This window comes from Eupeodes corollae, chromosome 3, assembly GCF_945859685.1.
Source record: "Eupeodes corollae chromosome 3, idEupCoro1.1, whole genome shotgun sequence".
NCBI lineage: Eukaryota > Metazoa > Arthropoda > Insecta > Diptera > Syrphidae > Eupeodes > Eupeodes corollae.
The window spans coordinates 32,587,262-33,163,977 of record NC_079149.1 but is presented as its reverse complement, the minus strand read 5'-3'; the positions used below and the strand labels follow the sequence as shown (position 1 = coordinate 33,163,977).

At 34.9% G+C, this 576,716-nt stretch overlaps 17 protein-coding genes and 1 long non-coding RNA gene across 23 annotated transcripts; 8 read left to right on the top strand and 10 right to left on the bottom strand.

The window, feature by feature from the left end:
- Positions 1 to 36,528: 36,528 nt before the first annotated feature.
- On the bottom strand, positions 36,529 to 37,577 carry LOC129949937 (general odorant-binding protein 67). Of its 2 annotated transcripts, none has more exons than XM_056061686.1 (4): positions 37,422 to 37,577; positions 37,133 to 37,324; positions 36,910 to 37,069; positions 36,529 to 36,849 (listed from the first exon to the last, which is right to left on the bottom strand). In XM_056061686.1, exons 1-4 carry the CDS (start codon positions 37,464 to 37,466, stop codon positions 36,635 to 36,637), a joined length of 612 nt encoding a protein of 203 aa, XP_055917661.1. In that variant the 5' UTR covers positions 37,467 to 37,577; the 3' UTR covers positions 36,529 to 36,634. The 2 variants fall into 2 exon arrangements, with proteins under 2 accessions (XP_055917661.1, XP_055917660.1); XM_056061685.1 differs by having other exon boundaries at positions 37,133 to 37,351; positions 37,422 to 37,515.
- A 7,242-nt stretch (positions 37,578 to 44,819) lies between these two features.
- On the bottom strand, positions 44,820 to 45,919 carry LOC129950409 (uncharacterized). The gene is made up of 2 exons (XM_056062351.1): positions 45,503 to 45,919; positions 44,820 to 45,445 (listed from the first exon to the last, which is right to left on the bottom strand). Exons 1-2 carry the CDS (start codon positions 45,906 to 45,908, stop codon positions 44,820 to 44,822), a joined length of 1,032 nt encoding a protein of 343 aa, XP_055918326.1. The 5' UTR covers positions 45,909 to 45,919.
- A 14,944-nt stretch (positions 45,920 to 60,863) lies between these two features.
- Positions 60,864 to 63,297, top strand: LOC129950225 (phenoloxidase 2-like). Its single transcript, XM_056062086.1, has 4 exons — positions 60,864 to 61,946; positions 62,009 to 62,630; positions 62,694 to 62,929; positions 62,995 to 63,297. The coding sequence occupies exons 1-4, from the start codon at positions 60,963 to 60,965 to the stop codon at positions 63,208 to 63,210; spliced, it is 2,058 nt and encodes a 685-aa protein (XP_055918061.1). The 5' UTR covers positions 60,864 to 60,962; the 3' UTR covers positions 63,211 to 63,297.
- Positions 63,298 to 65,379: 2,082 nt separating this feature from the next.
- On the bottom strand, positions 65,380 to 67,817 carry LOC129950118 (phenoloxidase 2-like). Its single transcript, XM_056061946.1, has 4 exons — positions 66,732 to 67,817; positions 66,048 to 66,669; positions 65,749 to 65,984; positions 65,380 to 65,683 (listed from the first exon to the last, which is right to left on the bottom strand). Exons 1-4 carry the CDS (start codon positions 67,713 to 67,715, stop codon positions 65,468 to 65,470), a joined length of 2,058 nt encoding a protein of 685 aa, XP_055917921.1. The 5' UTR covers positions 67,716 to 67,817; the 3' UTR covers positions 65,380 to 65,467.
- A 12,665-nt stretch (positions 67,818 to 80,482) lies between these two features.
- On the top strand, positions 80,483 to 101,267 carry LOC129950408 (piggyBac transposable element-derived protein 4-like). The gene is made up of 2 exons (XM_056062350.1): positions 80,483 to 81,385; positions 101,151 to 101,267. The coding sequence occupies exons 1-2, from the start codon at positions 80,483 to 80,485 to the stop codon at positions 101,265 to 101,267; spliced, it is 1,020 nt and encodes a 339-aa protein (XP_055918325.1).
- A 36,678-nt stretch (positions 101,268 to 137,945) lies between these two features.
- Positions 137,946 to 146,385, top strand: LOC129952061 (angiotensin-converting enzyme). The gene is made up of 8 exons (XM_056064485.1): positions 137,946 to 138,094; positions 143,890 to 144,547; positions 144,602 to 144,965; positions 145,040 to 145,385; positions 145,445 to 145,665; positions 145,737 to 145,877; positions 145,934 to 146,109; positions 146,178 to 146,385. Exons 2-8 carry the CDS (start codon positions 143,890 to 143,892, stop codon positions 146,195 to 146,197), a joined length of 1,926 nt encoding a protein of 641 aa, XP_055920460.1. The 5' UTR covers positions 137,946 to 138,094; the 3' UTR covers positions 146,198 to 146,385.
- A 10,601-nt stretch (positions 146,386 to 156,986) lies between these two features.
- On the bottom strand, positions 156,987 to 161,234 carry LOC129950407 (uncharacterized protein K02A2.6-like). Its single transcript, XM_056062349.1, has 3 exons — positions 158,511 to 161,234; positions 158,279 to 158,447; positions 156,987 to 158,170 (listed from the first exon to the last, which is right to left on the bottom strand). Exons 1-3 carry the CDS (start codon positions 161,232 to 161,234, stop codon positions 156,987 to 156,989), a joined length of 4,077 nt encoding a protein of 1,358 aa, XP_055918324.1.
- A 10,546-nt stretch (positions 161,235 to 171,780) lies between these two features.
- Positions 171,781 to 533,817, top strand: LOC129952066 (sodium channel protein 60E). 2 transcript variants are annotated; one of them, XM_056064492.1, is made up of 36 exons: positions 171,781 to 174,453; positions 266,011 to 266,386; positions 357,300 to 357,508; positions 503,615 to 503,823; positions 504,749 to 504,969; positions 505,035 to 505,141; positions 505,217 to 505,299; positions 508,345 to 508,436; positions 508,497 to 508,624; positions 508,696 to 508,830; positions 508,901 to 509,107; positions 509,185 to 509,335; positions 509,414 to 509,719; positions 509,950 to 510,038; positions 513,807 to 513,932; positions 513,993 to 514,163; positions 514,230 to 514,423; positions 514,497 to 514,599; positions 514,952 to 515,080; positions 516,186 to 516,380; positions 516,445 to 516,596; positions 516,660 to 518,510; positions 518,583 to 518,910; positions 518,974 to 519,074; positions 520,994 to 521,168; positions 521,251 to 521,547; positions 521,606 to 521,760; positions 521,827 to 521,960; positions 522,025 to 522,694; positions 522,792 to 523,151; positions 523,234 to 523,348; positions 523,641 to 523,822; positions 527,028 to 527,146; positions 527,357 to 527,458; positions 527,642 to 527,806; positions 527,866 to 533,817. In XM_056064492.1, the coding sequence occupies exons 2-36, from the start codon at positions 266,353 to 266,355 to the stop codon at positions 528,264 to 528,266; spliced, it is 8,196 nt and encodes a 2,731-aa protein (XP_055920467.1). In that variant the 5' UTR covers positions 171,781 to 174,453; positions 266,011 to 266,352; the 3' UTR covers positions 528,267 to 533,817. The 2 variants fall into 2 exon arrangements, with proteins under 2 accessions (XP_055920467.1, XP_055920466.1); XM_056064491.1 differs by having other exon boundaries at positions 527,357 to 527,806.
- Positions 192,692 to 196,880, bottom strand: LOC129952067 (uncharacterized). The gene is made up of 2 exons (XM_056064493.1): positions 194,645 to 196,880; positions 192,692 to 193,399 (listed from the first exon to the last, which is right to left on the bottom strand). Exons 1-2 carry the CDS (start codon positions 196,700 to 196,702, stop codon positions 193,118 to 193,120), a joined length of 2,340 nt encoding a protein of 779 aa, XP_055920468.1. The 5' UTR covers positions 196,703 to 196,880; the 3' UTR covers positions 192,692 to 193,117.
- Positions 196,798 to 198,364, bottom strand: LOC129950406 (uncharacterized). The gene is made up of 2 exons (XM_056062348.1): positions 196,886 to 198,364; positions 196,798 to 196,830 (listed from the first exon to the last, which is right to left on the bottom strand). Exons 1-2 carry the CDS (start codon positions 198,362 to 198,364, stop codon positions 196,798 to 196,800), a joined length of 1,512 nt encoding a protein of 503 aa, XP_055918323.1.
- On the bottom strand, positions 339,495 to 490,689 carry LOC129952068 (mitochondrial thiamine pyrophosphate carrier-like). Of its 3 annotated transcripts, none has more exons than XM_056064495.1 (2): positions 490,437 to 490,689; positions 339,495 to 340,545 (listed from the first exon to the last, which is right to left on the bottom strand). In XM_056064495.1, the coding sequence occupies exon 2, from the start codon at positions 340,536 to 340,538 to the stop codon at positions 339,582 to 339,584; it is 957 nt and encodes a 318-aa protein (XP_055920470.1). In that variant the 5' UTR covers positions 340,539 to 340,545; positions 490,437 to 490,689; the 3' UTR covers positions 339,495 to 339,581. The 3 variants fall into 3 exon arrangements, with proteins under 3 accessions (XP_055920470.1, XP_055920471.1, XP_055920469.1); XM_056064496.1 differs by lacking the exon at positions 490,437 to 490,689 and adding an exon at positions 398,408 to 398,468; XM_056064494.1 differs by lacking the exon at positions 490,437 to 490,689 and adding an exon at positions 340,658 to 340,842.
- On the bottom strand, positions 498,775 to 499,495 carry LOC129952069 (uncharacterized). The gene is made up of 3 exons (XR_008782266.1): positions 499,350 to 499,495; positions 498,985 to 499,069; positions 498,775 to 498,914 (listed from the first exon to the last, which is right to left on the bottom strand). It is a non-coding gene; the product is annotated as an uncharacterized LOC129952069 (long non-coding RNA).
- A 7,223-nt stretch (positions 533,818 to 541,040) lies between the features above and the next one.
- LOC129951528 (odorant receptor 4-like) lies at positions 541,041 to 542,681 on the top strand. The gene is made up of 6 exons (XM_056063726.1): positions 541,041 to 541,174; positions 541,234 to 541,695; positions 541,753 to 541,898; positions 542,046 to 542,250; positions 542,310 to 542,465; positions 542,527 to 542,681. Exons 1-6 carry the CDS (start codon positions 541,061 to 541,063, stop codon positions 542,581 to 542,583), a joined length of 1,140 nt encoding a protein of 379 aa, XP_055919701.1. The 5' UTR covers positions 541,041 to 541,060; the 3' UTR covers positions 542,584 to 542,681.
- A 4,366-nt stretch (positions 542,682 to 547,047) lies between these two features.
- LOC129951542 (odorant receptor 82a-like) lies at positions 547,048 to 548,633 on the top strand. Of its 2 annotated transcripts, none has more exons than XM_056063749.1 (6): positions 547,048 to 547,175; positions 547,229 to 547,681; positions 547,766 to 547,911; positions 548,036 to 548,180; positions 548,236 to 548,391; positions 548,454 to 548,633. In XM_056063749.1, exons 1-6 carry the CDS (start codon positions 547,062 to 547,064, stop codon positions 548,502 to 548,504), a joined length of 1,065 nt encoding a protein of 354 aa, XP_055919724.1. In that variant the 5' UTR covers positions 547,048 to 547,061; the 3' UTR covers positions 548,505 to 548,633. The 2 variants fall into 2 exon arrangements, with proteins under 2 accessions (XP_055919724.1, XP_055919723.1); XM_056063748.1 differs by having other exon boundaries at positions 547,976 to 548,180.
- Positions 548,634 to 550,238: 1,605 nt separating this feature from the next.
- On the top strand, positions 550,239 to 550,844 carry LOC129950405 (protein GVQW3-like). Its single transcript, XM_056062347.1, has one exon. It carries the CDS (start codon positions 550,239 to 550,241, stop codon positions 550,842 to 550,844), a length of 606 nt encoding a protein of 201 aa, XP_055918322.1.
- A 2,970-nt stretch (positions 550,845 to 553,814) lies between these two features.
- On the bottom strand, positions 553,815 to 555,027 carry LOC129952603 (peptidyl-prolyl cis-trans isomerase 5). The gene is made up of 4 exons (XM_056065276.1): positions 554,721 to 555,027; positions 554,514 to 554,638; positions 554,203 to 554,455; positions 553,815 to 554,130 (listed from the first exon to the last, which is right to left on the bottom strand). The coding sequence occupies exons 1-4, from the start codon at positions 554,805 to 554,807 to the stop codon at positions 553,981 to 553,983; spliced, it is 615 nt and encodes a 204-aa protein (XP_055921251.1). The 5' UTR covers positions 554,808 to 555,027; the 3' UTR covers positions 553,815 to 553,980.
- Positions 555,028 to 559,047: 4,020 nt separating this feature from the next.
- Positions 559,048 to 560,524, bottom strand: LOC129952604 (transcription factor BTF3 homolog 4). The gene has a single exon (XM_056065278.1). It carries the CDS (start codon positions 560,384 to 560,386, stop codon positions 559,799 to 559,801), a length of 588 nt encoding a protein of 195 aa, XP_055921253.1. The 5' UTR covers positions 560,387 to 560,524; the 3' UTR covers positions 559,048 to 559,798.
- Positions 560,525 to 563,592: 3,068 nt separating this feature from the next.
- On the top strand, positions 563,593 to 567,898 carry LOC129952602 (dyslexia-associated protein KIAA0319-like protein). Its single transcript, XM_056065275.1, has one exon. The coding sequence runs from the start codon at positions 563,885 to 563,887 to the stop codon at positions 567,107 to 567,109; it is 3,225 nt and encodes a 1,074-aa protein (XP_055921250.1). The 5' UTR covers positions 563,593 to 563,884; the 3' UTR covers positions 567,110 to 567,898.
- The last annotated feature ends 8,818 nt before the right edge of the window (positions 567,899 to 576,716 follow it).

Below are 576,716 nucleotides of genomic sequence, written 5' to 3'. Positions count from 1 at the left end.
GTACATCTGCTTGGATGGTTCGGTTGGCTTGGAAAGCTGGCTTTCCCATATGCGATACGCTCTATTTATGCAGTGTGAAGCCACTTAGGTGGAACTTTGCATCATTTACAGGTTGAAAAGCATAGATAGAAGATATACCTCCTATAGAAGGTATTTTACTGTACTATCTTGGGTTAACACCATACTCTGATATCTGATGCACCACCGAAGACCGAAACGGCCCAGAGGAGCTTTTTTCAAACTTAAAGTAAAAAAACAAAGAAACAGGAGGTATATTTCCATTGTACCGTGGTGATGTTTCAACCGTGTGAATTCGATTTTTATCATTTGCAGTACCTGCATTGAGAGTTTTTCAACCTCAAAGATATTCAACGTTGAACGGGACTATAGGTTATAATTTTTTTGATTTAAGGGATAAAAAAAGACACATCATAGCGGAGATGAATTGTTTCCTCTTAATTGAATCATTCTCTGAAAAAATTAAGAGTCTTTTGTAAAGTCGTAAGACTTTCCCAATACTATCTCCTAGGATTGTAATAAGTTCATTTTCGCAAGAAAACATTTCTGGATCCCTAGAAAAAATTGAAAGTATTTAAAAAAGTTGGAAAATTATAAAAACTTAAGGGCTCTAAACTATTACATTGTCAATCTTTCACTTTAGTGACGGTGCAATGCAAAAAAATATATCAAATCGTTACTTGAATGGATACGGTCGATATTATTAAATGTGTGAAGATTATTACGTCAGGTATCTCACGAAAAAATGCTTCAATGTTGGCTTCCAATCCAGTGCACCGTGCACAGTTAAGCTCCATTCCGTTCTCAACGATTTCGCCAGTCCATATTCAGCACCAAACAGTGACGTTTCTGGATGCATTGGTAGCTCTTGCATCGCTTCTGGGTGCCCTTAATTTCAAATACGGAAGTTATATTGATACAACAAGAAATGAACTTCGTTGGTACCATAGTTTTTATAAAGAATGGATCTTGAGCAAGCTTTTTAAGACTTCTTTCTTTCGCCAGTTGTATTTTAAAAGGCTTCATACCTAAATCTTTCCTTAGTGAAGTAACAGAGGCCCAACGGCTGCGAACGGCCTATCGGACAATCATCACTAAAACTGGCCGATACAATTTCGATACTTTCTTCAACTCGAACTTTATGTAAGCGTGTAGTTGGTTGAGTGTCCAACTTTCTAAATTTAGGCACAATATCCTGAAAAGCCGTGACATGATGGTAATTGCGTTGGGCTGTCATGCCAGAGGTTTTGGGTTCGATCCCTGCCTATGCCTATCTAAGTGCACAAATTCTCCAAGAGTAATTCTTGTCATAAGAAGTGTCTTCTCAAATTAGCCGTTCAGATTTGGCTTAAAACTGCAGGTCCGCTTCATACCTAACAAAAATACTCGCGCACAGGAATGGTTTAGAGTTGTAAGTCACTAGCTAGGCTCTAGTTCTCAACGGACTTTTTCATCACTCAATTTTTTTATTTTTATCCCGAAAACCGGCCTCAGAGGTCGATTAAACTGACCATAATTTGGAAGACGTGTGATCAAATTTAGTAACAGAGAACGCATTTTTATTATTTAAAAGCGTTGTTTAATTTTTAAGATAATTTATAATTAAATTATAGACCAAACTAAAGATATTTGATTGACAAAAAATACGAAACGTGCGTGAGCTGTCAAAACCAGTGTTGCCAAAAAGTTAATAAATCACTAATTTGTTTTCGTCAACCTTTTCACTGTCGTCAGGGTCTTTTGTCTAGCCAGTATTATCAATCTCATTGATCTCGTTGGCCTTATCGATATGATCATTTCCATCGTTTTAATTTGTCCAAATGTCTCATACTTTTCATCGATCTGGTAGAACTCTTCGACCTAATTGTTTTGTCAAATTTATCGATCTCATCTCATAAAGGTTTCTTCGGTCCTATCTGTCATATTGGTTTCCTCATTCTCAAAGGTAATTTCGGTTTCTTCGGTTTTATTGGGCTCATCTGTCTCATAAATTTAATCGAGCTCATCAACCTCATAAGAATAATCGGTCTATACCAGTCTATGTCAGTCTATTTCAGTCTATTTCGGTCTATATCTGTTTATATCAGTCTATATCAGTCTATTTCGGTCTATATCAGTCTAAATCAGTCTATATCATTCTATATCAGTCTATTTCAGTCTATATCAGTCTATATCAGTCTATATCAGTCTATATCAGTCTATATCAGTCAGTATCAATCTATATCAGTCTATATTAGTCTATATCTGTCTTTATCAGTCAGTATCAATCTATATCAATCTATATCAGTCTATATCAGTCTATATCAGTCTATATCAGTCAGTATCAATCTATATCAGTCTATATCAGTCTATATCAGTCTTTATCAATCTCATCAGTCTGATCAGTCTTTTCAGACTCGCCAGTCTCATCAATCTCATCAGTCTAAGACTTATCAGTCCTATCAGTATTATCAGTTTCATCAATCTCATTGATCTCTTAGCCCTCATAGCTCTAATCGGTTACTCATGAAACCCATCAACTTTACCGATGTGATAGGTTTCACTAGACTCATCGGTTTCATTGCTATCGGTTAGAAAAATACTGATTTTATTGAGGCCTTTTAATAACAACGATCTGTCATTTTCCAGCAATGAGTTCAAGTAAGAAATACCATTTACTGATTACATTTTTTTCAAAAAAGTCAACTGAGTTACAAACCCTAGTTTTTTATCAAATAAAGTGTCAATTTGTAAGAAGGGTATGGCAAAATTAGATTGTCAAAAGATGAATAGATGCAGCGATATAAAAGACAGTTGAAGCCTAGAAATGTTTAACTATCTTTCAGTCATAAAACACTTTTGCGAAATATTGGATATTTTCGTTCAAACATTCCTTAAAACAAAAACTAGTTTTGAAAATATATCGATTTACTTTCAATCAAAGATTGAATACTCACTTCATACGGACAGGCATACAGAAGCATAGTCAATTCAAGTAAAACATGTCGTACAACTTTCATCGGTGGCGCCTTTTGTCGCTTTTACATACGCAATAGACATACTCGAGATCCATGCTCTATTGCTTTGGATATGCTAAGTCAAAACCGAAAGCGTTTAATCTCAGAATTCACATCACAAAACAAGCGAGCTCCTCGTCCTCATCCTTTCATATATGCCACCACAGCCAAAGCCAAAGACAAGCCTCAATCCCATCGATGCATCATGATGGGGGCAATTTCAAATTCTAATCTTGATTCATGATCAAAGCAGATCATTACACCGATTGTCATAATACACATGATGCATGGCCTGGCCATAGTCATAACCCTCAGGCTCTTCATAGTTCTTCATGTTCATCCATTGCCATCCTAACTTTCAAATGGTTCTGCATAAATTTTCCTGCCACTGCAATGATCGAATTCTGGTTTCGCGATTCTTTGTCTATCAGCTCTATCAACTTCAAGCTGCTCAAGCTGAAACCATCTTTAGATGCTAAGGAATATTTTCTTCTTTTTTTTGTTGTGGTTAGGGAGAAGAAAGTCCATCTCCTGGCCGGAGAGCATTTTTCATTTAAAATAATTCCACTGGCCGTTTGCTCGTTGGGATTTTAGATGATTGATGATGACGGACTGACTTGGCGGCAGCAGTCACTGTGACTGAACGCACTGGCACGGCGGCGACGATGAGATGGTGAATCGTTTATTTGTGCCACAGTTATAATATTATGGAAGCCATCATGATACTCGGAACATGCCATATTATAGAGACTCCGAACCGTGTATATCTATGGGGCCTGTGTGTTCCGTCAAAAGATCCGATTGCCGATAAATGCGGAGTAATTTTACAGCAATAGTCCGTAACTTTGTTGAACGAGCAGCATCCAGAATCAGAGATATAATCATTTTCCCATTGTGAGCGCCTCCGTTATACTATCTACGATTCTACGATTCGGAGTCTAGCTTGAAGTGATGCTTCGTTGTCTAGGAGTCATGTAGGGCGTCAGATGATGACGGTCTATAGGAAAATTGATGCATTACCTCTCCATTATAACGGAGTATTCTCTTCCAACATCGTGATAACATAAAATTGAATAACAATCCCAATTGTTGCCACATGGTTCTTGATGATGGTGGCTGTGACTGGGGCTGGAGCTGGAGTTGCCGCCGCTGGTGGTGGAAGATGCTAAAGCTAGTGCACTATGAGAGAGGTCAAGAACATTGATGGAATTTAAGTGTCTTCCCATGCCGGGGTTATATGGATAACTATGTTGGAAGGTCTATGAGTGACCTGCTTCGAGTCTAACTTTGTATATGATGATGGAGAATCCTTTTGACCTAAATTGCATGAATGTATGTAGGTATGTGTGCTAAAGCAAAAGATTACTTCATTGCACAAGCTGTCAGAGATAAACGACTTGGAACAAGCTAAAAACACGATCCATTTAATGGGCAGGATGACAGCAGCACCAGCGAAGACAGATGTTTATCGCGCTGGCAGGCTGGCGCTGAATCGTGACAGCAACAGCGGCACACTGACGCGATCCGATACGACCGACGCTGCGGTCTTTTCCAACTACAAGTCTATAATCCAAATGATGGGCAATTTGTAAACCTTATCATTTTGAACTCATCGCGATTTCATGTTCGTCCATTTATAAGAGAAGAAGATGGTTATCTTAAGGATTTTATTTTAAGTTTGTCGCTTTAAAGGTAGGTTGGTTGGCTCGGCTTAAGGTACCATGGTACTCAAGAAGGAATGTGATGGCAGGTGTTTTAGTCTCATTTTTGTTTGTGTAGAATTAATTTTGTTAGTGTTCAGCAGAAAAAGAGCATCGGAGTGTTGTTTTTAGTCGACTGAATTTGCATAAATATTTAATTGATTGTTGGAACTTCTGCTAATTTTTGTGACTTGAGCAAAGAAAGATAAAAATTGCGAAATAAGATGGGATGAAATAAGTTGACACGGTAATTTGGTGACGGCCGGCAGTAAAATAAAGTGTTTGCTATTTTTGCAAGAGCAGCAAAGTTAAATGATGATTTTTAAAAATTATAAGTATAAAAGTAATGTACCATATCATTGTTGTGGGTTATGTAGGGTTTTCTATAAGAGGGTTCATTTTGAGTGGCAAACTATTTGAGCAGCTGTCACTTTTAAAGCTTTCATATGTGGACATTTTAATAGTTAAAAACAGGACTCCATTACTTAATGTGGACCAATACAATTTCAACAACACTTTGAAATTGTAAGATTTTAAAAGTCACAATTCTCAATTTTTTAAGAAAAAAGTTTCCTGGACTTTTTTTTCTAACTTAGGTTATGGCTACGGAGAACTTTTATTTTATATTTGTGGCCATCTGAGATATAAGATATATATCGAGCCCTTCCCGCAAATTTATTGTAAGCGCCAAAATTAATTTTATCGTAAACGACAAATCAAAAGCTTACTGCTGGTCCTTGAAACAACTTGTACCCATAGTCAGTATTGAAAATTAGTAATTATCCTTAAGTTAAGAAATAGCAACAGCCTCCAAGGTTCTATGTGTTATTAGCAAATTTCAATAATTAAGTTTTCTTTTTTATTGAAAATGTCGCTTACGATAAAATGGCGGGAAGGGCTCGATATATACAAGTTAAGACAGAATGAAATCAATACACATCGCAGCATCAGCAATTTCATTGTTCTTAATCTCCAAATCATATTGCCACCCAAAAGTGATGATCAGCATTATTATGCTTCGAAGAAACAGTACGACAGCCAAGTGGGCAGTGCAGTGCTATCTTTTGTATTAACATTAATTATTGTAGTATTTTAAGAAATAAAGATTTTTTTTAATTAAATAAAGAAGAATAAAAATAATTTACATATATGCCAATGCTCTAGAGTCTTCTCAATACTTTAAATTCTTTCATTCTTGAAGCATCTAATTACAAATATTGAAGTTAATTTTTTGACTTTAAGGTCACTGTTCTTTAGAAGATGCATACTGAATATAAAAATGAGTGACAAGAGCTGGAAGAGCTTAAGTTAACCCACAAAGTATATTTGTGTTCAAAAATTGAAATGCTTGTTTTGAAACTTCTTAGAACGGTTTTTATTCAATCTATTGAAAATATTTTAATAAATTCCATTTTTTTGAAATTATGACGCTTATCGACGTTTCAGGGTCCCAAAAATATAATGGAAGGTTTTTAATTGGTAAAATCCGATTTTTGACTGGAAAATCTCGACTGGACTTGTAAAAATAGTCTATACATAATATCCATAGGATTTCTTAAGTATTTGGAACTATGTATTGTAATTTGCTAAAGTATGGTTTTTGAAGGTAATATCGCAAAAATACAAATTAAACTTAAAAAAAATTTGTTGTTAACTTTTTGTGGCCACATTTTGACCACTTTTTTACAAACATCGAAAAACAACAAGTAATAAAATTGTGTTTTTGACTTAAGTATCGTGAGAACAAAGTAAGTTAAAAATTTCAAAATTTTGTATCTTAACAAATGATGATTTTCAAAATTTGACAAACTTTTAGATCTATTGACAGACGGGCTCGAATGGGAAGTCATCTTAGAGGGCCGGCTGCAATATTCTTTTTCAATTTTTTGTTTGGAAATAGTTTTCGTATGTTGTTATTTAGTGCTAGTTATTAAACGTTTTATATTTAAATTTAGTAAAACTAGTTTTGATCCGTTTTGGAGATATTGAATTTTGAAAAAAGGTATTGTTTTTTAAAATCCATGAACAAATTTAAAGTTTAGTTTCCGTCATTTTTTCCGCCAATCTTGCAAAAATTTGATCATGCCAGTTCTGTAGGAAATGTGAACACCACTACATGCTCGTACCATAATACGGCTGAACTCGTCGTTGTGCCCATAAATTACTCCTCTCAGCTCGTCGTTGATGAACATTAAGTATAAAGACTTGCATTTACACGCAGTAAAGGTGTAATTGACTCAATAACAATGGTCAGAATGGTGGCAGGAAAATACAACAGCGGGTGATCAATCATCAAAATCTTCAGTGATGGGGCACATTTTCACCTCAGTGGAATAGTCGCATTTGTGCGGATCAAAATCCAAAAGTGACTGTCGAATAACCAATGGAAAAATATTGACTGTTAAGTGTGGTTTATAGACTGGTGGTATCTTCTGGCCGTATTTTTTCCAGAAGAGGCCGGTAAAGCAGTTAATGCGAATGATGTTCGCCATTTGCGAGATGATAACGAACTTTGTTTTGCCCAAATTGGGAGACATGGTTGTGAACAATTTATGGTTTCAACACGACGGTGCCACTTGCCACACAGCGAAAGAAACAATATTTCTTTTACAGGACAAATTCAATGGTCGTGTAACCTTACTTAGTGGCACTATCAAATGTGCGCCAATGTGATTTGACACCGATGAACTTCTTTATTTTCGGTAATGTGAAAGAAAAGGTATATGTCTATAAGCCAGCAACAATTCAGGGAACATGGCACATTAAAGGCATAGAACCTCAATCATGTGTCAGAGGCATCGAAAATTTGGATCATCGGATGGTCCGATAATTTGTTTCATATCCATACATAACTGAACCATCACAATAAATTGATTTGACAATAATTTCGTCAATAATTTATGTTTTATTCAAATTCAACAACTGTCCTTAAAATCAATCAACACTTCTTTGTTCATTAAATATTATTTAGAGAATGTAAGAGCTTTTAAAAAAAAAATATTGAAATCGGTCCAGTTTTTCCGAAGAAATTTCACACACAAAATAACTTTTCTATTGGCACTAGACACTCGAATAGACCCAAATTATGAAAACAAAATTTAGAGAAAATTTCATAAAAATCATCAGTCAGTTTTCGAGAAATTTCGAATTTTCGATTTTAGAGCAAATAATTTATATAGGACTGCTGTTAATTTTGTTAAAATAGTTATTAGTTGAATTGTTCTAAGGAAATTAAAAATTACCAACAGTATTCTGCATATAATAAAACAGGTTGATGTTCAAATAGTAGCCATGTGCATTCAAGAGGACACAAGCATCCACAGGTTTTTCTCAAAACCAACCTCTGTCTATCAACTCCTACTCTCACCTCCCCGTGGTGAACATGGGGTGCCTAGTACCTCAACTAGAGATTGGGTTCCAAACCCAGTGGAAAGTTGTTGGGGGCAGCAAACGCGAGAAGGGGGAGAGGTGTTTTCACTAAGGCACCTCTCTTTATCCAGATGGCAGCGGAGGAATTCCCGAGATGGAATCAACGGTGGCGTCTACAGTTCCAGTAAGGTTGAACTACTTAATGAACACCTTATAGGGCTTTTCGACTTATTCGGAGCCCAGGCCTAAAAGAAGCAGTTTTATTCGGCTCCCCATCCTTGGAGTTATACTTAGGATCTGGCTCTCCAGGTTGGGGGTTGTGCCGTCGGGGTGACTTCCTGGCCACGTAAAAGCTTTCATAGTTGCGAAGCACCAACAAGACTCGTATACGGACGGATTTACTGTTGATAACCAACGCAAACGAATTAAAAACAACGAGCATCGGATATGAACGTGAAATGTTACGAGTAGGTCTCTTACAGATGACGTGCGGCCGAAGAATTAGCGGAGGCCCTAGACCGATGGGATGGGCCGGGCAAAAAGAGGATGAAAAACTGCGATATTTACTATGGTGACTGCTACCACGAAAACCAACAACGCTTATTTAGGCAAGAAGTCTTGAGCTATAGGTGAATTAATGAGCGCCTCGTGACCATATGCATCAAGGATAAATTTGGGAACATTAGTCTGATATACGCGCACTCCCCCACAGACGAAAAAGACGGCAACACCAAAGATAAAGAACAGCCTGCACGACAACACTTTTGACAACGGATTCAGGCTCAGAATGTATCAAAAACTTGTGGCAACATTGCCAAGATGCAATCAGAGAGCCGCCTCGGATGTGCTGAGTTTCAAGCAGCCACCAACAAGGAAAACCTGGTGTGATGAGGAATGTCGGCAGGCAAATGCAGCCAAACAACAGGCACCCTAAGCAGCGCTGCATAAAAAGACGTGCTCATGAGCTCTATGAGCAGAAGAGACGAGAGGAACACCGACTTCTCAGAAGGAAAAAGAGAGAGCATGAGAGAGCTAGGTTTAAAAGCAGGAATGAAGTTCGAAATTTTATGAACAGGTGTTACGAAATTCACAGGTACATAAACCTAGAACCGAAGGCTGCAAAGACGAAAGTGAAAACATCATAGCAGAACCGCAGTCAATGCTGAGGATATGGAAGGACCACTTCTGCAGACTGTATAACGGCGACGACAAACTGAATTCCGCTGTCAGGCAGGATGATCGATTCAACATAGACTACGAAAGCCAACAATCCCGCCCTCCCGACTTAGACGAAGTAAAGATTGCCATATCTAAGTTGAAGTCTAATAAAGCCGCTGGAGGGGATGGCTTGAATGCCGAGCTCTTTAAAGCAGCTGGAGATAAGTTGGTTAGGAGCATGCACCAACTTATCTGTAAGATATGGTCGGAAGAAAGCATGCGCGATGAATGAAACCTCAGTATTGTTTGCCCGATCCTGAAAAAAGGAGACCCTCTTAACTGCACCAACTATAGAGGAATCAGTCTACTTAACATCGCCTATAAAATCTACTCTGCCATAATATGTGAACGTCTAAAGCCCATCGTCAACAACCTGATAGGTCCTTATCAGTGTGGATTTAGACCAGGAAAGTCCACAGTTGATCAAATATTCACATTAAGGCAGATCCTGTAAAAAACCTAAGAATACCAAATCGACATCCACCATCTTTTCATTGATTTCAAGGCCGCATATGACAGCATCTACAGGGACGAGCTGTATAGAGCCATGTCTTGTTTTGGCATCCCTGCCAAACTCGTCCGTTTGTGCACGATGACCATGGAGAATTCGCGCTGCTCCATAAAGGTTGGAAACAACTTAACAGAACCTTTTGATGTCAAAAAAGGTTTTAGACAAGGTGATGCGCTGTCATGCGATTTTTTTAACATCGTGCTTGAAAGAATAGTGCAGAGCTCACATGTCAACACTTGAGGCACTACCTTTCAAAAGTCTGTAGAATAACTGGCATATGCTGATAAAATTGACATAATCGGAAGAAATCAGCGTGATGTCAATGGGGATTTTGTGAGTATTGAGGCAGAGGCGGCAAAAATGGGTTTAACGGTTAATGGGGGCAAAACAAAGTACATGCTGTCGTCAAGAAAGGACATACAACACCGACGACTTGGTCAAAACGTCACAATCGATAGACGTAAATTTGAGGTAGTCAAGGACTTCGTCTACCTAGGCTCCGCTGTTAACGCAGAAAACAACACCAGCGCTGAGATTAAACGCAGAATAACTCACTTGCTAACCACTGTTTCTTTGGACTAAGAAAGCAATTTAGTTTTAAAGTCCTCTCTCGAGGGACCAAAGTGTCACTATATAAGACGACCTTCATCATTCCCGTCCTGCTATACGGTGCAGAAGCATGGACTATAAAAAAAGCGGATGAAAGCACCTTGGGTCGCTTCGACAGAAAAGTTCTTCGTGTGATCTAGGATCCAGTATGCATTGAAGGGGAGTGGAGGAGAAGATGCTGTACGGGCTGTATAACTACGAAGACTTAGCCAGAAGGGTAAAAGTCCAACGGCTAAGATGGCTGGGTCACGTAGAGCGCATAGAAACCAATATTCCGGCCCGGAAAGTCTTCGAATCCACACCCACAGGACAGCGCAGTAGAGGAAGACCGCGGATCAGATGGCGCGCACAAGTGGAAGGTGACCTCACCCAACTTGGTGCGCGAAACAAGGAGACAAATAGCTAGGGCCCGAGCTAAATGGAGAAGTTTGTTGGAAGTTTTTTTTAGTAGCGCCACCTTAATTACTTAAGGTAAGTAAGTAAGATTTCAAAATCTATTTTTGAAAACGAGATTTTTAGTCAAAACCCAATTTTTACCAATTTTTGGCAGCACTTCTTAAAAGTTTTTATTTCTCCTACAAACAAATACAACTTGGATTAATAAAATCAATTTAAAGTCAATGTCTTCAACCGTTTACTAGATATTGAGAACTGAACATCAATTTTTTAATGACTGTTGAATTTTTATAAAAAAAATTTAATGAATGTCGAAAGCAATATTTTCTGTGATATAAAATTAGTTTGAAGCCAATATTTTAAATTTTTAAGAAGATATTCGAGTAGAAAAAAATGTCTAGTATTAGCATTGTTTTTTTTAGATTTTTATTTTTTTCTCAAAATTTAACTGAATGTTCTCAAATTTTTGAAAAGATATTTTAGTCGAAAATCAATTTTTACCAACTTTCATTAAATATTTTTTTAAGATTTTTATTTTTTGTAAAAAAATGTCAATTCAATTTTTCTCAAAATTTGTCCGAATGCTGGAAACAATATTTCTTATAAGATAAAATAACTTTGAAGCCATAATCTTTATTTTTTGAAAAGATATTTGAATCGAAATCGAACTTTGAGTAATGTTTTTTAAGTTTTTTTTTAGTAAAAAAACTGTCAATTTGATTTTTCTCAAAACTTTACCAGATGATAAAAATGTTATTTTTCGTTGCACAAAATTATTTTGGAGATGAAATCATTTTTAATGCGTTAAATTTTCGAGGTGACAGTTTTTTTTCGAGTTATAATAATATAATAATATTTAATTCAAGTCTCTAACATCATTGGTTGGTGAGATATTTAGGGTTAACCAAAATGTTCACCTTTGTTTTAAACTGCTATGGTAAGAAAACCATCCACGCAATTTTCTTGAGAGCCCTTTCTGCATTTTTCTGCATTATTATCTATATAACAAATTTTATTTGAAGTCGATATCTCTTCTGGTTCTTGAGCTATGGATGACGAAAAAGCGTCGCAAACGTACGGACGTACGGACATACAAACGTACGTACACACGAACGCATAGACAGCTTTCTAAAAATCTTTTATTTCGACTCTAGGGACCTTGAAACGTCGAGAAATGTCAAAATTTTCAATTCGAAAAATCGGGCAACAACAACAACAATTCCTTTGGGGAACTTGAATCTTCTTAAAACCTTCATGTGGAGAAGGAATAGACTATTTCGACTTTTACCGATTTTGAAATTTGGTATATGAATGCAAGTGGAAAATGTGTTTTAAACAAAAGGCTTCTTAAGTCTTTAAAAAAGGTGTTATAACGAAATCTTTCCTATTACTTGAAGATAACAAAATTTGACCTGAATGCATAATATAGATAAAATTATCAGTAAAATTAATTTTTCTTTAAATAATTTCAAATTAATTTTAATTAAATTCATTCGGTCGACCATCAGTATTCACTTTAAACGTTATACATTTTCAATCTTAAAGACCTACGCCAATCGCTAAAGCTTTTTCTCGATTCTATATAGTCTCACGATTTCATGATTCTTTTTGCTTGTTTCTAATCAATTTTTTATTGGTCTTTAAAAAGCCATTTTCACTTTTTGGTAAACAAAAAATAAATCCACTTTGAAAATTAAAAGAAAAATTTCATCACGTGAAAATGGGGGCTTGTAATATTTCAGAATAGCTTGCATTTTAGTCTTTATAGTCAGCAAATATTATATATGTGTACTTAATTCACACCCACTGTTGAGGCAGTGGTGATGACGGAGGAGGGGTTGTACGATGGAATTATATTCTTATGATTCGTTTTTATTACTGTTATTAAATTAAACGCACAGAAGCGGAATGATTATTCAAATTTAATAAACGAAAAAGCTAAGAAATCTCCCTTAGCAACTCTCTTCTACTTCTCGTCTTTTCTTTTATATTTTTCTGTTTTGAAGGTTGTTAGGTTAGGAGGGTGATCTTTATTTTCCCTTCCTAGCTAAGATGCTAAAGGCTGGGCTGGGCATCCTGAGACCTAGCCTGACACTTGTTCTTTTTTATTTATGAGAATTTCTATTTATCTCAATTTTTGTGTCGGGTTATGCCATAGGATCGGAAGTTCTCCCAAACACTTGGGGTTTTATCGTTCCCCAAAAAGGCTCACACACAATAGAATCTATGTATGGAAGGAGTCCATCAAATCTGACAAGCCTGCCGCCACATACCCTCCTTTATGTGTAGCTTTCGATGTACGTACATAAGTCAGCTATTGATATTCGCCCTTATTTAATGGTCTAACTTCTGTACAAAACACGCATCAATGCAAGCTTGTTTCCGAGAAGGGTGAGATCCTGGGAAGGAGGAATGGTTGATTCACATCCGGGGTAAAACCAAAAAAAAGGAGAATAAAGATGTGTAATGGAAAGCTTATACGTACATTAAACCATGTTTGGGTATTTTTATGTTATAGAATAAGGAAGTTAAGACGAATGTTAAGTGAACTAAAAATCTCATTTCATTTGGGGTTTCAATTAGGTGAAGATTGATAAAAGTTTGAAGGCAGTTTTTTTGGTCAGTGTTTTTTTTAAACTATAACTTTAGGTGTTAACGAACTAAAAAGAAGATATTCTGGAGTATAAATTCGCTCTCCTTTAAAGTCTTGAATCAAGATAATTTACAAAAACTTATACCATATAATTGTGTTACTAAATTCCCCCTTTTTATAAAAGGAATATACAAACTTCCCTTCCTTATAAAAATGCAACCTTTTAAGATTTTTCAACACTCAACAAAATTGAATGATTGTCAGTTCCTTTCTTTTCCTTGTAGCAACTACGAGTATCATCATTGAACAGGAAGGAACTTCCAATGCGAAATGAAAAGATATGGACTCTGCAGTCCGCATTCACGTATGTATAAGTTTATCGTGTAAATTGAAAAAGTTTATTCAGCTATTTTATTTTATTTTTTACATTTTATAAAGGGACGAAAAAAAGAACTTTAAATTAATTCTTTTCTTTCCATCGAACAGCTTGCAACGAGTAGATAGACCAAGACCATCATATCGATGAGAAAAATAGAAAGACTCGAAGAAGTAGTGGAATTGTCTTTGTTCTGAAATAGTTTTATATTATATTTGAAATGAAAGTGTTTCTTTCATGAAGTGAATTCATTTTGAAACGAAACAAAAACAAAAAAAGGAAGAAGAAAATGGGTGTCTATAAAGTTTTACGAAGATATGCAACAAATGGAGAAGACGATACTTTTTCAATTTTAGCATTTTTGTTTGAAATTTTGATTTTTTTAGTGGACACAAAAATTCTGTGTTCTGACTTGGGTTGAAAGGTTTGAATGAGTTAAACGTCAAGACTTCGGGACGCTGTCAAAACTTAGAAGTTCGCGACGGTGAAAATGATTAATGGTAAAGAGTTTGGAATAGATGAGTCTTTTGTTCTTTGGACAGTTATCACAGTATAGAACTTTCCAGTTTTCAAAAAGTTGATTTGAGTTTCAGTCAATACTGAAAACTTAATAAACTTGGTTTGACTAATAAGTGGCCAAATTCCGGAAAGATCCTACTAGCTTCCTCTTCTAGTTTGATAGCTTTCGCGATTTTGAATCCGATAAGCTGTCATTATGAGGATTTTTGGAGAATAAACACTTTGGAGCCACCTCTTCTCTTGGAAGATTAGGTATGACTTTGTTAATGCTTGATGCACTGATGCGTAGTTCTAAAGTTTTAATTTATTACTTAAGGAAAGTCGCAGTCTTCCTCTCCTGCGATCTCGTGCCTTGCGATTGGATTCGAAGGCCTTCCGGGATGAAGTATTGATTGTATTTGATTTTCATGACCTTTTCATTTAAATTTTTCTACTTTGTACTAGATCAGCGACACTGTTAGCTCTTGTTAGCTCTTAAGAAAAAGCTAATCTCTTTGCTAAGCGGTGAGTGTTATGAGGCCGCCTGTACTTAAGCGAGTTAGTGAGTCTATGGGATCTTTTCAATCTTTCAATCTTTTTTCGCACTCGTACTGTGACAAGAAATCTTAAAGATCTCAACATTCATAAATCCGCTGGTTCGGATGGTATCCTCGCCATAGTTCTGAAGAGTTGTTCTTCAAGAAGGTAACACCACTGCGTAAGCTTTTTCATCTGTCCTACTCCTCAGGTTCCGAACGGATGGAAAACCTCATTTGTCCAGCCTATCCCCAAAAAAGGCGAATCTTCCTTACCGTCTAATTAACGACCGATTGCACTTACGTCCCTTCTTTCCAAGGTCATGGAAACGCTGATTAATTATCAGCTCAAGAAATATCTTGAAGATTGAAAGCTTCTTAATGATCGACAATACGACTTTCGCAGCAATAGGGCCACTGGTTATCCCACCGAAAAGGTCATGGAAACGCTGATGAATTATCAGCTCAAGAAATATCTTGAAGATTGAAAGCTTCTTAATGATCGACAATACGACTTTCGCAGCAATAGGGCCACTGGTTATCCCACCGAAAAGTGCAGCAAATCTTTACATCGTTTTGGAGAAAGTAAGATTATTGCACTTGATATTTCAAAAGCATTTGATAGGGTTTGGCATCGAGCTATCATATCAAAAATGGGTGCTTTTGGTTTAAATAAATTCCTTCTTATTTGTATTAATAATTTAAGTACCTTTCGAAAAATTCACTTCAAGTATTATTGGATAAGTACAAGTCTGAAAACCAAATAATAAATGCTGGTGTGCCTCAGGGTTAAGTTTTATCTCCAACATTCTTTCTCATTTTAATAATGATCTTCTGCTGCAACTTTATTCATTTGGGTTTTTGAAGGCGATGTAAGAAGTTTTTCTCCCCCTTTGATCTGGCTGTTATTTGCAAGACTTATAAGCGTCCAAAGCTTGAGTATGACTGCCATACCTGGGCTGATGCTCCTGCAACTTACTTAAGCCTCTTGGACAGTATTGAACGTAATATTACCATCATAGGATCAATTACGTCGCTCGAACATAGCCGTTAAGTTTCCTCTCTCACCTTCTTTTAACGTTATTTTAACGCTTTATTCTCTAGAGAAATACCCAGTTGTATTCCTTCCCCTAGATTCGTTCTTTAGCCGTACTACGCGAATGTGGAATTCCTTACCACTTTTTGTCTTTCCCAGCCATTGCAATAATCAGGAATTCAAAACCAATGTGCACCGACACCTCCTTGCAACCCCTCTCTCCCTTTTCTATTGCTCTTACTGTGTTTTTACATAATAAGGGTAAAATAAATTAAGAAAAAAAAACTGTACAGTTTGTCATTGAATCTTCTCCTCCATTCTCCATTTAAGTAGACGTTAACCAAAATCACCCCAATAATTTTCTTTTAAAGCATTCTTTGACGTTCTCATCTTGCCTTTACAAGGACCAAACATCAGCTCCATCTATGAGAACCTCGATGATGAGTGTCTTGTAGAGATTGACTTTAGATCCTTTAGAGATAACTTAACGACCTAGTTGATTTTAATATCTTAAGAGTTAGTTTCCGTTTGATTTCAGCGCAAATGTCGTTGTATTATTTTTAGCGATGCCTTCTGACTAAGTAGATAAAGTTCTTAACTACCTCAAAGTTAAAGTTATCCATTGTGAAGTTTTATTCAATGTCCGTTCTTGATGACAGCATATATTTGGTCGTGATCTCATTCACCACTAAGTATATCTTCCCCACTTCCGTCGCAATGCTCGAAAACGTGCATCTGACAACAAGCTTTGGTCTTTGAATTATGTCGAAATTACCGTTCTTCTCCGTGTGACGGACTATTAGAAGATTGTTGTACAAAATTCCTTCCAGAACAATGTTTAGATATCTCTTCTGATCTTGAAGAAACATGTTGAGATATCTCTTCCTAGAAGAAACAGTGTGCATTTTCACATTGACAATTGGCTCTTTAAAGCTAATTTTTAAAGATATTGTCATACGCGGTCTTAAATCAATGAATATATGGAGTTTCTGGGTTGGTTCCAAAATCCACCGTAATGTATATATTTGGTCTTGTCTGAAGCCTATATTTTAATGTTTTAATTTGGATTTGTGTATTCAAGATCGGTATTAAGAATCTTATAGAAATACATTCCGGAGCGAGGTGTGCATTACGGAGGACTGTCATGTTCAATCTGTACCTTTTTCACCTAAGAAATAATGCTGCTGTGATTAATTCAGACATTTTTCAAAAGTCAAAAGAGTTCTGGTAAAACTTAAAGTTAAGTAATATTAATCACACACATGAATGGTTAACAGCTGGAAGTTACTAGGTTCTTGTTCTTGACAAACGGTAGCGCATTAGGTATTGAAATAGTGAAATGAAGGGGGATTCGAAGTAAAGAAGTTTTTACCAAGTCTATGTTTGATTCTTGAAACGTCTGGAAAACGTACGCCTTTCTGTGAATCTTACATAATATAGTAGAATTCTTTAAAGCCTCTTTTTACCAACAGCATTTTCCAACTTCCGTACAATATTGTTCATTTTATAAATTTCTGATTTTTCCGGTGAATCAACCTTCGAATACAATCTATAGAAGAAAAGAACACAATAAAGGACGGAATATGAATACATGTCGTCCTTTGTGAAACCTCGCCTAGAGACACCTAAGCCAATTATAAAACGGTGAGAGCAAGGTGTCCATATATGTAAGTAGTTCAGACCGCTGTCTTAAATCAACTATATGTTAAAAATCCCTTCCCGTTTAGCGGAATTCTTCCATTTATTTGCTATTATTAGTTTGCATTTGACCGTGCTGATAAGAACTTAGTAAGTGTAAGAGTAAGGTCTTATGTTAGTTAAGATTCACAAAATGTTTGCATCGCACAAATCAATTTAGGTTTGATGATTATAAATCGTTAAGAAAAGTCAACCACTCTGACAATACTAATCATGTTAACAAGGCATAAGACTCGATGAGAAAAATCTCAGTTCCGTGAGTTGAGAAGAAACCACGCTTAATATTACGAGTTTAATTTCCATATGGTAGACCGGCATTTTCCGAGAGTCTAGATATTGGTCTACAAAGTATCAAAATAAAATGTTAGAGACATTTCGCTTATTACTGTTTTCCTCTCCAAATAAAAAAAAAGGTTTAAGGTTTTTTAGACTTGCAGTTTTCAATATGACAATATTTTTTTCGGCAGGTGTCATTTGATTTACGCTCAGTAAAATTTGGCATTTTATAATGAATACTTACTCTCGAACAACGTTTTCAAGCGATTGTGTTACCAAAATGATGATTTGGATCTTGCGACTCAGCAATTTAATGAAAGAAACTTCTGGTGAGAACATTATTTCGCATCTTGAATTTGTGGCGTTTCCTCCAAGATTATGCGACCTCACAATGTTGGACTTCCTTTTGTGGGACTAAGTGAACACATTTAAAGTCTTGGAAGAAACATTTTGACAAGTCATTGCTGACATACCATCGGTTCAAAGTGGCCCCAAACTGTCAAAAATGGACCCTCTTCGCTGTAATTTATTCTAGCCAGTGGCGGCAGCTACTTATCTGAAATCATTTTTAAAACGTGATGATAAACCCTTATATTTATAAAAAAGGGTTATTCTTGGCCGTAGTACCCGTGCATGATGGTTAGTGCGTTGGACTGTTATGCCAGAGATCCTGGGTTCGAGCCTTGCCTTTGCCATCTAAAGTTTTTTTCACGGGTACTGCTTCTTGCCAGAAATTGACAAATTCTCCAAGAGTAATTATTTTCATGAAAAGTGTTTTCTCAAACTTGCTGTTCGCATTCGGCTTAAAGCTGTAGGTCCCCGCCATCCTTATTTATTTTATTTATTAAATTATATATTTTCTTTTCTAAAAGAATGCGAGGCCGATACCGGGAACAGAAACAGCCTTAAATGTTTGTATTCTAAATTTTGACCTTCTCCTATAAAGACAAAAATGCATCTTTTAATTATGGTAGTTTAGTCAGTTTGAGATTTTGTTTCAGGTCGGTTTTTGCGGTCTCGCCTAAGTCTCTTATTTGCAAAATTCGTATCAACCAAAAAACCTTATTGTAATATATTTATCTTTATTTGTTTTTGCCAAACTATTCCTACTTTAAACTAGTGTACTTTTCCTTCCAAGGTACATAAAACTTTATCATTGACAAAGAAACTTATCACACTATTATTTGCACTTAAAAATCCTAACGAACCGATAAAATTCAATTAAGACTGTAAGGCCAACTCCACTTGAATTTGATATAACTATAAATCTTATAATCCATTCCGAACACGTATTTCCAAAATCACAGCTAAACGCACAGCACACTCCCTCTCATTCCCCACTCATCACCATCATCATGCCCAGAAACAGTGCCAAAAAACGTACAAAACTTTGCGTCTAAGGCGATTAAAACTTTTGCCATATACGAGTGCTTGAAGCCAGTGTTTGTGTAGATTTAAGATTTAAAGCGTTCAAAACGATAATCTCATTCGATGGAACACAGAGCCATGTGCCTAGCCACAAAAGAACCTATACCAATGCCACCTTCCATCAACCATCACAACCATATCCTTTCGCAGTAAAATCATTGCATTTGGGAATAGTGCCTTCTCCGAAAATAGACGAATTCATTCCTCCCCCCAGAAAAACTTCCCAAATAATTTACCACATCTTCTATTGTTCGGTGCGGTTCTGTTTGGGCTACCGTAACTTTTTTCAGGGTACCCAAGTATCGCCTTACTTTTGATTCGGTTATCCTGATGCTGAAGGTACGCTTACCTAAAACATCCACACAAATGTGGTCGTGCATATCATACAAATTGAGGAAACTAAACACCAAGAAAAAATCAACCAAAATGTAGCATGAGTCCTTGATGGCCAAAGCAAAGATTTACTTGTTCCGTCTCTGATTTTCCATCACACTGCTTCAAGGATAAAGCCTCTATGGCGGTCGTTGCTTTTGCTTCTTTTTGTGTCGCTTTATTCAGTTCTCTGATCCATCTATTATTTTGGTCGTTGCGCTATCCTGAAAAGGACATTGAATGAGTGCTTTATGTTTTTTGTGTTTGTGTATCTAAAAATGGCATCTATATTTCTATAAGTATATAATGCGGGTGGGTACTTCGCAGCTCACCATGGTGGATAGGGTAAGACGAGAAAGACTTTCGCCTGCTCCTCTCTGATGCTGGCAGAGGCATTGAACTTGACATCCCTTCGAATTATAATGGAGTGTAATGTCCTCGAAAGAAAGAGAGAGAGAGAGACCAAAGCTGAGCAGAGGAAAGTAGTCAGCGATAAGGAGGTAAAGAAGTGTGCAGGAAACAGCAACAGGAATTCACAAACTTAGACAAAGGATGCTACTGATATCCTTGTTCTGACGGTTTGGAATACAAATTCGTTCGCACCACCTCCATACCTTATCTCTTGTCGATGACGCTTTCGTCTACATCGCTCGCTTTGGTCGTCGTCGTCCTCGGTCACATCTCCCGTCTCGTAAGTCGTGTCGTGCTTCCAAGCTATAGGTAGATGTACTGTGATGCCACAGCTTGATTTTGCTTTTCATACTTCACTTTTCTTTTCGGGTCTGATGGGTCTGGGTTTCTGCTCTTCCGAAGACATTCTGTCTGGTAAGTTTTGGTTGAAATAAAACAAGAAAAACAGGATTGTAATAATGAATAGGGAACCTTCTATATTCCCGACATTTGATGAAAAAGAAGACAAAAACAAAACACCCACAAAGCCATCACGACACCATCACACCAACAAAAATGACAAAAAGAAAGACAAAGGTAGAGTTGTCCTTGAAAAACATTCTCTCTCATTCAATGTAAAGTGGCCATATTTTTCTGATGACAGTAATTTCCTTGGATTGGCGTGCTCCATCTTCTTTTGTACAAAAACATAGGTATTGTTATAGATTAGATGATGGTATACCTTCGAATGATGATGCTTTTTTGTGTCTTGAGATTCTCATTGTATTAAGGTACTTACTAGGTAAGTTAGGTTGTCTGTTTATAGAAAATGACAATGAACGTCATTGTCAGTAAAGGTCCACTCTGATTGTCCAATCTTTTTGCATTCAACTGTAAGTGTCATTTGAAGTTAATACAAATTGGCATACTGATGATGGTTTTGTATGAAACGGAATTGGACAGAATTGTGTATAGGAAGGAATAAAGCAAGGATTCAACGGAATAAGAAATTCAATCTTTAACTTTTTTCTATAATCAACAAGATCTTTGAAGAATTGTTGGATTTTTTATGAGATGAAACGTCTTAAGTCCTTGAAATGAATATCTAACATTTTTGTAAGTGGTTATTCAATAGAACGAATTCTTTCAGAATCTTAGAAATTTTTTTACAGTAGCACAAAAAGTGTTAAGTCATATATGCTATCTGTGGTATGAAAAAATGCTAGAAGTTTTAGAAACACGATCTTCGGAAAACCACGTATAAAGAGTTTTTAAATTAAGTCATTAAGACCGCAAGCGAAATCATAACGGAAAATCTTTTATTTAATTGTTTAAGTTGTTTGAATGTAACTTTTGGGATTGTTTGTCAAATCTTGATAATATTTGGAATTTAAAGGTAAGAACCAATAAAAGATGCTGTGAAATGACGGAGCTGACTTTAGAAAATAAAGACCTCGAAAGAAATGACAAGGTACAGAATTCCAGATAATAAGATAGTTCTTAACTGTCTGCATAATGAAATTTAAACAACGAATCAGTAAGTTCAAAATTAATTCACTAACTTTATTTCTGAGAAATCTACAGACAGATATTTCTACAGAATACTCTTTATGAAAAGCAGAAAAGTCTTTAAAAAGGTATACACAAAAAATCCACTAGTAAAATCTCAAAAAATAGACCGGAAACCGGGAACAAACAGATTTGCTGAACATGTCACATGTTAAAGTTTGTTGATAAGCACAACGAATGTGAAATTAATTTTGTCATGCTGAAAGAAGTAACAAGCATGGGTCAAGAAAGCTTATATGATCAAAAATCAACTTAGCACATCTCTGGTTTTGATAGAAATGCCATCGATGACCTTCAAAAATTGCAACTAATAATAATCGATTGCCGTAAGCCACATCATTGGAAATTATAGAAGTTATACTTATACCTAAGCAAGGTAAGCCACCAACAGAAGTGAAATCTTACAGAGTAATATGGTTTATATCAATACCATAGTTTTCGAAAAACAGCCGCTGAAAAAGTTCACCTAAATATTAGAAGAAAAAAGACTAATTCCGAATTATCAGTTCGGAATTATAAATAAACATTTCTCTATAGACCAAGTACATCTAATTAGGATGATTAGGTGAAAAAGACACTTAAAGGAAAACAAGTATGATCGGTTATATTCTAGAATGTTGTTTAAGCCTTTGACCTTTGGAACTTCAGTACAACTGCATAGGGACCTTCTTAAGCATTGCTACAAGATGCTGAAATCATATGTTACAAACCAACATTTTAGAAAACGACATGATCAAAGTTATTCGGTGTATCAAATGCAAGTGTCTTAGGACCAACCTTGTACCCTTTATGTGCAAGGAATATTTCGGTGAATATTTCAACGCTAACATGACAACATTATTAGCTGATGATACTGCAATATTGGTGCAAGATAGATCTGTTGACTGTTATACAGTCTTCATAAAAATTGCAAAACGCATTCGATAAAGTTTGGGTGCAATAACAGCGCAGCGTATTAAAGGCCGCATATGACAGCATCTACAGGGACGAGCTGTATAGAGCCATGTCTAGTTTTTATATCCCTGTCGTCCGTTTGTGCAGGATGAGCATGGAAAATTGGCTGTACTTTATAGAGGTTGGAAACAATTTAACATCAGAACATTTTTGATGTAAAAAAGGCTTTAGACAAGGTGGTGTGTTGTCAAAAAAAGAATAGTGCAGAGCTCTCACGTCAACACTCTTTCAAAAGTCTTTTTAATTAGTAGCATATGCTGATAACATTACCATAATCAGAAGAACTCAGCGTAATGTCAATAGGACTTTTGTGAGTATTGAGGCAGAGGAGGCAAAAATGGGTAAACCGCTTAATGAGGGCAAAACAAACTTCATGCTGTCGTGAAAAAAGGACTTACAACACGTCCTTTCGACTGACGTAACATTGAGGTAGTCAAGGACTTCTTCTACCTAGTCTCCGCTATTAACGCAGAAAACAGCACGCTGCAGTGCTGAGATCAAACGAAGCATAACTCTTGCTAACAGCTGATTTTTTGGGCTAAAGAAGGAAATGAGAAGCAAAGTCCTCTCTCGAGGGACCAAAGTGTCGCTATATGAGACCCTCATCATCTCCGTCCTGGTAAACGTTGCTAAAGCATGGACTTTGACAAAAGTGGTTGCAAGCATCATGGGTCGTTTGGAGAGGAAAATTTTGTATGTGATCTACGGTTCCGAATGCATAGAAGGGAAGTGGAGGAGAAGATGGAATGACGAACAACGAACGTAGACTTAGCTAGAAGGGTAAAAGTCCAACGACTAAAATGGTTTGGTCACATAGAGCGCATGGAAACAAATGCTCCGGCAAGGGAAGTCTTCGAATACACGCTCACAGGACAGCACAGTAGAGGAAGGAAGATCAGGTGGAGCGCACAAGTGGAAAATGACATCAACCCAACTTAGAGCTCAAAACTGGAGATATTTAGCTAGGGACTGAACTAGATGGAGAAGTTTGTCGGGTGAGGCCCTAGTTCTTAAGTAATCAAGTAAGCAAAGCTTTAGGTAATTGAAGGAGCTTATTAAAATGAAAAAAGAAGAATAAAATTTGACGAACAGAAGAATGTACTGGTTAGTAGAAAAGAATTGAGTCCTATCTATCTAGAACAAAATTTTGCAATATAGGTAAGTACTAAAACCCGTTTGGACATATGGGATCAAATCATATGGCTACTCAAAGAAAACTGAACTTTTCTAGAAATTCAAATAACTAGTAACAAATACCAACTCTTAAAAGAACACCGTCTTAATTGTACAAGACAATGTTTGAAAATTTAGAAGCGTCATGAGCTGGTGGTCTAAAAGCTTTGCGAAAGTATTTCAACTTTACATTTTTTTTTGCTTTAAGATATACTTATGATTACTTTTAACAAATTCAAATTAGGTAATAATTGAATCCTATTAGGTGTTGAAAAAAACAGACAATAAACACAATTTGTTGATCAATACTTTTTCCAGCAATTAAGCTTATTAATTACTCATTGCGTATGTTATCAAACAAAATTGCAGAAAATAGGTCTCAAAAAACTTACAAGTGATGGAAAATGTGCCGTTGCATCCTAGACAAAGTTACTTTTTTGGTATGATTCCTCAATTTGCCATGTGAAGATATTTTTGAGGATAACTAAAATCACGAAGTAGTTTTTGTCCGTAAAATTCCTAATTGTGGCGTAATTGGTCCGCATTTTTTTTTAAAACGACGTAAGTGATGGGGTCACCTTCAACAGTGAGAGCTTTATAACGATAACCATGTGGATATAGACAACATTTGGTTCAAGCAGGACGGTGCGGTGCTTCGTGCAACACAGCGAATACTATGATTGACATTTTGCATGAACGTTTTGAGGGTAAAGCTATCTCTCGCAGGGGTAATGTGAATTGGCCACCAAGGTAATTTGGTTTGACTGCGCAGGAAAAACCTGTGGGGTTTCTTGAATTCGAATGTCTATGGAAAACTCAACCGGATCTATGCGGAAGAGTCATTGACAATTGGACCACTCGGATCCGAGCCATCGTAAGAAGCAAAGGCGGACATTTGAATGATGTCATATTCCACATTTAATGGCATACATGCGACTTTCAAATAAAATTTTTTTTTTTTTTTTTTTTTTTTTTTTTATATCCGATGGAAATCTTCAAAAGACACTCGGTAAGAATCGGTACCGAGTAGTGTGGGACTCTTACCGCACTAAAACCACCGGTGAATCAGGACCAATCTATGAAAGATCGACAAATGATTTTTATTTCTTAATTTTTAAAATCGCATTGGGGGAAGTTTAAGGTTATAACACTTTCCCGTAGCTTTTAGCCCATCAGCTCATGAGGCTTGGTTCTTCTTAATCTCCGAATATTGTCTCGTACATTTAATACGGTCTCCATTTCAGAGTTAGTATGACTTTGCAGCCGCTTATTGTGTGATACAGCGTGTTTCTTAACCACTTCTGTAACCATTTCAATTTGAAGGTCACGATGTAGATCGCTATTTCTTATATACCAAGGGGCATTTATTATTCCACGAAGGACCTTGCTTTGGAATTTTTGGATGGGTTCAGCATTTGTTTTCTTTGTACAGCCCCATAGTTGGATGCCATATGTCCAAACGGGTTTCAATACTTGCTTATATAACATTAGTTTGTTCTGGATAGATAGGTCAGAGTTCTTTCCTATTAACCAGTACATTTTTCTGTACTTCAAAAAATAAATAATAAAATTGTTAATACTTCACACACAGCTTGTTTTATCCGCACTTATTAAAAAATCCTCCATATCTAGAAGACACAGATTTAAACTTTGCAAAATGATCGTATAGTTTCTATTAACCGATATTTTGTGTATTAAAAACTTCGTTTTTGGGTGAACTTAGCAGTACTTTTAAAATTGAATATTTTAAAAAAAAAAGAGGCTGGGATGCGATCCACACTGATAACTTCCCATCCCGTCTGTCGATTTTTCTTGCTTAAAAGTTTGTCTAAATTTACTCGTATCAATTTTTACCAAATTTGCGTACTATGAAAAAACGGACTGTTGGATTTTTATACAAAAAAATAACTGAATACCGAAAAAAATATGTTCTGTGAAATAAAATAAGTTCGAAGCCAATATTTTTAATTTTTGAAAAGATATTTGAGTCGAAAGTAAGTTTTTACCAAGTTTAAGTATTGTTTTTTTTTTAGAATTTTATTTTTTGTAAAAAAACTGTAAATTCAATTTTTTTTTAAATTTACCGAAATGTTAACAACAGTATTGTTTGAAAGATATAAGTGGTTTAAAGCCAATATCTACAATTTTTGAAAAGATATTTGAGTCGAAAATCAATTTTTACCTACTTTTATTAATTTTTTTTTAGGTTTTTATTCTTTGTAAAAAACTGTCAATTCCATTTTTCTCAACATTTTTCAAAATGTTAAAAACAATATTTTTTATAAGATAAAATAAGTTTAAAGCTTAAATTTCAATTTTTTGAAAAGATATTTGAATCGATATTCAAGTTTTACCAACTTTGAGTAATGTTTTTTTTAGATTTTTATTTTTTATAGAAAAAACTGTCAATTCGATTTTTCTCAAAATTTTATTAGATGTCAAAAACATTACTTTTCGTTGCACAAAATTGTTTTGGAGATGAAATCATATTTTAGTAGTAAAATTTCCTCCAAGGTGACACATTTTTTTTTCTTCAGTTTTTTTTTTTGATTTATAAAAAAAAACCGTTAGATGTTTTTTTTTTCAAAAATATACTTCTTTAATATCACGTTACAATATATTATATAAAATTTAATGCAAGTTTATAGCGTTTTTGGTTCGTAGGATATTTAGAGTTAACCAAAATTTTTAACTTTTTTCAAACTGCTATGGTAAAAACAACCCACGCAATTTTCTTGAGAGCTATTTCTGCATCTTTCTGTTTTATTATCTCTATAACAAAATGTATTCGAAATCGATATCTCTTCTGGTTCTTAAGCTATGGACGACGAAAAAAACGTCGCGAACGTACGTACAAGCGCACGACTCTAGGGACCTTGAAACGTGGAGAAATGTCAAAATTTTCAATTTGACAAATCGGACCCATTACAATAACTTCCTATGGGAAGTTAAAAATCTAATGTGATAGAAACATTCTAAGGCGAAATTTCATTTCAGAACAACTTGATTCCTTAAAAATGTACTGTGCGTGAAAAGAAAACTTTATTTTGTCGAACATAGCTATTTGTTTTTTTCAGGTTTCCTTTTTTAAATACTTTTCAATCAGACCATTTTTGACTTTCTGCTGTGTAGGTATACATAATGAAAAATTCTATGATCGTACCCAAGAATTCAAAGTAAATGCTTTTTTCTTATATGTGTTCTGTTCTTATAAACATTTATACGAGGACCTATGGAAGTACCAACATCTTTTTCTAAAGGTGTACAGATGAAACCTAAATTAGGCTCACCAAAATTGCACAGTATCTACAAAATAAATACTTTGGCTTTTTGGTATGAATATCGGTTCAATAGCAAACTTTTTAGAAAAGAACATTATTTAGAAAGTTATAATACCTTTAAACAACGAACTCTGAAAATATATAAGAGACATTTTTTGGGATCGAATTTAACATAAGATCGGGTAGTTTGTGAAATTAGATGTTTGTGATATTTTTAATTTCCCAAAGGAAGTTACTGTAATAATGGGTCCGATTTGTCAATTTGAAAATTTTGACATTTCACGACGTTTCAAGGTCCCTGGAGCCGAAATAAAAGATTTTTAGAAAGATGTCTGTGCGTGCGTGTGTACATACATACGTTCGTACGTCCGTACGTCAGTACATTCGCGTCGTTTTTTTCGTCTTCCATAGCTCAAGAACCAGAAGAGATATCGACTCCAAATAAATTTTGTTATACAGATAATAAGGCAGAAAGATGCAGAAAGGGCTCTCAAGAAAATTGCGTGGGTGGTTTTTTTACCATAGCAGTTCAAAAAAAAGGTACAAATTTTGGTTAACCCTAAATATCTTACGAGACTTGAATTAAATTTTATATAATAAACTGTAATGTGATCTCAAAGAAGTACTTTTTTTGAAAAAAATCTATTTAACGTTTTTTTTATAAATAAAAAAACTGAAAAAAAAATTGTCAACTCCAAAATTTAACGACTTGAATATGTTTCATCTCCAAAACAATTTTGAGCAACGGAAAGTAATGCTTTTGAAATCTGATAAAATTTTGATAAAAATCGAATTGACAGTTTTTTTTATAAAAAATAAAAACCCTAAAAATAAATAAATAAAAGTTGGTTAAAAATTGATTTTCGACTCAAATATCTTTTCAAAACTTTGAAATATTGGCTTCAAGCTAATTTTATCTTATAAAAAATATTGTTTTCCACATTCGATAAAATTTTGAGAAAAATCGAATTGACAGTTTTTTTACAAAAAATAAAAACCTAAAAAAATGTATAAAACTTGGTAAAAAATTTACTTTTCAAAAATTAAAAATATTGGCTTCAAACTTATTTTATTTTACAGAAAATATTCGTTTTTTTATAAAAAATAAAATCTACAAAAAATAGTACGCAAATTTGGTAAAATTGATACGAGTATATATAGACAAACTTTTAAGCAAGAAAAATCGACAGACGGGATGGGAAGTTATCAGTGTGGGTCGCATCACAGACTCTTTTTTTTTAATTTTGCACATTTTTTCCATAAGCTAATATTGTACTATGCCCTTAAAGTAAATATACCACATAACATGTCTTGATTTTAGAAGGATTTAAGAGTAAACCTCTGATCTGTGTCACTATTTATATAATAATTTTCAAACATAGGACTTTTAAATAAAAAAAAATGGTATACCTTATAGATTCATCTATAACCCTTTGCATAGTTAAGTTTCCCTGCCATACAGACATAACAATACAAAAACTGCTGAAAAAGTATCTATACTCGTTAGGATAATGGTGATGCCTTTCATCTACGAGTATGTAGGCATAAAGTTACAAATTGTAAAACTTTCTGACATGCCTAAGTAAAAACACACTAATACTCTATTCAACTTGCTTTGTCTGCCTGTTAAAAGGATACATTTTTCCACAAAACCTGTAATATGTTGTCAAACATTTAGAAAGAGGAAATAACTCCTTTACATACTAAAACTAGAACGCCCACAAAGAGGTCACTCTGTAAATTATTGTCGTTATCCATTTAAATCTCTCGGATGATGATGATGATGGTTAAAAGATTCAGAATATCATGACAAACTATAGGCTAATAGAAATGCACAAAAAGGTGTGTCCCTTCAAAGACCGGCACCGGATGTTGATGCGTGACACAATTGAATGAGATCTCGCTATTTAGACACATCCAGACACAAAACAGACAAACGGGACGGACAACACTAACCTCTCTTTCCCTGTTTTTCGGAACAGCCCAGCCATGTGTAAGCTATTATAAAATCCCCCTCAAAAGACGACTTCACTTAATGCGGGCCACTTATATTCATATTCAAAGCCCTCCCGGCTAAAAGTGTCAATTCGAGTTGCTCTCAATTTTTGACGAATGTTGCCTTGCATTGCACCGACCGACATAAATTGTTGTTGTTGTTTTTTGGTTCGTTCTGCCGAAAGAGTTGTATGATGCGGAACAACGAACTGATGCATTTCCACTAAATTTGCTCGCTTTGAGCTACATCGTTAAACGTCAGTCAGGTGGGTGATTTGAACAATGGACAGGGAGGGACGGAGGGTCTTTAACGCCAACTAAAACGTTTTTAACGGGGGCACACCTTATAGCCTCCTTGTGTGATGGCTATATGGGGCTAAGTACCCGTGGAATTATTGTACACGCTAATTTAGTGAACCTATGCGGATTGCAAAAGGTGTTACACTTCGTTAACAGAGTTTGGCAAATTGCATGCTTTTTATACTTAGTCAGGTTACAACAACTGTTGTTTGCTTTTGAGAGGTGTTTGGCGTTTTGTTGGGGGTCGGAGTTCGGAATGCAGTAAGTAACAGGTGCAGTCGCAGGTATAAGTACAGATGTGGCACGATTCCCGTTTGTCATTGTTTTCGAAAATGCAGTTATTTGAAGTGTAATTGCCGCGGAAGTGTGCATAGTAGTACCTAAATGTGAATGGGAACGGATGCAAAAAGTCGTACATAAATGGTACTATTGTTCAAAATAGAAATTAGTGAGAAAGTAGGCTTACATGAGAGATGGTCCACTCTGAATGGGATGCGAAAATTATATGCTCACAGTTAGGAAGAATAGGTTTTTGTTCCGTTTCTTTTTTTGATGACATACTTTATTTTCATTTTCAATGCGGGTGTTCGTTGGGCTGTTTTGTCACTATACTCTATACCCCCATATTAATTAAGGCTCGTTAGAATTATGTTGACTTAAATAGAATAGCTTAAATGTTAAATATGTATCGGGAGAATTATTTTATTTTCTAATGTTTTTTTTCGCACAATTCTTAAATAAATATTGAACAAACATTTTTATATTGCAACAATAATTCCACAGCATTTTCTAAAAAGTACTCTTATTTTTGTGAAACAGCAAAATTAAGGTAAGGTAAGAGTAGTATTGGGTGTGAATCACTTGAAAATAAGATTTATTTTGAAGAAAGTTATGAGATACATATATTACTTACGTGTCACGATGTTTGTCCGCTATGGCTCCTAAACTACCTAACCGATTTTAACCAAATTTGTACACCGTGTGCAGTTTGATCCAACTTGAAAGATAAGATAGCTTACATCTCAATTTATCATCGCAATATTATTTTATTACAAATTATTTGACTCATATTTGACAGTCGCAGTTATCTGCTAGGTGGAAACAATTCTAACAGATGGCAACATCTGTTGGATGGATTGAGTAAGTATTCAATAGATGGCACTATGTTAAACTTCCAAAAGTTTCATATTAGCTACAATTATACCACATAGTAAACGATATACGAGTACAGACCGATAACAAAAGTCAAAAGTATTCAGTTAGAGTAGATTGAGTATAATGAATGTATAACAAAGTAATAACATTAATTTATTGTTTAAAACAAAACTTTTTCCGTTAAAAATCAATTGTTGAAGCGAGAGATAAATGTTGTTAGTATAAATAATGTCGAATTGCAGTTGGGGGATAGTGCAGTCTGTATGCTTTGGAATTGTTTGTAAGTACCTACTTAAGAACTACGAAGTGGCCAATGTTATTGTTAACCCACTATAATGAAGCTTTGAGGCGAATAGCAGAACTTGCAGATGTTTGTTTGCTTAAGGGGGTATTCTGGTCTAGAGACATGAATTTTAGGTAATTTTTGAAGTGCTGTAGAAAAAAGCAAGCAACAATTTTACCATACATTTTTGTATACATTATTTATTCACATTAGAAGCATACAAAAAAAATAAAAAAGTAAAAAAAAAAATCAAAATTCCGTTAGTTATCAGTTCATGGAGTGGTGCGTCTCAAAAATTTGGTGCGTGACCATACCCACGATTTTAACTCTCCTAGAAATCTGAAATCAAAAACTAAAAAAGATTATTAATCTACAATAATGTCTAAAGAAAAATATAAAAAATTTACCATTTTTTTGAACATTCTTCGATTTGTTAAAAATATTAAAAATGAAAATTTGGGGATGGCCGTAGTTCCGGACGTAGACAAGTCCCTAAAGAAGAATCTCTTAAAATTTCAAGTAAATCGGTTCGGCAGAACCTGAGAAATCGTGGGTATCAGATTCAAAAAGACAGTTCTGAGAAAAACGCGTTTAAAGTACCCCATTATGTCTTTTGTTCTATTAGTTGCAGCCCAACCGATTTTAATGGCTGCTCAGCAAAATACTTATTTCTCCGAAAATAATTTGAATTTGGGAAAATCCTCTCGTAGACATATTCTAAAATAGTTATACTATGAAAATATGAAAAGAAAAAAAAATCGTATTTTTTAATTTCTAGACCAGAATACCCCCTTAATATATCAAGAGGTGTTAGGCAGAGTATCCCTCTATATTCCCAAAATCATCAGCCATTCCCACATAAACAATGCATACTAGCCTACGTTTATGTCCCCAACTCCCATCCCACCTTCCACGTTGTAATGGCGAAAAAACTAGCAGCGCTCCTATCTCCTATGCTCCTTCTCAGTCTAGGTAACCTAGCTGAATTGCTGTTACCGAATTCCAATCTTTTCCTTGCACATCAGAATGATGAATTAACATCTACTGACTCCTCACCCTTTCTCTCCTCCCCAACCACCTCTCATCTTTATTGGTTGCCGATGATCAGCCTGGCTGGGGGCCCAATTCAAAAAAAAGCCCAGTGTCTAACGGAGTATCCGGATAACTGGCGACCTCCGGATTAACTAGCCTTATCTGTACATGCGAATCTCTGTGCAGATGGACCTTTTTTCTTCGCATCCCGTGGGACCAAAATGAACAAAACCAAAACTTCAGGACCGGGCGGCAGCTTGGCGTCAAGGCCTTCTGCCGTATCTCTTGCGGCCAACACAGAGAAGGGAGTAGTGTCTAACCATGAAACCTTCTGTGCTGTTGGTAGCAACGAGAATATAAAGGTAGCGATACCTAATTTCAGTAATGGCAGGGTTGTGAAAAATGGCCCTACCACTACTAATGAAAGTTCTTCCAGAAATGGAAAACTATCAAAAGGCCTTTATAGACAAAAGCGGCAAGTGGCGAAAATCTTAAAGGCCTCTGGTGCATCATCGGGGGCTGAAAGGACACCGCAGTAAACCACTAGCGTCGAATGGGCTAAAAGCATACTTGCTACAACAAGGTCCAATAAGGACTCTACGTCCAGAAGAGAAAGGTCTCTTGAGGGGGCCGTACCGACACCAAAACGGTCTGGGGTGCACAACACCAGCACTCCTCTCAATCCCATCAAGAAATAATCCAGTTTCAGTGACATCGCAAAGGGCAAAGTCGTGGTTGCGGTCATGGACAGGAGCGATGATGATGGCACAATATCGGCTGATCGTTGGCATCTGGTCACGGTTAAGCTCTCGGGTTGCTTTTTGATCATTTTGAGGGAGCTTCCGGGACCACTTCCTTCCATAAGCGATGGGAGTTGGCATCAAGGCCATGTCAAAGACATGGTTTGTGACCACCAGAGGTCTTGTGTCATAACTGGAAGATAGCCAAGCTAGAGGAAGTGAAGGGTCTTTATAGGAGTGCCATTGTGGTACTCAATAAAGAATCCTTGGCTACTCTAGCCCTAAACGAGGGCTAAATAAACTATGGCTTCGAATCCATTATAATTCGAATCTATAAAAAAGATGAGGTTAACGCGGTAAGCGGGCCTCCGAAAACAAACGAAGGTGAACTAGCGTTTGGTGGGCCTGGGACGTCATCATCTCTCCAATCGCTACTCCACCCTCTACAAAAGTCCTAGACAGTCCATCCTTAATGGAGACTCAGGACGACCTTAACATGATCCTTCTGAGCGAGGAGGAACTCTTGGGTTCATCCTCATACTCAGAGAATCAGAATAAAACCGTAGTGGAGGTTGATCTGCCTAATTGCAGTCAAAATGCTGTTAGTACAGATTAATCTCCAACACTCCATAAAGGCCTCGGCCTCACTTTTTCTCCGTCTGGGAAGAAGCGGGGAAGACATTGTCCTGATCCAAGAGCCATGGATTGTGGAATCTGTTTTACGAGGATTTAGGACTCCTGGGTACTACACACTGTGTGTGACAGATAAAGGTGAACCTAGATCTTGCATTCTAGTGAAACGTAGCATTTATGTATTTTTACTCCATCATTTCAGTGACAAAGATAATACCGTAGCTGGGCTCGGAACAACCAAAGGACGTTTATGGCTAGTGTCGGGGTATCTTGGCCATGATCACCTTGACCCTCTCCCTGGAAAAACCCTGGAGAAAGTCGTGAAGCGGAAAGACAAAGGATCCGCCCAATTATTGGGAGCGATGCTAACGCTCATCATACTGTATGGAGCAGTACGAATATCAACGACAGAGGTGAGTCTCTTTTTGACTATATTCTTGGTACTAACCTCTTAGTAAGTAATGTTAGAAATGAACCAACCTTCATAACTAAAACTTAACAAGAAGTCTTAGACATAACTCTTGTCTCAGATACTATACAATACATGATCTTGGACTGGAAAGTATCCATAGAACACTCGTTCTCTGATCATAGATATATCCAGTTCAATATAAATGTGGATGATAACCCGAGTCCATTGACTTTTCGAAACTATCGGAAAACTGACTGGGCTTCATACAGGAACTCATTACAGAGTTTACTAGAACCTGGAATATCTAGCCCTTCTTCTAACGCTAATGAACTTGACAACAAATTCAATGACCTTACCTTAGCTATGAACAGATCGCTAGAAATTGCTTGTCCACTTATACACATAAGAGGAAAGAGGAAACCACTATGGTGGGGCTAAGAGCTTGACTGGCTCAGGAAAGAATGCAGCAAACTTTTCAAACGGGCCAAAGCCGCAAGACTAGCCTCTCACTGGGACTCTTACAAAGAATCCCTAAGAATCTACAAGAAGGCACTAAGGAAATCTAACCGATCTTCTTGGCGATCCTTGTGTGGCACGATAGAAGAAACTTCTGAAGCCTCTAGGTTACGGACAATTCTTTCAACTAGTCCAGTCCAGCGACGCCAATCTGCTTGAAAAATGCCACAAGGGACAAGCTGCAATGGGCTCTTAACAGCTTCAAACCATTTAAATCTGCAGGACCAGATGCAATAATACCAGCCGAGTTACAAAAGATTTCTGACATAATTGCATCAATCCTTGAGGCAATTTTTACCAGCTGTCTTTACCTGGTCCATGTTGCCTCGGCATGGAGAGAAGTTAAAGTTGTTTTTAAACCTAAAGCAGGTAAATGCTCCCAGGTCAATCCTAAAGATCTACGACCTATAAGTCTATCATCATTCCTTCTTAAGACCTTGGAAAGATTGATTGATATCCATTTAAGGGCAAGTATAGATACAAGACTTCTTTCTTCGTCTTTACATGCCTACTGTGAAGGTAAATCGGTGGAAACAGCGTTACACACTTTAGTACGCACCGTCGAATATTCCCCCCATCATAAAGAGTTCACTATGGTTGCTTTCCTTGACATCGAAGGTGTCTTTAACAATATGGATACATTGTGGTGTTCTATCCCCTCTCCTCTGGAACCTGGCGGAGGGCTTCAGAGTGATAGTCTATGCGGACGACGTTGCTATAGCAGTTTCAGGAAAGCATCTTAACATCCTAAAAGAACTCTTACAAAATGCCTTGGACAGACCAATACTTTGGGATGAACGGTGTGGACTGGTTGTTAGCCCACACAAAACCGATCTGGTCTTATTTTCGAGGAGATACAAAATTAAATTTGTCAACCCTCCCTATATTAAAAGAATACAATTAAAATTCTCAGACGAGGCTAAATTGCTCGGTCTTGTCTTAGACAAAAAAGTAAATTGGAAACATAAAGTACAGGAAAGAGTCAAAAAAGCTACTGTAGCTCTCTTTTCTTGCAAAAAAGCTATTGGTAATAAATGGGGTTTACAACCCAGAATCACGCATTGGCTATACATATCGGAAATAAGACAGATTTTAACGTACGGTAAGGCAGTATGGTGGACTGCTTTAGAGAAAGGTATAAACAGGGATAAGCTAAATAAAGTCAAACGTTCAGCTTGCCTATGATATGATAAGCATATTGCTTCGAACGACCCCGACTGCGGCACTGGACACCTTGCTCTACCTAACACCTCTCTCGACATATTTAGCAAAAAAATAACTGCAATCTCTGCTATTCGCCTCCAAGCTTCGTCGCAGTGAACTAACAACAACATTGGCCACTCCGTAATTCTTAGGTATTTAGAATCAATTCCAAAGCACACAGACTACACCATCCCCCAAATGCAATTCGACAGAAATTTCCAGATTTCTATTCCTCCCAGATCTTTTTGGGAGGATAGGGGACATTCTTGGAGGATGAGTCAATCCATTTTTACACAGATGGGTCAAAAACAAAAACGACTGAACGACTGAAATTAAGTCTCTCATTCCGCCTTCCCAACCATTGTAGCGTGGTAAAGGTGGAACTTTTGGCGATGAGGGAGGTCTTCTCCTGGCTTAAGAAAAAACGTGATATCAACATCTGATATCCGTATTTTCTCTGATAGCCAGGCCGGTATCAAATCTCTGGACTCTGTCTCTACAAACTCTGTAACAGTCCATAACTGTCGATCATCTATAATGGAGAGGGAACAACAGTTTAAAATTCACCTTTGCTGGGTTCCGGGCCAAAGGCAACTGTAAGGCAGATGAACTCGCCAGGAACGGTACATTGCAACCCATCCTACCACGTTTGGCATTTGCTACTTGTAAACTGCTGCTAATGCAAGATGCCGTGAGGAGGGCAGGCACCAGGTGGAACAACATCACCACGTGTCAAGTCACAAAAAACATCTGGCCAACACTGGATTTAAAACGGTCAAGGTGCTTGTTCTCTCTAAGGAGATCGCATATAAGCTCGATAATAGGTGTCTTAACCGGACATTGTCTAATAGGAAAGAACACGGCGCGACTCTTCGTATTGTCAAATGACTTTTGCAGCAGCTGTATGGACGAGAAGGAGGAGAAAGCAGTTCTACACCTTCTTGGTACATGCCCTACTCTAGTTCAAAAACGCAAGAATTACCTAGGAGAATTCTTCTTTAACGATCTAAATCATATCAGCATAATCAATCTCTCAAGTTTCGTAAGGGACTCAAGCTGGTGTCATTGTGCTTAGGAGGAAGCCTCAAGATTCATGTGGTATCACAATGGGCCATTAAACTGGCCTAAGTGTGTCCGTTTTCATCTTGGACAGCCACTATCACGCTAACTCGGCATCATTGAAAAAAAATCTTCAAACAAAAAGAGGTTTGTCTCACCACCATTTTGTAAATGCTATTCAACTTGATACAAAAAAAAACATATTTTTGATTATTTTCCGTATATTTTAAAATATTATTTACTACTCAAAAAAAAAAAACTGAATATATTTAAAAAATATTTAAGTACTCATACTTTAATCGTCTGTTCTTATTGGGGTGGACCTCTATGATTTGGGGGCTTGCAAACCATCATAAATTCCCGAAGATTATTGCATGTTTCGTCGTTCTTCCAAGCACTGGTTGGACAATTGATAGTTGTTTCTTTTTTAATACAGTGCATAAACATAGCAGCACAAGGTTTGCAGCCACCAGGTGGTAATGTCGGCTTAGGATCATTTGCATGCTTTTCACGCATTTCCTTGACTTATGACAAATAAAAAAAAGTTTATTAATTCAAATGCAATTAACAGACTAATTTCTTACCATGGTCTGCACACTTGAGAATAGCATCTGTAACAACTTGAACAAAATCAGGTTTTTCTTTCAATAGGTCTGTCAAAAAGGTTTTGGTTTTTGCCTCGTCAACTTTCATTGTTTCAAAATCAACCAATCCCGTTTCATTCATAATGCATTCATTATAGCACTACCATTAAGAGTATAGAAATACTTTAGAAAAGGCTTAAGTTTAAATCTGATATTGTCTCACTGTATTGAAATGCATTTTCTTATGACCAGGACCGTGACCACCAGGAGGTGAATTATCATCTGTATTCAGATAATCCTTACATTTTGCAATGACTTCATTGCCGGAAAAATCTTCATGGGGACAGCATTCTCTGGCATTTTTAAAATCTGGGCGACTATTGCAGTCGATTGCATCAGTTACACTTGTCGCAACCTTGAACAAATAAAAAATGTAAAAAAACTTCAATTGTTAAATTTCATAATGTAAATCACAACACTTCGCGATTTTAATTACAGAATTAAAAACCTACCAATCCGATGGCAACAATTAAATTAAGCACCCCAAAGCGATTCATATTCAGATTGAACTTCGAATTCAAACTGATTCGTGGTGAGGATTCCGTGATGAGCTTTATAGTGTGACAAAATTGAAAAACACCAGTTTTTAGTATTTTATTTTGTAATTATTAATTCATCACGCTTGACCGCGGAAAGCGTTCATTGTGAGTAATCGCGTATGAAATTATATCGTGAAATTTTCACAGGTCATAAAAAAATTAACATGGCTGGGAAATGAAACGTTAATTTTGCTATAAATTACTGAAATCCATTGTATTATTGACGGTTATTGTGGAAATGTCAGTTTTTAAATACTTTTATTTTATTTTAACAATGGCACATTAAGTAAAACCTAAGTATAATTTTGTTGGTTTAAATATTTTTTGTTGGTAGGTTCGATGATCTGAGGTCTAAATAAGTGCGATATGGAATTTAGTTGAAGTGTTTACTGATTATTTCAAAAAGGGTTTAATTATAATTTATATGAATAGAAAAATTGCTAATGGGTGATGAGTTTTGAAGGCGTAGAGATTTAGGTACTGATATTTTTTAATAAATTAAAGAATATAAGACATCAATTGTCTGCTGGATTCACAAACCAATTTTATTGTTAAAATACTAACAGATTTTAAAAACATAAATTATTTAGTTTTTAGTTTTTTGATTTCAAGTCTTTTTTTCATGTTTTCAAGCCAACCTGTATAGAAATGAAGATAGAAAGAGCGCGTCTATTGGATTTTTGATTCGTAAATACTTCAATTGCAACTGAAGACAGAGTTTGGTAAAGTATTCTACATTCGCGCAGTCCGGCTATAGAACAAATCTCTACACATGACAGCACTACATCAATCAGGCTCGAAAGTATACTGATTGTCACCAATCAATTTGAATGGTCACATGAATAGGGACAAGCTCCAAATTTACCTATTACTTACTTACTTAAGATGGCGCTATAGTACGGAGTGAACTTGGGTTTCAACCAACATGCGTCTCCAGCCAGCTCGGTCCGTAGCTAGGTGTCTCAAGTTTCGCACGCCAAGTTGGTTCCCAGCTGCATGCGCCACCTATGTCGCGGTCTTCCTCCACAGCACCGTCTCTCGGGATTGGATTCGAATACCTTCTGGGCTGGAGCGTTGATATCCATTGGCTCTACATGACAAAGCCATCGAAGGATCTAAAGTTATCAGAACATTAATTCTGTTAACTTCTTTATATTTTCTCCTCCATTCTCCATCTATGCATATGGGACGAAAAATCAGCCGAAGAATTTTTCTCTCGAAGCATCCTAAGACACTTTCATTTTTCTTTGACAGGGCCCAGGCCTCAGCGTTATAAATGAGAACCGGAATGATGAGTGTCTTTAAATGATGATTTTATATGCTCGAAACAGGACTTTACTACTCAAAGAAGCACCGTTTTGCAAGAGTTATTCTTCCTTGTATTTTAGCGCTGGTGTCGTTGTCTATGTTTATAGCGGTGACTAGTTAGACAAAGTCCTTAACTAACTTTATAGTTATAGCTGTCCATGGTGACGTTTTGGTCAAGCCGTCGTTGTTCAATGTCCAATCCGTCAGTATCCGAGGCCCCGATGGCACAACCCCCAACCTGGAGGGCCAGATCCTTAGTATAACTCTAAGGACGTGGAGCCGGATAAACCTTTCCTTATAGGTCTGGGCTCCGAATAAGTCGTAGAAGCCCTTGAAGGTGTTTACTAAGTACTTCAAACTTACTGGAACTGTAGACGCCACCGTTGATTCAATCTCGAGAATTCGTCCGCTACCGTCTAGATAAGGAGAGGTACCTTTGTGGAAACACCTCTCCCCTCTCATTTGCTGTCACCAACAACTTTACACTGGGGTTAGAACTTAGAACCCAATCTCCAGTTGAGGTACTAGACGCGACGATGTTCACCGGAAAAGGCAAAGGTAAAGGTAAAGGTAAAGGTAAAGGTAAAGGTAAAGGTAAAGGTAAAGGTAAAGGTAAAGGTAAAGGTAAAGGTAAAGGTAAAGGTAAAGGTAAAGGTAAAGGTAAAGGTAAAGGTAAAGGTAAAGGTAAAGGTAAAGGTAAAGGTAAAGGTAAAGGTAAAGGTAAAGGTAAAGGTAAAGGTAAAGGTAAAGGTAAATGTAAAGGTAAAGGTAAAGGTAAAGGTAAAGGTAAAGGTAAAGGTAAAGGTAAAGGTAAAGGTAAAGGTAAAGGTAAAGGTAAAGGTAAAGGTAAAGGTAAAGGTCTAACCAAGGAGAAAATATACCAAATTCGAGCTTACTGGAAACTCGGAAAAACCATCCGTTTTATAGGCAGCGAAATAAGAAGAAGTTCAAATGTAAGGTACAGATACCTCAAAGACCTAGAGAGGTATAAAAACTACAAGGAAAGAGTCAAGAAAGTCACATCATTTCAGGAAAAACGGCAGATAGCGATATCGTTTCAAATTCAAGACTTTCCATTAGTAAAACCAGAGCAGAAGCTGGGTTAAATGACAGAAGATCGGCTTTTGATCGGGTGATACAGAAGGTAGACCATGTACGACATCCATACACCACAGGTTACTTGAAGTAGTTCAGAAATCAGGAGGGAGCACGCGTTAAGTTAATCCATGCAATAAAATAGTATATACCTAAACCATTAGACTTTTTGTTACTTTCTTTAATTTAAAGTATCTTACAGGTAAATGAATATCTTATCCTTATTCATGTAAAACAAAAAACAGGTACTTTTTATGACCTTTTTGGGAAAAATGCCATAAAACTTGTGTATCTTAACTTATTAAAAAAATGTGTGTGCAATATAAAATTTATACATACTTAATTCTTTCCATATAAAAAGCTTGTCCCTATTCATGTGACACGAAGTGTATATAAGTCTTGTTGATAGTAGGACGATTAGAGGGGGAGATACCAGCCTCGGATAATGAACAGCCTCTTATGGTAATCAGACCCGGAACTTCAACGGACTTCGCATTGATAGTTTGTACCTGGAATTTAAGAAGGCTCTACACTCAAAAACTTCAATCTGTTCTCTCGCACTAAAAGGCAGATATTACTGCGATCCAGGAAATATGATGGATAGCATCAGGGATAATGAAGAGAAAGAATTGCGACATTTATTATAGCTGTCATCAAAGATTGCATATATTTGGATGCGGCTTCGTCGTGGGAAATCGGATTAGATCGAAAGTCATGGATTTCAAAGTGATTGCCTGGCTGTGATCCGCATCAAAGCCACATTACAGAACATCAGTATAATATGTGCACACGCCCCTACCGATGATGCTGTCCAAAGTACAACGTCAAAATCGTACTCGGAGACTTCAATGCAAAAATCGGGAAGGAAGACATCTTTCGCGGATTAGTTGGAAAGCATAGCCTCCACGAAGAAGCAACAGATAACGGTTTCCGACTAATCGACTTTGCTGCAGCTCGTAATGCGGCGATAAGTAGCACTAGGTTACCAAGACGGAAGATCTACACAAAAACCTGGCGATCTTCGGATGGTCGAACCACCAACCAAATCGACCATGAGCTAATCGGCGCACAGCACGCATCCAACATCCTGAACATGCACACTTTCCGAGGAGCAAATGTCGACTCTGACCACTTTCTGGTAGTGCCTAAGTTTGGAGCTCGAATATCAAACGACAAAAAAACACGTGCGGCCCAAAGAAAGAACATCGGTTGCCTTAGCACATTGGAGAATGCCAGAGACTACAGTGAGCGCCTGAGCGAGCGACTTTCCACCGCGCGCCGTCTTCCCAAATACTACAGACGTCAGCACATTGTGGAACCAATATCGCGAAATAATAACAAATGTAGCCGAGACCACCATAGGTTACCAGCCACACCCGAAAAAGAACCCGTGGTATGATGATGAGTGCGTGATATTGAAAAGAGAGACGGAAAATGCACGTGTGCAGATGCTGCAACGGAAAACAAGAGCAGCAAGGGAAGAGTACCGCACGAAAAGGAGAAATGAGACAAAGACCATGCGAAGGAAGAAAAGAGCATCCGCAGTTTTTCAGCTCAAAGATCTAGAGGAGTCTCGGGCCAAGAACAACAGCCGACGTTTCTTTAAAAGGTCGAAGCAATTAGCTTATGGTTTCAGAACCGGGACACAAGCTCTTTGAAACAGAGAAGGAAACCTAGTCACCGAACCACAGGGAATGGTAGATGTTTTCAAGCAGCACTTCTAACTGCTGCTGAATTCGCAAAATGTCGAGGAAGATAATGACGAGAAAGAAACAAGACCAGTCAAGTCTGCCGGGTCGGATGGCATACCCGCGGAACTCTTTAAACATGAAGGAAGTGTTTTAATAAACCGCATGTACCAGGTCATCACCAACGTGTGGGAGGAAGAATGCATACCCACTGACTGGTCGATAAGCTCCATATGCCCCATCTACAAAAAAGGCGACCCGATATTATACAAAAACTACCGTGGCATATCCCTGCTTAATGTTGCATACAAAATCCTATCCAACGTACTGTGTGAGCGTCTTAAACCTTTCTGCAACACAAATATCGGCACGTACCAGTGTAGCTCTAGGCCAGGCAGAACAACGATAGACCAAATATTGACACTGAGGCAAATCCTGGAAAAGACCAACGAATTTCAAGTCGAAACCCACCATATTTTCATCGACTTTAAAGCTACTTATGATAGCATCCACCGCCAAGAGCTTATGAGTTATTCCAAACTTGCGCAGGGTTTAGACAAGGAGGTGCGTTGTCATATGACTTCTTTAACATAGTCCTGGAGAAGATAGTGCGTAAGGCAGGTGTGAGCACGGAGGGCACTATCTTCAACAAATCCACCCAACTCCTAGGCTATGCGGAGGACATAGACATAATCGGTCGATACAAGACAGCTGTGCTTAAAGCCTTCACAGAGATTGAAGAACAGGCGAAACTAGTTGGTCTTGAAGTAAATGAGGACAAAACAAAGTACATGTTATCAACAAACAAAGCAACATCTGTCCACTGCCTAGGACAAAACGTCACGTTGGTAGCAGCAATTTCAAGGTAGTTAAGGAGTTCACCTACCTTGGAACAAACATCAATCCCACGAACGACACCTTAGTGGAGATCCGAAGTAGAACTACCCAAGCGAACCGCTGCTGCTTCGGTTTGGCCAAACAACTGGGTTCGAAACTCCTCACTCGATCGACAAAGTGTCTGCTATACAAAACATTGATTTTACCAGCCCTACTCTACGGCGAGTGCTGGACGATAAGTAAAAAAGGGGAATTGATACTGGGCACTTTCGAAAGAAAAATTCTTCGACGGATTTTTTTTCCCGTATGCGACGATGGCAAATGGAGAAGAAGATACAATCGAGAACTGTATGAGCTGTACCAAGATGTGGATGTAGTCCAGAAGGCCAAGAAAAGACGACTTCATTGGTCGGCATCGAGCAAATGGACGACAACGGTCCAGCCAAGAAAGTCTTCTCAGCCTAGCCCCCAGGTTCAAGACGACAAGGAAGACCGAACCTACGGTGCAAGGGCCAAGTGATTGCGGATACCAGAGCGTTTGGTCTCGGTGACTGGAGAGTGCATGCGAGGGATCGTTCACGATGGAAGACTGCAGTATCTCAGGCTGATACCCTTCATGAAATGTGAGCTGGATAAGTAAGTAAGTAAGTATGAAAAGCTCATGACATATTTTAAGAGAAAGAGTTGTGGAGACAGAACATAGCCCTGAGGCATACCAGCATTTTTTGTGTTTTTAACCTTAGAATTATCCAATATTTCTTGAATTGAATGGTTCACAAGGTTATTTTTAATTCCACGAAGGGGGAGTTCATCAAAACCGAAGGAATGGATTTTTGATAGAGAGCTTGATACCAAACTCTATCAAATAGTTTTGGAATATTAAACGCAACAAACTTACTTTTTACAAAATTTTGTGAGATTACCAGTCATTTAAAAATTCTCGGACTTTGAGATATTTATTGAACTAATAGTTATTTACCATTTCCATGAGTTTGCAAAGAAGGGATGTATAAGTCGACAATTCGAGAAGAAGGACGTTTCGCCTTTTTTGGATACATTTTGTACAAATGCCGTTTTTCGTTCGTTAAGACCTTACAAATGGAGTTTAATTGTCAAAGAGCAATAGAACCGAGGAGTAGGGTGAATTCCTTCAGTTCTTTACGATTGACCAACAATTTTAACTTGTTTTGGTAAAATACAAAATTGTTGGATTTAATTTTTGGTCTTTCGTAAATGTTGTCATCATATATGGGCATGGGAGGTCTTACGGACTTATTTGACCTTTGTTTTGGTTTTTAACAGGTCGTTTAACTTTTTCAACGACGGAAATTTCACTCTAGTAACCTATTGCTGCTGATACTTTCAATCCTATTTAGGACGAAAGTTGTCATTCCGAAAAGAATCTTAACTGTAGTCAACGTCACTATAGCAAACAGTGCAACATTCTGAAATAATTATTGCTGCAGTCCCAGTTGAGTATCTCGTACTGTCAAACGGTTTACTCAGCTTCAGCCCACTTTGTTTAAAAAAATTATCAGGCATTATTGAGAAGCCAAAAAAAAATATTATAGTTTGTTATGATGGGGATTCACTTTTTGAAGCCTTAAGTTTGAAATCAATCGTTTCAGAGTTTAAAGCCAACACAGAGATAATTGTGGGAATTAAAAATCACATGTTTTATTTTATTTTTTGTCATAAAACATGACCTATTGTAATTTAATCATAGGAAAAATCAATAACTAAATATGAAATTAAATGATTTGTTGTTAGAAGTTTTCTATTTTCTTTGTAAAGATAAATATCAGTCAACTCATGTTAATAAATTATTCAGCGAAAGTTAAGCTACGATAAAATGTAAACATTTATAGCTAAAATGACAATGCAAAATTTTAAACAAAAGCTTATAAAATTTTGTATTAATTCATTTGTCTAATAAAAATAACAAGGTTTCAAGGCTTTTTAGTATTTCAAAAGCCTTGATCGAGTGTTTCAGTGTAGTTTTTCGAACTACAATTGGATTTGCAAACATTTCTTATTTAACTTACTGTACATGTTCCTGGAATTTTCAAAAACTTGGCTTTTTACGTAAGAAATCTACGATATATGTGTATTTCGAAAACAAAGAACACCTACCTGAGCGGTTTTTTGAAAAACTAACAGTCGTACAACTTTTTTTGTTTAATAATTTGTACAAGAAAACTTTTAACCTTTTAATAAACCCAACCATAAACCAATGACTGCACAAGAAACTTAGAAGAACTTCTCCAATATTTTACCTACTTATAACTTTTTGAAGACTTATCAATAGCTGTTTTAAATACTTATTGAGTTGAAAAATAAAAACAACCATTTCCAATATGTTTTTATTTAAAACATAAATCGTTTAGTACAGCCAATCGATTTCCATGATAGTCGATACTGTATTCAAAGTTCCAACAGGCTTATACATAAAACTCCATAAATCAGTGGAAAATACCAATCCTTCTCCAGCCATCAGCACAAACTCAATTTCCAAGCACAATTTCTCACATGGTGATTTCGGAATTAATGTTATCGAAATTTCTCCACTTAACTGCTGAACAAAAACAAGGCCCTGTAAGATCAATTCCTTACCCGCTGCCTTATAATTGTTTGACATCAAAATCCAGCTCGAGTAAAATGGTTCAAAGTGAAGAGGATAGTAGTATGGCCTTTTGATGAATTTTCTTGATGCCTTAACAGCATCAAATTTACAATTTCGAAATTGTAAAAACCATTCGTCAGTTGGTAAACTTTCAGAAATTTTACCCAAAGCCGTTTCGATGGAGAAAAAATGTTTCATTAGAAGATTTGTTTCAATATTGCATGGCAAGCTGTTGAGGTAATCATTTGGAGCTTCGAAAATTTGTGAAAGAATATTTTCCAGTTTTTGAGTTGGATGAGAGTCATGGATAACAACAGGAAGACCTTTTTCCAGATAGTTCTGTTCGATCATTGAATACGTCACATTTGTACGAGTTGGCAGAAATTCTAAAAAAAAAAGATTCAGAATTCTAAAATAAAAATTGCTTGTTTTTTAATCCTTACCAAGCTTTTCACACAGAAAACAGTTCATTTTATCCGTTTCATATTTTCCAAGACCTAAAGATGCTGACGATGAAGCTGTTTCCACTTTCTCTGCAATGTTTTTATCCACCAAACACTTTGCCTTATACAATGGTGTCCAATTCCAAAATGGTAACAACTCGATTAAAATAAGTCTTCCAACAGCACTCAGTGACCAATTTAACACTTCCACATTACAGCACAGCCACCATATGACACTCGCCACAAAGAGAACTATCCCAATTCTTTTCCAAAATCTCCATCTCCAAGTAGATAGGAGAGGTTGATAAATTTGTTGAAGGTCTTTTGTAGTTAAATTTTTCTGCTTACAAAATTTTAGAAAATTTTCAAAATCTTTTTCAATTTCACTATGAGTTGAAGATGACATTTCTTAATGAACTTGAAGTCAACACTTCTTGAACGAGAATATTGAAATAAAATTTTTAAAAAAAGGCTCTCGATAGGAGTAACACTTTGTGAGGCTATGAAATTATAGAACAACGTTAAAGGACATGCGCCAGGATATGATGGAAAAGTGTGTTACTGGTTGCAGTTGATAACAGAAAATCTAATTTTCTATTACATTAGCTGCGAAAAGGAAATTTTTCTATTGCCTTTCAAATGATACATCTGGGTCTATTGTTGAAGTCAGAAGATACTCGTATACTTCAAAAACATAAAGGGTTTAAGGAAATTTAAAATATTTAATGAAGTTCATCTTAAAATGTGTGGGAGTACTTAAAAAAAAGAGAACAGTATGAATCTTAGCACAATGAAGTTCAAATCGAAAGTTAGGGTTTTAAACAAATAACAACAAAGAATTTGTCATAAGAATTATCTTATTTTTTGAATTATACTTCTTAAAATAAATAAAATATTAGGTGGCGAAACAGTTCGTTGAGAACTAGGGCCTAGTGAATTACAATCCTCAACCATTCTTGTGTGCGAGTAGCGTTGTCAGGAATGGAGGGAACCTACAGTTTGTAAGCCGATTCCGAACCACCAATTTGAGAAAGCACTTTTTATGACAATTCTTCGCAAGAGGCAATACCCGTGAAAAAACTTTTAGACTTTTTCTTAAAACTTTTATAAAGCTAGACAAAAATTCATAAAACTAGCTTAATTATCCGTAACTTACAACTAACTTGTGCCACCATGCATATTCTACTTAAAACTAAACCCTAAAACTATGAAACAAGTATGTAAGCCGGCCAAGGCTTAAAACCCCATCCCGACTACAAACTATCAAGTGCCGATTGAAACCACCAAAACTGGTTCTCCTATGCTTCACCCTATCAGTTCGGTCCCGTTCGGACACAGCCCTACTGAGCCAAAAACCCTCTGCTACGCCTTGTGCCATAACGTCCCGATTGTACCAACCGCCTATCCACGGTTCTTACTCTTACGTGGTAGATTAGCGAAACTGCCAATCTATCCTGTATCAGACCGGATCTGTCTAAAAAGAGGAATGCCTCCTGTGGAATGAAGCAAATCAAGCGTGCACTCTCAAAATACTCGTCGTTCGGATCGCCCCGAAAATTAAATTGTAGGTCGGAGACATATCTCTTGCAATGTGACCTCGAACGAGTTTTATCACGAAATTGTCAATTCTGTTGATTTGATCACCGTTGTATAGGACCTCGTTGGAATAGAAATGCACATAAGAAGATTCAGCTGTTTGATATAAGCCGGTACAGCGTCGTAAACACTACCGATCGAACACCCGAAACTTCTCCATCAGGGAAGGGGCAATGTTAAACGATCATCGGCCGTATGATGGCCGTGTAGCAAATTACCTTCACTCTGAGGTCAAGCCAACTGCTGTAAAACTGCTGTTTCGTCAGAGCGGAGGCTCCTCTGGCCCTAATCAGAGCAGCATTTATATCTCTGTTGAAATATAAATACTGATCTAACCAGATACCGAGGTACTTCACTACACTTTTGCTCGCTAATGGCTGCCCGTGAAGATCAACGATAACCATCTTGCATCAATTCTTGCACGTATTACTCCTGGCCCCAGCCAACGGAGTCCGGAACAGAATTGTCTCCGACTCGAAATTACGCTGCAAGAGAATTCTAATAACCTCAACCTTTCGGGCTGTTCTTTTCGCAATTAGATCGTCACCGTACGCAATTGCCTTTGTAAGACTACCTATCAGATCGCTGGTGTAAATGCTGAAGAGAATCGGCGAATTCACCGCTCCCTGTTGAAGACCATTTTTAATTGAGAATGTTGTTGCCACTTTTGACAACAAACTTTCTACCGTTAAGCATATCATAAAGTATATACAACAATGGCTTGCTTATGCCAAGTCTGCTCAGTTTTAGGTACAGACCCTCTAACCATACGGTGTCAAAGGCCTTTTCCAAATCAACCAGAACAGCACCTGTGCATTGTTGTTTTGATTTATTCCATTGGATATCAGAAACGAGTTTAGACACAGCATGAATTGTGTCCTGACAAGCCTTGAACCCGAACTGTATATCCGGAAATATTTTGTCGTCCGCAGCCCACTTAGTCAGAGCCCTATTGATGATCTTTTCGAAAACCTTGCATATGTTCGGAAGAAGACTTATCGACCGAAGATTTAACGCGTTGGAGTTGTCCTTTCCCTTTTTCTGGAGAGGATGACCACAGCGGTCTTCAAATGCACAGGATAATAAGCGTGGTGTATATATCAATTCCCTCCATCAATAAATGTCTTAGTACAACGTTGGATATACCAGCGACACCTCCTGACTTTTTGTTTTTTATTGAGTTGAAGACGAGCTGAAGCTCAGCCTTTGTCACTAACAAGGTACTTAGTCCCGTTTGCTCGGCGAATATGGCATTTGCCAAGGAGTCGTCATTGAACAGCATGAAACCGCTTTTCTCAGATCGCCATTGTTCGATATCATTTCGAAGGTAAAAGTGATTCACTAGGGCTATGTTTTTCAGGTCGTGGTTGGGGCGAATGCTAACAGTTACCTTTTACACTTGCTGGAAAGCAGCTTTCACTGCCTCCACTTTTTCTTCGGATAACTTCTTCTGGATCTATTTGCGCTGTTCTGAGTACGTCTCTGTTCTCTTCAGTTTTTTGGAGTTTCAGACACGGAAGGTCGTTATCGTTCTTTTTTCCTGAATATATCTTGTTGATTTTAGGGAACATACTAAGGTCACTGGAATTAACTGACCGGATCTTGCGGTCCCAGTATTTATTATTTGATAACCTGTAGTTCTCCTTAATCAACAGATTGACATTTTTAATTGACGACTTCAGTGTCCTAACATCCAGTCGTGTGGGTCTGTAAGTAGTCCGTACAAGTTTTTGAATCTTGTCAGTAAGCTACTCTTATGCTTACGTAGTGTATCAATAGCCGCTTTTCTGTAAGCGTCCATTTGGTCCCGTTCTTTGTACTTTGGTAATGTCCATTCCATCGTTCGTTTTTTGTTCCATCTGTTGTAAATGTTGGCCAATTTCTGTATTTGTCAGGTTTGGTGGGGCTATGTCACTCGAACGAAGTTCTCTCGCTCATCTTCACAGCGTTAAATATGGCGTCGACTTGCTGGGTCTTTTGCTGTACGACACCAGACTGACAGTCTAACGTACTAACCATCATGCCACGGGTACTTCACGTATCTATCAGCCAAAATTGTCATGATAGATAGATGCACATTAAAGATAAAAGGTTGGCCCTAGAACACTTCATGTGGTACACCTGCTTCAATTTATCTTATTTCCGGTTAATTTTGATTGTACCGTACTCTAAGAAGTGGGTTCGTAATGTATGATTACAGTATCTCTTGGTATTGCCTGGGGAGGACCCTATGCAGTAAAGTTCCAAGGGCCAAACATTGTCAAAAGGTTTGATTAACATCTGAGAATATAGCCGGGCATATTTTGACCTTTTCCACTAAATCTTTTTCCTTGGTCTATAGTGGATTGTTAATTGAAACTGATGGTTCGTAATAAATATTTGTTCTATATATAAAGGGTATTTCAATAAGTGCGGATAGATGTTGTGCGTAGATGTCGTGGGGTTTGCTGTGTGGCATGTAGCGCCGTCCTAGTGGAACCACATGTAGTCTAGGTCCATTTGGTTGAATTTAGGCCATTAGAAATTAGTTATCATCGCTATGTAGAGCTCGCTGTTGATGGTAACCACTTCACTAACGTCGTTTTTAAAAAAGTACGGACCAATTACGCCGCCGGCCCAATATCTACATCAAATGGTTACTTTTAGGAGAAGAATTATCACCTAATGAACCTCGCGGTAGTTGGTATCTTCCCACATACGGAAATTTTGCTTGTTAACACAGCCATTCATCCAAAAATGCCCCGCGTCACTAAAGATGATTTTTCAACTTCCAAACAAAGAGGAAGAGCCCAGTCAGTGAACAAAGGTCGTTGTCTATGATCATGAACTTTGAGCTCCTGGGGTCAGTTTGATCTTTTACGGTCGTAGTCCCAAGTCCCGACGCAAAATTCTTTAAGTTGAAGTCTTTGGAAGGCAAGGTGAGGAATAGGTTGCCTCGGGTTCTGCTGGACATTTTCACGGACCGTGGCGAAGTTCTCCGTCGATCTGGCGTTCCTTGAGCGAACGGGTGTTGGCTGATGTTTACTGAAATGGTCGTCTCAAAATTATTTGGAGAAAATTCTGACAACTCTGAATTCTTAAAAGTGGAGCAGAAGAATGAAAGGGGGAGAACATTTTTTTGACGCTCAAAAGTTTACTGATAAAAGACATAATTTAAAAGTTTGATATGAGAACTTAGTTTCGTTAATTTTACGCAAAACGACACAGCGATACATTTTCGTTCTAGATTTTCTTTCCAAAAAAAACTTTGGACTTTATCTTGGTAAATAAAATTGTACTGAGGACATTTTTTGACACTTTTAAAAACTTCAGCCAGTATTTCAGCCAATACTTGAGTAGTGTTGGTTTTTAACTCGTCTTGACTTATTTTCAGACGCAACTCGAAAGATTACCCTTCAAAAAAGATATGACGGTGTTAAATTCCATAAACCTTGTTAGTAATCGAAATCACCAAACGTGAAATTAGGCCACCAGTGATAAAGACAGGCTTACAACTATTATTATGACACTTCAAATGACAGATGAGTTGAACAGGTGTCAAATGTTAGTGCTATGACTGTGTAATGTTACCTTACATAACACAATGATAAATCTTACTATACTCGCTTATAAATCATTTACCACTTAAGTTCTTATTTAATTTTTACTTTTGTTTAAATTTAAAACAATTTAAATTAATATTGTCAAAACCCAAATTTATCAAAACCTGGAACAATCCATCACTTCTGCACATTGCACATTCAAGCGACAACTTTTTAGTAAATTCATAGTCAAAAAGTATTATTTCCACCTCCATTAATATCACATTACGACCGACGGACGACCGAGGCACGGTACGAAAATAATATTACAGTTCACAATTTTTGCGCCTTGTGTTTGATCTGAGGAGAGCCTGGTGGATAGTTATGGTGTATTGGTCAGACACGTCACAAAATAAAACAGTCGTGTGGTGCAATGGTCCCAGGAAATGTTTGGATTTGGATTCCTCCTCCGACAAGCGTTGGTGTCAGCAGCGGCACCACGCAAAGACCATCAAGGTGGCATGGAATATAGTGGTTTTGTGTTTTTGTGGTAAAGTGTTCTCCCTCTGACTGATTTGACTATGCCACTCGTATCGTAACAGAGTCGAATTAGATCATGTTCAGTGATTGTGTGTTGGCAGCGTAGTCGTAGTCGTTCGTCGGCGGCGGTGCAGTGCGGTGGCGGCAATGATGGTCGCTAGTGTTGCGCAGCCGATGGGACTGGTAATCAAATTGCAATTATCCATAATTTGCATAATTGAAAGTAAGCAAGAACGAGGGACGTCCGTCGTATAGTCTGGGACCAAACAGAGGATATCGGAGTCGCAGCTTCGGTGAAATGTACCCACCAACCAGGTTTCCAAAACACCGACGACGACACGACAAACGTCGACGGACGTGAAGTTTCTATAGTCATTGATGGTTACTGTAATTATGATAGCTATGCTACAACAAAGTCACAGTGGGACGCAGCATTATACCTATTTTTGTGCTGCTGCAGGTTGCAGCAACCAACGCAACGTCATCATCTAAAATAGCAATGCCTTTGAGGACGAGCAAACCAAAATTGTAGGTATACCATACAAAGTATAGATATGCCCTTTTATATGCAGAGAATTTAGCTTATGATGGAATTGGTGGTATCACGAAAGAAATACCACACAATTGGGACTCTGACCATAGCTTTTGTTGGGAAATTTGTACGCATTGCAAACCACAATTGATATTTTGAACAAGGCGTATGAAATTTTTTGCTATGACACAAAATGTTGCAGCACATTGTGTGTATGTATATGCGTCTGGCATATGGCCACAAAAATTCAAGAACAATTTTTGTTTGTATAACAAAACCGCATGTTTCTAAATTATGGTTTGGGCTTATCAATCACAATATAGGTTTTTAAGCATAATATAATTTTTAATCTTTTGAAGGTTCGGTACCTTTAAAAAAACCAACTTCGTTATCTTAGGTAACAGTTAGAGCTATCATTGGTTTTCATCATTGAAAACAAACATTGCAATTTTATTGACAGCTCGTTTATAGCTATCCTTAAAAATGTCTGTCATTGAACAAAATTTCCTGATTGAAATCCACCGAAAAATGTATACTTACAGAAATCTGTCATTGAAATTGTGTGAAATTAGAACACAAATCAGTGACACAATTCGTTTCACTTTTGAACATAAAAGTATCAGCTATTCAGGAAAATGAATTTCCGTCCGGAAAATATAAAAATACATTTTTAGCGAAAAATAAATGCGCAGTTACACTTTTTTTTCTCAAAAAACATTCTTTGTGTACATAATTTTCATTTATAATCAAAGGGAAACACCGCCAGATAACAATTCAATAATTTGTCCGGATTGATTTCAATGATAGCTATAACTGGCGCCTTACTTAAGAAGTTTTAATGGAATGGTTAGATGTATTAGAAACAATACCTTGGTTATTGTTCTTCATATAGTCTAGGACTGGTTAATATTTTCCCCTCGTGTATAGTTGAATAACTAATATTTTCGAAAACTGGTCTTTAAAACAATAGAATTATAATAAAAATGTCAAACCCATTTTTAAATACCATTCAAAGTAATATAACACGTTCTTTAGTTTTGAGTCAAATAAGCGAAACAGTCTTGAGCTCTCATACAAATTATTTGGTAAATAGATAGAATGTTGACATCTAAATGTCAATCTAAAGCAGCGTGAGAAGGTCCCTTATCGAAAGTTTAACGTTTTGGCGATTCGATTTGACATCATTAAATTTGTTTAGCAAATTATATAACGACTTAAAAGTAAGTAAAAGTGGTTATAAAATTGCCTCGAAAGAGTTGCACGTTGCGAACCTTTAAAAGAAGGTCATTTGAATAAATGAGCTCCAAGAAATAGAAAGCTGACCAAATCCCAGTTTAGGTTTGATTTGTAACCTATAAAAAAGTATTTCTGCTGAAATAGCAGAAATACCTTTTTTATATAAGTTACGCTGAAAAATACGATAGTTTGAATGGAACATAACTAAAAAGCTCCTTCAAGACACGAAGAATGATAAGACTAAAGACAGACCTTACAAGTCAAAGCAACTAATAACAAAATTGAGTTAGTGAGTTCAAAAATGATTCACTTAGTAGATTTCTGAAAAGTCTGAAGACAATTGCTGCTATCAAATATTCACAACAGATAGCAGCAAAACTATCTATCAAATCTTAAGATGGCAAATGGATCAAAAACCCAAAACAAAACACTGATGCTTGTTTTCTAATCATTCCAGCAAATATGGATACATGTCCCTTATACATAATAAGTTGATAGGAACGAAGCACAAGCCAACATAAGTTATCTAATAAAAAGTAATCAGGCTACAATCTCAGGTTTTAAAAGAAACGACCTCAAAAGCCTTCAAAAACTCCAATTTATAATAATAGCATTACTTAAACTAAAACTTGTACCACAGCATTAGATAAACAAGTTAAACAATCAACAGAAGGGAAATCTTGCAGACCAATATCGATTATCAAAATCACGGCAGAAGATCTAAAAAAACCGCTACTAAAAAAAGGCTTAGTAGAAGAAAGAATATTAATTTTCGACTATCCGTTTGGATTTAGAAATAAACATCCGATGATAGACCAAGTCCTTCGAATCACTTATGGGTTGGAAAAGACAGTTGAAGAAAAACAAGTACGGTCGGATATATTCTAAGATGTTGCGCAAGCCTTTCACAAGGTTTGGCACTTGTACCTTGAGTACAAACTGAATAGCAACACTCCCAAACAATTCTACACTACAAAATACTGGGGCCCTACTATATGTAACTTGATTCTACTCTTGATTCTGTTCGAAACTCATTTACGATTCTACTTTCAAATCGTACTATGCATGAAAGTAGAATCGGATGCCGGTTATACCAACTTGTTTTCAAAAAAAAATTACTTTCGAACGGTTATTGAGTTGTTTGACAGTTTTAAAAACAAACAAAAAAACAAAAATGAAACATAAAATTCTTGGAAAAGAATAATAATTACAAAAATGAACACCGTTGGAATTTGGTTCAATTTGCAAGAAAATGAAGAACGGTTCGAGCAAATTAAACGCAGAAGAATAAGAGATAATTCCAAAATAATAGAGCAGAGTGAGAAAAAGGTTTCGTCTTTTTAAAGACGGATTTATGTTCTTACTTAACACCATATCATCTGACATGACTACTTGCAGCAGATAAAATGCTGTTCCGATTATCATTAAGTTATCAGCAGTATTGAATTTTTTGGCAACAGGAGATTACCAAAACCAAATCGGTGGTGACAAGAACGCTGATATTGCACAGCAAACCATGTCAAAAATACTTGCCGAAGTATCAAAAGAGTCGTGTGCCTGATAATAATGAATTTTGAAATGAATGAGGAGGAGAAACAAAAGTCCAAACGCTGTTTTTGGAAAAAATCACGAATTCCCGGTGAGTTGGTAGATGGAACTCATATTTAACATCTTACTAACACTTTGACAAAAAAAAACTTCACTCGCAAACACATTTGATGAAGAGTGATTATTTTCGATTTTTCCTTGTTTTGAATTCTATTTTCGAGTAACGTAGTTCCTTGTTTATTCGAAAGTTCTTAAGAATATAGTTGGCATTACCAGAACTATTCGATTCTCGTTGTTTCGAATGTAGTCAAATAGATTCATAGTAGCAATTTTTCGAATTCGAGCATTTTCATTGTAGAATCGAGTTACATAGTAGGGCCTTATGTTACGAACCGGCTTATTACCCGAAACTTAATCAGTGCTCCGAATGAAAAAAAAAACGAGCTAACTTTCTACAGTTCTGACTCAGTGAAATGAGAACGACTTCAAAGCTCTTTGTATGCACTTGCACAAGTTTTAATAGTAGTTTCTTTGCGTTCAGTCGAGTCAGAAGGAAAAATGACTTCTGAAAGCAAAAATGAAAGTGTAATTATAAACAATAATGCTGAGCATATTAGTGAATTTATAGTATGTGAAACTAAATAAAGTTTTACTGGAGAAGTCCCAGTTATAAGTTTATTATTTTTTTAATTTTACTATCCTTTGCGGTTGACGTACTTCTCGTGGTGATAGAGTGGTTTCCTTATCCACGCATGTGTACAATCCAGAGTACCAATGGCGTAAGGAAACTCATACTTACTGCTCCATAACCTTTGCGCTTTTTCTATTTCTTCAGAAGTGTGTATGAATATGATCCAATCAGTTGAACGGCTTGCAATTTTTGTTGCGACTTGCAGTACAACATTAGTTATCGTTGATTGATTGACACTAATGTCTTCACCAACACCGCTTCAAAATCCCGGATCTCCTACATAACGCAGAAAAACACTCATTTTTTCTTGATGAGTCAAAGCACCACGGCGTGTTTCTAAAAAAACTCACCTGTCAAAAATTGCACACTAAATCTATACAATTTTCGAAAACCTTTACCAATTGGAGATCTTCTATTTTTAAACGGTAATTTTTTAAGAGCTTGAGAACTTTTTTAAAAAAAAAACGATAAATTTGAAAAATCTCATCGATTCTTTATTTGAAACGTTAGATTGGTCCATGACATTTTCTTTTTGAAGATAATTTCATTTAAATGTTGACCGCGGCTGCGTCTTAGGTGGTCCATTCGGAAAGTCCAATTATGGGTAACTTTTTCGAGCATTTCGGCCGGAATAGCCCGAATTTCTTCGGAAATGTTGTCTTCCAAAGCTGAAATAGTTGCTGGCTTATTTGTGTAGACTTTAGACTTGACGTAGCCCCACAAAAAATAGTCTAAAGGCGTCAAATCGCATGATCTTGGTGGCCAACTTACCGGTCCATTCCTTGAGTTGAATTGTTCTCCGAAGTTTTCCCTCAAAATGGCCATAGAATCGCGAGCTGTGTGGCATGTAGCGCCATCTTGTTGAAACCACATGTCAACCAAGTTCAGTTCTTCCATTTTTGGCAACAAAAAGTTTGTTAGCATTGAACGATAGCGATCGCCATTCACCGTAACGTTGCGTCCAACAGCATCTTTGAAAAAATACGGTCCAATGATTCCGCCAGCGTACAAACCACACCAAACAGTGCATTTTTCGGGATGCATGGGCAGTTCTTGAACGGCTTCTGATTGCTCTTCACTACAAATGCGGCAATTTTGCTTATTTACGTATAGCCTTCCAACCAGAAATGAGCCTAATCGCTGAACAAAATTTGTCGATAAAAAAGCTGATTTTCTGCCAACTTTTCTAGGGCCCATTCACTGAAAATTTGACGTTGTGGCAGATCGTTCGGCTTCAGTTCTTGCACGAGCTGTATTTTATACGGTTTTACACCAAGATCTTTGCGTAAAATCTTCCATGTGGTCGAATAACACAAACCCAATTGCTGCGAACGGCGACGAATCGACATTTCACGGTCTTCAGCAACACTCTCAGAAACAGACGCAATTTTCTCTTCTGTACGCACTGTACGCATTCGTGTGGCTGGTTTAATGTCCAATGAAGTAAACTGAGTGCGAAACTTGGTCACAATCGCATTAATTGTTTGCTCACTTGGTCGATTATGTAGACCATTAATTGGACGTAAAGCGCGAAACACATTTCGAACCGAACACTGATTTTGGTAATAAAATTCAATGATTTGCAGGCGTTGCTCGTTAGTAAGTCTATTCATGATGAAATGTGAAAGCATACTGAGCATCTTTCTCTTTGACACCATGTCTGAAATCCCGCGTGATCTGTCAAATACTAATGCATGAAAATCCTAAGCTCAAAAAAATCACCCTTTATAAACTCGATTCGTATCGAAATTATTCAGAAACTCCTCAATGTTGATAGGTGTTTATCAACTGAGTAAGAAAAAACCCATCCTCAACAATTTGTTTCTTTTTGCGAATCAAAACTTGAACTTTCTCACATTGATCTTTCGTCGAGAAATCGATCTGAACACTTTGAGTTCGAACACATAGCGTTAGATCGATCTCGGTCTCTGTAGCGCTTTTAACCTGTAAAAAGGCCATAGGATCAAAATGGGGATTTCCCCAAAAATAACACATTGGCTATACACTTCCGTAATCAGACCGGTACTTATTTTTGGAGCTGTCGTATGGTGGACCGCACTGGACAGGATGGTAAATCTAAATAAGCTCTCCAAAGTCCAGCGGTCAACAGGTATGTGCATCACAGGAGCACTTCGCTCAACACCAACCGCAGCACTGGAAGTGCTTTTAAACCTAACACCTCTTAACATCTTCTCCAAAATGGTGGCAGCCTCAATGTGTGAGGCTTAGAGCCACCTTTCAATGGAACAGTAACAATACTGGACATACTACTATTCTAGACAGTTTCAGATCTATCCCAGATCGCTACCCCAAAAATTGTATTCGGTTAAAGCTTCCATGTGTCCATCCCTTCAAGATCCTCCTGGAAAGAAGAGAGACCCCTGGAAGACGATGCGGTACACTTCTATACTGACGGTTCAAAGACCGATCACGGAGCTGGAAGTGGTATCTTTTCGGAACAACTGAATCTCAATCTATCCTATAGACTTCAAAATCAATGTAGTGTATTCCAGGCAGAAGTAATGGCGATTAAAGAAGCACTATCTTGGCTCAAAGAAAACGTTATATCTTGTAAGGATATACCAAGCTTCTCGGACATCCAAGCCGCTCTTAAATCTCTCGCGTCTGTCTCCGCAAACTATCAAATAGTCCACGATTGTCGATCATCTCTGAATGAGATGACGGAACAGTTTCACCTCATTTGGGTGCTGGGCCACAGAGACATGCCGGGAAATTGCAAAGTCGATGAGCTCGCCAAAAACGGAACACTTCTGCCTGATGTTAGACAAAAACATAACATAGGAACACCACTTGCTACATGCAAATATCTTCTCAAGCAATATGCTCTAGAATCAACAAATGCTAGATGGTCACAGAGTACCACCTGTTTAGCAACCAAGCAAATATGGCCAAGCATAGACTTAAAACGGTCAAAAAGCTTGATATCACTGAGCAGACAAAGTACAATACAATTGGAGTAATAACGGGACACTGCCTCATAGGAAGACATGCTCTGAGGCTAGGGGTCTACACAAAAGACTCCTGTAGAAGCTGCATGGACGAGGAGGAAGAGGAAATAGTCCAACAACTTCTATGTGCATGTCTAGCACTTTCCATTAGAAGGAATTACTTTCTCGGTAATCTCTTCTTCGATAACACCAGTGAACTGGCAACGATTGACACAAAACGTCTCTCTTACTTTATTAAAAGTACGAAATGGTTTGTTAAAGTTCATAACTCTCCCATGAGTAACCTCATTAGTGGTATCACAATGGACCCTTGAGGTCTACGTGCGTTAATGACATTTGGACAGCTACTTCAACCTAACCGTACTTAACCTAACCTTTTTTACCTTATCCGATCAGGTATCGTTCCTTATAGATTGTCTTTTCAAGATTAGTATTTCCAACTCTCTATAGTAAGTACTCAATTGTAAAAACTTTATGTTTAAACCCATCATAGCTCTAAAAGGTCTTAAAGGGACCTAAAAAAAACTCCAAACATATTCGTATAAAACAACCTCTGCTACTTAAAACCAAAAACCATTAAGTCCTTCACAAGAAAACACATCGGAAACGAAAAAAATAGTCCAATTCCATCCCTTGTGTTTTGTTGGATTTTAATTAAATTGCTCATATAACAATCACAATGACAATTAAATTGAAACATAAAAACCGAGATATTCTCCCACAAGATCAACGAAAACAATAAAATTATCCAGAGCATGGAATTCCTGTCCTTACCCAACTTACAAATGCTCAAAAGAACCAATCCAAAATTTAAATGACATCGACGCGACATAGCGGCGGGCGGCGAAAACAAGAGATAAATCATTTGAAACGGTAAACGTATAAATCGTAATCGTATACATACATATATTAAACAAAAACATCCATATACCATTGACCCAGTGTTCTATATTTTATGTGGCTTACAACTACGCCCAACATACATAACCCCCATAAGCAACCTCATAAAAATCGATCCACCATCACCCCACTATCCGAGGATAACTCTGAAAAACATTGTTTTCCAAAACTGAAAGGACGAATGCCAAAAAACAAAAAGTTGAAACGCGGATGTGAAGTAAAGGTATATGAAACGTGATCCTTCGTTGATGGTTGAAACAGATTCAGGGCGGTTATTACACGAGGGCGTTAGGTGGTAAAGATTTTCAAATATCGAAACTTAGGAAATTTCTAATTCTTCTTAAGAAAAACGTATTTGAAATCTTCCTAAAGAACAAGATTGTTGAATTTTTAAAACTAAAGCTAACTTAAGTTCTTACGTGTGGCGTAATGGTTAGTCCATAAGACTGTCATGCCAGATATCTTGGGTTTAATCTTTGTCTGTGAGAAAACCTCTATTAAATTGAAAAAAAGTGGGTCCCGAAATTTTGTTCCTTCCTATATTTAAAATTTTATAAGTACTGACATTTTAACTCCCTTATTCAAACATCCCTAGCGCCCCTGGAAACTCACGAATTGAATTATTTTTTAACATGTTCATGGTTCCGGGATGTCCATAAAATATATAGGACAAGCAACACAAGTCCAGGAAACTTCGAAATTCGACAACAAACTCCAACTCCATATCGAACAACAAGACCAAAAAAAACTCCATTAAAGTTGAAAATTCAATGCAATCCTGGGAGCCAGGACTTGCCCAACGATATTGGTCGAACGGTAGGAGGTCCCGCCCTTTATGTTGTATCACATTGAATAACATTTTTATTCTTCTCCCTACAAACAGGATTTTCGTGGCAAAAATAAAAATACAGTAGTTGATGGCGCCAGACAGTCAGGAGGCGGGCGAAATGAACCAAAAATTGGAACAACCAAATAGTAGCTGTTTATATGTAGGTACACAGAGCTTATAGATTTTTATATACATATAAGAACAAGGATAATAAGTGTAGGTATAACTTAACTGTGTTAAGGGATATCGTCTCGTTTAGCATTGTTTGGGCGCCTTGCTTGTTTTTTTCTGCTTCTCTTTATTCTTTCGAGAGATGACATAGCAAGGATAAAATTGATGGAAACATAAATTCATCCAAGGATGTTGTTTTAAGATTATACATATTTTTTCGTATAATATGCGAGATGCGGATAAACGACTTGAAGTAGTATTTAAGGATATATCGAAAGGACTAAAAATTGGATGAAATCGGCTTAGATAAAATTCGACTATTTTCATTTCTCTTTCTGTCTTTTTTTATAACTAATTTATATTTAAACTTTTGAGATTTTTATGAATCATAAATAAAAAAGTCCGTAATTTCTTATACATCCTTATTTCGTATTAAGTTTTCATTTAAATGATCTTTTTGAAAAAAAATCACTTTTAAGTTTGAAGTATTAAGTGTGATATTCACTTACGAGTACAATTAAACTTGAAGTTCAATTCTTATTATAGAGACAAAAAAGTGTTCATAATTATAAAATATAATCTATAAGAAGACCACACTCCTAAGTTACGCATTTTTTGATTAATACAAGGAAATCTAGTTCAGACCACAAGTTATCTTTTGAACTTACTAAAATTTACCAAATGCTTGATTAGAATGAACCTACTTTGTATTTATCATCATAAAACATAAGACCCAACATATTTTTAATTTGAATGTCTCTGCGGTAACGATTTCGGGTATAAAATCAAAGTATTTTCACTGAAAAATCACACTTGTCTTTTGGTCGTTCTCCATTAGACATTAGAGCACCAGTGTTAGTCTAAAACCTTCACTTCGAACTCACATTTCGTTGACTTTTATTTAAATCAAATAATACCAACAATAAAATGGCAGAAAAGAAAAATCTTCTTTTGTTGTTCGACCGCCCAGCGGAACCGATTTTCATGGAAAAAGGTGACCGGGCTACCATCTTTGATGTTCCTGACAAGTTCCTTACTGATCGTTACCGACCAATTGGAGGCGAAATTCAGTCACGGTTCGGTGAGAAAGCTGAGCAACGAATTCCTGTCAAGGACATTAGCATTCCTGACCTAAAGATCCCAATGTCACTTGGTCGTCGTGAACAGTTCTCGTTGTTCATTCCACGTCACCGTCGTATTGCTGGTCGCTTGATTGACATCTTTTTGGGATTGAGAAGCATCGATGATTTGCAGAGTGTTGCCGCATACGCCAGGGATCGTGTGAATGCTTTCCTCTTCAACTATGCCCTGTCAGTGGCTCTGCTTCATAGGCCTGATACAAAAGGTCTCGACTTACCCTCGTTCATAGAAACTTTCCCCGATAAGTATGTCGACTCGAAAGTGTTCACAGAACTGCGTGAGGAAGCCACGGTAGTGCCTACTGGATCCCGTATGCCAATCGTCATTCCAAGGGACTACACTGCATCCGATTTAGATGAAGAGCATCGTTTGTGGTACTTCCGTGAGGACATGGGTGTCAACCTTCACCATTGGCATTGGCATTTGGTTTACCCATTCGAAGCTTCTGATCGCTCAATCGTCGCCAAGGATCGTCGTGGTGAGCTTTTCTACTTCATGCACCAGCAGATCGTCGCCCGATACAATATGGAACGGTTCAGCAACAATATGTCTCGTGTGAAGCGCCTCAACAACTTACGTGATCCAATTCCTGAAGGATACTTCCCCAAGATGGACTCACTCGTTGCCAGTCGTGCATGGCCTCCTCGTTTTGCCAACTCTCAAATGCAAGATCTTGACCGTGAATTGGATCAAATCAAATTGGATGTTGCTGACTTGGAGCGTTGGAGGGATAGGTTCTATGAAGCTATTCACCAAGGATTCGTTGTTGATGTAAGTTTTAAAAGGCAACATTTTTTACGAGCCTCTTGGCTTATTCACTATTTTTTAAATAGGAATCCGGTAACCGTATGACACTCGATGAAAACACTGGAATTGATATTCTTGGCAACATGATGGAATCATCAATCCTTTCACCAAATCGTCAGCTCTATGGTGATCTCCACAACATGGGTCATGTCTTCATCTCTTACATCCACGATCCTGACCATCGTTACCTGGAGTCATTTGGAGTAATTGGTGATTCGGCTACTGCTATGCGTGATCCTGCCTTCTACAAGTGGCATGCATTCGTCGATGATATCTTCCAAGAGCACAAAGAGTCTCTCACCCCGTACAACCAGAATCAGTTGAACTACAGAGATATCACAATTACCGGAGTTCAGGTCGACAATGAAGGCGGTGGCACTAACAGCCTCCAAACTTTCTGGCAACAATCTGACATCGACTTCTCCCGTGGTCTTGACTTCGTACCCAGAGGCAATGTTTTCGCTAGAGTCACACATTTGCAACACCAAGCCTTCACCTACACCATCAACATTGACAACGCCGGTGGAGCCCAACGTTTCGGAACAGTTCGTATATTCCTGGGACCAAAGACTGATGAACGCGGCCAGCCTATGCTCTTGAGGGATCAACGCCACTTGATGGTTGAGTTGGATAAGTTTGTTGTAGCACGTAAGTTTCTTTGAAGAAAAACAAAACCAGAGCTCAGTGTTTTGAAATACAAATAAATTTCAGTTCAACCTGGTCAGAACACCATCCGCCGCCGATCAACTGAATCGAGTGTAACCATTCCATTCGAGAGGACTTTCCGTAACTTGGATGCTAACCGCCCAGCTGCTGGAGCACCTGAAGAGCTTGAATTCAACTTCTGCGGATGCGGATGGCCACAACACATGCTCATTCCTAAAGGTCTGCCCCAAGGCCTTCGCTGTGAATTGTTCGTCATGGTTTCAAACTTCGAAGACGATAGGGTACGTTACCAAATGTGACCAATATTTAATTGACTCTTTGGCATTATCGCACTTTTCTTCCTCAGATTGACCAAGACTTGGTTGGCACCTGCAGTGACGCTTCATCCTTCTGTGGAGTTCGTGATCGCTTGTATCCCGATCGCCGTCCTATGGGCTTCCCATTCGATCGTCTGCCCCCAACTGGAGCTGACATGTTGGCTGGTCTTCTGACTCCCAACATGCAAGTCATCGATCTTAACATTGTACACAACGACCGCACCACAGTCCGCATGCAAAATTAAGTCCCACAAAAGGGCATTTTTCCAAACTATGAAAGTTGAAAATTGGAATTGATTTAAATAATAAATGAAATGCATACGTAAACAACATACCTGTTTTTTTTATTTTGAATATTCAGAAATCTTGTTAGAATTTTCAAAATTATCATTTTTCAACATAGGTTTGCTATTACTGAACTTCGTTTTTGAACTATCAATCGATAGTTTATGAGTGTCAAATTTTAACGTAAGAAGGCATAGTGTTAAAGTTATAGGAATAGAAAAAGATTCAGTCTGTTCAAAAATAAATATGAATTAAAAATGGCCCAATATCTTAATGTGTGAAGGTTAAGAGACGAAGTTTAACATTGATCGACTATGTATTAATAATCGCAATTGGATACAAGAATCTCAACAGTATTTTATTTTGACAAAACAAAATGTAAAGTGTACCAAATTTTGCACATTTCTTAACACATTAAGAAATAATTCTTAATATAAAATGTAGGAACGCAGTTGCCTGTTTCAAATCATTTTTTTAAACCTATCTTTCAAGAGTCTACATACTCTGTAATTTACGTCTTTTGCATCCAAAGGGTAAAATCTACTTTTTTAATTTACAAAAAGCTAAGATACAGTTTTTCAAGAAATGTTCATTATTTTTGAAATATTTTTTTTTTAAAAAGAAGGGCATTGTTCTCTCGTGCAACTCTAGCCCTAAACTGTCAATTTTTAACTGTTATTTTGAGATTTTTCAACATTTGTAAAGTATGTATATGTTTTCTAGCAATCACTATGAAGGCCAATATAATAATGAACAGAAATAATAGATTTAATATTAAAATAAATAATAAATAAAAGCCAAAAACGTGTCGTAGGCCTTGTCCTTCAAAATCCAGAGTCAATTAATGGCGTTAGGTCTCTTCACCGAAAACCATGAAGCCTAAATCCTTAAATGTCATAAGTGCGCAAAATTGTCACAGAGCCAACAAATTTAAACAAGAATTTATAAAAAACCCAACGCCCAAATACATTTTTAATAAAAGAACACCCAAATCATTAGTTGTCATTTTGCCCAAATTAATTTTGAATTTGGGTTTCATGACAAAGGGGTGGGGCTTTGTGACATTTATTTTGGGCATTACGATGGTAAAATGTCTGTTGTTTTTTATGTAATATCACTCAACGACACAAATGACAAAATGACATAGCCGAAAAACTGAAAAGTCATAACGCCAAAAAGATTTTTTGCGGTTTGACATTGAGACACCTTTCAAGAGTGAGATTTTTAGTAGAGGGGGGATATCTCAGTTTGAAAATTGGCCTCGCTTTCTAAAAGTAAAATAAAGCCAAACATATTTGTTACGCTTTCCGCTTTATTGGGTTTTTGGGCGTTTTGACATGTTTTTGCCACAGATGTCTTAGTGCCCAAAATAACCAACATTTTAATTTATTTAATGACATCTTTTTGGCGATATGTCAGTAATTAATTTGGGCTTTATGATATGTTAAAACTATTTTGGGCAATATGGCTTGATCTTGGTCTGTGTGGCATATTTTTTAAAGTTTTTGGCCGATAAAGCCATTTTTGACGATATGATATTTTTAATATATTTTCCTTATTTTACTGGCAATAAGACCAAAGATTTCTTTTTATTTAGAATTCATTTAACCCAAAGAACCTTCAAAACAAAAGACTTTTAAAGGTTATGAAACTTGAAACAATTGTCAAATTATGGGGGAAACCTGAAACCCTTCCCAAGTATTGGATGTTTTTGAAAGTTGGTTAAAGTTGTTGACTTCTCCTGAGACCACAAGCTGTAGTCATAGTTTGATGGTGTTTCTTAGAAAATTTTTAATTTGTGTGCCTAATATTCTGTCAAAAGAAAAAAGCATTGAGATCCTTGCACTTTTGCGTTTATAAATATTGAACTCTGTCTATTCTTAAAATTTCATGCTTCATAAATAATAATAATAATAATAAATTGGGCGACTTTTAATAGGTCTTTATTCTTGAACAGGCTAAAACTTTTTTTCTAATACTAAAACTCTTCTACTACGCCTGCTAACGTTAAAATTTGACACTCATAAACTATCGATTGATAATTCACAAAAGAAGTTCAGTAATAGCAAACCTAGATTGGAAATGTTAATTTCCAAGAGTTCTGAAGATTTAAAGTAGAAAAACAGGTATCTTTTTTAAGGTATGCATTTTATTTATCATTTAAATCAATTCCAATTTTCAACTTTCATAGTTTGGAAAAATGCCCTTTTGTGGGACTTAATTTTGCATGCGGACTGTGGTGCGGTCGTTGTGTACAATGTTAAGATCGATGACTTGCATGTTGGGAGTCAGAAGACCAGCCAACATGTCAGCTCCAGTTGGGGGCAGACGATCGAATGGGAAGCCCATAGGACGGCGATCGGGATACAAGCGATCACGAACTCCACAGAAGGTTGAAGCGTCACTGCAGGTGCCAACCAAGTCTTGGTCAATCTGAGGAAGAAAAGTGCGATTATGCCAAAATGTCAATTAAATATTGGTCACATTTGGTAACGCACCCTATCGTCTTCGAAGTTTGAAACCATGACGAACAATTCACAGCGAAGGCCTTGTGGCAGACCTTTAGGAATGAGCATGTGTTGTGGCCATCCGCATCCGCAGAAGTTGAATTCAAGCTCTTCGGGTGCTCCAGCAGCTGGGCGGTTAGCATCCAAGTTACGGAAAGTCCTCTCGAATGGAATGGTTACACTCGATTCAGTTGATCGGCGGCGGATGGTGTTCTGACCAGGTTGAACTGAAAGATATTTGTATTTCAAACTATTGAACTCTTTCTTTGATTTTCTTCAAAGAAACTTACGTGCTACAACAAACTTATCCAACTCAACCATCATGTGACGTTGATCCCTCAGGAGCATAGGCTGACCACGTTCATCGGTCTTTGGTCCCAGGAATATACGAACTGTTCCGAAACGTTGGGCTCCACCGGCGTTGTCAATGTTGATGGTGTAGGTGAAGGCTTGGTGTTGCAAATGTGTGACTCTAGCGAAAACATTGCCTCTGGGTACGAAGTCAAGACCACGGGAGAAGTCGATGTCAGATTGTTGCCAGAAAGTTTGGAGGCTGTTAGTGCCACCGCCTTCATTGTCGACCTGAACTCCGGTAATTGTGATATCTCTGTAGTTCAACTGATTCTGGTTGTACGGGGTGAGAGACTCTTTGTGCTCTTGGAAGATATCATCGACGAATGCATGCCACTTGTAGAAGGCAGGATCACGCATAGCAGTAGCCGAATCACCAATTACTCCAAATGACTCCAGGTAACGATGGTCAGGATCGTGGATGTAAGAGATGAAGACATGACCCATGTTGTGGAGATCACCATAGAGCTGACGATTTGGTGAAAGGATTGATGATTCCATCATGTTGCCAAGAATATCAATTCCAGTGTTTTCATCGAGTGTCATACGGTTACCGGATTCCTATTTAAAAAATAGTGAATAAGCCAAGAGGCTCGTAAAAAATGTTGCCTTTTAAAACTTACATCAACAACGAATCCTTGGTGAATAGCTTCATAGAACCTATCCCTCCAACGCTCCAAGTCAGCAACATCCAATTTGATTTGATCCAATTCACGGTCAAGATCTTGCATTTGAGAGTTGGCAAAACGAGGAGGCCATGCACGACTGGCAACGAGTGAGTCCATCTTGGGGAAGTATCCTTCAGGAATTGGATCACGTAAGTTGTTGAGGCGCTTCACACGAGACATATTGTTGCTGAACCGTTCCATATTGTATCGGGCGACGATCTGCTGGTGCATGAAGTAGAAAAGCTCACCACGACGATCCTTGGCGACGATTGAGCGATCAGAAGCTTCGAATGGGTAAACCAAATGCCAATGCCAATGGTGAAGGTTGACACCCATGTCCTCACGGAAGTACCACAAACGATGCTCTTCATCTAAATCGGATGCAGTGTAGTCCCTTGGAATGACGATTGGCATACGGGATCCAGTAGGCACTACCGTGGCTTCCTCACGTAGTTCTGTGAACACTTTCGAGTCGACATACTTATCGGGGAAAGTTTCTATGAACGAGGGTAAATCGAGACCTTTTGTATCGGGCCGATGGAGCAGAGCCACTGACAGGGCATAGTTGAAGAGGAAAGCATTCACACGATCCCTGGCGTATGCGGCAACACTCTGCAAATCATCGATGCTTCTCAATCCCAAAAAGATGTCAATCAAGCGACCGGCAATACGACGGTGACGTGGAATGAACAACGAGAACTGTTCACGACGACCAAGTGACATTGGGATCTTGAGGTCAGGAATGCTTATGTCCTTGACGGGAATTCTTTGCTCAGCTTTCTCACCGAACCGTGACTGAATTTCACCTCCAATTGGTCGATAGCGATCAGTGAGAAACTTGTCGGGAACATCAAAGATGGTAGCACGGTCACCTTTTTCCATGAAAATCGGTTCCGCTGGGCGGTCGAACAACAAAAGAAGATTTTTCTTTTCAGCCATTTTACTGTTGGTATTATTTGATTTAAATAAAAGTCAACGAAATGTGAGTTCGAAGAGAAAGTTTTAGACTAACACTGGTGCTCTAATGTCTAATGGAGAACGACCAAAAGACAATTGTGATTTCTTCAGTCAAGGCAGTTTGATTTTATACCCAAAATTGTGACCACAATGTTTATTAGAAATGTTGTTATCATTTTTCTAATTTTAATTTGAAGACACAAGTTTCTGTGGTTTGAAATACAAACTTTGGTTTCTCACAAGAGATAAGTGATAACTAAATTAGAAACTTTGTCTTTCATCAAAGAAACCACATTTTTTGACAATGCACACTTATGTGGTTGATATGTCCAAAAGCACTTCAAGAAAGAAGGGACTATATAAATTTAGAACTAGTGCGATGAAGATTTTGTCAAATTTTCCTATATTTCAATATTGTGTGAATTTAAAGAATTTCAAATAATCATTAAATGAAAACACTTTAATTCTGTGACATCTGTGTCGCAGTGGTAAAACAATTAAGAACGATACTTCACGTACAAATTTCTCGAAAAGTTCCCTCCCCATCGTTTAGCAAGAAAGTATTCTCCAACGAGTTATCATCATCAAACCATTAACTTTATACGACTTTATTATTTTGCACAAATTGATAAAAGAATCGTCACGCGTTTAAGAAAGAAAATACAAACTTTAACTTGCGCCTTGCAAGTTCTTTTTTATTACCCCTCACATGCTCCCACATATTCAATTCATTTTCACTCAAACCGCAGTAAATTAGATAAGCTGTACGTCTGTGAGGCTGCACAGCTATGTTATCCAATTTATTTCATCCAGACGCACTTTACAGCTTGGAGCTCGTAAATTTGTTTCTAGAATACCAGACCTGATCATCAGGCCAGACCTCCAAGAGGGCTCTTTATCCGCATACCTACTTCTGGAGGACTTTTTTTTAATAATCTTATTCCTTTAGCTGATAAAGTACTCGTATGTCTGCATTCAAAATGCGAGTAATAAGCACATTTTAAAGATCTAAAGATACCTCCAGTATCTCAAATCGTTGGCATTGTGTGCATATAAATGTGCGGGGGATGAAATATAAAGACAGTACCTTCTATAAGAGAGTTGCACAAAGGCACTCTCGTTATAACAGCGCGAATATTGCACGCCACGCAACTGAAATAATAAAGAAGTCGAATATCGACACCGCGAACGCCTCGTATAGACGTAAAGACAGAGCGAGCAATCCCCCCACTTCAAAATCTCTGACATAATAATTTGCATGACCATAGATGTACTTATAGAGACTCCATGTAGAAGAAGTGAACCCAGGTTACAATTTATGCGCTCAATGGCATTATCTGCACAAAATTTCAATACAGATACTTTGTAAGCATACTTACGAGCATTTGGTCTCGATAAAATGATCAAGGGCAAGTGTTATAATAATTTATAGAAACCATTGAAGGTGGGTGAAGAATTGATTTGAAAGGTATTCAGGACTTATTTTTTTAAATGTAGGGACATTTAAAGGGAGAACAAAAAGAATCGGAGATACTATAAGGCAGTATCTATAATAACCGTTAGCAAACAAGGTTGGGGGATTCTTGCAACTGAAATGTAAAAGTAATATGAAAAGAGTGTACTTACCTTATTTCATTTAAATTTACATCCATCTTGGCAACAAAGTATTGGAAACTCTGAAATAAAAAATATTTGATAGATCAGTTATTAAAATTGAATCTTTTCAAAATGATTAAGTGACAGTATTATTTCGGAATTAAAAGATGTAACCTTTATAAAAATCTCAAATGGAAATAAAATAAGGGTTGCTAAACGACCCATACTATCAACTTCTTATATTTTTATATTTGTAGTACTTCTAGTAGGAAGTTTTTGTAATTCGTTCGATTTGTCGAATTGAAGAGTTTGATATTTTTTTCAAAGCTTCAAGGCCCCTTAAAGGTGAATGAGAAGTTTTTAGAGAGATGTCTGTGTTTGCGGTGCACGTACGCTCGTAAGTTAGTTCGTCTGAAGGTTTTAAATACATTTTCTATCCTCAACAGAGCTGGCAACGATAAATGACTACTGACTCGTCTTGTTTAAGCGATAAAAGAAGCTTTGGAGAGGAGATATTGACGAGACTCAGTTATAAGAAACCCTGGCTGTGCCACCCTGCCTTTTTTCCACGGACAATAACTTTCAGAGGAATTGACACTACCTCCAAGATTAATTCTTGTCAAACAAAGTACTAAAGGTTGCATTCTGTATACAAACTGTAGGTCAACCTTAATTGTGACATTAAAGGCACACAAAATGAGAGTTAAGAGTTATAAGTCACTTGGTCCAAGTTCTTGAAGAGCTGTAGCGCTAGCAGTCACATTACCAATCTTAAAATAACAACAAACAGTGAAACTTTCAGGATCTAGAAGTTGCTGGAAATGGGCCTTCTTGAGTGTTTTACTTGACTTATCTCAAAAATTCTTCATTCAAAATACTGTGTAACGTCTCTTGCTTGATACCTAATTTCGAAAAAGCGAAAAAAATTCTCAATTGTTCTTGAGCTACGCACAGGGTTATTATTGGTCATATCACTTACTTTCTTAACAGCTCATTTTGTTTAACGAGTCTCACAATTTCTCGCGCTACTCAAAGACCCAAAAGTATTAAAGTTTTGCAAAACTTGACTGCAATAATGATGACGTTATTTTTACTTGTGAAGTGTTTAAAGATGACACCTCCAATACTTAGGGCGTCTGAAATAGCGGGCTATTCAAAATGAAACCTCTTTTTGGAACATCTTTCTTTTTTTTATTTAAGGATCTTTAACTGGTGACTATGCTTTCTTGATAGTGACATTGATCCCAGCACCGATATGATCACAAGTTTGATTCCCTTGGGAATGAGAATATTTATCATGAACAGGGTTAAAAGCATTAGATCTAAGGTAAGCTCATCGTTTAAATCGAGCTGCAAGAAGTTTATTAGGCTTAAGTAGGTAAGTTTCCGTGGTCTTAAAGCCAATCCACTTGAGGAAAAACGGAATAAGTGAAAGCAAGCCTGGAAGGCCTGCAGCGCGGTGCTCATATTCAATGGATCAAATTTTTACATGACTAACAATTATGGCAAAAAATACTGCAACTACCCAAAGGCTTTACAAATTTTTGGCCATTCGTAAGAAACATAAGGATTTCTTTCTTCCTTGGTTTCCACGCTCGTTGTTAATGAAACTCCATTTGTTAGCTCTTTCTATAAAGCTTATCTCTTTACTAGGAATTTTCGCCGCCAATTTAATGCTGCCAGTAAGTGTTATGGCTCCATCTGTCACTAAGGGCGTTAATGATTCTCTGGGGTCAATCTTTTTTCGCACCCGTACTATGGCCAGAGTCCTAAAAAAAAGATGCATAAATCCCCTGGTACGAATGGTATCCCTGCTATTGTTCTGAAACTAGTGGTTAAGCTTTTTCGTCTATCCTACTCCTCAAGTCTCGTTCCGAGCCGATGAAAAACTGCATTTGCCCAGCCTATCCCCAAAAAAGGCGAATATTCCTCACCTTCTAACTATTATCAACCGATTCCTCTTACTTTCCCTTCGCTGATTACTTATCAGCTCAAGAAATATCTCGATGATCGAAATCTTCTCATTGACCGACAATACGGCTCTCATTGTTCATCTCACCGAACAGTGGAGCAAATCTTTACATCGTTTTGAAGAAAGTTAGATTATTGTACTTGATATTTCAAAAATATTTGCGTGCTTTCGGTTTCCATGAATCCCTGCCTAATTGGATTAGTAATTTAATTACATTTCAGATAATTCACTTCAAGTATTATTGGAAGGGTTCAAGTTTGAAAACCACGAAATAAATGCTGGTGTGCCCCAGGGCTCTGTCCTATCTCCAACACTCTTTCTCATTTTTACTAACGATCCCTTGTCTGCAACTTTTAATCCAATAAATTGTTTCGCTGACGATATTACTCTTAGCTTTTCATATGCGTTTTCAGACTCATATCCTTCATCTTCGGATGTGGAACTTCAACGACAAAATATGACAAGCTCATTAAATGCTTTTAAAACACGTTTTGTATAATTTTTTAATTTACATTGTAAGAACTTCTGAACTTCTATTTTTAAAATTTAGTTTTTGTGGGAAAAAATCTTCAAGAATGGAGGGAAAATAGTGGGATTAAATTTATTCTTGGAAATTCGAAAATATTCAATGAATGTTATTATCACTTCCTATACGAGTATACTTATTAAACTTCCTTACTACACAAAGTTCCTCCAACACAAATCCATTGAATTTATTAAACAGCTTCCGCTTGTACCAGCATTCAGGTCACGCCCGGACATCGACAATGAACCTTGCTTATGGGCTAGCACTTGGCCATTGCCGTCGTGTCCTCGGCTATGTCGATATGGAGTAGAGTCGATGTTGTCCTGGGACACCAAAAATTGTTGCAACTTGAATGTAGTGAAGTGTAGGAAGGTTGTATAGTGGCTATAGAACCTATTCCCAGAAAATGTGAACCCTCTTTTCTATTGAATGAATAGAGAGTTATTATGCGACACATTTGGAATTGATCCAAGAGCAGATATTTTTTGGCCGAAACATGGTGTTTCAACCCATGATACAGTTCGATAGCCTTTTTATCCTCCAAAGTCCAAAGTAGGATCAGCTATAATAATGCTGTAAAGGTCCTATAGATAGCATGCAGATATTTTACGACAAAATTTCCAAAAACACATACATCACAACGACAAAGGCGCTCGCTTGCTCTGTCCTATGTTAAGTTAAGATTCTTTTGGGCATACACTATACAGTATATAGAGTCTCGCCATTCCTGATGGGGATATCATCTATCCGCCTTCAGGCCCAGTCTTTCAGGCTACATTATGTACTACTGACGGCCTTCGTGTGGGCTTCTTCGGTATGGGAAAAAGATTTGGTAACCAAAGAGTGAATGACCGTTCGATGGAGTGTAGAGTTTTGTTGCAGGTTGTTCGGTTTTTGCTTTGCTTGGTTGGTTAGTCTTTTAATAAATTTCTCTGAACGAGTTATTTAATGGAATTTATTGGAAATGAAAATGGGACGGATGTTGTTTTTTGTTGGATTCCCTTAGCAATATTAAATTGTTCCATACACACAAAATATACTCATAGAAGAAAAAAGTAGTTTTTAAAAGAGTTCTGAAAGGACAGAAGATACTGGAAGCCCAGAGAGAGCAAAGCAATTTTTGTCTATTGAAAGCAATAAATCAATGACAATAAAACAATTTGAAGAAGCTCGCCACTAAGAAGGACGTGGGAATCTTTTTTCTTCTTCTTGTTGGTTTAAAGAGAACTATGTTTTTTCGTTGGCTATTGCAAACATAATGATGATATTCCTTTAAGGTATATGGACAATTTTTTAGTATGAGAAAAATAGTTAATTTTTTTTTCGGCTCGCTGCACACAGCGGCGGCATTACTTACAAATTACTTACAAATTTTGTAAGCAAAAAAATTGTTATAATGAGCCAACTTTAAAATATAGACACATGCAAACATGGTGGTCCAATCACATTAGTCTTAGAAAGATGTTATGTATATTAAGCCTTGCTTAATAAATGGACTATCTAACACTGAAAAACAAATTTAAATCGGACCATTAGTTCCTGGGATAAGCCCGTTAAAACAAATAAACAAACACACAAAGTCTTTAATTTGTAAATATTTAGCCTTCCTTATAAATGGACTATCTAACACTGAAATTTTTTTTTAAATCAGACCATTAGTTCCTGGGATAGGCACGTTCAAACAAGCAAGCAAACAAACGTGCGCACAAAGTCTTTAGTTTTTATATATTTAGCTTTCCTGTCATGCGAGAGTTCTTTGGTTCGATCCCTGCCTATGCCACCTTAAGTTTTTTTTACGGGTACTGCCTCTTGCGAGGAATTGACAAATTCTCCAAGAGTAATTCTTGTCATGAAAAGTGCTTTCTCAAATTTGCCGTTTAGATTCGGCTTAAAACTGTAGGTCCCTTCCACCCCTGACAACAGTACTCGCACACAGGTATGGTTGAGAGTTGTCAGTCACTAGGACCTGGTTCTCAAACGGACTGTTGCGCTACCCAATTTATTTATTAATTTATTATAAATTGACTATCTAACAGTGAAAGAATTTTTTAAATCGGACCATTAGTTCCTGAGATAGGCACGTTCAAACAAACAAACACATAAAGTTCTTAGCTCTATAACATTAATAGAAATGTACGAACAAAATATTTCACCTTGTTTCTCGAAAGTCGCTACCTGAGCCTCAACCAACATGCGTCTCCAGCCAGCTCGGTCCGTTGGTTGAGGTCTTCCTCTACTGCGCCGCGCCGTTCCTCGCGATTGGATTTGAAGACCTTCCGGGCTGGAGCGTTGATGTCCATCCGCTCTACATGACCTAGCCATCTTAGCAGTTGGACCTTAATTCTGCTAACTAGGTCAGTGTCGCTGTACAAACCGTACAGTTCGTCGTTATATCTTCTCCTCCATTCTCCATCTATGCAGACGGGACCAAAAATCACCCGAAGAATTTTTCTCACGAAGCATCCTAAGACGCTCTCATCTTTCTTTGACAGGGTCCAGGCCTCAGCGCCATAAATGAGAACCGGGATGATGAATGTCTTATAGATGGTGATTTTAGATGCTCGATATAGGACTTTACTTCTCAATTGCCTTCTAAGTCCAAAGAAGCAAGAGTTATTCCTCGTCTTTGTCTGTGTTAATAGCGGTGCCTGGGTAGACAAACTCCTTAACGACCTCAAAGTTATAGCTGTCCATGGTGACGTTTTGTCCAAGACGTCGTTGTTCAGTGTCCTTTTTTGATGACAGCATATACCTGGACTTGCCTTCATTGACCACAAAACCCATCTTCGCTCAAAAACGATGCACTGACATCACGCTTTGATAGTCCAATCATGTCAATATTATCTGCGTATCCGAGTAATTGGATGCAGCTTTGGAAGATTGTGCCTCTAGTGTTGACGGTTGAGTTTTACACAATTCTTTCCAGAACGATGTTGAAGAAGTCGCATGACAGTGCATCGCCTTGTCTAAAACCTTTTTTGACATCAAATGAATCGGTAAGATCTTTTCTGACCTTGATAGAGCAGCGTGCATTCTCCATCGTCATTCTGTACAATCGGATAATTTTGGCAGGAATGCCAAAACTAGACATTGCTCGGTAGAGCTCTTCCCCATAAATGCTGTCATACGCAGCTTTAAAATCAATAAAGAGATGGTGGGTATCGATTTGAAGTTCCTGGGTTTTTTCCAAGATCTGCCGTAGTGTGAATATTTGGTCGATAGTGGACTTTCCTGGTTTGAAGCCACACTGATAAGGACCAATCAGGTTGTTGGCGAATGGCTTCAGATGTCCACATAATATGGCATAGAGGATCTTATAGGCAATGTTAAGGAGACTATCCTCATTTCGTCAAGGTCGGGTAGGCGGAATTGTTGATCTGCGTCGCCAAGGTTGAGTGGTTCTATCTCCTTTACAGCGGAATTCGGTTCGTCATTACCGTTATATAATTTGGAGAAGAGATCTTTCCATATTCTCAGCATCGACTGCGGTTTTACTACTATGTTCCCCTGATCGTCTTTACAGGCTTTGGTTCGGGGCTGGTACCCTTGGGAGGTTTTTTTTACCTTTTGGTAAAATTTACGAACCTCATTCCTGTTGTGACATCGCTCTATCTCCTCGATCGCGCGCTTCTCATGCTCTCTTTTTTTCCATCTAAGAAGTCGGTGTTCCTCTCTCCTCTTCTGCTCGAAGAGCTCGCGAGCAGTTCTGGTCCTTTTGTGCAGCGCCGTTTTGTATGCCTGTTGTTAAAAAAATGTTAAGCTAGTTTTGAGTTAAGTTAAGTTATGATAGCTTGTATTAAGCTAAATAAAATAAAATTTCGCTGCATTCGCTTGCCGCCATTCGTTGTCAAACCAGGAGTTTCGCTGTGGTGGCCGTTTGAAACCTAGCACCTAAGAGGTGGCATCTCTGATGGCTGCAAGGCAATGTTGCCACTGGTTTTCAATGCTTAATGCATGAAGCATAGGACTCCTTAAGAGGTTATTAGAGACTCGATCGGAAAAGGACATGGCAGTCTCTTGCGATTGTAGCTGTCTAATGTCGAATCTTCTCACAGTACTTCCTTGTTTTGGCTTGGATCGGGATATCCGTAGCCGTACCTTGGCTACAACGAGGTAGTGGTCCGAGTCAATGTTGGCCTCTCGGATTGTTCGGGTATCCTGTATACTGGAGAAGTATCGTGCGTCGATTGCAATGTGGTCAATCTGTTTGACGGTTGATTGATCAGGAGATTCCATGTCCCCTTGTGGATTTTAAGATGCGTGGACTTCGTATTAGCTTCGAGAACGTCTCGCCCCGCAGCGAAATCGACCAGCCTGAATCCGTTGTCGGAGGTGGTGTCGTGCAGGCTGTATCTCCCGATTATGCCACAAAAGATGTCTTCGCTTCCTAGCTTGGCATTAAAATCTCCTATGACAATTTTAATGTCATAGCCCGGACACTGCTCATATGTCTTGCCCAAGAGCTCGAAGACTACGCCTTTGGTGTCTTCATCTTTCTCCTCTGTTGGGGCATGCGCGCATATTAGGCTTATGTTGGCGAATTTAGCCTTGATGTGGATTGTCGTGATGCGCTCGCTCACACTTTTGAAACTCAAGCCTTTTTCCCCAGTCTAGTTCCTACAACAAATCCACACCCAAAGAGACGCTGTCTTTGTTCACGGTAGCAGTCGCCGTAGTATACATCGCAGTCTTTTAGTTTGCGTTTGCCCGGTCCATCCCATCGCACTTCTTGGATGGCGGTATATTTGCCTTGCAGCAGTTTAGGGCTTTTTCTAATTGTTCGGCTGCACGTGGTCTGTTAAGGGACCTAACATTCCTACTACAGATCCAAAGTTCGTTGTCCTTATTTCGTTAGCGTGGGTTTTCAACAGTGAATCCGTCCGTATCCGAAACTTGTTGGTGCTTCGCAACTAAAGATATATTTTACGTGGACAGGAAGTCACCCCGACGTCACAGCCCCCAACCTGGAGGACCAGACCCTTAGTATAACTCCAAGGAAGGGGAGCCGGATAAACCGCTCCCTACAGGCTTGGGCTCCGAATATGTCGAAGAAGCCCTATAAAGTTTACTAAGTAGTTCAACCTTACTGGAACTGTAGACGTCACCGTTGATTCCATCTCGAGAATTCGTCCGCTGCCGCCTGGATAAGGAGAGGTGCCTTAGTGGAACACCTCTCCCCCCCTCTCTCGTTTACTGCGTCCAACAAAATCTATATTATTATTTAAAAAGAACAATGCACTTTTCAAAAGCCATTAGAATTGTTAAACTTTACTACAAACCTGGAAAACATTTTGCAGTCAGGTTGATTAATAAAATCTTAATTATGTCCATGGCTAAGGAACAACTGAGATATTACTGCTGTTAATCGAAGTGTTGACGAAAACCCCGGTTTGTATGTATATGGCATTCCACAGTTGACACCGTATTTTGAACAACGACTTAGGTATTAAAGTAAGTCAATATCGTATCTTCGCTCATTGGATCCTTGAAATGCCTCATAATGATTTTAATTTGCATCAAAAAATAGTCTCTTGTCATTAGGTCTAACTTTTTTAAGCAGAATTCTTGAATAAGGGGTTTGAAAAAACCAAAATGATACTTGAAACCCCTCTCCAACCTCAACGTGTCGCCATTTAATGTGGGTTTTAAGCTCAGAAACCATTTATTGATTTCTCACAAAAACTACTCATTTCTTTCAAAACTTATTAATACTCAACCCATTTCAGGGTTAAAATTCATAAAAGAAGTACCTAAATATAAAATTTCACTTTCCCAATTGTCAAAACTTCTAAGCCATTTCAAGCCATTCTTTGAAAATGTTCACTTAACCAGAAAATAGTTCACTTCTGTTGCTTTACTTTAAATACACTCTTTAAGCACTTGCTAAATGGTAGTTCCGTATCGGTATCAGTTAAGTAATCAGCTTCCCTTTAAAAACCTCTTTCCAACCATTTTAATAATCTTTACCATGTGCTTCTATATATACATAAATAACTGTAATATTCTACAAATCAGAATCTAAACGGCCAAAACCACTTCGCAAAAGACTCCCTTTAATTTTATTTTGATGCCAATGTCCTCTTCTTTGGCCTACATCTGCATAAACTTTTCTATATACATACAAGACTTCTAAACTCAAAACAACAAACTCTAGCATTTGAATCAGTGTGAAATCGTGCATAAGAACGATGCCCCATAAATTGACTAATCTCCAACATTACTTCGGCCGGAAAAGGCTTAAATTGTCTCTATCTCTCTCTCTTTTCCACACTCGCATATAGAAGATCCAGCTCATTGAGCTTTTCATGTTAACCGACGACTAGGTCTTTTCCACCATTTCCATCCCTTCCCTATATTAAAGGGGAAGGAAGCATTAGGCAACCTTATAAAACATCATCCACAATTTTTAGAAGGGGTCCATTGGCCTATAGGTACTTACTCTTACACTTAGGACAATGTCAAGGAGTTCATTCCACCCGCAATCCGCAGAGCACAGCTTATGGAGTTCTTACGAACAAAGCTCCGAAATGCTGACAGCACGTATTTTCGTTGTACCCACTTTATTTCTATTTGTTCAGGACCAAGGTACTATATTTTAGGTTTTTTACTGACGATGTATATGTACTTTTTTAATCACCAACTTACACGCGCTAGAGTTCCGGCTTCCAGAGATGAATCCTTTACGCTTCTATTTGGAAGTCATCCTCGCAAGTAAACAATCACATTGGTGTATATTGTAGCACTATACTGTAGCTTAATGAACACGTTGTTTTGCTGGTAGCTGTTAGCTGGCGCTGGGTATAATCAACATTCCGAGAGCTCATCATTATCCGGCTCTTCTGCTTCTTCTAGAGAGATCCCGAGGACCAGGCAGGTTGGCAGGAAGATTAGGGATTATTGTGTCAGTCGGTATTTGGGTTTTTTAACCCCCCTCCCCCTCACATTCATTCATTCCTCATTGAGAGAGAGGTGCCATCGCCATCCGACAACACTGCCTTTCAAATCTTCCTAAACACCATACAAAACAACATAAAGAAGGCACAGAATAGGAAGAGTGGAGCTTTTATACTGAGTGGTTTATGACGTATTTAAATTTTCCACACAGAAAACTTGCTAAAGTAAGGAGTTTTGTAGAAACTAAGTCCTCGCTGAATGTTTTATTAAAATTGTTATTAGGTATGGCTTACTTCAGGCAGTCAACGACTTCAAAAACGCCATCATCACAACGATGATTATGAGGGGTTGGAGATGGAATTTAGGTACCTTCAAAAGAGAAAACAGCATCATACTTATACCTTATAATACTTTCGTCAGTTTTTAGAAGAAGAAATTTAATAAAACTTGTGACTTGTGGGGAACATTCCTAACCTAACCTACCTACACCAAGAATGAGATTAAATGGAGCAATTCGATAAGTTTTGGCAATTGTCGTTTGGGGGAATTTAGGACGAGCAATTCTTGAAGAATTATTGTTTCAAATAGCACACACATACACACACACACACACATACCTACACAAAAAAAGAAGGGAATTTGCTTTATTTTGTTTTTTGAATATTGCAATTGTATGAACTTTTCCTTACCTACATAATAAAAGTTGAAGAATGAAGAGTCTTAAGGTTATTGCAAATTCGCATAATAGCATTTTCTTTGCGAGTAGAGGTACTTGCGCAAGCATTGGGACAAGGATGACTGAGAAAATATTGAGTTTTTTAAGTTCATGGGACATTTTAAAGCAATGTATTCAAATGTATAAGAAATTTGTATCATAATTTCTGTTTCATAATTTATGAACTTCTAGAAAAAATAATAATATTTTGCTTGTTTTATTAATATGAACATTGAGCTTGTGAGTAAAGTCATTATTAAAGTACTGAACTTCTTGTGTGGGAGGCAATATTAGCATATTTTTGTTCTTTATTTTTCGTTTTGTATTTAGTTGTATACAAAAACTAGAAAACACGTTTAAAGATCCTAAAAGTAGATTCCAATGCGTGCTTGACCTGAAATACTGTACTCTTTTATATCACATTGACTGCCAAGCGATATGAACAATTTTTTTCATTTTTCTGTATCTTAGTACCTAAAAAGAAGTTTCCAACTAATTCCTACTTTTTTATCATCATAACTGTGAAATTTTAACGGTATTTGTGTGTCGCACGTTTTCGTAGACAATGTACGCTGGATGGAGTTTTCTTCCCGCCAAAAAACCTTTACTGGAAAGTCCGGTTTCCTAATAGACGTGCCTTCAACTATAAGCTGCCTTGAAGCCTTTTACTTTTTTATTGATGAGGAGGTTATACAACTTATAGTTTTGGAAACAAATAGGTATGCAGAGCAGCAAATACATCGCGTTCCAATAACTCGTGCATCAAGAAAGAAGAAATGGGTTCCCACAAACGCCACAGAGATAAGAAAATTCCTCGGGCTTTTACTGTGGATGGGCCTCGTAAAGGTGGGATTGTTGGAAGACTATTGGTCGAAGAAAAATCTTTACAATTTTGGCATTCCTGCTAAAACTATGTCCAGAAATCGGTTTCAACTTCTTCTAAACTTCATTCATTTTACTGACAACACGTCCATAGAATTGGAAAACTAAAACTTCTGGACATGCTGCAGACGAAGTTTCAGAGGGTGATTATACCAGGAGAAAATATGGTCATAGATGAAACGGTAATTCCTTGGAGAGGCAGGCTAGTCTTCCGACAATATATACCAAACAAAGCTCATCCCTATGGTATTAAGTTATTCAATCTTTGCTCGACAGAAGGATTCACTTGGTCTACTAAAATTTACTCCGGCAAAAGCTCAACAGGTGTTCGAGAAGTTGGTTTGGCAAAAAATGTTTGTGAAGAACTAAGTTCTTTATTGAAAGGAGAAGGTCGCACTCTATTTGTTGACAATTTTTATACGAGCTACGAACTGGCACGCTCCATGCTTGACCAAAAGACGCATGTAGTTGGGACACTTCGAGCGAACAAAAAATTCTGCCCAAAAGAGGTTATGAATGCACAGCTAAAGAGAGGAGAAATGGTAGCACGTGAGGAAGAAAACGGCATTGTTGTTCTAAAGTGGAAGGACACCCGAGATGTGAGGATGCTATCCACAAAACATGCTCCTGTTAAGGCTGCCGTATCTGACCAATCGATTCCTGACCCAAATATTCCATCCACCAGTAGAGGCAGGAGAATAAACCAACGCCAGGGAAATCGTGAAAAGCCTCTTGCTATTATTGAATATAACAAAGGCAAGTCGGGCATTGATCTATCGGATCAAATGGCTTCATATGCTACGACACTGAGAAGAGGTCTCAAGTGGTACAGAAAAGTTGCCATTGAATTTTTGCTGGGAATGGCAGTTGTAAATGCTTTTTTAGTTTACAAAAAAGCCACGAAAAGTGTTATGCAAATTAGAAAATTTCGAGAACAGGTTGCTGAAGGATTATTGGACCTTCTTTCTCCACAACCCGTTGCTTCAAAGAAACATTATATTGAAAAAAGAAAGGATTCAAATGGTAAAACCATAAGACGGGCTTGCGTTTTGTGTTATGCCCAAAAAGTAATTCTTAAAAGTAATTCTTAAAAACACTTAAAAACTAACTTTGTCCTGGTAAATGGTGTCTAACTTTTCAAGATATAAGCACGATCGACAATTGTTTCCAATTATCTAGCTTGCCTTCTCGACTGATCAGAAGCCAAATATCAGAACGTTATTGTAAAAGGGACTACGCGTCTGCAACGACCAAGTCAAGCCACCAATATCTTAAGCGATTATAACGATCGAAATTTTGTTCATCTCTTTGAAGTATGCTTACGCAGTATCTTAGATCCGTATGGTAAGTTCCGATCAATAGATTCTGTGCCAACCTTCTGCCTTACCTCTTTCACAGTCCAAATTTTGAATGAACTCCAGGAGCACAGATTCATTTATTTATACTAATTCTGAACCACATTTCATACAAATATTATTCAATGTTTAGAACAAAGTATTTTAAGCTATAACACGTATTTCCACTTACTTATTCAGAAGGTTTATATAGTATTCTTTTTTCTGTAGCTCTTCTTGCCATATGGTATATTATCGGTACGTTCATTAAGTCGGACAAATAGACATATAGGCATCCAGAAACAAGAATGCTTCAGGGGGTATAAATTCACTCGTTAGTGTGTTTTTGAAGTATGCATATGTTAAAATAGAATAACCTATAGAAACAAGATGGTTCTTAACAACGTTTACTGGCCTCTCAAAATGATCCCTCACAAGGTTCAGAATAAAATTGTCAATTCTGGACTCACCCGAACCGTCCAAAAGTTTCTTGTTCGAAACGTAATGCCGAAAGTCAGAATGTGAGCTTCTGTACATTTGCATGCAAGTTCTAAGACATTTTCTCTCGAATACGCGAAGCTTTTCCATATACGACGGATTAATATTCCACCATACCACACTCGCCTATGTCAGAATTCGACGAATAAATGCTTGATAAATAAATAAATAAATGCGCAACGGTCCGTTGTGAACCAGGGCCTAGTGACTTACAACTCTCAACCATTCCTGTGTCCGAGTACTGTTTTCAGGAATGGAGGGGACCTACAGTTTATATGCCGAATCCGAACGGCTAATTTGAGAAAGCACGATTTCATAACAAGAATTACTCTTGAAGGATTTGTCAATTCCTCGAATGAGGCAGTACCCGTGAAATTTTTTTTTTTTTTAATTAAGGTGGCACAGGCAGGGATTGAACCCCACTAACCATCATGCCAAGGGGTACTACGGTCATACACTAAGTGCTGCTTATTTTAAGCTTCCACCCTGAGCAGACTTATGTCAACTGATTGCAGCTTATGTCAAAAACATATAAACTAAACAAGAGAGGTTCCGACACAGCACCCTGTGGCAAACCATTAGTGATAATAAAAACCTTGGTTGTAGTGTTTTGTCTATCGATAACAACAAATTTCGTATGTTTTACCATAATGGCGTTTTCCTTTTTTAGTTCAGAGCCGAGCTCGAACTATTAAAAAAATAATTGAACATGTTCAGAACGCGCTTTGTAAGCTTATAATAAAATAACAGAGTAAACGGAGTAAAATGCTGAACACAAACAATTTGATATTTGAAAGCAGAGAAATTAAAAAAATCATCGTCAAAATAATAGAAATGGCCGAAGAGGCTAGTTGCTCTAGGGTAAGAAATTTAGAAAAAACTAATTGCATTTTTATGAATCATGGCAGTTTAGTGCTCAAGTTGTTTCTCCTCAGAACTCTAGTCTACTCTACTCTGTTTGTTCAGACTCTGCTCAGTGCTCAGCTCTGAACTAAAAAAGAAAAACGCCAATAGATGAAATTACTTTAACAAGATGGGGTGGAAATTCGTACCGTATGAGTTTAAATAAAAACCCATTGATCCAAACCGTGTCGAAGGCTTTTTCGATATCTGCTAAGCAGGCAGCTGTACATCTCTTTGCATTCAGATTCTAGTTTACATCTAAAATGAGTTTTGTAACTGCGTGCACTCCTGAGCGATTTCTCTTAAACCCAAACTGGTTTCGCGGTATTAACTTCTTTTCTTCGCTAGAAGGATCAGTAGGATCCTTTTTTATTATTAGAAGTTTTCCAACAACTCGGGAAGCGTATAATTTCGATTGCAATATGTTTTAAGACATTGTTCGGAATGTTATCTACACTACTTAATTTTGTATTGTTCAGTTTTGTGTGTTGTGTTGTGAAGTAGTGCATGGTCCGTTCTTCTGTAAGTTCATTGGCCTTAAGATTATCAGAAAATCTTAGGAGTGTCCGTATTTCGCTACTGTAAAATATTGACAATTCGGTAGTTACCTCGTCAGTTTTGGTGCTAAGAAGTTCTCTAGCATGAATTGAATCAAAGTAACATCCTATAAGATTGAGTTTATCTGCTTCAACATCTACTAAAAAAAGATTAATTGGGCGTTTTTCACTGTCAATCCCAGTTTAAGAAAATAGTGTTTGCGATGATAATGGTATTTTGAGCTTATGTATTTTATCATTATTACATTGTTTGTAAATCTGTTTTATTTTTGGAAACATGTTTCTTGAATAAGATTTCAAAATACTTTCGGCAAGTTTCTTCCAATAACTGTTAATACTACAAATCGGTACTGCAAACATGTTAACATTTAAAACTTAATACTGCAAAGCATTCCTGGTCAATTTTGAAAATATTGTATGTGATTTAAATACGAGCTTAGTATTATCTTAAATTTTATACGAAATATGGATTTGAATGATACAGCTATGTCCATATTATTTTACTCTTTACTTCAATTCCGATTCCAAAATTATTCTATCACGTCAAGTGTTTGAGATATCAAGTTTTTAAATTCCTATAACTACATGCATATGCCTTTTTGAGGCAATCGAAATTTATAAAGTATTTTCATATCTTTGATTTTCGATCGAATTTTCGAAAAATTTTCGTAAGTTATTAGCTTTCCTATGCCTCACATAAATTTTAAAGAAACGCTGAAGGAGAAAACGGTTTGAAAGTAGTTTCTTGTTTTTATAAAGAATTTGTTCTCTCAACTAGGCTACAGCATCAAGTTTTTAAAATATATATCAAATATGTATAAATAATGTCCAAAAACAAGTATGTTTAAATTTGGCGAGATCAACTCCAAAACAGATTTTTTAAAACTACAAAGTCGTTGAGTTAAAAATGCTCAACACTCCTAATAGAGTGAAATTAAATCACGTAATGAATACAAATTTTCGGAAACTAAGTACGATCATAAAATGATTCAAATTTTAACTAAAAGGATGTGTACCCTACAAAATCATCATTCAATTTACTGTTAAGCGTAAATATGTTTGTGATATGTTTTACCTTGACCTTCAAAGATCCGTTTATGCTATTCTTTGGTATTTTTGAAGGGACATTTTTTAAGAAAAAAAACTTTAAGGTATCTCACCTTAAAGTTTTTTTCTTAAAAAGTTCAGGACACCTTGACAAAAAGCGTTGTTTTGTTCGTGTAACAAAATAATAACGTATTCTTACAGACCCGTATTTTCAATTGAAACAAAGTTTTGTTGTTGAACATACTGTAGGTTTTTGATGCGGGCGATGGCAAATACAAAACAATGTTTCCGTTTGTGACATATACTAAGTCTAAAATCAAACCAAAAGTTAGATTTCCGAAAATGTCCGAATTTCGTTAAAATTTGATTGAGGTTTGTGTATTTACTAAGTTGAGATATCCCTGTATTGCCGACGTTCTATTGATTTATTTTAAATCAGCAGGAATCCGGAAGCTGTTAAATGTACACACAAAAACGATGGAAGGTATTCAAAAATTGATATAGAGTGTCGTAAGAAGTAAAATTAGGGTCTATGCGATTTATATCAATTGTTTATTTTGTTAATTCAAAAATTCAGATTTTTTTGATTTTTGATGAAATGTGTACAAAAATTTATAACTTGCGAGTTAACCAAAATATTCATTTGGAACAAAGCCTCTGATTTTATATATTGAGATACAAAGTTACAGTATTAGTAAAAATATGAAATATCATGTGGGAGAGATTTAACTGAAAATATTAAATCCATTAGCCGAATAGAAAAACCCGGTTCAAACCCTTTAGTTGATGCCAGGATGCCTTCAATAATATCCGTCCTTGGGTGGGTTAAAAGTGGACCAAATAATAAAATTAGTTCGAGGTAAATGACTTTAATGTCAACTAAATTAAAAATTTCATAAAACTAAAATCCTTTAATAACTCACTGAAATAATTGTTGAGACATTTTTTATTAGCTGTGAAACAAAACAAAACAACATGTCGGTATATCTGCTGTTTTTGAAGTTTTTTTCGTCGTCCATAGGTCAAGAACTAGTAGAGACATCGACTTCAAATAAATTTTGTTATACAGATAGTAATGTAAAAAGGTGCAGAAAGGACTCTAAAAAAATTGAGTGGTTGTTTTTCTTATCATAGCAATTTAAAAAACATGCTGAAAATTTTGATTACATTTTGTAACGTGATACGAAACAAATATATTTTTAGAAAAAAACAATTGAGGGTTTTTTATAATAAATAAAAAAAAACTAAAAACAAAAAATATTTGCAATCTCGAAAATTATAACAACAAATGTCAAAAATAATTTTGTGCAACGGAGAATAACGTTTTAAGGATCTGGTAAAATTTAGAGAAAAATCGAATTGACAGTTTTTTTTTTCATAAAAATAAAATCCTAAAAAAGCATTACTACAAGTTGGTAACAACTAAGGCTTAAGTAATTTTTGATTCAAATATCTTTTTAAAAAGTTGAGGAAATATTGTTTTCAACATACGTTCAAATTTGAAGAAAAATTAAATTGACATTTTTTTTTACAAAAAATAAAAAACTTAAGAAAAAAATACTAACAATAATTTACATTCGACTCAAATATCTTTTCAAGTTTTAAAAACATTGGCTTCAAGCTAATTTTATCTCACATAAAATATTTTTTTCGACATTCAGTAATTTTTTTATAAAAATAAAACAGTCAGTTTTTTTCATATAAAATTAAAATGTACAAAATTGATAAAAATTGATGTTCAGTTTTTGATATCTCCTGAATAATAGAAGAAATTGACTTTAAATTAATGCCATTTATCCTAATTGTATTTGTTTATATAAGAAATACTACTAAAATTGGTTTTCGACTAAAAATCAAGTTAACTAAAATAGATTTGAAAATTAAACTATTTTAAAATTTTTAAGAATAATTAAACTGACACATTAAAAAAAAAAACACGAAAATCTACAAATCTTTTAAGCAAGACAACTTGGAACAATAAGATATAAATCAGTCGAAACTAACCAACGAAGAGTTAATAAACCATGACTCATTATGATTACACATTTTCAAGTTGGCATAAATACTGAAAAAACATGCATGAAATGAAAATAACTTACAGTTTGTTGATAAGATAGATATAGAAATAAAAAGGATGTGTTTACATCAACTACCAAATAGAAAATCACCAGGTAACGATCTAATTACAGCTCAGGTTATGAAAGAAATGCCATTGGAAGCCTTCATAAAACAACAATAATATATAATAAATGCATGCCTTAAGCACCGGTATGTTCCGCACCATTGTAAAATTGCTGAATTAATTGTCATACCAAAGCAAGGTAAACCACCTACAGAAGTGACGGCTTACAGACAAATATCGCTTATACCAATTATGGCAAAAGTTTTTAAAAAACTGCTTCTGAAGAGACTTAGCAAAATCATAGAAGAAAGAAGGTTAATCCCAAACCATCAGTTTGGCTTTAGAAATAAACATTCCACGATAGACAAAGTTCTTAGAATATCGGATGTAGGTAATAGAAAAAGCACTAGAAGAAAAACAAGTATGTTCAGCTATTTTCTTAAATGTTGCTCAAGCTTTTGACAAGGTTTGGCATGAGGGACTTGAGTACAAACTGCAAAGGGATCTTCCCAGGCAGTACACTTTGAAATATTAAAATCGTACATCTCAGACCGATTGTTTAGAGTAAGTTACGATCAAGAATACTTGGAATTGAAGAAAATAGAAGCCGGTGTACCACAAGGAAGTGTCCTAGGTCCTACTCTGTATTTACTATACACAAGGTATATTCCAGTTGGTAATCACACTACAATGCCTACTTTTGCAGATGATACCGCAATTTTGCTACTTGACAAATGTGTCTCTAAGGCAGCAGTAAAACTACAAAATGCCGTCGACACAGTGAGAGCTTGGACCAAAAAATGGAGTAATTCAATGAAACAAAATCTTCACATATAAATTTAACAATATTCACATATTCATTAATAATCAAAAGTTGTACCTTACGCCAATACGGCCAAATACCTTGGAATGACTTCGGGTGCAAAGCTAAAGTGAAAAGAGCACATCAAAAAGAAAAGAGAAGAACTAAACTTGAATTATAGAAAAATGTACTAGTTACTTGGTAATAACTCTGATCAATCAATTCAAAACAAAATAATGCTGTATAATGAAGTACTAAAGCCTGTTTGGACCTATGTAATTCAATTATGAGGCTGTACAAAGAAAACAAATACCGAAATCATCCAAAAATTCCAAAACAAAGTACTTCATAGAATAGTTAATGCTCCTTGGTACATAAGAAATACCGATCTACATCGTGACTTACAAACAGAAATGGTTACAGAAGTTGTTAAAAAATACGCTGTATCGCGCAACCAGAGACTGCAAAGTCATACTAATTCTGAAATGGAGTCCGTCTTGAATATAAGAAACCATGTTCGGTCGATCCTTCAAGATTGATCCTGACGAAGAGGTGGTTTTAGTGGTTAAGAGTCCCACACTACTTGGTGTCGAATACTGACAAGTGTCTTTTGAAGATTTCCTCCTGTCAAAAAAAAAAAAAAATTAATTGCACAGTAAATTTAAATAAGTCATAACTAATTAACGGAGAATTATTCACCTATACTAACTTTTGAGTTGGCATTTATTAAAAATATTGATTCCAAACCTATTTTGAGTATTCAATAATTGTCCAATTCGCATATCGAAATCACTTAAACCCTTTAACCATCGCCTAAAGTATCAATACGCTTGAAACTTGTTATAAGTCAAATGAATTCGCCGTAACCACAATTTCCCATCCAATCTATTTAACCTCAATGTTGATGAACTTATACAGAGAAATTTAATCTCCTATAGGCTATTATGTGAACTCCTCCAAGGCAAACACCATCACCCAATTGAGCATTGGACAAAATCTACACTACCTAGGTATAGAAACATAAACCTAAATTATATTATCAAAATAAATTAGGTTAAGCCCAACCAATATAATATAGATGTATCCAGTAACATTCCGCTCTCATCTTGATTTCATCATCATCTTGTTCGTCCAGGAGAGGGCCTATATATATGTATGTACTGTACCTAGGATCTCTGCACTACCTACATTCAGTTCAGATTAATCCTCATTTTCGAGTGCAAGTAATTAGTAACCGATATTATTGACCTCATTTTCATAGTGCAAACAAAAACAAACAGGAAATTAAATCCTTTACCGCCCACAAAGTTTCAATCATTCCAATCTATCTACAAGTGGGTAGGTGTAGGTAGGCTAAGATATAGGTGGTAGGTACAGAAGTCTTACCCTACCTCCCACTCTAGGCTTCGCTCCCATCCGATACTCTTGAAGACGTATCGTGAGTGCAATTAAATTGAATCCTTATAACAGATGGAGTTCAGCTACAGCTTCAACATTCAGCAATACTGAATCAGAATCAGAATCCGAATCAATGTGAATGCAAAACTAAAAACAAACAACAAAAAGACTTGGCCAACAACATTTTCCAGGCGCAATTGTTATTGAAAGGAGCATCACAGCAGCGGTAGCAGAAGCAAAATACAGGGAGTAAAGAGGTAAAGGAGCAAAAGGATATTGAATAGTGTACTGGGTTCTGGTACTCGTGTAACAGTTTGTATGTTTTTTATTTCTTTACTTGTAAACTAATAGAAAATTTAATTAGTTTTCTGGAGACAGATACAGATCCGGAAACTATTCACTTCAAAATCTATACAAAAAAAGGTTAAATTTAATTCGATTTAGTTTTCGAGAACGTCACAAGGTATTTTATTTTCGACGTTGTTGTTATTGTTTTATGAAGGTTGTTTAAATCAGTTAAATCGTTAAAATTAAATGACAGTGAATTATTAAAGTTACATGGAGATTGCTGCATAAAGGGTAGATGAAGATTTCAAAATTCATTATTAATTGAAAGTCATTATTAATTCTTGTAGGAATTTTAAGAGTTTTAAAGGAAATATCCAATTCTCCGACAGGACAGGGTAGAAGAGGAAGACCGAGGATCAGGTGGCTTGAACAATTGGAAAGTGACCTCATCCAACTTGCAGTGCGAAACTGGAGACATCTAGCTAGGGACCGAGCCAAATAGAGAAGTTTGTTAGGTGAACCCTACTTCACACAGAATTGTAGCGTCACCTTAAGAAAATCTATGAATGCGTCTATGAACAGACTACCAAATGATAGTCTGAACGTAAGAACACCGGAACGTAAGGAAGAAAACATGCCCGATGAATGGAACTTCAGCAAAGTCTGTCAAATTCTAATTCTAAAGAAAGTAGAACTTTAAAAGTGCCCCAACTAGTTTGCCATAAGTCTTCTAAACATTGCTGATAAGTTCTTTTGTGTTATAATCTATAATCGTCTGAAGCCATTCGTCAACAACCTCATAAATCTATATCAGTATGGCTTTCAACCGTCAAAGTGCACAATCAAACAAGTATTCTAATTACAGCAGACCTTGAAAAGAACCTACGAACTTCAAATCGATACTCATCATTTATTAGTCAATTCTAAAGCCACGTATGACATTATCTTAAATAGAGATTCCTACTCAACCGCCAACACTAGAGGCATTCTCCAAAGGTATGTCCAATTACATGGATACGACGATGATTTTGGAAGCGTGATGTCTGTGGCGCGTTTTTGAGCAGACTACATCAATTGAGTTGCAAAATTTTCTCTTGAGCAACTATAATCACCAAGTCACTCACAGGATTCATATAAAGAGTTGAGGCTTGGACCCTATAGATGGCTGGGGTCATATAAAACGAATGAGGATCGATATTCCCGACCGTGACTCAGGTGGCACACGTTTTTTTTTATAATTTACAGGCACTCAAGGGGTTATAAGTACCCTTTATATGTTTATAAAAATAGGGAAGGATTTAAAAGGAGATACCGGTGCACATTGGTCTTAAAGTTCTGAACATCAAAATGGGAGGGAAAAACAGAGTTGGTCAAAGCATTCCACATTCTCGATGTGCGATTTAAGAAAGAATCTCTGAACTTGACAGTACGCCCGAAATTGAGCTGAAGGGTAAACTGATGAGCATTCCTAGAAGTGCGAGTATTACGGCGGAATTGTTTAAGGGTGGAATGCAACTGGCTTGTTCAACAGAACATTGTTTGTAAAAATATCGATAAACAACGAAATTCAGGAAACATTGTGGCGGTGTTCTAGCGATGTAAATATTTCGATTGTAGTTATATCGCCTATCATTTTTAAAGCCCTTTTTTGTATTCTATCCAAGAGATTTAAACTTGTTTTAGGGGCACCTGCCCAGATATGCGAATTATATTCAAGCATTGGACGGATGAAGGCTTTGTAAATTACAGCCAGATCAGAAGGGGTGAAAAATTTCTTGCACCGTCGGAGAAATCCTAAGCACCTGGCAAAATTTTTTGCTATATCAAATATATGATCGTTCCATAAAAGGTGATCTGTGATACACATACCAAGTACTGACAATTGATTAGTTTCTTGGATGCAAGTGCCACTCATAGATAGTGGCATCGGGGGTGTGTTACGCTTTAACGACAGGAGACAGCATTGAGTTTTCGAAGCATTAAATTCCACAAGGTTTTTGATTCCCCATTGTACAATTTTGTAAAGATCAGAATTTAATGAGCTTATCATACGCTGCCGTTTAAGGTCCACATCCGAAGGACAAGGATGTGAATCTATAAACGAGTATGAGAAGCTGAGGGTACTGTCATCGGTGAAACAGGTAAATGGATTAGAAGTGGAAGACATAAGATCATTTATGAATATAAAAAAGAGAGTGGAAGACAAAACGGAGCCGTGGGGAACACCAGCATTTATCTTATGAATTTCAGACTTGTAACCATCCAATACAACTTGTATTGAACGGTTAGAAAGGTAATTTCTAATCCCACGAAGAAGAGATTCATCAATACCAAAAGCACGCACTTTCGATAAGAGAGCTTGGTGCCAAACTCTATCAAATGCTTTTGAAATACTCGTATCAAGTGATTTGTTCCACTGTTCGGTGAGATGAACCATGAGATCACTAGTGGACCTATTGCTACGAAAACCATACTGTCGGTCATTAAGAAGCTTCCGTTCTTCGAGATATTTCTTGAGCTGATAATTAATCAGCGTTTCCATGGCCTTGGAATGAACGCACGTGAGTGCTATTGGACGATAGTTATAGGGAGAGGAGGATTAGCCTTTTTTAGGGACAGGCTGGACAAATGCTATTTTCCATCCGCTCGGAAAGAGACCTATAGAGTAGGAAAGATGGAAAAGTTTAAGCAGTGGTTTTGCCAGCGATAAAGAAAAACTCTTCAGAACAATTGGAGAGAAACTATCCGGGCCAGCGGATTTGTGTATGCCAAGGTCTTTCAGTACTCTTGCAACTGTACGATTGCGAAAGAAGATTCGTCCCATAGAATCATTTACGCTCTCAAGAACAGGAGGGCTCATGACACTTTCCGGTAGCGTCGAATTAACAGCTGTGCTGCAAGCAAATTGGCTTTATCAATCGAGCTTACAGGGAGTGTCATTTTTTACAAATGACCAGAAATAAATTTTTACTACCTTTGGGATATTGTAGTATTTTTTGCCTTAATTTCTGATCATGCAAAAATTTGGTTGGTCGAATATGACCGTTACAGGTCTTTCTAGCTTGTTTAAACTTATTCCGGTTTTAATCAGTCGGGTTGGCTTTGTAACAACGGAAACTTACATCTCTGATCCTAATAACCTCTTTACAGCTGGAATCAAACCATGAGTTCTCTTTGGGTTTCATAGATTTTACCCTGTTAGGGATAAAATTTCTCATTCCACAAAGAATTAAACTTGCAACCATATCTGCGCTGGAATCCACGTCACTAACGAGGAAGCATAGTGACCAATTCAAGTTCCTGAAGCATTCATTGAGATCCTCCTAGTTGGCTTTCTCATATTGCCAAAGGGTTCCCCTAGGAGTTTTTTCTTTAACTGAGTTTTTAGACATGAGAATTTTTGCAAATACGATATAATAGTTTGATGTACCTAGAGACGGTAACACACTGATTGTGTATTTATTAGGGTCAGAGGTAAGAAACAAGTCTAGGGTGTTGGCGGATTGACCTGCAACGTCAGGGATTCGAGTTGGCTCATCGACAAGCTGAGTTAATTGTTTTAAATCAGCAAAGATCTCAACATACCTTCCTTCTGGTGTTGACTGGCCAGAATAACGAAGCCAAGGAAAATTGTGTACATTGAAATCATCCGCAATGACTATTTCAGTGTGAGGATAATGGGCAACAATTCTTTGAATGGAGTCAGACAGATTTGGACTTCGATATAAAAAACATGTGTGGATGATGTTTTTATTTACCGTGAATTTTAACCACATGAAGTTAAAGTTTGTGTTAGAGCTCGAACTGAAGTTGGTATGCAACATCATTTCTTATATACACGGCTAATCCATGATGAGGAAAAATAATGGCACTAAGTTATACCCTTTTAGATTGAATTCCGACTGATCGGAATCTTCACCCGTTTAGGTTTTATTCAATGCCAAAACAGCTGGTCTGTTTGATGCAGTGTGGACATATGTGGCATAGCAATTCTTTCTTAAACCACGAATGTTACTAAAGTCCACCCTGAATTCACTCAACATTTTAATGTTATAAACTCGTATAGTATATGTAGTATCTAGAATCCAATTTGAACTTTTCAATAACAGACTTTCACTAGTGTTATGCCTTAGCAAAAATCTGCATACTGATCCGCCCCTGGTTAACTAGATAACACGTGTGCTAATCTATCCGAAGACACATCAACTCAATCCATGTATATACTTAACGAATGTGGAATTGGAATGCTTTACCACATTTTGCCTTTCCCTATAGTCGTTATACTCAGTAGGTCAAAAGGGAAGAAAGAAGACAAAAGTAAAGGAACTATGAAAATATGAATTATCATCAGACTGTAATAATTTGTTACAAGATATTACTTACTATATTTAGACTTCTGCATTGCATATTTTTGAGTTCAGTTGACACCTGTGAAAAGAATTTTATTTAATAGGGTTTAGAATTGTCATCTTTTTAAAATATAAAGTCAGAAATAAGCAAGAAAACCTGTGCAAAGAGTTTATAGTTTTCAGTCTTTCACATCTCTGCCGCCTTTATTCAGTTACACTTCTTATATTCACTTCTTCTTCAAACTACATTCTTGTATAAATGTCCTCAAGACGACACAATTTTTCCTATTTCCTCTCTTTTGAGTAAAATAAAGAGAAAAATTTAATTAAGGAAAATCACTCCGCGCACTTATTCAGTACAAGCTTCTACCTACCTACTTCTTCTATTTTTATTTGTGAGAAGAGTTCTTTGGCCATACAAATAGGCAGGTAAGGTACACCTGAAACATTGCCTACAACTCTTAACCAATATGTTTCCTTAGTTGTCTAATCATAAGAACGTTTGTTGACACATTTCAAGAAAACACAAACCTATACCAAACTCCATCGTAAGAGAGTAAGGATAAAGGACTTGGTAGGTAGGTAGGTTAGGTGGGTTGCTAGGATAGACATATAGAACTCCCCCAGTGTAATAGAAAACTATTTTAATTGGCAAAAGGAAATGAAGTTTCCATCCAATTTCATAAGAGTATATCTACACAGTTATTTAATAAGAAACTAGCTATAGCTACGTGTATGGAAAAATATACGAGAAAGTATTGAGGGTTGTTTTTTAATGTTATGATTCAATGAACTGAACTTATTTGTGTCAACTCAACTTGTTGCAATACGAGTATAATAACAACAGTTCTTGACTGAATAGGTATCAGTAGCTAGGTATTTTTATATAGGCTTCAGATAGCATCATTTATAAGAAAGATCAAATGAAATTTGCCTTCCAGTGTTCAATTGTTTTTCTTTCTTCCCTTATTTTTAAGAACTTATCAAAGCTGTACCTCATAATATAAATTAAAGTTGAAAAAGAGAGCAAAATGGAACAATTTCTATATACTTAGGGGTGGTATACATTCATTTCTTGAAAAATGCAACAGGTATACTTAATATCGGAATGGTTATTTCAGTAAAACTCATCTTCAATTTTATTCGAAGTAATTTTAAAATGTAGGTTTCTACCTTATTCAAACAGATAAGTTTTTGATTCGTACAAAAAAGTGACTAGACCTGGGTGTCTTAACTCTGTTAACTAGATCAGTGTGGCTGTACAGCCCGTACAGTTTATCGTTGTATCTTCTCCTCCGTTCTCCATCTATGCTGACGGGACCAAAAATCACCCAAAGAATTTGCCTCATGAAGACGCTCTCAGCTTTCCGTCGCAATGCTTAAAAACGCTCCACTGACATCACACTTTGATTTCCAGAACTATGTTGAAGAAGCCGCATGACAGTGCATCGCCTTGTCTAAACCCTTTTTTGACATCAAATGCATCGATTAGATCGTTTCCGAGCAACGTGCATTCTCCATCGTCATTCTACACAAACGGATAAGTTTGACAGGTATGCCAAAACTAGACATTGCTCGGTAGAGCTCTTCCCTATAGATGCTGTCATACGCGGCCTTAAAATCGATAAAGAGATGGTGGGTATCGATTTGAAGCTTCTGGTTTTTTTTTTCAAGATCTGCCTTAGTGTGAATATTTGTTCAATGGTGGATTTTTCTGGTCTGAAGCAACACTGATAAGGATCTATCAGGTTGTAGACGAACGGTTTCAAATGTTCACATAATACGGCAGAGAGGATCTTATATTCAATGGAACGCTGAAGCTACTTAAATGGTTGGATGTTTGTTTGTTGGTCTGCACGTACGTTCGGGACACTTTTTTCGTCGGCCATATCTTAAGAGCTAAAAGAGACATTTACTTAATATTTTTTTTTCACGATAAAAACATCAAAATATGTATTTTCTACAATAATTTGAAAAAAGTCAAACAATTCTCTGGAATCAAAAACGCTACCAACTTCAATTGAATGTGATTTTATACATTGTGACGTGCTGACGAATTGGCATCAATCGAACTCGAAATAAATTCACCCAAAGCCTTTTAAAGGGTGTCCCAAAATTAACGCAAGATTTGAATTAAATAGAAAACGCCGTTTTTAGTCTTTTGATAGTTATATTTTTATTGATTCGTAAAGTACATAGGATAGGGTTATGTATGGAATAACACATCGGACAAACGGCTTTGCATGCACATTCGCACTCTTTTGTTGAAATTTTCCATGACCATTCTGCATAAATGTGGCTGAATTTCGTTGATGCAGCGTTGAATCTCCTCCTTTAATGCACGGGTGGCTGTAGGCTTGTTGACATAGACTTGTGATTTCAATTAACCCCATAAAAAGAAGTCTAATGGTGTTAAATCACACGATCTAGGAGGCCAATTTTGATCACCGAAACGAGAGAGTACACGACCTGGAAATGTCTCATGCAGTAATTGAATTGTTTCACGGGCTGTATGACATGTGGCACCGTCTTGTTGAAACCACATATAGGACACATCAATATCATCCAAATTTTCCATGTCGCGATATCGAGCACCAGTAACAGTCACTGCTTGACCAGGATCATTTTCAAAAAAATATGGCCCAATTATGCCTCCAGCCCAAAATTCACACCATACAGTCACGCGTTGTGGATGCATTTGTTTTTCGACAATCACATGTGAGTTCTCCGAACCCCAAATGCGGCAATTTTGGCAATTGACAAAGCATCAAGATGAAAATGTGCTTCATCGCTTAGGATGATTTTGCTCGAAAAATCAGGGTCCATTTGTTGATGTTCAATAATCCATTCAACGAACTCTCTTCTCTGTCCATGGTCATTAGGCTTCAATTGTTGTGTTAATTGAATTTTGTGAGCATGAAGACACAGATCTTTGGTGAGTATACGCTGTAGAGAGGTTCTTGAAATTTGCAATTCTGGTCCACGACGTCGAATTGAGGTTCCTGGATTGTCAGCAACACTCTCACGCACTGCTTCGACATTCAGATTTGAACGGCTTGTTTTTGGACGACCAGTGTGTTTGGCGTCTCCAACGGATCCAGTCTCCATGAATTTTTCAATTAATCTCTTCACAGTTGACGAAGTTAAAACACTATTCCGACCATATTTTGTATGGAATTTTCGAACTGCAGCCGCCAAGCTTTCACTATTTTTGAAATATTCTTTAATAATGAAGACACGTTGTTCTATCGTGTAACGCTCAATTTTTAATAACCCTATACTGATACTGTTAGCTGTCAAATTGCTTTTTTTCAAGGTTGCCAACACTTCACTGCACAAATGGAGGCAAATTCAAATCTTGCGTTAATTTTGGGACATTCTTTATAAATAAAAAACTCAAAGAACTCAAAAAAAATATTTGCAAAAAAGAAATATTAATAGGTCCGAAATAATTGCATGCATCAAAGAGCGACGTTTTTGACAGCTAGTACAATTGGTAAAAAGTGATGTTCTACTCGAATATCTTGAAAATAAATGAAGGTTTTGTTGGTCTTAGGTTTAGGACAATTTTCTTTGAAAAATCGAAGCGGTTTATTTATATGTAATGCTACTAAAATTTGCAAAAATTGGTTTTTGACTAAAAATTTGGGAAACAAGAAATGATATTGAGCTCGAACTTATTTTACCATATAAGCAATTGACAGAATATTGATAATTGACAATTTTTTTGAAAAAAAATTGAAATTCTACAAAAACAACTGAAAACTGGAAAGTAGCTTGGGAAGAAGAAATATAACGGGTTATCTATGTCCGGTTTTAAAAATATAGGGCTGAAATTCGACATTTGCCAAACTAAGTTGTTAAACCAATGGTAAAAATGGATTTTCGACAAAAATATCTTTTCTAAAATTTGAGATTATTATTAAGAAATATTGTTATCAAAACTCAAAAAAAATTTTTTAGAAAAATCGAACTGGCACTATTTCTTACAAGAAATAACCTTAACAAAAAAATTAATAAAAGTTGGTAAAATTTGGTTTTCAACTTAAATATTTTTCAAAACTTTGAGATATTGGCTTTAAAAAAAAAAACAATACTAGAACTTAATATGAAAAATATTGTTGGTAATTTTAGAATTTTTAAGAATAATTCTACTAACAACTTTTTTAACCCAACACGAAAACCTACAAAATTTTATGCAAAACAAATCGACAGACGGGATGTGAAGTTATCAGTATGGGTTGCATCCCAGCCTTTTTTTATATTATATTTGAAAGTCGTATATTTATGACGTTGGATCGCTTAACGATCGCACAACGCATACAAATTGTTAAAACCTACTACAGCCACATATCGTGCTTTAAGAGGAGATTATGGTTTACATACTAAACTACTACTAAATTGAAGAGGCTGCATTGGTTACTGATATTGTAAGGCCTGTACATCATCGTTAAGTTTGTACCACCGTAAATATCGCTGCTCTAAGTGAAAGTGTTTCCGAAGACCCAAATGTGTCGATTTATCGTCGTTCTCAGTGGTCGCGTTGACAATGATCATAATGATGGCAAGAAATAGCAACAGTGGATAATCGAGTTTAAAAAAAATTAACTTCAAGAGTGATTGTCGAAAAACCAATGCACTCAAAAATAGTGACTGATTGGTGCGGTTTAGAGACTGTCGGCATCCGCGGGCCGTATTTTTTCCAAAATAAAATCGGTTAGACAGTTACAGTCAATAGTGTTTGCTATCGTTAGATGTTAACAAACGTTTTATGGCCCGAATTGAAAGATACGTGGACGATATGTGGTTTCAACAGGACGGTGCCACTTGCCGCACCGCTAATAACTCTTTTGCTCAACAAGTTCAATGAACGTTTTATCTCCGTGGTGGCGAAGTCAATCTGCCGTCAAGACTATGTGATTTGACACCTTTGGAATTCTTTGTTTAGAGTTATTTGAAAGAAAAGTTGTACATCAATAAACCACCAACAATTCAAGAGCTAAAGGATGAGACATAGAACCTCAATTATTCCACAGCGTCATCGAAAATTTGGTTCATCGGGTGCACGTGTGCCGCCCAGAATAAAAATAAATGACAATAAATTCAAAACTAGTTTGTGCTTTGTTTAAATTCAACATCGACCCTTAAAATTTTACCACCCTTAACAATATTCCTATTTTCACAATATAAAGGTTAAACCAAAGTTTTGAACCACAAATAAATATAATAAATAACGTGAAATTTATTTTTAAGGACACTTTTAAAATTGAAAATTAAAAGCTGTTGTAAATCCAAAACTTTTCCCTTTCCCTCTCATTACTTTGTGAGCCAATTCTCACATTGTTTTTCAAGCCCTTATGATAACAATAAAGATATGGCTATATGTGAGGATATTTTTATCCTAACGATTATTTGACATGCTATCCTTAAAATTTTCTCTACAATTTTTTTTTTTCATTTTGTTTTCATTGTTCCCTTTTTTGCATATTCATATTCTTCATGTCATAAAATTGAAATACTTTAACTGCCAGACAGTTTGCAATAGTGTCCGCAATGCGGCATCCCCAAGGCTTCAACTACTACTATTTTCATCGAATAAAAGAAGTAGGCTAACAACTTCTTTCACTTTTTTCTTTCATTTTTACATTTCTTTTTATTTTATTTTAGAAAGAACTTTATTAAGAAAAAGGAATAAATTTAGCTTATTTCATTCTATCATCATCGTTATCGTCATCATCGCCACAGGAAGTGAATGTCTTGAATCAAATGAACATCAAAATGCTCTTCAAGGAAGATTCTATGTTCTCTATCTCTCTTTCGGTCGATTCGAATCTCGAATGTCGTATGCAATTTGCGAAGTTGAAAAAATAGTTCTTTTCAAAACATTATTCCTATGTTTTCATAGTCATCTTCAATTTTTAACTACACGATTTTTCTTCAATTCTGTACGAACTTTGAAAACATAAAAATGTTCTATTATTGTCAAAAATATTAATTGAAATGAATTTCCAACTTGTTGTAGAAACTACATGCGTTTTAAACAGTCTCGTAGTCTACGAACAAAATGCAAAGTTTCAAACTTTAAATATTCAGCTCAAGGAAAATTCCATTCGAGGAAAACTCAATTAATATTGTTTTATTCACAGGTCAAAAATAAAAATAGAAAACAAAAAAATCTTTTCATTTCTGTTCCTTTGTATGAAGAATGGCAGGACACGGATGTCCTGGCTGAACACACACATTTGTGAACATGTTATTTGTTTGACGAGCTTTTGGGTAAATGACGTGAATAAATACCAAAATAAAAAATCAAGAATATTTAATCAAATCATCAAGCTATATAGAGAGAATATTGGAATGGTAGGTTTTCATTTCGGTATACCTTGTTCCTACCTACTAAAGCCACAGATTGAAGAATTGCATGTGGCACGCTCTGTGGCAGGTCACTTCACCACATGAATCCAATATACGTATACGAACCGAATGCATGGGTTTGCCAACTGGTGGAACAAATTGAGTTAGTTCGTCATCGAGTCTCGTAGCGGCGGTGGCGGCGGCGGCGTTTGCAAAAGGAAATTTAACTTTTAAACTGCTTTAAAGTCGAATACTACACCGCCCAAATGCAAATCACATACGAAAAGCGAGTACACCCTGAAAATCATCAACAACACAAAATAAAATATATGTCTTGTTAGGGAGCGTGATTAATTGGCACCATCTGATATTGGTCATTTATATGCGCCATACTTACAACATCATCAACGGCAATAGTTTTTGACAGTCAAATAGGTTTACAAGGTGATTTGAGGTACATAAAATGGAACATTTATTTTATTTGAAATTTTATTCGTTTGCTGTTGTTACCGTGACCCAAGCACGACCCGACCATTACGACCACGACGATGAGGTGACTTCATACAATTATTTGGTCGTTTTATGCTCATTCGAGGCATATTTTTCAATTGTATGCATAATTTTAAAAAAATCGTAAGCAACTTCTAAGTGTGGAAAAAACTTAACTAAGCTTTTCAGGAAGAAAAACATTTGCTAGTTATGTCGATCTTTTTTAAATAACTTTTAAATTAATTGCAATTGAAAGGATTTTTCAATAAGAGTTTTCATTGTGAACAGCCTGCTATAGGCAGCTGTCATTTTTCAAGCTGTTATGTTTTAAAATTGTAGACATTCAACAATACCCGAGTTCTCAGAGCAAAATAACAAGTACCAATAGAACTCTGTGACGCTATGTAACGGGGGTTTTTTAAGAGGTATACAACTTTTAGTTGGAAACACTATTTTAACTGGCAGCTATTTTGTCACCTTCAGTTCATTTATTTTTATAGTCTAGTTTTTAACATGGATAAACTGACGCCTGAACAATGCTTCAAAATTGTTCAAATCTATTATGATAATCATGGTTTTATTCGATGATTGAAACTTACTTTTGGTTGAATGCATACGTCAATAAATAAAATTACCGTATTTGAAATTATGATAATCTTAACTTGTATTTTGAAAACTTTAACATCCACAGAAACTGACTATTGTGGGTGATTTATGGGTTGGTCGAATAATTGCTGACCAGAACGATACAGTCAATGGTGGAAGCTATAAGGCTATGATTACTGATAATTACGTTACGGACTCGTGAATTGGTAATTGATTAACATTCAAGAAATTATTAACGATACAAGGCCAAAAGTGTTGTAAAAGTCATCGAAAATTGAACCTCCAGATTAGACTAGGTCCGAGCCCGCAGTATAGCCAGAAGATTATTTTTAAATAAAGTAAATTTCATGTCAATTTAACAAAAATTAATTTTCCGGTTAACTCAATTTCGAAGTTTATAACTCTTAAAAATCATCTATACTATGGTGACTGGGGAAAACCAATACTGCCGAGAAAACCATATAGAGAAAACTATTTGGATGCTGCTTTGTCATAGGACCCAGACTTGGGCAACAAATCTTGAACTCTAGTTGCTTCAACTAGCGGTTCATGAACGTTCACATCTAAATTCTTCTAAATTCGTTAACATTACCCTAATATGCCCCCACAGAAATGCTCTTCGAGCTCTTGAACAAGGCATATGAGCAGTCCCAAGCTATAAGGGATTTTAATGCCTGCTGCTGGGTTTTAATAAAACACCAACTAGAAACCCTCGCCGTTGCGCCACCGGTTTAATGAGGAACGCCGGCAAGCAAATGCAGACAAACAACAGGCACGTTAATTGGATGTAACGATAAGAACTGCTCACGAGCTGTAATGAGCAGAGAGGAAAACCGACTTTACAAAAGGAAAGATAGAAAGCATGAAAAGCGTGTAGTCAAAGATGTGAAGAGGTTTAGAAGTAGAAAAGAAGTTCGAATGTCTTATCAACAGGTGAAACGGAATTCTTAATTGAATAAACCTCGAACCGAACGCTGCAAAGACGAAGGTTGAAACCTCATGTATAATGGCGACGATTAACCGAATTCTGCTGTCATTCAAAGACGAAGAAAGACAACAATTCCGTCTTTCCAACTAAGACGAATTACAGGTTGCCATATATAAGCTGAAGTTTAACAAAGCCGATGGAACAGACGGTTTAAATGTCAAACTTTTTAAGGCAGTTGGAAATATTTCGGTTAATAGCAAGCACTAACTTATCTGTAAAATAATGTGAGAAGAAAGCATATCCCATGATTGGAACCTTAGTATTGTATGCCCGATACTTAAAAAAGGAAAACCTCTAAAATGTACAAATTATAAAGGAATCATTCGCCACAACATCGCATACAAAATCTTCCCTGCAGAATTTTTTTAACGTCTAAAAACCATATTCAAAAACTCTATGGTTCCTTATCAGTGTCGTTTAAGACTAGGAATGCCCACAGTCGACCAAATATTCACATCACGGTAGATCCGTGAAAAATCCTAGAACACACCATCTTTTCATCGATTTCAAAGTAGAAGAACCTTTTGATGCCCAAAATGGCTTTAGACAAAGTGATGCGCTGTCATGCGATTTCTCTAACATCATACTTGTCAGTGCAAAGCTCAGACGTCATTTTTCAAATGTCTCTCCAATTACTCAGCGTGATGTCAGAGGGACTTTTGTGAGTATTGAGGCAGAGGCGTTAAGAATGAGTTAAGCGTGTTAATGAGGGCAAAAGAAAGTAAATTCCTATAACACCGTCACAAATATTTGCTAAACCGTCATTCATCATTTACAGACGTAACTTTGAAGAAGTTAAGGACTGTGTTTACCTGAGCTCCGCTATGAATGCAGAAAACAAAATTACTGCTTAGAATGACTTCCTTGGGCTTAAAAAGTAATTAAGTAGAAAGGAGTGGAAAGAGTTCAAAACTATTCTGACAGGAGAGCGCAGTAGAGGAAGGCGGTAGATTAGGTGGAACACACCACTTAAATTTATATAATTAAATTTATATAACGGCGATGACGAACCGAATTCCGCTGTAAGGGAAATAGAACCACACAACTTAGGCGACACAGATCAACAATTCCGCCTAACCGAACTGAAGTCAAACAAAGCTGCTGGAGCTGACGGCTTCGCTGCCGAACTATTCAAAGCAGCAGGCGAAGACTTAGTAGGGAGCATGCACCAACTCATCTGCAAAATATGGTCGGAAAAAAACAAGCCCGACGAGTGGAATCTCAGCATAGTATGCCCAATACATAAGAAAGGACCCTCTAAACTGCGCCAACTACAGAGGCATCAGTTTTCTTAACATTGCGTATAAGATCGTCTCTGCCGTATTATCTATACTATACTATCACCAATATTCACACCACGGCTAATCTTGGAAAAAACCCAGGAGCTTCAAATCGATACCCACCATCTCTTTATCGATTTTAAAGCCGTGTATGACAGCATCCATAGGGAAGAGCTCTACAGAGCAAATGTCTAGTTTTGACATCTCTTTTCAAACTTAACCGTTTGTGCAGAATGACAATAGAGAATATAGACGTCTATCAACGCCGGAAAAGACCTCACCGATACATTTGATGTCAAAAAAGGCAATGCGCTGTCATGCGACTTCTTCAATATCGTTCTGGAAAGAATTGAGCAAAACTCAACCGTCAACACTAGAGGCACAATCTTCCAAAGGTCCATCCAATTTATTAGGATACGCAGATAATATTGACATGATTGGAAGAACAAAGCGTGATGTTAGTGCAGCGTTTTTGAGCGAAGATGGGTTTAGTGGTCAATGAGGGCAAGACCAAGTATATGCTGTCATCAAAAAAAGGACATTGAACAACGACGTTTTGGACAACACGTCACTATGGACATTGGACAGCTATAACCTTAAGGTTGTTGAAGACTTTATCTACCTATGCACCGATTTAAACTTAGACATACGACACCAGCACTGAAATCAAACTAGGAATAACTCTTTTGACTTAGAAGGCAATTGAGTAGTAAAGTCCTTTCTCGAATATCTAAAATCACCATCTATAAGATACTCATCATCTAAGTTCTCATTTATGGCGCTGAGGCCTAAACCCTGTCAAAGAAAGATGATATCGTCTTAGGATGCTTCGAGAGGAAAATTATTCGGTTGATTTTTGGTCATGTTTGCATAGATGGAGAATGGAGGAGAAGATATAACGACGAACTGTATTGTTTGTACAGCTACACTGACCTAGTTAGCAGAATTAAAGTCCAACTGCTTAGATGGCTAGGTCATGTAGAGCGGATGGACATCAACGCTCCAGCCCGGAAGGTCTTCGAATCCAATCCCGAGGGACGGCGCAGTAGAGAAAGACCGCGACTCAGGTGGGGCACCCAGCGTGCGAAACTGGAGACAGCTAGCTAGGGACCGAGCTGGCTGGAGACGGATGTTGGATGAGGCCCAGAGCCGCCCGGACTGTAGCCCCACCTTAGGTAAGTAAGTAAGTACTTATAAGCTCGCAACTTAAATTCAGCAAACATGTAGCTAGAACAAAGCTAGTTGAAGAAGTTTATTGGATATGGCCCTAGTTCACACAGGACTATGGCACCATATGAAGTATATTTGGTTAGTAAGTGTACAGAAGTTTCGTTTTTATCTTGGATTAAAATATTCAACAAAACCCATGTCGTAATGTTCAGAGTAATTCACTTTTTGTAATATTTTTTTAAATTCTGTCAACACCCCTAGCATGATGTAACGCCTCATCTTCGCCATAAAACCTAAAGCCTTATTTCTTTCTGATCTATATTAATGGTCTACAATCAATTACAGATCTTAAATATGGAATTTGAGACATTGTCAAGGACATACATGTAAACTGGCAATTAACAAGGATAAACAAGTTTTTCAACAACTGTTTTGACTATTTGGCTTCTCAACTTCTCTTTAACGTCTATTTTTATTTTATTTATTTTTTATTTATTTATTTATTTATGAGTTGCTTACACAGTAAGATATAATATCTTATTTTTAGTGAAGCATTATAAATCATATCAAAGCTACAAAAATGTTTACAAAATGGGAAGTTTACAAATTATTTTGAAAGATACCAAATATTTAATATTAACTATTTTCTATATATTCTTAAAATGAAGTTTAAGTTTTTGTTTAAATAGTACTGTACTATCTATACTTCTAATTTCCCGTGGTAGTGTATTCCAAAGACGTGTTGCGTTGACAAAAAACTGGCGTTCAGAAGTAAGACAACTGAAACGAGGGTTCACTAAGAGGCTAGATCTAGTTGAACTGAAAAAAGTTATTTCTCTGAAGAGATCGGCAGGTTGTTGTGTTAGAAGAATATCCGATAACAAAATTAAGGTCCGAAAATTGAGCAGATTTTCAAATGACATCCCAAGAAAGTTGTGTGCGTGTTGTGAAATTCTGTCAAATCGTCGTAGTCCGTGAACATATCGTATTGCACTATTGAAAGCAACAGTGAGCTTTCGTTTACTTTCATAGTCAAGTTTGCAGAATATTTCACAACCGTAAGTGACCAAGGGTATTATAAGTGTTTTTACAAGTAATGCACGGATTTTTAAAGGAGTGTAATACTGTGTAGACCAAAGGGTGCGGAGGACACCGTATGTTTTACCAAGAATATATGAAACTTGGTTTTTCCAAGTCAGCGTTTGGTTGAATACAACTCCTAAATTTTTCGCTGAATCCACATATTTGATAGGTGAGCCATTTAACAAAATTAATGGGAAGTAAGATACGTCTTTATTATTCCTTGACAACACTAAGCATTTAGATTTTTTAGGATTGAGCACTAAGCTATTTTGGTGTGACCAACGTTGAATTTCTAACAAATCTTCATTTATACAGGTAGCAAAGTGCTCAATTAATCCCAACGGACAACTAAGATATAACTGAGCATCATCAGCGTATAGCCGAATGAAGCAATGCTTAATAGTTAATGGAAGCTCATTAATGTAGAGGGAGAACAACAGAGGTCCAAGTATGGACCCTTGGGGGACACCGCTTTTGTTTAATAGAAAATTCGAGAGGACTTTTTTAAATTCAACAGCTTGTGTTCTTCTAGTTAAATAAGAAAAAATCAACTCGATTGCATCAGAAGAGAAGTTATAAAATAGGGAGAGCTTTTGGCAAAGTGTTGAATGATTCACCATGTCGAATGCTTTCGAAAAGTCTAAAAGAATCAAAAAAGTAACATAATCCTTATCGATAGATTTTCTTATGTCCTCTGAAACACTTATTAAGGCAGTGATGCAGCTATTTTTCTTACGGAATCGGGATTGTTTTGATGTTAATATATTTTCGTGATCAAGAAACGTACTAATTTGTTTTTGAATAATTCTTTCAAACATCTTCGAGAGAAAAGGTAGTATTGCGATTGGTCTAAACTCGTCCCCTCTTGAGGTTTTTGGAACAGGTATTATTTTCGCCTTTTTCCATTGCGTAGGAAATTCATTTGTTGATATGATTGAATTTAATAAGTGGGTAATATACGGCAAAAGAACTGGCAAAAGAAGTTTCAAGAACGATGGATGCATTTCATCCAACCCAATAGCGTTTGATTAAATAGACAGGACACCTTCAACCACATCCTCAGGAGATATAATGGAAAAGGAAAATGAATTATAAGTTGGGGAAATACTATTGAAAACATTGGATACAACGGGACCTGGAGTTATATTATTGGTAACAAAATTACTCAAAGATACGAAATTTTGATTCAGATCATTGACGTTAATATCTACAGTAGAGCCACTGCGAGATTTGGTTACACCTATCCTCTTAAGATTTTGCCATGTTTGTTTACAATTTAGTGTATCATTAAAACGACTGGAATATAAGGCAACCTTTGCATTGCGAATAGCTAATACAGTTCTATTTCGAAGAGCACAAAATTGTTGATGAAAACTGTCAAGGCGAAAAGTTTTCCAGCGTTTATAGGCGATATCGCGTTGTAGCATTAATGATAGAATCTCATTGGTGAACCAGGGTTTGTTTTTGGAATACAACATTTAGTTTTTAATGGCACATATATTTCAAAGAGACTAGATACATTGGAGTTAAGAAATTCTACTTTATCGCTAGGTGAGGGCTTTGAAAAAACTAAATCCCAGTAAATATTGTGCACATCTGAGTGAAGCGAGGTATAGTCAATATTTCTAAAGTCTCTGTATACGAATACATCAGTTTGATTTTCCATTTGAAAGTCGAAGGTCATATAGATTAAGTCATGCCTCGAAAAAGCAGGTGCCGATAGCTGATCATAAAGAATGACCTTAGTTCTGTCAGTGACGAAAAAAATATCCAATAACGAGGGATCCGAATTGGAAAAGTGGGTAGGGGTGGTAGTGTTAACGGAGGGGAGATTAAGAAAGAGGAATTCATACACAAAGTTATTTTCCTGTAAGAGGTTACAGTTGAAATCCCCACATAATAAAATATTTGGATAAGAAGCTGAAATTTGTTCAATGATAGATATAAGTGGAGAAATACAGATGTTTCTGTTTGGTCTATACACAGCACCAATCAAAAGCTTCTCATTTAAATTTGACAACTCAACAAAAACGAATTCCACTTGGCTATCGTCAAGAGAAGAGTTCTTAAGTCTGCATTTAAATCCTGCTTTTACATAAATAGCGACACCCCCACCTCTGCAGCGCACCCTATTCAAACGAAAAATCCTATAACCCTCAAGCGAACACAACTGATCATTTTGCTCATCGGTAAGCCAGGTTTCAGATACGCAAATAACATCAACCTTAGATTCCTCAAATACATAACGAAATTCATCCATCTAAGCCAGCAAACTCTGTGCGTTTATGTGACACACCCGTAGGCCAGCTTCTTGACAACCCAACACGTTAACCATGGTGCGTAAGCTAAAATCACCCATAGTACGAATTGAGAGAAAAAAAAGGAAAAAATTAAAAAAAGAATAGTGAGCACAGAATGGAAATATGAAAGAAAAATAAAGAATGAAAAAAATTAAAAATTAAAAATAAAAGCAATAATAATTTAAATTGAATTTGATTCTAAAAATGAAGTTTAATAAAAGAAGAATGAGATTAACAAAAAAAAAAAACTATTATTTCTAGTATAATTTATAGAGAAAAAGAAAAGAAGATGAAATTAATAATTGGTATATAAGGTATAAATTGAAGACAAAAGTATTTATTTGAAAAATGAATTAAAAATAAAAATAATTATGTATGTAGGCAAGCTAGAGTTGGCATCCCTGTCCAAGTTCTCGATGCAGTCGATGGGTTCAGCTGTTTCATTCAAGTGACGTTTTACATACACTATTCCACGAGATGTGTAAACGGAAGATAACCGTTTTTGTTTTTTTAAAGCCAAGGCATGTTGAAGGATGGTATAGTTGTTCTTAGTAGTTAATGATTCGCGCATGTGAAAAGAGTTTGAAGAATTTAAATCAACATCTAGTAGGCTCAGTTCCCTTTGTTTTTGTTTACGAAAATCCGCAATTGACCTCAAAACGAAATTACGATCATACGGTGTGTGAAATTTGACGAGGATCGGTGTGTCTTTTGACTCTGTGCGGGCGCGCGTTCGATAGATGTTTTTTATTGTTGGTGGTTTGATTTGTAGTGCATTACACAGAAGATTAAAAGTGGTCTTTAGATTTTCGTCGGGTAAAAATAGTAAGGCGAATATAAATGAGTCGCATGCCACAGTACGATTTTCCTGTGCGTTTTGAAGTGTTTTTATTGCATTTAATTCAACTTGGGTGACGGTGGATTGTTTGTTTACATCCGCGAGAGTGTTTTTAAGTTGCGATATCTCTGATTCAAGAGTTGTGATATTAGATTTAGCGTTGAAAAGGAGTGATTCAAGTTCATTTACTTTTACTATAGTGTTATTAATAGAATTTTGCAATTCTTTAATTTGATTACTAATTTTATCAGAAATTCTTTTTTCGGAGTCGGTAATTTGTTTTGAAAGCGGGTCAATTATGTAGTCGGACTGTTCTTTAAACCGTTGGTCCGTTATTTGTTCACTAAGATTTGTGTCGATTTGTTTAGGAGGGGTCGGAACGGATCTAGCGGGAGAGTCTGTTGTTTTAGTGTTGGTGTTTTTGTATTTACTCCCGAGACGTGTCGCCGACTGTGACATTATTATATAAGAGTAAGTGGAATCGGAACACTGAATTTAATTTTGTGATTAAATTAATAACACTTCTCAATGCAAAAATATTCAAGACGTTCAATTAGTATGTAAACAACTTTTAGGTAAGTCTTTTATAATTCTTGATCTATAAATACACTCGAGAATTTAAACAAGATTGCCGGACTCAAATGTGCGTCTACTCTGTAGCTGTCATTCGAAAAGGTCTTATGAACCGTCTTATGAATGTTTTCTGAGCAACGGCTTATCAACTGCTTGTACAAAATTGATGAATTGTATTGCAGTTAGTTGTCATCAGCTTTTAACCATTTAACAACAGTGTTTCTATAAATTCAACAATATTTATATACATTATCTGCTCCGTAATCCAAACCTTTATGTTTAATGTTATACCATATGTTAAACAATACTCCACTCTAGTCTTGCCAATTATTCAAACCTTTCGATTGATTTGCTAAAATTTCCAATATGAACCAACGTTTACAATTTATTTCCAATATCATTAACATTGAACTGTAGTTTGTAAGTTATAGGTTTATTTAATATCTCAAGTGCAGTATTGAATACAAACACATGCACCCAACATAAAAGCCAATTCCATCATATCCACTTCCCCACACTTAAAAACATACCAAATACATATTAACCCCATCACTCTATCAACCAAAATGAACTTCAAGGCAAATAACAATCTCTAACACAAACTCGTAGAATATTCAATTAAAGTTAAATCATTCGAAAAAGTTTAAATTGAATTTCAAGTTTTTCGTTTCAAAAGAAGTCTAAAATACAACATAAATACAGACATATGTATTTTTGGTCTGTATGATGCCAAAATGAAACATCATCATACATTCATTCAAATTTTGCAATTTTCTCCCCCAAATCGATAGTCCAAGTCCAGGAAGAGTCTTTTTTAACACAGAAGAATTCTTCTTGAAAAACCAATCGTCTTCTTTAGCTACACTGTTTTTGTTTCTTCGGCTTCTGCTGCTACTGCTGCTTCCATTTCCATCGTCCATCAGAATCCTTTTAAAGTACACTTTTTCTTCTTCTGATTCTTATTCTTCTATTGTGGAATGTTAAAGAAGTTCCGTTTACCTAATTTCGTTGATTTTGGTGCAAAAGAAAACAGTAAGCTTTTGGCTTATTGCCAATTTCATGTCAAGCCTTTGTGTTTTGTAAGGGTCCTTCCAACCGAATGAGAAATAATAAAAGAAAAGCAAAAATAAAATAATACAAGAAAAAAATAAAACACAACAAACTTGAAGGTTTATTTTTCTTTCTACCTGTACTCAACTTACCTGAATTCTTACCCATGGTTATCTTCAATTTTAAGTAAGAATAATGTCAATGTATGAGTTCAATGCCATTATATCGAGGATTGTGAGAGTGTCACAAACTCACAATCACAAGGGACGTTTTATTGAAATCCTATATATCGAAAAGGGTTGCCATATCTTAAACTTGTTAAAGGGCTCAATTTAAAAGTATTTGTAGCCCAAAATGGCAGATGGAAAAGTAGCTCAAAAATTGGCCCATTATTGTTTTACTAAATTCTGTAAGCTTCTGACGATTTCCGTTTTTTTCTTCTGTGTTTTGTTTACATTTAATATACATTTGATTTATATGTTTTAACAAAAGAATCACCAAGGTAAGTTTTGTGCTATTTTTAGCCCAATTTTAATCTTTTTGTCATTTGTTGCTCACTTTTCGATAAACATTATATCTGTATAGGGTAAGCCTGTTATCGACTATAACTTTTGTTCATCGTATAAGCTTACCCATATACATTTAATGGTATTTCAAGAGCGAGGACGACTAAGATGACAACGACGGCGACGTGTCCTTTGTGGAATTATTTCTGTGTGACGTGTGGTGAAGGAGGATAAGGTTCATTGCATGATTTTGTTTTCATTTTTCTTTTCTTCCTTATTTTTATAGAAAATTTGTTGACAACCTGTATGAAAATGTTTGGTTCTTTTTTTCTTCGTTAGATATCTTTCTTAGATATTTTTGTATCTTTAACATATACTTTGCCTATCACACGACTTCACATTCATACACCACATCGTTCCAAGGAAATTGAATAAGAATAGGCTTTTGGTTCCATTTCACAACAATGAGATTGAAATATATTACACAAAAGCAGGAACTTGGGACAGAAATCAATTAAGGCGTTGACATTCGTTAGAAGAATAATAAATTTGAATCTACTCGTATCTATACTAAAAGAAAAAGTAGAATGGGTTTGAAATTGAACTTGATATGAATAAGAAAGGTAACATCATAAAGGCATATAGAAAATTCTTCGAATTTATTTCGAAGATATAACAAGGATATTAATTTAAGATTTGACGTTGCCTTGGCAGATGAAATGGATAAAAGGATGACCATAAATGAATGAGTTATTTTTAAGGCTCTTTGCGATGTTTTTTTTTCTAGATTAATACTTAAAAGACAAAACTAAAAATTACCTTTGACAGCTTCTAAAGCTAAAGGTTTAATGGGGAAAAATGCGTAATCTATTTTTACAATTCTAGATGGAACTTAGGACCATCAGCGTTTCTTATTGAAATAGCAATACCTTTGTCTTCTTTGTACAGTTCCAAAGTTGGATACCATAAGATTAGTTTGTTCTGAATAGATAGGTCAGAGGTAATTCCTATTAACTTTTAAATTTACACGTTTAGCTCTTCCCTTTTCTTTTGTATGTGTTCTTTCCATTTAAGCTTTACATTCAAATTCATTCCAAGATTTTTGGCAATATTAGACTAAGGTACGGTTTTACCCTTCTGCCTAAGTCTACGTCACTGTACAGCCCGTACAGCTCGTCGTTCCATCTTCTCTTTCACTCCCCTTCGATGCATATGGGACCGTAGATCACACGAAGAACTTTTCTCTCGAAACGGCCTAAGGTGCTTTAATCCACTTTTGTCATAGTCCATGCAGCGTATAGCAGGACGGGGATGATAAGGGTCCTATATAGCGACACTTTGTTCCTTGGAGAGAGGACTTTTTCACTCAATTGCTTTCTTAGTCCAAAGAAACAGCGGATAGCCAGAGTTATTCTTCGTTTGATCTCAGCGCCGGTGTTGTTTTCCGCGTTTACAGCGGAGCCTAGGTAGACGAAGTCCTTCACTAACACAAAGTTACGTCTATCGATGAAGACGTTTTGACAGACCTCGTTGTTGTATGCCCTTTTTTGACGACAGCATGTACTTTGTTTTGCCCTCAATATCCGGTTTACCCATTTTTGCACAAAAGCCCCATTGACATCACGCTGAGTTCTTCCGATTATGTCGATGTCATCAGCATATGCTAGTAATTGGACAGACTTTTGAAAGATAGTGCTTTTAGTGTTGACGTGTGAGCTCTGCACTATTCTTTCAAGCACGATGTAAAAAAAATCGCAGGACAGCGATTGTCTTAAACCTTTTTTGGCGTCGAAAGGTTCTGTTAAGTTTTTCCAACCTTTATGGAGCAGCGTGAATTCTCCATGGTCATCCTGTATAAACGGACGAGTTTGGCAGGGATGCCAAAACTAGACATGGCTCTTTACAGCTCGTCCCTGTAGATGCTGTCATATGCGGCCTTGAAATCGATGAAAAGATGGTGGATGTCGATTTGGTGTTCTTGGATTTTTTTCCAAGATCTGCCGTAACTGATATGGACCTATCAGGTTGTCGACGATCGGCTTTAGACGTTAACATATTACGGCAGTGAAGATTTTATAGGCGATGTTATGTAGACTGATTCCTCTATAGTTGGTGCAGTTTAGAGGGTCTCCTTTTTTCAGGATCGGGCAAACAATACTGAGGTTCCATTCATCGGGCATGCTTTATTTTGACCATATCTTACAGATAAGTTGGTGCATGCTCGTAACCAACTTATCTCTAGCTGCCTTAAAGAGCTCGGCAATCAAGCCATCCGCTCCAGAGGTTTAATTAGACTTCAGCTTAGATATGGCAATCTTTACTTCGTCTAAGTCGGGAGGACGGGATTGTTGCCTTTCGTCGTCTATATTGAATGGATCATCCTGCCTGACAGTGGAATTCGGTTCGTCGTCGCCGTTATACAGTCTGCAGAAGTGGTCCTTCCATATCCTCAGGATTGACTGCGGTTCCAATATGATGTTTCCACTTTCGTCTTTGCAGCCTTCGGTTTTAGGTTTATGTACCTGTGAATTTCTTTTCACCTACTCATAAAACTTTCGATCATCATTCCTGCTTTTGAAGCTCTTAACATTTTCTTATGCACTCTTCTCATGCTCTCTCTTTTTCTTTCTTCGAAGTCAGAGTACCTCTTGCCTCTTCTTTTCGTAGAGCTCATGAGAAGCTCTCGTCCTTCTATGCAGAGCCGTGCGCCGCCGCCGCGGCCATTGCTTGGCTGAATTTGCCTCCCGACATTCTTCATCAAAGCAGGGGTTCCTTGTTTGTGGTTTCTTGAAACCCAGCACATCAAAGGCGCCTTCTCTGATTGCATACATTTTGTGGGGCAGAGAACTTCGAGAGAGGTTACCTGATACTCAGTCGGAAATGGATTGATGATCTCTTGCGATTGCAGCCATTCTACGTTTTACCTTTTCGTTAATACCGGGTTGAAAAGAGTCAGTTAGTAACATTTGATTCCAGTATCTCATAGTGCTGCATTGATAGGTCACTATGCAGTTTATACTCAAGCCTCAAGCGCAAACCTAGTCAAAGGCTAGAAGAACATCTAAGAATGTACGATAGAGTCAATAATTAATTAAAAATAAATACGGATGGCTTGAAATGAGTCTTCTTTACTGGTTTGAAAGATTTTTTTTATTGGTGGCTTTGCAGTTTTTTGAAAGCTATTAAGGGCACTTTCTTTCAAAACTTGACCATGGATATTAGATAGATTACCTATTGGAATTATATTTAAGTCGTTCCTGCTCAGGCATTTAAATGAATGGATACATTCTAATAATCTGCTCCGTGAGTTCTTAGCTATGGCTTCAGATCGGGATATTCTATCGTCGATTATATTTTTGTGTTTCGCTCGAATAATGACTCGTTTCTATTGAGGTATTAGAATAAAATAAAATAATGCCTTTTTTACAAGCTTTTCCAGTTGGGAATGTCACTTAAGTTCGGTACAATATTGCAAAATGTATACAAGACTTACAAAGCAGAAGTGTGGAATGGCCAATGCTTATCAGAGTGGTTCCAAACGAGATCGGAAGTTTGACAGGGCTGGGCACTCAGTCCAAGTTTGTTTTCACTCTTTATTGAAGATATAGTCGAAGCATTACCAGCAGGAATTTAGTACGCAGGCGTTAATATTAGAGCTCTTATTTTCGCTGACGACATTGTCCTGCTCACGTATACTCCGCAGTCTCTTCTTAATGATAAATAAGCTTGCTGATTATTTTAAACATCCAAAGTGATCGTTTAAAGAATAGCGGAGTAAGAACTTGAGCATGGAAAAACATCTCACTGACAAACTTGTTAAGGCGAAAACAGCTATATCGCAGGATAGAAGTAATGCTTTAATAATAAGGAAATTACGCATACCAGTTAATTCAGGGTACTCAAAGTTGATGAAGGCTGAATGAAGCCTCAAGAGAACAACACACGGAGCAAGCTAAACGTTTCAAGCACCGTATGATTTACAGAAGACACAATTACGATCTCCGGGAAAGAATCTACTTCTACGAAAAATATGTTATCGAACACCTTCGGGATCAATTTTTTCCAATTAGTTGTTAACTATTAACCGTATCAGTTTATTCGGTCACTTTTTCTCTAAATAGTGTAAAATCACATCACCAGCTCAAAAACCTCATCCAACAGTGATACGTTGAGGATGGAGATGCTTTTAACAATGATTTTGCTACCAAATTCGACAATTTTGTTAATTAGAATATTTTGATGGATTTCAATTACGAAGCCAGCGAAGACACTATGCTGTACTAATTCAAAAATTAAAGAGAAATGAACGTTTTCATTACGTTCTCACTCTTTACAGCAGGAATATTTTTAGAAGACCTTGAGCCATTCACGCCCTTTTAAATCTTCACTTTATTTATTACTTTAACAGCCTCAAATTTCTTACCAGTTTGACTATTGCAGATCAAGAAGGTGCTTCTAAAAGACAAGGTTAAAGTCATGTAAGACTTATACAAAGAGTCCATCAGTTTCCATTTTGTGCATTCCTCAAGGTAGTCTGACAACATAGAAAGTCAGTATCTCTCATTTGTTTAAGGTGAAGTATTTACGAAAGTTTATAATGCAAATTAAATTTGACAAAAGTTAAACACCAATTGAGATGCAGCACTTTCTCAGACTTTAAAGACCGCTTTGACATAAAACTGCTAAACGTATGTTTCTCAAATTAACTGTGCGCATAAATTCATAAACTTCTGCATGAATATTAAACAACTCGTTGAACTTTTATTAAAGTTTATCATGTAATATGAACACACCTTGACAAGAGACAAAAAAGTTGGTAGGTACATGAAAAAGTGCCATCTATCGGATGCAAAACTTATAAGTGTAAATCCTTCCTAATATTCCAGTCTTGGTGTTTCTCTGTGTAGACTTGTTGTTGATGTAAATTTGATGTAAACTTGCTTTGTGGTTGCTTACCTCTAACCTCTGCTTAAGGTTATTGCAATAGCCCTTTTGACTTTGAACGAGTAACCCATCATCATATCATAATGCAAATCTCCTCTTCCCGTTTAGGTTTAGGTTGGATAGGTATACCTATGTAAAAGATGGACTGCTTCTAACCCTTGACATATTAAAATAAGCCACTTCTTGAGGCTTCTTGGTTCATGTTTTATATAGTTGAAACGTTCTTCATCGTCAACAACATGACGCTCTGTCGTCGTCAATGATGTCGTTTATGTCAAAACGAAACTTTTCAGTTTGTGTGGTTGAGTTCCGGTTTTTTGGCCAAGTTCCAGAGGCAACTATATCTAATGTACTTTTATTTTCTCTAGACTGTATAGAGACGACTAGGTCGATATAATAATTTACCCGTTTGTTTGTTTTGTTTGATTTTGGGTGACGTTTTGTGGCTCTTATAAAAAAGCAATCTTTAGAAAATCGTTTTGGATGGGGAGGACGACCGTAGAAGACCGACATTGAAGGTCTAACCTGTTACACATTTTTTGCTGCTATAGATTGTTGTTTTTATTTTATTTTAGGTGACACAGTGACAAAGAAGGGATGGTATAGATAACAGCTTTTCGAATAAAGGTGGCATTGTTTCTATTCGACTTCTTTTATTGAAAGTGATTTTGTCAAAAAAGGTAAACAACAAACATCTATTAAATGAATAGAGAAAAAGAGAGAGCATCAGGAAAGGCATGCAAATTGGTAATAAATTTGTTTTTAGTTTCGTTCGAGGAAACTTTCAAGTTGTCAGAAAGGAAGATGATGGTGATGGTGGTGGAAAACGATGATTATGATTGATTGAAGAAGGCTTCAGTAAATTAATTTTAAATAATTTAAAACGAAGTTGCTCTTTTATACAGCTCAGTGGATTGTGGAAGTGGTTATGGTTGTTGGAGTTTGTCTTGGTTGTTTTAGTTTTATTGGAAATTGTTTAAAGATACAAAACTTTGTGTTTACATATTTTAAGTCTAAGAAAGTCAGTGGAAAAGTTTAAGTTCTAAAAAGGGTTTCTAAAAATACGTCAAGTAAGTAAGTAAGTAAGTATACTTATGTTGTTAGTCGTAGAGAGGGGTTTCTAATAAGAGGTTTCCTTTTGATGTTTTTAAAAAATGAGCATTTGAGCATAGAAATCAATTGATAATTATGTCATGTCCGGAACCGGACAACATCACACGAATTCAATTTTTTCTTGAATTCAGTGTGGAGCGTTGGCTTTGAGCTTTTATTTTAAGTGGCTTTTAAAAAATAAAATCCGTGAGCAGTTTGCAAATCACTTTTGTGGCGTTACTTGTGTGGCACGGTACGCTGTCAATTCCCTTCAAATCATAAGTCAAAATAGCGCAACAGTCTGTTAAAAACTAGGGCCTAGTGACTTATAACTCTTAACCATTCCCGTGTGCTAGTACTGTTGTCAGGGATGGAGGGGACCTACAGTTTTAAGCCGAATCCGAACGGCTAGTTTGAAAAAGGATGACAAGAAATAATCTAGGACAATTAGTCAATTCCTGGGAAGAGACAGTACCCGTGAAAAAAAATTTAAGATGGCACAGTCAGAATTTAAACCCAAGACTTTTGGCATTGTAAGAGCTCCAAAGACGACAAAAAAAAATATTCCTCATCAGTGAAAATGATTTTCGATGAAAATTCGAATCATTTTGATACAATTCAAGATCAAAATCAACGAAAATAGGTTTCCCAGACGAAGGATACACTGCAACATGGGGATTCGGCTAATTTGTTTTTTGGAGGCTTGGTGGTTTGTTGACGGTAAGATTGCGGAAGACATTTTGGGGTGCAATCGTCGGCTCTGACCATTTTCTTACTTTGGAAAAGTTCAGAGCACGACTGTCCAGTATTACGAAACTGCCAAGGGAATGGCATCTGGTTATAAAACCGACACGCTAGCCCTTCAAAACAGCGAAGGAAAACTAGTCACCGAAGTACAGGAAATTGTGGACGTGTTCAAGCAGTACTTCCAGCAAGATCTGAATGGGCTTCAGGTAGAACAATTAATTAAGGAGAAAAGAACCATCAGACAAGTCAACGAGGACCCAGTCGTAGCACCATCGCCCAGTATTGAAGAGGTTAAGAAAGCCATCCATTAGTTTAAGAAAAAAAAATCTACCGGCTCGAATAAATCAACCTGCGTATTTTTTTAAATATGGAGGTCTTGGTAGGGTTCATGCATCAGCATATCAACCGAATGTGAAAAGAGGATGACTGATGACTGATCCGACGCTCTGCAAAAGTTACAGAGGTAGCAACACCAACAAATATTCATACTAAGGCAAATCCTGGAAAAGGTCAACAAATTTTAATTCGATACCCGCCATCTTTTAATCGACTTTAAAGCGGCATATGATAGTATAAGTCACAAAAAACTTCAAATAAGCGTTTAGAGCTTTATATGAATGAGGACAAAACAAAGTTATAGTCCAAGATATGGTTTCAGAAAATTGGTTTCGAATAGAGCTATTAATCGAAAATTGTAAGGTTCTACCAGACTTAAGATCTGTTTCGTATATAGTAATTCGACTTCAAACGATTTCGATGCACTGTCCGACTCTTTTCAGAGAATTGTATCCCATTTTCCGCGCAGTTGGATCGTTGTTACGGGCCATTTTGATGTTTACAATTCTTCGTGACCAGAATATCGCATCTGGTCAGACAACATCGGAAGGAAGGTATATCGAGATTTTTGCTGTGTTCAATCAACTTACTCTATTGACGAGCCAACTCGGATTCCTGACGTCGCAGGCCAATCCGCGAACACTCTGGACTTGTTTCTTACCTCTGATTCCAATAAATATACTGTCAGTGTATTATCGCCTCTAGGCACGTCAGACTATGGTGTCAAATCTGCAAATTTCTCATAGCAAAAAACGCCAGTTAAAGTTAAAACCTTTATGAGAATCATTTGGCAATACGAGAAAGCCAACTGGGACGGTCTGAATTAATTATTGAGGAACTTTAACTGGTCACTATGCTTCCTCGATAGTGACGCGGATTGCAGTGCAGACATGGTTACAAACTAAATTCTTTGTAGAATGACAAATTTTATCCCGATTAGGGTAAAATCTGGTCCTCTACGTTGTGGGTTGTGCCGAGATGCTGCCTCTGAAGTGCTAGGTTTCACACGGCCACAACAGTAAAACCCCTGGTTTGACGACAAATGCCGTCATGCGAAGTCAGGGAAACAAGAAGGAGAGCTGCTCGCGAGCTCTAAGAGAAGAAGAGAAACATCGGCTTCATAGATGGACAGAAAGTGAGCAAGAGAAGCGCGCGATCGAGGAGATAGAGAAATTTCACAACAGGAATGAAGTTCGTAAATTTTACCAAAAGTAAAAAAAAACTTTTCAAAGGTACCAGTCACGAACTGAAGATTGTAAAGACGATCAGGGGAACTTCGTAGTAGAACCGCAGTCTATGTTGAGAATATGGAAAGATCAAAATATCAAATGGGGTGGCGCAACAGTCCGTTGTGAACCAGGGCCTAGTGGCTTACAACTCTCAACCATTCCTGTGTGCGAGTACTGTTGTCAGGAATGGAAGGGACCTACAATTTTAGGCCGAATCCGAACGGCTAGTTTGAGAAAGCACTTTTTCATGACAAGAATTACTCTTGAAGGATTTGTCAATTCCTCGCAAGAGGCAGTATCCGCGAAAATTAATTTTTTTTAAATTAAGGTGGCACAGGCAGGGATTGAACCCAAGACCCCTTGCATGACAGTCCAACGCACTAACCATCATGCCACGGGTACTACATATATATATGGAAAGATCACTTCTCCAAATAATATAACGACGATGACGGAAGCTTCTTTAGACTGACAGAATGACTTTCGTTGAAAAAGATCCACTGGTGATTTCATGGATTATCTCACCGAACAGTAGAACAAATCTTTACATTGTTTTGGAAAAAGTAAGATTATTGCACTCGATATTTCAAAGGCATTTGATAGAGCTTGGCACCAAGCTCTCTTATCGAAAATTCGTGCATTTGACATTGATAAATCCATTCTTCGTTGGGTTAGATATTACCTTTCGGACCGTTCTCTTCAAGTAGTATTGGACGGGTTCAAATCTGATATATACAAAATAAATGCTGGTGTGCCCCAGGGGTCCGTTTTGTCTCCGACGCTCTTCCTCATATTCATTCATGATTTTTTGTCTGAAACTTCTAACCCATTAAATTGTTTCGCTGATAACAGTACCATCAGCTTTTCATATTCGTTTTTAGGTTCCCATCCTTGTTCTTCGGATGTGGACTACCAACGGCAGCGTATGATAAGCTCATTAAATTCTGATCTTGACAACATTGTACAATGGAAATTAAAAACCGTGTAGAATTTTATGATTAGAAAACTCAATGCTGTCTACTTTCGCTACAGCGTAACCCTCTCCCAATGCCACTATCCATGAGTGGTACTTGCATCGAGGAGAATGAAAAGCTATCAGTCCTAGGTATGTGCATTACAAACCACTTGTTGTGGATTGATCACATATTTGACATCGTCAAAAATGCTGCTAGGTGTTTAGGTTTTCTCTGAGGATGCAAGAAAATTTGTACCCCTTCTGATCTGGCTACAACCTATAAATCTTAATTTCGTCCAAAACTCGAGCACAATTCTCATATCTAGGCAGGTGCTCCAACAACACATTTGAGTCTCTTGGAAAGAATTCAAAAGAGAGCTCTAAAATTAATAGATGACCGTTGTCTTACTGAAACTTTTGCATCTCTCGAGCACCGTCGTAAGGTTTCATGTCTCTCATTATTGTATCGCTACTTCCATAAGCAATGCTCTAATGAAATAGCCAGTTGCATTAATCCCCTCAAACAATTCAACCGTCATACTCGTTACTTTACGATTGCTCATCAGTTTACCCTTAAACCCAATTTCAGTAGTACTGTAAAGTACAGAGATTTCTTTTTTAGTCGCACTACACGAATGTGGAACGCTTTACCAGACTCAATATTTCCAACTCATTACAATGTACAGGTATTCAAAGCCAATGTGCATCGTAATCTCCTTTCAAATAATATCCTCCATTCCTAATTACTCGCACTCTGTATAATCATTATAAGGGTATTCATAAACCCTTTAGTGCCCGTACAATATATTTAAAAAAAAAAAACTATATTAACCAAATAAAGGCTATTGGAAAATATTGCATAAAGCCCTCAAGATAGGAAACAAATTTTAATACCTTTTCTATTAACCATCGATATCCATAAATCTTTTCTAGAGTCCAATAGGTATATATTTATAATTTCTCGTAATCTATACATACATACAGAATAGATTTCAGATTTCAAACAAACAAGAAAAATAAATCCTAAAAATCACTAAAATATATTTCCTACTATTTTTCATATTCAGTTTCTTTCAGTCAGTCTTTCATTGAAAAGAAATATATAAGGCCTCAAAAACCAATCATCAACCTCATTTTCAAGATTTACTTTCCCTTATACCCTTTTTAACCAAATATACTAAACAAGATACAAAAACAAAAAACACAGCAAAATAAAACTTTTAGAAAGGATTTCTATGTAATCGAGAAAGAACCTTTTCCAATGTACCTACAAAAATAAAAGCAAAAGGCTTTTTACATCTCGAAAAAGATTCTGTAGACCGTAAAAAAAAAAAACAAAAACAAGAAAGTATTTTGGCCTTGTGTGTGGATTTTTTGTTTAGCTTGTATATAAAAGTAAGAGCAAGGACCAAGACCAAACGGATACCTTCTCGAACGACGTCAGTCAACCACCAAAATAATTTCGACAATTGGAAAACTTTTAACGTGCCAAAGCGTCTATAAGTGGAGCACAAATAAAACAACACAAAAATGATAAACTCTCTCCTGATGCCGAATTTTATTGTTCTCCTTATTGGTAGGTTATGGAAGGTTTAGTTGTCCTCGACGTAGTCGTTGGTCGTTTATACTACGGGTATGTATGTTGTAGGTATAGAAAAGGATCAAGATCCATAGAGGGTTAAATTTAGATTTATGTCAGTTGGATTAGTTTTTGGAAAGTAATGAAGGAACATACATTATATAAAAGAGTGTTGGGGGTTTAAAAACTCATAAACTTCCTTAAAAAAAATTATGTAATACAATCCAGTGTGTGTTATGTTGATATTACAAACGTTCAGAGAAGAGGAAGTTTTTTGTATACATATACAAATAATTCCAAAAAGGACACATAACAAAGACTTTCGCATATATGGATATCCTGAATCCTGAATGAAACAAAACAACTTACTTTTTGTTTTGTATTTCAAAGAACGAAAATTATAGACTTCCTTCCATACTGTGATATTGTGTATATATATTGGAAAAATCAAGTTTTGTGTAATGTTGATAAAACAAACTTTTATATGTTTCGTAATAGTTTTGAAAAACTCATGCGAAGTTACTTGGAATCAGACATAATGGGGTCAATCATTCCAGAAAAAAACTAACACACAGAAATAGAGTTTTTATGACAATTTATAAGAAGACACAAATTAAGAAAAGTTTGTTGTTTTTTTTCCGATTAAAGACATTTAGAAAATCAAACTTTCCATAAACATTTCTGAACATATAAAAGTAGAGTCAATCCTTACTTAACAATAATATTAAAAGAAATCGAAAGTTCTTCATATGTTAAGGCCGTTAGCTTATGACTATGAGTGTCTGTTTTTGAACTCTAATTCGCAACAGGATTAAAAAAGTTGTGATACATATAAAATTTTTAATGATAACTTGTGTGGCATTTTCAAGTTATGGTCAACAAACTTTAAGTACTTTTGAAATATTATTCAATTAAGAAAATACGTAACTCTTAATATTGAATATTTTGGCGCTTTTTCGAAAAGAGACTTCATTTCACATATTGCAATATTTCAGTACTTATCACTTTTGAAGATGACATCTTTTGACATTTGACAAGTTTAAAATACAAGCTTAAAAATGTAACAAAAGGTGCTTGAAATGGGGAAGATTCACTACAAAAATGTCGAAGATTTTGGAGCCACTAATCCATGACACAAAAGCAATTCAAAGTTTTCGTCAAGCACCTGTTCCACCAAAATTCGAAAGGCTGCTGGAATGTGCGTGTGTCAGGATAAAAAAAGAAGCAAAATCGAGACCGTCACTCAAAAAGAACTGAGCATATTCTGAAGCCGGTAGACCTTAGTATTACGTAAACCTTTACTTTTCAATTTCAATTTCTTGACGTAACACCGTATTTTGCAAAAAGACTTAGGTATTAAGGCTTTAAAAATTTAAATTTTTCAGTTTTTGATCAATAGATGTTTTGAGACTACTATATTTTGTTCTTGAATTTTGTGCGGTTGCTGGAAAGCATTGCTAAGGTTAGCAATGACTGGGAGGGCTTGAAGCTTATCCCAGCTAAGGACATCCCTGGACAACCGAAGGCTCGCATTTGGTTGCCGCTCATGAGCATAAAGCCAAGCGGACAGGACCTGATCCGCGGTCTTCAGAGGCAAAATCCGCTGGTCCCCATGCACGATTGGGCTGTAGTTAAGGCAGAAGAACCGCAGAAACAAGCACCTCTTACCTTCTGAGGATTAGCGAGAAGAGTCTAGGGGCTCTCGAAAAGGCCGAGTACAAACTCAGTTTTGGTATTTGGATTCTTTTTCAAATTAATTTCGAGTCGAAAAACCCTCCGCCTAACAGAAATCCCAAAAGAACTGACTGGACGAAATTCAGTCAAATTGCGAATTCCAAACTAAGCAACTTACCGAATCTCACTGAATCGAAAGGAGACCTTGATTCAAAGGTGAAAACCTTTGAAACTTCTATAAGTACAGCTTTTAGATTCTCTTTTCCCTTTAAATAAAGCCGTAAAACCCTTCCTTCTTGGTGGAATGAAGAACTGTCCAGTCTTAGGAAAATAACGAGTACAATTTTCAATATCTGCCACAAACATAAGTTTTACCAACCGTATAAGACCTCTCTTAAAATTTACAAGCAAGCCCTGTCATCAGCCAAAAGACAAGGCTGGAGAGAATACTATCAATCAATCGAAGACATAAAGAAAATTGTAATCCTTTATTTCTAAAAAAGCCTGATGGAACCTGGGCAGCCTCTCCAGCCGAATCTCTTGAGCTACTGATGAAGACGCACTTTCCGGGTTGCGAGATTGATAACCCCGAATCGCTTGAAACCACAGAGCTAAACGTAGCTCATGTGGAGCAAGTCAATTCCGTTATAACCAGAGAAAATATTTTGTGGGTCATCAATACTTTTTCTCCATATAAATCCCCAGACATGGATGACATACTGCCAGTTATGCTTCAAAAGTTGCATGATGTGGCAGCTCCATGGCTGGAACAAATTTTCAAAGGATGTCTCCTTCTCAAACATGTGCCCATGTCGTGGAGACAGGTCAAAGTAGTTTTTATCCCGAAGGATTTCAGACCAATAAGCTTAACATCTTTTGTGCTTAAAACCTTGGAGCGCATTCTTGATTACCATATTAGAGAAACCCTAGTTGGACGACCTCTCGAAAGCTCTCACCATGCTTATCTAAAGAGCAAATCTACGAAGACTGCCCTCCATGAGGTAGTGCGTACTGTAGAAAAAACAATCCATTGTAAAGAATTTACTCTTGCCACCTTCCTAGACATAGAAGGTGCTTTTAACAACGTCCTTACAGAATCCATAGAAGAATCGCTCGTTAAGTTCGGTGTAGAAGACTTCATTCGAGAATGGATTATTTCCATGCTCAGTGGTAGGAAGATTCGAACCACTCTAGGCAATACAATCGCAACAAAACACGTGAGTAGGGGAACACTCCAGGGTGGTGTCCTTTCGCATCTTCTATGGTTTCTGGTTATGGATACAATTCTCGTTAAATTAGAGAGATGTGGAGTGAATTGGTGCTATTGGTGTCAGGAAAGTACACCTCTGTGATTAGTGAAATCACGAAATCAGCTTTGAAGAAAGTTAGCAGCTGGGCCATGAGTTGTGGACTAGGAGTTAACCAAAGTAAAACTGAGGTGTTGCTCTTTACTGCCAAAACTAAAGTACCGCCCTTCACGCTACCTCGACTCAACGGTCAAATCCTATCATTGTCTTTCAGTTCAAAATATTTGGGAGTTATACTCGACCCTAAACTAAACTGGAAACTAAATATTGAAGTACGGGTTAAGAAAGCCTGTGTTGCCTCCTACGCCTGCAGCAAAACATTCTGCAAAAAATGGGGACTTCAGACGAAGATGATTTTATGGACGTACACAGCCGTAGTACGTCCAATCTTAACACATGGGTCGATTGTGTGGTGGCCTGCTCTTAGAAAAGCCTATAATATTGATAAACTAAAGAAGGTTCAGAGAACAGCTTGCGTTGGCACCACAGGGGCAATGCGTACTTGCCCAACGGACGCCTTAAAAGTTATTTTAGATCTTCTACCAATCGATTTTTTTATTAAATACACTGACTACTGCACTCCTACTTTGAGCCTTAGTAAGGGTTTGAAGGTTATTTTCCCATCCAGAGAAGATTGGGAGGATGACATAGTGTCGATAGGTTTCGACACAACCATCTTTACTGACGGCTCTAAGATGGTTCTGGGATTTTTTTTTTTTGGGTCCCTAAATGTAGCTAAATCCTTTACGCTTCCTTACTTTGATAGCGTTTTTCAGGCTGAACTGCTGGCAATAAGGGAGGCATGTAAGATACTTAAAAAAGCCCAAACCAAAACCGAAATGCGGCTATCTTTACAGACAGTCAGGCAGCTGTCAAAGCCATTAACTAGGCCACATCCTCATCTAAATTGGTCCAGCAATATCGCGATGAGCTTGCGAGCCTGAATATTAACCTCGGTGTCACCCCGATCTGGGTTTCGGGCCATGGTGGTATCGTGGGAAATGAACGGGCTGACGAGCTAGCCAAGCAAGGATCGGCCCTTCATAGCTCACTTGTGGAAATGGTTAACTTTCCTCTTGGTGCTAGGAAGGCTAAAATCTTTTCTATCTATTAAGGTGAATGAAACCGAAGGTGAAGCAATTTACCCAACTGCATTATATCTAGGAAGATATGGCCCACCTATAATAAAACCCGTACAAACGATGTTCTATGCAGGCCAAGGCAAGACATAGCCAGGATTGTTGCGGTTTGTACCGGACATTGGCCTATAGGAGTTCATGCAGAGAAGTTGGGTATCTCTTACAACACCTTTTGCCGTAGTTGTAGTGACCAAAGAGAAAGTGAAATCATAATCCATTTCCTCTGCAAATGTCCTTTGGCAAACACCAGAATGAAATACTTTGGTAAAGCATTCTTTCACAAACTTGACAAAGATAAGAGACCTAAGACAAAATGGCTCTAACATAATCGCTATAAATCTTCTCTATAAATCTGTCCCTTTCAATCACAGGTCAAACGAGTTTTTGGTATCAAAACGGCGCACTACAGAGCTAATTGGATCTCAGGCTAGGTTGCCTTAAGATCTCCATTTCTACCTACTTACCTACGCTCTATCTCCGAAAGGGTAGCGAGCTTATGATCAAGAAAATAATTTTAGAAAATTGTATGCTTAGTTGTTTTGTTTTTCAATACTATTGGAATTTAAAAGGAAATAATCAATCCGAACTTACGACGCAGACCCCAGATTTTATGAACATTCTTACAGAGAGTCTAAAGCCAAAAAAGAAGTTGGAAATAAATGTCGATTAAAAAAATTAAAAAATTCAAATCAAAGTATTGATTTTTTTTTATTCCATTCCAATAAATTGGACTTAATTTTATCTGAGATAACTGTGAAAAATGTCACAGAAATAAGCAATGCAAAGAAATTTGTTTATCAAGGATCATGGTGGCGTATGTGGAACATTGTTTTTTTTTTCAAAAAAATTCGTGTTAATCTTACTTTCAACCTTATGTTGTTTTATTAAGAATGCACAAATTCAATTCTATTAAAATATGGTAACAAACAGCTTTTATCGTAGTCTTAAAATTTATGAAAGTATCTCAGGGCTGAAATCATCAGTAATTTTGTATGACCTATTTTTACCACTCTGGAATAAAAAATCTAATCAAAAATGCAAGGTATTCCGTTCCAAGTAGTTCTCTGGTTTTTCTTCTTCAACTTTTAAAACATATTTGTACCTTCACATAACTTTTCAAACTTAACAGCTTAGTTATCACACCATTAACTATTTTGTTTGAATTCAATGAAAAGGGGATATCTATTAACAACGATTTTCCAACACATATTTTTGAAAACAAAACATAAAACGTCTCACAAATTATCAAATATTCACCCCAAAAGGCCAAAACCACATAACGACCTGCCTGTTTATCTGAACATTAAGTCACATGACTGCTAACCCTCCCATTTCTACGGATATATGTACACATGTAGATATAAAGCGATTATCTAGAACTCATGTTCATATGCAAAGCGGCCTTTTCCTATCATCATTTTCCTTTCACTCATATTACCCACAACATATACTATTTCCAAACTTAGAACGCTCTTGATAAAATTTAAAATTCATAACGAGCATAATCAGCACGTGCAGCACACATTTTACAAAGTATAGCCAGCTATAGCTTGTAGAAAATATCAAATTGCTTTCCCCCATCATGTATCGCATAAAGCCAGGGCCAATTTGGCAAATCAACAACAAACAACTTTATGTATGAGTATACATATGCATGTATTTGTATCTATGACCATAATAGTAAAATCTACTATATTCTTGCAAAGCATATGACATGGCATACCAATTATCTATCCCATGTCAACAAGTTTCATACTGTTGGCCAAGACCCATCCATCATTCTTAGCTCATTATCATCTTTGGTTGCCAACAGTCCAACTCACTTAACATCATCATCTGTCAGCAATGTCAGGACCACTAATAATCATCTGCAAGCTGGTGTTCCGTCCGTCCAATGTCCTCATCACATCGTCCGTCACGTCACTAGACCGTCAACTAACGACGGACTCGACTTTTGGTATTAGAAAATTAGGTTCACATCAACATCGCATAACACCATCTCTTATTATATATGGACTTGCGAGTGGTGAGAGGAATGGAACATAAATTATCGCCCACCCTATGACCGAGTTTACCAACCCCAAACCAAGCGAGAAGATTTTTACTCTCTAACAAAGCAAAACAAAAGTCTCGCTTAGGTGGTGTAAAGTTTCATTCAATATAAATGTGGTTGAATAGCTAAAATTATTATCAAAACAAAAAAATTATAATAAAAATTAAAGCAAAACCTTTTTAAACAAAAAGCACATTATGTATAATAAGATTAGGTAGACTCGTACTATACGAGTACTTAAAGTTGCCCGAAGCCGGAATAAATGGAATGACAACACAATTTTTGTTATGAAGACTTTCTTATTGCGCATCCAAATACTGTGACGGAACACTTTGGAACGCAAGTAACGTTCGATTTATAGTCTTATACATATATTTGGAGCTATAAAGAAAGAACCTTGGAGTATTAGAAGTGAATGAGCTATAAAAATGCGTATTTCGGTTAACAATAAAAGCTAAGATAGAAAAATTATAGTTAAAGCAACATACGAATTGTTCCTTAAAGATTATCAGTGCCTTAAGAGAAACATAGCCTTACTAATGCCAGCCATTTTATAAAGCAAAATAACGGATCCGTGAAATAAGTCCCAAAATTAGGGATTTATCGCATATCTCCAAATTCGAAAATGAAATAAGTTCCCAACAAACCATGAAATAAGTCCCAAAAAAGAATTATAATAAGTCCCTAACTTTAAGAATGGTTTTGACATTTTATTGTACCATAGAAAAGTGAAGAACCGTCTTATTTTAAAAGTTGGTCATATTGAACTTTGACAAAATTATAATTATAGACCAAATTATTTTAACAAAGGAAAAGCAAATTTTAACCAAATTAAATCTTGATCTTTTTGCTCAGTTTTTTGAATCAGTTTACTCAACTTCACAAGGAAACTTGGATTTTCTTCCATAATTATCTGATGTATTAAATGGTCTTCAGAATCTTAAACCAAATGCTATTGTCTCAAAAAAAAATCCATTTCCATTGCTACTTATCATCCGGAATATTATCGGACGAATGGAAATCTTCTTTTCTGATCCCAATTTATAAGTCTGGTTCGAAAAATAATGTTGAAAATTACATAGGCATTTGGAAGCTGTTCAGAATTCCTAAATTGCTCGAAAGTTTAGTAAAGACCAGACTGGATTTTTTCGTAAAAGAACATGTACGTGATACCCAGCATGCGTATGCCACAACCTACTGCTTTGGAAGCTTCATAAGTTTGGGATTCACTTTGATCTCCCTCAGTGGATTTCATCTTTTTTAACTGATGCGGAACAAAAAGTAAAAGTTGACAATCAAATCTCGAGATCTATTAAATGTACCTCAGGAGTCCCCCAGGGCTGTCATCTGGGTCCACTTTTATTAACTTCCCATAGGAAGTTATTGTAATGGGTCCGATTTGTCAACTTGAACATTTTGAGATTTCTCGACGTTTCAAGGTCAATAGAGTCGAAATAAAAGATTTTTAGAAAGATGTTTGTGCGTGCGTGTGAACGTACGTTCGTACGTCCGTACGTTCGAAAAGTTTTTTTCGTCGTCCATAGCTCAAGAACAAGAAAAGATATCGACTTCAAATAAATTTCGTTATACAGATAATAAGGCAGAAAGGGCTCTCGAGAAAATTGCGTGGGTGGTTTTTTTACCAGTTTGAAAAAAAAGAAGAACATTTTGGTTAACTCTAAATATCTTACGAACCAAAAACGCTAGAGACTTGAATTAAATTTTATATAATACGTTGTAACGTGATATCAAAGAAGTATATTTTTTGTAAAAAAAAAAATACATTTAACGGTTTTTTTTTTAATCAAGAAAACTGAAAAAAAAATTTGACACTTCCAAAATTTGAGGACTAAAATATAATTTCATCTCCAAGATTTCATCTTTGTGCAACGAAGAACAATGTTTTCGACATTTGATAAAATTTTGAGAAAAATCGAATTGACAGTTTTTTTTATAAAAAATAAAAATAAAAAAAGAACATTACAAAGTTGGTAAAAACTCAATTTCTACCCAAATATCTTTTCAAAATCTTGAGATTATTGCTTCAAACTTATTTTATCTTATAAGAAATATTGTTTTCAACATTCTGAAAAATGTTGAGAAAAATCGAATTGACAGTTTTTTTTACAAAAAATGGAAACCTAAACAAAAAAATTAATAAAATCTGGTAAAAACTGATTTTCGACTCAAATATCTTTTCAAAAATTTGAAATATTGGCTTTAAAATAATTTTATCTTAAAAGAAATATTGTTTTCAACAATCGGTAAAATTTTGAAAAAAAATCGAATTGACAGTTTTTTACAAAAAATAAAACTCTAAAAAAAAAAACAATACTAAAACTTGAACTTGATTTACTTTCGACTCAAATAGCTTTTCAAAGTTAAAAATATTGGCTTCAAACGTATTTTATTTCACAGAAAATATTGTTTTCGATATTTAGTAATTTTTAGTAGAGTTTATTGTGCCCAACTGTCAAAATTTTCGTTTAAAATTTCAATTTAAAATAACGAAAATAATTTGGTTAAGTTAAAGTGAGTTAATGCAAGGATACCAAAAACAATGGAACCATTATGAATCGAAAAGGTAGTAAAAAAAAGAGGCTGGGATGCGACCCACACTGATAACTTCCCATCCTGTCTGTCGATTTGTCTTGCTTAAAAGTTTGTCTATATGTATTTTTACCAAATTTGCGCTCTATTTTTTGTAGATTTTATTTTTTATGAAAAAAACGGACTGTTGGATTTTTATATAAAAATAACTGAATATTGAAAACAATATTTTCTGTGAAATAAGATAAGTTTGATGCAAATATATTTAATTTTTGAAAATCTATTTGAGCCGAAAGTAAATTTTTACCAAGTTTTAGTAGGTATTGTTTTTTTTAGAGTTTTATTTTTTGTTAAAAAAACTGTCAATTCGATTTTTCTCAAAATTTGTCCTAATGTTGAAAACAATATTTCTTATAAGAAAAAATTAGTTAGAATCTATTATCTCAAAGTTTTTAAAAGATATTTGAGTCGAAAATCATTTTTTACGAACTTTTGTTAATTTTTTTTTCGGTTTTTAATTTTTTGTACAAAAACTGTCTAATCGATTTTTTTCAAACTTTAACTGAATGTTGACAACAAGATGTTTTGAAATATAAAAGTAAATTAAAGCCAATATCTCAAAGTTTTGAAAAGATATTTGAGTCGAAAATCAATTTTTACCAACTTTTATACATTTTTTTTAGGTTTTTATTTTTTGTAATAAAAACTGTCAATTCAATTTTTCTCAAAATTTTGTCAGATGTCAAAAACATTATTCTTCGTTGCACAAAATTGTTTTAGAGATGAAATCATATTTCAGTCGTAAAATTTTGGAGGTGACAAATTTTTTTTTTCAGTTTTATTGATTTATAAAAAAAACTGTTATATTGATTTTTTTCAAAAAATATCTCTGTTTGGTATCACGTTACAATATATTTTATAAAATTTAATTCAAGTCTCTAGCGTTTTTGGTTCGTAAGATATTTAGGGTTAACCAAAATTTTCACCTTTTTTTCAACCTGCTATAGTGAAAAAACCACCCACGCAATTTTCTTGAGAGCCCTTTCTGCATCTTTCTGCCTTATTATCTGTATAACAAAATTTATTTGAAGTTGATATCTCTTCTGGTTCTTGAGCTATGGACGACGAAAAAAACGTCGCGAACGTACGGACGTACGGACGTACGGACATACGGACGTACGGACGTACGGACGTACAAACGTACGTACACACGCACGCACAGACATCTTTCTAAAAATCTTTTATTTCGACTCTAGGGACCTTGAAACGTCGAGAAATGTCAAAATTTTCAATTTGACAAATCGGACCCATTACAATAACTTCCTATGGGAAGTTAACGAGAAAAAAATCATACTTTTTATGAAAGGCCTCTTCAAAAGACTTAAGATGTTTTAAAAAACTTTGACTATGTTCTACTTTTTGGATTCTGAAAAAAGGAGACCCTCTATGCTGCATAAACTTCAGAGGCATCAGTCTACTTTAAATTGCTTACAAAATCTTTTCTTCCGTAAAATGTGAACGTATAAAACCTATCGTGAACAACTTGATAGGTCCTTATCAGCGTGGATTTAAACCAGGAAAGTTCACAGTCGATCAAATATTCACATAACGGAGAAACATTAAATCGACACTCACTATCTTTTTATCGATTTCAAGACCGCGCATAACGAGCTGTATATAGCTATGTCTAGGTTTGTCATTTCTGATAAACTCGTCCATTTGTGAAGGATGGCAATTGAAAATTCACGCTGCTCCATAAAGGTTGGAAACAACTTCACAAAACATTTCGATGTCAAAAAAGGTTTTAGACAAAGTGATGCGCTGTCATGCGTACTTGAAAGATTAGTGCAGAGATGTCATAATCGACGGAACTTAGCAATGGGAATTTGTGAGTATTAAAGCAGAGGCGGCAAAAATGGGTAAAGAAGTTAATGAGGGCAAAACAAAGTTCATGCTGTCAAGTGAACGTCTCGGTTAAAACGTCACCATCGCTTGACGGAATTCGTCAACCTAGGCTCCGCTTTGAACGCAGCAAACAACAACACCAGCGCTGAGACCCCACATAAGAATTACTCTCGCTAACTTCTATTTCTTTGGGCAAAGAAAGCAATTGAGTAGCTGAGCTGTCACTCGAGCGACCAAAGTCTCGATATATAAGGCCCTCATCATATCCGTCCTGCTTTACGGTGCAGAAAAATGGACTATGGACAAAAGCAAATGAAAGCACCTTGGGTTGTTTCGAGAGAAAAATTGTTTGTGTGATTTACGGTCCCGTATGCATAGAAGGAGATAGGAGAAGAAGATGGAACAACGATCTGTACAGGTTGTACAGCGACGTAGACTTAACCAAAAGGATGAAAGTGCAATGACTGAGATGGCTGCGTTACGTGGCACATGGAAACCAATGCTCCAGTTCAACACCCACTGAACAGCGCAGAAGAGGAAGACCGACGATCAGGTGACCTCACCCAACTTGGAGAGCAATACTGGTGACATCTGGCTAGGGACCGAGCTACATGGAGAAATTTGTTGGATAAGTCCATTGGTCAAACAGGGCTGTAGTGCCAATTTAAGTTGTAAGTAAGTATGTTCCCCTTCACTATTAATATTTATTCAAATGATGGAGCAAATATTGAATTAATAGTCCAAGAAAATCATCTATTAAGCAATATTTCTTTTAAGCCCAAAGGAGCTTGAAGATTTATTAAATGTCATCTATTAAAACTAGCAGATCTATTTTTACTTAGATTCCTGCTTGTCCATGACTGTAACTATTCTAAGGGTTTCCAATAAGTACTTGACAACTATCTAAATGAACCTTTCACTATCATTAAACTGTCACTGTCAATTTATTAATTAAACTCTACAATTTGTTCATGGTAATGTACACGAATGAGCAACGTCTGAAGAATATACAATTTTTCTACCAAACCGCGACTTATAAAGCATTACCTCCAATTTTTATATTTGTTTTGTGATGTTGGTGTGTTACTGAGACAAGTGTCGGAGTCGTTTCTGTTCAGGTGTTCATAGCCACCGATCCAAACCAATCAATCCAACGATGTTCTCAAAAGCTGGGCATGGCTTAGACTGCATTATGTCATGTTTTGCGAAATGAAATTGATTAATACCCATACAAGATCAAGTTGACTTAAGAATTACATCCGATAGACCATTTGAAGAAAATTAAGTTCTCCTTTTGGGCTCTGAGGAATATGCTCCAAGACAAATAATTTCAACACAAATTATCTTTAGTGGCGAAACTTATGTTTGACTCAATGTATTCGTCAATAAGCAAAATGTGCAAATCCACAAGAATCACCACTTATAATTGGGCAATATTTTGTCATTGATGACAAGGATCGCAACGGATTAAAAGATTTTAACTTGGACAACTGGGTGTTGCCACACTGCACATTTTACAGTCGATTTATTGAAGATTAAATTTGAAAGGGCCTAGACGATTCTTTCGTGCGATTTAATGTCTTTAGACATTTTTCTTCTTTGCTTTAAATTATTGGTTTAAGTCAAACAGCCAAAGATGACGTTGGGAGAACTCAGACCCAACATTGAATGCTAAATAGCGGAGGTTTTGGCAGGGCTGTGTGGCCAAGTCAAGGAAATTGAGGTCCAACGAACCGACTTCTGCATACGTGCCAGCCGTGGCCATATGAACGAAATCGAAACCTTGTTACTTCAAGGTTCTGAAGCTTAGATATCGTGTCAGCTGTTCTACTCCGTTGCACCGGCAGTAGTGCAATCAACGACGCACCAAGGGCAAACTTTATTAAAAAAAATCATCTTTTCTCTGTTCTTGCCTGGCAAAAATCCTCGTTTCAAACCCTCCCAGTGGGTGCCGGACGGTAATGCACGTTGTCAAGATAGAGATCAGCTAAGGCAGGTTGAATTGCTAAAGTTTCCTGCTCCTTAATAGTAGCAAGCATTGGCAATGCAATATGACCATAGATAGGGGGTTCCTAATATCAGTGGTGGAGTAAGTGTCTTACATATTCCGTGCCGAAGAATGAAAGGCAGGCAGTGGCGAGGCGTCATATTGTTCAAGTCGTGCATGAACGACTAGCTTACAGGCGACATTATTTTAATTTCTATCTAATTAACCCACACCTTATAATCATACTGTTCCTTCATTCCTTATAGTTATATCTAATGTATACGTACATATTTTCCATTTTCCCACTCGCGCGTTCCTTCTGTGAACCACCCAATAAAAAAAACGAACTAGCTACCTGCTACTGTTTTGTTTTACTCAACCGATCTGTACAGTGTATCTACCCAAGTCGTTCATACGATTTGGCAACGAAATGAGCCCATAGCAAGCATAAAAAAAAAAAAAAAAACAATTCGCTCGTTGTAGGGAGCATTTCGTGCAAATCTGTTTTGAACGAGTAGAGCTTTTTTTAATATATACCTAGAATGATGGAAATAAGGAAAACGGATAGCTAGGGCGTAGGTAACTAGTTTATTTATTTATTTGGGTACATATTCCAACATTTTATTTTTTTATTTTTTCGAATATGAGAAATGAGACGCGCGTCGTTCCTAGGGACGATTTCGTTCAGATCAGTTTTGAACGAGGAAAGCTTCTTTTTACTGTGTAATGAAGGAAATGAGGAAAACGGCTAGCTGGGGCATAGATGATCTGGTTTCAGTTTTCCCTGAGATATACAAATTATGTGAACTTGTACTTACATTCCCTTTAACAACCTCGTCTGTTGAATGGTCATTTTCAACCCTTAAAAGAATAAAAACCTATTCTGCAACAACTATGGGCCAAAATATGTTATCAAATCTTTCAATGCTTACAATTGAACAATAAACAGCTAAAAGTACTAACGTAAAATGTCTATTGTTATTTACCTTAAAAAAAAAACTAAACTTTCAAATATATTTAATCATCACATACCTATTTATTATTAACATAAAAATTAAACCACATTATTATGTACTTTTATATAAAAAAAGACTTGTTTGACTTCTTGGCATCGCAAATAAGAATTTTGAAACTGAACGACTACATTTGTTAGGCACGCGTCGCCGCTGAAGGCAGGGGGGCAAACCAGTCGCTAACGAGCTCATTCGGATGCCTTGGCAAGGTCGGCTCTGCCCGGGCTGACCTCTTTTTTCCGACCTACTCGTGGGACCAACATTCAAAAACTTTTACAAAATGGACGAACTAGACATGACAAACGTAGAACCATCCACAGACTTGGAGGATGAACTCTTGGCCTCCAGCCAGGAGACCTTGAAGAGGAGCTCATTTAGCGCTGGTAGTTCCAGCACTTGTGAGCAACCCAAAACCACGCACTCCTATACTTCCTAAACCGTATACAAAACCGAAACCCTCGAGTAGCAGTGCAACTCGAGGAACCAAAAAACCATCAGAAGGCGCTCTTCTCAGGAACCGCTTCAAAACGGCCTCTCACATTCTTGCCACGATTGCCAAAAATGAAGAGACCGGAGTGATTCATGAGAGGGACGCCAGAAGTTTCGCTTAACGGCCTCTCAGGTAGAGATCTGCACGTCTCAGAAAAAAAGCAAGCTTGACGACCGGCAAAGCCAGTGAAGGCACCATCTTCTGGAGCAGCGCAACTGCTAACTGAGGTTGTCAGAGATGACCTCCACGTAGCAGTTGTGGATGAGCTTTCCACAAACAGCAAAGCTCTCTGCTGAACGTGTGGAACTCTATCGAGGGCAAGCTCTCGGAGATGGTGTTTTCATACACCTAGTTTTGACTCTGGCGAGATGCTCAGGGGGTATAGGGTAATTAAGTGTGCGGACAGGTTTTCTAGGGATTTCCTTAGTGAAAGCATTGCTAAGCTAAGCAATGACTGGGAGGGCTTGAAGCTCAAGTTTATCCCAGCTAAGGACATCCCTAGACAACCGAAGGCTCGCAGTTGGTTGCCGTTCATGAGCATAAAGCCAAGCGGACAGGATCTGATCGGCGGTCTTCAGAGGCAAAATCCGCTGGTCCCCATGCACGATTAGGCTGTATTTAAGGCAGAAGAACCGCAGAAGACCACCGACTCTTACATTCTGAGGATTATCGATGAGAGTCTAGGAGCTCTCGAAAAAACCGAGTACAAATTCAGTTTTGGCATAAGGAATGCCAAAATTAAAATTCTGCAGAGTCGGGGAACAGACACCGACAAAGCTGATGACAACGTCGAGGTTGACGATGTTAGAAGCGGAGTCGAGATCCCTATCGAGTTGCCGGGCTCCAGCTCTGCAGCTTAAAATAATTAAGAAACGCGCAGAATCTGAAGCACTCTAAGTGTCCTTAAGATCGGCTCACTTGCGGAAATGGTTAATATTTCTCTTGGCGCTATGAAGAGTAAAATCTTTTCTATCTACCAAACTAAATCAAACCGAAGGTGGAGTAATTTACCCAACTGCATTATATCTAGGAAGATATGGCCCACATATAATAAATCCCGTACAAACGATCTTCTATGCAGGCCAAGGCAAGACATAGCCAGGTTTGTTGCGATTTATACCGGACATTGGCCTATAAGAGTTCATGCGGAGAAGTTGGGTATCTCCTACAACACCTTTTGCCGTAACTGCAGTGGCCAAAGAGAATGTGAAACGATAATCTATTTCATCCAATACTTTGGAAAAGCATTCTTTCACGAACTTGATGAGCTATCTGAGACAAAGATTAGAGATCTAATCTTTTTTCTCAATGCGACAAAATGGCTCTAACATAATCGCTATGAAGCTTCTCTATAAATCTGACCCTTTCAATCACAGGTCAAACCAGTTTTTGATATCAAAACGGCGCGGCGCACTACAGCGCTAATTGGATCTCAGGCTAGGTTGCCTTGAGATCGCCATTTCTACCAACCTACTTTGATTTTCAATACAGTTCAAGAATTAAATAGTTTAATTAAAAAAATCGTGCAAATATCGTGTGATATATTTTTTGCAATCCATCAATAGACGACCCCGCCCCAACTTAATTTTATAAAGAGAAAACAGGTTATAAAAAATTAAGTACTCCTAAAATCCCAGCAATTTTATTGACTCGAAACCTTGTTCAATTAATTGTTTTTTTTTTTTTTTTTGATTTAATTGTGTGTTACCTCAACATTGTAGAAAACTAAACTATCTACAGAATCAGAATAAATGTTTCCAAAATTTCCTAAATTGTTTGTTTTTAAAGAATAATGATAAAATTTTTCTAGGTCAGCTAAAAAAACGTTATAAATGTTAACAACAGAGCAAAATCGAACTTTTCAAAGAAATGCAGAAATTTTGTGTAAGGTTTTTGGATGTAACGAATAAAGATTCGTAAATATAATTATAGTCTTACTATAATATTGGAGTTTTCATACTTGCAACACATACTGTTGTATTTGTTGTATTATAACATTCATCCGTAAACCATATAATCAACTCTAAGGCCAGTTTTTGCTGATAAGAAGATCACAAATCTTTGACTCTAAACTGCTTGAACAGAATGCCGCTCCGCCGCCGGCCACTGCTACCGATAAGTTTTACTCTTGATTTTTAATATAGCGAACGTAGTCGCTAAATGTACTTTGTCGCGCATATAAGTCATAATTAAATCTTAAACTTGTATTGAAAATATAGTAAACAACCTTTCACAAAAACGGTACGTGGAATTTTTAACTCTTTAAATCATCAAGTCCAAAATAAATCCTTTTTGAAAAAATTACAAAGAACAAAAAAATCCGACTTTTGCTCAAAAAAAAACTTTTAACTTTTCAATACTTTTCTAAGATAATCCAGCGAATGTAAAGTCTTCATGTTTCCTTTATCGTCAGTCAGTCATATTTTGTATATAAATGGATTTACATATTATATAAACATAAATCAATCATCTGGTAAATCATAAACCTACGACATAGATATTCAACATTCAGTGTTCCCTCGTGCCCGTTTTTATCCTTACCCGTTTTTTTTTCGTCCCAAGTGAATCCTTTTTCAATATTGCAATAGCAACATCATCAGAAGGGGAAGGAGGACCGGAAAATCCCCCGCTTCGTGAATGATTCGCAAATACTTTTCCGTATCGATTGTTGGTATAGTAAATTGTAAACATTGCAACATCGGTTACGGCACGGGTACGACGGGCTTATATAGCAAAACGGTTGAACGATGAGGACGAGCGTCGACGGAGGAGCAAGCGTTCTGCTCTTCTACGCTTGATACTGTACAATGTACATATCCTCTATATAATATGGTTCTCCTGGGAATCGGGGTCATTTGGGTGGATTGAAGTGGATTTATATGTTGTTTTTCTTTTCTTCCCTCGAATCCAATAAGAAAAACAAAAGTGAATCTTTTTTATTTCCTATATTTTTGTTTTTATTTGTTTTTATTTTTATTATTTTATTTTTTTAAAAAGTTAAAATCGAAAGAAATATTATTTCTTTCTTATCATCAAAGTTCTGTGCTGTGCTGTGTTCGTTGGAAGATTGGAAGTCTAAGTGTCACGTTCATGTGTATAAATGATGTTTTTTAAGTTGGCATAAATGTACACTAAAGTGTTTAGAAGAGTAAGCTATAAAATATATGTGTAATGGCATCGATTTTAAGAAGAAACTTTTTAAAGTGATTTTATGATGCTGAGAGTAAAGAGCTTACTCAATATACCTAAATACAATCACACACATACAAACTTATTCAACTTACTTCAATATGAGAATATGTAATCAATAGAAGTTTATCAATATTTGCAATCTGAAGATAGTCAAGGAGTATCTGTACTCGCATGAAGAGGTTTTTGACGTTAAAGTAATCGATTTCAAATTTGAAAGCATTATGTAGAATTCAAATTTTACTTGTACTTTGAGAACTTAAGATTGGAGTAATTTGATTTCTCAAAATCCTATTCAGCAGCAATTCTTCTGAGAAATCGGCAAACCAAGTTAGAATTGCGCAAAACTAGTGTATTTTTCTTTAAGACTAAAACAAAAAAAAGACTGGGATGCGACCCACACTGATAACTTCCCGTCTGTCGATTTGTCTTACCTAAAAGGTTTGTAGGTTTTCGTGTTTTGTTAAAAAAGGTGTCATTTGAAGTATTAAAAAAAAATTGAATTACCAAAGATATTTGCATATGATGAAAAAGTTTGATTTCAAAATCTATTTTATTTAACGAGGTTTTTAGTCGAAAACCACTTTTTACCAATTTTAGTAGAATTTCTTAAAAGTTTCTATTTCTTGTATAAAAAAAATACAAATTGGATGAATGAAATCAATTGCAAGCCAATGAATTTTATTATTCACGAGATATCGAAAGCAGAATATCAATATTTAAAAAGATATTTGATCGAAAGTAAATTTTTACCAAGTTTTAGTATTATTAACTTCCCATAGGAAGTTATTGTAATGGGTCCGATTTGTCAAATTGAAAATTTTGAAATTTCTCGACATTTCAAGGTCCCTAGAGTTGAAATAAAAGATTTTTAGAAAGATGTCCGCACGTCCGTGCGTCCGCACGTTCGCGACGTTTTTTTCGTCGTCTATAGCTCAAGAACCAGAAAAGATATCGACTTCAAATAAATTTTGTTATACAGATAATAAGGCAGAAAGATGCAGAAAGGGCTGTCAAGAAAATTTCGTGGGTGATTTTTTTACCATAACAGTTTGAAAAAAGGTGAACATTTTGGTTAACCCTTAATATTTTACGAACCACAAACGCTAGAAACTTAAGTAAAATTTTATATAATATATTGTAACGTGATATAAAAGAAGTATATTTTTTGAAAAAAAATCCATTTAACGTTTTTTTAATCAATCAAAAACAATTTAAAAAAAATTTGTCACCTCCAAAATTTTACGACTAAAATACGATTTCATGTCCAAAACAATTTTGTGCAACGAAGAATAATGTTTTTGACATCTGATAAAATTTTGAGAAAAATCGAATTGACAGTTTTTTTATAAAAAATAAAAACCTAAAAAAAATTAATAAAAGTTGGTAAAAATTGATTTTCGACTAAAATATCTTTTCAAAACTTTGAGATATTGGCTTTAAAATACTTTTATCTTTCAAAAAATATTGTTGTCATCATTCAATGAAATTTTGAAAAAAATCCAATTCACAGTTTTTTTTACAAAAAATTAAAAAACCGAAAATAAATTAACAAAAGTTGTTAAAATGATTTTCGACTCAAATATCTTTTCAAAAATGGTAGATATTGGCTTTAAACTACTTTTACCTTTCAACAAATATTGTTGTTAACATTCAGTAAAATTTTGAAAAAAAATGAATTGACAGTTTTTGTACAAAAAATTAAAAACCTAAAAAATTTTTAAAAAAAGTTGGTAAAAATTTATTTTCGACTCAAATATCTTTTCAAAAATTTGAAATATTAGCTTCAAACTAATTATATCTTATAAGAAATATTGTTGACAACATTCGCTAAATTGTTGAACAAAATCGAATTGACAGTTTTTTTACAAAAAATAAAACTCTAAAAAAAACAATACTAAAACTTGGTAAAAATTTACTTTCGACTCAAATAGTTTTTTTAAAAAGTAAAAATATTGGCTTCAAACTTATTTTATTTCACAGAAAATATTGTTTTCGATATTTAGTAATTTTTATATAAAAATACAACAGTCCGTTTTTTCATAAAAAATAAAATCTACAAAAAATATTAAGCAAATTTGGTAAAAATTGATACGAGTACATATAGACAAACTTTTAAGCAAGACAAATCGACAGATGGGATCTGAAGTTATCAGTGTGGGTCGCATCCCAGCCTCTTTTTTTTGAGGTTTTTTGTTTGTAAAAAATACTGTACCTTCGATTTTTCTCTAAATTTTACTAAATGTTGAAAAATAACATTTCTTATAAAATAAAATTAATTTGAAGCCAATATCTTGAATTTTTGAAAAAATATTTGAGCTGAAAATCAATTTTTAGTAATTTTTGTTTAGGTTTTTTTTTTTGTTGAAAAACTGTGGATTCGATTTTTCTCAAAATGTTACCGAATGTTGAAAACAATATTTCATATATGTCAAAATAAGTTTGAAGCCAATATCTTAAATTTATGAAAAGATATTTGAGTTGGAAATCAATTCTTATTTACCATCTTCAAGTAGAGTTTTTTTAAGTTTTTAGTTTTTAGAAGAAAAAAACCTTCAAATCAATTTTTCTCAAAAAGTTACCAGATGTCAAAAACGTTGTTCTTCGTTTTACAAAATTTTTTTGGAGATAAAATGTTTTTTGTCTATAAAATATTTGAGGTGACAAATATTTTTTCTTCAGTTTTTTGATTTCTAAAAAAACGTTGATTGGATTCTTTCCAAAAATGTACTAGTTTTACGTTACAATATGTTGTTAAAAAAATGAAATCAAGACTGTAGCGTAATTGGTTCGTGAGACATTTCGAGTTAACCAAAATGTTCAAATTAAAATTAATATTGTAAAAGAACAGTCCTTTTCGCATCTTTCTGCATTATTACCTGTATAACAAAATGTACTTTAGGTCGATATCTCTACTGGTTCTTGAGCTATGAACGTACGGACGTACGAACGTACGTACACACGCATCCACAGACATCTCTCGAAAAATCTTTTATTTCGACTTTAGGGACCTTGAAACGTCGAGAAATTTAAAAAAATTTAATTCGATGAAGCGGACTGTTTACGATTGTGATGCACTCAACAAAAAGTTTACGTCAATGCCCTTAAACGTTGCTTCACCCGTTCAATCCTTTACTGAGGAGGAACCAACTGCTATCAACAGCGCTCTGAGTCTTATAAGAATACAAGAGGAAGACATTGAATGGTCAATAATATCGAATATATCTAATGCTACTGGCCTGGACCGAATGGACCCTAAGTTCTTGAGACTACTGCTTTCATATATACTGCGCTATATAACCTACATATTTAACAGCATATTGACTACTTCCGAGTTTCCTTTAGAATGGAAGAAGGCTACGATTGTTCCCATACCCAAAAAGCAAACAGGTACTGCTTTAGAATTTCGGCCGATTGACATTCTTCCGTTTCTTTCGGAAGGTGTTTGAAAAAACTATTCTGGGCAGATCCAAAAATATCTTGCAATCAACAACCTGTTAAGTAACTGTAAGTCTGGTTTTCGACCAAAGTGCAGCTTCAAATCCTCCTTCCTTTTTGTAACTGATGAAATAAGAATGGCAATTGACAGTGATCATGTTACATTGCTAACACTGTTAAATTATTCAAATCCTTTTGATACTGTTACTACTGTAGAAAGCTGCGAATTAACTTTGGGTTTTGTTTAGAGTCCTGTAAGCTTGGTCTTTCGAATCTCAGCGAAAGGCAACAATGCGTGGTGGCCAATGGATACTCATCCACATTTTTCAATGTTTTTAGTGGAGTGCCACAGGGATCTATCCTTGGACCAATCCTCTTTTCACTTGACATAAATGAGTTACCTCAAGTTGCTTAACATTGTTTAATTCATTATTATGCTGATGATGTGGAATTCCTGATAAGTTCACAGTGGTCAAAAAAGAACGATCTCCGCCTTAACCCTGTCAAATCAACATTCCTTCCTATCTATCGTAAAAGTTTCGATCTATCTGGTTTAAAGCTGTTGAAACTTGACGACGAAACCATTGAATATGTTAGCACTGCTAGAAACCTAGGACTAGTATACAATCGCACTCTCACTTGGGATGAACACCTTAATAGTGCCATTGGTAAACGTTCTAAACGCTCAAGGTGCTGTGTTCTCAACTCTGTTTATTTATGTGCTCAGTAGTGTGGAATGTAATGCAATGTAAACTATAGCCTCTTTCTTTTTTGGGTTCGATTCCTGTCTATGCCATCTAAAGGTTTTTTTCCACGGGTACTCTTGCGTCGAATTGACAAATTCTCCAAGAGTAATCCTTGCCATTAAAAGTGCTTTCTCAAATTAGATCTTCGGAATCGGCTTAAAACTGTAGGTCCCCTCCATCCCTGAGAACAGTACTCGCATTCAGGAATGGTAGAGAGTTGTAAGTCACGGCCGTAGGACCAGGACAGGCTGTACAAATGATGTTTTTCATTTGCTCGGAAAGGACCTTGTAGAGTAGGAAAGATGGAAAAGCTCACGCAGTGGTTTTGCCAGCGTTAAAGAATACTTCTTCAGAACAATAGGGAAAATACTATCTACCATATTTTTAATAGTCAATCAGCACCTTCAAGCAGGAAAACTGGGTTGTTCTATTTGTAAGGTTTGGTAAGTTCAATTTTTTTAAAAGGTTTTTATGGTGAATTAGTCAAATCACTGTTAAAGGCGAATAATTAATAATTCAGGACCATCATTAAAACTGCCAATGTCAAAAATATCAAAAGTATCAGTTCAAAAAATCGAACCGGAGTTTAATAATTAATATTTAAAAAATTGCAATATAAGAACGCCTTAAATATTAGTTTCTATATCTTGTATCTCATTGCAGATGAAGCAAGCTTCATTGGTTATAGCTTGTATGCTCCTTTGGACATCACATGTTGGAGCTCAAACTAAGACCTCTAACTCTTCGGCAGCAACAACAACAACACCCAAACCAAAAATCGACTACGAAGCAGTGGCCTTAGAATTAGTCGAACATGCCAATCTCTACATGAATGAACATTATTCCAAGCTTCGTAGTATTTTCCTTAACTCAGCGAAAAAGTTCCATCATCTAAATCTTCCTTCAACACAAAATAACGATATCCAAAGTAGTTATCGAGCATTTTCCAATCAATTAGCATTCAATTTGAGTATAATTCCGTTGGCTGAAATCAAGAATGACATCCTCCGAAGACAGGTTAAGATTCTTGGGAAGCTTCAGTTGAATGGTCTAGAGCACGAGGATTATGAGAGATCAATGAATATTGTGAGAGCAATGCTGGGGTTAGGGACGGCGAAAAATGTCTGCCACTATCGTACGGGAGCAAATGTCTGCAATCACATTGCATACATGCCACAAATTCATGATATCGTCTCGAAGACTCGGATTCTGGATGAATTGAACTACTATTGGACGAATTGGCGGAATGAAATTGGAGTCGAAGGTCGGGCGAGATTTGTGGAGTTTGTGCATTATTTTAGAAAAGCAGCTGCTTACAATGGTAAGTTTGATGAGATGTACATTTAAATGTTAGTTTAACAAAATTCTCTTCCAGGACACGTATCACCTTCCAAAACCTGGTATCTTTATTACGAGGAGGATGACCTTCTGAAAGAGCTCGAAGGAGCTATGTGGGATATTATGCCACTCTATGAAGAGATGCATGCTTTCATAAGGAATGTTCTGCGAAACCAATATGGTCAAAATATTATGGCCGATGACAGCCCAATTCCGCATAACCTTATGGAACAAGTACTGCAACATGCTTGGAAGGCTAAGAGTATTTTTAGTCCACCTTTTCCGGAAAGAAAACTTCCAGACATAAAGCACAAGATGGATCAAGAGATTTTCACGGCAAAGAAAATCAACGAATTGGCCTCACATTTCTTCGAGTCACTGGGATTGAATAATTTTTCACCGTAAGTAGGAATGTTTTAAATGTCCAGCAGTTTTTTTTTACATAACTTTCGATTTCCGAAATTTTCTTTTGTAGACATTTCTGGGATACTTATGCTCGAAAAATGTCCGACGAAGAAGCCGGAGACGATTGTAAAGCTGTTGTCTTCTATTTTCCACCTGACGTTGGTCTTCGATACTGTCCCAAAGTTGATTTTAAGAAGTTCCTTCAAATGCACGGCCATATGAGTGAGCTGCAATATAATTTGTACAAGGCTCATCTTCCGATAGGTCTTGATCGGGAAGCTTGTCCTGGGTTTGGAAGTGCTATTGGAGAATCTGCCATTGTGTCAGCTGGAAGCCCAAGACATTTGGATAGAATCAAACTTATTGAAAATTACACTCTAGACAATGAGCTTACTATGAATCGATTATTTCGTTTGGTAAGTTGTCAAAAAAAAGCTTTTTTGAGTTTAACTAAAGGCTTATTTGTCTTCTACAGGGTGTCCATACTCTCATATCAATTCCAATGTACTTTACTAATGAGAAATTTATTGTGGACTCACTTGAATCTCGGATTCAACCGGATGACTTGAATTGTGGTTATTGGAGTATTCAAGCTAAATACGCTGGCCTTGCGCCACCAGAGGAACGCAGTGAAGATCATTTTGATCCTAGCTATTCCCTGTATAAGGGTTTGCACCCTTTGAAGCAGAATACTGTGTAAGCTATAGAAACTATTCAAAGCTTGAGATTTATGAAAAACATTGTGTAACTGTTTTGTGGTATTTTAGAAAACTCGTTTCTGAAATTCTTGGATATCAATTCTATAAGGGACTTTGTATAGCTTCTAAACAGTACATTCCTGGAGATCCTAGTCGTCCACTACACAATTGTGATTATTATGAACAGGAAGAGGCGGGAAAAATTTTGAAGTAAGTTTCTCAGTCAAATAATTGATGTTACAATTTGATTCTCAATATTTTATTAGAAATCTAATGAAATTGGGTTCGACTAAGCACTGGAGAGACGCAATGGAACTGGTGACGAATGAGAGAAAATTGAATGGCAAAGCCATTATGGAATATTATGAACCCTTGTATCATTGGCTTAAGGAAAAAAATAAGCAAAATGGTGTACAAGTTGGTTGGGATGCGAGTGCGACAAGTAAGTTATTTTACTTTCACGAAAATTTATTAACTTAACTTAAACAACAAATTATACTTTTTTTTCAGACTGCCAAAGCAAAAATTAAAAACAATATAAATTTAAGTTTAAAGATGTTATGGAATTTGGTGAAATTGTTAAGCCGTTAAAAAATAACACAAAATGGATGGAAAATCAACGTTTTTGAGAAATAAAATGTATTCCTTCATCAAAAAAAAATTGTGATTTTTTTGAAAATATAAAAACTGAATAAAATAACTTGCGGATTAGACTTTTCCAGTAAGAGGTTTCATTTATACATAAAAAACAATTATTTTTAATGAGAAATATAAAAATAAGGTAAGGATAAGGTTAGGTTTAGGAGGCTGTTGAAGGGAAAACCAGAATACTTAGACCAATAGTTAGTCTGTTGTGATACCAAATGGATCTTAAGATATACTTTACTCGTTGAAATAAATAGAACTAGCTTTAAAGCGTTTGATACAAACGATGTCGGAATGTCTTAGATCATAAGGATCTTTGCATTAAAGTCTCCAAGCTAAAGATTTCGTCTTTATAATAGGGCAGGACATGAACATGAAAGTTGTAGTGATTGTGAAGACGAGGTAAGAGACGTCAGAGTATTCCCTACAACAACCCCGTCATCGTAGTCTACGTAGCAAATCACTCTTAATCCTTCCATTTCCAACATTGTTATTAGTTTACTGCTAGGTTTCAGAGGAGGGGATAAAGGACACCGTCTCATTTCGAACATTTACTGACAGCTTTTCAAGCAATGAAATCAACCAGTTTTGAGTTAATAATCCTGCATATTAGCCTATGATTTCTCAACCTACTTATTGATTTATCTACCTTCAGAAATGTCTGCAGATTGCTGATGTCTCAACAATGTTGAACGCTCTTCTGTAACTAAATGAATAAATATAAATTGGGTGGTGCAACAGTCCGTTGAGAACTAGGGCCTAGTGACTTACAACTCTCAACCATTTCTGTGTGCGAGTAATGTTGTCAGGAATAGAGGGGACCTACAGTTTTATATGCCGAATCCGAACGGCTAATTTGAGAAAGCACTTTTTCATGACAGGAGTTACTCTTGGAGAATTTGTCAATTCCTCGCAAGAGGCAGTACCCGTTAAAAGACTTTAGATGGCATATGCAGGGATCGAACCCAAGACCTCTGGCATGACAGTCCAACGCAGTTACCATCATGCCACGAGTACTGGCTCTTCTGTAACGGGGACGTTGAGATATCAATCAGACGTTTAAATGTTTCAAGAAGCTAGAATTATCAGCTTTGGGTAAAAAACAACAACAACAACAGAATGTATGCCGGATTTATACAACCATTTAAGATGTTGTTCAGAATGGGTATTAGGTTAGGTCAGGTTAAAGTGGCTCTCCGTGATGGAAAAGAACACACTTTGACAAGTTGAATATTCCAATGGCTTTCTCCTAAGCTCAATGAAACCAGTTTAAGTCCCTTACGAAACGTGTGAGGCTGATTATGCTAATTTGATTTAAATCGTTAAGATCGTCATAGATGAATTCTCCTAGGTAATTCTTGCGTTTTTGAGATAGTGCAGAGCATGTACATAGAAGGTGAAGAACTGGGAATCAAAATATCAGAATTTTTCTAAAGTTTCGCTGAAATTCTTCTATTCATGTAATGAGAAACAAATCTTATTAATAACGAAAACCCATAAAGTCCACATTGATACCACGGCAACGAAACAACCAAATCTTTTTAATGGAATTTTCCACAAATAATTCGCACATTTGTTGTTAAATGTCCTCGATATCTTCACGAATTATATCTTTGAGATCTTGAATAGATTTTGGAGCATTGGCATACATTATTTCTTTAACGTGGTTAAGTCTAAAGGTATTAAATCTTAAGATCCCCTAAACCAATACTGATTACCACTTCGAGCCATAACATATCTAGAATTTTTCTTGCAAAATTGTTACAAATAAACATCGACCACGGATATATTTCTGCTCATACAAAGTCCTTTCTAATAGCTTCATAGCAGAATCGATTCACCCTAATAGTTCCAACAGATCAAAACGAATGAGTAAGGGCCTTTCGCCATAGTCAACCCCCAAACCCCAATAAATAGCAACATTTTGATAATCATGAGGATTCTAACAATCATCTAAATGTAGCTATACCATTGGGCATGATGGTTAGTGCTTAGGACTATCATGCCAGGAATCTTAGATTTAATCCCTGCTTATACCCCTAAAGTTTTTTTCAAGGGTACTACCTCATTTGTTAGATTAGATTAGGTTAACGTGGCTGCGGATTAGAATCCACACACTTAGGCCAAAAGAAAGGCCCATTGTGATACCACATGAATCTAGAGAATTACTTCTTACTAACCGAACCGTTTTGAGCTTTTTATAAAGCGAAGAAGACAATTGATATCCTTTTTAGCTAGTTCACTGGAATTATCAAAAGAGTAGTCCCTCAAATAAAGTTTGCGTCTTGATGAGTGCAGAGAAGGTGAGAGATTGTTTCCTCTTCTTCTTCGTCCAAACAGCTCTTGCAGAAGTCATTTGAGTAGTATTGCATGTCTGCAAATAAGACAGTGTCCCGTAAGGACACCTATTAGGGAGCTAATATAGAGTCTGCTTTGAGATAAAAAGTTTTAGAGCGCTTTAGGTCCAGTGAAGGCCATATGAGTTTTGTGGCTGCGCATGTTGGTAAATTGTGCCACCTAAAGTTTGTTATCGCAAAAGCTGTTTCTTTTAGCAGAAGTTTACATGTAGGTATCGGTATACCTATCTTCTCCCTTTCAGTTCAAATAGGTAGGGAATTCATCGGCTCTACAATTTCCTGTGATGTCTCTGTGGCCCGGCACCCAACAAAGGTGAATGGTAAATTGCTGCGCCATCTCCATAAGAGACGGTCGACAATCGAGGGCCGTTAAAGATTTGGTTGAGACACCGGCAAGAGATTTAATAGCAGCCTGACTGTCACAGAAGATGCTGATATCAGAAGTTGATATCACGTTTTCTCTTAGCCAGGAGAGAACCTCTTTGATCGCTAAAATTTCCGCTTGGAAGACGATACAATGATTAGGGAGGCATAAAATGCTTAGATTAAGCTTTTCTGAGTACACACAACTACCAACTCCCTCATTTGTCTTAGATCCATCTGTATAAAAATAAATGCTTTTGTCATCCAGGAGTATTTTGTCTTCCCATTCATCTCTGGATGGAATGGATACCTGGAAGTTTTTTGCAAATAGGGGCTTAGGAATAGTGTATTCTATGTACTTTGGTATAGAACCAAAGAGGTTCAAAATGATGGAGTGCCCCACATTGTTGTTGGTTCATTGAGATGAGGCGTCGAATCTTATCGCTGTACTCGCTGCCACTTGTTTACTGAAGATGTCGAGGGTTGTCGGTTGGAGGAGAGTGTCTAACGCTGCTGAGGGTGTGGATCTCACTGCCCCGCTTATGCAGAGACATGCAGTGCGTTGGACTCTGCTGAGTTTGTCGCAGTTTGTGACTTTCTCCAGTGCAGTCCACCACACTGCAACCCCGTACATAAGTATTGGTCGGATGACCGATGTGTATAGCCAGTAGGTTATGCGAGGTTGAAAACCTCATTTCCTTCCTATGGCTTCCTATGGCAAAGGAAAAGAGCTGCTGTAGCTTTTTTAACTCTTTCCTGTATATTAGATTTCCGTCTTAGTTTTTGTCCAATATCAGACCAAGATATTTGGCTTCATTGGTAAAAATTAGTAGTACACCTTTTATTGAAGGATGTACAATTACTTGGATCTTGTATTTCAGAGTGAAAAGGACGAGGTCTGTTTTTTGAGGATTAATACTAAGTCCTCAGTGATCAGCTCATCTCGTGAGCATATTGAGGTTATTTTGGAGGAGGTCTCTCAGTGTATTAGGATATTCCCCTGTGACGGCTATAGCAACCATTCTGAACCCTTCCCTCTCAATCGATATTAGTAGTTCGTTAACTTTTATGTTCCACAGGAGAAGGAACAGAACACCACCTTGCGGAGTGCCTCTACCGACAGACCTTTTTGTGCCAAATTCCCCTAAATTAGAGTTGATGATCCTGAACTCACATAGTGAATATTCCACGTTTAAGGTCGTCATAGCAGAAGTGATAGCGGATGTGTCAACGTTATTGAAAGCGCCCTCAATATCCAGGAAGGGCACCATAGTATATTCCTTTTGCTCTAGGGAGTATTCAATAGTTCTTACCAGAGTGTGCAAGGCTGTTTCTACCGATTTCCCTTTGGAGTAAGCATGCTGAGACATTGATAGTCTCTTATCAATGCTATTACGTATATGGATATCAATCAATCGTTCCAGAGTTTTGAGAATGAATGATGATAGGCTAATAGGTCTTTAGGGTTTATACGCGATCATTTGCCCGCCTTGGGAATGAAAACTACCTTTACATCTCTCCATTGCTGAGGTATATAGACCAGATTTATACAACTTTTGAAGATCATCTCAATGATTGGCAAAGTTATATCGATGGTATATTGTAGCTCAGCTGGTACGATTTGATCTGGACTTGGAGATTTGTACGGTTTGAAACTATTCAGAGCCTATCTCAATTTTTTCTTTTGTAACCAGACCTTGAGAAAAAATTAACTTAATACCCGACCCAGGACTGTTTGTTGTATTAACGGATTGGAAGCTATCCGGGAAGTAAGTGTCTAGTAGCAGGTTTAGCGTTTCTTCGCAAAAGTTAGTCCATGTACCATCTGAGTTTTTAAGACAACTAGGCATGGTTTGATCCTTGATGCCTTCGAGGATTCTTCTATGGCGTTACAGAAGGATCTCTATGAGGATCTTTTGGCTATTCTCAATTCTTGTTTATACTTTTTGAGGAATTCTTTAAGGTGTCCCAATCTTGGGGATGTCTAGTCTTTTTTGCTCGTTTGAAAAGCCTTCTACAACCTTTCCTGAGTATATCTAGTTCAGCAGCCCACCAATATGGTTTCTTCTTTCCCCGCACTGTAGTGAGGGGGCAGGCACTTTCCATGGCTTTATTGAGGGCTGTTGTAAGCTCATCGACCCTTTGATAGAGTTCAAGAGCGCACCAGAGCGGCTTCGAAAGTTCTCGTTCATTCAGATTTTTCAGAGTAGCCCTATATTTTGGTCAATCTGTTTTTCTATAATTTCGGAATTGGATCGGTTTTGGGGTCGCTTCAATAAGTGTGAATTGGATGTATCTATGATCGGAGAACGAGTTCTCCTTTGATACTCTCCAATTCAATATTTTATTTGATAGATTTAACGAGACAAGAGTCAAATCTTAAACTTCTTGTCGATTTTTAGTGAAGAAAGTTGGTTCACTGCCTACATTACTTACTACCAGATTACTTGTTAGAATATAATCAAAAAGAGACTACCTCATGGGAGGAATTGCCAAATTATCCAAAAGTAATTCTTGTCATGGAAAATGCTTCCTCAAAGCCGTTCGAATTTAGTACATTAACTGTAGGTTCCATTTATCAGTGATATTTTTTCGTACACAAGAATGGTTGAGAAATGTAAGCCACTATAGGACCCGGCTTTCTGTGGACTTCCGAGCTTCAAATGTAACAATGTTGCACATTAACTTAGCCTCCGATGTGATAATAGGTTTTAACACTTAAAATAAAACTCGGATCATTTGGATGCATTTCAACAATGACAAGCAAAGATACGACGTATTTTGTGCTCGACTGGCTTAAGTTATTGTGTTAACTGAATTTTAAAAAGCATATTGACCTAAGATGTTATGCTAAATACGGTGTAATTTTGTTTTTTTTTTCTATGGGCTACCGCATCAATATTCTAAGTTATCCTTGAGCAACAAACTCGGTTTTGATTCCTTAAAAGACTTACTTCTTCCAACAGCTTAATTTGTCCACCAATTTTAAAGTTGCCAACCTAGACAAGGCAGCCGAAAAGAGTGACTGCAACCATTCTGATATCGGATTCTAATTTCGTTGCGTTATTAAAAATTTGTATAGTCCCATTTTTAGCAATGGAGTAGTTTTTACCTATCAAATGTCAAAATGTGACACCTTTAAAAGTGGAAGCTAATTGCTATTCAAAATAAATCTTCCCTATTAAGACAAAACATACAACGCACATGTTTACTCAATCCAAAATGTTAACTCACAAAAATTTTGTGATAACACAAGTGTGACGATAACTTCTCACTGTTGCCCTTAGCAGGGTTCTTCTTACTTCAAGCAGACCTATTCTCCTTCAACTTTTTACTCGACTGCCCTTAAAGTCGCTAATCATTTTTAAAATGATTTCATAATTCAACTTTAATTGCTTTAAACCAGACTAAAAAATAAAATGTAACCAAACCTTTTTCTCTCATTTTAATTGTATACAAATTTTATTACAAAAACACATTTTTCCCTCTTCAAAATCATGTTTCCTTCATTATTTTAATAATAATAAGTAATAATAATCAGTTTACTTAATTTTCAAATAACAATATTTTACACCAATTCAAACATTTTTATATGAAATTACTTTTCCACTAAGCACTTCCTACCCCAATTTAATATACGAGTACACCAAAAAAGGAAAAAGCAAACATAAATAAAACAACAACACATTTTCACAATACCTAATAAGATTTTACCCGGTCTAATCTAATTCCTACTTTACACAATTAAATTCCCTTAATTAGCATTTTGCCATTTTGTTTGTGAGTGTGATCAAAAGGAAAAAATGAAAGCCATAAGCCACGCTATACCCTACCTACTTACCTTAAGCATTTCCTTGCTGTACTCTCGTTCGTACTTTAGCCATCATTTCGACTCACAGAAAAAACGAAAACAACACAAGAGAAAAAAGCTTTGAGTTACTTCCAGAAGTTAGGTTCATGATTTCAATCATAAGAACTCAGGGTGAATTATATTCCCTACAATCCTGGTATTAACGTGTGCCTCTAAATGCCATCCCCGCATCAGTAAAAATACCAAATAAAAGAAAAAGTACTTTTTCTTATGGCGAAGCCCGAAAACATTTTAACAGAAATCACATCGAAAATAGGACACGAAATGTAATCGTTAACTTAGATTTACTTTAATTAAGGGACCGTTATAAAATTTCCTTTTATTTAACAGCAGAAGTCAGTCCAAGGATCAAAAGTGATTTTGATAACATTATTCTATTTCCCACAATAGAAGAATGTTAAAAAATCCCCTCTTTCGCCAACAGGTTTCTGTAACATGGGAAATTTTAGCGTACCCCAAGGATTATTTTATTAACATTCTTCGTTTGTCTTTTATGACTCTGTTAAAATAACCCAAATATTTTTTTCCGGGATTTGTTAGCTTTTTGTTCGCCTTTTCTACCTTACCACAGCCGTACCGAAGAAAACTGGTGCAGTCATGCGCCCTTATGTTACCAACATAAAAATCCTTTTACTTGTTTAGCCTACTTTTTACAGCAGCAGCGGGACAACGACAACGATAACACAACGAGTGTGTAAGGGAATTTTAAAGTTTAATCATATGTTTTCTACGATTCTGCTTTTCCGTTCTTCCTCTATCCTTTATCCTGGCCTGTTGTGGAATGGTGGTTAAAAGGACTCTGATGTTTATGTTTTCATGGCATGTTCCTGCTTAGGTTGGCTGGCAGCGCTCTTTGTGTTTTGTATTTGTGTGAAATCTATAATTTATATCTGTGTTGGCGCGATGATGATTGCTTTTATATTTGGGCTTTAAAGTCCTTAGTCCTTCGTTTCGTACCTATATACTGACTGTACTCGTACTAGACTGCTAATAATGGATATTAGGATGACGAACGCGACAAGGGGTAGCTGCTATATTGCTACTGCTTGGCTGTGGCTTGGTTGATTTATCAGATCGGGGGTTTTGGAGTGAAAAGTTGAAAACATTTGACATGATTTTTTTTTTGGGGAGGTGGGAAGGGGGCTGAGGTTAGCTTCATGGGGGTGTCGAGGAGGGGAGTGTTCGGTGGTATTTCTGGGCACAGGTAGGGATATGTATGAAAGTTTGTATATAGGGAAAGGAATCACAATCGAATTTTAATGACTTGAAGTTTTTGTTTTATTAGTGGTGTAAGGTGATGTGAATTGCGGTAAACGATGAGGTTTTAAAAAAGGTTGAGGTTGAGCATTCAAGAAGAAAATTTAATTAAAGGCAGGTTGGTAGTTCGAAATAAAAACAACAACATTTCTTTGACACGAGTTTTGCTTTTTTTAAAAGCAAGCAAAGAAAGTGACTCTTGAAGATTGCTTGACATCTTTATTTAAATTTAATGGAACAAAGTCTTTAGTGAAAATTACGAAACAAGGCCCGGAGGCTTAGGAGTAAAATAACATCTCTTCCCTAAGGGTTTGTAATTTATTTAATGAAATAATCGAAACTTAATTGGTTCCATACATAAAGTTCAAAACTGATTTTAGAACCCTTGAAAATGTAATAAAGTTTAAAGCAATTTTGGACTTTATTTTACTCTTGAAAGAGTTACAGAAACCGAAACTAAAATAAAATGAAACTATGGACAAACCGAATTGAGAAAATATGAATAAACTACAAAATTTTTACTATTTTAAACTTTATTTTAAAACCATCTCACCTAATAAAAGTTCTACTGTTTAGAGTTCTTAAGATTTTCTGGCTACGTTTTGCTAACTTTTCTAAAAACGGTTAAAAGTAAGGAACGTTAAAACTTTAATTGTTTAATTAGTTAATAAAATCTACTTAAATTGGTAAAAATTAGTTTTTGACTAAAAATCTCGTTAACAAAACTAGATTTTAAAATAAAATTATTTTATTATATTGAAAATATTATTGGTAATTTTAAATTTTTTAAGAATAATTCAAGTGACAACGTTTTTTACGCAACACGAAAACCTTCAAACCTTTAAGCTAGACAAAGCGACAGTCGTCGATTTAGTGTGGGTCTCATTCCAGCCTCTTTTTTAAAACGAACTGAATTAATTTCAAGCTTAGGTTGTTAGATACATTACAAATTTAACAATAAGCAATATTGAAAAACTTCATCCCTGAGTTTTATTGAAAAATTGAAGATAGTTGTGGTTTAAATGATAAAATTTTGAAGAAGTCTCAAAAGACTTCCACTTTTCAAAACGAGTTCAGAAAGACAAGTAGGTGTTATTTAATATTTAGTTAAGTATGCTTTGTTTGTGCGCTTTTTTAGTGAATGTTACTACCATAAACAAAGATAAGAGATATGAAGGACCTTATTTGATATACGGTTTGGCCAGAAAATCCTTAGCATATTACGAAGACATCTATTCACAAAGGTTTGCAGTTTCTTGTAATGGCTGATGTAACCTTCCAAGGGCTACAATCATAAAGAGGCACAGATTCGATATTTGTGCAAAACAGTCGAAGCTTTGTTCCCAAGCTGAGTTATTCCTTCACATTTTCGACAGCATACCGAACGCCACTTTTGCTTTGCCGGTGCTGCAGATGACGTATTGTTCGGAAAGCTCTCTACTTTTTCCACCGCTTGCGAGGAAATATTTATTTGAGAGGATGGTCGGGTTTGTTTTGCGGGAATTAATTTTTAGGGATTAGTTTGTTCAGGCGCTTCAAAAGGCATCGGCTGCACGTGGTTTTCAAACACTCGGTTTAAAACCGAGGAAAAGTTTTTTTTCCACCTTCTGAATTGCTCATCAACCGAATTTATCACAATACCGTCTACTTCTTTCACCAAGTGTTGCTTTGAGTTGTGTGCACTGGTCAGTTATTTCGTTATTCTATAAACGGTCCTGCTGTCGCCCCTGTTACGGTATATTCTGTTTCTTGATTGATTGTTCGCACTTCGTGATACAGGTGGTCCCTGAATTGTTGACGGGTCTTGAAATCCTTTAGTCTGGCGATATTGAATTTGGGGGTACGTGTTACTCCATTGGATCTTCGGACTGTAGCTATACGCAATCTTAGGGTAGCTATCATTAAGTGGTGGTCAAGAGCAAGTCCCATTTCGGTGCCTCGGACATCCAAGACACTGCTTCTAAAGCGTCAACTAATCGTGAAGTGTTCAATTTGGTTGGAAGAAGCTTTTCTGTTCGTCGAAACCCAGCTAATTTTATGACACAATTTGTGTTCAAACATAGTGCCACCAATCACAAGCAATTGGCGTTGCAGAATTCAATGAACCTCTCACCATTATTATTGCAATTGCCGACTCCGTGAACACCCATCACATGCCTTAGCCCGTTGTTGTTACTGCCAATCTTAGCATTGAGGTCTCCCTTAACCAAAAAATATCTCCGCGGGGAGTTTTTTTGTAGGTGGATCCTAGTTGAAAATTATTCTTATAATTTGCTTTAAAATATCTGGAATCTATCCTATTAATTCAAATGGTTTTCCAGAAGAATACATGTTCCAGCTAAAATAGCCAGAACCTTCGCAACCGCAACACATAAAAGGTGGACCAGTGGAATCGTATAAAACAATTGTATTTTCAAACGCTTCGGATCTGTCTGTTTAAATTCTTTCTTAAAAACTTGCTATTTTCAATAATCAACATATCACATCTTTTTTGTGATGAAAGGCTTATCAGAAATCTATAAACTTCTTAAAGCATCTTCAAGTCCTAATTTAATAAACAAATTTAAAAAAAAAAACGAAAATCAACTGAAGTGTATTCAAAGAGATGTGTGCTGTTTGGTTGCTGATATAATACTATCCTTTATTCATTGTTCTCTCTTACTTACTAATAAATGACATCTATTTGTTAACTACATAAGGTTGGGTGCGTTCACTTTATCATAACACACAATTTAATCTATGGTGCGTTTATGAATACATTACAACTCCCTACTAAAGTTTTTTATATACATAGTTTCAAATTAACTAAATTATGCCATACAAATTTTAGACTAAATTACTTCGATATTGATCAGCAATGCTCGCTTTTGCAATGCTTGCAGTCTCTCGAATTGGTCGACTTGATGATGGAACGTTGCGAGTTTTTTCAATAACTTTTTCGTTTAAATCGTCTTCGTTCGAATCAAGTGCATCGTTGACTGGTTTAACTACCTCTTCCCCTTTCGATGGCACTGCGTGAACATCTATTGTATCGGGAGTACTTCTCCTTAAATTCGTATGTTCTCGTGTTTGCTGAGTCTCCTGTTTGATGGCCGCTGTACTCAATTCAGGTGTAACATCTTGACTTGTGCTTATTTCACGAATTTGATTCAAATGCCTTTTTATTTCTCTCCCGTTTTGAGTAATTACGCAACCATAATTTCGAGGACCAAATTTTTCTTTAATTTTCGCTGGTGTCCAGCTTGGCTTGTTGGGATTGGTATAGTCACGAATGTATACTTTATCACCAATCTCAAATGCTACTTCTCTTTTACCTCGAAAATTCGATATATTTTTCTTTTGGGCTTCAACAATGCTTTCCTTTACCAAAGGTGGTTTCAACAATGTAAAACGTGATTTTAATGTTCGGTTTAACATGACTTGTGATGGAGAAACTCCCGTGGTGCAATGCACACTAATGCGGTAATCGAATAGAAATATATTCAAAAAATAATCGAAATCGATTGGTTTTTTGTCTTCCAAGTTGGCTAAGAGTGACTTTTTTACTGTTTTTACGGAATTTTCTGCTTGGCCATTTGTAGCCGGATGGCCAGGTGCAGTAAAAATATGTTTGATATGATTATTTTTAATAAATTCCGCGAATTCATTTGACGTAAATTGCCTTCCGTTGTCACTGACAATTATATCGGGTAAACCGTATCTACAAAATGTTTCTCTCAGAAATTTGATAGTGCATGCCGATGTAATCGTTTTTGTTTTAAACACCTCAATCCATTTTGAAAAAGAATCAACAATTATTAGCAAATAATATCCGTGAATTGGACCTGCATAATCAATGTGAATTCTTGACCATGCATGATCCGCTGCGTTCCATGGAATCAATGCACTTTTTTCTGGACTGGGCTGTTGTAATCTGCATGCGTGACATGATTTAATTAAATCTTCAATGTCTCTATCGATTTTGGGCCACCAAATGAATGAACGGGCTAATGCCTTGGTTTTGACTATACCTAAATGGGATTTATGTAAATCCAACAAAATTTGTTTTCTTAATTTGTTAGGGATAATGCTACGGTAACCCCATAATAAACAATTGGATTCGACCGATAATTCATTACCCTTATTTTTATACGGAATAAATTCTTCACCTGTTAAGGTCGACACTGTACCACTTTGAACAGCGTCTATCAATTTGGACAAAACTTTATCTCTTCGTGTTTCAATTTGAATATTTTTGAAACTTAATTGAAGTTGATTATTCGAATTAATAAAGTTAATATAATTTGCCTGTTCAACATCAATAAAATTGATAAATTTATTTTCGCTCGCGGAATCATTTTCAAATTTGACCTGTGGTATGCGTGATAAAGTGTCAGCGTGATTCAATGAACCCTTAACATGACGTATCTTGAAATTAAAACCAGACAAAATGAATGCCCACCGTTGCATTCTTGCAGCCGCCATCAAAGGAATGCCTTTGTGCTCTCCGAATATTGAAATTAATGGTTTATGGTCAGTTTGCAAAATGAAATTAATGCCTATCAAATATTGATATAATTTAGTTACGCTAAAAACGATGGCAAGGGCTTCTTTTTGGATTGTACTATAATTTCGTTCTGCTGGAGATAATGAACGTGAAACGTATGCTACTGGTTTGAGCTCACCATTTTCAAACTCATGTGATAAAATACCAGCCACTGCTGTATCACAAGCGTCTGTTGTTAAAATAACTGGTTTTTCTCTGTCAAAATGAACTAACACTTGGTCACCGGTTATCTCCTTTTTTAACAATTCATATGCAGAATTCGTGGCGTCATTCCAATGAAATTTAGTGTCTTTTCTCAATAACTTATAAAAAGGTTCCATTTTTTGTGCAAAATTTGGAACAAATTTGGAGTAAAAATTTACCATTCCAATGAATGCCTTAACTTCAGATACATTTGTAGGTATTGGTGCGTGAAGCACGCTTCTAATATTGGTGTCGTTTTTCCTTAGGCCATTTTTGTCAATGGTAAAACCTAAGTACGAAATTTCTTCCATAAAAAATATGCATTTCTTAGGGTTCAGTCTCAATCCAACAGATTGTAATTTACCTAAGACGATCGTTAATGTTCTGCTATGGCTATGGGTGTCTGGCCCAGTGACGACAATATCGTCCATAAAATTTATGCAGTTAGGTATACCACGTAACAATGTTTCAATGGTTTTTTGGAAGATAGCCCCCGCTGGTTTTATGCCAAAAGCTAATCGCTTTACTCTAAATAAGCCTAAATGTGTACTAAGAGTACAAAGGTTTTGGGATTCATGGTCTAATTCTAACTGATTGTACGCATTCGATAGATCCAATTTACTGAACAACTGTCCTCCCTGCAGCGAAGCGAAAATCTCCTCGATACGGGGCAATGGATATTTGAAATCTACCAAAAATTTATTAAGAGTGACGCTAAAATCACCACAGATGCGTAAATCACCATTTGGTTTCATCACTGGCACAATCGGTGTTCCCCAATCAGCGTTATCGACTGGTTCCATCATACCAGAATCACAAAATTCATTTAGTTTTTGTTCAACAATTGGTTTCCATGCGAACGGCAACGCACGCGGTTTCCAAAAAATTGGTTTCGTGCCCGGCATGACCTCTAAATGTACTTTCGCGGTGGTAAATTTACCTAAACCTTCTTCAAAAACTTCACTAAAAGTAGTTTTTAATTTTTGAACAATTGTATTATAAACATTTGTATTATCTAAATTAGATGCAAAATTTTGAATTGGAACAGGATTGACTGAATTCTTCTGATTTGAAACGGTTGAGCTCGAACTTGAAATCGCGTTAACTTGTCTTAATTCAAAGTTGAAAACCCGAAGAAAATTTCTCCCTAATAAAATTGGTCGATTAACATTCGTGACTACCATTTCTACTTCCTCAGTTTGATCTCGATATTTTATGTTTGGTAAAAACTCACCGATAATTTCTATTCCATGACCACCGTAGTCATCGTATTTTTCTGTGTTTTGCTTTAAACAACGCGTGTCAAAATGCTTCCTGTATTGAGTTAAAGGCATCAACGAAATCGGAGACCCAGTGTCACATTCCACATCGAATTGGATACCGTTGATGTACACAGTTAAATCGAAAGTATTTGACTTACGGCTCCCGGAAATATTAAAAATAGAATACCAATCCGTTCCATCACCACATGTCGGTCCAACTTGAGTACCTGTGTTAACGAAAGTCGAAATATTAGGATTAGTTTCTTGAACATGAGAAATAGTGTGATTTAAATTAACAAAATTTGTCGATAAATTCTTCTCTTTTGAGCGGCAAATCGGCTTTAAATGTCCCTTTTTTCCGCATTTATCACAAGTAGCGTCTCTAAATTTGCAAGTTTGTGATTTGTGTGTCCTCCAGCCACAATGTTTGCATGCATCCCTTTTCTGGTGATGTCCGTTAGATCGCCTGTTGCGTTGAGTCCCGCTACTGTTGTTGCCTCGGACAAAGTTTACATCAGTTGACATTGAGTTACCCTTGAGTTTCACCTCGTGTATGAGCGCCTTCTTCAATGCCGTGGCTATCGTCAGCTTCTCGTCCTCTTCGCAAAATTTCTCAAACAATTTCTCGTTGTTGGCCATTCCCATGATAAATCGGTCACGTACAGCTTCGTCCAAATTGGCAAATTTGCATTTCAGTGCTAATGTTTTAACGCGTGCGTACCATGAATTGACTGATTCATCTGAATTTTTCGATGCGGTGTAAAAATTCAATCGTTCCCGATAAATCATTACCGGTGGCATAAAATGCTCTTCCAACAGCGTGCACAGTTCGTCATATTTTTTATCGCTTGGCCTTTTTGGGTCACAAAGTGCTCGTAACAGTGAATACGCATGTGTACCGATACTTTTCAACAGCGTCGCTTTTTTCGATGGCTCCAATGTCACATCAATGTCGGTGAAATGGATTTCTAAGCGCTCTTTCCATTCAGTAAAACTGTCTGTTTCTGGCGAAAATTCCGTCATTTGAGACGCTTGAAAAATAGTCATCTTTTGTTCGGTTTTTGATGTATCACCGTTTGGCATTCTTATGACTTTTACTTTAATTTTATTTTGCGCGAAAAAAAAATGTTACTAATCCTCGTCGCCAATTGAAGTGTATTCAAAGAGATGTGTGCTGTTTGGTTGCTGATATAATACTATCCTTTATTCATTGTTCTCTCTTACTTACTAATAAATGACATCTATTTGTTAACTACATAAGGTTGGGTGCGTTCACTTTATCATAACACACAATTTAATCTATGGTGCGTTTATGAATACATTACATCAACAATACAACAACAATCAAGATTGATGCAAGTGGCAGCCAGAAATTTACAAAATTGAATTTAAAAGTTACGAAAAGTAAACATTAAAAAAAAGAATATAAGGCCCAATGGTGATGAAAAGGAAATTGATAAATAGAACTGGTCCTCTCTTCAATACTGAACAGTTTTTAGTAATTCCTTGAAAGGCAAGGAATGGATTTAGTGCAGCTAGTGCAAAAATTGGGAAAATGGAGATTGTACAGGACGAAAGTAACGTTGCGCAACAGACTACTTAGAACTAGGGCCTAGTGACTTACAACTTTCAAACATTCCATCAGGGATGGTGGAGACCTACAGTTTTAAACCAAATTCGAACTTTAGATTTGAGAAAGCATTTTTCATGAAAATAAATTACTGTCAGTTCCTCTAAGAGACAGTACCAGGAAAAAAGAAAATGACACAGGCAGGGATTGAACCTCAGACCTTTTTCATGTACTTATTAATTTGCCCTTTCAAGAGTCTCGTTAACAACGATAGCTTGACAAAAGGAACTTTCGAAGCAATGTTGAATATTTGTATATTAATAGACCATTTTTATTATTTGCTATGATAATGCTTAAATTTTGAAGTATTATTTCAAAAAATATTTAATTCTTTTTTAAGGAAAGACACAAATTTAAAAATGTCGAAAGCTTATGTAGTTGTTCTTATCTCTTCTCCAATACGAGCTAACCCTGATAAAATGAAAAAAAATATGTTGACTAAAACTACTTCTTGACCGAAAAGGTATACACTTCACTTCAACTGAACGTGAAGAAACATTTTCAAAGACTTTTTCCCAAATATATGAGAGTTTTTGTGTCCTCTTTTAAACTACTTTCTTAAGATGTTAAAAAAAGAATTTCAAAAAAAATATCAAAATAAAATTGTAATTTTATATGAAATTGGCAACACCCCACAGAATATAATTTTCAACATTAAACAATTAATTACGGTTTACAGTATATTCTATAAAAAAGATAAGACACCAAATATAAAATATCTGGTATAATGGATTTATTTAAATTCGGGTTATTTTAAACGTGACTTTCAATAGGTCAGTTAGTATACTAAACATAAATAAACATTAATTTAAAGTTACCTTTCTGCCATAAGATTTATTGAAACAAAATTCTAAAAGTATAAACAAAAAATAAAACAAGTGTGAACTACGAATTCCAAAACGTCATGATTCATAAATTCTCTGATTAACACAATGATTTCTACGAAATATTTCACGACTTCATTTGAATAGAAAATAAATGCGTACATTTTATTTAAATAAAAACAATTCGCATATGCAAGACACTTTGATTAAAATACTGACAAATGAAGAATTGCTTGAAGCTTTTGAAAGTTTTATTTTTAATCCAAAAATGGCACAAACCATTTAGGAATCTAGACAATATGGCAACATTCAGTTACTACGCCTGCTTCGCTTAATCACATTTGAAAATTTATTTATACCTATTAGTGTTTCAGTTGAAGTTGTGCCTTTTCCTAAATAGTTCTGTCTAAAATTAAGTTAAATAATTTAATTTGAAGATGTTCAAAACATAAATCTCACTTTCTACATTTACATTTTCTGTTATCATTAACTCCACCAAAATTATTACTTACATCAAATCAAAAACGAATTCAATAAAATTAATGTTTCATAATTTAACTGACTATGAGTAATTTTTCCAAAAAAGTGCTTTAAAATTTACTTTGATAGTCGGTGATTGCATAGTGGTACATCAAACAAAAAATTATCGGTGCGGTCAAAGGGTACGAGTACGAGTATATCACTTTTATTAGAAATAAAGAAATTATTGAAATAAAATAAAATCGTCAGTGATGTCACCAAAGCCTATGGGCGAACGAATTTTAATTTTGAACGATTTTATTAACAGTTGTCAATTCTGACTTAAAAGTGTTTTCAATAAGAGAAAGTTATATTTAATTATGTTTCATTAAATAAACAAAGACTAGGAGCTCACTGATTACGGCAGCAATATTGTTGCAATTGAATGTTCAATAACATCGTACACTTTTTCCGAAAAGTTTTGTATAATTTTGAAGAATTAATTTGAACTCATTTTTCACTGTCGCCTGTAAATTCGATTTTCAGTTCCAGTATGAAATAAGTAGATTCAAATTCAAATCTTACGTACATTTTAGGATAATCTACAAACACATACAAAACTTATCAACAAAATGTCCTAAAGGTTAATATTGTGAGTGATATAAATATGAAAACTGAAATGTCGTCTACTAATAAATAAATAATAAATAGTATCTTAAGTGCAGAGGATAATACTACTAACTTCTTTTCGGCAAGTGCCGTGGATGATTATCAGGCAGGTAAAGGAATTTTCTCCATAAAATTGACAATATTCATCCTGTCTGTAGTAAATACTCTTTGCAAAATTAATAATGGTTTGATTATTTGCCACATCAATGCTCAGAGTCTTGTTAATAAATTCGATGAGTTCAAAATGATATTTGAAGATAGTTTGCTTGATATAATTTGCGTGTCTGAGACGTGGTTTTATCCAAATTTAAATAGTAGTCTCTTTTCTCTTAATGGATTTAAAAAACCTTACAGGGCAGACCGAACTCATACAACGGGAGGGGGTATTGCAATATACGTTAAAAAATACATCCGGTCTAGCCATGTCAAATGCTCTGATGGTATCGAGGCATGCGTGATTATTATTTCATTGATTTATTTGATGGTGATAATAAATGCAGCATTGGTGCCATTTATATGCCACCACGAGTTGCTAGCTCTCGTCTTATTACACCAATTGTAGAAGAAAAGTGTTCTAGTGTACCTAAGCTTATAGTTTGTGGAGATTTAAATATAAATCTTTTGCAACCTTCATCTAACCTTTTTAAAACGTCAATGAATTCCCTGGGACTCTTATTTGTGAATAATGTTGAGTCAACTCACTTTAGGCCTGGTTGTATCCCATCACTGCTTGATGTTTTTCTTGTAAGCGGTGAAAGTTTTGTTAAATGTTATAGTCAGTAATCCGTCCCTGTGTTTTCATACCATGATCTAATTTTTGCAACCTATGATTTAAATTTTGAGAGGAAATCGACACAATCATTTCAGTTTCGTGATTTCCGTAATGTCAATGTTGAATATTTATTTAGTGATTGTTCGTCCATTGATTTACACCCAATTTTCACTACGTCTTATGTTAATAGTCAAATTGAACACCTTAATGTAGCTATTGACTATCTTTTTAATAAACATGTTCCCTTAAAGACTCGATTTATTAAATCACGTAGCTGTCTTTGGCTTTCTCATGAAATTCTTAATGCAATTAAAATAAGAGATGTCTCATATCGCCGCTGGAAACGATTTGGCTGTGTAGAAATGCTTGGACTATTTAAAACATCATGTAATCTGGTAACAAGGTTAATAAAAACAGCCAAATACAATTATTATAATAACAGGTTCAACACAGATCTTTCCTCCAAGTTCTTTTGGAAAGAAGTAAAAAGTGTTGGTTTAAAAAAAGAAACCTGTGTTTACGATGAGAGTATTGATTTAGAGGAACTGAATCGTAATTTCTCTACTCCTCCAACCCAACTCAACAATATGGTCTCCAGACTTCCTGATAACGATAGAGCTGATGCATTTTCTGTGTGTGCTGTTAATGAATATCAAGTAGGAAAAGCAATTTTCTCAATAAAATCCAAATCTACTGTTTTCGACAACAATCATCCCGATTTTATAAAAATCCTTCTTCCTTTCATACTTCCTCATATAACTCACATTTTCAACACTATAATAATGACCTCAACATATCCCACTTCCTGGAAACAATCAAAAATTATACAGACCCATAGCTATCCTTCCTTTTCTATCTAAGGTTTTTGAAAACATAATAAGCAACCAGATAAAAAGTTATATTAAACAAAAACACCTCCTTCACGCTCTGCAATCTGGTTTCCGGCCTGGACATAGCTGCATTTTAGCCCTTCTTAAAGCGTCTGATGATATAAGACATGCATTAGACCAAAATTATATAACTGTGATAACCTTACTTGACTTCTCAAAAGCATTTGATTGCGTTATCTCTAATATTCTCCGTGATAAACTGACAACCTATTTTAATTTCACTGACACGACAAAAAATCTTATTTATTCCTACTTGACCAATGGTATGCAAGCTATATCGTGCAATGGTAAGCTGTCTCCGTTTCTTCCTGTTAGTTCTGGTGTTTCTCAAGGATCTATCCTTGGGCCTTTACTGTTCTCTATGTTCATTAATGATTTGCCATCTGTTTTATCTTACTGTCGGTTTCATATCTACGTGGATGATGTGCAGTTAAACATTAGTTTTCCCATTGGGATGGTTGAAGATGCTATATCTAGCATGAACATTGATTTAAGCTCAATGTATGACTGGTCTAACCGCAATGGACTTAAACTTAATCCAGAGAAAACGAAAGCTATCCCCATATCCAAAAATAATCCTCACCTTCAAAACCTTCCTCGCCTTAAATATATGCGAAATTGAATATGTCACCAATGTAAAAAACCTAGGTATAGTCTTCAATAATAAACTAACATGGGACACTCATATTGGTTCTATAATTGCTAAGATATATGGTTCACTTAGAGGACTATCTGTAACTAAAACAATATTCTCTACTTGTAAGATCGTTTGTACTACCCATATTATCATATGGGTGTGAGTCGTCCGCAGATCCTGATTTTAATTCACTTCAAAAGTTAAAGGTTGCTTTCAAGGCTATTGCCCGTTACGTTTTCAACTTTCGATGGTTTGATTACATTTCGCTTCAGGCTCGTCAACTTTTGGGTTGTAAATTGGAAGCTTTCTTTATGTATCGGTATTGTTTGTTTCTCTTCAAATTAATTGTTAATAAGACTCCGAACTATCTATTTTCCAAACTAAATTTTTGTTCTTCAAATCGTTCTATTCTATTGCGCTCCTCAAGGTATACCTGTTTGACATCACGCAGAAAATTTTTCGTTTATGCTGTCAGACTGTGGAATAATGTTCCCAGTCACATGAGGTCTGGAATCGAAAACAAAAAGTTTAATGATCTTATCTTTGAATATTTCTCTTACATGAACTGATATGACTTTTTTATATAGACCGTTAGCTATCCTATCTTTTCTAGGCAACGGCCTAGTCACTAATAAAGCTTCAGCTCCCATCGATCACCGAAATCAAGCATGAGTGAGAGTGGTTAGTAGACAGATGGAGGACCGTCTCGAAACATGCTGTTGTCATGTGTTCTTTCTCTTCTGTCCTTCTGTCTTGTCCTGTGTTGTTATCACCTTACATAGTCTAGTCGCTCAAGGTGCTGTGTTCTCTAATCTGTACATTTATGTGCTGAGTAGTGTGAAATGTAATGTATCGTTTCTATCTAAAATTTTTTAAAGTCCGATAAGTAACCAGATAAAACATTATATTAAAGACAAGCAATTATTGAATCCTTTGCAATCTGGATTTTGGTCTGGACATAGTTGTGTTTCAGCTTTGTTTAACTTATCTGATGACATAAGACATGCTTTATACAATAACTTTACAACTTTGATAACCTTACTTGACTTATTAAAAGTATTCGAAGGTGTAATCCATAATCTGTGATAAATTGACGACCCTATTAAGCTTCTCTGACACAACTAAAAACTTATTTACGCATATTTGACCAACCGTATGCAAGCCGTTACTTTTAATGGCAGAATGTCCTCGTTCGTCCCTGCTAATAATGGTATTCCACACGGATCAATCCTTGGACCTTTACTGTTTCATTAATGATCTGCCCTCTGTTTTGTCTTACTTTCAGCTCCATATCTATGCAGATGATGTCCAATTATATATTAGTTTTCCTGAGATGATGCTTAGGGATGCAATATCTAAAATGAACATTGATTTACAGTCTTTATATGATTGGTCGCCACGGAACGGACTTAAACTCATTCCTGAAAAAAACGAAAGCTCTTCCAATTTCAATAAACAAACCAAACCCCGATAATTTCATATCCGTTATGTTGAATAATTGTATTATTGAATATGTTGCCCAAGTTAGAAATTTAGGTTTGGTCTTTAACAATAGGTTAACTTGGAATAACCACATCTATACAGTTGTGTCAAAGATTTATGTTTCACTTAGAGGACTATCTATTAATAAATCCGTACTTTCATACCATACCATGTTAAATTAAAGCAGTTAAAAGCACTTGTCCTGCCTATAATAACAAACGGGTATGAGCTGTTTGCTGATCTGGAATCTCAATCTGCTCACAAACTAAAGACTTACAGCCCTATTACGGTTGTCAACTATCAATACGCTAGTTGAAAATTTTCAATGAAATTGATGAATTGGTATTATCGGTGTCAGCAATCAAGATTTTTGATAAACTGTGAAATACTTTAGACTACGTTGAAGACTACACATACATTGGTCAGATTATCTCATTCAAAGACAAAGAAAAAAAGGATATAGAGCAGCGAATGACGAACGCTTGGAGACAGTTCTGGAAGCATCTTCTTACATTGAATATTTCGAATAAAACAAGGAAATATGTGTTTGACTCAACAGTTATTCCAGTCCTCACCTATGGGTGCCAAACTTGGCAAGTCACGAAAAACACTGAAATGAAACTCCAATCATGTCAGAGAGCAATGGAGGGAGCTATTTTGAACGTTCATATTGCCCAGCAAATTAACCATCAGAATATAAGAAGTCAAACTAATTTTGAAGACGTTAGACACAGGCTTAAGAAACTCAAATGGGAATGGGCAGGACATGTAATACGTACACCTGATAATCGATGGACAAAATTAGTAACCGAATGGATACCCTTAGAAAGCAAAAGAAGCGTAGGTGGACAACATAAACGCTGGAAGGATGACATCCGAAAAATATGCCCACTTTATTGGAGAAAAGCACTAGATAGAAGAAGATGGAGAAGTCTGGGGGAGGCTTATGCTCAGATAACCTAAAATTATACCTCTCTTTTCAAATAATATATTTAAATTAGTTTTAAACCTTGATTGATTTATTTGTTTCTTGACATTTAATTAATTTTACGTACACATACTTGTTTAAATGTAATGTAAATATATTCAATCAAATGGTAATTATAAAATTATTGTAAATTTTAAAGTATTAATGAGTGAATAAAGCTTGGAATAATAATTCATTTATTTGTAGTTCAGTTATACATCAAGTTTAACTTATACAAAGTACAGAATATGAAACATTGATTTAAGATACAATTAACAAAAGATATATTAGCAAACGTGTGAGAACAAAATTAACAAAAAAATTTTTAAAATTATTTATACATTCAAAATGGACTAAAATTAAGGATTAAGTATTTCAGAATGCAAATAAGACATGTTAATTAAATGTTATCTGAATCAAGACGTAGAGAAAATAAAATTTAAAATGGTTAATTCAAAAAGTTTTCAGTTTAAGTTCGAGAACTACTCAAAACAAATTGCTTGAAAGTTTCTGTTTTCAATTCTAGACATCATATGATTGGGAAAATTATTCCACAGTCTAACACAAAATTGTCTAACAATCTTTTGTCTTCACTAGATTACATGTATTGAAAACCTGATAATGTTGTCGGGGTTCTTGAATTTCAAGGGCGTCAATGATAAGTTTCCGGAGTGGGTTGCGCCCAGCCACTTTTTAATTTAGTTTTTACATGAATCTTAAAATCGGATCCCTTATTTGGTTGCCTTCATTGAATGGTGTGTCTGCAGAATCTATAGCAATATCAATGGTTTCAATAATACTATCGGGTTCCAATTGAGGTTTTCCACTCTATACTTGATACAAATATTGTGCAGAGCTGCACATATGTACATTTATGATTTGCGTTGCCTTTTTGGAAGTGTAGGGTAGTTCTCGTGCTAGAAGGGTGCATCCTAATCTGTTTTTTAAAAAGCCAATCGTTCGCTCAATGATATTACGACCCTGTGCATGCTCCCTATTGAAATTTGCCCGAACTGAACTTTCGTCGGCGTAATTTTCTACAAATCTTTGCTTGCTCCAAAGTACATTAACACTAACTGGATCATAAGCACCATTTGTCATAATTTTAGTTTTCTGTTGATTTGTTGACAACCCAATATTTTCGCATTCCGAGCATAGTTCGTTTAGTATCGTTTGAAGTTCTTCACTGCTGTTTGCGATAATTATAATGTCATCGGCAAATCGAAGGTTTGAAAGACATTTGCCATTTATCTTTAATACTTTGTCTTCCCAGTCTAGCTTTCTAAATACTCCTTCTAAGGCTACGGAAAACAGTAATGTGGAAATTGGATCTCCATGCCTAACACCTCGCGATATTTTAAAATCTGATCCGATGCATTCCATTTTTATGGGGGATGTGCTCCTGTCATACATTTTCTTTAGGATTCGAACTATTTTTTCGTCTACACCTTGATTGAGAAGCGCCTTCCAAATAAATCTTTGCTCTACTGTGTCAAACGCTTTTGCAAAATCAATGAAGGCAAAGTATATTGTGATGCTATACTCTTTGCATTTTTCTATTATTTGATTAACGGTTTGTAGATGGTCTATTGTTGAAAAACCTGATCTAAAACCGGCTTGTTCAAAAGGTTGATTTAAATTAAGAGTGGTTTTCATTCTCTCAAATAAACACTTCGCAAAAACCTTGTATATCGATGATATTATGCTTATCGGGCGATAATTGTTGATATCGTCCCTGTTCCCTTTTTTATGTATGAGAATTATTTCCGATTTCGTCCATTGGTCTGGGACTTCCTCGGTGACCAAAACCTGATTGAAAATAGTAATCAACCAGTTGGCCAGTGAAAAGTTGCCGAACTTTAGGTATTCAGCTAATATCCCATTGTTTCCTTTGCTTTTTTCAAAAGGAAATAAATGAATATCAAATATCAAATATAAGGCTTTTGACCTATGATCAAGAAGTTTAAACTTTGGATGAGACAAACAATGCTAAAGTTACTTAAATAAAAGTGAATTCATTCCACGGAACGGTCTTACAATTTTTCGTACATTTTTGTTTTGGTTTGGAAACGTGTTAATATTGTTGAATATTTTGAAATTGGGCAATTAAGAAGATGTCAACATTACGAGAGGTTTAGTAAATTCATGGTCCAATCAAATGGGCTTAAAATGTTTGTTGTATGTTTAATGGATAAAGAATGTTACATTTCTGATTTTCGACAAACCCTCTTTTATAATATTTCTACTAAAAATTTTCATAATTATTGTATTATTATAAAATTTAATATATAATATCTGAAAGGAAGACCAATACCTAGACTCGAAAACGTGTTTTTCAGATTGTAAAATAATCATATCAACTTTTTTGATTTATTAATTAATTTTTTCTTAATCATTTTTCATTTCTGCTTGCAATAGGGAAATTCAATTCTTGGTTTAATATCTGAGAAAGAAGAAGCCGTAGGGCTGAAATTACCATTAAAAAACGATATCAACCAAATGGTCAACGGCGGCGGAGGTAACAACAGCATATTCTTTTCATTAAATTTTCCATGACCATTATTTGAAACATTTGAAGCTTAATATCCTCGATTCATAAATTTTATCTTTAAGGTCCTGAATCGATTATCATAGACCTTATCTTTTACGTGGCCCGTAAGAAAAAAGTCTTAAATTGTTAAATTACTAGATATTGGTGGCCAATTTTAATCTATTGGAGAAATAACACGTTCAGGAAAAATGTATTGCAAAATTGCGATTGTTTCAAACTGTAACTTTACAATGTTAAATGTATTTAGTAATTTCAATGTGTTGTTGAATCATGTTTTAAAAGTAGTTAGTTTTACTTCTCAAATGTCAAAAGTTGATAGTTTAAAAAATTTTAGCTGCCCTGATAGAGGACACTATTAAAAGTGAAACCCTTATTGGATGACCATTAAGGTAACGAAACAATAACAACAAACACAAAATCAGTAAATTGTGAAATTCCCAAAACAAAATTGTCAATTTCTCACTATTTCTCCTATAATCCTTAAAAAGGATACAAATATTCCTCTCCCCCTATAAAAGAGAACGCTTCTGCGCATTACCCACTTCTCCATCATACCCCACAACAAACCGTTTCAACTCAATATTTTCCCAACAGATAGCGCTGCTATCGTCATACATACTCCTTCTGCATATCTCATCTCGCATCAAAGGAAAAACACTGGGAAAATTTCTCTCGATTTACCTAGAAAAAGGATTACGTCAATCCAAGCCCATTATATAGGATTCCAATTCAGTAGCCGACTAACTTTTCAGATGAGCTGAGGTCCCCGTAGGTTCGCACAGTTTTCGAAATCAATACATATAACCAACAGTATACACACACATCAAGTTAAAACACACACACACTCACACATATTAAGTGTACATACACATAAGAAAATAAAATTCCATAACAGAAGAAAAAAATCAAGTCAAAAAAAATATATTTTCCATACAAAAAGAAAATCAAAAAATCAAAACCGAAAATGTGAAAATAATTGTTGCTAATTCAAAGTAAGCAAAAGTCCCAAAACAGTGATGGTGGCAAATAAGTGAACAAACACACACAAGATTCTTCCAGCTTCCAGCTGCAAGTTTTCCCCTTTTTCTGATGTGCTGTGAGATTAAGTGAGTTTTTGAATTTTCTCAAAGTGCGTTTCGGCTAAAGAAAGTCCCTTTCTTTTTCACTCATCACGACCGACCAGCCTATCAGCCAGCCGCAGTCAGCCAACGGGCCAGGCGAGCGTTAGCCACATTCTATAGTTTGAAAAGTTGAAAGTTCAAATTCCCAGAAAAGTGTTTTGTAGCAGCAAAAGAAAACGGAAAAGGATTTCGCTCATTCCGAAAAAATGTTGGTGTACATGCAATATTCATATGTATCCAATGGCTAAATCGGTCACAAGAGTTCCACGGCAAATTGTTTCGACAGCCTCGTCACCGTCGTCGTTTTCGTTGTCGTTCTCGGTGTCATGTCGTCGACGTTAACTTTGTCGTCGTCGTAGTTTTCGTCGGTGGTATAGTCGTCGAGTCAACAGCAGCACAGCATAGAATTGTCGCGTTTATTCGTTTTTTGGGTCATAAAGTGACACGATATCGTGGTGGTGCCATGAGCAGCAAAGTGGGGTCAATGCGGTAGTTGGACGCGGCGCGCAACAATCCGCATAGCTCATAAATTTCTGCTCCCTGAATAATTAAAAACTGTCTCTGTGTATCTGGAAACATTACCTAGAGTCGAGTTGGCCATAAGTTGTTGAGAATTTGTTTCCTCTCCTATTCAGTGTTCTGTGTTAAACATAGTTAAGTTCTCAACCTCGTATATAGCAGCTTTTACTGTATTCGAATCGTACGCCAGCCCTGCCTACCACGCCGGCCGTACGGTACTAGCCCGGAAGTGCTAGTTTCGTTTTCTCACATTTTATTTTACCTCAATTCTACCCTCGATGTGAAACCCACGCAAAGATATACTAGACCAAGAATAATTTTCACTTGCTATAGTCCTGCCTGCCTGCCAGCTTAATAGCCTGCTAGCCTGCCAGTTTGCTTTGTGCCAGTGTATGTAAAGCTCAATCACCCCGGAAAATGAATTAATATTTAAAAAAGGATTTCATCTTGCTTCCTATTTTTATTTCTCTTTCCTTGTGACTTCCTTACCCCCACCAGCTCCCGCTGCTTCCACAGCGGTAGCCATTCGCCAACAACGCCGCGTCTCGCTCCTTCCTAGTGCTCGTTTCTCGGGCTCAGATGTACATTTTTATTCAGGACATTCATAGCCTCTACCTGTATCGCGTTAATAAAACTAAAACGAAAACGTTAACTAAAACGAAAACGAAAACCAACAACTCCCAAACCACCCAAGACCAACAAGACCCATAGAGCAGAGGAGGATAATAAAAATGCATCAACACCGTGGTGACGGTGGACTACGAGAACGATGTTTTAGTGGTGGTAGTTCGGAAAGGATAACTGAGGATGCAGGGTGGCCCAGCAACAGTGGGTGTGGAAATAGCAACAGTGGCTTCTCCACTATCTCGTCATTCCTTAGTAGCACTACCGTTAGTTACAGTACCGCCACCATCCTTTTAGCAACAACCAAATAATACAACAACACAAAATAAAGGATATTATTCATCATGCGCGAAATGTGTTTGCCTGTCGTGTAAATAAGATTTGCCACACAAAAATAAAAGTTAAATTAAATAAAACTTAGGTATCCTTCTTTGTATAACTACGGCTGCTTTCTGTAATTTTCGCCTTTTCGTATTCGTATTAATCTTGGCGTGAGAAATAAGTGTAAATTAATTTTAAATGTTTTTTTCCCCTGCATACATAAGTGTTATAAATTGATGTGCGTAAATAAAATTAAAATTGTATATGTATTGTAATAGAAAAGAAAAATCAATTTTCTATTATTAAAAAAAAGTACCTAGTGGTTAAAATTAGTTAAACTAACATAAATAGTGATTAAGTGTTAATTATGTATTAATCAACATAAAAATTAAAAATCTTCAAAGTTTGTTCGCTGCTTATACGATCTTCCGCTTGTTAGAAATTACAAAATAATATTAAACAAAAAAATACGTGATTTTCATCAGCTTGTTAAAAATTAAAAAAATAATAATCAAAATATATAAAACATAAAATTAATTGTAGTTAAAAAATATTAAAAATAGTTATCAATAATAGTGAAAAAAAATATTAGTTAATATTGTTCCATCATTGAAAAAATCGTTGTGTTTTTATAAATGTATAGAGAAGATTTATATAAAATTAATAATAATTTAATTGAAAAAATTGAAAAATGAAAAATAGATAAGTGAATTTAGTGAATATATAGTGAAAAGTTAAAATTTAAATATTTAATATAAAATTTAATTAGATTTTAAGACATCGAACGGATTATTATTAAAGTGGATATACCTAATTGGTTGCCAGATTATATAATTGTAAGTACATTTCTCCTGTCTTAATATAGAGTAAGAATCTTGTTAAAATGTCCTTAAATCAAAATGCATATATTATTTATAATTAATATAAAAAAATGACAAATTAGAGTTCAGAAAATTCTGAAAACTCGGCAAACTTAAGTACATAAATAAAGTGTTTCGTATTTATTGTTGACCTTTTTAAAAGCCTTTAGCTCAAGAAAATAAGTCTCTTACTTTGAATAAATTGACAAAAAAAATGTCCTTATTTTTTTTTTGAAAAGACTCAAACTTTAAAAACAAGTGAATACAGTGTTTTGTTAACCATAATTCAAATAGGATATTTCAGAAATTAAATAAATTAAATTAAAATTGTCTCATGTTATATAATAGCACTAAAAATCTAAGCTATTTCAAAATTGTTCAACTTCACTTCTTATAGCATTTTGTTTAAGCCATGAATTTCAGTGCTGGCATTTTTCTTAACTCCCAATCATTCCCACACGACGAATTCGTTTTGATAGAAAAACTCAAGCTTTTCCGACACTGAATTTTTCAGTCAAGAGTTCGATTTAATTTGTTTAACTTCACTTCTTATAACATTTTGTTTAAGCCATGAAGTTCAGTGCTGGCATTTTTTTTAACTCCCAATCATTTCAACACGACGAATTCGTTTTGATAGAAATTTGACTTAGTTCAAGCTTTTTCGACACAGAATTTTTCAGTCAAGAGTTCGATTTAATTTGTTTAACTTCACTTCTTATAGCATTTTGTTTAAGCCATGAATTTCAGTGCTGGCATTTTTCTTAACTCCCAATCATTCCCACACGACGAATTCGTTTTGATAGAAACTTGGCTTAATTCAAGCTTTTCCGACACAGAATTTTTCAGTCATGAGTTCGAAGTTTACAGGAATGATCGTCATGTTGGTATTGCAAATGATTTAAGTGGAGGTGTTCTCATAGCGGTAAAAAATACACATTTCACCTCTTCTATTTCTTTTCCATCTGAAGTATCAACTGAACTGGTCTGTGTAAAGATAATGGTACAGACTAAGACTATTTTCATTTTACACATTTACATTCCTACAAAAAGTTTAGAGTCTGTTTAAAGCAAATTCTCTTTGGAATTATACTTTCTTATCAATTTGTCCTGCTCTGACACCAATTTTTTTACTTTTAGGTGGTTTTATTTTACCACAAATTGACAGGATTCCATCTAAAGACCAATCCTGACTTAAAGTCTTTCTCTCTTCTACACAAATAAATTTATCTCTTCTCGATAAAATCCTTATCCTTATCAATACAAACTGTATTGAAAACTCAAAAAATCGAATTCTCGATTTAGTATTTTTTTGTGGCACTATTAGTACTCTTGTTCCAGAATCTAGATCAAGAATTACTAGCATTGATAAATATCACCCTTTGCACAAATTTTTGACTTTAGTAATCAACTTACTGAACATAGTAAATCCTTTGATTGCTTATATAATTTTGATTTTAGAAAAGCTTATCTCCAGCTGAAGATTTAACCATTTCTGGAATTGCTGATACATTAGCATTTTCTAATATTGAAGAAGCAGTTTCAAATTTGTATAAGATCTTTATTTTATAAAATCTATAGATAAAGAAATCAAGAAATACACTAAAGAAATGCGATAACTGCGTAACAAAAGTAACAAAAATAAGGCTTTGAGAACTTACCTTAAAGCTTTGTCTCCAATTAACATATCTTTTTAGGTTAAACTCTTTAATGAATTTTAGTCCCTTTCTAATTTTGTATAGCCTAGTTATTTTACTGATATGGGCACCTCTTTGAAAAAGAATCCTAAACAAATTCGGAAACTTGTAAACTTAAAGAAAAAATCAGATAGCTCTTCAGTTAACTTAACTTACAAAAATCCTTCATTAGATAAAACTATTGATATCTGTAACGCTTTGGCAACCAATTTCCGTGAGTCGTTTGTCAATAGCCCTGAAGTAGTTAATGAAGCATATTTTTATAACCTTAACTCTTTTTCGCAAAAATGTATTCCCCCGATAGTATTAAAAAAGTGTAGTAATGCTTTAGTTGAACCCCTTACGTTCTAATTCAAACTTTCTCCAAAAACAGGCGAATATGGAAGAAGTCATTTCTAACACTATTTTTCAAGAAAGTTAACAAGGCGGATACAAACTACAGGCTCATTGCAAAGCTTTCTTCCAAGTTGTTTGTGAAAGTGTAGCATTTTTAAGTAAGAATCTCATTTGCGAAGAGCAACATGGTTTTGTGAAAAAAAAATCGACCGTTACTAATCTCCTCACATTCTTAAACATATGTTCAAACGCTTTAGAACAAGGTTATGAAGTTGACTGTGTATACATTGACTTTTCTAAAGCTTTAGCAACTTAGCCATACAATAATTTTATTTAAACTTAAAGCTCTTGGTTTTCTGACATTTTTCTTAGCTTGGATCAAATCATACCTTGAAAACAGATCCTATGGGGTAAAATTTATAAATTGGCATTCTGAACCTTTTGTTGCTCAATCTGGTGTTCCTCAGGGAAGAAATCTTGACCCTTTTCTGTTCATCCCTTCTATTAACGATGTTTCTTCATGTCTGCGCTCAAGTGAAGTTCTCAACACAGCTGACAACATTTTTAAAATAATAAAGTCCACCGATGATCGTATTGTTTTACAAGTTTTAGTTCTAAGCTTGGTTGTATAAAACGCAAAGATGTTCAATGATCACTATGTTACTCTTTCTTTGTACGATTGTCATGTTTGTCCTCATTTTGAATATGCTTAGCAGTTATTTTTTTACTAATAGCTAACACATGCACTTATGACGAGCCTCTTATCGTAGTTTGATGCTTGCTATAAGCTGTGCTGCAAGAAAATTGGCTTTTGAACTCAACTTTTCATTGCCTGTTTACTAGAACGAGAATTAAGAACTAAAATATTAGTTAACAAACTTAAAGTTGCGATAGAACATATTGCTTATTACCAGCCGATGCTCGTTTTTGTACTTTACCATTGTGAAACTATCCAATTAGTAAAAGGGTGCGTTCAAAAATGAATTTCATATGGTCAAGTCCCTATTAGAAAATTCAATACAATGTTCTGGGTCTTAAGAAATCGAATTCACCAACAATAAAATATGGATTGTAAAAAAAATAATAAATTTCAACATTTTCCAAATTAAAACTTCAAATTTAATTACATAGTGTGTAATTTTTGTTTCATAATTTTTCTCATTCAAATCTAATTAAACTTATTAATTTTTTTCCGAAAGTCGGTAGAGCAGTTCATTTTAAATTAATTTTGTATATATGAATAAAGTTTTTTTAATTTTGGTTTAAAAATATTTCTAGTATGCAGTTTTTTACAACTAACTAACCCATTGCTAAGCTTTCTTGCATTCCTTAATTGCTTGAAGAAGTTGTTTGTGCAAGTGTAGCATTTTTAAGTAAGAATCTCATTTGTGAACAGCAACATGGTTTTGTGAAAAAAATATCAATCGTTACAAATCTCCTCACATTTCAAACATGTTCAAAGACTTAAGAACAGGGTTATGGAGTTGAATGGCTATATACTGACTTTTTTAAAGTTTTTCACCAACTTATATAAGGAAATATTTTATTTAAATTTAAAGCTCTTAGTTGTCCACCAAGATCAAATCATACCTTGAAAACAGATCGTATGAGCAAAAAGTTATAAATTGTCACTTAGTACCTTTTGCTCCACAATCTGGCGTTCCCCAAGGAAGCCACCTCGGTCCTTTTCTATTCACCCTTTCTATTAACTATGTACTGTCATGTCTACGCTCAAGTGAAGTTCTTATTTTTGGTGATGATTTGAACATTTTTAAGATATTAAAGTCCATCTAAGATCGTATCCTTTTACAAGCCGACACTGATATTTTCACATTTTGGTGTGGCAAAAACCCTTTAAAATGCCAGACGATAACTTTTACTAAAAAACGAATCTGTAGTGTATTTGATTAATGTACATATATCACAGAAAAACTCTGTCGCGTGTTCACATTTAAAGATTTGGGTGTTCATTTCGATTCCAAGCTAGAATTTACACATCACATTAATTTTAATATCAATGAGGCAAGTTCTATGCTTGGTTATATAAAACACTGGGTAAAGGAGTTCAATGATTCCCATGTTAATCTTTCTTTGTAGAATTGCCATGTTCGTTCTCATCTTGAATATGCTTCGCAAGTATTGACCCCTTTTACGAAATTCATAGAAAATTCAACATAATTTCATACGATTTGTCCTGAAGGGTCTTCCTTAGGATGATCCTTATGATCTGCCTCCCTATATGCACATCAGCTTCTTCATATGGAATCTCTCCATTAAAGGCGTGTTGTTAATAGTGACTTGATATTTCTCCATTGAACTTATTAATTGCTTGCTATCTTGTGTACAATTAGATAACCGTGGCGGAACTCATCACCTTCGTATAACTCAAACTATTCGTCAATAGATTTAAATCAAATTAAGGTGGGATTAAACAAATTTAAACAACCTATTTTTAAGGCCTCAGAATCTAACCAGCTAACAATTTTCACAAAAAAAAATTAAAATGGAATTTATGACAAATTAGAAGTAAACATAGGTATTTTCTTACTAATTTTAATTTTTATTAAACAAGTTTTGACTTTGTTTGACTTTGTAGTTTATTAAGCTAATAACTACAATATTTCATAACTCAACTAAAAAGTCTAACCTGGGCCCTGTTTCAATAAACAGTTTTTTTCACTTTGCAAATTACGTTTCAATAAACGCAAAATTTCAAAGAGGAAATTATTAAGTTGAAAAGTTTAGCTCTTTGCTACAAATGTTTATCAAAACTCTTATTGACAAAATGCAAAGCCTTGTCTGAAAAGTAAGTGCAAAGTATTTGTTTGTTTTGTTTCCCTACTCAAAAAACTTTGCAAATTATACTAAGAATTTTGAAAACCTTTTTAGTAATATGCAAAAAAAATTTTCATTTGCAAACAAGAGTTTCTTCTGAAAAGTTGTTAAAAATTAATACAAACATAAATGAACCTTTCTTAAAATTAAGAAGCAAATAAAAGTTTCTAAGACAACGGACATTTGCAATTTTTTTTTTATTTTGACGAATTTACCAAAAAACATGAATTTCGAATTCAAAGGGTTATGCCTCGATTAATCTTAATTTCAAAAATGTCAGTTTTTGTAAGATTTTTTAATCCGTCGACATCGAAGCCATCAAATAGACAGTTTTTTTTTCAGTAAATAGCAAAAGAAAACGTTTCTTTTGAAAAATTGTTTAAAATATTTTAAAACCTTTTTACTTTACAAAATTTTTCAAAGTGTTTGGTGAATTGGTCCATGTTATCAAGTGTTATGAATCTTTAAAAAAAAGGACTGTTGGATTCTGAGAAAAAAATTAATGAATTTCGAAAACAATATTTTCTGTGAGATAAAATAAGTTTCAAGTCAATATTTTTAATTTTTTAAAAGATATTTGAGCGGAAAGTAAATGTTTACCAAATTTTAGTATTTTTTTTATGTTTTTATTTATTTGTAAAAAAAACTATAAACTCGAAAAAAAATGTGTAAAGCAAAAGTTTTGAAAAGATATTTAAGTGGAAAGTAAATTTTTAAAAACTTTTATAATTTATTTTTATTTTTTGTAAAAACAACTGTCTATTTGATTTTTCTCAAAATTTTACCAGATGTTGAAAACTTAAGTTTTAATTGCACAAAATTGATTTGGAGATAAAACCATTTTTTGTTTGTAAAATTTTCGAGGCGACAATTTTTTTCAATAAATAAAAAAGAACTATTTTTTGGATTTTTTTCTAACAATTTATTTATTTGGTATCACGTTTTAATATATAACATACAATTTAATTCAAATCTCTAGTGAGATATTAGTTAGTGAGATATTTAGGGTTAACCAAAATGTTCCACTTTTTTAAAATTGCTATGGTAAAAAAACCACCATCGCAATTTTTTGAGAGTCCTTTCTGCATCTTTCTGCATTGTTATCTGTATAACAAAATTAATTTGAAATCGCTATCTCTACTGGCTTTTGAGTTATGGACGACGACAAAAACTTCTCGAACACACGCATGCACAGAAACCTCTCTAAATATCTTTTATTTCGACTCTAGGGACCTTGAAACGTCGAGAAATGTCAAAAATTTCAATTCGATTAAAAAAAGAGGGTGACCACCCGACTGCTAACTTCCCATTCGTTCCTATCTTTCAATGTTTCTTAAAGTCTTAATTATTACTAACACCATTTTGTGCAAGATAACAAATATTGAAAACCATATCTTCCTTTTTTTCAAGAAACGACAGAAAAGGAAAAACATTTTCTTTAAGTTTTTGGTTGTTTTTATAGGTTTTCGTTCTTGTTTCTAATCTAACACTAACGATTTGCATAGCATGAAATAACTTCGAAGTAAAAGTCTTCGTTCTCATTCTCAGGACATTTAAGTGGAATATCAATTTTTACCAACATTTTGGTAGTTTTAAAATATTTATTTGTTGTTAGAAAAAAAAGGAATCCCGAACGTGCATACACATTGATTTCTTTCGAGAAAGGTAAAAAATAACATTACGATAGTAAAATTATTTATAGCAACAGACATTTGTTAATTAAGAGCAAAATTAGGAATCGGTATTGTAACTTTTGATTCAGGAAGCCATAATAAAATAAATTGGAAAACACTGCATGGTCGAAAAGGTTATTTGCCTATGTTATTATTAAATGAATTTCCTCCTTATCGGTGTTTCACTTGTACTCGTAAACCTTTGTCACGTGAAAGGTCATCTGATATATGTACGTATGCCTTTAAATGTTGCACTAATGGGACAAAACCACTTATTCTCCTTTTTAACGATAATTTGTATTCTTCATTGTGAATAATATCATTAAAAAAATAGTAAAAATAAGTCACATTTTTGACATTTTGGAAAACTTGAAAAACTGTATATTAAATACAGTTTCATTATAATATATGCTTAAAAAAAATAATCGCAGGTATGAGAAATGAACAGGTAATATTACAAAGTTCTCCATCAATCTTTGATTTTCGGGATTTTTTACTTTTGGACTTCCGACTCAGTTCGTATATGTATTTTGAACGCCTTAAAAAAATTGGTTCAGTTCAGAAGCCTTAGATACACATTTGAAACAAAATCTCATTCTTCAGAAACTTTCCTATAAGCCGTAGCGAATTTGTCTGTCAAAGACAACATTTAATGAAATTCTATGAATTATAGAAACAATAAAATAAAAGCTTTCAAGCTTCTCAATCAAACATAGAATGTGACTATAATAAATGGAGGTTTAATGGTTGTTGTTTGTGCAAGTGTAGCATTTTTAAGTAAGAATCTCATTTGTGAACAGCAACATGGTTTTGTGAAAAAAATATCAATCGTTACAAATCTCCTCACATTTCAAACATGTTCAAAGACTTAAGAACAGGGTTATGGAGTTGAATGGCTATATACTGACTTTTTTAAAGTTTTTCACCAACTTATATAAGGAAATATTTTATTTAAATTTAAAGCTCTTAGTTGTCCACCAAGATCAAATCATACCTTGAAAACAGATCGTATGAGCAAAAAGTTATAAATTGTCACTTAGTACCTTTTGCTCCACAATCTGGCGTTCCCCAAGGAAGCCACCTCGGTCCTTTTCTATTCACCCTTTCTATTAACTATGTACTGTCATGTCTACGCTCAAGTGAAGTTCTTATTTTTGGTGATGATTTGAACATTTTTAAGATATTAAAGTCCATCTAAGATCGTATCCTTTTACAAGCCGACACTGATATTTTCACATTTTGGTGTGGCAAAAACCCTTTAAAATGCCAGACGATAACTTTTACTAAAAAACGAATCTGTAGTGTATTTGATTAATGTACATATATCACAGAAAAACTCTGTCGCGTGTTCACATTTAAAGATTTGGGTGTTCATTTCGATTCCAAGCTAGAATTTACACATCACATTAATTTTAATATCAATGAGGCAAGTTCTATGCTTGGTTATATAAAACACTGGGTAAAGGAGTTCAATGATTCCCATGTTAATCTTTCTTTGTAGAATTGCCATGTTCGTTCTCATCTTGAATATGCTTCGCAAGTATTGACCCCTTTTACGAAATTCATAGAAAATTCAACATAATTTCATACGATTTGTCCTGAAGGGTCTTCCTAAGGATGATCCTTATGATCTGCCTCCCTATATGCACATCAGCTTCTTCATATGGAATCTCTCCATTAAAGGCGTGTTGTTAATAGTGACTTGATATTTCTCCATTGAACTTATTAATTGCTTGCTATCTTGTGTACAATTAGATAACCGTGGCGGAACTCATCACCTTCGTATAACTCAAACTATTCGTCAATAGATTTAAATCAAATTAAGGTGGGATTAAACAAATTTAAACAACCTATTTTTAAGGCCTCAGAATCTAACCAGCTAACAATTTTCACAAAAAAAAATTAAAATGGAATTTATGACAAATTAGAAGTAAACATAGGTATTTTCTTACTAATTTTAATTTTTATTAAACAAGTTTTGACTTTGTTTGACTTTGTAGTTTATTAAGCTAATAACTACAATATTTCATAACTCAACTAAAAAGTCTAACCTGGGCCCTGTTTCAATAAACAGTTTTTTTCACTTTGCAAATTACGTTTCAATAAACGCAAAATTTCAAAGAGGAAATTATTAAGTTGAAAAGTTTAGCTCTTTGCTACAAATGTTTATCAAAACTCTTATTGACAAAATGCAAAGCCTTGTCTGAAAAGTAAGTGCAAAGTATTTGTTTGTTTTGTTTCCCTACTCAAAAAACTTTGCAAATTATACTAAGAATTTTGAAAACCTTTTTAGTAATATGCAAAAAAAATTTTCATTTGCAAACAAGAGTTTCTTCTGAAAAGTTGTTAAAAATTAATACAAACATAAATGAACCTTTCTTAAAATTAAGAAGCAAATAAAAGTTTCTAAGACAACGGACATTTGCAATTTTTTTTTTATTTTGACGAATTTACCAAAAAACATGAATTTCGAATTCAAAGGGTTATGCCTCGATTAATCTTAATTTCAAAAATGTCAGTTTTTGTAAGATTTTTTAATCCGTCGACATCGAAGCCATCAAATAGACAGTTTTTTTTTCAGTAAATAGCAAAAGAAAACGTTTCTTTTGAAAAATTGTTTAAAATATTTTAAAACCTTTTTACTTTACAAAATTTTTCAAAGTGTTTGGTGAATTGGTCCATGTTATCAAGTGTTATGAATCTTTAAAAAAAAAGGACTGTTGGATTCTGAGAAAAAAATTAATGAATTTCGAAAACAATATTTTCTGTGAGATAAAATAAGTTTCAAGTCAATATTTTTAATTTTTTAAAAGATATTTGAGCGGAAAGTAAATGTTTACCAAATTTTAGTATTTTTTTTATGTTTTTATTTATTTGTAAAAAAAACTATAAACTCGAAAAAAAATGTGTAAAGCAAAAGTTTTGAAAAGATATTTAAGTGGAAAGTAAATTTTTAAAAACTTTTATAATTTATTTTTATTTTTTGTAAAAACAACTGTCTATTTGATTTTTCTCAAAATTTTACCAGATGTTGAAAACTTAAGTTTTAATTGCACAAAATTGATTTGGAGATAAAACCATTTTTTGTTTGTAAAATTTTCGAGGCGACAATTTTTTTCAATAAATAAAAAAGAACTATTTTTTGGATTTTTTTCTAACAATTTATTTATTTGGTATCACGTTTTAATATATAACATACAATTTAATTCAAATCTCTAGTGAGATATTAGTTAGTGAGATATTTAGGGTTAACCAAAATGTTCCACTTTTTTAAAATTGCTATGGTAAAAAAACCACCATCGCAATTTTTTGAGAGTCCTTTCTGCATCTTTCTGCATTGTTATCTGTATAACAAAATTAATTTGAAATCGCTATCTCTACTGGCTTTTGAGTTATGGACGACGACAAAAACTTCTCGAACACACGCATGCACAGAAACCTCTCTAAATATCTTTTATTTCGACTCTAGGGACCTTGAAACGTCGAGAAATGTCAAAAATTTCAATTCGATTAAAAAAAGAGGGTGACCACCCGACTGCTAACTTCCCATTCGTTCCTATCTTTCAATGTTTCTTAAAGTCTTAATTATTACTAACACCATTTTGTGCAAGATAACAAATATTGAAAACCATATCTTCCTTTTTTTCAAGAAACGACAGAAAAGGAAAAACATTTTCTTTAAGTTTTTGGTTGTTTTTATAGGTTTTCGTTCTTGTTTCTAATCTAACACTAACGATTTGCATAGCATGAAATAACTTCGAAGTAAAAGTCTTCGTTCTCATTCTCAGGACATTTAAGTGGAATATCAATTTTTACCAACATTTTGGTAGTTTTAAAATATTTATTTGTTGTTAGAAAAAAAAGGAATCCCGAACGTGCATACACATTGATTTCTTTCGAGAAAGGTAAAAAATAACATTACGATAGTAAAATTATTTATAGCAACAGACATTTGTTAATTAAGAGCAAAATTAGGAATCGGTATTGTAACTTTTGATTCAGGAAGCCATAATAAAATAAATTGGAAAACACTGCATGGTCGAAAAGGTTATTTGCCTATGTTATTATTAAATGAATTTCCTCCTTATCGGTGTTTCACTTGTACTCGTAAACCTTTGTCACGTGAAAGGTCATCTGATATATGTACGTATGCCTTTAAATGTTGCACTAATGGGACAAAACCACTTATTCTCCTTTTTAACGATAATTTGTATTCTTCATTGTGAATAATATCATTAAAAAAATAGTAAAAATAAGTCACATTTTTGACATTTTGGAAAACTTGAAAAACTGTATATTAAATACAGTTTCATTATAATATATGCTTAAAAAAAATAATCGCAGGTATGAGAAATGAACAGGTAATATTACAAAGTTCTCCATCAATCTTTGATTTTCGGGATTTTTTACTTTTGGACTTCCGACTCAGTTCGTATATGTATTTTGAACGCCTTAAAAAAATTGGTTCAGTTCAGAAGCCTTAGATACACATTTGAAACAAAATCTCATTCTTCAGAAACTTTCCTATAAGCCGTAGCGAATTTGTCTGTCAAAGACAACATTTAATGAAATTCTATGAATTATAGAAACAATAAAATAAAAGCTTTCAAGCTTCTCAATCAAACATAGAATGTGACTATAATAAATGGAGGTTTAATGGTTGCTTGAGAATACAAACATTAGTGGCAAATTTGACTGTTACTAAAAAATTGTACAAAAAGAGGTAACAGGTTATCCGTTTTGCGGTTTCAAGAGTATTGTTATTTTTTGTCAGTTGAAAGTCTGACATTTACGAAAATCGCACAAGTCATACAAAAATCTTAAAACCTACTACAAAAGTTGTGAATCTGCCTCGGCCACATATCGCGCTTCAAGAGAAGATTATGGTTTAAATAATCGCCCAACTAATAAAGCAATTGCCAAAATTGTCAAGAAATTTGAAGAGACTGGATTGGTTACAGATATTGTACCACTGGAAAAATCCCCTCTGTACGTGAAAGTGGTACGTTCTTAGGAATTAGTACTGTCTTACGGCATATAATGGCGCATTTTGCATTAGGATCTATACCTACATCCAAATAGATCCCAGCTCATACAACAACCGAAGCCAACTGACCATTCAAAACTTCGTTAATACCCCGAATGGATACTTGACCAACAGGCGATTTTTCGAACAAAATTTTATTCTTCAGCGAAGCACATTTCTCACTCGGTTGGTATGTTAATAAACAAAATTGTAGTATTTGGGATTCTGAGAATCCTCAAGTAATTGAGGAGAAGCTATAAAATGGATGGCCCTGTATTTTGTAGAAAATTAAATTTGGAACAATTTTGTGGTCATTTTTTTTTCTAAGGTGAAAAGCGACATGTGATAAAATATATAAGAGGAAAGAATCGATTGAAAACGGTTTTTAAGCATGGTTTTCGTAGCCTTTTGGGATGAATAAATGTACTTTATATTATATACACTTGATATTGTATAATATTTCAATTGACGTAATATTTTCCAAAAGTTTTGTTTTTCCCGATTGGATACAAGTTTTGTTTCATACAAAACTTTTAAACACAATCCCTGATTCCGATGTTTGTCCATACAAAAAAAGAACCACCTAAATCGGTCTGAGTTTATGCGCCATTATTGCAGATATTGAATATTTTGCACCTAAATCTGAAAGCCTTAATTTTTAGAAAACAAACATATTTGTGCTCAAACGATAAATACCATTTTTAACTCCCCAAGGAAGTTATTGCAATGGGTACGATTCGTCGAATTAAAAAAATTTGACATTTCTCGACTTTTCAAGGTCCCTACAGTCGAAATAAAAGATTTTTGGAAAGCTCTATGTGCGAGCGGGTGTACGTACTTCCCTACGTTCGCGATATTTTTTTGCTGTCCATAGCTCAAGACAAAGAAGAGATATCGACTTCAAACAAATTTTGTTATACAGATAATAAGGCAGAAAGATGCAGAAAGGGCTCTCAAAAAAGTTGCGATGGTGGTTTTTTTTACAGTAGCAGTTTAAAAAAGTAGGTGACCATTTTGGTTAACCCTAAATATTTCACGAAACAATGACGCTAGAGACTTGAATTAAATTTTGTTTTATATATTGTAACGTGATACCAAACCAGTATATTTTTGGAAAAAATCCAATAAACGGATTTTTTTAATCAAAAAACTGAAAAAGAATTTGTCATCTCGAAAATTTTACGAATAAAGAATGATTTCATCTCAAAAATAGTTTTGTGCGACGAAGAATAACTTTTTTGATATCAGGTCAAATTTTGAGAAAAACCGAATTTACAATTTTTTTATAAAAAATAAAAATAAAAAAAAACATTACTCAAAGTTGGTAAAAATTGAATTTCGACTCTAATATTTTTCCAGAATTTAAGATTATGGCCTTTAACTAATGTCATTTATAAGAAAAATTGTTTTCAACGTTCGTAAAAATTTTGAGAAAATCGAATTGACATTTTTTTGTACATAAATAAAAACCTACAACAAATTAATAAAAGTTGGTAAAAATTGATTTTCGAAACAAAAATCTTTTCAAATATTTGAGATTATGGCTTCCAACTAAATTTTACATATAAGAAATATTGTTTTCAAAATTCTGAAATATTCTCAGACACAAATATCTTTTCAAAAGTTTGAGATATTGGCTTAAAACTACTTTCATATTTTAAAAAATATTGTTGTCAACATTCAGTAAAATATTAAGAAAAATCTTAATGACAGTTTTTTTACAAAAAAATAAAAATCTAACAAAAAAACAATACTTAAACTTGGTAAAAATGTATTTTTCAACTAAAATAGTTTTTTTAAAAATTAAAAATATTGTCCTCAAACTTTTTTATTTCACAGAAATAAATAAAATCTACAAAAAACAGTGCGCAAATTTGGTAAAAATTGAAGTTCGGTTCTTGATATCTCTCAAATTAATTTCATTCAGCCAAATTGTAAAAATTTAAAGAAATCTACTAAAATTGGTAGAAATTAGTTTTCGACAAAAACTCTATTTAACAGAACTAGATTTTCCAGCTAAACTATTTCTTTATATGACAAATATTGTTGGTAATTTTAAAATTTTAGAATAATGGAACTGACAACTTTTTTAACCCAACACGAGAACCTACAAACTTTTAAGCAAGATAATTCGACAGATGGGATGGGAAGTTATCAGTGTGGGTCGCATCCCAGCTTCTATTTTTTGATAAAACAATACCAATTTATTCGTTAAACATACCACGATTTAAAAAGCGGTTTAAATTTTATTATAACTTGTCTCAAGTATAATTAAAGAAAAAAACTTTAGCACAAGAATTACATATTCCGAAACTCAAAAATAAGCTTAAAATTATAGGGTTTTGCAATTATTTGTAAGTACCTAATGTAGGTAGAAATTTACGTCCTGTTTTATTTTTCTTGATCCTCTTATTTTGAAATTATTGTGTAACGTAACCATAAAATGTTTATTCTCAAAACAAATCTACGAATACCAGCCACATTCTATACATACTTGCGGCTTTTGCAACATATAAGCTTTTAATTAGCTCCAATTTTAAATACCAAATTATTTAATTCCATACCAAAAAGTGTTCACTTAAGTAAGGGACGTTAAATGTAATTTATTACGTCTCTGTGTCTAAAATATGTCCCATTAAAAACAATATCTACCTAACCTATATGTATATCCCGAATATACCACTAACGATACGTACGTTATAAATTATTATAAAGATAGTCTCAGTGTGTTGCAATATTTCCATAAATCTTAACTGTCTTCCCAAAGCCCCAAATAGGATCTGTCCGTTAAAAATGCTATTTATATTTTCAAAAATATATTTTATATTTTCGGTCACATCTGAAATGAACCTCGGTTAATTTAAAATACAGCCAAAAAAAGAGAGATCCTCCTTTACGGTGCGGCGAACAAGGCACAAACAATATCAGTTAACATTATTTTTAGCTTGGCTACGGTAAGAATATTTCATTGGTAAAGGGGTATAAAGAGTGAAAACGTAATAGACTCCTCTTTTGCCGGCATAAATCGTCCTTGGATGTACTATACATTATTACTCAAATGTGCCGTACCGAACACATGAGTAAGTATGTACATAACATACGTGGTTGTGTTTCTTTTATTTATTGTGGGTAAGACACGAAAGGAGGCAAATGTTATACCTATAGTCTATCCATATACACTTATCCTTGTATTATTTTATGCAAAACAAAATATGTTGCCTCATACTTATATAGAAAATAAATAAAATTTCATATGGGGAAAAATAAAATTCTCCATTTCATATATTTTAGGGTACCCATACAAAAATATATCCTTTTTCGTTGTGTCAAAAGAAGATTTAATTTTCTTTTTTAAAACTTCCTTTAATTTCTTTGTTAATATTTGTATACTTCGGTACTTCTTTTACAATCACGATTCGAATGCAATGTCCTTATCAACAACTTTCTTCCTTGTCCTTAATGAATTATGAACGACAACCTCAACATTAATTCCTTAACTTCAAATAAATTTTGTTATACAGATAATAAGGCAGAAAGATGCAGAAAGGGCTCTCAAAAAAATTGCGTGGGTGTTTTTTTTACCATAGCAGTTTGAAAAAAAGGTGAACATTTTGGTTAACAATAAATAACCAAAAACGCTAGAGACTTGAATTAAATTTTATATAATATATTGTAACATGATACCAAACAGGTATATTTTTTGAAAAAAATCAATATAACGGTTTTTTTTAAAAATCAATAAAACTGAAAAAAAAATTGTCGCCTCCAAAATTTTACAACTGAAATATGATTTCATCTCTAAAACAATTTTGTGCAACGAAGAATAACGTTTTTGACATCTGATACAATTTTGAGAAAAATCTAATTGACAGTTTTTTTTTATAAAAAATAAAAATCTAAAAAAAAATATTACTCAAAGTTCGTAAGAATTGAATATCGATTCAAATATCTTTTCAAAAACTTGAAATTTAGGCTTCAAGCTTATTTTATCTTATAAGAAATATTGTTTTCAACATTTTGAAAAATGGTGAAAAAAATCGAATTGACAGTTTTTTACAAAAAATAAAAACTTGAAAAAAAATGTATAAAAGTTGGTAAAAATTGATTTTCGACTCAAATATCTTTTCAAAAATTTGAGACATTGGCTTTGATTTACTTTTATCTTTCAAAAAATCTTGTTGTCAACATTTAGTTAAAGTTTAAAAAAATCGAATTGACAGTTTTTTTACAAAAAATAAAAACCTAGAAAATGTATAAAATTGATTTGCGACTCAAATATCTTTTCAAAAATTTGAGACATTGGCTTTGATTTACTTTTATCTTTCAAAAAATCTTGTTGTCAACATTTAGTTAAAGTTTAAAAAAATCGAATTGACAGTTTTTTTACAAAAAAATAAAAACCTAAAAAAAAATGTATAAAAGTTGGTAAAAATTGATTTTCGACTCAAATATCTTTTCAAAAATTTGAAATATTGGCTTCAAACTAATTTTATCTTATAAGAAATATTGTTTTCATCATTCGATAAAATTTTGAAAAAAATCGAATTGAAAGTTTTTTTTACAAAAAATAAAACTTTTCAAAACTTAAAAATATTGGCTTGAAACTTTTTTTATTTCACAGAAAATATTGTTTTCGATATTCAGTAATTTTTATATAAAAATCCAACAGTCCATAAAAAATAAAATCTACAAAAAATAGTACGCAAATTTGGTAAAAATTGATACGAATACATATAGACAAACTTTTAAGCAAGACAAATCGACAGACGGGATGGGAAGTTATCAGTGTGGGTCGCATCCCAGCCTCTTTTTTTTTAAATTTTAATTTACATAGAAATAAATCAATACTATAACATATTAAAAAAGCTTTCTTTAAACTGTTTACTTTTAACATTGTCATTAACAGAAGAAATTAAATTATTAAATTTATTGAAGACTGAAATCAATTGATTTAAAGGGCTATTCATACCATAGTTAGTTCTGCTAAAGATCGGACATAAAGGTATCTGTCTTCTTATGCTAGTTTGACTATAGCTAAAATTTAGACGATCAGAGCTGTTGCGGATATAATAGAACCATTAATTAATTTTAAAATAAAACAAAATTGGAGATATTGTCTATGTTGTGAAAGTGTAGGAAGGTTTATTAGCAAAAGTCTCTGAGAATAAGGAGGTGGTGTAAATATTTGGGAAAACGGAAGAAAACGAAGACAAAAACGCATAAATCTTTTTTGGATACTTTCAAGTCTGTCAATATGGACTGAATAGTATGGTGCCCATATAACACAGCAGTATTCAAGTATTAGCCTGACAAATGATACACAAAGAAGTTTTTAGACGTAGGGGTCACGAAAGTCACGAGAAAAACGTTTAATAAAACCTAGAATCTTGTTAGCTTTTTTAACTATAAAGTTATAATGCTCACAGAACGTTAATTTACTCTCAAGAACAACACCTAAAGCAGAGAAAACGGAAAGTTTACAAAGGGAGGAAGAATCTAATAAATAGTTATAATCTATAATTGTTTTTTTTTTTTCAATTCAATAAAAGTCGGTTTTTATTGCACCATTCCCTAAAACTATGAAGATCTTCTTGAAGCTGTGAGCAGTCATTAATTGAACTAAGAGATTTGAAAATTTTAATATCATCAGCGTATATTAAAACGGAAGAGTTTTTTATAACGGATTTCATTTATATATAAGATAAATAATAAAGGACCTAAATGGCTACCCTGTGGAACACCAGAGTTGACGTAAAATTAGTCGGAGAGTTCATTTCTGAATATAACACTATAATTTCTGTTCTTAAGATAAGACGAGATCCACGTCAAGAATTTGTCGTTAAACCCTAAGGCCTTAAGTTTATGGACTTAAGTCTTGTAACACAATTTGTCAAAGGCTTTACTGAAATCTGTGAATACGCAATCTACTTGCTTACGATCTTCGAAGGAGTCAAGGCAGAAAGAAGTGAAGTGAAGTAGGTTTGTAATTGTTGATTTATTCTGGACGAAACCATGTTTCACATACAATTGAATTACAATTAAAGGATAACATCTTACAGATAATGGACTCAAATAGTTTGGGAATAACGGAAAGTTTGACAATCGGCCGGTAATTCGTTATTTAATTCTTAGACCCTTTTTTATTGATCGGAGTTATAAATGCACTTTTCCATAATAGTGGGAAAACTGAGCTTCTAAAAGATTCATTGAACAAAACAAACAGAGGGTACGATAAATGAGACACACATTTTTTTAAAACACATGATGGTACTCCATCAGGGCCAGGGTGAAAACAGTCATCAAGTTCTGAGACACAACGAACAATTGAATCCTTACATATTGTCAAGTCAAGTGAGTTAAGGTGTGGATAATTTTGGGCTGGAAAGAACGAATCTGGAATTTGAAAAGAAGGAGTCAAGTTGAAAGCATCTTTGAAGAAATTAGCAAGCATATTTGAAATTATTTGGGAGTCATGACTTGTTGTCTTATTAAATAACATAAAGTTTGGGTATCCGTCAGTTTTTCTTTTACTTTTTACGAAATCCCAGAAGTTTTTTGGGGTCTGTTTCAATTCATTTTCAATTTTTATAACATAGTCAAAGTTTAGAATATTGGAGTTGTTAGGGAATAGAAGGAAATAGGAAGGATTGTTGGTGTCCTTTGATTTTGATACAAATTTAAACTTTTTATTTAATTGTAATGTGTATTTAATTAGTGTATAAATGTGTATAATAATGTGTTTGATTTTATTTTAATTTAACTGTGTAATTGTTTAACTGTACTTTACTGTGTATATGTTTTAAGGTGAGGAATTGGAAAAAAGGTTACATGCTTAATGCTCAAGCTTTGAATCACGAATGACTTGTATGAAATAATAAAAATTAGCGTTAGACTCTTGAGTGCAAATTATAACTGACAATTGAGTGAATGTAAAATGAGTAAATATGTACATAAATGGTAACTGTTTGACAAAGTCATTCTTATAATGACAAAAAATATGTTTTATACATAGGGTGTTGTTTGCTGCAGTTGGTCTTGCAATTTTGGTTCCAAAACATACAGCCCACCCTGAAAGATTAGGGTCTTTCAGAAAAAGGCAGTGGTGACACCTTAACGACTGGTCTGAGGTATTCTCCAAATTTGGTTTTCACAGTCACAACTCTGATCCTTTCGTCGTCTCCAGGGTGTGTTTTTATTATTCTCCCGATGACCCATTTGGATGGTGGTAAATTTGGTTCCTTCAATAGTACAACGTCATCAACTCGGAGATTAGGCTTTGATGTTTGCCATTTTGGTCGCTGCTGCAGTGAAGTTAAATATTCCCGATGCCAGCGACTCCAAAAACCTTGTAGCATTGTCTGTAAAAGAGACCAATTAGTTGTCATAGGAATAATGGAATTAGGAACAGATGGTTGAGGAACACTTGTATAGCGTTCTCCTATCAAAAAATGTGCAGGACTAAGAGCTATTGTATCGGAATCAGCTGTTGCCCACATAGGGCGTGAGTTAAGTAATGACTCTATTTTGGATAATAGAGTATACAACTCTTCATAGGTGAGTTTTGATTCACCTATGACCCGTTTTAAATGCAGTTTGACTGATTTAACACCAGCTTCCCACAAACCTCCAAAATGAGGTGCGGATGGTGGTATAAATTTCCAATTTATGCCGTCGTTAGCAAGATGATCAGCGACAATAGTATTGTGATGTTGGTCCCAAAGTAATTTATGCATTTCGTCTAGCAGGCGTTTAGCACCACGAAAATTTGTGCCGTTGTCGCTCCAAATTTCATAAGGCTTACCACGACGCGCGACAAAACGATCCAATGCGAGTAAAAATGCAGTTGACGACAAATCTCCCACAAGCTCAATGTGAATAGCTTTGGTTACAAAACACACGAACAGAGCTATGTAGCACTTCGTAAACTTGGGGTTTCTTCCTCGATTTGAACGCACCGTCATTGGACCTGCGTAGTCACATCCAACCTTGCTAAACGGCCTCGAATAACGAATACGCTCGACCGGAAGATCTCCCATAAGTTGCCGTGTTGTAGTCAAACGTTCGCGGAAACATCTTATGCAATCATGTACAATTTTACGCGCGAGATTTCTACATCCTAGTATGTAGTAATTTTGTTTAGTTAGTGCAAATAAGAGCGATACGCCAGGATGCAAATGTTTTTCATGGAGAAAATTCACTATAAGTTTCGAAATGTGATGTGAATTGGACAATATAATGGGGTGTTTTTCCGCGTATGAAAGTTCCGAGTTTTCTAAGCGACCACCGACTCGAAGTACGCCGCAACCGTCAATAAATGGGCTCAAAGAACGAAGTCTATTTTTGGGAGGAAGATCTTTCCCTGCTTTTAAAAGTTCAATTTCTTTGCGAAATAATGTCATCTGCGCGCACTTGATCAATTTAGTTTTAACGTGGTTCAATTCTTCGGTTGACAAGGGATTTAAATTACGATCTGTGATTTTTAATGGATAGTTATCTATGAAACGAATGGCATAGGCAACAACGCGGATCAAACGAAACCAATTCGATGCGTTTTGTATTAGTGATTCTACAAAGTTAGATTGATAAATATTAGATACGAATACCTGTGTCAGAGATACTTTTCTTTCTTCTAGGTGTTCCTTATTTATATTTTCCTTCAAGTTTGATACGGGCCACTGATCTACTTCCTTACTCAGCCAGACAGGTCCATTCCACCATAGGTTGGCTGAAGCCAGAGATGATGGGGATATTCCTCGGGTTGCCAAGTCTGCAGGATTTGAAGTGGTGCGCACATGGTTCCATTGTTTGAAGTGTATGGAGCTTAACACCTCTGACGTTCGGTTGGCAATGAACACTGACCACTTCTTGGGAGGTGCTGATAGCCAATGAAGCACAATCGAAGAGTCTGTCCACGCGAATGTCTTAATATTAGGTTCCTGCAAAGATAACTTTATTTTGTTTATAAGACGAGTCAGTAATACAGCCCCAGATAACTCGAGCCGAGGTAAAGATAAAACCTTGATTGGAGCAACCTTTGATTTGGCAGCTACAAGTTCTACAGAAATCATACCATCTGACGAAATACTTCGACAGTAAACACTCGCAGCGTATGCATCCAATGACGCATCGCAAAAGCCGTGCAGCTCCCAATTCAATTTATTTTTTACCATCAACCTTGGAATAGACAATGATTCAAGAGTGGGAAGTTCATCTCGTATGGTAGTCCATTGAAGCGCCAAGTCCTGGGGTACCTCGTCATCCCATGCCAATTTTCTTCTCCACAACTCTTGGAAAATAATCTTAACTCCAACGATAACAGGCGCTAAAAAACCGAGTGGATCAAACAAACGCGATGCGTCCGAAAGTATACGACGTTTCGTACAGGCAGTACTATCACTCAGCTTTACTTTATAAGAGAAGCAATCTCTTGATGGGCACCATTGCAAACCAAGAATTTTCACCGAGGTCGAGTTCTCAAAATCCACTGGAGAGAGCTCGCGTTGATCTTCCGGTAACCTTAACAGAAGAGGTTGACAGTTGGTTGTCCATTTGCGAAGGTTAAATCCTGCGGAGCCCAATAAAGCTACCAACTCAGATTGCAGAGCAAATATATCATCGATATTATCAGTTCCTGTTACAACGTCGTCAACATAAAAATCATTTTGCAAGGTTTTCGATGCAACAGGATAAGTTGTAGCGGAATCCAGGGCGAGTTGCTTCAAAACACGAACAGCGGAAAATGGAGCTGAGGCTGTACCGTAGGTTACAGTGAGTAAGCGATAATGTTTCAACGGTTCCGTGGGACTATTCCGCCAAACAATCCGTTGAAAATCTGTGTGGCCTTTTGTAATCCAAATCTGCCTATACATTTTCTCTATATCTCCGGATATAACGTATAGATGCAGCCGATAGCGAAGACAAATCGAAAATAGGTCACGCTGTATGGTGGGTCCAACGAGTAGAGAATCATTTAATGAAATAGAATTATTTGATCTAGCGGATGCATCGAAGACGATTCTAATCTTCGTTGTTGTGCTATCATCTTTGAAAATAGCATGATGTGGAAGATAATACGCATTTTGATCTGTTTTCAATTCGTTAGATGGAATTTCTTCCATATGGCCTAGAGCTAAGTACTCATTTATAAAACCACAGTACTGTGATTTTAAATCATCATTATTTTGGAACCTTTTTTCAACCGAATAAAATCGACTTATTGCAGTTCCAAGTGAATTACCAAACTCGAGAGCCATCGAAGGCTTAAAGGGTAGAAAAACTTCGTATCTACCGTCCAAACGACGAGTTGTGTTCTTAACGAACAAATCTTCAGCCAATTGTTCTTCCACAGACAAAGGAGTTTCAACTGAGATTTCCTCAACTTTCCAAAAACGTTCCAGGTCAAATACCTTTTCATGGTCTATCCTGGTGCAAAGCGAATTAACTTGTACGCTATCATCAGATAATTTCAGTATTCCTCCAGCTATGACACAACCAAAAATGGTTGGAATCGACACCAAGTTCGAATTCGAAATATGCTTTGATCCTCCCTTAATCACATCAAAAAATTTATCAGCACCTATTAAAATGTCGATAGGGCCTGGTTTATAGTAGGTTGGATCAGCCAGCTCAATGCCTACGAAATTTTGAGGAATATGATTCATTGAAACGACAGGTAAGTTTGAAGTCAATTTTGGCAACACAAAACAATCAACGTTGATACATTCAGCACTATAATGCGAGAGCAAATTAAGAGATACTAGTCCGTTTGTCTGGCCTGCAGAGGCAGAACCTATTCCAATTATTGGAACGCAAGACCTTTTACGAGGAAGCCCTAACCGATGAACTGCTCCTTCGGTTACAAATGATGCTTGCGATCCCGAATCGAGAAGCATACGAACACTGTGATAATTCCCAGATTTGTCCTTAACCCAAGCAACAGCTGTAGGTAAAATAGTTGTGGTACGATGTGAAGGCTCAATAGAATGATTTGCAATGACAGGTTGTTCAGAATTCTGATTCGATTCATTAGAATTCGGAACAGATTGATCTGAAGGCCTCGAAGGTGTATTTTCGGAAGAATGTACTAAATTATGATGCCTAGCGTTGCACAAACTACAACGAGAGTTAAAACGACATCTCCTAGACGAATGCCCTTGTCTCAAACAATTAAAACATAAAGAAGAATTTTTAGTAAATTCACGACGTGCAGCTACTGTCAAAGCTTTAAACTCTGGGCATTGTGAAAGCAAATGATCCTTTTTACACTTAAGACATACTGAACGATTTTCAACGACATGTGATAAAACTGCCTTAGATGACTTTACACTACGAGTTTGGCTGGGACGTGTAGTTGGTTGGCAAGTTTCTAAACATCGACATCGAAATTGCAGAAACTCCAAAAACTCATTTATCGTTTTATCATCCCTTGAACCTGTTTCTGCAGCCCATGCCTTTTTGGTTTCAAAGTCCAACTTTTCATGCAACATATAAATGAGCCAAGGGTCCCTATTGTTACAATCAAGTGCGTTAAGACCTCTTACAACTTCTTCCGCTCCGTCCGCAATTTTATTAAGCGATTCGATATTTCCGTTAGAACAGTTCGGAAGTGAGATAAATGAATCAATGAAAGATTTAATGATTAAATGTCTTTGGTCATAACGTCTTTCCAACCTATCCCATGTCTCAACGTAATTTGCTTCAGAACATTTAACATGACTGATTAAATCCGCGGCGCGTCCACGAAGGAATGATTTCAGAAAATGTAGCTTTTGAACCGGTGATAAAGTAATATTTGAGTCAACGGTTCCTAAGAACATGTCGCGGAAAGTTGGCCAGTCTTTATAATCACCAGAAAACGGTTCAATTGTGATTTTAGGTAGCTGAATCGGATTCAATGCACGTCGAATTGGAAAATCTGTATGTTCCTCAGGGACATCCTGTGGTGTGTATTGAGTAGATATAGAAGCCGCGTTTATAGGAGCCCCGCGATTGTTTTCTTGAGCTTTACTTTGTGAAGGGGTCAACTTGTTATCGGTATGTTCTTTCTTAAGTTCAAAAATAGCATTTGCAAGAGCCACATGTGTACGAAAATATTTTTCCTCATACTCAGCATACTCTGATTCGCGATCTACGTACCCTTCCGTGTCTATATGGTCTAACAAATCGTTTTGTAAGCTAACGAATTCTTGCCACGATTCTTCGAGTTTATTCAGGCGAAATTCTAACGTGGAAAGGGTCGTTGTCGTATCGATAGTGTCTATATACGATGATGCATTCGTAATGCACCCTTTAGCCCTACCACGTTTAGCGATAATTTTGTTCATTTTGCGTTAAATATTTACAGATTTCCTTATATAGTGAGACGCAATGCAGAAAGAAATTTAAAGATTGGCTTAGAGAAAAGAATTACTGCTCACTCGTTCCGTTAGACCGTTTGTACCGTAATTACGTGATCAGAGGTTCAACTGTTCTTTTAAACCGGTTATCTCTTTTCAATTATAAGACAATGCCAAATCTATCATTTTTTAACATGTACGTACATACATATATGCATAATAAGAATCAAGCACCCTTTCATATAATGCTCGAATAAATACACTTTTCTTAATAAGTGATACTCACAAATCAAAGGTAATTATATCACCTGAATGTTTTTATACAAGTCACAGGCCAATATTTGATCCTGGTAACGACCTCCTGAACCCATTAATGAAATTATGTGCACGCTGATTCACGCATCTGACGACGAAGGACCATTATGTTAGGGAATAGAAGGAAATAGGAAGGATTGTTGGTGTCCTTTGATTTTGATACAAATTTAAACTTTTTATTTAATTGTAATGTGTATTTAATTAGTGTATAAATGTGTATAATAATGTGTTTGATTTTATTTTAATTTAACTGTGTAATTGTTTAACTGTACTTTACTGTGTATATGTTTTAAGGTGAGGAATTGGAAAAAAGGTTACATGCTTAATGCTCAAGCTTTGAATCACGAATGACTTGTATGAAATAATAAAAATTAGCGTTAGACTCTTGAGTGCAAATTATAACTGACAATTGAGTGAATGTAAAATGAGTAAATATGTACATAAATGGTAACTGTTTGACAAAGTCATTCTTATAATGACAAAAAATATGTTTTATACATAGGGTGTTGTTTGCTGCAGTTGGTCTTGCAATTTTGGTTCCAAAACAGGAGTAGTCAATGAAAATATTATTAAGTTCCGAGTAAATCCTGAAGTCTTCTTCTGCTCTAGTTTTACTAAATTTTAGCCATACCTTATTTCTTTTTTAATTGAGTGCCAAACCATGTTGGAGTTTTAGATTTATAGCGAGATTTCCGTAATGGCGTAGTTTCATTAAAACAGTTAAAAAGAATACTATACAAATTTAGACACATGTCATCAATATTACGATTTAGGAGTAGTCGATTCCAGTCAACATTACACAATAAGTTAGTTAGTTCATTAAAGTTAGATTTTTTTTAAATTGAATTCAAGTTTTTCATTTTATGTATTAGGGATATTGCAAAACAACACAAAACATTAATAAAAGACAGAAGGACAAAAGAACCGAACCGAAGCTTTATCAGTGACTAGGCCGTTGCCTAGAATTGTATTATAATCTGTTCTATTTGTCGTATTAAAAATATTGAATTTTAATATTTGAAGGTCTCTAGAACCTTTTTGTAAATCAAAAAAACTAAAATAAAATATTTGTTACTTTGGATATTTTGTGGAAATTTTATGCATCGGAGAATAAGGTTTTTGAGATAAGGTTAATACCTTGAAAAACTTATTTTTGACTCGAATAACTTGGGAACAAAAACAGATGATCAAAATATTGCTGCTAACTTTTATTTTTTCAAAAAACGTAAAACTTCTAAAACTACTGAAAACTGATAAAAAAGTGGGTTTTGTTTCAAGCATCTTGAGAATAAGGAAAGATATTGACTTTAATGACTTTTTTCTATCTTACACAAAATATTGCTATTAACCTTTTGTAAATCTTTTGAATATATTAACAGACGAACACTTTAACTAGTATAAAGTCAAATCATTGTAAATAGTTGTAAGTATTGGAAGTTCAAAATGAGATTTACCAAAGAAATTAAGCCTAAGCTCAAAAACTCCTCATGTTTCTTAGGGAAATTAGATTCGTTTGTTTTTTGGTATTCTTCTTAAAAAATTACGAAAAGGCGTGATGGTAGGTGATATGGATAGTTCGAATATTTGCCTTTCTTCCATTATTTAGATTAAAGTTAAAGAAATTTGTTCAAATCGTTTCACCAGTTAACGATAAATTTAAAAAGAGCAAAGAGATATTATCGATTTTTATCATAAAAAAGAAACCCAAAAACGTCACCCAAAACGTTGTTAGGGTCATTATGAGAAATATATAAAACTTAACAAAAAGGCAGAATTTGAATTAAATATTTTGCAATTTTATTCTGAAAGATTTATTTTGACTAAAAATAGGGAAAAGGGCATTTTTGGGAAACCAATAAAATAAATTACATTTATGGTTTCCCCTGCATTAAATGCTGTTTCTCCTGTGATAACACTTTCAAATCCCCCATCACTCCCGAACATTTTCAGCAATTCTTATAGTTTTTTTTTCAATTTCAAATTTTCCTAAAATTGTTGAAGTTAAGTATTCGTTTTTTTTTTTTAATTTTTGAAAAACGTATTCAACCATTTCAATCGGTCCACCCTGATAGAAAGATTGAGATTTGACTTTAAAGCTTATTTAATAAGTTAAATGATAATGAAAAATGATTGCTGAAGAAATAAAATTAGTAATAGGAAAGTTAACCAGTGAAAACAGCTCCAGTACTGGGAAAATATAGGAGGCCTACGAAATTTCCCAGAAATGTACTTCTAAAATAAATTATTCGTTGAGAACTTGGGGCTAGTGACTTAAAACTCTCAACCATTCCTGTGTGCTATAGTTATTGTCAGGGATGAAAGGGACCCACAGGTTTAAGCCGAATCCGAATAGTTTATTTGAGAAAGCACTTTTCGTGACAAGAATTACTCTTGGAGGATTTGTCAATTCCACGCAAGAGGCAGTACCCGTGAAAAAAAAACTTAAGGTGGCACAGGCATGGATTAAACCCAAGACCTCTACCAAGACAGTCCAACGCATTAACCATCACGTCACTTTCCCTACAGAAAATCTCCAAAGAATAAATTTCTTCTGCGAAAATCATTACGAAAACTCGAAATCAAAAATGTCCAGGAAAATATGTCATGGGAAATATCTTCTAACGTCTTGGGACATGAGATTCAATTAACATGATAACTTATTAACGATTACGCTAGGCAACAAGGTTTTGTAACTAACATTAAAATTATACTTTTGTAAAGGCTCGTAATAGCCTCAGTTGACATCTGACTCAAAAATATACCAATCTTTGATGTCATGTCTTTGAGGTAAACAACCTTTTTTGAATTTCGAAATAATAAGTATATTAAGCTTTTTGAGACTATCAAATAGTGTAAATTTTCAAAATCTATGACCTTCATTACTCAGTTTAAACATATTCAGCTTTCTTATTTACTTTTTTAAAAAATTGTAATTGTTTGTATGTTTAAAACAATCAAGGGGTCACTGAGAGATTTCGTCTAAGAGTTTTTTGGAATGGGGATCATCTCCTTTTGAAATCTAACTTGAGAACGTTTGCTTTGAAGAAATCTAACATACCTAAAAAAACTGTATTTTTTAATCTTGTTAACAATTCGACTAACACGAGAAAAATTCTCTAAGACTACTGATCAACAACTGCGCTTGTTTGTAGTCTGCTCTAGAAACTTTTAACACTACTATGAAAAAATATGATAACGGTATTTATTTTTGAATTAAATAATCAAATGAGTCATTTAAACTGAAAATAGACAATAACTAGTGTCAAAGTAAAATTTAACCGATTTTGTACTCCCAAAATATTTGCAGTTTGTTTTGATTCCGAATTAGTTATTGAACAAAGTAATATCAAGCTTCATGAAAAAATGTTTTTTTTCAGATCTTAAGGTTCCTTTTTTCAAGAGGTTAAGACTATATATTGAGACACTGTTACATCTACAAAAACTGACTGTTTGAAGTGCTTTATGGGTTGGTGGAATAATTATTCCGTACTTCTTTAAACATCATATTGGTCAGAACGTTACCGACAAATGTATAGCACTACGAATTCTGACATTTTTGTTCAGCAATTAACAAACTATGACGTACATGAGCAGTGATTTCAGACATAATATGTGTCACAACTTCTGCCATGATTTATTTATTGAAGGAAACTTTTTGTAACCGTATAGTTTAGCGTCACAGAACCTTGAATCGGCCTTCAAATTCCTGTGATTTGACGCTGCTTAACTATTTTCCATCTTGACAACTTGGAGGACAAATTTCACCACATTATTGTAAAAAGTGTTATACAAAGTCGGAACCAGCCATGCCAAAAATTATATTTATATTTTAATGCGATATTTGCTTTATTTATTTTCAAAGTTGTATGCATCTTAAAAAACACCCTTTATGAGAATAGAATGATTTATTTCTTTTCCTTCATTCTCATTCAATCAAACAAATAAACTGAAGTATCTATTTTTGTTTATATCCTAATTCAATAGCCAATTTTTTCGAAAATGAAACTAATAAAATGTTCAAGACAAAATATTTCTTCACTGATAAATGGTAACTCTAACCAGATTGTAGATAAACGTTTCTCGATAATGGAAACACCTTTACCCACATCTTGTATTTTTATGGAACTTTCATATAACAGGGAAAAGAGGTTGGCATCTAATAGCAATTCCAGCACCGAACCAGTAAAAATTTATTCAATCCCAGTCATAGACCCGACTTCTGCGGGTTACCTCAAGAGCTAACTTTCGGACTTGCATGTGGACTTATAATCAATGTATACAAATAAATCCTTAATATTTTTTCTAAAATCTGAAAGGTAAATCAATATTTAAAAGGATTTACATTACTAATTCATAAGGGTTCGAGAACAACAAGGATTATTCGATATAAGGTTAAAAAGTCAAAAATTTCAATATGTTATGTTTAATGTTTATGTAGGCAGGTTGAAATTTCAATGAAAAGTCCCAAAGTTAACCGACTTTTTTCTCAAAACATATCAGCTAAATCCGAAATGTCAAAGACTCGTACATAACTGATGAAAATAAAAGAAAAACAAAAAACATACACCCCATCAGGAAATATCCTTGCATCGTCAGTCGTTGTTGTCGTCGTCGTATCGCACAATCACATTTGAAGTTAGAAATCCAAATATCAGTGATTGTGATAGAAGGGTAGAAGAAGTCAAGGAAGCAAAGTGAAATCAGGAAACACAATAAGCTCCTTGGATACGTATATCTACATTGCTTTCTTCATATACATAGGTATAGAATAGATGTACACCTTCTTCCAAAAACGTAAAGCCACTGAAATCGATTAAATGCCCGCATTGATTTCCTTGTTCGTCACTCTTGTTCCTCTGAGCTGCTACGAGTAACATGCGACCAAGTCGACAAGAGCAAGGTATGGCGACGAAGACGACGACGGTGTTGGAGGCTTCTTACATTTGATTTAGATATTAAACCCTTCTGTTGATTTATTAATCGATACCATTTGACACGGACAAGGACGAAAGACGAACGATACGAAATCGGCTTCAATCTAAAGAAACAAGTTAAGATAGAAAGGTCTAGGTAGCAGCTATAGCTATAGAAGGCGAAATTGGTTTTTGTTGGTCTTAGACATTGAGGTATATACTAGGTAAGGTATTTCTATTGTGCTTGAGTGTTGCTTCAATATATTTAGCTGGACTGGACAGGACGAAATGAGACGGGACAAGACGGAACGACACATCAAGGAACAAGGCAAATTGAGCCTCTGGGATTGGTGTGGTGACAACAACGACTTTTGTTTGTTGATGGAATTATTTATTTAGCAACTGACACAATATGGCGGTAGAGTTGTATTATATAGCCCATTTGCTAGCTGATTGTTGGTCATTTATTTGGGCTTTGTTTTTCGTTGTGGTTTTTATTTCTTTTGATTTTTTGATATTCCCACTTGGCCACTTTCTGTCAGAGTCAAAATAGAGAGGGCCTCTCACAATTTGAGGGGTCTTAAAGCAGAATAATAATACAAAAACCCTGAGTGAAGCAATTTGTGGTATTTACGGTTCAGTAAGTTACCTAATAGCCATGAAAACTATCCATTTAGGGACATAACTTTTTGAAAATACAAAAATAATATCCACGTGGGAGTATTTGAAGCTATATTTTGACAAGTAATAGCTGTACATTTTATCAGGGAAATATTTGCTCGATGTTTCATGTTGAAAGTTATTTTGGGTTCAAGGCAGTAAATAGGAAACATTGATTTATGTTTTGTTTCGTTGGTTATTGATTTTGTTCTTGAAGCAAAGAAACAAAGCGTATTTAAGCTCCCCATAATGAGACTCATTTGGTTTCAAAATATGTTACATAATAAAAGTTTTAAAAATCAAAATAACTAATTAAAGTCTAGCAAAAGGCCTTAAGAATTGGCAAGTTTGGTCCAACAAGTCTTCTACGACAATTCTGGAAGTTATTGGAAGCTGTAGTTCGTTTTTTATTTTCCTCGAAGACTTGTTAGGATCTTTTTTTGAGGCGCAAGATCAGAAAACACTATTGACTTGTTTTTTACCTCTGACCCTGGTAAGTACACTATTAGTGTTCTATCTCCTCTAGGTACATCTGACCATTATGTCATATCAGCAAATTTCTCGTGTAAAAACTCTCCAGTTAAAGAAAGAGCTCCTAAGAGAACCGAGAAAGCCAACTGGGACGGTCTCAATAAGTTTGATTCTCCTAGGAATGCGAACTTTCATCCCTAATAGGGTTAAAAGCATCAGACCTAGGGAAAACGCATGGTTCGATGCGAGCTGTCAAGAAGGTCAAGAAGGTAAGTTTCCGTTGTTTTAAAGCCAATCCAACTGAGGAAAACCGGAATAAGTTCAAGCAAGCCAGGAAGACTTGCAACGCCCATATTCGACGGACTTAATTTTTACATGACCAATAATTACGGCAAAAAATACAGCAATGTCCCAAAGGCAGTACAAATTTTTGGTCATTTGTAAAAAACATGAGGAATTCTTCCTCGGTCCCATACTCGTTGTGAATTACACTCCATTTGTTAGCTCCTTAGAGAAAGCAAATTTCTTTGCTAAGCAGTTCGCCGCAAATTCAACGCTGCCAAAGAGTGTTATGACTCCGCCTGTACTAGATCGAGTTAATGATTCTATGGGGCAAATCTTTTTTCGCACTCGTACTGTAGCGAGAGTCCTAAAAGATCTTAACATACATAAATCTGCTGGCTCGGAAGGTTTCCCCGCTATTGTTCTGAAGAGGTGTTCTTCATCGCTGGCAAAACCACTGCGTAAGCTTTTTCATCTGTCCTTCTCCTCAGGTCTCGTTCCGAGCGGATGGAAAACCGCATTTTTCCAGCCTATTTCTAAAAAAGGCGGATCTTCCTCACCGTCTAATTACCGACCGATTGCACTTACGTCCCTTCTTTCCAAGGTCATGGAAACGCTGATTAATTATCAACTCAAGAAATATCTTGAAGATCGAAAGCTTCTTAATGACCGGCAATCCGCCTTTCGTAGCAATAGGTCCACTGGTGATCTGATGGTTCATCGCACCGAACAGTGGAACAAATCTTTACAGAGTTTTGGAGAAAGTAAGATTATTGCACTAGATATTTCAAAAGCATTTGATAGGGTTTCGCATCAGGCTCTCTTATCGAAAATGTGTGCTTTTGGTTTTCATGAATCCCTCCTTCATTGGATGAGTAATTACCTTCCGAATCGTTGAATACAAGTAGTGTTGGATGGATTTAAGTCTGAAAAACACAAAATACATGCTGGTGTGCCCCAGGGATCTGTTTTATCTCCAACACTCTTTCTCATTTTTATTAATGATCTCCTGTCTGCAACAACTAATCCAATACATTGTTTCGCTGACGATAGTACTCTTAGCTTTTCATATTCGTTTTCAGATTCACACCCCTCTTCTTCGGATGTGGAACTGCAACGACAAAATATGATAAGCTCAATAAATTCCGACCTAAACAGCATTGTACAATGGGGAATAAGAAACCGCGTGGAATTTAACGCTTCGAAAACGCAATGCTGTCTTGTATCGATAAAGCGAAATAAACCCCCCCTGGCATTATCCATAAATGGCACTTGCATCGAGGAAACTGAACATCTCGATATTCTCTGTATGTGTATCACCAACCACCTTTTGTGGTGCCGTAAGATGTTTGGGTTTTCTAAGGCGATGCAAGAAGTTTTTCTCTCCCACTGATCTGGCTGTTATTTACAAGACTTATATACGTCCAAAGCTTGAGTATAACTCCCATATCTGGGCTGGTGCTCCTGCAACTTACTTAAGCCTCTTGGACAGTATTGAACGTAGAGCATTTAGACGATTGGTGATATTACCATCATAAGATCATTTACGTCACTTGAACATCGTCGAAATGTTTTTTTGTCTCACCCTCTTTTACCGTTATTTTAATGGTTTATGCTCTAGAGAAATAGCCAGCTGCATTCCTCCTCTTAAACAGTTCAACCGTAATGCTCGCGCTTCTAGGAATGCTCATCTGTATACCCTCGAGCCCAACTTCGGTCGTACTGTCAAGTACAGAGATTCGTTCTTTAGCCGTACTATGCGAATGTGGAATGCCTTGCCACACTCTGTCTTTCCCAGCTATTGTAATATTCAGGAATTCAAAACCAATGAGCACCGACCCTCTCTCCCGTTCCTAGTGCTCACACTGTGTCTACATAATAAGGGTAATATATCCCCTTGAGTGTCTTATTATAAAAAAAGAGATCTTTCAGTCTTCTCTTGGGGTTGTTTTGCTTGGTTTTTGCAGCATTTTATTTTGAATAAGAGAGTCTAACTATTTTTTGATAACGTTTAAAACTACTTCTTATGCAAGTTGTTGTTTTAATTTGGTTTTACTCTTAGCAACTGTCTCTGTGTCTATTTTAATGTCCTTATCTGTACATACATAAAGCTTCATATACTCTTGATTATCATCATCTGCTTATCAACTAAACTAACTATGTTGTGAAGCCTTATTCCAATAAGTTTATTCTTAAACCTTATTTTGTATTCTTTCAGTATATATTTACAACGAAATCCTTATTTGAATTAAGAATAGCACTTCCAATCTTAAAATAAAGTTCCTTAAACTTATTTGTTAGGCGGATCCTACATATATCCACTTTCATCAAGGGTATAAACAAACCTATACAAAAACTTTAGTTAGCAACAACTAACTATAAAAGCAATTAAACTCGTTTCTCATTAATTATTCAAGGCACTACTCATTTACCTTGCATTGTTTTTTGAATATTTCATAAGGACGCGACAGTGTTTTGGCATCCCATTGGTATAATAAGGACATTCCCAGTGCCATGATTAAATCCTTATGTCAAAATTGACAAACAAAAAATAGTGAGCAACAAAATGTTTGTTTTTTACATTAATGTATACATGTATATTTTTGCTACCTAATAGAGTTGGGAGTTGTATACCAAACCACGCCTCACTCAGAAGGCCCTCCGCACTCACCAACGACACCTGCTACTTAGGAGACCTTAAATGTCTAAGGTCGTAAATATCCTACAAAAACACAGTAAATCTCAAACTCCGCGTAACAATAGTGACGCACGTACAATACACGCGTATATTTCCATTAAAGTTTCTAGATGGAAAAGTTAATAAGAATGCGACTTGGTCGCAAGTTGTTGTTGAATAAACGAAGTCAAGAAATCTGATGAAAATTAACAACATACAAATTAAAGTTTTCTTGTAAAAAGCAAAAACTTTAGGACATTAAAGTATGCAATCAATAATTGAAGTTTAAGGTATTTTTGAAGTCATGTTTGAGACACAAAAAAAAATAATTTCAAATTCTCTAAACATTTTTAAGGGATTATACGAATACTATGATTTTTTGTTTAAAGGGATCGTTGTCAATGTATTTAAACTTTATAAGTCCATTTATAGTGTTTTGAGATAATTGCACTTTTGATAAAAACAAACTTTCGAAGTTTTAATACAACCATGACGGTATATATCTTATAGCTAAAAATATTAAAATTTTGCCAGAAAAAAAAGAGTTGTTTTAACCATTTTAGAACTGTCAAGAGCTTTTTAAAAGAAAATATAAAACGAACTGATTTCAAAATTCAAATTTACAAAAGTATTATAACAAAAACTTCCTATTTAAGGTGGCGCTACAGTCCTGTGTGAAATAGGGCCTCACTCAACAAACTTCTCCATCTAGATCGGTCCCTAGCTAGATGTCTCCAGTTTCGCACTCCAAGTTTGGTGAAGTCACCCTCCACTTGTGCGCGCCACCTGATCCGCGGTCTTCCTCTACTGTGCTGTTCTGTGGGTGCGGATTCGAAGAGTTTCCGGGCCGGAGCATTGGTTTCCATGCGCTCTTCGTCGCTGTAAAGCCCGTAGAGCTCGTCGTTTCATCTTCTCCTCCACTCCCCTTCGATGCATAATGGACCGTAGATCACACAAAGAAATTTTCTCTCGAAGCGACCCAGGGTGATTTCATCCGCTTTTGTCATGGCCCATGCTTCTGCACCGTATAGCAGGACGGGGATGACAAGGGTCTTATATAGCAACACTTTGGTCCTTCGAGAGAGGACTTTACCACTCAATTGCTTTCTTAGTCCAAAGAAACAGCGGTTAGCAAGCGTTATTCTGCGTTTTATCTCAGCACTGGTGTTGTTTTCTGCCTCTACAGCGGAGCCTAGGTAGACGAAGTCCTTAACTAGCTCAAAGTTACGTCTGTCGATTGTGACGTTTTGACCAAGACGTCGGTGTTGAATGTCCTTTCTAGACGAATGCATTTACTTTGTTTTGCCTTCAATAACCGTTAAACCCATTTTTGCCGCCTCTGCCTCAATACTCACAAAAGCCCCATTGACATCACGCTGAGTTCTTCCGATTATGTCAATGTCATCAGCATATGCCAGTAATTGGACAGACTTTTGAAAGATAGTGCCTCTAGTGTTGACGTGTGAGCTCTGCACTATTCTTTCAAGCACAATGTTAAAAAAAAATCACATGACAGCGCATCACCTTGTCTAAAACCTTTTTTTTGACATCGAAAGGTTCTGTTAAGTTGTTTTCAACCTTTATGGAGCAGTGTGAATTCTCCATGGTCATCCTGCACAAACGGACGAGTTTGGCAGGGATGCCAAAACTAGACATGGCTCTATACAGTTCGTTCCTGTAGATGCTGTCATATGCTGCCTTGAAATCGATGAATCGATGTTCTTGGTTTTTTTCCAGGATCTGCCGTAATGTGAATATTTGATCAACTGTGGACTTTCCTGATCTAAAACCATACTGATAAGGACCTATCAGGTTGTTGAAGATGGGCTTTAGACGTTCACATATTCATATTGCGGCAGAGAAGATTTTATAGGCGATGTTAAGTAGACAGATTCCTCTATAGTTGGTGCAGTTTAGAGGGTCTTCTTTTTTCAGGATCGGGCAAACAATACAGAGGTTTCATTCATCGGGCATGCTTTCTTCCGACCATATCTTACAGATAAGTTGGTGCATGCTCCTAACCAACTTATCTAAATCTGCTTTAAAGAGCTCGACATTCAAGCCATCCGCTCCAGCGGCTTTATTAGACTTCAACTTAGATATGGCAATCTTCACTTCGTCTAAGTCGGGAGGACGGGATTGTTTGCTTTCGTCCTCTATATTAAATGGATCATCCTGCCTGACAGCGGAATTCAGTCCTTCGTCGCCGTTATACAGCCTGCTGAAAGGGTCCTTCCATAACCTCAGCATTGACTGCGGTTCCACTATGATGTTTCTACTTTTGTCTTTGCAGCCTTCTGTTCTAGGTTTATGTACCTGTGAATTTCGTTCACCTGTTCATAAAACTTTCGAACTTCATTCCTGCTTTTAAACCTCTCAACATCTTCGACCGCACGCTTCTCAGGCCCTCTCTTTTTCCTTCTAAGAAGTCGGAGTTCCTCTTCTGTTCATAGAGCTCATGAGCAGCTCTCGTCCTTTTATGCAGTGCCGCTTTGCGTGCCTGTTGTTTGGCTGCATTTGCATGCCGACATTCCTCATCAAACCAGGGGTTCCTTGTTGGTGGCTGTTGAAACCCAGCACATCAGAGGCGGCTGCTCTGATTGCATCTTGGCAATGTCGACACTGGTTTTCGATGCATTGTGTTGGCGGCAGAGAACTTACTTGTAACTCGGTCGGAAAAGGATTTGGCGATCTCTGGCGATTGTAGCCAGCACCGCCCTTTTTTGCCTTGGGTCTGGGGATCCAAAGTGCTACCTTGGCTACAACGAGGTAGTGGTCCGAGTCGATGTTAGCTCCTCAGAAAGTTCGTACATCCATAACGCTGTCTGGCGTCGATCGCAATATGGTCAATCTAGTTGACGGTAGATTGATCTGGAGAAGTCCAAGTTTCTTTGTTGATGTTGAGGTCTGGAAAACGCGTACTGGCTACCATGACGTTTCTCCCCGCAGCAAAATCTATGAGCCTAAATCCATTGTCGGAAGTGTTGTCGTGCAGGCTGTTCTTCCCGATTATTCCACCAAAGATGTCTTCCCTTCCTAGCTTGGCATTAAAATCGCCCAGGACTATTTTAATATCGTAGCTAGGGCACTGCTCATATGTTTTGTCTAAGAGCTCGAAGAACATATCTTTGGTGTTGTCGTCTTTCTCTTCTGTGGGGGCGGGCGCGCATATCAGGCTAATGTTGCCGAATTTTGCCTTGATGCGTATGGCCATGAGGCGCTCATTGATGCACCTATAGCTCAAGACTTCTTGCCTAAGTCTGGCTCCAATGACGAAGCCGCATCCAAATAAGCGCTGTTGGTTTTCGTGGTAGCAGTCACCATAGTAAATATCGCAGTTTTTTATCCTTTTTTTGAAATTGAAAACTTTTCGCAACAACAAAATAATTTTGACAGGATTTTTGTGTGGTTTTAAAGAGCTAAAAAAAAGCTTAGTAAAACAGGTTTAAATTAAGTTCAAATTGATGGTTTTCTAACTTTAAAAATTTGTTGATCGGTTTTCGTTCTTAAAAGATTATTATTTTGAAAAAGCGTAAGGTAAGGATATTTTATTCCAATAGTAGACAATATAATTTTGAAAAAACTTACAAACTTACCTTATTTAAAAAATGCATTTTTATGAGTTTGTGCGAGTTTTGAAATCTGTTAATGTTCTTGAGAAGTTCCCTGAAACAGAAAAAAAAAAACAGTTTAAAAATTTGACCAAATCAAATAACTTAAAATGAAAATACAAAACAGAAAAGTGCGCATATGCCCAGTGTACTACTTTTGGAAATTACGGCATTCTATTCTAATAACTTATAGGACCTTATAGAGATTTTTAACACCCTTAACACGTTTAAGGTTGAAACACAGTGCAAGTTCCTGGAGGTGTGAGTATTACGGCTGAATTGCTTGGGGGTATGCAACAGTCTAATTCGACAGAACATTGTTTTTTTAAATATTTCGGTAAATCATTTCCACAACCCTTTTTTGGATTTTATCTAAAAGAATTAAACTTGTATAAGGAGTAAGAACCTGTGATTATTCCATAAGAGTTGATCTATGATACGTAAGCCGAGTACTGAAGTTGATTAAATTCCTTGATGTAAGTGCCATTCAATTCTACACTTTTAAAAATTCCTCATTGGAAAAAGCTGTCGATATTCTAATTTAATTGGCTTGAAGTTCTACGCCCGAAAAATAAGGTTGTTTATCTAGAAACGAATATTAAAAGCTAAGGATACTTTAGTCATTGAAACAGTTTAATAGAATAAAAGTTACAGATAAGAGATCGTTTATGAATATAAGGAAGAGTATCGGCCACAAAACGAAGCCCTGAGGAACACCATTTATTTTATGAATTTCAAACTTGAAACTATCCAATAAAACTTGTATTGAACTGTAAGGTAAGAAAGACATTTTTTAAGTGACGAAGAAGAGATTCATCAATACAAAAGGCATGAATTTTCGGTAAGAGAGATTTGTGCCAAAATGCTTTTGAAATATCAAGTGCAATTTTTATACTTTTAAAAACCGATGTAAAGATTGGTACCACTTTTTGGGTAAAGAAACAACCAAGTAGCCAGTGGACCTGTTACTATGAAAACCAAACTGCTTGTCATTAAAAAGATTTCGTTCTTCGAGGTATTTCTCAAGATGATAATAAATCAATATTTATATGATTTTGGATAAAAAGGGAATTAGAAGATAGTTAGAGTAGGAGAAGGGTTTGTCTTTTTTTTGAGACTGCCTGGACAATTGATGAAAAAGCTTAAAGTGATTTTGCTTGCATTGAACAGCACTTCTTTAGAACAATAGGAGGGATTCTATCAGCAAATTTATATAGATAGATTGATAGATACAAAATTTTATGGTTTTCGTAATAATATAAACTAAATGAATGACAATAACATACTATGTTGTCTGTCAGGTTAAATTGTTTACTTAAGCAAGTTCAGCGTTGGATTAGTGTATTTTTTAAGAATATGCATTAATTATTACTTTTCTATACCTTAAGGCGTTTTTTAAATAATTGTAAAGTTATAAATAGTTTTTGCCATTCTGGATTTCTAGGAAATGATCACGGTTAAGTTTTTCGCTTCCGAGGAATCTTTTTCTGTAAGTTCGGAAACAAGGACACACTTCTACAAAATGATACGTATTTTCAGAAGATCGTACAAATTCCAACCGTATTATTTTTAAATGCTCGTGCATTGAGGTTGAGCAATCCACACCTGGACTTTAATACCATACTTATCATTTCACGCGAGCTACTATCATTGAAACAGTTTGGTACCTCAGCATAGTTCAAGTTGCAATATTCATCATGGAATCGTGATTGTAGAGCTCTATTAGTGTGTTCCGACCAATGCCTTTCTACAAGTTTTTCGCAAGTTACTGCGTGCAGTGCCTTCCATTCAGACTTAGTGTTCCAGTCAAACTGTGTGTTCAGATCGTTAAAGAGTTCTGACCATTTGTCAGCCCATTAGATGTTTTTTCTCACGATGATATCTATAAGTCTTCTTGCCAGTCTGTTTTCAGGGAGCGTGCTTACCCTTTGGATGTATTTAAAGTGGAGTTTTAGTATCGTAATATAAGCTTTTCTTAGACCAGTTTCAATATTGAGAACATAGTTTAGCGTGTTATTAAGAAGGGTTTGGCGTGATATTATGAAGGGAGAAGCATCTTTTAATGAAAAACCTTTGCAACTTTTCAACTTCGTCATTCTTCGAATATCCCCAAACTTGGGCACAGTTATTCATTATAGACTTTGAAGCAGCTTTGTATATTTTGAATTTATCTAAGTGTTGTATGTTCTTATTTCTGATAAAGTTTGACCGAGTAGCATTAATTGAATTCTTAGACATTACTAGCTTTTTCATTAGATGATCCGTCCACGACATATTGTACGTGAGATTAAATCTTAGGTACTTGAAATCGTAAGATATTTTGATCTCGATGTCGTTGTACTTCCATTTTTCTTCAGCTGCTCGACGTCCACCATTTCGAAAAATAACTATTTCTGATTTTGTTAGGTTTACATGCAGTTGCCATTTGGAACAATAATTTTCAAAGCTGTTTATCTTTATCTGTAAGGAAGCAGGATTATCTGAGAGTAGCACTATGTCGTCTGCGTAAAATAGAGCTTTTCCCGATACTCCTTCCATAGTAACTCCACACGCAAATCAGAATCAAGGTCGTTCAAGAACAAGATAAATAGCAGAGCGCTTAGAACACCACCTTGTTTCACACCTTGATTAATAGGGAAGAAGTCACTGATATGAGTGCCGTTCCATACTGTAGCAGTGTTGTTGGTATAGAGTGCTTAAAGAATCAATACCATGTTTGTAGATATACCTAGCTGTGTCAGTTTGTAGAACAATGCGTTTATGTTAATATTGTCGAACGCAGCTTTCAAATCTATGAAAAACGCATACAGTTTATTTTTCCGGTTAAGCTGAAGGCTTATAAGGCAGGAGAGATTGAAGATTTGGTCCGTGGTTGAGCAGTTTTCTCTGAATGCAGCGTGGAATTCACTTAAAATATGATTTGCTTTGACCCATTGGCTTAGTCTATTCAGAAGAACAGTTGTGAACAGCTTATATATAGTGTCCATAAAAGACAGACCACGGTATTTGGCTACATCCTTGAGATTTCCTTTCTTAAAAAGAGGGAATATAATTGGTATAAGGAATTGTACCAGTGCGAAAGGTATCGCTGAATAGACGGTGAATTTCTTAGATTAAGTTGGGCGTTGCATTTTTATAAAATTCAAATGGAATTCTATCGATTCCGGGAGCTTTATTATCCTTTGCCGTAGTAATAGCTGCAAGAACTTCGCTAATTTCAATTTCCAATTTATATATGTCAAGGTGTTTCAGTACTCTTGCAACTGCACGGGTTCGAATGAAAAGACTTAACATATCTTAAACTATATAAAGTGTTTTGCATATGCTAGATACATGTTACGCTATCAATGTTTACTCACTTTTGCAATAAAATTTACTTCCGGTTCCCGTTCCATACAAACATTTATATGTTGTGATAAATCCATACCTCTTATGAAAACTGAAAACTTTTTCACTTCTGAATATTTGCTGATTTTGATTCATATCCAAATTCGATTATTTCTGTAAAATCCTCAACTTGCCTCAGGAACATTGCCAGAAAAACGAAAAATTTAACTAAAACCCGCTGGACTTTCCTTTTCTAAATTATAAACATAGGTATGCACAATAAGCCAAAGGATAATCTAAGTAGAGAGGAAGCTTTGTGAGCTTCATTTCCTGTTCTGATTTTTGTATTTGTATTATTTTTTGTTTTAACGTCGAGCCACCATCGTCAAAGCGTTGATGGGTATTGTGCAGAGGAAGACGAGCGACGACGACGTCAAGGTTAACTCAGCAATCCTTGCGTGAAACAAACCTCTGTCATTTCATTTCTTTATTTTTGGCACACAAATCCAACCATAAAGGCACACACGAATAAATGAATGAATTAGATCCTTTCCACGACTAGATTAGAAGAAGATGGTGGTATGTGCATAGGGTGGTCTGGCTAAAGGAGAAAGGACCAAGCAGTTATCCTTTGATGCGAGGTGAGACGAGCTAAGGCAAGGCGAGGCGATGTGGGGTTGGGCTTTACCGTCATCGTCGTCGTCGTTGTCTTCATTGGGGGTGTTATGGCAGGAGCGAGGAAAGAGAATTGTATATTTTCCGCTACCGTTGCGCATCCTTTGACGGTATCTACGATTCAGTCGGGCGTACAGAAACACATTCGTACCGAATAAAAAATGTGGTGAATACAAATTTGTCCTCCCTTCACTTCGAAGCCCAGAAATAGACGAGGCGCACTCGCATTCGCACTCCTCGCACAAGACTATCAGAGTCAGCAGCCCAACAGCCCTGCGGAGTGTAAACTGGTTTGCCTTTGCTTTGCTTTTGCATTGCTTAGCGTTCGAGTTACGCAGAGGGGCTAAGAGTTCAAGGAATCTTTTTTTTCTGCATTAAGTTTTTTGTAATTCTGTACAATTTTCACGAAATGGTAGCTTTCCTGCTGTGTCGCCTTCTGGGCTCTGTTCGTCCTGATTCGGTGTCTATATCTGTGATTGTGACTGTTATTTTTCGGTTTTTTCGTTATCCCTATAGTCCTACACTTAAGGCTCATCTACGATTTTCAACAAAAGACAACAACAAAACTGAGGGTTTATTTTGGTTAGAATCTGACTAAGCAAAGGAAAGGATTTTCGAGGTTTTTTGTCTGTCTAATGGAATTCGTGTTTGCCTTTTTTTCTTGTTTTGCTTTTGCCGAGGATGTCAATCGGCTTATCCACTGTGTTATAGTCATTCGCCTTGTCATGAAAGATAAACATCTACATGTATATGGAAGTTGGTTAGTAGGTAAGGTATACGCCACAGTTACCGTATTTGCTACTTGCGAACACACCTTTTGTGGTGATTTTTTCGTTTTTGTGATTGTTGCTAGAGCTGGTGTTGTATTTGTTTTAATTCAGTTGCGTTTTACATTATTCAGGTCTATGAAGATATATTATGAACTATTCGTGACCGAAACATGAAACTAGAGACTCCTCCTGTTTTGTCTGGATGTAGGATTTTAGGGAATTATGCATGCTAAAGTGCGGCCTTATGAAATTTTTCTTTTGTGAATAATGTTTTCCTGGTTATGACCTGCTATTTAACATAATTAATGAATGAATTATTTTTTCTTGCTTTTGTAGTTGATATGCGGTATATACCTATGTTCGAGGATATTAGTCACAAAATGTTTATATAACTGTGTGAAATAAAAAATGTACATAGGTAGGACCCTTTTTGTGTTATGACAGACCTAAGATACGTAGAATTAAGCTGTGGTGATGTTGATGAAAATATTATGACAAAGGGCAGATTAACATTTTGATTTTGAGATGACACTTTATCAACCAGAGTCAACTTTTTCTGTAGGACGAAGGGTGTAGAGTTCAGAAATTTGACTTAATTTATTGCATAGAGTGAATCAAAAATGGCTTTTCTTGCGCAATTGCGATTTCCACATGCATCAGAAGAAACAGAACTACTTTTTTAGTGGGAACAAATTTATTTGGAATTTTATCTCTTTTAATTTCTTGTAACGAGCCATCCTTTGTCCTCTGTCTTTAAAACAGAGATTTTACTTATAATCGGTGATTTCAATGCTAAATTAGGTTTCAGGAAAAATGGCGAAGAAACCATTATGGGAGAATATGGCTACGGTAATCGAAATGAAAGAGGTAGTCGTCTTATCCAATAAATTTGGCAACGAAAACTTATAGTTGGAAACTCGTTATTTTGTGCAAAAAAAGTGTTTAAAGAAAAAAGAAAATAAACGAAAATGAAAAGACAAAGTCTGGGGATACGAATTTAAAATACCACATCGTAACCAGTTCAAAAAATGCAACCTATAAAAGCTCAGATAACCAAAACGAAATCTTGGATATATGCTCTGATATTGTCACCAGAAAATATCTTACCGGGTTATAAGATCGAGTTGTTTTAGAATTCTGGCTGATGAAACAATGGATGTTTCTGGCACTGAGCAACTTTCAATATGTGTCCGATATGTTGAATTGCTGTACAGAGCCCACGAAAAGTATGGTTCGGGAAGATTTTGTAGGTTTTATTCCTGTTGATGACCAAACTTCTGAAAACCTGACTAAAACCATATTGCACCGATGTGAGGAACTACATCTAGATATGAACAAGTGTGTTAGCCAAGGTTATGACGGAGTGGCAAATATGTCAGGCCAACAAGGTTTATTGAAAGAAATGACAACATTTTTTGTGGGCAATGTCTTCAAAACCATCAACTCTGTTAGCAGCAATTCAAAGAAGTGATGTTCTTTTAAGCCTCATGGAATGGGAAAAACTTTTTAGTTTAACCCTAACCTTACCAATTTTCCTTCAAAATGAATCTTTAAATTTCGTGTCTGCAATAAATCACACGAAACAAGTCTTAAGTTCTCTTAAGAACATAAGAGAAACTGCCAGAGACTTTTTCAAAGACGCTTTTTAATCCGCATCACAACTTGCCAGGGATTTATTTGAAGTCAGCATAACAATTCCAAGGCTTTCTTTGAAACAAACAACGCGCTCTAATCCAGAAACATCATGTCCAGAAGACTATTTTAGAGTTTCTATACTTATTCCCTGTCTTATACAAATTCTTACTGACAGATTTATGGTCGACGAGGACGTTTTACTATCGTTTCAAGCTCTGCTTCCAGGTTTTTCTGAAATGGAAAATTCAACACTCTACTTCGATAACGCAATATCCTTGTCAGCTGTTAAAGCGGAGTACAAACTCTGGTGCGAAAAAATTTCATCGATGGATCCCTCTTCCGATATTCTGAAACTGCTAGACATATGTGACAAGACCTACTTCAGGAGCATAAGCTATTTGCTTACAATTTTGGCCACACTACCAGTTACAACAGCTAGCGTTGAAAGAACCTTTTCAACGATGAAAAGGATCAAAACAGTATCCCGAAGCGTTATGGGCAATCCAAGACTAAGCGCACTTGCAATGCTGTCTGTTCACTCAGGTATTGATGTGGATCCAGATGAAGTCATCGACATTATGTCTAAAAAACAGACACGCTCGGTCCCTAGCTAGATGTCTCCAGTTTCGCGCTCCAAGTTGGGTGAGGTCACCTTCCACTTGTGCGCGCCACCTGATCCGCGGTCTTCCTCTACTGCGCTGTCCTGGGGGTGCGGATTCGAAGACTTTCCAGGCCGGAGCATTGGTTTCCATGCGCTCTACGTGACCCAGCTATCTTAGTCGTTGGACTTTTAAACTTCTTGCTAAGTCTACGTCGCTGTACAGCCCGTACAGCTCGTCGTTGCATCTTCTCCTCTACTCCCCTTCGAATACGGACCGTAGATCACACGAAGAACTTTTCTCTCGAAGCGGCCCAAGGTGCTTTCATCCGCTTTTGTCATGGTCAATGCTTCTACACCGTATAGCAAGACGGGGATGATAAGGGTTTTATATAGCAACACTTTGGTCCCTCGAGAGAGGACTTTACCAATCAATTGCTTTCTAGGTCCAAAGAAACAGCGGTTAGCAAGAGTTATTTTGCGTTTGATCTCAGAGTTGGGGTTGTTTTCTGCGTTTACAGCGGAGCCTAGGTAGACGAAGTCCTTGACTACCTCAAAGTTACGTCTGTCGATGGTGACGTTTTGATAAAGACGTCGGTGTTGTATGTCCTTTCTTGACGACAGCATGTACTTTGTTTTGCCCTCATTAAACGTTAAACCTATTTTTGCCGCCTCTGCCTCAATTCTCATAAAAGCCCCATTGACATCACGTTGAGTTCTTCCGATTATGTCAATGTCATCAGCATATGCCAGTAATTGGACAGACTTTTGAAAGATAGTGTCTCTAGTGTTGACGTGTGAGCTCTGCACTATTCTTTCAAGCACAATGTTAAAAAAAATCACATGACAGCGCATCACCTCATCTAAAACCTTTTTTGACATCGAAAGGTTCTATATGCGGTCTTGAAATCGATGAAAAGATGGTGGGTGTCGATTTGGTGTTCTTGAATTTTTTCCAGGATCTACCGTAATGTATATATTTGATCAACCGTGGACTTTCATAGTCTAAAACCACACTGATAAGGACCTATCAGATTGTTGACGATGGGCTTTAGACGTTCACATATTACGGCAGAGAAGATTTTATAGGCGATGTTAAGTCTGATTCCTCTATAGTTGGTGCAGTTTAAAGAGTCTCCTTTTTTTAGGATCGGGAAAACAGTACTGAGGTTCCATTCGTCGGGCATATCTTACAGATAAGTTGGTGCATGCTTTTAAACAACTTATTTCCAGCTGATTTAAAGAGCTCGGCATTCAAGCCATGTGCTCCAGCGGCTTTATTAGACTTCAACTTAGATATGGCAATCTTTACTTCGTCTAAGTCGGGAGGACGGGATTGTTGGCTTTCGCCGTCTATGTTGAATGGATCATCCTGCCTGACAGCGGAATTCGGTTCTTCGTCGCCGTTATACAGTCTGCAGAAGTGGTCCTTCCATATCCTCAGCATCGACTGCGGTTCCACTATGATGTTTCCACTTTCGTCTTTGCAGCCTTCGGTTCCAGGTTTATGTACCTGTTAATTTCGTTTCTCTCAACATCTTCGAGCGCATACGTTTCTCATCCCTTTCCTTCTAAGAAGTCGGTGTTCCTCTTGCCTCTTCTGCTCATAGAGCTCATGAGCAGCTCTCGTCCTTTTATGCAGCGCCGCTTTGCGTGCCTGTTGTTTGGCTGCATTTGCCTGCTGACATTTCCATCATACCAGGGGTTCCTTGTTGGTGGCTGCTTGAAACCCAGCACATCAGAGGCGGCTACTCTGAATGCCTCTTGGCAATGTTTCCACTGATTTTCAATACATTTTGGTGGCGGCAGAGAACTTGCAACTCGGTCGGAAAGGCTTTGGCGATCTCTTGCGATTGTAGCCGTTCGATGTTGTATCTTCTCCCACCACCTCCCTGTTTTGCCTTGGGTATGGAGACCATAAGTGCTACCTTGGCTACAACGAGGCAGTGGTCCGAGTCGATGTTAGCTAGTCGGAGAGTTCGGACAACCATGATGCTGGAACCGTGTCTGGCGTCGATCGCAATATGATCAATCTGGTTGACGGTAGATTGATCTGGAGAACTCCAAGTTCCTTTGTGGATGTTGAGGAAAACGCGTAGTGGCTACCATGACGTTTCGCACCGCAGCAAAATCTATGAGCCTGAATCCGTTGTCGGAAGTGTTGTCGTGCAGGCTTCCCAATTATTCCACCAAAAATGTCTTCCCTTCCTAGCTTGGCATTCAAATCGCCAGAACAATTTTAATATCGTAGCTAGGACACCGCTCATATGTTTTGTCCAAGAGCTCAATATCTTTGGTGTTTTCATCTTTCTCTTCTTTGGGGGCGTGCGCGCACATCATACTAATGTTGCCGAATTTAGCCTTGATGCGTATGGGCATGAGGCGCTCATTGATGCACCTATAGCTCAAGACTTCTTGCCTAAGTCTGGCTCCAATGACGAATCCGCATCCAAATAAGCGCTGTTGGTTTTCGTGGTAGCTTTTTGGTGCTTCGCAACTATGAAGCTTTTACGTGGCCAGGAAGTCACCCCGACGGCAAAACCCCCAACCTGGAGGGCCATATCCTAAGTATAACTCTAAGGATGGGGAGCCGGATATAACCGCTCCTTATATAAGTCGTAAAAAGCCCTATAAGGTGTTTACTAAGTAGTTCAACCTTACTGGAACTGTAGACGCCACCATTGATTCCATCTCGAGAATTTGTCCGCTGCCACCTGGATAAGGAGAGGTGCCTTAGTGGAAACACCTCTCCCCCCTCTCTTTTGTTTGCTGCCCTCAACAACTCTCCACTGAGGTTGGAACCCAATCTCCAGTTGAGATACTAGGCGCCCGATGTTCACCGCGGGGAGGTGAGAGTAGGAGTTGATAGACAGAGGTGGGTTTTGAGAAAAAACCTGTGGACGCTTGTGTCTTCTTTAATGCACATGTCTACCATTTGAACATCAAATACTTTAAAACTTTATCGCCGAGAATATCAAATTCAAAATAAAACGAAAATTTTGAGATGAAATGATTAAACAAAAATTAATTTTTAAAAAGTTATATTAATTAATTCTGACCAAAAAAGAATACCAGAGTATTTAAATGAAAGCATAATCCCGGTCACATGTAAATAACCTTACTCGTATTTTGAATATTCATTAGGTTTTGGTTTTGTAACCTTCTAAAAGCTCTGTTTTTAGGTCTAAAATTCTATTGTTAAAACATAAATGTCATTAATTTTGCCCTTTTCCTATTAACAATAGCAACAAACAACTGACAGGGTTAAAACAATATTCTACAACCCCCTCTCTTTTAGAAACATATGTTTCACAAAATTCCCTTAATTTTCAATTTAAAATACATTTGTTCAACACGCTATTCAACATGCTACCCCAATTTCTCTTTAAACGACCCTGTTCTCACACAATATCCTTACATACATACATACGCATGTGTATATTGTCATTGTGTGCATATATCTTATCTATGTATGTACATACATATGAACAGAAGTGAAATTATAGTCGCATCCAAGTGAAATTAAAACCCTGCTGCTGATTATTCACTGATTCGCAGTTTGTAGAGGTTTCGTAAAACAACATGATGGTTTCGTTTCAACTGTTTTTCCACATTTGGCCTTATATCCTATATCCACTCCAAAAAATATGCATATACGATAACCGCATCAATGTAGAACACAAAACTCCATCCGTATTGTTGTGTACAGTACAAGTACGGTACGTAAACGCAAGTGTTGATGAGTTGGTATATCCTATCCATGACAACTTGCCCTTGTTTCTGCTTGGATAATTATTATTTTACAATCGCGTTGTCAGAAAACGGGCAGGAAGTACCCTTTGCGTTTCTTACATGCACCCCATCGAAAAGGCAAGAGGTAAGAGTGAGATAGAGAAAGAGTTCAAATGAAAACTCACAAAATTAGTTCAAATTGAAAGCTAACACAATTCTGTGATTGTGTGACGTCCTTAAACCCTTATAGCGTTGATTTGGCTTCGCTTCGCTCACGATGTATTTTCACGACCGCTATACCGCGAACACATCCACGTCACCGTCATCCACGTATCGCCGCATACATTCCGTCAGTCTTATCCCAATCCATTTAGTGAGATTATTATTATTTCACATTCAGTCCGTTTTTCAGGATCTAGCTGGAGCTGGAGCTGTAGCTGGGGAGGAGTCTCCTCTCCCTCATTTGAATATATATGCATCTACCAACCACACACAAACAATTCAAACTAAAGTTTGTTTTATTTCATTTGAAAACAACTACTGCATTGCGATATATTCTAGAGGACTAATTAAAAACTATCACCCTGTTGGAACAGAGACAGAGAGGTCCTTTTAAATTGTGCCATACATGCATCAATGTGCAGTGCACTGCTCTAGGAAATTTACATATGGTTGATGGTATATGTATAGGTTCCATATGTACCTCGTTCTCTTATAACTGGTGCTATGGTGCGGCAGCATACTGAGTGGGATGGGGGCTAAGCTGGGTTGGGTATGGGCCAAAGGACATTCCAACTACAATGACATTTCAACCCTCTCGAACAAAAACCATGTCAGCCTTCAACTGTTATCTTCGTCGCTCGTCGTTGTCGTTGTCGTCGTCGTGAAGAAAAAGGACCCAACATTAATTGCATGAGTATTTACTTATCCTCCACCTGTGGCTATATATGAGTAGAGACTAGAGAGACTGAAATAATAGTGGGCAGTTTGCCTTAGCGCCACCAAATAAGCCAACACAACACACCATCAATATAGACGAACTACCAAATATATGTATATAGTTCTTCCATGCTCATGGGTGTATTTGAATACCGATAAAAGGGCCCAAACTTTATTTGATTTGAATATTTTCTCTTATACAATTTCGAGGCGTTGCGTTGTGTTAATGGAATAATATTCCAGGACATAGGACCAACTTTTTGGAATTGGCCTTATTTCATTTTTGTAAAGTGTAAGAAGTGTAGTAAACAAGGTGGTTTTATTTATTTTATGGTTTCCGGTAAATGCAAAAAACTTTGCATGCATTCAAACTTGCAGGAGGGCAGCAGGCCTCTTTACATACCTTACTGTTTGTATTGATAATAAGAATAAGCTGGTCTTACTAACTCAAGGTGGCGCTTCAATCCTGTGTGAACTAGGGCCTCGCCCAAAAAACTTCTTCATCTAGCTCAGTCCCTAGCTAGATGCCTTCAGTTTCGCGGTCTTCATCTACTGCCCTGCCCTGAGGGTGATTTGAAGACTTTCCGGAGCATTGGTTTCCATGCGCTCTACGTGACCCAGCCATCTTAGTCGTTGGACTTTTACCCTTCTGCTAAGTCTACGTCGCCGTACAACCCGTACAGCTCGTCGTTCCATCTTCTCCTTCACTCACCTTCTATGCATACGGGACCGTAGATCACACAAAGAACTATTCTCTGGAACCGACCCAAGTTGCTTTCATCCGCTTTTGTCATAGTCCATGCTTCTGCACCGTATAGCCTCAATACGCACAAAATCCCCATTGACATCACGCTGAGTTCTTCCGATTATGTCAATGTCATCAGCATACACTAGCAATTCGAGAGACTTTTGAAAGATAGTGCCTCTAGTGTTGACGTGTGAGCTCTGCACTATTCTTTCAAGCACAATGTTAAAAAAATTCACATGACAGCGCATCACCTTGTCTAAAACCTTTTTTGACATCGAAAGGTTCTATTAAGTTGCTTCCAAAGTTTATGGAGCAGCGTGAATTCTCCATGGCCATCCTGCACAAACGGACGAGTTTGGCAGGGATGCCAAAACTAGACATGGCTCCATTTAGCTCATCCCTGTAGATGCTGTCATATGCGGCCTTGAAATCGATGAAAAGATGGTGGATGTCGACTTGGTGTTCTTGGGTTTTTTTCAGGATCTGCCGTAATGTGAATATTCGATCGAATGTGGACTTTCCTAGTCTAAAATTACACTGATAAGGACCTATCAGGTTGTTGGCGATGGGCTTTAGACCTTCACATATTACGGAAGAGAAGATTTTGTAGGCTATGTTACGAGTAAGTAGACTGATTCCTCAATAGTTGGTGCAGGTTAGAGGGTCTCCTTTTATCAGGATCGGGTAAACAATACTGAGGTTCCATTCATTGGGCATGCTTTCTTCCGACCATGTCTTACAGATAAGTTGGTGCATGCTCCTAACCAACTTATCTCCAGCTGCTTTAGAGAAGTCGGCATTCAAGCCATCCACCGGCTTTATTAGACTTCGTCTTAAATATAGCAATCTTTACTTCGTCCAAGTCGAGAGGGCGGGATTGTTGGCTTTCTTCGTCTATGTTGAATGGAGCATCCTGCCTGACAGCGGAATTCGGTTCCTGTCGCTGTTATAGAGTCCTGCCAACATTTGGCCCTGAGAATTATATCGTCTATATGGGAGAGAGTTCTTAGCAGATATGGGTTAATTGTGCAAAAGGTACGTTCACGAAAAATGTATTGATTGACACTTTACAATGTTAAGTTATAAGCGGTATTTAAGACACCCAGTCGAGAACCAGTCAAGATCATTTTGAATAAGGGAAGAGTGATGAACTAGTGAAATGATCTTAAAAAAAAGTTGTATCATTAGCTTATAGAGAAATAAAAGAATGTTTTATGACGCTTTCAAAATCGTCTATTGTAAGAATTAACAAAAGATGACTTAGGTGGTATGGGGAACAACTGAAGTAGCTATGGAATGGTATGAGGTGACAAGTCTAAAACGAACATTGTAATATCAGTTTTCAATGTAAGAAAATATCCATTTTATTAAAGAACGTTCAAAGTTAATAGTGGACAAATTGAAGAGTTTAAGAGTATTGAAGATTTTTTCAAATGCCTTACTGAAATTTTGTGTTTGTCTAATTCAAAGAGGGTAAAAGACTCACATTCACAAGGTTATTAATTATAGACCTGCTTTTAAGAAAACCATGATGTCTAGTTGATATGAGTGATTTGTAGGGGAAGCTTTACAATTCATGCAAAATAATTTCGCAATGGTTCGATAATTTTTAAAATCTCCCTTTTAGGCTTTTCTTAAGGAAATTCTCCTTGGCTGAGGGATGGACTGAACGTTTTTCATAGAGGAAGAAAAAGTGTGGAAGAGATTTGTTTAGAAAAATAGCAGATATTCCATTAGGACCAAGGCTAAATTCCAAGTTCATATAATATAATTTGGAAACGAGATGAGATGAGAAAAGATTAAATTGTTGTAAACAACTAAAGTTAGAAGAATAAGAAAAAAGATGACACACCACAAAATGATTGATTCAAAAAGTGGCGAAAAAGTTAGCAGTGTTGTTAGAACCGTTTAAGTTTTCTAAAAATTGAGAACATGTTGTGTTTCATAGCTCCAAGAGGAATATTAACCCTTTCTGCAAGTGGGCTATGATGATTCTATAATCCTTGCCAAGCCAACTCATCAGCCTGTTAATTTCCACCAAGAGTGACACAAAGTTGATGTTGAGGCTGCATAGTTCATCCCGGCACTGTTTATATAAAGGATGTTGTGACCAAATTGATAGCCATAACAGCCACCTTACTGTCAGTGTAGATAGCCATATTTCTGTTTTGGTTTGAGTTTAATTTGAGTATTTTGCATGCTTCTCTGATTTCTAGTAATTCCGTCCGGAATAAACTGGCAAAATCAGGTAGCCTTGGAGAAGATTTCAAACTACCTCCACACTCCACCATTTACCCGTCAGCAAAGATAATGGCATTGAAGTCTTTCCTCCCAATCTTTTCTTGCAGAAAAAATGACTTTAAAATCGTTACTGAGGTTAAGGGCAAGAGTGCAACCGTCAATCTGTGTTTGTCACGAAAATATCCACTGGAACCAATTCATTAGTTTATTTCTTTTAATATTAGCGCCCAGCACGATACTAAATAAATATTTAATGTTTGGGTCTACTAGTAGGACGTGCACCTTCTTGACCCTTCTTTAGTTTCTGGACATTATATTTTTTGTTAATTAAAAATTAAATTAAATTGGGTGGCGCAACAGTCCGTTGTGAACCAGGGCCTAGTGACTTAAAACTCGCAACCATTCCTGTGTGCGAGTACTGTTGTCAGGAATGGAAGGGACCTACAATTTTAAGCCGAATCTGAACGGCTAATTTGAGAAAGCACTTTTTCATGACAAGATGTTACCAAAAGTTTTTCTACAGGCTTAAAAAGCAATGCAAGCCTTCTTAACCCGTTCTCCAATGTTTACTTTCCAGTTGGGATCTAGGATGAGTCCTACATATTTTGTGGTCGAAGATAAAGACAAGATTAAACATTGTAGTCGGGCTAGGGAAGGCAGATATTTTAGATTTGGTCGTAATGACCATCAGTTCAGTTTTGCTCTGACCGAGTCCACTGTTTTTGGTCCAGTTACTAACCTTCTTCAGTCATTTCCGTGATTTCACCAATCTTCCAACACCAGTTAAACCAAATTATCAACACAAGCTATTGCATTCGTTCGAAAAATCGATAGGAGCTGGAAGGAAACACCGCCTAGGGGTGTAATTTTAGAACGAATTTGTTTACTAAAAAAAGGTATTAGTGAGCCAACTTGAAAAGATGGACAAACGATGTCTCGGATTTTTTTCTAGAACTATTAAAAGGTAACAAATCTTGTATACATTAATTTAGCAAACATTTAACCCTCAACCTGCCAAAAGTGAAAAGTTCTCAACTTTAAAACGTTATTCATAGGTGGTATAACATTTCTCAATAAATGGGCCATCTAAAACTGAAAACGATTTCAAATCGGACCTGAAGTTTCAAATATATGCGGCTTCAAACAAGCAAACAAACAAACTCGATTTATAATATTAGCAAAAATTCGATAAATAAAAAAATGTGTGAATTTTTATGATATCTCTAATATTTTTAGAAATTGCTTTGTTAATATAGTAAAAATGGAATCTAGATGCATAGGTATGAACTATATTTTTTGCAAGTACGGCCCTGGTATTTTAAAAAGTTAGATGTAAAACAGCAACAGAAAGTCAGTAAAAGTACACTTTATCGATTAGTTTCACCTGAAAAAAAAATAGAAAACGGAAAATAGAAAACTGCTGAGAGCCAAAACAGAATTCTATCCATTTAAAGAGGGTTAATAATACCTGTTCTATTCGTATACTGGTAAGGGTTGCCAAGTTATACGACTATAGGATATCCTTTCCTCATTTTGTTCTTATGCTCGGTGGTTGATGTTTTTTTTTACATTTCCTGCCGGAAGTACCCGAATCACTTTGCCGTTCTTTTCTTTGAGTTAAAAAGTTTTAACAACCAACGTTGACAACAGTGACAATACAGCCGCCTACACAACCACAGAATCAACCACTTTCACCGCTACCGTCTCCGACGAATGTCGCGTCGTCGTCGCTTCGTCGTCGTGCGCTGTTGCTTGTTCCACGTCATTGTCAAAGTCCACGTGCATATACCGTAGACGTTAACCCGTAGTCAATAGTCATATAGTCATAGCTTGGCTTGGTTTGGCCATGATGGTCGCCTTTCAATTGCTGGACATTAAAGCTTTTTTTCAGCTTTATTAATTTTTAATGGCTTCGCATTCCAATTATTGCCACCCACACTCTTATATACCACCCTCCGACCGCCATATCGCTCCCATCACAACCATCCGTTATCGATTTCCTGCCGCGTTTTTTGCCGCCATCACTCACACTAGGTGAAAGAAAACCTCTCTTTTTACTGCCTCCACAGTCACTTCTGGTTCTATGGTTCTATGGTGGCATATAGTGGCTTGTGTTGCAGGAAAGGAATTGAGTTTAGGATAGGAATGTTCTGTTCATAGCGAGCTTGATGGAAATATTTTATGTTATTTTGAGTTGCTTTTTTTTCGTCCTTTTTGGCTCTGGATCCTGTTAACCCACACTTGATGGTGTCTATTATGGATGGAATATGTGTAATGGGATGTATGAGTGTGCGTGATTGAATTTTTTTGTCTTTCGTATGAAAAAATAATGAGAGCTTGAACTTTTTTTCTCTTTCGTCCTTTTCCATTCGTCTGATCCTTTTCATATGTACATTCCTATACATACCTTTACATACGTGTATCTGTACAGTACATGAATGAATGTATGTAATCGGTAATCGGTTGGCTAATGGAATCAAGGTGATCGGAGAATGATTTCTAATGCATGACCACCGGACGTATGAGGTACATAGGTACACAATCGTACATACATATGGAAGGCTATACTTCCTGTAAAAGTGGGAAAAAGGATATGATGGAATTATATTTTACTACATATTTCTTCCTGCCTAACTCCGTGATGGTGTTGTGCGAGTTGTTCAAATTTCTTAAGGTTAGTTGGATTTTTGGTCTTGTTTTTGATTTTTATGTAACCTTCATGCGAAAATCTAGGTTATATGTTATACCTAACCTACACATGAATACAAAAATATGTCTTTACGATGTATAGAAACAAACAAAGTAATTGGGATGTTTTTGGGTGTTTAGTTTATAGAATAAGATCCCTTTCTAAATGTATATAGTTATAGTTCTGGAAAATTCTCTAAAGACTTAAAAAGAGGTATTTTTTTTAATGGAGAACCTTTTAAACTAATGAAGACTTATATCTACCTACTCACCACTTACGCTTCTTGGAGGATAGGATATTTTATTTCCATGCACGTCGAGTTTATTATATTTGGTTTTTAATGCGGTTGAAATAATTTTTAATCTTACGAGATAATTTTATGGAGGTTTTTTGAAAATTTAACTTAAATAGGTATATTGCGGGTATATCATGAAGCTTAAAAATAGTGTTGGTATATAATGGATTTAAGCAGGGTATATCCGTTTTTTTTTTTTTTCTTGTTTCAGTGATGCTAACTTTTCCATAATGGTTTCTCTTTAAGCTTCTTAAATAAGATTATTCAATTTTTCTCTTTTTTATTTTTTTAAATAAAATTAACGTTTGATTTTGGGAAGCATTATCTTGATGCTTTAAAAAGACGAACTTATTATAAATTAAAAACGAAACTCTAAAAGGACAAAGGTGATTTAAAATGGAATCTGACTTAAGTTTTTGACATTTAACGGTTTAAAATAATTTTTTTTTTTGTTAGGCGTCGATAAATTTGTACAATGGTCAGAGAAAATAATAAGTTGACCTTATTTATTTCGGAAATGTTCCTTAAAAGTTGAAATTTATTTAACTTCTTCCTTTTCTTATAAACTATGGTTAATTTTGAGTTGAACTAGAAATTTAAGAAGAATAAAAGGATGTGCAGTTTTATGTAAATTACAACTTTCCAAATTTGTTTGTTTATCGCCAAAATTAGGGTTAAGAGATTTCTCAAACCTGCTCGTAAAAACCTTGTTGAACTACTTGATGAACACCATACATGGTCTATAGCGAACGGTTTAATAAGGATGTGGCCCTCCAGGTTAGGGGTTGGTCTGTCGTGGTGACTTCCTGACCTCGTAAAAATATCATAGTTGTGAAGCACCAACAAGCCTTGGATACAGACGGATTGACTGATGACGAACCAAGCAAACGAAATAAGGACAATGAACTTCGTATCTTTGCTTGTTAGGTCCCTTAATAGACCACGTATAGCCGGACAATTAGCGGAAGCCCTAAACTGCTGCAAGGCAGATATTACCGCCATCCAAGAAGTGCGATGGGATGGACCGGGCAGATGCAAACTAAAAGACTGCAATATATACTACGGCGACTGCTATCGAGAACAAAGGCAGCATCTATTTGGGCGTGGATTTGATGTTGGAACTAAACTCAAGCAACAAATATTGAGTTTTACCAGTGTTAGCAAGCGCATCACGACAATCCGCATCAAGCCAGAATTCCCTGAAAATGAAGACACTCAAGACATATTCTACGAGCTCCTGGACAAGACATTATGAGCAGTGTTCTGGCTATGCATCAAAATTGTCTTAGGAGATTTTAGCGCCCAGCTAGGAAGAAAGGATATCTTTGGTGCAACAATCGATAGATAAAGCCTGCACAACACCACCTCCGACAACGGTTTCAGGCTGATCGATTTCGATACCTCGTTGTAGTCAAGGTACGGGTATCCCGATCTATGCCAAAACAATTTAGTAGGTACTGTAAAAAGATTCAACGTGGTAGCATTTCCTTGCAGCCATAAGAAAAGCCGCATCTGAAGTGCTAAGTTTCAAATGGCTACCACAGCAAAACCCCTGGTTTGACTACGAATGCCGGCAAGCGCACTCAGCTAAGCAACAGGAATACAAAACGGAGGCGCTGCATAGACAGATCAGAGCTGTTCACGAGCTCTACGAGCAGAAGAGGGAAGAGGAACACCGGCTTCTTAAATAAAAAAAATGAAGAAGCGCACGATCGAAGAGAAAGAGAGTTGTAACAACAGAAATGAAGTTCGTAAATTTTACTGACAGTTTAAAAAAGTCTTCCCAAGGATACCAGCCACAAACTAAAGCCTGTAAGGACGATTAGGAGATTATCTAAACTGAAGTCCATGCCGAATTATTCAAAGTAGCAGGCAATGACTTGGTAGTGAGCCTGCACCAACTCATCTGCCAGATATGGTCAGAAGAAAGCGTGTCTGATAAGTGGAATCTCAGCATAGTTTGCCAAATAAACAAGAAAGGAGACCCGAATTGCGCTAACTACAGAAGCATTAGCCTCCTGAAAATTGCATATAAGATCCTTTATACGGTGTTAAGTAAACGTGTGAAGCCGTTCGTCAACAACCTGATAGGTCCTTATCAGTGTGGATTCAGACCAGGAAAGTCCACTATTGGCCAAATATTCACACTGCGGCAGATCTTGGAAAAAAACCAGGAACTTCAAATCGATAACCACCATCTCTTTATCAATTTTAAAGCCAAGTTTGAAAGTATCCATAGGGAAGAGCTCTGTAGAGCAATGTCTAGTTTTGGCATCCCTGTCAAACTTATCCGTTTGTGAAGAATGACGATGGAGAATGCACGATGCTCTCCCAAGGTCGGAAAAGATCTGTCAAGCGACTTTTTAAACATTTTTCTGGAAGGAATTGTGCAAAACTGAACCGTCAACATTATAGGCACAATCTTCCAAAGGTCCATCCAATTTCTCGGATACGCAGATGATATTGACATAATTGGAAGATCAAAGTGTGATTTTCAGTGGAGCGTTTTTGCGTATTGCGACGGAAGCGAAGAAGATGGGTTCAGTGGCCAATGAGGGCAAGACCAAGTATATGCTGTCATCAAAAAAGCACATTGAAGAACAACATGTTGGACAAAACGTCACCATGGACAGCTATAACTTTGAGGTAGTTAAGGACTTTGTCTACTACGAATAACTCTTGCAAATCACTGCTTCTTTGGACTTAGAATGCAATTGAGAAGTGAAGTCATCCCTAAAACATCTAAAATCACCATCTATAACACACTCATCATCCCGGTTCTCATTTATGGTGGTGAGGCCTGGACCTTGTCAAAGAAAGATGAAAGCGTATTACGATGCTTCAAGAGAAAAATTCTTCGGGAGATTATTGGTAATGTCTGCATAGATGAAGAATGTAGGAGAAGATATAACGAAGAACTTTACGGGCTGTACATCGACTTAGATGACTGGGTCATGTAGAGCGGATGGACATCAACGCTAAAGCCCGGAAGGTCTTCGAATCCTCAACTTCAACCAACTAAGAGTGCGAAACTGGAGACAGCTTACAGGGACCGAGCTGGCTGGAGACGCATGCTGGTTGAGGCATAGGTCCACCGTGGACAGTAGCGCCACCTTAACAACTGAACACTGTTCTATGAATAAATCAATTTTCTCAGAAAAATCCAACCAATATTTCGGAATTTTTGTATGAGAAACAAATTTTCAAAAAAAAAATGCTACTAATTGAAAAAAATTATGAGAACAAAGAATGATATAGACTTCAAATTCTCACACAAAATATTGTTATAAACATTTTGTTGAACTTTTAGAAAAAATTGACAGACACGCTCGGGAAGTTACCAGTGTGGGTCGTTGCATTTCTCAGCATCTTTTCTAAAAATTGTTTTCAAGTTGTTTTGATAAGTCAAGCATAATGAATGGCACATGATCTGACAGTTGTTGCTCCAAAAATATTTCTGCAAGCATCTGTCAAACCTCGAATTACCATACAAAAAAAAAAGAACTGATGGCACGTTGCAAGTGCACATTATTGTCACCACTGTTATAAAATGTTCAAGCCAAATGAGATTAGATTGAAATGAAACTATAGGTACTATCCTATCCACTTATGCATTACAAATGCGAAATAAATTTATATAACGCCACGTGACTACATTTGTATCCAAGAGTCAGGACTTCTTCTTGTCGATGCAATGATGTCCTAAACAGCTAAACCATCAGGTAAATGGAGTCGTGGTGCATGCAATGTGCACGAATCACCAGGCTCCAAGCACCACCACCATGGATGTCATTTTGCCAAAACGATGCAATGTACCAAATATGTTAGAAGATACACTTTATAGCTTCATGAATCAAGAAATAACTTTTTTTGTTGATGCTGCTCTATTCGGAAGAACCTCATAGAACGTGGAAGTTGAAATGCGGGCATTATACTTGTTGAAGATGATGTTGATGTTGATGCTGATGCTGATGATGATGGGGGGATAGTGAAGAGTGCTGATGCACTTGAATGGTTCATCAAACTATTACGAGCACTAAAGATTATCTTTATCCTTTTTGTTTTCTTTTTGGAAAGAACTCACAAGTATGCGGATTAAATTGTTGATGGGATTTTGCTTTGAATAGATACGAAAACGAATAGCTAATAAAATTTTGGTAAATTATTTGCACTTCATAAGCCATTTAGATGCTAAATTAAGTACAAATGTTAAATAAATGGGGTTTAAAACAGAAAATATTCAAAGACTTAACATTTAAGCTTTAGAAAATAAATAATTTTGATGATGAGGGGTTGTTTTTGAATAGAAAGCTAGAAGAATGGACCGTAATAGCTCTTTTGCAAATGAATGATATTCCTGAACCAAGTATCATTCATTGAAGATTAAAGAAGTTAGACTTTTGGACAGAATACAGATTTTCCAACAACTGTGTATGTATATTAATTAAATGTAGATATTTATAAAATTCATGTATATTCATAAATTTAAAATAAAAAAAGTTTGCAGAAAACAATAAACTTTGGTTAGAAGGAAAAAACTTTCAGGACTATAGCAAAAATTAATTTATTTATTTATTTATTTGTGATATAGCTTGGAGGCAAAGCAAGCATTTTCAAAGCTCACTTCCGATGGAAAACATGAATTAATACATACAAATATATACAAATATGACCAAGAATATAAGCTTGTACATAATATATAACTTGATCCGCCTCTGCACGCAAGCTTAATTTTATGGCTACTACAGTGCTGAGGCAGTCAAAAGCGTATATAGCAAACAATTGATTTCATTTTTCTACCACATGACTGCACAAAAATACAAAATAAATACAATACAATAAAAAAACAAACAGTGTCACAAAAGGATTGCATGACATTACTCAATAGGACTTATAAAGTTTCTAAGTCAATTTAATATTAAAATATAAACTTGTCAATTCAAACACAATATAAAAAAGAGTCAGAAATAATAACGTGTATGGATAATTTTGTTTGTTTTTTAAGTGAACTTAATTTTTCAAGGATAAATTAACTTTTCCAGTAACAAGAAAGCTTCCTTCCTTCTTTTTTTTCGTTACGATAAGGTGTCATTTGAAAAACTTAAAAAGGAGGCTGTGACGTCTGTCGATTTGAATTGCTTTAAAGTTTGTAGGTGTCAGTGTACATTGGTTTTAAATTTCTGAACATTACAATGACAGGGGAAGATAGAGCGTGGCAAGGGGTTCCACATTCGTGTAGTACGGCTAAAAAAGAATCTCTGTACTTCATAGTACGGCCGATGTTGGGCTCAAGGGTAAACTGATGGGCATTCCTAGAAGCGCGGGTATTACGGTTAAATTGTTTAAGGGGAGGAATGCAACTGGCTATTTCACTAGAGCATAGTCTGTTAAAATGTGAGTGATGTAAACGAGTTGATGATGTTAATGTCACAAATCATTTTAAAAGCTCTTTTTTGAATACTGTCAAAGCGGCTTAAATAAGTTACTGGAGCACCAGCCCAGAGATAAGAGTTATACTCAAGTGCCACTCATAGATAGTGGCAAATGGGGTTTATCTCGCTTTAACGATGCAAGACAGCATTGCGTTTTCGAAGCATTAAATCCCACACGATTTTTTACTCCCCATTGTACAATGCTGTGTAGGTTGGAATTTAATAATCATATTTTGCCGTTGCAGTTCCACATCCGAGGAGGAGGATTGTGAGTCTGGAAACGAATATGAAAAGCTAAGAGTGCTATCGTCAGCGAAACAATGTATTGGATTAGAAGTACCAGACAGGAAAAGGTTCGGAGACAAAACAGAGCCCTGGGGCACACCAGCGTGTATTGTATTGAACGGTTCGAAAGAAAATTTCTAATACAATGAAGAAGAGATTCGTCGATACCGAAAACACTCATTTTCGATAAGAGAGCAAGATGCCAGACTTTATCAAATGCCTTTGAAATATCAAGTGCAATAATCTTACTTTCTCCAAAACGATGTAAGGATCTGTTTCACTGTTCGGTGAGATGAACCATGAGATCACGAGTGGACCTAATGCTACGAAAGCCGTATTGCCGGTCATTAAAAAGCTTCCGTTCCTTAAGATATTTCTTAAGCTGGTAATAATTTAGCGTTTCTATGACCTTAGAAAGAAGGGACGTTAGTGCTATCGGTCGATTTGCCCATAGAATCATTTACGCGTTCAAGAACTGGGGAAGTCATGACACTATCTGGTAAGGTGGAATTTTCAGCGAACTGTCTTGCAAATAAGTTGGCTTTATCAATAGAGCTAACTTAAGGAGTGTCATTGACAACAAGCGTAGGAACCGAGGAAGAGGAAAAATTCTTCATGTTTTTTACAAATGATAAGATAGATAAATAATTGATTTTTGTTCACTTAAAGATTATTTTACAATTATTACATAAATATTATATTACAAAAATCATAATAGCATGGCATTTGCCGTCTTTCAGGTTGACAACTTTAATAAATTAAATTATTGTACCTAACAACAAAAACAATTAAAAGAAAAAAAAAACAACATTTTAAAAAGGCCCATTTAAAAAAAAAAAAAAAAAAAACCAAAAAAAATGACTAGCAAATTTAAAGCGTCAGAAGTCTTCATTCATAATTCTGGATCTATATCGCAACAGAACTTTGCAATAGTTATAGAGCTTGAAGACATCCATCTCATTCAGCATACTAAGAACTTGTTTCTCTGATAAAAAGTCAATTCCAAGAATTTTTTTTCTAGCTTCCTTTAAAGTTGGACACGTTCCGACGAAATCTATGATGTTCTCTCTTTCTGCTAAATTACAAATAGTACACTCCAGTGGTAAACTGGGTCCGTGCGGTATGAAGTTCAGGTTGAGTAGTTCGCTTTTTAACTTGACCATTGTAGCAGCGACGTTTACATTATTTGCATCATGGAAGTAGTTTCTTTCTGCGAGATTATAATTGAGCCTACTGTAAGTTAATCTGAACAAGGGCCCAACTGCTTCAGCTGCATATTCTACTCTACACTTCTCATCTACCGCTGCTATAACCTTCCACATAAGATGTTTGCCGTGCGATACATCTTCAACATTAAAAAAAAGCGTGACTCGAGGTAGGTAGAAATGGCGACCTCAAGTCAACTTATTGAACTATGATTGAAAGGAACAGATTTATAGAGAAGCTTCATAGCGATTATGTTGGAGCCATTTTTTCGCATTGAGAAAAAAGATTAGGTCTCTAAACTCTTTCTCAGATAGCTTTTCCAAAGTATTTCATTCTAGTGTTTGCTAAAGCAGCACATTGCAGATTAAATAGATTATCGTTTCACTTTCTCTTTGGTCACTACAACTACGGCAAAAGGTGTTGTAGGAGGTACCCAACTTCTCCGCATGAACTCCTATGGGCTAATGTCCGGTACAAACCGCAACAATCCTGGCTATGTCTTGCCTTGGCCTGCATAGAAGATCGTTTGTACGGGTTTTATTATAGGTGGGCCATATCTTCCTAGATATAATGCAGTTGGGTAAAATTCTCTAACTTCGGTTTGATTCAGTTTGGTAGATAGAAAAGATTTTACCCTTCCTATATTTACTACTGTGAGCTATCTATCCCCTTTCTTAAAGATCATCACCTAAGATTTTTGAGTATTGACTGTAAGGTTCCAAGGGCAGCAGTAGTGGTATGCTCTATTTAACATAAGTTGTAAAGTTTCTGGAGAACACGCAAAAATTAATACGAAATCCTGCTTAATCAACACCATCTGGAAGGTAATCTACAAGGTCATCTATGAAGAGCGAAAACAAGATGGCACTCAATGTACACTTCTGTCTTACTCCCGAGGTAGTTGTGAACCAATCAGAAAGCTCAGTTCCGTTCCACACTACAGCCTGTGTTCCTCTATACAGCTCATCTAGAACGTGTCCGAGATTCAGAGACAAGCCCAAACGATATAGCTTGTAGAATAAAGCACCTCGGTTGATTGAGTCGAAGGCTGCTTTGAAGTCAATAAAAAATGCATACAATTTTCTTGCCTGTTTAATAAAGCTTTCAGCTAACCTCCTGACAATGGAAATATTATTTACTGGAGAGTACCCTGATCTAAAGCCCGCTTGAGTCTCTTTTAACATGTTCTCATCTGCAATCCACGTTTTGAGTCTCTTCTGTAACAGTGTTTTAAAAAATATATAAGTCTAATTAAGTAAATAAATTCCACGATAGTTCACTGCATCCAACAAGAATGTTATGTTTAGTTAAATAGATTATAAGTCGAAAACAAATGTTTACCAATTTAAGTAGCATTTCTTAAATTTGTATAAATTGAAATTAATTTGAGAGATATTAAGAAATGAACATCATTTTTTACCAAATTTGCGTACTATTTTTTATAGACTTTATTTTGTATAAAAAAACGGACTGTTGGATTTAAAAAAAAAACTCGATTGAGTTCAAACTTGAAAGTTGAGATTTCCAGCAGATTCGCGCTAGGCGATTTTTTTTAAACTGCTATGGTAAAAAAACCACACACGTAATTTTCTTGAAAGCTCTTTCTCCATCTTCCTGCTTTATTATCTGTATAACTAAATTTGGTTGAAGTCCATATCTCTTCTGGTTTTTGAGGTATGGACAACGAAAAAAACGAACCGTACTTACGATCATACATACATTTCGGACGGATAAAAATAACTTCCCATGGGAAGTTAAAAAATATGCAATCAATCATTTGAAGTCTATGCTGACTTGCAAAATATTGAAGGCGTAATTTTCAATGAAAAGGAAATACAGAACATGATAAAGCATTCCACATTCGGGTAGTACGTCTTAAGAACAAATCTCTAAACTTCTCTGTACTCAATGGTAAACTTATGAGCTTTCTTAGAAGCACGAGTAGATAGTATTGTGAAACTTTTTCAGGTAAACACTAAAACAAACGGTGACAGTCCTTCCATCGTCCATTTCAAAGAAGTAAGGTCCAAACACACCTCCAAATTAAAGAGCGCACCTAACAGTTAGTAATGGCCCTTCTTCAATTAGTTGAGGATTATTAGAACTAAATTTTCAGTGGTACGAGCGAAGCCATGATGCATAGGCCTTACAATACCTGTAACCAATCTACAGTATATTCAAATTTACAATTTTGCTAATTGCTTGCGTATTTAAACCATAATCCGCCTTAAAGCACGTCATGTGAATCACCATTTTTGTAGCAAGCTTTAACAGTTTGTATGCATTTTCGATAGCTAAACAATCCATTTTCGTAAATTTCAGACTTTTAACAGCCAAACAAAAATTGGTTTAAGAACTTAGTTTGACAAATGTCGAGTTCCAGCCCTATACTTTTGAAACCGCAAAATGAATAATCCGTCAGTAAAAAACTATTCTGAAGGCAATTTAGATAAACACTTATTTTTCCACTTTTTTTTCATTTACTAACAGAATTTTAGTTAAATTTACTTAAGTTGCATGTAATTTGCTGTATGACAATTTTTTCGTGAAATTTGGAAACCAATCAAATTTTGCACTTTGAACATTCATTCAGTTCTATAAACTACTGACCTTAGAAGACCTGGACATGGCGATACTTTGACCAATATTCGTCATGATCAAAAGTCATCCAGTATTGAGTTGATATAACCCGATATCAAACTCAAACCATTTATTGCAAAACCCTGTTCAAAAAAACTACTTTTGACAATCACTTTAACAACCATCCAACAGCAAGAACATGCAACCCCAATATTCCAATTTGTTTAAAATATGCTTCGTCTGAAAGGAGAAAATTGAAAAAGCCAATCGTTCTACTTCGCAAATCCATCATTTGTATTTTGAATGGCATGTGAGTGGGAATTGAGAATGCGAATCATTGGTATTCGAATTCGTATCGGAATAACACATTTTCCCCATCGAATTTTCCATTTCAGAATTGTGGTTTCAATTATAATGTTGAGTAAGAATCGTTTGACTGGCAGTTTGGTCTTTGGTGCCGTTTTGCAATATTTGTGGGTGTTGTTTATATAGATTGCTTATAGGCAGTTTAATTTTGGTTGCAGTCATGGGAAATGAAGTTATGTAATTCAAAAATATGTTTGATGGATAATTGAAGGTATTTCTGATGTTTAAGAGTATGTAACTTAGAGCCTGGCATAAGTAAACTTAGCATCATTGTTTTTGATAACTGAACTACTACTTTATAATTTAGGTGGGTAATTTTAAGATTTAGGAACATTGATTATAGGTTTAAGCTCAATTGCATACATAGTTGGATTTTCAATTTTCAAGGCTCGAGTTTTTTGATAAGTTTGAAAATTGAGAATTAGTCTTAAAAACATGTGTAGTCAAAAAACTTTGAAATCTTCGGCCTCTAGGCGTAACCTTTTAAAGTTTGATTAGACGCCAAAAAGTGATTTCTCAAATTTGCCATTCAGCACAGGAATGGTTGAGAGTTGTAAGTCGCTAGGTAGGCCCTAATTCTCAAAACACTGTTTCGCAACCTAATTTATTTTATTTTTTAGACGGGTAAAAATCAAAGGGTGAAGCAAAAACTTTAATCTAACAAAAAAGAAATCGAAGCGACAGGCGGTGGAAGTTTTAGCGTTAGCAAGCATCGTGTACCGAATCGGATTTGTGACAGGTGTTTTTCGTTTGGTTTTGATACCCGTAAACTTTTTATCTTCCCGTCTATATACCACTCCACAAAGTCATCACTTCCAAAACGCCTTCAGATGAAATACTTACTTACTTAGGTCTTCAACCCTGTTAAGTCCTAGGGAACCATTTAAGCGGCATAGGGCCTCTACTACGCCTACGCACCATCGTGTACGGTTTCCACAGAATTGTTTCAGTTTCCTCCAACTTTTGCCTAGTAACGCTGAAACGTTAGAGAGACGTTTTGTGTCAATCGTTGTTAGTTCACTGGTGTTATCGAAGAAGGGATTACCGAGAAAGTTATTTCTTCTAATGGAGAGTGCTGGACATGTACATAGAAGGTGTTGGACCGTTTCCTATTCCTCCTCGTCCATGCAGCTTCTACAGAAGTCATTTGTGTAGACCCCTAGCCTCAGAGCATGTCTTCCTATGAGGCAGTGTCCCGTTCTTACTCCAATTGTTGAGCTTATACTTTGTCTGCTCAGTGATATCAAGCCTTTTGACCGTTTTAAGTCAACACTTGGCCATATTTGCTTGGTTGCTAGGCAGGTGGTACTTTGTGACCATCTAGCTTTTGTTGTTTCTAGAGCATATTGCTTGAGAAGATATTTGCATGTAGCAAGTGGTGTTCCTATGTTATGTTTTTGTCTAACATGAGGCAGAAGTTTTCCGTTTTTGGCGAGCTCATCGGCTTTACAATTTCCCGGAACGTCTCTCTGGCCCGGCACCCAAATGAGGTGAATGTTAAACTGTTCCGTCATCTCATTCAGAGATGATCGACAATCGTGAACTGTTTGAGAGTTTGTGGAGACACACGCGAGAGATTTAAGAGCGGCTTGGCTGTCTGAGAAGATTCGTATATCCTTACAAGATATAACGTTTTCTTTGAGCCATTCTTTAATCGCCATTACTTCAGCCTAAAATACACTACATTGATTGGGAAGTTTATAGGATAGACTGAGATTCAGTTGTTCTGAAAAGATACCACTTCCAACTCCGTGATCCGTCAGTATAGAAGTGTACCGCATCGTCTTAAAGGGGTCTTTCTTCTTCCCAGAAGGATCTTGAAGGGATGGACACATGAAATCTTTTACCAAATACCATTTTTGGGGTGGTATAGTCTAAGCAATCTGGAATAGATATGAAATTGTCTAGAATAGTAGTATGTCCAGTATTGTTACTGGTCCATTAAGAGGTGGCTCTAAGCCTCACATCTGAGTTGGCCATTTTGGAAAAGATGTCAAGAGGTGTTAGGTTTAAAAGCATTTCTAGTGCTGCGGTTGGTGTTGAGGGAAGTGCTCCTGTGATGCACATACCTGCTAACCGCTGGACTTTGATGAGCTTATTTAGATTTACCATCTTGTCCAGCGCGGTCCACCATACGACAGCTCCATAAATGAGTATCGGTCTGATTACCGAAGTGTATAGCCAGTGGTTTATTTTTGGGGAGAAGCCACATTTTGTGTGGGTTGACGTCCAATCCACATTGCTTAACCCATTTAGTTAGCCAGTTAAGGGCATTTTGTAGGAGTTCCGAGAGAACTTGGGGGTGCTTCCCACATACGGATATCGCAACGTGTCGTAAGCATAGGCAATCACCTTAAACCCTCTGCTTCCAATGCTGTAAATAGGTCGTTTACTACCATGTTCATAAAAGAGGAGAAACGACTCCACCTTGGGGAGTGCCTAGATTCACCGATCTGGTGGTAGTAAAACTTCTCATGTTAGAAATTATTGTTCTGCTTTTGAGCATGACACTTATAAGATATATGAGTGATTTCTCTAATTTCAGCTAATCCATTACTGTTGTGATGGCCTGCTAACTGACGTTGTTGAAAGCTCCTTCAATATCTAGGTACGCTACTAAGTTATATTCTTTGTATTCGAGGGAATGTTCAATAATGCGTACCAGCGAGTGAAGTGCTGATTCTACTGATTTTCCCTTAGAGTAAGCATGTTGAGCTGTAGAAATGAGACATGGTTTTAAATAATGTCTGATGTAAATTTCAATCAATCTTTTCAAGGTTTTAAGAAGGAAGGATGATAGGCTGATTGGTCGTAGATCTTTAGGGTTAACGTGTGAGGGTTTCCCTGCTTTAGGAATGAAGACTACTTCTGCACTTCTCCAGGCTTTGGGAATATATCTCAACCTTACACAGCTTGTCAGAATGATTTCCAATGGTGGAATAATCATGTCTGAGCATTTTTGTAGTTCGGCCGGAATGATTCCGTCTGGTCCTTGAGATTTATATGGATCAAAGCTGTCTTTCCCTCGTTATTAGATCAACTAAATCGCTTGTATAAGCTAGAGACTCTGATGTTAAGTCGTTGATTATTTTAGAGCTATCTGAAAAATGGGTGTCTAATAACAGATTAAGAGATTCTTCATCTGTGAAAGTCCACGTGCCTGCTTCTGTCTTTAAAGCACTGGGTATTGTTTAACTTTTTGAGACAATTTTTCTGAGTCTTGAGGCTTCTGAAGTATTTTCTATTTTACCACAAAAGTTTTTCCAAGAAGACCTCTTACTCTTCCTTAATTCTTTTTTATATTGCTAAATATTAGCATGTTACGATGACATCAATTTATGAAGGTTTGCAGCTTTATTGGAATGGCTGAAGTAACCTTCCAAGAGCTGCACCCATAAAGAAGCACAGATTCGACACTTGTGCGAAACAGTCATGGAGTTATTCCTCCAAATTTTTGATATCACACCGAACGCCGCTTTTGCTTTGCCGATGCGGCAGATGATATCTTTCTCAGTTCCTCATTCGATGGAGACTATACTTTGCTGTGTAACGTATTGAAAGCCCTCCACTTTTTTCACCGGTTGCGAAAAAATATTTATTTAAGAGGATGGTCGGGTTCCGAGGCTGAACATTTTTTGTTGGCCAGCATAAATTTTCAGCCTACAACTTCTGCTTCTCTCCACACTTGTTGTCATTTGATGATAATCCATGATCCTATGAGAGAGTAAGCAAACGTTGTCCGCGTTATTTAAGTGCTTCAAAAAGGGTATCAAAGTCCATTGGATCCCTCCGCTACCTGTCAAAGCTGCTCGTAGTAAATCGCTTATCACCAACAAAAACAATATTAGCGACAGAATACAGCCCTGCCTGACTCTTCTCTAATGTTCCATGCAAAATATTTGGAACACTACATATTTTGAGAAAATCTATTTTTAAGTACATTGTCACACAATTTTGGAAAGTAAAATAGTAACTAAAGTCCAAATTATATTTACTTTAAATGATTAATTTTTTTGTCAAAATATCAACTTGTTTATTGGATTGCATCTGAAATCTATGAGCGACGACTAAGCCGGCTTTGAGCAATGCAAAACCATTTCAATGCGGCACGGGGAAACAAAATTAAAATTGGCTTCTTAATAATTGATTGATTTCAACATAATTTCATACCATACACATCATTTATAGTAGAGCTCAATTTTCTTCAAATTTATTCTTGACGTATTATTTTACTGATTCAAATTTTACTTTTTAATTAAATTCTATCCAATCAATTTCAAAATTTCTTGAATCAAAAAATCACCTCGTTAAATTAATTTGTTTGTAACTTTAAACCTTTCAAATTCCAGAAAAAAAAAATTGAACTTATTATCTCAATTTATTTTATTAAATACTCCAAACGAAGAGATTCAAGTTACCTCCTTATAGTTACAAAAAAAAAAACAATGATATCTGAAACAACCTTTTTGTTTTCGAAATCCCTCAGAATCATTCATTTTAGTATAATATAATAATGTCTAAACATATAAACATTAAAGACCCAACCAACATCAAGAAGAAAGAAAGGTAAAGGTTTTCAAGTTCATCGGGGCGTATGAGCAATCAAAAACCTTATTTCATATTAATATAACAACCTTGTTATAATCTACCTATTTTTCTATTCCAGATTAAACAAAACATCATATCCTAACAACCAAACAAATGAGGAGGTTATGTATGTACGAGTAGTTAAGATTTATGGTTGGATATTGTTTCCCAAAGATCACATTAAATTAGCAAACACCTTATAAGAAAGGCAAAAATACACCAACAAAAAAAAGAAACAAATAGATAACCTTTTACAAAGCTTTCTCATCCATGAACATGAGATAATAACAATTTATTATACACATATAACATTTAAAAGGAAAAATACATCCAACTAAGAAATAAAATACAAAGACAGTTGTGGTCATAGAATTAAGCCGGACGAAACGAAAAAAAAATTACTATTTTCTTCTTCATTAACTTTGATTTGTTTTCTTAAATGATCACAAGCAATTATTATTTATGTAAGAAAAACACATATCATTAATTTGTTATGGAATTGCTTTGTCATACGGCGGTATACGAAATGTAATAATTAAACCATTTTATTGAACTCGGTTTATTTGATTACTTTCTTCATTAATTTTAATTGGAATGTTTTCACATTGTCTGTTCATTTATTTTTAGAGTATTTCAACTGAAAACAAAAATAAAATTTTAGTTACAACATCTGGGATAAAGTTGTCTAAAATTTTGGTAAAGTAACCACATTCTTATATTTTTCCCAAGGTTTAGTTAAGAGCTCGTTTTATAAAGGCTGATTTTTCAAAAGCTATTGGAAAGTTTTTCAAAAAAAAAACACATACAATTTAAAAAAAATGCACGAAATATTTATTTGTTTGGAAAAGCCTCAAATGGTCCATCCGCTTAGTACCATTTTGTCATACTCTTTTCAACTTTTAGGACGGTATCTCACGAATGCGTCTTCCAATGCGTCAATTGAAGCGGGCTTGTCTGTATAGACAGAAGCTTTAACATAGGCCCACAAAAAATGGTATAAAGGTGTTAAACCGCTTGATCTAGGCGGCAAATTGTTCGGTCCCGAACGTGAAATAAAATGTTCACCGAATTTGCATCTCAAAAAGTCCATTGTTAAGCGTGCTGGGTGGCATGTGGCACCGTGTTGTTAAAACCACATGTCATGAAAGTGAAGCTCTTGTATTTTGAGCAAAAAAAGCATTTCATTTCAGGGTAGTACTCACCATTTAAAGTTAAGTTATGATGAGAAAAATGAGCTTCGTCGCTGAATACAATTTTTCTGTAAAAATGTAAATTCTGAACTTTCTTAACAGAGCACGCAAGGGTTCTTCGTTTCTAAGACGATTCAAGGTTAGATTATAGAGCAAACTGAAGATGTTTGACAGTGAAACAAAAAACGAAACGTCAAGGAATTAAATTCTCAATACATCAAATTCACAGTTAAAAAAATTGGAGTCATTCAAATATTTTGTTACGCTTCATAAGGAGTTGGTAGGGAGAATAATTGAATAAGTCTGAATAATCATTTGAACATCCCTTATGTCGATAATTAACCACTAGCTTCGATTTTCAACAAGATGAAGACACGAAAGCCACTTCGAACTCGAATTCGAATCTTCAAATCCTAGTTAAAATCAATTCTAATAAGAGAATAGTATTCCCCAAGTCTTAATTTAAACATTATGGGCAATGTTAGGAGTAGATCAGTAGTTAAGCCGAGAAATGAGGCCAAACTCTGGGAAACAATCCAGTTGGAGCAAGTATGCAAATTGAAATGACGCTTCTGCAATGTTGCAGCACTGGTCAGAAAAGTGGTGGAAAAATAAGGAGAAGTTGTACTACAATAAGAACTTCCAACAAAATATCAGCTGACTAATGTGTAATACGTGATTGATAGTGTAGTAAATACAATCTCGAACTTTGTCAACTTGAGTTAGCTAAGAACCTAAAGACGGATATGGAACACTTTCATTCTTTACGACCGCGTTCCCGTGTAACGTGATGGGAGCGTCAAAAAGAATACACGTCACTATTAAACTTGGTATAACAAAAACACATATGACTCTAAATAACAAAATCTCAAATGACAGCTAATAATAATTTTGTCAATGAATAAAATTAAAAATGTTACCATTAAGGGGGTATTCTGGTCTAGAAATTAAAAAAATCGATTTTTTTTTGTTTTCATATTTTCATAGTATAACTATTTTAGAATATGTCTACGAGAGGATTTTCCCAAATTCAAATTATTTTCGGAGAAATAAGTATTTTGCTGAGCAGCCATCCAAATCGGTTGGGCTGCAACTAATAGAACAAAAGACATAATGGGGTACTTTAAACGCGTTTTTCTCAGAACTGTCTTTTTGAATCTGATACCCACGATTTCTCAGGTTCTGCCGAACCGATTTACTTGAAATTTTAAGAGATTCTTCTTTAGGGACTTGTCTACGTCCGGAACTACGGCCATCCCCAAATTTTCATTTTTAATATTTTTAACAAATCGAAGAATGTTCAAAAAAATGGTAAATTTTTTATATTTTTCTTTAGACAGCCGCCATTTTGTAAAAAGAAATGTTTGTAACTTTTCCGTAGTTCCAGACATTGCGACATTATTGTAGATTAATAATCTTTTTTAGTTTTTGATTTCAGATTTCTAGGAGAGTTAAAATCGTGGGTATGGTCACGCACCAAATTTTTGAGACGCACCACTCCATGAACTGATAACTAACGGAATTTTGATTTTTTTTTTTACTTTTTTATTTTTTTTGTATGCTTCTAATGTGAATAAATAATGTATACAAAAATGTATGGTAAAATTGTTGCTTGCTTTTTTCTACAGCACTTCAAAAATTACCTAAAATTCATGTCTCTAGACCAGAATACCCCCTTAATATAACTTTGCCCATCATTGAGATGATCTCCAAAAGTTGTATAAATCTGGTCTATATAGCGCAGCGATGGAGAGATGTAAAGGTAGTTTTTATTCCCAAGGCGGGAAATAGCTCGCATGTCAACCCTAAAGACCTAAGACCTATTAGCCTATCATCATTCATTCTCAAACCTCTGGAACTATGTATTGATATTCATGTACGTAATAGCACTGATAAGAGACTATCAATGTCTCAGCATGCTTACTGCAAAGGGAAATCGGTAGAAACAGCCTTACACACTCTGGTAAGAACTATTGAATACTCCCTAGAGCAAAAGGAATATACTATGGTGGCCTTTCTGGATATTGAGGGCGCTTTCAACAACAATGACACATCCGCTATCACTTCTGCTATGACGATCTTAAACGTCGAATACTCAATCTGTGATTTGATTAATGTAATGCTAAAAAGCAGGATCATCAACTCTAAATTAGGGGAATTTGGCACAAAAAGGTCTGCCAGTAGAGGCACTCCGCAAGGTAGTGGTCTGTGCCCTCTCCTGTGGAACATAGTGGTTAACGAACTACTAATATCTCTTGAGAGGGATGGCTACAGAGTGGCTACGTATGCCGATGATGTTGCTATCGCTGTCACAGGGGAACATCCTAATACACTGAGAGACCTCCTCCAAAACGCACTCAATATGCTCACTAGATGGGCTGATCACTGCGGACTTAGTATTAATTCGCAAAAAACAGACCTCGTCCTTTTCACACAGAAATACAAGATCCCAGTAATTGTACCTCCTTCAATAAAATGTGTAACGCTAATTTTTATCAATGAAGCCAAATATCTTGATCTGATATTGGACAAAAAATTAAGTTGGAAATCTTATATACAGGAAAGACTTAAAAAAGCTACAGCAGCTCTTTTCCTTTTCAAGAAAGCCATAGGAAGCAAATACCCCATTTTCAACCTCGCATAACCTACTGGCTATACACATCGGCCATCCGACCAATACTTATGTACTGGGTTGCAGTATTGTGGACTGCGCTGGAGAAAGTCACATATTGATATTTTACCGATCAAAGAGGTTCTTTCCTGGCTAGGAGAAAACGTGATACTTACTTCTGATATCCGTATCTTCTCTGACAGTGAGGCTGCTATTAAATTTCTTAACGGTGTCTCTACCAAATCTCAAACGGCCCTCGATTGTCTCCCATTGAGGTGGCGCAGCAATTTAACATTCACCTCTGTTGGATGCCGGGCCACAGAGACATCACGGGAAATTGTAGAGCTGATGAACTCGCTAAAAAGGGAACCGTCATGCCTATTTCACCTGAAAGGGAGGAAATAGGTATACCGATAGCTAAAAGAAACAGCTTTTACAATAGCAAATTCTAGGTGGCACAATTAACCAACATGCGCAGCCACAAAACTCATATGGCCTTCACTGGACCTAAAGCGCTCTAAAAACTTGTTATTTCAAAGCAGACTTCATATTAGCGCCCTAATAGGTTACGGGACACTGTCTTAAAGGCTGACACGCAATACGATACAAATTACTTCTGCAGTATCTATATGGACGAAGAAGAAGAAGAACCAATCTCTCACCTTCTCTGCACTTGCCCTGCTCTTTCACTAGGACGCAAACTTCATCTCGGAGACTACTCTTTTGATAATCCCAGTGAACTAGTTAAAAAGAATATCAAATATCTTCTTTGCTTTATAAAAAGCTCAAAATAGTTCGACTAGTAAAAAGTAATTCTCTAGATTCATGTGGTCTCACAATATGCCTTTTCTTTTGGCCTAAGTGTGTGGATTCTAAATCCGCAGCCACGTTAACCTAACCTATAGTTGAAAATTTGATAATTATACATCTTATCAGAAACCAATAATCAATAATTTGAATCGTCATTAACAATACTTTGACCAAAACGATAGGATCTTTACCACAAAGCCGTAAAAAGGATACGAAATATTGTGAATGAATGGACTGAAGAACAGCATTAAAATTGTCATAAGATCTTCAAACTATTGAAGAACCGACTTGTAACAGTGCAAAATTTTTAACAATGGCCAATGTTTTATTAGCATTGAAAAATCATCATAAGGGAAAAATGCACAATGGCACATAAACGTGCATTGAAAGATTAACGAAATGACTCAAGATGTTTTGAAGCAGTAATGATTTTACTGCCTCGCGATTTTTACCAAACACTGCTAGAAATTTCAAGATCAACAGCTGCTGACGAAATAAATGCTTGCTTTCAATCATCGAATCTTTAGTGCTATGTGAAGAAATTTCAGCTGACAACAATCATGAGAGAAGCATTGTTTTATGATACATCATGCTAAAGATTTCTTTGAGCAATTTGTGACTATCGGTAATGTTCAAGATTTCATTTCCACAGTATTTCTATAAATTTATCTTATCGAAAGACCAACTTATCAAAAAAGAATTCTCAAACATTAAAATTAACAGCAAACGTAATTACTGGTTGATTGAGCGAATAATTTGAGTGGCTAAGAATAACAATATACTCGTAGATGACCTAAACTTCATAATTCAGAATGAGATCATTCGAACAAAGAATTCCTTCAAATCAAGGTATTGACTATATAATAAATGGAAGATGAAGCCTATCCAACTTTTCAATTGAATTTTTGAACTCCTTGGATGTCCTTGGTTTATTATTGAACAATTTAAGCTTAATCCGTAGTAATCAACGCGTTTGGTTGTAAGTAAATTGATGAATAATGTGAATTACGCGACGATACTCGGAGGAAATCTTAAACGTAAAGAAGTTCCCATTTCAAAGATCCCGATGATCTTAGCCGATAGGGTTTAGGTTTAAATGTATAATTTCCAATCCGTCTTGCATTTGCTTTGAACATTAACAAATCACAAAGTCAATCATAGTTTGGGGTTTTAATTTGGAATATCACTGTTTTTCCTATGGTCAATTGTATGTGAGCGGTCGGAAGAATTGTACTTATTTGTACTTATTCTTAAAATAAAACATTGAACCTAATGGAATCTTAAATCTGCTTATTTACTTCTTCTAAAAAAATAAATTGGGTGGCCCAACAGTCCGTTGATAACTAGGGCCTAGTGACTTACAACTGTCAACCATTCCTGTGTGCGAGTAATGTTGTCAAGAATGGAGGGGACCTACAGTTTATATGTGGAATCAAAACGGCTAATTTGAGAAAGCACTTTTTCATGACAAGAGTTACTCTTGGAGAATTTGTTAATTCCTCGCAAGAGATTCGAAAACTTTAAACGTATTTATGCAATTATCAAAGCACTAATTTCATAGGTTCGTAAAATTTATATGCGAAATGAAGTTTGATAACTTATAAAGTTTCGAAAAACTAAAGAACATAAGGTATATAAGGTAGAAGAAGGTATTCATGAAACTCTTCTTCATTGGTTTAGTATTTAACTTTCGGATTGTTCAATACAAGTAGTGTTGAATGGATTCAAGTCTGAAAACCACTAAATAAATGCTGGTGTGCCCCAAAAAAGAAAACAAAAACGAAAATGAAAAAAAAAGAAAAACGAAAGAAAATATAAATTAAAATGAAATCATTTATATGTCAAAAGGGAAAACAATCTCCACCATCGTTTGTAAATAAAAAAAAAATTGCAACAAAAAAAGGATAATATTTTCTTGGTATTTATGCTTTCAATTTGTGTTATAATTTTGCTCTGCAAATAGGATATTTATTTTGCAAGGCAAGGCGCTAGACAGGAAGCTTGTCTACACTTTGCGCCATTGCCAATATAGAGAACTTATTATAAAGCACGCTAGCGCCATTCAAGGTGAGTTATTTATTGTGCGTGGCCTCTTGATTTATAATCGTTGCGCAAACACACATCGCCAAAAAAAAAAGAAAAAATAGGCAGAGCTTATGATAATTTTGAATGTTACGGTAAAGGATATCTGATTTCGAATCCCTATATATATCCGACACTTTTATCTACGTAAGTTACGAGTTATGGGAATGATGGTGGTGGGAAAAGCGGAGTTGTGGTGCTTCATCGGCGTTGTCATCGTCGTCGTCGTCGGAGTGAAAATGATGGATCCTTTTGTAAAAACACATCGACAAATGTGCTAATATTTTCTTCTCTATGTAGAAATGAAGAAGGAGACGAAAAAGCTATAATCATGTGTTGTTGTAGGATATGTATTGTCGGTAATGTAGTATCTTTGTCATTTTGAAGTCAAGGTGAAGATGATCCTTTATTTTGTTAATAATAAATTTTCATAGAGGATCAAAAGAAAAAAAGGATTTCCCTTAATGATGTTAAATTTGAATTGTGAAGAGGAACACAAAAAGAACCAAAAAGAGAAAAACCAAGATAATGGATGACAAGTTCTATAATCTTTCAACTGATGCATTAGCATCCATCTTTTATTTTTTTGTTTGAATTTGACATTTCTTTTCTCGGCAGCCATTATCAGAAGATAAAGTGGTTTATGTCATTGAATTTCTGACATAGATAAATAAGTGTTTTATGCTTTTGACATATTATTCAAGTTTAAAGCAGATGGAAACCGCCATTTATATGATGAATTGGATATAAATTCATAAGAGTGTGGCAAAAGTTCGAATTGTCTTGATGGGCGGTCGGTGGTATCGGTGTCTTAATGATTTTCAAAACAATATTAAAAAGTCTGCATATAGTTAAAATAGAGCTTTATTAAAATACCTCTTGGCAGACGATTTATCAAATTCTAAATTTAACATTTCTAATTACCTTAAAAGAAAATGGAAAGAACAAAATATTAAAAAATATATCCAGGATTCTTTTGTTTTGTAATACTTACAGTATTGGCGAAAACATTAGCAACTTCATCTTTATGTCATTCAAAAATTAATAACTTAAACAATTCATGTCCATTTTTTTCTAAAATGTAATGCATTATATTTGTACTTCTGAAGTACCCGTGGCATGATGGTTAGTGCGTTGGACTGTCATGCGAGAGGTCTTGAATTCAATATTTGGCTGTGCCACTTTAAAGACTATTCGCGGATATTGCCTCTTGCGAAGAATTGACAAATCCTCCAAGAGTAATTCTTGTCATGAAAAGTGCTTTCTCAATTCAGCCGTTCGCATTTGGCTTTACAACTGTAGGTCCCATGAATCCTTGACATGACTCGCACACAGAAATGGTTGAGAATTTTAAGTTACTAGGCCCTGGTTCTCTAAGGACTGTTGCACCATAAGTTCACAAGCAAGCTGATCAGTGTTCTTAGCTAACTTCTGTAAAATTCCCGAAAGCAAATTCTCTAACGAAATAAAAGGTTAAAGTGAAATGAGTCAAATTAAAATATTGGAAACACATTCCAAGCGGTTCATCGAGGTGGCATACCAAGAAAAACAACAACAACGAGAGGGATCTGCAATAATAAAAGAACATTTTATACCAATCCTTGAGCAATTTTTACCAGCACAATGTTTACACTTCCGCATTAACATCTCTTAACGTAGAAAGTTCGCTTGGGGAGTTAATTTCTTTAATTTTGACTAGTAGAATAAATAACTCAAAACTGGGCCCCTTTTCTGCAGGAAGATTTTTTAGTCGAGGGACACCGCAAGGTGGTGTTCTATACCCTCTATTTTAGAATCTAGAGGTTAATGAAATCTTGACTGGTCTGGATGCGGAGGGTTTCAAAGTGATTGCCCATGCGGATGACGTTGGTATAGCGGTTTCAGGGAAGTGTCTTATCATCTTAACTCTTACAAAATATCTTCGACAGACTAATACATTGGGCTGATCGGTGTGGACTGGGTGTTATCCCAAACATAGCCAAATTAGTTTTATTTTTGAGGAAATACAAAATTCTATTTGTAAAGCCTCCCTATACTAAAAAAATCCAAATAAAGTTCCTAAAAGCGGCCGGGTCTTATTTAAGACACAAAACTGAAAAGATTCAAAAAAGCTACTGTATTGGGGCTTACAACTTCTAATCAAGCATTTGTTATACACGTCAGTAATCAGACAGATTTTAATGTACGGTTTGGCACTATGGTGGATTGCTTTAGAAAAAGCTATAAACCGCGACAAACTAAATAAAGTCCTACGTTCAACTTGCCTATGTACATATAAGCAGATCGCATCGCACGTCCCCATCTGCGGCACTGATCACCCTACTCTATAACCAACAGCTTGATATGTCTAGTAAATAAATAGCTGCAAGCTTAGCTATTTACCTCAAAGCTTCGTCGCATTGGATTAACAACAACATTGGCCACATCGCAATTCTTAAGTACTTAGAATCAACTCCAAAGCACACAAACTAAACCATCCCCCAACTGCAATTCGACAGAAACTTCCAGATTTCTATGCCTTCCAGATCTTTCTGGGAGGATAGAGCATTCCTGGAAGACGAGTCAGTCCACTTTTCTACAGATGGATGAAAAACAGAAGAATTGATTGGTGGAGGTGTGTTCTCCGAACGACTGAAATTGAGTCTCTCATTCCGCCTTCTCAATCATTGTAGCGTGTTTCAGGCGGAACTTTTGGCGATAAAAAAGACTTGTCCTGGCTTAAAGGTGGTATCAACTTTTGATATGTGGTAAAGTAGCTATCAAATCTCTGGACTCTGCCTCTTAAAAATATACAACTTTCAATCACTTCTAATAAAATAGAGGTTGCACAACAGTTTAATATTTACCTTTGCTGAGTGCCGGGCCATACAGACATTCCAGGCAGATAAACTCGCCAGGAATGGTACAGTACAACCCAGTTCACGTTTAGGGTTCCAATTGCAACATGTTAACTATTGCTAATGCAGGACGCTATGAAGAAGGCAAACACCAGGTTGAATAACATAACCACATGTCAGTCACAAAAAGCATCTGGCCTACAAAAGATTTAAAGCGATCAAGGTGCTTGGTATCTCTAAACAGATCGCATATAAGTTCGGTTATTGGTGTCAAAACAGGGCATAGTGTAAAAGTTAAGCACGCCACCCGGCTAGGCGTTTTCTCAAATGACTTTTGCAGAAGCTGCAAGAGGAGAAAACAATACTTCACCATCTTATTACCTAGGAGAATTCTTCTTTAACGATCTAAACGATCTAAATCATATTTACATAATCAGCTTCTCATGTTTCGTAAGGGCCTCGAACTGTATTCATTGAGCTTAGAAGAAACCATCGAGATTTGTAAGTGCGTCCAACTCCATCATGGACAGCCACTGTAACCTAACCTAACCATCATCGAGAGAAATAGGAACCCTACTCGACCTGAACTTAAGCGTGAGAACAATTCAGAGACGAACAGTTGATAGTGGACTAATAACTTTCAAAGCTTGAAAAAAACCTTTTATTTCATCAACTGGACCGTTAGTAGAAAATGAAGAAACGTAATCTTTTCGGACGAGTCCAAATTCATTTTCAAGGGTTCCATTGGTTTCCGTCGTAAGGCAGTTAATCCACGGAGGAGGTAACGTAATGGTGTAGGCATTTTTTTCAGGGCATGGACTGGGGCCGACTCACCAAATAGATGGTATAATGGATAGTTTTATGTACCGTGAAATTTTGCAAAATATAATGCTGCTACACGCTGGGGATCAGTTGCCTCCGAAATGGATATTTCAGCAGGACAACGACCCAAAGCACACGTCTTATACGGTAAAGACATAGTTTCAAGAAAAACTGAATTATCATGTTACAATGAACAGTACAGACCCCAGATCTCAAACTCATAGAAAATATATGAAAAATTGTAGATCGACGAATTGTAGGGGCTAATCTCAAAAATAAAAAGGATTTGTTCAAATAAAATTAAATTAGCTTGGGAAAGTATCCCAAACAGCATTAAGCAATTTAATTGACTCCATGCCTCGAAGATGTGATGAAGTGATTAAAAACAAGGGGTTTGCTACCAAATGTTTTAGTAAGTCTAATTTCTTTTGTTTTGACCACTCTGATATTGAACTTACGTACTAACTTAAGGTGACGCTACAGTCCTGTGTGAACTAGGGCCTTACCCAACAAATTTCTTCATCTAGCTCGGTCTCTAGCTTGTGCGCACCACCTAATCCGCGGTCTTAATCTACTGCGCTGTCCTGTGGGTGTCAATTTGAAGACTTTCCGGCCGGGCATTGATTTCCATGCGCTCTACTTGAATCAGCCATCTTGGTTGTTGGACTTTTACCCTTCTGGCTAAGTCTACGTCACTGTACAGTCCGTACTTTTCTCTCGACCCGACCCAAGGTGCTTTCATCCGCTATTGTCATAGTCCATGCTTTTTCATCGTATAGCACGACGGGGATGATAAGTGTCTTATATAGCAACACTTTGTTCCTTCGAGAGAGGACTTTATCACTCAATTGCTTTTTTAGTCCAAAGAAACAGAGGTAAGCAAGAGTTATTCTGCGTTTTATCTCTGCGCTGGTGTTGTTTTCTGCGTCTACAGCGGAGCCTAGTTAGACGAAGACCTTGACTACCTCAAAGTTTCGTCTGTCGATTGTGATGTTTTGACCAAGACGTCGGTGTTGAATGTCCTTTCTAGATGACAGCATGTACTTTGTTTTGCCCTCATTAACCGTTAAACCCATTTTTGCAGCCTCTGCCTCAATACTCACAAAAGCCCCATTGACATCACGCTGAGTTCTTCCGATTATGTCAATGTCATCAGCATATGCCAGTAATTGGACAGACTTTTGAAAGATAGTGCATCTAGTGTTGACGTGTGAGCTCTGCACTATTCTTTCAAGCACGATGTTAAAAAAATCACATGACAGCGCATCACCTTGCCTTAAACCTTTTTTGACATCGAAAGGTTCTGTTAAGTTGTTTCCAACCTTTATGGAGCAGCGTGAATTCTTCATGGTCATCCTGAACAAACGGACGAGTTTGGCAGGGATGCCAAAACTAGACATGGTTCTATAATGCTCGTCACTGTAGTTGCTGTCATATGCGGCCTTGAAATTGATAAAAAGATGGTGGGAGTCTATTTGGTGTTCTTGGATTTTTTCCAGGATCTGCCGTAATGTGAATATTCGATCGAATGTGGACTTTCCTAGTCTAAAATTACACTGATAAGGACCTATCAGATTGTTGACGATGGGCTTTAGACGTTCACATATTGCGGTAGCGGCAGAGAAGATTTTATAGCCGATGTTAAGTAGACTGATTCCTTTATAGTTGGTGCAGTTTAGAGGGTCTCCTTTTTTCAGGATCAAGCAAATGGTACTGAGGTTCCATTCATCGGGCATTCATCTTCCTGCCATATCTAACAGATAAGTTAGTGCATGCTCCTAAACAACTTATCTAAAGCTGCTTTAAAGAGCTCGGCATTCAAGCCATCCGCTCCAGCGGCTTTATTAAACTTCAACTTAGGTATGGCAATCTTTACTTCGTCTAAGTCGGGAGGAGGTCGGGAGTTGAATGGATCATTTTGCCTGGTAGCGGAATTAGGTTCGTCGTGGCCGTTATACAGTCTGCAGAAGTGGTCCTTCCATATCCTCAGCATAGACTGCGGTTCCACTATAATGTTAAGCCTTTCGTCTTTGCATCCTTCAATTCTAGGTTTCTGTGCCTGTTAATTTCGTTTCACCTGTTCATAAAACTTTCGAACTTCATTAATGCTTTTAAACCTCTCAACATCTTCGACTGCACCGTTCTCATGCCCTCTCTTTTTCCTTCTGAGAAATCGGTGTTTCTCGCGCCTGTTCTGCTCATAGAGCTCATGAGCAGCTCTCGTCCTTTTATGCAGCGCCGGCCGCTTTGCGTGCCTGTTGTTTAGCAGTATTTGCCTGCCGACATTCGTAATCAAAGCAGAGGTTTCTTGTTGGTGGCTGCTTGAAACCCAGCACATCAGAGGCGGCTTCTCTGATTGCTTCTGGGCAATGCTGCCACTTACTTTCGATACATTGTGTTGGCGGCAGAGAACTTCGAGAGAGGTTACTTGTAACTCGGTCGGAAAAGGATTTGGCGATCTCTCCGATTGTAGCCGTTCGACGTTGTACCTTCTTTCAGCACCTCCCTGTTTTGCCTTGGGTCTGGAAAACCAAAGTGCTACCTTGGCTACAACTAGTACTGGTGGGAGTCGATGTTAGCTCCTCGGAAAGTTCGGACATCCATAATGCTGGAAGCGTGTCTGGCGTCGATAGCGATATGGTCAATCTGGTTGACGGTAGATTGATCTGGAGAACTCTAAGTTCATTTGTGGATGTTGAGGTGTGGAAAACGCGTACTGGCTACCATGACGACCAGGACGATTTTAATATCGTACCTAGGGTACTGCTCATATGTTTTGTCTAAGAACTCGAAGAACATATATTTGGTGTTGTCGTCTTTCTCTTCTGTGGGGGCGTGCGCTCCGCACATATCAGGCTAATGTTGCCAAATTTACCCTTGATGCGTATGATCATGAGGCGCTCATTTATGCACCTATAGCTCAAGACTTCTTGCCTAAGTCTGGCTCAAATGAAAAAGCCGCATCCACATAAGCGCTGTTGGTTTTCGCGGCAGTAAAAGTTGTTTTTGTTTTGGGCAACACTGTACCTTGGACTTTCACTGCAAGACAAAATATAGGCAAAATAAAATACATCTGACGCATTGATTGCATTAGCCCCCTGGTGCCAATTTGTTGACCCAGTTCCTGTATATCCTTTTTCTGTGTGTGCACACATTGAAAAGCAATTCAGAGACAAAATAGATAAATAAAATAAAAACAGAAAGGAAAGGAAAACTTAGGCACTATAAAGAAACTCCTCTTGTTTTGTTGCAAAGGATGAGGCACAAACTCAAGGACTTAAGGATCATAGAAGGTCCTTTTGTTTTATGTGTAAAACAAAAAAAAAGCATATGTTATACATTTTACGAATGACAAACAAAACTCATCTCTCCTTCTGTTTTTTATTATTTTATTGTTTATTTTCTTTCTCTGGAACTTTATTGGTAAACCAATTGTTGTTGTAGCATCATTTTCTACTTTTATGACTTTGTTGTTTTCCATCACATCATACTACGTGGAAAGGGGGGTATATTTTAGGTATGTACGAGTATATATATATTTCAGTTTTGTTGTTTTATCATCTGCACTATTTATAGCTTAAAAGAGGGTGTAAGGATGTTTTCAGAATATCCTTTTTTGTTGTTGTATTTTTATTATACTCATTCAGTGCGAAAGAAGGTATTATATGAGGATTTGCTTATTTTCAATTAAATTTACTCTTAAAAGACCAGAATGTGTAAAAATATGTGTTAACATTATTATTGTTGAAGTGAATTTAATGGGATAGCAAGTTGAGTGAATGGGCGTTGGGTCTGCATTATTTTCTTTTGTTGCAAACAAATTTTATAATTGTTGATTAAATTAAATCATTTTATCCATGGATATTAATTTGAGCAAATCTTTTTGTTCTTTTATTTTGGGTGAACTTTGTGGAGAGTTGGAGATTCGTTTCATTTTTTGTTAGTAAATTCGCAATAACTTAATGTGCTGAAAACAGAGCTCAGTATTGAAAACAAAATGTGAACGGTTCTTTTTGTGAAACTTAGGAACGACGTGACGATACTTTTTTGATTTAGTGTTTATGTTGAAATATGTTTTTTTATCCATATTTCAATCACAGTAGGTTATTTTTATTAAAAAGGCATTATTACTAACCGCTCGTTCCAATCCTATTCTACTCACTTCTTGTGTTCCCCAAGGAAGTCATTTAGGTCCTCTTCTATTTACCAGTTACAATTGTGAAATATCCCTATACACTGCTGATACGAAATTTTTCAAAATCAATGCAGCTCATGAAGACGTATCTCTTCTCCAAACAGATCTAGAAAATTTCGTAATCTGCTGAACTAAGAAATTGGTAAGAGCTCAGAATAAGCAAATGCCAGGCAATGACCTTTTTGCGTAAACGCATTAAACAAGCTCTCCGTGCTACTATCTTCATAATCATCCCATACATATAGTGGAAAACATAAGGGATATAGGACTTTTATGTGACCATGCACCAAACAGTGACTTTTTGTGGATCTAATGGTCTCTCTTCAATTACTTGAGGATTCTCAGAACATCTAATATGACAAATTTGTTTGTTACCATACCCACCGAAGAAGAAATGTTCTTTGTCGCTGAAGAAAATTTTGTTCGAAAAATCGTCGTCCGCAGCCTGCTTTTCAAGCACCGTCGTAAAGAATGGTCAGCTGCTTCAGTTGTTGTGTAAGCTGGACTTTATATGGTGTATATCTATATGCAAAATACGCCATAGTGTGCCGTTAGACAGTCATAATTCCTGAGAATGACGAGAAATCGGCATATTTGGGACACTTGCAACAGCGATATTTTTAGTCCTAAGATTGAAGCGATTATGCGTAGTGGAAGATTATGTAAAACATATTCTCCTCTTAAGACTCGATATGTGGCTGTGACAGAATCACCATTTTTGTAGTAGTTTTTTTTTTGTATATTGTGTGCGCACTCAAGGGTATATGAATACCCTTATAATAAGTATACACAGTTCAAGCAATTAGGAAAGGACGATAGGCTTTGAAAGATGATACCGATGTACAGTGGTTTTAAATGCCTGCGCATTGGAATGAGTGGGAAATATTGAGCATGGTAAAGCATTTCACATTCGTGAAGTGCCACTAAAAAACAATCTCTGTACTTTACTGCACGTTTGAAATTGCGCTCAAGGGTAAGGTAAGGTATTTTCGTTAAATTGTTTTAGGGGAGGAATGCAACTGGCTATTTCCCTAGAGCATTGTTTATAAAAATAGCGATAAAATAACGACAAACATAAAACCTTACGGCGGTGCTCAATAGATAAAAAAGTTTCTGTTAAAAAAAAGTTAGCTATCAATTTTAAAGTTTTTTTTTTTGTATTCCGTCCAAGAGACTTAAGTATGTTATTCGAGAACCTACCCAGATATGAGAATTGTATTCGAGTTTCGGACGAATGTAAGCTTTAAAAGGATGAGAATGTAAAAAAAAAGGTAATTTCAAACCCAACGAAGAAGGGATTTATCAATTACAAATGCACGCATTTTCGATAAGATAGCTTGATTCCAAACTCTATCAAATGCCTTTGAAATATCAAGTGTAATAATCCTACTTTCTCCAAAAATATGCAAAGATTTGTTCCATTGTTCGGTAAGATAAACCATGAGATCACCAGTGGACCTATTGCTACGAAAACCATACTGCCAGCCATTAAGAAGCTTTCGTTCTTCAAGACATTTCTTAAGCTGATAATTGATCAGCGTTTTTATGACCTTGAAAAGAAAGGACGTAAGTGCAATTGGACGATAGTTAGACAGGCTGGACAATTGCAGTTTTAGATCCACTCGGAAAGAGACCTGTAGAATAGGACAGATGGAAAGCTTACGCAGTGGTTCTGCCAGCGTTGAAGAACATCTCTTAAGAACAATAGAGTGTGGGTTTCTGAATATCAAGATTTCTAAGTACTCTAGTAACTCAACGAGTGCGAAAGAATATTCGTCCCAAAGAATCGTTTACATTTTCAAGTACATGGGGAGACATGTCACTAATTGGTAGCATCGAGTTAACAGCAAACTACGCTGCAAGCAAATTAGCTTTATCGATCGAGGTTACATAGAGAGTGCCATTGGAAACGAGCGTCTGAACCGACGAATACGTAGTGTTACTCACATTTTTTACAAATGACCAGAAGTTTGTACTAACTTTGTAGGACATTGTAGCATTTTTTGCTGTAATAATTTGTATGAGTTGTACGATAATTAAGCGATCTATTTTCGTAATTTTCAGACTTACAACTGATACAAAAAATTGCTTAAGAACTTAGTTTTACAAATGTTGAATTCCAGCCATACACCTTTGAAACCGGAAATGGTTAACTCTTTATATCCTTTAAGTTAGTATAAACATTTGAAATTTGTATTAAACTGATAATTGGATTAATCGTCAAAATTTTCTTAAAGATTTTTCATGTTTAAGTTAAGCAATTTGTTAACGTATTGGGTATTTTTTCATTTGAAAGGGAAACTTTTACGAAAATATGTATGAAAATATGTTAATTCTCAACAGTTAACCGTGTTTATTTTATCTTTTTTTGAAGGGTGGTAATGCTAACTTGATAGTCAAGTGAAGTCAAGACGTTAATTTTTAAACAAATATACTAACTATTAGTATCCCAAGACTTTAAAGTCCTAAAACAAGTTTCAAGGACATGAATCAAATTATTTTAATCATAAAAATAGACATAGGAGAGATGAGACGAGACTACCGATGAGACAACCGAATGAGAAAATACCAAGAGCGAGACTAGGCTGAGTTATATTAGACCGATACCGATACCAAAACAACATGGACATTTTTCTAAATTAAGAAGAATCTAGAATCACACAAAATTCAGAAGATGTCGTTTTTTTAAAAAAAAAGATCAGTTGACCCCAAATATCTCCTCACAAAATCATATATCATACATTGTGAAACCATATTAAATTAGTAATTTTTTTTCATAAATAATCAAGTAACAGTATTTTTTTAAAGAAATCACCAACAAATATTTAACAAACAAATCATGCTATTATCTCCTAGAGTCCATACAATAGCTGTTCAAAAATTTGTTCACAAAGAAAATTCTATTAAAAATTCCTAAAAGTTGTTTTTCAACTCAAATATTTACGACGGATAGTTTTGACGTTTGATGGATCTAAGATTTTTGCCAGAGTCTCAACCATGTCGTCTGTTTTAGTATTTATCTGTCGAGAAACAGGACAAAAATATGCCGGACTGTGAGAGGCGTTTCACAATTTTAGCATTCCTCTAAAGCTTCACTAGTGTAGAAGTGTTTGCTTGTAAACAGTGTTTTTTCTATTCTAACTCTTAATACTTTTTAGGTACATTCTTCTTTGCTAAAGGACTGGTTACATTGGACAAGTGTGTTGCAGGGTTGATGTTTTTGAAGAAAGGTTTGAGCGCTTCGCCACTTTTCTGAAAGCTCTAACTTTAGAAAATGTGTGACAGTGGTTTTCAAAAGCTGGTGTAGTTAAGGATACTCAACTATCTGAGGGTAGCTAATAGCGTGTTTTGGTGCAAGGTCAGCGGCATCATTACCTTCTATTCCGCAGTGTCCGGGTATCCAAGCTAAAGTAATGTTTGTGTTGTAGCACAAGCAGTTTCTAAGAGTTTGGAGAGATGGACATTTTTTATTAACGTTGCTTAATCAATTGAATATACAAAGATTGTCGGTGAGGATTAAGAAACGTTCAGAATTTAGTTGAGCTGCAGAGATCGCTTTGTTAATTGCAGCTAGCTCGGCTATGTAACTGCTCGCATATTCTGGAAGTAGAGTCTGGTGAAGAGTGGAGAATTGGGCATTGTGTTGGAACTCTACAACACCGTGCGTCGGTGTAAAGTATTCTGTTTGCTCCTATGTTTGCGATAAGTTCTTCATGTTGCATTTTGGATATAGCGTCGGACGTGTTTGCTTTTTTGTGGTAAGCCAGACTGATGTTTATTTGTAAAGAGTTTCGTTTCCATGGTGGAGCGTTGTGAGACACTGTTAACAGTGTAGTGACCATGTTACAGATAAAGTGACCATGTTAGTTAAAGCAGATACTGAGTTACTGTTTGATTAAATAGAAATTTCGACAGTTTCGAACAATGGGTGTGTTGGACTAACTATGACTTTGCTTAAAAGATTGTTTGCCCTTATTTCAGCTAGATGTTTAAAGGATACAAAACTCCTTCAACGTTTGACGATCTAAGGGCACCTGTTGCCGCTCTTAAGCATTTATTTATAGCTGCGTCGATGTTCGATATGATCTTTTTTTAAGTCCACATAAAGAGGGTTAAGTTGTCTTATAGTGTCCCTTCCATCAGAGCTTTAGCAATTCGAAGAGCTTTTTCTATATATCTTTTGAACAAGCCAACCAATTGAATTTAACACGTTGTTGTTTGGAAAAGACTCCAATTGTTAGCAAACACAACAAAAGGTTGTTGTTAACTTTCAGTAATTGACAGTTTTCTAACAATAAAATAAAGTGCTATACCAAAAATGTCACATATAAACATTTAGTCTGATGCAAAATGATCTTCGCCGTCGCTGCTGATATTAATCCAGTTTGCCCTGCCAGTGAAGGTGAATTTCGCAACAACTTCTACAAGTCTAAACAAAATTCTCATGTTTTGGTAGGAGCGGATGTAAATTCGTCACTGAATGTTGTTTATGCTTCGATGGATACACATCTCCAAACTTCAACGCAACACTGAAACTGAAGATATAATTTACCATATTGTATCCAAGAATGGAATTCCTGCAAACTTATTAAAATGCTTCAAACTTCTTAAAAAAGGTTTACCTTTGAGCGAAATAAATAATGTCAACTTTAAATTATGTGTACTTGCTGGGAACGTTGACTGACTATTGAATGACTCTTCAATTTGGCCGTATGGAGTTCAAGTTAAAAACGAGAAAAATGCCTTGTTCCTACTGGAAGCTGTATAACGTCCAACGTTTTTCTTCTCAACTATTCCCATAAAACATCATCATCATATTTATATAATTTATCTGTATACTATCAAAACGTAGGTGGTTTAAGAACCAAGCTTAATAAGGTAAGTGTAGCTCTTTCCGAATTTTTCGATATCATCATATTTACTGAAACTTGGGTAAAATATAACTTTTTAACATCTGAAATGTGTAATTGAAATTATACTATTTTTTGAAAGGATATGTGTTCAAAAACAATAGGATTAGAGCGAGAAGGAGGAGTCCTTATAGCTGTCCGGTCAAGCTTGTCCCACAGGCCTATTGAACTCTTATCTGACTCCTTACCTAATAGCTCCGATTTTGATGTTGATCAACTTATTATAAAATTTTCCTTGACTAATGAGATTGAACTTTTCGTAATATGTAGTTATATTCCACCTAGGAGCTCTATACATGATAGAAATCTTAATAATTGCTTAAGAATTCTTGAAAACCTTTCTGGTTCGCAGCATTTTTTATATGCTGGTGACTTTAATCTTGGAGCAATACAATGGATTTTTGATTCAGATGAAAAAAAATGAGTTCCATTTAATATCACAACTGAGATCGAAGCACTGGAGCAGACTTTTTTAGCCAATTAGACTCCATTCAGATTAATAGTTATACTTATGATTTGGATCGCATATTGGATCTCATATTTGTTGACAAACATTTAAATGTATCAGCTGATAAGATCCTACTACCAATGATTCAGAACTCTATTCACCACTATGCACTGGAAAATAATCTTAGTCTTTACAGTTTTATAAAAAGAAATCGGAAAGATAATACAAAATTTGTTCATTGTTTTGAAAATGCCGACTTTGGTGCAATCAACGGGTATCTAGGCTCATTTTCTTAGGGTGATATGATGAATCAGACTAACCTTAATGCTGCTTTTAACTTATTTAATAGCACGGTTGTAAGATTTGTTCCAAAAAGGAAAGTTTTTTGTAATTCATATCCAATTTGGTTTAATAAAAGCCTATCTCGGCTTAAAAATCAAAAAAAAAAACAAAGCATATAAAAGATATAAAAGTAAGAAAATGATCCTGTTCTGCGTAATTTGTGTCTCTCCTTCCAAAGTGATTTCAACAGTCTGAATCTTACTCTTTATAAAGAATATAATATATTCAGCTGAGGCTGACCTTCATGTTAGCAAAGAGGAAGTTTTAAAGGCTTTGTAGGGAATTGATGACTCCAAGTCTTCAGGACCTGATGGATTATCACCATTTCTGGTAAAAAAAAGGCAGCTGCTTTTTTAGCAGAACCACTATTAATATTATTTTATATTTCTCTTCAAAGGAGATTATTTATGAATTAATGGAAAGTATCATTTCTAACTCCTATCTTTAAAGCGGGTTCCAAACAAGATATTTCAAATTATAGACCAATTTGTAAGATCTCAACTATACCCAAGCTTTTTGAAAGAATAATTTCCGACAAGATATTCTTCGTTGTGCGTGAGCGTATATCAATTTACCAACACGGATTTATAAATGGAAGGTCTACTTCAACAAATCTTACAATTTTTGTCAATTATGTTCTATCAAACTTTGAGAAAAACTCCCAAACAGATACTATCTTTACGGACTTTGCTAAAGCCTTTGATAGAGTAAGCCACAAGCTTCTTTATCATAAACTTGGATGTCTAGAATTTCACTCGACCCTCCTTAAGTGGAAAGAATCTTATTCAGCAGATCGAGTGCAGATTACAAAAATTGAGAGTTCTTTTTCAGACTATATTCATGTTCCTTCAGGAGTTCCGCAAGGTAGCCACATCGGCCCACTGTTATTCCTTTTATTTATTAATGATATTTCTGAGATTTTTACAAATTATCAGTGCTTTTTATACGCTGATGACTTAAAGCTTTATAGAAAAATAAATACTTTTCAAGACTGTATCCTTCTTCAAGATGATTTTTCTAGACTCTCCGCATGGTGTGAATTAAATTCTCTGCATTTGAACGTATCGAAATGCCAAGTTCTTTCCTGCTCCAAAAAAAAAGATATCATTCATTTTAGCTACGGTTTGCAAGATAAAATTCTGCAACGAGTCATTCAAAAAAAAAAACTAGGTGTTATCCTGGAAGATAAATTAACATTTGAATCGCACGTTGATTTTTCAGTAAGTAAATCGAACTCTATGCTAAAAAGAAATGCCCGTGAATTTTCAAACATTTTTACGTTACGCAGTCTTTTTTTTCTCAATAGTAAGGTCGATCTTAGAGTATTATTCTGTGGTTTGGAACCCATATTATTTCACGGCAGTAGTTAGAATCTAGAAAGTGCAAAAAAGGTTTACGAGGTATGCTATCTCCAAACATAATTGGAATTTGGAAATGCCCAGTTACAGTAGTCGATGTTTATTGATTGCAATTAATACTCTCGAGCTTAGCAGGAAGTTCTTTTCAATTATGTTTGTTCGGGACATTCTCACATCTGGAATCGAATGCTCATTTCTGTTAGAAAAAATTGGTTTTCATAATCCCCAAAGAGATACTCGTTCCACTGGTTTATTTTATGTACAGTTTCATCGGACAAATTATGGTTATAATTAACCAATATCTCGTAGCATCAAGGCGGCAAAATCAATTTGTCAAAACGTAGATTTTTTTGAACATTGCTCAAGAGAGACTTTTAAACATAAAATTGTATCTCGTTTTTCGCATTTATTTAAAAAATTGTTATTTCTCGTCTGTAAGAGTTTTTGATTGACTAATTAACTAAACTAAACTAAATGTTTCAAGCGTTGTATTTGTAAAAATGTAAAAAACAATCAGATTCTTCTCTAAGTTACAGCAATGTTATATTTTGTATTTAAGTCGGCAGCTTTACTTATTTTTTAAGACTACACAATATTATTTTTTTTATTTGAAATTGCTGTTTTAACAAAAAAAGAAAAAACCTTTGAATATTTTAAGAAGTTTTTTTTTTGTTCATCTTATCTGATGTTATTTTTTGTAAAATAGTCTGTTATTTGATTTTGATATCTCCCTCTTTGAAAAAGTTTGTCTATTAAATTATATTTGTTATTTAAAAATGATGCTATCAAGAATATACATATTCATTAAAAACCATTTTTTTTCCTTAACGGTTCAAGTAACAAAATAACTAAAAAATTCGTAAAGTGAATTAATGTACTGTTAAACTAGACAAGACAAAAGCTGCCAAAAGACATTGAATTGAAAATAAAACCTTATAAAAACAAATAATCTTCACTTTTAATACTAATTTTTTATTTATTTCTTTTACTTTCAGAATAAAAATCAAATAAATTCCGATTAAGTAAATAAAAATGCAAACTTGCACATAAATTTAATTCTTCTATAAAATAACTAAATAAAAACCAAAGAAAAAAAATATAAAAATAAAACTAATTTAAACAATAACAGCAACAACCCAAAAAAAAAAAAACAACAACAAAAACAAAAACCAAAAATAAATAAACTCAAAAGGACCAACAAAATGTAACCGAAATGCTGAGTAAGAAAAAATCAAACAAACGAATCGCATTTGAATTGCTGAGTAGAATCTAAGAAGAGTGAGGTTAAATAACAACAACAACAACAAAAAGGAAATACAGGAAGACATTCATTCAAGATGACTGATGATCATACGCCCAGCGATGACAAAGGTAAGTTTTGACTTTAAACCAATACCAACAAAAATAACAACAATAACAAAGAAAAATTCTAAATTTACTTTAAATTTGTTCTTGGTTTGATAAAGAATGTACACATGTATGTAAAACAGGATACGAATCTATGTATGTATATGTGTATGTATTTCAGAAAATTTACAATTTTCAGAAAATTTGCAATGCAATAAATTTGACTTTTACTCACAGAAGAATAAATTCAATTCTCAAACGAATGTTCAATAATAACTCGTACACAACTTTTATCTGCTTTACCAAGCATAAAAACATAAAACGACACAAAAGCATTCAATACACTACAGTTATACATAGATACTCACATCCTTATAGAGACGTAAACTCGTATAAGCTTTTGCATGTACCTGTAACAAGGATGTATCAGGTGCAATCGACCATGCAGTATTTGCCTACATTGGTTTGTGCTGTTTTGCATTTATTTCGTCCTTTTATTTTATAGACAGTTGGGAAATATTTATGTACACAAATATAAAGTCAGTAAGGTTCTTAAAGACTCAATTTACTGTTCTAGAGAGTTGATAAAAAATTAAGAATATTCTTTATTTGGTTACATTTTAAAATAACAAAGGAATTCCAATCGAACTTTCACAAAAAGACCCAAATGATGATTTGTTTACCGAAAGCCAAATTTGTCTTGAGTACATAGAAATTTAATTTTTGAAGTTATGGTATGATTTTGATGTTTTCTTTACTTTTGAATACATTTCAAATTTTCTGTAGATTTGTAGTCTTGTTACATTTCGAAAATTAATCATTAGAATACCTAGAAAGTAGGTTTGCCTCAAAATTTTTTGAAACTTCCAGAAGAAGAAATATATCAGGCTTGTTATCGACCTAGGGAAATTTTAAAAGATTTCGTATGTAATTTTTCATCAATGTATTGGTAAAGAAATACAAATTTTCTTTTCTAATATCAAAACATTAAAAAAACTACCTATCTTAAATAATGATTTATGTCAAAGCTAATATTAGACTAAACAACTTACTTACTTACTTAAAGTGGCGCTACAGTCCTGTGTGAACTAGGGCCCCACCCAACAAACTTCTCCATCTAGCGCTCCAAGGGATAAGGTCACTTTCCACTTGTGAGCGATACCCGATCCGCGATCTTCTTCTACTGCGCTGTCCCGTGGGTGCGTATTCAAAGACTTTCCCGGACGGAGCGTTGGTTTTCATGCGCTCTAGGGGACCCAGCCATCTTAGTCGTTGGACTTTTACCCAGTACGCAGTACAGCCTGTACAGCTCGTTGTTCCACCTTCTCCTTCACTCACCTCCTAAGCATACGGGACCGTAGATCGCAAGAAGAACTTTTCTCTCATAACCGACACAAGGTTATTTCATCCGCTTTTGTCATAGTCCATGCTTCTGCACCGCATAGCTGGACGGGGTTTATGAGGGTCTTATACAGCGGCATTTTGGTACCTCGAGAGAGGACTTTACCAATCGATTGCTTACTTAGCCCAAAGAAACAGCGGTTGGCAAGAGTTATTCTGCGTTTGATCTCAGCGCTGGTGTTGTTTTCTGCGTTTACAGCGGAGCCAAGGTAGACGAAGTCCTTGTCTACCTCAAAGTTGCGTCTGTCCATGGTGCCGTTTTGACCAAGCCGTCGGTGTTGTAGGCCCTTTCTTGAACACAGTATGGACTTCGTTTTGCCGTTAAACTAATTTTTGCCGCCTCTGCCTTAACACTCACAAAAGCCCCATTGACATAACGCTGAGTTCTTCCGATAATGTCAATGTCATCAACTAGCATTGCTGGTAATTGGACAAACTTTTGAAAGATAGTGCCTCTAGTGTTGACGTTGGAGCTCTGCACTATTCTTTCAGCGCATCACCCTATCTTTATCATTTTTTGACATCGAAAGGTTCTGTTAAGTTGTTTCCAACCTTTATGGAGCAGCTCGAATTCTCCATGGTCATCCTGCTCAAACGGACGAGTTTGGCAGGGATGACAAAACTAGACATGGCTCTATACAGCTCGTCCCTGTAGATGCTGTCATATGCGGCATTGAAATCAATGAAAAGATGGTGGGTGTCGATTTGGTGTTCTTGGGTTTTTTCTAGGATCTGCCGTAATGTTAATATTTGATCGATTGTGGACTTTCCTGGTCTAAGACCTTACTAATAAGGACCTATCAGGTTGTTGACGATGGGCTTGAGACGTTCACATATTGCGGCAGAGAAGATTTTATAGGCGATGTTAAGTAGACTGATTTCTCTATAGTTGGTGCAGTTAAGAGGGTCTCCTTTTTTCAGGATCGGGCAAACAATACTGAGGTTTCATTCATCGGGCAAGCTTTCTTCCAACCATATCTTACAGATACGAGTAAGTTGGTGCATGCTCCTAACCAACTTATCTACAGCTGCTTTAAAGAGCTCGACATTCAAGCCATCCGCTCCAGCGGTTTTATTAGACTTTAACTTAAATATGTCAATCTTTACTTCGTCTTAGTCGGGAAGACGGGATTGTTGGCTTTCGTCCTCTATATTGAATGGGTCATCCTGCCTGACAGCGGAATTCAGTTCTTCGTCGCCGTTATACAGTCTGCTGAAGTGGTCCTTCCATATCCTCAGCATTGACTGCGTTTCCACTAAGATGTTTCCACTTTTGTCTTTGCAGCCTTCTGTTCTAGGTTTATGTACCTGTGAATTTCGTTTCATCTGTTCATAAAACTTTCAAACTTCATTCTTGCTTTTAAACCTCTCAACATCTTCCACCGCACGCTTCTCAGTCCCTCTCTTTTTCCTTCTAAGAAGTTGGCGTTCCTCTCGCCTCTTCTGCTCATAAAGCTCATAAAGCTCATGAGCAGCTCTCGTCCTTTTATGCAGTGCCGCTTTGCGAGCCTGTTGTTTGGATGCATTTGCATGCCGACATTCCGCATCAAACCTGGGGTTCCTTGTTGGTGGCTGTTTGAAAGCAAGCACATCAGAGGCGGCTGCTCTGATTGCATCTTGGCAATGTTGCCACTGGTTTTCGATACATTGTGTTGGCGGCAGAGAACTTCGAGAGAGGTTACTTGTAACTTGGTCGGAAAAGAATTTGCCGATCTCTGGCGATTGTAGCCGTTCGACGTTGTACCTTCTCCCAGCACCTCCCTGTTTTGCCTTGGGTCTGGAAATCCAAAGTGCTACCTTGGCTACAACGAGGTAGTGGTCCGAGTCGATGATAGCTCCTCGGAAAGTTCGTACATCCATGATGCTGGAAGTGTGTCTGGTGTCGATCGCAATATGGACAATCTGGCTGACGGTAGATTGATCTTTAGAACTCTAAGTTCCTTTGTGGATGTTGAGGTGTGCAAAACGCGTACTGGCTACCATAGCGATTCGCCCACAGCAAAATCTATGTGCCTGAATTCGTTGTCGGAAGTGTTGTCGTGCAGGCTAATTTTCCTGATTATTCCACTAAAGGCGTTTTCCCTTCCTATCTGTGCATTAAAATCGACCAGGACAGTTTTAATAGTGTAGCTAGGACACTGCGGATATGTTTTGTCTAAGAGCTCGAAGAACATACCTTTGGTTTTGTCGTCTTTCTCTTATGTGGGGGCGTGCGCGCATATCAGGCTAATGTTGCCGAATTCAGCCTTGATGCGTATGGTCATGAGGCGCTCATCGATGCACCTATAGCTCAAGACATGTTGGCTATGTCAGGCTCAAATGACAAATCCGCACCCAATTAAGCGCTATTGGTTTTCTCGTTAGCAGTTACAATAGTAAATATCGCAGTTTTGTATCCTCTTTTTGCCTAGCCCATAACATTGTATTTCCTGGATGGCGGTGATGTCTGCTTTATAGCATTCTAAGGCCTCCGCTAATTCTTCGGCTGCACGTGGTCTGTTAAGCGACACACTGAGAACGACAAGGAACGTCGGGTCTTCCATCTTCGTAAATGTCAGACTTTCAACTGACAGATGACCGATGTCGACTTCCAGCCCTATACATTTGAAATGGATAGCCCATTAATATCGAGTTAAGTGGTAACGTTTGGTCAAAATTCACTGAGGAAAGGTTTTGATCTTTTTGGGCAACCCCTAGATATTTGAAAATTTTTCGTCAGAAAATTTTCATCTTCCTTTTACAATAAAAATTTGATACTAGGTAAAATTCTGAGATGAAGAAGAGATTTTAAGGTTTGCACAAGGCCCAGAAATCACTTGACATTAGACAAGTGAAATAACGCGTCAAAATTGTTAAATTTTACGGACCGAGATGTTTCTCGAAGGTTGATCAAATTTGGCAACCAAGATCTTCTGATCTAACTCATTTAGACTTCTTTTTCTCTGGGGCCATGCACAAAATTAATGTCAACTCTCCACAATTGATTCAATTGATGGAATTTGTGAAGGGGATTGGAATGTTCAAAAGAAGATAAAAAGAACATGGTGATGCAATTGTAACGGTGGCGACCATTCAGCTGATATTGTTCTTCATTATTATTGACATACCTTTCCCAATGCAATGAAATAATCGTCTTTTGATTTATCTTAATATAAAATCTCTCATTGGAAATATCTATACATCACATAAGCCAACATTAATGTATGTTGAAACTTTATTGATGGGCGTATTATTTTATTTTTCCAACATCTATAACAAAAAAAAACTTATTCCACAAAAGTATTGATTTCAGAACTAATGTTTGGGATTAAAAAAGGCTTTTTATCGATAGACCCCAAATTCTATTCGAGGACCAGCTGACTTTATGCCAGTATCAAAATGATATTAGCCATTTCAATGGTGGTTTTGCCATTGTGTGACCGTAATACTGAAAATATACAGTTATATGAAAATAATTTATGAAAACTTGAATTGCAAAACTGGTTTCGGATGTGGCATTTATTGCCATCATTCAGGATACAATCCTACCACTAGATGTGGCTATTTATTATGCACTCCAGACCATTGATAACTTTCCTGCCAATGTAAACGTGACTAACATTTTATTTAGCATCAAAAGGATATCATCCACAGGATGAGCCTTTTACTTTTTTGTATAGATACACATATTACTCGTAAATATCTAGATACAAATTTATGGATGGAAGATTGCATCTATACGTACTATAAAAGTGTACTTCGACACAATAAATATTCATATAACGTTTCAACAAATCTTCTGCTCGACTATCCATCCAACACCAACTCGCATCATATAGTCTCACCATCTCACCAACTCATGAAGATAGCTCACCAAAGTGAATAAAATCCCTTTGCAAATATGTAAGTTTCACTTCCGCCATTAATGTAAAGCACAATGCACATACAATTGTTGTGCGAGTGAGTTTTGAAATAAACCATCTAACCGCAAAATGAAAAACAAACCTTTTATAGATCCTATACTACAAATTTGTGTTGTTGGAAATAGGACAATTCAAGGAAGGATTGTAAAGTAGACTGAGTTGTTGTTTATTTTTTTTTGGGGGATTTATTTGATTCTTTTACTTTTAAGGCTCTCTTTTGTGGCTGATGATAGATGGAAAGAGGAAGCACAAAAAATATAGTTTGTTGTTACTTGGACCGTACAGGGTAGTTGAAGAAAATAACTGTCTTTGAGAATATTTCAGTTCACTTGAAGCTGAAGAAGAAGTTTTATTCAAAGTGGAATTACTTAAAAGGATTTGAGGGTTCTTGTTAGAAAAATTGAAAAACCTGTTAAAAGAGTGTACAAACATATTTTATTTACACAAGCTTTATTTTTCTTATTACAATTTTTCAACTTTAAATTTAATAGGTTGAATAAAAAAGGTGAAAAGAATGACTTATTTACATTGTTATGTAAGCTTAGGAATTTCTTGTAACACAATTTCGAATATGTTTCTCAAGTGAAGTGCATTGAATCATACTTCGAATTAAAGCCCAGATTGAGTGAGATACTTGAGTCAAAAAATCATTTCTTATCAGTTTTCAGTTGTTTTTGTAGGATTTTGTTTTTGATAAGAACGAAGTTGTCAGGATTTTTAAAAAAAAATTGCATAACGTTAGCAGCTATATTTCGGATATGATAAGTCAAGCTAGATTTCAATATCTGTTCGTTCGTTAACGAAATTTTAAGTCGAAAACTGATTTTTATGAACTTTAGTCACATTTTTTAAAGTTTTTATTTCTTATTATTAAAATTACGAAAATGGATCGCTTAACTATCGCACAACGCATACAAATTGTTAAAACCTACTACGAAAATGGTAATTCTGCCACAGCCTCATATCGTGCTTTATTAGGAGATTGTGGTTTACATAATCGTTCAACTTCGCAAGCAATTTGCAAAATTCTGAAGAAATTTTAAGAGACTGAATTGGTAACAGATATTGTAAGGCCTATTTAACATCATTTTTATTGTACATATTAAGTCCAGCTCACACAAGAACTAAAGCCAGCTGATCATTCATGATATCGTAGATACTTTTTTTTGCCTGCTATTGAAGAATACGACTTAAAGAATATGTGGTTTAAGCAAAAAGGTGCTACATGCTACATAACTCGAGCGAAAATGGCCTTATTGCAACAGATATTTCCTAGCCGCGTAATTTCTCGTCGTGGCGATATCAGCTGGGGCCCCAAGATCATGCGAATCGTAACTATTGGACTTTTCTTGTGAGGCTACTTGATAGACTGTGTTTATGCAGATAAATCTCTCACTCTTGCGCATTTTAAAACCAACTTTTGTCAAGTTATGGTTATAAAGTCCAACGTCCAGCCTGCCTATGTATAAGCGGATCGCTTCGCACGACCCCGTCTGCAGCACTGGACACCTTGCTCTACCTTACATCTCTTGACATATTTAGCAAACAAATAGCTGCAAGCTCTGCTATTCGCCTCAATGCTTCGTCGCAGTAGACTAACAACAACATTGGCTACTCCGTAATTCTAAGGTACTTAAAATCAATTCCAAAGCACACAGACTACACCATCCCCCAACTACAATTCGATAGGAATTTCCAGATTTCTATACCTACCAGATCTTTTTGGGAGGATAGGACATTCTTGGAGGATGAGTCAATCTATTTTTACACAGATGGCTCAAAAACCAAAGAAGGGGTTGGTGGAGGTGTGTACTCTGAACGACTGAAATTAAGTCTCTCATTCCGCCTTCCCAATCACTGTAGCGTGTTCCAGGCGGAACTTTTGGCGATTAAAGAAGTCTTGTCTTGGCTCAAAGAAAACGTGATATCAACATCTGATATCCGTATTTTCTCTGACAGCCAGGCCGCTATCAAATCTCTGGACTCTGTCTCTACAAACTCTATAAGAGTCCATAACATCATCTCTAATGGAGATGGCGCAACAGTTTAATATTCACCTTTGCTGGGTGCAGGGCCATAGAGACATTCCAGGTAACTGTAAGGCAGATGAACACGCCAGGAACAGTACAGTGCAGCCCATCCTATCCCATTTGGAAAACACTGGCATACCAATCGCTACTTGTAAACAGTTGCTAATGCAAGACGCTGTGAGGAGGGCAGGCGGCAGGTGGAACAACATCACCACGTGTCAAGCCACAAAAAACATCTGGCCAACACTGGATATAAAACGTTCAAGGTGCTTGCTCTCTCTAAGCAGATCGCATATAAGCTCCATAATAGGTGTCATAACCGGACACTGTCTAATAGGAAAGCACGCCACGAGACTAGGCGTATTCTCAAATGACTTTTGAAGAAGCTGTATGGACGAGGAAGAGGAAGAAACGGTTCTTCATCTTCTCTGCACATGCCCTGCTCTAGCTCGAAAACGCAAGAATTACCTAGGAGAATTCTTCTTTAACGATCTAAACGATCTTATCATATCAGTATAATCAGCCTCTCACGTTTCGTAAGGAACTCTAGCTTGTTCCATTGAGCTTAGGAGGAAGCCTCAAGATTCATGTGGTATCACAATGGGCCATTAAACTGGCCTTAGTGTGTCCGTTTCCATCTTGGACAGCCACTATAACCTAACCAACCTAACCTATGGCTGAGATTGTTTTTGTTTTATTTTATCAAAACCTTAAAGCCAACTTAAAGCTAGACAAAAATTCTTGAAAAAAAAAACTAGCTTAAATTTCAAAAACTTACAAAATATCTTACTGGCCCTATGCGGGTGCTCTTAGTAAATCCATTATCTGCCTTTCGACCTAAGAACACTTTTAATACTAAATAAGAAGAACAAAATCTCAAACCAAGAAAATTTAAAAGAAAACTTGGTTCTTTATCATTATTTTTTTATTTTATATAAAACTTAAAACTTTAAAAAAAACCGAAACCCATTTTAATACTTTTTTTTTGTGTTTTTTTTTGTATATATAATTTTTGTTGGTGCCACCTTACTTAATCCTTAAACCAATGTAAGTCTGCCAAGACCAAACGCCCTAGACAACTTTAAATGACATTCTCCACCAAAACTGCTTCTCCCGCCTCACCCTATCTCTTGGGTCCCTATCGGAAACAGTCCTACTGAATTGAAGGCACTAGGCTCCGTCCAGTGCAAGGACGGCTCGACTGTAAAGGAGTCTCCTATCTAGAGTTTTACGGCTGACGTTGTAGATTAGCGGAACTGGGTCCCTATCCTGTATCAGCCCTCGATTGTCTAAGTAAAGAGAAGCTTCGGGCGGAATGTAGCCAATTAAACGTGAACTTTTGTAGTACTCATTGTTGGGGTAGTAAGCCCCAAAAATTAAGCTCTTAGTCGACGACATCGCTCTCGCAATGTGACCACTACCAAGCTTCAGCAAGAAATTATCTATTCTGTTTATGTTGGCTCTGTTGTATAGAACCTGGTTGAAATAGTAATGTATGTACTCCAACTCTGATGTTCTGTGTAATCCAAGGCAACGTTGGAGACATTGTCTCTCAAACACCCGAATCTTTTGCATTTGAGATGGGGCAACGATGGTCACACTGGGCACTCATAGGCAATCATCGGCCGGATAAGGGCCATGTAGCAAATCACCTTCAACCTGCTATCAAGACGGATGCTAAAAAACAACCGTTTTGTTAGGGCAAAGGCTCCTCTAGCTCTGGCTAGAGCAGCACTCATATTTCTGTCGAAATACAAGTACTGATCAAACCAGATGCCAAGGTACTTTACTACACTTTTAATTGCCAGTGGCTGTCGATTTTGTCGTATTCCTTGAGGCTCCATACAGCGGAGTCCTGAACAGAATAGTTTCGCATTTCTGAATGTTGATTTTCAACTTCCAATTATCACAATATTGCTGAATCTTCCAATCAGCACAATATTCTTGTCGAAGTCACCCTGCAAAAGTGTCTTGATAACCTTAATTTTTGTGGCAGTTCTGTACGTAATTAGGTCGTCGGCGTACGCTATTGCCTGAGTCAGACCTACTATCAGATCACTGGTGTAAATGCTAAAAAAAAATCGGCGAGTTAACCGCTCCCTGTTGAAGACCATTTTTAATATCAAAGATTTTGGTAGATTTTACATTGCCAATTTTGACAACAAACCGTCTACCATTAAGTATGTCATAAAGCATATACAACAGTGGTTTACTTAGGCCAAGTCTGTTTAACTTTAGATACAGACCCTCTAACCATACGCTGTCGAAGGATTTCTCCAAGTCAACTAGACAAGGACCCGTACATTGTCTTTTAGATTTGTTCCACTGGATATCAGAAACAAGCTTAGACGCAGCATTAATAGTTTTATGTCCCGCTTTAAAGTCGAATTGATTATCCGAAATTATTTTGTTGTTCTCAGGCCACTTGGACATAGCTCTATTTATACCCTTCTAGAATACCTTACGGATACTTGGCAGCAGACTTATTGATTCTTTTTTAGTATTTTAACTTCTTTAAGTGTTTATAAGTCCAAAGAGTATTAAGAGTACGTCGTTTGAGAGTAGATTATAAATCAAAAAAACAAAAGTAAAGTAAATACAACAATTAGAAATACATCCGTATTTCTGATTTTTTTTAAGTTTGAATACTGATGAGTTTTGAAAACGCTTTTAAAGATTTTGTTCAGATTTGTCATACATTAATGAACTCGTATACATATAATAATAAAATAATATTTTGGTTTTCCCAAATGATCTGATATCATTGAAATATGATGATTCAGGTTTAGACAAAAAATACGGGATTTACGACCTCTGTCAAAAGTTGGGAACCCAATCTTTTTTTGATGTTGAATTCCAATATTTGGAGGTTTTGTCCATAATCTTGAAGACAATTGCTGAAGCAGTTGACTTTCTTCAAAAAGAAAAGGGAATGCTGTTTGGACTTCTACTTCCACCATTAGCAACAGTTCGGGTAAAGTTGCGAAAATTACAGCTTAAAGATAAGGATTACTTCAATTTGACACCAGAAGTAAATGATCCCATCAATGCATCTGTGCTTTGCCCGTCTGTTAAGCTAAAGTGAATCACAGCAATTAATCCCGACTTCAAAGAAGCTAAAATTTACGAGATTAGTTCGATCGTAAAGTCAAAGGTCAATATGTTCTCAGATAAGAATCGAAATCCATCATCTGCAACAGTACCTGAAAATTCATTCTTTGATTTTAGTTTATCAGGTTAGTTTTAAGATCTCTTTTTTTTTAAAAGACGATTTTCATAATTCACACATATATGTATTTACAAAAATTAATAGATGATATTGAAAATTGTTCATCTAAGATCAAAGCTGACGAAGACGAGAATTACGATTTATATCTTGCCGAAAAATCTTCATCTTTGGACTCTCTTGAAAAGTTCCCAAACATAAAAAAGCTTTTATCAAAACAATAACCCAGGAGTGGAGCGGCTTTTTTCCATTGCTGGGCGTATTGCCACCCCTAGAAGAGGAGCACTTTCAGATAGGAATAGAATATTTAATTTTCGGAAAGAGCTTTTATTTGCTAAAAATATTATTGTTTTCTTCGAAATGCTTAATAAACATTTGCCACACAAACACTGCAACAAGGAACTAATGCCAAAAACATTATATATCCTAGTAAACCTCATTGTTATTAGCCAAACAGCATTTTTACCTTATTGCATAGGTACCTCAACATATTTTTATATATTATTTTAAAATCCCTGTATTATCTTAGTCAAAATACTAAAAAAAAGTATGCAGTGAAAAGACTTACTGATTAAAACTTCTAATACCCCAGTACAAACGAATTTGTACTGACTAAAAAGACTAAAACCAGTAAAAAGAGTTGCAGTTAGTTAACTTTTAGTCAATTAACTGCAGTTTTTAACTGCTAAGTCAGAAAATAAGTACTGACTGCTGACTGTTTTTTTGCAGTTACACTTCCCAGTCGCAGTATTAACTTGCATTCAAAAAATTAGTTTATTAACTGCTACTTATTGAATGCGTTACCCAAAAGACTGCAGTCTTTACAACTCTGCTGCGGGCGCTGTGTGGCATGTGGCACCGTTTTGTTGAAACCACATGTCATGCAAGTCAAGCTCACGGTAGCGCTCACCATTCACATTCACGATTCGCATTATATTTGAAAAAGTACGGTCCAATGATGCCACCACCTTATAAACGGCACCAAACTGTGACTTTTTCTGGATGCATTGGTAGCTCTTGAAATGCTTCTGGATGATATTAACTCCAAAATCGAAAATTCTGCTTATTTACGTACCCATTGAGCCAAAAATGAGTACAAAGGTGGATCTTTGGTCAATTTCCAAGAGCCCATTCTCCAAAAATTTTATGTGGTGACTTTCTTAACAGAGCACGAATTTTGATAAAAAAAATTCAATAATTTGCCAGCGTTTTTCATTTGTAAGACGATTCATGGTTAAACTATAGACCAAACTGAAGAACTCAAGATGTTTGACAGTGAAAAAAAAGACATGAAACGTGGGTCAGCTGTTTCAACCAGTGTAATAAAAAAGAAAAGAGGCTGGGATGCGACCCACACTGATAACTTCCCATCCCGTCTGTCGATTTCTCTTGTAGATAGTCTATTTGTAGAAAGAAAGTACTTTTTACTAAGTTTTAGTATTTTTTTTTTGTTATGTTTTCATTTTTTGGAAAAATACTGTTAATTACATTTTTCTCAAAATTTTACTGAGTGTTGACAACAATATTTTTAAAAAGATAAAAGTAGTTTAAAGCCAATATCTTAAATATTTGAAAAGATATTTGAGTCGAAAATCAATTTTTGCCAACTTTGAGTAAGGTTTTTTTAGGTTTTTATAAAAAAAAACGGGGAGAGTACGATAACTTTGGCGCCGAGATATAATAACGGTTTTTGGTAGAGGGGCTTAATACAAGCATTTTTTACTATGGGAGGGGGGGGTCTATCTCCCCCCGTTTAGGCGGTAGGGGCAATTTAAAAAAACATGTACTTTAAATGGAAAAAAAATAATTAAAAAATAACGGTAATACTTACAATTAGGTATTATACCTTTTTTTAAAGCCAACACTTGTGTCTAGTAGCTTGTTTTTAAATCAAGTCAAAACTATGCATAGTTTGCGAAAAACACTGTTTTAAACTCAAAATTTGGTAAAAAAAAAAGTTAAAAATATGGTTTAGAGTGTAATATTTCGAAACTTTTAGATTATCTACAATTTTTTTTTTTAGAATACATTGCCCTTATTTATTTTTTAACGAAAACTGAAAACTAGATGTTTCTATGTCTTCTAGTTTTTGAGAAAATTGAAAATTACCAAAACAAAATATTTCAATTAAATTACTTTTTTTATATCCAGTTTATTTAGATGCATATGAAATTTTGCATGCACTCACCGAACCTTTCACCCTCTCCACCTTGCACCCACCCTAACTCGCACCCACCCCAAATCCTATAGTGAGCCCAAGCAGGGGGATCCAACTGTTGCATACAACCAAACTTGCACCTACCATTGTTACTATCAAAATAAGATTTTTGAAGCAAAAAAAAAGAATTAAATTAAATAGTAGTTGTGGTTATTTTCAATTTTCTCAAAAACTAAAAGACATAAAATCATCTAGTTTTCAGTTTTCGATCAAAAATAAATAAGGGCAATGTATTCTAAAAAAAAAATTGTAGATAATCTAAAAGTTTCGAAATATTACACTCTAAACCATATTTTTAACTTTTTTTTTGACCAAATTTTGAGTTTAAAACAGTGTTTTTCGCAAACTATGCATAGTTTTGACTTGATTTAAAAACAAGCTACTAGACACAAGTGTTGGCTTTAAAAAAGGGTATAATACCTAATTGTAAGTATTACCGTTATTTTTTAATTATTTTTTTTCCATTTAAAGTACATGTTTTTTTAAATTGCCCCTACCGCCTAAACGGGGGGAGATAGACCCCCCCCTCCCATAGTAAAAAATGCTTGTATTAAGCCCCTCTACCAAAAACCGTTATTATATCTCGGCGCCAAAGTTATCGTACTCGTGCCAAAAAAAACCGTCAGCAAAAAATATTTTTGAAAGAAAATCCTTTTTTATTCGTTAAATTATCGACGTTAATTTATAAAAAAACCGTTAATTTATTTTTTTTCCAAAAATATACTTGTTTGGTATCACGTTACAATATAATATACCTATAAAACTGAATTCAAGTCTCTAGCGTTTTTGATTCGTAAGATTTTAAGGGTTAACCAAAATGTTCACCTTTTTTTAAACTGCTTTGTTAAAAACCCCCCACGCAATTTTCTTGAGAGCCCTTTTTTGCATCTTTCTGCTTTATTGTCTGTGTAACAAAATTTATTTAAAGTCGATATCTCTTCTGGTTCTTGAGCTATGGACAACGAAAAAACGTCGCGAACGTACGGACGTACGAACGTACGTACACACGCACGCACAGACATCTTTCTAAAAATCTTTTATTTCTAGAAACGTCGAGAAATGTCAAAATTTTCAATTTGACAATTCGGACCCTTTATTATAACTTCCTATGGGAAGTTAATAACAGCTTAAAAGTCACCCTTTAGAAAAATGCATGGAATTATACAACAAACTACTTTTAATTTAAACAATATAATTAATAGATTTCCTGTACAAAATTAAAAACCACAAACACTTCAAAAATGTCGTAAATAATGTATTTAAATTCTTAGGTTCAATATTTCAAATATATTTTGTTGAGATTTTTAGTAAATAAAGAAACTTACCTCTACTAAATCACATAATTTTAAAATGTACGTAAAACACTACCGAGACCGCCATCGAGACGACCGTGAAACCGTCCAAGAACCCGACCGCGAAACCGACCGCGAACCCGACCACAAGACCTACGCCATGTACAAACAAATAATATAAAATTAATAATTAAATAACTTTGAAACAAATCACTACAAAATTAAGATAAATTTTAAATCTAAAAATAACTTTAATGCATAATTATTTAATATTTATATTCACTTTTTACTTTAATTTAAAATAATTTAACTTTTCATCGAAACCAGCCAAACAAATCACCAAAAAAGACCACATTCAAATTTTTAAATTAAACCGCCAATCTACATACAATCGCCACCAAACGGTAAACTACCGAACAGACCAATGAAACAAACAGGCAAAGAAAAAGAAGGTATTGAAACCTAATTCACTTTTCACATTTTAAAAAACAAAAAATGCACTTTATTTCGCAATAAACTGATTTCTTTTTAATTTAAACTTATACTTTAACACTTGCTTAACATTTTGTATTAATTTTTAAGACCGCACATCGAATATTAATATTTTAATTAATTTTTTCTTTTCTATTCGAGTTCGAGACGACCGACCGCGAGCACAAAAATATCACAAACTAAAACTGTTCTTGTCGAGATGAATCAATTATGCAATGGCAGAGAATCTATAGTCTACTTTTTGGCTGCATGGCCTCTAAACTCTGAACTAAAAACATCGTTACAAGAGTGGATTGAGAAATCGAATCGAATCCGAATTAAGATTTCGATCGAGGTATAGGGTTTTTCATTAGAGACAGATTGATTTTCAAATTGTATAATATGAGATATCAATAAGGGTTTATATTTATTTGAGAGCAATTTCAATGACAATTTGTGTGAAATATAACATCGCTAGAATAGACACAGCGGCTTTGCTGGGTGGCTCGCATTAAAAAGGTCCAGTTTTCGATGATTTTGGCAAATAATCGGACTGAATTTGACAGATGGCATCGATTATGTTGTCTTTGAAGGCCGCGGTGTTTTGAGGCTTATTTGCATAGACCTACGATTTAAGAAAGCTCCGCAAGAAAAAGTATTAAGGCGTCAAATCACACGATCTTATTGACTAATTCACGTCGAGCAGAATTTTGATTATGAAGTTTTATCATTTGTACGTGTTGCTCGCAGCTGTCACTTGTCATGATTTGTCTTTAGTGATTCATTAAAAAAAAATACATATTTTGACAGAATGTAAAAGAAACAATATGGCCAGCACGTTCTGTCAAAATCAATACGTCCCTATGGATAAATAATACAAAATGTTTTATAATTTTTAAATCCTGAGTTGAGGAACTTCAAAAAGTTAGGAATAATTTATTGAAGTTCAATCCTTATTTAGAGTTGCACCGAACGTTTAAGAAATGGAGTGAATTATATATTTTGTAGGTTTATATTTTTCAAACACATATTTCTATTGGATTTTCGTGAGACTTTTCCTGGTCGTAAATTATTTTATATACGAATATAAGATAAAATAAGTATTAAGACTATGTCTTCATTTGTTCTCAAAAGGTTTGAGTAGTTAATTAACTTTTGGCAGTATTTTTAACTTAAAGGCTGTCAATTGGATTTTTCTAAGAAAATAACTAAAAGTTGACAAAATTATGAAGATGAACATTTTAACACTGCAAAGCCCAAAGAAAAATAAATGTTTTGTTATGAAATGAATCGTAATTTGTATATTTCAACAATCTGCCAAAATATTACTTCTAATATTAGATTCAAATTCAGAAAATTTTGAAACTTTAATGGCTGAAATACAAACACGCTTCATCTTCGGCTTCGCGTGACGTTTGCGAGTTAAGCCATAGGAATTCACGTTTCGTTTGACAATCGTATAAGGAAAAGAACGTAATGTGGCTATGCTGAACATTTGCTTTGTCTGACACGTCCACAGCTATACATAATGTCAACAAACAAAATGCATTTGTTTTTATAGGTATTTCTATTGGTTATTATAGGCTGTGTAAGCTACTTCCGCGATAAATTTAATATTTTCGATTTCAAAACTCATATTTTTTTATTTTGAGAAAAAATAACAGCTGCTAACGGCAGAAGTGTCATTTTAGCAATGTCATATTGGAAGTGGTATTCAAAGCAACCTAGAAGCAGGCCCAACCTAACGCAGTTGAAGCCGGAGCTGAAGCGTGTTTGTGTTTCATCCATAATGGCTTAAAAGAAAACACGATTCAGCTTCGGCTTTGCTTGACGTTTACGAGCTCAGCCTTAGGAATTCAATTCATGCTATCACAATGAAGCTTTGACCTCATGTTTCGTTTAACACTCGTTATTAAAAGAACGTAATGTGGCTCCAAACAGAAGCTATAGTTCAAAATTGCTGAAAATTTGCTTTGTTTGACAGTTCCATAGCTATACAAATGTCAACAAACAAATTACATTTGCTTTTATAGGGATTCCCATTGGTTGTTATAGAAATGTCATTCAAAGCAACCTCGAAACAGGCCCATCGTAACGCAGACGAAACCGAAGTTGAAGCGTGTTTTTTGTTTCAGCCATGAAGCTCTATTCACATGAGCACGACCAACGATCAAGGAATAAACGAATGTTCTTCGATTTTGACATTTCTTTCACATGAGAGTTTTTAATTCGTCGCTAGTGAAGTTTGACAAGGAGCCACAGCCGAGCACAATTCACCACCGAAACCAAAACAAGAATGATTGTTTTAGGAGTGTGGATAATGTGGAATGCGAATAAAGTTTGACAGTTCGTATCAACTACAACTTTTTTTCGCGACGAATAAATTTGTTTATGTATGATATTAAAAAGTAAAAGTATGCATCATAAATCAAAAAGAAACTAGAAACCATATTGCTATTGTTTTGTGGAAATATGTCTTCAAACGTATATAAACTCACATTTTGTAATTCATTCGTCGTTCGCGTTCATGTGAATACTGCTTAAGGTAATTCAATTACCTAAGTAATACCAAATTGCTAAGTATTAAATATAATGGTTTCAAACGTATATGTATTTCTAGGATTGTTTTATTTTTTTCACTGTCTCCGCTTTCTGTCAAACTGTTAATCTCAAACTTCTTGTTACTATTTTATGTCAAATTAACGTCAAAATATTATTTTCTCAGACATCCATTAGATTCACATAATTGGTGAGGTCTTAAGGTTTCTAATTTATTGAAGAAGATTTAATGAAATCTGCATCAATAACTATTTCATTTGTCTTTGGGGAAGTTTTGAAAATGATGTCTAATTTATTATTTACCGATCTCTAATAAGAGACCAATTTAATTTAACTAAACCAAACTTCCCTATAGACAACAAGATATCGGCAGGAAATTAATTCACAATATTATTTTGCAGTACGTTGATTATTTTGGTTATGGTTTGGTTTGTGTTTGTGTTTGCTGGTTTTTGAGGTTATAAAAAGTTGCATTTGCGAATGGAGTCTCTGTGGGATTTGTGTTGTTTGGTAAATTCTTACAATTGAATTTAATATTCTTGGGTTAAAGTAAGAAAATAAGTAGAAAAATATATAGAGATCTTATAAACTATTAAATAAAAAATGCAACTTAAAGTTGTTTATGATTTAAGCTAAGTATACATATTGGCTTAACTGTCAAAAGTCTTGGAATAACATCTAATTAGAGGACACTTCTTTCTAATTTTCTATCAGGTGGAAATTGTCTGTTAATAACATTTTTTTCGTCAGATGTAACATTTGTCAAGGTTGTGCGGAGGTTTGACCATGTGGACTCACATTCGTTGACTGCCATTTAAAGGATGTCGTCAACGTCTTGCAAAACCGTGTCTAGAATAGTTTTTACCATGTACAAACAGTATCCGGCAAACATCGACTGGTCCTGATCTTCTGGATAAATTGTAAAGTTTTTCCAAAGAGTCTTCTTCTTTTCCGATATTTCTTCAGACAGGTGTTTCATATTTCTTTCTATTATTGATGTTTTTAGATTCTTTCAAAACTTATTGTAAATTTTTGTTGTTGTTTATTTCTCGAAAACTTAATGCCAATTGAAAATTGGATGATGTTTTGGCAGGTTGCAAGATATCCAACGATTTGCTGTCACTTTTGAAAGATAAAATTTATAGTCAAAAGATCCAATGTTGATGAAATATAAATTAAAATTTGTATTTAACATTGGTAATTCTTAAAAATCTTTTAATCGTGTATACTTAGCTTTAAATTTGAGTACTAAATTCAAAGATCAAGTAACTGAAGACTTTAAACTTGGAGAAATGTCAAAAATTTTATTTTGTTAAATATCGATCAATACACATTAAAATGGTAAAGTGAATATTCTTCATACTTTGCATTAATGAATTTGAAAACGTTGTTCAGGAGCATGTCCATACTTTATTAAGTGGCAAACCAAGCTGAGTTTAAATCAAGTGACAGCTGTCAAAATCAAACTCCGAAACAAGTATTGCCACATTAAAAACAACAAGTCCAAGGAAATTTGTTTCAATATTACCAAATTATAGGGACGTCTTTTGAAATAAGTTTTGAAAACGTTCTAACACAGGGCTATCCATTTTGGTGTTTCAAAAGTAAACGTCAATAAAACACATAGAAAATATTTGTTGTCTTGTTCTTTCTACTTTATTGTAAAGGTTTACACATAATGTCAACGTTGAATTTGAACGTTGCCATAATGTGTAAAACAATACATCATTTAAATGGCCACAACCTAAAAGCAGTATTCACATGAGACACACAAATTACAAAATGTGAGTTTATATACGTTTGAAGACATATTTCCACAAAATTTCTTAACCAAACGATAGCAATATAGTTTGATTTATGATGCATGCTTTAACTTTTCATTATAATGCATTAATAAATTTAAGAAAACAAATTTATTTGTCGCGAAAAACATTGTAGTCGATACGAACTGCCAAACTTTATTCGCGTTCCACATTATCCATACTCCCGACGAATAAAATAATCGCGCGTACTTACCCTAAAAAATTCATTCTTGTTTTGGTTTCGGTGGTAAATGGTAATCGGCTGTGGTCAAACTTCATTCGTGACGAATTAAAAACTCTCATGTGTACGAAATGTCAAAATCTACGAATATTCGTTCATTCGTTGGTCGTACTCATTTGAATTGTGCTAAATTGTTGCAAACATCCATTCTTTGCGAACTGTGGATGTTCTCATATTTTGACTTTTCTTTCACCTGAGCTTGATTTCTAATCGCAGACATCGACGAAATGTCAATTTATAATTACCCTTTTCAACAAACAAAACGAAAAGTGGTATAATTTTGCAGTGTGGATGGTATGTGGAACGCAAGTTGAGTTTTGACAGTTCGTAGCAACCACACTGCAGTTCGTTACTACCAAATTGTTTTTACAAAATTGTCTTCTTTTAGAAAACAAAATTCAAATTTTATTATCTTGACGTAAGTTTCAATTGGTTTCTTATAATTCAAATGTGTTTTTGTTTGAAATTGACTTTTTGAAATGTGTAAAATCAGTTTTGTTCGTTCATTTGTTATTCGCTTTCATGTGCAAGGCCCTTAAAATGTTTTTCTACACAAACATGGTCTTTCGCGTAACCCCACAACTCAATGTCCAGCTGTGTCAATTCACATGATCTTGGTGGCCAGTTGATATCGCCACGACGAGGAATTACACGGCCAGGAAATGTCTCTTTTAATAAAGTCATATTTGCGCCAGTTTTGTGGCATGTGACACTGTCTTGTTAAAATTACATGTTTTCCAAGTCGTATTGTTCAATACCAGGCATGATGCTCAGAATTGGCGGTGACAGTTGTTCCATCGCCGTTTTCGAAGAAGTAAGGTCCCATCACACCTTCGGAACAAAGAGCGCACCAAACAGTGACTTTTTGTGGATGTAATGGCCACACTTTAATTACTTGAGGATGTTTATCAACATACCCAACGAGTGAAAAATTTTTTCAGTCGCTGAAGAAATGTTTTTCGAAAAATCGTCGTCGTTGTGAATGGTAGCTGGCTTTAGTTGTTGAGCGAGCTGGACTTTATATAGATGTAGGTATTGGTCCAAATGCAAAATACGCCATAATGTGCTGTAGGTTAAGTTAGGTAAGTTTAAAGTGGCTGTTCATGATGGAAACGGATACACTTAGGCCAGATTAATGGTCCATTGTGATACCATCACAGTTTTGTTCTGATCCTCTGGGTCTGAGGATGAACCCAAGAGTTCGTCCTCGCTCAGAAGAATCATGTTCAGGTCGTCTTCAGTCTCCATTAAGGAAAGAATGTTTCCCACTTTTTTTAAAGGGTGAAGTCGCGTTTGCAGAGAGCATGGGCTTATGTCACACTCTGTTGGGAGAGAAGACGAAGTACCAGGTCCACCAACCGCGAGTTCACTATCGGTTGTTGTAGGAGGTCCGCTATCCGCGATAATCTCATCTTTTTTGTATATTCGAATTTTGATGGATTCGAAGCCATAATTTATTGAGCCGAAGGTCAAGGCTAGAGGAGCCAAGGAGTCAAGAGACCCTTAACTTCCTCTAGATTGGCGATCTTCCAGTTGTGCGTCGGCAGGGATGGATTACAAACCTTGATCATTTCGTGAATGTCCTTGATACCAGGTGGTTCGATTGGAATCCAAATGCGGGCTCTAGGTCTGCTAGGAATGTCTTCTTAAGCGACAATCTCGAGCTTCACACCTGGCCAAACTTCACCTAACCGGCTGACAGCAAGCTTGTATAAGTCACAAGACCTCTGATCGCCACAAACCATGAGTTTGACATGACCCTGATGCCAACCCCCATTGCTTATGGAATAAGTGGTCCTGGAAGCTCTCTCAAAATGTTTAAAAAGCCACCCGAGAGTCTAACCTTGACCAGCTGCCAACAATCAGCCGATATTGTGCCATCATCATCGCTCGTGTCAATGACCGCAACCATGACTCTGCCCTTCGTGACGTCATCACTGAAACTGGATTGTTTCCTGAGGGTAGTGCTGATGTGTGCTGACGAGGCCGTTTTGGCGTCAGTATGGCCCGCCCAAGAGACTTTTTGCGTTAAGACTGGTGCTTGTTGCAACAAGACACTGTTTTGCCCATTCAGCTCGAGCGGTTTGCTGGAATGTCCTTTAAGCATCCCATGATGCACCAGATGCCTTTAGGATTCTCGCAGATTGCTGCCTTTTTTGTATAGACTTTTCGAGAGTTTTCCCTTTCCATTTCTGGATGTACTCTCAGTAGTAATGGTAGGGCCATTATTCACAACCCTGCCACTACTGGAATTAGGTATCACTACCTTCCTACTCTCGTTGCTGTTAACAACAGAGGAGTGTTCATGGATTGCCACTACTCCCTTCTCTGTGTTGGCCGCAGGAGATACGGCAACAGGCTTTGACACCAAACTGCCGCCCGGTCTTAAAAAGATACCGGTCTCATTATTTTTTTCATTTTTGTTATTATTCATATTTGATTCCACGAGTTGCGAACAAGAGGTCCATCTGTACAAGGATGTGCACAGATAAGGCTAGTTTCAGTCCGATGATGTTAAGAACATCATTCTGATATGTAAGGAAATGATTAGGATCGGTAAATAGCAATTGAGCTCGGTTTTCTAGGGTGAGAAGAAGAACCGGAAAGAGGAGTGCTGTCCAGCTTTTTCGCCATTTCAACGTGGGAGATGGGCTGGAAGTTGGTGACATAAGCGTTGGTTTATATGCCTTGTTTATGTGGGGTGATTATTCTGGAAAGATAGATAAGAACGTTCTTTAGTTTCAGGACTCATTTGGAAAAGATTCTCGAGAATCATTGGCCCTACACAGTTTCTACAACTCGAACAGTTTGACGTTCAAAGTAGAAGATAATGTGCCTTAAGACAGTCCTTATTCTTGAGAACGACGACAAATCGACACATTGGGGTCTTCGAGAACACTTTCACTTGCACAGCAATATTTTCAATGTTCGAGCGAAACGATAATGCACAGGACTTGCAATATCTGTAACCTAGCCATTCCTGTAATTTTCTTTACAATTTTACAAATTGCTGGCATAGTTGGAGGATTATGTAAACCATAATCTCCTCTTAAAGCAGGATATGTTGCTGTGGCAGAATCACTATTTTTGTAGTAGGTTCTTACAATTTCAGACTTTCAACTGAAAAATTGGATGAATTTGTTTAACATTTTAGTTTGACGGGTGTCGAATTCAAGCCTTATACTTTTGAAACCGCGAAATGGATAACTCATTATTTCCTTATATCATATCAAGTATATAAAACTAAGAGATTTTTATTCTACTTTTGTAGCAGCCTATAGAGAAATTTGACTTGAAATTCTGACATTTGAGGCACAAAACTTTGTCTAATATCCTAAATATCCTGTTTTGTAGGTCTACTAAATAGAAAATCTAATTTTTAACGCCTTATAGCTCGATAAAAAATGAGCATGAACCCAATTGACTTCTCATTTCTTCCGAAAAAATCGAGTTTTAGAGATAAGAACTTTATCAAGAAATTGACTGTAATAATATTCAAAGGTGGTATGGGTGTTCTGCTAATTGTCTGCAACCTCTATTCGACAAAAAATATATCTTTTTTCTGTAGCAATAAATCTCCTGAAAAAGATCTCTTTTCTTCTCCTTCTATAAAATTCACAATTTCAGTGCCTTTTCTGAATAGATAACTCAAAAGATTAAGTCCTTAATGACATTTTTTTGTCCGAAAAGTAAGAAAATAAATTAAGCTACCAAAAGATTAATTTCGAAACAGAAACACAACCTCAACACAAACAACATACATTCACAAAAAAAAGAGTCCTTTCTTGACGTGAATGTGTTTGTAAATGTGGACAGAGAAATTAATATTCACCATTTTATCAGCAAAAAAAACACAACCTCTACTTAAGCAAACATAAAATCTTATCCACAAACAATAAGATTAAATTAAATTAACATTTTGAAAAGACTTCCCACCTTATTTTTTTTAGAATGTTCCCTTCGTTCGTCCTTATGTCACTCGGCTATATCGCATACAATTCCACTTCCACGTCGTTTAGATTTTGCCCTAAAGGCGAAGTCCTTTCTTTCATTTTAGAAAGAGAAGTATCGAAATTTAACCCTTTGTTAACAAACAGAGTTCACAAAAGTAATCAGTTTTCCAGAGTCCCCCAAGGCAACCTCATTTCTCTCCTTTAATATAAAACCATATAATAATAATTCATTATGTTACAATTCCCATCTGACTAACTGCTTTGCTACACATTTTTGACCTAGTAACACATTATTATTTGCTTGGCCTGATAGCTGAAGAATTTCTACTACTGCCACTGTTGCGATAGAAAGTGTGTGTCCCCCTTTTTTTTTGTATTAACTTTGCAACAAGACCAAGAGGCAGGCAGCTAGCTATGGCGCAAGGGTTGAAGGCCCACCCATATTAATCCTAGTAACGCGAGTAAGTACAACAATCCTACAACACAATACGACTCAAGTTAATACGAGTACCATTTCCATGGACAACAAAAATAAAAACACACGCTTTCTAGAGCTAGAGGAGGGTTGTGTTTCTTCAGCCCCCTCATACATCATTGTTTATTCTAGCTTTGCATTACATTTCATCCGGGCGCAAGCCCAGGCCAGGATATGGATATACGAGTAGAACTTGTTGTACTGTAAATGTTGTTTCTGCTGTTTGGATCCGTTCCGAGGAACTTTGCTTTTACTCGAGCCAAGTACCTATGCTTGATAGTTGTACCGTATTTTAACGTGTGTAACGGTATGTCTGTTGTACTAAATACTCGTATACGCCTATATGCACTGGCACACACAGGTACTGTTATAGTTACTAGCTTAGCAAACATTTAAATGGTTGTTTAAGGCCATGTGATGGTATGGCTGCACACTTGGCATTATTGGTGGCAAAAAGGCTGCATGCAGTTCACGGCAATTTAACAGAAAAGTTACTTTTATTTACCCACCACTTCCTCCGCATGGCAGCACGGGTTTTGTTAAACGTATATGTATCCTTTTTGAATGTCCTTGAAAAAAAAGCAATGTGGTGAAATGTCAGACATCAGTCGAACTGATTCCATTATCACAAAAGACTCCTCCATCATCACCCAAGCTGCTCCTGCTCCTTCGTCCATTTTCAATTCCAAGCAGCAAAGTGTAGGGTAACTGTAACTGTATGAAAGCTTACCATCTCCTCCTTCGACCACCATCCACCATGTCCTTCCTACTATAGCAATAGCAGCAGTAATAAAGCTCTATATTTAAGGAACCACTGATCAACTTCTGACATTTGGCGAAGAAGCGAGGGTGGCCATAGCCATAGCGATGCGACGACGACGAACCTTGTATAACTGTTGTTTGTGTATTCTTTCGAAGGATATAGCAGCATAATAGCATTATTATTTCACAAAAGAAAGACATAAGAATGTGAAACGAAGTACTTCTCAGTCTCTTCTTTTTCTTCTTTTTCTTCTTCTTATTCTTCGTCTTGAAGTCTTGAATGGATGAGGTAGTTACTCGTACTTTTGTATTTTTGTAGAAAGGTATCCTTCTTATACTGTTACTGTGATAATAATTCCTTTCACGATTCCCAAGGGGATTATACGAGTAGCATGAAAAATTAATTTCTAATTTCCCAGGACTGCCTCTCTATACCTATGTATACATACGAAGGGAATATATATATATTTATACAAAAAGTCGAAATGATTATTGGAAATGAACTTAGGAATGAATACAAACCAAACCGAATGGAATACTGAACATTACAAAACATTCCGAACACTCTGAAACAGTGAACATGAGCTTTGGGCAATATTTTCTTTTCTCTGGAGGAAATGAAAAATATTTTTATCTTCGTTGTTTATGGGAAATCGTTAGTGAGTTTTGTATGGGAATTTTTATTTTGTTGCTGAAGGGAAATATGGGGGGCAGTGAAAATTGAACTTTAATGTTTTCGAACTTCCGTATTTGGTTATGTAACTACAGAGGAAGTATAATTCGATTTGTTGTACATATTTTTTGGTCAAGTTAAATTTATTATTTTTCAACTATATGGACTTTGTATTGAGGCACGATAGCAGTATTAGATAATTTTAGGCCTGCAAAATGAGAATAAATATTATTTTATGAATATCTCTTACCTGAACCTTATCTTTTTTCAACAGAAAATGTTTCCTTGGAGTTTTTGAGATACATATAATGTGAAATTTCTTCTTGCAACATTAAAATTCACTTTAACAAAAGTTATCAACTTTAAAGAAAACATTGGTTACTAGGAACATGGTTCCTTAAGTACAGGGTCCGGCAAAAAGATCTCCCACATTTTAAAAAGCAATAACAAATAAATAAACAATTTAACAGACAAAAATTTACCGAATTTTTTAAATTAAATACTATGCCATTTTACATTAAATAAAAAAATTACTTAGTTTTAAACATTATATCCGTTAAATATTGTTGCCTATTTTTAATACATTTACGAAGCCTTTCACGGAAGTTTTCTGTTGGTCGTTGAGTCGAGTAATGGCTGCCACTTCCTGAGTGATTGCCTACTTAAGTGCTTCCAAAGATCTTGGACGACGAGTTTAGACTTGGGTCTTTAAATGCACCAGAAAAAAATCACAAGGTGATAAATCGAGGGACCTTGGTGGACAGGTCGTGTCTCCTAGTAAAGAAAGAAGATACCCTGGAAACATCTCTCTTAAAATGGTTAGTGAACGCCGTGAAGTGTGTGCTTTGGCTCCATCTTGTTGGAACCAGACTTCCTTGTGGTTCCTGGTAAACTGATTTAAGTTTGGTTGGAGGAAGGTCTCAATCATTTGACAGTAGCGATCGGCATTAAATTCCAATTTTCTTATTCTTGAAGTGGATACCAGTAATCAGAAACAATATAAGAGGAAGAGCAAATGGAGGCTGCTACTTTGGGTATAAAAATAACTTAGGAATCGCCTGTGAGTTTTAAGTCGAATCTGAGTAAACATTCCTCAAACAGATGTTCAACAACTTAGTGTTCCGGCTTATTTCTGTTTAACTGAACTGCAATCATTGGGATAGAGATTTTGCTCAGCTGTAAGAATTGGTGATAAGTGATGACAGCCAAAACTCAATAATCATAGGTGATTTAAATGCCCGCACAGCTGGGGAAGCAGGAATGATAAAGAACAATGCAGGAATAACACGAAACTCAAAAGATAACATCAGGAATGCAAGAGGCAACAAACTCATCGAGCTCTGTGACGCATTCGGCTTTCAAATTTTGAATGGTACAAGTTTCGGAGACAAAGAGGGCAACTTCACCTACATTGGAATACAAGGCTCATCTGTAAGTGATCTTTGTCTCACTTATGGTGGATGGAACTCGTACATTATGAATATCGAGGTAGGAGAAGCACTTTATTCAGATCATCAGCCTTTAATTTTAGAATTTGCAGTTGAAACTATAGGAAGAGAGGAAACGGTAGAGCTGAAGCTTTTACCAAAGCTTAAATGGACTGCTTACAGAGCTAAGTTAGATATAGCTCTTTCATTACAAGAAATCACTGACTTTAGCTAGTTAGAACAAGCTATAAAGGAAGCGTATGAAGGGAGTAAGCAAGAGAACGAAACAACCGGAGAACCTTTGTGCAACCATGGTTTGATGCAGAATGCATGGAAGCTAGAAAACGTACGTTCGCTTGGTTAAGAATACTTCGTAAGAGTAATGGAGACAGTTTCAGAGCCCAATATATCGAGGCTTTATAAAGCACTTTGTTGCAATAAGAAGAAAATCTATTGTGAAGAAAAAGCGAGAAACCTAGCAAAATGCACGAATTCAGCAGACTTTCGGAATGTAGTGCGTACCATTAATGGAACGAGACTAACCATAAGCAAAAACTTAAATGCATCTTCATCGTGCTATCACTGCAAAACGCTGTTAAATCAACAAAGCTGTATAAACTCCATTCAATTTGCTTCTCCCTGCTTTAAATACGACATACTGGATGCACGAATAACAGCGACAGAAACGAATGCGGTGATCAAGGATCTGCAAAATGACAAAACACCAGGGTTAAATCGCATTCTGGGTGAATTCTATAAATTCGGCTCTGTAGAGCTCATACAAACAGTAACACACTTAAGCAATAACATCCTTGAGAAGGGTAATATGCATCGAGATTTTAAGAAAGCTTTGATATTCCCAATCTATAAAAAGGGCTCCAAATCCGATCCAAACAACTATAGGGGAATATGCTTTTTAATGGTATCGTTCAAAATTTGTACGACGCGCCTTACATCTTGGATCAACCACAACAATATGCTCAAAGAGTACCAAGCGGGATACTCAACTGTAGAATACATTTTTGTACTTCGCAATTTAGCTGAAGCTTTTGCAGCACAGGGAAAGAAATTTCAAGTCTGCATTCGACACAGTCGATAGAAGATCGTTGATTTACAAATTGTAGTAGTCATAGAAAATCTGCTGGAAGATACATGGGCTGCTGTCTGGGATAGTGAAGTAGTATCAGAATGGTTTGAAACGGAAATTGGAGTGAGGCAAGGTTGTACTCTAAGCCCTTTGCTGTTTACGCTATTTATCGACGATGTTATGGACATACTGCCTGGTGGAATTGAAGTCAGCAGTACTACCATCAAAGCACTTCTGTTTGCAGATGGTATAGTGATTCTAGCTGATTCACCGAAAACGATACAACTGATGATCAACCGATTATGTGAATACTGTGCCAAATGGAAGTTGACCTAGTGGCCAACCAAGAGAAGTCGAAGATCTTCAATAGAGGGAGAGGCAGACTACGAAAAAATGAGAATTGGCACTACAATAACGAAAGACTTGAAATTGTCAAAGAATACAAGTACCATGAAGTACAATGGAAAAGCACCAATCCAAGGGCAGCTGCATGTTTAAGTGCTGAACGCCTCGAAGATTGCTGGATAGACGCACTTACACGTTGCATATTATCCGGCATTGTTGCGGCTAAAGGTCGGCCAGACGATTTTCTCTTTCGCGCAGAACCCGTTGCTGGGATGAATAATTATTGTCCATCTGCTCAGCATGACCCAGTCATCTAAGTCGTTGGACTTTAATTTTGTTAAGCAGGTTCGTGTCGCTGTACAGCCCGTACAGTTCTTCGTTTTATTTTCTCCTCTATTCTCCATCAATGCAGACGGGACCAAAAATCACCCGAAGAATTTTTCTCTCGAAGCATCCTAAGACGCTCTCATCTTTCTTTGATAGGGTCCAAGCCTCAGCGCCATAAATGAGAATCGGAATGATGAGTGCCTTATTCATGGTGGTTTCAGATGCTCGAGAGAAGACTGTAACACTCAATTGCCTATTCAGTCAAAAGAAGCAGCGATTTGCAAGTTTGATTTCAGCGGCGGTGTTGTTGTCTTAGTTTATAACTTTAAAGTGGTGCCAAAGTAGACAGAGTCCTTAACTACCTCAAAGTTATAGCTGTCCATAGTGACGTTTTTTTTAAAGACCTTGTTGTTCAATTTCTTTTTTTGATGACAGCATATACTTGGTCTTGCCCTTGGTCTCCTTGGTATTATCTGCTTATCCGAGTAATTGGATGGACCTTTAAAAGATTGTGCCTCTAGTGTTGACGGTTGAGTTTTGCAGAATTCTTTTCAGAACGATACTGAAGAAGTCGCATAACAGTGCATCGCCTTGTGTACAATCTTTTTTGACATCGAATGAATCGTTGAGATCTTTTCCGACAAACACAAATGGATAAGTTTGACAGGGATGCCAAAACTAGACATTGCTCTTTAGAGCTCTTCCCTATAGATGCTGTCATACGCGGCTTTAAAATTGATAAGGAAATGGTGGTTATCGATTAGAAGCTCCTGGGTTTTTTCCAAGATCTGCGTAATGTGAATATTTGGTCAATGATGGACTTTCCTGGTATGAAGCCAAACTGATAAGGACCTATCAGGTTGTTAAAGACGTTCACATAATACGGCAGAAAGGATTTTATTTGCAATGTTCAGGAGACTGATGCTTTTGTAGTTGGCGATGAGTTGGTGCATGCTCTCTACCAAGTTATCAGCTGCTGCTTTGAATAGTTCGGCAGCGATGCCGTCAGCTCCAGCAGCCTTGTTTAATTTCAGTTTAGATAAAACTTTCTTCGAAGTCGGGTAGACAGAATTGTTGATCTGCTACGCCTAGGTTAAGTGATTCCATCTCTATTACAGCTGAATTCGGGTCGCCATCGCCTTATATAAAAACAAGAACCTATTAAGTTAACCAACATCAGGTTACGAAAAATGTCTGGCCTACCCTAGATTTATAGCGCTCAAGGTGCTTCATAGCTCTAAGCAAATTTCGTATGAGCTCGATATTTGGTGTCATATTCAGATACTGCTTAAAAGAAAGCACTCCAAGCCCCCAAGTGGTTATGCGTATTCCTAATTGATTTTTACAGAAACTTTATGGGCGAGAAAGAGGAAAAAACGGTTCTCCACCTTCTATCTACAGGATTTTTCAACAGGGACTCTACAAAAGTAGTGTGATAGGAACAGCAAACGACTACATATTTCTAGCCTTTTCACATTTATCTTCAGTTAGGTTTGCCATTTCATGATGGAAAGGTATACGAGCCAACAACGAGTCGAAATTATTAAAATTTTCTACCGAACTTTAGAGTCAGTACCCTCAACGCTAAGAGAGCTACTTCCAATTTATGGTCGTCATAATCGTCCTAGCAGATCAATAATTGAGCTGTCGCTGAAGCTTCAGTTGCAGAAAGCTTAAATGTGTCTTTCACATGTCGTTCTCAAGCGTTAGGCATCTCTGTAATGTCGTTGTGGGTAATTTGGCGAACAAATCTTGGACTACACCCTTGCAAGATTAAATTGACGCAAGAACTGAAGCCGCTTGACCACCAAAAGCGTCGTATGTTTGTGAATTGGGCTGAGCAACAATTTGAAAATGATTTGGATTTTCATCGAAATATCATCTTCAGTAATGAGGCTCATTTTCGGCTGAATGGCTTCGTCAATAGACAAAATATGCGTTATTGGTCAGGCCGCAATCCACAAATATAATCTATGAGACATCAGTGCATCCCGAAAAAATTAGCCCACACGTAATATTGAAGTTTCTTTTTTTTTAAGGATCATTCGTCACTAGCCTTAAATGGTTAAAGAATACATTTTTTATCTTTTCCTTTTTTTACAATACATTTTAGAGTATGTCATTTAAAATTATTGCAAAAATGAAAAAGAGAAATAAAGAAAAAGATGGACATATTCTGTTGTGGATTTTTAGGAGAACAATTTTTTTCGGGGAAACAAATCCCCCATTTTGTAACTTTCTTTTTGCTACTCCACTCGTATTTGTCTTATAGAGCTGTTATATAGCCTTTAATCCTCTTCAATAAATGGTCTATGTAACACTGAAAGATTTTTCAAGTTGGATCAGTAGTTCCTGAGCTAAGCGCGTTCAAACAAACGAACAAACAACCAATCAAACAAACAATCTCTTTGTTTTATAATATTAGTATAGAATGAGTCCCTTATTACAAGTTACATCACTTTAATAGCTAAATTATTGCAAGCTTGAACTGTTGTGGACTGTCAAAATGTTTATGAAAAATATTTTCTATTTTGTATGTACTTAAAACCACACAAAAAAACAGCTTGATGAAGGTTTACTGACAAAATATTTTCTATTGATTTTCTTCCATCACAGTTAAGTAAATATTTTGATTGCAAGTCTAATTAAAATTACATCCACATATATGTATTTACCTTTACCTTTACACATGTATATTTCAAACATACATATATATATATAGGTATTTAGATACTTAACAATTAAGTCCAAACCTATGTGCTTTTCAAAAATAAACACAATAATTGTTACCAACAAATGAAAGAATCTAAATTGTTCAATTAATTTTGCCCTAATGTCCACATTTATAACATCACACCCCTGACAAATATAAAGAACGAATATACACCTGCCTACTCAACTTAACTCAAACAATAAATTGATTCAAATTGAATTTCATTTAATTTTCTCGGTCTAAATTACTCCCCCGCCAGCATCAGCATCCAGCATCAACATCAGAATTAGCATCTGTTGGAATATTGGATGAAAATTGAAATTAGACCACATCGAGCGAAAGGTCCTTTTTCCTTTATTGAAATTCGACATTATATTGTTTGTGCGGGTCAGCGTCCGCGTCCGTCCTCGTGTCGGTCGGTCGGCCCGTTGGACGAATGCAACCAGTTTCATTGCAATTTGTGGCCATGTTCTATGTTTTCCTGGACGGATGCTGATGGAACTTAAATTCACTTACATTTGACATATTATTGGCACATAGCCAATACTCTCTCCACATACAAAAGGTTTTACGAGTATAGATGGTTATTTAAATGTCTATTGTTCTAAGAGTGTGGGTGGCGGGATGTGAGGGCGATTTGTGCTGAAAAATTGCTACTTGGTGATAAATTGGGTTCGGTTTTCCGCATGGAATGCTCATTAGGGCTTAGCTGAAGTATATAGGTATACCACTGCCAAATGCAATCAATTAGAGCCAACAGTTCATGTAATCCGAGAATATAGAAAAAAAAAGTTAAATATTTCACGAAAAACACTTAGTGAATGCTAATGGCACTAATTAAGATTTTTTGTTGTTGTTTTCATGGAAAGAAAAGAGAAAAATTAAGGCAGGTAATATACTAAATTTTATTTTTTCCTTCTTTGTGAAGAACGTGAAGAAACTCAAGAAAAATAAAATTTCCTTTAAGTTACCAAAAAAATAATAAACGACGACACGACTTGAGTACCTTCCCTAACCTAACCTAACCTAACCTACCATCTCCTTCAGTCAGAAACCCTATTTCGAATAACCCTTATTTATTAATTTAGGCTCTGCATAGTTAAACAAAAAAAATTGGCACCAGCTGAGCGAAAAGGTTGTGACACTTAAGACTTCCAACAGTTGTTCTTTCCGCGTTTAGGTTTGTTTTCTTATTTGGGAAAGAGCAAATAATTTAAACTTAATAACATCACCCCAAAAACACACAAACTTTAGGTTCTATAAAAAGGTGGTACCTATAAAGTTATTGAAATTATATATTTTAAGGCAAGGCAAGGCAGAGGCAACGTTTTGGTAGACGAGAGATTTCAGTTAGTCGTTTGTCATGATGTTGAAGTGTGGGAAGAAATAAAATTCAACAATATTGTGGTAGAAATATTTTTGTTTGAATAAGCTTTAATGTTATGCTCAAGGCCCTCCTCATGCTTATGGTGTTCTCATCACCCATCAGGAGTAGGTTTAGTTTAATTACCCTAAGCAGCCGGTGGAGTAGCTTTTGGGGTGTAGAACAGGACAGCGTAGGTATAGGTTTGGGATGAAGATGGACACCTGCTTCTTTTTCAGAATGGACTTTGATGAGAAGAGGAGATAACACGAATAGAGGAATAATTTATAGCATATGGCACCAGCAATGCCGACGGCACTTTATGAAGGCAATTCTGTTTGTATAAATTAGCGCCATTTTTAGCATATTGTCAATAGTGCTTGGCTTCAAAATGATATTACTGGCTTATCAGCATACAGACGGGAGATTTGATGTAGACAAACAAAAAATAATCCAAAAGTCCATTCTGTAATTTCTAAACGTCAAGACGTCTGAGGTTTGTGAAACTCGTGCGTTCAAAAAGTTCATTTACCGAAGTATTGAATTGGAATAGCTTTCGGACATGCCAAACAACCAACTTGTCGAATTAATGCACAGCGTTGCTCGCAAGAGGTTCTCCCGTGGTCTTAAGCGCAAACCAATGTCTATTAAGAAATTGAGGAAGGTCAAGAAAGACGCACCACCAAATGAAAAACCCGACATCATCAAGACCCACTTGAGGAACATGATCATTGTTCCAGAGATGACCGCATCCATCATTTTTGTGTACAATGCAAAGATTTCAAGCCAGAAATGATTGGACACTACTTTTGAGAATGTTCCTTCACAAACATGTTAAGAACCGTAGGCCCGGTTTTGGTGCCACCAACAGCTGTAGGTTTATTCCACTTAAGTGCAAATTCAGAAGAACAATGTGGCCAATTCCAATTGTTTAGGTAATTCGATCACTAAAAGTTTTGCTTTGGTTCCACGCGTTCAATGGCTTGTTCCGCCATCTTGTTTTCTTATCAAAATGATTCCGCAATGACATGAAAAATAAAAGAATCACGAAACTTTTACATCTACTTACTTACTTTCTTAAGGTGGCGCTACAGATCACTATCTAACTATAGCTCGATCTGTAGCTAGATGTCTTTAGATGATCTACGGCCATCCTCTACTGAACTTTCCTGTAAGCGTAGATTTAAAGACTTTTCAATTAGGAGCATTGGTTTCCATGGTCTCTTCGTGATCTAGCCATCTCATCCATAGTACTTATACTCTTCTAGATAAGTCTACGTCAGTGTGCATTCCTTACAGCTTGTAGTTCTTCTCTATGCATATTGGACCGTAGGTCACAGGAAGGACGTTTCGTTCGAAATGATCTAATGTGTTTTAATCCGCATTTGTCATACTTTTGCACCGTATAGCAGGACGGGAGGAAGAGGGTCTTATATAGCTACACTTTGGTCATTTGCGAGAGGGCTTTGCTACTCAATTGCTTTCTTAGCCCAAAGAAACAGCGGTAAACAAGATTAATTTTTCGTTCTCAGAGCATGGTGTTGTCTTATGTGTTTATAGCAGAGCCTATCCCGTCCCGTTCGGACACAGCCGTACTGAACTGAAGAAACTCTGCTCCTCCTTGTGCCATGACGTCACGATTGTACAGGAGTCGCCTATCCACGGTCGTCTGACGTGGTAGATAAGCGGAACTGCCAATCTATCCTGTATCAGACCGCATCTGTCTTAAAAGAGGAATGCGTCTATTGAAATGAAACCGATCAAGCATGCACTTTCAAAATACTTGTCGTTCGGATAAAACTCCGCGACAATTAAATTGTTGGTCGAAGACATAGCTCCTGCAATATGACCTAGAACGAGTTTTATCACGAAATTGTCAATTCTGTTGATTCGAGCGCCGTTGTATAGGACCTCTTGTAATAGTATGCACGTAAGAAGATTCGGCTGCTCAATATAAGCCATTACAGCGTCGTAAACACCGCCGCTCGAACACCCGAAACTTCTCCATCTGGAAAGGGTCTACGCTGAACCACACAAGAGAATCATAAACGATCATCGCTCGTATGAGGGCCATGTAGCAAATTACCTTCACTCTGGGGTCAAGCCGACTACTGCAAAACAGAATTTTCGTCAGTGCGAAGGCTCCTCTGGCCCTGGTCAGAGCACCATTCATATGTCTGTCGAAATATACATATTGATCTTACCAGATACCGAGTTACTTCACTACAGTTTTGCTCGCTAATCGCTGCCCTTGAAGATCAACGATGACCATCTTACGCAAATTCTTGCACAAAAACCTTCGTGGGTCTAGGTAACGTATACCGAAACAGAACTGTCTCTCACTTATTGAGTTTTATTTTCAGTTTCCAGTGGTCGCAATATCGCTGAATCTTGTCGAAATCACGCTGCAAGAGAATTCCAATAACCTCAACCTTTCGGGCCGTTCTGTACGGAATTCGATTGTCAGCAATTGCCTTTGTAAAACTACCTATCAAATTGCTGGTGTAAGTGCTGAAGAGAATTGGCTCCCTGTTGAAGACCATTTTTAATTAAGAATGTTGTGGTAGAACTTTCTACCGTTAAGCATATCATAAAGTATATACAAAAATGGTTTGCTAATTCCAATCCTGCTCAGTTTAAGGTAAGGACCTCCTAACCATACGATGTCAAAGGCCTTTTCCAAATCAACCAGAACAGCACCTGTGCATTGTTGTTTTGATTTATTATACTGGATATCAGAGACTAGTTTAGAAGCAGCATGAATTGTTTTTATCCGGAATTAATCTCTTGTCCGCAGCCCACTTAGTCAGAACCCTATTGATGATTTTTTCGAAAACTTTGCTGATGCTCGGAAGACGACTTATCGACCGAAGATTTGAAGGGTTGGAGTTGTTCTTTCCCTTTTTCGGCAGAGTATGAACCACAGCAGTTCTATACGCTCTAACTCTCAATCCACGGGTACTACTACTACATGTTGATGGTAACGGTTTGACCTATTTAACTTCTTAGTCCATTTTACTGCCTTGCCTCAAAACTCACAAAAGCTCATCACGTAAAATCTTACGATTATGTCAATGTCATCATCATTACGTAAGTAATTGGACATATCTTCGAAAGATGGTTCCTCTGGTGTTGACGTGGAAAGTTGGCTCTATTCTTTCAAGGACCATCTTAAAATCAAATTACAGCGCATCACCTTGTTTAACGCCTTTTTTGACATCGAAATGTTTGGTTAAGTTTGAGAACAAATTTGACAGTAGGGGTATTAAAACTGGACATAGCTCATTCCTGTAGACGCTATAGGCTTTATGTGGCCTTGAAGTCGATGAAAAGAGGTGTCGATTTGAAATTATTGGGACTTTTAAGGATCTGTCAGAATATGAATATTTGATCAGCTCTGGACTTTCTTGGTCTAATAAAGTTGTCTATCACATTATTGACGATGTGCTTAAGACGTTCACAAATAACAACAGAAAAGATTTTGTATGAGATATAAAGGGGACTGTTTCCTTTAAAGTTTCCTCCATTTTTCAATATTGGGCAAAGATAAGTTTCAAAGATAAGTTATTACAAATTATCTCCAGCTGCTTTAAAAACCTCGGCATTTAAAACGTCTTCTCCAGTGGCTTTGATAGACTTCGTCTAAGTCGAGTAGGCGGGATTGTTGGCTTTCGTCGTTTATATTTCACGGAGCATCCTACCTGACAGTGGAATGATAATAATTTATGTTTCGCTGGGTAAAAAATGTCAGATACAAATATTATGTCCCCGTTCTTCTTAAAGAAACTATGCAAACATGAAAGATCTCATAATCCATCTTGATTGTCAATCTAATTATCATAATTTAAAACTTCGACCATGTTCTTGTGAACTTATTTGTCGACCTTTCCGTCCAATCAATCAATTCATATTTCTTCGAAACTTTTTGACATTCATTTAATATTTCTATATTCTTTTTTGAGGGATGAAAGTCAGGCTTGAGGAGGATGGGTTTGCTACTTAGAATAATCCACTTATTGAATATACCCAACTTCAGTGCGGTTTCCGCCCAATTTATTTTTGTCCTATATTCTCGTGTATTCAAAAATACAATAATCCATCATTAAAGACATCCTCAATCCTTTGATTTGTGCGTCCCTTTAACTTGTTGTTCCGACAACGATATCTTAAATAAACCCTTTTAACCTCAATCAGTTTCTTTTTCCACATTCTTATGTGATATAGATTTTATGTATACTTCAACTCTTCTTACACAAATAATTCATGTTCAGTTTTTCCTTTTTTTTATAGAACAGTCTTATTTAATGCCACGTCAACCTATAACTAAAAAGCTGACTTTAAAATTCGTCAAAAGACCTTTTTTTTTGTCCACCAACGTCGCGTCGTTGGCGTCGTGTCTTTCGTTGCTTGGGCCGTAAGTTGAAAATTGAAATTTCTTGTTCCATTCACGTCAGGAGCACTCGCTAGCTTTGCTTTCTACAAATTATCCCTCGTCGACATTTTTACCCAAAACAACATCAATGATCCGGTGTTTTGCTTCAATTTCTTTCCTTCGTTTATCTTGAAAAACATCTAAAACATAACTGTGCTCTGAAGCTGAGCTGACTGACCCAAAAGCAAAAAAATGGAAAATGATAAAAAGTAAAAAATGCCTTAAAAGAAAAATTATTTACTCATCTTGATTAATGGCCATGAAATACGCTAACGCTTCTTGCTCTTCCTTCGATATAAGCTAAGAAGAGTCTCCCCGGGGCTGTTCAACAGCTATACAAAGTGTTAAATCTACTTTATATTGAGTTTGGGCATATTTCCAGATGCTTTGCAGTACTGAAAGTCTACGTACCGTACTGTTGAGTATGATGGCCTGGATCCATGCATGAAACACCAGCAAGGAGTGTGAGGATTAAAAGGTCGAGCGATATTTGTGCCTTCTGTTAGTTCCCTTGGCGCGGTGGTGGCGGCTGCTAGGCGGCAATGGCAACCGGCAAACAGTGAAAATTGCTGTTGCAGGATTTTATTTTTTCTGTTGCCTTTTTTGATTGTTGTTGTTGTAGTTCGGTTCAAAGGCACCGCGTGATATTTTTACTTTGCCTTACTGAGAAGCAAGGAGTTCCATGAAATATCCTTATCAAAGACAAAATATATACATGCTTACGTGAAAAGTGGAAATTAAAAACTTGCCACTAAAAATGAGCCCCAGGGAATTGGCAATGGGGATGAGGATATGGGGAGGCAATGGCAGCCACAACTTGAATAACCCAGAAGACCATTTTTCTGGCACTTTATTCCAAGCTCCTGATTTTATATAAATATTCATATGTATTTATATGTAAGTTGGTTGTGTGTTTGTGTATACATCGAAATTCCCTATTGTTGTTATAATAAAAGAAAAAAAATATAATATGAGTCGAGTGTTGGGCGCCACTTAAGGACCCTTCATTATTGTGGTGGTTGTGTATGTCATTGTGCCTGCAATGGAACTCAAACTCATGTCTCCATTCGAATGGGCACTATGGGCAGTAGTGTTATGACGTGACGGAGACAATTATAAGCCGCAAATTTACATTCCGTAGGACTGCTTGGCTCCTTCACCGCAGGACGAAATACCATGGCATATGGTAATACCGCAGCAGGTGCTGCCGTGCTGATAGTTGGTTTTTCGTTCTTATTTTTTTTGTTTTATTATTGTGGACTCATATTTCTGCGCATAACCGAGAGCTATCACATAACCAAATCTTGTTACAGCTGCGGAAAGTCAACCCAATGTGGCCTGCCACCGGAACCCCATGGCAAAAATGAATAATCACTGCATTTTTTTTATTCAAATTCCATATGTGTTGGCTTCACTTGCACATGCACTGCACACACCTTTACATTCGCATATCAAGTGAGTTCTGTAGGCTTGTATGGGTGTTAGGTTGAGGTTTACAGAGTTTTCATATTTTCGAGTACAGTTTTTACCACTTGAAAAATCACCAGAAAAAAAACTGGAGGGGCTTCTAATGCGAAAATGCTTACTTTCAACAAATCTGACGGAAACGGTTAAGTAGTTCATGTATAGAAGTACTTGGGCAATTTAAGCTTGCAACTTGGTCCAATATCTGATCTAGTTGTGTTTATTTTTTTTTGCATCCAGCTAAAATATTAATATTCAAATTTTTAGCGTTTGAAAATATGAATATTCGTTGAGGGCGTTTGTAGGCAAATAAACGAGATTTATACACATGACGATGAAGAGGATTTTAATGTCAAGCCTTGCGAGAGATGAAGTATTTTTTTTAAAGGGTAATTAATTTGTTTGAGTTACTGCGGCAGTTTCAAGAGGATGTAGAAATGTATACAAATTTATGCAAAAATTATGAAAAAAGTTTTAAGGACATTTGTCTAGGTATCAAAGAAAAAAGAAGAACGTTTCAAACTTTTTCAAAATTGTAAACGCATGACTAATAGATGAAAATTGAAATTTTGCTTAATTTTTAACAAATTAATGAACGCAGTAAGAGGGGATGGAAAAAGTAACAAGTAAATTCTGGAAATCAACGAGTAAAACGTTCTTTGAAAATTTAAAACCCTTTAAAATACAAAACATTGTGTTTCTTAAGTTTATCGCTTTAAGCCTCTAAAGTAAAAGTTTACCAAAAAGGTTAAGTAAAACTGAAAATGAGTATTTACATTTATTTTTGACAACTTTTGTTTTGAACTTTTTTTTTGTGTGTGTATTAAAGGGATTATTAGGGATTTTTAAAATGATATTTTTTTATAAATGTCAACTGGAAATTAAAATCGATAACTTAGGTAGGCCTTTTATCATGAACTTTATTGAAACAAAAAGAGGAGTAATTTAATATTAAAAAGGGGTAATTTTGTTAGAAGATGATAAAAACGTTTAATATTTTTATTAAAAATAAAACAAAGGCATAGATATAACCTTTTTAAGACGATATTTCCATTATTAACTGAGCATCAATTTTAAACAAAATACAACCCTCGTTAAATTATTTATTTAATTTATTGGATAAATTAAAATTAGGAGAATTTATTTTAAGTCGTAAAAAGTTTTCCAATAAGTTTTCATTTTGAATTACCCTCCATTCTGGCAGCTGTCATTTTTGAAGCTGTTATCTTCTGACGTTTGACAAGTTACAACTTAACCGTTATGATGGAAATGGAACGAGAAACACTACAACAACGTATTGAAATAGAAACATTCAATTCCTTGAACATTTTTTCAGTAACATGTTTGCAGAATTCATTTTGGAATTGTCGATAGTGAAATTGGTGGAAATAAATGGTGGTTAAGTCTTAAAGGTCTATGATGAATATGAACCACACCTTAACGTCAAAGTTTTTTCTTTATTTTATTTGACATTTCTCAATTTCGGACTAATTCAATTTGGAACATAAAAAGATGCACAATCAAGCAACACGTTTATGTTATTTAGGCTTATTAAGTAAATGGGCGTTCAAATCAGAGCGAATATCGTTCACTTTGTGATTTCCAGATCAATTTTGGTCAAACCGGGTCTGTGGGAGATGTAAAAAACCAATGCATGCTCGTACATCCCATACTGCAGAGAATATTGCTGATGTCATTCACGACAGTGAAGCTAAAGAGGCGTCCACCTCAGCTAGTCGTCAATTGCAACTCTTATTCTCATCGTTTATGAACATTATGTATAAAGACTTTACACGCTTACAAGGTTGAATTGACTTTAGCCTAAAGACTCTAAACTCTCTCAACTCACTGCGTCAATGGTCAGAATGGTGGCAAGAAAAGTGGATGACCAATGTTCAAAAAAAATATGCAGTATTGAGGCATATTTTCAACTCACTGGATTCGTCAATAAGCAGAAATTCCGCACTTTGGCAAATGATTGTCGAAAAATCAATGAGGCATCATAAGGCCGTAATTTTTCCAAAATATGTGAATGGTATTCGCAATCGTAAGTCGTGAGATGATAAATAAAATTTTTAATGGCCCAAATTGGAAGATATGGATGTGGACGACATATGGTTTCCACAGAACGGTGCCACTTGCCATACAGTTAACGAAATAATCGGCTGAGTTATCTCACGTGGCGTCGATGTCAATTGGCTGCCAAGATCATGTGATTTGACACCATGGAACTTCTTTCTTTGGGGTTATTTATAAGAAAAGGTGAACATCGATAAGCCAGCAACAATCCAATAACTAAAGGATGACATAATTTGGCACATTAACGTCATGGAATCTCAATTTTGGACCATCGGATGGAGGTGTGCCGCTGTTATGTCGCGGCTACCATTCGTCCGATATTTTGTTCTATACATAATTGAACCATACCAATATTATCACACAGTAAAATAAATTAGAATAATTTCCTAAATAATTTGTGTTTTATTCAAAATCAACTTCGGCCCTTAAGTTTTGTAGCTCAAGGAGAGAATGGAGCAAATCGCTGCTGTAATTAGTCCCACGAGGACACGTATAATAACAAAAGATTTACAATTATAAAAACGTTACAATTTTGTACTAATTAACATTCACAAAAAACAAGGTAAATAATAGAAATGAAAATGTATTCTTATTCGTCTTCATCACTCTCATTTATCAGATCAATACTTTGATTTGGTGTGTTTGGGGATTTCAATAAGTTGATTGCTTCCTGGGGCAGATGTTAAAGTTTCTTTGGAACTCTTTTCAGACTTGTTAGAACTTTGTCCGATGATTTGTATTTTTCCGGCTATTTTTACGGGAGTGATGTTCGCTATGATTTTTGAAGTCTGTATTGCGTGCTTCTTGAGCTTCTTCACTAAGCTGTTCTATAGGCAGTAAGGATTTTGAAATATTTTAATTTCCATGAATAAGATAATTGTGGACTGTAGGAGGCATATAGTACCAAGGATACTTAGAAACGTAATATTTCGAAGTTTCATGGGCAAATTCCCGACATTTTTTGAAATCGACCTCATCACCAAAAGCAACCACTACATGAATTTTTTTTATCAAATCGACATCTTATTTTATAATATCAACTGAGATTTCGGCATTTCCGAAAAATCTCCTGGCTGTGTTTCCGTCATTAGAATTTCCGAAGCCCGGCTTTGGCTTGTCAGATCCAAACGTTCCCGTTTTTGTATTTCTTTATTCGTTTTAGTAACGATTTTTGTATGCTCTTCTTGTGTAGCTTGCCATTGTTTTATTTTTAATTTGTATGAAAGGTGAAGTAGACATTCGAAAAAAACGGATCTAGACATTTTTGATATACTCATATTTTCAGGCTCCGGATAACAACTTTTTTTGCACTCTTGAACTACTTTGTATGAAGGAAATACTTTGGGAGCTTCAGATCGTTTGATTTCGTATTGAAAGCGTGACAGATTTGCTTCAACACAAGAACTGTTGCTAAAGCTTTTTCCCCAGTAATTGAAGAAGGTTCAATTGAGTTTCTCAAAGCTTTTCTGCATTTTTCAGCATGATTTGGGTTTATTGTCACGTTATGCATAAGCTTTGAAGCATATATCTTAACAGAAGCTCTTAAACCCCTTTAAGCTGAATAAGTCAACTCAGCGTGGACTTTTTCAAAATCTCCGTTTTCTGACGTTTTGATCTTTCTGATGATTCCTCAAACGCAACCTTTGGTCGAACACGATTAGATTCAACAGACAATTTAAAAAGTAAAGGTGTTTTCAGCCACGCAGTATTTGTTTTCAAGAATGTTGCTTTAATCCGATAAGCTTTTTCCAGCGTGATTTAAATTTCCATTTTAATTCTGTTACTTTGTCATTAATATCTTTTTTGGAAGCATCGCTGCATCGGGCCGTTTTTGAATTTCTTCCCTTAAAAACTCAATTTAACTATCTAATCCCTTCAAATTTGAACTTTTTACTATTGTAAATCATTAGGCCCTGGTTCATTATGGACATGTTGCGCCACCTAATTTATTGTTCATATTGTAAATAAAAAAGAGGCTGGGATGCGACCATCACTGATAACTTCCGTCTGTGGATTTGTCTTGCTTAAAAGCTTGTAGGGTTGGGTTAAAAAAGTTGTTAGTTGAATTATTAACTTCCCATAGAAATTTGTCCGATTTGTCAAATTGAAAATTTTGACATTTCTCGACGTTTCAAGGTCCCTAGAGTCGAAATAAAAGATTTTTAGAAAGATGTCTGTGCGTGCGTGTGTATGTACGTACGTCCGCGAATTTTTTTTCGTCTTCCATAGCTCAAGAGCCAGAAGGGATATCGATTTCAAATAAATTTTGTTATACACATAATAAGGCAGAAAGATGCAGAAAGGGCTCACAAGAAAATTGCGTTGGTGGTTTTTACCATAGCAGTTTGAAAAAAAGGTGAACATTTTGGTTGACCCTAAATATCTTACGAACCAAAAACTCTAGAGACTTGAATTAAATTTTATATAACAAATTGTATCGTGATATCAAAGAAGCATATTTTTTGAAAAAAATCCAACTAACGGTAGTTTTTATAAATCAAAAAAAAAAACTGAAAACAAAAATTTGGCATCTCCAAAACAATTTTGTGCAACGAAGAATAATGTTTTTGACATCTGATACAATTTTGAGAAAAATCGAATTGACAGTTTTTTTTTATAAAAAATAAAAATCTAAAAAAAACATCACTCAAAGGTGGTAAAAATTGAATATCGATTCAAATATCTTTTCAAAAACTTAAAATTAAGGCTTCAAGCTTATTTTATCTTATAAGAAATATTGTTCTCAACATTCTGAAAAATGTTGAGAAAAATCGAATTGACAGTTTTTTACAAAAAATAAAAACCTAAAAAAAATTAACAAAAGTTGGTAAAAATTGATTTTCGACTCAAATATCTTTTCAAGACTTTGAGATATTAGCTTTAATTTACTTTCATTTTTCGAAAAATATTGTTGTCAACATTCAGTCAAATTTAAACAAAAATCGAATTGACAGTTTTTTTACAAAAAATTAAAAACCGAACTTATATTAACAAAAGATGGTAAAAAATGATTTTCGATTCAAATATCTTTTCAAAACTTTGAGATAATAGCTTTAATTTTTTATCTTTCAAAACATATTATTGACAACATTCAGTAAAATTTTGAAAAAAATCAAATTGACAGTTTTTGTACAAAAAATTAAAAACCTTTAAAAAAATTAACAAACGTTCGTAAAAATTGATTTTCGACTCAAATATCTTTTCAAAACTTTGAAATATTGGCTTCAAACTAATTTTATCTTATAAGAAATATTCTTTTCAACATTCGATTCGAATAGACAGTTTTTTACAAAAAATAAAACTCTAAAAAAAAAAACAATACTAAAACTTTGTAAAAATTTACTTTCGACTCAAATAGCTTTTCAAAAATTAAAAATATGGGCTTCAAACTTATTTTATTTCACAGAAAATATTGTTTTTGATATTCAGTAATTTTTAGATAAAAATCCAACAGTCCGTTTTTTCATAAAAAATAGTAAGCAGATTTGGTAAAAATTGATACGAGTACATATAGACAAACTTTTAAGCAAGACAAATCCACAGACGGGATGGGAAGTTCTGAGTGTGGGGCGCATCCCAGCCCCTTTTTTTAATTATAATTGTCTTTTTTGAAAATTGCACCCAATTTACTTTTGTCACTCAAAACAAAAAAACACGTCTGGCTTCGATTAAAAAAATTACCAAATGCTTCATTCTTGACGTAGTTTTAATCAAAGCTCAACTTCAAAATTCTATTAAATGCCAGCTTTAGTGGTGTTTTGCCGCAGTGTGGCGTCCTTTGAAATGATGCGATCACTTGGAAAAAAGTTTTTTCACTGAAAAATTAAAATTTGAATCCCAATGTAAACTTAAGTACACTAAGGGTTTTTTAATAAGAGGTTAAGTTTTTAAGTTCTAAGATTTAATATATTTGATGAATGATTTTTGAAGATAGCATTATTTTATAAAACTTTACTTACAAATTCAATGTTTTCCAAAATATCGACTACTGTAAAGTGAACACAAGTACATCGAAATTTGAAGTAAAATGGATTTTTCATCTTATCGATATCGAATGCCGTTAAGTATTGAAAACTTAAAAGGTTTTCAATGTCTTATACTTTTTAACTTTCAAATTGCACTTAAAAAATGTAACATCTGATTTTTAAAAACAATTACACAAAAACTATACCTTTTTGTTTAAAGAAATCAAGAGTTTTCGGAATAAGAATTCTTGCACTTAAAACAATATAAATATTTTGTGATAAAAAAAAAAAACAAAACTTCTGAAGCATCTTTAATTAAAATCTCACTTTATACGACTATATGCAAATACACCTCCATTATCTCAGACTTGAGTGCAAAAGAAAAACAATAAAAAAGCATTAAATCCAAAAACCTCAACTCTCAGCTTATTTGTATTCAAAGTGCTCAACGTTGGATAAATTTAAATGTCCATTTACTTAACGAAAATTCAAAGCAAACAACATTGTTTTTATATTTTGTCCAAATAACACAAAACTTAAACCATCAACGGGCCTTCTTTATAAATATATACTATACTATATTTATTATGTTGTTGGTGTTTGTGCATACAGTGAAAATATTCTACTTATACAGGGTGTTTTAAAAGTATTATTAAATCATTTTAAAATGATGTATATAAAGGCGCTTAATTGAGCATCTATTTCATGTTCCTGAGACAATCTCTTCCTTAGCGTTTTAAAGGACATTTTGCAGTACATCTGGACTCATAAATTGGAGGCAATTTTTCGTTCAAGCAAGTTTCCCTAAGTAGCACCATTGTGACTTTATTTCTTGCCAAAATTTGTATGAAAACATTAACAATAAGGTTATTAGAACTCTTCGCAATAAACCGTGGGACAAGTCAAGTTGACCAAAGCACCTCGATATTTCTGGATCCGCTACAAAACTTGAGCTCATTTAGGCTATAATGCATTTCAGTAAATCTACCAAGAGAATTTATAATTTTTAAATAAGGTTAACAACTATTGGCCCACCCTGTACTGCACACATACCTAGTTATTTAGTTAGAACTTGGTTAGACGTTCAAGTAAAGTCGTACAGTCCGTTCGTATAAATTCGTTCTTTCGTCCTTATGAAAACAAGTATAGAACACACAACTTTAGCTTAATTAAGAACTATGTACCTACAGACACGATATAATAGCGTGATGTGTGAGTGTGTACATAGGAGGTCCTTTCAACGCTAGCGGCATGAACCTATTTCCGTAAAGTAGACCCAGTTAGGTAAGGCATAGAGAGTTTTTGGTTTATCCTTTCAAAGAATTACCAACCGCTGTATCTATATAAAGCTATACTGCTGACATGTCCTGCTTCCGTTCTTTTTCTTCAGAGTATTTTTTTTCTTGCCTCGTATGTCCTTTCACCACAAGGATTTATTTCGACAAATTTTCAAGTGTCATCAGAGTACTTTGAGTTTCTTGTTTCTTATTTTTTGTTGGTATTTGAAAAGTTCGGAATATGTAAATATTCAAGTGCAAATATAAGAATTTTAATGGAGCAACATTATACCTACATGCATACATACATCTTCTCCCTGCCTTAAGTTTTTAGAGAACAGGAAATATAACTTAAGACTGGAGATAAAATTATAAGAAAAGCGTTAGAATTCCAAGTTACATCAGTCGTGATTTCTCAGAAAGTTTAATTAAATTATCTTTTCATTTATAAAGTTATGAGGTATACAGTGAATGAGAAATGAGGTCAGATTTAGAGCTTTTTTGAGTTTTTTTTTCAAAATAGATTACCATGAAGAAGAAGAAGAAATAAAAGAACCTTCATATAAATATAAGAAATTTGAGTTATTTATGAAGCAAGAATAAGAAAGTGAGTATACAGGTAGGTAGGTACCTTCCTTCCTAATCTTATTAGCATAAAGAATTAAACTTAAGAAAAACGAAGAGGAAAAGAAGATCCCATCTGATATTCAACAAAATTGTTAGGTATAAGATAAAGAATATTTAATATTTATTTATTTCTTTAAAACAAAAATGTCTCTATCTTGTGCATAGTCATTATTTTTAGAAATTCAGAAAGGAACAGGGGAACTTTTGAATGAGTTCCGTTCTAAGTTATGTAACAATTTGTGAGCTATATTAAATTAGTGTTGTTTCAATTTACTTGGATCCAGTTCATTTAGGGAGAGGTGTTAAAGTTAAAACTGAATAAACTGGAACAAATTTAATGAATTTCCAGGACGTATTGGTAAAGAATTTGAATTTGATGTTTTTTCAGGAAGTTTGTCGAAATACTGGAATTCAGAACTCTATATTTTCATTTGCTATGTGAAAAAAATATGTATAAGACATTTTTTAAATGTACACTGAAAATGCGTTTTTTGAATTTGTATTCTTCTTCTGGCTATTCCATCTCATTTTTTAGTTTCAATTTAATGGAAATATATGTTGAATTCCAGATTTTTAACAAACATGACATTACGATGGTAAAGAAATGGAAGTAAGTCTGTCCGTCCTCGCTCTTTCAACCCAAACTATTGAGTCAATTAAGATCAAATTTGTAATTTAAGGTTTTAAACAGATTCGCATTAGAGATATACTTAAGACTAAAAATAATATTAGCCCCAATACAAATTTTTCCTTTGTATTGCTCCAGTATTTTTGTACTCCTATAGAACCGTTATTTTGTTTTTGAAGTTTCTTAACTTAAGAACCGATTTCTTTAACATTTTTTTCTGCAAGTTTAGTGCATACGACTGTCATGCCAGAGGTCCTTGGTTTAATCCCTGCTTGTGTCATCTAAAGTTTATTTCAAGGGTACTACCTCTCGGTGGAAACAGCGTTACACATTTTATTACGGACCATCGAATATTCCCTCCATCATAAAGAGTTCACTATGGTTGCTTTCCTTGCATTCCATACAAAATGCCTTAGACAGACTAATACTTTGGGCTGATCGGTGTGGACTGGGTGTTAACCCACACAAAACCGATCTGGTCTTATTTTCGAGGAGATACAAAATTCCATTTGTCAACCCTCCTTATATTAAAGGAATCCAATTAAAATTCTCAGACGAGGCTAAATATCTAGGTCTTGTCTTAGACAAAAAACTAAATTGGAAACGCCATGTATAGGAAAGAGTCAAAAAAGCTAGTGTAGCTCTCTTTTCTTGCAAAAATCTATTGGTAATAAATGGGGTTTACAGCCCAGAATCACGCATTGGCTATACACATCGGTAATCAGACCGATTTTAACGTACGGTGTGGCAGTATGGTGGACTGCTTTAGAGAAAGGTATAAACAGGGATAAGTTAAATAAAGTCCAACGTTCAGCCTGCCTATGTATAAGCGGATCACTTCGCACGACCCCGTCTGCAGCACTGGACACCTTGCTCTACCTTACATCTCTTGACATATTTAGCAAACAAATAGCTGCAAGCTCTGCTATTCGCCTCAATGCTTCGTCGCAGTGGACTAACAACAACATTGGCCACTCCGTAATTCTAAGGTACTTAGAATCAATTCCAAAGCACACAGACTACACCATCCCCCAACTACAATTCGACAGAAACTTCCAGATTTCTATACCTACTAGATCTTTTTGGGAGGATAAGACATTCTTGGAGGACGAGTCAATCCATATCTACACAGATGGGTCAAAAACAAAAGAAGGGGTCATTGGAGGTGTGTACTCTGAACGACTGAAATTAAGTCTCTAATTCCGTAGCGTGTTCCAGGTGGAACTTTTGGCGATTAAGGAAGTTTTGTCTTGGCTCAAAGAAAACGTGATATCAACATCTGATATCCGTATTTTCTCTGACAGCCAGGCCGCTATCAAATCTCTGGACTCTGTCTCTACAAACTCTATAACAGTCCATAACTGTCGATCATCTCTAATGGAGATGGAGCAACAGTTTAATATTCACCTTTGCTGGGTGCCGGGCCATTGAGAGATTCCAGGTAACTGTAAGGCAGATGAACTCGCCAGGAACGGTACAGTACAGCCCTTCCTACCACGTTTGGCAAGTACTGGCATACTAATCGCTACATTTTTGTATTGTAAACTGTTGCAAAACGCTGCGAGGAGGGCAGGCACCAGGTGCAACAACATCACCACGTGTCAAGCCACAAAAAACATCTGGCCAACACTGGATATAAAACGTTTAAGGTGCTTGCTCTCTCTAAGCAGATCGCATATAAGCTCCATAATAGGTGTCATAACCGGACACTGTCTAATAGGAAAGCACGCCACGAGACTAGGCGTATTCTTAAATGACTTTTGCAGAAGCTTTATGGACGAGGAAGAGGAAGAAACGGTTCTACATCTTGTCTGCACATGCCCTGCTCTAGCTCGAAAATGCAAGAATTACCTAAGACAATTCTTCTTTAATGATCTAAACGATCTAAAGCCTCTCACGTTTCGTAAGGGACTCAAGCTGGTTCCATTGAGCTTAGGAGGAAGCCTCAAGATTTATGTGGTATCACAATGGGCCATTAAACTGGCCTAAGTGTGTCCGTTTCCATCTTGGACAGCCACTATAATCTAACCCAACCTCATGCGGGGAATCCTCCAAGAGTAATTCTTGCCATGAAATGAGCTTTCTTAAATTAGCTGTTCCTACTCGGCTTAAAACTGTAGGTACGTCCCAACCGTGACCACATTACTAGAACACTGAAATGGTTGAGAGTTATATAAGTTACTAGGACTTTAATTTCAACGGTATTTTGTGCCACTAAATTCAAACTCTGATACTGTCTTAATAATAGTTATTTTATGGCGATTTCGATTTTTCAAGCCCAGAAACCTTGTATCGAATTTTCTAATAGGACTTGACAATTTGAAATTCATTTTTGAACGCAACCTTTCACTAATTATTGAACAAGCTTTTTCAATATTCAATTAGCTCAACAGTTTAACAATGGTAAAGTGTAAATTAAGCATCGTCTGGTAAAAAGCAATATGTTCTATCGCAACTTTAAGAGCGTTAACTAATATTTTCGTTCTTAATTCTCGCTCTAGTAAACAGGGAATGAAAAGTTGAGTTCAAAATTTAAGGCAACATTTTCGTTTTGTAATGTTGCCGTATTACTGCGACAAGTTGAAGTCAAAGTGTTGAAAATATCGCTGCCTGAACGGCAAACAGTTTTAAGTCGTTCTCAAAAACTGGGCATCACTCAGACCACATTATGTCGTATTTTGTGTAAATATTTTGTTTTACACCATACAAGATCAATCTGACTCAAGAATTGAAGCTGGTGGACCATTAAAGCAACGTACTCCGATTGGGCAAGTTTTAAGTCCTTTTCGGAATAATGTGTAGGTATTAAAAGTCTGTATGAACAAAACGTTTTATCGCGATTGTTTTTAATTACACTACTTTTATTAATTCGGCTGATAAAGCTAATTTTCTTGCAGCACAAATTACTTTTATTTCTTGAAACTTAAGAGGGTAAACGATGTTATTGGACAAATGTTTTTCAGCTTATAGCAAGCATCAAACTACGATCAGAGGCTCGTCATAAGTGCATGTCTTAGTTGTTACTAAAAAAAATACCTGCCAAGCATATTCAAGATGAGGACAAACATGACAATTGTACAAAGAAAGAGTTACATAGGGATCATTGAACATCTTTGCGTTTTATAAAAACAAGCTTAGAACTTGCTCTATTAACAATAAAATTAATGTGATGCGTAAATTCTAAGTTGGAATAGAAATGAACACCTAAATATTTGAATGTGCAGACGCAACAAAGTTTTTGCTGTGGTATTAAATAATCAAATACAGTACCGATTCGTTTTTTAGTAAAAGTTATCGTCTAGCATTTTTAAGGATGGGTGGACTTTATTGTTTAAAAAATGTCGTCAGAAATGTTAAAACTTCACTTGAGCGCAGACATGACAGAACATCGTTAGTAGAAGGGATGAAGAGAAAAGGGCCAAGATGGCTTCCCTGTGGAACACCAGATTGAGTAAAAAAAGGTTCAGAATGACAATTTCTAAATTTTACCCCATAGGATCTGTTTTCAAGATATGATTTGGTCCAAGTTAGGAAAAATGGCGGAAAACCAAGAGCTTTAAGTTTAAATAAAATAATTGTATGGTTAAGTTGGTCAAAAGCTTTAGAAAAGTCAGTGTATACACAGTCAACTTCATAAGCTTGTTCTTAACCGTTTGAACATATGTTTGAGAATGTGAGGAGATTTGTAACGGTGATTTTTTTTTCGCAAAAAGATTTGATGTTTGCAAATGGGATTCTTACTAAAAAATGTTACGCTTTCACAAACAACTTGTTCAAACAGTTTAGTAATGCAAGAAAGTTTTGCAATGAGCCTGTAGTTTGTAATATCCACCCTGTTCGTTTTCTTGAAAATTGGTGTTAGAAATGACTTCTTCCAAAAACTGTGGAAATTTGTCAGTTTTTAGAGAAAGTTTGAATAAGAAGGTAAGGGGTTCAACCTAAGCATTAAAGCACTTTTTAATACTATCGGGGGAATACCATCGGAACTGGCTGAGCAGTCATCATTCAACGCGGACAAAAGATCAAGGTCCGTACTCTGTAGCACAGGGATGTGACGAAAAGGAGTGAAGATTATGAAAATATACTTTATCAACTTCTTCAGGCCTATTAATAAAGGACTCACGGAAATTTGTTGCAAAAGCGTTACAGATATCAACAGTTTTATCTAATGAAAGGGTCTTATAGGCGAAGTTAACTAGAAAGCCATCTAATTTTTTCTTTAAGTTTACTAGTTTCCAAAAATTTTTAGGATTCTCTTTAGTGACATAAATAGCATATACAAAATTAGAAAGAGACTTAAATTTGTTAAAAAGTTCAACATACCTTGCCATGCCGTATGTCTTTTGTTACGCAGTAAACGCAATTCTTTCGTGTACCAAAGATGGCTAAAGATTTGTTCTCTTGATTTCTTTAAAGGTACATTTTTTTCAAAACAATTATTATGGATCTTATACAAATTTAAAACTACTTCGTCAATATAAGAAAATGCTTATGTTTCAGCAATTCCAGAAATGGTTAAATCTTCAGACAACAACTGGAAATAAGCTCTTCTAAAGTTAAAATTTTATAAGCAATCAAAGGAATTACTGTGTTCAGTAAGATGATTACTTAAGTCAAGAAAAATGTATAAAAGGGGGGTGATATTTATCAATATTGAGAATTCCTGATTTAGATTCTAGAACAAGAGTGCGTTAGAAGAAAAGACTAATTCGAGAGTTCGATAATTCAACTTGTTTGCTGCTGGTAAGTCAGTAAGATGGACTTTATCGAGAAGAGATAGTTCCATTTGTGAAGAGGAAGCAGAGGCTTTAAGGCAGGATTCGCCTTGGGATGGAATTTAGACAATGTGTGGTAAATTAAAATCACCTAATAGTTAGATATTGGTGTCAGAGCTAAACCAATTTAAAAGATAGTCTAATGCGAAGGAGATCGAGAAGGCATCAAGTAATTGTAGTTCAAGACATTCGGGAAAGGCTTTATCTTGGACTCTTGCTCAAACTTAGAGTTTCCAATCTTTTTCGCCACCTTCCTTAGGTAGCTGTAAAAACGAGCATGCCCGAATTCTCGGCATTTACATTATCGTGTGTTTCAACAATGTTAGACTTGCGTACGACAACAATTTTACCCTGCTTTATATTGTTCCTTATCTTGGGAAGGTTTTATGGCTGACCGAAAATAGAAAAATATGTTAAGAATCTAATTCAATTTTCATCTAAAAAACATTTTCGGTAGTAAGAGATATTTTATCCTCGGAGAGATGTCGCATTTTGACTGAACAATAGCTTGCCCCAAAAAAAAAATGTCTACAAGTCAATTTTGATAATCACTAAAATCAATGAATTTATTTTAGACAAACAAAAAGAAAAGAAGAAAAAAACATCAAATTATTCAATAATATTGCAATACAACTCCTCTATAAGAATTTCAGTTTATCCTCTTGCGATCAAACATTCTACGTACATATTTTATATCGACACTATTTTTAGAAATCCAATAACTGACGCTTTCCACTATAGCCCCACATATTCAATTTCACAAGTCGCAAAGTAAAAGTTAAACTAATCCCCCAAATACCTCATATACTCCTATATCTATATATCTGAACGTCCTGAGGAAAATCATAATCCCTGTTCCAATATATAAGATCAACTGTAATCGAACGTTGTTGGTTTTGCTGTGTTAGAATCCTTTTTTTTCCTATATCGTTCTTTCCCGACCTTTCTCTATAAAATATTTACTTGGCAAGGTCATACCTTAAACTCCATTTCACTTCAAGTAACATACACGGACTTTAGTATAAGGATAACATTTGAAAGTTTATTTGTTTTTAGAAAGCATTCCTTTATGCCCAATATAAGGATGGTACGTTAAAAAAAAACAAAGCAAAAGAAAATACACAACAAGGACGACAATGAAAACGAAGAACGTAGCGCACATACCTTCATTATGTGTGTATATGATATCCTTTGCGACATCATTGTAAAGGATAACACCCGAAACAGTGAAAACAAAATTATATCCACAAATTTTAAATAACCATCCCGTATTTTTGGATCCTAATCCTCATCCTCTTCTTGATGATGGGGTTGTTGAGAGTTGGTATAGTATTTGAGGAAAGTGTGGGGAAGGCAGGAGCCACATTGTTTCACAATTTACAAGTTGTAGTCTGTCCGGAGCAATAACCAACCAGGAGTTAGGTCAACATTATAAAGAGACTCTGGTCCCTTTGAATTTGTTCATCGTTTTCTTCTCTTTTTTTTCAAAGGTACTTAGGTCATGAGTAAACACATTTAACTGCAGTGTCATTGTATCTCTGAAACAGTTACAGCGATATGGCGAACAAAATGTCAACTAATCGGATCATAAAGTCAATATTTATCCAGTTATCCTCTTGCTCTTGTATTTTGGGTCCATTTTTGCTTTGTCAAAGGCGGATGACTGACTCATCATAAACTTGCTAAAGCTATACGGTTTACAGCATCCTCCTTCCTGTTTTCTGTTAGTGTAGGTCCGTCCATGCTGGGTTAACCCTTCTATAGAAAATATAATGTAGGTTTTAAAGCACGAAGTATACGACATGAAAAATTTACAGAAGAACGGGATGTGGACACGAGTTTTGTGACGCCATCCGTGCCACTGCCATCTGACATCGTGTCGTCGCTCGTCGTTGTAATGTCTGTCAGTCTTTAAGCTACGCGTGATGCCCATTACAATGTCTGTAATCTATATACAGCTATGGCCAAAATAATAGGAACATAACATTATTGTTTGTAATTATGTCTCTAGCCCTTGTATAAGGAAACAATTTTAAATCTTGTTTGTTTATTTTTCGAAATTTGTAACTTTTAAAAAGGAATATTGGAAGTCAAGGTTTTGGGATTCATTTGCAGCAGGTTTTATGAGAGAATGGCCAACAAAAAGGAACATTGGATTTTTCATTTAACCTACTTTGTATTGACATTTTTTTTTGAGAAATTGAGTAACACAATTCAGTGACAGTTCTCAGAAGATTCTTTTTGTTAGCTTAAGATGACGTCTCTCTTTGATCTTAAGCTCAATACAATGATTCTCTTTGTAATCTTGTTCGTTTTTGAACTTATAGAAGAATTTTGTAAAAATTATAGCGTTTTATTCAACGCATATGAAAACCTTCATAATTGGCTGTAATGAAACTGAAGTAGACAACGGCATTAAGGATGAAGGATTCCGGTGTTATTACATTAAAAAAAACCCGGTGTTCCACGAGACTTATAATAGAAAAAAAAGGAAGGATTTACAACTTTTCTAGGAACAAGGCAGCTAGGTTAGGTTAGGTTAAAGTGGCTACGGATCCCGAATCCACACACTTAGGAAAAGGAAAGGCCCATTGTGATACCATATGAATCTAGAGAACTACTTCTTACTAGTCGAACCATTTTGAGCTTTTTATGAAGTGAAGGAGATATTTGATATCCTTTTTAGCTATTTCACTGGGATTATCAAAAGAGTAGTCCCCAAAATGAAGTTTACGTCTAAGTGAAAGAGCAGGGCAAGAGCAGAGAAGGTGATATATTGTTTCCTCTTCTTCATCGTCCATACAGCTCCTGCAGAAGTCATATGAGGCTACACCAAGTCGTATTGCATGTCTGCCTATAAGAAAATGTCCCGTAAGGACACCTATTATGGAGCTTATATGAAGTCTGCTTTGAGATAACAAGTCTTTAGAGCGCTTTAGGTCCAGTGAAGGCCATATGAGTTTTGTGGCTGCGCCTGTTGGTAAACTATGCCACCTAAAGTTTGTTATCACAAAAGCTGTTTCTTTTAGCAGAAGTTTACATGCAGCTATCGGTATACCTATCTTCTCCCTTAGCGAGTTCATGCGCTCTACAATTTCCTGTGATGTTTCTGTGGCCCGGCACCCAACAGAGGTAAATGTTAAATTGCTGCCATCTCCATAAGAGACGATCGACAATCGAGGGCCGTTTGAGATTTGGTAGAGACAACGTCAAGAAATTTAATAGCAGCCTGACTGTCATAGAAGATGCAGATATCAGAAGTTAATATCACGTTTGCTCTTAGCCAGGAGAGAACCTCTTTGATCGCTAAAATTCCCACCTCTTCCAACTCCCTCATTTGTCTTGGATCCATCTGTATAAAAATGGATGCTTTTGTCATCCAGGAGTTTTTTTTCTTCCCATTCATCTCTGGATGGGTACTTGGAAGTTTTTTCCACATGGGGGATTTGGAATAGTGTAGTCTATGTACTTTGGCATAGAACCAAAGAGGTTAAAAATGATGGAGTGCCCTACATTGTTGTTGGTCCATTGAGATAAAGCGTTGAGTCTTATAGCTGTACTCGCTTTCACTTTTTTGCTGAAGATTTTGAGGGGTGTTAGATGGAGGAAAGTGTCTAACTCTGCTAAGGGTGTGGTTCTCAATGCTCCGCTTATGCAGAGACATGCAGTGCGTTGGACTCTGCTGAGTTTGTCGTAGTATATGACTTTCTCCAGTGCAGTCCACCATACTGCAACCCCGTACATAAGTATTGGGCGGATGACCGATGTGTATAGCCAAAAAGTTATGCGAGATTGAAAACCCCATTTGCTTCCTATGGCTTTCTTGCAAAGGAAAAGAGCTACTGTAGCTTTTTTAACTCTTTCCTGAATATTAGGTTTCCAACTTAATTTTGTGTCCAATATCAGACCAAGATATTTGGCTTCATTGGTAAAAATTAGTGGTACACCTTTTATTGAAGGATGTACAATTACTGGGATCTTGTATTTCAGTGTAAAAAGGCCGAGGTCTGATTTTTGAGGATTAATACCAAGTCCGCAGTGATCAGCCTATTTAGTGAGCATATTGAGTGCGTTTTGGAAGAGGTCTCTCAGGGTGTTAAGATGTTCTCCTGTGATAGTGATAGCAACATCATCGGCATACCCAATCACTCTGTAGCCTTCCCTCTCAAGGGATATTAGCAGTTTGTTAACCACTATGTACCACAGGAGAGGGGACCGAACAACACCTTGCGCAGTGCTTCTAGTGACAGAACTTTTATGCAAAAATCCCCCAACTTAACGTTGATGATCTTTCTTTTTAGCATTATGAATATCAATCAATAGTTCCAGAGGTTTGAGAATGAATGATAATAGGCTAATAGGTATTGGATCTTTAGGGTTGACATGCGAGCATTTGCTCGCCTTCTTGGGTATGAAAACTACCTTTACTTCTCTCCATCGCTGAGGTATATAGACCAGATCTATACAACTTTTGAAGATCATCTCAAAGATGGGCAAGGCAACTATGTGGGTCCTCCGTTACGTGAGCTACAGTCTTTATAAGATTCTCCCCCAAATAAATATATTCCTCTGTTGTCGCTTATGAGCTTATGATGGCCATTAAGGCTCTTGAATCAACAAACGTAATTGTAGCAGGACTGGAAAAACATATCAAAGGAAGTTGTCGAGATGCCAGTCAAGCATCCGGAACTATTCGACACTCTTGGTATTACTTACTTACTTAAGGTGGCGCTACAGTCCTGTGTGAACTAGAGCCTCACCCAACAAACTTCTCCATCTAGCTCGGTCCCTAGCTAGATGTCTCCAGTTTCGCGCTCCAAGTTGGGTGAGGTCACCTTCAACTTGTGCGCGCCACCTGATCCGCGGTCTTCACTCTTGGTATTGCCCAGCCCAAAGGTGTCTAGTTGTACGGTCCATCTGATACAGCTTGCTCGTGCTGTAGTAAATCACACACATTCATTTGTGTGTCTGGTTCCGAGTTGGTGCAGAAACTCATCGGCAAGGTTTTCAGAATGGTGCTAGAATTGTTCGTCATGTCTTGTAAACACTCTTACTAGATTATCTTCATGGATGAAATAGATTTGATTATTTCTTCTCATGTCGAATTGAGTTCTACAGGTGACTTTGAGGTCCAAGGCACCATTTTAGAGCTTCTGAATCAAATTGAATGTTCCAACAAGAACATCAAAATTATTATAACTACCAACAGAATCGACATCCAAATGGCTCGCTTAAAAATGTCTTTCTGTAAAATAAACCTCACCCGTGGAAAACATCTGAGCAAGCTTGGCAAACTGAGTATCAAATCGAAGTCAAAGGTGTCTACCCCAGTGCACCGTAGGCCGATACATACACAATCTGCGAGAATGTTGTGTCTCTGTTATATTATAGGACATCGAGATGGTGGTTTTCAAGGTTTTACAGAAGGTCTTAGAGTAATATATGTCTATTAAGAAGTTGTGGAAGCAAACAATGTCACGGATGAACCAGCTATTTAACAGAAGGCACCTAGCTGTATTTCGTTTTATAACTAAGGAAAACTGATTTTGAAATTCGGTTAATATTCCTCCAATAGATTCATGTTGTCAATTCCGAGCTTGAAAATTGGTTGTATGAGCTTGGCGTTCAATATTTTTAACTTTGGTGTACATTGTGTAACACTTTAAAGGGTATTCCTTTTACGGCTTTGTTTTATCAACTGTACCTCCAATCCAATGGAGATTAGTTGTCAAACCTTCTGCAGCATACAAAAACCAAGAATTGACTAGGAACAAAAAGATTAACTTAAGACTTTCTACTGATTTCTTATAATTTGTTTTCCACTTTTATGACATTATGAAACTTCAGTCTACTTTCGCTGTTTCTATAGAATGATTTAAAATGACTTCAAGATTATTTTTTTTTGGCATATTTAAAGAAAACATGTCGCAAATTGGTCATTTTTTAATAAACATATCTATTGTATAAGATTTTTCTTCGAGTGTTCCCATTATTTCAGCCATAGCTGTAGATGCGACTTTTACGAACATTTATAAAACTATGAACAAACATTTCAAAAGATTCTCCTTAGTCGAATATACATGAACAAAAAGTATAATGTTCGTGTAAATTGAATTTATGTTTAGTCGAAGATAACAGAAGGAAATACTTAAACAACGAACTATAGACCAGATAAAAGGTCAAAAGTTGAAACGCATAACAAATGCCAAACTATGATGACAATGATGATTATGATGACGATAATGGTATAGTGGTTGGTGGTTGTTGGTTGGTTTGATACCAAAATGGATAATGGATCTCTGTGTATTTATGCGTAGGTACATTAAAAAGGACATTTACCTACACATAAACCAAATACGACAGACACACTCTTGGAACCTCAACTTAATAATGCTGATGATGATGATGATGCCTTGTCCGTATAACCGTATTTTATAATACAGAAGAGCAGAGGTACGCCAGAGGGTCTAAGGACCCAACATATCCATCCATCTATTGAACACGTGTATAGAAGTACGTAATGTTTTATGATGATGATGCTTTATCCTACTTTATGCTCAATGAAAATTTACACCTCCTATAGATAAATTGCAGATGATAATACAAAACACAATTCGCCTTTGTGGGTTATACCAATAACTATAGCACAAAAGTAAGGTTGAACACGGAATCAAGGCATCATCAGGCAGAGCAAAGCACCCATCAGGACTAAAATATCAAACAACTAACAGGTCCTGAATTTTGCCAACAACACATAGAGTTAGGAGGGGGCATAAAGGGTTTATGAAAACATTGATTATACCTCAACATCAACAACCAAGAAGAAAAACCCCTAGCAGAAACTCATGCTCATACATTTTCGAATTTCTATTTTCAACCCCCACCGCCTCCACCCCTCACCATCTCTCTCCAAATGTATCTTAAATTTTAGGATTGAGATAACAATTATTGTATGGGTGATACTTGGGGTTTCGTTTGTGTGTGGAGAATGATTATATCTTGATTGAACATAAGTTAAGGGTTAATTTAGTGTTTCCTCTTAAGTTTAAAGGCTATTTCGTTTAAATTTGAATTGATAAGAAGTTTCAAACATCTTCAGCTACATTATTTTTTGAATTGAGGTTAGAGGGAATACATATTTATTTATTTTAAGAAGAAGAAGAAGAAGAAGAGATCTTAAAAAGTTTTATGATTGATGTTGGGTATAAATAGATACTATGTTTGTAGTAAAAAGGTCTTCTAGGATGATTGAAATATGAGCGGGTATTTTAATACCTATAAAAAATGGAATCAATGATAGGATAATTTCAAGAAAAGAAGTTTTATGATTTAGATTTTAGGGAGGATACAATTAACATGACTTCTGAAGCACTATAGATTAAGGATAATCTCGATGATAGTCGGTGTCGTATATTTTCACATTAGATTAATTAATTTTATAAAAGTTTCGATTAGAAAACTTCTTCCAGCAGGGATGCTAAATAAGTAGCCTTCAAATTATTACTTTGAAGTTATTTATACAAGAGCTAATGTCACATAAAATGTGTGCACATCTCAAAAACTATTAAAAAAATCTTCTTAAATAATATTTTAGAAAACAGTTTAAAAGACTTTTCATTCTGAATTATAAAAAAAACTTAAGCAAAAATGTTTTTCTCGGAACGAATTTTAAAGAACTAAAATACGAAAACTATATTTTGTTGAAGTTTGTAGAACTTTCGATGAATTCAAATCAAATCAAATGGGGTGGCGCAACAGTCCGTTGAGAACCAGGGCCTAGTGACTTACAACTCTCAACCATTCCTGTGTGCGAGTACTGTTGTCAGGAATGGAAGGGACCTACAATTTTTTAGGCCGAATCCGAACGGCTAGTTTGAGAAAGCACTTTTTCATGACAAGAATTACTCTTGAAGGATTTGTCAATTCCTCGCAAATTATTTTTTTTTGTAATTAAGGTGGCACAGGCAGGGATTGAACCCAAGACCCCTTGCATGAACGTCCAACTATCATGCTACTATGTCTAGAAACTATTTTGGAAATTTCGGGCATGTTTACAATATTTAGATAATTTACTATTTCGTGAAGTTTGTTTGCAGAAAAAAATCTTTCATAAAAATGTTCACGGATTTCTTTTGATTTTCTTGCTCTGGAGAAATGTTGACTAAAATTTCTTTTGTCAATTTGAGCAAAAACATTGGAAAACATAAGTTATCATTCATCCGAATTGGACTCCAATCAGTTTCGGTAAGTGTCATGGGAGGTAGCTAGCTGATTCCATTCCTTAAAAAAAGGGAAGGGGTTTGATTGAAGTATCCTTAGCATGAACAATTTGTGAAGACTTCTTTCATATCTTTTCATCACTCTTATTAGGTAGTCATAGTTAAAATTTTGGTTGTGATATTGGCGTTATGTGAGACTCTACATTGATAGCAAAGTTCGATGTTTAGTTTGGTTATTTAAATAATCGATTGAAGGAAGCCATTGAAATGCTTCAAATTCATTGACAGTCAAGTAGCCACAAATCTGGGCCCCATAGCACAAGCGTGTGTTGACAGTCACTTGAAATACACAGTATTTGGACACTAGAATAATTGTTGGCTTTCCAAAAAACGTTTTCCACATAAAACTTGAATCTATTTTAGCTAAATTGCTCTTTTTGTTTGATGTGCCTCGAATAGTTTAGATCAGCAAAACTACGACATCTTTAAAATCTTGAACTACCTCATTGCAGACATTTTGGAAGGACCAATTCTCTTCTGAAAGTCTTCATCTTTAACGTGCTTTAAAAATCATTAATCGCAAAAGGAATTTAATTCGTTAGTTTGAAGCTGCAAAGTGTACGGATTGTCAGCTGTCAAAACTAAATGGGCAATGTAGAACAAAAGTTTCAATTGGATATCAGCATAAAGTATTCCTCCTTGAAGTAGGTACGTCACAAATATAAATAAAAAAAGCAATCATTATTGGGCTTAAATTGCAGCCCTGGGGAACACCATCTATTAGTTCAAACCAATCTAAAAACTCTGATCTATCCCAAATCGAGACGTTAGATAACTCCAGAAATTTGAATTATATCAAAAAGAATTTACTGGAGATACTTAGAGAATCAAACCTATATTATATTCGGTCACAAATAAGTGCTAAAATCACCCTTTTCTACGCAACAGTTCAGAATTTAAATTTTTTTGAATTTTGTTTATGCATCGAAATCGTTTTCATTCTTTAATGAAATCTAATATTTAATGACTTTTTTTATTGGTCGTCCGATCCGAAAATGAAATAGATCTTATCTATAATAAAACTTGTATACGTTAGTATTGGGTTTTTTAATATCAGGGCTATAAAAGTTTTTTTTTTTAATAAAACAAAAACGGTTTTGAATATCAATTAAATTCTTTATCCCTGTGAAAGTACGTTTGCGGGCCACTACGGGCGCGATTGCAGAAGTCCAGACGCTGAACCCATTTTTCGACGGTTTTCAAGCATAAATCAGCCGATACTGCTGCAATTTCACGTTGAATATTCGTACCAAGTTCATCAATCGTCCCTATCTTGTTGGCATAGACTAAAGACTTGACGTAGCCCTACAGGATATAGTCCAACGGTACGGCGGCGTCAAATCGCACTTACGAGGCAGCCAAGCGACTAACTGCTGGAAAACAATCGGAGCCGGAGTCGTAATCGGAATACTTGTCAAAAATGCAGATGCACGAACACAACGCGAAGGAACTGGAATCGGAGCAGCAGCCGGAGTCGGAAGAGTTGACCAACTTTTAACTTTGACGTACGACACTTTTTACGTATATCATTTTTGGCACATCAAATTTGATTTCGTGGTTTCCGTTTGTGCATTAAATTAATATTTTTCATGAATAAATAAAAAAAGGTAAATTAAATCAAATAAAAGTTTAATTAAAGAATAAAAAATGGATGAATCGGAAAAAATTATCCAAGCGGTCGGTCCTTTGGAATTTGGAAAACAGATACTACAAAAACAATAAAATCAAAGAAAAGGAATGGGAAGCAATTGCCCAACAGTTGAATATTCCAAGTTTGTTTTGTGTGATATTTTTTGTCTTAATTTTTATAATTAATGTTTTGTTTTTTAGTTTAATTCATTAAAAAAGTAAAGAAGTCTGCGAGACACCTGCTGCAGAGCCATCTCCAACAAAACTGTGTCTAGACAGGCAGCCGAATGCGTCGATGAGGAAGTTGATTTAAAGCATAGACTAGGATCATTTTCTTTAATGAATTTAAAGGTAGTTTCAAAATACCCTTTTTCATTTCTTTTCTGGTACAATAGCCGCACCCACCACTTTCGCGTATTACTTTACTATAGTATTTTAAATAAAAATACGACATTCCAAAAAGAGACATTATTAAAACTATATTTTTGTTTTCAAAATCCATTTTATTAAATAATTTTAAAACTCAGCCAAACTCAAACCAAATGATAAGTTTCAAATCAATTATGTATTTCAAAATACAGCTAAATCGATATCAAACGTCAAAAAGTCGTACGACGCATTGTGTGGTGCGTAGTTTCTATTAACGTACGACAAGCTGTGACAGCTATTCCGACTCCAGCTCTGTCTCCGATTTTTGCATTGTGTTCTAGCAGTAAAGCATTTCGTGAGATAACACGTTCTCCAAACTTGGTTTCCAATACATTGATTGTGACATTCGCTGTATGAATTTTGGTGCCGTCCTGTTGAAACCACATATACTCCAAGCTCATATTATCTAATTGGAGCCAAAAATATTCGGTTATCAGTGAATGGTAGTAATCCCCATTGACAGTAGCGTGCAGGTATTGATCATCACAGAAGAAGTACGGCCCATAAACCACACCAAACCGTATTTTTTTTAGATGCAATGATGACTCATGGAGTACGTGTCTATTGCTGCCTGACCAATACCACATATTTTGTTTATTGACGAAGCCATTCAACCAGAAATGAACCTCATCGCTGAAGATGATTTGTCGATGAAAATCCGAACTATTTTCAAGTTGTTACTCAGCCCAATTCTCAAACATACGACGCTTCTGGTGGTCAAGCGGCTTCAGTTCTTGCGTCAATTTAATCTTTTAAGGAAGTAAGCTAAGATCTTTTCGCCAAATTCCCCAAAACAACGCAAAGTCACAGAGATGCCCAACGCTTGAGAACGACGTGGGAGAAGATATATTTAAGCTTTCTGCAACTAAAGCCCCAGCGGAAGACATTTTCTCCACACTGCGGTTACTTATTTAACTCAATGGTGCCGGTACATTTTGTACTGTGCCTGTGGATTCAAATTTGTCCACTAGACTCTCAATTGTTGATCTGCTAAAACGATCATGATGACCATAAATTGGACGTAGCGCTCTTAACGTTGAGGCCACTGATTTTGAATTTCGGTAGAAAATTTTAATAATTTTGACTCGTTGTGGGCTCGTATATCTTTCCATCATGAAATATCCAACCGTTTTGAAGATAAATGTAAAAAAATTGGCAAGAAGTATGTCGTCGTTTGCTGTTTCTGTCGCTATACTTTTGTAGCCCCCTTGTTGAAAAACCCTGTATTAATATAATTTGATTTCATTTCACGAACCAAAGAAGCATTAATACAACATATTTTTAATTCTCGTCTAATTTCGTTACAAAATACACAGTCTTATCTCGGTCTCATCTCAGAAGCTTCAAAAACAGTATTTTTGAGACTATAGTCTCATCTATAGTCGTTGCCAGCTCTTATACCTTAACAAATCGACTGATAGAATTATGAGACTCATTCTAATCCAAACACTGTCTCGTTAAAATACAATCGTGTAAATTATCTAATTCTTAATGTCTTCAATGTCTTATGTTTATAAATTCCTATCTTTGATAAACTATTTGAACTTTTGACAGTGATATATACGCGCTATATCACCATAAAAGTAAATCTGCTTCCTTCTGGGAATAAATGTGAATTGATGTAATAAATTAACAATTTGGCAATAATCATGAATTCAAATTAGACGCAAATAATATAGTCAATTTATCAAACCCCAGTATACTAGACCTTATTCCCTGATTTCTCAAATTATTCCCTAATCCCATAATAATATAACCCGGTCTATACTCGAACATACATATATCTACATTTTCACCTCGTGCGATAAAATATTTTTCGTTACGACGTAGATTTATTTGGAAAAACCACACAGACACACAAAATCTGAAACAAAACTCAAAATAATATTCAATTCCAAATTTGGGTATATGTTCATCATGATGGGTAATGGGGGGTGGGCAAACCTATTTCTAAATTTCATCCTACTTATATAAAAAGGTAATATCCTATCTCAATAAAAATAAAATATAATATTTATTCCCTATGAACATACAATATGTATGTATGAGTGTATGTATTTATGTCTATATGAAGTCTTGTTGTCCTATGTTTCAAATAATATTTTGCTATATAAGAAGAATTTTACAATTCACAAAATTTGCATAAATAATTTGGAGAAAATGTTTGTTCCTTGTGTCTTTCTCTTTGTCTTTATCTGTCTCTCGTTGTTTGAAATTTTAAATTTGAAAATGAATAAAATTAATCACATCGATTCTTTGACACAAAAGACATGACGAAAAAGCAAAAATATTTTATAGTTATGGGTTTCTACCAAAGATTATTATGTATATGTTTGTATGTTTGTATGTAAATATTGTACATATTTACTGATTGAGTTTTCAATACAAAATTAATAATTTTAAAATTTCAATTCAAATAGAGTAACATCTTGAAAAACCAATATGATTCTCATTCCAATCGAGTTCTTGTATTTATTAAAAATAGAATATTTTTGAAGACAAAATCTCATGAACATAGTCAAGGAAGTAATAATTTTTGTCATTCATTTGGAACACTATTATGGATTTTAAATCTTTCCATTGCAGGTTCTACATTTAATTTTTCACTCGAAACGAAATTAAAAACCAAGATTCCAAACATAAATCAGAGTCTTATAGCTTTTTCAGTGCTTAATTTTTTCTATTTGAATTCGATAAGAGAAAATCTTTTAAAAATAGACAATCTAAACTTAGTTTTCTTTAATTTGTATGTAATGCACTTGATTGCTAAGGAGTTTCAGCTAGGGCCTTACTCAACGTGATATGCGGCTATCCTTTACTGTGCTGTTTTGTGGCCTTGGATTAGAAGACTTACCTAGCCGGAGAACTTATTTCCATAGGCTCTACTTAATCCAGCCATCTTATATTCTTCTCGGACTGACTCAATGCTGATATTGCTGTAAATTCAGCCAATACCCTACTTGTCGAAGAAGGCCGACAACATCCAGCATTAGACCTGTCTTTTAATTTAAATGTATGTAAAGTTTCTAATTGCTCTAAAGAAAATCTTGAACTTAACTTCAAAAAATGTAGACTTAATGAACTTTTTAACCTGTTATTTTATATTTACTGGAATCATTTGTTTGAGAACTATGACATTAATGCTATGTGCTATAAATTCTACTGTGTTCTCTTTAACTACATTACATTAAATTTCACACTACTCTGCACATTTATGTTTATTGCGAGAACACAGCACCTTGAGCAACTAAGGCTATGTAAGGTGATAACAATACAAGACATTAATACAAGACAGAAGGACAGAAGAGAAAGAACAACAGAAAGAAAGAACACATAACAACAGCACGCAGTAGGTTTTGAGACGGTCCCCTATCTTTCTACTAACCACGCTCACTGATGCTTGATTTTGGTGATCGATGGGAACCGAAGCTTTATCTGTGACTAGGCCGTTGCCTCTCTTTAACTTTTTTTTATGAGACCAAAGGATTGCGAAAACCACGCAACTCTGGATTAAATATAATAAAACAAAAGCTGATAATGACTTGGTAACATACAATTAAGTAAGAAATATGTTTATTGACTATTAAGATTTTCTTTATAATGACTTTATTTCAAATACTGAAACCGCAATAAAAAAAACAACCCAAAAAACTTATGGAGCTATGCGCTCTTCTACCAAAACGTAAGGGGACTCCGTAGCAAGACTACGATGTATTCGTTTTGACAGAAACGTGGCTTAATTCAAGCTTTTCCGACACAGAACTTTTTAGTCAAGAGTTCCAAGTTTACAGAAACGATCGTCATGTTGGTAATGCAAAGGATTCAGGTGGAGCTGTTCTCATAGCAGTAAAAAATACATATTTCTCTTCTTCTGTATCTTTTCCATTTGTATTATCAATTGAACTAGTATGGGTAAAGATAATGGTACAGACTAAGACTTTTTTCATTTTAAACGTTTACATTCCTCCAAAAAGTTTGGAGCCGTTTATAACGATCTCTTCTTGGCATTAGACTATCTTATAAATTTGTCCAGCTCTGACACCAATATCTTACTTTTAGGTGATTTTAATTTACCACACATTGACTGGATTCCATCCGAAGACGAACCCTGCCTTGAAGCCTCTCCATCTTCTTCACAAATGGAACTATCTCTTCTCGATAAAGTCTTTCTTACTGACTTACAGCAAACAAGCTGTATTAAGAACTCAAAAAATCGAATTCTCGATTTAGTCTTTTCTTCTGACGCTATTAGTACTCTTGTTCTAGATCAGGAATTACTAATATTGACAAATATCACCCCCCTTTGGACATATTTTTTGACTTAAGTAGTCACCTTACCAATCACAGTAATTATTTTGATTGCTTATATAATTTTGATTTCAGGAGAGCCAATTTCCAGCAGTTGTCTGAAGATTTAACCATTTCTGGAACTGCTGATACAATAGCATTTTCTAACATCGACGAAGCAGTTTCAACTTTTATAGGATCCTTAATTATTGTTTTGAAAAAAATGTACCGAAAAAGAAATCAAGAAATACAAACTTTAAAAACTTTAGATAAAACTTTTAATATCTGTAACGCTTTCGCATCGAATTTCCGTGAGTCATTTGTTAATAGCCCTCAAGAAGTTGATGAAGTATATTTTCATAATCTTCACACTTTTTCGCAAACTAGCTGTAGTCACATACCTGTGCTACAGAGTACGGTCCTTGATCTTTTATCTGCGTTGAATGATGATTGCTCAGCCGGTCCTGATGGTATTCCCCCGATAGTACTAAAAAAGTGTAGTAATGCTTTAGTTGAACCCCTTACGTTTTTATTCAAACTTTCTCTAAGAACAGGCAAATTTCCCAGTATATGGAAGAAGTCATTTCGAACACCAATTTTCAAGAAAGGTAACAAGGCAGATATAACAAACTACAGGCTCATTGCAAAGCTTTCTTGCATTCATAAATTGTTTGAACAAGTTGTTTGTGAAAGTGTAGCATTTTTTAGTAAAAATATCATTTGCAACATGGTTTTGTGAAAAAAAGATAAACGGTTACTAATCTCCTCACATTCTCAAACATATGTTCAAACACTTAAGAACAAGGTTATGAAGTTGACTGTGTATACATTGACTTTTCTAAGGCTTTTGACCAACTTAGCCACGGAATTATTTTATTTAAACTTAAGGCTCTTGGTTTTCCACCATTTTTCTCAGCTTGGATTAAGTCATACCTTGAAAACAGATCCTACGAGGTAAAATTTAGAAATTGTCATTCTGAACCTTTTGTTGCTCAATGTGGTGTTCCCCAGGGAAGCCATCTTGGCCCTTTTCTGTTCATCCTGTCTATTAACGATGTATCGTCATGTCTACGCTCAAGTGAACTTCTCATTTTTGCTGACGATATAAAGATTTTCAAAATAATAAAGTCTAACCATGATCGTATTCTTTTAAAAGCCGACATTGATAGTTTCACATTTTGGTGTGGGAAAAATAGCCTTTTACTCAACCCTTTAAAATGCCAGACTATAACTTTCACTAAAAAACTAATCAGTAACGTATTTGACTACTGTATATCATATCTACATTTAAAGATTTAGGTGTACATTTCTGTTCCAACTTTGAGTTTACACATCACATTAATGTTATTGTTAATAAGGCAAGTTCTATGCTTGGTTTTATAAAACGCTGGTCAAAGGAGTTCAATGATCCCTATGTTACCCTTTCTTTGTATAATTGCCATGTTCGTCCTCATCTTGAATATGCTTCGAAGGTATGGACTCCCTATTACGAAATTCATAGAAAACGTATTGAATCAATCCAACATAATTTCATTCGCTTTGCCCTAAAGGGTCTTCTTTGGGAAGATCTCTATGATCTGCCTCCCTATGAACATCGTTTTCTACTTCTTCAAATGCATTCTCTCTATCAAAGGCTTGTTAATAATGACTTAGTATTTTTTCACCACCTCATTAATGGTGAAATTGATGCACCTTATTTGCTTTCTTGTGTACATTTGAATTACCGGGGCGGAACTCATCACCTGCGCACATTTGATTTTATACATACTGACTTCCATAGAACTAACTATGGGAAGAATGAAGCTTTAAGTCGAATGAGCTTTTTATAAATTAAACTGTTCATCGATAGATTCAAATTTAAATAAGGTGGGATTAAAATCATTGTTTAGAATCAGTGCTCCTCTATCGTTCTCATTTTATTTTTCGTTCTGTAATAGTTAAATGCTAATTTTGTTTTGTATTTTGTGCGTGTGTTAGGCTATATTTGTATTATTTTTTACTAACAACTAACACATGCACTTAAGATGAGCCTCTGATCGTAGTTTGACGCTTGCTATAAGCTTACTACTTTCTGAAATTCTGAAGTGTAAATAAAAAAAGTAAGAGAAATACTGACGGATATCCAAACTGCATGTCTTTCAAGAACAAACTTAGCCACTCTGAAAAAATTTCAAATATGTTTCCAAATTTTTTCAAAGATGCTTTCGAAGTAGCGAACTGCTGTCAAACGCCTGAGTTATAAGCTCTCTCACAAAATTTCCCTGATTTGAATTCAATTAGTCTTTGGATCTCTGAAGATGAAACATTCGCAAAGCTTCAGAACTTGACGTTTGTTATAGCCCTGGTTCAGATGGTGTACCTTCTTATATTTTGTAAAAATGCGCATCTTATTTATCTTATCCTCTTCAAATTCCTTTTAATGAATCGCTAAAATCTTAAATCTTGTCCTAAAATTTGGAAGTGTTTGTATATAACACCGATACATAAAAAGGGTAGTAAAAATGAAATACAAAATTATCGTCCTATTACAGAACTGTCGGTCATCCCTAAGTAATTTAAGTCCATTATTTTTAAAGTCATATCGTTTAATTGTAAGTCTTTAATTTGTGGCAGTCAACATGGTTTTGTTCAAAATAAGTTAACAGTTACTAACCCCTTTCATTTCAGTTCTTTTTATTTAGATTCGTTTAAACAACGGAAACAAGTTGACTGTGGCCTTTGATAAATTGTGCAATAAAACATTAACTTCCAAACTTAAATCCCAAGGCTTTAACGACAAATTTGTTAGTTGGGTTTCATCGTACTTTAATAATAGATCGTAGAGCGTAGTATTAAGGAATGAGCGGTCATCATATTTGTATACCAACTCTGGCGTACCACAAGGTAGCCACTTAGGACCTTTACTGTATTTTTTGTACATTAATGACTTACCTTCTACTATAAAACAATCATCTGCTTTGATTCACGCTGAAGACATTAAAATTTTCAAACGTATTAACTCACTGGACTACTGTTTACTCCTACAAGATGATCTTAATAGCTTTCACCAATAGTGTTTTATAAATAAGCTTTTACTAAACATAGGCAAATGCAAATCAATGTTTTTTTACACGCAAATAAAATGTTTGTCTTTTAATTATCAATTAGACACTTCTTATTTGACTTATCTCTCTACTTTCTCTGGCCTAGGTATTATTCTTGACTCAAAATTAACTTTTACAAATCATTATGACTGTATTATTAAAAAAGCAAATAAGACACTCGGATTTATAAAACGGTTTTCACATTATTTTCGAGACCTTTCATTTCTTAAACTTCTTTATATATCATTTGTAAGACTAATTTTAGAATATAGCTGAAAAATATTGGCTCCCTTTGATTCAGTCCATATAAACAGAATAGAAGGAGTACAAAGAAGATTCATGCGCTTCTGCATCCGTTTCTTCCCATGGTCCAATAGGCTCGAAATTTCACCGTACAATCATAGGCTCACGCTCATAGCTTTCTAAACACAGAGTGTACATTCAGCTGTGCTTTATTATAAAATTAAGCAATGGGTCAGTCATATCACCATCAATTTTGGAACAATTTAACTTTATTTATAGCCGTTCAAGTAAAGGGTGTCCCAAAATTAACGCAAGATTTGAATTAAATAGAAAACGCCGTTTTTAGTCTGTTGATAGTTATATTTTTATTGACTCGTAAAGTACATAGGATAGGGTTATGTATGGAATTACACATCGGACAAATGGCCTCCACGGCTTTGCATGCACATGCGCACTCTTTTCTTGAAATTTTCCATGACCATTCTGCATAAATGTGGCTGAATTTCGTTGATGCAGTGTTGAATCTCCTCCTTTATTGCACGGGTGGTTGTGGGCTTGTTGACATAGACTTGTGATTTCAAATAACCCCATAAAAAGAAGTCTAATGGTGTTAAATCACACGATCTAGGAAGCCAATTTTGATCACCGAAACGAGAGAGTACACGACCTGGAAATGTCTCATGCAGTAATTGAATTGTTTCACGGGCTGTATGACATGTGGCACCGTCTTGTTGAAACCAACCACATATTGGACACATCAATATCATCCAATTTTGGCAGAAAGAACTGCGTAATCATGTCGCGATATCGAGCACCAGTAACAGTCACTGCTTGACCAGCATCATTTTCAAAAAAATATGGCACAATTATGCCCCCAGCCCAAAATCCACACCATACAGTCACGCGTTGTGGATGCATTTGTTTTTCGACAATCACATGTGGGTTCTCCGAACCCCAAATGCGGCAAATTGATTGACAAAGCCATCAAGATGAAAATGTGCTTCATCGCTTAGCATGATTTTGCTCGAAAAATCAGGATCCATTTGTTGATGTTCAATAATTCATTCAACGAACTCTCTTCTCTGTCCATGGTCATTAGGCTTCAATTGTTGTGTTGATTGAATTTTGTAAGCATGAAGACACAGATCTTTGGTGAGTATACGCTGTAGAGAGATTCTTGAAATTTGCAATTCTTGTCCACGACGTCGAATTGAGGTTCCTGGCAACACTCTCACGCACTGCTTCGACATTCACATTTGAAGTCTTGTTTTTGGACGACCAGTGTGTTTGGCGTCTCCAACGGATCCAGTCTCCATGAATTTTTCAATTAATCTCTTCACAGTTGACGAAGTTAAAACACTATTTCGACCATATTTTGTATGAAATTTTCGAACTGCAGCCGCCAAGCTTTCACTATTTTTGAAATATTCTTTAATAATGAAGACACGTTGTTCTATCGTGTAACGCTCCATTTTTAATAACCCTATACTGATACTGTTATCTGTCAAATTGCTTTTTTTCAGGGTTGCCAACACTTCACTGCACAAATGGCCTCAAATTCAAATCTTGCGTTAATTTTGTGACACCCATTATAAGAACACAAGTTCTCTTACGTCCTATATCAAGCAGATCGAGTTATGGTATAAACAGTCCCCTCAACCAATTGATTTCAGTTTACAACAAGTATTACTTTTTGGTATTTTCCGTAAGCGATGATTTTAAAAGTAAAACATTTAAAGTAAATTTGTTCAATACTTTAGTCATCTCCTCCACTCACCTCCTATGCATACGGGACCGTAGATCGCACGAGGAACGTTTGACCTTAGCTGTTGTGGTTTTCTGCATTCATAGCGGAGCTCAGGTAGACAAAGTCATTTACTACCCTTTAAATTACGTCTATCGATGGTGATACTTTGGCCGAGACGTCTCGTTGTTGTGTTCCCTTTCTTGATGACAACTTTTGTCCTCATAAGCCTTGAAACCCATTTTTGCAGCCCCTGCCTCAAAACTAGCAAGAGCCCCATTGACATCGTGGTGAGTTCTCCGATTATTCCGATTGGTCAGACTTTTGAAGGATATTACCTCTGGGGTTGACGTGGGCCATATTCTTTCAAGGACGATGTTAAGAAAATCACAAGTGTTTTTTAACACCAAAAGGTTAAGTTGCTTTAAACCTTTATATGTAGCTCGAAATCTCCTTGGTCATCTTGCACAAATAGACTAGTTTTGTTGGAATGCCAAAAAGCTAGACATAGATCTAGCTTGTCCCAGTAGATTCTGTCATATGCAGCCTTGAAATCGATGCAAAGATGATGGGGGTCGATTTTTTGTGAATATTTGATCAACTGTGTACTTTCCTGGTCTAAAAGCACACCTTTAAGGTTATTAACGATGTTAAGAAGACTGATTCGTCAATAAAACGTGCTTTTTAGAGGGTCTCTTTTTTTAAGTTAAACTCTCTCTCTTAACTAAAATATCTCCAGCTTCTTCGAAAACCTAGACATTAAGGCCATCGGCTATAGCAGCTTTGTAAGACTTCAGCTAAGACATGGCAATATTTACTTCGACTATGTCGATAGGATTGGATTCTTGGCATTCGTTGTCTGTATTGACAGTTGAATTCGGTTCGTCATACCCGTTCTACAGCCTGAAAAAATGGTTCTTCCACATTCTTAGTTTTGACTGCGGTTCTACTATGATGTTTCCACTTTCGCCTTTGCACCCTTTGGTTACAGATCTATGCACAAAAAAAGTTAGGGCAAATGGAAATACTTTTTGAAACATGTATTGAATTTTCCAGACGTACACAAATTTTAATTCTCCAATTTTATCTCTTCACTTGAAGTTACTAACGCAAGCTATAAACATTGTAATAGGTGCAGAATCTTTACGGATATTTTAAATCGTGATATTAAAGGAAATAAACCTAAAAGCTATTAAAAATTTAAATGTGTCAAATTAATGCTATTATACAGAAGCGCTGAAGTAAGTATTAAATTTGTATTTTTAAAACAAACCCTACGTCCTTGACTATATCAGACACATTACCAAAATGTAAAAAAACAATATCCAGATATCCGTGTGCTTTGATTGTTGGTTCTAGTTTCAGCACAGAGGTCAACAATCATAGTCCTCAACCAGAGCTTTCTATTTATGTAACAGCTGGTGCTATAGTATGGTTGGTGTTCTTTGTGGGAAGCCATAACATCCACTCCACACCGCACATACCTCACAAAAACCATCATCTACAAAAACTCAAAACCGTCCACATCCAAGCTCCAAATTATATTGACACAAATTCAAGTGTCATATAAGTTTGAAGCATCCTCAGAACTTAAGTTCACATCAAAAACATCACTACATACTAGTAGAGAGTAAAAGAGGCACTAAACCCCTTTTTTATATGTGTGTATATGTCTATTTTTAATGAAACGTAAAAAATACCCCTCACACAAAACCACATTCCCTTTTATTTTTTTTAGATAACATATTCATTTGATTTTATTTGGGAAACAAACAAAACAACAAAAACGAATGTCCTTAATTGGATTTGAATCTGGGTGTAGATTTGATGTTTGTGTAGCTTGTTTGCGTCCTTCAAAAGGGACAAATAGGACAAATATGACACAAAGGCAGGCAGCAAACGAAAAAAGAAAACTATAACAAACTTTGACATTTCCCCCAAAAGTAGTCGGAGATTTTTGTATTTATTTTCGTTTTTTATTTATTTTACACCTCTTCGTAACTTCCCCTGCTCACATGAATTGTTTCATTTTTTCATACACACCAAAGTAAAAGGCTGTCGAAACACCAGCTTTTATAAGTGTCGGTCCCATGCCTTTGTAGAACCCCAGAGCACCCTCTTCTCGGAGCGTCATTACTATACAACTAATTATCCCATCGCAGGTGACATTTCTGCCGAATGTTTTTCGATGCTCATGGAATCCCTGTACTTGTAATCGTCGTTTGATAAAATCCAAAGGATACACAGCCATTTTGGAAAAGCATCCCGTCACACCACCAGATAGCAGAATTAACCACGTCGGTAGACGCTTAGGATCTTTGATATGCATACAATTTGCAGCTATATCGTTGAATATCCCATAGATTGCAAAATTCGTTCCGACCAAAGGTACAATCTGAATCAGGGACGGTCCCAGACCACGATACAACCCCCGAACGCCCTCTTGACGTAGTATGTGTGGAATGGCTGAAGTTGCATTACGATACCCACATCCTGTGTCCTGCACCACTAATCTCGTGCGAACAACATCGAATGGCATCGACACCATTGTTGCAATAGCCCCTGAACATGCACCACTGATAAAACGAGTGGCATTTGGTCGGTCTTTGAGCAAAGGTGTTTGACTAAATTGCAGCTCTAATTGTTCGTAGGACCAAAACTGTGAAACCCCATAGACTATACTTAACAGCTGACCGGCATTGTGACCCTTCCAGAAGGCTGTAATTCCTTCTTCGTGGTGTATGAGCCTGCATGCTTGCATAAAGGATTTATATTTTGACGCTTGATGACCTTCGAAGGGTTCGACTTGCAGTTGAAATCGTATTTTTAGTACTTCCAAGGGTTGGACTAAGAAACGGGTGACTATAGATGAAGTTGCACCAGCAGCAATTTGCTTGAGTTGGGCTTTGAGATCGTACGATTTAACACTATGTAAGGAGTCATGTTTTGCTGGCGGCTCGGAGGTCATATTTTGACTGAAAATATACAACAAAAAAATACATTGTTTTAAATTACCTTTTTTAGGGTATTAAAAAAATGTCAAGGCATTTTAAGAAACTAAAATTGATAATAAGCATTTGATTTTACCTCTGGGAGATTTTCTAGTTTGAATTGGCATCATCGAATTTTCTAGATAGAGCTCTAAAAAATATTTAACTTTTGATGAATTTTGGTCATAGCTGTTATTTTTAATTAGATTTAAAATACAAACTGTCAGCATAAAAACAAATTTAATAAATTTGACTTATGGGGTTTATAAGAAAGTCTTGAAGTAAGAAGTATTATATACATATGATTTATATAAACATCAAGTATTTGATGCTTTTTAGAAGTTTAACTGTCAAACAACTCGAATTGTTGTGTTTGTGTAAGACCTCAGATATACTTTAGTCTGACGTTTTACACGAACACATTTGATGAATGAAAAATGATTCCTTCAAGACGGCGAGCAACATTTTGTACATCGCTTGCAACCTTTATTTTGTTTATCCAAGCGTTGAGTCCGTAAAAAAAGATCATCTACAAAAATTAACCTGTCAAATTGCTCACCTCTTTCGTGCGATTTGACAACTTTGGACCACTTTCTTGTGTTAACGTCAAATCCCTCGCCTTTTCTAAGAAACTAAAAGTGTTTTATTATTTAGAAAACATAACTCGCTACAATTGGGAGAAAATAAGCCCGAAAAGTTAAATTATTGCATCCAAAAATACAATACACACTGAGTTATAAAAAAAGTGGCGCAGTCAATGTGTTGTTGTCATATTTTAATAATAAACTGATTTATTTTAGCGGAGATATTTGGTGCTTTAAAGCCTTTAAGATCGTATCCAAACAGCGAGTGAAGTGTCTCAAAAACTTTAATCAAAAAAAAAAGACAACTGTTTGCTTGAACGGGGGGGCAGCGCTGCGTTTATTGTAGAGTAGTCTGTCCTTCACCAATATTGAAGTGAATTCGACTAGGGAATAGTCCTCTGCATTGATAAGTCCAGGTTTTGTCTACGCTCACCAGATGGACGTTAAAAAGTGTGGACAAAATCAAATGGGAGGTTCAATTTGACAACAGTTGCCCAGCGGGGAAATTTCTTGAGAGGTTACGTCGTGGTGTGTTCAGGAATTTTCGTGCCCGAAATAAATGGTCTGTGCATAGCGGAATGATCGATGAACTCCAATTATTACATCACCACCATTTTTGGAAGAATATGTGTTTCCTTACCGACTATTTATTGGTGACATGTCTTGCCCATTCAAGACAATGCGGGACCTCACGTTTCCAAGTGCATTCGGACCACTTGGAAGAAGTAGAAATCGATGTGATGATGGCTTGCATGAATCACCTCGAACATATTCGGGATCTGGTGGAAAAAATGATAAGGAAACGCCCTGCTTTTCCCAAGACACTAAGTGGGCTGCGATCTGGTCAGATTGAAAAAGAGATAATTCGGACAACGTAATCTTAAAAAACATTATTCAAAGTATGTAGAGGCGAATAAAAGCTTTGATAGATGTTAGTGATTTTACTACTCAGTGAACAAAAGCTCTTCTAAGCACCCATGCCCATAATCCACAAACAAAATACCCAAATCTAATTTTTTCAAACTCCGTCAATGAATGTTGGTTTTCATCATTTGAGTGTACTTAACGGAGCTAAGCAAAAGTTCGGAAGATAACGACATTGGAAAGCTTTACTTCTGGTTCAAAACCGAATTGCATGGATTCATCAAAAAGAAAATATGAACCCGAGTTTTAGTCAGTTTCCGATTGACTAAAAAATAGTTTTCCTCGCACACAAAATATATTCGAAGACTTCCATTACCTGCTCAGGGGTAAAAAACTCAGGATTATATGAAATAATAAGAGATTTATCGTAGAGGGTCAAGTTTCCCAAATAATTTTTCCTCCGAGGCTCCAAACTGGATATTTTTCCCAATTTTTGTTCCGAACAAATATGCTTGCCCAAAAACTTGGTTTCCCAATACCATTTTTGGCTCAACTTTTCATTAGCGCAGTACGAATTTCGACACACAGTTTCCATGTAAGCTGCATTTTTTTAAATAAAAACAAACGAGAACGGCAAAGACAAAGAACCAAACAATCAACGTTGTGTCAATTGTGGTGCGAAGATCCATAATACAAGTGATTGCCCATACAAAGAAAAAGGATCACGATGTTACAATTGTAGTGATTTTGGGCATCTAGCAAAGAAATGCCCTAAAAAAATCTCGAAAGTAAACAGAGTTACCACGCCGACGGTTTTAGTGGAGTTAAAAATCAATTTTTTTACTTTTAGTGCTCTTATCGATACCGGTAGTCAATTGTCACTTATTAAGTAGTCAATATTTGACCGTAAAGCCGAAAACTCGGGTACTCTCCTTGCGGGCTTGGGCCAAGAGATTCGACAATCGATTGGTTCCTTGAAGTTATCAGTTATGATTCAGGATACGACATACATGCTTATTTTCGATATCGTAAACGATGAATGGTTATCAGAAGATATATTAATAGGTACAGAGATTTTAAAATACGCAAATTTGAACATTGAAAACGGACAAGTTAAATTAACCCCTATATTTTCAAACTCATGTTGTGCTAACGATGTTTACAAAAATGACATCTTTAAAATAGACCCTAATTTTATGAAAAGTGAACAAATTTGTGATTTTGATGGCATTTAAAATGCTGAAATAAGAGATAGTCTTAAAAACGCCATTAAAGCTTATAGACCACAAAAACCGGAAAAGTCATGTGTCCAAATGAATATTGTGTTAGAAAATGAAAAACCTATTTATCAACGCGCGAAGAGATTAGCTCCCAAAGAGAAAGAGATAGTTCAGTTAGAAATTGCAAAGTGGTTGGACGAGGGTGTTATTGTCCCCAGTAACTCTGATTTTGCAAGTCCCATAGTGCTCGCGAAAAAAAAGGATGGTGCTTACCGCGTATGCATTGATTTTAGAAGACTTGATACGAAAATTATAAAAATACGATATCCCCTTCCGCTTATGGAAGACGTTCTCCATGAACTTTACAACGCCCATGTATTTACGAATTTAGACTTAAAAAACGGTTTCTTTCACGTTGACATTGCTCACGAAAGTAGAAAATATACCTATTTCTTAAAACCTGGTGTATAGTACGAGTTCTGTAAAGTGCCGTTTGGTCTTTGTATATCTCCTTCTGTTTTTCAGGAATATATTAACCAAATTTTTAAAGATTCATTTTGAAAAAGCTGGTGCGTATTTACGTGGATGACTTTATAACCGCTTTGAAAGATGAATACGAAAATTTAGATACATTATTGTTAGTTTTAGACGTCGCAGCTAAAAACGGTCTTCAATTTAATTGGAAAAAATGCAAATTTATGTTAAGATCTATAGAACTTTTGGGACACATTGTCAAACACGGTACGGTTAAGCCCTCAATCGAAAAGACGAAAGCAGTAAGAAACTTCCCTGAGCCTAAAACGTTAAGCAAATGCAAAGCTTTCTCGGGTTAACAGGGTTTTTTAGAAAATTCATACCCAATTATTCAAGAATTGCGAAACCCCTATCAGATATCACAAGAAACTCTATGTCTGTATTTCGTTTTGGACATGAGCAAAGATCCGCGTTTGAACATTTAAAAGATCTTTTGTGTAACGACCCTCTCTTAAAAATCTTTAATCCAAATTTACAAACCGAATTTCATACCGACGCCAGTAAGATAGGCCTTGGAGCAGTCCTACTCCAACTTCATGATAGTGCTTTACACCCAGTGTTTTATCTAAGTTTCAAAACTAAGCCTGCAGAAGAAAAATACAGCAGCTACGAAGCTCGGGGTGCTCGCAGTAGTAAGATCTTTGAACAAACTCCGTGTTTATCTAATGGGACTAAAATTTAAAGTTTACACTGACTGTTTAGCGTTTCAGATGACTATGAAAAAAAAAGAGTTATGTTCACGGGTGGCGAGATGGGCTCTACAACTAGAAGAATTCGATTGCGAGGTTTTGCATAGACCAGCTACTGCCATGAAACATGTAGATGCTCTTAGCAGAGTATTTACTATAACAAACGTCGAAACCGGAATTTTACATCGTGTTAAAAACGCGCAAAGCAAGGATGAAACTTGTAAATTAATTTTAAATGTGCTGCAACGTGATAGCTACGAAAACTACGTTAACAGAGGTGGTGTTTTGTACAATTTTTGTTTTTGTACAAAAGGTTCTTATTTACTTGTTGTCCCGAAAAGCATGCAAAAAGAAATTATTCGAAACATACACGAACCAGGTCACATCAACGCCCAAAAGGTAGAAAAGATCGTTAGGCAGGAATATTACTTCCCTTGTATCCAAAAAAGAGTTGCAGACGTTATTTCGAATTGCGTGTCTTGCATTTTTGCAGTAAAAAAGAGCGGAAAACAGGAAGGTTTTCTAAACCCTATAGAAAAAGTTGATATACCGCTTCACACCTATCATTTAGACCACCTTGGCCCGATGCCCTCAACGGCTAAAAACTATAAGTACATATTTTGTGTAATGGATGCTTTTACAAAATTTGTGTGGATTTTCCCGGTCAAGACAACCACGACGGATGAAGTCCTTAAAAAGATGATATTCCTTGAAGACATATTCGGAAACCTACACCGAATTATAACGGATAAAGGTGGTGCCTTTATATTGACAGCATTCAAAGAATATTTCGAGCAAAGAAGTATCCAAAACGTTCAAATCACGACTGGAGTTCCTCGGGGTAATGGTCAGGTGGAACTTATGAACCGCATTATCATAGAAATGCTCACCAAACTATCGATTGAAAATCCACTTAGATGGTATCAACACGTTTCATGACTCCAAAGGAAGATTAACTCAACAGTATCCAGAGCTACAAAAAAGACACCGTTTGAACATTTTAATCGGTGTACCAATGGGAAATGAAGAGGATTTGAGGCTTTCGGAAATGATGGAAGAGGATATAAGGAACGAATTTGAAGCAAGCAGAGTTGAGCTTCGAAGAGATGCTAAACTACAAATAGAAACGTTGCAACAAGAGAACAGAAAAAACTACGACAAAAACCGAAAACCAGCTTACAAATACGCCGTGCACGACCTTGTGGCAATACAACGCACGCAATTTGGTCCAGGACTTAAAGTTCAACCTAAGTACCTTGGGCCGTATGAAGTTAAAAAAATCAAACGCAACGACCGATACGAACTAAGTAAAATTGGAAACCACGAAGGACCCAATAAAACGTCATCTGCTGCAGATATTATGAAACGATTGATAAATGATGGTGCCGATAACGAATCTGATTCATCCGAGACGGATTCAGCGCAGGATGGCCGGATGTAGGATGTGCCTACTGTCAATACTCCTAGTCCGCATGTCGGAAAACGATGTGCCATTACCATATCATCCCATTATCTTCTGTTAATCCTTGGCACCGTTGCTAAATTATATGACAGTCAAATAAAATAAAAAAGAACTAACGACCAGAGAAGAAGAACAATTACGAACACGCTACGGTTTCGACATCATCGCGACGCATCGACCCTTTTTTATTATTTGCTAATTGTACTTAAAGTTTAACTTTAGTGTAATATTTTTCACAACTTAATTTGAATTTGTACTTATATTTTAGTATTTAAAATAAAACTTTTAAATCAGTTTTACTGAATAAAACTGTCTTTTGTCGGCGCACCCCTCCCACATGTATCTGCAGCTGCTAATATCTTTTGTCGCTTTTTTAAATTAAAATGTTTAAAGAAAATGTGGTCTTAGTACTAAAGCTTTAAGAAGCAAGAGAATTTATTTAAAGGAACTTCGGAAAAAAACATCTCAAATTTTTTTTAAAAAAACGGTTCGCTATTTGAGTAAAATTATTTTTCCAACTTTCAGGGCTTGTAAATCACAACATACAATATTTATATGTTAAAAAATACTTTTAAATCATACGCTCGGGTTATCTAATGTACTTAAACATAAAGTTTAAAGGGATAGATATCACTTTTTCAAGGACATGATGCGAGACAATGCTCGCACTTAAAAAGTCCTGCAATAATTTGAGTGTTTCGTTGAATCCCGCTAACCGAACCATTAGTTTGATAGTACATTTGAACGATTTGCAAATGTTGTGAGGGGGTAATTCTATTCATTATTAAATGGCAAACTAAACTGAGCATAAATAAAGTGACAGCTGTCAAAAAGACCAACTCTGAAAAAAGTATTGCCATATTTTAAATAAACAACAAATTTTCTCTGAACTCTTAATATTTCCAGTTTTTTTTTATTAAATTAATACTCAACTACACAAATAATTAAATCATTTTTACGCACCTAAAAATCAATTAGCCTTAATAATAAAAATGCAATTAATTTAAATTCCACCTTTTTATACATTTAAAAAAAATTACCTTGGATTAACCAACAAATTAAAGAGCTATTATTGCCTAAATGAGAAAATCCAATTATTGATCATTATAAATTCGAATCCACATCCGCAGATTAATAGAAGTGGGTATATCATTCCGAGTCTGTTCAAGTCTAGTCCTGATGGTTTTGCTTACTTTTGTATTGAATAAAAATTATGTGAATAAATTAAGAATAAATTGTTCCATCATTTTAACAGATTCAATATTTTGGCTGTGTGAATTTATTCATGAATTCAAAATTTAAATCCGGAAATAGCTCCAACAAACCTGCGAGTACCTTCAAGAAATTAATTTATTTTAATACTCTTTTTGTTTGTTTGGAATTGATTGTAAACGTTATGGCATCGTATTCTTATTGAAAACCGTAAAATGCTTTGAGCAGCTTGAATCAATATACGCGAGTGCCATCTTTGTTGTTTGGTCCTTTTGTTGTCCTTTGTGATTTTTCACTCTTCAGCACAGACTTTGTGGTATTAAAGTGAGTTATGGCCCTCAGAGGATCGTTTAGACGCCATTTAATTTACAGAATAGCAATCAATAACAAATGGAAGCGATATTTTCTTTTTATTATCGTTTTCATGCTCTTTGGTGATAAATATTTGTGCTTCCTTTTTCCTGTGATAATGATAAAAATATATCTAATACATCCTTGTGCGTGAACTGATGATGATGATGATGAAGATGAAGATAGCTATGGTGATGGTGATGGCCATGACGGTGGTGGCTATGGTGATGATTATGGTATAAAGTCGTTAAATTTGTTTCATTTTTGTTCAAGCAAAAGAAATTAACCCCCGAGATTGAAAGGACTGATAAATCCGTGAAAATCGTCGTTAAAGGAATAAACAAATATTTATGCAGTTGACTCGAAACTGATGGAATGAAAAATCATTTTCCCATGGAAAGGAATGCCATTTATTCATCCATTCCTTTGTTTTTCTAATATAAAATGAACACCATCATCATCATCATCAGACACAGCGGAAAAGTGCCTTGTCGTTGGATTAGCGAAAAGCATTAAAATGTCTTCTTCTTCATCATGGCGGGCGGCGGGATGATTTCGTTTAACGTTGAAAAGAAAATCTCATTAGACAAAAAAAACTCAAAACAGCTGAAGATAAGCTAAACCTTTTGTGATTTAACGAAGCTCTTTTCATGATTGCTTTTACTTTAAAAACAGAAAAAATAAATGAAGAAAACATTTTTAATTATTTTATCTTTTTTGATTTTTAAAAGATTAAGAGTTAAGTTTTCTTTCTGCTAAGGCTATCTTTTAATAAAAGGCAATTACTGAATTGCTTTCCGCTCAACCTTTTTATTTTTAGGGTCTTATTTTCAAGAAGCTTTATATTAAAACAAAGCATACTCGACTTGTATCCTTTTTTCACTTTAAGAAAATTATTACATTCAACAATTTGGAATATGTTTCTTCTTCACCTTCTCTCTCCTTGTTTCAACGACCAAATGGTAGTTAGTAGGTTTTATTACATTTTTATATAGGGTTTTATTTTGAAATGAAATTGTTTTTAAAATTCATCAATGGATGTTCATTTCATTTAAAGAAAAAAATGTATGTCACTGCATAAGTTTATCAGTTAAATGGCCAACACGCCGAAGATACCGTTTAATTTGTTGTTAAAATGTGCATTATTTCTTCTTAAATTTTACCGAAGTTTTCACTTCCAAAATGCCCAAAAAGATGAAAGCTTCAAAACACGAAAGACAATTAATATCAAATAAGTTTTTCATTCTATAAAGTTACCTTTAAATTTGAGTGTTTTGTAAGAGGCGTTTTTTGGGAGGTGTTGTTTTCAATTTCGAAATTCTTTTATAATAGAAGCCTTTTTAAACAAACGGAACACATTTTGCACACATCACATCTATGGGTACCTTGTTTGATAGTTTTTGGGTCACCAATCTGAGCAATGTAAAATCGTATTATCAAATCTCGCTCTTGCTTTTTCCAGCCATGATCCGATTTACATGACTTTTGACTACAATATATAACTGATCGTTCAAAATATCCAATTTATGGAATTTAGAAGCATTAATTATGCTTGATTTAAGGAAGACCTTCGTAGTTTTGAATGGAATTCTATCTACTTTCTGCCAATATCTAATCAAATGAAGGTATCCAAGGCTGGATTGAGGGGTCTTCACAAACGGAGGGCCCCCACAATAGAAACTTCGGAAAATTTTTGTTTCAAATTCCAACTTGTAAACATCTTTTCCTTTGATATGTATTTTTCGTACCTAATTGTGGTCATTCTCTGCATTTAGAGGGAAAGGCAGCTGCTAATTCTTGTCCATCGGCTGTTCAATTCTTTGATTTCGTGCAGAAATTGAACACGTTTTTCCATTCTGATTGAGAAATTATCGGAGAAGAAAAGCGGTCAGTTTTTAGTCTTGAAAAAGATCAGCGACACCCGTTGGTCTTGTCGAGCTAAGGCTACGAAAGCCTTAGTCAACAGCTATTTGGAAATCGAAGAAGCTCTAACCAGCATATTTTCCGATAAAGAGCAAAAAGGCATCGTGAGGAAGCAACGCACCTTTTTCAGAAGATGAGTGGCCTCGAAACCGCTTTGTTTGCAACATTTTGGAACGATATCTTGGAGCGATTTAACGCTACAAATAAGATGTTGCAAGACCCGAAAATCATTCGAAGAATCCAAACGAAATTATTTTAATAAATATGAGAAAGCAGCCAAAAAATATCCCATACTAATGAATAAGTACAATCACACACCTGTACCAAATCGAGAAATGTGAGGTTGAAACCGCTCGATTACGGGAATGTAAATCTGTCACCCAAGAAAAAATACAAAGTATCCGCCTTCATCCTAGTGATTGACCAGCTATCCGTTTCTCTTACTGAAAGATTGCATGCCTATGAAGCTATACGTTCGAGATCTGGATTCCTGAATCACATCGAGAAGATGGATGCTGAAAATTTGCAAGCCGCAGCAGAGGCATTGGTGAAAGTGTATCCGGATGATGAAGAACCTAGTCTTAGTAATGAGTTGGTTCAATTTGTGTCTTTGATTCACTTATACAAAAAGGAAAAGGGATTTTGAACAGATCAATCACCGAAACTATTTAACTACCAAATTCTCGAAAATCAAAATTTCAAAGCTACATTTCCAAACCTCGAAATTGCATTGAGAATGTATTTAGTTTTGATGGTAATCAATTGCACTTGAGTGCGAATAAAATGTCTAAACAAGCTTTCTTTCCTGAAAATTGAAAGCGATGTACCCCGAGAACTGGATTTCAACGAAATCATCAACGATTTTTAGGCGAAATAATCTCAAAAAGTTCCGTTCGTTAACCCTAAAATTTAATTTCAGATAATTATTTTTTCCGTTTATATTTACCCGTATATGTGTTTGTTTAATACTTAAGGAATCTACTTGGTTTCACAATAAATTATTTATTGAAAAACTCGAGTGAAAAAATGGTTTACTTTATTTTGAAAATAATTTGGGACGAGGGGGCCTCCGCTTCTTTATTGCCCCAAGGCCTCTGGACCTCTAAATCTGGCCCTGAAGGTATCGTAACGCTATTTAATAGACACATCCCACTAGTAACCAAATTCGACAACAACGTGACTCAGTGTATAAGCTGGAAACGCTTCCGTTAAACTGAACATTTAGATACGTATCGTTTTGAAGCGTTCACGAAGCGAGATATGTACTTCAATAGGCAAAGTCCATCGCTTACAGGAAAAAGTCTGTGGAACAATCTTTGTCATTAAGGAGTCGCCAAAGTAAAGAATAATTGTGTAAATGAAACTGATGAAAATGAAGTCAATAACAAATTTATTTCAATACTATCGAATCATTTAAAATCAAGTTACTAACCAAGCCAGTATTTACATCCGGAAATAACGATTTTTGTATCATATTTTTCTGTTTCTGTCGACCTATATAAAGTGGATCCATGATTCTTTAAGCTCATATTACCTTTTGTCCTAGCGTACATTACTCATGTTTTCAACACTATATTTACTACAAGTTAATATCCACTACAATAGCTTTCAGCTAAAATAATATGAATTCCCAAAAACTCTTAAGAATCTTATTATAGACCTTTTGCGATATTACCTTTTCTATCTAAAGTGTTTGAAAGAACATTACAAAAAACAGATTACTCTGTACCTTGATTCTTTGAACCTAGTTGCACGTCAACAATTAGGTTTTTGGAAAAGGTCAGCCCTGCATAATGGCATTGTTAAATGCAACAGGAAACATCCGTCCTGCCTTGGCTGAGGAAAATATAAGTTTTCTTATCCTATTAGATTTCTCTAAGGCATTTGATGTGATTAACCATTCGGATTTATGTGAAAAACTTTTTCAAACATTTAATTTTTCTAACACTGCAGTTAAACTTTTTCTTTCATATTTAACAGGTCGCAAACGGTCTCTCGGTTCAACTGAAGAAAGTTCTCTTTAATCTTCTTCCTACTTCATGTGGTGTACCACAGGGCTAAATACTAGGTCCCATTTTATTTTGTCTATATGTTAAATACCGGTTCTATGAGGAATTTCTATCTGGAACATTTTTTTATAATGAAGAAGCAAATTTAGGAAACAAAATCTATCAGTTAGTATTTATGAAAATTCCAATTCTTGATTTTTGACCAAAAAATATGTATTTTGATTAATATTATTTTTACTCTTAAAAAAATGAACAAAAAAAACAAAAACGCGAATCGGCTCAAAACCTTAATTTCCAAATTTGAAGTCAAACAACACAATGGTTTGAACTTTTTTCTACTTCTCCGCCAACGTAATGTCAAGTTTGATACAAATTTCGATTTAAAAATGGTTTAGGAACGCAAAACTTGCCAAATAGTTCCTATATTGAGCCTTTTCCGCCATTTTATCTGAAGCTACATTTTCAATAGTAGTTCCGTAGTTGTTGTAGTTTCATGGTTTCTGTAATATTCATTGTGCACGTCTTCTGGTGTTGATTTGGTTTTGAATTGGTTGTTTAAATCGGTTGTCATCAAAGCATTCTATTATGGTTGTCATCTTACAAATATCTTCAACTTGGCTAAAAAATTGTGTCATACTTTTGTCAATAGTTAATAATTATTTGTTTTATAGCTGCATATTGGAGTTTATGAATTTTGGTAATTTGGGTTTTAGCTGCATTACCATAAGCAAGTATACATAGATTCCATCAATGAATAATAAACTTCTTTTAAAACATCGTAATAAGTGTGGTAATTTAGATAAGATAGTGCAAACATCCCTTTCTATAGGTTCATCGTCAATTTGTCTATAAATTTATAAAAAGTGACAGCCTATTACTACTCCCAAATACTTGCAGTTGCTTACTAATTCTATGCATTCTTTTTGCGTTTTAGGGCATTTATCATTCTGTAATAAATCTTGTCGGTTTAAACTGCAGACTTCTGATATGCATCATTTTTGTTTTTGATGCATTTATTAGCAAGCGGCTGTCGTGAAACCATCTAACTACCATGTTGAATTATCTTTGCTGCCGTATCAAGAGAACTATGGCCAACGACAATAGCCGTATTACCAGCAAAAGCGAAAGTAATACTCTGTTTGAAGAGTCGTAGCAATTCGTTAGTATATATATATGGCTCCGTTATTCTGGCCAGCCAACACCGGAAAGAAAGTATGTTGAGATCTTTGCTGAGTTAAATCAATTAACTCAGCTTGTCGATGAGCCAATTATAATACCTGACGTTGCAGGTCAATCCGCCTATACCCTAGACTTGTTTCTTACCTCTGACCCTAATAAATACACAATCAGTGCATTACTGCCTCTAGGCACATCAGACCATTGTACCGTATCTGCCAAATTCTCATGTCAAAAAACCCAGTGAAAGAAAAAACTCCTCTGAGAACCGTTTGGCAAAATGAGAAAAACAATTGGGACGGTCTCAATAAATTCTTCAGGTACTTTAACTGGGCACTATGCTTCCTCGATAGTGACGTGGATTCCAGCGCAGATATGGTTACAAATTATTTTTTTTGTGGAATGAGAAATTTTATCCCGAACAGGGTCAAATCTATCAAACCCAAAGAGAACTCATGGTGTGATTCGAGCTGTAAAGAGGAAAACCGGAATAAGTTCAAACAAGCTAGAAAGACCTGTAACGGTCATATTCAACGAACCAAATTTTTGCATGATCAGAAATTAAGGCGAAAAATACTACAATGATCCAAAGGTAGTAAAAGTTTCTGGTCATTTGTAAATATCGTACGAAACACCACGTCATCCTCGGTTCCAACGCTCGTCCACAATGACACTCCCTATGTAAGCTCGATTGATAAAGCCAATTTGCTTGCAGCACAGTTTGCTGTTAGTTCGACGCTACCGGAAAGTGTAATGAGCCCTCCGGTTCTTGAGAGCGTAAATGATTCTATGGGACGAATCTTCTTTCACACTCGTACAGTTGCAAGAGTACTGAAAGACATACATAAATCCCCTGGCCCCTATAATATCTCCCCAATTGTTTTGAAGAGGTGTTCTTCATCGCTGGCAAAACCACTACCTAAACTATTCCATCTTTCCTACTCTATAGGTCTCTTTCCGAGTGGATGGAAAACTGCATTTGTCCAGCCTGTCCCTAAAAAAGGGAGAGGAGGCTCTCCCTCTAACTATCGTCCAATAGCACTTACATCCCTTCTTTCCAAGTTCATGGAAACGCTGATTAATTATCAGCTCAAGAAATATCTCGAAGAACGGAAGCTTCTTAATGACCGACAGTATGGCTTTCGTAGCAATAGGTCCACTGGTGATCTCATGGAAACGCTGATTAATTATCAGCTCAAGAAATATCTCGAAGAACGGAAGCTTCTTAATGACCGACAGTATGGCTTTCGTAGCAATAGGTTCACTGGTGATCTCATGGTTCATCTCACCAAACAGTGGAACAAATCTTTACATCGTTTTGGAGAAAGTAAGATTATTGCACTTGATATTTCAGAAGCATTTGATAGAGTTTGGCACCAAGCTCTTTTATCGAAAATGCGTGCTTTTGGTATTGATGAATCACTTCTTCGTTGAATTAGAAATTACCTTTCTAACCGTTCAATACAAGTTGTATTAGATGGTTTCAAGTCGGAAATTCATAAAATAAATGCTGGTGTCGCCCAGGGCTCCGTTTTGTCTCTGACTCTCTTCCTTATATTCATAAACGATCTTTTGTCTGTCACTTATAATCTATTAAACTGTTTCGCCGGCGACATTACCGTCAGCTATTCATATTCGTTTCTAGATTCACATCCTTGTCCAACGGCAGCGTATGATAAGCTCATTAAATTCTGATCTTGACAGCATTGTCCAATGGGGAATCAAAAACCATGTAGAATGTAATGCTTCGGAAACTCAATGCTGTCTCTTGTCGTTAAAGCGTAACGCACCCCCGATGCCACTATCTATGAGTGGTACTTGCATACAGGAAACCAATCAACTATCAGTACTCGGTATGTGTATTACAGACCACCTCTTATGGAATGATCAAATATTCGATATCACTAAAAATGCTGCCAGGTGCTAAGGATTTCTCCGACGATGCAAGAAATTTTGTGCCCCTTCTGGTCTGGCTATAATTTACAAAGCTTTCATCCGTCCAAAGCTTGAATAATATAAAACAAGTTTAAATCTCTTGAATAGAATTCAAAAAAGGGCTTTAAAAATGATAGGCGACAGAACTATAATCGAAACATTTACATCGCTAGAACACCGCAGAAATGTTTCATGCCTTTCGTTGTTTTATCGATATTTTTACAAACAGTGTTCTGTCGAATTAGCCAGTTGCATTCCACCTCTTAAACAAATTAGCCGTGATACACGCACTTCTAGGAATGCTCATCAGTTTACCCTTGAGCTCAATTTCAGGAGTACTGTCAAGTATAGAGATTCTTGCTTAAATCGCACAACGAGAATGTGGAATGCTTTGGCCAACTCTGTTTTTCCCTCCTATTTTGAAGTTCAGAACTTTAAGACGAATGTGCACCGATATCTCCTTTTAAATAATTCCCTTTTTTCCTAACGCTCACACTGTGTTTAAATATAAACATATAAAGGGAACTAATAACCCCTTGAATGCCTGTGAATTAAAAAAAAAAATTGGACCCAGTTTAGATCCCTGCGGAACTCCATATCCCATCACTTCTTTCTCACTCACATCATCTTTGATTTTAACACAAAATGTTCTGTTTTGCAGATATTATAGTGCCATGAATTCCAATTCTTCTTAGAGCTTCAATAAGATTTGAATGATATAATGTGTCAAACGCCTTACTGAAGTCCATGAAGATTACTAATACGTGATACTCTTTTCTAAACTTTCGTTCACAGAATTCGCAAACTCACAAAGTAACTCATGAAGCCTTGAAGGCTATTGTCATATCTTATGTTAAGCATAATAAATAATTTCCAATACTGCCTTAGGTTATATGTGGTTTAAAGGACTAGGAGAAAGCTTTATATTTGCCGTTTACGCTATAATTCATTTTGGTACTTACCATAAATTGGCGAAAAGGGTTCGATAGTTTTTAGATAGAGTTTTCTCATAGCTTTTAAAGCAGTGTTTTATTTATGTTTTTTGCATTTTCACATAAGTATATTTTAAAAACGTGATCTAATAAATAAAATTCCAATTCAAGAACAAAAAGTTTTTTTAAAAAGTTTTGTGCAAACCAAACATGTTGACCAATGATATTAAACAATAATAATTTGTGGTTTTCAATTGATTTTTTTTACTCTTAAACATTTCAAAACAATATGAATCATAATTTATAAATGAATGGTACTTATTTGAAATTACACAACACAAATTATAGCTTATAAAAACAAATTGAAAGCTTAACCTTTTCGTTCTCATATACAGGGTTATCCATTTCGCAGTTTCAAAAGTAAACGTAAATAAAACACATTATACCCATAGGTTTTTTTTCATGATATTTATTTTTTATTATAAAGTTTGAACCTTGACATTATGTGTGAAACTCAACATCATTTGAATAAACACCACGCGAATTGTTGCAAGAATCGATTCTTTTGAGGTAATTTTCGACCTCTTTTTGAAACATATTGGGCGTTAACGCAGCCATAGCTTTACCAATCGAGGTTTTTGAGTGCTTAAGTGCATAATCATGTTCTTTGGCGAAGTCCCACAGACAGACCTAAGAACGACGAAGAATCGACACACTCGGGTCTTTAGTAACACTTACACCTACAACAGCGATATTTTCAATGGTACGAGTTGCACAATTATGGAAACCATACTCTCCTCTAAAAGCACGATATGTGGCTGAACCACCATGTTTTTAGTAGCTTTTAACAATTTTTAAATGTCAAACTTTCAACTTGAAAACAAAATTGGCTTAGCAACTAAGTTTGCCAGATGTCGAATTCCAGTCTTTTACTTTTGAAACCGCAAAATGGATAACCCATTAGTTTTCAAAATCTATTCAACCTTTTCACAACCGATATAATACTCATTCAAAAAAGAAAACCAGAACACCCTCAAATTATACAAATAGTTTAATATTTAATTCTGGCTGTTTATTTTTAATGATACAGTGTTCGTAGATATAGAATATTATATGAGTCCTTAAAATATTCATGAGAATCAAAAATTTAAAAAAAAAGTTGATGATGGCAGCCCAATGTCCCCAAAGGCATTTAATATTTTCATCTTTCACTCTTGATGCCATTCACATTCATATAAATAAAAACATAAACACACAGGAAACCAATTTATATAATTGATCAATTATCGAAAGTGGATGTTAAAAATATTTTGTGCTTTTTCTCCCAAAGGAAAACCATAATATATAAATTTATTAAAAGTGTACTTAAATTGAAAATTTAGCGCACATCCTTTTTTTTCATTTATAAGCTAAGGAAAAAAACAAACCAATAAAAGAAAAAATAAATAAAAATACAAAAAAGAAAAACAAGATAAAATAGCCAACATTCTATGATGGCTTGAAATAAAAATGAAAAACCAAAACAAATTTTATGAAGCCAAGAGAATGCGGGATTTTTATTTTATATCTTTATATAATGTTGTTGTTGTTATTGCTAGGACTGCTGTTATTTTAACCCTCCAAGTAACGAGTATAAAATTTTTCGCAGAAGAAACAAACACGGCCAATCAGATAAAATTCACTTTCCGTTCCATCGGAACTTTTTAAAAAACAAACTTTAATAAATTCGAAAGTATAATGTTTTGTATTTCTTATGTATACATACGTAACCTAGATTTTGAAATGAATTCGAATTACAAAATGGTATTTATTTATTTTTCCTCTTCTTCTTTTTTTCCATTTTTATAGTTGCCAAACAGCAAGTTGTTGCCTACACTCAAAAGTCTCAGATTAAACATGAAAATCGCCATATACAGTTGGTTCGCGAATATGGATTCCATCCAAGGACGAAGGCCACTGTTGAAGATGGCGATGTCCTGCCGAGAAAATTCGAACCGTTTCCAGAGAATATGTACGGCAAACCTCTGGAGGAAATCGATAATTTTATCTATGAAGAGGTAAGTGAGATATTCCGGCCTAAAAGTCAACCTTTTTTTTTTTCTTCCTTTAATCCTTAAATGAATATATATACTCGTACTGTAGGTAAGGTATATCTTTATCCTATATGACTTTGTAAAAGGATGGGATGGGATTATTATATAAAAAAGCGTATAAACATCATGAGTAAACATACATATTACAATTTTGCTGACAGGTTTTATAAATTTTTCTCTTTGAAATTGAAATATTTCTTTGGTCGACTTAAATAAGATTGAAAAATGAACATCCAGTTCCGAGGGATTTTATTTTCGTTCTTTTATTTTATTTTTATTTAAAAAAAAAATACCTAGCCGAATAAGGACGGACTTTTGTGAAATATGCTCCTTAAGTAAGGCACAAAAAATCATCCATTTACTTACATCTATACTTTATACCTTTAGCAGGTATAAATGATGGGCCTAGGGCTATATGGGGATAGATTTTTCTATCGCAGACATAATGTTCTTTAATATCCCAGGGGGTAGAGTTTTATTTTAGATTTAGAACTTTTGTCGAGAGTAAATGGTGCTTAACTTTAAATTTTCGTCTACAAAACAAGAAGTCTTTGGAATCTATGTAAATTTTGGCAATTTTTTTTACTTTGTGTAATTTGTGTCAGTTTTCTTTCTTAATTTATTTACACACAAATTAAGTTAAGATGCTTATTAAAATTACAGGTAGTAAAGAAACAGACAAAGTGACTTAGGTAAGCTAAGGTTAGGTTAATGTGGCTGTCGGTGATGGAGTACGAAACAGTTAGGCCAGTTTAATGGCACATTTTTATACCACATGAATCTTGAGGCTTCCTTCTTAGCTCAATGAAAAAAGTTTGAGTCCCCTACGAAAAGTGAGAGGCTGATTATGATAATATGGTTTAGATCGTTTAGATGGTTATTGAAGAGTTCTTCTAGATAATTCTTGCGTTTTCGAGCTCGAGCAGGGCATGTGCAGAGGAGATGAAGAATTGTTTCCTCCTCTTCCTCAATGGCGTTCTAATTCGGAGATGTGTGAGGTAACACCCAGTGCACACCGATTAGCCCAAAGTATTCTGTCTGAAGTATTTGTAAGAGTTTTTTTAGGGTGTTAAAAAGCTTTCCTGAAACATCTATAGTCACGTCATCCGCATAGGCAATCAATCTGAAGCCCTAAGCATACAGACCAGTTAAAATTTCATTTACCACTAGGTCCCAGAGAAAAGGGGATAGAACATCATCTTGCGGTGTTCCTCTGCTAACGAATCTTCTAGCAGAAGAGTTGCACAGTTTTGAGTTATTTATTCTGCTAGTCAGCATTAAATAAATTAACTTTCCAAGCGAACACTCTACGTTCAGAGATGTTAGTGCAGATGTGATTGCAGATCTTTAAAGAAACCATAGTAAACTCTTTGTGCGGGAGGAAGTATTTGATGGCACGTTCAATTGTGTGTAAAGCGGTTTCCACCCATTTACCTTTTCAGTAGACATTATAAGACGTAGACAGAAGTCTTTTATCAATACTTGTCCTTAAATAGATATTAAACAATCTCTCTTAGGTCTTGAGAGGGAATGATGATAGGTGTATATGTAGGTAAGTGACTTACTACTCTCAAAACTGTTATACAAATAATTTCAGGAATCTGCCACGTATAAATGCTTTCTTAATGGTAAATGGTTGGGAGTTTATCAGCATAAAAAAGAGATCTGATGTACCCACATAAAAATTAGTACATAAGGGTCAAAGAAACCCTATGAAATGTAACTTCAAAAGTCTCCCAAAGATTACTCTCTAACAAAAATGATAGTTATGTTTATTTAGAAATAAGCTAAAGATGACTTGACGATAGAAGTGATCTTAAAGATTAGTGAGCAGAGCTTGAATTCTTAAATTGGCAACACTATTTAAACTAGTAGCCATTCTGTCAGCTGTCAAATAATTTACTTTTAGTTTGGTTTGAAATTTTAACATGTATAGAATGACGAATGACGTAGTACCCGTACGCGTTGGACTTTCATTGGGTTCAATCCCAGCCTGTGCCACCTAACTTTTTTCATGGGTACTGCCTCTTGCGAGGAATTGACAAATCCTCCAAGAGTAATACTTGTCATGAAAAAGTTCTTTCACAAATTAGCCGTTCGGATTCAGCATTTAAACTGTAGGTCCCTTCCATCTCTGACAACATTACTCGCACACAGGAATGGTTGAGAGTTGTAAGTCTAGATAAGGTTAGGCCCTGGTTCTTCATTGAATGACGCGTAAACAACGCTTCAAAATTGCGCCAATCTATGTTGAAAATCATGGTTTTCTTGGCGTCAGATACGTCAATAAATAAAAGTGATGGATTTGGGACACCTTATTTGTCCCATTTTAAAATTATGGAACAACTTGTCAGATAAAGACATAGGGAAATCATGCAAGATATCAACTGGTTTTAATAGTCATAAAGTAAATCATGTCAAATGCGACAGACTTAGCTTTTATAGAAACTAAGTTAGTTAAAGTATTGCTACCATATTGTCTTCGCTTATTTAGTAACAAATTTCATAGCATATTAATCTCAAAGTTTCCTTTAGATTGGAGTAGTAGTAACTGCCTCTGAATAAACTTTTTTAGACAGTTACAGAATTATATATCCATCAACAACCTCTTCAGTTCTTGATAATCTGGTTTTCGCGAAAAGTCCAGTTTTAAATCAGCCTTTCTTCTTGTGAATGAAAAACTAAGAACCACAATAGACATTAATCAAAAAACACTGTTAACATTATTGAACTTTACTTATGGCAGATAACAAATTGTAGTAGCAAACGAATGGTCTTCCACATTTCTGAATGCCACTACTTGAGTACCTTAGGGATCTATCCTCGGACCCAACCTTTTTTCATTATTCGTAAATGAGTTGTCATATATCGTTAATAACTGTATGCTCATGATAGGTCGACTTTTTGCTGCGAAAAACGTTGCTGTTGATTTTATGAATGAAGACTTTCACCTCAACCTTAAATGTTCAAAAAGAAACTGTCTTTGCTTAAATCCATCCAAACCAAACCAACGAAACTCCCGATCCATCGAAATACTTTGATACTTCGATTAAAAGCCTCGTAAAGTTAGGAGACGAAATAATTGACTACGTCAACACAGCTAGAAATCTAGGACTTATTTTTAACCACACCATTTATATGGAATGACCAGCCTAACAGTGTTATTGGAAAATTCAGGTCCGTGTTTTTCAGGACATTACAAGTTTCACCCAAGGAAAGACTTAATTGCTACTTGCTAAAAACCTCTTACTTTCAATTATGCTATATTCATGTGAAGTTTTCTGAAATTTGGGCTGTGCTACTAGCCGCTCAATTAATGTAGCATATAACAATATTATCTGCTATGTTTCCAATCTACAAAGCTAAGAAAACATTTCCAATTTTTTGCCACTCATATCTGGCTGTAGTTTAGACAACTTACTTAACTTCCGATCGGAAAGTTAATTGCATAAGATCGTTCAAACCCGACAACTGAACTTCCCCAGTTCAACAAGGACCTTTATACTCATACAACCTCGTTTTAACTATCTTGTTACTAATCGTCAATTTGTTGGCCTTATCACACACCTTTGGAATTGCTTACTTATTGCGATGAAGTTTAAAAGAAGCAAGAAAAGATTTAGGAATTTAGCTTTGAATTGGCAAATCGTTTGTTAGGTAGATCTTAATTAATTTTTGTATAATTTTATTATTTTTTAATTTTAAGGTTGCAAAATTCATAAGACGCATGTCCTACACGCATTTATGTCAAAGACGGTATAAAAGTTAAATTTTCAGAGACGCAATGAAATTGTGTAAACTGATTTGCAACATTCCATCTCAGACTTTGAAATGAACAATGTTAGTCTATAGCCAAGGTATGTATACATCTGAGCTTCACATCAATTTAAATAAAGCTGGGTATAGACCACAGAGCCTTTTTACATATAGAGATACTATTATTGTGATATCCTCCCTCACTATACCACAAGCCTACCTCAAGACCCAGGTATAAGGATAATACTTTAGAATTAAATCAATTTCACAAGGTTATACCTTCCTTTTGAAGTATGAAAACGAGAATGATTGGTATTTTTCTTCAAACTAATCGTTTCATCATCTTTGTATACCGACGAGCGGGAAAGCAACGCGCAACGTGTCGTGGGTGGCAGCTACCTACCACCGCGCGCCGCCGCTCTACGATAAAATGATTTTAATTCCAAGAAAATTATTCCAGGATTGCGGATTTGATTGGGATGATTATTTCCATTGGCACAACCATCTGATGATGAAGAGCAGAAGGACAATAAGATTTGTGTTCGTTTATTTATAATATTTAAGTGCCACAATACGCAGGCAGGTGAAAGAAAAAGAAATTGATAGGATTCACAGCTTTTATACATTATTCTATTGTATAAAGTATTTTTTATATGAATGCGCACTTTATAATCATTAATAATAAAACATCATGATGATAAGGCACTGACAGAGATTTATTAATAAAGTTGACTTATTGGATTGAAAGGAATTCCCATCAGGCCCACGCTTATTATATAGACTTCAATTGAATTCTGTATATGAACTTTGACATTTGATTTGCTATAGACAAATATTCGTCATCAGTATTATGTAAGTTGAATTATTCTGTTGTCAAGTATTTTGATTTCTTTTTGTGGACGGTATCTATACACAATTTCAATGAAATGTCAAACTTTGTAGGGTGTTTACATACTTCCCAAGGGATTGTCATATGAATACTTAAATATTTGACCTTTAATTTGAATTAAAAATTTGGTTTTCCACATTTTTGTACTTTTTCAAATATTTATATGGTTTTATTTTGTGGTTTATGCTTAAGTATAGTTTTATACCTTTATTGGAAATATGATTTTATTTAATTAATTTTATGCACGTATACTGAAATAGGAATCGTTTTAAAGTCCTTGATTTTGCAATATGATTGCATGTTAGACACGATAGGGAAATCGATTTTTTCGTTTTTAAACTTGAGTGTACCTATTTTTAGAACTCAATTAAAATTATTAAAGAAGTTAGGGCACACAATACTAAGCTGATATGGTTTGCATTGAATAGAAGAGTGAAAAATCATTAAATTAGCATTTAACTGGGTACCTATGTACTTTAAGTACTATGGACTTGTCTTTGAACATAGCCATTGCAGTCACCAAGGATGTAAAGGATATTTCGTAATGCTAACACGAGTCGTTGAAATTATAGATGATTGGTAATGTCGTTCTTTGATCTTATTACGAGTATATTTTAAAAATATCACTTAAATGAAGGTAAGGGTGCATATGCTTCGCCAATTAATTTAAAAGTTTTTTAGGACCCTTACAGTTCCTTGAGGAACACTTCTTTGATAGAAATATTATGTTTGGATGTTTTACGGTGTTAAATAAAATATTTTTATGAAATTATTTGAAGATCAAGAAGTTTATTCTTAAAAATTCTTGCCTTGAGTTTATAAAGGCTGATTTAAAAAAAAAAAAAAAAAAACAATTCAAAAAAATGCATGAAATTTTTATTTTAATCGATAGTACGGTCCATATAATTTAATGTTTGAAGATTATTTCATGCAAATGTTGTCTTTAACTGCGCCTAAAATGGTCTATTCGCCAAGTGCTATTTTGAAATACTATTTCCAACATATCGGACGGTATCTCACAAATAAATGCTTCAATGTTGTCTTCCAATGCGTCAATTGAAGCGGGTCTGTCTGTATGGACATGAGCTTTAACATAGCCCCACAAAAAAATAGTCTAAAGGTGAGAAATCGCACGATCTAGGTGGCCAATTGACCGGTCCCAAACGTGAAATAAAACTCGCCTCTCAATAAGTCCATTGTTGTGCGTGCTATGTAACATGTGGAACCGTTTTGTTGAAACCACATGTCATGCGAATCAAGCTCTTGCAAAAAGAAGTTGGATGTCATCTCACGGTAGCGCTCACCATTTACAGTAACGTTACGATTTACATCATCTTTGAAGAAGTACGGTCCAATGATGCCACCAGCCCATAAGCTGCACCAAACTGTGACTTTTTCTGGATGCATTGGTAGCTCTTGCAATGCTTCTGGCTGTTATTCATTCCAAAATCGACAATTCTACTTATTCAAACAAAAATAAAAATGAGTTTCGTCACTGAACACATTTTTGCGGTAAAAAAGTGGATCTTCGGCCAACTTTCCAAGAACCCATTTACCATAAATTGTACGTTGCTGTAGGTTGTTCGGCTTCAATTCTTATAACACCTGTATTTTGAAAAACATCACACCTAAATCCTTCCGCAAAATTTTCCACGGGTTTGAGTAACACGGGTCCAATTTCTGCGAACAGCGACGAATCAATAATTGATGATCATCATTAACACGGGCCGTTACATCTGCTATATTTTCTTCAGTTCGCACTCTACGTAAGCGTGTCGGTGGTTAAATGTCCAACAATGTAAATTTGATGCGAAATTAAGTCACAATAGCCCGAATAGCCGCTTCAGTGGGTCGATTAAACTGACCATAAAATGGAAGATGCGCGCGATGAACTTTCTTAACAGAGCACGCATTTCCATAATAAAATTCAATAATTTGCAAGCGTTGTTCGTTTGTAAGACGATTCATGGTTAAATTATAGACCAAACTGAAGATGTTTGACAGTGAAACAAAGACACAAAACGTGCGTCAGCTGTTTAAACCAGTGTTGCCAAAAAGATAACAGCTAAAAAATCACCCTTTACAATCGAGGAGACATGATTAAAAAATAAAATATACAAGATTATCTGGGTTTTAGCAATTATTGTTAAAGGTCTGATTTGTCGAATTGAGATTCTGATACTTTTTGGCTTGACTTGGCTTTATGGCAATTTAAGCAAATATCGCCCAAATTAAGAATATCATTGCGCCCAAAACCATTTTATCAACATTTTGTTGTTTTACGATTGGGGCAATATTTCCGAACCTAAGGGCGGTACAACGTTGTTGGGTTTGATTGGCCAACAAAATAACGCCAAGATATTGAAAATATCATATCGTTTAAAAAGGCTCTATCGCCCAAAAACTCTTTCAGAATATAATGTCACAAGTCCCTAAAATCATCAAAATGTCATATTGCTGAATACATTTCAAAATATCATAGCGCCGAAATTAATAGTGGACATATCGACCAAAGATGTAATGTATTTAAAATTTTGGGCATTCTGACAAAATTTTTGTTTATTTTGAGATTTTTGAGATTTTAAGTTTTAAATTGTATCACCCAAACGCAAACATTAAAAGAAAAAATCTCAGATCGCACAAAACTCGGAACTTTAAAAAAGTATAACCAACATATTTGGTCTTATTGGACTTTCAAAAAACAAAATAGGGCCAACTTTCAAAGTGAAATAAAACATTATGGTTTGATTGCTAACAGTGCTAGGACCCTATACTGAGTTATTTATAGTGATGTATGTATGAGGGGGGAATGGTGCCCTCCTTCAACCCCTCTGCTTAGGCTCAATATAGGATTAGGGGCAGGTGCATGTTTGTGAGTATGCAAAGTTTGATTACATCCAGATTCTTTAAATGGAAAGATACTTTGCATACACCCAACTTCGTACCTTACCCAAATCCTTAAGTGAGCCCAAGCATGGGTTTAAAGGGGGCGGCATTGTGAGAGGATTCAGGATTTTGTGTGCTTTACAAAGAATCTAAGTATGGAAAGCCATCTTAATCTTAGTGAAAAACTTATGAAAGCAAAAATACAATTGGAACTTTTTGACAAAGTGATTCTCAACCTAGAACATAGCACATAGTATAGCAAATTTCGTGTGTTTGAAGCAGTGTCTAGGTCTATTATGCTTTACGCAGCACAGGTTTAGGGGAACAAACAGTACGAAAGTGTGGAAAAACTGATAAGAACATTTTATCTCCCCTACAACACACCAAATTACATGGTTTTGCTGGTACCATAGAGTATCGCCGCTTTTTATTCAAACCCTCAAACTAAATATAGACTACATCATCAAAAAAACTGCAAATGTACAATGAAAGATTACGAAAGAAAGCAGCCCTCTATGCAATCAATCAAAGTAGTATTTGGTTAGTTGGTAGTGTGAAATGCCACTGGGTCTGGATTTCGGTGACGTTAATGATTGCAGGGTTAAACGGTGTAAATTAATTGTGAGCGTTGATGAAAACCTCTTTATTCGCTGTATAGAAGAAGCTTCAAAATCAACTCAAAGATTAATTTACAAACATCTTTTTCATAACCTTAGTCCAAATATCTATTTTAGAGATAAGACCAGTGTGGATGTTATTTCTATGATGCTGAGACTTCGAGAAGAGCTCCTGCATTTCATCTGTATACCAAATAAGGGGGATCGACTCGGGCAATGCAGTTTATGTAACCGAAGAGAAAGAGAAGATGGTTTTTAGTTCTTAGGAAAATGCCCTGTTCTTTCTACTATCCCAGATCGTAGGATCTGTTTACCTTTCCGAGGAGGTTGTGGTTTGGGTTACAAATCATTGGTAGATAATTCATAAGAAACAATAGAAATCCTAATCGGCATAAGCAATTAATAAATGTCATAAGGCCCGATCAATATATCATAAAAAAATGGAAACGCTGATTAATTATCAGCTTAAGAAATATCTTGAGAAACGGAAGGTTATTAACGACCGGCAATACGGCTTTCGTAGCAATAGGTCCAGTGGTGATCTCATGGTTTATCTCACCGAACAGTGAAACAAATCTTCTTTTGGAGAAATTAAGATTATTGCACTTGATATTTCAAAGGCATTTGATAAAGTCTGGCATCTTGCTCTTTTATCGAAAATGCGTTCTTTCGGTATCGACGAATCTCTTCGTCGTTGGATTAGAAATTTTCTTTCGAACCGCTTAATAAAAATTCTTTTGGATGGATTGAAGTGTGAAGCCCCAATGCTTGGTTTGTTCTCGGACTTTTGTCCTCATTTTTATAAACGATCTCCTGTCTGCTACTTCTAATCAAATACATTGTTTCGCTGACGATAGCACTCTTAGCTTTTCATATTCGTTTCCTGACTCACAACCCTCCTCTTCGGATATGGAAGTGCAACGGGAAGCTCATTTAATTCCGACCTACCTAGCATTGTACAATGGGGAATAAAAAACCGAGTGGAATTTAATGCTTCAAAAACCCAATGCTGTCTTGTATCGGTAAAGCGAGATAAACTCTCTTTCAGCAACCACCTTTTGTGGAGCTATCACATACGCGATGTCGCCAAAAATGCCGCAAGATGTCTAGGTTTTTTGAAACGTTGCAAGAATTTTTTCTCTCCGTCTGATATGGCTACAATCTACAAAACCTTTATACGTCCGAAACTTAAATTTAACTCTCATCTCTGGGCTGGTGCTCCTGTAACTTAATTAAGCCTCTTGGACAGTATTCATCAACTCGATTACCTCACTCGAACATCGACGCAAGGTTTCATGTCTCACCCTTTTTTACCGTTATTTTAACAGTCTGTGCTCTAGTGAAATAGCCAGTTGCATTCCTCCTCTTAAACAATTTAACCGCAATACCAGCGCTTCTAGAAATGCCCATTAGTCCAGCTTCGGACGTACTATGAAGTACAGAGATTTATTTTCTAGGCGTACTACGCGAATGTGGAACGCTTTGCGATCTACCTTTCCTTATCATTGCAATGTTCAGGAATGTTCGGTTTTCGAAAAGAATTAAAACGCATATAATTTACTGTTATGGCCAAAAATTGTACTTTATTATAAAAATAAAGGTTTTTTTATGTTATTAAACAAATTTGGGCAAGTGGCCACCGTCACTACTTCTTATAAACTGGCAAAACTAAGCACAAATCAAGTGACAGCTGTCAAAAAGTTCAATTTCAAAAAAATAATTACCAGATTGAAAACATTTATGTTCACATATAATTTTAGACTGGAAAAATAACGTTTTTGATATCGGTTAAATTTTTTTCAAAAATTTCGAACTTAATAACTTAAAATGTTTTCAAAAATAGATATCACAATATTGTTTTGCTTTTAGATTAAAATGCAAGAAAATTTAAACAAAAAATAATAAATAAAAACAAAAGCGAAATGAACTAATGCTACAAACATTTAAAAGGATGATTGAGTTTTCAGGGACACTTTAAATCCATACTATAATATTATAAATGCAAAAGAAACTTTGTCTGTCTGTCTGTTACTCAATCACGCCTAAACTACTGAACCAATTTGCATGAAATTCGGTATGGAGATATTTTGATACTCGATAAAAGACATAGGCTGCTTTTAAACCAGGGAAAATGACGCTTTCCCATGGGAAAATTCAGGTGTGCCGATCGCTTTTATGCCAAAACTAATGAACAGATTTAAATGAAATTTGGTAAAGCGATAGTTTGAAAGGACATGAGTTACTTCTGACCTCGGGAAAACAACGCATTCCCATGAGAAAAATTACTTTCCGGGGAATCTATTCGCTTTCACTCCTAAATTACCAGAGATTTGAATAATAATTGGATAAAATTGGTATTACGTTAAAAAAACGCATTCAAAACCTTTGTGAAATAAGTTGTCGAATATGTTAAACTTATCATACAATTGTATTAACGCGGGCTTTGCACCTTATGGACACGTAGCAAATAACATCATACCCCATATATTTTCCTAAATCTTTTGGAATTATCAGGGGTGCCTTTTCAAAAGTTTAGATTGAAGTTTGGTGTTCCAGTCCTGTTAATTATAAATCATTCGAAATCTTGACGCACCAAAGTTATGTAATGGTACACGGCTAGAGATTACTCACCTAGGACGAAATATTATAAAAGCTATAATCATGACTGAAATAGCAAAAGGAAAAATGCGTTCCGATAATTAAAACCAATTTGCCGTTTCAGTTAAGTTTCCTCTGAAAGCAGAATTTGCAATAACAATAAATAAAGCTCAGCGGCAAACGCTGAAAGTTGCAAGTGTTAATTTGGAGAAGAAGTCTTTTTTCCCATAGACAAATATATGTAGCCCGCTCACGAGTCTCAAACCCACAAAATCTTTACGTTCTGTCCAAGGAAGGAAAACAAAAAACATCGTATATAAAAATGTGTTGCAGTAACCTAGCTTCTTTTTTAAATGTGTTAACCTAACCTATGACAATCACACTTAGTATGGCCTCATCTCATCTCGGCACAATTTAAACACCCGAACAAAAAAGAACACCTCAGGTACTATCCAAAAAAAAACTTCTAATGCGGACGAAGTCGCTAGTAAAAGCTATTTAATTATATTTTAGAATATTAAAAATTTGAAAAACTAAATTGTTCAATGAGCACGTTGAACTTTGATTTAAATCTTTTGTTTAAATTTATCTCAAAACATACATTTTTTTAAATATCATCACAATAAAAAGTAATTATCTGCCAAAATAGCAATCCAACCAACTAATTTGAAACCACATCAAAAATAATATAAACCTTTAGAGAAATATCAAGAAATAAAACTAAATTGAAAAACGTAATAATCCTATAATTTTAGTTAGTTAAAATTAATGAACAATATTTAAATTAGATTTAGCAAATTAATTCATCATGTGTTTCATTTGAACTGTAAAAAGAAAACCACAAACTGAACAATCATAAATTTAAAACAATAACTAAAATCCAATTAATCATGTTGAAATTTTAAATATTTTATTACATTTATATATGTGTAAGTATTTCCTATTTAATTAATGCATATATTTTTTGTAGAAGATGAGTTTCATTTTAAATGAAATAATTAGATGAAATGTTCACACCAAAAAACATTCGAATTAAATATGTACTAAATACAAGGCTAAGTGCGTTGGTCTCATGAACCCGCTCCTGTAATTTGTTTCGTTTATTAACCAAAATTGTTAAGAAAATCTGTTGGTATTTTCCAAATAAGAGGTTGATCTTTCATCGAGATATATTACCTATCATTTTATCATAACCAAAAAACTAGTTTTAGAGAAAGAATTTGAAAACTTTTAGAAATATTACAAATGACCCAAAACTCCTGTTTTTATAAGTTATCATTTGTCCACAATTAAAACCAATACTTTTCCCATACCACAAAAATCAAAAAGCGATTTATCATAATGAGAAAGGATATAAATACGTGAAAATCCAATAAAGTTCAACTATAAGCGTGTAGAAACTAATTCCAAATCCATGAAAACTGCGGCCACCAATTGACCCATAATTCATGTGTGTGGTAAAACGCATTTGAAAAATCGATTGTTTTCAACTCTCTTCACCACTATTTTGTGGCCGCATTGTGTAGTCAGAGAATTTTTGAGATCGAAAATTGCAAAAACCAATCGAAATCGAAAATCTCTTGTTGAAAATTGAAAATCAAAGTGGTTTTGAGTTATATTTGAAAAAAAAAACATTCCAATCAAAAAAAATGATGCCACCTTATTAAAGAATAAATTATTGATCTAGAATCAAAATACAGGATTTTATTTTTGTTGCTTCCGAAGCTCATTTCAATATTTAATGTTTGGCCTCATTTTCTAATGCATATAAGGTACACAATATATCTATTGAATCTTTCTAACCTTTTAAGTCTCATGGGTCATGAGGCATCTAGCATCTGTATGCTTACCCACTGGACTTTCCAGATACTTTTTATTCGAAGCGGTATTCAACGAAAAATATCATCAAATACAATATTGCTCCAATTGTTCCCGTATCGGGTGTAGTATGCTATTTATTAAGGTGTATATTGCTGTGTGTTATTTGCATTGAAAACGAAAACCCTTTTTTTTTAAACCATTTCTATGAAAAAGCAAAAGTATTGCCCCAGTTAAGATTGCACTTAACGAGTTCTGTTGTTTTTGTTTTTTGATGAAACGTTTTCGCCTTGTATGCTTATTCGATTTCATTTGAACATTTTGAAACTCTCACATTTCACCGAGTTTTGAATTTCAATATGTCTAGTTCGATGGATTCAAACAAAAGATTGCTAGAACAAATTGCTAAATGCAATGCAAAATAAAAATAAAAAATCAAACATCAAACAGTACAATAAAGTTTGATCAAAGGAATCGTATAAAATGTAGGGAGGTCTCGAATAGGATGCAATTATCAAACATTAAAGAGCATAAATAAAGGATTTAGAGTTCTGGGAATGAGATGCAGGGACACAATACAATGACCATTTTTTTTTTAAATTATGATTAAATGCTTTTTGAAAAAGGAAAAGGTTGAGTTAATAAATTTCATTGGAGAAAAATTGAATATTTGAACAGAAGTGTACATTATCAAGTTTTCAAAAAAACTGCTTTAAAGAGCTTAATTTTGAAATTCTTGTGTAGAAATGTGACAGATATCGACTATCTCATCAATTGATATTAAGATTAATAAATTGAAACAAAATGAGCTATAACAGTTTAAATATACATATATTCAAAAGTGCCTTAGGTGAAACCTTCACTGAAAACTTCGGAACAGTTAAAAAATGGTCAACTGATTTTTTCAATAAGCCAAATTGTCATATAAAAGACACCGAGAAAAGTATGGAAAAGTTTATTCCTAAATATTCGAGACATTTAACAAATTTTGTTGATTTTTTTTGTGTTTTTGGAAAATAAATCCATTTGTTTGATTACTCAAAAAAATCAGTTAAATTTTTTAAATCCATATCAAATTTGTTAAAGTTATAATGAAGTAACATACAATTTAATTCAAGTCAGTTTTATTCCTTTTGTCGAATCGATAAGTTTGAAATTTCTCTAAGGTCCCTAGAGTCTCAAAAAAAAAAAGATTTTTAGATAAATGTCTTTGCGTGAGTGTGTCCGAATGTCCGGACGTGCAGAAAGGAATCTCAAGAAAATTCAGAAAAATTTTGAAGAAATCAGTAAAAAAATAGAATACACAGTTTTTTTTACAAACAAATAAAAACTTTTAAAAAAACATTACTTAAAGTTGGTACAAAACTATTTTTGTATCAAATATCTTATCAAAAATGTATATATTGGCTTCAAACTGATTTTACTTATATACAAAATTGTATTCGAAATTCAATAAAGTTTTTATAAAAAATCGAATCAGGATTTTTCATACAAATTAAATTTACAAACAATGGTAGGAAAAATTGGTAAAACTTAATGTTCGATTCTCAATATCTCCTAAATAAATGAGGTTATTGCCTTCAAAATTATTTCATTCTGTGCTTAATTTTCTTAGAAAAGTCCAATCTGTATTTGTTAACATAACAACAAAGAGGCTGGGATGCGACCCACACTGATTAATTCCCATCCTGTCTGTCGATTTGTCTTGCTTAAAAGGTTTGTAGGTTTATTGTGTTTTGGTAAAAACGTTGTCAATTGAATTATTCTAAGAAATTTAAAAATTAAGAACAATATTTTTCATATCCTGAAATAGTCTTTTTTCAATATCTATTTTTGTTAACGAGATGTTTTAGTCGTTTCCGATTGCAGGACAAAATTCTCAATCCGTGTGTCAAAATGTCCATTTTTCCAAAAATGGAATGTCCCAATTTTTTTCATTCTCAAGGCAATGGTTTCCTATCCATATTTATCCCAATGCAAGTGTTTCTGATAATAATATTTTGAATTGATATAGTACTGTGGACTAACAGCTAGGTATGCAAGGGTGGGGCATGATGCCTCCCTGCAACCCCCCTGCATGGAATCACTTTAGGATTTGGGGTGGGTTCGAGTTTGGGTACATGCAAAGTACATTTTGCATTTGAGCTCTAAATTCAAAGAAATCTTCAGTAAAAAAAAATCAACTACGTCAACATTGAACAAAAAACATTGACGGAATGTCAAAACTAACCATTTTTGCGAAAAATTGTACTTAATTTAAAAGAGAAATAAATGTTTCCTCGCTCTAAAATTGGTATAATTATTACTTATCTGCACATAGCTATCAAATTAAAAAAAAACGCTGGTAGAAATTCGAAAATTGACCCGAAAATTGTATTACGACACAAATTTTTCGGGAAAAAAAATTGGGAAAATTAACTTATTTATAGCCATTGAATTTGGGAAAAATGATTTGGGAAACTTGACCCCCTACGATCATTTCCTTTATAAATCTCTTATTAGTGCATATTATAATCCCGAGTGTTTATCCCTACAATGCACTTGAAGCGGCGATGCTAAGCTTTAACTTCATTTTGTGTGCGAGGAAAATTATTTCTTAGACAATCGGCAATTGACTTTAAATAGGGTTAATGTTTTCTTTTTGACGCATCCCGAAAATTGGTTTTGAACCAGAAGTAAAGTTTTGAAAAGTTGCAATCTTCTGAACTTTATGCTTAGCTCGGAAAATTATGCTCAAATGATGAAAACAAACATGAATTGACGGAGTTTGAAAAAATTATATTTGGGGATTTCGTTTGTGGATTATCGGCATGGGATTAAGATCCTGGGAATTTTATTTTTGGAGGTTTTGTACTTGTGTATTTTGTGGGGATTTCTTTTTTGGAAATTTTGAAATGTCTCAAAGTTTTGAAAAGTTATTTGAGTCGAAAATCAATTTTTACAAACTTTTATTAATATTTGCTTTAGGTTTTTATTTTTTGTCAAAAAACTGTCATTTCGATTTTTCTCTAAATTGTACGTAATTTTTAAAACTTAAACTAACTTAATTTAAAAGAGAAATAAATGTTTCCTCGCTCTAAAATTGGTATAATTATTACTTATCTGCACATAGCTATCAAATTAAAAAAAAACGCTGGTAGAAATTCGAAAATTGACCCGAAAATTGTATTACGACACAAATTTTTCGGGAAAAAAAATTGGGAAAATTAACTTATTTATAGCCATTGAATTTGGGAAAAATGATTTGGGAAACTTGACCCCCTACGATCATTTCCTTTATAAATCTCTTATTAGTGCATATTATAATCCCGAGTGTTTATCCCTACAATGCACTTGAAGCGGCGATGCTAAGCTTTAACTTCATTTTGTGTGCGAGGAAAATTATTTCTTAGACAATCGGCAATTGACTTTAAATAGGGTTAATGTTTTCTTTTTGACGCATCCCGAAAATTGGTTTTGAACCAGAAGTAAAGTTTTGAAAAGTTGCAATCTTCTGAACTTTATGCTTAGCTCGGAAAATTATGCTCAAATGATGAAAACAAACATGAATTGACGGAGTTTGAAAAAATTATATTTGGGGATTTCGTTTGTGGATTATCGGCATGGGATTAAGATCCTGGGAATTTTATTTTTGGAGGTTTTGTACTTGTGTATTTTGTGGGGATTTCTTTTTTGGAAATTTTGAAATGTCTCAAAGTTTTGAAAAGTTATTTGAGTCGAAAATCAATTTTTACAAACTTTTATTAATATTTGCTTTAGGTTTTTATTTTTTGTCAAAAAACTGTCATTTCGATTTTTCTCTAAATTGTACGTAATTTTTAAAACAATATTTCTCATTAGATAAAATAAGTTGGAAGCCATAATCTCAAGTTTTTGTACAGATATTTCAGTCAAAATTCAATTTTTACCAACTTTGAGTAATGTTTTTTTTTTTAGGTTTTTATTTTTTTATAAAAAAACTGAAAATTTGATTTTTTTCAAAATTTAACCACATGTTAAAAACGATTTTTTCGTTGCTTTGTTGATAATATCATTTTTAATTCGACAAATTTTCGAGGTAACAATTTTTTTTTGATTTATAGAAAAAACTGTTAATTATATACAATATATAATATTTAATTTAATCCAAGTCCCTAGTCATTGGTTCGTGAGATACGTATTTAGGGTTAATCGAAAATTGCACCTTTTTTTGAACAACTATCGTAAGAAAAACCCACCTGCGAAATTTTCTTGAGAGCCCTTTCTGCATCTTTCTGCATTTTTATCCGTATAATAAAATTTATTTGAAGTCGATATCTCTACTGGTTTTTGAGGTATGGACGACGAAAAAACACACTCGCACGCACCGACATTTTTCTTTAAATCTCTTATTTCGACTCTAGGGACCTTGAAACGTAGAGAAATGTCAAAATTTTCAATTTTACAAACTGGACCCATTACAATAACTTCCTATTGAAAGTTAATAAAAACTATTTAGAAATGTTTCCAAAATTGATAGAAATTGATTTTTGACTAAAAATCTCATTTACAAAAATAGGTTTTGAAATAAAACTGTTTCAACATATGAAAAATGTTGTTGGTGTCGGTTGTTCTTCAACTGAAAACTTTAAAAAAAAACTCGAAAACTTACAAAACCAACAAAAAGCTGATAAGAAATGCGTTTTGACTCAAGTACACGGTGGTTCACGGGAATAAGGCTAAAAATAGATGGGTTTTTCTCGACGTAGGCTGAGTGTGAATAAGTCAATCCGTTAGATAATGCCATTTAGTTGCCACAATGGAGAAGTGGGTGTCTTTTGTCGTGTGATGACCTACGACTAATTCGTCAAAAACAACGAATCGGTAGTGGAAGTACAGCGTGCATTCAAATACTATTTGTCCCCGTACGAACTGTAACAACTCCCGGAAATACGGTAAGGGTAAGTCCCGGTGTTCTACAAAGTTCAAACGCTAGGTGCGCTAACATAACAAGCTCAGGCCATACAACCATATAAGTTCACAAGTGTTCCACAGAAGAACCACACTGATAATCACTAAAGTTAAAAATTTGCATTAGAGATACTCTCGTTATGAGTAATGAAGTAAATTTCCACCTTGATGGTTTTGTAAAGTTTCAAAAAAATTAATCATTGGTCCATACTTTTTTGAGGAACAAGGATCCACGGTGCCCGTTACATTGACGTACTTAATAACTTTTTAAAATCACAGTTGCTTAGAAAAAGGCGAATTATTTACCCGTCAAATGTCTCGTGTTAACAAGATGGAGCAACTAATCACATTGCGATCGCCAAAATGAACGTCGTACGCGAGATGTTTTGACGATAGGCATTTTCCTCCTAGTTAACTTGACTTAACGGTGTGCGATTTTTTCTTTGGGGTTTTCTGAAGTCACGTGTTTACGAGTTTTTACTATCGCAAAGTAATTTAGATTAAGAATCTAGAGACCGCGAAATGTCAACATTTTCATTTAACAAATCGCGTTTATAATTTCTAAAAAAAGTAAGTATACGCCTGAGTGCGCCATTTTTTTCAAATTGTATGCTTTGTTAAATTTTTCAAAAGAGTTTAAATTGATTTTGGGTAAGGCTCATCTCAAAGTAAAGGAACTTTTTGAGTAATTCTTAAGGACACATAAACGACGCTCTCCACCAAAGTTCAACTACTTCCTAAGTAAATAATCTAATTTTCCTTGGCTATATAAGTCCCCGTTTAGGTATTCAAGTGTGATTGATGTGTGTATAAACAGAAACACCCCAAGAACTTACAAGTTATACCTTAAAATTTATTAAAATAAAAATAAAAAGCAACTGGCTCAGAAGTGGCATAAGATTACCTTCACTTACCTATGAATTTACATGACTGAAAACTCACCATTTTCTTTTAACGTTGTGAGTTGCGAGAACCCATAATTTGTCATTAAGCACGATTATGGCAATTAATGACTTAAATCCCCAACATAATGCACGAGTAACTGCGTGATGGAATTCTACAACATAAACATGCCTTTTTAGAAGCGTCTTTACGTTACTATATCAAACTTAATTTACAGCTTAGTGTGTTATATCAGATTTTTCTTTTATTTTACCTGTTCCCGACGTCGGTCGTCATCATCATCGTCATCGTCGTCGTCCTGTCGGTCGTTTAAAGGGAAAGTTATCAGTTTAAATAGGTCCTTAGAGGGAACGCACTTAAAAATACCAACATCATCGGTGTTATAGCAGAGGTAGGTACATATTATACGTTTATTTCACACTAAGGACAGAATAGCTTTTAAAAATCATCTTTCTCCTGAAAAGCGATAGGATATCCGAGATTATTTCACATTGTGGTAAAATGAAAATGTGTGTACTTTATATCGTTCCTTTTTCTTTTTTTTAAAGGAGCTTTATTGAAGGTTATACAAATGCAGGGCTGCATTTACTCACAAGGACTCATTCAAAAATGTAAGGTATTTTGCTAAGTTTAAGGATAAAGCAACAATTTATTTAGACAACATCCGCTTTGAGATATATTTGAATAGTTTTTTGGATTTAAGACCTTGATAGCAAAGGCTCCTGTTAGAATTGAAAATCAGCTCTTTTTTATATTATAATGAAAATAATTATGGAGAGAAATAAAAGACACGTCTCAATTCTGTGAATGTCTATTTCGACTCCATAATTATTTTAATTGGTCCTTCGAACCGGATCAACTTGGGAAATTCTCCAAAATACTCATAAGGTATTCCGTTATACAATTCTTCCACTTCTTCATTGTTGTATTTTAAGAGCTTGTTGGTATTTTCATCCATTCAAATAAGATTTTCAAATATGGTATTTTGGCTGTATCCACTGCTCCCAGTACTTGAAGATCGTCGGTTTTTCGTTAAAGGATATTTATTATCCTTTTAAATTTGTTTATACTTGTATCAAGGTCCTGAATTGCTTGGGGCTTCTTTTTCCGTAAGGTTTGGTCATCTGTTTGTACTGGTATTTCCCCAGAAAGACCTGGACGCATTTTGAGGGTGATTTGTTCCAACATTTGCATTGTACTTTCAAAAATTTTCTTATCGAAGTAATCCTTTTCGTCAATGCCATCAAAACTTTTTTTTTTGGGATTGGCATTGAATTCTTTTTGGAGTTTTTCAAACTTTTTTTAAAAGCTTCTCGCTTTTAGCCTTCCTCAAAGGTACGTCCAAAAGTTGCCGTATATTTAATGGACCTTAGCCGAAATCTCCATTTGGGCTTCTATTATTTTTGCCCTGTTGATTCAAATGCTGCTTTTTTTAAAGAACTTTTGAATTTTTTCGTTGGAGGTGTTTTTGTTTCGGTCGCCAGGTTGACCTAGCTTTGCCTCGACTTACAACTCGTTGATCACTTCCGATTCTTTTTAATAAGGATCCGAATTTTTCGGAGATTTCTAAATTTATATAAATGCACGTTTACGCTTGTCAGTATTTTAGTTCTGACAACAATATTAATCAATTATAGGCTTGTTTTTAAGTTTCTTATCATGGATGGGGGAAAACTCAAAAAGAATTATCTTGCTTGGAATTTTCCAAGTCTTTATGTTTCACTTTTAATTATTTACCTCATTGGCAATTGACAAAACTAAATATATTTTTTTTGTTCTTTGGGTCAATCACTACTTACAATAAAAGACACGTCTCAATTCTTGTGAATATTTATTTCGACTCAATTGTTCTTAACCTACTTAAAATTAGATATAATACTGATTCATTAATTGGATCTTTTTCATATTTGGAAGATGGACGTTATAAGTTAATTTTTTGTGAACTTTGGTGTCCCCCAGGGTAGACATCTTGGTCCTATTATATTTGTTTTACTTATAAATGAGTGATGGTTAGTGCGTTGGTTGGTTTATATTTATAAGAATTGTTAACTTTAGTATTTAACGAATTATAATAATAATAAATTCAAGGCTGGTAATATTTCAAAAACAGAAACCTTATCTTTATGGAGACCCCAGATTTGTATCTATTTCATCTATATGAATGATTCCTTTAGATCTTTTAAGGCTCGTTCGATAATGTCAATGTTTGGCTAGACCTGAGGGCAATGGAGTCTAGTTCTTTTCTCTAACTGAAGGTTGAAGAGGAAAGGAAACCATGTCTGGAGAGCCCCATTCGCCCCAGTCCATAGGTATATTTAAGATGCTGACACAGTTTGGATAGTTAGCAAATCCATCCCTGTTTATCATATTTCAAAATGAGTGCGAAATGAGAACGATCGCTAGTAATTTACTTATAATTACGAAGACTTCACCACGGTAATGTCATATGTGGGCATGAAGCGTTTCAAGCAATTCGGGTAATTAACATTCATTTTTTCATTTTGGTGTTTTTGTTCCTCAACAAAATCCGTCGACGCTTTCGTCGTAGTCCTCGCTTAACGTTGGCTGTTCATTATGTTAGCTGGATAAGAACACATAAAATATATCAAAAGCACGTCGCTCGTCCTGTTCGTCTTCGTATATAGTGGCTGCTTTTTGTTATTGCCGTAATGTCGGTGTTTGTTGGTGTCGTCTTAGTCATCGTCCTCGTCGTTGTCGTCGTCCTTGATGTTCTAAAAACTCTTGCAATAAATTATGAGATAATGAAAGAAAGAAGCATTCAAAGCAAGCTGTGACATAAACAAGGATGATGGAAAAAAAGTCGTCTAAATCATTATCAGGATAGCATAGAGGGAAGGTGGGAAAAGAGGTGTTGGAGTCCTGAATTGAATTCTGTTTGAGAAAAAATGTAATTTGCAATTTATATTATTGCTGTTTCTTTTTTTATTCATATACGAAACCTAATATTTAAACATTTTTTTTCGTTGTTTATCGAAAAATTTCTTTGATTCGATTTGAGACTCAAAAAAATTCGTTCAGACTGTAAACGTTCATTGTGCGGAAACATTGGGGTAGAGGTGTTTTATGATTTTGGAAATTGCAAATTGTTTTTTATTGAATTTATTATTGGTACTTTCTGTTCGGGTCATTGATTCGAAAAAAAGATATTTTTTTCTTCGCGAGACATTTTTCAATAACTTTTTTATCGAATATTCGGGAATTGCTCAATTATTCAAACAATTTGTAACACAAATTGTATTTGTGACTTTAGTGACTTTGCTATAGAAACTGTGATTTTTCAAATCAAATTTCTTGTCTCGAAAATTAAATTTCACTTGAACCTTCAAAATAACTGGTTAAGGGATTAGATACTCGAAAATGTTAAATTTGAGCTTTATTCTCAGATAGCTTCCTAAAAAACTCCAAAAATATATGTAGACATAGTGTAGTAGAAAAATGCATGCTACTTGCGATTTTCAAAGGATTCTAAGACAACTTCGTCAAAAATTCATTAAAGATTGTACAACTTTAGTAAAAAATATACACTAATTTTAATAATTAATTTCATTACTGAAGTATGTTTTTTTTTACAATAATATACATTTGCGAAAATTGTTTACTACTAAGGAGCAATGTTATTATAATTTGTTGAAGCTATTTTCGGGTAGCTATCAAACTCCACTTTCAGGAATAAAAAAGAAAGCTTTTCACAGTTGTAAAAAGTTTAGAGCTCGTTTGCATTTTTTTGGAAAACCTGTGCTTTGCGAGGGCTGGTTGCACTATGTATGTTTGAATTATTCCGTTTTTTGTCTGTTGGCGTATTGATTATCGCGTAGGACTGTCATGAGGTCTTGGGTTCAATCCTTGCCTGCGCCACCTAAGATTTTTTCATGGGCTTAGTCTCTTGCGAAGAATTTACAAGTCCTTCAAGAGTAATTTCTTCCATGAAAAGTGCTTCGTCGAATAAGCCTATCGGATTTTTCATAAAACTGTAGGTCCCCTCAATCTCTCTAGTTATTTGCCTACAGAAAAGGTTGAGAGTTGTAAGTCAATATTCTATGGTTCTCAACGAGCTGTTGTGCTATATGGCCACGATGATTATGGATATGCTAAACAAAAGAAGTAACAAAAATATTATCGGAATAAGTCCAGCCGTTTTCTGAGTTTTAGCGAGATTAACTCAGAACAAATTAGTAAAGAGTTTTCCAATAGTTAAGAGTTGATTTTAACAGCTCCTGGCATCTAAATTACTTTTTTTTACCTTCTGAAAATATACTTTTTTTAAACAGTCACTAAAGACAAGTAACACCGCCGAGCAACACGTGCAAATAATAAAACTAAGTTATCAAAATGGGTGTTCAATAGTAGCATCGATTCACGGTTTTAGCTCTTTTTATAAGGTAGTACTACTTTCAAGTCGACTATTCAACGTCTGTTGTCCAAATTCAAGTCCACCGGCGCAGTCAAAAATCAGCCCACATCCGAACGTTAACGGAGCGCAAGATCTGCCGAAAACAACGCCGCTGTTCGTGAAAGCGTACAGCAGAATCCCAGACAGTCAAACCCGAGTCACACACTAGTAATCAGCCTGTCGCAGACCACAACATGCACTCATGCAAAAATCCAACTGCCCCAGAAGCTAAAGGCAAACGACCATATGCATTCGATTGTTTTCTAATTGCATTTTGGAGCAGTTGGAAGTTGATCTCAAATTTGGTCAAAAAATCATCTCTAGATATAGTGTACAATTTTGGATAATTGGTACGTAAATGAGCAAGCGAAATTGGCCAATTTCAGACCACATCAATCCACGTTAGATTCACGAGGTGCCATATGCAGCCAAATAAAGTTATTGTTTTGTGTCAATTTGGCTGACCGAGGAGAATTGAATTGACCACCAAGATTTTGTGACATGAATGCTTTAGACTTTTTCCTGTGTGCGTTCTTAAGTCACAGGTCTACGCGAACAAGACAATGGAGCCTAATTTAAGCACCTAAGTCATTGAAAATTGGACATATCGAATGCTGGCCACTCAGCATAACGTTATTTAAAGCTCTCTCAAATAGCAATCGCTGAATTTTTAAGCAAAGTTTAAGCAACATTTAAACGGGCAACGGGCAAATTTAATTCTACTATTCTAACTAAAAAAAAGGTAGGTGGCGAAACAGTCTGTTGACAACTAGAGCCTAGTGGCTAACAACTCTCAACCATTCCTGTGTGCGAGTACTATTCTTAGGGAAGGAGGGGACCTACAGTTCTAAGCCGATTCCGAACATCTTATTTGAGAAAGCACAAGATAAGAGAATGGAGAATTTGTCAATTCCTCACAAGAGGCAGTACCCGTGAACAAACTTTAGATGGCACAGGCAGGGATCGATCCCAAGGTCTCCGGTATTTTAAACTATAACTTTAATTATTTTTCCGGGCTAAAGCCTTTTTGTCCATCCGCTCTAAATGACCCAGCCATCTAAGGCGTTGGACTTCAATTTTCTGTTAACCAGGTCAGTGTCACTGTACAGCCCGTACAGTTCGTCGTTATATCTTCTCCTCCATTCTCCATCTATGTAGACGGGACCAAAAATCACCCGAAGAATTTTTCTCTCTTTCCTTAGACGCTCTCATCTTTCTTTGACAGTGTTTAAGCCTCAGGGCCATAAATTAGAAGTGGAATGATGAGTGTCTTATAGATTGTGATTTAAGATGCTTGACAGAGGACTTTACCACTGAATTGCCTTCTAAATTCAAAGAAGCAGCGATTTGCAAGAGTTATTCTTCGTTTGATTTCAGCGCTGGTGTCCTTGTCTTAGTTTATAGCGGTGCCTAGGTAGACGAAGTCCGCAACTACCTCAAAGTTACAGCCGTCCATTGTGACTTTTTTTCCAAGACGTCATTGTTCAATTTCCTTTTTCGATGACAGCATATACTTGGTCTTGTCCTCATTGACCACTAAACCCATCTTCTTCGCTTCCGTCGCAATGCTCAAAAATGCTCCACTGACATCACGCTTTGATCTTCCAATTATGTCAATATAATCTACGTATTCGAGTAATTAGATGGACCTTTGGAAGATTGTACCTTATGTGTTGACCGTTGCGTTTTACACAATTCTTTCTAGAACGATATTAAAGAAGTCGCATGACAGTGCATCGCCTTGTCTTTAACCTTTGTTGACATCAAATGCATCGGTGAGATCTTTTCAGACCTTGATAGATCAGATTGCATTCTCCATCGTCAATCTGCACAAATGGATAAGTTTGATACGGATGCCAAAACTAGTCATTGCTCCGCAGAACTCTTCCCTATAGATGCTGTCATACGCGGCTTTGAAATCGATAAAGAGATGGTGGGTAACGATTTAAAGTTCCTGGGCTGTTTCCAAGATCTGCCGTAATGTGTATATTTGGTCAATGGTGGACTTTCCATAATTTAAAGGGTCTCCATGTATTTTGCAAACTTAGCTGAGATTCCACTCATCGGGCATGCTTTCTTCCGACTATATTTTACAGATGAGTTAATGCATGCTCCCTACCAAGTCGTCAACTTCTAATTTGAATATTCCGGAAGCGATGTCTTCTAGCAGCTTTGTTTGACTTCAGTTTAGATATAGCTATCTTTACTTCGTCTTGGTCGGGTAGGCGGAATTGTTGATCTGCGTCGTCTAGGTTGAGTGGTTCTATCTCCTTTATAGCGGAATTCGGTTCGTCATCGCCGTTATATAATTTGGAGAAGTGGTATTTCCATATTCTCAACATAGACTCCGGTTCTACTACGATGTTTCCCTGTGAGCAAAAATTTATACAATTTTTGTTTTATACAAGCTTCAAAACTAATACGTACATTATGTACCTCACTTCACTACTCCTTGTTTAACTTTCAACTTTGAGTTCAATGTCAGCTGTTTTAAAATGAATTTTAAGTTTAAAAAAATGCATGGATAATATTTGTGCACCATAAATTACGAGTTGTTAACTATTTAGGGTACAAAATGTGTGTTAAAAAAGTTTTATTTCATGTGTAAACAATAACTTTGGGGAAAAAGTTTTAAGCACAATAATTAAGCTCTATACCATCCATGGAGGTTGTTGCAGTTCCTTTACACAAATTACAACTATTTAAAAATGCAACAAGAAAAAGTAAACAATATATCAGAGTTTTATAAATTTTTCCCAACTCCCTATAAAACTTTTTTCTTAATTTTTGGAAAGATGATTGGAGCTTCATGCATTTAGCATATGTACAACAACATCGAAAGCTATTTGAATGAATTATTAGTTGAAAACAAGGAACATCCTTCTGGGGACCATATACATTGAAAATATTTTTGGCAGATATCCGAATATAATTTAAAGTCTATATGTAAAAAGATTTATTGGTTTTTAACTTATAAATTACAAAAATCAAAAGAAAACAAGACACCACCAACTACACTTAGAATGGAACGAAAGGGGAACTTCTTTCTAGATGATTTATTTATGTTGTTTTTTCTGAAATTTAAAATTAATAATGATCATTTTTATGGCAAAACCCAAAAACATAATGCCTGGTTGGAATGTTTCAAAACCCAGTACAAAATAAGCCAAGGTGCTTTAAATTTTAATTTCAACCATTTGTATTCCAGTAAAACATCCTTGATATTATTTTGTGTGTAAAGTGTGATGTGTATATATTTAGTTATAGTCACTTGATTATATTGAAATAACAAATCTTGAGCTTGCTCTATCTCATTCCATCCGAACGCCATTAGAACCTCAGTTATAAGCATCATAAACCTTGTACAGCCGTTTTTCATTGCCTCATTGAGTTTAACACTCCTTTTTTGTTCCTTGACATTATCCTTCCCATTCTATATACGTTAGCACTTTAGTTGGTTACGAAGGGATTACACAGTTAAGTTCGACTTAGCTACTTAAGAACGCTAATCCTCTACCAAGCGCACACTGGCAGTAAGTCTATGAAAATATTCATTTTGATTGCGTCGCTTTCTTCAGCTTGTTTTTTTTTAAATTTTTTCGGATAATAAAATTCGTATAGGTTTATGAGCATAAATGTGTAATTTGATGAGGAGGAAATTTCTCGTCTTCATCCGGGGACTCCGACTCAGTCACAGAGGATTTGCTATGATGTTGAGGGAGATGCAGAAAATTATTACATTCGGAAATACCTATTCGTATATAGAAATTTATTAAATTGAACAAAGTTAAGCAATAAAATAATAATAAAACCTTTCTATTTTATTTGGTCTTTTCCGCAACAAAATGAATTGAAAGGAGATTCTATTACGGTTAAATGGTTTATTAAACTTTTGATGGTCGATAATGTTCTTATGAATTATTATTTTAGGGACTTAAGGGCGCAGCGATGAATACCTTATCATAAAGGTTTTGGTCTTAAATGTGAGTATTATTATGATTTCGAAAATGTTGCAATAAATTGTCACACATGATGGTGTTATGTTTTATGGAAGTTTAATTAATAAAACCGATCTGTTTTTATTAAGTGGATAAATTATGTTGCATCATGAAGGCCATAAGGACATTTATTAACTCAAAAAAATTAAATTTATTTAAATTACTTTTATTGAAATCTGTTTTCTAATAAATCGTTTCATTTTGAATAGTCGTCCACTGTTTGTCACTTTCAAAGCTTTAATTTCTTGAAATTTAAAAAGTAAAAACTGAGCCAAATCCTCAAATTGAAACTATACGCTCTAGAAAATCGTTCAAATTCGCAATTTGATAATCGTCGCCGTATTTTCGCCGGATTCATCCTTGAAAGGCACCAACAAAAATCACTGAAGATGTCCAATTTCAAAAGGGAGGCTGGTTAATAAACAGAATTGTTGCATTTGGAAAATGATTGTAACAACGTATCTCAGTTTGGTACAGTTATTGGGCTGGCGGTAATATTGTACGAGTACGAGACGTAGACGACATTTTTTTTAAACAAGACGGCACTTAGTAAAACACAAGCAACTAAACCATCTCAATTTTGCAAGGAAAGCTATTTGACAAGCCCGAATTCGTCCGTCTGTCTGTTCAAACTTGGAAAATAAGGTTTTAAGCAGAATTGCGTAATGCGATTTTTTAACATTAATATTAAAAAGCTGATTTGATCAATCAAATGGCATTAAAAATTTGTAAGACAAACTCATTTGAAAGGTAGTTTTCTAAATTTTAAATTATACGTAATATTAATAACAGAGTCTTACTATACCGAAGGAAGTTCATGCGACCCATTCGTGCACTTTATTTACCAAAGATACATTTGTGCGAGTTGTTCATTAAAAGAATAGGGTCAAATCTATCAACCCTAAAGAAAACTCAAGGTTTGATTCGAGCTGTAAAGAGGTTATTAGGATCAAAGATGTAAGTTTCCGGATATCTTAAGCCAACCCTACTGAGAAAAACCGGAAAAAGGTCAAACAAGCTAGAAAGACTTGAAACGGACAAATGCGACGCATTAAGTTTTTGCATGACCAGAAATTACGGGAAAAAATACTACAATGTCCCAAAGGTAGTAAAAATTTCTTGTCACTTGTACAAAATTTGGGCAAAATTACGTCATCGTCAGTTCCTACGCTTGTTTCCAATGACACTAAAAATAAAGCCAATTTACTTGCATCACAGTTTGATGTTAATTCGATGCTGCCAATGAGTGACATATTCCTGTACTTGAAAGCGTAAACGTTTCACAAGTCTTCTTTCACACTCGTACAGTTGCTAGAGTACTAAATGATCCTGACATTCACAAATCCACTGGTCCGGATCTTATCGCGCTATTAATCTAAAGAGGTGTTCTTCAACGCTGGCAAAACCACTGCGTAAGCTTTTTATTGTGTCTTACTCCTCAGGTTTCGGTCCCAGCGGATGGAAAACTGCATTTGTCTATTCCCAAAAAAAGCAAATCTTCTTAACCGTCTAATTACCGACCGATTGCACTAACGCCACTTCTTTCCAAGGTCATGGAAACGCTGATTAATTATCAGCTACAGAAATATCTTTAGGAACAGAATCTTCTTAATGATCAACAGTCTGGCTTTTTTTACAATAGGTCCACTGGTGATCTAATGGTTTATCTCACCGAACAATGGAACAAATCTTTACAACGTTTTGGAGAAAGTAAGATTATTGCACTTGATATTTAAAAGGTACTTGATCGAGTTTGGCATCAATCTCTCGTGCTTTTGGTATCCATGAATGTCTTCTTTGTTGGGTTACAAATTATCTTTCGGACCGTTCAATTCAAGTAGTCTTGGAGGGGTTCAAATCTGATATCCACAATATAAACGCTGGTGTACCCCAGGGCTCCGTTTTGTCTCCGACGCTCTTCCTTATTTTTATAAATGATCTTTTGTCTGAAACTTCTTACCTACTAAATTGTTCGCCGATGACAGTACCCTAAGGTTTTCATATTCGTTTTTAGATTCTCATCCTTGTTCTTCGGATGTGGACTACCAACGGCAGCGTATGACAAGCACATTAAATTCTGATCTTGACAGCATTGTTCAATGAGGAATCAAAAACCGTGTAGAATTTAATTCTTCGAAAACTGAATGATGTCTATTGTCGCAAAAGCATAACCCTCCCCCAATGCCACTATCCATGGATGGTACTTGCATCGAGGAGACTGACCAACTCACAGTCATAGGTATTTGCATTACAAACCACTTGTTTTAGAGTGATCATATATTTGAAATCGCCAAAAATGTTGCTAAGTTTGTAGATTTTCTAAGACGATGCAAGAAGTTTTTTACCCCTTCTGATCATGCCTGTCATTGTTTTATCGATATTTTTATACTCTAGCGAAATAGCCAGTTGCATTCATCTCCTTAAAAAATTCAACCGTGATACCCGTTCTGCTAGGAATGCCCATCAGATTACCCTTGAGCCCTATTTTAGACTATTGCTAAGTACAGAGATTCTTTCTTAAGCCGCACTACACGAATGTGGTATGCTTTACCAGACTCAATATTTCCCACTCATTACAATTTTCAGCAATTAAAACAAATGTGCACCGGTTTCTCCTTTCCAATCCTATCCTGCTTTCCTAATTGCTAGCACAGTCCTTATTAGGGTATTGATAACCCCTTTAGTGCGAGCACAATATATACGAAAAGAAATAGGTTTTCAACCATTATGAAATAACCTTTAACTAATCTTTTTTGAAAAATGTTTTTGAAACCGAAATATCACAATTTTTCTTTTAATATTTGCAATTTTTTTTCAAAGAGATTCAACTGATAAACATTTTATTAAAAATAAACAAAAAACATAAACATTTAACATTCCGAATATCAAACAAAGCTTTGGAAATGCATTTCTCCAAACTCATTTTTGGTCGAATAAATTAGTTGATGTTTTTTAGAAGTGTAATTTTAAATCTGACAGTGCTTTTTTGGAATTGATCTTTTTGACAGCTGTCACTTGATTCATGTTCAGTTTAATTTTTTTTCATAATGAATAGTCTTATTCCTGACCAACGTTTACAAACGGCATTGTTTTTTACCATACCATAATAAATGACGCAAGAAAACTATCATTTTATTGAAGGAAACTTCTGGTAAGTTCATTACCTGGCATCGCGTCGTCGTCGTGGGTCTGTGACGTGGCGTGAAAGATCGTGTGATTCAACACACCTTTACTTTTTTGTGGGATTATTAAAAGTCGCTTGTCTACGTAGATAATCCCAAGACAATCGACCCCTTGAAAGAAAATATTCGGCGGGTTATTGCTGACATACGGCTTCAAAATATTCCCTTACTATAAGAAGTGATCGAGCCTTTAGACTGGAATTGTTTCTAACCAACCGCTGGGACCAATTGCCCAGAATCATTCTTAAACCATAATTTCAAACCTTTATCCTTATAATAAAGCTAAATTCTTAGACATAACATCAAATTCAATCCTTTTTGTTTCCCCTTGATAGCAACACCGAACACATCTAAAAAAAACACCCTTTATAAGAACAAACATTATAAATCGAAAATAAAATTTGTATTAAAAAGAAATGTCCTTATTCAAAATTATAAAGATTCAAAACTTTCGATGCAATATATGAACAAATCTCTTCGAACCTCTATTTAATTTTAAAAGGAAAACACAATTTGTTGCCTTAAAGTAATTGTTTTCCTGAATAAATCAAATTAAATTTTAATGGAATTAATATACAAAATAAATGTATTTAAAATAAAGTTGTAGAAATTCGATTCACTTCAAAATATTTTTTTTTTTTTCAAAATCATAGAAAAAAAGTGACATTAAAAAAATGCACTCATGGTTGTTAATTTGGATTGGCAATAAATTATCGAATTTCCATAAAATTTCTTTTAATGAATATGAAATGAAATGCATTTTATATTAATCAAATTAAAACTTCACATTTTGTGTGTTAACCAATCAAATTTTTGTGAGAAAAATAAATTGCGAGCATGATTGATTTATCTTGCAAATAAAATATATGCATTTTTGAAATACGAATTATTGTTGGTATTATGTAATTATGATTTTTTTATTACCTAGAAATATAAATTATAAATGGAAATAATTTTGATATCATAAAAATGCTGATATGTGTTAAAAAGCAGATTATTATTTTTTCTATAAGTACAAATTTCATAATTCAACCACAAAAATACACACAATTTTTAAGTACCATTTTTATTGCATAAATAAACATACAATTCAATTTTGTGTTTTATCCATTTTCAAGAGGATTATTCAAATTGAATCAGTTTAAGGCGGGTACCTATAGGCAGGTTTTTTCTTATCATTGTTATATTTTTCATAGAATTTCACTTTATAACAAAAGCTTTTAACCACTTCTTGCTTTTAATATACTCCAAAAAGTACTTTATAGGTTTGCGTATGATGGAGGTTTTTATGAAGTAACTTCTATCAAACTCTAAACGATATTTTCATACATATGTACGTACCAACTCAACCTTGGTTACAAAAGTAGGTTTATATACCAAAACATAAACTCATTTAAACGAAAAAGAAGATCCTTCAAGGCATGAACGTATAATATGTAATCTTCATCATCATCACCACCAGCATCGTCGTCGTAGTCATCGTTATTGTGTTAAAAGAATTTTTGACAAATATTTTTGAGATTCCTGATGACGAAAAATACAAAATATACAAATTCTATGTGTACTACAACTACATGAACATTTTCCAAGCTTTAATTTATGCTAAAGGAGGACACACGAGCGGAAAGAACCAAAGGCATTATTCATGCATAACATTGCATAAAGTTTTCATCTCAACAATTTTATTCCAGATACGAGTACGTAGGTTATATTATGCACATAAAAGTCTATAAATATAGATACAAATTATATGAAAATTTGTAGGTATGAAACACATAAACTGGAGTAAAGGAAAAAAAAGAGGGACATCTCCCAGCACAGGATGTTGATTGAAATGGTTTCCTGTTTTCACAGAACCATAACCAACACCTGGGCTCAAGAAAGATATGTGATGTGTTTTTGTTTTTGTTTTTATTTTTATTTTATTAACACCCCACATACCAATATAGGGTAAATTGATGTATGTTGGGATAATGAAATATTTACCTACTATAGCTCCATTTTAAAAACTCAGGGGAAGGATTTGTTTTAAAAGAAAATATACAATATACAATATTAGAACAAATAAAGACCAAATTTGCCCTTAGGATAACGAAACTTACATAGAAAAATGTATCATTATTTATAAGAAAAAACTTTCAAAACAACACATTTAGTTAATTTAGGGTTCTACAACTTTTACACCAAATTTTTCCGATTTGAGCAACTAATTTTTCTGCTTGCGTTGTAGGTGATAAAATGGGGTGTTATCTCAGTTCTCCAGTGCTAGACAACAAAACTAAGGAGACATTGGTAGAAATACCTATACATGTCGTTGTAGTGGAGCTATAAAACATGGCCTTCCCACTACTACCTCGGAGAGTAAGCTTTTCCAATCTTCTACACCTCTTTTCAGCTGTGGTAGCACTGTGAAACATGGTCTTACAGCTGTAAAGGAGTGTAAACCTAACCACTCAGAAAGACTAAGTTCAGCAGGAAAAAGACTGTGTGGCATGTTTCTTCAACCTTTTTAGACGGCGAAAATCTTATAGAAGCATATAAGGATATGTAGGCTAAGAACTTTTTAGCCAAAAAGAACGTCAAGGACAGAGGAGACTCTACTTCAAAGCGTCAAAGGTCAATGGGAAAAATCATTGGATTAAACTTGGATTAATAAGCATGCTTCGTGACTTAAAAAGAAAGAAACGTAATGCATACGTGAAATACAATAAATCACAAAATCAATCGGATTAAATTTTAGTAAATTACGTAAAGATTTTGTAGTTCTTAGTAAGTTTCTACATAGAGCTTATATCTTATACATTGAAAGTAATATCAAAAACAACAGGTAATCGTTGTGGTCCGTTTTCTCATTCAGGATTTAATAATAGTTCATTGAACAACATAATAATTAGGTTTGGTATTGACTCGATCGAGTTAAGTATTGAAAAAGTTAATTCCGGACTGAAATCACTTCAATCTTATTATTGTTCTGGACCAGACGGTGTTAAAAAATTGTTGTGATTCCATCTGTGCTCCTTTACTAAGCATATTCAACAAGTCCCTCCAAGAAGGTATTTTTATTGATGAATTGCAACTTTCTTACTTGGTCCCTATACACAAATCTGGTTCTAAAAATGATGTAGAAAATTATAGGGGTATTTATAAACTCTCCGCAATTCCTAAATTGTTTGAAAGCATGGTGAAAATAAAGCTTGATGTTCTTATAAGTGAATATTTATCTGGTCGATGAATTTTGTATCTGGTCGATCATCTGTTACTAATTTAACTTGTTTCATGGAACACAAATTTCAAGTGGACGCAGTATACACTGACTTTAGTAAAGCCTTTGATTCTGTGAACCACCAAACACTTCTGAAAAAACTTGAGATTTTTGGTTTTCATTCTCACTTTCTTCGTTGGTTATCGTCATATTTATCTTGTAGAACACAACAAGCTAAGATTGGAGATAAATGCTCAAAGGAAATTCAGTGTACATCAGGTGTCCAGCAAGGTAGCCACCTACGTCCACTCCTTTGTATAATGTTCGTTAACGATATTGTCTCGGTCTTTAATTATTGTGAATGCTTATTATATGCTGGCGATCTGAAAATATTTTCAAAAGATTCGAGGTTGGACGATTGTCAGCGTATGCAATCTGAAATTGATTCTTTATGAAATTAGTGTCACATCAATAGCCTTAAATTGTATATCAAAAAGTGTAACACGATTTCTTTTTCCAGAAAATCTCATATTTTGTTATTTAACTATGCAATTGCATATGTGGATCTAGATAGGGTTTCAAGTATTAAAGACTTAGGAGTTATTCTTGATTCCCAACTTTCTTTTAAAGGTCATTTCGATTATTTGGTTCCTAGGCCAACTCATTGGTTAGTATCATAAAACGAAATGGAAAAGATCCTTTCATGTTATTATCCTCGTATATATCTTTCGTCAGACCAATTTTGGAATAAGCAGTTGTCATTTCTAGTTCTATTTATATAGTTCATTCTGATCGGATTATAAAGATTCAAGACGATTTACGAAATATATATTAAAGAAAATGGGTTGGAACTTAAGTCCTAGTTAAGAGGTTAGATGCCAATTACTTGGAATAAAGTCGTTACAATCAAGAAGAAAAAGTTATAGTGTCATGGTTATAGAGTCTTACTATGCTACCATATTAAAGGGCCATCTCTTCTTGCCTTGGTACCAATCTATGTTCCGGCTAGGTCTAAGAGAGCTAGAATCTTCTTATTCCAAAGAATTCACATGACATATTATGGTAGTAATGAAACTTTATCAAGTTCTATTGTATATTTCATTGAAGTGTCTTCAAATATTGACTTTTTTAATCTTAATCCCAATAAATTTAAAACTGAAGTATTATATTTATTCACTTTTTAAATTGCTTTTGGGATGCTTATATCTGTTACCTGTAATATTGCTTGTAGATAAATAAATAAAAAAGACATAACTCAAATACCTAAAAGCCCTAAAGTGCTTAACATCAGTAACTTAACATAACTAAATTTAATTCATGGATTTTCGATGAAAAGCTCAGGACCACCTCCAATCACACGCAAGGATGATTGACACATGAAACTCATTATGCCGATCAGAAATAGCGTAATCTTCAGTCAATGGCTGTAAGATGTTTAGCAGAAGTTTGGGCTGGCACCAATGTTTATTTTAAAAAAAAACTGAACATTTGCTCTAAGAAATGTTTTATTAAAATTCTCAAGAAAGTTAGGAGCAGTTTCAGTTTTTCTTTTATTTGGTATAAAATACCACATTCACAATTTCTAGCACTTGGCAATCATAAATTATTCTGAAAATGCCAAAGAACGTGTTTACGAGATTATACCATGAACTTATTAAAAATTGTTATCAGTCATATCAGAGATTCCTTCAGAAATTCGAGAAAAAGCATTGAAAATGTACCATATCTCAATAATCGTCAGAGATATCGACTTTAACCTATTTTTAACAGATAATAACACCAAAAGATATAGAAAGGACTTTCAAAAAAATTGAGAAAGTAAGTTTTTTAATTCTTCAAAATAGCGCAAGATAATGTTTTTAGGAAAAAACCAATCAATATTTTTTGTCAGAAATTAATAGCTTAAGAAACGACTACCAAAATTCTTAAAATTTGGTTTTCGACTAAAAAACTCGAAAACAAAAGCAGATGTTCAAAATTAAACTTAAATATTGTTGGTAACTTTAAGTTGTTTTTTTTCTAGAAAAATCCAATTACTTTTTTTTACTAAGAGAGAAAACTTACTACTAAAACAAACAACTAAAAACTGTTAAGAAATGGTCAGTGTACTTAAGTCGCATTTAAGTCTCTTGTTTGTCTTTACTTTCGAAACCGATGCTGTGAAAAATTGTGAAGTATTTTGTATAATATTTGTTTGCTCTTCTTCCAATAACCTTCTAGTTTCTAGTCTATTTGTCCCTTTTTTCTCAAAATAATCAAATCGACTTCTTTCTGTGGTTGGAGAAACGTCAAATCTCTGGTCTTTGCTAACAACTAAGTAATGATTAATCATTTAGAAGCCAACATCCGAAGCATTATCGAAAAAGAGACAGCATTCATAAAGTACACTCACGGCATTGAAGTCTTATGTCGGAATTTATTTTTTGAAACAAAATGCCGTAAAATTTGTTCATTCCACATTGTAATAAAAGAAAACTCTGATAATAGGGTAACTTTTTGATTTTTCTAGCAAACCAATCTTTTCTTTATGTTTTTTTTGTGCCTTTTTTCACTCTAAAAAATCCTCTCACTTCTTAATTTTTTCTTTTTCAAATTGAAATGAATTCTTTTCGTAATCTCGTTGTATATGTACAGCACCATACATAGAAGAAAATTTTCAATTATCTTCAGAACAGGAAAAATCCATCCTAGCTTGACAATGGCTTAAAATAGAACATTCATTCAGATGGAGACGGATGGTCATGGTTTTCCAGATAAGAAAGCAAAAATAGACTATAATACGTGTGTGTAAGCTCTGCATTCACACACTCATACATTTATGCATTGAATAGAATATAACCTATATTTTTTTCCAGCAATAAGAAAAACCTAAAGAAAACAAAAAACTTTCCAACTTTTTAACTTTATACCTAAAAAAAACTAGAAAACCTGCAGGACAAATTCGTAGGACAAGTAAAAAGTTAAGACTTCCAAAAATTTTTGGAATATATCATTCGGTGTAGAAAGATGTAGATTTTTGATTGGTGGTATTTTCAACCCAAAACGAAAAAATAAAACACCCCTGGCTTTCCATCAATTACATTGATTGAAAACGGTAGGTAGGTAAGGTACCACCTATAAGAAACGAAACTTCAAGCCAATGTGAGTGACTTTTCTTTTCTTCAAACAAAAAGTTAAGTCATCAAATTGAATTTATGTGAAAATTGATAATGTCAGCTTTTCGAAAGCGAAAGACCCACGAAGGCAACTGGTGGGCTCTGGATTTTGCCTCATCAACACCTGTAAGAAGGCATAGGTATAACTTTATAGGTAGCTAAAAATATTAGCTCGAAAATTTTAAAGGCCTCCTTCATAGTCATAGATCATACTTCATAGCTGTATATATTCTTACACTTGCTGCTTGTGCCAAAAAACATCTTTTTCTCTTACAAGAAGATTTCACGGCCATATTCTACTTCTCCTCTTCTTCTATACTTCTCTCTTCCCGTACCTATCATCATGGAAAATGTAGCATCCTGTCATGATAATAAATCATTTCACTTTGGCTTTATAGCCAGGTACTTAAGATATATAGTGATCACAGCAATAAACTTTCGTTGAGTTCCTTTGGCCATCATATTTGTGTACCTATATAGGATATTATGTCTTATAGGCACCTAAACCTAAACTTATGTACAATGCACATACACATACATATTTTGAGAAGGAAAATTTAATCAGTTCACTCACAAAACAACCATATAATCATCAATTCTCACTTTTCCACTATACTTTTCTTCATTCATTTGTTTTCAGCATAAACTTTCACCGGAAAATTTATTGCTTTAATCTTTCGTTGCAAGTTCTTTCATTTTGAGTTACACCAATAAATAACAAGGATATATCTATGTATGTTAGTATTGTATATGTATGTGTCTGTAAATGTAGGCTTAATAAACAAAATGGCGCGGAAAATGTAGTCTATGGTAAAAACACGTTGTTGTTGCTTGTTTGCTTGCTTGCTTGTTTGGTTGAAGTTATGGGAATGAGTTGAGAATTTTCTGTCTTTTGAGTTAGTGTTTTTGGTGTTGTTGTTGTTGTTGACTAAGACTAACCTACTTAAGGTTTTGCGTTCTCATTTCATGATGCTATAATAACTTAGGTTCCATTTTCATTTTAACCAAAGAAAATATTTTACAGAGTTTAAATAAGGAAGAAGAGAAAGTTTTTCGTATTTTTTTTGACTGCTTTACACAAGTTTCTTTGTTTTTTCTTTTCTCGCTTCTAATTTGTTATGATGTAGATTTTCTTGAAAATATTCAGTGATGACAAACCCATGGTACGCGTAATGAATTTAATTACATTTTATTTTCCTTAGACTTTTTTTTAATGAAACAGAATAAGAATGCATCTTACCAACTACAAAGTAAAAATTAAGGTTCGTTGTAGGGATTCTTAAAATTTGACCTAAAAGGTTTTTACAATAGGAGGTTTAATTTTGAATACCCCGATATTTGGGAATCTGTTACTTTTAAGGGTGTCATTGTTTGACGTTTGACATAAAAAAAAGTACGCCACTATTAAAAAATAGAACGATTTAAACTCTGGTACAATGTGTCGTGATGGTTAGTGTGTAGGACTATCTTGCTAGAGGTCTTGGATATAATCCGTGCCTGTGCTTCCTCATGTTTTTTTCACGTGCGAGGAATTGAAAAATCATCCATTTTATGAAACGAGCTTTCTCTCCCCGTCTCCCTAAATGGTTGAGAGTTGCATTTCACTAGGTCCTAGTTCTTGGACTGTTGCACCACCTACATTTTTTTAATTTAAATGACATACACTAACAAAATGTGTTGAACTTTCTACAATTCATTACAAAAATGGTGAAAAGTTTGCTTTTTGCAATTTCCAAAGAACTTTTAGATCATTCTGAAGCACCTTTCCGATTGGCAATAGTGAAACTGTTGGTAAGATTTAAGCTGTTGAAACAAGTTCCTGATGTAAAGAATCGAAACCCTTCTCTAGACCGAAGGGTAACGATATTTAGAAAAAGCATACCACGAAACGACATTACAACGTGCTTTGAATATAAATATAGGTATTACTGCCTTAAGAAATTAATTTCTTTTCTTAGTTTATTGGGTCTTGAAATGCATTAAAATGCTCTAAATTTTCATTGAAAGAACATCTTCAGTGATGAAGCCCATTTTTATCTCCAATTCTACACTATAAAGCGGAATTGTTGGGACTCGGAAAATCTATTAATTACTGTTTAAAAGTTCTTATCTTCAATACCATTGGTACCATTGTTAGTGCTATTGGACCTAACTTATTTTAAAGTTATTGAGAGATAGTGACATAATGGATTCAAGTCCTTAAAGAAAAGATGGAATTAATAGTTATAATATATAAGGTTATCTAAAATTTCATGAAAATGGTGCTGCAACTGGAGCCGTTTTTTAAATATCAAAAAACTTGTATATTTCTCACTTTTATAGAAAGTGGTTAAAATATGTGTGGCTGAAGATCCGTTCACCTCAACTCATCGTCGTGGCCAACATTTGTACCTCTCACGCTGTTGGTCGCTGATAAACATGTTGCGTACAGACCTGCATTTACAGGCCAACAAGGTGCAATTGACTCAAGAACTTAAGCTACTTGATCATTTCAAACACCGCCGTCAAATGTCAGAACGGTGTCAAGATATGGCAACAGTGGATAATCAATTTTCAAAGAAAATCATTTTCAGTGATGAGGCAGATTTTCACCTCAGTGGATTCATCGATAAGCACAATTTGGCAGTGTTTCTTCCAAAATGTGAATGGTCTTCGGTATTGTGATATGATAACGAAAATTTGTATGTTTGTTGATCCGACAGCAACTATTGAAGACCTAAAGTTTCAGAAAAATTCGAGTATTAACGGCATAGAACCTCAGCCTCAGCGTCATTAAAAATTTGGACAGTGAGATGAAGGTGTGCCGTTAAGGTTGCGGGGGGTATTTGGCCGATATTTTGTTCCATACTAATATAACCTAATAAAAAGAAATGACAATAATTTCTTAAATAATTTGTGTTTTATTCAAAATCAACATCGGCCCTTAAAATTTAACCACCTTTACAATACATCTGTATAAAGCACAGATTATACTTCATTTATTTGTTTTTCCAATATTTTTCCAAGCAGCTTTGTGTTTTGGTTAATGCGAAATAAAATGAATAATCCGAATTGTTTCAGACAGTCTCAAGTGTTTACAAAATTAATCCACGATAAGTGGAAAACTTTCTCGTGAATACAAAAGCAAAACTTCAGTTTTCGATTCGACGCCGTGAACAGCAATTTCGCGAAAGGATTTAGGTACGAAGTGTTTCAAAATGAAACTATTGCAAATATGGAAGCCGAATCGAATATTCGGCAAATGAGTCCTCGAAAAGCTGATTGAAGATTCACTTTGCTATAGCAAAATTTATGCTTAAAGTCTAAGTTTATTTTTGGATAAATGGATACGTGAACGAGCATAACTTCAAGAATTTCAAGAACTGCCAATTCATCCAGAAAACGTCACTGTTTGAAGGCCTGATTAAATCATTGGGTCCTACTTCTTCAAAAATAATGAAAATTGCAAAGTTACTGTAAATGGTGAGTGCTTCCACGATGAAAACAAATTCTATCTGTGCTAAAATTGGAAGATAAGGCTTAAATGAGATGTAATTTCAGCACGTGTAATAAAGAACTATTTGAGTTGTGAATTCTGTAAACAGTTAATTTCACGTTAGGGGTGGTTAATTGACCGCATAGATCGTGCAATTTAATGCCTCCAGACTGAGCTATATTAAAGCTCATAGTTATGTCTAAGGCGACAAGCTCGCTTCGATTAAAGTACTGGAAGCCAACATTGAACCATTTATAATTAAACTAAGCGGATAGACAAAATGAGGCACAGCCGCAGCTAACCGCATCATGAAATAATCTTCAAACATTAAATAATATCCACCGTACCGTTTTTAGTTTTGTTCAATCTCTTGTAACTCTTAAAAAATCACTTGTTTCTTAGTGGAAAATTGAATTTTTGTCTTTTAAATTTGTTTTCTTGATTTTAATTTGCTTCGAAAAACTCACTTACTGCTGGTACGCAAGTTTGTATAGGTTCTCCACCACTGGTCAGTGTTGTTATATATGTAGCTATATTTCAATCAGAATCCTTCCTATTAAAAAGTTGTTCATCACTTTGGATTTGAAAACACACAAATATACAAAGAAAAAAAGAATATAACTCAGTAAGAACTGGTAAGCAATTTATGTAGAAGAAGAAGAGAGTGTTTAAAGATGTGAAAACTTTCCATGTATAAGATAAAAAAAAAATTGATTTAAAGTTTTCTTTTTACTTTTAAACTTAATTTTTTTTAGTTTGTTTCTTGAGAATTTCAAATGACTTTGTAATGTTGTAGGTAGCAAAAATAATATCAAAAGTAAATTAGTTTTTCTATAGATGAAAATTCCCTTGATTTTATGGTGTAAGCTTTATCATTAAGTTTAGATAAAAACAAAAAAAATATAACGTATATTCTTAATGAAATCTGGGAAACGAATTTAAGTTAAGAGTTTTCATAGTTGTGCTTTAAATAAATTTCTAAACTGCTAATTTTAATATCTACAAAAATTATGCAATGTTTTTTTTTTGAGTTTTAAAAAATACATAGTTTTATAAAAATAAATACTCGTTTCATATACTTTCCATATATTCAATTCATAAACGATGTTTCACTTACCTGAAAGTAAAAAAAAAGAAAAATGCTTTAACATAATATAGAAAAATATAGTAATATAAAAACTAGCTGACCCGGCCACGCGTTGCTGTGGCTAACGTTTTTTGGTCATATTACATTGTTGTAAATTATTTAAGGGGAACGGTAGAAGCAAATTAGAAATGGGTAAAACAATGCTTTTTTAAATAGATGCCATCCAAAAAAAAAAACATGACAACCTTCAAAACTGATATTACAATGAAGTTATTATTTACGAAGGAAGACGGAAACGTTTAAGCTGGTATACAAATTGTATGGTTTGGGATTTGAAGGATAAGGACTCTAAATGAAAATCTAAATCACAAATGGACATTGTGGGCCTTGACACTTATTTATATACATTAAAAAAGCTAAACGAATTAAGAAAATGTAACCTTTTTAGAATCTGGAGGTATCATTGGAATATGTGGCCACTTTTCCTTTAAACTTTCCAGCTGCTTCCAAAATATTTCGAGTGATCTTTTTGATGACAAAACGTGTACCATTGCATTATTGAGGTGGTTTTAAATTACGCAGGAGAATAATATGTGAACCAATCTTTAATCGAGGATTATCTGGTAGCTTCTAGGTATATGCACTCAATTGAAAAATTCAATTTGATCGTCTGGTACCAACTATTGTATCTGGAAGTTACTTTCGTCAACATCAACAAAATAGCCCGAAGACTGAGCCAAAATACTCTGAATCAATTCATTATTTCTCTTAAGAACAATGCGGAAATTGTCTGGCTGTTTGAAAAGATATTTCGGACGAAAATCTATTTTACCTATTTGTTGTTAATTTTTTGTTTGGTTTTTAGTTTATTGTGAAAAAACTGTCAAATCTCAATCTCAAAATTTTATTGAATGCCGTTTTGAAAAGATATTTGAGTCGAAAATCACTTTTTACAAACTTGTATTGATTATTTTTTAGGTTTTTATTTTTTGTAAGAAAAAATTTGAGCCAAAAATCAATTTTTGACAATTTTTATTAATTTTGTTGTTTAGGTTTTCATTTTTTATAAAAAAAAACTGTCAATTCGATTTTTCTTAAAATTTTTATGAATTTTGACAACAATATTTATTAAAAGATAAAAGTAGTTTGAAGCCAATATCTCAAAGTTTTGAAAAGATATTTCGGACGAAAATCTATTTTACAAATTTGTTGTTAATTTTTTGTTTGGTTTTTAGTTTATTGTGAAAAAACTGTCAAATCTCAATCTCAAAATTTTATTGAATGCCGTTTTGAAAAGATATTTGAGTCGAAAATCACTTTTTACCAACTTTTATTAATTATTTTTTAGGTTTTTACTTTTTGTAAGAAAAACTGTCAATTCGATTTTTCTCAAAATTTTTCCGAACGTTAACAACGACTTTTCTTATGAGTTAAATAAGTTTGAAGCCATAATCTTAAGATTTCGAAAAGATATTTGAGCCAAAAATCAATTTTTGACAACTTTTATCAATTTTGTCGTTTAGATTTTTATTTTTTTTTTAAAACAGTCAATTCGATTTTTCTCAAAATCTTACCTGATGTTTAAAATTTTATTTTTCTCTGCACAAATTGGTTTGGAGATAAAATAATTTTGTATTCGTAAAATTTTTGATGTGACAAATTTTTTTGTGCAGTTTTTTTGATTTATGAAAAAACCCGTAATTGGATTTTTTCCAAAAAATATACTGGTATTACGTTAAAATATATTATATAAAATTTAAGTCAAGTCTCTAGCGTTTTTGGTCATAGGATATTTAGTGTTAACCAAAATTCTCATCTTTTTTTAAACTGCTATGGTAAAAAAAACACGCACGCAATTTTCTTGAGAGCCCTTTCTGCATCTTTCTGCCTTATTATCTGTATAAAAAAATTATTTGAAGTCGATATCTCTTCTGGTTCTTGAGCTATGGAAGACAAAAAAAAACGTCGGAAACGTTCGGAGGTACAAACGTACGTACACAAGCACGCAAAGACATATTTCTAAAAATCTTTTATTTCAAACTCTAGGGACCTTGAAACGCCGAAAAATGTCAACGCTTTTTATTCGACAAATCGGACCCATTACAATAACTTTCTATGGGAAGTGAATAATTTTACGATCATAAATTGAGATGTTAGCTATCCTATCTTTCAAGTTGGATCAAACTGCACACTGTGTACAAATTTAATTAAAATCAGTTAAGTAGTTTAGTAGTCCATCGCGGAAAAACCTCGTTACACGTAACTTATATATATTAAGAAGAAGAAAATATACAATAAAACGAAAACCCAATAAATCAGTACACACATGTGTACTTCATAAATTATTAAGTTAATTCTGTTTTTAATTAATATTACCAAGAGCATTAATAATTTGGTAGCCATTGTTTTTTTATTGCCATTCTTCTCAAAATAATTAAAATAATAATCTGTTTTATGTACATGACCCTGAAGGTGGATTATGTACTCATATAACAAACAAAAGAACACAAACATAATCTTGAAGAACTGATCCAACAAGTATACAAAATTAAATGACTTCCTTGATACCCTTAAAGGAATATTAAATTATACTATGTACTTGTGTACAAAGTAGCTTCTAATCAATAAAGTAATATTACACAAAAACAAATCGCAATTTGACACATAAAACCTTCCACCTTCCTTTTCCTTCAGAACTTATAAACAATTCATCCTGTCACATAATATGAATTTTTGCTAAGACCACACAACGTCATTGCATACAAAAAAGAAACCGCCTTGATGATTTGTTAAGTCCACTCTAGTAGCCGTTGTTATATAAATATACCCACACACTTAAGCTAGCAATATTTTTCTTTAGTATTTATATCCATGGGGGCTAAGCTTATAAATAAATGTCCTTAAGCTAGAAATTACTTTGTTGTTTACTTGTGTACGTATAAAAATGACTGTTGCGCGTTTTTGTCATTTCCTCTTTGTGAACATTGACCCTTCTTTAAGCTTTTGGCCTATAGAAGAATTCAGCTCAGCTTATACATACATATACCAAGAAGTTCATTTATTTAATGACCCATTCATTCAAAAAAGAAAAAAAAAATGTTATACTGCTTTCATTCAAAAACAACAACGAAAAAAAAAACAATTTAACTCTTGACGAGTCCTTTTTGTGATTGTAAGAAATTTTTTGATATATCCAAACATCCTTATGTATAGATGTATATAAAACTTGTACTGTGCGTGTAGCACGCAAAAATTCCTTGACAAATTCTTCATCTAGAGCTCTTGTGTTTGAAACGTTGTTGCTCTAAAGTACATACATATATGAATGTTCAAGTACATAAGTTTAAACATTAATTTCACGGGATGTTAAAGCAAAAGAATTCTTTTTGAAGAAAACCACAAAGTCAAAGGGACTTTATGAAGCTTTATAATACTCTAAATACTTAAATTTTAGTACATAATTCATAGCTTAAGTTAATAACATTGTTTGTTTTAACTTTTAACTGGTAAAAGAAATTTGAATTTTATTGTTTAAGAAACTTGTCAATGAAAAAGTGAAAAAGAGTTATTTTGAAAGAAATAAAAGGAAGTACCTTATTTTAAAATAAAAATGCAAATCCTTCCAAATGATTTCAAGTATTTTACGTCATAGAAATAAAAGCAGGATTTATATTTTACATGCGATATCTATCCAAGGATTTATTTGAGTAAAAACATACAATGGAGTGGTATTTATTTTAAAAACATTTGTATTTTATGAATCACTTGGAAGATTTTAGCTTAACATAATGTTATCTCGAACTTTTATGTTCAGGATTTATGCATAGAAACTAATTTTTGAAGCCTTGAGCAGAGAACAATAAAATAAAAAGTTATTCGGATTTAAACAAAATAACAATTTAGAAGCCAAAGTATTCAATTTTAAAGACGAATCAAACAGAACAGATATCTTGTCTAATTTATTAATCTTTTCCTAAACGATTTGCTTTCATTTAGATTAGCAATTTTATTTATCATAATTTATGAACTTCCCATAGGAAGGAAAGAAGGACGAACGATTTGTGAAATTGAAAATTTTGACATTTCTCGATGTTTCAAGGTCCCTAGAGTCAAAATAAAAGATTTTTAGAGAAATATCTGTGCATGCGTGTGTACGTATGTACGTTCGTGCGTCAGTACGTTCGTGCGTCAGTACGTTCGCGCGTTTTTTCGTCGTCAACAGCTTAGAAAAATACAGAAAGGATTCTCAAAAAAATTGAGTGGGTGGAGTTTTTAACATAGCAACTTAAAAAAAAGGTGAAAATTTTGGTAAACCCAAAATATCTCACGAGAGAGACTTCAATTAAATTTGTTATTATATATTGTTTCGCGATAACAAACAAATATATTTTTGGGAAATATTCCAATTAGAGTATTTTTTATAAATCAAAAAAACTGAAAAAAATATTTGTCACTTCATAAATTTTACGAACAAAAAATGATTTTACGTCCAAAATAATATTTTGTGCAACGAAGAATAACGTTTTTGACATCTGGTAAAATTTTGACATGTTTTTCGATTTGACATTTTTTTATATAAAATAAAAACCTAAAAAAGGCATCAATAAAAATTCGCAAAAATTGATTTTCAACTTAAATATCTTTTCAAAGCTTTGAGATATTATGTTCAACCTAATTGAAATCAAATGGGGTGGCGCAACAGTCCGTTGTGAACCAGGGCCTAGTGACTTACAACTCTCAACCATTCCTGTGTACGAGTACTGTTGTCAGGAATGGAAGGGACCTACAATTTAAGGCCGAATCCGAACGGCTAATTTTGAGAAAGCACTTTTTCATGACAAGAATTACTCTTGAAGGATTTGTCAATTCCTCGCAAGAGGTAGTACCCGCGAAAATTATTTTTTTTTTAAATTTAGCTGGCACAGGCAGGGATTGAACCCAAGACCCCTTGCATGACAATCCAACGCACTAACCATCATGCCACGGGTACTACTAATTACATCTTATAAAAAAATCGAATTGACAGTTTTCTTACAAAAAATAAAAACCTAAAACAAAATTAATAAAAAAAGGTAAAAATTGATTTTCGACTTTTATATCTTTTTAAAAATTAAAGATATTACCTTTAAACTTATTTCGTCTGGCAGAAAATAATGTTTTCGACATTCAGTAATTTTTTTATAAGAATCCAACGGTCCGTTTTTCATAAAAAAAATAAAACCTACAAAATATGGTATACTCAAATTTCGAAAAATTGATGTTCGGTTCACGATATCTCGTTAACAATAGAAGGTATTGACTTCAAATTAATTTTAACCATCAAGAACCAAGTTTTTTAACCCAACACGAAAACCTACATACTTTTAAGCAAGACAAATCGACAGACGGGATGGGAAGTTATCAGTGTGGGTCGCATTGCAGCCTCTTTTTTTACAATCATTTTGTGACTGGGAATCTAAATAATCGTCTGCCTTTTGTGAACAGGTTAAAGTTGTTTTTCGTCAGCTATCTCAAATTAGGTATCGTTCAATAAGCTTTTTCCAAACCCATCTAGCCTAGGACAGCCTACCCAACACGAGATTGACCGCAGTCAGTGTGCATAATAAAACACGAGTCTTATGACAACAGTAGCACCTCCCCTTTGTTTAAATATCTTCAAATTATTTTCGATTGCTAACTATTTTGTAATTTGTTGTTGTTGATTGATAACAATTTTGTAATTCTCTAAAAGTGTATTTTTGTATAGCAAACTTTAAACTTTTATCTTTTTTTATAGTTAGGCGATCCGGCATGTCTCAAAAAGACCTTTCTGTGAATCATCTCACCGAAGCCTTAAATGAATCATTCCTGTAACCATTTAAAAGGGTAAAGAGAAACTTCATTGGTGGCGTAAAGAACTAGAACCATTCAGAAAGAGTTGTCGCAAACTCTTCAATAGATCTAAGTACACTAGATCTCCTTCTGACTGGGACTTATACAAACAAGCTCTAAAGCAGTATAAACAAGAATTAAGGAAGAGTAAGAGGTCTTCTTGGAGAAACTATTGTGGTAAAATAGAAAATACTTCAGAAGCCTCAAGACTCAGGAAAATTCTCTCAAAATGTATAACAATACCCAGTTCTTTAAAGACAGAAGCAGGCACGTGGACTATCACAGATGAAGAATCTCTTAATCTGTTATTAGACACCCTCTTTCCAAGTAGCTCTAACATACTGAACGACTTAACATCAGAGTCTCAAGCTTCTACAAGCGATTTAGTTGATCTAATAATGCGGGAAAAACTGCAATGGGCCATAGACAGCTTTGATCCATATAAATCTCCAGGACCAAACGGAATTATTCCGGCCGAACTACAAAAATGCTCAGACATGATCATATTGACAAGCTGTTTAAGGTCGAGATATATTCCCAAAGCCTGGAGAATGGCAGAAGTAGTCTTCATTCCCAAAGCAGGGAAACCCTCACACGTTAACCCTAAAGATCTACGACCAATCAGCCTATCATCCTTAGTTCTTAAAACCTTGAAAAGATTGATTGAAATTTACATCAGACTTAACTTAAAACCATGTCTCATTTCCACAGCTCAACATGCTTACTCTAAGGGAAAATCAGTAGAATCAGCACTTCATTCGCTGGTACGTATGATTGAATATTCCCTCGAATACAAAGAATATAACCTTGTAGCGTTCCTAAATATTGAAGGAGCTTTCAACAACGTCAGGTGATCACAACAGCAATGGATTAGCTGAAATTAGAGACACCACTCATAGATCTTATAAGTCTCATGCTCAAAAGCAGGACATGAAAAGTTTTACTACCACCAGATCGGTGAATCGAGGCACCCCCCAAGGTGGGGTCCTTTCGTCTTTTTTATGGAAGATGGTAGTAAACGACCTACTTACACCATTGGAAGCAGAGGGTTTCAGGGTGATTGCCTATGCTGACGACATTGTAATATCCGTATCTGGGAAATACTCTAGGAACTCCTACAAAATGTTTTAAATAGGCTAACAAAATGGGCTAAGCAATGTGGCTTGGACGTCAACATAAAACAGAATTAATACTCTTTTCGAGAAGATATAAAATTCCTTAGATTAGCCCATCCAAGATTAAAGGAATACCATTAAGCTTTTCCGACCAAGCTAAATATTTAGGCCTTATTTTAGACAAAAAACTAAATTGGAAGACAAATATTGATGAGAGAGTAAAAAAGACTACTGTAGCGCTTTTTACTTGTAAAAAGGCCATAGGATCAAAATGGTGCTTCTCCCCAAAAATAACCCACTGGCTATACACTTCGGTAATCAGACCGATACTCATTTATGGAGTTGTCGTATGGTGAACCGCACTGGACAAGATGGTAAATATAAATAAGCTCAACAAAGCCAGCGGTCACCAGGTATTGCATCACAGGAGCACTTCGCTCAACACCAACCGAAGCACTGGAAGTGCTTTTAAACCTAACACCTCTTGACATCTTTTCCAAAATGGTGGCAGCCAACTCATGTGTGAGGCTTAGAGCCACCTCTCAATGGAACAGTAACAATACTGAACATACTACTATTCTACACAATTGCAGATCTATCCCAGGTCGCTTAGACTATACCACCACAAAAATGGTATTCGGTAAAAGCTTCCATGTGCCCATCCCTTCAAGATCATCCTGGGAAGAAGAGAGACCCCTGGAAGACAATGCGGTACACTTCTATACAGACGGTTCAACGACCGATCACGGAGTTGGAAGTGGTATCTATTCGGAACAACTGAATCTCAGTCTATCAAATAGACTTCCCAATCAATGTAGTATAGTCCAGGCAGAAGTAATGGCGATTTAAGAAGCACTATCCTGGCTCAAGGAAAACGTTATATCTTGCAAGGTTGTACGAATCTTCTCGGACAGCCAAGCCGCTCTTAAATCTCTCGCGTCTGTCTCCACAAACTCTCACATAGTCCACGATTGTCGCTCATCTCTAAATGAGATGACGGAACAGTTTAATATTCACCTCATTTAGTTGCCGGGCCATAGAGACCTTCCGGGAAATTGCAAAGCCGATGAGCTCGCCAAAAACGGAACACTTCTGCCTAATGTTAGACAAAAACATAACATAGGAACACCACTTGCTACACAAGTTGGTTGCCTAGCAACCAAGCAAATATGACCAAGCATAGACTTAAAACGGTCAAAAGGCTTGATATCCCTGAGTAGGCAAAGTATAAGCTCTACAATTGGAGTAAAAACAGGACACTGCCTAATACGAAGACATGCCCTGAGGCTAGGGGTCTACACAAATGACTTCTGTAGAAGCTTCATGGACGAGGAGGAAGAGGAAACGGTCCAAAACTTTCTATGTACATGTCCAGCACTCTCCAATAAAAGGAATAACTTTCTCGGTAATCCCTTCTTCGATAACACCAGTGAACTGGCAACGATTGACACAAAACGTCTCTTTAACTTTATTGAAAGTACGAAATGGTTTGTTTAAGTTCATTACTCTCCCATGAGTAACCTCATTAGTGGTATCACAATATACCCTTGAGGTCTAGGTGAGTCAATGACATTTGGACAGCTTCTCCAACCTAACCTAACCTAACCTAGGCGATCGGTTTTAAATATAATATTATTAAGACAATATTAATAATATGACAATTCAAATGACAGCTGAGTTTGATAGGTGTCAAATTATAGTGCTACCAACTTAAGACCACAGAAAAAAACTTTTATTTCGAAAAAACATAGATTGTTAGCGATATGGTAGTACCCGTGGCGTGATGGTTAGTGTGTTGGACTGTCATGCCAGAGGTCTTGGGTTCGATAACTGATTTAAAGTTTTTTTTCTTGCGAGGAATTGACAAATTCTTCAAGAGTAATTCTCGTTATGAAAAGTCCTTTCTCAAACTAGCCGTTCGGCTTAAATAAGTGGGTCCCCTCTATTTCTGACAACATTACACGCACACAGGATTGGTGTTGAGTTGTAAGTCACTAAGCCCTAGTTCTCAACTGACTGACTGGAAAAACCTTTAAAAAAGTAAAACAAAAATATTGTCCACAAACAGTTGCTAAATAAACATCTTTTTTAGGCATCAAGTTAAATTCAAAAACATAGTTTTTATTTTAAAATGAGGGTATTTTCTTCTTGCAGTTAAAATATCTCGATTTAATTATGCAAATTTATATACTTTAACTGACTTAATGTGCTAGACCCAATTTCTTTGGCCATTTCCTCCAAATCTATCATTTGTATCAAAACAAGTTTCATGATCCTTTCCATGTGTAGAATGACAAGAACTTCAAAGAGCACTTTAAAGTAGTTTCCAAAAAAATCACTGCTGTTAGTATTTTTGCTACTCTCCAAACTAGGGAACTTTTTAGAAATGCTCAAGGACCTAAGATACAAATGAACATACACCACCAAAGTTCATTTTTGTCTGGATTTGCTCCAAGTGAGTACCTTATCTTAGATCAGTCCAGAATTAGTCTTTCATTTATTAAGCTCTATGGTATCTGGCTTTGAACTAGTTTCAAACATCATTTGATATCTGTAAGCTCCCACTATGGAATTTGTTTGAGCATTCCAAATAATATAATTTAACTCAATTGACCTAATAAAAATTCGTCCTAGATACACAAATTGAATATAACCTTTCTATGTATATGTATTGATGCAACATTACTTTGTTCTCATCATTTTAAATGCGATGTCAAAATTCGATTTGTTTAAAAAAGAGCATTACATTATTTCAACTTCCCTTATTTTTATTTTACAAACAAAACAAAAATATCCTTAATTTCGTTCACAAACAGCATACCAGAGGCCGAGCATTTACCACACATCGTTACCATAAAACATTCGTCGTCTCCCAGTTTTAAGAGGTTTGGGTATAGGGCTTTGAGCCCTCACCGCCACCGTTGCAATTCATCGTATTACCATTGGGTTTTTGACCATAAATATCCCTGATATTTCTATACTATATACTATATGAATACAATACATATGTACAAAGCAATCATCATGCTGTTTCTGACATGAATTTTTAATAACTAAATAGAGTGCAGGGCACATAAAGTGTGCATCGTGGATGTAGAGGAAATGCAGTTCAATGGGTTTGCGCCGGAAAACATCGTATCAACGTTTCCATTTTCATTTTCCACCATCATCGTCATCGTCACAGGGGAAGGAATATAGGAACCTACTCGTAGGAATATCGGCAATCGGTAACCATTCGAATTGGCAATGTTCAAAGTGCCAGAGGCCAGAGGAGCGCCCATGAATGGCAAAAGCCATTTGCGTTGACCATGTCGGGATTAGGTGTTGAATTTAGGATACCTCAATTAGCAATGCGATCCGGATTAAAAGTTGTGTGTTGGCCTAGTGTTCCGCTCTGTGTCGTCGTTATTGTCGTTGTTGTCGTCGGAGTCGTCGTTCGTGGTGCTGTGGTTTGTTTTTGGTTTATAGGGCCTATTGGTTAATTTATGCATGTTCTAATTAATTATTTAATGTCTCTTGATGTAAAGGTATACAGGTAAGTTTGAAATGAACCCACATAAATATTTCTCGTTTAATTTTAAATACAAAAAAATGCCATCCTTAATTACTTCATGAATATTATGCAATTAGTTTGATGTGCCACAAAGTACACAAATAAACAAACTTCAAAATAAACCGAACACAATGCATACATAGATACTTTGATCAAGGCCTCTTACAAGAGTTTTTCATTAAAAATGTTAAAAAAAAAACAAAATCCAAAAAATTAAACTTGAATTTAAAATAGAAAACCATCTAGAATTTATAAACATCCAAACCTTTTAACACTCACCCACCTGACCCTCGAATTAGCTTTGGTAGAAATTTATTCACTTTCGCTTCAAACTTTTAAATTGACATTTCTAGGAATTGACATCCTTTTAAAACGAAAACCAACCCTCTTGTATCATATTGTTATCAACCTGAACCTCTCATGAACTTAATGTTGGGGTTGATATAATAAAGATCATTACGGTACTGTATCGCTTCTAGCAAAACGAAAATAAAAAGCAAATGAAGTCAGAAGATAAACCGAACTGAAGACTGAACTGAACTAAATTGAACGATGACTTTAACGTTTGTTTCCTTTTAGAAATATGTTGACATCCAGAAAAGTCTAAATGGCAATGTCCTTTGAATGAACTCATTATATACAAAAGTTTCCTTCCTGAGCATAGTATGTATTTGGATTTTGTGTATGTGTGTTTGTTTATAGCAATAATAGAGTACCGTTGTCTGTCTGTTTGAAACAAGCTGCAGGCTTGCACTACGAGTATATGTTATGCACGTATGTTCATCTTCAAACATAGACCAAATCTACACACCGGATATGCTGTTTTGAAATGAAACTTCCGTACGGAACGGAGGCATTTTGTCTTATTTCTCTGGATAGAAAGTGCTGCAGAAAGGAAACACAACATTCGCAACATCAAAACAGTTGCTTTTTAATTTTAAAATACGATTCTGTCAAAGTGTGACTGGTTTGAAAAAAAAGAACCATTAAAAATGTTTGTTTTTCGAAAATAAAAAAGAGTTCAAATCGTTTGAATGTTTGAGTGCCTCAGTCTAAAAATGAAAACATCAACGTTTTAATTTAATTCGCTTATATACAAAAACCTTAAGCACTTTATGATGTAGTTTTTGTCATATCGCTCATAGGCTCGTAGAACGTGCTTCTGTTCGTCTACTGAATTTCTATGAAATCGGATATGCATATTTTTGTGATTCTTCGGAGGGAACTGATTTTGTTTAAGAGACTAAGGGGAGTCTCTAGAATTTCCTACAACCTTAAAAAAAAAATATGTCCGAAAATATTATTATATAACCTTTAATTAATCGGTTTTCGAAGTAAAGCATTACAAAATTTATCATGAATTATAATCCCGACAACAACCATTTGCTTCATTTCAAAAACCCTGCAAAGCCATTTTTTTTAAAATACATTGCTTTGAATATATTGTAGACATTCACACACCGATGTTTCGAGAACAGAAATCATCTTGAATAAAAATAGGTACAAAAATGTAACTAATGGCAAAATTGATATTAATGATTTAAATTAGCAGACTTGTTTTTATAAATAAGGATTTTTGTTTTTGAAACGCTTTTAATTAAAAGAAACAGAACGCATATAATTCAATGTTAAAGCCAAGAATGTAGTTATGTTATAAAAACAAAGTTCATCATTATTTTATAAAAATGATTCTAAGGAAGTGACTGTCGCAGGTGGCTCGAAAAAATTCCAGCCGAAAGGCCCAATTTTTGCAGAAATTGGGGCCGCATGTCAGCAATTACACGCCGATGATTCACTTTCAACACGTCAATCGTTTCGGGCTTATAATTAGTGTCATATATGATTTTTTGTTTAAAATTTAAAAAAAAAGGCTGGGCTGCCCGTTTGTCAATATTTCCAAGAGTTATACAAAATATTAATAACAACCCTTATATATAAAAAAAAAAAACGTTTGAAGCCAATATCTTTCCTTGTTCCCAAAAAACTTGAGCCAAAAATCATTTTTTAATGTTTTTGTAATTTTTTTAAGAGAGTGGGACTTTTCTAAAAAAAAAAATAATGAAAAAGTATTTTCATATACAAAAGAAAAATTTTATTAAAAAACCGCTTATTGGATTTTTTTCCTAAAATATATTTGTTTGGTATGACGTTACAATATATTATATAAAATTTAATTCAAGTCTCTAGCGTCATTGGTTCGTGAGATATTTGGGCTTAGCCAAAATGTTCACCTTTTTTTTAAACTGCTATGGTTAAACAAACTACCTACGCAATTTCCTTGAGAGCCCTTTCTGCACCTTTATTCATTATTATCTGTATAACTAAATTTATTTGAAGTCGATATCTCTTCTGGTTCTTGAGCTATGGACGACGAAAAAACTGCGAAAGTACGGCCGTACGAACGTACGTACACACGTACGCACAAACATCTTTCTAAAAACCTTTTTTTTCGACTCTAGGGACCTTGAAACGTCGAGTAATGTCAAAATTTTCAATTTGTCAAATCGGACCCATTACAATAAACTTTTCAATGGATGAATTTAACAATTGGCAGGCTCCTTCAAATTCAACCATATGTCGAATCAGCTGATCTGTTAGATATCCAAAATTTCTTGGATACCTTTGGATTAATTTTTTGACATCCCAGCCGTTATGGGTCAGTAGTTGTTTCACAGGTAAAACACTAACAATAAGGTATCCGGATACTCTATTGGTCCGAGATTGAACGCAACCATTCAGTCGAAAACATTGCTTGCGAAGTTGAAACTTGATAATGAAATAAAGTGTTCATCTAAAAACGTAAAACACTGCTCAACAAAAATGTGTTTTTCCAGTAACCCATCAACAAAAACAATCCTTTTTAAAAGGAGTAAGTTGATGTGATTTCGAAACTTGCCTTAAGTTCTTCATGTCAGGATTTTAAAGCATGCCCTATGGCTTATTTGTTATGAGTCATCATTTGACTCTATATGAAGTTCTGAGAAGCATTTAATTTGAGGTTTGGTAGTTTTGAAAATTATACTTAAGAGTTAATTTGCAATGCTGATTTCAAATCCGAAGTTCAATTTCAACTATTTACTTAAATACCAAAATATCCATTTTCAATATTTTTGCAATATATTTCAAAAATTTGATTTTGTAGCTTCATTAAGGGAATAGATTCGTTTCAAAAACAAACATTACTGTCAAACCGGATTTGCTTTTATCTGTTAAAAACCTTTTTAGCATAGGTACATTGTTCGGCGTTTCTTTAAGTTTTATGTGATACAGTGGACATTTAACAATTTATGGATTATAGATTTGGAAAACCATCACAAATTTGAATGACAAAAAAAAACAATACTTCATTCATTTAGATAGCCTCAAAGAACTTTCTGTTTTCATAAATCAAAAAATAAAGAATAAATAAAGCTCTATAATTCGTATGCTTTAATATTTACTGAGTGTAATCCAAGAAACTTAAGTTGCTTTAAAATCCTTATATGTCCTTAACATAACATACAGACATACATACAAATTTTACTGTGTATGTACCTACGTACGCTGCATTACATAAAAAAAAAACCATACATTTATTCCTCAAGTTAAACAGAATTTATTGTAAATCTTAAAAGATTCAAAGCCAAAGGCGAATGCGACTTGGTTCCCGCGGATTATAACTTGTAATGTGTTCTCAATTTATGTATATTTACATATCTACGTGCCCTAAAAGCCACGGATCGAATTCGTATATATAATTATATTTGTCAAGCATATGTCACGTAACATATTGAAATTTCTTGAATATATACCAATACGAATGGTTATAAGTAATCTCTTCTAATGTAACGATTTTTCGAAATGTACGTTAACCAATATTTATGTTTAACTCCATCATGAAAATGTATAAATGTATATGTATGTGAATCAGAGACGAACATAATATTATATTTGTTCAAAATATCACAAACCCTTTTTCTGGAATATTGATTTTGAACAATGAATTTTATATGTTTATAAGAAATTAAAACCTTTCTATACCTTACTGTATACACAAAAATATCAGTTAAAAAAGCCAGAACTTAAATTACCTTACCTCAGGTGAATTTTATGGTAAAATCTAAACATTCTTTGTCGAATCACATGCGGTACCGCACCGCACATTCAAATGGAGTTTCAACACACACAAAAATACCACAATCCACAAGTACAAAATATTCTTTGATTTTCACGTAAGCATAATATCGAGTGTACCAAAACGTATTTTTTCCATATGAACATGTGTAACGAGATTATGGTGACCATTCCAATTTTATTCCATTGAAATTCAATAAAAAGTAAGAACAAATAAATTGTTTCGAAAGCTTTGTATTTTTAATTCTAAGTAGATTGGATTAGGTTGATTTAATTTGAACATTAGTTTTTAACAATAATTTGGTTTATACAATCAATATAATGAATTCCATTGCCGTCTGCCTGATTGACAACTAAATTTATAGCTTTTTATAGATTAAAAAAAGAAAATGCAGTTTAACATTAAAACGCTTCATTTAAAATTTGATCTCTATGTTTTAGTGCTGTTTTGAAATATGCATATAACTTTGAGACATCCATTTCCTGTAGAAGGCTTACGATTTCAGTATTTGAAGGAAAGTCACTGCCAATGATAAGACTTCTTATTTCTTTCAATATCGCATATCGTCCAAAAAAGTGAAAAAACAACCCTGCGCTCTTTGAAGTTGCATACAATCGGTAAGTCCTCACGGTGAGAAATGTAGTTTAGATTGAAGAGTTCTCCACTTAGCCGGAACATGCACGGAATTTGTTCGATGGTATATTTGTCGTGAAAGTAGTTTCTTTCCCGGAGAAAATCATACGCTGCAGTGAACTTTTGGCTTGCTTTGTGAATTTTTCTCTTGTGGTTGCATCCAGACAAGCTATTAAGGGATATAAAGCTGGTTTCCATGAGGCAAGGTTACTTTAGTTCAAGTCAACTACCACCTGCTCGGCTTGTTCTATCCAGTCTTTAAAACATCCACTTCGGGATTAGATTGTTTGAAGAACTACTTTCTTTAAGAGACGAGAACTTGGCATACCCAGAGCTTTGAGGATATAATCGACCTGCAGCTTGGGTGTTTTTATGATTAAGGCGATAAACCCGTTTTCAACATGATCATGCAGTTTGGCGTACTCGAAGAAAGGTGGAAAATCAGTTTTATTTTATTTAATCTGAGCAATTTTTCACTTGTTCATATTTCCGACCTCTCCACGCTTTTTTCTTATTATTAAAACATTGCTTCCATGCTAAATTCATAGCTGTTTTTGTCTTAACAAGTTTGTCAGTGTGATGTTTCTCCATTCTCAAGTTCTTAGTAAAGCAGACTCCTAGACTCCCTGTATTCTTTCACCAACTCTACTCTTTCACCATTATAGTGGCATTTCTCACTTGCAAACGATCTTCTTCCTCCATTCTTAAAAATCATCACTTGTACAATATTCAGTAAACTTCTTTATCATTCGCTGAAGTAACTGAGGAGTATACGCGAGCAGGAGAATGTCGTCAACGAAAAGAAGAGCTTTAATTTTAACGCCTGCGTACTCGATTCCTGCTGTTAATGGTTCGATTATATCTTCAATGAAGAGTGCAAACAAGCTTAGGCTGAGTGCACAACCTTTTCTAACTTCTGATTTGGTTTGGAACTACTGTGATGAGCATTGGCCATTCTACACTGATGCTTTGGTAGTCTTGTAGACATTTTACAATGCTGTAGAGAACTTAAGCGAAATTCCTATCTGGAAAAGCTTGTAAAATAGGGCATTGCGATCCACGGTATCAAAAGCAATTTTAAATGCAAAATGCAAATAGTTTCTTATAGCTCGATAGAAACGAGTCAGTAATAGAGCGAAGTGCAAAAATGTGATGGACGGTGGAGTATCCCGATCTAAAGCCAGCTTACAACTCACTGAGCAGATTATTAGAATTTATTCATTCTTTAAAACGACTGAGCAGGATCGATGTAAATATCTTATATCACGAGTTCAAAAACGAGATTCCTCTGCAATTTTTTGGAACTTTAGTGCTTTCCTTCTTGTGGATTGGGAAAATCAAGAAATCGCTGAACTGGTTTGGTATGTTTCCTTCCTGGTTGAATACTGCTGTTAGAGAAACAACAAGAGTATTTGTACCAAATCTGTAGAATTCTGCTTGTATACCTTCTGAGCTTGCTGAATTTTCATCCTTTTGGTTGTTTATTGATATGAAAACTTCTTCCTTTGAAATTGGTGTATCTAAAATATTATTTTTGAAGCCAGGTTTGGCAAACTGATTCAGAAACTTATTTGGCGCATCTGGGTTTAACAATTGCACGAAATATGTTTGCAGTCTATTTGAATAAAGTCCCGGAATAATATTGAATTTTGTGCCATTAAGTTTTCAGACCAGGTTCCAAATTTCAGACGACTTGTTAGACTTTTCAAGCTGATAAACAATGGTTTCGAAGCCTAGCATTATCAAAAATATGTCCCAAACTTATTTTCAGAAAGAAATGAGGTATGAACTAAAATTTTAAGCAAAATGAAAAAAAGACATGGTTTGCCTTGCCTAAAATTGGTAACAACTTTTAACTTGCAGCTCAATAATTTTATATTTTCGAAATTTTACAAACCAACTGCTGAAAAAAAACGTGTATATGTAATTTTAGAAATTATATCAAGAAAACTGACAAGGAATTTTCATAAAATTGTCATATTCTTTGGTTATTTCTAGAGGAAAAATGTGTCCTTGAGAAAAGCTGTTCACAACATTTTTATTAGTATCGTGTTGGTTTCATAGAAAGCTCTGTAAAATCTCCTAAGCCAACATGTTTTTGAGGCAGCAACATGAGCAGCAACTAACGCTATAAAAATGCATATCTATTGAAATTAAACTGTGAGTTCTTTGCGAGCCTTTGTTTTTGTAAATTGTAAGACTAAATAACAACATATTTAAGTTTTTTAAGCAGGCTCAACTAAGTTCTTTAATTAGACGAAAACAGACATAAGTTGTAATATTTGTTTGTTTTTTTTTTTTTTCATAAAGTAAGTGTCAACTAAAATAGCGCCATCTATTGCACATGAAGATCTACACAAGGTTATATTATAATCTACGAACAAATCACCTTTCTTCAGATCTAATTTCAATCAATTCATTTTACAAAATGCAAAAACAATTACTACAAATATTTTATCAACATGTCTTCTTTAAAATTGTATTTTTACATTAAGTTGATATTAGTTCTGATCTCAAATTTCGCTAAGTTTTTAACAATTTAGTAATAAATAATTCTCATAAAACACGCCTTATATCGTCTATTAAAGATTTAAAAAATTAAATTGTACAACAAAACGGTAATAATTTAAAAAGCATTTTTCACGGGTACTACCTCTTGACATCTTCCAAGAGTAATTCTTGTCATAAACTATAGGATTCGTCTATCCCTGACGTTACTCACAAAAAAAATGGTTGATAGTTGTAAGCCTTGGTTCTCAATGAACTGTTGAGCCACCTAACTAATGTTCTTCATTTCATTTAAAACTTATCAATCTACCAAATTTTAACATTCTCCAAATGTTACTCTATAACAATATTCTTGAAATAGTAAACTCTAATTAAGGGCTTCACTTTTGTGACTTTTTTCCTTACTGACAAGAGTTTTTTAGGATCCTTAAAATATTGTATCTCAGGAACGAAATTATAGAGAAAACCAAAGAAAACACCTGAGTTGGTCACCTTATCAATAATTTGAGTAATATTTTCCCCTTCATTGCCACCATCACCACAATCATCTACAAAATACTCTGTGCACTGTAACCGAGAACAATTAATTAAAAATTATTCAATCCCAAGTTCCCCATACAATTATCCGACAAAGTCTCTGCTCTCCGGCATGCTGCGGCTGACTATACGTATACGGCCCTATGGTACACAGTCTTTTATAGGTAAGGTAGTTATACTCGCAGGAGGTATGTTTTGTAGGTAAGTTGAGGTTCATATGCGTTCCGCGATAATTATAACGTGTTCATATAGTCGCATGGAATGGAGGTACATCCCAAGGGCCATTAAGTTCCATTTCTGGTTGCAGGAAAAGTTATTAATTTTTACAAATATTCTCCTACTTTAAATAGAACGTGAAAAGTATGTTTATGCTCGTGTGTATTTGTGTAATCCTTCATAATTTCTTGTTGTTGTTGTCGCTTCTGTATAGATAAAGGATTTTTCCAGTGCACAAAACAGTAAGTAGGTAGTTTAAGTTTTAACGTAGGTAGGCGTAGGGACTTGGCAGGCAGTCAGCATCATTCATCACTCTTCCCAGGAGAAAGATGATAATTATTATTGTAGTTGTTGGACTTATTTCTTTCATTGGAGCTGTGATATTATGAGTATGAAATAAATCCCAATGCACATGATGACGTTAACGACACACCAACTGACGCTACGCACGTCACGTACGTATAATAACTGTAAAGTGCATATAGTGTGAATGTGCAGTAGATTTACCTACATTTAACTGCAAGTGGCCATTTCCATTTGCCACGAATTGAAAAACAACAAAATAAAAATTGAGGGAAAGCAAAAAAAGAAAAATGTGTGGAAATGAAAATGGAACGGATGTGAGTTATTTTCCTTTTGCCAAATAATAATAAAGTTTTATATGGGATTTATATTGCACTAGATTTGGTTTTTGATTGAAGAATGGAAAAATAAACTTTATGATTGTTGGAATGTATGTATTTTGTAGTTATACATGTTCAAATGTATGTATTGTAAATTGTATACGTACAAATGTTCTATAAAAGTTGATTTTGTATCCTTTTGGGAGTGGATTTAAATTAAAAATATTTATGTTGGTACACTATGAGCTTACCAATTTTTAAAATGTGGAAGTTTTTCGTTGTTGTTATTTTGTTGGTGTTTATTTTCTGTAAATTGTGGATTTGTTATTTGTTTTGATTCAGTTTTCAACTATTAACTTTTTTTCAACGTTAATTAATCCAATTCATTTAACTTAGCACACGAAGAGAGTATCTAATAATATACATATATACAGTGTTGGCCAAAACATTCAGAAAATTAATAACTTAAACAAATCATGTGTATTTTTTCTCTAACGTTTAATAAATTATGTATTTACTTCTAAATAGACCACAAGAGAAAATAATTTAATTTTTATAAAGGTTCATTAAAAATGACATAAGTACGCCAGTTAACCCAATCTTTTATTGCTATCTTTCGTTTTTCTTATTAATAGAGAAAAGTTAGTCCGTTGTCTACAAAATCCATTGCTCATATTAAAGGTGATGGCAAACGAGTGCAGTTGATTCTATTTATTAGGTGTTATTCTTGTCACGGGCAAGTTAATCAGTGTTTTTAGTTAACTATTGTAAAATGGGCGGAAACAAAAACTCTAACGAAAAAAAGAAAACAATATAAAAGAATATAAAAGTGGAATGAGTCATTTTCCGATTAATAAAATTTTACAAATCCAAAAAGTCATTCCAAATGGTTAATCGAGGTGGCAGACCGAGAAAAACAACAACAACGAGAGGATTCTACAATAATAAAATTAATTAAAAAAATACTCATTTATATCATCGAGAGAAATAAGAAACCAACTCGACCTAAACGGAAGATCGAGAACGATTCGTAGACGAGCAGTTAATGGTGGACTAAAGTCTGTAAAGCTTTAAAAACCTATTGTTTCAACCAAAAACAAGCTGGCGAGATTAAAATTTCCTCATGACCAATTCAACTAAAGCGTTAGGAAATAGAGGAATGTATTCTTTTCGGACGAGTCCAAATTCAATTTCTAGGGTTCCGATGGTTTCCGTCGTGTTCGCAGACAAGCAAAAGGGGCACTAAATCCACGTTAGACCAAAGCTTCTGTAAAACACGGAGGAGGTTAGGTTATGCTGTGGGAATGATTTTTAGGGCATGAACTGGGACCGATTCACCACCAAAGCCCACGTCTAATACGGTTAATCCGAAGCGGAGTCAGACAGGGCTGTATTCTGTCGCCAATATTGTTTTTGTTGGTGATAAGCGATGTACACCGCTTAGCTCTGTCAGGTAGCGGAGGGATCCAATGGACTTTGACATCCTATTTAAAGCACTAGGATTATGCGGACGACATTTGCTTACTCTCTCATAGGATCATGGATTTCCATCAAATGACAACAAGTGTAAAGAGAGAGGCAGAAGTTGTGGAGCTGAAAATTAATTCCGGCAAAACAAAAATGATCAGCCTCGGAACCCGACCATCTTCTCAATTAAATATTTTCTTGCAACCGGTGAAAAAAGTGGAGAGCTTTAAATACCTTGAAATTATCGTTTTCATCGAAGGCGGAACCAACCAATACGTCATCTGCCGCATCGGCAAAGCAAAAGCGCTGTTCGGTATGCTGTCAAAAATTTGGAGGAATAACTTATCAGCGAACAAAGCTACGATTGTTTCGCACAAATGTTGAGTCTGTGCTTCTTTATCGTTGCAGCACTTGGAAGGTTACGTCAGTTATTACAAGAAAGCTGCAAACCTTCGTGAATAGATGATTTCTTAGCATCCTAAGGATTTTCTGGCCAAACCGTATTTTAAATGAGGTCCTTCATAGAAGGACAGGTCAGGAACCTATAGAATCTATAATACGAAGTCATAACTGGCAATGGATTGGACATACGGTTCGAATAGATAACGACTGCATTGCAGGCAAAGCAATTCAGTGTAATCTGCTTACAGGAGAAGGAAGAAGAGCTGGACGACCGAGAAGCACATGGCGCAGGACATTTGAGGGGGAATCAGCGTCACTAGGCAAGAGTTGGATGGAGCTAAAACACATCTCCGGAAACCATACACGATGGCGCATAGACGTAGTAGAGGCCCCTTAAGAAGTTTTCAACGGACTTAACAGGTCTGAGGACCTAAGTAAGTAAGTAAAATAATAAACTCAGGAAGTTTTTTTGCAAAACTACAATTTTTTTGTTGTGATTGCAAAATGTTCACTATTAATTATTGTGGTGAGTTTGAAAATTTTCAAATGTGATGTTGAAGGCGCAACTGTTTCATTTTTTAAAAGAGGCTGAGATATGTACCCCGATATTTTCAAAAGTCTTACAGAATATCAACAACAGCATTTTGTTCTTTTAAGATAATATATTTCTTTGTTCTAAAGGTACTTAAGTCGAAAACCATTTGTTATAAATGTTAAGTTGTTTTTGTTGAACAAATTGTCAAAGAAAACTTAAGCAAAGTAAGGATACAAATTTGCACATAAAAAATATAACTTATATTTTAATATTTACAAATATTTATAGGAAAAAAAAAGTTTGTCTCTAAAAATTTCAAATACATTTGATTAATCGGGAAAAAAATGACCTTTTTATTTTTTCGAAAATAGTTAAGGCGGATTTGTGTGGCACGTAGCGCCCTTCTATTGAAATCAAATATTTTCAATACAACGATCGTCATTGACTGTAACGGCCAATCGCTCATTTTCGAAGAAATATGGCACAATTATGCCTCTGGACCGAAATCCGCACCAAACAGTGACTCGTTTTGGTTTTATCGGCTTTTCAATGTATGCGTTCGGTTTTTTTGTGCCCCAAAAGGCGTCATTTTCGCTTGTTTACATACCCGCTAAGATTAAAATGTGCTTATTCTTAAAAGATGATTTTTTTTTGGAAAAATCGTTATTTTCTCTTGGCGTTGTTTAAGCGGATACACAACCATATTCGTTCAGCGGAAGGATAAAACTAATTATCTGTCAAATTAGACATGAGCTATGTGCCACTATTAACGAAATAAAAACCAGTTGAAAAAAAAAGTTAAATGGGCCCTATATTATACATTTCTAACAAATCGAAAAAAAGTAAAATTTGACATTTTTTATCATCAAATATTATTAAGCCAGCATGTACTTGTGCTTAAATAGGTCTATTAGTTCTTGTGAAAACTTAAAAATAAAATAACGTTCTGTCTGTAACGATACAAAAATATAAAAAGCCAATTTGAGAAAAAAAATGCTTTGAAAGAAAATTAAATACAAATCGTTCGTTTTTGAGAAAATTCCAATTTTCCATTTGTGACCCAAAAATTAAAAACACGTCGAACGCGAATCTGCTTAAAACATGAATTTCTAATTTTGAACTTAATCGAACTATAATTTGAGGATGGAAAGACAGACGGACGACTGTACGAGATTTAAGAACAGTTATTTTTCGATGAAAAAAAATGATTTTGAATGTAATAGAATCGTAATTATTTCAATTTGGTATCACGTCGGAACTGTGAAGTCGCTATTGGCTTAAGAGATATTTAGGGTCAATTAAACTGTTCACTTTTTTTAACTTTAAATTTCTATTGGAGAAAAGCCACTTGCAACTATTTTTCTGGATCTTTTGATCTGTAATCAAACAAAATTAAAAGTCAATATCTTCAGTGGTTCTTGAGATATGGCCGACGACAAAAAATATCTTGAACATACGAAAGAGCGGACACATCCACGCAAACACCTTTCTTAACCAACCTTTAATTTAGATTCTAGGGACGTTGATGCGTCGTTAAATGACAAAATGCTCAATTCGACAAATCGAACCGATTATAATAACGTCCTATGGGAAGTAATTTTTATTTGTTAAACCTCAAAATTTCATGCCTTCAAAAATGAAAGCTGGAATGTGGTTATTAAAATGGCTACCGTTCTCATCAATGCACTACGATAGTTGAAATTGTTTTCCACTATATTATTTTTAAGATGAAGAAGGGTCTTTGAACGATCAGTGTATACCAACGATTTAAGGTAGTCCCACAAAAAATCACATGGGGCACTGAAGATCGCCTCTAAGAGAGATGAGCAGTTCAGGGAAGTGTTCACGCAAAATATTCATTGATCTTTTTACCGTTTGAGCTGTGGCGCCATCCTGTTGAAACCACACTTCCCCTACATTCAATACTTTAAGTTTGGGCAGATCGCCTAGGGGACTTCAAAATTACAGCCCTTACCCTTTTGATGTTTTCTAGCGTCCTGACGCTTTTGGAAGGTCCATTATGTTTCTTCTGCACACTACCGATATCCTTGAACGTGTCCATCCACAAACAAATCCATTTCCGGTCAGGCACAGGACTTGCAGTTGCGATATTGAAATGGTTTCTGAAAGCACGTTGAATTCCGATAATCGAACGGCTGAAAGAAAAGTATACCTCCACGGCGAACGCCCGCTTTTGCTTTGTCCACTGCATTGTTGACACTGAACTAGTCATAACGAAAATCTTAGATAACGAGCTTTCGAACAAGCCAATAACCAAAGTTCTACTATTAATAGCCGCTCAGTTGCGAGGGTTTAAAATAAGGAAATAATCACGCCCCACCCTGTATTATAAACAAAAGTCTATGTCCTATAACAAAGGTCTTGTGAAATTGAAAATTTCTTCCAATTTTATCTAAAAATCATGACTTGGACTATTTCTGGATGGAAAGAAGAAGTAAACATTTTGAAAATGAGTCGATTACAATCCACATAAAATTAATGTTTGGTGTGGACTTTAAGGACGCAACACGGCATCTTTAAATAATTCTTTGGAGGCCAATACATCGAAGATGAAAAATTGCTTTTGACATGAAGACGGCAAGTGGTTTTAACAGGATAGCTCTAGGTGATATATAGACCGCAAAATAATATATTTATATTTTACACGAGTCATTTTCTAGTAAAATTTGTTCACACTGTAAAATTGTCAATTCCACTTGTAGGGTATTCTTGTGTCTTAATGCTATTCTGATAAGCCATTTACCATCTTTACTCTCAAAGCCAACAATAAATCAATGTCCTTGATGAAATTGAGTCTGATTTTATGCGCCGTTGGAGATATGGTAAATTAGAAATTTCAAAATCATAGCTTATTTGAATGGTTTAAGTGCATACATAAGCCTTTAAGATATGTAGATCAATAGTTTTTGATACTCAATTTTAAAGATATGAATAACTTGAAAATAAAACCCTTTAATAGGGAGTTTGCTCAAACAATATTATCTCCTAAGCAATGTAAAAGTTAGTCATATGGCATTGGAACATTTAAAGTCATATAAATAATTAAACGTAAAAACTTTTCGAATAAGCAAATACTTTTGTTTGAATTTTTCTTTTTTATTTTATTATACAATGCCTCACCTCCTTTCACGAATATAATCCACATTAATACTTGTGTGTATTGGTAGAAAGGATATAACAATATAAAAATATATTTTATAAAAAAAGTGATTTTTATTACAAGTCTCTTATATTTTTTTTTATTTTTATTAATATCACTGAATTCATTTTCGGAGTTGAAAAGAACCCATCTCAAAATCTAATCCCTCTTTTCTATAGAAAGAATTTCTAAAGCATTTCATGTCCGATGCCCGATGTCCGATGTCCTTGCTGTTGTCATACAAACAATGTTAACTGCATGTGACATGAATTGGGTGATACATTTTCCAACGAGAGACATTTTTACCAAATGGACGAACGTTGTCTTCGTCGTCGTCGTTGTGATTTAAAGGCAACCAATTTTAATTAAAATCGTTTTTCTTTCCTTTAATTTTTGTTGGTATATTTTCTCGATGGTATAATGTTGATGTGTATAATTTAATTTGGAAACGACGAAAAATAAGATTGAGAATATCTTCTAATTGGAATGTCTACCACAGAAGCAAATAAATTAATACATGTTACTTTTGTTTAAAACACACATAAATACTAAGTAGCTAATTAGGAAGGATTCCTGTTGCGAGAAAGAATTTAAATCAATAAACGCTAATTAGGATGTTTGAAAAAATCTTCAGGCAACACAATAAACGAATCAATTAAAAAAGTTTGAAGTTAAGAGGGCTTCTTTTAGATTTGAGGAAAATACGAGGATATGGTGATGTGGTTTGCATTTTACTGAAATAATTTGTGTGCTTAGAGGAACAATTTAATTGGTATTGTGAAGAAGCTATTCTGATGTTTAAATTATATTTTTAACTTTTTTTTTTTCAAATCGAAACATAGTGGAAAAAACGTCCTTTTAAGATGTTGAAATGAAGGTTAATGCAAAAAGTTGAGCTGATATGATATCATTTAAAAATCAACTACTGGTTGACAATATACACAAATTTGGTTCACTTTAATCGAATTGAGTGGATTTCCAATAACATTAAATCAATGTTTAATACAAAGCTTCGTCTTAATGATCACCGATACTTGATAAGATAGAATGGTTTAAATCTTAAACCAAAACATCTACTGCCGTTCTTTTGGTGATATTTTGGACAGTAATAATAATAAATAAATGAGGAAGCTCAACAGTCAGTTGAGAACAAGGGCCCATGACTTACAACTCTCAACCATTAATAAGTGTGGGTAATGTTGTAAGGGTTGGAAAGGACCTACAATTGTAAGCCGAATCTGAACGGTTAATTTGAGAAAGCACTTTTCATGACGAGCATTACTCTTGGAGGATTTATCAATTTTTCGCAAGAGGCAGTGCCCGTAAAAATAAAACTTTAGAATCGAACCCAAGACTTCTGTCATGGCAGTCCAACGCACTAACCAACATGCCACGGGAACTAAAGGTTGATTTTTAAAAGCTATAGGAAAGTTTTCGTACATAACATCGATACATAAAAAGAGTAGTAAAAATGAAATAAGAAACTATCGTCCTATTGCAAAACTGGCCGTCATCCCTAAATTATTTGAGTCCATTACTTGTAAAGACATATCGTTTGATTGTAAGTCTATAATTTGTGACATGGTTTTGTTCAAGTCAACAGTTGAAACAAGTTGACTGTGCCTTCACAGACTTCAATAAAGCCTTTAATAAATTGTGCCATTAAAAATATTAACTTCCAAACTTAAATCACAAGGCTTTAACGATAAATTTGTTAGTTGGGCTTCGTCGTATTACATATATAATAGATTGTACAGCGTAGTTTTAAGGAATGAGCGGTCATTATATTTCTATACTAACTCTGGCGTACCACAAGGTAGCCACTTAGGTACTTAACTGTTTATTTTGGACGTTAATGAATAACCTTCTATTATAAAACACTCATCTGTTTTAATTTACGCTGATGACATTAAAATTTTCAAACGTATTCACTCACTTGAAGACTATTTACTCCTACAAGATGATCTAAATAGTTTTCGCGAATTGTGTTTTATAAATAAGCTTTTACTAAACAAGTAACCTCTCTCGAAGTTCTCTGCCACCAACACAATGTATCGAAAACCAGTGGCAACATTGCCAAGATGCAATCAGAGAAGCCGCCTCTGATGAGCTGGGTTTCAAACAGCCACCAACAAGGAACACCTGGTTTGATGAGGAATGTCGGCAGGCAAATGCAGCCAAACAACAGGCACTCAAAGCGGCGCTGCATAAAAGGACGAGAGCTGCTCCTGAGCTCTATGAGCAGAAGAGGCGAGAGGAACGCCGACTTCTCAGAAGGAAAAAGAGAGGGCCTCAGAAGCGTGCGGTCGAAGATGTTGAGAGGTCTAAAAGCAGGAATGAGGATCGAAAGTTTTATGAACAGGTGAAACGAAATTCACAGGTACATAAACCTAGAACCGAAAGCTGCAAAGACGAAAGTGGAAACATCATAGTGGAACCGCAGTCAATGCTGAGGATATGGAAGGACAACTTCTGCAGACTGTATAACGGCGACGAAGAACTGAATTCCGCTGTCAGGTAGGATGACCCATTCAATATAGACGACGAAAGCCAACAATCCCGTCCTCCCGACTTAGACGAAGTAAAGATTGCCATTTTTGAGCTGAAGTCTAACAAAGCTGCTGGAGCAGATGGTTTGAATTTCGAGCTCTTTAAAGCAGCTGATTAGGAGCATGCACCAACTTATCTGTAAGATATGGTCGGAAGAAAGCATGCCCGATGAATGGAACCTCAGTATCGTTTGCCGATCCTGAAAAAAGGAGACCCTCTAAACTGCACCAACTATAGAGGAATCAGTCTACTTAACATCGCCTATAAAATCTTCTCTGCAGTAATATGTGAACGTCTAAAACCCATCGTCAACAACCGGATAGGTCCTTATCAGTGTGGTTTTAGACCAGGAAAGTCCACAGTTGATCAAATATTCACATTACGGCAAATCCTGGAAAAAACTCAAGAACACCAAATCAACGCCCACCATCTTTTCATCGATTTCAAGGCCGCATATGACAGCATCTACAGGGACGAGCTGTATAGAACCATGTCTAGTTTTGGCATCCCTGCCAAACTCATCCTTTTGTGCAGGATGACCATGGAGAATTCACGCTGCTCCATAAAGGTTGGAAACAACTTAACAGAACCTTTTGATGTCAAAAAAGGCTTTAGACAAGGTGATGCGCTGTCATGCGATTTTTTTAACATCGTGCTTGAAAGAATAGTGCAGAACTCACACGTCAACACTAGAGGCACTATCTTTCAAAAGTTTATCCAATAACTGGCATATGCTGATGATATTGACATAATCGGAAAAACTCAGCATGATGTCAATGGGGATTTTGTGAGTATTGAGGCAGAGGCGGCAAAAATGAGTTTAACGGTTAATGAGGGCAAAACAAAGTGCATGCTGTCGTCTAGAAAGGACATACAACACCGACGTTTTGGTCAAAACGTCACAATCGACAGACGTAACTTTGAGGTAGTCAAGGACTTCGTCTACCTAGGCTCCGCTGTAAACGTAGAAAACAACACCAGCGCTGAGATCAAACGCAGAATACCTCTTGATAACCTCTGTTTCTTTGGACTAAGAAAGCAATTGAGTGGCAAAGTCCTCTCTCGAGGGACCAAAGTGTTGCTATAGAAGACCCTTATCATCCCCGTCCTGCCATACGGTGCAGAAGCATGGACCATGACAAAAGCGGATGAAAGCACCTTGGGTCGGTTCGAGAGAAAAGTTCTTCGTGTGATCTTCGGTCCAGTATGCATCGAAGGGGAGTGGAGGAGAAGATGGAACGACGAGCTGCACGGGCTGTACAGCGACGTAGACTTAGCCAGAAAGGTAAGTCTACGACTAAGATGGCTGGGTCAATGAGCAAAAAAAGTTGGATATCATCTCACGGTAGCGTTCACCATTCATACTCACCTTACAATTAGCACCATCTTTGAAAAAATATGGCCCAATGATACCACCAGCCCATAAACCTCACCAAACTGTGACTTTTTCTGGATGCATTGGTAGTTCTTGCAATACTTCTAGCTGATATTCATTCCAAAATCAACAATTCTGCTTATTTACGTAAAAAGTGGATCTTTGGCCAATTTTGCAAGAGCTTAATCACCAAAATTTTACGTTGCAGTAGGTAATTCGGCTTCAATTCAAAATTGCTGCGAAAGGCGACGAATCGATAATTGATGGTCATCATTAAAACTGGCCGATACAGCTGCGATATTTTCTCCAGTTCGCACTCTACGTAAGCGTATTGGTGGTTTAATGGCCAACTATGTAAATTTGGCGCTAAATTTAGTCACAATAGCCTGAAAAGCCGCTTAAGTGGGTCGATTAAACTGACCATAAAATGGAAGAAGCGGGCGATGAACTTTCTTAACAGAGCACGCATTTTGATAATAAGATTCAATAACTTGCAAGCTTTGGTTGTTTCTAAGTCGATTCATGGTTAAATTATAGACCAACTTAAGATGTTTGACAGTGCAACAAAACACGAAACGTGCATCAGCTGCTTAAACCAGTGTTGCCAAAAAGATAGTAGTTAAAAAATCAACCTTTATTTGGGACATTACAGGTCTGAAATTTTATGGAAATCGAGTTTCGTCTTGTGTGGAAGCATAATTTTTACAACAACCGTTCCTTATATAAAGTTTCACTTTTAAATATAGATGACAAACGGTATTAGAAAACCACTTTCTTGATCTTTAACTCATTATGTATTTGATTTAAACTTCAAATTCGTTTATGTCTCGAACAAAACTCGGGCGTCCTATTGAGAATTAATAGAATTTACCATCTCATCATACAAAAATAACGACGTTTAGGAAAGTATATCTTCATTGACACCTCTAATCGATGATTATCGTTAAAAAGGAAAATATAATAGATAGATGGACGTGTCGGACGTATTTCATGGGTTTCAACAAAGGAGATAATCTGACTCTGACAGATCAAGAAGAGATTTATTTCTTGAAAAGTTGGTTGCAAGAGAAAAATATATACATAATCATCATCAGTCTTGTCAACTATGAAATTCAATATCATCATTATCGGTAATTGAATTTCAATGTTTTGACCATAACTGTATTAATATGTAAAATCTACTTAAGTTGATTATTATATTTGTGCCATTATGTATATGGCAACTAAACTTATTTCAAAGGTCAATCAAGCTCATTCATAAATCTTTTCTTTATTCAAACTTTTTCACTTCTATATGTACCATACTTATGTATATGTTTGCAATTATACATATATAGGTATGCTTCTGCATCATTATTTGAAAGGTGTTTCAGTATCTTATAGGATATAACAACTATTAAACCGTAAATGTAATTAACGTCATGTCTGTTATAATATGTTTTCGAACCGCACAAAGAACATCGCATCTACATTATAAACGAGAATGTAATTAAACCACAATTTATAGCCATTAACAAAGAAGGACATTCATGATAATTAACAATGAAATGACGGACTTAAAATAAATTTAAACAAAAAAATAAGTGATGTTCGTCAAGTCAAAGAAAAATCTGTGTCACTTTAGTGTTTTATAGATTTGTGATTTTTGTTTATAGAAAATGCATTCATTCATAATTTTTTCATAATTTTAATAGATTTCAACACTCTTATCCGATGCAATGTCTGGTTCCTTTGGATTGGAAATTCTATCTATTGTCCACTTGAAATTTTAGGCTCCTTATTATTTAAAATCACACAAGGGAAACAACGAAGTGTTGTATCGGTTTCTGATTTACGGTTTTTATAATTATTTTAGCAAATGATAGTAAAATGACCATAAGTTTTCCTTCGTTTTGAAAATTGGCATTTTAACATGAATAGACTGATTTCTGAAAAAGCTTTTAAATTGTGCTAATTTATTTTGAAAATTATAGTTCAAGATTGCCTTTGATCCCAAATTTCAAAATCAAATATTATTTAGCAATAAAGCTCACTTTTAGTAGAACGGATTTGTCAATAAACAAAACTGCGTATTCGAAGTGATGAGAATCCTCAAGTATATTTTAAGACATCGTAACATTACAAACACTGACTCGTTGGAGCTCTTTAGGGGTAAGCGTAATAATTGGCCGTAATTCTTTAAAGACGAAGCTGGTCAGAACGTTACAATGAATGGTAACAGCTTTGTTGACATGATTGCTGACTTTTTCGTTCATCAATTGAACAATCATGATCTATAGAATTTACCAGTTGAGCAACATATCAGGCAACTCGTGCCACAAGTGATTTATTGAAGAAAACGTTTGGTAACCATAGACCATAATTCCATGTTACGGACCCGTAAATTCAGACAGTTTAAATTTTAATGTTAGAAGATTAATTTTCGAATAAAGTAAATTTCATGCCGATTTATAAAAACCATCTTTGTTTTATGCCATTTGAAAGATCTATACCTTAAAAATAACATCTTTTTGCAAGAGCAAACATTTTCATTGATTATGGTACACAACAATGTTAAAGTATTTACTTCAGCTATTTTTCAGTAGAACATTCTGTCACTCTAAAATTCCAAAATCCTGTTAATGGTTTCAGGCTCCAACTCACAGATTAAAAATTAAAGAAAAAAAATTAGGTGGCGCAACAGTCCGTTGAGAACTAGGGCATTGTTACTTACAACTCAACCATTCTTGTGTGCGAGTACTGTTATCAGTGATGGAAGGAGCCTAAAGTTTTAAGCCAAATCCGAATGGCAAATTTGTTTAAGCGCTTTTCATAATAAGAATTACTCTTGAAGGATTTTTCAATTAATGACAAGAGACAGTACCCGTTACAAAAAACTTTGGATGGCAAAGGCTGGGATTGAACCCAAGCCCTTTGGCATGATAGTCCAACGCACTCTTTTTTTAATTCATTCTTAAAACCATCTTAAAGCTAGATAAAAATTCATAAAACTAACCTAATTAACCATGACCTACAACTAACTGGTCCCTTACGGACACTCAAGGTTAAACAATAATACTTAATTTTAATGTCTTTCGCTCCTAAAATCTATTTTACTTCGATTCAATGTTATTAACTTACCATTGGAAGTTATTGTAATGGGTCCGATTTGTCAAATTGAAAATTTTGAAATTTCTCGACGTTTCAAGGTCCCTGGAGTCGAAATAAAATATTTTTAGAAAGATGTCTGTGCGTGCGTGTATACGTACATACATCTGTACGTTTAAGACGTTTTTTTCGTCGTCCATAGCTCAAGAACCAGAAGTGATATCGATTTCAAATAAATTTTGTTATACAGATAATAAGGCAGAAAGATGCAGAAAGGGCTCTCAAGAAAATTGCGTGGCTGGTTTTTTTTACCATAGTGGTTTAAAAAAAGGTGAATATTTTAATTAACCCTAAATATCTTACGAACCAAAAATGCTAGAGTCTTGTATTAAATTTTATACAATGTATTGTAATGTGATATCAAAGAAGTATATTTTTTGAAAAAATCCATTTAACGTTTTTTTTATAAATACAAAAAAAAACTGAAAACAAAATTTTACGACTTCATCTTCATCATCATTTACGATTTCATCTCTAAAACAATTTTGTGCAACAAAGAATAATGTTTTTGAAATCTGATGAAATTTTGAGAAAAATCGAATGGACAGTTTTTTTTACGAAAAAAAAAAACTAAAACTTGGTAAAAATATACTTTCGACTCAAATATCTTTTCAAAAATTAAAAATAATGACTTCAAACTTATTTTATTTCACAGAAAATATTGTTTTGGATATTCAGTAATTTTTTATTTTTTTTATTTAAAAAATAAAATCTACAAAAAATAGTACGCAAATTCGGTAAAAATTGATACGAGTACATATAGATAAACTTTTAAGCAAGACAAATCGACAGACGGAAAGTTATCAGTGTGGGTCGCATCCCAGCCTCTTCTTTTTTTTTAATGTTTTTTTTGTATATATTTATTTTATTTTTTTTTGTGCCACCTTTTCTACTTAAAACTAAACCCTTAAACCATACCGAATGCTTACTATCAAGTGCCGATTTAAGCTACATAGTGAGAGTCTCCTGCTTCACCCTATCAATTCGGGCCCGTTCGGACACAGCTCTATTGAACCGAAAGAGCTCTGCTCCGCGTTGTGCCATGACGTCCCGATTGAAGAGGATTCGCCTATTCACGGTTCTTCCTCTGACGTAGTAGATTAGCGGAACTTCCAATCTATCCTCTATCAGACCGCGTCTATCTAAAAAGAGGAATGCCTCTGGTGGATTGAAGCCGCTCAAGCGTGCACTCTCAAAATACTCGTCGTTCGGATAGAACGCCCCAAAAATTAAATTGTTGGTCTAACACATAGCTCATGAAATGTGACCACGAACGAGTTTTATCACAAAATTGTCAATTCTGTTGATTCGAGCCCCGTTGTATTGGACCTCGTTGGAATAATAATACACGAAAGAAGACTCGGTTGTTCGAAACAAGCCGGTAGAGCGTCGTAAACACTGCCCCTCAAAGAACCGAATCTTCTCCATCTAGAAAGGGGTAAGGTTTCAGGACAACCATAAACGATCATCTGCCATATGAGGGCAATGTAGCAAATTACCTTTACTCTAAGGTCAAATCGACTGTTGCCGTTTCTTCAGAGCGAATTCTCCTCTGGCCCTGGTCAGAGCAGAATTTATATGTTTTTCGAAATATTAATACTGGTCTTACCAGATATCGAGTTACTTCACCACACTTTTCCTCAATAATCGCTGCCTGTGAAGATCAACGATGACCATCTTGCTCCAATTCGGGCACGTATCCCTCGTGGCCCTAGTCAACGGAGTCCGGAACAAAATTGTCTCCGATTTCTGGACATTTATTTTCAGTTTCCAGCCGTCGCAATATCGCTGAATCTTGTCGAAATCACGCTGCAAGATAATTCTAATAACATCAACCTTTTGGGCTGTTCTGTACGCAATTAGATCGTCGGCGTTCGCAATTGCCTTTGTTAGACTCCCTATCAAATCGCTGGTGTAAATGCTGAAGAGAATTAGCAAATTCACCGCTGCCTCTTGAAGACAATTTTTAATTAGGAATGTTGTGGTAGAGGTTACAATCCAAATCACTTCTACAACTTCGATTCACGGATTGCTGGGAATATATTGGCCTTAAGTGATAGAACTGTTTCTAGGTTGTTGGCTTAATACTGGCCTTTAACGGTTTCCCACAAAAAAAAAAATACAATTCTAGATGAATGAACTAAGAGTTCCCAAGTGGTGTCATTTTGCAAGAAACAGAATAAGTCCACATCTAAGTCTAGAATTTCAGCAAATGTATTGGTATTGTGCCTTCAATCGCTGAATCTATTAGATTTTGTAATAGATAATTAGAAATCTTTGTGGAGAATTCATCTTAAGTTAATGAGTTACTTAGTAAGTTAACGTTCGTCTATTGAATCTTATATTCTCAGCAAGAGCAGCAACATATCGGAAAATAGGCGCACCGGTGAGTGGTGATTATTCGGCCAAGACTTTACTGACCTTGGAAATAAATGTTAATTAATTCCCAACGCAAAGTTCATATATATCGTTCTCGGACCTCTTATACTGACTTTTTTTAAATTCAAAGTGACAAACAGCTCTCAGTCTCAAAATAGTTTATGATTTCAAACAACTCACTAGATGACCCATCGTGGCCAGAATTTGAATGGAATTTTATTTGATACAAAAAAACGCTTATTTTGGTTTTAAAAATTAACTTTCTTTTCAGTATCCCTTTTCCTAAATTAACAATCTTCTTACGTATGCATAAGAGACAGCCTTGATTTGCATTTATAAACGTGTGTTTTTAATATTGAATAAACATATTAATTTAAGATTTTTATATAAAATGGGTTTCTATAACTTTTGTTCATAGTTTGAGATTTTTACTTTCTAGATTGATTTTTCCTTCCAGAAGTAACAAGTTTCGGAAGGAACAAATAACTATCTATTCAAGTCTTGTATTCTCGACAAAATAAGAATCAACAATGAAAACTAGAACTGTTCCTTAATTTTAATAACTCATTTTAAAATATTCAATATTGAATTTGAAGTTATACACAATCACAGCTTGGTGTCGGTTTTGGCCAAGCTCTTGTAAACATATTTTTTTATGATTTTTTATTTTTCCTGCCAAACGTGCCAAAACTCTTATTCTACACAAAAGATGCATCTCATGGGCCATGACTTATATCTATCTATAAAAAAATAAGACTTTAACCAAAACCCGTCATATTATATTATTTTTTAAATTCTAAAAACAAAAACTCCAAACTAAAACAACAAAGACAGGTAGGTTCATATATCTAATATAAAATCTTTCAAAAACTTGTCACTTGCACCACATCTTGTCACATCTTTTGAGTGTTAAATAAAATTTAATAATAGAGATAAAAAAAAGTAAACTCCACACAAAAATGGTTAAAATTCATATCTCGACACTTTGTTGGCATTAAAAACCTATAACAAAAATTGTCAACTACTAGCACCAGCAGCAGAAGGAGCAGCAAAAGCAGCTAAAGCAGAGCCACCATCAGAAACAGTTTGAAAACTTATATGAAAACTTTAAAAAGCTGTCAAAAACAACAGTTTGAAATGCAAAGAACATGTTGGCAATGTGTGATCCTTTCACACTCAATCGCTGAGCTGTTGCTGGAACTGCAACATGGGAAAATAATAAAGCAAACAAAAATAAAAGTCATTTGACTCCTGCAATATCCTCAAGCGTTTTATTTTTATATTCTCCATAAACTTCATGTGAAATAGGAAAAAAAGGATACGGATAAGGATATGGATACGACCTGACATTATCGCAAATACAATTTACCCACCCACATCACACAGTCTTCCTTTTGTAGTTTTTCCTTGTCATATTGTGTGGTTTTCCAAATAGGCAAATAATACGAATATCAAAAAGAATTATTTTATATTTTTGTCATCTGCTCGACAAAATTGAATTATTTTTTAATACTTAAAAAAAGGCATATAAAATGTTTTTGTGTTCATCACATTAGTATTGAAAAAGGCAATTTTACGGGTCACATAACCCAGAATGGGCATTGCATATATAAGACTTTAATAGAGCGTGTATAAACCCAGAGAGGTGGAATTGGTCTCACTTCAATTTCTTTGTGAGGATACTAACTCTGCGTTCCCTACTATGGGGGTACATCATTGACCTATGGCAATCCGAGTGAGTTGAAAATTTCCGGCACTTAAAAAAGAAATTTAACTATGTACGTATTTTCCTTTCATGTTTTTAAGAATTTACTTACGAACTAAAAGTTTGATTTTGTATTCGAAAGTCACAAATTGAACTTGCAATAATAGAAATTTGGCCCCTTAAACCTAAAATGCATGCAAGACTTTTCCAAATTGGACTTAAGATGTTTTCGTTTCCGTAGAAGTGAATTGCTTTTTAACTTCCAGATTATTTTAATTGCAAATGTTGACATTTCCCGACGTTTCAAAGTATCTGATGTGTTTTTTAAAACGAGTCGGGTCGTCTTTAAAATGTATAAGAATTTATAATAAGGTTTTACCTTTATTTCAAAGACATCAATGACATTTTGTTCGAAACATAACATCCTTTAAATATATGCCGCTGGGTGACGTGCATTCTAGCTCAGTTTTCAATGACTTTTTAGCTAAAATCAGGCTGATTTTGACCGATAGCATCGATTCCGTTGTCTTTGAGAGCCGTGGTCGTTTTAGGCTTATTCGTATAGACTCGGCTTAGTAAGGCTCCGCAAAAAAGTCTTAAGGGGATCAAATCATAATGATCTTGGTTGCTGTTGCACGTTGTCTCGGCGCTAGAGAGACAACCCTCCCATAAAAACACTCGAGCAGAATATCGAGTGTATCTTGAGCTGCGTTGCACGTATCGTTGTTGAAACAATATGACTTCAGAGTTCATATTCTTGCACAAAAAGTCGGTAATCATCAATCTATAGCAGTCGTCGTTGATGATGATTGCCCGGCCAGCATTATTTTCGAAGAAGCACGGACCGATATGACGGCTCTAGACCAAAATTAACACCATCCAGTAGTAACTTTGTGTGCATGCATTGGAACCTCGTTAATCTCGCATAGATTATTGTCGTAACCAATTTGACAATTTTCCTTGAGAACGAACTTCATCGCTAGTGACGATTTTTCGAAAATTGGGATTAACTTCCAACTGCTCCAAAGTCCAATTAGCGATCATACTACACCGCATCGTATGGTCATCCGGTTTCGGCTCCAGAGTTAGATGGATTCTACGACAGGCTAAGTTCTTGCGAGAGACGCGGAATTGACTGCCTCGGATTTCATTCCACAGCGGTGAAATTTTCGGTAGATATTGCGTTTTGTTGGCCACCAAACGTTGAATAGTCGACTTAGAAGGTTGAACATGTACAAAAGGAGCATCCCAACGTTGTTTTTATTTTAAAATTAAGTACAATTTTAACATTTCTCCTTAAGTTTTTAACTTTGCATGAATACTTTAAGAAAAATTATAACATGTAAAAGGGTATCACACAAACAATAAAACAACATTTTTTTAAATAGTTCAGCGTTATTCCAGAAATATTTCGAAAATAACAGAAATAGAGGAACATTTCTGAACAAAAATATTTCTTAAATGTTTCCAGAAATTTTCCAGAAACATTTCAAAAACATTTCTGTAAAGTTTTTGGAATATTTCTTAAATGTTTACTTTGGTGTGCTTGCTAAAAAATTCTGAAATATTTACGAAATGTTTTTTTTGTTTCCATTTTCTAATAAAATGCTCTCTCTGTTTTCCAAGGTTGTCTGGTTTTTCAAATATATACAAAAATATCTTTGAAAGTGTTTGCAACGACGATGTAATTCAATTGGTTAAAATGTATACAACGAAAACTTAAAATCTTTAACTTAAGATCTTTTTTTTAGAATTTTTGTAAAACGTCCTTTTCATACTAATAATTTAAAAACAACTGAGATTTTATATTAACCAACTAGGATTCAATACCGGCTTTGTATCCTATAAATCTTGCATCAATAATGCATATGTATGCAGAGACTTCAATCACTCTCGTGTCGCTAAATTCTTTAAAAAAAACTCTTCTTTTGTCTCAGCTGTGACAACTTATGATTGATGGCATTTATCGAAAATATCATGTTTTCAACAACTGAAACCAACATTTTTTTGAAGAGAGGGAAAAACTAGGCAGACAAAAAATATCGAACTTCAAACTTCCCATTTTTTAGGGTTACATTTGACAGCAAAAATATAAAACATCGGTTTATTTTCTAAGTTCAATGCTAGCAAAATAAAATGAAAGACCAAATCGACAGGACTCTTTAGTTGTAGCCATAAATTCTAAAAAGTGCAAAAATATAATAAAAAAGCAATTATTTCCTGCGTTACGCGTTATTTCTTGTGACGATATCAGCTGGCCACAAAGGTCATAAGATTTGACACCACTGGCTTTTTTTTTTGTGGGGCTACGCGAAATATTGTGTTTTTGCAGATAAACTTTTAACTCTTGAGTACTCAAGAACCAACATTCATCAAGTTATGGCTGATGCTTGCAACAATTTGCGTAGTGCTCGTTTGACACAACGTCAACGTTTAAAATTTAAAATAAAACAGAAATATCATGAAAGCAAATATTTTGTATGTGTTTCAAATACGTTACTTTTGAATTGCAAAATGGATAACCCTGTAAATTTTAAGTAAACATTTAACAGAATAGGTTTGTTCACACATAAATAATTTTTCAAATTACAAATATGTATATGTATGTATGTAAATCTAGGACACCCCAAAATGTGTTTAAAATCAAACTAATTTAAAAAAGTATGTATACGCCTAAGTGAACCATTTTGTTTCTTATTTGTTTAAGCTTCATATAAAGTAGTGTCGAGATGCTAGAGGCTATTGTTCGTTTCAGTAATTTTATCATTTAAATTATGTAATCCCGTTTTTCTTTTCATTCAAATTTTGAACACGAAAAGAAAACCAGACAAGCTAAGTGAAGGAGATAAATTGCCGATTAATGCTTTCGCCTAACTTAGCCAAGGATAAGATGTTTTTGTATTTGATACTGTCTGACTGACAATGTGTCAACATGTTTAAAGTGAAAGAAGAACACACAACATGTTTGTATCCTTAGGGAGAGAAACTTACGAAACATATGTCTCTTGACACAATTTTGTTTTTTTTTTTTCTTCAAAAAAGTTAAAACAAGGACAAGTTTTAGCTTAAATCTCTCATTTTCGGTCAAAAAATACAAAAACAAAAATATTTCAATTCCAACACTAAAGTGATGTTGATGTGTAGGTATAAGATGTTGCAAAATACTTACTGTCTGTCAACTGAGACAAAAGAAATAATTTTTATTTTTTTTATTTTTACTTAAAATTCTCAAAACATGATTAAGTTTATGTCACAGACATACCTTCCAGGAATGAAAAGTCACTCAGCGCTCACTCATCTAAACCTATAGCAATTGCGATTACTTTGAGTTTGATATACATATACATATATACATCATTTCAAAAATGGCTTGTTCTTGCTTTGAATTCAATTTGGGTTAAGTTTATGTAGGTAGGTAGGTATGTAAGGTACATTCAAATAATATGTAAGGCAATGTGACAGGAAAGACTTCCAATTACTACAGTATGCTGCGCTACCTATACATATAAATCTATATCTACATTAGTTCATCAGCAGAGAGTGTGGGCTGACAGTTTTTGAAATGTTTCTATGAATGAGCTAAGTTATAGACATATGAACTCGTATATACATAATTGCATAGTTATATGAACTAACATTATATGAGGATGTTAAGTTAGGTGGCAGGATATCCTTGTGACTATGAAATTAGCTCAATCAAATTAACATCGAAATTATGACATTTTCATACCGGAGGTAGATATGTACCTTACACGTAATGGTAATGTTCCTACCTAATTGCAAATGTGAAGGTATGTTGGAATTTCAAATCAATTATGTAAGAGTTTTTGTTATAGCTCGCTTCTCTTGAAACGAACAAAACGAGCCGAGCATATGCTCCAATGGATACGAGTACATACTCTACTTTAACTTGAAATTATTTCACTTGCAGAATTCAGCAGGAAAGATCATTTATTACCTTCTATATTCCAAAATTGATATTAAACTATAAGAAGGAATAACTTATATAATGATTAATAATTTGAGTGAGAAAATTAGATTTCTAGTTATGGTGTATTAATTAGAGATATCAATAAATTGGAAGGCAACATTAAATAATGATTGATGAAGATTTTGTTGGAAATGTTCATCAACGTTACATAATCACACGAAGAAGTGATTTACTTGAGTATTTTACTTCAGCATTCTTTATGCAACAGCTTGCTTTTTGGAGGCTTTTGATTTTTGTTTCAACTTCGAACCGTAGAAGGCAAATACATAAAAGTTCATATTGGCCAGAGAAATCTTAAAGACGTTGTTTGACTTTACATCGATGAAGGATATTTATTACGACAAAATATTGGAAATTATCTTTGGGTGATTTTACTTCATACAAAATACTACATTGTTGCTAAAACAGAAGGTTTTGATTGTTTTATTGACTAGCAGCAATAAACAAAATGAAGGATGGGATATTGGCAGGGATACCAGCGGAGTATTTAACCGTTGAGTTAATAAGCAAGCTTACTGCAGTTTACAACGAGGTGTTGGGAACAGGTATCATTTAGTCCGTATATAGCAGTCCGTTGCGAACTAGGGCCTAGTGACTTACAACTCTCCACCATTCCTGTGTGCGAATAATGTTGTTAGGAATGGCTAATTTGAGACAACACTTTTCATGACAAGAATTTCTCTTGGAGAATTTGTCAATTCCTAGAAAGAGGCTCAGGCCCTATAACTCAACAATCGATATATCTTTTGAAAAGCATTGCGGATTCATTTATAAGAAGAAGGAAAAAGTAATAAGTGTTTTTCTTAGATTTTAAGTCTGCATTTGACACGGTGAATAGACCAGTTCTTTTCTATTAACTCTTTGGTATAGGAATTTTGTTAAAGTTTGAAAAAGTCTTGCAAAGCCTGTATATGGATACTAATGTAGCAGTTTAGAAAGGTACAGAAAGATCGGATTGGTTTGGAACAGAATTAGGCATCAGACAAGGTTGTACGATGAGCCCAAGGATTTTTGAGTACTGTAAAATATGGAACCTAATAGTGAATATGGAAAAGACCAAGATCATGATTTTCAAGAACCTGAGAAGGTAGAAACTGTCTTAATGAAACATGGAACTACAATGATGCAAATATAGAGATAGTCAAAGTGTTCAAATGTCTGGGAGTGAACTTGACAAAAAATTTAAATATGGAAACACATCTGATAGCAAAAGCTATCTGCAGTAAGTACACTGTTTTTAAAGAAGTAGCAGAATCAATCTTTTTCAATGCAGTTTAAGTATGGGTAGCGAAGCAACATGAAGATGTTGAAAAATGCTAACCAACTATAAAGTTATGTTTTAAACTCGACTGCAGTCACTCTTTGTACGAATACTTCGAATGCAGGTTGACTATGTGCTCAAAATCATGATTATGGATAATAACCGGTTACCACAGATATTGGCACTTCAACCAAGAAAGAAGTCAGAATGGTATGCAGAATGGATGAAACTTCCTAAGGAATGTGAGATGGACCTTAACATAGATAACAATTATATCAATCACTGGAAAGAGTCACTGTACGCAAAAGTAGCTGATATTACTTACTTACTTAAGGTGGCGCTACAGTCCTGTGTGAACTAGGGCCTCACCCAACAAACTTCTCCTTCTAGCTCGGTCCCTAGCTAAATGTCGCCAGTTTCGCGCTCCAAGTTGGATGAAGTCACGTTTCACTTGTGTACACCACCTGATACGAAGTCTTCCTCTACTGCTCTGTCCTGTGGGTGTCGATTCGAAGAATTTCCGGGCCGGAGCCTTTGTTTACATGCGATCTACGTAACCCATCCATCTCAGTCGTTGAACTTTCATCTTTTTGTCTAAGTCTACCGTGCTATACAGCCCGTACAGCTCGTCTTTCCGTCTTCTCCTCCACTCCCATTCTATGCATACGGATACGGATCAAACGAAGAATTTTTCTACCAAAACGACCCAAGGTGATTTCATCCGCTTATGTCATAGTTCATGCTTCTGCACCGTATAGCATGACGGGTATGATGAGGGTCTTATATAAAGGAGAGGAGCTTTCTTAGCCCAAGGAAACAGCGATTAGCAAGAGTTATTTTTCGTTTGATTTCAGCGCTGGTGTTGTTTTCCGAGTTTATAGCGGAGCCTTGGTAGACGAAGTCCTTACCTACTTAAACGTTTTTCTATCGATGGTTACGTTTTGACCGATACATCGGTGTTGTAAGTCATTTCTTAATGACGGCATGTAAAGCCCAATTGACATCACGCTGAGTTCTTCCGATTATGCATTTGCTAGACTTTTGAAAGACAGTGTTGACGTGGGAACTCTGTACTATTATTTCAAGAGGGATGTTAAGAAAATCGCATGACAGCGCATCACCTTGTCTAAAACCTTTTTTGACATCGAAAGGTTCTGTTAAGTTGTTTATAACCTTTATGGAGCAGCGTGAAATCTCCATGGTCATCCTGCATAAACGGACGAGTTTGGCAGGGATGCCAAAACTAGACATGGCCCTATACAGCTCGTCTCTGTAAATGCTGTCATATGCGGCCTTGAAATCGATGAAAAGATGGTGGGTGTCGATTTGGTGTTTTTGGGTTTTTTCCAGGATCTGCCGTGATGTGAATATTTGATCCGCTGTGGACTTTCCTGTTCTAAAACCACACTGATAAGGACCTATCAGGTTGTTGACGATGGGCTTTAGATTTTTATATATTACGGCAGAGAATAGTTTATAGGCGATGTTAAGTAGACTGATTCCTCTATAGTTGGTGCAGTTTAGAGGGTCTCCTTTTTTCAGGTTCCATTTATCGGGCATGCTTTCTTCCGACCATATCTTACAGATAAGTTGGTGCAAGGTGCTAACCAGCTGCTTTAAAGAGCCTGGCATTCAAGCCATCTGCTCCAGCGGCTTTATTAGACTTCAGCTCAAAAATGGCAATCTTTACTTCGTCTAAGTCGGGAGGACGCGATTGTTGGCTTTCCTCGTCTATGTTGAATGGATCATCCTGGCTGACAGCGGAATTCGGTTCGTCGTCGCGTCGCCGTTATACAGTCTGCAGAAGTTCATAAAAAGTTCGAACTTCATTCCTGCTTTTAAACCTCTCAACATCTTCGACCGCACGCTTCTCAGGCCCTCTCTTTTCACTTCTGAGAAGTCTTTGTTCCTCTCGCCTCTTCTGCTCATAGAGCTCATGAGCAGCTCTCGTCCTTTTATGTAGCGCCGCTTTGCGTGCCTGTTGTTTGGCTGCATTTGCCTGCCGACATTCCTCATCAAACCAGGGGTTCCTTGTTGGTGGTTGCTTGAAACCCAGCACATCAGAGGGCGGCTTTTTTGATTGCATCTTGGCAATGTTGCCATTGGTTCTCGATACATTGTAACTCGGTTGAAGACAAGATGGCACTAACATGCTTCTTTTCATTTGCGTACACAAAGTAAAATATTCAAGAGGAGCAGTACAAATCTTATCGATCTATCTATTTTCACTATTTCTATAATTTCTGTTTGAAATAATGTAGTTTTCAAAACTATATTAAATTTATTGTGTTCTATGGGCGTTTAAACTTAATCACTTTCCCATATTTCACTTTTTTTCATGTATAAAATATCCTGGAAATGAAAACGTTCATTTATATTAAATTGAATTTTATAAATTTAAATATTGAAACATATTTTTCTTTGGGGGAATCGATTCGTCCTTTTTACCTTGTTTACAAAAAAAATAGAATGTTATGTAATCGACTGTGCATATTTTATTTGGAGATTTTGGTAGAATTCATTTGGGTTTTTTTTGCGATTTAATTATTCAGCAAGGATTTTGGGGGGAAACTTTGGTCTCTTTTTATTGAAGATATAATTTTCACATATAAAATAAAAATTTTCTAGATATTTTATTATTGAATTAATGTTAAAATAAATATGCCTGCAATTTAATTGAATTTAAAAAAAAGTAAATTTTTAACTATCGAATCGGCATTGTCAAGCTGTTCCATCGTCGTTTTCGAAGAATTAAGGTCCAATCACACCTTTGGACCAAAGAGCGCACCAAACTGTGAATTTTTGTGGATGTAATGGCCCCTCTTCAATTACTTCAGGATTCTCAGATCCTCAAATACGACACTTTTGTTTATTAACATTCCCACTGAATAGACTTACAAATTTATTTGAGAACTATTCCGAAGCATCATTGTAAGTTGTGTTCACATTTTGGCACTTCAAATACAAATAGACATTTGACAATTTTAAAAATTATAAACGTATGTTTGAGTGAAATTGAAAACTTTGATACATAAATAATGCCATTACACAACTTTTCATTGTAAGGTGTGCATTTAATGTTTGTCAGAGCAGTGACTGAACTAGCAATATATTTTTAAATCTAAATTCGTACACATACAAAATCTGAGAATCAACATTTTCAAGAAAATTAATTTAAATTCCCTTTTAAAGAAAATTGTCTGTTCTAAGTGCCAAACAAATCATTTCAAAATGTTTAACTCAAATCAGAATACACGCATGAGCGCACGGGCATTAACCTTTAATAAAATAAAGCCTTAACTTATAAACATATTTATAATTGTCTTTACTTAGTTTGTAACAAAGCCAATATAGTCTCCTTTTAAAAAGTACAAATGCTCTGAAACTATCAAAAAACTAAACGTTAACTTAATTGCATATGCATTTTTGGCTATAAGCTATAAATTTTCAAGCCATAAGCCATATTTTAAATATAGTTTCATCTGTCTCAATACCATTTCCATTCCAATCATGCAAAATGCATACTCGGGCGTATACGTAACATTATCACAAAAATGTAATAGATGCACAGACATGCGAGTATATAGTATCTCCATAATATTCATTGACGTTTTCAACTTATATCAGGAAATAAATTTCAATGCGGCTCTGCCATCCATCTCAAGTCGCATCCATGATACAAAAAAAAAAACAACAACGACAACAAAAATATATAGACTCAGTCCCCGGAAGTATGACAAAAATAAAATACATCCTATATTCGTGGTGTTCATACAGTGCTGTTGGAAAAATGTTGTTCAAACATTATATTACCCTTATCGAGATTAATTCTTGGTATTTGGGAAGGCTATTGGACTTTTTTGCACTAGGTAGCAACATGTCATTCAAACACTGTGTGAAAGTTGATGCTATTACCAATAAGAGCTGCATTTAACTCATGATAAGAGTTCAATACCAACCGATGTAATTTTGTGGAAAAAATGGGAAAAATCAGTTCGGAACATAAGGCCAATATTTTGTGTCTGTCTCGTCTCAATTTGACAACAAGTGAAATTTCTAAGAGACTGAATATTGCTCAACAAACTGTGGCATGGAATTTAAAAAAATATCAACCATTCCTGTGTGCGAGTACTGTTGTCAGGGATGAAGGGGACCTACTGTTTTAAGTCAAATCCGACCGGCTAATTTTAGAAAGCACTTTTCATGACAAGAATTACTCTTGGAGAATTCGTCAATTAATCGCAAGAGGAAGCACCCAAGAAAAAAACTTTAGATGGCATTGGCAATTATCGTACTCAAGACCTCTGGCATGACAGTCCAACGCACTACCATCATAAGACCGGTACTACTACGGACGAAGAGAACCGAATAAAAGACTAAGCTATGATTGCATTTTGCGGATGGCTCCCAAAACTGAAGGTGTGGGGTTGATTCTCTGGAAAGTCAATGCAAAAGCTTGCGTTCGAGTCCTAGAAAGTGTTTTAGAGCCCACGTTGCTAAAGCTGTTTGAGGACACTTGCAGCTTCATTTTTCAACAGGACAATACTCCTTGGCATACAACTAAAATTATAAGAGTGAAATTGCTTTTATTTTTGCCATGACTGACTAATATTAAGTTTTATATAAGGCTCGAACTTTTATGACTAAAAATAATATTTGGATTTTTTTTTATTTCTAAGGTTAAAAAGTACTTCGAATACAATAATATCGATGCACTAAGTTGACCGCCCTACAGTCCCGATCTCAATCCAATTGAGAACGGAACAAGTCCATTTTGCAAAAGTATTTTTAAAATGCAAAAAACTGGTAGCCAGGTATAACGGTTTGAAAATTTTGGACTTATTCTGTTCTTGCAACTTACGGTTTGAAACTTTAAATAAAACTCAAATTTTAATAAAATAAATACATAATTTATTTAAAATAAACATTTAAATGATAACATAAACACACATTTTGTGGACATCCTTCATCTTTGTATGGTTTATGGGAATTTTATTTGTATAAGCCATTGTCGTTGGTGAGGCAAGAGTGGCGAGGCGCTTTTGGAGCAAAAACTGGTGCTTTATAAGACCGTCGATTTATTCCGAAGCTTCCACGCACCCTATTGATGTTGAGCTGTCGGTCTGTATTTAGAAATCATAAACATGGGACCCTTGGTTAATGATTTGCTGGTTGTCTTGTAAAAATTTGGCCAGGCGTTTTTGAAATCCAGTATATCATCAGACGAAATGCTCGTTACTCTTAATAATCCATTTCATTTTGCAGGCAGTGTATATCCGATCAGTTCTTCTTATAAGCGTTTTTGTTGTCCCAAAATAATTCCGATCACATTGCAAGAATGAGTGACCCCGTACAGGAAAAAACTGATGAATAACCTTAAAACGGCCCAATGAAACTAGTAGCAGGAAGAATCTTATTAGTGTGTTGTTCCTATTTTGCCCTCCACACGCGTCACTAAATACATGTAGTTCTTTGATATCAGGATCAAGATTTTGAATGCTCTTCCACAACAGACTGCCATCGTTATCAGGTCCTCGCTTTGTTATGCCTTCAGGGTACCTATAAAAGTCTGCAGTGTTCGTATTCATACCATGGATGCAAAATACATAGAGCCACAGTTTTCGCAAATAAAACATTTCTTGCACTGAAATCTTCGGCAAAGGCAGGTTATGCATGTAGTCAAAAACAATAGTTCCAAAATCTTCTCTTTCACCACATAAAGCTAGCACTTCTTGTTGTTTATTGTAAAACTTTTTTGCCCGTCTCAGATGAATCATTTTTTCTGCGACCGCCTCACATTCAGCACTATCACTTAGTCCTGCACTATTTATTTTTGTACTTAGTCACTCACATGTTGAACAGACGTCTATCTGTAGCCTCCCAAATCTGTACGAGAAATCAGTATGGAAGTGCTTCCGATAAAAATCGTACTTCACGACATCGGTGTGTGCAGGATACTTGGTCCAGAAAAGTTCATACATTATCTTGATATTCAGTGATGCCTCCAAATACTGAATATGCTTGCTGCTTTTAAGGGGAAGGATCATATGTGATCATTCATAGCAACAAGCACACTGTTAGGTAATCTGTTTGCACGGGCGGTATTCTACCCGCCGCCACAAGTGACGAGAGCCGATAAATTGCACTGTTAGATACGCAAAACACAATGGAGAACGCTTTTCTGCATAGTCTTGTTTTAACAATATTTTGAACCATTATGTTGAAACTAAAGGAATGTTGTCGTGTTGCTGGGTTTTCGGTACCTGACCGAGGCCGTCTTCGATCCACTGGCATGCATTCTATAAGTCCCATTAGATATGTGCCCTGCTCATTCTTTGGCCGACTATTGTAAACGTTCAGCAGTATTTCTTTTCTTTGTTTCTATGTTTCACGTACAACTTAGCTTGCAAGAACAATGACGGCCCGTATTAGATTTTCCATCCATTACCCTTCCAGTTCTAACGCTTTTGTAGGGCTCACCGCATAAGCAATGTAACCTTTGGACTTCTTTCGTATATAAATGTTTTCTCCTTATTCCTCGCTTCCTCTTACTTGCAGATGGTACATCACTGTTGCTGGAGTTACTCGACATTTCTGGGAGAAATTAAATTTTTTTTTCTAAAAGAAAATTTTGATAAAAAAAAATCCGCGTCACCGCTTAAATGTTACACTTACATACCTTTAAAACCTTTAAAAATACATTTATTTAAAAAGCAAAAATTACTGTTTTTCAAAAACTGTTAAACTTAAAACAGTTTACTCTCTAATATTAAAAACCAAACTATATATTGATGACAATACGCGATCCGTACACTTTTTCGCACAGTTTGAAAACTATACCTTTTTTATTTTCTTTCATAAAGTTCCTTGGTTTTCCTAGTGAACCCAATATCTTTATGACTCAATATTTGCCAAATATTTGCTTTTTGGTAAAAATAAACATTTCTCTGAATATAAATATGTATCCTATAGAAGGGTTTTATTCCCCTTCTAATAGGACCAGGTATAAATATTGCAACTTCGCCATAAAAGAGGTACTTGCATTTCACTAATAGAACTTGGGAAATTCCAAAACGTTTTCCTAGTGATGTGTCATAGCTGAATTAAAAAAAAACTTATGAAATTTTTCACCTGTAACTTCGATAATCAAAATAATTTTTTTGTTTTTTCGACTTCGAAGATGTGTCTACGTCTAAAAATAACATCTGCATCAAAAAGTGAATTTCGAAAAAGTGGAAAAAAGTATTCCGTTCTCACAACTGACGATTCATTTGGTCTAAATTGAAATTTAAGGTTCGAGAAGCGCATGGAAAAACCTATCTCATTTAATTTCTCGCCAATGTGCAGCCGTAATAAAAGTAAGAGGAGGTCCAACAAAGTACTAATTAGATACAACATGTTTCTGAGAAGCGATAGGAAAAATAAACAAAAAACAGCGCCAATATAGTAATTTTCTTTAATCCTTAAAAATAAAGCCCATACTTAAAAAACTCATTTTTCGGTATAATTTTCGGTATTATCTCGTCTTGCTCCCGGTAGCATCTTAGAAAAATCTGAAAACTCTTATTTTATCATTAAACGATTGAACCTCATTCAAAAATATCTTGTTATTTCAACACTTTTGATATATAAAAAAAAAAACAGTTTGACCAACTTTTTTCCAACAGCACTGTATGTATGAACGTATTATTATTGTATCCGCATCGCTAAAACAGCCTCCCCGACAGGGGATTTAGGAAGATTTTCATTTTGAGTTCAGATGTGTGTTGCGATGCTAGAAAATAAAACTCAGTAAAAGATACAGTACATCCATATTCGAGTAAAGAGAAGGCAAGCATTTGAAACAAACGAACTTTTACCCGGAAACTGGAAAATAATTCATGACACTATAAAAGGTTTTTGGTGCTACATACGTATGTGATGTATGTTTGTATTGGAACTGCAGCATATATCCTTTACGCTCTTATGCACGAAAAAGAGGATTCACATTTTCTGTGGCATGTTCATACGTATGTAGTTATGCGAATGTACCAACACACATTAATATATCTCTCTCTTATGTGTGCCTCTAACAGTTGCAAGCAATTAAGGTGATACGTATGGTTTGACATTACGCCATAACCCGTTGGACAATTTAACAATGTTGCCACACGAACATAAGTGACATTATAATTTCTTATCTTTTTGTTGGAATTTTATGAAAATCTAGCTTTGTCTCTTAAGAGCTATGTTGAAGCTAAAGCAGTATGCTTTATTTGTTTGGATTAAGCTATATTTTTGAACTCGAACAACTTTGAAAATCCTTAATCAAAATCAAAATGTTTCAATCTGTCCAAAACACTTAGCAACTATTAATAGGAAAAACAAAGTTCTTGCGCTTAAAACAGGGTTTTCCAATAAAAGTTTTCATTTTGATATTTTATTTCATTGCATACCAACTTTTCAGGAAATTTTCCACAGACAATTATCTACGGCTGTTTTTCCTCCATAACTTAAACAATTGTCTACTTAAAGGTCTAAAACCGATTGTAGTACTTTCGAATAGACCTTATGTTTCACATGACCTGAAACAAAAAAAGTCTAAAGGTGTTAAATTTCAAGTTCTAGTTGACAGTTTTAATCATTTTTTTAAGAAATAACATGATCGATAACACTTTTATCTGCGTCTGCAAAATTTTCAACATTTTTTCTCTGTGAATTTCAATAATTACTATTTTTAGCAATGGCATAGTTTTTCCAGAATCTGGCAACTATTTTGCACAGCATACAGTTCGGATAGAGTACACACGTTGATATAGCGCATCGCGAATATGAGAGAATGTAGCAAAGAATATCCTACAGGGACTTACTTGAAATTCACAATATAATCGGCTTTATCTGCGGTATATATGGAATCTGAAACCGACATTACAGCTACGGAAACATTGTGCAAGGATCTCGAATGGTATTTTCAAAAACCATACCAGCTACCATCATCTTATATAAACTGTTTTGTTGTATAGTGTGTATTGTATGAGTAAAACCTTTTTTTTGTTTCCAGCTTATACATTCAAACTTATATATCTATAGTCGTATAATCCTACCGTTCGTCTGTATCATTATCGTTGCCATTACCTTTGCCATCGCCTTAAGCGATGCAGAGACTTAAGTAGATGTCTTCTTTGCTTCAATAAATGTGACACTTAACAACACCTGGGTTCCTATATATTTTATTCGCCCAAGACTTTAACTATGGTAAAGGCTAAAGGAGTAAAATTTGTATCTCTAGATGATGATACCTATAGGTCGGCAACGGTGTATATACCTTTGTTATGTTAAAACAAAAAAGAGAAACTGGAATTTAACTAAAGAAAATCGTGTGGAAGGATGTAAGTCACTTGCTTTTGATATAAGTTCACTTCTAATCCATAAACTTTTATGAAGCAATATAATTTTTGGTTAGAAAATTCTTGTTTTCTCTTCTTTTTTGTTGGTTTGTCTTTATTTTGTGTTGGCCTTTCCTTAAGAAAGACAATTTCTTGTGGACATTTTGTAAAATAAAGCAAGAGTTGAAGCCAATGGGGAGTGTAGGTTCTTAAAAGAAGTGCTTCTTGGATGGACTTTCCATTAACATGATTTTATGTTGATGAATATTTAATTTACTGTCCATGTACGAGTATGTTAAATACATTTAAAATTTAAAGTTACAAAATAATTAAAAATTGAATTTGAAAGCTGCAAGTCGGCACAAAATTTGACGAAACACAAAGCGCACTTTTGTTTTGTATGGATGCTTTGCCATTTTGTAGAGATGCGCTGTCCTTGTTTTCCCTTAAGTGCCTCGCCGCCTTGCTGGAGATAATATTCCAGAAAAAATGTTTAACTTTCCCAAAGTCAGTGGTTATCAAAGGGTTATTCTATGTTCCCTAACTTGAAGCTCCTTGGCCAGTTGGATTATTTCTGAATACAAGGCTGATTCCCGATCAATACGTACAATTTGTCGCTTTTTTTTGACCTGTAAATATTTAAGTTAATATTCTACAAACTACACAGATTAAATTTAATTTCATTAAATTTTTTCACAAAATTAGGAATTAGGATTCGGCATATAAACTGTAGGTCCCCTCCATCCCTGCAATTACTCGCACACAGGAATGGTTGAGAGTTGTAAGTCACTAGGCACTGGTTTACTACGGACTGTTGCGCCACCTAATTAATATAATATTCGTAAGAACTTGAGAACATTTCAATTCATTTAAAGGATAATCAAACCGTTTGGAGCATAAATTGGATTTATGTTTGTTTTGAAATAAATATAAGGCTAAAGAGTAAAATACTGGGATGCGACCCACACTGATAAATGCTCATTCGTCCATATTTCAAAAAGTAAAAAAAAAAACTAAAAAAAAAAAATGAAAGTCAATGGGGCATATTCATATTCTTATTTTAAACCCAAAGTGCGTTAGCTGGAAAGCCAAAATATTTGAAATCGTCTGAATTATTCTGTTTCATGTTAGTTGAAACTTTTATGAAAGTCGCACTGGTGCTGTTAAGACTTGGAAACGTACAGATATTGGCAAACCTCTAATTTAATTTCGGTCTTCAATATTTGGAAGGTCAATCATAAACTTGACAGTTTTTTTCGCAATTCGATACCTTTCATAAAAATCGTAAGTAGAGCTTTCGTTATTTGTTGCATTACACCATCCAGAAAAATATCAAAAAATTGATATGTACATAGACATACATACATATATGCTTAAGTCTTTTGATATTTTAATTTTATTTTTTTATTTTTATAAGATGAGTCGTATTCATAGAGAATAACTAAACTCGTGATTTCTTGATCAATAGTTTAAGGCTTATTGGTTAAAAAAAAACTCAGCTCTTATTCATAGTCAATTTCCTAGCTGTGTTTAGCAAAACCCCAGGTAAGAGTTGTGCTCAACTACAATTATACTTCAAATGACAAAAAAAAATACTAAAATATTTCCAAACTTGTTATTTTGTGCTGTCATTTCTCAAATTGAATGTAGAAAAAAGTAAAACAAAACTATTTAATCAAAAACACGTTTCATGATATCTTAGATCAACAGCAAAGAAAATATAAAACGCGGACGGCAGGAAAACTGGTCGAAGTCAAAAAAGTGATTAGCCGGCACATCAACATTGTTGACGATAAGGAAATGATGCTTCGATGATAATAAAAAAAGGATCTTGAATCGATATGAGGGCCGCTAGTTCTCTTACTTCTTAGTTATCCAAAGATTAAGTAATTTTTAATGAACGTGACTGTTTCTGTATATAAACGATATCTTTTCTTTCTTGGCGCCATATTTTGCAGATCACGACATAACTCAAATTTCTTTTAGATATTTGTAAACCCTTTAATTACGGTATCAATCGAAAATATTCTGCACAGCAAGTTTACCTTACATTTATTTGTTATGATTCACTTTTTAAGTTTTTCAATTTACAAACAAAGATCAAATACGTTTATTGTTAGACCACATATGTTGTCGTAAACGTAATTTTCTTAATCAGTTTGTTTACTTTTGACGTTTTAAAGGTTTAAAAACAGCTTTAGACTCCAGGCTATCGTTTTAAAGTAGGTTGAAATTGTCCTTGAATAACATAAACTAAAGTTTAGTTCAACAAAGAATATGGCTTAATATCTTTATTTGCTCTTAAGATACTTGAGTCGAAAATCAAATTATATTAGTTTTTAGTTATTTTTGTAGGTTCTTATGTTTTTGTAAAAAAAAAAAGTTGTCAATTATATTTTTCCACAAAAATTAACTCAAAGTAAACAACGATATTTTACATATGATAAAATAAGATTGACTTCAATATCTGTTTTTATTAACGAAATTTTTAATTTGTTCTTATAAAAAAATATTTTAATTTTTTAATAATATTCAAATCAAATGGGGTGGCGCAACAGTCCGTTGTGAACCAGGGCCTAGTGACTTACAACTCTCAACCATTCCTGTGTGCAAATACTGTTGTCAGGAATGGAAGGGACCTACAATTTTAGGCCGAATCCGAACGGCTAGTTTGAGAAAGCACTTTTTCATGACAAGAATTACTCTTGAAGGATTTGTCAAATCCTCGCAAGAGGCAGTACCCGCGGAAATTATTTTTTTTTTTTTAAATTAAGGTGGCACAGGCATAATAATAATAATAATAATATTATAGTATGTTAAAAACAATATTTTGCTTAGAGTGAAATAACTTGGAAGTCAATGCGTTATTTTATTCTCAAGATATTGAAGTCAACTATCAATTTTAAAAATTATGTGTACTTAGTATTTCATGTAGTTTCTTATTTTTTATTAGAAAACTGACAGTTTTATTTTTCTAAAAAAAATTTATCAGATGTTAAAAACAACAGTCTTTTTAAAACAAAATAAGTTTAGAGGTAAGATATTCGACTGAAAAATTAATTTTTTTAACAACTTTTTAACTTTCCATAGGAAGTTATTGTAATGGGTCCGGTTTGTCAAATTGAAAGGTCCCTGGAGTAGAAATAAAAGATTTTTAAAAAGATGTCTGTGCAGACTAGTAGATATATCGACTTCAAATAAATTTTGTCAACAGATAACAATGCAGAAAGATGCAGAAAGGGCTCTCTGCTTGGGTGTTTTTTTTACCATAGCAGTTTAAAAGAAAGGTGAACATTTTGGTTAACCATAAATATCTAACGAACCAAAACGCTAGAGACTTAAATTAAATTTTATATAATATATTGTAAGGTGATACCAAATAAGTATATTTTTTCAAAAAAAAATCCAATTAACGGTTTTTTATAAATAAAACTGAACACAAATATTTGTCCCCTCAAAAATGTTATGAACACTAAATGATTTTATCTCCTAGACGCAGAATAACGTTTTTAAAATCTGGTAAAATTTTCAGAAAAATCGTATAAACAGTTTTTTTTTATAAAAAATAAAAACCCAAACAAAAACTTAACGCAAAGTTGGCAAAACTTGAATTTCGATTTAAATAACTTTTCGAAAATTTGAGATTATGGCATTCAACTTATTTTATTGTTTTAAAAATATTTTTTTCAACATTCAGTAACATTTTGAGAAAAATCAAACTGACGGTTTTTTAACAAAAAATAAATACCTTAAAGAAGAATTACTAAAAGTTCGTAAAAATTGATTTTCGTCTCAAATATCTTTTTTAAAATTGAAAGTAATTTTACTTACAGAAAATATAATTTTCGACATCCAGAATTTTTTTTATTAAAATCTAACAGTCAGTTTTTTCATAAAAAAAAATAAATCTACAAACAATAGTACGCAAATTTGGTAAAAATTTCGGTTCCCGATATCTCGTGAAAAATAAGAGATATTGACTTCAAATTAATTTCATTCATCCAATTTGTATTTGTTTATTTAAGAAATAAAAACTTTTAAGAAATGCTATTGAAATTGGTGTTGGTTTTCGACTAAAAATCTTGTTAGCAAAAATAGATTTTGAAATCAAACTATTTCATCATATGCAAAATTTTGTTGGTGATTTTAAAAGTTTTTAGAATAATTTAACTGATAACTTTTTAAACAAAATACGAAAACCTGTTAATCTTTTAAGCAAAACAAATTGACAGACAGGATGGGAAGTTATCAGTGTGGGTCGCATCCCAGCCTCTTTTTTAAGGTTTTTATGTCTAAACAAAACTGTCACTTTCATTTAAAATCATTTTGTCTTTGTAAAATATTCGAGGTCACGCAAATTTATTGTCAGTGTTTTTCATTTATAAAATACCGTTAGTTGCTTTTTGCAATTGATACCGATCATGATACACAATCTAATCGAAGTCATTAGCTTTGTTAGTTTGAGTTATGTATATTTTGGGTCAGACAATTTTTTAAAATGCTGTATTTAACAAAACCACATGTTGTATTTTTTGAAGGTTCTTTTTGAATCTTTTGATGTTAATTTTTGTACAAAAAAATTAATTTGAAGTCGATATCTGTTTTCTTTTCATATGGCCTTAACAATAATTTGCATCACGGTATCACTTCAGTGAAGTTTTCCATGACTATTTATTTAATTTGCGTCTGTTATTCCTGGATAGCTAAAAAATCCAAATAACACGTTCAGAAAGTTTTTTTTTTTTTGCATACAAATCTTTTAGTGAATTTAGCAATTTTATTGCCTTGTTCAAACTTGTATTGTTTCATTTTTAGTATTTTTATAGGTTTTAATTGACAAATTTCAAAAGGAAACCAGATTAAAAATTGACAGCTTCTCAGATATAGATGAAACCTATAATTGGAAAACCCTAAGTATTTAATTATAGTTTTCGAGATACAGCTATGGACAAGGAAATAGCACACTTATGATGTTTTTTTTTATTAAATTTAATTTATACTTATGAACTCAAACATTTTTTTTTGAGGACCTCTTACAACTAATAATTCATCATCTAAATATAAATTTAAAATTATGAACTATAAACTAGATTTTTAAAATTATTTTATTTTGTGGTGACGTTTCTTTTCGAGAAAAAAATAGCACACATTCCTAGAATTATACAAAAAAAATCAACCTTATATCGAAGTTTTGTATAGTTTCATGATTTTTCACCTTGTTGGTAAACTTTCAACTAATTGTTGGAATATATTCTGTGGGATAAAATACCACGTTTCCTTGATACCGGTTCAAAGATCGTTCGATTTTTTTAATTTTATCTACCCAATTTCTAAACTTAACATCATTCTATAGATGTCAATGGCCAAGTCAATATATCAATTTTTTGTCTAAAAGCCAATCTTTCACTATGTTTAATGCATATTTGGGATCATCGTCATGAATGAATACACAATTTACTGGCATAGACTCGAAGGAAAATGGTTCCATAATATTCTTAACAATAAATTAGATTAGATAAGATTAGTTCTTTTAATACAAAAAATATTTTACAAATTTCATTTCTTAAGAATAAGAGCATGGCTTTTCTGCTGTCTGCATGATGTGACATTTCATTACAATTTTTAATATGAAGTGAACGATAAAAAATGAAAGTTGCTAATAATATAGTATGTATATTTATTCTAAAATGGGTTATAATTCTTATTTAATTGAAAGTTAAATTTGTGAGAAAAAAGATACATTTGTATGTTTATTGTTATTAATTTTACACTCGATTTTAATAGCGTTAACCCAATTTTAATATGATTTGATATACCAATTTTGAAATGATTTGAAACACAAAAATAGGATGCATTAAACTGTTGTAAATTGATTTTTTAAGGATTTAAATATATAAACCGTTGCGGAAGGTTAATGCGTGCTTGCAATAATTATATAAAGTACACCATCCTAGTCCTCTGTATAATATTTCGTAAAGTTTGCTTGGAGAAATGTAGCTCTCATCAAAATAGAATCGGCGGATTTCTTGCAGTATTGGGCAAATGGCAATGAAATGGTTTATATCTTCATTTTCTCTTCTATTGCAAAGCCAACAGATTTGGGGTAAATCTGCTCGATATGTAGCTTATATATTATATTATAATATATTCAGCCGAAAATAGTTCATTCCTGAAGAAATTTGGTGATTGAGATTCTTATAAGTGCTCTTAGACAATGTTGAATTCGCTCTTGATAGATGTTGGTTATAAATCTTTTCGTCTATTTTCGCAATAACCTCCGCAAACATACCCTGCCATTCATCAACACTTGACTCCAATAATGATAGATGAGCTGCATGAGAATGAGCTAGTTCATTCCAATCCTTGAATAAAGAAGCGTTAGTTTGCAAAAGTCTTGTCATGATAGACTTGTGAAGACTTGTTCCATTTCTTCTCATGAGCCTTATCAAATAATCATAGTTGGCTTTAAGATTTCTTATGTACATAGGCAAGGCATTATACCAGATTCCATATAGATAGCATAGTAAATGCGTTGAGCTAGGTAGTCTGAATAATCGTTTGAAGAAATAGCTCTGCACCGATTCAAACGTCTCGAGATTTATATAGCAGAAAACATGGGCACCATAGCACATACAAGTATTGACCGTTGCATGAAAAACTCGGTATTTTGACGCGAGATTGATATCTTGGTTTGCAAAGAACCTAGTCCACATCATACTCAAAGCTAGTTTTGCTTTAATACTTTTTTGTCTGGCATGTATTGAAAATTGAGATTGTGTGTAATTCATGTACTTTACTTTGCACAATGTCGATGTTTACAATATTAAGAGACCATTTTTTGTCGGGTTGTCTTCTTCTTTGACGTGCTTCAAAAATCATCACCTTTGTCTTTCTTGTATTGATGACTAACCCAATTTATCGCAAAATGCATTCAGCCTGTTAATTTGTAATTACAGAGTGTAAGAGTTTTCGGCGAATAGTACTAAATAGTCAGCATATAACAGAACTTTAATTTGTATATCAGCAAACGTTATCCCTCCTAGGAGCATATCACAAATGTCGCCAACAAACAAAACAAAAAGTAATGGGCTTAAAGTACAGCCCTGTAGAACACCTGCAGTTGTTTCAAACCATTCGGAGAAGTCCATTCCATCCCATACAGATGCATAAGATGAAACAAGAAATCTTAGAGTACATGGTCAAAAATTTACGGGAGATTCCTATCGTTGAAAGCTTGTACAGCAAAGCCATCTGTTAATACTGTCAAATGCTGCTTGAAATCTACGAAGAAAGAGTACAGTTTTTTCTTTTTATCAATGGATTTTCTAGCAATGCTTGTCAAAGCAAATATTTGATCCATGGTTGAGATGCCCGACCAAAAATTAGCTTAGAACATACTTAAAAGGTTTTTTTCTTCGATCCATTTGGTAAGCCTTTCGTATTGAATTGAAGTAATAATCTTCCTCAAAGTGCTTAAAATAGAAATTCCTCTTTAGTTTACCGGTAGGGTGGTATTACCGCTGTTGTGAATTGCTAAAATAATTGTTTTGTTTAGGTTGTATGGTCCATAAGAATCGCTATATAATCTGTTGAGGTATGATAGAAGGTAATTCTTGAATTGAACTGTGTTATTTTTGGAGAATTCTACTTGAATTCCATCTATGCCACGAGATTTATTGTTTTTCTTCTTAGAATCTTAGTGAAGAATCGAGCTCAGACAAAGATATTGGACAATCCATTTTATCAACTACAACGTTGGGTAAAGCATAAGAAAAAGTATGGTGATAAACCTCAGCCGACAAAAGAGTCTTAAAATGTGCTGCTAGCGTTTCAGCTCCAAGAGTGTTCACCATATTTAGATTGCCACCACAAAAAATATCTCTCAAAACTTTTGATCCCGAAATAAAAATTCAACGGTTAAAATAATATGTGCTATTTGTGCGTCTAGGAGTAAAAGAGAAAAAACTATAAAATCAAAAGCCAAATGCAAGAATCTATCAAAGGTGTAAACCATATGCCTGGAGATCAAACTTAACACAAACATTGGACATATTTAATCTCGAGATTTTTCTCATAAGTGTGCTATTTTTCTTTCCATAGCTGTTTATGTAACTTATTTTAGTCTAGGAGCTGATGACTAGTTCTTGGCGTGATAGCAAACCAGTTGATAGTGATAACAGAAACGTACGTCTACCTGCCGGCACTAGTAGCAACGTTTTCCAGAAAAACTTTATCAAAAGTACAACTTTTCTGAAAATTGAAATAGAGAAAAAATGTATTGCATTAAGACACCTTCAACTCCCTTATTTTATATGATTTCGCAGGACGTCTAGTAGCCGAGTTTTTTGTCGTTCTCGTACTTAAGACAACCTGCAACTTTAATGTCAACTTGTTTCATTTCACGCCAAAAAGTATAGCCCTCAGCCTTATGTCTTTTTAGTATTTTGTTGACTTTTATGTTGCTGCCTTATGAACTCCTACCATCTTTTAGATTGAATTTTAAACCACAAAAAAATTGCAGTGTGGCTTTTCAAAAGTCATCTTATTTACCCTAACAGAAACATTGATTTGCATTCTTGAACTTATGTATGCAAAGAAAAAACTTTAACCCTTTATATGAACCGAAAAATATGTTTAACATTTTAAAGACTATTGGCCTTTGAATATAAAAATGTAAAAACATTTAACTTCCGCACAAATTCAATTTATTCAAAATGGGTATCACCCCTGCTTCCAAATAAATTTAAACAAATTTCTAAGAAGCATTTTAGTATTACCCAAGGGAAAACAACACCCAAAATAAAAAACCTTCTTTTTAATCCAAGTAATTTTAAAATTTAAAAATAGAAACAATAACAACAAATATTCCACATACGCCACCGTGTCTATTTTTATATAGGTACATTTAGTTTTGTATTGATTTTTTTCCATGCTTCTTAACCCAGATTTAATTCAATCACATATTTTTTATTCAATTTGCTCTTTTTAGTATGGCTCTTAAAAATTATTATAACGCCCCATTCAACTTTGAACTCATAAAAAATCATTTGCATGTTAAGAGTTTTCAGTCCATTGATGATTTCATAGTTATCATTTTCAACTTGATTGGTTTAAGTTTTATTTTTGATTTTTTACTTTTCCCAGAAATGTATCATGGAAGCAATAAGTTAAGTGCGTGATGATATCAAATAGATTATTTTTAAAAACCCAATCCATTCAATGAACATTGAAGTATTTATGTTCACCATCATCATATCGGATTTAAATATTGTAATAAATAATAAACCGTCTAAACAAAACGCAACAGTAATTTTTCAAAACCGAACTTCTTGTTAATTCATTCCATTCACAATGCTTATTGGTCTCGAAAATTCAATTTCACACTCTTATGCACAATATTTGAAATTCAACTCTGATATATTTAAATTTCACTCAAAAATCTCTTCTATCTATAAATTCATAGCCAAAAAATTGTGGTTCTTTGAACATAACTAGAAACATTTTACAAATTTAAGATTAAATTCCATGAAATCCTTCTTGTTGCTGATTATGATCATTATTATAATTATAATAAAATAAGCTTCTTAAATAATTGAAAAAAAAAACACCCTCCCGAGGGCTGTTAGACAATTATGCTTAGGTTCCATCAGTTTTGTTTCATAATGATTCCATTTCCCTTCGCTCTCTTGAGCTCGAGAATCTGATTTTCTGGTGGTTTTTGATGAAATCGTTATGGTTTTTTTTTTAAGTTATGATTTTTGCGAATCGTATTACAAATTCAAGACCTTAAGAATGTTCAGATCAACGATTAAATTGCTTACATATAAAAAGTTCATTATTTTCTCTAATTTTCATTCATAATTAAGAACTTGGAAATAATATACATAGTTTCTTTCTGGAAAAATTATCTTAATCGAAATGAGAGTTTCAAGTTGTATCTGCAGGCAATTTAGAAAGTAAGAAAAAAAAAAGTTTAATTATTTTCAAAGTAATTTTCATTATTTTTTGTGTTAAGGAAGACTTAATGAACTGCCTTATAATAGTTTTTCTAGGAAATTATGTGAATGCTTCACTAAGATAAAATAGGTCCGTTTAAACATTTGATTGGTTGAATAACTTCAAATTCATTTCTTTTATGAAACCTCCTGAAAAATATCGATTTAATGGGGTTTTCAGGCATATATAACTTTCGAAAGCTAAAGATAGAGTAATTAGCCTTACTTTTATTTAAAAAAAAAACAGCCCGATGTTAACTAATGACAGGATTCGATAGCAACAACCTTCAAAATGGCTGTCATACTAATGGAGTGTAGTTGGCCTTTCATTAAATGAGTTGTGTTTAATGAAAGGTTGAAGGGTTGTTTAATTTTGACAAACTACCATTAAGAAAGCTGTAATGTGTTGACATTACAGCTTTCTCTCCGGCAAACGGCAACGATGGTGACAGAAATACTTTATACTTATCCAGATAACTTCCTTGCTTACAAAGCACTTATCGCCGCTCAGTATTTTGGGGCTAAAGTGAAAGTGGTCGAAGTTTTTGTTGTTGGCGAGACAAATAAAACTTCGGATTTCCTTCCCAACTGGCAAGGTCCCTGCTTTTAAAACTCTGATGGCAAGGTCTTGAGCAAAAGCAATGCCATTGCTTACTTTTTAGCCAACAATTGCGTGGCCAACGAATACCTCCAGGCCCTAGTCCAACAGTGGATCAACTTTGTCGACAGTGAAATCGTTCCAGAAGACCCTGACATACGACCTCAAAAAATACGCCGAATTCTTGGGAAAATCTGGTGCTGGTGCAACCGGTGCTAAGCCTGAAAAGAAGAAGGAAGAGAAGAAACCACAGAAGAAGAAGTCCACCCCCAAGAAGGAGGAGGAGGCCGCAGAGTTAGACCTTGCTGACGAAGCCCTTGCAATTGAACCCAAATCCTAGGATCCCTTCGATGCCATGGCCAAGGGAACCTTCAACTTCGATGACTTCAAGCGCGTCTACTACAACGAAGAACAAGCCAAGTCCATTCCATACTTCTTTGAGAAGTTCGATGTCGAAAGCTACTAAATCTGGTTTGGCAAATACAAATACTATGCTGAATTTGCCAAAATCTTCAAGAGCTGCAATCTCATCACTGGAATATTCCAGCGTTTTATAAGATGAGTAAGCAGCAGCAGGTCAGTGTGCCTCTTCGGTTAGGACAACTGGAAGAAACTCGATGCAAAGTCTGACGAAAACAAGAAATTGGTAACACAGTACTTCTTATGGACTGCCACAGATAAGGATCGACTTAAGTTTAACCAAGGCAAGATCTTCAAATATGCAAAATGCCATTATGTCACATATTAAAGTCTGACGTCTCTTTGTTTTTGGAATTACGAATTCCACAAACGACATCAAATTTTGTCCCTATCATCCCCAAGCCACTCTGCAATTGACCAATTAGGAGAACAAATAATAAGAAATTGTCAGATCCAGAAATAAATGGTTTGATTCCGATGAGGCTCAGAAAAAAATCGTTCGCTTTCCTTAAGTTATTTAGAAGATTTAATTTAGACCACTTTAAGTCTGCATATCTGAAAGGTAACAAAATATACAAACAGGTATGCGAGGCTTAAAAGTTAAATTACACACTAAATTTAGCGACCATCTAAAAAAGGTGTAAGGATTCAAAAAATGTTTAGTATAATGTACGGGAGTTGGGTTTAAACAATCGTATGTCTTCAAGTGTATTATCAGCTGAAGTCCTGGCATTCTATTCCTGATCCTTGTTCATATGTCAAGATGACTTGCACTCGTTTCATTATGCTTGCCCAGACATAGCCGATAATTTGCTTGCTTCTGTAACAGTCCTTGATGAACTGGAACTTGCTCTTTTTAATATGAAAAACAATATTTGACAAACAGGAATTGATAGTATTCCCGTTGAATTTGTAAAAAACTGATCTTTAGAATACAAGCAATATCTTCTTTCTTTTTATAACAATTTGTACGATTCCACTTGCGTTCCCATGAGTTTTAATAAAGCTGTTATATTTTTAATATTTAAGAATGATGATGCCAGCTTACCTAGCATTTGCTAGAATCCTATACAAAAGACTTATCAGTTAGGTAGAATCAAATAATCGTTCAAGACTGTTTCAAGCTGGTTTTCGTGAGGGGTTTTCAACGGTTGACCATGTTTTTGCTTTATCGAGTATTGCTAACATATTTATTTAAAAGAAAAAGAAGGTTTATACTTGCTTTACTGCCTTAAAAGCTGCATTTGATACCGTCAATCGACAAGCTCTCATTAACAAAATGGCCTAACTTAGTATATCTAGAAGATTTCTAAATATCTACGAAAAATTTGAATGTAAAACTAATGCTACAGTTTAGGATGGGGCCGAGGTTTCAAATTGGTTTCAAACGACTGCAGGTATTCCCCAAGGATGGATCCTCAGCTCAATCTAGTTTTCGCTCTACATTGATGATATTTCAGATAAATTACCAGGTGGAGTTTGTTTTTCTGATATTCGTATAAAAGTACTTCTTACGCGGATGACTTGGTTATGCTAGCAGATAACCCATCTTCTCTCCAGCTACAAATCAATAGGGTCAAAACGTACTTCAATATCTGGGACTTTAAAATAAACTCAGAGAAAACAAAGATAATGGAATTTGAGGCACGGAGTTGTAGAAGGTTGGAAGAAGAAAGGTTAACAACCAACCTATTGAAATAGTACAGGAATTCAAATATCTGGCAGTGTTGATGTCTGCTAACAGTGGTTTCAATAAACATGTTCAGCATAAGTGTAAAGAAGCATAATTAGCTCTCAAGATTATGTGGCCAACTTTCTTCTCAAACAAAAACATAGAATTGGGATCCGAGTTTTCCAAGCAACCATTAACACTTGCTTGTCTTATGGCAATCAAGTTTTTGGTCACACCTATTTTGAAGAATTTGAGTTCGTACAACGCCTCATTTTCAAAAGATTATTTCGGTTACCTAATTCGACTCCAACCTATGCAAATCATGTTGAGTCTGGAATTGCGCCGATTTATGTTAAAAATTTGAAATTGCTTGCAGATTTTCTAATAAGAGTGATAAGTAAACCAAGTTCAAATCTTCACACATCTATCATAAAGGTTCTTTTGCGAACAGAATCATCGCCATTTAAGGAATGGACTCAACTTCCCTGGTTGCATAATGTTTCTCTTGAACTGACTGAGTTTAACATAGACAACTGACAAGAGATTTTTTTGGAATGTTATCGCAAAAGTTGATGAAAATATATATCTTCAACATCTAAATAGAGCATCATCATCGTCAACAAGAGAAATTTATAGAAATCTAAGCAACTCATAAAATATTAATGCGACAAATTATTTCAATATTAGACTTTCTGTAAGAGCTTTATGTACCATTTTTTAGTTTAGTCGATACAATCGAGCATTGGCAGCACACATTTTGGTTCAATCGAGTGTTCTCATTTGTTTTGCCAGATTGGCAGCACACAAACTTCAAATTGACGTTTGAAACAAAAGTTTTCACTCGACAGAAATTAGTTATCGTCGGGATCGGGAGTGATTTTTGTGTTAAAAAAATGGAGAAACAAAATAATATGTCAATAAATAAAAAACAGACTGAGATTTTGAACAATTTTATGAGTTCTCACGTTTATTTAGCGAAGGGAATCCTTAAAACTGCCCAAGGGAGGAAAAATAGAAATATGCTGTGAGGAAAATTGATCGAATCCCTAAAAACAGAGAGTCCCCCACTAAAATGAAGCCCATTATTCTATAATAATATTCCTTGCTGTTGTTGAAATGTGTATAACACCTAACTTCGATGATACCTGGCGCCATCTGCTAACAAAACAAGAACTAAACATGTATTGCCACCTTAAATTTAGCAACATATGTTCAGCACATCAACTTATCAGAACAGTTCAGCAGTCAGCAAAAGCGCAGTTCAGCACATTAGCAGCTCAGCGACTCAGGGACTATTCTTTCTTAAATTATTCATTCATTCGTTGCCTACACTTTATTCAATAAAGATTAATTTATATTAAACTGCGTTTATTTATTACAGCTGTCTCATTATTTATTTTCCAGGAGACTCAACGTTCGGCTAAAGAACTTGAAAACTGTAGTCTGTGCCATACTTAGCAACACATTTGTTCCAACATTGGTTTGGTAACCCTTATTGGCTAGGAGATTTAATGTTGCACAAAGCTGTAGAATTGGTGGAACTGATGTTCTTCTTCAGTCTTCTGGAAGATCTGAGTATCGTCTGAAAACATTCCTTATTGACTATAAACTGTTGCACAAAGCTAAACAAAATTCTGATGATTCACTCTCCGAATCATAGAAAAACATTTCGAAAAAAAAACTTAAAACTTAAACGAAAATGAAATAATTTCAAATAAAACTTATTTGACATTTCATTTTATAGTTCACAATGATTTTTTTAGGTAAAAGTCACAATGTCTCAAATTGAGTGCTGTGAAAAATAATTTGTTTCGAGTTGATCGGCGATCAACAACCCTCGATTGTATCCAGTTACGTGCTGGGATCCCTGATTCAACTTCCTATATTATTAAATCTTTTTGATAATATAGGCAAATTTCTAGATAAACTAAAATTTAGTATAATTATTCTGTTATACAAACAAGTTAGTAAGAAATCTAATCATTTGTTTATTACGTTTAATTTCAAAAGTATTTTGAAAAGCTTGTCAGAACAAAAATGATTTCTCATAGTGTTAACTTTTTAAGTATAATGCAATTTGACTTAGGAATCTATTTCGTTTGCTTTTTGCAGGTATTACCAAAGCTTTTTACATTGTAAACCATAATATTTAATTATTTAAATTTGAAAAAGCTTGATATCGTAAATTCGTTTTAAAATAATTCGAACCTAATCTTGAAAATCGAATAGAATGTGCACAAATTAGGTTCAGTATCAATTGCCCAACGATTAATCATTTAGGAGTACCACAGGAATCCGTAATTGGTCCAATTCTGTTCCTTTTACGCACAAATTCTCTTTTTGAGCTTCCTTTTATTGGTGAAATAAGAGTACCTTTTTGCCAATGATCTAGGTGTGGCAACTGCGATGATGCCCCAGTCCATTCAATCAAATTTGTGATATAAAGTGTAGACGGTTTGAAATACGTTAGCAATTTTGAATTTAAAACACTTAAAAAAGGTCTGTTTTTTTACTATGGTATTTTTAATTCAAAATAACAATAATTAATAATGCTTCTAAGATGGTGCTTATGTCAATCATCTATAACAGCTCACAGTTATTTAAAAATCAACGTTATGAAATGTTAATAAAACTCATCGCTGTTTCCATGTTTGAAAGTTCTATATCTATGGTTTTAAGGTTCTTAAAAGATTTTTCTTGCTACTTGTGAAGTCTAATTTTGAACTTTTAAGTAGCACGACACTTTAATTTACTAACTTTTTACTATTTTAAACTTGTTGAAATTTCGGAAGTTGAGAAATTTTAACATCTTTTTTATTCCATAAGTTTCTTTCTATAATGAAATAATCAACATCCATTGTTGAAATAATGTCATTTCAAAATTCATGATAAAATAACAAAAGTTTAAGACATATTCAAAATTTACCAAACTTCTTAATTTCAAAATTATTACAAATTTATTGCAAAAACAGTCCAAACATGTGCAGTTATTTTTATATTTTCACACAGTCCCGTCAACGACCACAGAGTACATTTCATTCCGTAAATTTTTAATTCACATTTTCAAACTTTTGTTTCAGTGTTATGTACCCTAGTTTTTGAAAAACCACAACGAGAAAAACATATCAACATCCAATGATGGCGCACACACACGAAATAGTTTCTGTCTCAAATAATACAACATCATCCACTTCACCAGTGCTGGCGAACCTATAAGTTTACATTTCGTCCAATAGAAAAAATACTCTTGGGAATTATTGAATGGCCATGATAACTTCAAATACGAAACACTCGGAAACTCTCCTAAAACTATCCTAGTTTTTAAACACTAAAACAATTGTCCTAAAACAAACATCAACTAAATCGTCCCTTAACAGTTCATAAGCGAATACTTTGACATTTATAAACGTCAAAGCATCAAACACTGTGTTGACTTGACATTTCAACTCGCTCGCGAACACTAAAAATAGATAGCTGCATCACTTTTTTGTCTCTTTTTAAACATTAATTCAGAAAAAAGACAACTACTAGACCTCAAAATGAATTACGTCAAAATAATTCAATATGAACAACGTCAGAATGATGCTAATAAATAACTTATACATTGTTCGGTGTAAGATTTTAAAAAATATTTAAAAAAAAAAAGTCAAAATTTAATTAAATTTGTTTTTAAACTTTTTTTTCGAGGAATTAAATTGGAAAATGTTGGTCAAAATTTGTAATAAACAAAATTATATCAGCTCAGTTACTGATTTTTTAAATATTTCAGGGACCTTTTTTGCGAGATTGAAATAAGAAAAAGTTACAAAATGTTGATCCAAATTTTATTAAAAAAAATTATATAAGCTTAAAAACTGAATTTTGTATCCTTCGATCAAATTTTTAAATATTTTATCTCGCAAATGGTTTGCCATTTCTGTCCAATAGTTCCACTGTTATATGAAGTATCCTTTTTTGGGTTGTTCAAAACTATGCCACACAGGAAAATAAGGAGTAAATTAATGATGGGTGGGCGATATACGATTATACAAGCATGACATGCGTCACATTGCAGCATCAACATCCATATCCATCTGTGATGAGAAGGTGGAGTTGGCATACATTTCACATGCACACTGCACTTTCTAGGTACTTCCTCATTAAAAATGTCCTCAGTTAAAATATTTAAATGTTTTTTTAAAACAAAGAAACTCTCAAATGGGAAAAGTTTTTCCCTCGTAACAAAAAAATAAGAATACAAAATAAAATGGGTACCTTTCTTTCTACATATATATGTATGTACGTAGATCTATAGTATGTGGTGCATTAAAAAGGATGTAGGATGTAGGTGATGGTATCAAGAGAAGAGCAACAACATTGAGATGAACTTTTTGTACAATTGAACCACTGACATAAGAGGGTTTATATCAAAGGGAAAGGGCAATCAACGTTGATGGTGATACATTCCTTTGAAAAAGATTCTATATCATTTATAGAGTAGGAATATACATAAGTATCTATTCTATAAAGATGTATCTAGAAACATGATAAAAGTTCAAAAGTAGGGCAATTTATAGATATATATAGATACCTCTTAAACAAAACCTAATAGAACCCATAAAGAAGTTCTTTTATTTTTTGTTGTCTGTGTTTATTATTCCAAAAGCAACGAATTCAAGAAGTCACCTTTTTGAAAAAAAATTCTTCTTTAAAAAAAATTGAACTAAATTTAAGAAAAGAAAAAATAAACACACTTATAAATTTTCTATCTTAGGGTAGGTAATCTTGTACTTCGAAGTAAAAGGGCTATTTCATCGAGAGCCCTCTCTTTATTCCACTTGACAGAAAATAAGAAAAAAAATATATTGGAAACATGAACAATATATATGTACATAGAAACATTTACAAAAGGGTTTTGAAAAAAGGTATGAAGTAGGTTGTATTATATAGATAGGTATACTATAGGTACTCGTATTGTTTGATAAAGGGCTGTTGAGTTAATAAGGGATATTTAAGTGCTTCATTATGGATGGTAGTTCATTGTATAAGAGAGCAATCTAGAAGACTTTTTGAATGAATGGAACAAAGAAATAATAGATAACGTCAGAGAAAGATCATATAATATAGAAGATATCTATATATAGAAGTTTGTAAGGATTCAAGTCAACGTTTATTTGAATACGATTATGAAGAGGCAATTACAATATTTTGCGTAAGTACAAGTTTGTACTTTTATGAGTTAAAGCTGAAACCTCCAAAAAATTAATTTATTAAATTTTATCATTGTCTCAAAAACGTAGTATTTCAACCTGTTTTCAATTTTGAATGTCCCAAAAAATATCTTCGTTGGCTTTTTAAAAATTGCTTTAAAGTGATGCGAGGTGGTAAGTGTGTAATATTAGTTTTGGTAATATTTAGGAAACTATTACAAAACAAAACCATAGAACTACACTTTAAAAGTGTAACCTTTGTTTAGAAAACGACATTTTTAAAGTTAATTTTTTTTGACTAATCAATATTTTAAAAGGCGTTATTTTATTTAATAATAGTTCAAAATTGCCATCTCTAGGTCGAAAACTACGAAAAAGTACATAAATATTAAACATTGATAGCAAAGTAGAACAATCTATGTTAGAATTCAAAACATCGAAAGCCAAGAGTATCGATTATGGCTTTCTTCTCAACGCTAAAGGTTTTAAATTAATTAAGATACACCTGGTCTCATAAGATGGAATATCTGAGTTTCTAAAAACTATACGTAAAACAAATTTGGTAAATCTTTTTTGAACTTTTTCAATCCTAAAGATACTTGATTGAGTTTGATGCAGAATGTGAAGCAGCTAGGCACAACTCTTAAGCTAGTCAGGGCGATCAATTCAAACTCAGCGAAAATGATGTTCCAAAACGCAAATATCGTTTCCAAAAAATCTCTGCAAGGAAAAACAAAAACAATATTCATTTTCCCATGAAAGCATTTAACCTTCGAAATGCAATTTACCTTCTATTCAACGCATGGAATCAGGCAGATCCAATTAAAAAATGTAGGCATGTGCTGATGGCCTCTCATAATGATTGGAAAGATGAGGATGAGCTACCTTTGAGCACAGTTCGAGCTGAAATTATCAATGAACTCGCGGTCGTAGAATTCATATCAACTTCAATGAAATTCCCGTCAACGAATCCATTTCGAACGAGGAAACGTATGATTGACGCGAAACTATTAACAACAATGAGGAAATCTACGAAGAAAATGAAACAGGTGAAATATCAAATGAAAGTAGTTCCGAGGTTAAGATTTCTGCTCCCAAAAAAAAGGTTGAAACTGCAATACAATATGTATACCTTTAAGTGTTGGTTTTCTGATTTTCACTTCGGTCATTGCAACATCAATTGTTTTAATTAGTTGCAATAATCGAGAATATCCTGTATTTGAATGGGTTTCTGTTTATCTACTTTAAGTAATCGCGTCCTTTTTACTTGTCGAATGTCAAAATTTAACAGATTCAAAAAAGATTCCATCCCCAAATAGCGTTTGTTTTTAATAAAACCTCTTATTGGAAATCAATGAATCTGGATTTTAAGAAACTCTGGATGTCGTTTTAAGATGTAACATTAAATTATAAGATGAAAAAGTAGTTTCCTTCTAAATTATGGTATTTAGTAAAAAAGAAAACTAAGAAGGGTTTTCTTGATTACTTTGGCTGAAAATTCAAAAATCAATTTAAAAATAATTTACCAGGTCAACACATTAATTTATTATGGTCCATTACCCAAAAAACAATTGTTCACTGTACATATTTACCAAAAAAAAAAACATATAGTATGTAATTTTATACTGAATTTTCCATTTCTGCTAAACGGTTCAAAAAATATATAGTTTGGCCTCTTTTAGCCTTTAATTCTCAGATTGCATTGTATAAGTAGTAAAGCAGTAGTCCTTATACTCAACAGTCATTAAAATAACAGCAAAATGAAAATAAAACAACTTATTTTCTTTTTTTAATATAAACACAAAACAATATTTATTCTGCAAAATTAAAATGCCATCAAGTGTACTCTACAACAAAAACAACAACTATTTGCAGAAAAGCATGAGAATGGATGGTGGCGTGAAATATTCATAGAAAACAACAACAAAGCAACAAGCAAAAAGGTGTAGAATATAAGTTAAATAGTGAACAGAGAATACGAGTACATATACTCGTATAACTGTAATGACTCTGCATCTAAATTACAATGAGTAATAAGTATTCATGTAAAAATATTTGTAAGTAAATACTCTGAGCAATTGTTAGCTGCATTAACTTTAATGGTTTTGGACGAAAAAAAGTAGTTTAGTTACCTATGGAAACGGAAATGAAAAAAGCGGCAGTTATTATTTCTTTTTAAATGACATCATTTTTTAAGAACATACAAAAATCACTCAATACTAACAAAGACCGGAAATTAAAGAAAGGAGTGAATTCATCATCTGTTAATAAAAAGACTTTAAAATTTACGTTCACGACTGTAACGTACATATATTGCTTGAAATAAAGCATCGAGAACAGAACCTTATAGGGCTTCTTCGACTTATTCGGAGCCCAGGCCTGTAAGGAGCGGTTTTATCCGGCTCCCCATCCTTGGAATTATACTTAGGATCTGGCCCTCCAGGTTGGGGGTTGTGCGTCGGGGTGACTTCCTGGCCACGTAAAGCTTTCATAGTTGCGAAGCACCAACAAGCCTCGGATACGGACGGATTTACCGTTGACAACCAACGCAAACGAATAAAGGACAACGAACTTCGGATATGCACGTGGAATGTTAGGTCCCTTAACAGACCACGTGCGGCCGAAGGAAATACGATGGGATGGGCCGGGCAAAAAGAGGATGAAAAACTGCGATATTTACTATGGTGACTGCAACCACGAAAACCAACAGCGCTTATTTGGATGCGGATTCGTCATTGGAGCCAGACTTAGGCAAGAAGTCTTGAGCTATAGGTGCATCAATGAGCGCCTCATGACCATACGCATCAAGGCTAAATTCGGCAACATTAGCCTGATATGCGCGCACGCCCCCACTGAAGAGAAAGACGACAACACCAAAGATATGTTCTTCGAGCTCTTAGACAAAACATATGAGCAGTGCCCTAGCTACGATATTAAAATAGTCCTGGGCGATTTTAATGCCAAGCTAGGAAGGGAAGACATCTTTGGTGGAATAATCGGGAAGAACAGCCTGCACGACAACACTTCCGACAATGGATTCAGGCTCATAGATTTTGCTGCGGGGCGAAACGTCATGGTAGCCAGTACGCGTTTTCCACACCTCAACATCCACAAAGGAACTTGGTCTTCTCCAGATCAATCTAACGTCAACCAGATTGACCATATTGCGATCGACACCAGACACGCTTTCAGCATTATGGATGTACGAACTTTCCGAGGAGCCAACATCGACTCGGACCACTACCTCGTTGTAGGCAAGGTAGCACTTCGGATTAGACCCAAGGCAAAACAGGGAGGTGCTGGGAGAAGATACAACGTCGAACGGCTACAATCGCCAGAGATCGCCAAATCCTTTTCCGACCGAGTTACAAGTAACCTCTCTCGAAGTTCTCTGCCGCCAACACAATGTATCGAAAACCAGTGGCAACATTGCCAAGATGCAATCGGAGAAGCCGCCTCTGATGTGCTAGGTTTCAAACAGCCACCAACAAGGAACCCCTGGTTTGATGAGGAATGTCGGCAGGCAAATGCAGCAAAGCGGCGCTGCATAAAAGGACGAGAGCTGCTCGTGAGCTCTATGAGCAGAAGAGGCGAGAGGAACGCCAACTTTTCAGAAGGAAAAAGAGAGGGCATGAGAAGCGTGCGGTCGAAGATGTTGAGAGGTATAAAAGCAGGAATGAGGTTCGAAAGTTTTATGAACAAGTGAAACGAAATTCACAGGTACATAAACCTAGAACCGAAGGCTGCAAAGACGAAAGTGGAAACATCATAGTGGAACCGCAGTCAAAGCTGAGGATATGGAAGGACCACTTCTGCACACTGTATAACGGCGACGAAGAACTGAATTCCGCTGTCAGGCAGGATGATCCATTCAATATAGACGACGAAAGCCAACAATCCCGTCCTCCTGACTTAGACGAAATAAAAATTGCAATATCTAATGTGAAGACTCATAAAGCCGCTGGAGCAGATGGCTTGAATGCCGAGCTCTTTAAAGTAGCTGGGGATAAGTTGGCTAGGAGCATGCACCAACTTATCTGTAAGATATGGTCGGAAGAAAACATGCCCGATGAATGGAACCTCAGTATTGTTTGCCCGATCCTGAAAAAAGGAGACCCTCCAACCAACTATAGAGGAATAAGTCTACTTAACATCGTCTATAAAATCTTCTCTGCCGTAATATGTGAACGTCTAAAGCCCATCGTCAACAACCTGATAGGTCGTTATCAGTGTGGTTTTAGACCAGTAAAGTCCACAGTTGATCAAATATTCACATTACGGCAGATCCTGGAAAAAACTCAAGAGCACCAAATTGACACCCACCATCTTTTCATCGATTTCAAGGCCGCATATGACAGCATCTACAGGGATGAGCTGTAAAGAGCCATGTCTAGTTTTGGCATCCCTGCCAAACTCGTCCGTTTGTGCAGGATGACGATGGAGAATTCACGCCCCTCCATAAAGGTTGGAAACAACTTAACAGAACCTTTCGATGTCAAAAAGGTTTAAGACAATGTGATGCGCAGTCATGTGATTTTTTTAAGATCGTGCTTGAAAGAATAGTGCAGAGCTCACACGTCAACACTGGAGGCACTATCTTTCAAAAGTCTGTACAATTACTGGCATATGCTGATTACATTGACATAATCGGAAGAACTCAGCGTGATGTCAATGGGGCTTTTGTGAGTTTTGAGGCAGAGGCGGCAAAAATGGGTTTAACGGTTAATGAGGGCAAAACAAAGTACATGTTGTCGTCTAGAAAGGACATTCAACACCGACGTTTTGGTCAAAACGTCACAATCGACAGACGTAACTTTGAGGTAGTAAAGGACTTCGTCTACCTAGGCTCCGCTGTAAACGCAGAAAACAACACCAGCGCTGAGATCAAACGCAGAATAACTCTTGCTAACCGCTGTTTCTTTGGACTAAAAAAGCAATTGAGTGGTAAAGTCCGGATGAAAGCACCTTGGGTCGCTTCGAGAGAAAAGTTCTACGTGTGATCTACGGTCCCGTATGCATCGAAGGGGAGTGGAGGAGAAGATGGAACGACGAACTGTACGGGCTGTACAGCACCGTAGACTTAGCCAGAAGAGTAAAAGTCCAACGACTAAGATGGCTGGGTCACGTAGAGCGCATAGAAACCAATGCTCCGGCCCGGAAAGTTTTCGAATCCTCACCCACAGGACAGCGCAGTAGAGGAAGACCGCGGATCAGGTGGCGCGCACAAGTGGAAGGTGACCTCACCCAACTTGGAGCGCGAAACTGGAAACATCTATCTAGGGACCGAGCTAGATGGAGAAGTTTGTTGGGTGAGGCCCTAGTTCACACAGGACTGTAGCGCCACCTTAAGTAAGTAAGTAAGTAAGAACAGAACCGTGTAGATGTTGCTAAGACTAGATACCATAACTGAAAACGTAACATAAGAGCATGAAGCCTCAGCCTAAGTCCAAATGAAATAAGTTGTTTCTATGGAATCTTTGAAGGTTTTATCTTATTCAAAGCACGATTAGAAATTGTAAAATGAAGTTATTCGGTATTTTTGGAAATGCAACTCTACTAGACTTTTATTAGATTTATTAAAGAATGACCTTCTATTACTCTGGATCATATAAAGGCCAAATCAAAATTCACAATAGAGCATTGGATTTAAATTTAAATCAACCTTTTGAACAAGCCGGTTTTAGATCAGGTTTTTCGACAATAGATCATCTACAAACCGTTAATCAAATAATAGAAAAATGCAAAGGGTATAACATCACAATATACTTTGCTTTCATCGATTTTGCAAAAGCGTTTGACACAATAGAGCAGAGATTTATTTGGAAGGCGCTTTTCAATCAAAGTGTAGACGAAAAAATAGTTCGAATCCTAAAGAAAATGTATGACAAGATCACATCCCACATAAAAACGGAATGCATCGGACCAGATTTTAAAATATCGCGAGGTGTAAGGCAAGGAGATCCAATTTCACCAGCAATCTTTTCCGCAGCCTTAGAAGGAGTATTTAGAAAGCTAGATTAGGAAGACAAAGGATTGAAGATGAATGGCAAATCTCCGATTTGTCGATGACATTATAATTATCGCAAACAGCAGTGAAGAACTTCAAACGATGCTGAACGAACTGTGCTCGGAATACGGAAATATTTGGTTGTCAACAAATCAACAGAAAACTAAAATTATGACAAATGGTGCTTATGATCCAGTTAGTGTTAATAACAATATATTAGAATACGTTGAAGACTACACATACCTTGGTCAGATTATCTCATTCAAAGACAAAGAAAAAAAGGATATAGAGCAGCGAATGATGAACGCTTGGAGGCAGTTCTGGAACGTTAAGCATCTTCTTACATTGAATATTTCGAATAACACAAGGAAATATGTGTTTGACTCAACAGTTCTTCCAGTCCTCACCTATGGGTGCCAAACTTGGCAAGGCACGAAAAACACTGAAATAAAACTCCAATCATGTCAGAGAGCAATGGAGAGAGCTATTTTGAACGTTCATATTGCCCAGCAAATTAACCATCAGGATATAAGAAGTCAAACTAATTTTGAAGACGTTAGACACAGGCTTTAGAAACTCAAATGGAAATGGGCAGGACATATAATACGTACACCTGATAATCGATGGACAAAATTAGTAACCGAATGGATACCCTTAGAAAGCAAAAGAAGCGTAGGTTGACAACATAAACGCTGGAAGGATGACATCCGAAAAATATGGAGAGAAGCACTAGATAGAAGAAGATGGAGAAGTCTGGGGAAGGCTTATGCTCAGATAACCTAAAATTATACCTTTCTTTTCAAATAATGTATATATTTAAATTAGTTTTAAACCTTGATTGATTTATTTGTTTCTTGAAATTTAATTAATTCTACGTACACATACTTGTTTAAATGTAATGTAAATATATTCAATCAAATGGTAATTATAAAATTATTGTAAATTTTAAAGTATCAATGAGTGAATAAAGCTTGGAATAATACAAATTGGATTTTGCCCTCAGCCGAAAATGAGTGTGTTCTTTAAATAAATATGTTAGTAAAGTTTAAATAATGTTTTTGACTATTAATTTTACTATTAAGAAAAACACAGCATTTATTTCGAATGCTTCATTCAAGACTCCAGTTTTCTCCGTTGATGATTTGCAGGATTTCGTCCAACGACAGTGTTTTTTTTTTGTCCCATATTGTTCTTCTTATTGGGCTAAGTACGCGACAGGAACCCACAAGGTGTTGTACATCTTTTCCTTACTCTTAAGTTGCCCATAGTGCACTCCACTAGGTTGTTCCAAGTCCATTTTTCCTTACAGCAAATCGTCCTTATCCGTTTCGAAAAATCATGATTTTCGATTTGCTCGTATTGAGTTGAAGATTCCATAAGTACCAATATTGCTGTAGTTTATTGATCAACAACTGCATCATGTTGGGGCTCTCTGACATTATGACAATGTCATCAGCATATACATATGTAGTAGCAGCTTTATTGCAAGACCATCAAACATTATACCACCAGGTAGGGAATCTTTGAGATCATCAGGAAAAATTAAGAAGAGTATTGGGCTCAGAAGGCACCCCTGCTTGACTCCTGTTTTCGTCTGAAACCAACTAGACAAAGTGTTTCCATCCCATACCGCCGTAAGATTTTCCTCATATAGATTTTGCAATACCTTGAGCATTTACGTTGACAACCCTAGGTTACTCAATTTAAAAAATAGAGCATTCCTATCTATCGATTCGAAGGCAGTCTTAAAGTCAACGAAAAATACGTAAAGTTTCTTTCCTCTATCCAGGAACGACGGCGCAATGCCATGTTAGGGAGAAAATATTGTCCACGATGGAGTAATCTTTTCGGAAACTCGCTTGGAACTCACTGAGTAGATCGCTGTCTCTATTGTGAATTTTGTACCAAACGCTGAAATTATTTAACAAATAAATCACTACTACTACTAACGGGCAAATCTTTATAGGGAAAACTTTTGTAGTTCTTTGCCTTATTGCAAAAGTTTTTCAAGAGTTTATTTTGACGAGCTTCTTGATTGGAATATTTTATATAGACCTTCCCAGCTTGCGCCTTGGTGTTCCTAAACATCAATTATTATCAAACAGTACTTTCAATAATACTTTGGAATTAAATTGTTAGCTTAGCTTGTTAATAATAAGTGTCTAAGAAATTTTACAATCCGTAAAGCACATAAACCAAAAATAAAGGACAGCAAATCCATCAATTCAATAAAAAAAAAATGCGTATACGCCTTGGTGTACTTTTTTTGATAAATTAAATTTATTTTGTTATTGTTTAAGAAACTGATTTGAATTGCGTTTATTTTTAAAGCACATATTTATACTGGCAACTGTAAGCCAGGACTTCTTGAGTTTAACGAAATAAGTCGCAATAAGTAAGTTTGGAAGTAAGAGTTTAAGAGTAACATTTTGTTGAGGATTATGAATTGCGGTTACCATCATTGACAATTTCTGAACTTGAAGCCATCCTTGAGTTCCCTAAAGTCGTTGAGACCAAACACCTTTGTATCAGAAACCACCTAGTTCTTTTAACGAAGGTTTCATCTGCCTATTTCTGGGATTCAAATATTTTCTTGGATGAAGCTTTCTTGTTCATTTGCTGAATGGGAAAAAACTAGCCAGTGTAGCAGTCGGGTTTTCAGCTCTTTCTCTTGCAGATTACATCCACATCTTGATAGAGTCCGTTTGAATTGGATGAATCTTAATCTACATTCGCCATCTTTGCATATTTATCCGCCGAAGAATTTTTCTCTCAAAAGTGTCCTTTTTTTGAAAAGAACTGTTAAAATTAGAGGTTAATAGAGAAAGGAGTTTTGAACCCTGGCCAAACCGAAGAAGCAGCGGTTAGCTAGGGTTTGTTGGTTTTTCACTAGGGTTTCGTCCGTGAAATTGACATTTCTTTCAAGTTAGCCAAACTCCTTGATTACATCGAAATTACTGCCACAAACAGGGACATTTTGTTCTAGGCGATAAATAGATGAGTCTTTGATTGTTGGTAGTATTCTATTCTCATTCACTCCAAGACCCTGTTCATCTTTTCCCGTAAGTGTTTTTAGAAAAGCTCACTTGGAGTGACCTATGATGCCGATGTTTTCAGCAAACCTAAGCAGTTTTGAAAACCTGTTAACGATTATGCTTTCCAGGTTTTCTGCAACAGGAAAAAGTTGAAGAAATCACATGACTGCCCATCTCCTAATTTTAACCCTGCATGTCTGCAACAGCTCGGATGAGCTGTTACTTATTTGCCTGTTGCACCGCGTATTTTGTTACACCATGCGACAGGTTGGGTGAGTTCTTGAGGATTTCAAGTTCCAACATCGTCAATAGAAGCCCTTGGCACAAATGACACTGGTACGAGTCGGTCATATTGTTGCAGAAAGATTAAGGATACTCTTATAGTTCGTTGAGAAGGAATTTGAAGGCAACATTAAACAAGGATAAGCCTCTTGCAATTTCTGAAAGACATAGAATCGCTCTTTTTGTAGATTGGACACATTGAACTATGTGACCAGTTTTCAGACATAATTTCTTCTTCCCTATCTTCGGAGCTTGTGCATGGAGATTACCTCCATATTTGAAAAAGGTTTTGGAAAATTGAAGTGCCCGAATGCGTTACTGCGAAGTTAGATGAGACAGCCAATTGAACGACGCATGTTTTGTTCCATAATTAATGGGAATGTTGCTCACACTAGTAAAGTAAAAATACATACATACATTTAAAAAATATATTTTGTTCATTTCATTATATTTTCAAAAAGACAAATTGTATTTGGAGCAATCTTTACACGTTTTGCTGTGTTTGTAGCTCTTCGGTAACAATTATTACAAAGAACCCATAACAGCTCTGTTTTTGAGTGTTTCCTTGAATTCTATTGTGTCATGTTTTAACCTCAAAATCATCAAAATTTTAAGAAAATATTTTGTTTGTTTTAAATCCATTTCACTCTAAGAAATTTTTTTTTTTTAAATGTCTTGTCTTGGTTTCACTCTTAATTACGCTCCTGGAGCATACTCCAGAAAATTCTTGAGAAATGTCCCAAAGATTTTGAATTCTGTAGAATACTCAAAAGACAAGTATATAGGGTATTTTTTTAGATGTTCTGTTTTCAAGAACAAATAAAACGCATGTTATTTAACGTTATGGCCAAGATTTTATAAATAAAACAATTTACTAATAGGTTTTCAAATGATTTTGAGCAAATGGTCACAGGCTCGAATAACTTCCAGGCAAGAAACGCAACCACTTCCTGCAGCAATTGGGACCATGTGTCAGCAATAATGCATCGAATATTCTCTGTTCTCTATTCTAGGTGTCAATCGTCTTGCGTACGCGAGCGACTAGCGACTTCACTTAATCCTGCAGTAAATAGTCCAGCGGCGTAAATTTGAACGGTCTAAGGAGTAACGCCACAGGCCCACGACGATTATGCGCCCAACAAAATTTTAATTTAATAAATTGAATATTTTGTTGACGTCACGCAAATCGAATCAAAGCGTTGTTTTAGGAATAAAATTGCAAACTTTGTTCATGAGTAAAGGCTTATGTCAAAAACCCAACGAAAATTCACTTAAGTTTGCGAAATTACTGCATAGCCATAATGCAATTTTGCTCACGTATCTACATGTCAGATTTTACTTATGCGGCGAGCGACTGGGAACGCTCTTGCTTAAGTGTGCTTAAGTTAACGAAACTGAGAAAAATTGAACGAAACGGAGCTAGACTTCATTATGTTTACTCGTATTGAGATTGTTTGTATTCGCACGTTTACTTATGCGCGCATATGCTAGCTTATGCCTATTATAGTTGGGCCTTAAGTCTATTCATTATAAAATGGCAAACTAAACTGGATATAAATAAATTGACAGCTGTCAAAAAGACTAACTCTAGAAAAGTATAGGGCAGGTTCAGACAACATTCTCAGAACGTAATTGGAATTGTGCAGAAAATAAATAAATTATAGGGTAATAAAGTTCAGCTTTCAGTTAAATGAAAAAAAAACATGATCAATTGTCATTTTGACATAAGTTGACTTGACTTGATAATTAGGGAAATTTGTTTTGACTAACTTTCCAAGGCAACTTTCCAATATGGTTGCCTGAGAAACTAGAAACTTGCCTTATGTTGTCTAAACCTGCCCATTGTCAGATTGAAAACCAAACGTAAAAAACACCCGTTTGAAAAAGTCTTTACAAAACCTTAATTTCCTAGTAATATCTGTTTCCAAGTACTTATCATTACATTCCCTTAGTTTCTTCTCAAGTCTACATAATACGCCCTTTACCATCTGATAAACTTTTTGAACACAAACTTATCACTGCAAATGTACCTTAACTGCAAAAAAGCTGAAAAGAAAATGCAAAACAATGTGAAATTTGGAAGGGTGATTGTGCATTCGCTAAAAGCTAAACCAAAAAAAGTCAATAAGACGTGAAAATACCTTCTATTCATTTCACTACCTATTACAAACCCGAAAATATAAAACAAAGAGCTTTTTAGAAATTGAAAAGGAACTTCACGAAAACAATAATTCGCTCGAATGGAAAGGAATTCTTGCGCTGAATGGTTAAGAGACCAAACCATGCGAATTGTTTGTTCTTTGTTTTTTAAGGAACTGAATAAGAGTGGAAAAAGAAGAGTTTTACTACGTCAGTACCTTCAAACTATAAGAATTTCAAGATGCTCTATAAAACAATAGGAACACGGTGGCGGAGCGGGCGGCCGGCGGCGGCGTGGCGGTGTAGAATTTTTAGTTCTACAACCCGCTTAACTCAACTTACAATGAAATGAATAAACGCATATACGAGTGTATTAGAATTTACAGCAGAGAATATGAGTGTGATGAAAACAAGAACCCAATTCCATGGAACTGAGAATGAGAATGTTGTTTTGAAAATTGTATGAGAAACACTAACTAGAAGGAAGGTATACCTAACGAGCTGAAGGACTAAAAGAAAGGTATAATACTTGCCTCGATCTATAAGATATGCAACTAAGATTTTTGCTGTAGATTCGTATACCTACATAACATATAGTTTCTGCAAGCCATTGGCTTTGTTTAAGATTGCCGGAAGTGCAGTTGGAATTTAGTAGTTTTTGTTGCCTTTATATTCATGAATCATGATGACTGCCGCGTCGTCATAGGCGTCGTAGTCGTAGTCGTCATCGTACGTTACACGTTTTGAATAATACAAAAAAAATTGCTGCACGTTTCAGAATGTGTTCTGATGCTGAATGGAATAGAAAGGATGTGCAGCCAACGAAAAAAAATTCTTGATACTTAACTTATCCATTCTGTAAGCAGTGTTGCCATGAAACATTTTACATACCAACAAATAATATTTAAAATTTCAGAAATAGAGCATCCAGGTGTTTTTTCAGTGTGAACATTTGAAGCTCTGAAAACAAGCTATAGAGAACTTTCTTCAAATATTGGTCTTATATTTTGGGCACAGTAGATTTACCTTCATTTCGAAATTTCATGTCAAAAAGTTGAAATTTTAATGGATTAACTTTAATTAGAAAGTTTTTCTGTAATTTTCTATCTTTTTTGTTATAAAACGAAATATTTAAACATTTTCTGTTGCTGTAAAAAATAAACTTGCCAATGGCAACCCTGCATGTATGCAATGCAGATAATTTGTTTGTATGTCTCTATAAAGCTTAAATAAAGACTGAAAGAATTTAAAAAAAAAAAAGAAATAGTCTGCACTAGAACATTTTTTAGTTTTGTTTTGATTCCATTTACCTAAAGTGGTTTAAAATGAATACCTACGCAAAATTCGTTAACTTCTGTAAAAAAATCATTTGAATAGAATTAATTGTAAAATAAAAGCTTTATACAAGTGAGTTAAGAAAACATAGTTTTTCTTTTCTTTAAAAAAAAAATATATAGAAACCAATTAACATAGAAAGTTCTTATCACATAAAAATATGAATTACATAAATTGAAAATATTATTTTCTTTTATTTCCAGGTAAGAGTGAAACATAATTTAACTAGAAGTGGGTAAGTAGATGTGTATTATGTTGAATCAACAATGTTATTGAAAAATTCCTAAAAACTATTTTTAATTATAAGGATCTGAATTTAAATTTCATTAATCATTACTAAGCCTCGAAACTTTCATTTCATAAATTTTTTGTATTCTTAAAGACGTCAATCAAAATTAATCTCATGTCCTCAACTTCATGGTTATCAAGAGTGCAGATTTTGTGGAGGATATCCTTTCATTAAATTCTCACAATTTCTCACAATTCTTCTAACTATAATACCTACGTGGTGATTACCCCAAGCAGTAAAAAATAGAGACAAAATTTCTCTTTCCCCAAAAGTTCCAAAGGTGTTGTGTTCAAGCCGACAAGTTGTGTTATCTTTTTTGCTATAGGTTTTCGCAAGACTTATTCTAAAATGATCTTCATTTCTCAATTATAATAAACTAATTTCTTCTGCAAAACGTAGTTCTGTTACCACCCAAAGACGTACGTAAGTATATAAAAATAGATCATATTCGATCTGTTTTCCTTTTTTATAAGGTATGTTGAAAGACTTTAATTCAATAGATCTCAGAAATTTTGTGCGAAAAATTCGGCAATAAGTTTAATTTTTTGGAAACATCTGTGAAGAGTACATTTTTTTTATCTTATAGGCAAATCTCAAACTCTGTGGAAGTCAATGGATCTAGGTATGTCTATTCTTCCAAATCTTAAAGATGTTCCACAGGGGTGAACCTTGAGTCCGTTTCTGTTTTTCTTGTATATAAACTCTTTACCAAAATATAAACAAAAATACTCCCTATGTACGCCAATGATGTGCAGAATGCATAAATGAAAACCGTGAAGAAATTCAGTTTTGGTCTAGAAATAATGAACTTTTACTTAGCGGTAACAAAGACTGAATACTTGGTTAAATCACGAACACCTTTCACTTGTTAAACTTTCAAATGATCGTTATAAATAATGTTGTACAAACCTGTGTAATAATTTTATTCGTAGCTTAACAATGGATAACCCCATTAATTTCATCATAGGAAAACCTTATAGAGCATTCATTATAAACCTGTCCCCCTTTGCATTCGATTACGAATTTTGCAATTCTGGGCATTCTATATTAAATTAAATTAGGTGTTGTAACAGTTCGTTGAGAACTAGGGCTTAATGACTTACAACTCTCAACCATTCCTGTGTGCGATTTAATGGTGCCAGGAATGAAGGGGACCTACAATTTCTTAGCTAATTTGAGTTAAATCATTAAGAATTACTCTTGGAAAATTTGTCAATTCTTCGCAAGAGACAGTACACGTGAAAAAAAAAACAAACTTTGAATGGCACAGGTAGGGTTTGAACCCAAGAACTATGGCATGACAGTCCAACGCACTTTTTTTGTAAATTCATTTTTATTAATTCGATCTTTAATCTATCTTAAATTAAATTAAATTGGGTGGCGCAACAGTCCGTTGTGAACCAGGGCCTAATGACTTACAACTCGCAACCATTCCTGTGGGCGAGTAATGTTGTCAGGAATTGTCAATTCCTCGCAAGAGGCAGTACCCGCGATTTTTTTTTTTTAAATTAAGGTGGCACAGGCAGGGATTGAACCCAAGACCCCTTGCAGGACAGTCCAACGCACTAACCATCATATCTATCTATTTTAATCTTAAAGCTAGACAAAAATTCATAAAACTAGCCTAAATAACCATAACTTACAACTAACTTAATGGTCCCATACAGACACAGTAAGTTAAACAATAATACTTAATACTTATGCCTTTTGGCCCTAAGATTACTATAAGGGGCAAGATATAGTGCTTCGTTAAGAATCTAGTAATTAAGAGGAGAACTAACTTTTAGAATATTCAGCGCATACAAGAACCTCGAAGGGGCAACATTTAGTGATTAAGAGGAGAACTAGCTTTGTCAAGCATCAAGAACAACCTAGCAGTTTCTCGAACCGATTTGAGGTATATAACTAGGCGCTCATAAGCGAAGCGGAATTATTATTGGTTGTGAACTGCGATAAAGTAAAGACTTTGTTTAAAAAGTAATAATTGAGTAAAGACTGTGTTTGAAAAGTATTAATTGAAAGTGTTCAATAAATAAGTTTGGAACAATTTAAATATAGTAAAATTGTGTTTTATTTGCAAGTGTGAATAAGTTTTAATTTTCGGACCAAGCCGAATATTACAATACAGTAGGGAAGCGTCTTTTGCTCAGCGCTAACAAAAACCTTCCGTTTTGTCCCAGATACCTCGAATTCAGATACAACACCACTGCATAAAGCTTTACTAAATTCTTCTTCCGTTAAAATCTTCTTCCGTTCAGTATATATCCTTTTTGGCCCACTCGAACCGCTACATCTTATTTTATGTTGAAAGAATTGTGTTCGAAATGAAATTCATCCAAAGAATTCAGCATCTTCTAGCCCATAATGTCAAAGACAGCGGATTGCCCGGTGCTGTTTGTCTTCTATTTCGTTTTTTTATGTTGTGTTTCCTAAAGATGATTAGCTTTCCACTCAATGGCACGTTGAACGCAGCCTTTAAATATCTATAATTGCGAAACAACTTCTCGATTTGCTTTGCCTTCTATTCAGAAAACAAGTAGCAGCGAGTACAGCTATAAGACTCAACGCCTTATCTCAATGGACCAACAACAATTTGGGGCACTCTATCAGTTTTAACCTCTTTGGTTCTATACTAAATTACATAGAAAACCCCAATTTGGAAAAAACTTCCAGGTATCCATTCCATCCAGAGATGAATGGGAAGACAAAAAACAAGACAAATGAGGGAGTTGGTAGCGGTGTGTACTCAGAAAAGCTTAATCTAAGCATCTCATTCCGCCTCCCTAATCATTGTAGCGTCTTCCAAGCGGAAATTTTAGCGATCAAAGAGGTTCTCTCCTGGCTAAGAGAAAACGTGATAACAACTTCTGATATCCACATCTTCTCTGACAGTCAGGCTACTATTAAATCTCTTGACGGTGATTCAACTAAATTTCATACGGCCCTTGATTGTCGATCGTCTCTTATGGAGATGGCGCAGCAATTTAACATTCACCTCCGTTGGGTGCCGGGCCACAGAAACATCACAGGTAATGGTAGAGCCGATCAACTCGCTAAAATTGGAATCGTCATACCTATTTCACCTGAAAGGGAGAAGATAGGTTTACCGGTAGCTACACGTAAACAGCTTTTGCGATAGCAAACTCTAGGTGGCACAATTTACCAACATGAGCAAGCACAAAACTCATATGGCGTTCACTGGACCTAAACCGCTCTAAAGAATTGTTATCTCAAAGCAGACATCATATAAGCTCCCTAATAGGTATCCTTAAGGGACACCGTCTTCTAGGCAGACACGCAATACGACGTAGTGTAGCCGAAAATGACTTCTGCAGGAGCTGTATTGACGAGGAAGAAGAGGAAACAATCTCTTACGTCCTCTGCACTTTCCCCGCTCTTTCACTAAGACGCAAACTTCATCTGGGAGAATACTCTTTTGGTAATCCCAGTGAACTAGCTAAAAAGGATATCAAATATCTCCTTCGCTTTATAAAAAGCTCGAATGGTTCAACTAATGGGAAGTAATACTCTAGATTCATGTGGTATTACAATGGGCCTACTCTTTTGGCCCAAGTGTGTGGATTCTGAATCCGCAGCCACTTTAACCTAACCTAGCCTTCTATTATAAGGGTAATAATGGCAAAGCGGTTTTTAATCCTAGTTTTCTCATTTTGAACTAGTTATTAACTCAATACATGAAGAATCTCAAATAAATGCTTATGACTCTAAAACGGAACTTTTATATTAAAAAATTCTGAATTCAGATCTATACAATTTATTAGTTTTGAAAACATTTGTATTTACTGAATTAACAACCAAAAATCATAATAATTAATTATTATGAAAACCCCAATTTGGTTTTAATAAGCCATCGGTTTTTCCACTTTTACAGACAAAACGCCCTCTTTCAAAAATTCAACTTTTACCACCTGAAGTAAAATCCTAATCACAATAGGCATGAACGAAGGCCGTTGCCCAAGTTGGACTCAAACGTTTGGCCTGCAGTGTGTGTCTCAAAGCTAGAAGATCTTAGTGAACACAAGAACTCAAGCAACATCACTACCAGTGTTTTGTTGGAAAATCTATCAACAGTAATGTAGGATTTTACACGAATAACAAAAACAATATCCACAGTATGAATACTACTGATAAATATTAAAGTAGAATCTTACTTTGGATGGATTTTTGACATTTACGAGTCTCGAATGGATCTTATGTGATTTCGTTCTCAAATGTTGGTACGATTGGTATTGCATTTGTATCTCGATGGCTGTGTTCGTTGAGTAGTTGTGCATTTGGAATCATAGGCTAAACAAAATCAATCTGTTACTGTTAATATAATTTAATTTTGTAAATAAAAATGGACTAACTGAACTTATTTTGCAAGAGAAAACAATAGAAAAGATAATTCAGTTTTGCTATGTTTTCACCAAAGTTTTAGCTCAGTTTAGATTAAATAAATCTTTTTGGTGTTTCCACCGCACAAGAAGATTTAAAAACGATTAAGTTTGAAAGCACTTTCTAAACTGCAAATGGTGTTTCGATGTTTCTTATGAAGTGCAAGTGAGATAGTTTGATTCGTGTTAAAAAAAATGAAGCAGAGCCGAATTTAGGGGAGGGAAAACGGGCCGAAACCCCGGGGCCTCCACAAACGGGGGGCCCCCACAATAGAGGCTTGGAAAAATCAAATTCAAACTAATAAACTTTAGTAATCTTTTTTTTGCTCTTTTACCTTTACCTACAGCCTACAGTACTTTGTACATCCATGATTATTTAATTATACACTGCCAATCACTAGGATGAGGCCACATATTTTTCAACCGATTTTCGGTCCGATACCTGTTGGAATTTGTTTAACCCGGAAAATTTTACTACATGAGAGTAGGTACATATTTTCTTAAAACAAAGTGATACAATTATAGGGTTAATTAGAAAAGACCGTTGGAATTTCCCTACATTAATGAATGAGCTACCTAAAAAGGATATAAAAAAGGGAGTCACTAGGATGAGGCCATTGCGAATATTTCGTTGTAGAAGTTCAGATCAGCAATTTTTTTTTTTAAATTTCGGTTACAATATTTAAGAACATTTTACAAATAACTATTTTTATTAAATTTCAACTACAAATGGGTTCCGGAAAGACGTTGACAGTAGCAGAAAGAGGACAAATCGATGCTTTCAAGGAAATGGGACTCTCAAGCCGAGAAATAGCAAGGAAGCTGAACAGAAGTAAGACAGTTGTAAACAACTATCTTGCTGATCCTCAAAACTATGGAAAAAACCAAAAAGGACGCACAGCCCAAGCAACAACATCCCGAGAAAAGCGGTTAATTTTACGTATTGCTTCAAATTCAACTCAATCATCTACTAAAATAAGGTCCAAAAGCGGAGTATCAGCCAGTATTTCGACAGTCCGAAGCATAATAAGAAAAGATGGTACTATCCAGAGAAGAAAACTCAAAAAGAAACCTGTTCTAAAGCAAGTACACAAGGAGCTGCGAATGAACTTTGCAACAGAACATGTCTCTTGGATCAGTCAATGGAAACGCGTCGTCTTTTCGGATGAAAAAAAGTTTAGCCTTGACGGCCCCGATGGTTACAACTTTTATTTCCATGATTTAAGAAAAGAGGAACTAATTTTAGGAAGACATCACAGCCGTACATCAGGTGTTATGGTGTGGGGAGCTATCACCTACTATGGCAAAATCGAATTGGAGTTTCTTTCTCTAACAATGAACGGAAACAGCTACAAATACTTGTTGGAACGCTCATTTCCGAAGATGAAAAATATTTTTGGACCTCTGCCTTGGATTTTCCAACAAGACAATGCCCCCATCCACACTTCCAGGGTTGTCAAAAGCTGGATTTTATCAGAAAACGTAGAGCTTTTGCCATGGCCTACCTATTCACCGTACTTGAACATAATCGAAAACGTATGGACATGGCTATCTCGAAAAGTTTATGAAGGCGGTAGACAATTTGAAGACAAGGACTCCTTAATTGAAGCTATCTGTGATGCCTGGGATGAGATTTCACTTGACTATTTAAAAAAACTTTATGATTCCATTACAAACCGTCTAATAGAGGTCATATCGAAAAATGGGGGGCATACTCATTATTAATTGAGAAAAACTTAATAAATAAATGTTTGAAAACCAAAAACTGTAAACATTTCTTTCATTTTTTTGATATTTTATACGATTTTTCATGTGGCCTCATCCAAGTGACGCACTTTTTCATACTGTTTTTAAGTAGCTCTTTAATTAATGTAGGGAAATTCCAACTGTTTTTTCTATTTAACCCCTTAATTTTATTACTTTTTTTAAAGAAAATATCTACCTACTCAAATGTAGTAAATTTTTATTGGTACGAAATTTCCAGCAGGTATAAAGAACGAAAATCGGTTGAAAAATATGTGGCCTCATCCTAGTGATTGGCAGTATATTAATCTTAAATATCAGAAATCATTGATCTTTATTTGTTCACTCCAATCAGGCCATCAGTGAAATATCAAAATCTCAAATGGAAGCACTTTCAATTCACTACCCATCTTGAGGGAGTACCCCAATCGCTTAATGGCTGAGTGGGGTGGTACTTACCGGCAACCTCGGAGGTTGGGTATTCTATTCCGTGTCTCGACAATTTTTTTTTTCTTGTATGTACATATGCATATGTACATATATATATGTATATGTACATAAAATTGCTGTATATGTATGTTTGTTTTTCACAGCCAGTACAGTGCGGCATCGAAATTGTGAAATTATCGGCAAGTCAGCTTTTAGTCTTGATAAAGCTCAGCAACAATCGTTGGTCTTGTCAAGCTGAAGGTACGAAAGCCATAGTCAACAGCTATTCGGAAATCGATAAAGCTCTAACCAGCATATCTCCCGATTAAGAGCAAAAAGACATCGTGACTAGTGAAGCAACGCTTTGTTTCCAACATTTTGGAACGATATCTTGAAGCGATTCAACCCTACAAACAAGATGTTGCAAGACCCAAAAATGATTCTTGAATCGGCATTGCGTGCATTAGAATCATTGAAATCATTCGTGAAATCCAAACGAAAAACAATTTTGATAAATACAAGTAAGCAGACAATAAAATATCCCGTACTGATGAATATGTACAATAACGAACCCGCACCAGAACGAGAAATTTGAGGTTGAATCTGCTCGATTACGAGAAAGCAATACAAAGTATCCGCCTTCATCCCAGTGATTGACTAGCTATTTGTTTCTCTTACGAAAAGATTTGGATTCCTGAATCACATCGAGGAGATGGATGCTGAACAGAGGCGTTGGTGAAAGTGTATCCAGATCATTTAGAGCTTACTACCAAATTCTAGAGAATCAAAATTTCAGAGCTACATTCCAAAACCTAGAAATTGCATTGAGAATGAATTTGGTCTTGATGGTAACAAATTGCATTACAAAGCGCTCAGCATAAATCAAATAGAAAACATCGACGATTTTTCGGCGAAAAAAGCTCCAAAGGTTCGTTAACCCTAAAATTTAATTTTATATGTGTTTGTTCAATAATAAAGGAATCTACTTGGTTTCACAATAAATTATTTATTGAAAAACTCGAGTAAAAAAAAGTGGTTTACTTTATTTTAAAAATAATTTGGGCGAGGGCCTTCGCTTCTTTACTGGCCCGAGGCCTCTAGACCTCTAAATCCGGCCCTGCAATGAAGAACTGAATAGTTCAGCACCATATAAGAATATGCTAACTACTCCATGTGCAATTTTTTTAACTTCCCATAGGAAGTTATTGTAATGGGTCCGATTTGTCAAATTGAAAATTTTGACATTTCTCGACGTTTCAAGGTCCCTAGAGTCGAAATAAAAGATTTTTAGAAGGATATAATATGTGCGTGCGTCTGTACTTGCGTTCGTTTTTTTCGTCGTTCATAGCTCAAGAACCAGAAGAGATATCGATTTCAAATAAATTTTGTTATACACATAATAAGGCAGAATGATGCAGAAAGGGCTCTCAAGACATTTGCGTGGGTGGTTTTTTACCATAGCAGTTTGAAAAAAAGGTGAACATTTTGGTTAACCCTAAATATCTTACGAACCAAAAACGACCAAAGAGACTTGAATTAAATTTTATATAATATATTGTAACGTGATATCAAAGAAGTATATTTTTTGAAAAAAAATCCATTTAACGGTTTTTTTACAAATCAAAAAAACTGAAAATAAAAATTCGTCACCTCTAAAATTTTACGGCTAAAATATGATTTCATCTCCAAAACAATTTTGTGCAACGAAGAATAATGTTTTTGACATCTGATAAAATTTTGAAAAAAATCGAATTGACAGCTTTTTTTATAAAAAATAAAAATCTAAAAAAACATTACTCAACGTTGGTAAAAATTGAATATCGATTCAAATATCTTTTTAAAAACTCGAAATGTAGGCTTCAAACTTATTTAATCTTGTAAGAAATATTGTTTTCAACATTCTGAAAAATGTTGAGAAAAATCACATTGACAGTTTTTTTACAAAAAATAAAAACCTAAAAAAATTAATGAAAGTTGATAAAAATTGATTTTCGACTCAAATATCTTTTCAAAAATTTGAATTATTGGCTTAAAACTAATTTTATCTTATAAGAAATATTGTTTTCAACAGTCGATAAAATTTTGAAAAAAAAATACTAAAACTTGGTAAAAATTTACTTTCGACTCAAATAGCTTTTCAAAAATTAAAAATATTGGCTTTAAAATTATTTTATTGCACTGAAAATATTGTTTTCAATATTCAGTAGTTTTTTATAAAAATCCAACAGTCCTTTTTTTTCATAAAAAATAAAATCTACAAAAAATAGTACCCAAATTTGGTAAAAATTGATACAAGTACATAAAGACAAACTTTTAAGCAAGGCAAATTGACAGACGGGATGGGAAGTTATCAGTGTGGGTCGCATCCCAGCCTCTTTTTTTTGTACACAAACATGCAAATAAACAGACCATAATGCATTGGCAACTTCTCACTGAACTATATGTGGAATACAAAAAAAACACGGCTGATGATTTGGTCCTAGAAATGCAAGCAAATGAATCAATGCTCCACAATCGTCCTATTATTAGTTCTATTAAGACCTAAGGAGTTCCAGTAGAGTAGTAGTACCCGTGACGTGATGGTAAGTGCGTAGGACTGCCTTGCCAGAGGGCTTATTTTTTTCATGGGTACTGCCTCTTGCAAGGAATTGAAAAATCCTCAAAAATGAATTCCTGTCATGAAAAGTGCTTTCTCAAATTAGCCGTTTGGATTCGGCTTTAAGCTGTAGGTACCCTCTTTCTCTGACAACATTACTCACACACAGATACATATGGTTGAGAGGTTTAAGATACTAGGCCCTAGTTCTCAACGAAGAGGAATCCGTCCCAAAATTTTCGAATAGATTTTGGAAGATTTCATGCTATATGGCTTGGCTATGGTTCTGGAACTAGGGAACTGGCAGCCATGTAGTTGCTATCATTTTTCTTCTTTACAATGAAAAAAACATCCATTAATTTCTCTTCAGAAATAGTCGTTATTTTTTAATATCACAATGAAACTTCTTATTTCAAAAAGTCTGTATATTTAAGTACATATTATTTATATGGAAGAAATAAGTTTGGTCTTATCAATTTTACAGGCCTCAGTTTTTATTATATCGATATTATAAATATTTATTTTTCTATAGTGGATCAATAAAAAAAATCCGCTTTTCTCATTTGGATTATTTCTAAGGAATATTTTTATTCAATACACGTGCTTCCCAAGGAACCATAATATGTACTTAAAAGAGATCCTTTCAATTCTCCTATCACTTGGGCCTATAACAACGACGACGATGACGACGAAAGTCTAACGATGTTGTTTTGACAATTCTTGTTTATGCCTTAATATTCATTTGCATATTCTTTATATCAAAATTATGTGATTCGAAATGGTTCTTTTTTACAACTGACTCTTAATACTTTTTGACTCCAATTCATATAATAATGTTCTTTGAAAAATAAAATCAAAATTCATAACAATAGAGCAATAAAGAAGAATGTACAGATTTACTTAGTCTATTTTAAATTCTCAGAAGACGATAGACCCCTCATTCCCAATAACAATACTATAGATGACGTACCTAAAGCAAATACAATTAAGTTATTGGCCTAATTGTATGAACCGAAATATTTCAAGCAAGCATCATTGCACGGCCTTGATCATGTGCTTTTCTTTTTGATTAATTACTTAAGGTGAATAACATGTGTCCGACATAAATAGATTAAGTTTTTTAATAACGTAACGGAAATCAATCCAGAAATAGACCATTCATAAATTCACCTAAGTAAATATTTTAATTACATCGTTATCAACCTTTAAATAAGTCTCTTTATAGTAAATAAAAGCCAATTATTTGGATAATTAAACATTTCATTAAGCGCAACCTATGGTCACATTACTTTTGTTACGAAATATTTAAAAAACAACAACAACAATTTCGAGACAAGAATAAAAATCACTTACCTAAGTTTTTTTTTGTAGCCGTAGCTTATTTAATTTCGAAAGACTATTCACTTAAAAATGTTAAGGTATTTATTGAAAATTTATCTCTAATCAGCATAATATTGTTGGTTATTAGACACTTTAACAATAATTAATAAACAAAATTAAGGAAACAATGTAAATAAACGTAACACAAATATGAGATGAAAAATCAGGAGAAAATAAAACACACTTAAGATCGTCCAAACGTCTAACTGACACTATTTTGGTTTTTGTTTTTATTTTTATTTTTTGGCCAATGTACGACAGCGACAAGTTGAATGTTGACATTTCGGAATCAAATACAAAAGAAAACAAAAAAGCTTCGTTTGACAATTTTACTTTCGCATAGAATTGAATGAAAGAAGACAATGAAAATGCAGTTTGAAGGTCAATGATGCATTTTTGGAACTAACCTACCCTATTAAATGGTTAACTTTGGAAGTCTGCATCTGGATGCTAAATTGGGTTTTGTATGGGAATAGATGAGGTTTGAATAAAGGGAGATAGTGGAATCTTGAAGTTTTGAAGAAATCTTCAATTTTGAATTCTATAACAAAAATAACAAAAATAAACTCTTTTTTTAATATTTTGTACAAAAACTGTCAATTCGATTTTTTTCAAAATATTTTTTGAAAGATAAAATTAAATTAAAGCCAATATCTCAAAGTTTTGAAAAGATATTTGAGTCGAAAATCAATTTTTGCCAACTTTTATTAATTTTTGTTTAGTTTTTAGTTTTTCAGAATGTTGAAAACAATACTTCTTATAAGATAAAATAAGTTTGAAGCCTAAATTTCAACTTGTTGAAAAGATATTTGAATCGATATTCAATTTTTACCAACTTTTTTAGTGTTTTTTTTATATTTTTATTTTTATAAAAAAAACTGTCAATTCGATTTCTCTCAAAATTTTATCAGATGTCAAAAACATTATTCTTTGTTGCACAAAATTGTTTTGGAGATGAAAACATATTTTAGTCGTAAAATTTTGGAGTTGACAAATTTTTTTCTCAGTATTTTTGATTTATAAAAAAACAACGTTAAATGGATTTTTTTAAAAAAAAAATTACTTCTTTGATATCACGTTACAATATATAATATAAAATTTAATTCAAGTCTCTAGCGTTTTTGGTTCGTAAGATATTAAGGATTAATCACAATGTTCACCTTTTTTTTAAGCTGCTATGGTAAAAAAAAACCAGCCACGCAATTTTCTTGAGAGCCCTTTCTGCATCTTTCTGCCTTATTATCTGTATAACAAAATTTATTTGAAGTCAATACCTCTACTGGTTCTTGTGCTATGGACGACGAAAAAACGTCGCGAACATACGGACGTACGAACGTACGTACACACGCACGCACAGACATCTTTCTAAAAATCTTCTATTTCGACTCTAGGGACCTTGAAACGTCGAGAAATGTCAAAATTTTCAATTTGACAAATCGGACCCATTACAATAACTTCCTATGGGAAGTTAAATATAATTCCGTTAAAAATATGAGAAAAAATGCATTCCAAATGACGTGATTATGATGCACATCACATGAGTGGCAAAATTTACCGTTTTTCATTTGGGTTATCTACAGAACATAACTTTTTGTTTTTCATTCGTGTTTACTACGTCATAAAAGTAAGTAAGCACCAGCAGCGTTAGAAGGTTAATTATTTATTGGCGCAGTTAACTTAATTTATTTTTGTTTTGTGCTTTTAGTTGTTTATCTCTTTTTTAAATATTTTTTTTTTCAGTTTACAATTATCAATAATTATTATTTATTAATTATTAATAAAAGAAATGGCTCCAAGGGGTAAGGAACTAAGCCTTGATTTAAAACAAGTGGTGTTTGGACACTATTTGGAAAACAAATCGGAACGCGAGATTGGTAAAATAGTAAAAAAAAAAAAAGTCCATCTACCATCCACAAAATAATAACGAAACTTAACACTACTGAAAGTTTGAAAAATGACCCTCGCTCTTGACGACCCCGGAAATTTACTCAATTTACTCAACAGAAATGCCGAATAATTGTAAGAAAAGTGAAAATAATACCGAAAATAAGTGCCCCAAAGATAGCAGCAGAAATATCCAATAAAACAGGTAAGTCATGCAACCCCCAAACGTTTCGTTGAGTGCTCCACTAATCTGGTTCTGGTCAAAACATTAGAAAGAAACCTTTCATAAGCAAAGTAAATCGCCAAAAACGTCGTCTATTTGCAAAAACTCGTGACTTTAAAAAAGCAGATTTTCGGAACACAGTAATTTTTTCCGATGAAAGTAAATTCAATATCCATGGTTCTGATGGACGTGAAAATGTTTGGAGAAAAATAATACGGACCATGATTCAGTGAATATGTCAGGTACTTTAAAGCACGGAGGTGGCAACGTTATGGTGTGGGGTTGCATGGCAGCATCTGGCGTCGGTAAATTAGTGATCGTAGATTCTTTGGTGAATAAGTTCGACTATTTAAATATCTTTAAGAACAACCTTCAACAAAGTGCCAGAAAATTGGATATGGGTAGGTCATTCGTCTTCCAGCAAGACTTTCATCCTAAACATACATCAACTGTTGTTAAAAAGTGGATACTATATAACGTTCGAACCCAGCTTAAAAAACCACCTGAATCCCCCGATTTGAATGTCATAGAGCATTTATGGGAGTATCTCAACCGTCAAGTTAGAAAACACGAGATTTTGAATAAAGTTTATCGGAGTTTATATAAAGTGTGTTCTTCAAGAGGAATGGTCTAAAATTGGCCGAAACATAACTCATAATTTGGTTAACTCAATGCCCTCTCAAAGGGATACCCACCGAAGTTCTAAATGGATGGGATGAAAACGATGCAAAATCTTTTTTTAATTTAACCTTTCATTGGAACTACTTACTTATTTTGTCACATTAATTTGTTATTATTTTTCGTTTTAACGAAATATTTCTTAAGTTACGAGTAAGTTAATTTTTTATTTAAAATGCTATGAAAAACAAAAAATATTTCTTTATTTATTTTCCAATTTTGAAAAAGATTGTTTGCAGGTAATAATCTTCAAGTTTAAAGCTGCTTACTTACTTTTGTGATTGATTCACAGTATTTATAGTCTAAGAGCCGGCAGCAAATTTTGGGAGTGGAGTGATAACCAAAATATATATACATATATGTGTAGATATACGCAACATTATGTCAAATTCAACCGTCTGGCAGGTTTTTTTTTCAGCCGGGGGCGGGGGTGGGGGTTCGAAAATGGTCATTTTTCCGATTTTGGGGTCGAAGTGATAACCACTTAAATGCATATATAAACAATAGGGGGTGGTGCCCTGATGTCAAAAAAGTGTGTCCAAGACGTTTTACTTTCAGCCTTCCCCTTGCCAGACGGCCGCCAAAATGCGCGAAAATCAACTTTTTGGGTCGAAATGATAACCACATGAATGATACATCAAAAAATCAGAAAAATTCCCCTGATTCTAAAAATGTGTGTCCAAGACGTTTTGTTTTCAGCCTTCCCCTTGCCAGACGCATTTTAACACTTTTTAAAAACACTTTGTTATTAGTTATTACTAAAAAAAACATCATAAACACTTCATGATTGCAAAAATGTAAGCACTCGAATTTTATAAGTCATACTTTATTATATCGATTATTGATATGAGTATTAAACTTTGTAGAGGTTTTAGTGGTTATTATTCAAAAAGACTTCAATTTTAATATATTAGTGGTAGCTAATAAATTGTAAGGCATGAGTGTTAAGTGTTGTATACACATTGATAATCCAAATCAATGTGGAAAAATTAATTTGTTTAGTGAAACTACCTTAAAAAAATGCCATACTATTCTAAGTTTACGAAAAGCTCTTAAATATAAATTTGCCAATATAAACCTTCCAACTGAAATAGATAGTGTAAGTGGTTATCATAGCAGTTGCTACAGACAATTTACTGCTATTCCAAAGCATTTGGTATCTTTAAATCAAACCATCTCCGAATCATGTAAGTCTTAAAATTTTCCACTATGACCAGTTGTACAAAATAACTGAAATATTTGTTTGAGAATACAAGGTGGCAAAAACAGTTGTATGTGGCAAAATTCAAGAAATAAAAATGGAAAGGAATTTGATTGGAAGGATACTTTTCATAGCCTCACAAAATTCGCCCCAAATTGATATGAAACAAATTTTTAAGTACCCATTAACACCCGTTCCTTAATCTTTTGGACACTTGGATGGGTCAATGATTAAAACCGATAAATCAGCTCTTTTAAACACCTCGAGAAAACTACAGTTAGCATTGCTCCAACTCACATTGATGTTGTAATTGTGGATGGATTCTTTTTGCTTCATACTTTAGGAGAAGTGCCTGCGTCGTATGTTGAAATTGCCTTACACGTACTAAAAAAAATCTGTAGGATGAATGCAAAAGAAATAAATCTTGTCTTCGACCGAATTATTTCTCCTTCTATTAAGGATATTGAACGGGATAGACGAAATAATTCAGATGATGAAATAGTTTATTCAGCGTTCAATTAAAATAGTAAGCGCCCAGCAAACTTCATTAAAAGTCTGAGGAATAGTTCCTTTAAGAAAAGATTGAATGAATGGTTAGTTGAAGAATGGAGTGACGACGAATACCACAATGTTATCGGCGACAAGAAACTCTATGTTTCATTTGAAACGAAATGCTTTTTGTTCAGCGCTGCAAATGAAAAAATTATTCGAGAAGAGGTCATAGAGCTGGAGAGTTTACAAGCTGATACCCGGATGATGCTCCATTTAGCCTTTCTTCCATCGAACATGTCAGTAGTCATAAAAACGGTAGATACCGATGTTCTAATTGTAGCTCTCAATTCTCTTCCTTACTTGAAAAATAAGGCTGAAGTATGGCTCGAAATAGGAAATATTTCTAAAAACTCATTAAGGTATGAATGTATAAAATAAACATTGAAAAAGACAGTAAATCTATCTTTATATATTGTTAAGGTATTTACACATAAATGAAATGTATCTAAGTTTGGGTCCGACGCTTTGTGCTGCACTTCCCGCGTTTCAAAGCTTTACTGGTTGTGACTACACACCAAGTTTTTTAAAAAAAGGAAAAGTGAAACCTTTTGAAATTCTGAAGGGTTCTATAGAATTTCAAAACGCTTTTTCAAAATTCGGACAATTTTCTTATATAAGTGAAGAGGATATTCTAACAATAGAGGAATTTGTTTGCAAAATTTATAAAACAACCGCCCTCAAAGTGAATGATGCCAGATATGAACTATTTTACAAAACTTTTAAACCGACTTCGAAAAAAATTTTCAAAAACATTAAAAGTAAGTTAAAATTTAAAATATTTCTTTAAAACCTTAAGCAATTATATGCTTAACCATTTTATCTGAAGGTTTTGAAGGTAGTTTATTGCCACCAAACAGAAGTGTCTTACTGCAACAAATTAACCGTTGCAACTACATATGCCATATTTGGAAAAGTGCAATATTAAATACAGGAATACTACTTTCCCCATTTCAATGCGGCTGGACCATGGAGGATGACATAGTCAAATTGAAATGGTTCAACGGAGTCGCGGCCCCAGAAACCATTGAACATTTAATTAACTGTGATGAAAATGATAGTGAAGAAGACAATTGTTCGCAAAATTCTTCATCGGACGAATCTGATGATGGAGAATAGTTTTTTTTTATAATTTATAATTTCTTATTTCAAAATTTCATTCAATTTTATGTCATGTAATTCAATAATTTTTGTTTAAATAAAATACAATTGTTATGCTTTTAAGGAAAATGGTGGTTTTTGTGCATTCTTTCTTTGGGGTTTTCTGGCAAGCATAAGACTGAAAAGAAAACGTATTGGAAATCTTCTGATATTTTGGTATATGACTGTTTTGGTTATGGTTAATAGGAAACAAATTATTAAAGGATTTAAGTTGATTCTGTTAAAAAGTTTTAAAATGCGTCTGGCTAGGGGAACGCTGAAAGCAAAACGTCTTGGACATACTTTTTAAGAATCAGTAAAATTTTTCTGATGGTTTGGTGTATGATTCTTTTGGTTATGGATAACAGAAAAAAAGTTATTAAGGATTTAAGTTGAAAAATGTTGTTAAAAAGTGTTAAAATGCGTCTGGCAAGGGGAAGGCTGAAAACAAAACGTCTTGGACCCACATTTTTAGAATCAGGTGAATTTTTCTGATTTTTTGATGTATCATTCATGTGGTTATCATTTCGACCCAAAAAGTTGATTTTCGCGCACTTTGGTGGCCGTCTGGCAAGGGGAAGGCTGAAAGTACTACGTCTTGGACACACTTTTTTGACATCAGGGCACCACCCCCTATTGTTTATATATGCATTTAAGTGGTTATCACTTCGACCCCAAAATCGGAAAATGCATAATGTTGCGTATATCTACACATATATGTATATATATTTTGGTTATCACTCCACTCCCAAAATTTGCTGCCGGCTCTTGGTCTATTATGTTTTTGGTGTCTGGAAAAGATGAGGTTTCTAAAATATCAATATCTTCCTTTAATTATATCGAGTATTTTGTACAAAATGAAAATGGTTTTACAAAGTGAAAATAGATGTGCTTCCCTTGAAAATTTGTTTTCGCTCTTCCCTCAGCTGCTATTGATATCCCCTGACCTAGGCTAACCATTTGACCACTTAGCCTAGTCTATTATAGACAAAGCTCTCCCGTTGTTTGTCATGGAATTTGATTTGTTTACCTTGATAATTAAAGATTCTATGGATAGATTAGATAGGGAACTTAACCTTCAACATCATGAAGAATAAATGTTCGGGTTTGCCTTCATGAAATTAAGATTGTTAAAAGATTTTGCAAAAGATTATACGAGGAAGATGTTTTTTAAAAGTGAAAACCACCAAAAAATGTGTCAAATGAGAAGTTAAAAACCTATGGATCCGTGCATTTACTTGTCTTACATTAGAACGCCAATTTAGTTTTCATTCTTCTCAATTATTGAAATATGCTTTTGCGGCTTTTAATTTAAATTACTGTGCATCAAATTGTATTATTTGTTAAATGATAAACCTAGAACATGATGTGCAGACCAAATCTCCTTTATTATTTAGATTATTTCTTTAAATCTTTATCTGGATTTGTATTTTGTATTCTAATGACAAAAATAAAAGAAGAAAATAAGTACGAACCTAGTAGAAGTTCTTTTAGTAACCCAGTGTCTGTATCTTCTATGGCAAGTCTATTGGTAAAGTTTAAAGATTCTCTTTATATTGAAATGATACCTATACGAAGAATTCCAAAGAAATCTATCTTTAAAAAGGCTACTATATATTTAAGTTTATACTAATTTTTTGAAGGAATCACTGGCGGTTAGCAGGAAACGATTTTTACGTGAAAATTTCCACAGAATCAGGCTATTAGGCCAGTTTGATTTATCTCTCCAGCATTTGTAAAATGACTTCTCTTGGAATACCTATACTGAAAATAGTAGTTTTAGTTTGAAAGTTCTATGTAATTATACCGGCAGAGCAAAGCTGCAGGTGTTTCTATTTTCTATGAAAACCACTTAGATTGAAAAAGTAAAACGCAATAAAATCTGATATATTTTTAAATGTTTTCCGCTGTACTACTAATTGAGACATTTTTCCACGAATCCACAAAACTCTATAACAGAAACGTGGGTAAAAGAATCGATTTTAAATTTGACTAGGTTCTCTTATTTTTCGCAATTTAAGAAAATCTTGAGATTACTGGAATTCTAATAAATTCAAATGTATCTTGATTTTGCTAATTACCTAGTTTTTCAAGTTACATATATCGTATTTGTTTAACACTTGGAATTCTAGTTTGTTGAAAACTCTGCAGGACTTCAGCCATCCATGTGCTTTTTTCTTTTTCTGAACGTGTTCTTCTAACATTTACAATCACGTTTTATCGAACAATTCACTTTTGGGTAATTTAATTTTACTTCCTATATTATAAATTTTGTTTGTTAGAACTTCACAAATATCTTTGCATCTTTTATATTAACCTTCACAATAAATTGTTATTTAAACAACCGGCATCAAAAATGAATGAAAAGTTTAAGCAAATTTCAAAATGGACGTCACTTCCTGCAAAAAAAGCTCACCATGCCAATACGACTACTCCAAACAAGAAAAACGTGGTTTTCGGCTTCGTTCCTCGTTGGCACTTTGTAATACCGGTATATATACAATTTCCTATAGCTAAGAAAAAACTACACCACTGTAGGCGCCCACACAGAGAAATAAGGACGAAAAATTCACAACGTAGGAACTTATTGGGCTACGCCCTCAACTCAACTCACACAAAATCAATAAATACACAAATTTTTCTCCTTTTTCACTTCAAGATTCTTTCAAATTTTATTAAAAAATATCTTTTAGTCAGATAACTTTAAAACTCTGTTTTAAAAGAACACTAGAAGCAAATTTTGTTTTGTACATCGGGATGAATGGAATTCATATTCCTGCAAAAATAAAAGAAACAAGAGTTAGAAAAATGGCGCTTCGCTGGACAGTAATAAAGATTGAACTTACAATTGGTAGATTGCCGTGTTTATTTAGACCTTGCACGCATCTTCCTGCGTTTACGCTTCAACCTACGCATACGCTTCTTACGCCACTGCAAATAAAGAATATATTTTAGATTAGTTAAATCTTTAATGATAAAAAACACTTTGAAAGAAAAGAATTGGGACAAAAGTTAAGTGAAATCATTCAACTCGATGAAGACACGTGTTTGAAAGTTTTTCTTTTCCTCTAATAAGCAGTTTCTTTTAATTAAACACTTGCAAAATTATTTAATATTTATGAATTTGACAATTAATTGAATGAATTCACTTTTACAAACACTTAGTTATTGAATTTTCTAACAGGAATTGTATGTTTTAATATTTTCTCACCTTAGCTCTCATTTTCTTATTGAAGTTAGGAAAGAATTGCGAAGCAACTCTTTACTGCTCTAGTGTTTGAGAACGAAAGACAGATGAACGGAAATCATTCTATATTTTGTGCTGTGTGGAAAATTTTCTTGCAAGGGCTACCAACTGCGAATGCGCTGAAAAAATGAAAAATGAGTAGTTTTGTGCTTGCCGGTAGATGGCAGGTGTATAGTATAGGGGTTAGAAGTTAAATAAAGGGTGTGTTCACTTGTGGAAATGTGTTATGTAGAATATCGATTTGGGGCTAAGTTGTAGCGTGGAATATATGTATTAATTCAAAATGTACAAATAAGATGAAATATTGGTAAATTGCTTTTGTTTTAGTTAATTCGAAGCGAGTTTTGCTAAAAAATACATCATGTATAATGCTATTGATAAGATAAAATGTAGCTATTAGGTCTCTGTGTTTTTTAGGGCTTGAAAAGCAATCCACCCCTTGTGAGTAAAGTCTTTGTGTACTAAATATATAGTACTATCATGGAAAGAATCGATCGAAGCGACACCTGAGCAGTCTTGTAGGTATTTATTGGGGGAAGGTAATTGAGAATAGAAGTCATTTATGAAAATTACAAATTTTAAAGCAAATCAAAGGAAATAGTTGATTGCTGAACTTTATGTTATAAACAAAAAAAGAAAACTCACGTAAGGAAACTCAAAGTGGTAAATTTTTAATAGAATTACCGGCATAACCGTCGCACCTATCCATGTAGTAAAATTTCACAATTCATAAGAGTTAAATAAGTTTTATACAAAATGATATAGTACTAAACTCGAATCAAAAGTTTGACTCTTATAGTTATTAATAAACAACTGCTTTAGATTTCAAACACGGTACATATTGAGAGTTTTTAAAGAAGCATATACATAACTTGTTTTTAAAGAAAGTAATTGCTGGTTTATTAGCGTAGACCACATTATATTTCGTACACTCTAAACAATTAACCTAAATGATGTCAAAACAAAGAAAAGAGGTGGACAATTTCAAGGTTCAATTCTTTTGGCGCAAATGATTTCCCATAGCATTAGGAATAACGAAAATGAAGAATCATTTGCCTGAAAGAAAGAGACTTCTAGTAGCGAACTTAGCTTTGGTGTCATTTACTCGTCGTCGAGCACAGGTCGCGTTCTGCAGGTTTAGCGGTAAAATGGAGAAGCTTTTGGAACTTAATTTTTGTATTTTGTTTCATTTTCCAAACTTTTTACTAAACGATGTTCTTAAAATAAAGAAAAAAGGTTGTTGAGTTCTAGAAACGATAGATAGCGTTATAAATGAATTATTATTTTCCACCCCACCTAACAGAGAGTAAGCATAGCAAAATAGTCAAATTATATTTAAGTGGGAATATTTAACCACTTTTTGATACACATTGTCAAATTACGGTGTCAAATTGCATGATCTTAAGGGCCAGTTAATGTCGGCACGACGTAAGACATTCCTAATTCCTGAGAAAGACGAGAAATCGACACATTTGGGTCTTCGTCAACACTTTCACTTACAGCAGCGATATTTTCAGTGGAACTAGCGAAACGATGATGCACAGTCTCATCAAATTTCTTCACAATTTTGCCAATTTCTTGCGTGTAAAGATTATAATCTCCTCTTAAGGCACGATATGTGGCTGTGGAAGAATCACCATTTTTGTAATAGTTAAGGGATGCGGTTTCATAAATATCAGACTTCAACTGAAAAAAATTGGTTTAACAACTTAGTTTACTTACTTACTTATGGTGGGGCTACCAGTCCTGTGTGAACAAGGGCCTCCCCTAACAAACTTCTCCATCTAGTTCGGTCATAGCTAGATGTCTCCAGTTTCGCGCTTCAAATTGGTTGAGGTCGCCTTCCACTTGTGCGCGCCACCTGATTCGCGGTCTTCCTCTACTGCGCTGTCCTGCGGGTGTGGGTTCGAAGACTTTCCGGCCGAGAGCATTGGTTTCCCAGCGCTCTACGTGACCCAGCCATCTTAGTCGTTGGACTTTTACCCTTCTGGCTAAGTGTACGTCGCTGTACAGATCGTCTTCTTTCAATTCCCCTTCGATGCATAAGGAACCATAAATCACACGAAGAACTTTTCTCTCGAAATGACCCAAGGTGCTTTCATCCGCTTTTGGCATATTCCATGCTTCTGCACCGTAAAGCAGGACGGTTATGATAAGGGTCTTATATAGTGACACTTTGGTCCTTCGAGAGAGGGCATTGCCACTCAATTGCTTTCTTAACCAAAAGAAACAGCGGTTAGCAAGAGTTATTCTGCGTTTGATCTCAGCGTTGGTGTTGTTTTCTGCGTTTACAGCGGAGCCTAGGTAGACGAAGTCTTTGACTACCTCAAAGTTACGTTTGTCGATGGTGACATTTTGACCAAGACGTCTTTATTCTATGTCCTTTCTTGACGACAGCATGTACTTTGTTTTGCCCTCATTAACCGTTAAATCCATTTTGCCGCCTCTGCCTCAATACTCACAAAAGCCCCATTGGCATCACGCCGAGTTCTTCCGATTATGTCAATGTCATCAGCATATGCTACTAATTGGACAGACTTTTGAAAGATAGTGCCTCTAGTGTTGACGTCTGAGCTCTGCACTATTCTTTCAAGTATGATGTTAAAAAAAATCGCATGACAGTCCATCACCTTGTCTTAAACCTTTTTTGACATCGAAAGGTTCTATTAAGGATCTGCCGTAATGTAAATATTTGATCGATTGTGGACTTTGCTGGTCTAAGACTACATTGATAAGGACCTATCAGGTCGTTGACGATGGGCTTTAGACGTTCACATATAACAGCAGAGAAGATTTTGTAGGCGATGTTAAGTAGACTGATTCATCTATAGTTGGTGCAGTTTCTAAACTGCAATCTCCTTTTTCCGGATCAGGCAAACAATACTGAGGTTCCATTCATCGGGCATTGAGTTTCAGGAGAAATGAGTTCAATCTGAACACACAACGCTTATTTCACGGTAAAAGTGGTCTTTAATTTTTAGAACAGAGTTTAAGAAATAAATTCCTTGTTATGCTTTGAATCTTTCCAAAGTAATCTGTCAAAGTGTAAAACCATAAAATGACAGTTATAGTTTGGTAGTTGAACATTGGTTGAACATCTGTTGTGCCAGTTTTAAAATCGTGCTGCAGTTTTTGATCTGTGGTTCAACAACAATATTTCATTGAATTCAGGGCTAGTTTGGCAACAATAGTTGAAGTTCTAAATTCATACTTTCACACCAATTGGCTAGTTTTGTACTGAAATAAACATGGTTAAAAGGTTCAACCTTGGTTCAATTTTTATGGTGAAAGTAAATGTATATACTCAAACCAGTTTCAAACTTAAGAGAAAAACATGATAATAACTTTTGACTCTCATGTTTTGTATGAAATAATATTTATCTAGTATTACATAATGCACAAGGTATGTTCAACAATCAATTGCAATCTTAACATTGATCGAAATTTAATTAAGAGTGAGAGCATATCGAATAAACCCCATGACTCGGAGTCGTTTTGCCATCAAAAAAATTTTAAACATGTTTTTAAAGTCAAAATCACAAATTGCCTTTTAAATTATATTATACTGTCACTTACTTTGACATTTACAATTAATGTCAGGAAGTCAGGAAGTAGTTTATTTGTACAACCAAAATAATTAAATGTCAGGCTGTTTAAAATATTGCATCATTATTCATTACCTTTAAGTTTTTATTTTTTTAAATATTGTTTTTAATTTGTAACAGATTTTAAAATATATGTACAAAAAAACGTTGTGTCATGAGAAACATTTAAAAAACATCGAATGAATTTTTCACGCTAAAAAATTAAAGAGAAAATCCCACCGCACGAATAAAGTCTCGCCCATTACAATCACATTAAGTTTAATCTATAGGCTCTTTGTGTATGTCCATTACCAATTCAATTTTGGCTCTTGAATGCAAAATAATTTGAATATTCAGAAAACGAGTATATTCCTACAGAATTGTATAGTACCAACTTGAACTTTGCTCCTTAATATTCCAACAAACACTGCATAAAACACGACATCCTCTTTTTTAACCGAAAAAATACAAAAACAAAAACCATCACAGAAAATAAAAACCAAAATGGAATTTTTCTCCATTTTGTCATTAAGTTTATTTTTTATTTTCAACTTAATGTGTGCAATTTAATTGCAATTTAACTCTCGGCCTTTCTCACAATTGTTATTCTTTTTTTTTATTTGTATTCTTTTTTTCTTTTTGCAGACCTTTTGTGTGGTATCAAAGCGATTTCGGAAAAACTACATTCATCGGTTCACCGGAACTAAGAGCCTTTTCCTGTTTCATCCTTGGAGTCCTGCTCGTCGGATATGTGTGTATATAGCTACGAATCAATATTTTGATTACTGTGTGATGGCTACAATACTTTTCAACTGTATTTTTTTAGCCAGAACAGAAACATCCGAAGAAGCGGAGTAAGTTAAAAATGTGTATATTGTATGAATTTAAGTTATTTTGTATCTCTGCAGATCTTTAAATTTATATTTCGAAAAAAATGTTTCAAGCTGAGGAATTTATTATTGAGAACATGCTTCATGGAAACTTGTGATACAAGTTTTTCAACTAGAATTGATTTTCAAACTGTATGTTTAACTCTTGAAACAAAATTATTTAGAAGGTTTTTAAAAACAGTTTATAAACTTGAACTTTATAGACTTGAACTAGTTTGAGTACGACCTTAAAGTTACTTTATCAGCCTTAAGCTAAGTACATACGAATGTCTTATTTTAAAATATTGACAGATATGTCAGTAAAACAATAGTCCCAAAAGGTTTAAAATCGCGTGAACATAGAATTTTGTTTGACAATATTTTCAGAAACGTCATTTTCAGACGAAAGTTTGTCGTTGTTTAAACATTTGATAGTTGCTGACATTCTTCCCTCTGTCATATATGTATGAATATATAATTGTCAAATCCTCATATTTATGGACACAATATCTAATCATCTAATAATCTGACAATGAATATATGAATATATATACGATTTTGAAACTTAAATTTTGTATTGAAAGGCATTAAGATAGTGTCAGCTCAACCGCAGCTATTGTCAAAGAACTTACAGATCTAAAAAGCGTACTTACGTGTAGTTTTAAAGTGCAAAGAAGTCTTATAATTAACTCTCAACAATAATTATTTAGGGTCAGTTCCACAGCCCACAGCCCACTCAATACACCTAAGTCCTAAGTCAGTCCAAAAAAAGACATTGAAAGGGTAACTGAGCTTTAAGACTCTTAAAATAGTCACTTTCTCAACTTAGAAGACTGAACCAAAGACTTTATTAAAAATGTTGTAAATAATCATTTGTTAACTTTAAAATATTCAAAATTTATTTATACAGATACATCTTCCTCGCTATTTACTCCCTTGAGATGTTTATCAAAATCATTGCTAAAGGCTTCCTACTTAATAAATACACATACCTAAGGAATCCATGGAATTGGCTGGATTTTATTGTAATAACTAGCGGCTATGCCACCATCGGAATGGAAGTTGGCAATTTAGCCGGTTTAAGAACATTTCGTGTACTGAGAGCATTAAAGACTGTTTCCATTATGCCGGGTAAGAATTTTATATAAAATAATAAATATTATTTAAATAATAATGTTTTGTTTAATTGTTATTAGGCCTTAAAACTATTATAAATGCGTTGTTGCATTCATTTCGACAATTGGCCGAAGTAATGACACTAACGATATTTTGTTTAATGGTTTTTGCACTATTTGCCCTACAGGTAAGTTTCAATTCTTGTTTTTACATTGAAATGTTTTAAATATAAATTTAAACAAAACATAATACAATTTTAAAGGTATATATGGGCGAACTTAGGAATAAATGCGTAAAAAATCTTCCAGACGACTGGGTCAATTTAACAAGTGCAGAATGGAAAAGGTAAATTTTAATTTATTTTATAAAAAGCATTTCTGACAGTAAAAGCGAGAAATTTTGTTTATATTTCTGAGAATACGGACATCTCTAACGTCTTAGAAACATAAACGGGCCTAATGTTAAAACATTTCTTTATATTGTTTGAAAAGTCATCATCAAATTGAATGTTGCAAAATTCTTTAAGTGACAGCAAAATGTCAAATCAATTATTTTTATGTTTATGATAAAAACACACTCAAAACACACGTTTAATAACGTACAAATATTTAATGATTTTGTTGCTTAATAATTGAAGAGCTGGTTAAAACTTTTGGATGATCTTATGATTATGACAACGAAAACGTACAGATAAGAGCATACATATTCGTATGTTTTAATTTAGCTTAGATTAGGGAGTAGTTTTATAGCTATGCATAAGATAAAGAATATTAAAAATTATAAATAGAAATATTATCAGCACGATGCTGAAACATTAGACATGACAAGAAAACCTTACGCTTAACAATACACGTAATAACTTCATAAAAGAGTACATTGTTCATCTAACAAGATTTTAATTCACTTTATTAGAGGATTCAAATCTTAAGCAATTGAGAAATAGGATGAAGCACAAAATATATTATAAGTAATTTATTTGATGTGTTTCACTTGTATCTTGTACTCATTTGCAAAAAAATGTAAACAAGCTTTTGTTAACGGCTTGACATATTACTAAACGTAAATTTTCTAAATATTAAGCAATTTACTAGAGACTTTAAAATTACCTTTCCTTCGGTTTACTATCTATTAAATTGCTAATTCCTTTTTTTCAACAGGCATCTGAACATGTCTAAATAGTTCATAAATACTATTTGTGAAAATAAACAAAGCAAACAAAATGAAACTGACCTATTTATTCCTTATTTATTCTATCAACTGCTCTTATAACGATAATGACAGATATCAAATGGATTTAGCAAATTGCTTAAAGTTAAAGTTTTTTTCGGGATTTTGACTTTTTTAAAATTGTAAGATGTTATAATCGTAAAATTAAGTTAACTGAATAGCAATTATTGGCTACGTTTAATCTCAGACAGATAGGGTATCCGGATACCTTTTTGTTAGTGTATTACGAGTAAGAAAACAACTGAGATGTCAAAAAAGGAATCTAAAGGTATCCAAGAATTTCTGGGTCATATTGGTATCTGACAGAATAGCTGATTGAACACATTGTTGATATAACACATGGTTGAATTTCAAGAAACTTGAAACTTGATTTCAGCTTTTTGTATTTGTTGGTGAACAAAAAAAATGTTAGTTGAAGTTGCAACTTCTGCTCATTAGGAAATGAGATCTAAATTCTTCCTTTTGACTTCGAAGCTTAAAATGGTTATCTGCCTTTTGTGAACAGCTGAAAGATGTTTTTATTTTTTGACAGCTATCTCAATACAACTATCCAACTCGTTCAACAAGGTATATAGGTGGATATCCAAGATACCCTATCCAACACAAGATTGAACGCAGCCATTATATTTACAAGCAAAATCCAGAGCTTAAATTTAAATAGGTTGAGATTCTTGTCATTCCAGTTGTCAACTTAAATTGCAGTTCAGTTGAAATGACATTTGACGCCTCGAGTATAACACCATTCCAATCTCTTGGAGACATTTTTTTCCCGCAAAATTTGGCCTCAATTTCGCTACCCGATTGATATCGTCTACCATCTACACATGTTTCTAAAGAGCAAATATTTTTCAAAAATCAAAGTAGTTGACGAAAGAACAAAGCTCTCCTCTTTCACACGACGAGACTAGTCTACTCCATAAATCAACTCAGTCTTTTTATGTAAATCTTGTATGTGTGAATGTCACATATAAGGCCTGTTCACACAGAGCTCGGCCCAGTGGGACGGTCAGAACACACCGCTGTCTTCGGATTCCGAGTTATGACACGTCAAACAGTACGAGGTCAGCTTTCGGAAATCTATTAAGCCAGTTCTGAAAGTCAAATCAACTCTTTCTTTTTGCGAATCCAAACAATTTGGGCAGGTTCAGGCAACATCAGGGACTTCATTTGCATTTTGACCAAGGCAACTAGTAGTTTTTCAAGTGTCAGGAATTTCAAATTCAGACCTTTACTTCGCAAACCTCTACTATAAGTTCATAGTACAAAAAGTACCAACAAAATTATTGTCTACAAAACACTCCTCGGGTAAGGTAGAAGTCCATTACGATTTGTAATTTGTATTGTAAGAAATATTAGTTATTTTTTCCCAAATTGACAATTAACCCTTTTACAGAAAGCATTAAATAAAGTTGTGCAGCAAATACATAAATCATAGAGTAGTATAGTTCACCTTTCAGTTGAATAAAAAAACATTATCAACTGTCATTTTGATAGAAGTTGACTTGACTTGATAGTTAGGGAGATTTTTCTTGACTAACTTTTCAGTCAACTTTCCATTAAAATTGCCTTAATTGGAAGTTAATTTTTTGGCAGCTGGCCAATCAGATATTAGAAAGTTGCCTTACTTTCAAGTCTCTTATGTCGTCTGAACCTGCCCATTGTTTTTTTCTGTTTTGACGTTTGACCGTCGCGTTCTTATTAAAAATATGCAACTTTAATTTGGCCACCCCGTTGATCGCGTTTTACTTGAACAACAACGTATAACTGTATATATATAAGACAGGTAACGCAACGTTCCGCCACGCTGTTTGACCAGGCATACAAACAAATATTTTAAAAAAGTATGTAAGACTTTTCAGAATTCCTACTTTGGTATGTTCAAAGAAGTTGTTCCGAAAATCTGGTAGACCTAAGTATATAAGGGCTTAGAATATGTACTTGTTCTTCTTTTTCGAAATTGAAATAAAAATTAACTATAGGTTTTTATACTAAAGAAATTGACACACATTTTAAACCACACAATAAATAGCACATTTAAGAAAATGTGTTTGATGCTTTTAAAGTTTAACTAATTTTTTTAAGAAGTTATTAGTTTCTTATAGACTTTTTCTATTACCAAATATTTAAAAATATTAAATGCAAACTACAATTTAAAAATTTCAGTTGGGTGAATGATACAGAGAATTGGCTCTACGATCTCGAAGAATTGCCAATGCTTTGTGGAAATCTCACTGGAGCCAGGCACTGCCCAACAGGTATACAAATTTATTCGAATTTTGTTTTTGAAAATCTTTTATTCAAAATTTATTTTAAAGGATACACGTGCCTTTGTGTGGGTGAAAATCCCAACCATGGATACACAAATTTTGATAATTTTATGTGGTCCATGTTAACAACTTTTCAATTGATCACCCTTGATTATTGGGAGAACGTATATAACATGGTAAGAAACAAAAACAATATATATCTAAGCTTTTTATTAAGTCTTAACAAATTTGTTTCTGAATATTTAAGGTACTTGCTACATCAGGACCCATGAGTGTATCGTTTTTTACAGTGGTTGTATTTTTTGGCTCATTTTATTTAATTAATTTGATGTTAGCCGTAGTAGCGTTAAGTTACGAGGAAGAAGCCGAAATAACAAACGAAGTTAGTTTTTACTAAATGGTTTTAATGTTTTGAATTTAAAATATATTTTTAAAACAAATTAAAATTTAAGGAACGAAAAAAAGACTTATTGGATCATCGTGAAGATTCAACTTTTAGCTTCGACCCGTCCATATTAGATGTAAAAAAATTAAATAAAAATTACAAAAAGAAAATTGACTCACGCAAGGGTGTACTGTTGGCACAATACAGTAAGAAAAAGACACGTCGGAAAAAGAAGGGCAAAGATGGTGCCCCAAATGAAAATGGAAATGGCCAAGTAGGTTTTAAAAAATAAAAAATCTATAAAGTTGGGGGTAAGTTTTGTAAATGTAACTTCCTTTTTTTTCTGTTTAGAGTCAAAGTCGTTCGGTGACTCCAAGTCCGAGCCCGAGTCCTCGACATAGCACCGACCGGCCGCAGGCGTTAAATATTCCAAATCAACGCCCCCGGGGTATCTCATTTCAAGATGAGCAGAACAAGAATCCAAACATGCTATACCCCTCAGGTGAATGAAAAACAAGTCCTATATAAAATAATATAAAAATTAACTCATTCTTAATTGACATAAAAATACATAATGTAGACTACAAAGGTCAATTACTACCTGGCAGTCGACAGGCCAGTTCAAATGCCAGCGAAGGTGGCGGAGTGAATCGAGAATCCTCATTGGATGATTCTGGTGTGGTGGACGATCATGAGGAACAGGACACAGGTAATGAAATGGTGAACACATCAGCGGTGGAGTTACAATCCGATTTAACTCCGGTTACACTTGCCTTATCACCGCGCGAGGTTCGTTTAATTAAGTGCAATGGAAATATTGCACGCATTAAGAAGCATAACATTTATGCTTTGCATCAAGAATTTTCCTCGGAAATAGTTGTTATAGGTACATAGTATATAGTTTAGCGTAAAAATAAAAATTCAAAAATAAAAATATAAACATTTAAAAAAATAATAAATTATATTTATTTAAAACAATTTTATTTTATCACTTCATCTAAAACTTGCCATTTAAAAACAAAAATATTCTCATATAAATTTGCTTGTTTTGCATTTTTATCTTTTCTCTTTCTTTTTGACATTTTAATGCTGATGTACCTTTAATCTTATGTAAAGATGATCTTCCTGATCGAAATTGTGATAGATGTGTTCAATGTTGCGTTGACTACGAGGGTTGGCTGCAATTTCAAAATTGTTTATATAAAGTAAGTATATATTTTAATATTTAATAATTTTGTAGAAATCAAATTTTTGATAGTTATGATTATGTAATTGGGAAACCGAATTCAAACAGATCTTTATTAAGCAACTGTCACTTTTGAAGCTGTCATCTTTTGATATTTGACAAGTAAAAACTACACCATTATTAAAAATGGAAATATAAATTCAGAACAAAGACGGTGTAAATGTTGCAGGCACGTTTCAAAAACTAAAACACTTGATACAACAATAATGATACTGATCGACAGAATTTGTGCTGATATGAAAAGTAAGAGATGTCAAGAATCGGAACGTTGAACTTTAAAGTACAATTGAAAATATTGCTTTTAAAGTCCTGTTTCGGTGAAAACCCAAGTTTATCGATTCCATAAACGTTTTTTCTATATAATCTAAATTCTCATCGTGAAATCATCTTCAATGATGGGTTCTATTTTCGTCTCGAAAACTACTGAACTAAACTTTTATGATTGACATTGATGTTAATGTGAATAACATTTATTTTCAACAAGACAAGCAACAAAATAATTGCTATTTTTCAAAAAAAAAAAAACGACAGAAATTATAGTAAAACTTGTAGCCCTTGAAAATTTCTTCAGAAGCTTATCGTCTCTATTTCTATTCTTTATTACTTAGCAATATTTTATTTCAAAACTAGGAAAATGACTCAAAACATACTAACACCGATTACATAAACCGATAATTAGGCTTTGGAGATATTCAAGTTTCAATATCGACATTTCTATCATATTAAAATATTTGCAACTCATACGTCGGATTCTGTAATGGCTGCGTTCAATCTCAGATAGATAGGGTATCCGGATAGATTTATGTTAGTGTTTTACGTGTAAAATAGCAGCTGATAAAAAACAGCTGAGATGTCAAAAAAGGAATCCAAAGGTATCTAAGATTTTCTGGGGTAGGTATCTAACAGAACAGCTGATTCAAGACATGTTTTAATTTCAAGAAAATTGAAAACTGATTCCAGCTTTTTGTATTTTTGGTAAACAAAATGTTAGTTGAGGCTGTACGTACATGCACTTATCAATTCATAATCGTCCGACGAATCAGTTGAATTAACCGTGCAATGTTTTATCTTACAACAATTTTGACTTCGAAGTTCAAATGTTCCTCTGCTTTTTGTGAACGACTAAAAGTTGTTTTTATTTTTTGACAGCTTTCTCAATACAGCTATCCAAATCGTTCAACAAGGTATCTAAAAATCCACCTATCTAAGATTACATATCCACCACGTGATTGAACGCAACCAATTGGAATAATCCTCAGTTATAGCTATCATTAGTTCTTTGACAGGACATATTTTCTGACTAAAATTAAGTAATTGATGTTAGAGTTGATCATTTAAAGAATAACTAGCAAATCAAAAATCAGCTAAAATGAACTAAATGAAAAGTTCTGAATTGAATAGAGTAAAAAAAGATCTACAACTCATTATCTTCATTTTGATACCAAATATATCAAACTTGATTCTCTTAATCACTCTTAAATCTTGAATCAATGATAGATAACTGGCACCTTAAAGGTTTGATTACATGGAAACACTTTGTCTGAAAGAATCTATTTGAAATTTTTCGCAGTATAGGTACATTCACTTTCTTTTATATTTTCGAGGTATTAAATAACCATATAAGTATAAATGGCGTTCAAATGTGTCAGGGTTGAAAGGCTGCGTTCAATGACTTTTTGAATAAGTTATATTGGATAATGTAATTTGTAGATACATAATAGAACCAGTTGGATACATAAATTGAAATTGCTGGCATAAAATAAACACAACTTTCAGGGGGTTCATTCTGTAAAACGATTATCGTCAAACGATAACGTTTTGACGATCACTTCACGTAAGACGATAATTGTCAAAGTGATATCGTCAAAACGATAGCGTTAACTAAGCAAATTGAAGTAAAAATGTTTCGGTGCAGTTTAGTTTTGTTACAAAATGAAAATAAAAGTACAATGAATCCGATTACGAAGAAAATTAAGAGATGAATGTGACCTTCTATCTATTTTAACCCAATATGTAATCATTTTTTTATATACAAAACATTAGTAATCTCTCTTAATTGTTGTTGAATAAATAAAACAATTGCAGTTTTGGAATTGCAAAAGAGGACTTTATGATATTATAAACAATAAATTTGCCGTTCTACATACATAATATATTTATATACCTTCAATATTAAAATTTGTGGAACTATTGAAACTTTGGGGCGGTAAAACATTGGTATATTCGACAGGCAACGATATTAGTATCGCTCTTGCAACAAGCTCTAATCCAAAGTAGTTTTGCAAACAAAAAATATTTTTGAAGCTGTTCCCTGTAGATGAAATGGAGTCTTCACTTCCTTCCCTTGGACAAAATTGGGTTTATTACTGCAGCTGATTTGCAAATATATCAGACATTGAGCAAACATTTTGATTTTATAGTTTTATCTTAGGCGGCAACAAATGAAAACACAAAAAGTAACAAGAACAATAAACATCACAAAATAGTTGGCATAGTTGGCATGTTTATTAACAATACATTTCTTGCAAATTTTCAAAATTTCCCATAGAGAAAAACCAAGTTTAATAACATTTTCAAGCTATTGAACAAGCATTATCTTTCGTTGAGTTCATTTTGACATTTCAGTCATAGTATAGAAGTATTTGGAATATACTCAACGAACTTATACTGAAAACCATTGAACGAGACGATAGTGATAAAGTTACGTGAAGCAAAATTATTGATGATATCGTTAATAATAATCGTTTTGACGATTATCGTTTCGGAAATTGGAATGACTCCCCAGGTGTTTATAAAAAGCAGACAAACATTTAGATTTCGAGGGCCAAAATATCCAATGGAAAATTTTAATAATTCCCCGGATTTTTAACCAAAAAAACAGACAAATTTAAAATAAACCTTTGGCTGCGGTCAATCTCGTGTTGGATAGGGTATCTTGGATAGGCGGATTTTTAGATACCTGAACGAATTGTATAGCTGTTTTGATATAGCTGTCAAAAAATAAAAACACCTTTCAGCTGTTCACAAAAAGCAGAGAAACATTTAAGCTTCGAAGTCAAAATTGTTGTCAGATAAAACATTTAATGGATAATTCAACTGATTCGTCGGACAATGATGAATTGATAGGTGCATAACAATTTAATAAATAAGAGATAACCTTCTAAAATTCGCAGGCATATAGCTTCTTCATCGTCTATTATGTACAACTTCAACTAACATTTTGTATCTTTTTGTTACCAACAAATACAAAAGGCTGAAATCAATTTTCAAGTTTCTTGAAAATCAACCATGTCTTGAAACAGCTGTTCTGTCAGATACCTACATACCCCAGAAATTCTTGGATACCTTTAGATTCCTTTTTTGTCATCTCAGCTGTTATTTTACACGAATACCAAAAAGGTATCCGGATACCCTATCTGTCTGCGATTGAATGCAGCTTTTGGGTTACTTCAAATTCAACCATATTTTGAATCAGCTGTTCTGTCAATACCAACACATACCAGAAATTATTGGATACCTTTAGATTACTTTCTTGGTATTCCACCTACGTATGTTTTATCAGCTGTTCTTTTGCAAATAAAACACTAACAAAAAGGTATCCGGATATCCTACCTGTCTGATATGAACGCAGTCAATGTAACGTGTGCAGGAAGCCTTAATATTAATTTTTCAAACATATATTTTTCAATTTTTGTTTAATTTGTTATTTTTTAAAACTTATTTACAGATTGTTAGAGATCCATTATTTGAATTAGCAATAACTTTGTGTATAGTACTGAATACCATGTTTCTTGCCATGGAACACCACGGGATGAGTGAGAGCTTTCGACAAGCATTAGATATAGGAAATAAGGTTAACACAAAAATTTTAATAATTCAAATGAAAATGTTTATAAACTTTCAAAACATTTAGGTTTTTACTTCAATATTTACGTTCGAGTGTATTGTTAAGCTGTTGGCATTATCGAAAGAGTTTTTTCTTTGTGGTTGGAATATTTTTGATTTAATTATTGTAACAGCCAGTCTACTGGATATTATTTTCGAACTAGTAGATGGTTTGAGTGTGCTCCGGGGACTGAGATTGGTAAGTTTTTTTTTTAAATAATTTGTTGAAAATTGTGATGTAACAATAACTTGATTCCTTTACTAGCTGCGAGTATTAAAACTGGCGCAATCATGGACAACGATGAAAGTTCTTCTGAGTATCATTATATCAACCATCGGTGCACTGGGAAATCTTACACTTATTTTAGTTATAGTCATTTATATATTTGCTGTGATTGGAATGCAATTATTTTCGAAGGATTACACGCCAGAAAAATTCGATCCAGATCCTGTGCCAAGGTAAAAATATACTCACAACATTTTCGTATATTTTTAAAACTATATTTTCATGTATATTTGTGTGGTTTTAAAGGTGGAATTTCAACGATTTCTTTCATTCATTTATGATGATTTTTCGAATTTTATGTGGTGAATGGATTGAACCTTTATGGGATTGCATGAGAGCCGAAGAAGAGGTAAAATATAAAATCAATACAAAAATTTCAGAACATTTTTTAAAATTAAAAATTCGCTTAAATAAATAATTTAAAAAAAGAAAAACTAAAAAAAACATTAAGGTATATGGATGTTGGTTGTGCTTTTAAATATTAAACTTCATATGAACTGCTTGCACATTTAATAAAAATATATATTTTGTGATTTTTCATTTCAAGCAACAATTTTTGAACAGCAATTGAATATTATTTTTGCAAATATATCTAAAAATTATACATGTAATTTTAATTTCATCATATTTTTCATAATTATTTCATTTTGTGTAAATTTGGATACATTTTGTTTAAATGATTATTTTCAAAACAATTCCAGCAAGGTGCATCAACGTGCTTCGCAATTTTTCTTCCAACTCTGGTGATGGGCAATTTCATGGTGCTTAACTTGTTCTTGGCCTTGTTGCTCAACAGTTTCAATTCGGAAGAATTAAAATCCAAGAAAGAGGTAAACTTTCACATTTCCTTCATTATTATTTTATTTAAAATTTTCTTCAGTTCGGTGTCTTAGTGTGTGTTTATTTGTTTTACAAAAAAAAAAAATTAAAAAAAAAATAAAAATCATTAGGAAAATAATTGGATGTTAATTATTAAGCGTAAATTATTATTATTACCTAAATGTGTTTAATTGATTTCGTTGTCAAATAGAAGTTCGGTGTGAGTGTGGCAGTCGCACTTTTATTAAAATTACTTTTTTTTTTCAATTAACATTTTAGTTTTCAAATTAAAACAAAAAAAATCTTAACTAAAAACAAACCTCTAACTTTGTATCTTGGGACAATATTTAAAAAAAACTCTTTTAAATCTCTAAACTAAACACCACTATTAAAAAATCTTTCTAAATAAAAAATATTACATCTTACATTTTATCGTCGCATGTACATTAAGCTAACATTATATATTTATTAATTTAATTTTATAAATAAAATAAAATTTAATATGTTGTATGTCGATATTTTAAATTTTTCTATGTGTGTTTTTATTGATGTGCCTTAAAAATATGTGTGTATCTGAAAAAATGCAAACTAATTCGCACAAAAAAAAAATAAACCAAAAAACAAAATTAAAAACTTTGAAAAAAAAATAAAAATGTTTGCTACTACTATACACCTACTCAATGTGCACCGTGTCTCTCAACTGTCTCTATCGAACAGATTTTCAAGAAAAAGGTAATTCTTCAAAAAGTAGTTTGTAGTCCTTTTTATCAAACTTAAAAAATCCTATATATCCCTATCTTTTGGCAGTATTTCGAATGAACTTGTATAGAAAAAGCTTAGTTTGTTTTTTAATTTAATTGATTGTTTAATTTATAAAAATGCTTTGTTCATATGCAAAATTGTTTATTCTCTTAGAGTACACAAAAATTTCACATAAATGACTTTAAATTGGTTAGTAATTAATTAAAATTGATTTATGATAGTTTGTCAAATTTAAAAATATTAAAATCAATATTTATGTGAATTTTATTTAAAAGTATCTTAGAATAAAACACAAAGTTTAAATTAGGGAAAATTCAATTTTCACTAAGTTGATTTTGTATTTCATCGGTTTAGGAAGTCGGAGAAGAATCGAAGCTTGCTCGGAGTATAGAACGAGTAAGGGATTTGATAAGAAGAAAACGCCAGGCAAGAAAGGAGAAGAAGGAACTCAAATATGCCACTAAATTTGAGCAAGTTGTGAGGGAAGCTCAAGTGGCATCTGTTAAACAAACAGAATCAGAAACAAAATTACATAGGTTAAGTTATCAAGTAAGGAAACCTTCAGTTTGTTGCAATTTTCCAAGCATATCATTGAAATGTATTTGTTTTTCAGGAATCAATGAATCGCCCCGTTTCGGGATCCGATTTCGGGTTTCAAATTCCTCTGCGAGAGGGACTACATACTATTATCGATGGCGGTGAATACGAAGAAGAATATAAAGAGGGTGACGAAAATATCTGCCTAAATGATGACAATAATCAAAAGTACTTACTTGAACACCTTAACTCAAAACCTTGAGTATTTAATTATTTTTATTCACTTTATAGAAACGATTACACCCTATATCCTCATGTAGAAAGAAAGTTACTACATCAAGTGTCTTCCGGTTTTGGTACCCAACAGAATGACAGCCGTGATGAACCAACGTTCACCGAATCCATAGAGCTGCGTCTGATGGGCCAGTACAATTCAACAGATACCGACCCAGGTGATCAGCAAAGTGTTATATTTCAGCGAGCCGATTCGTTGCGCCAACACGACGAGATGTACGTTCAATATCAGAAATCATTGCTCACTAGATCGCCAAGTTATCGCAAATCACTGGATCGTCTATCGCAATCTAGTGAGACTTCACAAAGATCACTCATACCATCGAGGAGTAAGTCTGAAGATGAAAATATTCAGAATTGCGATCGTATGACCATCAAACGAGTGTCCAGTGGTCATTCGTTGAACACAATCTCAATGGAACAGGATGACTATATGCATCAGGGAAACCTGCGAGATGAGCTACTCAATTGTGACCAAAAGGAATTGTTTCAATTCCTGCAGGACGATGTCGACAATAGTAATAATTACTTCAGTGAGACTGTTGGCTATGGCAGCGCAGTGATCGAGGCTGAGACCGATAGTCTGATCTTGGAGGCCAAAAAAGATGCGAGCATATTTTCACCGCCGCGAAAGACTTCATCGAGTAGTCTTAAGTCGAATCTTAGTTATATTTCGAATTCTATTTTGCACCAAATCGAACAAAGACGCAATGGAAGCATCTGTGAGTCGATCGACAAGGTTTTTGGTCGATCTGAATCTCAGGGAATATTCAATGGTAGTGCCAATGGTGATGATTCACATGACCAGTTGCCTCTGGTAGGTAATTCGGAATTTGACAACATCATTCAAAGTTTCGAGAAAGAATTGGAGGAAATCAAAAAGTCAACAACGTCATTGGAACGAAGACTATCTAATCTTTCCGAACCATCACCGGCAGCTGACGAATGCAACAAGGACATTCTCGATCACATCGCTGCCATAGAAGCTGATCACGCTAACTACGAAGTAGCTTTTGTCCAGCGCCGACATCATCCCAATTCGAATGTTGATCGTAACTCGGTGAAAATCAAGCGTCGCAGTCTTGAGAAACAACGAAAAATCGACGAGGACTTTAGCATCTCGAATGAGATCCGTAAGATCTGCGATCAGATGCACGCACCCTTCGCCGAAGTTGGCAGCACATCACCGTTTCTTCGACGGAAAAATGATCTTTTCAGTGATCGTTTCAAACGTTTAAGTCTGATCGAACGCGTCGACGAATTGCCTGAGGATGAAAAGTTTGCGATTCGTATCGAGAGTGAAAAACTTCCACGCAAATGTTTGCCGGCGGATGTCAAAATCGACAGTCTATCTCTCAAGAGCACCAACAGCTATGAAAATCTCCTCATACAAAAGCAACGAAACCAACTACAATCAGAAATCATCGTACAACAAAATCAATCCCAAAGAGTCGTGCCACCAACTCCACCACAGTCATTGAAATCGATTACACCACAGAAAAAACAAAAAACGACCCTCCCAAAGGCTGGTGACTTCAGAATGGAAGGCTTCAAAGTGCATCCACAACCTTTCGACAAAGCCACCTCAGTAAGCTTAAGCAACCAATGCGATTATACGTCTGGCGCAAATGAAGAAGACAAAACCACCATGACGGGACAGAAGTCCACCTTTACGAGACTAACAGAAAAACCATGGCATTGTTTGGTCTCCTACGTGGACGATCTTACCGTTGGTGGGAGACGTAACTCGCAGGGAGCATACAATGATCCCATGTCTTTTCCCAGTTTTGGCACAGTTAAGCCGCCAAAGGTGCCACAGGACTGTTTCCCACAGAAGTGCTACGACCAGTGAGTTATGATAATTTTTTTAAAAATCATTTCTTTTTTAAAATTATAAATATTTTTGTATTTATTTTCCAGCTTCTTTTTTCGATGTCCGTGCTTTATGTCCTGCATGGATACGAAATGGGCAAAAAATTGGACCCAAGTGAGGACGGCAGTCTTGACGGTTGTAGATACCCCAGCCTTTGAGTGGTTTGTTCTGGTGCTCATATTTGCATCCAGTATAACATTATGCTTCGAGGACATCTATCTGGACAACAATAAGACATTAAAAAGAATACTGTACTGGACGAACTTTTCGTTCTGTATAATATTCGTCATTGAAATGGTGTTGAAGTGGTTGGCGCTTGGTTTTTCCAAGTATTTCACGAGTTTTTGGACGATATTAGATTTCATTATTGTTTTTGTAAGTTTATAAAACTTACTTTATAGTGAAGTTAAAATGTAGACAACATTTCGTATCTTCTAGGTTTCTGTGTTTTCTTTGCTAATTGAAGAAAATGAAAATCTAAAAGTATTAAGATCACTTCGAACACTTCGTGCATTGAGGCCGCTAAGAGCTATTTCAAGGTACAGTGTTTGCTGATTGAGAAATACTTGATTTGAATATCAAGTGTATCTTGAATGTATGTGTGTGCACTTTATTTTAAATGTGAAATTTCTTTATACAAAAAAAATATTTGTTCATTAATATTTTTATAATGTGCTTATTTTTTGAAAGAAGGACTTCACCAGGTTCCTGTTTCATCAAATGGAATTTTTTAATATATGTGTACACTTAAGAAATCACCATTATTTTATTCTTGATACATTTTAATAGTTCTATCTTTTGTTGTTTCAATTGCATGTTTTAGTACGTTTTATGTTTCCATTATTCAGTTTCATGTTATCTATCGTTATAATATTTAGAAAAAATTCATATCTTTCCGTAAATACGTTATTTATGCAGTTGAATTGCGGAAATTTTAACTAATAAAGTTACGCTGATAACTTGTTTGTATACTTTAGCAGTTTCAAATTCGAAATTAGTTTAAAACCATTTAGAATTGGAATGTGCTTCCACATTGGTTTTTGGGACTTTACATAAGTACTTTTTCTCAAAGATTTATCAAAAATTCGAATCTACATACAAAAATTTGACTGGGTTTCCAAATTAATGAAGCTTCTAAGCACTGCAAATAATTATTATTGCACGCTACAGAATTAAACAGTTTTATTTATTAGACTTTTCTCTTACCACAAGTAATTGCTTTATATTTTCAAATAGGTGAATTATTTGAGTTAAGGTTAAATTGGTAGTACTCGTAGCATGATGGTTATTGCGTTGGACTGTCATGCAAGAGGTCTTGGGTTCAATCCCTGCCTGTGCCACCTTAATTTAAAAAAAAAATAATTTTCGCGGGTACTGCCTCTTGCGAGGAATTGACAATTCCTTCAAGAGTAATTCTTGTCATGAAAAAGTGCTTTCTCAAATTAGCCGTTCGGACTCGGCCTAAAATTGTAGGTCCCTTCCATTCCTAACAACAGTACTCGCACACAGGAATGGTTGCGAGTTGTAAGTCACTAGGCCCTGGTTCACAACGGACTGTTGCGCCACCCAATTTATTTATTTATTATAAGGTTAAATTGGTCCACTCCCAAGTTCCCAAGTCCGGAACACAGTGTCATTGATACATTTTTTAGGTAAGATGACTGATGTCTAAATTTGGCCTGGTTTTATAAATTAGACTTTTATTTTTAAAGAAAATGTTGATCTTCTTTATTCTAACTTAAAATTATGTTTTTTTTCTGGAAAAAGTGCTTCATTAGTATCCTAATATTTTACTAATACATAAATTAATGTTTCTATTTTAATAAATTCTAAAAAATTGCTTTCTACAAGGTCCTAAAAGTTTTTAAAAAGTCCTGATAAATACCTCTCGATTAAAGAAAAATATTTTTTTCGAAGGTCTAATTTGGGTTGGAACATTTAATACGTAGTCGGTGTTAGTTCTTAAAGCTCTGTTTACATTAATGTTTATTTTCAGTTAGTAAATTTATTAAAGTTTAAATTAATACCACGCATGTTTCTTTCTATTATTAAAAATATATTTTTATTTAACCTTATCACATGTACAAAACCACAAACTACACACATAATTCTCTAAATGCATACAAAGTGATTTGCTCCAAAAAGAAAATTTTAAAAATTCGAATACTTTTTCTCTATCATCAAAATTTATTTAAAAAAAATAATAACCTTTTTCGGGCTAAATCACAGAGCTATTTCGTTACACTTTGCTTTCTAACGCTTTTCAAAAAAATAAAACTAAACTCAACACAAATGACACTTAGTTTAGTGTTTTTCGTTTAAATGTGCTTTTCGAGTAACTGCAAAAAAAAAATAATAAAAATGGCCGACACGGAATGCAAATATACGCCACCAAAACAACAACGTATCTCTTTCCAAACTCTATACTCAAATCTTTATATTCTTTGACATTTTCCAGGTGGCAGGGAATGCGAATTGTAGTAAATGCTCTCATGTATGCCATTCCATCAATTTTCAATGTCCTCTTAGTTTGTTTAGTTTTTTGGCTCATATTCTCCATCATGGGTGTACAGTTTTTTGGTGGTAAATTTTTCAAATGTCTCGACGATGATGGTGAATTATTGCCAATAACGGTAAGTATATATAACGATGGCCCAAGAGCTGTCAGTTTCTGTATAGTGTTTGCTTTTTTGGCTTCAACTTATGGTTTCCTAGGATGTCAATGATAAATGGGATTGTATTGAGCAGAACTACTCGTGGATCAATTCGAAAATAACCTTTGATCATGTCGGAATGGGTTATCTAGCTTTGTTGCAAGTGGCGACTTTTGAAGGTTGGATGGAAGTTATGGCCGATGCAGTGGACGCCAGAGGTATCGATCTACAACCGCAGCGAGAAGCCAACCTATATGCATACATTTACTTCGTGATCTTCATTGTGTGTGGATCATTCTTCACATTGAATCTGTTTATCGGAGTCATCATCGATAACTTTAATATGCTGAAAAAGAAGGTTGGTTAAATATGCTCCTTTAGAGATTTTGAAACGCGATTTAACATTTCAATTGCAGTATGAAGGTGGAGTGTTAGAAATGTTCTTAACTGAGTCCCAGAAGCACTATTACACCGCCATGAAGAAACTAGGACGCAAAAAGCCTCAGAAAGTAATCAAGCGACCGTTTAACCATTTTTTAGCTATGTTTTACGACTTATCTAACTCAAGAAGGTATTTTCTTCTTTGAAAGTTCATATCTTCTAAGTTATTCCAAATAAAATTTCTCTATATTAACAGGTTTGAGATCGCAATTTTCGTGTTGATCTTCCTGAACATGCTAACGATGGGCATTGAGCACTACAATCAACCTCATGCCGTGTTTTTCATCCTAGAAGTTAGCAATGCCTTTTTCACTACCGTCTTCGGATTGGGTGAGATATTTTGGAGTGTTTTGTATCGTACTATTCACTAATTGTAATTTGGAAATGTTCACAGAGGCCATAGTGAAGATCATCGGACTGCGTTATCACTACTTCACAGTGCCGTGGAACGTGTTCGATTTCCTCCTCGTTTTAGCCTCCATATTCGGAATATTGATGGAAGATATCATGATCGATCTGCCAATTAGTCCCACTCTGCTCAGAGTGGTGCGAGTATTTCGTATTGGTCGTATACTGCGTCTTATCAAAGCTGCTAAGGGTATTCGTAAGTTGCTATTTGCATTAGTTGTATCGCTGCCGGCGCTCTTCAATATCGGAGCCCTATTGGGCTTGATCACCTTCATATATGCCATTCTTGGAATGTCATTATTTGGACATGTCAAACTTCAGGGGGCCCTCGATGATATGGTGAATTTCCAGACTTTCGGTCGGAGCATGCAGTTGTTATTTCGCCTGATGACTTCAGCCGGATGGAATGATGTATTGGAATCACTTATGATCCAACCACCAGACTGTGATCCAAATTTCAATCGCCAGACCAATGGAGACTGTGGCCATCCCCTCTTGGCTATAACTTACTTTACTAGCTTTATTATAATCAGTTATATGATTGTAATTAATATGTACATAGCTATTATCCTGGAGAACTTCAATCAGGCCCATCAAGAGGAAGAAATTGGAATAGTTGAGGATGATTTGGAGATGTTCTATATTCGGTGGTCAAAGTTTGTATTCTCCCAAAAAAAAAAAAAAACGAACAGAGATGTTCATCCTATTATTTACTTTTATTCTAAATGTGGTTTTGTTTTTGTTTTTTTACAGATACGATCCACATGCCACACAATTCATCCATTTCTCCCAGCTCTCTGATTTCATCGCCTCCTTAGATCCTCCTCTAGGAATCTCCAAGCCAAACACTGTAGCATTAGTATCATTCAATTTGCCAATCTCAAAAGGTAACAAGATTCACTGTTTGGATATACTACATGCTTTAGTGAAGCACGTACTGGGCCATGTTGAGGAGACCGATAACTTCAAGCAGCTTCAGGAGCAAATGGATGTTAAATTTAAAAAACAATTCCCCACTCGTAAGGAATTGGAAATTGTGTCGTCAACAAGGATCTGGAAGAGACAAGAGAAAGCCGCCAAATTAATTCAGACAACATGGAAGGAATATCAAAGGTTAGAGTCGTTTTAGATAAGCTTGCTTTTGTAAGTATCACTTGAAAAATAGATAATTTATTGAAATTTAATCCGTTCACAGAATTAAGAAAGAAAAAGAACGTTCAGTCAATTCAGGAGATGATGATGGCACGCAATCTTCGAGTCCTGGAGGATGGCATGCAAAATTGTCTGCACTGAACTTTTTTCATTTGCAGGTAATAATGAATTTTAGTCTGAAATAAGTGTTGATAATTAAGTTGTTTGCTTAAATTTAACTATTAAAACAGTCTTTTCATTTGCTCAAACATTTTATCAGCAGGAAAAATATTTAAACAATCTTATGTTTCCACCAAGGTGTTACTATGTTAGCCGAAACTCAGGCTTTCAGCTACCTTAAAAGTCACACTTTTCTTTACTTCTAGCAAAAAGCAATGAACAAGAATTGGCAGTTTTTAAAAAAGTGTGTTTTAAAATAAAACCATAAATGTGTTATTCGATTTATTTTAGGTCAGTCGCCGTGGTACACAGTGCTCAAGTCGTGCATCATCAAGAAAATCATCTCGTGCCTCGGATGCTTCTGATCTCAGTGAACTTGCTGGTCCATGGTTAAATTTGCCTCTAATGTTAGTCTCTGGTGCTGATGATGTTATGAAAGATATTAAACAACAAAACGAAGACATTGGAAAGCGGTATAAACTTTAAAGCCTCAATTTTAACCATTTTTTCACAGAAACTGCTCTTAATTTTTGCAAATTTTTCACGAAATCTTTTTTTAAAATTGTTAACATTTACTTCTTTCATTTATATACAAACCTTCAAACAAAATGTATTTAAAAAGCTTTTCTAGGATGTTATTATCGTCATTATCATATGAATGGCTACTTGAAGAAATGATGTCATCAATATTCGTAGAAGACCGAATGGACTTTCCAATTTATTCTTCAACAAATCCATTTGATAATATGTATTTAGAACCATCAGGTAATATAGGAAGGGACGTATTTTCTAGACAAATACATTTTTATTAAAGTAAAAGAAAAAAAAATAAATATATATATTGGACCACCTCAGCGATGAAATGCTTTCTTAAAAATAGTTAACAAGGTAGAAAACTTTAGAGTGTACTTTAGAGGTAATATTTTTGTAGAGTTATTACAACAACTATAAATCAGTGTTCAAAGATGTTCATTTGTGATGAAAAGCACCACCTATACCTAACCTATTGAACATTCCTTACAAAATTTCAACTGCACGTAAACACAATTCTCACAAACAAATTGATGTAGCAATATTTTAAATACAAACCAAAACTAACAAAAATGTATTCAATGGCATAAGCATGGATTTGAGCGTTTATAGAACATTCGACAGAATTTTGTCGACGATCAGCTCTCTTGCACTATTCGAAATAAAATGTTCGAAAAATGAATAATTCTATATACTACGCTTCGCACACATATATTGGCACCATTCGACATCAACAAGAATAAAAGAAAAATACTGAAGTTTATGTTTCGATCATTCGAATAGTGGATCCGAGCTTTGATATTTTGGGCACGATAAGTTCTTCGTGTAATCTTCTTTAAAAAGGTTGGATTTCAAAGTCCTTATACTGAATTCTTACTGGATCGTTTACTTTACAAATTGAAAAATTGAAAAAATTGTTTGTATCTTTTTTAAAAGTATAGATATGAAGGGTAAAAACTTCAATTGACCAAAAGATTAGAGAATACTCTAAGTTTATGAATAGATTTACTTTCTTTAACCCATGAAGATATTTGTAGTAGATTAGCGAAATTATTTGAACAATATTTGTACTTTTAACCGAAAATTTTAGAACTATTTTTATCAAAAAGTCTTTAAGAATAAATATGCTTTAACTATTTTTCAAGAACTATAAAAGGAAAGAAATGTCATTAAAAATGGCCTCTTTTTTTCGGTAGCGGAAATTTAGTCTTTCCATGAAATTTCCATGACCGTTTAGCAAAGATTTTATCTTTTGCGTCATCAAAAAGAAAAGTCTAGAAGTTGTAACAAATCACAACTATTCTGATTATTGACGGAGCGTAGGTTAAAATAGGCCCATAAACTAAAGATTTTTTGTTGAAAATCTGGATTATCTTGATGAGTTTTAAGCACATCGGCAAGTCTGTCAATATTACGGGCTACATCAGCACTAATCTCAGTTGTTTTCGAGCGACGAACACAGTTTTAATTTTTTACATCACTAACTCTCCCCCAAATACTATTTTCGCTGAAGCCTGTATAGTTGAATTCAAAGTAATGGCTTCAAATTTCAATGATGACAGCTTCAGAAGTGACCCAATTGAAACCTTTTATTCGAAAACTCTTAAACTATAACAGATAGAAATCAACAATAATTATTTTTATTTCTTTACGAAAAGTCTAAGCTCAAAATTTATCCAATTCAACTTCCTTACTTCAGAATTCAAAACCAAGTTTGATTTAAAACGTAGAATGTTTCCAGAAATTCTTAAAGAATAAATGTGCTTTAACTATTTTTCAAGAACTTTAAAAGGAAAGATATGTCATTAACAATGGTCTCTTTGGCTTCGGTAACAGAACCATAGTCTTTCCATGAAATTTCCAAGACCAATTAGAATAGATTTTATCTTCTGCGTTATCAAAAAGAAAGTTGTAGATGTAACAAATCACAACTATTTTGAATCACCTTGATGAGTTTTAAGCACATCGGCAAGTCTGTCAATACTACGGGCTACATCAGCACTAATCTCTGTTGTTTTCGAGCGACGAGCACACTTTTGATTTTTTACATCACTGACTCTCCCCCAATACTATTTTCGCTGAAGCCTGTATTGTTGAATTCAAAGTACTGGCTTCAAATGTCTATGATGACAGCTTCAGAAGTAACACGAAATAGCGAGCTAATCCAAATGAAACCTCTTATTGGAAAACTCTTCATTTAACTATAACAGATAGAAACCAACAATATTTATTTTTAATTCTTTACAAAGAGTCTAAGCTCAAAATTTAATCAATTCAACTTCTTTCTTTAAAAACGTAGAATGTTCCCCTTCAAAAAAATGTTCTTATTTATTAACAGAAAAGTTGAAATAGTTGATTTGATATGATTTTAAAAGTTTTCAGACGTAAACATTCCTCTTCAACCTAACTAATGTAAGTAAGGCCATAAATCTCCTGATTCCAAATTTAAAATTTATTGAATTAAGTGCAAATTAATTAATTAATTAATTTTACACTTTTTAATTTAGAAAAAAACCTTCATACGAGTGAAAATTATTTTTAATATAAACAAGATTCTAAAAAAATTAAAATCATTTACTTGAAAATGTTTGTTCATGATTGCACATAGTTTAATTTCATTTTATTTATTATTCAATGATCTAATCTTTTTCTATTTAAAAAAAGGTCAAATTTTAACTTGTATGAACGGGTAAGATAAATGTCTTAAAAAAAAAACAAAATTTAATTGTTGTTATAATTGGATTCTTGTATTCTAGCATGTAAATGTTCTAAAATACAATTGATTCCCAAATAAAACATTTTGTGTCTAAGTTTTTGGAAATCAATTACGTACATGTTGTAAACCCATATTTCAAACCATTCCTGGAATGCTTATATAGTACCAATAAGTTCCCTGATGTTTAAAATTATGTCTATATCTCTATGTTTGATGTGCATATATTTTGCTAAACATACATAAACAACCTTATCATATTTTAATTAAAATATAAATAAGTTTTCAGCGTTTAACTTTCAAGATTTCGTGAAAAGTTTCAAAATAAAAAAAAATAAACAAACAATTCAAAAAAATAATCAATTTGATAAATAAACCAATAATAATAATTAAATCATTATTATTTCGTACAAACAAACAAAATAAAACAAAAGTGGTAGCATATTTGTGGAAGCCCCGCGTGCCAATCGTCGCCGAAGTTTCTATAATTTCTTTTTACGCCATCAAGATGCCGTCGATGATAGTTTAACTTCACCATCTGTACATAGAAAAAGTAAATAACAAATTATACCTTCCTATAAACTATTTTAAATTGTTTTTGTTTAATTTATGTAAAAATTGTTTTATTCTTAATTTTGTTATCAAAAAAAAATTCACAATGTTTTAAATTCATATCAAAACTTACACAATTTTATACTTTAAAAAAAAACAAAATTATTCACAAATATAAAAATAAAATCAAAAACAAAAAACCAAATCACAGGCATAACACCGACAACGACCGACGATAAAACGATCATAGCGCCAACGCCATCACGGAAACGTGCAACGAGCTTTATACGCAAAAAACCACCGTTAGAAAGAGGTTTGTCAGCACAAAGCGCTTTAAGAGTTAACAAAAATGCTTTTGTCTGTATGTGTGTCCAAACATTTAAATTTTATATCCTTGATTTTACGAATATCCTTTTTTCTGTTTCTTTTATTGTTCTTCTTCTATCTTCTGCGTGTTTTTTGTGTGTGTTCTTAAAAATTTGGACAAAAATTAAAGCCGATGGACCGTCGGAAGTGAGTATTTTGGTGACAAAACCATCACCGGAAGCACCAACGGGGCCATCATTAAGACCGGATAACTCAACATTGGTACATGTGCTAGTTCATAGAGAGAGTGAGGAGTATAAAACAGAGACAGACGATGAAGAATTTACACCAATAGGTGAGATTTTTTTAGAAATTTGATTAAGATTTTTATTTTTAATAAATTGTTTGTTTTAGATAAAATTCACAGGGCACCTCAAATAAAAATCAGTCCTGGCTCTGATGATTTTTCCTCAGATGACTTAGGGCCCGGTACATATTCAGCGGTTCAAATAAATGTGGAAAGTCCAAAGGATCCACCCCAAGGGGATTTTACTTCACAACTAACATCAGCATTGGAATCCAAATCAATTGCAACAAACGATGATGTGATTATTGATGTCAGTACGCCAATCGATGTCAATATCCAAGGAGATACTTCACAAATATTCTACGATTATAGAGAAGAAACAACAGACCAACATGAAATAACATCTCCAGATAGAGACTTCAATGAAACTAAATGTCAAAGTCCACAAGGTGACGAAATTCTCATTCTAGAAGATAGCGATCAACAATTTGACAGCAACAATAGGTGACCATTAGTAAATAATACCGAACAAATGACGTCTATTGATAAAGCAGACGAAAAACAAAGTTGACAATCTTTAACTTGAGTATTGTTTTGTCTAATGATGATGATGATAATGACGAAGATGAAGATGCTATTATACACATCAATGGTTCACTTACAACAAATACGAATTACGATACCAATAGTATTTAAATTCAAAACATTCTTCTACTCGTACCATAACTCTTATACTAACTACTACATGTACTACATCATAATAATATAAAATGCCAGTGCGTTAAATACGAACTTAAAATGAATCAATGTCAATATTATATTGAAAAACTCAAAGATATTTCAACAAAAGTGTATATTCTAAGCTTAAGTTTCAACAAAATGTCTGAGTCGTAAAACTGATAGCATAAGCTCGAAAAAATTTCATTCATTACCGTAATTAAGGGACAAATATTGAAGTGTTTATGTTATTAAATAATAATTCGAAATATATGGGTAGATGATATATTTTACTGTCATATAAAGGTAAACTTGTACTGTATCTGTCGAAATTTATGTATGTCTATGAATTAACTAATGTAATTAAAAAATTTGACAAATAAAAACTAAATTTAAAGTAAAAGAAAAAAAATACTCCAGTTGCCGTGGCTATAAGACGAAATATGTTAGAGTTCTGGTTTCTTGATCTTTAAAATAGAAATCATCAGTTTTTCATAAATCCATATTTTAATTCCTTTAATTTTGTACATACATCAAATATTTATTTTATTCCTTCTGAATACGCTTTTAAGTTTGATTTGAAGTAAATAAATGCCTTAAACATGGTGATGTAATTCAAATTAATGCTTTTCTTCTAATTTCGCTTTAATCATTCGAATAAATGTTCGTTTGGTTCACAATATAAATGTTTGAAATAATTTCGTTATAAAAAGTCCGGGTTTTTAAGCATTTGGTAATGTTCTGCTTAATTTGTGTGTTGTTTATCATTATTTCAAAGTCTAATAGCAAAGTTTAACTAGCCAATTAGTATGAGCTTTGACTTTTAATAATTTAAAATAAAGAGTAAAGAATTACTTAATAAATTAAATCTAAAAAGAAAGGAATATCAATAATTATTAACTATCAATTGATAGTTGAACGTTACAATAAAAAAGGGTTCTGTTCTATTTTATTTCCATAATTTTGTTTGTTTTAAACTACAATTTTCAAATTATACTTCAAGACGGTTTTAATAATATGGATACGTTTTATTTCGTAATAGTCTAAGTGATTCTAAGTGGATTTATTGACCATTTTCTTTAAAAACTTCTCATCTTAAAATAAAAACTTACAAAAATGTTGGTATTAAGTTTTTAGTTCACTTTTCCATTTCCGAAACTTACAAAACTGTAAATAAACACTAATGTCTCATTTAAATATACCTTCCTATTACAGTTAAATCTAGTTTTTTTTTTACAATCTAATATAAATAGTTAAATTTAAAAAACAAAATAGAATAATTAAAAACCAATTAAATAGCAATCATTTTAGGGCAATAAATATTCTTAGTTAAATACAAATTTAAAAAATTTAAATAGTTTAAAGAAAATACATTAAACAAATAAATAATTGAAGTAACTTAATAAAAATAAAAACAAGTTAAACATTTTTATTACTTAATTTAAATGGACAAACATTTGTACAGGTTTAAAAATTAAAACAGAAAAATAAAAACAATATTAATTTGTATAATAATATAATTTGTTTCCAGCTGCGCTGTAAAAATAACGCCAAAAATGTTAGTGAACTTACAAAAAGTGAAAATAGTTTTAAGAAAAGTTTATTAAATAAGGTTACCAAACATTTTTTATAAGATGAATATATTTAATAAATAAGGCGTAGTTACGAACATGAAAAAAAAAAATAAGAATAATTTTTATAATTTACATATGTAAATATTTCTTTTTGTCAATTTATTTAAACATGCACATAAATAAATAAAAAAGAATCTACATATATTTTTTAACAAAGAAAAACATAATTGCTTTTAGTTGTATTATAATTTGGTAAATATTTTTAAATGAAAATGTTATACATTTAAGTCTTTTTATATCTTTAAATCACATTTCTAATTTCTTTAATTTCAATTTTTATTTTTCCGAAAGTATCTTCTAGTGCCATCTCTTGCTTCGACTGTGAATAATTGCTACAAATGATATGAAAACATAAATCTTCTTTTAAAGTGTTATCAACATTTTCTTTTCTTTTCACGCATCAATATTTCGAAGTGACTGTTTTTTTTTTAAAATGAAGCCCAATAAGTAATAACCTACATAAATCCTTCGAATAAAACAATCTGACAAAGTTAAACTTTTACGGCCAACTGTATACCTGTCAAAACCGAATTTTTGAAAACTTATTGAAAATAAGTCTAAAATTTGAGTAAAAGCTTATCTCTTGAGATAATAAATAAAATTCGAGTTATATCTGGTCCACAACATAAGTGAAGTTGGTTTTTAAAGTGTCTAGACGTGTAGACTATTCGCACCAACGAAAACAAAAATGTCAAATCTCATATCTTTGTTGTCAATTGACTTTGCAAAAACGGGAAATTGTGCGACCTGTAAGGCCATACTTGGTCTTATTGTGTGGCTTATAACTCCGTCTGGTTGGAACTACCAAATGTCAGGAAATCAATTACTCAGATCATCAGAAACACTTGCACTTCCAGCAGCAATATTTTCGGTTTAGTGTTTATTGCAATGAGCATAGGCCTTAAGAAATCAGTTAAATTTCCACTATCTTCAAAAGTTGATTACTACGGTAAAAAACATGAAATACTGTTAGCGTATTTCCTAATAATTTCAACACGTTGTTTGTTCGTTCTTCATCGTACATGACAAACATTTAACTAAGAATATGGCATTTTAAATGACAGCTCAGTTTGACAAGTGTCAAAAGCTAGTGCTTCCAAATCGAAATCTTGAAATGAATTGGCCAGCTTATATTTTTTAAGATCTCTGGTAATTTTTTCAGAGAAAATGAAATATAGAAACAATTCGCTGTTAATGCTCACCTAGCAATCAAATTAGCTTTGCATTTCTTTTCAAATTGTGGGATAGAGAATTCTTGAGAAATCGAAACATACAAATTTTGTTCATTGATTTCTGACAGAAAAAGTTAGAAATGTTGTTTATATTTCTGAAGAAACGGAAATCTTTGAGATCTTATAAATGTAAACTGGTCTAATGACTAAATTTTCATATGAAATATCATATTTTTCTTAGGACTTGTGTGATATGAGAATCAACAAGAACACAGTAGGTCAACATCATTTCTTTTGGGGAAAACTACAAAATCACTATCACAAATGAAAAAGTTTAAAAAAATACTTCTTAACTTCCCATTTCTTAAATTTGTGCAAAGCCAGATTAAAAACACTAAAAAGTGATAATCTCAACCCCATTTATAAATTGATAGACAAACATCTAAAAATAAATGGATTTTAAAGCTTGTCAACCAAACTGAACAAATAATGATAAAAAAATCATTATGTCTGGTTACTATAGAATTATCTATAAAAACATTGTTAGTTAGTTAAATAACAAGAACAAGAAAGAAAAAAAATGTGACATGCATAAGAAACAGTTATGTATGCCACCATTTTTCAAATGTGGTAGAATGCGTTGTATTGTACCATTCCTGGCAAGTTGACCGTTTCAATCAATACCGTCTAAAGTTTGCTTCACGGTAATTCTCCAACAGTAATTCTTCTTACTTTCTCAAATTAGACGTTCGGATTCAGCTTAAAATAATGTAGGTCCCCTTTATGCTTGACAACATAACTCACACACAGGGATGTTGATAGTTGTAAGTCACTAGACCCTAGACCCTAGTTCTCAACGGAATCTTGCGTCACCAAATTTATTTTAAATACAATTTACAAAATACTGAGTAATCGATCACAGGCTACAGAAATGCGAAGTTTAATCTAAAGTTTTCAAGTCAAAAGCATTAAGCCTTATCTGTTCAGACAAAATATTCCTAAAGCTTCAGATGTTCAGCTTTTTTTCTACTATTTCTTTGAATGATGCTTTATTGGTACACACAAAAAAAAAATTCCCTAGAATGTGTATGTACAAACTCCCCTAATTGTTAAAGGCTTTAACATTATTCCATTTAAATCAAAAAATAAGATTAGTTATTAAATACAAATTTTAGTTAATTTGAACAACACTTCCATGCTTTAAACAATAAACAAAAATAAAAAGAAGAAATAAAATAATTCACATTAAATAATACTTACTTATTTAAAACTACGAAAACGTTTCAGTAATGCTACGTTTTTTTTCAGAGCCAAAAATCATACACTCAAATTTGTTTAACTTAACATAAGCCAACAATGCAAACATTTATTTATAAATTTTTAAAATAATTATTATTAAATAATGAAAAATAAAATATATTAACAATAAAACAATCTTAAAGTTTCACCTCTCTCATTCATTTAATTATTGACAATCATTTAGAAGAAAAAAAAAAAACAAAATATTAAATATCTATAGACACAAAAACTTAAACTTTAACTTACTCTGGGTTTGGTCAAACAAATTATAAATAATATAAATTTAATAATTATTATTATTATTAATTAAAAGTGAAAAATAAAAACCTTATAACAGTATGTATGATGTATGTATGTATGTGTTGCAGATGACTTAACTCTCAATTATACATAATTATTTTGTTAATTTTTAAATTTAAAAATATAAATATTAAAAAAGAAAAAATACAAAAAAAAGACATTATAATCAACTAATTGAATTTACAACATTTTCATTATAGTGGTTATCTCGAAATAACAAAATAGAAGCATTTTCTTGTAGAAATAAAAATATTTGTATTATTTTTAAATATTTGTACAGCCACCAAAAACAAAATAAAAAAAATAACATTCACGAATTCACTTTTAAATTCTTACATTTTTCAATTTTCACAAGATAGAAACAAATCATTTCATTTTCTACTAAATCAGAAAATACTGAGAAAAAAAAGTTTATTAACTTTAAAATATGTAAGAAAAATAAATTAACAGAATGCAACCAATATACACTCGTCAATTAAGTGATATTTTTTTCTATAACAAATAATAATTAAAAACAAAATAAAAAAAAACTAAAGTGAATTCAAAATAAATGTAGAAAACGCTTAGATAACCGATTGTTCTAAAATAATCAAAATAGATTTTAAGTTTGCTTGTTTTTATCAAATAATGAAAAAAAAAAATAGAAAATTTAATAAAAATTCTTACGAAGAAAAACAAAACATACCAAACCGACAATAATTACACTTTTATGTGGCAAAAATCCATTCTTCAAAGTATGCTCAATTTTATTTTGTTGTATTATTTTTGTTGTTGTAGTTGTCTTCGTACTTATTTTCCAAAAGCTGTCTTAAATTTGTTTAAATAAAAATAAAAACTGAATTTGGCAGAATTATGCAAGGTGAGGCAGCTTTAATGAGAGTATAAACACATACTGTACATTAAAAAAAAATTAGAAGAAAATCGCATCGTATAGAAAGCATAGACTTCACGAAACTCCATATTCAAAAAACTATTATCTCGGAGTTAAGACTGTCTTTAGAGTTTAAAATTAAACTAAGTTGCACTTTTACTAATTTAATTTGTGTTGTCTAATTTTCGTTCTTTTTATTTGAACTTGTGTTTAAATCACCGCAGCTTTCAGCTTTAAAGTGCATTTTTTTTAAATCTTGTAATTTAGATAAGAAACTAAGAGGGGTCATTAAAACGCTTACAAGTAGATGATTAATTGTAGTCTAGCTTAGCTATCATTCAAAACCTCACTTGCAACTCTGCCGAAAAAATGCTGCTAAACCATGTTGATTTGTTTTCTTCAAAATATACATAGTACATAAGTTGTTGTTGTAAATAAAGACTTCTTCAGCCTCTCCACATCAAGTCTCGATCTTCTTCAAAACTATAAATAATAATAATGTTTCAAATGTACATACATATATAGATTTTTCATCGTGTTTTAAGGATTTTAAAACTTACAACATTTAGAAAAATATAAAATAGGTTAACAAAAATCATTCGGATTCGGTTCTAGCCATAAACGAGTATAATCCAAAGTCATATCAGTAAAATTTACATTAAAACTGGTGCATTCCTTATGAATTGTATCGGGGTAGATCTCAAATTTCACAGAGAGAAACATCATTTAATAGTACAAAACAAATCGTACATATGAAACGTGTTAAACAAAAAAACCTACATACATACATATATATTTAATAAAAAATTAATATTTTGTTAAAAAATAAAAATAGATATGCAATATAATGAACAGAAACAAAATAAATAAACTTTATTTTAATTTTTAATGTTGATAAAACTGAACAAAAATAAAGAGTATTATAAACTGTTAATACTACGATAGTAGTTTGTTTTGGTAACCATTTTAAGATCGTATATTTAAGTTTTATTTATTATAAATTTAATTTCGGTTTAAACTAGTTAAATATGTAATATTCTATGATTAAAAAAAAAAAACAAAATGTAACAAAGTTAGATATTGAAAATATGTAATGTATATAAATAATAGAAGTTATTATAAAATAAAAATATAAATATATATATATATAAATATAAACAAAAAAGTAAAGAACAAAAATTAAACAGAATATTTACCGTGAAAAAAATTTTAATTTAAAATTAATATATTATTATAAACAAATAAAAAAAAAGAAAATAGAAAACAAAATATTTATAAACGAGAGATCATCGAAAATATTTAGTATTTTCAATTCACTTATTTATTAAAAACAAAAAAATATATACATATACCTATATATATATATATAAAAAATAATTATTTAAAACAAATTCATATTATAAACATTTTACCAAAAACAAAAATCAAATAAAAACCGTTCAATAATTCAAAAATGGGAGTTTAATTATGGAAACAGTAAATGGACACAGTAAATGGAAACATTATTAACGCATTATTGAGGGCGTATAGAGTTATACAATATACAATGAATATAATACCTCTAAACGTGAAAATAGTATTTATAAAACGTATGCAACGTTAAATAGAGCGATTATAAGCTTCTTAGCTAAACGCGTTGGGAGGTTGACTAGTAAGGACAATTTATTGTTAAACTGTTACTTTAACTTTCACAAAAAATTCAAGTTGAGGCATTAGTTTCTGGAGATTGTCAAATTGTTAAAACTATTGTGCTATAGATGATGACATACCCTATCTCACGAATCCCAATGGCTGCGTTCAATCTCAGACAGGTTAATGTTTTATGTGTAAAATAACAGCTGATCAAAAACAGCTGAGATGTCAAAAAACGAATCTAAAGGTATCCAATTTCTGGAGTATGTGGGCATCTGACAGAACAGCTGATTCAACACATGGTTGAATTTCAAGAAACTTGAAAATTGATTTCAGTTTTTTGTATTTGTTAGTAAACAAAAAGATACAAAATGGTAGTTGAACTTGTATTTGAGGATGTTCTGTATATAATAGTCGATGAAGATGCTATTTGCCTCGGAATTTCAGAAGGTAATTATGATCTATTTTTTTAAACTTCAAAATTGACTTATTTTGTTCTCGTTCTGTAGATGGCCAACTTGCTGCACTTTGTGCAAGAGATCCTAATAATTTGAAATCGTTAACAAACAATTCATTATAGATATCAAGACTAGTTTGTTCACATTTTATTGGCTATTCTAGTTGATGGTGTCCCTTGAATGGTTTTTAAAGAAGCATTGTATAACCAAACGGATATATTATGCAACGAAAGTTCTTGCGTTGGTTCCACCATTAAGCTAAACCTTTATCTACTGTGAACAAACCAAATTAAAATCTTACCGCAAAACAACTTCCTCATAAGGAAATGAGATCGAATTTCTTTCAAACTATGTATATCTAGGTATTGTCACTTCAAAATAGTCCTCGATTAGGATAGTTTTCTCTTAAACCTAAATCGTTTAAAAGCGGAGATTTCGCAAGTAAATTATTAATCGTATAGAATTCCATCTGAACTAAGAGGAAATTTAGCATAGATTACAGATTAAGGTTATCTCTTTTTTATTAAATTGTTTTCCACCTATCAACATCATCGTCCGACGAATCAGTTGAATTGTCCATTAAATGTTTTACATTACAACAATTTTGACTTCGAAGCTTAAATGTTTCTCTGCTTTTTGTGAACAGCTGAAAGTTGTTTTTATTTTTTTACAGCTATCTCAATACAGCTTTCCAACACGTTCAAAAAGGTATCTGAAATCCATCTATCCATGATACCCTATCCAACACGAGATTGAACACAGCCAATGATGACATATCTTATCCCACGAATTCCAATTTTTGTTTGGCAAACAGGTACACGGTGTTATGACGTGTAAATGTAATAGATTAACACTGTTTGGTACTTCATTTGAAATAAGCCCTCCTGTACCCTATGTAGGATTGCAGGGTGGGAAATGTTATATAAATAATACTCTACATGCAACGTTGATAATGCTACATAAAACCCTATGCAGTGCATAAATATTCATCCAGTAACCGAAATAAAAAAGACTTTACTGTATTGAAACAAAAATGTTAAGTTTTTTTCTTTGTAGACAAAGATACAGTGGCTGACAAAAGTCTACGAACGACCACTATTTCCCCATCAAAAGTAGTTGGAAACCAATGTAAGCAAATGCTAGTTTTAAACGCTTATAATATACCCTTAAAAATCAAATATATGCCCTCAAAATGTGATCAATAAATGTTAAAAAATATTTTTAAGAAGCGTATTTGCTTTAGGAAACTAATTACTGAGAACAATACCAATCAAAAAAAAAATCAAAACTCTTCTTCACTCCAACTTTTTAAAAATAAATAAAACATCCAAAAAATTTGTTTAATGGCGAATAATTAAACTTCGCACACATATGTATATTATTTAAGAAAGAAAATAAAACAAAGCTAATTAATTTTTGAATAGAAGAAATTTTATAATGTCAGAGATCAGTAAGAAAATTTATTGCAAATTTTGGTTGCAGTAAATAACATTTCACTAAAATTTTTGAAAATTAAGCTTTGTTTGTTTGATCGAAAAAACACTTTTATGCATGGAAAACCTCCGTTCAACGTAACAGAAGTGATTGGAGCATATTTGAGTGCTAAAACTTCAGCAATTGTTTATTCTTCAACTACTATGGATTTCTCTCCTGACAAAGCCATTGCAAATATTTTTAGTTTTTCGAAGCCAGCATATTTTTCCATTACATGTTCTATTTTTTTCTTCACTGATTTCGCAGACTTGCTGTTGATGCTGTAGATTGTCTTCACCGCATCACTTATAATTTGTATGCTAGAATTGAGCTATAAACCACGTGATTCAATTTTTGAAATTGATGTTACTAGAAACCCATAGCTTGATGCCAAAAAATAGTATCAAAATTCCGAACAATCTTTTCTTTCACCGATTCGAGCCATTGCGTTATGATTGCTTGTGTAGGAAGTACCAGTCCAAGTTCTATGCCTCTAAGAGTTATCACTCTGATTGGAGCTTTAAAAACACTTTTTATCATTTGCTATAAAGCTGTCAATGTCAGCATATTAATATTTTTTTTTTCAAATACTCGATGAAGTGCAAGGCATGTAACATGCATTAATTTTGGGTAGAAAACTAGAATAGCTTGTGTCGCTTTTCCCATATACGGAGCAAAATCTGATACAAAAAAGTAAGATCGAGTCTTTGTTAAAAACTTCACCCAGAATTCTATCCGACTGATCGAAGAGCCGTACGATGATGGTGGAGTGATTTGTCATTTGCAGTTGAACTTCATTTAATATAAATGGTTCTTCAGCGAACGTCTCATCTGGATCCAAACTCCAATGATAACATTTTCAACATATCTGTTTGCTGCTTCTGTTGTCTCACCCATACAAATCAATTTTTATTTTGTTTTTGATTGCATCGATTGTTTTTTTTGTACAAATTGTGTAGCGAAGAATTGTTTCTGAAAGAATTTTTTGCTCGGTATATTTTTCCAAAAAAGAACGAATACTTTCATTTTTTTTCAAAATCACTCGAAGATTTTCCAAAAAACTGTTGCGTTAAATTCTTCGTTCCTATTAATGCTTTGTTATTATTGCATGCCTTTACACAAAAAAAAAGAAAAATATGCAGAAATATGCCTTTTGAAAACAAAAATTCAAAAATATGAACTTTGAAATAGATAGATTTGTTTAAAATGTTTTTTAATAACATTACACAAAAATACAAGTGAATTCATTATAAACTTAAAATGTTATTTACAAAAAATACAAACAAATTATTAACAAAAGTCTACCCACGATATGTAAACTAACATAAAAATGGTCTTCAAGTCTTAAATTGAAAAAAAAAATCAATATTTTTTTGGGCCACGAGCATCTATTACTCCCAGTACTCGTCTGGGCATCGAAGAAACTAAATTTTCGAGCTCAGTGGATGTAATATTTTTCCATTCTTCCTGGAGCTTCTCCTTAAGCATTAGAACACTGCTAATATTATGTTTTCGGATTTTTCGCAGTAGAACCTCCCACACGTGCTCAATAACATTCAAGTCCGGGCTTTGAGGCGGTGTGTACAGTTGTCGAGGAGCATGGTTTAGAAATCAATCTTTCACAATCTGAGCCGTGTGCTTGGGATTATTATCTTGTTGAAAGATCGAACTCTGCCCAACTGATGGTTTCAAATAATTTTGTTCTAAAATGGATTTGTACTGAAAGCGATTAATGTTTCCCTTAATAAACACTAATTTTCCTACTCCAGACGCAGCGACAGCACCCCAAACCATGACGTTGCCTCCACCATGCTTAACAGTAGAGACTAAATTCTTCGGAACCATTACTGTGTTTTGTTTGCGCCACACTTTTTCTCTCCCATTACTTCCAAATATGTTGTACTTCAACTCCCTTCCAAAAGTCCATGTCCATTTCAATATGCTTTTGGGCGAATTCCAAACGAAGTTTTCGATTTTTATCACTTTTAAAGGTTTTTTTTCTAGGTATTCTGCTAAGGTAACCGTTTTTATTCAAGGTTCTTTGAATAGTGCGTGGATGCACACTAGTTTCCGATCTTGTTGCGAGGTATTGCGCCAATGTTTTGGCATTAACTTGGATTTTGCTTAACTTCTTTTAAGATGAAGCTTATTTCTCTTCGATTGAGCTTTTTCGGGCGTCCACTACACGGCTTGTTTTCAACTGTACCAGTATTGTTAAAGTTACTAAATATATGGTTTGAACTGTAGACTTACTTAAATTTAATAGCTTTGCTACATCACCAAAAGATATTCCTTCGTTTCTATGTTTTATAACCAAATTTCGGACATTAATTGAAATTTCTTTGCGAGAAGCCATTATTGAAATTAAAAATTTGTTGAAACTCTACTTCGACTGTATACTACTTTGTACAATGCTTTGGTACAGTGAAAAAACAAAAAAATAAACAAATAACGGTACTTCTCTTTTAGTCGTCAACATAAAATGGCAAACAAAGTGGTCTTACGTAGACTTCTGTCGGCCACTGTAGCTAAAAGTTCTCTATTGCTATTTACGATCATATGTAAAATCATTGGCTTATTCCGAGAAACCAGCAACTCTTAAAACACTAGAAGCCAATATTTCTGTCATGTATTGTTATTTAAAGTGCCCGAACTCACAAAAAAGACCCTGACAAAATTAATTTCAATTAAAAGGAATATTTTTGCATTTTAGTGGTAACTTATTGAGTCTCTCTCAGCAGCCTAATTTCCATATTTTGATGATTTTTTTAGATTATTATTACTAAACGAAAATAATAATAACTACAGGGTTTAAATAAGAGATTTTTGTTTTTGAAAATCCCGATATTTGAACAGTTGTAAATTTTTTGACATTTTGTAAGTAAATAACGAAAAAATAAAAACAATTTTCAGCTGTTCACAAAAAGCAGACAAACATTTAAATTTCGAGTCCCAAAATCAATGTAAAACTAAATTTTGAATGGATGTTCCTTCAAATTCAACCATAGTTTTTCTGTTAGATACCCACATATACCAGAAATTCTTGGATACCTTTGGATTCCTTTTTTGTCATCTCAGCTGTTTTGGATAAGTTGTTATTTTTACACGAAAAACACTAGCCGGCTACACTTTCTCTCTTAAATTTAGCACAGCTATGCCATTAAAAATCTCGCTATTCGGACAACTGTCATTTGGTAAGTTAGCATTTTTTTCATTAGCAAAAATTGACAAAAATAGTAAAAATTGTCCAAATATTTAAGCTTCACACCAATTCTGTACAAGCGACGTCATAATACGCAAATAAAAATTTAATTAAAGTAAATACCATTTTCGGTTCCTGTTATAATAAAAACACTTAAGAATTTTTTTGAAATCCATTTCTCTAATTATCATTGAGGTATGAAAAACGAAAAAAGGTATTTCGAACTCACTTTCGATGACATACATCTTCTTAGAAACCATGGGTTTAGATTTATTACTATTATTTCCATTAATAGAAGGTAAATAAATTTCTTAGCTTTAAAGTTGTTGTTGACCATTTAACAAAGAATGTTATTAAATATGTATACCTACCTATTACAACCTATTATTATCAGTTTGCACTTGATTTCAAAGTGTGAATTATAATGGATAGAGGACATCAAAGAATTAATTAAAGGCCCCTGCTCATCAATTGTCAAAAACTTAAACCAATCAAAAGGTATTTAAGGCTTCCCCAACTCGTTATGAACCTTAAAACAACAAAGATGGCTGAACATGTTTTCTTTGAACAATCCCAAAAAATGTTCCGATTCCTCCGCATCTGGAGTTCATATAGAAAAACTAACAAAAACAAATTTGATATATTATTGAACTCCTGGGTACGTCAAAATTTATGACAATAATAATCTTTTATATCAAATCTTATCCTTTACTCTAGGTAATTATATTTTGTGGTTCTTTCATTGGAATTATAAGCCTTATCGATGCCATCCAAGCCATTCAAATGGATCAAATTGATGTCAAATTTACAAAATTACTTTTTCTGTGTGTAGTCCTAGTTGTGATACATAAAGTTTGCACAGTAACATATAATCAGAAAATTATTGTTGAGTTTATAGAGCAGCTTCAAAAACTATCATCAACATTTGAAAACAAAACTAACTTTTACAATGCCCATAAATTGTATAAGAAAATTTTTTTCTTTGGCATATATTCTATGAATATTTCTGTCTTCGTTTTTATGGTAGCTCCAGCAGTATTATTTCAAAACAAAAAATTATTTTTTCAACCTAAGATTTCATTTTTGAATTTGCAAGAAAGTCCAACTTGGGAATTGATGTTTGTATTTCAATCAATAAGTGCATTTATTTTTACAAACATTACTTTTGGATATGATACGGTGAGTATTTTTCAAAAATAAATGTTGTAAGTAGTTTTTTTATATTTATTTTTTCAGGTGTACTGCGGAATTATGATTACTTCTGCAGCCATTCTCAAAAGTATTGCTCGTGAGATTAGAGAGGTTGATGGAGTTATTGAAGACCACCAAATATCAGAACAAAAGTTGAAAAACATTATCGAAAAAATAATTGAAATATCAGGGTAGTTTTTGAAATCTTAAGATAGAACTGTCAATGTCGGAGGAACATACAAAAAAAAAAGAGATTTCTGAAATATCTTCCGACAATATTTAAAGTTCCACCTTAATTCTTCGCACTTTTCTTGAATAATTTGTTTTATTGCTTTTAGTGTTACTAAAAATATATCTGATATTTTTGCAATGACGACAATGGTACATATCGTTTATGTTTGTGGAACTATGGCTTTGGGATTGTACGTAATGTCAATACAACCTTTGAACGACTTGACTTGCTTTTCAATGTTATTGGCAACAATTATGTCAATTTTTCTTCTATGGATCTATTGTTATTTCGGTCAAACCTTAGTTGATCAAGTATAACGAAAAACACATAATGATTACTTAACAAAATTGAATGTTTTTTTTTGTTTAAGAGGCGAATGCTTCAAACAGAACTATATTTTCTAAAATGGTATGAAGCTCAAAGAAGCCAGAAGATCATGATCTTAGTAACAATTTCGGTATTGCAAAGGGACTGTTTTGTTTATGCTGGAAAAATAATTCCACTTTCAATGGAAACATTTGGCCAGGTATTTTAAATGATAATGTGTTTTAAAAATGTCCTTATATCAATCATATTTTTTTAAACAGGTTTTGCTAAAGGCCTATACGTTTTTCACTTTTATGAACGATATAAAATACAAATAAGTTCATGTGATTCTTGACGATTTTTTGATGTTTTACGTTTTTGGACATGTTTGTCGATGTATTATTCTGTGTAATTCTTTTAAATAAATCAAACTGTATACAAAATATAAGCAACTTTATTGATTAAAATAGATTTCCTAATGGTTTTTTTTGTTACCAAGAAGACTTTCAACTCAAAAAAAAAAAAGAATTAGCATTTACCTTTTTTCTTTAAATCCATTTAATTTACGAAGGTTTAATAAACTCATAAAATAGTCTCATCAAGATATTCAATTCAGATTGAGGTGCGCTTCTTTGTTCCATGTTGGCAAGTCTGAAGAAATAAGTAAGGGATGTCTTCTAAACTCTGGTTAGTCAGCAGTCAAAAAGTGTCAACTAAGATAACTTTCTATAAAAATTATGTTTAAAGTAAATGGTTAGGTTCAGACAACTTAATTTGCTCCATTTGCAGTCAACTACATTCTTTGAAGTTGAACGTAATTGTAGACTAAAGCAACTAGTTTTTATGGTGGTCTACATAGTTTCCAATGAAGTTGCGTTCATTGGAATGCACAATTTTTGGCAGTTGGCCAATCAGATGCTAGAAGCTTGCCCTGATGTTGTCTGAACCTGAAGTTTTTTTTTATTGGAAAGTAAAATTAAAGTTAATCAAGATAAGTCTCCCTAACTAAAGGGTGATTTTTTTGAGGTTAGGATTTTCATGCATTAGTATTTGACAGATCACGCGGGATTTCAGACATGGTGTCAAAGAGAAAGATGCTCAGTATGCTTTGACATTTCATCATGAATAGACTTACTAACGAGCAACGCTTGCAAATCATTGAATTTTATTACCAAAATCAGTGTTCGGTTCGAAATGTGTTTCGCGCTTTACGTCCGATTTATGGTCTACATAATCGACCAAGTGAGCAAGCAATTAATGCGATTGTGACCAAGTTTCGCACTCAGTTTACTTTATTGGACATTAAACCAACCACACGAATGCGTACAGTGCGTACAGAAGAGAATATTGCGTCTGTTTCTGAGAGTGTTACTGAAGACCGTGAAATGTCGATTCGTCGCCGTTCGCAGCAATTGGGTTTGTGTTATTCGACCACATGGAAGATTTTAGGCAAAGATCTTGGTGTAAAACCGTATAAAATACAGCTCGTGCAAGAACTGAAGCCGAACGATCTGCCACAACGTCGAATTTTCAGTGAATGGGCCCTAGAAAAGTTGGCGGAAAATCCGCTTTTTTATCGACAAATTTTGTTTAGCGATGAGGCTCATTTCTGGTTGAATGGCTACGTAAATAAGCAAAATTGCCGCATTTGGAGTGAAGAGCAACCAGAAGCCGTTCAAGAACTGCCCATGCATCCCGAAAAATGCACTGTTTGGTGTGGTTTGTACGCTGGTGGAATCATTGGACCGTATTTTTTCAAAGATGTTGTTGGACGCAACGTTACGGTGAATGGCGAGCGCTATCGTTCAATGCTAACAAACTTTTTGTTGCCAAAAATGGAAGAACTGAACTTGGTTGACATGTGGTTTCAACAAGATGGCGCTACATGCCACACAGCTCGCGATTCTATGGCCATTTTGAGGGAAAACTTCGGAGAACAATTCATCTCAAGGAATGGACCGGTAAGTTGGCCACCAAGATCATGCGATTTGACGCCTTTAGACTATTTTTTGTGGGGCTACGTCAAGTCTAAAGTCTACACAAATAAGCCAGCAACTATTCCAGCTTTGGAAGACAACATTTCCGAAGAAATTCGGGCTATTCCGGCCGAAATGCTCGAAAAAGTTACCCAAAATTGGACTTTCCGAATGGACCACCTAAAACGCAGCCGCGGTCAACATTTAAATGAAATTATCTTTAAAAAGTAAATGTCATGAACCAATCTAACGTTTCAAATAAAGAATCGATGAGATTTTGCAAATTGTATGCGTTTTTTTTTTTAAAGTTCTCAAGCTCTTAAAAAATCACCGTTTATCTAGTCAATTCCAACTATGTCCAAATGACTAATCATAGTTTTTCATTCAACTTAAAGCTGAACTTTATTACAATGTGATTTATTTATTTTCTGCACAACATCATTTTATGTTTTATGTAAAAGGGTTCCTTATCAAATTAGTAAAGGAATAAGTAAAACTTATTTAAAATACAAAATACGAGTCCAAATGGAATTAAGAAAATTAATTAGCATTCCCCCTATAAGGTCAAGTTTACTAATGTCAAAATATCAGCTGATCATTCGTTTCAATGAACTGAAAACTGATCGGTTGACCATAATAATAATATTTTAATGATTAACTTTCAAATTCAATTTAAATCGAACAGACTTTAATGTACCTACTCGACAATAATTCAATTTGGGTTGATTTAAAGTAGAATCAATTTTTTTTTTAACTCAATTTAAACTTAATAAGTTCAGATTTTTATTTTGGCTATTGTGATTATGGTATTTAAATTTTATTTTCCGAATAATAGGTCTCATATTTAACAGTCCGCGTTTTGGGCAGCTTTCATATTTTGACATTTGACAAGTAAGAACTACAACTCCATTACTAAAAATATGGCTGCGTTCAATCTTGTGTTCTATAGGGTATCTTGGATAAGTAGATTTTTAGATACCGTGTTGAACGAGTTGGATAGCTGTATTAAGATAGCTTTCAAAAAACAAAAACAACTTTCAGCTGTTCACAAAAAGCAGAGAAACATTTAAGCTTCGAAGTGAAAATTAGTGTAAGATAAAACATTTAAAGGATAATTCAACTGATTCGTCGGACAATGCCGAATTGATTGGTGCGTAACAATTTAATAAATATGTGATAACCTTAATCTGTAATCTATGTTGATTTTCCTCTTAGCTCAACTGGAATTCCATACGATTAATAATTTACTTGCGAAATCTCCGCTTTTAAACGATTTTTTTAAGTTCGGAGGGAAATAACTTCTTCATCGTCTATAATGTACAAAACATCCTCAAATACAACTTCAACTTACATTTTGTATCTTTTTATTTACCAACAAATACAAGAAGCTGAAATCAATTTTCAAGTTTCTTGAAATACAACCGTGTGTTGAATCAGCTGTTCTGTCAGATACCTACATACCCCAGAAAATCTTGGATACCTTTGGATTCCTTTTTTGACATCTCAGCTGTTTTTGGTCAGTTGTTATTTAAACGTAAAACACTAACAAAAAGGTATCCGGATACACCATCTGTCTGAGATTGAACGCAGCCTATGCAAGGATACAAGCTTCAACTACGCAATTTAATTACTAATATTCACTACAAACATTATGGAAATTTTGAAGTCAGATGAAATGTTTCCAGATCATCATATTTCTCAAACCAGATTTTTTTCTTTTGGAGCAACGGAATAGACATCAATTTAAGAAAACTTAATTAGTGCAGTTTATGATAACATACAGAATTAAATGTGTGATCAAGAAAAATTTCGTTTAAACGAAATTTTGCTGCAACCGTAGTCGTGGAGGCCATTTATCTGATATTGTTTTAAACTGCTAATGAAATAAACATCTATTGATCTTAAAAAATACAGGTCTGTAATATTAAAATAAAACCTCTATATTTTGTCTCTATAAATTATTTTGATATTCAGGGTTTTTATCTTTTCACTTTTATGTCTGGAAGAAATTGAAAGCACCAAAAATATCACAATTATGTAATATAAAGGATGTTTTTTCATGTGTGGTTTTTTAAGAAGAAATAAAACGCATACGTTTGATGTTATTATTATTACGTTAGATGCCAATTTTTGCAGTATAGGGCCACTTTGGGGTAGTATGTCAGCAATAACTCGCCGAATATTCTCTTCCAAGGTGTTTAGATAAGCGACTTTACTTAAACCCATACAAATTAGTCCAGCGGTTTTAAATTGCAAAATAATGTGCCTGACAAAAATATGTACCTTTTGGTAATAAATGTCCTCGCATTGCAAACGTTGTCCAGAAAAAGGTTTATTTATTTAAAAATGGCAAACCAAATGCATAAATCAAGTGGCAGCTGTCAAAACGACAAACTCCACACCCGTTATGTTTTTAAGGTTTTATCTACCTTCTTATCCTTAAATCCTTCTTAAAGTTCATAGTGGCATCTAAAAATTACATGTCACAACTCAAGAATAAAAAAGAACATTTATTTTAATTAACGGGTCGTAAAAACAAGACGCAACTCAATATAATAAAAATGCATAGATATAAATGTTGAAATTAGGAATCTAAAAAATTGGCTTTATATCAATGCATCATTAAATCATATTTTTGATTTCTGTTGATTGTATTACAGAAATAAGCAAATAATATGTTTGCAATTTGCATTCGACATGTTTGACATTTTGTACGCCTATTATGATGCATGCAACATATAATTTTGAGTATCTAACGTTTTCCACTGATTTTTTTTTCCTATTTAAAAACCATGCAATTTTGTCCATGTTAGCAGAGGGTTTCTAAATTTTCCACAGTCATGGAAAACTTAAATTTTTTTAAATATTCTCTCGATATTTTCAAATTCCTAAGATTATGGAACAAAAGAGTAAATCAAGAAAAATCACGACTTGCAACTATTTCTCTATACACGGTATTCTATCTTCTTTTTTCTGATAGCAAATTTAAAAAAAAATATTTTTATAGATGATTGTCATTAACGGATCTATAATACCTTTAATATGTATTTCGGATATTCTGAGATCTGCAAGGACAGTCGAAGTGCCAGTGCTTCTTTGCAAAGCACTTTTCGGATTAGCTTATCCTGTCTGCATTTACAAACTTATTTCTGTAACAATCTATAAAAACGAAATCTACGGATGTATAACTCAAATCGAAGCATTATCGTTTAGATTTCAAGTGCAAAAGGATATAAAACAAAGTCTTGAAACTTATAAGAAAATGATATTTATTGGTTCGATAGCAATGAATTTTTGTGTATTATTGGTTTTAGTTGTATCGATTCTAAACAATGAATTGCCATTTCGCTCAAGACTATCGGTTCTGGATTTAAATCAAAGTCCTACATATGAATTAATGTTCTTCTATCAGGCAATTGCATTAACAACTGTGGCAAATCTGACGGTAGCACATGACACGGTATTTAAGCTTTTGTTTTAAAGTGTGGCTCTTATAAGTTCGAAAATAATTCCAAAATCTTTCTATCAATATTTTATTTAACAGTTGTTTTGTGGTCTTTTGTCCATTTGTGCAGCAATTTTATCAAGTATTAGTCGAGAAGTAAGAGAAATTGATTCAAGATGGGAAAATGGTGGAAACCCTGAGATTATTTTAAAGGAAATTATAGAAAAAATTAAAGAAACTTTTTGGTATGTTCAAGATCGAATTACAATTTTTGGATTTTAAATATCATTTCATGTTTTATATTTCAAGCATAATCGAAAGAGTATCAAATGTTTTTTCTATCACAACATTAACTAATATCTTATACAGTTCGAATCAAATGGCACTTAGTGTTTATTTAGTATCGGTTTGGGGCTTAAAAGATTTAACTGGCATGTTAATGGTCATTATAGCATTGATACAAACTTTTGATCTTTGGATATATTGTTATTTTGGACAAATTATTGCAAATCAGGTATAAAGTATAACTTTCTTTTCTTTTAATAAAAATGAGCATTCTTTATTAACAGAATGAAAAACTTCAAAGGGAACTTTATTGTACTAATTGGTACAATCATTCGAAACAATTTAAGTCAATGTTACTTTTGACAATTTTCGTAACACAGAATGATCGATTTGTCAAAGCTGGAAGAATTATCGCATTATCGTTGGCAACTTTTTCTGATGTAAGTTTTGCAAGTTAAATTATAATTTAAAAACGTATTTTTTTAAAATGTATTTCTTATAGTTCTTGAAAAAGGCTTATGTGCTGTACACCTTTTTGACCGAGGTTCGTTAAAGTTGGCAACTTATTACTTATTATTCTGAAAGTTACATTAATAAAAATTTGTATTGTAAAAATTTAAACAAGTACAATTTTGTTGAATGACAACTTAAAACAATTAAATAGATAATACTGAAAAGTTAAGCATCAAAATTTGTATTATTTAAAGATTTTGACTTTGAGCAGATTCAGACCACATATGGGACTTGAAGGTAAGGTAAGATTATAGTGTATGATTGGCCAGAGACCAAAAAATTGATTTCCAACTAAGGCAACTTTATTGGAAAGTTGACTTGAAATTAAGTTAAGAAAAATCTCCCTAACTTTGAAGTCTGTTCCACTTATGTATGTATGTCAAAATGACAGCTAATCATAGTTTTTAATTTAACTGAGAGCTGAACTTTATTACTCTGTGATTTATTTATTTGCTGCATTATGTATTTGATGTTTTATGTAAAAGGCTTCTTTTTCAAATTGGAAACGTAATTAGCAATATTTCTCTACAATACAAAGTACAAATCGTGATGGAATTTGGCGTGCCTGAGGAGTTTTTTGTAGACAGTTATGTTTTTGATAATTTGTGTACAATGAACTGAAGGTAAAGGTTAGTGAAGTAAAGTTCCAAGCTTGAAATGTATGACACTTGAAAAACTAACTATTCAGTTGCCTTGGTTAAAAAGTACCTACGTGCAAAAAATGCACTTAACTGCAAATGAAGTCCCTTATATTTTTTGAACCTGTCCCCTGTCAAATAATGCTCAGCAAAGCAAACTTTCTTCAAATTTCTTCACAATTTGGTCGATTTCTTGCAGTCGCTGTAGTAGTCTAAGTTTTGATAATGTTAACTAGTTTTTCAATTGTTAAGCGATATATTATCTTAAATTACAAATATCCAACCAATATTTTGATACTACAAATGATAGCTTAATTTGACAGTTGTCAAATGCCAGCACTAACAGCTTGAAACCACAAAATTAATAACGCTAAGCAAAGCTTTGTTTCGTGTGCATAAAAACAAAGGTTACGCTAAATACCTCAAAACAGACAGTTTTATTTTGATTTTAATATTACTAGCTTCGTTTGAACCCCCGCGAATATTACCCTTGCTATTGTTACAAAGAGGTGTTCTTCAACGCTGGCAAAACCCCTTCATAGCTTTTTCAACTGTCCTATTCAATTTATTTATTTATTTATTAAGATAATACCAATATCTATGGGTGGTATACTTTCATTGAGGTGACTGAACTGCTTTTCGTTCTAGGCTTGTGCATTACAAACCATTTGTTGTAAAGTGTTCAGTGATCACTTATATAAAACCGCCAAAAACGCTGCTAAATGTTCAGGTTTCCTCAAAATATGCAAGAAGTTTGTAACACCTTCTGATCTGGTTATAATTTATAAAGCCTATATTCGTCCGAAACTCGAGTACAATTCCTAATCCGGGCAGGTGCCCCTATAACCCACATGAGTCTCTTGGTCCTTGGACAGAATTCAAAAGAGTACCCATGAAATGATAGGTGAATATTTTCTAACTTAAACTTTAATATCTCTAGAAAATAGGAGGTGTGGCAATTAAGATCCAGGAATTTAGTTATAATTTAAAAAGTGGCAACACTTTTTCATTTGTTATCATCTGTCTAAGAAAGGGGATCTTCCTTTTAGTTAGAGTTTATAGTTGAAGTATATAGCACGTTTGGTTTGCGTTTTATGCGTATTTTTGCAAGTATCTTTTTTAGTGACGTAGTGAAAATGTGTGACGTACATTACAAGCCACGTGTTGTGATTCAATTTTTAGTGAAATCTGGCGAAAAATCCTCGGAAATCCTCCGAAAATTGCAGGTTGTCTATGGAGGCTATAGCATGTCAAAAACGCGTGTGTTTGAATGGGCGAAGCGGTTCAAGGAAGAGCGTGAATCGGTGGAAGACAATCCACGTAAAGGAGCTCCCGTCACCTCTCGTACCGACGCGAATGTTGATCTTTTGCGTATGTTGATCACTTCTGACCGTCGCCTAAGCATTCCTGGATTGTCTTACGAGTTAAACTTCAACAAAGAAACGGTTCGCAAGATGTTACACGAGAATTTGAACATGCGAAAGATCTGCGCAAAGATGGTGCCTAAAGTTCTCACCCACGAACAAAAACAAATGCGGAAATCGATTTGCGAGGATCTATTATCTCGCATCCAAACGTTGCCTAGCCCCGATATTGCTCCCCGCGACTTTTTTCTATTCCCCAAGATGAAGTCGAACTTCAAGAGAACTAATCATGGCGGCGTACAGAAGGTCCAAGAAGCTCTAACCGTGTTGCTAAACGGGCTAACTTCGGAGGACTACCAAGGGTGCTTCCGATCATAGGAGAAACGTTGGAATCGTCGTGTAGAGTTAAAGAGAGATTATTGTGAAGGTCGATAGTGAAATTTTTCCTAAAACTTCATTTTCTTGTTTTTAATTGACAAATTCCCGGAACTTAACTGCCACACCTCGTATTTCTATGTATATCATTATTTTATCGCTATTTTTATAAGCAATGCTCTAATGAAATAGTTGCATTTCTCCCCTCAATGAATTCAACAGTAATACCCATTGTTCTAGAAATGCTCATTAGATTACCCCTGAGCTCAATTTCGGCCTATAGCATTATGAGGGTATTCAGATACCCTTGAGTGCGTGCATAACATACAAAAAATCTGTTGGCTTAGAAGCTTAAGCTAAATCTGTCATTTTCGATATCGTGCCCTACACTGAACTGAAATCCAGGTTCAATCCAGAACTAAACATAGTTTTCTATTCATTGGCCAGGAACCCTTATATTCTTGTAGCTTTAACTATAATATTCAAGCTTAAGCTAATATTAATCACACAACTTGGAGCTTAAGCTGGAAAATCAAAATGAAGTCACATGAATTCAGCTTAAGCTATTTTAACATACATATCACTGGAAGATGTATTTTAGTTGGTAGCTAGCTATAGCTTATTTTAAATCATAGCTTTGACTTAAATATTCAAGTTAAGGTTTAAGCTTTTTTATCCTTAAAATAGCTATTGCTAGAGGACATCTGTTTTGGTTTTAACTCACTTAAATCCTAGATTTAACATACAAATCCAAGTCTCAAGACCCAATATATATAAATCTATTGTGCAACGATACACCAGTCTTAAGTACATGTACCACATATTTAAATTTATTTCTCATATTATGATCTTCAACCGTTTCAATGATTTAAAGATTTGTCTGTAAGTTTCGAAGCAATTACTAATTTATTCATATCGAGCTTTGAAATTTCAATTAAATAAATTGTAATCGTACGATATTGAGATGCGTATTTGTACATTTTGAATGTACGTGAGATCTTAATTTACACTATACTTGGCTTGTGTTATGTCCAATGCAATAAATATTATGTAATGCATTTTCAAATTAATAAAAGTAATAATAAAATCATGTAAGAAAACAACAAATTTATTTTATTTATACATGCATACATAATGCAATAAGAAGAAAGAAAAATAAGAAAACAAATCTTTCGTTCGTCCGTCACATGGTGAATGATGTGCTCTTAATTCAATTGAAAAAATAACAATAGCATCACTGGATAAAGTGAATGATTAGCCTTACACTTACACTCTATAAACAAGACGATAACATTTAGCATCTTCACTTAAGCCAATCTGAGTTTATAGTGTTTTTGAGATTTTTATTAAGCGAAACGAGTACCTATGTATATAGGTTTCATACCTATTTTTAAGTTTTGTTTATCTTACAACTTATTTATAAATAAATATAAAGGTAAACAAGGATATGAAGGCCAACAAGAGTTCCATTGTACATACTAACTCAACCATTCTAAGTGTTTTATTCAGACCTATTCCTACCTTTGCCATTTGATTGGGTTAACATTTTCGATTGACTGGAATTGTATTATATTCTTTCGATTGCAACTCTTGAGTTTCTTTAGAGGCGTTTTTTCCAGGGGATAAATTGATTACATGACTATGGCTTTGACTATAATGAAGCTTTAGAAAACAAAAACCAAAATGATAGTCGTTGGATCAAATTGTTTTAATTGATGTGGCCCTGTTGAATTAAAAAGGTATGCAAGACAACTTTTATGTCCTTGCCATATCTTTCAGCCCATCCCTATAGTTCCTTTAACTCTGATACAAATAATGTAACTTTAAGTAAAGTACAAACTAGGTGGCGCAATAGCCCGATGAGAACTAGGTCCTAGTGACTTACAACTCTCAACCATTCCTATGTGCAAGTAATGTTGTCAGGGATGAAGGAGATCTACAGTTTTACGCCGAATCCGATCTCAAATTATCGAGAAAGGACTTTTCATGACAAGAATTACTCTTGGAGGATTTGACAATCCCTCGCAAGATGCAGTATCAGTGGAAAAAAAACTTAAGACGGCACAGGCAGGGTTTGAAACCAAGACCTCTGGTATTACAGTCTAACGCACGCCACGGGTACTACAGTACTAAGTAAAGTATGTAGATTTGCTAATTTTTGGACAATCATATTTTTCTAAGCAAGCTGTGAAGAGGAATTGATTAACTTCAAGCATTCCTGTGCTTTGTTTTCCATTAACAAAAACAAAACAAGTATACGCCATACGAATTTTTCAAGACAAAATTTCCAACTATCAGTCAACAACACAATGCAAAACTTTTCAAGTTTAACCTATAATATTTGCAGCTAGTCTATTATTACGACTTTCATATTTTCTTTCTCTTCAAATCAAATATGTATCTTCTTTATTATATGTACATTTTATCCTATCCAAAAGTGACAATCTAATTGCCAAGTACCGACCGTCCAACTTGATTTGCAACAAGGTGCTACTCGAAGCTATAATTAGCGTCAAATAGCAACTAAAAAGTCATGGATCGCTACACTGTTCACTGCAATGGAGAAAATAAATATAAAAACGTAGATACATTTAACATTAATTTATCGAATGCCATCAAGTTCAACAAAAGGAATCTTCTTCCAAAAGCAACCTAACCAAAAGAAATCAACATCAAACGAAAAGAACCTGTTTTTAGTTCATTTCATCGCTTGACGCTCAAGTGAATGACCCAAGATAGCGGCCGGTAAGTGTAAAGAAAAAACAGCACAACACAAGACAAGACGTATGTAGGTATAACGTAGGATGAACAACAGGCCATAGCCATTTCGTTAGCCATAGTCATAGCCATTATTTTCTTTCCTTTGTTCTTGGCTGCGCTGTGCTAATTCTTGAGTATTTTGTTTTTGTACGTTCAACCGTTCTACGGTTTCTACCATTTGTCTTCCTATTGACCATATTAATTATGCGCAAATTATTCTTTGTTTCTTATAAAAAAAAAACTTTTATTCTCTTATTTTAAATGCAAAAATTAATCTTTTGTTTATATCTTTCTCCGAGTTGTTTGGATCTGTTCTCTTAAAGATGAAACTGTGCCATTGAACTCATCACACTTGCGTATCCCCATTAGCCGAGATGGTTTATTCTTGTGAGGGCTCCTTGGCAACGGAGAATGGTTCAGAAACTGGAATTGAGCCAGAATCAGCAATAACAACGTCTTTAACTGGACGGTCGCGTCCATCGGTGGCACTGGATTCTATCTTGCGAACAACATCCATTCCCGAAAGCACCTAATGAATCAATACACAATTTAAGTTAGTTTAGGAACTTTAATAAACGAAAAAAAATAAGTTTAACTTTACCTTTCCGAAGACAACGTGACGTCCATCCAACCAGGAAGTTTGTTTTGTTGTAATGAAGAACTGGGATCCGTTAGTGTCCTTTCCGGCATTGGCCATGCTCAACCAACCAGCTCCATAGTGCTTCAGTTTGAAGTTCTCATCGGCAAAACGTTCACCATAGATTGATCGTCCTCCAGTTCCATCGCCCTTGGTGAAGTCACCTCCTTGGATCATGAAATCTTTAATGACGCGATGGAATTTGCTTCCCTTGAAACTGAAGTCATCGTCAGAAATAATTCATGAAATCACACATTATTTTACTCTGAACATACCCATCGCCTTCTGGCTTCTCAGCTAATTGCTTGAAGTTCTCAGCAGTCTTTGGGACGGTAGCACCGAAAAGACCGATTTCAATTCTTCCAGCGGGTGATCCACCAATTGTGATGTCAAAGAACACCTTAATTAAAGGAAACAACAAATTATATAGTTAACAAAACACCACAATTTGATAACCATTTTTATGTATTCAATTATCACACCTTATCGGTGACTTTTGGGCCTTTGCTAGCGTCAGAGGCTAAAGCGGTTCCGGCTAATGCCAAACACAAAACAAGAAGGTACTTCATAGTTTGCTGTTAAGTTCTTCAACGGCTCGAGTATGAATTCAAACTGATTTCAGAGTTTTATCTATCTGCTAGAGGCAGCTAGAAAAATAAGCTGAGGACGACGAAGACAACGATGGGAGCTCCACAAAACGACACGTAATCAAAAACCAAAAACAAAAAATTGGAAAAGATTATATGAGATGACAAAGAAAATGGAGGAGGAATCAAAAAAAATCAACGGAATACAAATGTGTATTTGTTGTATTGTTTGTAATCTTGTTTGTGGTTGATTCTGAGTGGAGTAGAAAAAGGCGAGGATTGAGCATCTTTTTTAAGTGATGAGACATGAGAGAACTGAATTCAACTCAATAAATCTGGTACATTTACCCTACATACGTCATTTTACTTGCAATTGGTACATTTAAGACATATTGTAGCAGAGTAAGGAGTGTTTGTTTCGCTAATTTAAAAAGGTAGAACTATAGTTGGGGAGGCCATTATGCCATGTTACTTACTTTCAGTCTCAATTCCTTGTTAGAATTAGTCAAGAAAGGGCTTATGTAGATTTAGAATCTTTTTGGTATAAAGTATAAACTGGAACGGGTCAAAAAAACATTGTTAATTTTATTATACTGTACATCGACATGCTGTATTAACTAAAGGGTGATTTTTTTAAAAGGTTTTCAAGAAACAAAAACACATACAATGGGTCAATGAAATCTTTCCATATAATATAATGTTGGAAGATTATTTCATGCGAATGTCGACCTTGACTGAGCCTCAAATGGTCCATCCGCTTAGTCCAACTTTGGCATACTCTTTCCAACATTTCGGACGCTGTCTCACGAATAAATGCTTCAATGTTGTCTTCCAATGCGTCAAGTGATCTTGTATGTATAGATATGAATTTTAACCTAGACTTTCGAAAAATAGTCTAAAGGTGTTAAATCGTACGATCTAGGCGGCCAATTGACCGGTCCCGAAGGTAAAATAAAATGTTCACCGAACTCAAAATTTAATAGTTTGGAAGTGTTGTTTGTTTGTAAGACGATTAATGGTTAAATTATAGACCGAACTGAAGTTGTTTGAAGTGAAACAAAACACTAAACGTGCGTCAGCTGTTAAAGCCAGTATTGCCAGAAAGATAACAGCTAAAAAATCACCATCTATAAACACTGTATTACATAACACTGAATCTCAACAAAATACTGTATCCTTACAGAGTTTTGTTCCATTTTTTAACTATCTGTAGAAAGAATCCAGCACTTGATTTATTGTATAAGTAAGTTTTTTAGAACAATGCAAGAATTAAATAAGAAGTCATATAAAAGTCGATAAATAAATAAAAGCAAGCAAGTAAGTGCATAAATGCATATAACGTTGTTTTATACAAATTCACAAAGCGACTATTGAATAGAAAAACTTCTTTAGTCACATATTTATTATCTTAAACATGGGTTACCTTATTATGAGAATCTTGGAACAAACGTCTTAAAGCGAACGTTTGAGAAATCCAATATAGAGCAAAATTAAGCTGGGTGAATTTCGACATTCAAATAGTTCAACATCTCTTTTTCCAAAAGAAAAGCTGGCTTTTAAAGTGAATATTGAAATGGAATTCACGAAATTAATGATTTCAAAAACGTTCGATTTGCTTTTCACAATAAGTTCCATAGCTTAAGAAAAATAGTACTATTGATATGATGATTAGTGCATAGGTCTATCATGCAAGAGGTCTTAGGTTAATTTCCTGCCTGTGCCACCTTAGAGCTTGTTTTCACGGGTACTGGCTCATGCAAGGAATTGACAAATCCTCCAAGAGCAGCTAAATTTTGTCGTTAAAAGTGCTTTTTAAAATTCCATCCCTGAAATGATTGGCACACAGAAATGGTTAAGAGTTGTAAGTAACTAGGCCCTTTTCTATGGGCTATTGCGCCACCAAATTTATTTCACTTAAGGGTCAAAAACCAAGTATAAGAAGCGTCAATGAATCTGTGAAAATCGATTTTTCTCTTGTTACGTCTATCAATGGGCGGGTTCAGACGACATAAGGGACTTGAAAGTAAGGCAAGTTTTTGGCCAGCTTTCAAAAAATTACCTTCCAATCAAGGCCACTTTAATGGAAAGTTGACTGGAAAGTCAAAAGAAATGTCCCAAACTATTAAGTCAAGACTTCTTCTATCAAAATGAGAGTTGATCATGCTTTTGCATTCAACTGAAAGATGTGTTTTACTACTCCATGATATATTTATTTTCTGCACAACTCCATTTAATGTTTTCTGTAAATGGTTTCCTTATCATTGGGAAAGAAAATAAGTAATATTTCTTTACAATACAAAATACAAATCGTGATGGACTTGTAGCTTGTCTGAGGAGTGTTTTTTAGACTATAATGTTTTTGATAGTTTTTGTACTATGAACATAAAACTCATGTTTCTGAATTTGAAATTCATGACAATTGTAAAACTAACAAGTTGCCTTGGACAAAATGTACGTTTAGAGAATGAAGTTGACTGCAAATGAAGTCCCTTATGTTGTCTGAACCTGCCCATTGTCCAAATTTATAAGCAAGGTTCTCTTTAAAACAAAAAGTGATTGTAAAGGTCTTTTTTTTCCTTTTGGTCATTTTACTTTTTATAGCTTGATGATTCTATTCTTTGAAACTCATTTTAAAGAGAACAAAACTAAAAAATGTATTCAAAGTAAAGTCGATTTCAGAACAAAGACGCACCATCTTAACCATTTCAAACACAATTTTGTTCAACATTTTTCAAAGTTTTATAATCAAATCCGAACGGCTAATTTGAAAAAGCACTTTTTTCATGACAAGAATTACTCTGGAAGAATTTGTCAATTCCTCGCAAGAGGCAGTACCCGCGAAAATTATTATTATTTTTTTTTAATTAAGGTGGCACAGGCGGGGATTGAACCTAAGATCCCTTGCATGACAGTCCAACGCACTTACCGTCAGTAATTTATTTAAGAACATTAAAAAAAACATGAAGTGGCAGCTTTCCTTGTCATACATGAGGTATTCGGAGGAGCTTAGCGTGATGTATAAGGGGCATTTCTGAGAATTGAGATAGAGACGTTAAAAGAGGTTTGCCTACAGTAAATCAAAATACTAAGACCTTTAACACAGGCGATTCCATCAAAACGTCGCTAGCGACAGTTGTAGCTAAGAGGTACTCAAGAACTTGTCTACCGAGATTTAACAAAGGGTCAGGTGGAGCACTTATGTAAGTGCAAAGTAACCTCACCCAACTTGGGTTGCTCTGTTGGAGACATCTTGGACAAATAAAAAAGTTTGTTGATTGAGGTCCTAGGACTCTAGCACCACCTTAAGTCAGTAAATACGCTCAAGTTGCCAGTATCGCACTTGAAGCTTATTTTTATAATAATTGCATTCCAAAATTAAAAATAAATCAAATATACAGAACAAAAGATGATACAATTTTCCGCATGGCATTTATTTTGTATGTTCTTCAGATCACAGCGTGATACAACTCAAACAATCTAATCAAACAAACCCTATTTCCTTCTTAGCAAAGCTTTCCTTATAAGCTCCCTCTTGCTTTTGATGTATTTTTTTTTTCTAAATTTTCTGTTGATAAATAAAATACAATGTACAAATACATCCCCACTTACATTATATCAACCCATCCCATCCCAATGAACTTAAAGATTGACATATTAAAAACAATATAGCCCTAGGAACTACCCATACTTTAGTATACCTACATAAATATCAAAATAAAAGCGATATTTTATTATGAAATCCTAAATCGAAACATTCTCAGCTGATTTAAGACAAAGCATTTCACCTCCTCTCTCCCCCATCTCCCGTCTTCTGTTTTAAAATAATCAGGTTTTAACAAAATGGCCTTGAGAGTTATGATTCACCATTGTAGCTGTAGGTATCAGTATCACCTTTACCCGCTTCTTTGGAATTTGAATTATGTTCTAAAGAGTTCGAGAAGATGGCCCTTGTCTCGTGAGGTTATACTGAAATATTGCCTAATCCTATTTTTAGATTTATTTTAAAACCGAGAAAACTTTAAAATAGGAAGGGACACATAGAATAACTAAAATTGCTTTCAGCTTCCATTATGACATTTCCATGCGCCCCTGGCAACAGCGAGCTAAGAGTTTTATATTACCTGACTATAGCGACCTTTGATATTCCAATTTCAACGAAAATTCTAGTTAAAACCTGAAAACAAGATGCAATTTGAAAAAAATAAATGCAAACAATCAGAAATGAAGTTTTCAATGCGATTTTATTAAAGTTTAGTTCTATTTGTTCATATTCTGAGAATTACATAAAAATGGTGCGAATGCGAAACAAATTGAAAGTACTCGCAAAATTACACAAATATACCATCGTTCAACTTCAAGTTAAATAAAATATTGATGGGCATACTATTTGTTGCTTTATTTTAAATATATTTTGAATTATATGAAAATGTCCAGAAGCAAACACAAAAATAAAAATGCTACTGCGTACATAAATTTTAAAAGAAAACATAAAATAAGAGAATGTATAAGACTTTTCCCGTGTATTGTGTGTTGCTGTGGCTCCACCACAAATCCTTCACTGGCAATGCATCACTAGGAGTGTAAGAGTTCAAGAATTATCCTTCGGAATTATGTCGTCCTAAGTTGTACATATTGTTTAGATTCTATGCTATGAATGTTTAGTTTATGTAAATGAGAAAAAATGTAATGTGAAGCGAGTGATCGAATTAAAATAAAAATAAAAAGTAATGAATGTTTGTTCTGTTCTGTTCTCGAATAAAATGCATCTTCAAACCAAAAATAAACGTTTTTCTAGTTTTTTTTGTTTTATATAATTTTTCATTTGTTTTTATCTTTTGTGTTATAATTCTATAAAGGTTAATTTTGTTTCTCTGGTTGCTTTTTTGTTTTTTGACTATGTATAGTGTAAAACTTTTATTTTCACAAACTACAATCTACTACCCAGGACTTGAGCGACTCCTGAGGGACTCCGTTTAGGCGACAGGAATTTCTTCAATTTTCTTGGGAGCGGTTGTGTCTGGAGAACTGGAGGCAGCACTTTCAGCAGCAGCATCGGCAGCAGCTGGCGAGGCAGCAGCTGCAGCAGGGGCGGCTGTACCAATGGCGACTTCTTCGAAGTTTTGCACCAAATCGGGGACATCATCGTCGGCGGCTGATAGACCACCCGCAACAGATCCAGCAGCTGCACCCTTATTCGCAGCGAATTCACTGGCAATTTTTTTCAATTGTGTGATGTCCTGGGGACCCAATTGAGTAAGGATACCAGGCAGCATTTCGGAAATCGATTTATTCTCGCCATGGCCGGTGATGGCGAATGTGTTGGTGGGCAATGATGCCTGGGCTTTGGGATTATTGAAATGGATGACCGAGCCGTCGTTTTTGATGATATTAACTTCCTCGATGCCGGGGATGGTATTTACCGAGAGTTTTTTCAATGATGACTGTAGTTTTTTGTCATCGGTAGCGGGCGTTGAATGGACGATCTTCTTCTTTCGGCGTGGAGTTCCCTTTCCTCCGATACGCACCTGTGCTTGGAGTTTCTTCAGCTTCTCGGGATTCATCTTAAACTCGATTTGAGTTTTTTTCACAATTTGTTGAATAACTCGAACGAATTTTCGAAAAAAGAAATTTACGATGCGCTGGAAAACACGTGCGCCAAAAGCAAATTCAACTGTCAAAAGGAATCGCCATTATGCAAAAAGGAATTCTAGTAGATTTTTTGATTCTAGTAGCTCTGATCAATGGAAATCTGCTAGAAAACTACCAAGTGATACCAATTCGACGCAAATTCTCAAAACAACAGATGTCGCTACGTATCAGTGAAACCAAAAGTCTTTTGTAGTTGAAACAAAATATTATTAAGGGGTGGAGCGCATCAGAGAAGTACAATCGTGTTATTTTTGTTTGTAGTTAGGTTGTGGTCTCAACAAGTTTTATATATGAGGCTTTACTTTTTTGTAGTTCGGTTTTTGACTTGCTGTACACGATTAAAACAAGTTTTTTTAATTTATAGTACGGCGAGTACAAACTTACATTGCAATACCTATTTCCAGTTTGTGAGTATCTATTAAATGAAAAAACCACGTGGAAAAGTTCGTGCTGCAGTAAAGATGTTAATTTTTCACATTAAACTGATATGTTTTTTATTTTACCTTTTAATTTGTTTTAGTGACTGAGTTTCGGGAATTTGATTGATTTTGTTTTGTAAATCTTAAATTTTTTTCAAGAAATTATTCATGAATGAAGAAGCTTTTTCAATAGAACATGTCAAAAGCTTAAACAATGGTCAAGAGATATTTGCTGTCAGATAAACGTCCTTAAGCAACTTCCACTTGAAAAATATAAAGCTTTATAAATTCGTTTTGCTCCTACGTCATTTTTATGTATAACATTCTAGAAATCGGAAGATTTTCTATGCAAATGAGTTTTTTTAAATTTTGTAAATTAAAAATACAGCTAGATATGTCATTGTCACTCAAGAAAATCTTAATATTTAAATTTCCGGTAGTCTTACAAATTAAATTAATTTCTAAATCTTAATTGCCGTATAAATGCCATTCAGCCCTCTGACATGATAGTTAGAATAGATATTATTGTTTTGGGTCATTTGTCTTATACAGTTTCTCTTCATTTGAATATGAAACATTTTTAATTCGTGATTATTTAAGCTGTTTCGTTTCTAAACTGAGCACTATAGACTTACATAAGAGTCCACGCACATGCAGAAACCATTCTGTCGCCCATTCGAGCAACTTTTTAGTTTGTGTTTTGACGCAAACTAGACGATCACCTCGAACCAATTCCTTAGTTTGTGTCACAAGGAATTATAGGTAACTGCGCGGACATTCAACTATTATTACAATACAAATTTTCTGTAAGTGCAAGAGAGAGAAAAATTTAGTCAAGGAGAAATAATGGTTTTATTTGGTTTCGAAAAAGTTGCATATGCGTGTCTAGCCAAAGGCCCCGCCACAGAAGATTAATAGTTTTCACTTTGCTCAAAGGTTTAATTTTCGACCAAATTGTTCAATGAGGTTCCCTAATAAATAGTGAAATAAATAAATAATAGAAAGTCCAAAAAGCAAGATCACATCTATTAGATTGGCTAGTTGGTGAATGGCTAGCTTAAAAGTAGTTTTGTTTTATTTTATTGTCTAATAAAATAAATAACTTAGGTGGGCGCAACAGCCAATTGAGGACTAGGTACTAGTGACTTAGAACTCTCAAATATTTCTATGTGCAAGCAATGTTGTCAGCAATGGAGGGGACCTACAGTTTAAGCCAAATCGGAACTGTTAATTTGGAAAATCGGAGGATTTGTCAATTCCTCGCAAGAGGCAGTATCCGTGAAAAAAATTTTTAGGTGGCACAGGCTTTGATTGAACAAAAGACCTCTGGCATGACAGTCCTACGGACTAACTATAAAGCCAAGGGTATTTTTTATTAGTAAGATTTAATTATTTACATTCTTAAAATTTAAATTTACATTTTGTTATAGATTGTAACTTTTAAGTTGCAAATGTAATACCCGTAGCGTGATGGTTAGTGCTTTGGATTGTCATGCAAGGGGTCTTAGGTTAATTCCCTGCCTGTGCCACCTAACTTTTTTGACGGGAACTGCCTCTTGCGAGGAATTGACAAATACTCCAAGAGTAATTCATGTCATGAAAAGTGCTTTCTCAAATTAGCCGTTCGGATTCGGCATATAAACTGTAGGTCCCCTCCATTCCTGACAACATTACTCGCACACAGGAATGGTTGAGAGTTGTAAGTTACTAGGCCCTAGTTCTTCATGGACTGTTGCGCCACCAATTTATTTTTATTTATTTATTTATTTTTACCATTCCAATCGTATCTTTATGTAAATTCGTGAGATAAATGTATCCACTCTGCAAAAATAATACATCTCATGGAAATTTTGACAGCTCATTTTCTGTCAAGATAAAATTATCTGTTTTTCCACCATTGTTAGAATACATTCAATAATTGTAAAAAAAACTGTTAACAAAACTCGTAAATAGAACCAGCCTTTTCTTCCTGTTATCGTAATTTATTAGCATGTTTGAATTCTTGATACTAAATAACAAGTCTTATTTCATAGCAGTTTCGGTATGTCAAAAACCAACATTAAAATTTATAAAAGAATTGTTGACAACTCTTCTCTTATATTGGAATTTATAACAGAATATAGAGGAATAACATAAAGCCTAAATTAAGCAGAATTCACATGATCACAAACAACGAACGACGAATAAATTACAAAATGTGAGTTTATATACGTTTAAGACATATTTCCACACAAATTCTTAACAAAACGATAGCAATAATGTTTCTATTTGACTTTTAATGCATACTTTTACTTTTCAATATCATATATTAAGGAATTTAAGAAAACAAATTGATACGAACTGTCAAACTTTATTCGCGTTCCACATTATCCACACTCGCAACGAATAAAATAATCACGCGTACTTAACCTAAGAAAGTCATTTTTGTTTTGGTTTCGGTGGTCAAAGTCAAACTTTATTCGCGACGAATTAAAAACTCTCATGTGAAAGAAATGCCAAAATCGACGAATATTTGTTCATTTGTTGGTCGTTGGTCGTGCTCATGTGAATAATGCTTTAATTATTTAACGACCACTCGCAATTCGAATTTCACATTACTTCAATACACCATAAATAAGCTCATCTAGACTCTTTATAACATATTTATCATCCACATTCCACAATCCGCAGCAGACAGCTTTTGACGTTTGATGCTGTCAACACAAAAACTTTATTAAAAATTTTCACTGTTGTTCCACTCAAAGTCTAAGAAAAATCTGAAAATTTTGTGAAAAATAAAACCAAGTCCTTTTTTGTTTGCATTAAAAATGCTTCCCAAATGTTGTCTTTTGCGTTAATTGTCTAATGGAAGTAATATATTTTTCTAATTGGATAGAATCCTAAAGCAGATGCTATCAACCGCAATAAGTTTTTAACATTGATCGAATTTCTTATCAGAAAAATAGAAAATTGATAATTTATGTAAAGAAAAAGTATCTGCACCGCATCGCAATGAATATAGTTTATTTAGCAGTCCTCTGCCTGTCGATGGCCTTCGTCAACAGCACTGATGTCATCAACAGCCTGGCTGGTGGAATCGCCAACAGCAACAGTGCTTTAACTCGCAACGAAAAAACCCCCCTGAACACCAGAAATGTTCCGCCCCTTTGCCCGAATATGTTCAATCACGTCTTCAGTGGCTATGTCCCGCGAGACGGCACCGAGGCAGGCAACATGACGGACGTGAAGCTTGACGGCGAGGTCAATCTGTACAAGTGCGTTATGTCGTGCTGCGAAAAGAAGAACCACACCTGCAATGTGGCGTTTGTCTATAAGCAGACGTGCTACCACGTGAGGTGCAACAGCAATGTAGCCTGTTTGCCGAAAGAGAGAGGCGACGCCAAGGGTCCGCTCGAGATGGTCTTGATCAACCCCGTGGCCGGACAGCCTGGCGAGGATGAAGTCACTTGGATGGACGTGTTGAAGAGAGAAAAGTTGAGCGAATTCATTCCTGAGGAAGAAACAGCTGCGAATCCCCTCAGTTTCTGGAAGCAATCGGGTAAGTTTAGGTATGACTCATCGCCGCCAGTTTACGAAGACGAATACATGCCAGTGGAGGAGAAGCGAGTCAAACAGTTATTCATGAACCGAAAGAACGATATTTATGGGAATTCGGCCATGGACGAGGAGGCCGACGATGAAATGCTCTTCTACAGTGGTTCCGCCAAGTACATTCCTTGCGATCCCACTATGGATGGCGGCTGCCCTGAGAAAGAAGTCTGCGTCGGTTTGCGATCTGGAGAACGAAAGGGAATCTGCAAGTGCGTACTTGGGTATGCAAGGAATCGTCTCAGGGATTGTGTCATCCGGGATATCGATTTTGGAGGCGATAAGTTGGTAGAGAAAATCTTCCAAAGCGAAGGACCGAGGCATATTTCTTTGCTAGACTCGATACCAGTGACGGAGAGACAGATGGACGAAGGAGGCGCAGCGGCGGCTGCCATTAAAGAGGAGCAACAAACTAAAATTGCCGTCTCCGTCATGTCCAAGGAAGTTCAACTGCCGGAAAAAGAGGTAACCCTGTCTGCTTACACTGTTCCCGATGAACAATCCAGTGGGGTGCCGTACAAATACCTCTGGACTCTGATAACCCAGCCGAAGGGACCCATGAACGGGACCATATCTGATCAAACGAAGTCAAAAGTGAAACTATCGAATCTCTCTGAAGGACTTTACACTTTCAAAGTGTCTGTCACGGGCAATGGAACCTACGGCGATGCCATGGCTAATGTGACGGTTTTCCCAGAGAAGCGCATCAACCGTCTGCCACAGGTTGTGATCTCCCCAGCCGAGCAGACAATCAAGTGGCCAACCACCAAAGCGATTCTGGATGGCAGTGCGAGTACAGATGATGATAAGATCATAGGTTGGCACTGGGAGCTGAAATCTGGCCCAATTGGTTACGAACCGAGCCTTCCCGAGATCAACACTCTGCAGTTGAGCGATTTGACATCCCCCGGTAACTACACCTTTCAGCTAACCGTAACGGACTCGGATAAGGCCAAAAATTCAACCACAGCCAACATCACGGTCCTCAAAGGAACCGACTATCCTCCGGAAGCGAATGCTGGCAGTGCTGTGATGGTCTATCTGCCCCATAACAATGTCACTCTCAATGGAACCGCGAGTACCGACGACCGCGAAATAGTCGCCTGGGAATGGACGAAGGATGCGAGTGACGAAAGCAAAGCCGTGGACATGCAGAACACACGAACGCCCTACCTCCAGCTGTCGAATTTGGAGGAGGGAATGTACACATTCGTGCTGAAAGTCACCGACGGCAGTAACCAATCGAGCACGGCCAAAGTTCATGTGTTCGTGAAGCCTCCAACCAATTCTCCACCCGTCGCCGAGGCTGGAACCAACTCCACAACAAACTTACCAAAGAACTGGTCCGAGCTAAATGGCTCCCAATCCAAAGATGACATAAAAATCACAAGCTATCGTTGGAAGCAGGTTTCAGGGCCCAAAGATGCCGTGATTGTGAATGGCAATGAATCCGTTGCCAATGCCACGAGCCTCACCATTGGACTTTATGAATTCCGATTGACCGTTTCCGATGAGAACAATAATACCGCCAGTGACAGCACATGGGTGAAGGTGGTCCAGGAAAAGAATAGCGCCCCAGTGGCCAACGCTGGAGGTGACCAGAGCGTCACTTTGCCAGTTTCGGTGATTTACTTAAACGGTTCGAAGTCGTATGACGACCTGAATGTAGTGAACTACACCTGGACCAGGGACGACATGAGTCTGGCAGCTGGAAACATTGTGGGAAATTCCAACCACGAGGCGGTTCTGATGCTTACCGATGTGGCACATGGCAGGTATGTCTTTAAATTGACTGTGAACGACGAACAGGGACTGACTGGGAGCGACACAGTGAGTGTGATCGTGCGGCCTGATCCGAAATTGCTGAATCTTGTGGAACTTACGTTTTCCATGGGCATTTCGGTACTCACGCAGTCCGAGCTGGACTCAATGGTGCAAAAGATTGCACTGCTTTTGGGAAATGTCAAGATCTACGTTCGCAAGTTGAAAGTCGACTCCAGATCGTACGAAGCAATTTTGGTGTTCTATGCCGAGGAGTTGCCGCCAGCTGGGACAACAGACGTCAAGTCGACGCCCATTCCCGGCCTCAGGGTGGAACAAATTTTGAAAGAAAAAATCCTACGAGATTCGTCTATTTTGGGAGCGGCATTTGCCGACGTTCGGACAACGGTTTGTCAGAACAAGTGCTCCGGGCATGGCTCTTGCAACACGGTCACTCGTTCCTGTATGTGCGAAACTTTCTGGATGCCTTCTGTGTTCTATTTCTGGGGTGTGGATGAGGCCAATTGCGATTGGTCAATCTTATACGTTGTAGTCGCAGTCATAGTCGGGTTTCTTCTGCTGTCTGGTTTGTTTTGGGGAATATCCTGCGCCTGCCGCACCACTTCCAAGAAACCAAGATCACGCCCAAAAGTACAAAAATACTCTCTGATCGGATCCCAAGAGGAGGAACTTCCCACATCGTACAATCGAGCGACATCGCTAACCGACTCAGAGACCGATTCTGATGTTGTTTTTGAAACCCGTTCCAAGCCGAATGGCATCTTAAGGTCCAACGGGGGACCCAGAAACAATAATCATGTTTCAAAATATGCCACAACCAAAATTGGACGTAAAATTAAGACATAATTTGTATTGCATCTACCTAAAACCAAAACAAACAAAAACAAAAACAAACTTATTCAATATTATTGAGAGAAGAGTGAGCGAGCGTTAGGCATTCAAAAATCCTGACACATTCCAGTTTTCGAAACGATGTTCCTTTGTAAAGAATTTATTTTTTATTTCAAGTTTATTTTAAAATGTTTATTTTTTGTGCGTGTGTACATATTTCGTGCGTCACAATATTTAGTATTATGAATTTTTTAAAATTTCAATCAGGGAAAGCACAAAGTATTTTAATTTTTTGAATAATTTTTAAGTTTATTTGCGTATTTTTAAGTTTTTCATGGTCGAGTTGAAAAGAAATGAGTTTTTCATTCAGACACCTCGGAAACAGAATTTAAGTTCTTTAACAATTGTGACCCACCCTACGAAGTATAAAAAAAACTTTGTTTTACATAAATTTTATCGTTTAAGATTAAAACTTAAATATTCAGCTTAAATAATTCGTAAAACTTTTCCTATTTTCGAAATTTCGTTCATTATATTCATGCAGCTATTTACGGATTGTACTTAAATTCTATAAATTTAATTGTGTAGTTTTTTTGTATTATTTTCTTTTGTTTGCCAAAAATATATTTTTAAAATTAAGAAAAACAATTACAGTGTAATTCTCAAATCTTTGCATAAAATTAAAAATTAATAAAGTAAAATTAAAATGATTTTGTAGTACCTAAGCTTACGTATACATTCATGAACTGTACAGAGATAAAAAAGGAGAAGAATTAAAACTTATGTATTATTTATTGACTTAAATTGTTTGTTGTTTCTTTCTTATTATAATTATATTGGCTTGCTGAAATAAGGTAAGTATAAACATTACTTGGGAATTATATACGAAAACACTTCAAAAAATGCCTTAAATTAAGAAGGGTTAACCTTACATTTTTTTATAATTAACACACTAAAGGGGATATTACTACCCTTATTATGCAGAGGCACAGTGTGAGCACTAGGAAGAGGAGAGAGAGAATTCCTGAATATTGCAATGACTAGGAAAGACAGAGTGTGGTAAGACATTCCACATTAGCGTAGTACGGCTAAAGAACGAATCTCGGTATTTGACAGTACGACAGAAGTTGGGCTCGAGGGTATACTGATGAGCATTCCTAGAAGCGCGAGTATTACGGTTGAACTGTTTAAGGGGAGGAATGCAACTGGCTATTTCACTAGAGCATAAGCCGTTAAAATAACGGTAAAAAACGGTCAGACAAGAGACCTTACGACGATGTTCAAGCGAAGTAAATAAACTTATGATGATATTATCATCTATCAATTAAAATGCTCTACGTTCAATACTATCCAAGAGGCTTAAGTAAGTTGCAGGAGCACCAGCCCAGAGATAGGAGTTATAATCAAGCTTTGGACGTATGTAAGTCTTATACATAACAGCCAGATCAGGAGGTGTGAAATATTTCTTGCATCGCCTAAGGAAACCCAAACACCTTGCGGCGTTTTTGGCGACATCGCATATGTGATCATTCCACAAGAGGTGGTTGGTGACACACATACCGAGAATATCGAGGTGTTCAGTCTCATTGATGCAAGTGCCATCCATGGATAATGGCAATGGAGGTTTTCGAAGCATTAAATTCCACGCGGTTCCCTTTGAACAATGCTATGTAGATCGGAATTTAATGAGCTTAGCATATTTTGTCGTTGCAGTTCCACATCCGAAGAAGAGGGATGTGAATCTGAAAACGAATATGAAAAGCTAAGAGTACTATCGTCAGCGAAACAATGTATTGGATTAGATGTTGCAGACAGAAGATCATTAATAAAAATGAGAAAGAGTGTTGGAGATGAAACAGAGCCCTGGGGCACACCAGCATTTATTTTATGGTTTTCAGACTTGTACCCATCCAATACTACTTGTATTGAACGATCCGAAAGGTAACTACTAATCCAATGAAGAAGGGATTTATGAAAACCGAAAGCACGCATTTTCGATAAGAGAGCCTGATGCCAAACCCTATCAAATGCTTTTGAAATATCTAGTGCAATAATCTTACTTTCTCCAAAACGATGTAAAGATTTGCTCCACTGTTCGGTGAGATGAACCATGAGATCACCAGTGGACCTATTGCTACGAAAGCCGTATTGCCGGTCATTAAGAAGCTTTCGATCTTCATGATATTTCTTGAGCTGATAATTAATCAGCGTTTTCATGACCTTGGAAAGAAGGGATGTAAGTGCAATCGGTCGGTAGTTAGAGGGTGAGGATAATTTGCCTTTTTAGGGAATAGGCTGGACAAATGCAGTTTTCCATCCGCTCGGAACGAGACCTGAGGATTAGGACAGATGAAAAAGCTTACGCAGTGGTTTGCTCTTCAGAACAATAGCGGGGATTCCATCCGGACCAGCAGATTTGTGTATGTTAAGATCTTTTAGGACTCTCGCTACAGTACGAGTGCGAAAAAAGATTTGCCCCATAGAATCATTAACTCGCTCAAGTACAGGCGGAGTCATAACACTCACTGGCAGAGTTGAATTGGCGGCGAATTGCCTAGCAAAGAGATTAGCTTTCTCTAAAGAGCTAACAAAAGGAGTGTCATTGACAACGAGCGTAGGAACCGAAGAAGAGGAAGAATTCCTCATGTTTTTTGCAAGTGACCAAAAATTTGTACTGCCTTTGGGACATTGCAGTATTTTTTGCCGTAATTGTTGGTCATGTAAAAATTTGGTACGTCTAATATGGGCGTTGCAGGCCTTCCTGGCTTGCTTCAACTTATTCCGGTTTTCCTCAGTTGGATTGGCTTTAAAACAACGGAAACTTACCTTCTTAACCCTAATAACCTCTTTACAACTCGCATCTAACCATGCGTTTTCCTTAGGTCTGATGCTTTTAACCCTATTCGGGATAAAAGTTCTCATTCCCAGAGAATCAAACTTGTGATCATATCAGCGCTAGCGTCAACGTCACTATCGAGGAATCATAGTGACCAGTTAAAGATCCTAAAATAATTATTGAGTCTGTCCCAGTTGGTTTCTCGTATTGCCAAACGGTTCTCTTAGGAGCTCTTTCTTTAACTGAACAGTTTTGACACTAGAAATTTGCTGATATAACACAATGGTCTGGTCAAATGTGCCTAGAGGAGATAGAACACTAACAGTGTACTTATCAGGGTCAGAGGTAAGAAACAAGTCAAGAGTGTTTTCTGCTTATAATATTATATTATAATTGTAATTGTAATTAAGTTGATAATAAAAAAAAACTGCTCCACGACACGATTACGAACAATAAAAAATAAGAAAGAACGAGTACAGACAGAACGGAGACGCACAACACAGGGGCAACCTTCCCCAACGAAGGTTCACTGACAACTAAATGGGATTCTAAATATTTAGAATCTTACAGAAAGTGCCAATTCCAAAAAAACTGGTACATTAGCAGATAATAGCAGACAATTTAACCTCTCGGATGATATCCCTATACCAAATATACAAGTTTCTTAAAAAGGTAAGCTTTAAGGATTTGTTTGGCATTTTACCGCATCTTAGAAGCAATCGCATATTATAATGTATTCCTTCTGTATATTGTTTTAAATATAGCACTCTTGAGAACGGCAAAAACTAGTGCTTTTCTGTCCCATAAACAAAACAATATTTTTATGAAGGATTAAGTACCTTATAACTTGTCCATCTAATTAAGGTTTTAAATACTTTACCTCCTTAAAAATGTCGAAGATGTAGTATAAAATTAAGGCAACTATCATTAATAATGTGTAATTCCCCTTATGTTTAGGTTTCAGAGTTTCGTAGCTAGATGTCGCACGCTGAGCGCGAAACTCTGAAACCTGAGACATAGAAGCGAGACAAAAGGTTGTTTGGCTCGCTCTCATAAAAATTTGTATTCTAACGTCTATTCTATTCAACGGACGCGCCCAAGCCAGTCGAATTAGATTTGTAGTCTTTAAATAAGAGTTATATTTTAATAAAGAAATTATATACCACAACGTCAGATGTGGGGTAATACACCAAAAGAAAACTAAATTATTGTGTATATTACCTCTTTTTGCGGATTTAAAGCCAGCTATGACAAAACTCAACAAAGCACAATTGGTTGAAGCACTTCAGAGCGCTGGAGTAGATGTGCCAGACACGGCTTCTCTAGCTCAACTTCGGGCATTGTATGAAAGTACAGTTACAGTGGCACCCCAACAACCTTCTGGTGAGTTAACTGAGAAAACTCCACCTTCTGCTGAGCTAACCGAGGAAACTCCACCTTCTGCATCTCCGAATGGAGAGAATACTTCCGAAACACTGGCCGCTTCTGATAACAGGCACAGTAATACAGCTTCTGATGTCCAAGACTTGGAAGAAGAACAAGAGCTGGCCAGACTTGAGCGTCGGAAAAAAATCCTTGAGCTAAGGAAAGAATTGGACCAGATGGAAGCGCCCACAACATCTTCGGTTGCACCATGGCGTGCAGTGGACTTCTCAGACATCGAAAATGCTGTTCCTGCATTCAACGGTGACGATCCATACAGCATCACTAAATGGATAGTTGACTACGAAGATGTGACCGACTCGCTGGGATGCGATGACCGATGCAAGTACTTGTCTGCACGCCGTCTCATGCAGGGAACTGCGAAAATGCTGTTACGCACGGTCTACGTTGACAACTGGGATTCTTTGAAGCAAATACTTATCAAAGAATTCGACCATAAGATGAGCAGACAGCAGGTCTATCGTCAACTGAGTGAGAGAGTACGTCGTCAGGGCGAGCCACTTCTTCGATATGTCATATGTATGCAAGAACTTGGGTCACATGCTGAAATCGATGAGGCAGAGTTGATCGAATTCATTATCGATGGTTTGAGGGATTCACCAGCAAATGTCTCTATTCTTTTTGCCGCCAAAACTATAGTAGAGCTCAAAAACCTCTTGCCACGATACGAAAAAAGAAGAGTTCCGAGGACTATGGTTGCTAGGGCAACAACTTCTGGAGGAAATATGGTTCCCTCAACTTCAGCATCAAACAACGAGCAGTCCAAGAGATGTTTTAATTGCTCAAAGTATGGGCACATCGCAGCAAAATGTCCAAAGGAGCAACGACCAGCTGGATCCTGTTTCAAATGTGCTGACGAGGGGCACACTTACAAAAACTGCCCTTATATTGTGAAGACCAGAGTTGGAGCCGTGAACCGGGATGCCCTACATGATGACACCAAGGAGCTGACTCAGAGTTTGGATGCTGTTCAGATGGTGAGTGTCGCCTTTATGACAAATAAGAATAAGTGCACAAAATTTATCGATTGTTGTTCTCTTTTGGATACCGGTAGTCCGATTAGTTTCATACGAAAGTCTGTTCTGCCTGAAGAAATTAACGTTCAAGAATCATTAACGTATTCAAGATTTAAAGGATTAGGAAACATTAAACTCTTTACGTACGGTACGATTAATTGTTATATTAATATAAAAGATAATTTAAATCTTGTTTCCCTTATGGTTATTCCAGATGAAGTAACTCCTATACCTTTACTTATTGGTCGTGATCTCCTTGAAATCTTTAATATAAAACTTAACATGAACTGTAATAAAGTTAATATAACTTCTGAGCAGTGTCAAAATGAAATTTGTTCGAATAAAGTTTTTCTTTCTAACCAATTGTATATGTGCACTTATTCTGATGAAAAAACCGAACCTTCAGAGTGTAGTCATTATAAGAACAACATAAATGATGTTTTTGGGAGCAGCGTATTAGCCGGTGAATTAAAGATACAACCTAAAGAACTTAGTGATTGCTTCAAAGACAAGTTGAATACATTTGATCATGATCGGATTAAGCTTAAAGACGATCTTGATGTGAAGAGAGAATACAATAATGTTGAGGTAGATAGTGATTTATTTGGCTGCCATGCTTTTGAGATTATATGGGATAGAAAAGATTATATAGATATTGATTCAAATCTTAGTTTAGACATTTCAAAAACTATTAAAAATATAGTATCTCAAAATTATTTGAATTTTGATAAAACTATGGTTTCACCAAAGGATTTTGAGATGCACATTAGACTTACATCTGATATTCCTGTTTGTTTTGCTCCGCGAAGGCTATCAGTCTCAGAAAAAGGTACTGTGAGTGAAATAATAAAAGACCTATTGGAAAAACGAATTATTCAGCCAAGTAGTTCTCCGTATGCTGCACCAATAGTTTTAGTTAAGAAAAAATCTGGTGAAACCAGAATGTGTATAGACTATCGAGCATTGAACAAACGTACAGTAAGAGATCCTCATCCAATACCATTGATAGACGATTGCATTGAATACCTGGAGGGGAAGAAGGTTATGACCTTATTAGACCTTAAGAGTGGGTTTTACCAGGTAAAGGTAGCAGCAGATTCAACACAATTAACATCTTTCGTAACCCCGAACGGTCAATGGGAATTTCTTAAAATGCCTTTCGGCCTTAAGAATGCGCCCAGTGTTTTTCAGAGATTCATAATTCAAATTTTTCGTGAATTTATAGACAGAGGAGATATAGTTGTCTACCTAGATGATATATTAATTGCTAGTAAAACTATTACTGAACATTTTGAGATACTTACTAAAATTTTATGTTGTGTAGCGAAGAATGGGTTGGAGCTCAACTTGTCAAAATGTCGCTTTGCATATTCGAAACTTGATTACTTAGGGTTTAAAGTAACGGAACATGGCATCCAACCTAGTGATTCCCATATTCGAGCGATTGCTCAATATCCTGTGCCTAAAGACAGAAAGAAATTGCATTCATTTTTAGGACTTTGTTCATACTTTCGCAGGTTTGTCGAATCCTTTTCAAGAATAGCAAGACCTCTTTATAATTTATTAAAAGCTGAAACTCCTTTTAGATTTACTTCCGAATGCGAAGATGTTTTTCAGACTTTAAAGGAACGGTTAACATCTCCACCTGTATTGGCAATCTATAGTCCAAGGAAAGAAACAGAACTGCATTGCGATGCAAGTTCATTAGGGTATGGTGCAGTTCTACTCCAACGACAAGAAGATGATAAATTACATCCGGTAGCATTCTTCTCTAAAAGCACCACTGATCAAGAGGCCAAATACCATAGTTTTGAATTGGAAACTTTAGCCATAATTTCAGCTTTACGTCGGTTCCGTGTTTATTTGCAAGGTATTCCTTTTACAATCGTAACTGATTGCAGTTCTTTAACAATGACACTGAACAAAAAGAATGTTAATCATAGAATTGCTCGATGGGCCTTAGAGCTGGAGGATTATGATTATAAGGTCAAACATCGTAGTGGTGCCAATATGAATCATGTTGATGCCTTAAGCAGATGTAATGTTATATCCGTTATTGACTCTGAGGATGTTGATTTCCAACTCAGAGCAGCCCAAAATCGAGATGTAAAGATTTTGGAAATGAAAAACAAACTATATTTAAAAGATAATAATTCGTTTTTGGTTCAGGATGGTATTGTCTTCAAAAAAAATAAAAATGGTAAACTTCGATTCTATGTCCCATCTGAAATGGAAACTAATGTTATAAGAATGATCCATGAGAAAATTGGGCATTTAGGTGTAACAAAAAGCTCTGATCAAATTGGCCGTCACTATTGGTTTCCGAATGTTCAGGAAAAAGTTGAAAAATACATTAAAAATTGTATCCGTTGCATAATGCACTCAGCACCAGTTCGATCTAATATACGCAATTTGTTCAATATTCCTAAGGAGCCCATTCCATTCCATACAATACACTTGGATCATCTTGGTCCTCTCCCTTCAATAAAGTCAAAGAGAAAACATATATTAGTGGTAATAGATGCATTTACAAAGTTCACTAAATTATACCCAGTTGTATCTACAAGCTCAAAAGAAGTATGTGCAGCACTAAGAAAATATTTTGAGTATTACAGTAGGCCATCAAGAGTAATTACTGATAGGGGAACCTGCTTTACATCACTAGAGTTTAGTTCATTTGTTATAGACCAGAATATAGATCATGTTAAGGTGGCAGTTCATTCGCCACAGGCCAATGGTCAAGTAGAGCGAGTCAATAGGGTATTAACTGGCATGCTTGCTAAGCTTTCGGAACCAATCGAGCACTCAGATTGGGTTGTTACTTTAACACAAATAGAATTCGGACTAAATAACACTATACATCGCGCTATTCAAAATACACCAAGTCAATTGTTATTTGGTATTAACCAAAGGGGAGTAGTAATCGACAAATTAACAGAATTTCTTGATGATAAACAATTAAGTCAACTGGAAAGAAATCTTGAATTGTCAAGAGAAAAGGCTTCAGAAGCAATCACTAAGATTCAGGAATATAATATTAAATATTTTAATGAGCATAATAACCCGGCACGTATATACGATGAGGGTGATTATGTAGTAATAAAAAATGTAGATACAACAACCGGTGTAAATAAGAAATTGGTTCCAAAGTTCAGAGGCCCATACGTTGTTTACAAAATTCTACCTAATGATAGATACGTAATACGCGATATCGAAGGTTGTCAAATCACACAGCTGCCATATGATGGCATTGTCGAGTCTCGAAATATTCGACTTTGGAAGAATCGAGACTCTGAAGGTTCGGTTGATTAAGGGCGACACCTACCATCTCATGATTATAACTTAAGACTTGTTTGTTTAATTTAATCGTGGGCGATCAAATTGTCAGATTGGCCGAGTTGTAGTATAAAATTAAGGCAACTATCATTAATAATGTGTAATTCCCCTTATGTTTAGGTTTCAGAGTTTCGTAGCTAGATGTCGCACGCTGAGCGCGAAACTCTGAAACCTGAGACATAGAAGCGAGACAAAAGGTTGTTTGGCTCGCTCTCATAAAAATTTGTATTCTAACGTCTATTCTATTCAACGGACGCGCCCAAGCCAGTCGAATTAGATTTGTAGTCTTTAAATAAGAGTTATATTTTAATAAAGAAATTATATACCACAAAGACTAAAAGTACAAACGAAACATAGTGCTTAACAATTTATTAATTGTATGATGATTTTGTAAAGAACAAATATTTGTCTTCTAAGCACAATTTAAATCATTTTAATCTCTTTATTTGGCTCTACAGGAAGTTATAACAAACCTTGAATGCAATGCCTTCATGGTTTTGAAAAATACGTTTTGGAGTTAATTTTTTGTTAGTGTTAATTTAAATCCGAAAATCAATTTCAACTCTAATGGATTTATGGAGGATCTAACAACTTATGAAGATTTTTCTAAAGGGAATATCACAAATAACATCACGAATTTTATTGATTTTTGTTGACTTTATATGATGTTTAAATGGTAGACATGTGCATTTAAGACGACATAAGCGTCCACAGGTTTTTATCAAAACCCACCTCTGTCTATCAACTCCTACGCTAACCTCCCCTAGTACTTCAAATGGAGTTGTAGGTGGCAGCAAACGAGAGGGGGGAGAGGTGTTTCTACTAAGGCAACTCTCCTTATCCAGACGGCAGCGGACGAAATCTCAAGATGGAATCAACGTTGGCGTCTACAGTACCAGTAAGTTTGAACTACTTAGTGAACACCTTATAGGGCTTCTACGACTTAATCGGAGCGTAGGTTTATAAGGAGCGGTTTATCTGGCTCTCCGTC

What these genes read in the sequence shown, in the direction of transcription:
- LOC129952602 (XM_056065275.1), top strand. Translation starts at nt 563,885, where the DNA reads ATGAATATAGTTTATTTAGCAGTCCTCTGCCTGTCGATGGCCTTCGTC.
- LOC129952066 (XM_056064491.1), top strand. Translation starts at nt 266,353, where the DNA reads ATGACTGATGATCATACGCCCAGCGATGACAAAG. An exon ending in TGCTCCGGGGACTGAGATTG is followed by an intron (nt 514,164 to 514,229) that starts GTAAGTTTTTTT and finishes TTCCTTTACTAG; the next exon opens with CTGCGAGTATTAAAACTGGC. An exon ending in GATCCAGATCCTGTGCCAAG is followed by an intron (nt 514,424 to 514,496) that starts GTAAAAATATAC and finishes GTGGTTTTAAAG; the next exon opens with GTGGAATTTCAACGATTTCT.
- LOC129950118 (XM_056061946.1), bottom strand. Translation starts at nt 67,715, where the DNA reads ATGGCTGAAAAGAAAAATCTTCTTTTGTTGTTCGACCGCCCAGCGGAA. An exon ending in GGATAAGTTTGTTGTAGCAC is followed by an intron (nt 65,985 to 66,047) that starts GTAAGTTTCTTT and finishes AATATCTTTCAG; the next exon opens with TTCAACCTGGTCAGAACACC. An exon ending in CAAACTTCGAAGACGATAGG is followed by an intron (nt 65,684 to 65,748) that starts GTGCGTTACCAA and finishes TTTCTTCCTCAG; the next exon opens with ATTGACCAAGACTTGGTTGG.
- LOC129950406 (XM_056062348.1), bottom strand. Translation starts at nt 198,364, where the DNA reads ATGAACAAAATTATCGCTAAACGTGGTAGGGCTAAAGGGTGCATTACG. An exon ending in CATTTGTAACCGAAGGAGCA is followed by an intron (nt 196,831 to 196,885) that starts GTTCATCGGTTA and finishes TAATTGGAATAG; the next exon opens with GTTCTGCCTCTGCAGGCCAG.
- LOC129951528 (XM_056063726.1), top strand. Translation starts at nt 541,061, where the DNA reads ATGGCTGAACATGTTTTCTTTGAACAATCCCAAAAAATGTTCCGATTC. An exon ending in TTACTTTTGGATATGATACG is followed by an intron (nt 541,696 to 541,752) that starts GTGAGTATTTTT and finishes TTATTTTTTCAG; the next exon opens with GTGTACTGCGGAATTATGAT. An exon ending in AAAATAATTGAAATATCAGG is followed by an intron (nt 541,899 to 542,045) that starts GTAGTTTTTGAA and finishes TATTGCTTTTAG; the next exon opens with TGTTACTAAAAATATATCTG.
- LOC129950405 (XM_056062347.1), top strand. Translation starts at nt 550,239, where the DNA reads ATGTGTGACGTACATTACAAGCCACGTGTTGTGATTCAATTTTTAGTG.
- LOC129950407 (XM_056062349.1), bottom strand. Translation starts at nt 161,234, where the DNA reads ATGCCAAACGGTGATACATCAAAAACCGAACAAAAGATGACTATTTTT. An exon ending in CTTTATCACGCATACCACAG is followed by an intron (nt 158,448 to 158,510) that starts GTCAAATTTGAA and finishes GATGTTGAACAG; the next exon opens with GCAAATTATATTAACTTTAT. An exon ending in TATTCCGTATAAAAATAAGG is followed by an intron (nt 158,171 to 158,278) that starts GTAATGAATTAT and finishes AATCCCATTTAG; the next exon opens with GTATAGTCAAAACCAAGGCA.
- LOC129950408 (XM_056062350.1), top strand. Translation starts at nt 80,483, where the DNA reads ATGGTCATAGATGAAACGGTAATTCCTTGGAGAGGCAGGCTAGTCTTC. An exon ending in TTTTGTGTTATGCCCAAAAA is followed by an intron (nt 81,386 to 101,150) that starts GTAATTCTTAAA and finishes TAACATCCACAG; the next exon opens with AAACTGACTATTGTGGGTGA.
- LOC129950225 (XM_056062086.1), top strand. Translation starts at nt 60,963, where the DNA reads ATGGCAGAAAAGAAAAATCTTCTTTTGTTGTTCGACCGCCCAGCGGAA. An exon ending in GGATAAGTTTGTTGTAGCAC is followed by an intron (nt 62,631 to 62,693) that starts GTAAGTTTCTTT and finishes AATAAATTTCAG; the next exon opens with TTCAACCTGGTCAGAACACC. An exon ending in CAAACTTCGAAGACGATAGG is followed by an intron (nt 62,930 to 62,994) that starts GTACGTTACCAA and finishes TTTCTTCCTCAG; the next exon opens with ATTGACCAAGACTTGGTTGG.
- LOC129952604 (XM_056065278.1), bottom strand. Translation starts at nt 560,386, where the DNA reads ATGAATCCCGAGAAGCTGAAGAAACTCCAAGCACAGGTGCGTATCGGA.
- LOC129952067 (XM_056064493.1), bottom strand. Translation starts at nt 196,702, where the DNA reads ATGAATCATATTCCTCAAAATTTCGTAGGCATTGAGCTGGCTGATCCA. An exon ending in GAAAAGTATCTCTGACACAG is followed by an intron (nt 193,400 to 194,644) that starts GTATTCGTATCT and finishes TCTCTTTTACAG; the next exon opens with ACAATGCTACAAGGTTTTTG.
- LOC129949937 (XM_056061685.1), bottom strand. Translation starts at nt 37,466, where the DNA reads ATGAATCGCTTTGGGGTGCTTAATTTAATTGTTGCCATCGGATTG. An exon ending in TAATTGTTGCCATCGGATTG is followed by an intron (nt 37,352 to 37,421) that starts GTAGGTTTTTAA and finishes TAACAATTGAAG; the next exon opens with TTTTTTTACATTTTTTATTT. An exon ending in AGAAAATGCATTTCAATACA is followed by an intron (nt 37,070 to 37,132) that starts GTGAGACAATAT and finishes TCTTAATGGTAG; the next exon opens with TGCTATAATGAATGCATTAT.
- LOC129950409 (XM_056062351.1), bottom strand. Translation starts at nt 45,908, where the DNA reads ATGTCATCTTCAACTCATAGTGAAATTGAAAAAGATTTTGAAAATTTT. An exon ending in TTTTCTGTGTGAAAAGCTTG is followed by an intron (nt 45,446 to 45,502) that starts GTAAGGATTAAA and finishes TTTTTTTTTTAG; the next exon opens with AATTTCTGCCAACTCGTACA.
- LOC129952603 (XM_056065276.1), bottom strand. Translation starts at nt 554,807, where the DNA reads ATGAAGTACCTTCTTGTTTTGTGTTTGGCATTAGCCGGAACCGCTTTA. An exon ending in GCCCAAAAGTCACCGATAAG is followed by an intron (nt 554,639 to 554,720) that starts GTGTGATAATTG and finishes CCTTTAATTAAG; the next exon opens with GTGTTCTTTGACATCACAAT. An exon ending in GAGAAGCCAGAAGGCGATGG is followed by an intron (nt 554,456 to 554,513) that starts GTATGTTCAGAG and finishes CGATGACTTCAG; the next exon opens with TTTCAAGGGAAGCAAATTCC.
- LOC129951542 (XM_056063748.1), top strand. Translation starts at nt 547,062, where the DNA reads ATGGAAAACTTAAATTTTTTTAAATATTCTCTCGATATTTTCAAATTC. An exon ending in AAAATTAAAGAAACTTTTTG is followed by an intron (nt 547,912 to 547,975) that starts GTATGTTCAAGA and finishes TTATATTTCAAG; the next exon opens with CATAATCGAAAGAGTATCAA. An exon ending in CGTTGGCAACTTTTTCTGAT is followed by an intron (nt 548,392 to 548,453) that starts GTAAGTTTTGCA and finishes TATTTCTTATAG; the next exon opens with TTCTTGAAAAAGGCTTATGT.
- LOC129952068 (XM_056064495.1), bottom strand. Translation starts at nt 340,538, where the DNA reads ATGACCTCCGAGCCGCCAGCAAAACATGACTCCTTACATAGTGTTAAA.
- LOC129952061 (XM_056064485.1), top strand. Translation starts at nt 143,890, where the DNA reads ATGAAGCAAGCTTCATTGGTTATAGCTTGTATGCTCCTTTGGACATCA. An exon ending in CCTTTGAAGCAGAATACTGT is followed by an intron (nt 145,666 to 145,736) that starts GTAAGCTATAGA and finishes GTGGTATTTTAG; the next exon opens with AAAACTCGTTTCTGAAATTC. An exon ending in GAGGCGGGAAAAATTTTGAA is followed by an intron (nt 145,878 to 145,933) that starts GTAAGTTTCTCA and finishes ATATTTTATTAG; the next exon opens with AAATCTAATGAAATTGGGTT.